This window comes from Rhamphochromis longiceps, linkage group LG22 (genome assembly GCF_057381845.1).
Source record: "Rhamphochromis longiceps isolate RC_006_pf linkage group LG22, R_longiceps_female_GT1.1, whole genome shotgun sequence".
Lineage (NCBI taxonomy): Eukaryota > Metazoa > Chordata > Actinopteri > Cichliformes > Cichlidae > Rhamphochromis > Rhamphochromis longiceps.
The window spans coordinates 23,641,071-24,217,786 of NC_140577.1; the positions used below are offsets into that span (position 1 = coordinate 23,641,071).

At 40.7% G+C, this 576,716-nt stretch overlaps 5 protein-coding genes and 2 long non-coding RNA genes across 8 annotated transcripts; 3 read left to right on the forward strand and 4 right to left on the reverse strand.

The window, feature by feature from the left end:
* Nucleotides 1–29,887: 29,887 nt before the first annotated feature.
* Nucleotides 29,888–38,198, forward strand: LOC146644103 (uncharacterized). Of its 2 annotated transcripts, none has more exons than XR_014909346.1 (5): nt 29,888–30,118; nt 30,209–30,362; nt 30,889–31,135; nt 33,964–34,775; nt 34,855–38,198. It is a non-coding gene; the product is annotated as an uncharacterized LOC146644103 (long non-coding RNA). The 2 variants fall into 2 exon arrangements; XR_014909347.1 differs by having other exon boundaries at nt 30,209–30,350.
* Nucleotides 38,199–48,463: 10,265 nt separating this feature from the next.
* On the reverse strand, nt 48,464–338,669 carry csmd2 (CUB and Sushi multiple domains 2). Its single transcript, XM_085395216.1, has 72 exons — nt 337,833–338,669; nt 314,907–315,123; nt 286,300–286,412; nt 243,588–243,782; nt 238,021–238,228; nt 197,956–198,068; nt 192,215–192,292; nt 188,302–188,389; nt 187,284–187,408; nt 181,947–182,068; nt 178,102–178,205; nt 176,166–176,278; nt 169,902–170,084; nt 168,229–168,419; nt 167,830–167,965; nt 164,687–164,881; nt 161,497–161,635; nt 159,933–160,120; nt 158,186–158,374; nt 157,474–157,590; nt 156,825–157,040; nt 155,702–155,890; nt 154,114–154,283; nt 153,828–153,984; nt 153,444–153,635; nt 147,865–147,991; nt 139,635–139,837; nt 139,250–139,441; nt 137,663–137,801; nt 137,257–137,444; nt 133,417–133,611; nt 132,255–132,371; nt 130,348–130,461; nt 125,510–125,605; nt 124,294–124,497; nt 123,486–123,610; nt 121,095–121,191; nt 120,327–120,431; nt 120,053–120,171; nt 117,443–117,512; nt 115,459–115,575; nt 114,228–114,437; nt 112,421–112,609; nt 102,026–102,203; nt 100,638–100,783; nt 100,464–100,544; nt 99,828–99,941; nt 91,974–92,162; nt 91,023–91,169; nt 88,599–88,787; nt 87,387–87,572; nt 87,068–87,262; nt 86,755–86,928; nt 86,467–86,640; nt 83,549–83,722; nt 79,606–79,794; nt 75,133–75,306; nt 73,910–74,092; nt 70,757–70,933; nt 69,084–69,263; nt 68,766–68,939; nt 68,457–68,630; nt 67,010–67,083; nt 66,360–66,471; nt 65,955–66,134; nt 63,221–63,286; nt 62,126–62,287; nt 60,454–60,566; nt 59,716–59,803; nt 55,089–55,221; nt 54,165–54,342; nt 48,464–53,629 (listed from the first exon to the last, which is right to left on the reverse strand). The coding sequence occupies exons 1-71, from the start codon at nt 338,005–338,007 to the stop codon at nt 54,183–54,185; spliced, it is 10,806 nt and encodes a 3,601-aa protein (XP_085251342.1). The 5' UTR covers nt 338,008–338,669; the 3' UTR covers nt 48,464–53,629; nt 54,165–54,182.
* LOC146644105 (uncharacterized) lies at nt 269,500–271,725 on the forward strand. The gene is made up of 4 exons (XR_014909438.1): nt 269,500–269,680; nt 270,487–270,642; nt 270,727–270,819; nt 271,623–271,725. It is a non-coding gene; the product is annotated as an uncharacterized LOC146644105 (long non-coding RNA).
* A 1,084-nt stretch (nt 338,670–339,753) lies between the features above and the next one.
* LOC146644106 (uncharacterized) lies at nt 339,754–386,864 on the forward strand. The gene is made up of 7 exons (XM_085395481.1): nt 339,754–340,022; nt 342,430–342,634; nt 342,737–343,754; nt 344,957–345,097; nt 346,373–346,521; nt 356,667–356,738; nt 386,814–386,864. The coding sequence occupies exons 1-7, from the start codon at nt 339,754–339,756 to the stop codon at nt 386,862–386,864; spliced, it is 1,905 nt and encodes a 634-aa protein (XP_085251607.1).
* Nucleotides 386,865–409,320: 22,456 nt separating this feature from the next.
* On the reverse strand, nt 409,321–413,399 carry LOC146644107 (uncharacterized). The gene is made up of 11 exons (XM_085396432.1): nt 413,206–413,399; nt 412,138–412,224; nt 411,657–411,797; nt 411,376–411,515; nt 411,123–411,259; nt 410,924–411,017; nt 410,681–410,780; nt 410,304–410,563; nt 410,027–410,213; nt 409,725–409,852; nt 409,321–409,638 (listed from the first exon to the last, which is right to left on the reverse strand). The coding sequence occupies exons 1-11, from the start codon at nt 413,324–413,326 to the stop codon at nt 409,321–409,323; spliced, it is 1,713 nt and encodes a 570-aa protein (XP_085252558.1). The 5' UTR covers nt 413,327–413,399.
* A 16,511-nt stretch (nt 413,400–429,910) lies between these two features.
* On the reverse strand, nt 429,911–432,142 carry LOC146644108 (uncharacterized). The gene is made up of 5 exons (XM_085396158.1): nt 431,981–432,142; nt 431,484–431,690; nt 431,083–431,251; nt 430,842–430,921; nt 429,911–430,363 (listed from the first exon to the last, which is right to left on the reverse strand). The coding sequence occupies exons 2-5, from the start codon at nt 431,580–431,582 to the stop codon at nt 430,067–430,069; spliced, it is 645 nt and encodes a 214-aa protein (XP_085252284.1). The 5' UTR covers nt 431,583–431,690; nt 431,981–432,142; the 3' UTR covers nt 429,911–430,066.
* Nucleotides 431,954–433,975, reverse strand: LOC146644109 (uncharacterized). The gene is made up of 5 exons (XM_085395407.1): nt 433,864–433,975; nt 433,032–433,227; nt 432,783–432,944; nt 432,255–432,300; nt 431,954–432,145 (listed from the first exon to the last, which is right to left on the reverse strand). The coding sequence occupies exons 1-5, from the start codon at nt 433,964–433,966 to the stop codon at nt 431,954–431,956; spliced, it is 699 nt and encodes a 232-aa protein (XP_085251533.1). The 5' UTR covers nt 433,967–433,975.
* Nucleotides 433,976–576,716: the final 142,741 nt, after the last annotated feature.

The following is a 576,716-nucleotide window of genomic DNA, read 5'->3' on the forward strand; positions in this document are numbered from 1 at the left end:
GTCCGCGCTGTGTTTACGTCTTTTTGCGCTGATTCTGAGCTGCAGGTTTTGTCTCTCTCCAACCAAAATCCACCGAGCCAGCAGCAAAAGAAGCAGCAAACTGCGCTTCACATTTGATCAATGTCATCATGAATTTTGCTGTTTTGCTTCCACGACTATTAAAATCACACTCCATGCACAGCTAGCTCTCTCTCTCTATCTCTCTCTGTACTTCAAGAACAGTTTCCCGTCTCCAATCTCTGTTTTCTGTATTATTCATTCGCTTATTGCCCACCAGTCCGTTGTTTACAGCGCTGTCGGCTGCTGTCTTTTTCTTTTCTTTTTTTCACTTAAATGACCTCGGATAAGAAAGCCTATTTTTTCTGTTGTTCAATACTGAAGAAATTTAAACTTTATATGCAGAACATTGTAGAATATTTTTAAGGTTATGTGCTATAAAAAGCCAGACCAGGAAAATCTCCTTCATGTTTTTCTGTGTTTTATTCTCAGTTACTTTCACACAAAGGCATCTGCTGTGATGTTCACAATTCTGAAGAAGTCAGTACTGATAAATGATCAGAATTATAATATTTCTGACTGTCTGAGGCTAAGTTGAATCGAATCGGGACTTTGAAAACCGGAATCGAATGGATTATAGAAATCAGTGATGATACCCAGCCCTAGTGAGCAGCCTAGGCACGACAGAAGTGGATGTAGCTGTAATAGGAAAAGAACTATTGCTAACTTTTCTGTTAAGTTAAGGCCTGATCCTTCTGAAATTCATAGCCAGTGCTCTGACACGGTGTCATCAATCTTTGAATGCTGAAAAAGCACAGTGTATCCAGAAAAACACATTATATTATATAAATTATTATAAAATTTGTGTGCGCCTAACTTTTGTGTCGGTACGCCTAACTTTTTAAAGTTAGGCGTACCGGTACACCCATGGCAAAAAGTTAGTCTAGAGCCCTGTATAGAGGTGGATAATCCTGGTACCCTGGGCAGTTTATATATTAAGTTTTAACCAGACTGATTAAGGCCTCTAGGAGGAGTCAGGGAACAGCTGTGATAGGAAAAATATCTGACTCTCTTAATAATCACATATTTTTGTCCTTTCAACTTTCTAAACATGCCGCCCCTTTATTAAATTGGACCCAAAGGTTAAAAATAAAGAAGTCACATAGATCACACGGATAAGGTGTCTTAGTTTCTTTTTTAAAAAGAAAAAAGGAACTGTTGCTGATTGATTAATAACACTGATCATTCAGCTGTGTTAATAAAAGATCAGTGTTTGTGCCAAAAAAACTAAGTAATAAAACTGTCTGTTTTCTTATTTCCCAGTTTTATTCTCTGTATTCTGGCTTTTTAAACTGTGAGGAGGTGAATGCTAACCACAGAGGACGGACATTTATATGCTAGCCTGCCATTAAGGGCTTTGAAATGGCAGATGGGCAAAATGGCTGACCGAGGTCTGTCCAGGCCTCCGATCCTCCCATCCCTCTCTCTGCCAGCTTTGCCTTGCCAGACTTAGACGTGCCAGAGAGTTAACCCCTTTCTCCCCCTTGAGGGTGTCTCTGCGGGGTGGCAAGGGCATGGCAAGGCATTCTGTGGAGCATCAGAAGCAGAGGTCAGCATGTGCAGTTAATGTCCTGTGGCAAGCCAGTTTTATGCAACCAAACCTCTGCTCGTGCTGAAAAACCATTTTTTAAGAAGGAGGGGGGTAGATCGCAAGTGGAGCATTTACCTGCTTCTCTAATAATAATATTCAAGATGACTGATGAAGTGGACTGCCTGAAGAAAATAATTGTGATATTCATGTTAACAATGCATATTATGAATAAGTGTAGGCTTTTTGGCATGTTTTCTACAGTTATAGTTATAGACCCTCTCCCCACTTGTACTTTAACACTTGTAAATGTTTGTCAAGACAGAGACAAACTGCAAAACCATAAAATTATAGAGAATAATACAGGAAAAACATTTTTCCCATAACTACTGCATAGTAACAAGTCTGATTTCAAGAGCTTTAGTAAGCACATAGATCAGCCTCCAAAATCAGAGAATCAGAGTTGTCCATCTGTAGGTGTGCTTTGTTAGGACAGATATAAGGAAATTTCCTTTATACAAGCCATCAACATTTTTAGTGAGCAATAAGGCAAACTCAATAAGTTTGCCAGAGGAAACGTTTAACACTGTGTGTGTGTGTGTGTGTGTGTGTGTGTGTGTGTGTGTGTGTGTGTGTCTTTCGCACTCTCTTTCCCATTATCACTTACTGACCTGGCAGTTCCTCCATGACTCATTACTGTTAAATAATGTGAACGCCCCTTGAGGCCAAAGTGCTGGCCTTCGCTTTGCAGAAACATTTACCTGAATATTAGTATGCATGTTTCTGTACACCCCATTTCCTTGTGCTCTCTGCCAGCACAGGGCAGCAAATCAGTAGGTCAACTGGTCCGTTGTATAATATCTGCAATACGGTGTGTGTGTATGTGTGATCGACAAGGTTCGCGAGAGGGTCGATCTGGGAAGTGGCGGCGCTATCTTTGAAAGATGGCGAGAGCTAGTTAGCTATTCCCATCACAACACTTTGCAGAGCTGGAAGAAATGACATTTGAAAAACATGTTGCAAAGTCATATTGCTGAGTGTCTGCGGTAATGAGCGTCTTTTGTAGATTTAACAGGTCTGTTGATGTTGGTGGTGATTTAGCAACACTCAGGTGCCCTGAATGCAGAGTTGAAAAAAACATTTAAAAAACATTTGTACTCTATTCCAATTATTCATAAAGTGAATACCAGGAAAAAATAAAAAGAATTATACTTGAAGTATTTGAAGTCATTAGTGTAATGATTTAATTATTTATGAGAGCGTGGGCATAACCTAGTATGGGAAAAGCTTTCAAGATATTATTGAAATCAAATGCTAATGGCTATTCCTCTCTGTGCATGAAACATCTGGAAAATATATGTTTTCAGTCAGCTATTTTTGCTTCGAAGCAGGGGAGAAACTCTAAGCTTTGTGTATATCTTCCATTGTTCCATTTTCACGTCTTCAATTTGTAGTTCTCCTCCCTCTTCTATTATACCGAGCCTTGTAGAACTGAAGGCCCCCAATCACTCCCGTGTATTTTGCTAGAAAAATGGGAAAAAAACATGCAAACATAAATGCAATACCACCATTGACAGGTCAGTATATAAGGCAAAAACACAGTTTTTACCAATTTGACAAGCTTAAAAGTCGATTTTTGGGATAAACGCCTTTATTCTTCAACACAGCCTGAACTCTATTAAGCAAGCCTATTTTAATATCTGTAAGTAAACTAAAGGAATGGTTCTCCAGGCTTGACATTAATCTCTTCTCTGGATGTTGGCTGCCTTTTGTTTCATTCTCTGTCACGATGATTTTAGACTGCTTCAATAATGTTGAGGTCTGAGCTCTGAGGCCAATGTAAGATTGTGTTTGAGGTCATTGTGTTCAATCTGCTTTCAAGGTGGTTTTGTGTGGTCGATCAAAATCTGATTGTAATTTCCTGTGTTCATTATTCTGTCAGTTTTGGAAAGATCCTCCACACCACTGGCTGAAATGCAGCCCTAAATCATGAAGAGCCTCCGCCATGTTTTACTGATGGTTCGAGACACTCACTGTTAGACCGCTTTTCTGATCTCCTCTATACATATTGACAATGATTTCAACCACAAAGTTCAACCCTTGAGGACTTGTTTTCACTCCAGCATACCTTAGCCTTTTCTCCCCCGTTTTGCTTCGTTAAGAATGGCTTCTCGACACCCACCCACGGTTCCATTGACACAATTTTTAATGAGGCTTCATTGAACAGTGGATGGATCAGCTGGTGGGCCAGATGTATCTTCTGTATCAGGTCTTTGTTAGATTTGTTTATATTTCTTAAGGACATGATTTTCAGATATTGTTCATGTGCTTTAGATCATTTTTTAGGCTTGCCACTTCTTCCTTCGTCCTTTTTTAAGGGTACACTGCACACCATGGTGAGATATGCCACATTTTATCTTAATAGCTCTATGTTAATAACATTTTAGTTGCCATACTATTTTATGTTTTTTATTTTCAATTAAAGACATGAAGCCTGATTTGCAGTGCAAGTGTCTAAATATACAATTTAAAATTATTATGCTGAGCTGCATGTTGACACTTGTTCTCATGGTCAACTGGAGATCATTACAAAGTTGCTCTGAGTCATCACATTCATTGCACGATGTAAATTTTTTTCCCTAGTGAGAGTGCTCTCTTCCCGTGAGACAATTATCCTAACCTTAGAGCATAAGGTATGACTGAATAAATTGGTACAGGAACCATTATTGTCAGTACTGATGAAATGGTGGTCATGCAGCGGTAATGAATTCAAACAAAACAATCTGAAACATCATTGTACATACAACATATATATAAGTTGCATACTGCATTTATTGAGGACAAAGTATAAACGTAGTTGCACATAGAAAGGGAAACACTACTTAAAGAACTTAAAAATTCAGTATTCTTTAAATAAGCAGTGCACCACATGTGGTTGTTTTACCCAATCAGTTGCTTATATGGCATCTTTGTGCTTCATCCTGGATCAGATGCTACCAACTAATTTCATTTCCAAAAATATGTCAGTTAAAATTTGGCTTTGGTTTTGAGCTTCTCTTTAAATGTCTCTAATTGTTATCAACGGCATAAAAAGCTCAACCAAACTGAACAGATAGGAAGATTTTGGACACTCTAAACTCTAACACTCTAAAATCTATGAAATAAATAAAGTCATATGTTTTGAAAGAATTGTGTTCAATCCCTCTAACAGAATTCCCAAAACCTGACGATTGAATGCTAAGGTGTACTACTGCTGTTTCGTTGTGTGAACAGATGACTCAGTTCCTCATGAAGACATCATTTGTTAGTTTTTTTTTCTTTTCTTTGTATTTGTCACTGATCTGTAGATTTAAATGCAAAGAAAATGGACAAACTATGTTACACCATCTTGATTTCCACTGTCTCTGGCCCAGAACAGACACTCTGCTCGGTACTTCTATTCCCCGGATTATAGTGAACTTGCCAGGCAGCCTGTACACATGCTGATTCCTTGGTTTTTTGCCTGTCCACGATCGAACAGGGGCATAATCCTCTGTGTGTTTTGCTCTCAGCTCAATCATCTGGAATGGCAGAATTAGAAGGGAACATTGTAGAGCAAAGCGCCTGGGGGAAAAACAGTGGAACTTTACCTGTATATGAGCCTTGCACTGGTGTGTGCTTTTCTATATGCTATTTCATCTCACATCTGGGGGAAATTCTATTTTAATTGCTAATATAACTCCCAGTATAAAAATGTATTTTCCTGATTGACAGAATTCTGTAGATTTATTATTCAGCTCTTTGTCCCAAAGAAAAATAAATACGATAATGAAACTGATTCGCTTACAATTTCATTTCAGTTTCATTTGCTAACAGATTCAGGACTGGTTACTTGATTTTTAGCACTGCTGTAGGTCTAACAGTTAGCCACTCAGTGCTGCCGGTAGGACTAATGCCATCTACAGGCTGTGCACTATGAGAGGGACATTTAAATGGACAGTGCTTCATAACTTTAGCAGCCCTGAGGCATAGCTATTGTGTGATAAATGGAGGAGGCTGCTGAACCATTTTCCTTGGCTTCGCTCCACAATGACATTGATTTAGGTAGAGATTGTTTTTTTCTATAGTGATTGGTTAAGGAGAATCAAATCCCCACCCCACATGGAAATCACTTAAAGTGGATACAGTGCCAAACTGAAAATGAAAGCAGACTCTTACAATATACCAAAGATCAGTTATATCAAACTACTGATCCCATATGTTACATGTAAAAGCTTCATCTGAGGAGCAATAAGCAGATACCTGTTACAAGCAACTAAATATAAGTGCATTTGTCTCGCCAATGTAGAGGTGTAACAGCTCAAAATGGAAGTAATCAAGTAAAGTATAAACTAGTACTGAAGCAGTCTCTATCAAATAATCCACAAATTCTTCATATTGACTTTGTCTACGTTACCTTACTAAAGGAAACTGATGACGTAACCTGGGCTTCTCACAGCTAACCTTACAATGGAGTACAACTTCAGGTTACTGCCGCTTGAATTGTGGGACCACAGACATGGAGGACTCTCCACAAACTGTCACTTCCCTCATCAGGCATCCAAAAAAGCATTTGTCAGTGTGACGATTGGCAACGCAAGCACACAGAGGTTTTTAAATTCAGTATGGAGAATTGCTTCTATATAGAGAGATGACTGAAAGTTCATTCAAGAACTTTATAGCATTTCAAGAAATATCAGCGGTAACTATTCCAAATAATTTCCTGTCTAATTCTGGTTCAACTGATTTTTTTCTTTCCTTTTTGTATTGTAGATGTCCAGATTAAGATCATCTGAAACTGGCACATCCATTCTGCCTGTAGAAATAAGCTGCAGTAATTTGCTGCTGCTTTGAGATTAATTCTAGATTACAAGGCCCTCCTAAATTTGCAGCAATTTGTAAAATTGTGACAAAATTTGATCCACTTTTCTTTTTCTTTTTCATAACAGCACAATTTAGAAACTGGTATGTTTCAGGTTTCGTGCAGCATTTTTGAAAGACTGTCCTTTGATTAGAGTTGCTACAGATGCAACCTAAAAAAAAGGAACTACCAAACTGATTTTTCTAATTTAACCAAAGCCGTGATTTTCTTCAACTTTTTCTAACTTTTCTAAAACTCAAATCAAATTCAAATTTTATTTGTCACGTACACAGTCATACACAGTACGATATGCAGTGAAAGGGTAAATTTAACTAGGAAGGAATAAAATATAAAAAATTAAGGTTAAAAATGAAATAACTGTACAACACAAATTAGAATGAAGGGTAAATTTAACTGGGAAAGAATAAGATAAAATATATAAATTAAAGTGGAAAATAAAATAACTGTACAACAAAATACACAATACACAGTATAGAACTATATAAGAAAACTGCAAGCAACATAATTTGTGACCAAATCATGGATACAGTTAGTATTCCCTGAAACTGGACTGAAGATGCTATTAAATTGTGCATGCAAAGACTAAATACAATCTTCCAGATCCGAAAAGTGAAGCTAGTGTGAAAATACCTTAAACATCTATACTCCATAACAGAAGCAGCACGGCATGGTTTCCCAGTGGCCATGACTGGATGTCAAGTTTCTACTCCTGGCTGTATAAAATACAATTTTGCACATACTATATTTTAACATATCCAAATCATATTAAAACAAAAAATCAGGAATAACATTTTTTTACCTTCAGTTCACCTCAAATGCTTCAGCTGATGATCTTGTAAATGCAGCCTGTCAGTTCACTGTTTACCTCAGCTGTCGAAATGCTGGGGTCATTGTGACAATGATTGCCAAGGCTCCAGTCACAGAGGCCTGGTGACCACCTGTCACTAAGGAAAAACATGTTTTCCCCAACTGATTGGCAAAATCCTCCCTGTGACTGCTTTGGTCACTAGCATAAGCGCACCTGGAAAATACTCATGGCACCTCACTTGTTTCACATGTTACAGATGACATTCACATGTTACTTCTATAAGCAGAAGAAGTTTGGTGATCTCCCTGACTAAGCCCACTAAGATGATGAAGGCCAGTTCAGCGATAACTGCTGCAGAGTTTTTTTTTATCAATCTAAAATGCGTTTCCCTGCTTATTGAACACAATATGGTATTCGTTTTTTAATACATGCTCATCATTTTGAGTTAATAAAATTAAGATGAGCTAACTTGTAACCAGCGTTGGTCAAGTTACTTGAAAAAAGTAAACAGTAACTAATTACTGATTACTTCCCCAAAAAGTAATCCCGTTACTTTACTGATTACTTATTTTCAAAAGTAATTAATTACTTAGTTACTTTTTTAAAACACGATTTACAACCTGAATAGGTGATAAAGCGATAGATCTTTCAGCCCAATTCCACTTTTTCTACATAATCCATCATACAAAATGTAATCAAATGGAAAAGTCTCTTTTTAAAACTTGTTTTATTAGTTTTAATCTTTTAACTTTATGCATCAAGCAAAAATTTAACTATATGCAACATTCTCTGACTGGAAGAAATTTGTTTAATATTTAAACCTATTTTCTGCACATTCCAGCACATAAAATACAATATTTTTTGTGTTTACACTCACTCTTTCAAATAGATGCAAGTAAAACACAGCAGAAAATAAATAAAGTCAAAGACTCAGCGGTCCTGTTGCTCTATTTTCACCTGTAAAGCAGGACTGAGGTAGGCGGAGGTTTACCCTGGTGCAGGTGTGCCGCAGCGGTCAGTGGAAGAATCCGCGAGTTTCTCTCTGAATTTCCCATTACGTCGTTGCGCACTCGGTGCTTGCTTGGAAGTTTAGGGGTTTTTTTCGCTGTAAAAAGAAGTTTTCTTCCCACGCACAACGGACACTAATGTTTTTGTCACTTTTTATGGAATCAAACTCAAAGTAAGGTCAGTACTTCCACGCTTTAAACGCTGCACGCTCATACTCTCTCCCACAATCGATATATTATCCATTGTTGATCTGCACACAGCTGTTGTCATGAATGTTGCACTTGCTTACGTCACTGTCATGAGACATTCTCGCAAAAAAAAATCACGGTTTTAGTAACGCAGTAACGCAGCGTTCCAACGGGGAAGTAACGGTAATCTAATTACCGTTTTTGCAATAGTAATCCCTTACTTTACTTGTTACTTGAAAAAAGTAATCGGATTACAGTAACGCCTTTCTGCCCATCTCTGCTTGTAACTAACAACAGCTGCATGCTTGATTTCTCCGTCACATATACCCTCAGCCATTATGTTCATTGATTTCAAGGTTTAAAACACAAGCTTTAAGATGTGACCTGCCTAATGGGTGATGTTACATTGGCTACGTATATATGCACTACTAAATAGTCTTCTTCCTATAGATGGATGTCTTTCTCTTATAGTTTATTCTTATTTCAGATCAAGCTTTTGAGGAACTGTCATACCTTAACATGAACTCACACAAAGTGCTGCAAGACATCACAATAACATGTAGAGACATCAAATTAATAAGAAGTCACATGATAAATAAAGATCTCTGTAACTACATAAGATTTACAACACTCAGTAACACATTCTGAACTGTCCCTGCATCCAGGACATCCACAAATTAGGCATAGGAATCTAGCAGGAACACTTGATTATAAGGGGGAGGAAAAGGTCAGGCCATTCATCACCCACATACCTGGTCATTACAGCAACACCAGTGGAAACTGTGACAAATGAACCCTTCCCACTTTAATAGACTTGGCATTCTGGTATTCTGAATGCACACTCCAGTGCGACTTGGAGTCAACAAGCCACATTCATTCACTGTGGAGAGCTGGAGCATTCGTAACCTCTTCAACCAAGACCTGGCAATTAACAAAAGCCTATGAAAGAAAGTAGGTGCAACGGATGAGGACGTGGGAGAAAAGAGACGAATAAAAGAACAAGCACCGTGTCTTCATGCAACCTTGTATAAGAGGCTTGGTAGGAGAGTACAAGATTTCATGCATTTTGTCTTTGACAGGTGCCCCAGTCCACTGTTGCTTTTTTGCATTTGCATTTTCAAATTAGAGAGCAGAAATCCTATTTTGTCTAAATGTATACCCCCCAAAAAATGTAATAAATAAATAAACCAACATACTGTAATTTTAGCAACGACTCAAACTGTTAACACAATAGGGGTATTATCGATGAGGGGACAAAGCAAAGTGGTCCCTCCGGAGAAACTGCGTTTTTCCAAACTCTCCCACTGTTTTCCCATTGACAGCGCTCTTTGCTCTCTGGCTGAGCCCCAAACACAAGAGCGAGCCCTCAGTGGCAGTAATTACTGCACCACTCAACCAAAATGACAAATGAACAAATGTCACAATACCACGGCCTGCTCGCTCCTTCTTTGCACCAATAGCCTTACCCCCCCACACACACACACATGCACGCATACCCTTTAAAACCTCCCAAAACCCCTTTGTCTCTCTCTCTCTTAGGTGAACACACAAATTCACACAAAGTTTTACTGCAGGAAGTCAATCGCACAGATCGGGCGAAATGGCTGCGACAGGTGTACACATACATCTTTGGGGAGACAAACAAAGACACACCAAGAAAGAAATGAAGGGGGGTTGAGAGAGCTAGATAGCCTGTCAGAAAGCAGGCACCCATGTCCGTAGCAGCAGGGTCGTATGCCGAACGCTAATTACATTGATGAATGGCGTTGGCTACGTGTCCCGCTACCAAGGATTTACAGCCTCAGTGACCCCCACCACTATCACTATCACACATGAAGGACAAAGGATGCAGTATACAGCGAAAGAAAGAGGACAGAGGGAGATAGAAGCAATCTCCAAAAGAAGAAGAAGAAGCTAAGAAAGATTTGATGCTTGTTGACATAACCAGCCTGTATTATCACCATTTCATGGCGCCCACAAAGCTAATTGAATCTGTGCCTCCACGCTGCACTGAATCCTCTTTACTGCTGGCAGGGCCACCTTCATTACGTTGTTTTTTGTTTTTTTTTGTAACAGAACACTTCACATTTGACATGTGACTCATTGAAACACACAGACACTCATCACACAACACGGACACATTTCGGGAGCTTCATTCCCACTGTGGCTCACACTAACAAAAGCCACATAATACATGTGTTCTCGTCATGTGTTTGAGTGTGCTGGAAAAATGAGAAGGGATAGGAGCTCTCACATAGGGGGATAAATTGAAGCTTTTTGCTCATGTCATGAAAGACGGGGGGAAGCTGAGAATTTGGGGTCGTGCGATAACGTGTGAGAGTAAAGCAAAAGACGAAGAGGGAAAATAGGATGAAGAGAGTACATAAGATAAGAAAAGTAATACTCATGTTCACAAGTGTGTGTATCTGTGCGTATTTCACTTTCATGCTTGACATTTGTATAAAGCGGAGAGAAAACGTGAGTGAATTTTTTCAGCTTTTTGGCCTCTGTTTTACACATGTGTGCATTATCAAAGAAAGTCATAGTTATCTTGAATGCAACTGAGCAGGCTCAGCTTTGACAGAACTGTAATCAAACAGGCCAGTGGGGAGGAAATGAGGACATCACCGCTGGGTGCTGCATGTTCACTTCCTTTTATTGCCCTTTTTTTCCATCTTGGCAGTTTTCTGCCGATATGAAGGATTTGTGTACAAAAGAGACTGGATGACAGCTCGAACTTATCAGGCATCCGTCATCTACAGGTAGCACCTGTTCCATGCAGTAACTAGAGAAGAAACAAGGTTTAAAGTCTGAAATTCTGCAGTGTTTGTGACTCGTTATAGACATACAAAAAAAACGTACAGGAACCCTGTTTTAATCAGAGTATATTCGTTAAGCTTAAGTCAGTTAAACATTTTGGATATTGATCTGGTCAGTTAAGTAGCAGAGGGGTTTTTTAATCAGTTTCAGCTGTTTCGGTGCTGATGAATTTAACAATAGGTGCACTCGAGGGGCAACAATTAGACGACCCCCAAAACAGAAATGGTTTTACAGGTGGAGCCCACTGACATTTTTCCCTCCTCATCTCTTCTGACTGTTTTTTTCATTAGTCTTGCATTTGGCTAGTGTTGTTGTGACTACTGGCAGGACGAGGCAATACCTGAACCCTACGTAGAGTTGCACAGAGTCCAACTCTACGTGCTATCTAGGAGAACTGAATAAGGCCGTAGAAGGTCTTTAACCCATCAGCAGGACTAGTATTTGCTCCTTTGTGCATGGAGGAACCGGATGAGCACTCCCAGAGCCACAAAATGACCTCCAGCAGGACACTGGTGTGAGTGTGTCTGACCAAACGGATGTAAACAGACTCGGAGGCCCAACATCCTTTAGTGAGCCCTGTGTTCACTGCCCAGCACCGTAGAGTCAAGCATTTGTCATAGAATACCAGAATTAGCAGGACCAGCACTGGTGCCCTGTGGTTTACACAGATGAGAGCAGGTTCACTCTGAGCACAGAAAATGATGCTGCCAATAACATCGGGGTGCATGACCAGTTTGGTGGTGCATCTGTGGAGGCATATCCATGGAAGGACACACAGACCTCTACAGGCTAGGCAACGGCACCCTGACTGCTATTAGGTATCAGGATGAATTCCTTGAACACATTATCAGCCACTGGCCAAATAGGTCCTTGATTCCTCCTGCTGCACGACAATGCCTGGCCTCATGTAGGGAGAGTATGCAGGCAGTAACTGGAGGATGAAACAATTGGTACCATTGACTGCCCCCCACTGTTTGCCTGAGATAAATCCAGCAGAAGAACTCTGGGACATTATGTTTCAATCCTTTCAAGGCTGCCAGGTTGAACCTCATACTGTCCCGAAGCTCAATGATGCCCTGGTCCAGATCTGGGAGGAGATCCCCCAGACACCATCCATTGTCTCATTAAGAGCAACATTGCCCCAATATTGTCAGGTATGCATACAAGCACATGGGGGCCATACAAACTACTGAGTACCATTTTGAGTTGCTGCAGTGATATTTTGGAAAAATGGACTAGCCTGCCACGCCAGTTTTTAAACTTTGATTTTCAGGGTGTCTTTGAATTTAGACCTTTGTAGATTGATAACTTTCATTTCCATCAAACAGCGTGATATCCTTTTATCCTTAACACATTATCTAGTCCAGATCAGTGTAGATGTCCAGCATGATTTTTTTCTGATGTGTTTTCAAAGTATTCTGTATTGATTTTTTTTTTTTTAGTAATATATAAGACAGCCAGGTTTTCTTTAATGAATCTTATTTGATTTCCATTAAGTATGTACTGTACACAGCAGTGGCAACAACATCTCATGGTTTCTGGTTGTAATAGTATTTAACAAACTTTGTGGCACAGTTTTCCAGAAATAGCAAGTTTATGAGCAAGTGGTGTCGCTACTGTTCACTGAGTTCAAAGAAACGCTGATCCATCTTAGCCAGATGGTACAGAGGCTACAGTAAATGCCTCATCTTCAGAACAAAAAAAGTTCAACAACCAAGTCTTATAGGACTTAGTGATGGCCAAAGCTCACTTTGATTTCATCTGTTGATTATTATTAAATACACACAAGGTCAAAATAAAATTTGGGAGCATAAGGTGGCAGGAAAGCAGGAAGTGCAGTAATAACTCCTTTTGAAAGCCATTTTCACATGGGTGAAACTGTGACTGTGATGTTGGGGGCTTTCGGAATGTCACAGATGCTGTGATCCACTGTTAGTCAAAAGTGCACCGGCCTTCACTGCAGGGGTCGACTCTCCATTTGGCCATCCTGACATCCATCTGTGCCCGTACAAACCGCATTCACAGAGCAGATCACAGGCAAAAGCAGAGAGCTGCGCAGACCTCGGCTCACCCCCGAATGGCTACAAGTTTGACATTTAATATAAGAGAAGAGTAAAATATCACAGGCAGGAAATTGTGCTAAATTAGCTGCAAAGATTAAAAGAGAGTGCATTTGGAATGTAATAATTTAGAGAGTATTAACGTATCAAAGTAAAATTTGTTGTTCATCCTCTATAAAACAATATATGACTAAGAAAACATTGATGTGCATTTGTTTTCCAGTAGTAGAAAATGTATTTAATGAAAAAAGGCAGACGAAAACACTGCTACTCAGTCAGATACCCAGACAATGTCAGATAGTTATTTTCTCGTTTTGGCAAATACACTACAATATACTGTCAAAGCACAACAGCTAAAATGTTTCCAAAGCATTTTTTCAAAACAGCTTTTTGAACTTTGAAGCAGGATTACACCATGGTTCATATTCTTCATGAATGTTTTATTGTACTTGTCATTAATAAAGCAATGAGAACATATTACTTAAACATGTCTTACTAGAAAAAAGGGGACAACAAAGATGATTCATCACTGCTGCTAATATATATATATATATATATATATATATATATATATATATAAATATATATATAAAATCCAATGATCGAGGCTTTAGCCCATAGTGAGATGGCGAGGTCAGGAGAGTATTTAAAGACACCTCCTAGTATTGCATTATAGCTTAAACATGGCCGTGCACTGAGTCCTATCAGAGCCTACAGCTTTTCAGACTGCCATCGACATACCATAACTATATACTGTCACCAGGGGGCAGTATCAGAAGAAGCCAATATGTGGGCCGCTCTTGTGGAGAAGAGGGAAGCTCCAGAACCGTGACAGTATGTACCGCAGGTGAGGTAAAATACCTTTGTGCATATGCTATAAATAAAATTACTTGCCTCAAGCAGAGGCTGTATTGTTCATGACACATCACAATATCACAAAAGTGAGAAAAACCATTAAGCCATCACACAGTGTTATTATCATGCTATTCAAGAAGGTCCTTATGAAATGGAATTTAGATATTTCTCTTGGACAGATTCTAATTTTGGCCCGATGCTTGATACTGCCGGGAAGTTCAAGACATTCATCCAAAACAACAAATCTCATGTAAATCTGGCCAATTATATTGATTGCATTGTTGGTCAAGGGAGCTGTTCCTAAAGCATTATTCATGAACACCAAAATGGAAACAAAGCAGTGTATTGTGCTTTATTTCCTTCCCAAAGCTGTGCCAGCAGGACAACATATATGACATGGGTCATATTCAAAAGTCCATTTTTAGTAAAGGTTCATAAGCATGCATTAAGCAGCAAATACTTGCCAGTTGAATGATGACTTTAAGCTACAGTGCGTAAAATCTCACCACTAGATGTTAGTAGACTGCAGATTGCATTCAACTGAATTCTGTTTTCTTCCCCCTCCTAATTCAAGTTCGTTTAACAAATCCAAATTTCACAAATCCACAGCACAATAGAAGGGATGGACAGCCACACTGGACAAAATCGGTTTCAAATTTCTCCAGAGCAACAGGCAACAAAAGAACTGATTATTCCCACTGCAGAATAAAATTGCAGTAGAAAAAGAGCCTGTGTCCTCATTCACTAACCAAGCAAGAAATGAAGTTAATGCTTCAAATTCATCCCCAAGAAGATATCTATACATCACTATGCATATCATGTGGGCTGTGCTGCTGCTATGCAGTTTCTGAGAAGCAATTTAAAGCAATCAGCTCTACTGCTAACAGAGGATTTAAAAAAAAAAAAGTCTATATCAAAAGGGAAAAATGATGACTATGAATGCATTATTTTTGTAAGCAGAAAAGAAACTAACGGGACACTGTGGAAACCACTCAGAAAATATTTGAACGGCATATTTTTTTTAATTCCCCGTTCCTGCTTTGAAACAAATCATTGTTTCTGTCCGTAAATAATAAAAACCCATTCGGTTAGGCATGTCATGGAGTTTGGCTCAGTCTCCACATGCTCTCCCTGTTTGGCTCATCATCTTCTCATCTTTGCTTCTTCTCAGCCAACAGACAAGTTCAGCAAGGGGAAGCCTGTTGCTAGGCAACTGCACAGAGTGTATGATTAGAACTTTGATTTCCAATCTATCACCTGAGAGACTGACGTGGCTCCTTTCCTCCGATTCACTGTAGCCCAGCTGGGATAGACTCATACACAGCAACTCCACATGCCAAATTAATCTTTACTGTGAAATTAAACATTTGGTTTACACGGAGTTGCGCTAGCCTCCTCTTCAACCAACCTATTGTTAAGCTGCAACTCCAGAGGATCCTTTTAAACAGCAGGCCAAACTTTCGGCCGAGTAAATGGGTTTATTTTGGGATCTGGAGAGGATTCTGCTTCCATCTGTTGCAGATTTGGCTTCAAACTTTGCTGGAGATGTGTAATTTTGTCAATCTGGTTTTGTCCAATAGGCCTCGACTCCAGATAAAAGTAACACTAGTTAGGCTACAAGACATGATAAAAGGATTTACAAAAATCTCATTCATGTCTGCTTTGTTGGGCGACAACACCTACAATGATGGAGGCGTTGCAACCAGGTTTCATCATTATGATGGATTCAAATCTGTCTGAGATGCTCCTATGTTCTGGTTAATGATTTGAAAGAGGATTGGAGGAGGGAAGGTGTCTAAGCAAGAAAGTGCCTTTTCCTAGACGAGCAGTGTCAAAGCACCTTAACAGTTTAGCCCCAGGCAGTATAATGATACATGAATGACATATTTTTCCCCCACAAGGGATGTCAGTATGAAAAAAAAGAATTGACAGGTGTGTATAAATGAGTAACATACCTGTCTTTAATATCTATGTGTGTGTGTGTGTGTGTGTGTGTGTGTGTGTGTGTGTGTGTGTGTGTGTGTGTGTGTGTGTGTGTGTGTGTGTGTGTGTGTGTGTGCGTGCACTAGTGATGCAAAATTCATCAAAATGTTTCCCTCTGGCATGCTATCCCAATAGGTAGGAAATCCAATCTAAGGGCCAAAGATGATAAGATAGTGGGACACAGAGGTAAGATGAGATGAAAATTTCGAAGAGACGGTGAGCTAAGAGGAGGAAAAAGGGGAAAAAAGTGGGGAGTGGAAGAGAAATGCGACAGACATTTTGTGACTTCAGGGGACAGGATAAATATATAAATAAATATAGACACCCGAGACTGGAGGGGCTTCACAATGGCTACTGCATTTAAGGAGAAGATATGAAAAGGAAAACAGAAGAGAGGAGATGTGGAAAAGCAAGCATCTGTCAGTATGACGGGTGAACCACGGTGGCCACAGGCATTTCATGGATTCCAAGTCTTCACCTTCAGCTTGAATATATTTCATGTCAATGTCTCGGCCAACAGGTGACAGCTCAAAAGCCTGCAAACAGACAATACAACAAGCAACTGTTGTTTGTGGTTCAATGGGTTCAAATTCAGGAAGGAAAAAATATTTATTGAAATTCTGAATTATAACAAACCAATATCTCTAGATGCAACAATACGAGGAAACTGCCTCACAACATCCACCAGCAGACGTCTTGTTCAGTTGTTACAGTTAGGCCTGGAAATGTTTGGACAGTGTCAAACTTTTCATAGTTTCAGCTCTATAATAGATTTGAAATGAAAAAAACAAAAAAACAGATGCAGTGCAGTCTTGCTGCTTTGATCTGAGGCACTGAACTAAAAGACCACATTAACCACTGGGGAATTACAAACATACACAGCCCCCTGTTTTCAGGAGATCAAATGAAATTGGACAGTTCACTCAAAAGCTGTTCAGTTTTTCCTTCATAGTTTAGGTGGTTAAAAGTTCTGGAGTTGATACCAAGAGATTGCATCTTGAATCTATGCTTGTGAATTCATAACATGCAGTCAAAGGACCTGTCAGTGCAAGTAGAACAGGCCATCCTCGGGCTGTAAAAGAAAATCCATCAGAGAGATGGAAGTAACATTAGGAGAAGCCAGATTAACAGTTTGGGTACCAAAAGAACCAGCAGGTCATCTTAGAAACATAAACGGGCCTTGACCTAAATTTAAGACGGGGGTTGATGAGCACCCCTGTCTTAAATTTATGAGCACAGTATTTAATTGAAATAAAAAGCTATTCAAAGAGCCAAGTGTAGGCCTGTCATTATCCCAAGTATACCATAAAGTAACACTTAAATACAGTATACATGAGCGTTCCTCCATAAACACTTTTCCAGATTATGTTTGTGGTCAAGCCGTGGCTTTGTTGCAAACACTTTGACCTTGAGTAACTGTTAGAAATTATTTTCTCAATAAAAGATTGTTTTAAAAAACACATGGCAGACAGGACTGGTACTCGACTGCAATGGAAAACCAGTCGATCCGAGTCGAGTCGTGGCGAGCCATGGTGAGTCGATCGGAGTAGGTACTAATGGAAAAGGGGCTTAAGTAACCTTAAGTTGCCTTTTTTTCTGCCTGTTTGCATTTGGGTTCTAATGTGGTTCTTGACACATGATGAAGAGAAGACACAGTGAAGGACACAGCTAACCATGGACAAGAAATCAGTATCATTATTGATTTCTTATTTAGTTTTTATTTATTATATCTCAAATTGTAAAAATTAATAGCCTCTTTCATATATAGCCCCCCATTCTCAGAGGCTCATAAATAATTGGGGACAGTTGAGTGAAAACCAGTTTTCATGGCCAGATGAGGTCTGTTCCTAATTATTCCATGACTAATTAAGCAGATAAAACATCTGGAGTAGATTGCAACCACTAAACTTGGTAGGTCCAAAGAAATAAATCTAGAGAGAAAGATAGCGGAAACATTAGAAGTACATTCTTAAAACGAATGCACTGACCAGCTCAGGAGCACCAACAGTACTGAAGGACCACAGAACACAACTGAAATGAAAGATGACAGAATTGAGAGAAAGATGAATTTGCACAGAATGATGGGAAGAGTATGGGGAAGGAGTCAAAGCATATCAAATCAAATCACTTTTATTGTCACATCACATGTGCAGGTACATTGGTACAGCACATGCGAGTGAAATTCTTGTGTGCGAGCTTCACAAGCAACAGAGTTGTGCAAAATACAATAACATAAACAGGCAAAATATACGAATGGCTAAATCTGAAACTGTCATGATCCTGGGTCCTTTTGACCCAGCATTTTGTGTTTTCTCTTCGATTTTGGTTCTGTTCTTCCTTTGTTTAGTGTTTACTCTGTTCTGCCCGTGTGTTCCTGTTTTATTGTGAAGGTCTGCGTCTTATGTGAGTGTTTTCAGTTTGCCTCCCTAGTCTCGTTATGTTAATCACTCCCAGCTGTGTTTCCCACCTGTGTGTAATCTCCCTGTGTTCTCTGAGTGTATTTAAGTTGTATTTTCTGTCTTAGTAATTCCTGGTTCGTCTGTGTTGTTTCCCCTTGGTCTCCCTGCGTCTTCCCATATGTATTTCTCCGGACCTCCCTGCATCCTCGTTCTGGTTTGTCTTATTAGTTTACCCAGTTTAGGTTTCCAGTTTCATGTTTTGTCGCCACCGCTGTTTGTACTTACCCACCCCTGTTAATAAACACTCACCTGCACCAGAGCTGCTGCCTTTTGGGTCCTTCCTACATTCCACACGGCTTGCCCCGGCAATCCGTGACAGTACGAACCAGCCACCATGGACCCAGCAGCAGTAAATCCGTCCAAGGAGCTCCAGGACGACGTTACATATAACGTGGAGATTCTCCTCGGGCTGTGGCTTGAAAACCCTCCAGAGGAGCTTCGCCGCACCGTCGAAAGCCGGCTACAACGGCTCTTTTCCGGCCTGCCATGGCTTCTAAAATCGCTTCCTCCGACCATGCAGGCTTTTCTCCAGCACACACCTCACCTTCTCTCAGCCACTCCTGCCTCGCTGCCCGACTCGCCGGATGTGATCATGCCCGGCCCGTCGGAGCCGTCTGCGGGGAGGAAACGCCGATCGCGCCGCCGACGCGCCACCCCACAGCCGGACATTCGGACTTCTAATTTACCGGCTGTGGTGAGTGAGGACTCTGTGTCTTTTCCAGACAACGTGACTGTTCATTCAGGGGCTGTGTTTTGTGTGGCGGATGTCAACGCGAGCTGCGTATCGCCTGTGCAGCTACTCCCAGCTCAGTTAGCTCCCCCGCAGCTACCCTCAGTTCAGTTAGCTCCCCCGCAGCTACCCTCAGTTCAGTTAGCTCCCTCGCAGCCACCCTCAGCTCAGTTAGCTCCCTCGCAGCCACCCTCAGCTCAGTTAGCTCCCTCGCAGCCACCCTCAGCTCAGTTAGCTCCCTCGCAGCCACCCTCAGCTCAGTTTCCAGTGTCCCCCTCAGCTCAGTTTCCAGTGTCCCCCTCAGCTCAGTCTCCCGTGTCCCTTTCAGTTCAGTCTCCCGTGTCCCTTTCAGTTCAGGCCCCAGTAGCTCCAGTGCCGCCTGTAGCGCAGGCCCCAGTAGCTCCAGTGCCGCAGGCCCCAGTAGCTCCAGTGCCGCAGGCCCCAGTAGCTCCAGTGCCGCCTGTAGCGCAGGCCCCAGTAGCTCCAGTGCCGCAGGCCCCAGTAGCTCCAGTGCCGCCTGTAGCGCAGGCCCCAGTAGCTCCAGTGCCGCCTGTAGCGCAGGCCCCAGTAGCTCCGGCTCCAGTATCCCCGGTTTCACTCATTCACTCCATGCAGGGAGAAAGTCTAATATCACCTCAAGGGGCTTTTCGCGGTTCAGCCGCCATTGGCACAGTTTGCCGCTCCAGGGCTTCCCCAGAGGCTAGGTCTCAGTCCCCAGCTGATTCTGGACCCCTGAAGTCTATGCAGCCACCTGAGAACTGCACCATGTCAGCGTTGCCTGGGCAGAGCCAGTGCTCAGTGCATTGCCAGTTGCCTTCGTGTTTGCCAGAAGACTCCATGACTGCTGGCTTAGTGTTGACTTCTGCTGGAGGGTCCGAGGGACCGCTCCGGCCTTTGTCTCTAGTCTCCGCTGGAGGGTCCGAGGGACCGCTCCGGCCTTTGTCTCTAGTCTCCGCTGGAGGGTCCGAGGGACCGCTCCGGCCTTCGTCTCCTGTCTCCGCTGGAGGGTCCGAAGGACCGCTCCGGTTTTCGTCTCATGTCTCCGCTGGAGGGCCCGAGGAGCCCGTCCAGCTTCCTACCTCATCAGCTGGGGGGCCCGAGGAGCCCGTCCAGCCGCCTGCTGCAGCTTCATCATCCTCCTCGCCGGCTGCAGCTTCATCATCAGCCTCGTCTGGTCCAGCCTCAGAGCCTTCAGCCTCGTCTGGTCCAGCCTCAGAGCCTTCATCCTCGCCTGGTCCAGCTTCTGCCTGTGCTTCGCCTGGCCCAGATTCTGCCTGTGCTTCGCCTGGCCCAGCTTCTGCCTGTGCTTCGCTTGGTCCAGCTTCGTTCTCGCCTGGTCTAGCTTCAGCTTCAGCTCCAGCCTCGCCTGGTCCAGTTTCATCCTCGCCTGGTCTAGCTTCAGCTTCAGCTCCAGCTTCGCCTGGTCCAATTTCATCCTCGCCTGGTTCGGCTTCAGCTTCGTCCTCGACTGGCCCGGCTTCAGCTTCGTCCTCGCCTGGCCCGGCTTCATCATCTCCGCCTGCTGTGGCCTCAGCCTCGCCTGGCCCGGCCTCGTTTGGGTCTGGAGCTAAGCGGCCGTTTTCTAGACCGCTGGCTAGGCTACTGGCCGGCCACCATCGCCTGAGTGGCCGCCGTTGCCTTCCGCACGGCCGGCCCCCGGACCCTCTTCGCCTGAGTGGCCGCCGTTGCCTTCCGCGCGGCCGGCCCCCGGACCGCCATCGCCTGAGTGGCCGCCGTTGCCTTCCGCACGGCCGGCCCCCTGGACTGTTTGGGTTCCTGTGCTGTCGGCCCCCTGGCCGGCCCCCTGAACTCTTCTGTTTTGGACTCCTGTGCTGTCGGCCCCCTGGCCGGCCCCCTGGTCTTTTCTGTTTTGGATTCGGTTTTCCTGTGCTTTGGTGTGCTTTTCTTTTGGTTTTGGACTTGTGTTTTGTTTTTCTTTTTGTCTTCTGGCCTTCTGGTGCTCCTGTTTTGTTTTGCCTCGAGCCCTCCGTCCTGGACCCCCTCCGCCCGCCCTGGTCGGGTTGTTTTCTGTTTTTTTTGTTTTGTTTTTGGGCTGTCGGGAGCCAGCCCTTGAAGGGGGGGTTCTGTCATGATCCTGGGTCCTTTTGACCCAGCATTTTGTGTTTTCTCTTCGATTTTGGTTCTGTTCTTCCTTTGTTTAGTGTTTACTCTGTTCTGCCCGTGTGTTCCTGTTTTATTGTGAAGGTCTGCGTCTTATGTGAGTGTTTTCAGTTTGCCTCCCTAGTCTCGTTATGTTAATCACTCCCAGCTGTGTTTCCCACCTGTGTGTAATCTCCCTGTGTTCTCTGAGTGTATTTAAGTTGTATTTTCTGTCTTAGTAATTGCTGGTTCGTCTGTGTTGTTTCCCCTTGGTCTCCCTGCGTCTTCCCATATGTATTTCTCCGGACCTCCCTGCATCCTCGTTCTGGTTTGTCTTATTAGTTTACCCAGTTTAGGTTTCCAGTTTCATGTTTTGTCGCCACCGCTGTTTGTACTTGCCCACCCCTGTTAATAAACACTCACCTGCACCAGAGCTGCTGCCTTTTGGGTCCTTCCTACATTCCACATGGCTTGCCCCGGCAATCCGTGACAGAAACTAATAAATATATGTACAATATATAATAGTATATGCAAAAAAAAAAAAAGTCTCTTTCAGTCTCTTGAGAAAGAAGAGGCACTGCTGCGCCTTCTTCACTGTTTTGTTTGTGTGTACTGACCACGTAAGATCCTCAGCCAGATGTACCCCAAGGAACCGGAAGCTGCTCACTCCCTCCACAGCAGCGCCGTTGATGGTGATGGGGGTGTGTACTTCTCTGCACCTCCGGAAGTCCACTATCAACTCCTTTGTCTTTGCGACGCTGAGGGTGAGATGGTTGTCTTGACACCAGTGGGTCAGGGCGCTGACCTCCTCCCTGTAAGCTGTCTCATCACTGTTGGTGATAAGGTCCACCACTGTAGTGTCGTCCGCAAACTTCACAATGATGTTGGAGTTGTCAGTGGCTGTGCAGTCGTAGGTGTAGAGTGAGTACAGGAGAGGGCTCAGTACACACCCCTGTGGAGCACCAGTGTTCAGTGTGATGGGGGATGAGGTGATGCTGCCCAGTCTGACCACTTGGCGTCTGTCAGACAGGAAGCTAAGGATCCAGCTGCAGAGGGAGCTGCTCAGTCCTAGATCCTGCAGTTTCCTGTCCAGCTTCGAGGGAACGATGGTATTGAATGCTGAGCTGTGATCTACAAACAGCATTCTCACATACGTGTCTCTCTTCTCCAGGTGTGACAGGGCATGACTTGAGGACGCGGCCGGGAATCCCGTCCAGACCAGTAGCTTTGCATGCGTTCACCTTCCTGAAGCACTTCCGCACATCCTCCTCAGACACAGTGTGCGCACTGACGTCATCCGCGGTGCGCACACTGTCTGGTCTCATGGTGTTCGCTGTGTCGAATCTAGCGTAGAATACGTTTAGATCCTCACACAGAGAGGCCGTGGTCTGCGGTGTGCATACCACATTATCTGTTGAATATGGTGGAAGAAATGTCATGGCATGTATCAGGATGGATTGTGAAGTGTCAGAGCTATACTCTCTGCTCAGATTCAGTCAAATACTGCAAAACTGATTGGACAGCGCTTCGCAGTGCAAATGGATAATGACCCAAAACATACTGCAAAAGCAGTCCAAGACTTTCTTAAAACTTCAATTGTCAAGTGAGTCACCTCAGAGCAGCTTTTCAGTTACTTAAGACAGAACTGAAAGTAGGAAGACCCACAAATGAGCACATTCAGTGATGTCTGTGGGTTCTAGATTTCAGGCAGTCATTGACTACAAAGGAATTCCATCCAAGTTTTAAATGCAATCCTTGTGTAACACCCGTCCCACGTTCTATTGAGAGGGGCCCTGGGTTCCTGTTGTTACTTTCCTATTGATACTCCCTTTTTAATGCTTATGGTATTAAATATGTAATAAAACTACACTACATGGAAATAAATCACACACAAGCAGGTCAATTATAAAGTTAACTCCACTTTAGTGAATGCTGAATTAACAACACAAAGAAAATAAGTAAAATCAATAAAGTTTGTTAAACAATGATAAGGTATCTACCTCAACAGAAACAAAATAATCAAATAATATTGTGGGCCCACACGCACTCTCACCAAACACACACACACACACCTCAAGTGCTACAGTCTTTCTGCTAGCAAACCCCTCGTTGCAGGCCTGAGTCGTGGCTCGGGTGCGTTGGGACCTAAAACAATATGGTCGCTTCACTTGTTGCCAAGCAGTAAAAATAAAAAGCACGTGCAAACAACAGTACTCACACCTCCAGGCAGTTCAAGGGGATAGCGGGGAAACTGGGTCACGGCTACCAGCAGGCCGCGGCAGCAGCACTCACAGTCGTCCTTTCCACGTGCTCCCACGTGAACACATAACTTCAGCACACCAGCAGAAGGGACCTCTCTGACCACCAGCAAGACGTCCGTCTCCTCCTACTGAATCACACAACTCCGCTAAATGCCAGTTCACATGCGATAACATTCAATCTTAGCATTAGCTTAATAAATAAAAACAGAGCAGAACAAGAGCTTAGCGAATATGCTAGGCTACGCTAGCGGCTATGTTAGCAGTTGTGCTAGCGGCTGTGTTAGCGCTAATCCGTTTTACACAATAACATTGGGTACAAGTGTCAGACAAAATCCACCTTTACCTCACAGTAGGGTACAACAGTTCTCGACTCCAGTTAACTATCCGTTAACCCGAAAATGCGTCTGTCGCCCTTCTATGAACTCTGCGTTCACTCGACACTGTTCAGCTCTCGTCTCTCTCGCTTCCTGCAGAGTGCACACGGCTCCCCACTTACTCCCACCCCTCTACCTGAGACTACTTCAGGGTTCACTGGAGCTGTAGTACATATCAATACCATATCAAAAATAATGACATAAACCTCAAAATACAAATAAAAAGGTTGTGCATTTAACTGACACACATCACATACTTTGCAGGCATTTGTATACATTCTTGAACACATTAAACATTTGCAATTAACTATCAATATTAATGAACAAATTGAAATAATGAGCTACTTATATAGCCAGGGCTACACTTGTATTTACATTTCTGTTAGATTGTCCATTCCTTTTAGCCTCTGAAAACAGGGTGCTGTCTTTACAAAATGCCTGTAATTCCCAAACAGTCAATGCAGATTTTAAGTAAGACCCACTGAATCAAAGCTGAAGGTCTCCACTTCAATCATACCTTGTTAGCCATTGTCGTGCAGAGAGGTAAAATTACAAAAGTTGTTCCATTGTTCAAAAACAAAAGGATCTAATTGTATTGAGTCTCCTTAGCTGTGGATTCCAAATCCAAGAAAGGAAAGTTGGCAGTTAGACTCTCTATATATTTATAGTTTTTTCCAAGTAGACTTCTTTTAAACAGAAGCAAGAATCGGGACTAAAACTTCTCTGTTTCAGAATAGACCTGTACATGCTGATAGATTTTCCCTTCACTTCATACTTATTCCATTTTATAAAAATATACAAAAATAAGCACATTGTTATTTTCTGTAATTTCTTAATGCACCAAAAACGTGGTATTATTCGAATGAAAATGCAAAGTTTTAGTACCAAAATTCATAAATCACCCACTGCAGACTAATAATGTGGTAAAAGACTGTAATTATTTACACCTATTAGTAAAATTACACTTAATAAGCCTTGTCACCAGCTCCCCTGGTAAAAAAATGCCCAGGTTGACTTTACAACAGGACACAGCGGTTACATCCGGTCTATAGGTGCAACATGTAGTCAGACGCAGGAAGAGTGTTACTGCTCAATTTTGTGTTTTAATGTAAAGAAGCTGCAGTGGGTATAGTAATCAGTTATTGCTTTCATCTTGGTCTGGTCAAATGATCATTGCACATTTACCACAGTAAGCAAAACTCTTCAAAATACTGTAGAAAACACAATAAAATAGAAAATATAGACAAAAAAAATGTTATTTCTTCTGTCAATGTTTGAGCTGCTGAATATGTAAAGTTTTCCAAACGCAGCAGGAAGCCGAAAATGAGATTTTAAAAACCCAAACTCTTAGAAGTTAACTTAACAGATAATGCATTGTTGATGTCGACGCTGTAGTCATAAAACTGTTTCGGCGTCTCTGTATTTTATCATTTAATGTATATTTTGACAGTATACACATAAAAGTACGCCTCCAGATCTCATTTTCACTGCAGCAAAGTTGGTAATGGCGGGGGAGCCTTGCAGCATTTATGTCTTGGCTTGTAAGTACTAATAGACTGCTGAGAAAATGCTCCACTCTTATCTTTTATACATATATGGAAGAATGCAGACTATAGTGAGGGGGTTGATCGTCTCTGTAATAAGAGCTTTAATTGGTGAAAAACAAATTACTTGCTTTTATTCTTTTCTTTTTTATCAATATAAAACTTTTCTTCCCTCACATTTCTCTTTTTCTCCTCTTTCACTGGAAATACTGCTACAAGCAGTTCCTGCCAGCAGAGCACACATAACAATGTATTTCAGTGACTACTGGAGCTAATTCAAATAAGTGAGCGTATACTGTATGTGTGTGCAAGTGTGTGGCTGTGTTTCACCCAAGAATTGGCAAGGTTAGAGCCTTTCTTGATTGATGAAATCAACAGCTAACATGGGTCATTAGTCACTCTTGTTCTTCATCAGGTTTCCCACAGTGATTAATCAAACTTTGTCAAGTTGCCCTGACCTGCAAGTGTTCTTTCACACCGGCCAGTTAGCCCTCCATACTCAAGCCTACTTAAAAAAAGATTAAAATCACTGCCTCTGTGTTTGTGTTCCAAGTCAGTGTGAAGTATTAACTTAAGGCTGCTCTACTTTATCACCAGCTGACGATGCAGATCAAAAAAATATATCGATTTCACTTCCAGGCAGATAAATCATACGTGCTGCCGTCTTATGAGCTCTCTCATCAGATTACAAAGTGATTCTGCTCAAATGCACTGTGTAATAGTTTGTTCTCACCTGAGGTCAAGCAGAGCGCTGTGATGGGGATTTACTGGTGGCTTTTTTGGTCGTGGTTCATAAGCTGCTTGTTGCTCTGACTTACTGATAATTCTTTTTTCTTTTCATTTTTTTGCATTTGCATCGCCGCTTCTTTGAATTTCAAGTTCTCAGTTTTCACTTACTGTATCATTGCTCCTCTGAGTCCTCTGATAGCATGCTAGCTCTGCCAAACTAAATTCTGGCTCACACATTTAACATCAGCATTCAAAAGCCTACTTAACGTCAACATCAGTTTTACTGCTGTTCTCTTCCTGCGCCACCCCAGCGTGTCCCTCGGGCCTTTTAATATCAGGGAGAATTTTTTCAGAGAAAAAGAATGGAGGCGGTTCCCAGAGGCCTCGAGATTTTCTTTGAGCGCAAAGATGCGAGACGACAATTAGCTTTGCCACTTTTATCACCGCTCCAAATCTGACACAACCGTACACTCCACCATCTTTCCTGAGACGTCAGCTTCCTCCAGTTACCTAGGTGTCCGGCAGCCACGTTCACCTTTGTTGCTTCTCTAATAAAAGGTTCTTATTATGTACCTGTCAGTTTACCAGAGAGGATGTGAACTGTTTGCCTGATTTTTTTTTTCTTTTTCACTCTTTTTTAAATTTAAGACACTGTGGTTTTTCCAAAATTCCTGTTATTACAGCTGTAGGCTGTGTTTAAACAGACATATCAACACCGCTGTTACAGTGATAACTGTGCATATACTATGAATGCTAATAATTTCTCCTCCACTAATTTGAGAAGTGAGTTTAAATGTAACGCTAAGGGGTCGACGGGTCGTCTCACCATGATCCTAACCTGATACATTAGGTACTGACACCAAATAGCACCATATGTATCAGACACAGCTGACTTTGATTTAAAAAAGGCAATATTTTTGATGCTCCAACAACAGGAACAGACTAAGCATGCAATCTGTTTGTTTTCTCTCTCTCTTTCACTCTTCTTTACCTTTACTTTGTTTGTTTATTGCAAGGTCTGAAGGGGCATCCCTTTTGGATCAGTCCACTCAGTTTCCTGCTATCCCTTGTTTTACTGTGTCAAGCTGGGATATTCGAGGAGACATCAAAGCGAGAGGTTTACTCTCACAAATCCCTCAAGCAGGCTGGCCTGGGTCTTGGCTAATATCATGCAAAATCCATGCTCTGGTGTCCCAGAAGACATTGGACCAAGGATGAAGGGGTTGACTGATAAGAGGAAGTATATATTTGCTCTGTCAGATGAATTTGTCAGCAGGGGGTCTGACGGGTTAGGGGGTTGCTGGCATACTTACTCCATATAGCGCACCCTGGGACAACTCGCTGTAATTACCAGTAAACATCAGAGAGCTCATCATCTTTGACGATGCCTTCTTTAGACCCGACTCTAATCTGACATTTATGAGCTTATAGCAATAAAATAAATACTATAACCTCTTTAAATTCACTTACTTTCAAGTTTTCTTGATCTCTTCTAAATGTATTCTGCATATCACTGTTTTCAATCATTACCATGCTAAAGTTGCAAACTTCTCTGGATTTAAAAAAAAAAGCCAATTACAATAACTCCCTCATCCCCTCTTTATTCCAAATAATTGGTGGTTTAATGAATAAAGGAAGTAGAGACCAAACAGACTGATAATGTGCTTGTGAATCTCAGAATGAGAGAAAACTTTTCATCTTAAATAATGAATGCATACAAAGAAAATCCCAGCTCTGTGATAACAGTCAACAATGAATCTCCAATTACCAGCATCTTTGGATCATAACAATAGGACGATAACTAAAAGGGAACTGTCAGTGCTTTGGCGTGATGGAATAATAATACCCACGGCTCATCGGGAGGATATGCACAAATCTGGAAGCACACTTCCAGTATTGTCTTCCGTTCTCTCTTTCTCGCTTGCTTTTCTCTCTTTTGCCTTATCAGTCAACTGGAAACAAACAGGCTTGCCATGTGTGACTGTCAAATCAATTCATTAGCACATTTGTGTAATTACTGAGGTAATTAATGTTGAATCAATGGCTAAGAGAGCTATTGATAGGGAAGCTTAATGAGATGCTGTTTTGATTACTTCACACTGGACATCAGAATCAGAATCAGAATCAGAATACTTTATTGATCCCTGGGGGAAATTATTTTTTGTTACAGTGCTCCATTTTAAACCAACATTAAGACAAGACAGACAATACGCTAACTAAGAATAGTACAATATATACATATATATACATACATACATACATAAGTCACTTATAAATAAATATTTGGAAAAGAAACATGTGTAGTTGTAGCAGCAAACAGTGTGTTAAGTGGATGCGTTGTACAGGGAGATGGCCACAGGCAGGAATGATTTCCTGTGTCGTTCAGTGGTGCTTTTCGGTAATCTCAGTCTCTCACTGAACGAGCTCCTGTGACTGACCAACATGTCATGGAGTGGGTGGGAGGTGTTATCCAACATTGTCTTTATCTTGGACAGCATCCGCCTCTCCGACACCACCTTGAGGGAGTCCAGCTCCATCCCCACAACATTGCTGGCCTTACGGATCAGTTTATTAAGTCTGTTGGCATCTGCGACCCTCAGCCTGCTCCCCCAGCATGCAACAGCATAGAGGATCGCACTGGCCACCACAGACTCATAGAAAATCCTCAGCATTTTCTGGCAGATGTTGAAGGACCTCAGTCGCCTCAAAAAATAGAGACGACTCTGGCCCTTCCTGTAAAGTGCTGTGAGGAAATGCTTGTAGTTTCTAGTGCAGCATTCAAATGAAATTAAATTATCTATAAAAAAAAACTAAAAATTAGCTGGTCTCCTTATGTGGAGCCCAAATGCAGAGCTAAAAACTGGACAGAAACAGCTCTGTGTGAATAACAGAAGAAACATGGAGTGATAACGTAAAAAAGTGTCTAAAGCCTGAATATGAACATTAACAGTACTTGGAATATAGTGCAAGCAACTTCAGTTTAGTTCTATATTGCATATCTAAAGCAAATGCTATTAATGGAAACAGATGTCATTATTTAGTCCAACATTGTTCTACATGTAAAGTTCAGCTCATTAGCAGATCTACACTCTCACTGTTATATTTCTGTTTCACTGCACTAACAGTAACCTGTTAGCTTTAGCAGAAATGTACACACACACTGACACAAGCACACATTTTACACCTATAGAATGCAGCAAATATTAGTGAGTTGGTTGGCGAATAACTAGTGGAGAGACAGATGATTCCCTCTGGAGCTTGCTGATGATCAGCAGAGCTAAATTGTCACATTGTTGCTGTTGTATCACTGTAATAATCTTTTTTTCTGGTGCAAATATTAATAAAGTTAATATAAGTTAATGAAGCAACGCGTTTTTACGATTCTGCATTATGCTATTAGGTCATGCATGAATCCTATTTTGTTTAGGACTACATCTTTGTTTCACATCCCATGATAACGATTGATTTGTCGTTGTAACTCTTCTCCTCAACGAACATTTTTTTAGCTGCTCCCTTATTTCCCAAGGGGTCACCAGAGTGGATGGATCCGCATATTTGACTTGGCACAATTGAATGCCCTTCATCAAACATTTATCCAGGCTTGGGACCAGCACTGGGAGTAGCTTTTGAGTTTCTCAGGCTGTGTTTGTGTCTTTGCGGTTTTAAAGAGACACATATAGGGGACAGATTCATCACGACGCCATGGAGTCACAAGTAATTTTTTTCCTTTTACTTCTCCAAAATTATTCCTTAATGTACGGTAACATTGGCCTATTTTTCTGCCCTGTCTCCCACCCCTCACAGTCTCTGAACCTGGTTCTGAAGGAGGTTTCTTCTTGCTAAAAGCCTCTTTCACCATGACAGCTGGGATAGGCTCAAGCCCATCTGCAACGCTGAATATCATAAGTGAAAAAAAATGGATGGATGGATGGAAGTATCTACAGTGGTAAACTATATTGTAAATAATTACGTTGTTATGAATTTCACCCACAGTTAAACTATTTTCTAACTTTTCATCTCAGACTTCTTTTGCTCTCAAGGCAGCAGATAAAAAATGTGAAGTAAATAAGTCATAATCAGGTTGAACCTCACAAACTGTCATTTGTAACGTGGCAAAACGGTTCAAAAAATGACTGGTATGAGAAAAGCAGCCTGGTCCTTAATGCCAATAAAACAAAGAATTTGATCATAGACTTCATGAGACTTACTTTGTCCAATTACCTGACATGGCCCTTCAAAACCTCAAGCCGTTTTTCCCAAACATAAAACAGGGCTTATACTCCTCTTCAAAATCACAATACACTTGAAGTAATGTCATCTGCTGAAATCATGGACTGCCACTTCCTGTGTTGTGACAAGTGAAATGACACAATTTCACAATTTTCATATCACTTTCATAGCAAAAGCAGCCCCAGTGTGATGGATGTTGTTGTTGTTGGTGTTAAACTGTGACTAAATTCTAAAGTCTGTTTCTTTCCTCTCAGCGTTGACCTGCCAGCAGGCGTTAAATCTTGCGGTGGCTTCAGAGATGTCCTTTACGCAACCTGCACAGGCTGAACAGTTAGTCCCTGGAGGCTGGCTCTTCTCCAGATCCTGCAAGTATCCCGGTGCAGTCCCAAGGCAGGCGACCTTGAGCAATGTCACTAAATGTTTGAGAATGAACGACAAGAAGCCCGTGGCAATCAGTAAAGAAAAAGAGCGCTTCAAGATCATTGGAGGACAAAACAAGAGGCATTAAATACTCATCACACTTCTTTTGGATTTGCACAGTATACTGTATCTGTACATTTATAATAGGCAGTGTATAATTTCTTCAATTGGTGGTAGATTTCTACAAAAACAGGTGTCACGTCTTCAGTTTAAAGAACTGGCACTAGGTTTATATTAGTATTTAGATAAAGGAATGCTTTAATATAACGCTGTGGTGGGGCGTGGTCTGCGGTGCCGTGCAGGGAGGGCGGACGCACCTGCACGGCATCCTTAATCACGCCCGCCTAGTTAAAAACACGGGGACTGAGGGGTTTGGGGGTGTTGTGGTGTGGTGAGATGTAAATAAAGATGACTCTGAACGTTGCTCCGTGGTCCCGCCGTGTCTTATTCACGCCACATTGGTGCCGAAACCCAGGAGGCAGCACGGCGGGTCCATATCGGAGCCAGGGAATGGAGGAGCTGGCCCAGAGGGTGGCCGAAATGGCGGCCGCCCAGCGGGAGCAGGCGGCGGAGGTGCGTCGCCAGCAGGAAGAGCTGCAGGACCAGTCCGAGCGGCACCTGGAAAGGATTGGGGAGCTGGCGGCGCTGCTCTGGGCCTGGGCGCCACCCCCACAGGTGTGTCCCGAGGACAGTGAAGCGGTGGAGGAGCCGCGTGAGGCACCTCAGCAGCCGGAGGTGGCAGACGAGGCGCGCGGGGATCTGCGCCTGCCGGAGGAGGGGGAACAGCCAGGTGAAGGGCTGCTCCTGCCGGGAGTGGTGGATGATAGTGATGGGTCGTTCGCGAACGAAATGGCTCTTAGAGCCGGCTCTTTGACGTGAACGACGAGAGCCGGCTCCTTATCGCGAGCCGTGACGGCTCGTGTTTTTTTTTTTTTTTTTTCTCTCAACCTCTGTCTCGCACTTTTTTCCCGCTTCACTCTGCACGCGAGCCTTGTGCTTTACGCTGGGCAGAGGGGGGAGGGGCGGTAGTTACACTCAGTAGCACAGGAACAGAGCCAGAAGGAGAGAGAGAGAAAGAGAGCCAGGGACAACAACTTCACATTAGAAAGGTATAGTAATCATCCACAACTATTTTCGGTTGCAGATGATAAAGGATTCAGAAAGTGCGGATTCATGCGGGCCCATATGACAGAGAATGTGCATGTTCTTTTTGTTTTCATATTATAATTTATATTTAATTGTGTTTTTCAGTGTTTTGTGTTGTTTTCACTTTAAATTTGTAAAAGGAAACAGCTGAAAATTTAAATAGTTAAAAGTTGAAATGTGAATAGTTGATTTTTGTATTATATGATTTATTTATTACATTTTATGTGGCGTGAATAAATAAAAGTATATTTACAGTGGTCCCTAGAGACAAAGCACATACAAACTTCAAATCACGTACGAACTCTGAAGCATGTACAAACTCCAAAACACGTACAAACTCCAAAACACGTAAAAACACGTACAAACTCCAAAACACGTAAAAACTCCAAAACATGTAAAAACATGTACAAACTCCGAAGCACGTAAAAACTCAGAAGCACATAAAAACTCAAAACACGTACAAAACACAACAGAAGTGCTCCAGGATGCTGGGCGCAGTGTTGAGCTTTTGTTATCTTGTGGCTACACAATCCAGCAAGTACCAACGACCGGATTTGGTGTGTGATAGTAACAGGTAGATGAACTTTTTTTTAAATTATTTGAATATATTTGAGTGCCTGTGTATAAATACACAAACAATACACACATGCTTTCAATTGTGTAATTTAAGTGATCTAGTAGCTCTGCTTTGGAAGTTCAGTTCATGCTAGAAATGTGTTTTGGAGTTTGTACGTGTTTTGTCTCTAGGGGCCACCGCATATATATTTATATATAAACATATATAAATAAAACCACTTTTTTACGTTAGTAATTCCTTTTGTGCATAATTTTATATTATTGTGAATAATAAATTAATTAAAGCAACAAAACAACCTGAAGAGCCGGTTCGGAGCCGAAAGAGCCGGCTCTTTTTAGTGAGCCGAGCCGAAAGAGCCGGATCTCTAAAAAGAGCCGGAAATCCCATCACTAGTGGATGAGCCGCTCCAACCGGAGGCGGCAGACGAGGTGCGCGAGGGTCTGCGCCGGTTGGAGAAAGAGGAGCTGCACGAGGGGCTGCTCGAGCCGGGAGTGGCGGCGGAGGGAGCAGTAGTGACGGAGGAGTCGCGCTATGGGCTGCTCCAGCAGGGAGCGACAGCGGTGACGGAGGGGCCGCGCAAGGAGCTGGAGGTCCCAGTGCCAGGGGAGCTTGCTCGAGTGGAACTGGCGAGCGAGGCGGGCGCCACGCTTGAGATCGCCGTGCTCGCCAGACCGGCCTCACCACCACCAGAGGCCTGTACACGCCACACCTCTGCCCAGCCACCTGTGAGCTGGGGCTCACGCTTGTGCCGGCCGCGCCGGGTGCACCTGTCACGTGTCCGACTTCCGAACCAGCTTTGCCTGCGCCGCTGGATTCGCGGGCGGCCGCCTGAACTCGCACCTCCCCGTCGCTTGGCCGGGGCCTGGGGGTGCCAGCTGTCCGGGCTGATTCCCTCTCCCACTGGTGGTGGGGGAGTAGGTTCGGCCGGATGGCTCCCCGGCCTCAATCGGGCGATGGGGGTATGTGGTGGGGCGTGGTCTGCGGTGCCGTGCAGGGAGGGCGGACGCACCTGCACGGCATCCTTAATCACGCCCGCCTAGTTAAAAACACGGGGACTGAGGGGTTTGGGGGTGTTGTGGTGTGGTGAGATGTAAATAAAGATGACTCTGAACGTTGCTCCGTGGTCCCGCCGTGTCTTATTCACGCCACAAACGCAAATTAACACCTGTGAATTTCTTCCTTTTAGTCGCCGAACTGTAAAGGTCTCCAGTAATGTCAGTGGGCCACACAATCAAGTAAAAGATGGCATCCTGTTTGTTCACACTATGTGTCAACAGCCACCACGTAGATCTCAAAAGTGCTCACAGTGAGTGTAAACACCAAGCTCCCGGTTACTTTTATCCAGTGACAATTCCAATAAAAATGCTTTCAAAGAAGAAAACACTGAGATGTTTTCTCAGGGTTGACATAAAGTAGAGTGAGAAAGGCAGTATTGGTACAGTACTGTGTAAAAGGCTTGAGTCATTTCTTTATATTTTGCTAGGAAAATGGAAAATAGATGTTGCAATTCATTGAAATGTACAAGTGAATACAGTAAATAAGGTAAAAACAGTTCTATCAAGCTTAAAAAGTAATTTTTTGTAGGAACACCTTTATTCTTCAGCACAGCCTGAACTCTCTTAGAGAAGCTTTCTTCTTCTGGATGTCAGCTGCCTTTTGTTCTGTTCTCTGTCAAGACAGTCCCACGCTGGTTCAGTAATGTTAAGGTCACCAGTGATGCTTGTGCTGTATTGGCAATATGTTTCTGATCGTTGTAATGCTTAAAAAATAAGCTTGTCATGGTCCCCGTGCCTGCTCGGCTGGCCCTGTGTGGCTACATGTTATGTTTTGTCTATTCTCTCTCTCCTCTCTCTCTGCTCGCTGCCTGGGCGGAGCTCATTGTGAGCTCCCGGCCTCCACCACCTGTAGGCAATCACCTGTGGCTCCTCACCTTGTTTGCTCCCGCTACTTAAGGCAGTGACTGAGAGCACCTCGCCGCTGGACTATTGAGTAACGCTCGTCAGTGCTACTTTAGCCTCAGCCAGTTTTGAGCTCTGTCCGTGAAAGTTCCGTGCTAACTCTTGTTCTCTGTATGCAGATTTCTCGTGCTTGGTTTGGGGACTCTGGACGCTTTTCCCGACTCCTCTCTGCATCCCTGGGAACCCTGGCCCCCTTCTCCTTCACCTGTATATAGTGCACCTGGAGTGTGTAAATAAACCTGTTTTTCTGAGATTTCAGTCTGCGCCGAGTCCTCCCTGCTCCTCCGTGACAAAGCTGTTTTCAATCAGATGCTTTCCAGATGGTATTGCATGGTGGTTTATAATCTGATGGTAGTTCTCTGCATTCATAATTTCATCAGTTTTGACAAGATCCTCAGCAACATTGACTGAAATGGAGCCCAAACCATGACAGAGCCTCCACCGTGTTTTACAGATGGCTATTGAGACTCACTGTTGCTTTCCTGACCCCTCCATACACGATTTCAACAAAAAATTTAAAAATTATTACTGATTTACAGTCCACACAGTGTTGTGTATTTTGGCATACCTCAGCTTTTTCTCCCAATTTCCCCTCCTTAAGAATGACTGCTTGACAGCCACCCTGACAGAAACCCCTCTGATGAGGCTTCAGTGGACAGTAGATGGATCTCTAAGGTCCTGTGTCAGATCTTTGATGGATCCCCCCCATTCCCTAAGGACTCTCAGATATTGTTCATCTGCTGTAAATTGTTTTATAGGACTGCCACTTCTTTTGTCCTCCACTTGTCCAGCTTGCTCAGATTTTTTTAAGGACGCTGCACACCGACCTTGTTAGTACAAAATGTTGTATTTTATCTCTGTCAAACTTTGTTATCTGGCATTTTTCACAGATTCATGAACAAATGATTTGCTTTTGCATCAAACTCCTAATGCAATTGCTAAGTTGTCTCTTACATACAGATTCAAACATGCAGATTAACAAACATTCCTCTGGCTTCAACTAATTACAACCAGGACCTGACTTTATCTCATCTCTGTCAGTTTAAATGAATTTTATTTGTACACCATCAAATCACAACAGTAGCATCAGGATGCTTTATATTGTAAAGTTAAAGACAATAATAGTGTGAAAACCCCCACCACTCCGCCCCAAAGAGCACTTGGCGACTCAGGAAAGAAAAAACTCCCTTTTAACAGGAAGAAATTTCCAAACCAGGCTCAGGGAGGGCAGCCATTTGCTGCAAACAGTTGGAGTTGATCATAGAATGAGATGGGACAAGAGACCGACTGTGGAGAGAGCCAGAGATTAACAATAAATGATTAAATGCAAAGCAGTGTGTGAATTTGAATTCTTGATTGGTGTTGTGGACCAGTGTGTAATGGCATGGTCACGTTGAACATAAGAGTCTAAGATGATTATCAAGACCTTGTGGTTTTAAGAAAAACAACAATTCAACTAGTATTATGAACATAAAATTTAGCTGAATGTGAAAGAATGCCGCTGTTCCTGAAAGGGCATGCATTTAGTCGTGCTGTTGGTAATTAGTGTGGTGGTGGACAGGTTTGAAAAACTGCCTGTGAGTATGTGCCCACATGCTCAGTTGTAGATTTTCCTCAATCATTCAAATTAACCAATGCAGATGAATGGATGGCAAAGGAATGATGAAAATAATGAAAAGAATTTGTCAAGTCGTCAAGGCCAAACAGAAAAGAAACCACTAAGAAAAAAAGCTAAGCTGCAAAACATAAAATAACAACAATGACAAAGACTCCATGGCTGAAAGGTGATTTGAAGCGAGCCCCTGCCAAGCTCCCTTTAACCTCACAGGAAGGTTTAAAACTGTACAAAAGAAAAGTCAGCTTTACAAGTCTCAAGACACCTGTTTAAAACCATGACAAACAAGCCTAATCAAAGTGTCCACACAGCACAGCGCCTGATAGCCAAATTGGAAGGAGCGCATGGCTGTACAGCCCCACTAACTAGCAGATGCTGTTCAGCTGTGGCATTCATGGCCACAACATCACAACTTCACCAGTGTTTTGTTGCTGTTGTCTCTTCTCTTTCCTCTTTGTGCGCCATTGTACTTGTGTTTTTTTTTTAACTAATACACAACTTTGCAAAAAACACAGGACTCACCTTTGTGTTGACTCAGTAACATAATTAGATGAGTCCATTGTTAATTCTTGATGCGGATTGCACATCTTGTGTACTCCGATCCGCTTTTGCAGTTGAGAGAATGTATATGGAAAAAATATGAATGAGGCATCCATAAAATATGTACTTATTCATGGAGACTAGGGGATATTTAAGACATTTCTAATTAAATTCAGCAGATCCGAGGTGTTTTGCGAGAAATCCCCGTAGCCTGGGCCCATTTCAGTGATTGTAATGGAAGAAAAGCAGAAGAGAGTGATTATAAAGTAGCAAAATAAATTGCTTTGCATGGTTGCCTCTAGTGGTGTATCAGACCCTTTATGACCCTTTGCAGTATCTTGTTGGCCTTAGTGATTTCTCTACAATAACTTGTGGAGAGTATTAATTTAATTTTTGTCCTCGGATCGCGTGTCATCACTATGATTCTCCACTCCATTGCTAAAGAAAATAATTTTGTCATCATATACACTGCTATAGACTGATAAAAATAACACTTGACAGCACATCAGATCTCAAACTACTGCGTTTCTTTTGATGGAAATGCAAATTATCAACCTAAAGACAGATCAACTCAAAGACACCCTAAAAATCAAAGTGAAAAAATGATGGGGCAGCTAGTCCATTTTTCAGAAATTTCATTGTAGCAACTCAAAATGAACTTAGTCTGTATGGCTCCCACATGCCTGTACACATGCTTACCTGTCAATATCAGGGCATGTTCCTAATGAGATGGGGGATCCTTGGGGATCACTGAGCTCTTGGACAGTCTGAGGTGCAACCTGGCAGTGTCAGATGAAGCGAAGCATAATGTCCCAGAGGTGTTCTATTGGATTTAGGTCAGGCAAACGTGGGGGACAGACAGTGGTATCGATTATTTCATCCTCCGGGAACTGCCTGTGTACTCATATGAGGTCAGGCATTATTGTGCACCAGGAGGAACCCAGGACCCACTGCACCATCTTAGGCTCTGACAGTGCAGCATTTCATCCCAACACCTAGTGGGCAGTGCTAATCCTGTTCCTCCTTGATAAAGGCACAGATGCTGATCCTGCTGATGGGTTAAGGGCCTTCTACGGCGGTGTCCAGTTCTCCTAAAGGCACTGGTTGTCTCTGGTAATGTCCTCTATGCTCTTGAGACTGTGACTTTTGAGTTCTTGACTTTATTTTAATAACCACGTTGTAAAATATTGTTTTCCCTCCTCCAAGTACTCATGTTCGTCTATGCATTTTTTATGACACACTACATGTTTTTTTAAGCGTGTACACAGCACGCTCATACATAAATCTGTAAAGCAAAGTGAAGACACACGGTGGGGTTTCCTCTCTGTCCAATACTTCAATGGTGAAGCTGAGCAGAGGGGAAATCTTTTTCTTTTGGTTCCATGAGTAAGTTTATACATGTCCTTGTTTTCTTATTCTGCTTGAGTAAAAAGAAAAGAAAAAAAGGGAACTTTGTATTTCTATTCTGTTTTAGACATGCCGGTATATTTAGCTTTCAGCTTGATTTCCCCAACAAATGTTCAAAATGAACCAAAATTGCTTTCCTATTCTCTTTCTCTGTTGGTGCTTTGATTCATGCTGCATCTGATTTTACAATTTTTATATAGTAACTTACTAAGAGACAGTTTAATGCAGGGATGTTAAACTCATTTTACATAATGGGACGCATACTTTGACCCTAAGTGGGCCGGACCAGTAAAAGTCCTCTTTAAAAAAGTTTAACCTACACATTTACTCCCTGAGAATGATAGTGAAGTTTGATTGGCCATGGCGGAGTTCTTTATCAATCAGAAGGATCTGCAAACCTTATTCAAATACAATTAAAAGACCAAAATTTAAGCCTTCCTTCTTATATTCCAAAGCAGTCTACTGGGCCAGATTGGAGTCTTTGCATGGCCAATTCTGGCCCCCGGGTCTTATGTTTGACACCTCTGATTTAATGTGTTTACAGTATTCTCGCGTGACTGAAGCCACATCAACAGAGCTAAGCACTTGATTTCCCCGCTGCCTTTAAACTGTGATTACACGTCTCTCTCTTTGCTCTTCTGGCGCTGGTGTCTAAATGTAGATGACAGATTGAGTCCAGTATGAAAAACTACAGAGAGACTCTGGTCTTTTGTGGTTACATGACATTCGAGCATAGAGATATTTAAAAGTTAAAAAAAAGTAAACCTGAAATTCTGTAGTTTTGTGTTATTTTCTGTCTCCCCCCCCCCATCTTAAACTGAGAGGCTTTATGGAGACGTGCCGCGGCGTTCTAGTGACGGTTGTGAGTAAGAAGAGTAGGTATTGTATGTCGAAAGACACGTCAGAGAGTGGTGGAGAAAATGCAATCAACTACACACTCTGTGCTGGAAAAGCTCCGAGCCATCTGCCTTTGTGGGAAGCCGGTTGAATAAACACAACAACATCAAACCCAAAGGCTGCTGGAAAGGCTGCTTTGTTCAGCTCCTCAGGTATTTCTAAAAATCAAACGATCAGTCATTCCACTTCAATCACCGTCTGCCACCGGTCAGCCCCGAAGTGAATGAGGCAGCAGCACACCTACTCAAATCCCACACAAGTATGAGTGAAGACCTTTCCACACTACTTGAGCACTAACAGAAATTTTCCCACAGCGCAAACTTAGCGTTTCCCTTATTTCTTTTGTTTATCTGCACACGGATCAGCGCTTCTTCCCTGCTCTCTGTAAATCTTTTCACCACAATCACTTGGCTGTGTTAGTACTGCAGGATATGTGGTTTTCCTTCAGAAGAGGGGATTGGCTGAGAGTGGAAGCCAGCCCCTTGGGATTTTTGAAGACAGGCAGGTAAGACCTAGATCATTCTTCCTGTCTGTATAGGGCTAACTGATGCACTCGGAGTCAAAGCAAATGTGTTACAGTTCAGGTTCTAGTGGCCACTTGTCCTTTTGGATCCTTTGTATTCATAAAGAGATGCATTTGGAGAATGAGAAATGAGGTAGCAGATCCATTAAATCGAGAGGAATGACCTTGCTACTAATAAAAGTCAGTTTAACTTCCGTACCATTAATGCAATAATGCATACAGTGTGTTACTGTCCTCGTGAAATTATTGCAAGCACTTTTGGACTTTGCTTCACAGTGCCTTGAGAAATCTGATGATATTTTGCTTTCCCAGATTTCTCTTGTGATCATCGTGATCATGATCGCAAGGCGTCGACACCTTTCTGTGATATAAATATATTGTAATTAAAGCTAGTGGCCAGCCACTGCATCATAACATGCTAAGAGTGACATGCAGGCCTGAGGGATGGAGTTTTTGGCTGTGTCAGCATCTGTCTATAAAAACTAAAGCACATTTACAATCAGCCGGCTGGTTGAAAGTTATTATCCAAGGAGATGATAACCTGGTCGCTGACTTTACAAGAGCTTATATGATGTCTCAAATTATCTGTGAAAGTAGGAGAGCAAGTTGTGAAGTTTCACTTGCACATCACGTATTATTGCAACCTTAGATGCACTCCACCCTCAAGTCTTCCTTTGTTTTCTTTGTATTATTGTAAAGTCTTTACCTTACAGTATAAAGCACCTTGAGGCAGCTGTTGCTGTGATTTGGCGCTGTATAAATAAAACTGAACTGAATTGAATATGTGCATTTCTGATCATCCACACACCCCCAAATCTTCCTTTTTATGGAGACTGAAATACAACCCCAGATCCAAAAGAACTGTCCATAGAATGTAAATAACAAAGGAATACAAGAATATGCAAATCTCATAAATGCATATTTTATCCACAGCAGAACACAGTAAACAAATCAAAATGTCTAAGCTGAGAAAATGTAGAATTTTAAGAAAAAATATTATCTTATTTTGAATTTGCTATATAGGACAGAGCCATGTACAACTGCATCGAATCTTTTTTTCTTTTTCTTTTTTTTTTAAATGTCTGGGAACTGAGGAGAGCGGCTGCTGGACTTCTGGGAGAGGAATGTTGTGCTATTCTTATGTTAGGATTCTAGCTCATCAGCAGAGTTGAGGGATGTCTCCTGAAGTCCACTGTCATCTCTACAGTTTTAAGAGTGTTCAGCTCCAGATTGTGCATGCAAGAACTTCCCTGAAAAAGTATCATCTCCATGGGAGGACACTGCTCAAAAGCTTGTATATACTTTTCACTGTTAATGGGGCTTTTCAGATGTGGAGGCAGTCACTGCCATAATCACGGGTCCACCCCATACTCTCAGAGATGCAGGCTTTTGAACTGAGTGCTCATGGTCTGTGTTTAGTGTGGAGAACATGTAGAACCACCTTATGTTTTCTTAAAACTATAAAAAAAATTTCAGTTGAAACATTCGATATATTTTCTGTTCTGTGAATAAGTTAAGAAGCAAATGCAGTGCAGCTCACTACATTTTTAAATTTAATTTTTACACAGGGCCATTTTTTTTAAATTGGGTTTGTATACCTTTCTGTTTGGAAATAAAAGATAAAATATTGCCTTCGGCATGCAATATAAGCCCTATGGAGTCTTCATGGGCCATAATACAGTATGTCTATACACATAATATAGTCATACTGTACTATGTGTATTATAGATACACATAATATGTGTAACTATAATGCTATTAAAAGAAGAGTCACACAAAGTGTCACTGCTGTAAGTGATGCAAATATGATGAGATGAGATAGCCTTTATTTGTCAGTTGCAGGTCTTTTGCCCACAACCGAGATGACAGACCTTGCCGACCGTACATACAATACACAAACATCACATTGGGGAGACAGGTCAGGCTAGGTAGCGAGGAAAAAAACATCGAAATGTGTAACACAAAAGGATAATACAGGAATGCACAGATATCAACGCACCATAGCACAATAAACACAGACAAGCAACATGGGAAAGAGTTCCAGTGTGTACATCTGATCTGGGACCGCTGCAATCTTCGACTGCGCCTCCAACTGACCCGATGTCCACATCAGAGGGGAGGTAAGCGTTGGAGGTGGCGTTGGATCCGAGGTAGGGAGGGTGATGCGTCAGTGAGTGCTTATCAGTATCAGTATATGTATGTGTGTCCATAGTTCAGCTGAGACAGTGTCCTTCGCCCTGCCAGGCTAAGTAAACAGTCACCAGCCAACCCAGGTGGCCTATGCTTGGAATGGGAAGGAACAGACTCAACACAGTCGTTATCAGGGAGTTTTTGTTCGACTCCAGCCTTGAGCCCACAGCTGGCGCTGAAGGGGTAGCCGGATTATGATGGTAATTTTTCTTTTGCAGCAACTCATGAGAATTTCAAGCTGTTCTTTAACACTCCGACACTGGCCTCTCAATCTCCCGTTGGATAGCCGCGAGTTTCTCCATGATGTTATTAACCTTCAGTTCCGTGGTCTTGTCATTCTTTTGCTCAAAGAGCAGATTCTGAGACCTCACGACCGCAGTCAGCTGTTCCAAGATGTAATCCAACTTCCGCTCAGAGGTGTTGTTCTGAGTGGACTTTTCCTTGATGTAATCCAATGTACGCTCAGAGGTCTTATTCCGAGTATTCACTGCTGCCGTAGGCGCCTCCAAGCTCTTAACCATGCTGCACTCAGTGAGCCTTTTCTGAGAAGTCGCGCCTCGCTCGTCCCAACTGTGTTGCTAAACACGAGTCCAACATCATCATCAAGTTTGCGGATGACACAACCATCATAGGCCTCATCACAGGCAATGATGAGACGGCCTATAGAGAGGAGGTGATGGCACTGTACGAGTGGTGTCTGGAAAATAACCTGACTCTCAACATCAGCAAAACTAGAGAGATGATAGTGGACTACCGGAAACGACCAGTCAGAGAACACCAGCCCATCCATATCAACGGTGTCAAGGTCGAAAGGGTCAGCAGCTTCAAGTTCCTTGGAGTCAACATCACAGAGGACTTCTCCTGGACCCTTCACACAGACACTGCTATCAGGAAAGCTCGCCAGCGGCTTTATTTCCTGAGGAGGCTGAGGAAGTTTGGCATGAACGCCAACATCACCTCAAATTTTTACAGGTGTGCAATTGAGAGCTTGCTGACGAGCTGCATCACAGTTTGGTACGGAAGCTGCTCGGCAAGCTGCCGTAAATCACTACAGAGGGTTGTGAAGGCAGCAGAGCACATCACTGGCACGAGGCTTCCTGCCATTCAGGACATTTATCTCCAGCGATGAATCCGTAAAGCACACAGCATCATCAAGGACCACAGCCACCCAGCACATCAGCTCTTCTCCTTGTTACCATCTGGCAGACGTTACAGGAGTCTGTCTGCTCGGACTCAAAAACAGTTTTTACCACCAAGCCATATGACACCTCAACCACAACACTTAAACACACACAACACAGCACTCAGAAGCTACCTGCAGCTTCACAAGTACTCTGTTTAATCTGCACTGGTCACTCCAGTTTATTGTCATTGATATTTATATTTAAAAAGTGCAATACTGTAATTTTCTGCTGCTCATTCCTGTGCAATATCCCATCTGCCCTCCCATCATATTTCTTTTCAAGATTTTCTTATTTAATCACTAGTGTACATATATTTATATTTATAGATACATATATATTTAGTCATCTTTTCTCTTTTACCACGTCTCTCTAATATTTTGCTCCTTAGTATTTTTCTATTTTTTTTATTACTTTATTTTATTTATTTTATTATATTTTCTTCTACTGTACCATGCTGCTGAGTGACTGCTGCTCGTCAAACACATTTCATTGCAATGTTGACCCTGTGCTAACTTGCATATGACAAATAAAACTGAAAACTGAAACTGAAAACATCGTTTCAATCCCAGCGGGCAGCCTTGGGGGGGTTTGAACAGCCGGTTCCGCTTTCTTAATTCTCCGATGAGCCAGGGCCAAGCCAGCTCCGATCAGCAAGAACCCTGTTATCATGGTTCCGAATAGGTTGATATCTTCAGCATCCTCGATCGACAGTCCCGCCAGGCACACGATCCTCCATGTCTGCCACCACTCCATCGTGTATCCGGCAGGGAAAGTCCCTCCAGGGCACTCGAGCTCTCCCGAGCCCAGACTTCTCATTGAGAAAAGGGTGTCAATAGCATTCAGAGACCAGTTGATCAAATCCATAATTCTCTTTAGGTTTTAGAAACAGACTGTGAGAGAGTGTTCCAGGGACAGTAATACAAAAAACACAAGACTAGACAAGGGCATAAGAACTAAGCAGGGAAGATAAGGGAGAGGAGAGGAGAAAAAGTGCGTCCGCCTCCTCCGAGAGCCAAAAGGAAAGTGACATGACATTTTTGACAGTAACATTTTTTTACCGATAAGTGCTGCACAGATAAATTAAATGTTTCTCAGAGGAAAAACTTCCCAGTCATGTGGTGTTCTAAAAAGCAAACGCTCATGAGTACGTGACACATCCTGTCGTGTCAAACACTTCTGCTCTTAATCGGTGCGGTGATTCAGCAACAGGCACCCACACTTTAGAAGCTTAACCCTCTCAGGCTCAAATTAAACTTTTTGTTGCTAATGCACAACCAAGCCCTGCAGTGGTACTTCTGAGTAAAAAAAAACTCAGAAAATATGTATGTGGGGTAATCAGGTTGTTAGTATTTAACTGTTGCAAATCGACAACGCCTGCCTCGAGAGGGTTAATAAAGCATTCCATTAAATGCTGAATGTCAGACGTCTCTGGCTCATAGAGCGACAAACAAGATGTCAATGCCTTAATGCCCCAACTCAGGCAATATAACATTATCAAAGGGGACCCACATACAGAGTCCACATCAAGAGGTTTGAGAGGTGGTTTCACAAGTTTATCAGCCAGATGATTACAGGATTCTTTTCCTTTTCATCCACTTTTTACTTCTCGTCTAGCTTTAGTCACTTACGTCATATTTAATTAGACTAGGACACCAAAGACTACTTTATTTTGGGTTTAAAGACACTCCTTCACAACAACCCGTTAGATTTGTCTCGTAAGCTTCATCTTTTCTCCTTTACCTTAAGATTGAGTTTCAGTTTAGTCACTCCATGTGAAATAGTTTAGCTTTTTCCTTTTCCTTCCAGCTTTTTTGTTCAGTTTTCCATCATTTTTGTGCCACACCTGTGTTGAGGTAGTCAGTCAGTCTCTTCAGTGTATGAGCTGGCAGGTTGTCTCGTCAGACTGAGACTCAAGACCCCAGACTCCTTGTGTGTTTTTGTACTTCCTTGTGATTGTGCATGACCTGTTGCCTGACTTTTGGACCTTTCCTTTTTCCTCATCACTTGCTTCACAAACAAACACCTGTGTATGAATATATCTACCTGGATAAAAGATTGGGATTTTTGGATTGATTATTCAATGAGCAAGCTAATCTGGAGGATAGCTGTAAGAGCAGTGAATGTATGAGCTGAAACTCTGTTTGGATCTAAAAGAGAAAGCCACTGTCCTCATTAGTGGAAGGACCACTCCCCTTCACAACTGAGGTACCAGGGAGTTAGAGTGCATGCCCTCACTAGATCTATTGATCAATTATCTCCCTATTGGTGAAGATGTTTCCTGATAGTTTATATTAATTCATCCTTGTTGAGATATTACTGATTAATAATATACAACTCGAGCTGACTTCTCTCCCTGACTTTCTCATCCAGACTTTTTAAAACATTTTTACTCGCTGCAAAAATATTGCGAACACGAGCCATCGCATTTTCAATTTTGTCTACATCTGCACCCAAAATCACAAGATGCATTGTAATACTCCTTCTGACTCAATTTCGTGTAGTGTATTTCTTGTTTTCTCAGATCATGAAGTGTGCGCATGCTTGCAATGTTCTTTTAAAAAGAAAAAAGAAAGAAAATAAGCTTGGAGCCATAAATTCCAAGCTTATTTTGACATCAGGTTGCATCAGGCATACAAGTATACCAGCAAAGACCCATTAAGATGTTTACTGGTATATTGGGGGGAGTCATTATTTCATCCATGGCTGAATTGATCATTTTTATGCTAGTGTCATTTTAATGGAGAGAGACAGAATATCAACACGTTACATAAAAGTATTGAGGTTATTGGCATGAGTGGAATAAATATTTGATCCCAAATCAAAACATGAAACTCAACGATAAGAGTTTGAAGTTGGTCACCAAGTTTGAACACATGTCAGGAGGGATTTTTGTTCACTCCTTTATACACAAACTCTCTATATCCTAAAGTTTCCTGGCTGCTGCTTGGCAACTGAAAGCCTGTCCATTTTCCCCTCAATCTGGTGAAGTCGTCCTGTACCCTCAGCAGGAAAACCACCCCTTGACCTTGGTGATGGTGTTCTGTGGTTATACTCCTTTCAAACACAACAGGTCGAGTTGGTTCCAACAAGCTTGATTTTGGTTTCATCTGTCCATGGCACGTTCTCCCAAGCCTTCTCTGAATCATTTAGATGTTCACTGCCAAACTTAAGAAGGGCCTGTACAGTGGGGCAAAAAAGTATTTAGTCAGCCACCGATTGTGCAAGTTCCCCCACTTAAAATGATGACAGAGGTCAGTAATTTGCACCAGAGGTACACTTCAACTGTGAGAGACAGAATGTGAAAAAAAAAATCCATGAATCCACATGGTAGGATTTGTGAAGAATTTATTCGTAAATCAGGGTGGAAAATAAGTATTTGGTCAATAACAAAAATACAACTCAATACTTTGTAACATAACCTTTGTTGGCAATAACAGAGGTCAAACGTTTACTATAGGTCTTTACCAGGTTTGCACACACAGTAGCTGGTATTTTGGCCCATTCCTCCATGCAGATCTTCTCGAGAGCAGTGATGTTTTGGGGCTGTCGCCGAGCAACACGGACTTTCAACTCCCGCCACAGATTTTCTATGGGGTTGAGGTCTGGAGACTGGCTAGGCCACTCCAGGACTTTCAAATGCTTCTTACGGAGCCACTCCTTTGTTGCCCGGGCGGTGTGTTTTGGATCATTGTCATGTTGGAAGACCCAGCCTCGTTTCATCTTCAAAGTTCTCACTGATGGAAGGAGGTTTTGGCTCAAAATCTCACGATACATGGCCCCATTCATTCTGTCCTTAACACGGATCAGTCGTCCTGTCCCCTTGGCAGAAAAACAGCCCCATAGCATGATGTTTCCACCCCCATGCTTCACAGTAGGTATGGTGTTCTTGGGATGCAACTCAGTATTCTTCTTCCTCCAAACACGACGAGTTGAGTTTATACCAAAAAGTTCTACTTTGGTTTCATCTGACCACATGACATTCTCCCAATCCTCTGCTGTATCATCCATGTGCTCTCTGGCAAACTTCAGACGGGCCTGGACATGCACTGGCTTCAGCAGCGGAACACGTCTGGCAGTGCGGGATTTGATTCCCTGCCGTTGTAGTGTGTTACTGATGGTGACCTTTGTTACTTTGGTCCCAGCTCTCTGCAGGTCATTCACCAGGTCTCCCCGTGTGGTTCTGGGATCTTTGCTCACCGTTCTCATGATCATTTTGACCCCACGGGATGAGATCTTGCGTGGAGCCCCAGATCGAGGGAGATTATCAGTGGTCTTGTATGTCTTCCATTTTCTGATGATTGCTCCCACAGTTGATTTTTTCACACCAAGCTGCTTGCCTATTGTAGATTCACTCTTCCCAGTCTGATGCAGGTCTACAATACTTTTCCTGGTGTCCTTCGAAAGCTCTTTGGTCTTGGCCATGGCGGAGTTTGGAGTCTAACTGTTTGAGGCTGTGGACAGGTGTCTTTTATACAGATGATTAGTTCAAACAGGTGCCATTCATACAGGTAACGAGTGGGGGACAGAAAAGCTTCTTACAGAAGACGTTACAGGTCTGTGAGAGCCAGAGATTTTCTTTGTTTGAGGTGACCAAATACTTATTTTCCACCCTGATTTACGAATAAATTCTTTACAAATCCTACCATGTGAATTCATGGATTTTTTTTTCCACATTCTGTCTCTTACAGTTGAAGTGTACCTCTGGTGCAAATTACTGACCTCTGTCATCATTTTAAGTGGGGGAACTTGCACAATCGGTGGCTGACTAAATACTTTTTTGCCCCACTGTACATGTGCCTTGTTGAGCAGGGGGACCTTATGGGCGCTGTAAGATTACAGTGACATGCGTTGCCAATGGTGGTTTCAGATCACTAACAAGCTCCTCCCATGTAGATTTAGGCTGTTCCACCAGATCTACAATCTTGTCCCTGATATCCTTTGACAGCTCGTTGGTGGTTAGAGGTTGGAATAGGGAAAAAAAAAGATCTTTGGACATGCTTGTACACATAATGAGTTAAGACCAGGAGTATCTGTTTTGAACAACTGATTGTAATCTGTGTCACATACTTAATGTGATGTGATTTGTTTTTGGTTGATATTCTGTGTCTCTCCATTAAAAAAAAGTAACATACATGAAAAAAAAAACACCATAAAGAGCAAATCAGATATTCTGACCCACAATTGCAACACGCACCAGGAACACTGGATATATGGCCTTGCCTCTTCCCCCCTTAGAAAGGCTATACACGATACATACATTATACTATGCATTAACTAATGATTATGGGTTTGAGGCAATAAACACAAGAATTCACCCAAGTGGTAGGTTTTATGTTTTATTCCAAAACCTTCAAAATAAGTTTCAAGTTCAAGAAAGTAGAATAAGCTTAGACACAATGCAAAGCATCATATACAGACAGATAAAATACATTTTATATATTGCAGACAAGCCATGGTGGGTCTTACATATGTACAGTATGTATGTAAACTTTTATATACAATCTTTTTTACATATACAAAAAAAGCCTTGTTTCTATTTTTCTTTGTATATATTTATATTTATATATATATTTATATATATATATTTATATTTATATATAGATTTTTATATTTATATATAGATTTTTCATATACTCCCCACTAGCATTTGTACTACAATAATGAAAAAGAAAAACATTTACATATATGTCAATCCATTTTTTCTTTTTATATTACAAATGTATTTTCATAAAAATATATCTCTGTACAAAAAAAGGTTTTTTTTTTATTTGTTAACATATTCTCTTATCTCAGAGATATTTCCTCTGCAGTTGCTCTGTCGTTGCACAGTCTGCTTAAGCTCACGTTTGTCCACGTCGTCACCGGTAAATCCTTTTGGTGTACAGCGAGACACCGACACTGGCTCTTTGCCTTTCGCCGTTTTGTCTTTTTTTTTTTTTTCTCGTTGAGGCCTTTAATGGCCATGTCGAACCTGCTTGGGCATTGCGGGTTTTTCAGTCTCACATAGAGACTAGTTGAGAGATTTACAGAACTGGCTTGAAAAAAACATGTTGAAAGAAAACAAAATGAAAATATGGGACTTTATAAGTTTGTTGCCATGGAAAAACTAACAGAAAAATATCTGGTAATAAAAAAGCAGCTCTTTGTAAATACTTTGCTATATTATACTCTAGATAAATTGGACATTCTGTTTTTAGTCCAAAGATAACACATACTGACAGGTTTTTTTTATATTTTTTTTTTATCCATTACTGCACACAAACAGAGAAAAAGTTGTGGGATTACAGATATTCAACACAGTATAGATAGATAAATTCTGGTGCACTCAGTGAAATGAAATACATTCAGTAGTTTTTGAGCAATAAATCCAGTGATCTGATCACGAATGATCCTACTACCACGCTGCTCGCATTTCACATTGAAAGAATAAAACTCATTTAAGCTTCAAAGCTTTTCAAAATACATCCCTTCCCTCTCTCCCCACGCTTTAGTCCACTAGAAGAGCTGAAATGGGCTGAATAGTGAAGGCAAATTGCATGGAATGGGCCTGTAAAACACAGCGGGGAAGTTGAGATTTGTTGTCTGGCCATCAATATGTGGTGGCAGTGAGAGACGGGAGATTATAAATGATAGCTGATGCAGAACGTGTCACACGGCATAACTGATGGATCGCTCGGTCTTTCAATACATGTGCAGTGCTGTCCTGTGCTGCGCGAAGAAAGGGAGAGCCGTTGGTCGGGTCCCTGACTGCGAGGAAAACTCTGTGAACTTTTGAAGGAAACTCAAAGACCATAGCTGTGGTGTGTTTCATTATAGAAGAGATGGGAGAGCAGGACAGAACCCAGAGCTGTGACCGGCTGATAACGAAAATGAACTGAAGATGAGCGCCGTTTGTGTCTTAAAATATGCAAAGAGAACCAGGAAGTAGCCTGCTGCTATTAAGAAAGACTTAATTCTGACTCTTAGAGCACGGCTTCATTGAGAGCTCTGCGATCTTTACTTTCATATGACTGGACTTTCTGGGCTAACACTAGATAGGTTAAATACTTCTATAGATGTACTGACCATTAAGGGAAATGTATCCATAAAATGGTTTGCTTGACATAAAAAAACAACAGCAGAAATAAATTAAGCAACATCAAGACGTGACAGAATAATAAATCTTAATTTTTATCACTATATGTCTAATTCTAAATCGTCTGAATTTGGATAACTTTCTTTGGTTTATTTTTAAACTCGCAAAGCAAACAGAGGGCAAACACCCAGCCGAGCACGAAGCCAACAACATAAAGTCCTGGCCATTAATCCTTGCACACCAAAATACAGTACGACTGAGCACACGGCTCGTTTGGGGGGGAAAAAAACAAACTGATGGTGACTCTGGCATGAACCTAACAAGCTCAGATTTTCAGTGAGATCAAAGATTAAAAACAGATCTACAAAGCCTGCGGACTCTTCAGTGTGTGTGGGTTACTCAGGCAGGGATAAGGGCTTTACCGAAAACCCTAAAAGACTTACATTTCTAATATCTGACATAACAAGAGGAAACCCCCCTTCCCAAAGAAAAAAAAATCCTAGGAAAGATACTGGAATTCCTTAACATAAGAACACTGCGTCTAAAGCATATTTATGATATAAGGGGGTAACAAGGCACTATAATTAACATAAAGTGCTTCCTGGAGGTACGAACATGAAAAAAAGAAAAAAAGAAAATTGTGTTTGGCCCTTTTTTTTAATCCTTGAATTTGTGGGGAATGAGCCCTTGTTAGTAAAAACAATCATATTTGTGTGAGCGCTTGCTTCTGTATTATGTTAATCCAGATTTATAGTCTAAATCTAGGCAAACGGAATTGCTTCCTCTGGGGTTCGTGAACACGCCGTCCTTATTTACACGTGTTCGTTTGATCGTTTTGTGTAAGTTGGGGAAAAGACCGCTTGAAAGTGCCCTCAACAGAAGCTGCGATTTAATAATGAAGCTGTCCACTTTGCTGACATATTTGGAGCAATTTCACAAAAAAAAACAAATGAAATGCAACGTGCAACAGCCACAGAAAACTATAGGAACTGAGTAGCAGCTCCTTTGAGATAATGCGCGAGCGACTTCTCCTCTCCCTGTGAAATATCCAGGGTAATTCAATCGTTTCCTCTCCCATCAATTCACTACCAGAGCAAGCACGGGGCAATATTCTATCTGTACGGCCGAGATAAACGCGAGCTTTAAAAGTAATAAAATTGTAAAAGCAATTACCGACCCACAGCGAAACTGATTGAAGAAACAATACGGTGATTGGTTTCAAAAGGTCTGGAATTCTGAGGGAAATTATGTACAACGGGCAAATTTAAAGACTTCATTAAAAAAAAGAAATGTATAATAATAAGAATAACGCAGCAACAAAAATCCATAAGATGAATTTCCTTTTTTGATTTTAACACACTCACACACACAAAAAAGGAACTAAAGAAGTGAAAAGGATCTGAGCGTGTCCTGATATTGGGAATGTAAAAATGAATTTTCTTATGGGTTTGATAATGAAGCTAAAATTAATGCAAATTAGACGTAATGGCCCAATTTGCTCCTGTGAAATTCGCACACTATTCACCTCACCTAGCAGCTGCAGGTTAGCATTTACAGGTACGGGAGCACACACAGACACACACACACACTTAATACGGGTCACAAAGCATTCGTATTTTCATCAGACGTGTCATTCACCAGCCAAGGTAGAGCCCCGCTGTTATATTAGATGACAGTTTCCTCCTGTGTTGCATTTTCAATATAATTTTTTTTTGCATATCACTCCCCAGTTGCCATAGATATGGGGAAGCGTTAGCAGCAAAGACATAAACACTTTTTTCAACCCCCTCCCAAAATCATATTTATCATTTCCGCAATTTTTTTCTTTTTCTTTTTTTTTTCCAAAGGGGAGCGAGCTGTCAGAAGTGAGCTTGCATGAAAAAGACCTGAATGCAATCCAGAGGGAACGCATCTCTCGCTTCATCCATTCTTCAAACCCCATGCGCCTTCATTTGAACATTTCCAGAGAGCGAGAACATGACCGCACTTTGATCTTTGTTTTCCTAAGGCCAAAGTTTAGCGGAGCTACTGCTGCAACTTGTGTCACCTTTTAATCCAGTGAAACGAGCAAAGCTGGATCCGGGATTAAAAGAAACTTTAAAAAAGAAAAGAAAAAAAGCAGATAGTGTAATCTAAATACAGATTTGCTGTGCTACATTGTGGTTTGTTGCGACATGGTCCCTTCTCCTCAAGGGCCTCAGAGCAGAGGTGGCGGCATGGTTAAAAAAAAGCCTGTTTTTGGAGCAAATGTCAAGAGTACTTCCCCTTGCTTAACCTTTGATTCAAGTGTGTTAGCCTGAGAAGTGAATTTGTCTCTCTTCGGTCCCTTTGATCTATCTGATCGATCGCTACCAACCAAAAAGAAAAGAAAGAAAAATGATGGAGACTGGATTTATAGATTGTCGACGTTTAATTTACTGGTTTTCGGAGCCTCTGAGTTGGCGTAATCCTAAACTCGTAAACTCAATACTTTCACTTCTTAAAGCAACAAAAAAATAAAATAAGACAGCATTGCGTGTTTGGTTGGATTTTTAGGGTGAGAACAGATGAGGGCAGCTACAAGATGTGCACATGAACATACGCACTCACACTCGCATGTACAACTCTCACTACAACCTCACTAAGTGCTTTTTTTTTTTTAAATTTCAGCAGCCCAAGCTACCTTTGAACCCCTACACTGGACACAGCTGCCTCGCCAAGCAGAATTTTATTCCTGCTACAAAAAAAAAGATGAAGTCGAGTGTGTCTGTGTGTGTGTGTCTCCAGCAAGGCCTTCAAAAACTCACTAATTTTTTAATTCATCCTCTGCCAGAAACTGAGAGGTCCCCGATGATACTTTTCGAGAACCTCAGGAGCGGACAGCTGGGAAGAAAACTGGCATCCAGCGACTCAAAGAATAAGGTGAGCAGCATATAAGAGCGAACACAATAAAAATAGCTAATGAGAAACAAAAAACAAAAAAACGAGAAAGATGAATCGAAACAGTCCAGACCGTCTCCCTCAGATTCACACACAAGCCAATACGCCGCTGCCCGTCTTACAGTTCGCTTGCACAGAGGCCTCCGTAAGCTACAGGTATATTTCTCGACTTAAAAGTTTACAGGTAAAATTCCCTTTGGGTTTAGGCGGTGAGAAAAGTCATCACAGCTTTGCTCCCAGTCGTACTCCCCGCTGGCTGCAGTTTAAGGTGGAAGCTTTTCCTCAAAATATGGAGAATGATCAAGAAACCACGTAAAGTTACGAAAAGCGCGTTGTTGTTGTCGTGTGTTCAGATGGTTGTCTTCACGTGGTTTCTTTCTGTTTGTTTTCTTATCGCCAGCAGGTAAGCGCCTTTTCCGCTGGAGATGTTTCTTGAAGGTATTTCAGCAAATAAAATAATCTTTGTCTTGCCCTCTGCTCAAGGAGCTATAGATGTCCTCAGCTGGCACGCAGGCGAGGACGTGGTGCACCTCTCGTCCCCGGACTGAATCGGTGATGTAACAGAGGATGAGTGTGTAGAAAATGGTGGGGAAGGGTGAGGGAAAAGAGATATATTCAAATCCAGGAAACAAGAGAAGTGGGTTGAAAAGAAAAGGATAAAGAAACAAACAATGGAGACGATAAAGATGACAGAGAGCAGAGAAAATATATGCATTAATGTCATTTTCCCATGATTCCAAATAACCATTCTATTTTTATAAACAAACTACACTTTATTTTTTTTATACAATTAATATGATGGTGTGCGGATCAAAGGGAAGACTGCAGGAGGAAAACCAATCCCTGGTTTTTTTCTATTCATAGAAAAGTCTTTATGGGACGAAGGTAAAAGGTTGAGTCTGAAACTACATTCGGAGAAACTGTGTCTTGCTTCAACAGTTGTGGCGCCTCAGATGTGCGATTATCTCAGACTCACGTTATCTACGCTCAGAGAAAAATATGAAATCATGGATGCCTGAAGTTCCAAGTTATTTTTATATCGTGCAGCCAGGGTGACCCAACGGTGGTGTGGTACTCACCTTCAGAGGAAGCGGTTGCTATACAGCTGTGCACACTGTGCTGACTGTGAACTCTGTCTCATTGGCCATGATGTCAGTGGGTTGGATGTTGCGGTCATACATGGGGTTCTCGAACGTGGCTCGCCCGTTAGTGTTCTCATGGCCCACGTAACCATTGAAGGGAACTTTGGGTCTTCTTCTAAAAAAACAAAACAAAAGGAGGTGTGGGTGGGGGTGGATGAACAATAATCTTTATCCACTCCTAGCACCAGATGTTCCTAATGTTGTGAGCATCCACAATCTGCTGTGTCATGGTTACGAAGCAAATTTTCTCTGCAGGGAAGGTTTCCTGTTATCACAGATTTTCTCATATTGAGGGTAACATATGCCTTTAGTGGATTAAAAAAAGTGAAGTTGAAGTTAATGTATTTTGGAGGAGGATGCATATACTCAAGCAAGAGCAAACTTCACCAACTTGGAAAGAACTTCAAGTAAACATATTCCCTGTCAGCTTCTCTTATATGCATGTGTTGTTTTCTCTCCCTTGTCACTTGTCTTGTGTCATATCGGTCTGCTTCATGCCTCTGCTGTTCCCTGTGTCTGCAGTGTATTGTGTATTTTGAACAATAAAGCATGTGCGCCTCAATATTCTTGCAGGCTCACAAAGTAAAAAAGAAAAGGAATCCGTGCAGAATATGGGTAACCTAATCACTGATGCAATGATATTGCTTTTATAAACATAGGGAGAATGACTTGAATAGGATGCGGCCACTTGGATGCTTCATTTCCTGAAATGTAATCGCACTAAGCATTTCTTCAGCACTGTCAACAAATAAAATAAGCTATCAGAAAATGTTGTTTGTCATTTTTCTGGTCTTATTCAAGGACACTCCTCCTTGAATAGGGAAATAATAAAGATCAGCTTGGAGTTGTAGCGAGCCTTACCTGTGTTTGTAGAGGTACAGAGCGAAGCCTGCAATGATCATGGCTATAAAAGGCACTAGGATGGCTGCTGCCACTGAACTGCTGTTGGAGGCAAAGTTGTAGCCTTGTTGGTCTCTGCTGGGATCTATACTCTCTGGAAGAGAGACAGACAAGAAGTTGAGACATTACATGAGCATTACTTCAGCGTATGACTACAATTAAGTCCCATAAAAAAAAGTTCCAATAAACAAAAGTGATATTATCCTCCTCAGTCCATAAGTGGAAATAAATAGGATAACAATTTCATAAAAGAATTTGTGATGACTGAAGAAGGCTACCAGGAAGACTCCATTTATAAATAATAGCCCGAGCAGCATAAACTGGCTTTTTTTCTTCTTCTTGGTTTATTGCTTTACTTTAGCTTCATTTCGCCCCCTGGGAATGTCAAATTTCATTATCCCAACAATGACTCTTAATTACTGACATCAAAGCCCGACAGCTATTAACTCATTTCAGATTCATTCTCTAATTTATGGAGGTGTGTGTCTGTAACAGCAACAGCGGAGGAGTGACAGCCCACCTGTTTGCCACGGAATGCCAAAAACACTCCAATAAAGGATGAGAGACAAACAGGAAGGAATTAAATTAGCGGGTTGTGCGGTGTTTGCCAATCAACCCCCCACCGCACACAAACAGATGCACAAACACAGGCAGACCGCACTGGCGGTTACACCGCCGAGTTAAAAACAAAACGCAAAATGTCGACAAATTAAGTTGGATTATTTCAAAGATGTCTAGCCCACCTCCCACACACGCATCTGCTTTTTAAATTTTTTTAAAATAAACGCTTAAACCTGCGTACACATGAATACCCTGGTATAAGCCCTAACCCTCGGTATTAATTAAGAGCTGTTTGCTCAATCAGTTTGTTGTAGCAGGATGTGCATGTGTGTATCTGTGGACCGCACCCGCTGTTCAAACACCTTTGTCACTACAGCAGATTTTCACATCCACTTTCACCGTGTACACACACACACACTTAATCTATGTTACCCTCGGCGTAACTTTGCGCTCAATTCCAAATTCCTGCTTGTATCTGATCCGTCTTTGTACCTACACTTTGGCTTCTTTAGTTTGTCTAGCAGCCAATATGGAAGCATCTCCAGCGTGGGCTTTGCTTTTCAAAAGCTGCTAAATTCCTCTGAAATATGTCTCTGCAAATACGAAAGCAGCCAAAGCAGCAGCAGCATTTGCGATTTAACTGTTTATGTGAATACGAGATATGACATCATGTGAGCAGATTAAAAAAAAAAAATCTGGAGGACAGCGGATCTATTTTAAACATAACAATGTCACAATTCATTCTTCCTCTACTCGTTTCTCTGTATAGCGCAGCGACCTTTAATGAATACCGTGAGCTAAAGAGACTCGGAGCGAGGCAAAACCTATCACGGGTACGTGAGAAATTAACAATGCTTAATCAAGCGTCCCAGACTGCTGATGGAAGCTTAGGACAAAAGTAATCTTTCATTTAAGTTATTATCAGATTACTAAGCAATTTAAGGTACCCACTCAGAAATCACACTAAGCCCAATGTACGGTTTCTGTTATAGGAACTTTAAATTCACGTCCCCAACTTTTCCCATTTTTTTGTGGATTAGTTCTTAAACCAGAACTAATATGAAGAATGATGTAAAATTAAAGAATAAATGTACAGCAATACAGTTAAAAAAGGGCCTTAAATATACTCTCTTTTTTATGACACATGCATCATTAATTTCTGACATAAAAGAAAGCCATGTATTGGTGCATTGAAGCATTGTATGTCAGGTGGATCTGACACAAAAGCAATGTTACTTCAGGTTTAAAGGTACAGTATGTAATTTTAGGGATATTGTTCAACAGAAAAAATAATATTGTACTTATAAATATATACACTGATTAGTGAGCCATAATGGCTTCCAACACACTGATGCATTCTCCTAAAGTTAGATATAATACTTTCAAAATCCATAGGAGCAAGTGCTTTTGATGTTTTGATGTTGCCCAAACATCTTGAAAACAGTGGACAAGATGGACATTGCCATCCCGTCTTCCTTCTCTCACCCCAACCAGTCACGGCAGATGGCCCCGCCCCTCCCTGAGCCTGGTTCTGCTGGAGGTTTCTTCCTGTTAAAAGGGAGTTTTTGCTTCCCACTGTCGCTAAAGTGCTTGCTCACAGGGGATCAAATGATTGTTGGGTTTTTCTCTGTATGTATTATTGTAGGGTCTACCCCTTACAATATAAATTGCCTTGAGGCGACTGTTGTTGTGATTTGGCGCTGTATAAATAAAATTGAACTGAATTAAATTGCTTAATCGGGTCTTGTCAATTCAATTCAATTTTATTTATATAGCGCCAAATCACAACAGCAGTCGCCTCAAGGTGCTTTATATTGTACAGTAGATCGCACATTAATAGATACAGCGAAAAACCCAACAATTATATGACCCCCTATGAGCAAGCCCATTGTCCAATTTGTTAATGTATATTTTCATCATCTCTGTCTCATTATATCTTTCTCCTCCTCCAACACTGCTCTCTCTCTCGTCCCTCATTTCTTCCTCACGTCATGCCTCATCTGGTAAACTAAAGTCAGGGTGCTAACAGATGAAAACATGTGCAAACATGCTTTTTTATACCCGATGTTGTTGCAATTAATCTATGTTAGCAAATTATACATGGGACCCTCCTGTCTCCACACAGCTGATAACGAGACGGCTAAATAACAACAACAGCTTGTTATAAGCTAGCATTATTCCAGCTAATGTTTCAGTCTTGAGTGTCCTAAAAATCCGTCTTTCCCTCTGATAAACCATTTGATTACATTTTAACATCGTATGAGAGGTTATCTGCATTGACTTAAACAATGTTAGATCTACTTCAAAGAAGTTTTCACTACTGTCAGCTAACAGCAGTCCTTAGTGACAATAAAGTTCAGGATGTCCTCAACAACTCGCCAGAAGTGAGCTTGACTGACTCATCGACTTGTATCGGACTCCTTTCACAGTTTTACAGCTTCCTCCAGGGTAAATAGATTTGGGCACATATTGACAGGTAAACAGCAGACTGACCGACTATATACTCTCTACAGATGAAGGGCGGCCAGAGTTGTTTTTCCCTAATCCTTGATCTTAATCCCCAATTTCCTTAGGGATTAATAAGTGGCCCCTGTAGCAAGGATTCTGCACTTGAGTAAGAAATCTGCTGACAGCTAGTGGTGAAATTTTACACACTGTACCTTTAACACATAAGGCATGTATGAGTTGCATAATACATCACAAATTTGAGACAGGATACAAGGCGTGGTGAAAAATGTGCCTTAAAAAATACTAATGCACAGTTCATCTACAGCTTGATTAAACAGCTCTTGGGTGCATGAGAAGATCTAAAGCTCTGTTCATATCTTTCACGGCTGTTTTTACCGCAACTGCTACGTTTCGATCTGTCAGTGGAAGTTTTGTTCCGTCCATTTGCACTTGTGCTTATGTGAGGCGCGGCAGTCTGTCAAAACAGGGACCCTTCAGTTTCATTTTCAAGGAGTGGACAATGTTGCAGGAGGCAAATATGGCTTGTGGGGCAGATGGTGATCAAAGATTGTGTACGTGTAGCCAAAAACCTCCTGCGTTTTCAAAGTGCTCTGCGCTGGCTGGAGATGGCAGGTTGGCACACACTTGATGCCGTTTCCACTCAGCGCTCTCCCCCTAGACGCCTCAGGGCGTTTCAGTAGAACTCTACAATAACAGTCTCACCCTGGGGGACAGATTTACAGTGCATAACCCCATGTCTAAAAGAAAAATAATCGAACAGCATGCTCCTGGTCACTCTTCAACTGACGGTTTGCCTTTGAGCTTAGAAACAAACTGTGGACCCTTTGGCAAAAAACTGCTGAGATGGACCCCCATCACCAGGGATGATCATCCACATGAAGGCCAGGTCAGGTTAAAAGTAAAATTTTAATTCTGTGGAAAAATCTTGTTCACAGTGCAAAAGGAGGTAGATGGGAAATGTCAGATCTCCTGCTCAGTATGATTTTCTTGGGGCTATCCAGACTGCACTCAGGACAGATACTAACTTTAAATCAGTTTTAATTGATTCAATGTTTTAATCTTATGGGCTTGTTTCCAAAACCTTCTGATCACACCTTGTATGTGGACAGCTGTAACTCTTTGAAAAGCACTTCTACATCTCTGGCAGCAAAGCTGAAGTTGCTGAAGGAACTACAGAATGACGCACAGCAATGAACAGATAATATTTGCTACATGAAAACTGCCAGATATGAGGCTACTTGGCAAAGACTACAGGTGTCAACAAATAACTGTCAAAGGAAACATTCTGTTTAGCTGTTTATGAATGTGAGTGTATGGTTTGTGTATACGGATGTCATTTGTGTTTGCCTCTTGCTAGCTTCACAGACACATGATCCTAAAGAGTATTTACACTGTACAGATAAGTGAAACCCACCACAGTGTATGCTGTAAGAGCTTAGAGACATTACATACATCTCAAGTGACATTTTTTTCTGAATAGAAATCCAAAGAAAAACAAAATCTTCCCAGGAGATCACTCGGTCACAGGTTTCTGTGACCAAGTGGACCACTCACTCACCCAGTCTCTGGAGACCAAATTGGCCAAAGCCTTTTCCGGTGACAACTCCCTGGTACACGTAGGAGTTGGAAGAAGAGATGTAGGACACCTGGGGAGAGAAAGGATTGGAAGACAGACGCTTAATGTGTCACATCCCGGCTTCACAAAGGAGCGTATCACCAAAGTGTCAGCAGCTGGTGCACGCAGAAAATGAAATATCACGTCAAAAAGAGCTGAGAGGCACTCGCGTGGCTGACATTTAATGTGACGGGTTTTTTTCTTTTTTTTTTCTGATCCAGAGAACAAACATACGCACACTCAGCCCCGCTGCACACATGTGAGCTTGTTACCCAAGAGGATTACACAGAGGATTCGCACCGGGGCACACTCATGTGATGTGCATCGTATGACACATACGCATGTTTGAATAAACACAGCACCACATAACCACATTTACTGTGACCTGCTTTTTTTTAATTAATTGGGAGAGAGTGTATTAGTGGTGCCTGAGGTCGGAGGATAATATGGGAGAGAAGAGTGAAAGGGGGTGGTGTGGGTCTGTGGAGTCCTGATTACCAGGCAATGATTTAACTGACATTTTAATTAAAGAGAAAACTCTTGGTGGGCCCTCCATCTCCCTAGAGTGACAAGGTTAGTGTGCTCGACATAGTTCACAATGTAGATGCGTGTGTGTATGTTGTGTAAAATCTTTTCAAGTACAACAAGAGGTGTTGTTCTGGACCAGACCCTTGCACTTACACGTCCATCTAGGGACCAGTTGTCCATTTTGAACTTGTTGACAAAGATCTCCACAGGGCCTCTGATCTGATGAACCTGCAGCACCAGCTGAGCATCCTCTCTCTTATATGTACCTGTAGAAAAGGGGTTGCAGTTATTTCGGAAAAACAGACACTCGTTTGATAAAAAGACATGACATTTGCTCTGAGCCGGCCTCTTGTTGAGTTCATGTCGACTCTTTCTTCTGTTTCTGTCCACCTGTCGTTATCTTGTGAATCCCCCGTGGGAAAATGGAACTCTTATGGATAATGGCAAGTCACCAACACTGTCTAATAAATGAATCTAAATTTAGGCTTTTAGGAAACGGGTGCAAGGTGGCGCCCTCTTGAAAATGTTTCAGTATTCTACTTTCATGTTCCCCTCTCACTAAAATGCATTTTTGAGGACGCACAATAGACACGTGCACGTCAGAAGTTTCACCAGCATGTGGCAGGCCGCAAGCAGGCCGCGTGAAACATCAAAGGTGTGCAAAAGAAAATCCTGGAGCAGCAACATAAGTCCAATCTCCTTTTTAAAAAAAAAAAAAAAATCAGACTTTTCTTCCTTGAGAGCCATTTAAAATTAACATATTTTGTCTTAAGACCTTAGTGAAACTTTTGCACTTTTGATAAACTGACTGGCTATGGCACTGTTTTGCCAAGAATTACTGCAGGTAAAAATACATTATTAAATTTTGAGACGGTTCCCAGCCTGGAGGCACGAAGCGCAGTCTACTGGCTTTAATGAATCTTTAATTTTCTCTGTATTTATATTGTGTGTTCTACACATGACATGCAGCGATAGACGTGCCATTAAACAAAACACAAAAAAAAGAAACTGTGAAGGTGCGAGAGCCCAATCGTTGCTGCTCGCTGCTGTGATTCATACAATAACTCGTATAGTAACACACAGTTGCTTAAGTTTTATTAAACAGTGTTCCCATTTCACTTTTATTCCCCTTCCAAGCGAGGCAATTTGTAATGAAAGATTATGGCCGACAATAACCAACTTTTTTTGTCACTGTCAATAAACCCCATAAAAACCTACAGTGTATGTGAAGTCAACTCAATATAACACCTCTATAATAAAGATATCTGTCAGCCGGTGCTACAGCAGGTCTTACTGATGGGTTTTTAATCGTTTAGGGACAAAACCGAGTTCTGGAAATGCGAAAGCTTTGCCTAGGCAGAGGAAAAATCTCATCAGACTTCCCATTTAAATGATGGATCTATTAAAAGATAAAATTCATAAAAACAATCTTAAACATTTTGAAAGCTAGTTAAAAAAGGGAAATTTATAGTTTGTTGCTCAGTTTGTCTATTGAAAATATGTGAATACTATATATAAATACTAGCAGCTACAGGAGTGAAGTGTCCAGGCTGCTACTGATGAAATTTGATGATGATTGCAGCTGTGCAGTGATTATACCACTGAGAATAATATAAAATGTCTGCTGCTCTGTTACAGCAGCAATAATCCAATTCAAGCAGAGACCACACTGATTTCTTGCTTCTTGAACTCACTTGAAATTTGGATAAAAGCAAACTCAGTCGGATCTCTGATATGAGAAGCAATTTAGAAGAACTGACCCACACAGACTGTTTTTATGAGTGATGTTTATCTTTTGAAGATCTTGAGTTACTGTTGTACTCACCTGCCAGTTTAAGTTCTACTCCACTGTGGTCGATGAGTGTCCCATTAACCCGGTTGCTAAAGGGTTCAAAGGCAGTGATGCTCAACATAGCTGGTTGCTTCTTCCCGAGGTACTCGTAGGATCCCCTCCAGAGGGAGTTCTTAGCAAACACACCAACAGGAACTGAAAGACAAAGGAAGAATGAATAGTAAAAATAAGGTGTTTTATTTTGCAGAGGGGGTTTCTGCAAAATTAACCTCGTGATTACAAGTCTTTGATATTTGATACATGAGTTTTTGAGACCTCTAGATCTTCGGTTTGATTTTTTTAACCCTAAACCCTCGTATGTTTTTTGTGCCCCCATAGCGAGGAAGTATTGTAATTGCTTCCGTTTCTGTGTTTGACTGTCTCTCTGTTTGTCCGCAGCCTTGAGTCCACAGTTTTCATGTTATTTTTGAATGTGTGACGGTAGATACCAATAAGAACTCAAGCTGATTTAATTTTGGTGAAAATCAAGTCAAGGTTAAGTTTACACCACATGTGAAAATCTGTTAAATAGCTATATTACCCACAATTTGTAATGGATGGACTACACAACAATTTGCTAGGCCTTGGTGAACATGAGTACCTAGGCTGGCGTTTTAACTTGACCTTTGCTGTTAGCACCCAAGGTCAAAGCTTGAAAAAAAAATTCAAGAAACCATATCAGGTAATATATCATATTGAGAGAGCTATACATCGAACTTCAGGGAGATTTGCGCTCTCTGAGTACTAAACAATAATTTGCACAAAAATCCTGGATGTAGCAAAAATATTGCAAATTGATATTTAAATTCTGTCTTTTAAAGAATTCATCAGAAGGTTCAATAAACAAATGTTTGGAATGTACAGACAGATTTCCCATGACAGTTCAGGACACGATTCGCAGTTCCTGCACAATTCAGCAGAAAACGTCAGACTACGAAATCAGCTTAAAGGTAGAACTAATCACTGAAGTCAGGTACGTATTGTAGATAACAAGGTTTCACACGACATTTTTTTTTGTTATAGACTTTATTTGAGCACATTTAGGAGTTTAAGTATGGTAATCTTACATCCCAGGAGTGCCTTTCTTACCTGGGTGCTTGGAGGACGGCTCCTGCACTGGCACCACCGGGCCCCTACCACTTGGGCGAATATCAGCTAAAGAGAGCACAACACACAATATTAACAGAAGAAAACAATAAACCTGAGTATCCTGTAAACAGGTACAGTGTGGGCCTCAAGAAGTGACAAAAGAAGATCTCATTTCTACTTTCACCACAACAGCTCGAAGGTAATTGCAGTAGAAGGATGTCACCATCAGCACTTCCTGTCTACTAGTGATGGGATTTCCGGCTCTTTTTAGAGATCCGGCTCTTTCGGTTCGGCTCACTAAAAAGAGCCGGCTCTTTCGGCTCCGAACCGGCTCTTCAGGTTGTTTTGTTGCTTTAATTAATTTATTATTAACAATAATATAAAATTATGCACAAAAGGAATTACTAACGTAAAAACAAGTGGTTTTATTTATATATGTTTATATATAAATATATGCGGTGGCCCCTAGAGACAAAACACGTACAAACTCCAAAACACATTTCTAGCATGAACTGAACTTCCAAAGCAGAGCTACTAGATCACTTAAATTACACAATTGAAAGCATGTGTGTATTGTTTGTGTATTTATACACAGGCACTCATATATATATTCAAATAATTTAAAAAAAAGTTCATTTACCTGTTATTACCACACACCAAATCCGGTCGTTGGTACTTGCTGGCTTGTGTAGCCACAAGATAACAAAGGCTCAACACTGCGCCCAGCATCCTGGAGCACTTCTGTTGTCTTTTGTACGTGTTTTGAGTTTTTATGTGCTTCTGAGTTTTTATATGCTTCTGAGTTTTTACGTGCTTCGGAGTTTGTACGTGTTTTTACGTGTTTTTGGAGTTTTTACGTGTTTTGGAGTTTGTACGTGTTTTTACGTGTTTTGGAGTTTGTACATGCTTCAGAGTTCGTACGTGATTTGAAGTTTGTATGTGCTTTGTCTCTAGGGGCCACCGTAAATATACTTTTATTTATTCACTCCACATAAAATGTAATAAATAAATCATATAATACAAAAATCAACTATTCACATTTCAAGTTTTAACTATTTAAATTTTCAGCTTTTTCCTTTCACAAATTTAAAGTGAAAAGAACACAAAAGACTGCAAACCACAACACAATTAAATATAAATTATAATATGAAAACTAAAAGAACATGCATATTCTCTGTCATATGGACCTGCATGAATAAACTTTCTCAATCCTTTATCATCTGCAACCGAAAATAGTTGTGGATGATTACTATACCTTTCTAATGTTGTTGTCCCTGCCTCTCTTTCTCTCTCTCTGGCTCTGTTCCTGTGCTACTGAGTGTAACTACCGCCCCTCCCCCCTCTGCCCAGCGTAAAGCACAAGGCTCGCGTGCAGAGTGAAGCGGAAAAAAAGTGCGAGAGAGAGGCTGAGAGAAAGAAAAAAAAAAAAAAAAACCCACGTGACGGCTCGCGACAAGGAGCCGGCTCGCGTCGTTCACGTCAAAGAGCCGGCTCTAAGAGCCATTTCGTTCGCGAACGACCCATCACTACTGTCTACGCCTAATAACCCCTGTGGTGGCCAGAGTGAGGGCTGCCTGTGATAGGACTTGAGTCATGTGTCAAAAAGCAGCTCAAGTATCCCTGCGGCGTGAGAGACACGGTTTCACAGCTTCAGCGGAAGTGCTTTAATAATGCCTTACTGCTCACAGGGGGCCGCGGGAATACATCACAGTAGTAAACATACACCCACGCAGGTAAACAGAGCGGAGAGGGCTTTACTCGCAACCGCAAACAAAGACAGGTATACTGATGGTAGTTTATGAGGACAAAAAAAATCACCTCGGATAAACGCATACAGACACAAGGAAACATGCACATCACACACACACTCCCACTGCCTTGTACTTTATTAGCTGCCAGTCTTTTGAGCTGCCCTTCCATCACTTCACCCACAGGCGCTGTTAATATCCTGTATGTGCTAAGGCTCTCTCTTTTTTGCCTTCACACTTAATGGCATGGCCTTAAAAACACCCATCAGCCTATATATTTCAGCAGAAGCCCCGACATGGAATCTATCACGTGGATATCCCCAACTCTAGTGCAGCTTTCTCTTTCAGCTATTAGCATTTCTCTACACTACATAATCGTATGTCGATTACTCTTTTTTTGGCCCCTCCATATGTATTTAAGTCAATGAGGGTATCTTAATGGCAGTCTATTTGTCTGCTAGACCTTTTTAACACTACTTCACCATTTATAAGAGCTACTTCTGCTAACCTAATCAATGGGAAGCATTGGCCTAATCAAGTTTTGCACCCTTGCTAATGATACGAAGCTTACGCGTTTGTGCGTGCTTCTGTAGGTAATTCCATGCAGTCTAATTGCGTGATGGATGGGCCACCCTACCCTGGCATGTGTCTGAGAATAAGCGAGCGTTAACAAAGCAATTCATCAGGATTAGCTGAATCTGCGGTTTTCCCAAATTCTTTATCTGCCTCAATAATCCTTATAAATACACATTATGGAGTTGTGCATGACAAATACAGGGTGTTTTAAGTGTCTAATACACGTAGCTATGTAAATGTTGAAAGTGGATGGCCATGTGCACACATTTTTAGTCTTACAGCGATTACATTGTTTAGCCATGTGAGTGAAATTTAGCATCAGAAAAAACAGCAAAGCAGGTGCATGAGCTTTTTGAGTGTCGAGCACGTCTTCGCGTTCCCTCATGGCTCGAATGTAACAATGTTTATACCTGCACACAGAGGCGGTTTCCCTGACCAGCTACCGTCGGACCTGCACGTCCTGTGCTCTGATCCTCCAGCCAAGTAGAAGCCGGGCTGACATGTATAGATCAGTGTGTAGCCCAGGGATGGCAGTTCAATGGCTCTCACATCAGACTGGGCTGGCAGCTCTGGCTGGCTGCAATGGTGGGCTGCAGAGAGAGGGAGGAGGATTAAAGAGACCAAAAAAGAAAAGAAAATAGTAAAGAAAGGGGACAAGAAAAGGATGAAAAGATGAGCGAGATCAGGAATCAGATGAGAGATAGTCAAGAAATAAAGGAAAAGTTTATACAGCAGAAGAGAAAACGTGACAAGGGGTTAAGACAGAAGTATGTGGGAGATATTGGCCTCAGCTTGTTATTAGATTGTGTTCTTACCAATGCACTCAGGTTGAAAGCCACTCCAAGTGAGGTTTGGTAGGCAGGTGCGAGAAATCGAGCCCTGCAGTAAGTAGCCCTTTCTGCAGCTGAAGAACACCGTACTGCCGATCTGTAAATGAAAATGCATAAAAAAAAAAAAGAATAAAAATCCAAATAACACCTCAGTTTTTACTGAAGTGGAGCTGCAACTTTGCTATTACACTTGCCGTTGTCGGGTTACTAATCACATTAACAGCGCATTACAGCGTGTCGCTCGGAGTACACCCAAAACCAGAACAACGAAAATAAAGCAGCTGTAGGGGATTCAGCTGCCATTTATTGTATTGCTTATTTATTTCATCATTTCCCTAAGCCATCTGGGCCCTTGTCACTCAACTCTGTACAGAAAATAACAAATGAGTACAGACAAAGAAAACATTCTCAATATGGTATCAGAAGAAAGACAGATGTGGGCTGAGCGGTGCTGTAACATCAATATTGCAGTAGCCATTAAGTCATGCTTCCTGTTTGCTCCTGCAAAATAAGTATTAAAGGAGGGAAGTGTACAATATGAACGGCATTAAGGTAAAAGAAAAAACACATTTTGGGGGTTTCATCACATTTTTAATATATGGAAATCAATTTCTGGAGTGACCACATATTCTCACCTGGTAGCCCTGGCTGTTGTTCTGATTTCCAAAGAGAGGCGTGCCAGAATCTCCACAGGTAGTGTGACTGGGATCTGAAATACGCCCCCCCACACACACACATACAAACACACATACACACACACACACACACACACACACACAAAAATGCTTTGATAACTATACTAACTATTCCCGCAATACAGAAGGTCCTCTAAACATACAGTACTGTGCAAAAGTTTCAGATTCTCATGCATCACATAGTGCCGTTATTACTGATGGAGGTAGTAGTACAGCTTGCAGAGGAAACATTTTATTGTATTTAGGTGGCTTTGTGAGTTTATGTCAGCTGAAATGAATAATAACAGTAGCACTTTATAGTTACTTAATGGAGAATATTACTGAAGGAATGAAGCCCATTACTTAATGTTAATCAACTGTTTTTCAATGTGTCTGTCATTTTACTTTTCTGTTCACAAGAACATAAACATTCTCAAACAACTTTATTTTAGCTTATGGAAATAAGATAAGCTATAGTATAGTTATAGTTTAAAGAATAAAGAGATAAAGACAAGGAATGAACGGAACTTTTGTACGAGGTTTCAAAGAGATTTTAAACAGTTTTTTGTGAAGTCATCTTGTTTTCTGTACGGTGAACAAAGCCACAAAAAGGAAGACTCTGCTGTGAACCAAGGTTTTGCGAGAGGCAGAATAAAGCAGCAGCCATACAGTAACACACAGTAAGTAAAATGACATTCATATTTTTTATAGACTGAATCTCACTAAATCTTAGTTTAATCTTTCCAACATGACACATCTGGTTAAACAAAGTCCAGAAATTGACTGCGGCCTTAAGAAATTCCTGTTTACTAGCAGCAGGGTCAAAGGTTTGCATGTGTGCATATTTTAAAGTATCCAAACACCACAACAACCTCCAGGGCTGGAAACATTTATTTTATTTATTTAATCTTTAATCTGTTCCTGACTTTCTGAATGCCTTTAACAACAACCCCCTCATGGCTTTAGCACTGCACACCATCGCAAGGATAGAGTTTGCATCAATTAGTGAAATAAATCAAATTCAATAAGAAATGTTGTAAATTCTATCAATAAGGACCCTGACCCTGTCAGAACTACAGCAATTAACTGAGTCCATACTTGCTTGGAAAATGATTCAATAAATTCTTGTACTGGCTTTAAATAACTCCACAAGTTAATTCTGACTCGTGGAGTTAAGCAGCTATTTAGCTAGGTCTAATGGTTTTGCCTGTTTCCCGTTTTACTTCTTGGCGGAAAATAGCAACCGGAACTAAAAAGTGAGCCGAAAGCAGTAATCAGACCAGCCAAAGAGAAGCTTCTGTCAGGTTCAAGCTTATTTTTATATTGTTATATAGAGGCACTGATTTCTGTGCCGTTTTAGGATTATGGACATACCCAATAGGCTCAAATCATAAACAATCATGCTTACCTATGCAAGACGGCTGCGTGCCACTCCAGGTGCCATCATACTGGCAGTATCTCCGCGATGAGCCGACCAGGACGAGTGGCGGGTCGCAGAAGAAGGAGACGGAGGAGAGATAGGTGAAACCGCTGTCCTCCCTTCTCCCCTGTGTTGGCATTCCCGGGTCTCCACAAAAAACAGCTGTAAAGATGGAAGCAGAGAGATGATGTGACCGACTGCACGTTTTTCATTTTAAATCGATATTCTTCTGAGGACACACACTACACTATACGTGGGTAAAACAATGTCAGAGACAAATCATGACATGCCACTTACGGAAGCACTGTGGTTTCTCTCCACTCCAGTTGCCGTTGCCTTGGCATGTTAACACAGTGGGTAGGGACAGCTGGTAACCTTGGTTGCAGGAGTAGCTTATGCTGGAGCCCCAGGTGAAGTCTGTCCCAACAACCTGTCCATTAGGGATGGTGGGTGGTGGACCACATACAATTGCTGCAAGGAAACAAGGGTGCATTAGAGGACTTTTATGTTTTCTGTCGGTTTCAGTGTTTTAATGCAAAAACTGATAGAGGCAAAAAAAAAGGCTAATCATTCTGTAACCCAAAAATACAATCAGGTCAACGTATACAACTCTACCTTTACAGAGAGGTTTGGTGCCATTCCAGGTGCGGGTCTTGGTGCAGATGAGAGAGGAGGCCCGATCGGCATCCATGGTGAAACCAGGGGAGCACTGGAACGTGACCGTGTGGTTGTAGGTGAAATCACTCCCAAATCTCACCCCGTTAGCTGGCACTCCGGGATCGCCGCAGTTGATAACTGGAAAAACATAAAGGTACTAAAAAATAGATTCAGCTTGCTACCCTGTTGTGTTTGAGATATTTGACAATTTGATTATTTGCAGTGAAAAGAGCAAACACAAACAAGTTAATAAATGTATATTTAGAGTGACAATAGACCGAGGCTTATAATTAATGAGGTGCTATAGGCACTTGATCCAAGTAGTTTACCCGCAAACTTTGTGTAAAACACAAACTGAAAATTTCTGATGTTATTGAATGGACCATTAACCCTCTGTTAACTTATAAACAACCTCTTTTAGATAACACTGGGTTTATGGCACACGAGAGCTATGCAACTATCACAGCTCTCTTCTTGTAGTTTGTTTCCTATTTTGAGTTTTTAGGATGCAGACACAAAATCTTGTGTTGAGTATCCGTCTGTGGTCGCTCCCTATAGTTCCAAAATGAACCACATTTCTCCTTTATTGTACTTTTTACATCCTGCAGGGAAAACAGCATGATTGAGTAACAACAGAGAGAATTCCACAGATGTGACTCAGCAGCCTTGCTGCTCAGCTCTGCTGTAAATATCAAAGAAGGAAAATCCAGGCCATATGACAACTTGAGCTTAGATGCCTTGGGACAAAAAGGCACTGCAAAATGTGTACATGCATGTTTCAGCAATATTCAATACAGGGTGAGGGAGCTGGTCCTCTTGGAAGTGGAGTGGCTCCTCTTTTCCCGGCAAAGCCTGGCTGGCAAGATTCTACCTGGAACCACAATACCTTTCCAGGACTGTCATCTCTTTAACAACACACACAGAACTGACGCGCACTGAGATCATTCCCCTCTTCCATAATATAATAACGATGCAAGTATAAATTTCATCTACAAAATCCAGTGTCATTGCCACATCTTCCCGTTCCTGTAGCCATCTTTGTCAAGCATGGCCTTGACATAGAGTTTTTCCTTCAAATCAATAGAAATCATTCAGCCAGAATTGCTTCGCCTCACATGTGCCTCCCTCTCTGCCTCCAGGTGCCCTTCCAAAGAGCTTCAACACGTACCACATTCACTTCTATGAATTACGTAGTTCTGAAATCCATAATGGTGCTGCTTAGGGCTTTATCCCCTCCATTCAGAAGAAACTGGTTCTCTTAGTGACCTCTATTTGCTGGGGTCTCTTGGTTCTGTACAGCAGCCACACGTCTTTTGTGAGACATGATGACAAAGGGCTGTCAGTCAGGCCCTTGAAATGGACCATGAATCGTACCAATTTCCTCCAGCTGAGCCAGTGAACCACATGAGCGATCCACCACTAAAAACAAAGGCCACTAGAAGCAATTATTGTGACTCACGTGTTCTCTTACAATTCTTGTGGAGCATTAAATAACTAAATTTTACATTTCCCTTCTCTAAAAGCAAAGCCTTCGTGGAAACAAAATCAAGCACAGAAAACGAAACTATTATCATTTAACTATTGATAATCTGACAGTCCTGAGAAGTTCTTTTGTGGGAGCTGTTAATTACCTGAGCACTCAGGCATGTTGCCGGTCCAAGTCCCGTTAACAGTGCAGTGCCGGGTCAGGAGTCCAGTAGAGTAGTAGCCCTCCCTGCAAGCGTAAGTGATGGATCTGGAAAAAGTCAGGCCATCGTGAATGAGGATCTGGGCATTCCGTGGAGTTCCTGGATTTCCACAAGAAACCACTGCAAATAAAAGAGAGAAAAAAACAGAGAAAAGAGAGAGAAACCATTAAAATAAGTCATATTCATTTACCGATAACCAGCACTAGGAAAATAGAAGAGATGTGAAAGAGCATTAGGTCTTTGGTGTGGAATTTAATTTAACTTAATTGATTATTTTAAAAAGATCAGAGACAAAAGTCTGAATTATACATGAGAAATTATTTAAATCTTTTTTTAATTCCTTCATTTCACTCATTTATTTTCTATTTAACCTTCAAACCTTTCACTCTAAAATCCCAAAGCCTATAATTACATATATTTATTTTGTAATATGCATAAAGCACATTATTTCAGTGTTTCTTTTCTTGAAAGATGACTTCCGCATCAATGTAAGAGTTTTATTTGTATGCATTTTGGAAAAATCAAACTATGTATTTTACAAAATTACTTTTAATTAATCGACATATTTGATGTGCATCATCACTCGGCTTTTTTCCTCTTTTTCTCTGTTCTTCATCCATCCACTCTAACACTACTCATGCTCCCCTGTGTCCTGCTTCATAAGTAACTCTGCTTTGATGGACACATCCTTTGCACAGAAAATCCCTCAGTGTCTGTCCGGCCGCCAGCAATGGTTCTGTTCATTACTGTCTCCAGCTTGCCCCGGGCCCTCAGAGCCCTGTGGACATGATCGGCCTCCCTTAATGACCAGATGTGGCCTGGCCCTTGAAGTCAGTGCCAAGTGAGAACAGGTGGGCAACCTCAGCCAGTGGGCATACCACACACATACCAGAGAGGCATCGACACAGAGTGAGGCGAAGGAAAGACGTGGTCGTGTTGGTGGTGGTGGTGTGTGTGAGAGAGGGGTCTGTGTGAATGTGTGGAGGGGTGCTGAGAGCACAAGTGGAAAAAGCCCATGAGACTGGATGATGCTTCTGGAAATCACACACTCTGCACTAGGATTATGGAAGAAAAGGGCCAGGTTTATATGGAGAGCAACAAAAGGGCAGGGACAAAGAAATACAACCAGATAGCTGCCAAGAGACCTCGCCAAAATGGCAAACCGAGCGTATCAGTGATTCTATAATTCTAGAGTGCAGAAAGAAAAATGTAGTTTAACACACAGAGGGCAACATAGAAAAAAAACAGGAAAAAATATATGGGTGTTTTTGGAGTAATACTCCTATTACTATAGCACTTCTAAAGCTGATATGAAAGGGAAAATAGAAAAAAAACTTCAGGTATATAAACCATACTATACATACTAGTCATACTCACTGATGTGTTAATAATCTAAACTCCAAGCACACTCACAAACACTTCTTTCCCTTTTCCTGCCTTCCAGATGTTTGATGGAAGAATAACTGCTGTTTTGTTTTCTCATTGTGCATAATGTCTTCTATTTCAGCAATATTAATAAAGTGTGCTTCAGCGAAAAGCTTAAATCCATCGACTGCGCACAAAATACACATTCAGCAAACTATTTTGGGGTTTTTTGCCCCCCAAATGACTGCAATGGAATAGACGCAGTGTTGCACAAGGACAAATATGCAAACCTTTATAGTGCTCAATAGAGAACGCATTCTCTGTAATGTGCTCTCTTCTGTTTAATCACTTACAAATACACAATAAATGCATATTTTACGAGTTTCTCAATGAAACTGAAAAGGCAACACCTAATTACACAGTCGCTGATTGTCGCGTTAGTAATAACCATTTCCAGCTGATGATTTTCTGTTTTTTTTGGGGGGGGGATGTTGCTCCACTTTGTGCCGTGGACTTGATGAGGCTACTATTATCATTATTCACTCATTCACACACTTCCGAGTTATGGTAAAGCTACCACGCAAGGTGCTCACCCGTCATTAAGAGCACCTTGGGTTTTCATTGTCTTGCCCAACAACTTTATGGTGACATGAGGAAACTGAGGAACCAAACCTGCAATTAGTGAACCCGCGCTGCCACCTCAAGCACAGTTTTGGTAGATATATTTCACTCATTACGTGTCTGTTGCACTAGAAATTAAAGTCTAGCTTCACAAAAAGTCAAAGCAAACTTTGTGCATAAATTACTAAAATAGAGCAAAAGGAAATGTAAATGTGCTATTTATGTGCTTATATATCTCCCTGTAGTTTTCCAGGTTCGGGTTGTGGTGGTTTCCTCAAACAGGTTCTCCAATTCCTCATAAGGAATCTTGAGGTGTTCCCAGGGATATGTAACCCTTCTATCATCTTCTGGGTTTGCTCCAGGGTCTCTAGTTGGACTGTCCAGAATATTTCCACAGTACACAGGGGAAGGCACCGTGATCGGGTTCTCGAACAACCTCTGAAGCAGCTGTTGTATTCCAAGCCCTCACTTGATACTGGAGCACCAAAAGCTCAAAGGCGAAGGCGGGTTGGAACTTCAATTGACAGCTAAATTGAGGGCTTTACCTTAGTGCTCAGCACCCTCTTTTCCACAATTTGAAAGATTCCACATCAATCCACCTATTGATCCTATCTTACTCTTACCTCACCGAATCCCAGTATCTTTAGAGCTCTTCACTCAGAAGAAGATTCAGTATAATAAAATCTCTGAAAACACACAGATTTTCTGAAGTACAGCACTCACTGTGAAGTACCTAAATTATCACCAGGTATACGTTCACGACTCCAGCTATATGCTTCTAAAGACCTAAAGACAGCCAGCAAATAGCTATGATTTTGGCACTTCTTACTCTGACAGTACACAATAGTTTCCTGCACACATGCAGCTCTCAACCAAACCTCACATGAAGCTTTAATATCTCTGTAAGGGTGATGATAGAAGGAGACAAGTCCATACTGCATATATCCATTCAATGGTTAAGTTTGACGACTGACATGGTCTCGTTCCTGGAAAAGCTCAGAAGTCAGATCCAGTTGTTGAATTGATGTGTGAGTTTCAATTTACAAAAACATGACTCGACCGCCCATTTGTACCAGCCTATGAGAACAAATAAGAGTATATATTCCTTACCATGGCACTCTGGTTGTGTGCCCAGCCAGCTTCCATTGGCCAGACAGGTTCTCTCCGGAGAGCCCTTCAGCGCATAGCCTGGCTCACAGCTGAAGCGGACAACACTGCCCACCGTAAACTCCTCTCCTAGACGGATCCCATGCACGGGAACGCCCGGATCACCGCACAACCCAGCAGCCTCTCCTGAAAAAAAAAATGACAAAGAAATAAAAACTAAACGTAGCACGAAACAAATAATTTCTGACAACCCGAACACATATGAGAAATGTGCTCTATATTTTCTCACCTCACTACAGAGTCAGTTACTTCCAAACACATTTTACTGCTCTTTATTCAGCACGGTGAACACGTAAAAAATGATGTGACTTTTTCATTTCACTGCTTTGACATATCTTTTACACCTTCCTTCAATAATTCCAGGTCTTCCATTTAAACAAGCTCAAAACGCTTAGCACTGCTGCTCATTTTACAAGGCACCATCCAACATCGCTTTAATAGCGCACAGCTAAGAAAGTCGGCCAAATCTTTATAAAAATGTTGTGTTTATTGCCTGTCGAGAGAACACTGGCAATCTGCAGGATATACCATATATGGATGTCATGAATTATGACATTAAACTGTCAGAATGGTACTTTATTTTAAACTGCTTGTGTGTCTCTATGTCTGTACTTTGTGGATATGCATTTGGATGTATGGGCTTCCCCACAGCCTTTTTCCATGCGCGACTATAGTTGAATCCCTGAAGCAAAGCGCTGTTAGAGGAGTGGGAGTAAGGGGGGGCTGACGTCTTTATACTGCTTCATTACCCGGCTGAAGTATGGGCATTGATGTTCCTCAGTCTAATGTGAGCAGATTAAAACAGTTTTATGGAGGACACTTTCTTTGCCCTTCAGGTCTGTGACACAGACAGGCAACTCCATCTTTGGTCCACCTACTTTGCTCATTACCTTCCAGCAGCTGCCACCTAAACTCTTTATTTGTTGGCATGCCGTTGTGAAGGCCTCAGTGTGACTGGGCGATGCTATTGCATCTGAATAATCAATTATTAGATGGGGAAATATGCAAAGAATGCAAAGAAACCCAAAACGTGTGGCTTAGCACAGGAAACACCCCAAAATATGAATGGAATTTCGATGGTTAGAGTCTTTTCTTATGGATCTCCTTCAGAAAATATTGTCAGGTTAAGCGTTTCGAACTCTCATTCTGGGTGTATTTTTCCATACCAGAGCAATGTGGTGGCGAGCCGCTCCACTGCCCATCCAGCTGGCACATTCTTGTTGTATTGCCAATGATGCTACGCTGACCGATGCAACTGTAGCGAATGACGGAGCCCACTGTTCGACGGTCACCTGAAAGCTGGGTGTAAGGAGGCACGCTGGGGCGGTCACACAGCACCACTGTCCGAACAGAGCAAAGAAACGTTTTAGGCATCACATGTTGAATATGTTGATTTAAAATGAATACAATACTTTATATTTACTAACAGTGTGGGTATCTTTCCTCTGCTGTAAAGTTGTAAAAAATAATTATCTGTAAGAATAGCTAAAAGAGCTGGTGTAACATCACCCCTTAGTTTTTTGGGCTCCTGTTTTGAAGATTGAAATTGAGTGTTTTGCCTATTACCATGTTTTTGTTTATTTAAACCAGACACCAGGAACAACGAGTCAGTCTGACAGAGGAACCAAGAACGCTGCCTAATCTGATGGTAGCAAGCCCAGGTGCCTTAAAGTATACCCTCTGTAAATGTCTATTACAACAACAAAAAAAATAAGACAAACAAAAATATTGTATTTTAATAAGTAAGATTTGAAACTACTCATTGAGGAGATCAGTTCATCAGGAAAGTGTTTACAAAGATCATAAATGAAGTCTTAAAAATAAGGTTTTTGTCTCATATACGTCTATACAGGGAGTGCAGAATTATTAGGCAAGTTGTATTTTTGAGGAATAATTTTATTATTGAACAACAACCATGTTCTCAATGAACCCAAAAAACTCATTAATATCAAAGCTGAATGTTTTTGGAAGTAGTTTTTAGTTTGTTTTTAGTTTTAGCTAATTTAGGGGGATATCTGTGTGTGCAGGTGACTATTACTGTGCATAATTATTAGGCAACTTAACAAAAAACAAATATATACCCATTTCAATTATTTATTTTTACCAGTGAAACCAATATAACATCTCCACATTCACAAATATACATTTCTGACATTCAAAAACAAAACAAAAACAAATCAGCGACCAATATAGCCACCTTTCTTTGCAAGGACACTCAAAAGCCTGCCATCCATGGATTCTGTCAGTGTTTTGATCTGTTCACCATCAACATTGCGTGCAGCAGCAACCACAGCCTCCCAGACACTGTTCAGAGAGGTGTACTGTTTTCGCTCCTTGTAAATCTCACATTTGATGATGGACCACAGGTTCTCAATGGGGTTCAGATCAGGTGAACAAGGTGGCCATGTCATTCGTTTTTCTTCTTTTATACCCTTTCTTGCCAGCCACGCTGTGGAGTACTTGGACGCGTGTGATGGAGCATCGTCCTGCATGAAAATCATGTTTTTCTTGAAGGATGCAGACTTCTTCCTGTACCACTGCTTGAAGAAGGTGTCTTCCAGAAACTGGCAGTAGAACTGGGAGTTGAGCTTGACTCCATCCTCAACCCGAAAAGGCCCCACAAGCTCATCTTTGATGATACCAGCCCAAACCAGTACTCCACCTCCACCTTGCTGGCGTCTGACTCAGACTGGAGCTCTCTGCCCTTTACCAATCCAGCCACGGGCCCATCCATCTGGCCCATCAAGACTCACTCTCATTTCATCAGTCCATAAAACCTTAGAAAAACCAGTCTTAAGATATTTCTTGGCCCAGTCTTGACGTTTCAGCTTGTGTGTCTTGTTCAGTGGTGGTCGTTTTTCAGCCTTTCTTACCTTGGCCATGTCTCTGAGTATTGCACACCTTGTGCTTTTGGGCACTCCAGTGATGTTGCAGCTCTGAAATATGGCCAAACTGGTGGCAAGTGGCATCTTGGCAGCTGCACGCTTGACTTTTCTCAGTTCATGGGCAGTTATTTTGCGCCTTGGTTTTTCCACACACTTCTTGCGACCCTGTTGACTATTTTGAATGAAACGCTTGATTGTTCGATGATCACGCTTCAGAAGCTTTGCAATTTTGAGACTGCTGCATCCCTCTGCAAGATATCTCACTGTTTTTGACTTTTCTGAGCCTGTCAAGTCCTTCTTTTGACCCATTTTGCCAAAGGAAAGGAAGTTGCCTAATAATTATGCACACCTGATATAGGGTGTTGATGTCATTAGACCACACCCCTTCTCATTACAGAGATGCACATCACCTAATATGCTTAATTGGTAGTAGGCTTTCGAGCCTATACAACTTGGAGTAAGACTACATGCATGAAGAGGATGATGTGGACAAAATACTCATTTGCCTAATGTTTGTGAAGGTTCTCAGTCATCCAGGTCATCGTAGTCAAAGGAGCTTGCAAAGAAAAGCGTCTGGACTTCTTTAAGTTGCTTGAAGACGTTTCACCTCTCATCCGAGAAGCTTCTTCAGTTCTAAGGTCAAATGGTGGAGAGTCCCAGATATAAACCTAGTGGGAGTGACCCCCCACAGAGGGACAAAAGGACCCCCTGATGATCCTCTAATCGCCTGAGCCTAGGTGTGAAACTGGGCGTGGGTCCCAATCAGCCAGAGTTTCGGGTGTGTTCATTGTGAAACCTGGCCCCACCTTATCATGCGAATTCCTGAGGTCAGATGGCCCAGGATGTGAGTGGGCGTTAAGGCGTCTGGGAAGGGATCTCAAAACTTGATTATAGATGGCAGAGAGTTGGTGTCGTAAACCCCCGCCTCTGTTCAAAGATGGTCGCTCACAGTGGACATAGATGGCTTCTTTCACTCCTCTTTCAAACCATCTGTCCTCTCTGCCCAAAATGTGAACATTGGCATCCTCGAAAGAGTGTCCTTTATCCTTAAGATGCAGATGGACTGCTGAGGCTTGTCCTGTGGAGGTGGCTCTTCTGTGTTGTGTCATGCGCTTGTGAAGTGGCTGTTTGGTCTCTCCAATGTAGAGGTCTGGGCATTCCTCACTGCACTGTACAGCATACACCACATTGTTAAGTTTGTGTTTTGGCGTTTTGTCTTTTGGGTGAACCAGTTTTTGTCTGAGCGTGTTGCTGGGTCTGAAATGCACCGGGATGTCGTGCTTGGAGAAAACTCTCCCGAGTTTCTCTGATACACCGGCTACATAGGGGATGACAATGTTGTTGCGTCTGTCCTTCTTATCCTCCCTCGCTGGTGTCTGGTCTTCTTTTCTGTGCCTCTTTGCTGACTTTAAGAACGCCCATTTAGGATAGCCGCACGTTTTGAGTGCTTCCTTTACATGTGTGTGTTCCTTCTTTTTCCCTTCAAGCTTAGAGGGAACATGTTCTGCCCGGTGGTGTAGGGTCCTAATTACTCCAAGTTTGTGTTCCAGAGGGTGATGGGAGTCAAAGAGGAGGTACTGGTCCGTGTGTGTGGGCTTCCGGTAAACGTGCGGCTATCCTAAATGGGCGTTCTTAAAGTCAGCAAAGAGGCACAGAAAAGAAGACCAGACACCAGCGAGGGAGGATAAGAAGGACAGACGCAACAACATTGTCATCCCCTATGTAGCCGGTGTATTAGAAAAACTCGGGAGAGTTTTCTCCAAGCATGACATCCCAGTGCATTTCAGACCCAGCAACACGCTCAGACAAAAACTGGTTCACCCGAAAGACAAAACGCCAAAACACAAACTTAACAATGTGGTGTATGCTGTACAGTGCAGCGAGGAATGCTCAGACCTCTACATTGGAGAGACCAAACAGCCACTTCACAAGCGCATGGCACAACACAGAAGAGCCACCTGCACAGGACAAGACTCAGCAGTCCATCTGCATCTTAAGGATAAAGGACACTCTTTCGAGGATGCCAATGTTCACATTTTGGACAGAGAGGACAGATGGTTTGAAAGAGGAGTGAAAGAAGCCATCTATGTCCACTGTGAGCGACCATCTTTGAACAGAGGCGGGGGTTTACGACACCAACTCTCTGCCATCTATAATCCAGTTTTGAGATCCCTTCCCAGACGCCTTAACGCCCACTCACATCCTGGGCCATCTGACCTCAGGAATTCGCATGATAAGGTGGGCCCAGGTTTCACAATGAACTCACCCAAAACTCTGGCTGATTGGAACCCACACCCAGTTTCACACCTTGGCTCAGGCGATTAGAGGATCATCAGGGGGTCCTTTTGTCCCTCTGTGGGGGGTTACTCCCACTAGGTTTATATCTGGGACTCTCCACCATTTGACCTTAGAACTGAAGAAGCTTCTCGGATGAGAGGTGAAACGTTTTCAAGCAACTTAAAGAAGTCCAGACGCTTTTCTTTGCAAGCTCCTTTGACTCATTTGCCCAATAATTCTGCACTCCCTGTATAACTGTTCAGGAAGAGTTCAACCAATATCGGATTTTCACTACCGGTATCTGAAATATCAGCCGATATAAATACACTGATTTCCTTAAAATGTGTTATTTGTACTAATTTATGAGTCTGCTCTGATCAGCTGGATGTGATCTAAGTGATCTTATTCAGTGTATAATGCAAACAAATAAACAAAACAATATGCCTCATCACCTACAACAACCCAGAGATTACTCACACAGGCATTTGGGTAGGGAGCGGTCCCAGGTGCCATCTCCCTGACAGGAGATCGAGCTGGTGCCCAGCAGGTAGTAGCCTGGACTACAGCGATATGACACAGTGGTTTGGAAGCTGTAGCGATGCGGCCCGCTGGACAGTACCTGCCTAATGCTGTTCTCCACATGTCCTGGCTCTGTGCAGTTAACAACTGAAAGAAAGGAACACAGAGGGGAGCGAGGGAGTTAGCGAGACTGCAAAAAACAACACATTAAGCAATAAGCATTTACATTTTCCTTTTTACAGTTAATAGCAAGAAAGATGAAAGAAGACTCTCATACTGGTAATAGACCACATGTCCTGATATTGATATGACTGTCTCCCACATAGAGACTCAGTTTTAGAAGCATAGTTTTTTTGGTTTATTTTTCTTCATGCCAACTCTGTCCATTACTTTCCCCATCGACTCCTTCCGCCCATCCATCTATCCACCCCAATCCAAATGAAGTAGGAGGCAGACTCCGGAAATAAACATTTGCTTCATTAGAGGCAGTCTCCTGCCGGCCGTCGTGGTGCAGAGATGGTGATGGATGGAAAGCTCACAGGAGAAGAGGCACCATGTCAGTTTAACACCAGATGGAGAGAGTTAGGGAAGGGGAGAATGAGGGATGAGTGAGGGACAGCACGGGAGAGGGTGGAGGGCTGTGCTGTACAAAGTTAGTGAGAAATAGGCCCTGATTGTGGCGAATATACTAAAAGTCGTAACAGAATGTGAGCTGAAGAATGTTACCAAAGCAAGCAAACTGAAATCTGATATTACCTCGACAAAGTCAGCACACATTGGGGAGCAGCTGCTTTCTAGTCTATACCGTTAACCGCCACTAAATGTGTACTACGGAGCCAAAGTTCTAATGGCCTCTACAACGCTGTCTGGGAGTGCCCACGCAGCCATTATGCCCCAGTTGGCCTTGCCAGTCTCGCCCCCATGAGTATGCCTTAGCTACAGCCAAAATGAACCTATTGTATGCTAATGTGCCTAAAAGCTTGCTCATTCTCCTGCTCCCAAGCTGGCCAGCACAGCTAAATCATCCCCCAAATACCTATTATAATGTATTCCTTCCATCGGAGCGCTGACCTGTGGTGCCATCATTTACAACTTACCGCATAATAACACTACAAAGCGCATTTGAAGCAGTGGAGCTGCTTCAGCGCGAGGCTTTCCAAGCTCGGAATTCAGTTTTTGAAAAAATGTACTCAGGCAACACACACACACAGACACACACAGACACACAGAGACACTCCAAAGCGATCCAACACTCATCTAAAATGACTGACCTCCTGGTAAATTCTTGTGTGTGGAGAGAGGGGAAGTAAAAGGATGAAAGGAAAAGACGACTAAAATGGGAGAGGGGAAGAAGGGATGAGGTAATTCATCTCTGTTCAACTCAGAAGCGGGGACCCTGGTTACCCTCTCCTCCTCTTGGCCTTCTGTCAAGTAACAGCCCTGTAAGTGGTATGTCAAAGGGTCTTTTTTTCTATCCTGCGTCTCTTCGCTTTTATCACCGAAAGACAAACACGCACGAGTCTTCCAAGAAAGGCAAGTATAGCTGCAACTAAAATTGGTGATTAAAGAGGGGCAGAAGACTGGCTGCACTGACGGTGCTCTCGTGTTCCCTGCATTATTGATGGCACCTACGAACTCTTATAGTTAAAATCTAGACCATGGAAATCATTAGCTTTGTCTGACTGACTCCCGCCCTTACCCCTTTTTTTCTGCCTTCTGCGTCTATTTCTCTCTATGTTTTCATCTAAGAGAAAAGCTAAAGGTTTAGTTAGAACTGAGGTGTTATTACTGCACAGTTTTCCACTCAGGGAGGAAGTACATGCCAGACAGGAGAGCACACTTCACTAAATACGCCTCGATTGCTATAATTACGGTGATAAATCTGATTGACAACGAGACCTCTAAGCTACTTATGTCTCCACATCAACAGTGGGGATAATGGCCGTCGAACGCACGCATCCTCCACCAACACAGCATTCACATAAAAAAAAGCCCCCTCAGAGTCAGCATCTGCATCGAAACAAGGCCAATGCTAATATGATGTCACTGCTAGAGCGAAGAGATTTAAAGCGTATGTCTGGGAGAAAATCTCGCCTGCTTATGCATGCAGCAGCCAAATGTGCTTCTCCCCTTTTTTATTAACCAAAGAAGCATTCCTGTGAGACTTGTAACCTCCCCATCCCATCAGAAGTGTCGGGAAAAAAAAGAGGCCACATTCTTTTTCTCCTCATTTAAAACAAACTCATGAGTCCATCAGTCTCCGGTTCTGTCACTGTCTTGTCACATTTAGGGCCCGACCTTGCGAGCGGCCCGTTTCTGCGCCTGTCACACAGCCTCAGTTAGTACGGACTTAGAGACAGACACGAGTGCCTGAGATGCGCCGCTTGTCACGAAAACACTGTCAAATTAAAAGTCCTTGCCTCGCTCATTCAAAGCAAAGCAGGGTACTTCTTATTCAGAGCTAAAGCCAGGACGCCGGTCTCCAAAGGCGGCTGCCTTTCATACAAGCTCAAGGATTCTGCGATTGTTTCTTGGCTCTCTCTGCATGGTTATTAACTGACTTTGTCTCTCTGACAGACAGGTGAGCCTAAGGGTGTAACAGAGGCAGCTAGGCTAAGAGGAAATAATACGACATGTAAATATTACCCAGAACCTCCACGGACCATATGGTTGAAACTGCGGTAATTAAATGATCGGGTCTTCTCTTTGAGTTTCATTTCATTTTCCTCTAATACGTGTCAGTTAAACTCTTCCTCTCCCCAGATGCTGCTGTGCTTCGCCTGCGCTCTCATTGTGATTGGGGGAGAGTAAAAAATACCTGCACCTCCATAAGCAAGGGTGTAGATACAAACTCACTTTTTGCATCAGGTACCAACGCTAGCGTTGTTTTGAATACCTCAACAAGACTTGTGCCTGATGCTGGACTATTGTAACTCATTATTATCTCAGCCTTTGATCCATCTGATCCAGACTGGTGCAACAAGAGTACTGACAGGGATGACAAAGAGGGCGCATATTCCTCCCACGTTAGCTTCTCTTCATTGGCTTCTTATTAATCTAGTATTGAATTTAAAATCCTGCTCCTCACATACAAGGTCTTGAATAATCAGGTCCCATCTTATCTTAAAGACCTCATAGTGCTGTATCACCCCAACAGAGCACTTTGCTCTCAGAGTGCAGGCTTACTTGTGGTTCTCAGGGTATTTAAAAATAGAAAGGGAAGCAGAGCCTTCAGCTTAGAGCCCCTCTTCTGTGGAACCAGCTCCCAGTTTGAATTCATGACAAACACTGCTTTTAAGGTTAGGCTTAAACTTTCCTTTCTGATAAAGCTTCAAGTCAACAACTGCTCCTAATGCACTGTCATTATTATTATTGTATTCATATTATTAAAAATCTGGAATTTGCATTCGATTTTTATTTTGGAATCAAAAGCTATGGGTTTTTTTTTTGCATTTATGTATTTTTAACTGTCGTCTCTTTCCACAACTTTCCACAACGCATCTGGTCATTGTGTTTTCAGTGGGAGAAACTTTTCAGCTGGAACTTCTTCAGTCTCAGCTGACTGCAGGTTTCTACAACCTTATAAACAGTACATTAGCACAGTGACTGAAACTAGGATCACTAGCGAACAATGGGCTGTGAGGTCATCATTTCTTTTTATATTAAAAATGGATACATATATTTTGAAATGATGGAGTTGTCGTGGATAAACTGTCACACTAGTTTGTCTACACACGGCTGTTAACCAACTTTGTTTCCTTTGCTTTTAATGAAATAATGAACATCACACTGGTCACAGGATCTGGTAAAAGATGACATCCCGCACATATATTTTTTTTTATCTTCACATGTATTCTTGGAATTTCAGCAATAAGGTACTGAGCATTGATTTGGCACTCACTTTTACACCTGGGTAGGATGTTGCTCCACTGCCCGTTGGCCTGGCAAGTCGATTTTACAGCCCCTTGTAGAACGTATCCAGTATTGCAGATGAAACGCACGACATCGTTTAGGTTAAACTGGGTTCCTTGGGTCATACCAACGGTAGGGTTGCCAGGGTGGCCACAGGTGATGGCTGAGAGAGTCAAGGGAGAAAGAAAGTCATGTCTACACACTTGCTGAGCAGTTGAGTGAATGAATGGGCTTAACACCACCACCTTAGTAAGGCCTGTATTACAAAACAAAACAAAAGATACTAAAGCCACAGGCTCTACACCAGTGACATGTCTGCTTTTTCCTCTGCTTTTTCTAGCTGCTTGTCTTCTAACAATTTAGCTATTCAAGAGGACCTGGTACTTTTTTATAATCATAGCCTTAGTAGTATTTTAAATTCCCTGGCTCCACAAAAAACCAGAACTGTACTTTTTTCTCGCTCTGCACCCTGGTACACCCCTGAACTCCGGCTACTGAAAGCTAAAGGCCGACAGCTTGAACGCCATAAAGAATAGCATTAGAGCATCACAGAAGTTAGATGAATAGAGATGAGCAGGGAGAGAATCAGGTGGCCTGTTAAAAGAATTGAATAGTGAGAAAAGGGTCTTGGTAGAGTTCTTACTTGAGCAGACAATAGCAGAGTAGTAAGCAGATTTGGTTTGACTAATACATTCCTGGTAAAACAGAACGTGGTTATTAAACATATCCTTATGAATAGTAAGGCCAGTTTTCTTATAGAGGATAAAATTCATAAAATACACTTAGACCTGGACCCTAATGCTCAATGTAGCTTCTCTGTCCTAACTCCCCCCCCTTCTCACTTCCTCTCTGTTTTTCAACTTCCATCCTTAGCTGATATTGCTGATCTCATCCATAAATCAAAGCCTTCTACCTGCCAGCTCGATCCTATCCCCACTGTCCTCGTTAAAGCCTGCTTACTCCCTCTCCTTCCCCTCATATCTGCTATTATTCACTCTTCACTCACCACTGGAACTGTTCCTGCTTCCTTCAAAGTTGCTGCTATTACCCCAATCCTGAAAAAAACTGGTCTAGATCCCAACAACTTTAATAACTTTCGTCCTATCTCCAATCTACCATTTCTCTCAAAAATCCTTGAAAAAATAGTTGCTTCACAAGTCCATCTTCACCTAACTGATAATAACCTCTACGAACAGTTCCAGTCCGGCTTTCGTCCTTTACATAGCACTGAAACTGCTCTTATAAAAATAACAAACGACCTTCTTATAGCAGCTGATTCTGGTCTCCTCTCCATCCTTATTCTTCTTGATCTGAGTGCAGCTTTTGACACCATCTCTCATCCCATTCTCCTTAGCAGATTAGCTTCTATTGGTCTCTCTCACACTCCACTAGCCTGGTTTAAATCATATCTATCTGATCGCACTCAGTTCATTCAATTAAAATCCTTCACTTCTCAACTTTCTCCTTTATCCACTGGCGTGCCCCAGGGATCTGTCCTCGGGCCCCTTCTCTTCATCATCTACCTTCTTCCACTCGGATATATTTTTCGTAAATATAATATTCAGTTCCACTGCTACGCCGATGACACCCAGCTCTATCTCTCTACCAAACCTGACTCTACTCTTCCTCCACCCTCCCTTATCCTCTGTCTAGCTGAACTCAATTCTTGGTTCTCCTCCAACTTTCTTAAACTCAACAGCAATAAATCGGAACTTCTTCTGGTTGGCACCAAACGACTGCTATCCAGAATTAACAATTTCTCTCTCACCATCAATAACTCGCTGGTCCCTATCTCTCCTTCTGTGAAAAGCTTGGGTGTCATTCTCGATAGCACATTATCCTTTAACTCGCATATCAATAATATTACACGTGCAGCATATTTCCAACTCCGTAACATTAATCGCCTCCGCCCCTTCCTCACACCTTACGCCACTGCCATTCTCATCCATAATCTTGTTATAGAGATACTACTGCAACTCATTATTATTTGGCCTCACACAAAAATCTATCAACAAGCTCCAACGTGTCCAGAACTCTGCTGCCCGTATTATTACTAGGACTTCTTCTACCCACCACATCTCCCCAATCCTGAAGCAACTTCACTGGCTCCCGGTCAAATTTTGCATCCATTTTAAAATAATTCTGTATACATTCAAGGCTATTCACTCTCTCTCTCCACCGTACCTCTCTGACTTATTACAGATGAAGCTCCCATCCCGCTGCCTCAGATCTTCATCTTCTCTTTCTCTCTCTGTTCCCTCTGCTCGTCTGATCACAATGGGAGGGAGGGCCTTTAGTTGCTCTGCCCCTCGACTTTGGAATTCCCTACCCCCGGACCTCAGAAATATTAGCTCATTCTCTCTTTTTAAGTCCACCCTTAAAACTCATTTGTTTAAAATTGCCTATTCTTAAATTTCTGTATGTTTTAACTTTTATCTTCTATTCTTATCATTGTGTATATTTCCAGTTTTTATCTGTTGTACAGTGTCCTTGGGTGCTTTGAAAGGCGCTATTTAAATAAAATGTATTATTATTATTATTATTATTTAACCGCTGGCATCTTGTAAAGTAATCTTCTTACAAAATTATTTGTATTAAAAGACAAATACCATGCATTCTTTTGGAATAATAATTTTGTCTTTGTAAGTAAAAGTGCAAAACATATATAGAAGCTTCTAAGTAAAAATGCTTGCAGCAATAAAATAACTGGTGATTAGTGCCAGCAGGCCCAAGTATAATCACTATGAACTGGCAGTCAGTTAGTGAGTTATGATCAGAACAAGACGACATGTGTGTCCATTTACTAAAAATCACTACGGCACTTTAAGCAGAGAGAGAAAGTCAGACACGCACTAGCTTACAACACACACAGCTTTACAAATAATAGGTGTTTGCTGTGGCACTTACGAACACAAACAGGAGTATGTCCTGACCAGTGGTGATCCTGTTCACAGACTCGCACTGACACTCCAATGAGCCGAAATCCTGGGTTACACTGGTACACAACGCTGCCTCGATAGTTATAATTCTCCCCAATGATCTGGCCATTCACTATTGGCTCTGGAGTACCACAATGGCCCGCTGAGGATGAGCAAGAGAAAAAAAAGTCCCACGTAAGTGTTGCTAATAATGCTTGAAGCAAAGTGCAGGACACATGGAAAGTAGTAAAACATTTTAGGGTGTTTAAGCTCTCACCCAGGCACTGGACCTGTGTTCCACTCCAAAGCCCGTTGGACATACACTCTCGCACCCGAGAGCCCACCAAGGTATAGCCCGTGTTGCATGAGAAAATAGCTGTAGCTCCATACACAGTAAGGGTTCCAATCTTGTGTCCGTTCGGTGGAGTCCCGAGGTCCCCGCAGGAGATGACTGAAATGGGGGGGAAAACACAAATGGGTATAGATTCCCATTGATTAGAAAACAGTTCTGTTTGGCTCCATTCTTTTTGTTTGGGTCAGATGAGCAAGATGTTAAAAGTCTTTAAAGTAAGAAAACTGTTTACACTCACTCTCGCAAACTGGGCGAGGATTTGGATAGTTCCATGTGCTGTTGGCTTGGCAGCGAATTACCCTTTGACCTCTGTAATAATATCCTGGGTCGCAAGTGAGCATCATGATAGCATCATATTGGTTTTGAGTCCCATAGATTAGCCTCCATCTCCCATGTTCCACTGCAGAGTGACCAATGTCGGGGCAGGTGACAGCTGGAAGATCAAAGATCAAACCATAATTCATTCAGATTAATTCTTTTTTTCTTGTTGGTGGTGGGTTTTTTGTAATGATTTGGGTTTTTTTCTACTTGTGACTGCAAACCACTACTATACTCACGAATACATCTAGGTGGGGCCTCTATGGGGCTCCACCTCCCAGACTCCTGACAGATCACTGAGGTGGTGATGGGCCCCGAGAGCCGAAATCCAGGGTTACATTGATAGGTGACTCTGGCTCCTAGAGAGAAGTCCTGGCCAGCAATGCTGCCATTAACAGGAGGAACTGGCATCCCACAGGACATGACTGGGAAAGAAATAAAGGGGGGGAAATGCAGCAGGTAGGTAAGATATCAAAAACTAAAATGCACAAACCATCTTTGTATGCAGGGTGCTTAGCTAACAACTGGCTTCCTGTACAAACACACTGTGAAAGCCTTCACCGATGTGCAGTAAACATTAGCTTGGGCCACCATCTGCACAATATAAACAGTCTAGTGTAGAGAGAACACATGCAATTCATGTGGAGATTACACCTGGTGCAGACTTGACCAGACACTGAATGGCTGGCACTGGCGGCTCTGAGTTTATGCTTCAGCTGATTTTGTTAGCAGGGCTGGTGGAAAGTAGAATGTGGAAATAGAGCTTTTAGATTTCATGCTTTTGTTATAGAATAAAGGCGAAAATCTGAACACGCACACAAACACATTTCACTGATATTGGAACTCGATGAATGTGACACAATAGCCTTGTGAAATCTAAAATGCTACTTAGTAATTTTTAAAATAGACATATATTACAACTCTGTGGTTTTATTTGTTTTGTTTTATTTATTTATTTTCTTTCAACAAGCAATTCAATCAAACATCTGTGTAGTTTTTGTTAAATATGGGGAGTTTCAAAGATCGATTAAACTGCTGGACGTTTTCAAAAAGTGACAAGCAAACAACAGGCTAAAACCCAGCAGATTAACACATAAAGCAATTGAACTGAAGATCTTCTAAAGCAACAATGAAGTGTGCATCCTCTAAAACCGTCTTAGGGCTGCAGGTGACATCATCAAACTCTAATCTCAGAGATTCAGAGAAACGTTTTTATCAAATCATGCTATCACAATGTCTTCTTGAATCCCAATTAGCTAAAGTGTGCTAAAACTTGAGCAATTCATTACTTTTGAGAAACAGTGCGAGAGTAGATGCTGAATCAGAAGGATAATGGTGAAAATAGTTTTATGAGCAAAATATCGAGGCCAATCAAAACTATCTGACCCCTTTACTGATTTTATTAAACATATTTGTTATTTACTCATCAGTTGCTGCTGCCGACCGCTCACCTTGGCAAAGCGGGACCGGTGCGTTCCACTGGTAGATCACCTGTGCAGTCCGCGTACAGGTGGCACTGCTTTGGCCAATAAGACGAAAGCCCTGGTCACAGCTGAAACGCAGGGTGCTGCCGAGTTTTGTGCCTGTCAGACTGTGCACTGTGCCATTTACTGGGCTGTTTGGAGGGCTGCAGTAGGCAGCTTTGACACAAAAAAAAGAAAGAAAGAAAGAAAAGATACAGGAAAAGATAAAATTGAGTTCAATGAGGACAACAAACAATCACGAGCCAATAAGATGCAGTTGTTAAAAAAAAAGGTGACAGATTAATGTTCTTTCAATAGTCCCAGATCCCTTTTTCATCTTCTACCCCAGGTGACATAAAGGAGGATATGAATTTATACAAGTGTTAATCTGCAATTTCTTTCTGGCAAAACCCCCCAAAACTACTTGAGACAAGAAAAATTGATTAAAGAAAAATATTGTTCTGCAAAGCAAAGCTGGAGTTTGTCAGCTACCCCAGAGGAGATTCGTAAAAGTGACGGGTACAAAAAAGCAGGAACAAAGTGTATGTTGTTGTTTTCGGTTAAAATTGGTAGCGGCGATGATCATTCATCATGGCAAATGGTGCCGACGATGGAGTCCAGGTTTCCAAAGAACTGAAGGCTCCCAGGCCTAAACTGTATTTTTGCAGATTTCACAATAGCGTGGCACATCACTGCACATCAGCTGAAGATTGAGGGAGTTTAAGTAAAGAAACACAGATTGTCAAAACGGTTTTCAATTTATGCAACGGGATAACGGGACATAGGAAATGACGCTCGCTGTGGGAACTGCTGACTGCATTACATTTTTAGAAAAATGCTAATTTAAATTCAACTTGCTAACATGTGGGAATGGAAATGGCCTCTCTTTCAAGTTAGTGTGAATTTTTTAAAAACAGACAATCAGATGACTCTTCCCTGCTGTATAAAATCTTAAAGCCATGTCAAAGGTTAGGATGTTTTTGCCCATTTTTAAACTGTTGCTACCTTGAAACATTTTTTTTCCCAAGGCGAGAGGTAATTTGAGCCTTTTCAAGTGAGCTGACAGACCTTTTTGTGGCACAGAAGAGATGTTAGATAAAACACACTTTATGCAGAATTTGACACTGAGGTTCACTAAGAAAGATGTTAGATTTCTTAGGCGATGATACACGGCAGTTCAGTGCAGGCCTTGGGCTGTCAAAAGTAGTGTCTGAGCTTAATGTTGAAGAGCCAGACATCTCCACTCTCATCAGGAGGATGGCTTCTCATTAATATTCTTCTTGATGACTACACAGATAAGAAAAAGAAGACATGCAAACCCAAATTAAATACCCTGCAAAGGTACTGTATATGTTCCTCTGCAAGGCCTTTTCCTGTCAGTCACTGTGACTGGCGGCTTCTGAGCCACCCTTGAGTTCAGTTCTTTACTTCTATCTGGGTCTAGCTCATTTGCCCGTGTTCATTTCTACTTGCCCTGTTATACAGTTTGTCTTTTTGCAATCAACCCTGCAGCTGCCGACAGAGTCGGGCTCACTGTAAGTTAATTGAATCCACGGAGAAGATGAATGGAGTGAAACAGTGAGGGAAGTCTTGGATGGAGAGTAAAAACAGGAAGTAATGGAATGGAATACCTTCCCCTTCAGAGAAAAGATGGATTGATGAGGAGCATAGCTGAACACAGTCCTATCTGTTTCTTCCTTCCCACTAAGATACCACAAAAGGTGATTCCATACAGACCGAGGCAACTCTTGGGTTCTCAAACAGACCTCAGTCTGTGGCTTAACCCGCTACAGCAAAATCCGTCAGTGCTTAGGAAGAAGATATTAAACGAGGCAAAAGAAAAATAGGGCAGAACATCCGGTTGGGGAGACAGAAAGCTCCGCTGAGAGGAGGGGAGAGAGACAATTAGTCAATCTGGCTGAGTGGTGTTGATACAGAACGGAGGGAGCCTTTTAAATATTTACACAGTCATAATTCACAGCGAGTTATGCAGGTGTCGTATACCAACAGATCCTTCACAGGAGCAGGACAAAACAGAGGAATAATAGGCAATACAAGACACAGTGTTTACTAATTCCCAAGTGTTGCAGATGCCTACCACCCCCACTAGGTTGTCATAGAGATGGCTGATATTTCTGGTCATCTCAGCTGCAGTTGGCAGTCCAAATATTGGTCTCCTTTAGAGAGTAAACCGAACGCACCACTGAAGAGACTGAATTTACAAACGAGGTCCAGAATTATCAAGTTAATATTCCCCAGTGTACATATGAAGCTGTCAATGTCTGCCATTCCACACATTTTAAGCATTTCGGTGTTGGCCTTGAATTTCATAAAGACTTGAAAACTTTAGAGAAATTCGATTTCGAAAGAAGCCATGCACCCCATGCTAGCAAATCGCTGCTTTAGACTCACCTGAGTAGCGTATGCGGAAGCCTTTGTGGCTGGTAGTGTGATCGAAGGACCAGTGCAGGTAGACTTTGTTACTGGAACTGGTGATGCTGAGCGGACTGGAATAGTTACCACTTAGTGTGATTAGGAGAGGACTCTGTCTGGATGGGCCTGGATGAAGACATGGGTGAGGGGAATGATGATTTGAGAGGCATCCAGCTGTAAAAATCACAAGACTACTAAAAAGGCACGGTTTTTATCTAAGCTTTTATGTTCTATAAATGTGAGATAAATTCTGTAAAGTATATTCTAGTCAAAAGTAAAAAACAAAAATGTAATGAGGACACATAATTTATATACATATATATATATATCCACATATATATATTTGCACAGAATTTATCTTTATCCAAACAGAAGCACAGAAGTTTGAAAAATATCACAATTTCCTAATCTTCTAATGATGGGGAAAAAAATAAGACTTCAGTCCATAATTGGCTTGGCAGCCCCAAGGTTAGCAAATGTCTGTTCCTCTACACTCGGCAGAAGATAAAAAGCACTAATCAGCATCACCAGTGTATACGATCACCACTTTCTCAGAGCAGCCTGGCAGAGATGCTGACTGTACCTCTAATCACATGCAAATGTACAAGGCAGATGTAGATGTTCTGTCACCATAAAAGGGAGCCTACGTTTGATTTTCTGTTACCAGTGGCAGAGAGCTTTGTTGGGAATAGTGGATTTAGCCTTCTGGCTTATTTTAGCCTTTAATTGCAGATATCTGTGAAAATGACTCTTTTTGCCAGGGGATATGTGAAAAGAGATGTCACAGGGAGTCCAGCTGGTAATCCAGACCAAGAAAACCACTAGGAAATGTAATGGTATAAACCAAACAGGTACAAACAGATAAACACTGTCGTTTATGTTAGCACTGATGAACACAAGTTCTCTGTCTTAACAGATGCAGTCACTCACCATCAAAGATTTCAAGCTCATCGAATTGACGGCTGGTCTGGAAATGTTCGATAGTGAAAGTGATGTTGTAGCCGGGTTCTACCTTAACCACCCAGGAGCAGGACTCAAAGTGGGGAAAACCGTTGCCGGGCGACTGACTCATGATGACGCCCGTGGAGGCTGTGAGTATCTCGTTCATGGGACACGTCACTGTTGACAGAAAGAAACAGCAGAGAGACAAAACGTAAATCTATTATTGTGACCTACAGGAATGATGATCTGTTCCTGTATTGTCGTTTCATAATTGCGCATCACATTCAGCGATTGTTCATTTGTTTTAGTGGAATCAATTTACCTTGAAACACAAATTGGATTGGTTAGAGCCATACTGTTGCTGGAGGGCAACTCAATGTGACTAAAAGCATAGCTAAGCTAATTGTCATTCTGGTCCTGATGCTGTCTCGGGGAAACAAAGCTGTCCATGCTAAGTCACTCCAGGAAACGGCTTATACGTTACATAATATTACTGACTTGCCATTAGCGTATTCCGTCTTCTTTTCCCATTGTGAGTGTGCGACAGATGTGATGCTAACTCGGTGGTTAACGCTCACATCTGCCTCAAAGCGCCTTTTTGAAGAGGCACGTCTGGGCGGACCTCATACATCCGCTCATCTCATTTTCTCCCTCTGTCATTTGCATTCTTGCAGGACGTCTCCATGACATCCTTTGACATTTTCTAGTGGTTTCATTCCATATTATCAGACAGCACGCAGCGCTCCTGTCTGTTGTGTTTTTGCTGCAGTGCTGTAAAGCCAACCTTTTAATCTGACAGAGATGTCTGCATGCACACTGCAGCCCCATAAACAAGCTGCAAAATGAAAGGATGCAACATGCTGTTATGGCGACACAATGCAACAGCTACACTGTTTGTTTAAATACTACTTGTCTTCACTGTGTCTATATGCATAGAGAAGATGAAGCTGATGTGTAATAACACTTTCAACAAAGCTAAAAAAATCTCTGTAGTTGCACACAAACATTAAAAAAGGATTTTTCTACTGCTGTGATTACAGCTTTCAATAGTTTCCATAGAAAATTATCTAAGAACAAATTTTGCCATACCTAACAGTATTTAACTGTTTTAACACAGAAGCCCTGCTGCAACTCAATTTAAATTGCACTGAATTCAAGTCATCCAAGTCATGGTAATCCCATGAATAAACCTTAGCAGAGGTTGTCCCTTAGAAAGGTCATTGAGCCACTATTAATCATGTGTGTCATCACATGAGCCAAGATGGGAAAAAATGCGAAGGTCATTACCTCCAGAGGTTTCGGGTGAAACCACTGTGAGGGCTTGCCCAATCCTATAATGTGACCCTATCAAGTCAGCTGATGCAAGATGACTCTCCACCTTTTGATTTTAGAACTGAGGAAGCCTTATGGATGAGAGGTGCAACATCTTCAAGAAAACCTCAAAGAAGTCCAATCATTTTCTTTCCAACCTCCTTAGACTCAATTCATTGCTATTTATACGGCACCATATAACAACGTGATCTCAAGGTGCTTTATATTGTAAGGTAAAGGCCCTAAAACAATAGAAAGAAAATCCCAACAGTTAGACGAGCCTCTAAAAACAAGCATTTGGTGACTGCGAGAAGGAAAAACCTCCTTTTAACAGGAGAGAACAGGCTCAGGGAGAGGCAGCCATCTGCCGAGCCCGGAGATGAAGGGAGGGAGACAGGACAAAAGACGTGCAACCCAACAGTTTAAGTCCTGTTGAAATTATGAATACATCCATTCCAACTAATAGCAATAAAAAAAGAGTATATTTAAGCTGTTACACGCCAAAGGCTTTAAATTCTTTCATTGGAGAAATCATTAAAAACACACACACATACATAAAAATGTACTGACAAACCGCTTAAAACAGCACTTACTCGACCAGGTGCTCTCTCTGCATGCGCATAGATTTTTTTGCAAGCATTTGTGTTTGTCAAACAAATGTGGCAGAAAACTTTGCTTGGGGTATAAAGTATCTGCCGTGTGCTGCAATTTTAATACCCATGCACTGTTTTACCTTAGGGCAAAGGAAGCACTTGGCACTTTGAGGTCCTTCACAACAGCTGAGAAATCCTGAATTCTCTGACTGGAGCTCAAGCTGTGTGCCTCTTTTCTTGAGCAATGTGAAGCGACTATTAACTTGTAAATAGGTGAGCCTGTGTGTGTGAATGAACAGTTGTGCATGCCTTGGTTTGTTCATCATCTTCTCTGTGTTCATAGGGGAAAAAGATTATGAAATTTGCATAAAAATATGGCAGAAAGCCTTGGTTTAAACAGCATCTGCAAATAATTCTTCCCGTTTGTTTTACTGGGGTTGGCGTGTCAGCTAGATGGGATTTATTCCCTCAGGAAATTTCGGATAATGTCAGGTAAGCTGGCATGTAAGAATTATTTTCTGTCAAATGTAACCATTTGTTGCATTTGCTACATTTCCCTAAGTATAATGCTTCCAAACAAACAATTAATATTTGTCAGTGTTCTTCATCAACCAAAAACAGCAGTTTTGTCTAAAAAAAAAGAAAAAGAAAAAAAGAAAAAAGAAAATAGCCTGGCAAAGTACCACTTCTGGCATCGACTTCTGGAAGTAAAGCAACATTAATCACCTATGATCCTAAATTCCGAGAAGACATTCCCCAAGTCTGCAAAAATCATTTACAACGTCAAGCCCCTCAGTGGATATGAGTCAAAAAGGTTTAAATCCGTCAGTGATAGTGGAAGTGATTGCACCTGGAAGTGGCATATAAAATCTAAGAGTGAAGTTCATTAAATGATCAATTCTCCGAGGATGAGATATGTGTTGTCAGTGACCTTTCAGAAAGCCTGGATGTGTCTTCAAAACTCCCTTCAGCTTGTCTCGGAGCTGATGGAAAGAGATGGGCAGGGGCGCTTATCTATAGGCTGCTACTTATTAAACTAATCCACTTTGAAATGAAGCATCACTCTGGCTGTAAACAAAAGGGTATTAGGGGACAAATCTGACAGCTGGAAAAAAGAAAAAGAAAAAGAAAGTGTGTGTGTGTGAGGGGGGGTGCTTCGACACACAAGGTGAGATCAACCCTGATAGAGCTCAAAATGAAATCTCACTTTAATGAGACGAGGAGCGGAATAAACAGGCAGCAGGGACAGCGTTCTGTGAAGCGTCCCTTCTGTTTGTGGGGAAACTGTTCAAAGTTTGCAAATATCTTCCCAATCAAACTGCCCCTATACATAAATCTACTATATGTATCAAGCTTGAACTGCTGCATTGCCGTTGAGATGGCTTTTAATTAGCATAAGCCGAGGTCTGATAACGAGACGAATGAATAGGAAGGGCCACAACATAAGTATTAATGTGGATCAGGGCCTAACAACTCTTAGAAGTCAGGGATGACAATGAAGATGGGAAACGAAGGGGGTAGCTGTAATCCATTCTAACAAAAGAAGACAGGGGCAGAGAGAGAGGGGAAAAAAATCGGAGCGGAAGAGAGATAAATGAAGAGGCGAGAAAAACAAAAGGGGACAGGGATGAAGAAAGCTACTGTAACTAGAATCAGAATCAGAATCAGAATCAGAATGGGTTTATTGCCAGATGTTGAGGTTTACAACATTAGGAAATTGCTGCGGTGCTTCAGTGCAGACAATAAGAATTAAAGTGCTATGTAGAAAGAAAGATATGTGCATGAGATATACATGAGATATATACATGAGAATAAGAATTATGAGTGCTACGTAGAAAGATATATACATGAGTGCAGGTGGTGATCAGTGCCAAACATGAAATGATGCAGTGACACAGCGTAGGGTCATGTGTTAGTGGCGGGGACAATCATGTGGTTATTGTTCATGTGTCCAACAGCAGAGGGGAAGAAGAACTAGCTGGGAAAGTAATGTGATGGATTATTATGCAGGTTTTAACCAGAAATCTGTCTGGGGGATAAACACAGGGATTTGGACTCATCAGAGCTCATTGTGTTTTCATTAATGAATTCAAGCAACACTTTGTGTGTGTGATGCCTGAACTCCCTGTGGTCTCTGCAGACAGCAAATGTAGTTAAGGGTCGTGGGTCCAATACAACCCAGTGTAATCAAATAGAAGGGAAATCAAATGCTGAACCAAGCCACCGGTTGCTCCGATGGCAGCAAATACCCATCTGGATGACTGGCAACTGTTCTCTGAATTAAACAGCTAAAAAACTAAAGTTACTGTGTGTCAGTGTTTACATATTTATGATGGTAGGTTTTATTTCTCTGCCTGTATGACAGGTTTTTGGGAAGGTAGAGACAGATAGATCTGGGTATTGACAGACACCTGTGTGTTATAAAGTGTGTGGGAATGCACGGCGCTCTGTTTTCAAGCAGCCTCAGACAATGACAAAGAAAGTCTGGGGAACAAAGGCTACATGTGTTATGTAAGAACATAAGTCTGATGTTAGTGAGTCATGGGAGAGAAGTGAGTGTCGAGTGAGGGAGGAGGGGAATGCAGAGGATGAGAGAGGATGCTGGCGCCGAGGGGGCAAGGAACACTGCAGACCCGGCAGTGGTTCCAGGGCTGCACTCTTGGAAGACTGTCACAGAATGACAACATCCAACGCTGCGTAACCCAGACACCAGCTAGACCGGCGTGGAGGTGCATACAGTATACGTATACAGCGACTCGGTGTGTGTTTGTGTGCGGGGAGTGAGGGCTGCTAAATGTGCAGGGAGGGTTTTGCTTGTCAGAGCTAGAAGTGGTGATTTGATAGGTGCAGCTGCAGCCGGCATGTCCCCTGCATTTCAATGAGCTGTTGCTCTTCGTCTATTCACTGCCCTCCAACTAAGTCTCTCCCTGTCTCCCTTTCTCGCCTTGCTTTTAAACTCTAGCCCCACTCTCACTTACTCACTACCCTTCTGCTCATTTAGCAATTTCTCCTCCATCTTTTCCAGGCCAGTTTTTGGCTTTTTCCAGCGTATCCAGAGTTATACTCAAACTGCTCTCTTCCTATCGGTTTATCTTTTGACCCTCTTCTCTCTCCCTCTCATTCGAGCATCGTCTTTTAACTTTTTCTCTGCTTTCAGCTCCCTAAAAAAAGCTAATAAAAGCTGGAGAAAAGGGGAGCAGGAGGTGGGTTGTCTGTTCTCAGTACATTAGTCAGCACAAAGGGAAACAAATTGTTGAAGGGAATTTTGCAACTGAACCTATATTAAAAGCCTAAAAAAATTACTGGATTTTATGCATTAGTTTGATTCAATTTTATTTATTTAGCGCCAAATCACAACAACAGTTGCCTCAAAGTACTTTATATTATAAGTTAAAGAGCCTACAACAACACAGAGAAAACTCCAACAATTAGATGACCCCTTTGAGCAATCACTTAGCGATGGTGGGAAGAAAAAAAATCCTGTTAACAAGAAGAACCCTTCAGCAGAACTAGATTTAGGGAGGGGCAACCATCTGCCAATGTTCCATGATTGTAAACACTGTAGGCTTATTCTTGCACATATAGAGGTGCAAATATCTGTCTGTGGGGTAAAAATGGGTGGCAAATAAATCCAGGGAACATACATACAAGGGACTGCCTTGTTCCTCTCACTTTTTGACACTTTCGGTATTCTCCGTTCTGCCTCTCACTGGGTGTCCTAAGCACTTTCCACATCTCCATTATTAGCCTACACATAGTTCCTCTTCCCCTTTCATTACCCTCTTGCTTTCGTCTAATTCTTTTTTGTATCTCTCTCCTTTTTCACCTCATGCTGAGAGCTTTGCATATTTTTCCTATTTAGTACACTAAATTAGTTGCATTTATCAAACTTCGCCTAAACCTCCCTCTCGCCCACCACCTAACCCACAAACAGAACGGGACACACGAAGCATTCTTAAATGAGACACACATTTCCAATAAAGAAAGAAAGAAAATGAAAGATACGCTTTTATGATACTGTGAAGCACAAACCCCTTTATGCACCCAGACTCTCGCCCCGAGGAAAAGTAGCGTGCACAACGTGCAGCATTACGATGTTATAGCGCGTGCGGTGGGTGCTGCATTCCTCTGGGAGGACAATATCTCAGCATGTAGAGAGCGCCACAGCAGCCGCGCTCGGCCTCACGGGAGCCAAGCATCATCCGCCAAGATGGGAAATGGTACCAAGCTGATATCTGGCTGTCGCTCCCTGACTACAGGCAAAAAAGGGTACCCGCAGGAGCAAGAAAAGAGGCGAAGCTCCATGTTTGAGTCATCAGTCCATGATTAGAGCTAAGGGATACATAACACTGCTGAAAATAAACTCATACAGTCCCTCTTGGAGGATGAAGGCAGTGTTGACTTGTGCTACATATAAAACATTATGATTCATCAGACTCGAAAATGGTTCGATGCATCTTAAGATATATATTATGTAAACAAACCACATCACTGCATTTGGTGCTTAAACATTTTGTGTGTTCATATTCAGACTGGCCCTGTTGTTTCTGTGCTGGTGCACGTAGAATGTGTGTTTTTTACACCATGTGCTTGATGCTATTTGATCAGCTTAAATGTAGGAGAGGATAAAAATGGTACAGGCAGATAGGATTACTTTGGAATACTGTAAGTTATTTCTTTTGACAGTAAAGTGTCTTAACTATCACAAGAACTCATAACCAGTAGGACTTACCTATACCATATATAGTTCTGACATACTGTTTATTTCACAGCAGCAGAACCCATTTGTCTTCTTGGTGCTTTTTAGGCAAAATATACACTTAGTGGCAGTTACATGTTGCTAGAAGAGGTTAGACCCTATTTTTCTTGGTGCTTGAAACATTTCTCAGAGATTTTGGTACATGATACATGATAGCGTCACACAGTTAATGCAGATTTGTCAGCTGGACATTCATGATATGAATCTCCCCTCCCACCACATCCCAAAGGTGCTCTATTGGATCTGACTGAGATCTAGTGACTGTGGAGGCCACTTGAGTACACTGAACTCGATGTCATGTTAAAAAATCAGTGTAAGATTATTTGCCTTTTGTGGCATGGCATGTTATGATGCTAGAAGCAGCCAGAAGAGGTCATAAAAGGATGGACATAGTCAGCAACAGTACTGCGGTAGGCAGGGGCATTAAACAACTGCCATACAGAAGCCCAAATTGTCAAGAAAATGTTGCCAAAACGAATACACCTTCACCATCAAACTGAACTCTTAATACAACAGAGGATGGATCTGTGCTTTCGTGTTCTTTATGCTGTTTTCTGACCCCACTATCCAAACGTTGCAGCAGAGATCATGACTCATCAGACCAGTCAGTGATTTTTCCATGTTGTTATTATCAGCTCGAAACAGTCTGACCTCTGGTAAGGCATTTTCTCTAGTATATCAACAATTTCTGAAACAAATCCATGCCACATTCAAAATCTCTAAAATGACCGTTCATCCCCATTCTGAAGCTCGGATTGAATTTTTGCAGGTTGTCCTCACTATGTCTACATGCCTAAATGCAATGAAATGCTACCATGTGATCAAATATTTGTCCTAATGAGCAGTTAAACAGTAATACCTAATGAAGTGGCCAGTGAGTTTATATTTAGGCCATGAGGTAAAATCCCAGTAGACCAGCTGATCTCATTGGTGGCCCCTGATGACTCAACCTTATGAACATTGGCAAATTTGATGTAGGGCACACTAGTTAAGGTGCTTTAGCCTTCTGCAAGATCCTTCACAACCCATCACCATACTGTGTCCAACTCAGTGTTGTATACGTCACAAAAATCACCTCCCAACCCTTGTTTGATGTGTACAAGTGTGCTCAAAGCTAGGATATCCAGGGATATATCAATGGTACTCCAGGATGTTTTCAAGTTGTAAACAAACACTTACCATCACATGAGGGTGGAGGGCCCTCAAATTCCAAATGTGTACCTAGCCGACAGGTCAGGATGCTGTTTCCACTTAATTGGTATCCTGGGAGACATCGGTAGCGCACTATATCACCTGAAAACAGTGATGGACAAAGGAGAGCAACAGTCAAGGTCAAGGTCAGAAGCAGTAGCATTAACTGTTATGATACATGTAAAAAGTGCTCCTTATAAAGGATTCTATAACAATACAGAAGTTATCATCAGTCATGTGTTTCAGTGAAAACTGGGATGAATCTGTGGACACAAAAATCCCCATGGGATCCTACAGACACTATGTCAGTGTTGCTACGTTTATGCCTCTGAATAATAAAGGTCAAATAGCTACACAAATACAGAAACAGGAATTCATCTCTGTTGTCTTCAAAGGGAATGAGACCACCTGCCCTAGGTGATGCATTTGAGGTGTGTCTGAATGGACTGTGTATTCAGCGAACCTAGGCAATAAAAACAGCCAAAGTTAGAAGCTTCATGAATGCTTCAAAATGCTACGGTTCTGCAAATCTGCATGGGAACAACATTAAATACAAAAAGGCAGAAGTGTCAGTGCCATTGTGTTTAAGTGCATGGGTCTTATTGTGACAGCATTTCCACCTACCAATTTTAAATTCCTTGCTTGCCATCAGAATCTCAGCATTAGGAATGATGGAGGGAGGGAGGCAGTACTGTAGTCTGTAAGCTGTGAGTGCATCAAAGACATGAAAGGAGTTAAACAAAGAATGTATGTAAATCAAGAGCTAGAAACAAAGCTAGATCCACACCATGTACAAACCTTGATAGCTGATACGAAAGAGTCCACCCTTCTCTGTATTACTACGGAACCGTATCAGCACCTGATTAGATGTGCTGCTGGGTGGGTCGTTGGGCTCTCCATCAGTAAACACACCTAGTTTCCTGGCTGTTTCTTGTGGACCATCCCTAAAAATGGAGGAATGTTGCAAGTCAACCATAAATGCAAAAACAACAATACACTGGAAACACCAGTCTATGCTCCAGAGCTCACTTGTATAGGAGCCATAAAGAACCTTAAGGGTCTGTGATGCAAACAAACTACTAAGCCACATGCCAGATTATTGTCAAGCAGCTTCAGAAGAGTATAATCAAGCTGCTCACACTTCAACAAACCCAAAGAGATTACCCCTCACCTGTTTTGGATGATTATGTTAAAATAAGGTAGAATTTGAGATACAGTAAGCGTGGAGTGACAGGTCTCGACTGTGGTGCTCCTGGTAACAGCTATCCAAAGGGAGTGTCTCTGGAAGCTGTGGCCCAGCCTTGGCAGTCCCCTGGTGTGGGCATGGCCGATTAAGCCAGCTCCCAGATTCCTGCCACAACCATTCAGCTTAAAAACCATCTGTCTTTGGCTGTCAGACTGGGCATGGGAGATTACAAGCAGCTCTGGAAACGGCTGGCTAGGGACTTCTGCCTGACAGCACTCTAGCCAAGCCGCCATTAAGGGGCCCATTTCCTTGGCTCAGTAGTTCAGTGGATAGATACACAGCGGTGGTAGCTGGAAAATGGGGAACAAGATAGTCCCCCATCTTGGCTCTGTAGGAACTAGCTGGGAAAGATCAGCACAGCGGGGACCATTTAGAGATGAGAAACAATACGATAGAAAGTGGACATTTTGGCTCGCTTTAGCCATGTTGACTTAAATTATCGGTGGTCTAAAAAAGCCTCAAACAAATTTCTATGAGTAGCGCAAACAGTTAAACGTAGATGTCACCAGAAAACCATGTGGATCTTTCATGTGGTCATGTTGCCAGGTTGGCTGGCAGTCAGACCTCCTGTCTCACTGAGAGCTGGGACCTTTGGAAGCTTTGGAGGATCAACTAGAACTGGCAAACATCGTGTATGCAAAAACCTGGCTTTGGTGCCACATATGGCAATTTTAACCATGTATTATGGAGGTGATGAAAGGAAGCTTTACCCACTGATGCTCAGTCAAGCACAAAGGCAAAAGTGTATTTAACACATCGTATTAAAAGACAAAAACAACAAATAATCAAAGATTAAAGAAAGCCTGATAACAAGTTCTTGAGAATTTTTTGAGACGATGGTGAAGTTTAATACTGCTTTCCTCAAAATAACAAACTGTCCGCATTGTCTCATTGAAACTATTTCTGCATATCTGGAGCCTGTTACGCTGTCATTTCTTACCAGACAGTAATGAAGTCGTGTGGCCCATGAACTTGAAGGAGGGAGAAGGTCAGTTTGATGCCAAATCCAGGAGCCACAGTAATCAGCCAGGAGCAGTCAGCTGAGCTTGGATACTCCTCAGGGTAACCCGGGGAAAAGATGGTCCCATTGTCTGATGTGATGTTCCCACCACAAGGCACTGAGAGAGGGCGGTGAAGACAGGGAAAGTGTATATTTTATATAGGCAGGACAGATACATTAGGGTTGATACATAATTCAGGCACAATCAGCGAAAAAAGAGTTTTTCATCCCTCTCTCCTCCTGCTTCTCTGCTCAGTGTCTCTTTCCCACTCTCCTTCACTTTTCGACTGGTGCCCAGGCGCTTGTCTGAGCTAAAGATTAGCCAGTAAAGCCTGTTAGTAAGTGGGGACTTGGATGGAGTGTTTTGCTAAGATAAGGCCTCAACCCTTTCCCATTGGGGCAGTAGAGAGGGAGTATGGAGATGAGGCGAGGGTTTCATGTGGACGAGGCTTTTGAGGTGTGTGTGTGTGTGTGTTTGTGTGTATATATGTACAGCAAGTGTAGAAGGGGTAGATATGTGTGAGTGTGCAAACTCTGAGTGACAGGAAAAGGTTACAAGTGCGTGTACACTGATCTGATCTGGCAACACTTAGAACCCCACACGTCGATACATGCCTGATACCCTTGAGTAAAAAACAACAACAACAAAAGAAAAACAACAACTGCACAATCACAAACAGTAAATCACACTCAACCACTATTCATTGCATCACATAAATGTCTTCATTTGCTTTGGAAATGAACAAATCCTTCACAGTCCCCAGGAATTTCTAACCACAGCTCAGCATTGCATAAAAATATATCTAGTCTAGCTTCCTGAAAAAAGCCATATTATTTCTGCCAGTAATTTTGTTGTTTTGATGTGTATTAAATCTACCAAGCCCAAAGAAGAAAACACAATCACTGCGCAATCTGAACACTCTCTATCTTGCTTACTCTTTTTTTAAAAGACTAAAACACCTAAAACACTTTTAAAACACCATTCACTTTCTGATCTAGTAATAATGAATTCCCGTTTAAACCTAGATTTCTATTGAAACATTTCCAGTTCTTCTTTAAATATCTTCTTAGGCTTTCATGTGCACAAACTTTAATCATTAACCACCTTATTCTGTATACGTCACTTCCTGCAACCTCTAGTTTGTATATGTATTAATCCTTTTCAGAACAGTTAAATTATATGCTTCCATGATTCCAGAAACTTAACAAAGTTCAAATGCATGAATTTAGCAGTTTCCATTAAGGCTGCAAGACATTACAACCATTTTTCCAACATGCTAGTTAGGAGCATTACCACTTGTGGCTGCACTTATTACGTTACTAGCAGAGGATCTCATTATGGTCACAGACCAGCCAGTAATTTTAAATGACTGTTATCTGCAAACACATCCCTGTAACTGGCCTCAAATTATGCCATCCATAGACATATTTTAAATATCCCTTCAAGGAGATCCGAACAATCGTGCTGGTGGGCAAATGGAAACCTCATATTCACTGTGGTGGGGCACAGAAATTTAGAGAGCGTAGTAATCGCAGTAGTGCAGGAATCAACCCAGAAGAGGTTTTCAGCTTGAGGACACACCCTTGCATGTTTTATCCTTGCGTTTGTCTTTCAGGTTATATGTTGTGGGCCGCGTGTTCACATTATAAAACTGCCAATTGTATTCCTGTAGTGGAGAGGCCCTTCTGCTGCTGCATCACCTGTTAAATGAGCTATCGATCAGGCCTATTGATTAAACCCCAGACACTCTATGGAGTTGCACCTCCGGTTGACGCATTGACTGTAAAGCTACTTAAGACTTGTGTGAAGAAGAGTATATGTTTGCTTGTGGAGTTGAACAGGCGTGAACAGAAGAGAAAAATTCAGTCGACTATCTCTTAAAAAACAGAAAACAGCAGCGTATTAGCGCCAAAACTTCACATGTTGGAACTCCTCATGTCAGTCTTAATACCAAATCAAACAAATTAATTGTGTCCAAATGAGTCTAAATGAAATCTTTTTAACTCCAAAAAGGTTAGTCCATCTAAAGCGAGGCCTTGGACATCATTAATTTATTACAACATTCACACATGTTAACCCACACAGATGAGAATTGACAGGATCCTTTACCAGCTAGAAAGCTGTTGGGTCATAATAATATAGAAGTTTAATCAATCAATCAATCAATCTTTATTTATAAAGCACTTTTCATACAGAAAAAATGTAGCACAAAGTGCTTTACATAGTTAAAAGCAGCCCACCCCACCCTCCAACTCACTCCCCACACTCTCAATACACATATATCCCCCCACCCCCACCCCCACCCACACACACATACACACACGCGCACACTTAAAGAGTAAAAATTGGGCTGGGCTCGCATGAGCCAAGTGAGGAAACATTATAACAGAGAGCCGTCTGCACCGGGAGCCGGTCACAGACCGCAGCCTCCGGGCTGGGCACACAGCAGGAGGGAGGCCAAGGAGCCCCCCAACCAGGCTGAGAGGACCCCAGAGACCAGCAGCCACGGTCAATAACAGCCCCGGTGCAGAGAGCGCCCTCCGAGGAAACACTGGAGATATGACGCAATACGATATATACAGGGTAAAATGATAAAATAAATAAGAACAGGATACAATATAAATATAAATATAAATAGAGTAAGAAGATTAAAAAATGAATAAGAATAAAATCAAGAAATATTAGGTAAATCCTAAATTAATAATAGAATAACAGGATAGAATAAATAAGCATAAAAAATAAATAAACGCTAAGTAAAAGCTAAATTAAAAAGGTGGGTCTTGAGCCTGTTCTTAAAAACATGTACGTTCTCTGCGGCCCTGAGCTCCTCCGGCAGGCTGTTCCACAGACGAGGACCATACCACTGAAAAGCTGCCTCTCCGTGAGTATGTGTCCTGACTTTAGGGACAATCAAAAGGCCAGTACCAGAGGACCTCAGGGTCCGCGAGGGTTCGTATGGTAAAAGCAGATCTGAGAGATAAGAAGGCCCAAGACCATTAAGACATTTAAAAACCAATAAAAGAACTTTAAAATCGATCCTGAAACACACGGGGAGCCAGTGCAGCGATTCTAAAACCGGTGTAATGTGGGCCCGCCCTCTGGTCTTCGTCAGCACACGAGCTGCCGAGTTTTGCAAGAGTTGTAAAGTTGAAATATTCTTCTTAGGAAGACCAGAGAGCAGGGCATTACAGTAATCAATGCGACTGGTAATAAAAGCATGCATCAGCATCTCCGTGTTGGCCCGAGAGAGAATAGGGCGGACTCTGGCTATATTTTTTAGATGATAAAATCCAATTTTGGTTACATGTTTAACATGTGGGATAAAACCAAGCTCAGAGTCAAAAATAACACCCAGGTTTTTCACTTGTAGCGAAGGACATAGTGAAAATGCCTCTAATTTAGACAAGAGTTTCTCTCTCTGAGCCTCAGGACCGACAATTAAAACTTCAGTTTTGTCCTGGTTAAGCTGTAAAAAGTTTTCTGCCATCCAAGATCTTATATCCAAGATACAGTTAAAAAGGGCATCCATTGGTCTGGTGTCATCAGGAGACACGGAGATGTACAGCTGCGTGTCATCAGCGTAACTGTGGAAGTTCACTCCATGCCTCCTGATGACACTGCCGAGAGGCAACATATACAAATTAAAAAGTACAGGGCCTAGAACCGACCCTTGAGGCACACCACATGTCATTTCATGGATCTTAGAGGAGCATGTATCCATACTCACCATAAAAGATCTGTCAGAGAGATAGGAAGTGAACCAGTTGTGTACAGCACCAGAGAGGCCCACCATGTGTTTTAGTCTGTTTAAAAGAATAGCGTGGTCTACTGTATCAAAGGCTGCGCTTAGATCCAGTAGCACCAGGACTGAGAGCTTTTGGGCGTCCCAGTTACATCTAAGATCATTTAAAACCTTTAGGAGAGCAGTCTCTGTGCTGTGGTTCACCCTAAATCCAGACTGGAATATCTCCAGGATCTGTCTATCATTGAGAAAATCAGTAATCTGAGTAAAAACAAGTTTTTCTAAGACTTTACTTAAAAATGGTAAGTTGGATACAGGTCTGTAGTTATTAAAATCATTACAATCCAAATTGCTCTTCTTCAGAAGGGGCCTCACCACCGCCGTTTTAAAGGCAGCAGGGAAGACACCCAACTGAAGAGAGCAATTCATCATGTATAAAAGCTCAGCCTCAAAAAATCCATAAAGTGTTTTAAAGAGTGAAGAAGGGATTGGATCTAAAAGACATGTGGTGGGTCTCACTGTGGAGAAAACCTTCTGAAAGTTCTCAGCATTAACCAGGACAAAGCTGTCCAGTGTCTCCTCAGGTACAATCGAGCCCTCAGATGTGTTTACAATCATATCGCGATTAGATAAAATATCAGATCTGATGGCGCTGATTTTTCCCCTGAAGTGGTCTGCAAACTGCTCACAGAGCGAGTCTGTGGGGGTTCTTTTGGAGCTTTTAAAATCAGGGTTAAATAAATGATCTATGGTGGAAAAGAGGACCTTGGGATTATTTTTGTTATTACTGATTATTTTGGCGAAGTATGAATTTCTTGACTTCCTTAATGTATTATTGTACATTTTAAGTTGCTCGGAAAATATTTGATGGTTGATATTATTTTTATTTTTCCTCCATCTCCTTTCTGCTGCCCTGCAATTTCTTTTGAGTTTTTTGTTTAAAGCATTATTATAGCACTTAGTCTGCTGAGAGACAAATTTGAAAATGCCTAAAGTCACTTATTGAGGCAATGGTTCGACCTGGCCTTGTGTATCTCAACAGACCTCCAGTTATTTTTTTATGTTCATTTAAGAAAAAGGTCTGTTAATTGCAGCAGTAATAGATTCACAAGGTGTGCAAAGGAGCCAGCCTCAGAATAACGTGTCCCTGCATGAGCCAGATTTGTGCATGTCTATGCATGCATTTAAGGGTATGTGTGTGTATACATGTTTATGTATATGTGTGTATATGTGCATGAGCATCTATTTCTTTAAATATGGATATGTTTTGGCATGTTACTGGGGTTATGGAACCAAATATATATGTAGCAAAATGTAGAATTTAAGGTAGGAGGGGAGAAGTTTGTGCTTTTTCCTACTGTTTATTTCCCCTCCTAACTACAGTTTTATCAGTGAGGCCAGGGTGAGCAGGAGAGGAGGGGGGGGGGTTGCTGTCTTATTTAATGAATCATTTCAATGTAAGCAGCTATCTCCTGGAAGTTTCCAGTCTTTTGAATATGTGGCTCTACAGCTGAAGGCCCCATCCAAAGTTGTGTTTCTTAATGTTTACAGGCCTCCCAAATACTGCACAGACTTTTTTAGTGACCTCAGTGAACCGCTGTCTGTGATCTGTGTTGATTTCGACTGTGTAATTATTGTTGGGGATTTTAACATCCATGTGGACAACCCTCAGGACAAAGGGACTAAAGACCTGAGTAACACTCTGGGCAACTTTGGGCTGACTCAGTATGTAACAGAGGCCACACATAATAGAGGACACACTCTTGACCTACTGATCTCCAAGGGCCTGAGCATTTCAAAGGTTACTGTGTCTGATGTGGGCCTGTCTGATCATTACTGCGTTTTCTTTGAAAGTAAAATTTCAGGCCACACAAATATATCAACAACAGTGATCACAAAACGGTGTATAACTGAATACAGTAGTGTGATCTTTAACCAGGTCTTCCCATTAACACCTGACCTGTCCAGAGGTTCAATCAATGAGCTCGTCAATAGCTTCAATGCTAACATGTTAAATGTAATGGACACTATTGCTCCCATTAAGGCGAAGGTTATCTCTGGAAGGAAAAAGTCTCCATGGAGAAACTCCACACTGGTGAAAAATGAAAAAAGAGAGTGTAGGAAAGCTGAGCGCAGATGGAGAAAAACAAACCTCCAGGTTCATTATGAAATCTATAAAGAGAAACTTCACAATTATAATTTACAACTGAGGAATGCAAGGAGGTCCTACTTCTCTGACATCATCACCAAAAACAGTCATAATGCTCAGGTCTTATTTTCTACAGTTGACAGGCTAACAAACCCTCCTGTGTCAGTAGCAGCTGAACTTCATTCAACCATGGCCTGCAATGACTTTGCCAAATTCTTCACAGAAAAAATCCAAAAAATTAGACAAGCAATTGGTACATCAACAGCAGATTCAGGATATATACTGTGTCCACCGAAAAACTGTTTAAACACCATCAAACAGTTTCACCCTATTAACAGCAAAGTCCTGGAGGACATCTTAGGTCAACTGAACTCCTCTTGCTGTTTAGATGTCCTGTCAACACGTTTTTTCAAAAAGGTCTCAAAGACTTTGGAGTCAGACCTGTTACAGATCGTCAACTTTTCTTTAATGTCAGGTGTGTTTCCAGAACCACTAAAAACTGCTGTAATCAAACCTATACTGAAAAAGGACAATCTTGACAAGACACAAATGAACAACTACAGGCCGATCTCAAATCTCCCATTTTTAAGTAAGATCATTGAAAAAGCAGATTCTCAACAGCTCAATTACTTCTTAAAACAGAATAACTGCTACGATGCCTTCCAGTCAGGTTTTAGACAGAACCTCAGCACTGAAACTGCTCTGACTATAGTGTTTAATGACATATGTCTGAATACAGACAGTGGAAAAAATGTCAGTCTTAGTTTTACTGGATCTCAGTGCAGCATTTGATACAGTTGACCACAACATATTACTCAAATGACTGGAGAACTGGGCAGGTCTTTCAGGAACTGTACTAAACTGGTTCAAAACATACTTAGAAAACAGGAAATACTTTGTATCAATAGGTAACTTCACATCTGAGCAGACAAGTATCACATGTGGAGTTCCCCAAGCTTCCATCTTGGGACCCCTTCTGTTTAACATTTACATGCTCCCACTGGCACAGATTATAAAGAACAACAAAATAAACTATCACAGCTATGCAGATGACACGCAAATATATATCACAATGCCACCAGGAGACCAAGGCCCTGTACAGGCTCTTGGTAAATGCATTGAGGAAATTAATGACTGGCTGTGCCACAATTTTCTCCAGCTAAACAAAAACAAAACTGAAGTAATAGTCTTTGGTGCCAAAGAAAAACGATTACAGGTCACCAGAGAACTTCAATCTATACACCTAAAAACCACAAACCAGGCGAGAAATTTGGGTGTAGTGATGGATGCAGACCTAAACTTAGAAAAACACATTAAGACAATAACAAAATCAGCTTAGTATCACCTTAAGAATATATCAAGGATAAAAGATCTGATGTCTCAACAGGACCTGGAAAAACTAGTCCATGCATTCATCTTTAGCAGGCTTGATTACTGTAACAGCATCTTTACAGGTCTACCTAAAAAATCTGTAAAGGACTCTGCTGCTCGAGTCCTCACTAAGACCAGAAAAGTGGACCACATCAGTCCAGCTCTGAGGTCTTTACACTGGCTGCCTGTCCGTCAGAGGATAGACTTTAAAGTTCTGATGCTGGCCTATAAAGCTCTGAATGGTTTAGGACCAAAATACATCAGTGACCTCCTGACCCAGTATGAACCTTCCAGATCCCTCAGGTCATCTGGATCCGTTTTTTTATCAGTTCCCAGAGTCAGAACCCGACACGCAGAAGCTGCATTCAACTTTTATGCTCCATATATCTGGAACAAACTCCCAGAAAGCCTCAGATCAGCTGAAACACTCAGTTTATTTAAATCCAGGTTGAAGACTCACCTGTTCTCAGCTGCATTTGAATAAAGCACCAAATCCACACCTTTAAGCTTAAATTTCAAAACTTACATTTTAACTACTGATTTTATCTGCTGTTCTGATTTTATCTACTGTTTTTTTGTTTGTTTGTTTTTTAATCAATTTTAAATCATGCTTTTTATTTGTTTTTGTTTTTAATGTCTCTGTAAAGCACTTTGAATCACCTTGTTGTTGAATTGTGTTGAATTGTGCTATATAAATAAACTTGCCTTGCCTATTGAATAAATTTAATAGGATTATTGTTTTGTTTATATTTTTCTGTCGTTTTCGCACTATTGTAACATGTTCATAATAAAGCCTTATTTATATTTATATTTATTCTATATCCATCTACATGTGTGGGTTAATAAGTGTCAAACTACTGGTCAGTTATAAATAAGACCAGAATAAGCTATATTTAATCTAGAGTAACTTGTTGCCTAGTAGCAATAGCAGCCTTGTGTTTGAGCTTATTTCAGTGCTATTTGCTATTAATGAAGAATGGGTAGTTATGGAGACAAAGCATACTAAGCTTTTAATTCATGTACAACTTAGTATAGGTGGCAATGGCAAGGATATTAAAGGAACAGTTATAGAAACTGAAATAAAGGATTACTAAGTGCTTTATGGTTATAATAACGATCTAGTGTGGTACTAATAGAGATGCTAATAACAGAAGTCCTTTTTTCTATTTTGCAGACTTAATTTTTTTCATAGACAAAAGGGTTAAACTGAAAAAGGTGTTTTTCTCAAGTATTTGATATACATATATCATTTTAATAGAATTTATTTTATTTATTGTAACCATATAAAAATAAAAAAACAATCTAAATAAAAAGTACAAAGAGACCAAACAAGAGCACAAATATCTAGTTAATATCTAGTTCTGAGACATGATAATAATGCAAAGTGGGCTAGTGCAGGCAAAATAACAAAAAGAAGTCAAATTTAAATAGTAACATTTATACCCATTGAGAAGAGTATTTTTTACGTGTTATTAATTTTCAATATGCTATGCCTCTACTGCCACGCATACCGAGCTAACCTTCAGCATGGACGGGAGAAAGAACAGAGTTATGGACATAAATCAGAATTGGATTTGCTCTATGCGCTCCCTGAAGACGAGTCTGGTAGTCTGGGGGTTTCAGGACTGAGTGATTCGTCCTGGATTGATTCTGCATCTGATGGGTTTTCATCTGACAGTTATCCAGAGTCTGCACGACAAGTATGCACTACACAAGTATGCTATAAATAGCCTGCAATTATTGAAGTGGTTATAAAACATGGGCTTCTCTTCGCTCACTCGTGTGTTTGTTCAACAAATTCAACAAGAGCAGAACACGCGCACGGTCAAAGACACACGGAAACCACAATCTGCATGTTTGCGCACAACCCTGAGACGGAAAAGCTTATTGCTCTATTATTTTATTGTCACTTTATGTGAAGCAAACAGGGACTACGGGAAGCATTCCTTATCAAACCCTGTGTTTTAGAATGACCTGTCTGCAGCTTTAATAGCTGAACTCTTGCTGTTTTAGCATTAAACCGAATGTTATTTGGGCATTAGTGTGGTTCAGTTCACAGGTGCATTTATGCCATTAAACAGAGGTATCTCTAACCTCTTCATCAGACCACAAACCAGGCCACAGCATCAGGGCAAAAGTGAAATACGGCAACAGTCAGGACTTATTCAAACACATATCTTCACATACAAGCATATGCCCACTTTGAGTACACATGAATACACAAAATACTGAGTGCATGGATGCATACAGATTACTACATATATGCATTTTAATGGGTAGTATTCATTAGTGAAAATACTGCATTAAGCCAGAATGAAATGAAGCATATTAAATGCTTTATCTATCAGTATTACAAAAATAAACAGTTCATTTATACTAAGTACTGATATCATAGGACAATGCAATAGTATTTGAATAATAACAATACTAATTCTTCCCATTAACATAATTAGAATAAGAATTCTATTATACTACAAGAAGCATATCGCGCACACATGCAAGTATAATTTTCTTTCAGGTCCCTGGAAATAATCTTTCAGCTTCAAACTGGACGTGACTCATGAAAAAGCCCACATACAAGAAAATAGCACGAGTGCGAGAATAAACTCTATCTCCCGTTCCCGGTGCCTTTTCACTCGGTTGCTCCTCCTTTCACTCCCATTTATCTCCCTGCTCGCCCATTCAAAGTTCCAGTGTCACGGCCATCACCTCTCTCTGTAATTTTGCTGGCCTTATTGAATAATCGACGCAAGAATGTGGGTCAAGGACGAGGCGAAAGAACAGCATCCATTACTTTTCCTTTCAATAGAGCCTCTCTTTTATTCATCTTTTATTTGTCTCCGCTTCTCTTTAGCGTGGTATTGATTTTTCGCTGAGGAGTGCTTTGCTTCATTAATAGGGGATAATAATTCAGTTTAATTACATTATTCATAATAGATAATTATTATCTCCATGGCCACACTTTGCTCTAATGATGTAATAGTTCAATACGTTACAGTTTTAAAAGCAAGTTATCTTTTTATTCGTTTAGTTCTGCGCACAGCTGTCCTCTTGTTTGCTCGCATCACTTACCTTCACAGCGAGGGAAAGGGTGATCCCAGTTGCGGGTGGTGCCGTGCTCACAGGTGAGGATGGAATGTCCCGTCAGCTGATACCCGGGCAGACACTCGAAGGAAATAGACTGGCCCACGTTGTAGCCAGCACCCACCACCACCCCGTAGCGAAAAGGCTCTGGATCTGGGCACTCCTGTAGCTCATAAGCTAAGGGAAAAAGAAAAGAAATTTGCGATTAAAGCTAGATGCATTCATACAGCTATGAAACTTAAACAGAGAATCATATTATTTTCACATCAACAAAGTCGATCAGGAAAGTACGTTTCCTAAAGGCTCACTGTTCTGATGATTGCTGTGGTTGTGAACGCTACCCGCATGGATGTTCAAATAGTTTTTCTCTTACTGTCTGAAGTTAGCTAACAGTAGCTTTCAAACCACTAAAGACTTGCCTTAATGTGTGAATACTCAGCTTCCAGACAACAACACTGTTATAGCGGAGGATCCTCTATTTTTATTTCCCACTTTCAATTCCCCTTCATCATGTGTCTGTTGTTCCTTAGGCACAACCTCCCACTCACTCCTCCTCATCCCTTTCAACATGTAAATTAATCAGAATGTTTTTTTGTATGCAATTTGTATAGTATATTTTTTTTTCTCTCATTTCTTTTCTAAATGTACTTGTATATTGTTCACATGTTGAAATAAATTACCAATCAATCAATCAATCCCCCTCCGCCTTCTTAGACAGGAGTTTTCAGAGGAGGGAAAAAAAAATGCCTAAGGCAGGTTTGACTTGTACCAGAGGAGTATGATGCAGTCATCAGAGGTAGCGTGGGTAAATAATTCTTACTTTTCTTATTCCTATTTTTTTTTCCTTTTGGATACAAAACCAGGGCAAGCAGTGAGCCTTGAAAAGCACGAATATAAATATGACTAAAGGAATTGATTTCTATGGATCACAGCTTCTCTTTGTAGGAGATAACTCATGCAAATATTGCAAAAAAGGGGAGGGGAGGGCTGGTATTTGCAAATATAATGCTTGAATTTATATGCTAATGTACACATAATTATGTAAATGCACAATGCTACCTTTCAATTTGCTGGCTCGTTTGCTGAATCACAAAACACAAACTTAGTGTGCCTGTTGCATTTGCGGACCGGGGGAATTTATTCCTTGCAGACGTGCAGATATGCAATGAAGCCTTTTATTGGCACATGCTAAAGCAATCTTTGAAGTGATCAGCAGTTTTATATACAGCTATTTATCCGGGGAATTCGCTGCCTCTCTGCGCTGATTAGTTCTTCAGAGTCAGTTATAGCACTAATTCAGTAATGTTATGGCTTTACATGAATAAATTTCACACTGAAGCGACACTAATAGTACTTAAGTGTACTTGCTGAAATAAAAGTAAACACTCCTGAAGATAATGATTGATTCGTTTCCTTCCGCAAGATGAAATTCATCACTGTGGCTTTCACTCTTATACTGATTTTGGAATTGCTTCAATTCACGCAAAATAGCTCTGATATTCTGCATTAGTTCTGATACGTGCATTCGGCACTCCTCTGCTGAATCACATTTCAGTAACAGGAAAAATGGACTGAAGCAGCCTAAAAGTGCCACAGGTGCTGGAGTAACGCGTCCAGAACAAAGTAGCTCTAAATATTGATACTGGCCCAGCTCTGCAATGGGTAAAATTTTTTGGTTGTTATTTTTAGTATTAAAAGCATATAATAAGTCTGCTTTCTCAGACATAATCCAAAAGTTCAGATTATATCCCACCTTTAGTCTCCCGATCTTTTAAAAGGCCATTTGGATACCTACCCTGGTACTCAAACCTGAAGCCAGGCTTGTTCTGCGAATGGTCACTATGGAAATAAATTGTGGTCTCGTGAGAGGTGGTGAGAAGGGAAGAGGGAACATCCTGGCCACTGAATCTGCCAATGACAGCACTTGTTTCCAAGGGCCCATTGCGTATCTCGAGGAAGTCGTGGTTGGCTTCAGTGGAAAAGTTGAGGAACTGTATGTGGGCTCCTGTTTATAAGAAATAGATAATGGCCATGAAAAAACAAAATTGCATTGTTCTCCCAAAAATACTATCAAAGTTAAAGTAGGCGAGTCATTCCGCTTCTTATTATGTGCAGAAAATGGTTGCAATTCAGCCGTAGCACTCAATTGACAAGAGTGAATGGACGAGGCGAAAACAATTGTTTACAATTATTCCAGAAATAAACAAAAATCCTAAAAAAAAAAATGCCAAAAATGAAATGACACTGAATGTCCTTTATTTTTGTTTTTACAGGGGAGCTGATTTACGCATGCTGGTACTCAAGGATTTGTATTGTAGCTTAGTCACATCAGAAACCTACTTGAGTGAATAGGAAGCAGCTTGTTAAGGTGACTGCTGTCAGGTGGCTGCTGCCAGACTGCTGTTGCACATTTCATCCATGAAATCAAAAAGGTAAATGTGGTAAAGTAGATTGTGGTGCTCTTATACTTACTTAAAAAAAGTATGAGAGCACCCCTATTTTGTGCGAGTAGCTAAATGCTGCCCTCACTTATCCCCACCAGAAATATGAGTGCGGATTATTCCTGAGAAGTTGTCATGACAGCTGTATGAACCAATGCAGTTCTATTATACCTTCATGTAGAAAAGAATAGTCGTATTTAGGCTGTGTAACATTCTGGAAGCTAGCACGCTTAAAAGAAGGGCTAATGGTGCTAGCTCCATTAGTGTTAGCCACACCTAGCATAACTAATATAGCATTGTATGTGTATAATGCTACACATTTCAGCAATATTTGAAACACAATTTAATCAAGGCCAACTTCCCCAAAAATGTTTATCCACTATTTTTAGTCTAAGGCTCCAGATAGTTGCATTTATTTTAGACTACCTCTTGAGAGCCTTCCAGACACGACTGTCATTATCACGATAAATCTACATGTATAAACACTGTCACTCCACGGTCCAGCCTTACAAGTTGCATAATTAAAGGTTCTTTAGTGTAGAAATGCCAGCGTGACATGCTGCAAGAGCCTCTCATGTCTCTCACCGTAACCAACTGGCAGGTAGATTCTCCAGGTGCAGTCACTGTTGCTAGGGTAGTTGCCAGGGAAACCGGGACTGAGAATCATGCCCTCCATCTCTTCCCGAATTCCACCACACTGAGCTGGCAGAGTCCAGACAAAGCATTTCATTAACATCCGCAAAAAAGTGATTCAGCCACATTACAACTATTTTACAAAACAATGATCTGCTCAGTCGTCAGATTCATAAAAAAGGATGTGGGTGAGAGAGGTGATGAGGTGCTTGAACATAGAGCACTTGAGATACAGTTTGAGAGGGTCCCAAAGTAAATACTACAAAACCTGGTTGTCATTTACTGAAGTATGATGTAATACTGCTTTTATCTGTGTTTGGGTTTATTTCTCTTTCTTTCTTTAATGCCACCCACTATCTGTAGCAAGCCAAAAAGAACTGTGCACAATGCAGCCTCCCCCTTTTATTTATGTGTTTATTTTATTCTATTTTTGTTTGTTTTGTTTTTGGTGGCTTTTGTTTTTTGTTTTTGTTTGTTTGTTTTTTTGCCTTGTTCACATGGTAGTACTTTTTTTTTCTTTCTTTTTTGTGCCCATAGATTACACATTCTCCTGCATACAACTGGTTTGCCACTGCGTGGCGCAACCAGTTTTACAAGGGCAGTATTTGTAATCGCAATTTGAGTTATATTTTTCTGCACTTTTTTCATATTGGAAAATCATAAATAAAGTTGTCAAAATGTAAAAAAAAAAAAAAAAAAAAAAAAAAAAAAAAAGGATGACCATCCTTTTACTGAAGCATAACAGAGGTGAAAATGAATTTAAAGCCACAATTTTTTCACTCCAGTCAAAATATTTACAGATCTTATTAGCAACGATAAAATGCAATGTATTTTATGTTAAAGATATCAAAATAAACTTAAAAAATACTGATAAATGTGTTAAACATTTAACATCTAAAGATGACAGCAACTGGACAGGGTATCTCAACCACCAATGAACTCTACAGCCACCTCATACTTTTATTAATCACAAGATATGTGATTTAGCGGTGCCAAGTATGGTATACTTTGCTGTTCTTCATCTTCCTCCTTTTATGTTAAACAGCTTATTCAATAAAAGCATTTCTTTGATTGAAATCAAGGACTAAGTCTCAAAAGAGATTAAAAAATGCACGGAAATAATTAGAGGAAAAAGGTGATGAGATCAAAGAGGATGAAAAGAGCAAGAGATCATGTCGCCGAGATGAAAGTATACTGCAGCTAGTGGTAAAAGAATTAGCTGACTCAATGAAAAAGAATGAAAGAGGCACTGTTGGGAGGGGGAAACAGGCAAACATAGGGGGGAAGATTAAGAAATGAATGGGACAAAAAGGCTATGTGTCAAACAGAGAAAATCAAGGTGATGTATCATTGTGTCTCTGCAAGGAACAAGTGAAGGGTTAAATGTAATCCTGTAGCAGTGAAAGCCTGAGGTAATCAGGAAACTGCTGATGCCTGTAAACACGATGAATCTCCCACCGACTTCAACCAATCATGATGTGAGTTGGAACTAATTAGGGTATAGTAGGTTGCTCCAATAAGTGGAACCACTTTGTCAAGGTGTTCTAACAGACAGGAAACACTTAAAGAGAGGAGCTTTTGCAGTTACTTTCAGCGTGTTCGCTCAGCTTTCAAGGTAGCAATATAAATTCACTTTAAAAGTGCAAAAGCGTGCACAGCCTCAAGCAAAAAGACAAACAACTGACTATAACCTTTTCTTTTGCTGTCTTGTTTTAATGATTTTTGATTGGGAACAACCTTGGGAGGAACTTTGTCATCTGCACTATACTGTTTAATAATAAAGTAATTCATTTCAAATACTTTGAATCACCTGGCTGCTGTTCTTTTAAAGCGAAAGATCCCCAATAAAAGGAAAAAGCTGGTATTTAGAAAAGACACAGGAAGCAAACAGGAGGGGGCAAGGACACAAGGAGCAAGTAAAGAAAGGCATTTTTACCTATGCAGAGAGGAGGTGGGTAGTTCCATCGTCTGACAGTTCCAGGCATACAAGTGATGTGCGAGTTCCCCTGCGAGAAGCGTCCATGCACACATGCACAAAGACAAAAGTACAGGGAAAAAAAGAGCAGGCAATGAATTAACTTGTTCGCTCCACTGTCACTCATCTGTTGCTCCAATTATTTGATCCTGCTGCTTTTCTCTGCATGACTTCATGTGGTGCCTAAAAGACTAAATCCATCTGAAGTGACAGAGAACAATAGCGGCATATAAAGAGCATCATACAGAGCGAGAAGAAGACAGGGAAAGAGTGCGGAAAAATTCAAAGTCATTTCTACAAAGCCAAATATGAAAAACTGGCATTTTTCAGAAAATTTAAAAGCACTTAACGCAATTCTTAGAAAATTGTCATGAAAATGGCTTAAAAATGTCACATGTGCATGTTGGAACATAACAGACTGACAAAATAGACTGTTTATAATCAGACAAACCCTGACAGCCAGGCCATTAGAAGTCTTCAAATGTTCAATGTTTTAGAACAAAATCTCAGAAGTCTGTGGCTATAACATTTATTACGAAGGTATTTGTTCAGCATTGAAAGAACAGTAATCCTGAAGCTGGGGATAGGTTTTATGCACAGTCACAGCTATACAGGATATCTTTGTTAGGACATGACTCGGTATGTCTGGTGTAAAAGCAGAGGAAAAGCAGTCTGCCAGCTGATAGAGTGAACTAACACAGGAGAACGCATTTACAAAACAAATTTAATTAGAAATGCTGTACAATTTATTTATTAGACCTCAGTGATAAAAATAATGTGATCTGATGAGCAATGCTAAACATAAACACACACAAAAAAATATTGTTAATCCTTGTGAAGCTGACTGTTCGCACATTGTTCCCAAAACCTTTTTGGAAATTTGGTAATTTTAGGGAAACACGTCACTGCCACCGGACCAATCGAGCTTACTGAATGAAGTCTACTGAAAGGAAAATGCTAAGCACAACCAGTGAGAAAATAGGGGTGACGTAAATCCAACCTGGCATTTTAATGTGAGAACAAGGAGTGAAAACTGACAGAGACACATAGTCTCAATGGAGTACAAATAGAATTTGTGTGAACTACTGTACCCAGTGTTCTCCTCCGATGTCACCATCTGTCTCCTGAAGGACAGATGACTTCAGGAGCACTTTTTTGAAGGGAATACAGAATTCTGATTTCTCAGCACACAAGCGTCACGGCCTTCATATTATAGCTAATAAACCGAGGACACTTGTCAACATGCCTACTTTGAATTTGGATGGTAACTTTCTTATAAGCTTATTGGGAAGTTTAGAGGTATAAAATTACAAAACTAGTAAGTTACATAATGAAATGTAACTCTTGCTTATAGATATTACTTACATTTTATGAATGTACAACACAGCTTCACTGTTGGTCGTAAGGTGTTATGCAGCCAATTGTGACTAAATGTGTCTGCAGCCCTAGCTGGCGGCAGCACCACCGTCTCTGTGACAGCAAGTTGGTAAGAAGGCAGAAGGTAAGACAGATGACAGCTGTGCTAATCAGGGCAGCTCTTCATCTAGAAAACAGTTCTATTTGTGTCAGTGAAACTGAAATATAACACTCGGCCACAGCAGTGTGTAATTATATTCTGCGCCACCGTGTTTCTATTTACCAAAGGAATACTGATAATGCTAGCGCTGCTAATGTTATCGTCACAAATCAGACAGTATATCACAATGTGCGCAATGTCATGCACACTGCAAAGTCCCACACATTTCAGTGCCATTTAATATATCACATTATTAAATAATCTGATTATGAATTTGTGTGTTTAAGTCTCACTCTTGTCTGTGTGAAGTTTCTGACTTTAAGTCTATCTAGTACCATTTTTCTTCATCATCAGCTGATATTAGCTATTGTGGCTACTTATTTGCTAGCATTTATCATGGCCAGTGGATGAAAGCAGAACTAGGAAAATCACTTGAACCATGATATGAGAAGTGATATTGAATAGTTGAATTGACACTGTCCACTATTCTTGGCAATACATGTTTGCCAAAAACACAACAACCAGCTGATCCAATAAGAGTCAGATATAACGTAAATGAGTAAATACACAATTACACATAATACACGTTGGGGAAATCCGTTTTGTCTCTGAAATAAAGAAGAAGAAGAGCTTGGCTTTTTAAATCACTAGTGTCAGTCATCAGTATAGGTCTTAAAATCCTATATTGGTCATGATTTACTTCCAAGTTAGTCATCTGGCTTTTACAGAACATAATACAGAACCCATACATGGCACCTGTTAAAGCCAAAGCCAGGGTACTGCCTACCTTATTGCAAGTTTGCAACAGACTATAGAGAATAAAAGTGATCACTTGCAAGAAAAATTGAAATGAACTAAAATAGCCAGAAGACCAAGTCCATCTATTCAACTTCTGTTTCTCTTTTTCTTGTGCCGTAAAAAAAAACAAAAAACTGCAGCATGAGCAAGCAAGTGAACAAAAGCAGGGCTGACAAGACAGACACTATCGAAGGTGAGATTCAGCTTATTTTCGATGGTCATACATGACAGAACTATATGAAAGTTGGAGAGTTTACCTGTAGCGTATATCCTGGTTCACAATGGAATGACACCACGTTATTCATCTGAAGGCGCTCTCCAACCTTGATACCATTCATAGGAACTACAGGCTCTGGACAGTTAGTCAAAGACACGGCTAAGTGGATGATGAATGGAAACAAAAATATGGAGAGGGAGAAACAAAAAGAAATATCAAATTACAACAAGAGAAAATATCAAATAAACCTTAATGTCACTCTAAGAAGAAACAACCACTGTTTGAAGAACATGTTTTTTTCCCACACCACTTACTTTTGTATTCCAGCCTGAATCCAGCTGCAGACACGCTGATATCAGAGAAAAAGTGGAGGTAGAGTTGGTTGGAGGTGCTGTTGAGCAGAGCTGGGACCGTCGTGCCTTCGCGAGAAGATTAACAGTGGAGTTCAGGAATGCTATCTCCTCTATAGCTGCTCACTATAACTAACTATGCGTGAGTTGCAGGCAAACAGCTGAAAAGCGCGTCTGTTAGCGGCACAATGGTACGACCCATTGACTTTTTCACAAGTAGAGAATTTATTCCAATATTTTAGCAAGTGTTCAGATGATAAAAACCAAAAACTGTTCCAAAAGAGAGAAAAAACTGTAACCTGATATTAGCAACTCAAACTAGTGTGCCACTTTTCTGTCATCTCTTTACTTCAGGGCAGATCTAACATTTACTTTTGGTCTTGTTCCAAGTATAAGTTCCCTGTTGTTGCATTCTCGCTCTGACAGGAGTCGCAAAGATACTGTAAACAAACATTTGCCTCAACTCCACAAAGAATAACATAACCTTTGTCCAAAGGCAGCAAGATTTGTACCAGATTAGAACTGAAACTGAGCTACATGTGGCAGCCATCTTTTTTTTTCTAAAGAAATCTATGCTTTGGTTAGTAAACACAATATCTCTTCCAGACTGCAGGCTCTGCTCTGTGAAAAGTAATGAGGCTGTTTTCAAAATATGTTTTATGTCCAAGGTTGCACACATTAGACACGTTGAGGAAAATAAAGGGATATATAGAAATGCATATCCGGCAATACCCGAGAAGCTGCCAAGCATGGTGTCAGTGTTGTCGCCTCCGTCAAACACCTCCAGCGAATCCCAGTTCTGCTCTGTCACAAAGCTGATTACCTGGATCTGAGGCAGGGAACAGACAGGGAGAAAGAGGGGGCGGTAGAGGAACACAATTAGTGAAATGTAGACCAAAAAAAACAGTAAGGAAAGAAAGAGAGAGGGATGAGGGAGCAGATCTGGGAGGATTATGGGCAAGAAAATTAGAACGAAAGAAAGTATGTGAAGCTAGTTACTGTAAGTCAAGGACTAAAAACATGGTATTTGGTTATATCTACTCTTCCTTTAGGGTAAGGCCTGAAAAAACATAACCCTGCAGAGTGATTAATAGTCCAAGTATGAAAAAAAGATATTTCTATGTACAGCTCACTGGGGTTCCAGAGAAAACAACAGTAGTTAAGATTGCTGCGACAGCCTCTCAGAGTATACAGACATTTTTAATTCACTTCAAAATACATAAAGAGGACACGAAATGTCTGAAAAGCCAAAGAATAAGACACGATTAATAAGGCAATGCTTAATTAGACTCGCCTCCTTTTCCGACTGCGTTCAAGTGGTGGGAATTGGATTTTAAATTAAGAAGACTGTGCGACATGTGGCGAATGCTGAATATTCTTCAAAGAGACTAAATCTACAAATGACAGTTGCGACCAGTAGGAAGACCAAAATACCACATGCTATAAGAGTAGCAGTCTAGATACCAAAACTTATTTTGCTGTTAAAACAGAAAAAAACAAACAAACAGTAAAACATGCCAAATTCTATGAAACTGACAATGGATTTTGTTTTCCTCAGTCTTTGTTGTCCTTTCTTTTTCCCCCCACTCTCCTTCCCATCCTCCCCTTTTTTGTTCCCTCTCACGTCCATTCCTCTGCTGTCTTCTCTGCTTCTGATGGTTATAGATCGGATATGAGCCAATTAAGGGGGCTGTAGGGGCGCTGGTGCACCGGGCTCCCGGAGAGACGAGGCAGATCACAGATTGATCTTTCATTAGGGGGCCACAGCAAATGTGCCAGCAAGGCACCTCGCTCCTTTAAGTTCTCTTCTAGATCGTGACACTCCAATCTAATGTGTTTCGGGGAGCTGGTGGAGGAGAGCAATGGAAGGCAACAAGAAAAAAGATGTCTGCATAAAAGAGAAGGAACAGGGGGGCAGGATTCTGCTGCAGAGACATAGATACAGAGCCGTAAACTCTCTTAAGTTTGCAGTGACCGTGTAGCAAATGTGCAAATGTGTCTCTCTCTGTAGAAATATTACAAAGAAAAATGATGGCATACTATCATTTGACTGTACCTCCAAAGTCAGAAATGCATATGTAAGTTTTGTGCTGTTTACCTTTTGGAGGATTACACAGTGTCAGCTCTCTGCTGTTATTTCTGGTCTACTTCCCCTCCAAACAAATGCTGGCGTGAAGTGTGGCATGCTAAGTGTGCCTTTGGGCCATGTTGTGTATTTGACCTGCAAGGACAGTCAGCTGAGGTAGGGGAGCTAATAGCTGAGGGACGCCACTGAGGTTATTAAGCACAGAAGCTGAAGCATAAGCCTAAAAACTTTTCTGCCAGGCAGATCCACAGGGACCTTGCCCAGGTTCCATGAGATTCCATCACGCACACATCGCGGAATAAGAATATGCAAACTGAATTAACTCCCGGGAAAGGAAAAGGAAAGTAATTGAAGAGGTGATTATAGGAAAATTTATTTCAGGTTGTACAATCTGAAGGTTCTGGTATAGTGATCTGCCAAATTAAATTCGGAGCCTTTAAAAAGGCCCAGAGACACTATCACCTCACAGCTCCCCATAACTGAGAGGCCTGTAAAAGCAATACCTTTATATACTGTGTGCAGCACCATTAATTGGTCTTTGGTAAGCTGAAAGCATCTCGTCACACAGAGGTCTGTTGTCAAAACAACAAGGATCATAAAGGCTAGAAGCTAGAGGTGGACAACCACTGTGAATGGCTTTAAAAAAGTGGTCAGAGACAGTTTTAGAAAGATTACTCTGCATGCTCAAGAACAGGCTGCTGTAGCTCAGACAATGAAAGCTAATGTGTTGGCAGAAAAACAAATGTGGTCTTACACTTATATCCTTTATGTCTATAGGAAACCTATAGAAAACCTTCACCAACCCAGAACCCCAGCATAGATGCCAAACTCTAACTATAACATGCCGTTGTAAAATATTTTCAAATGTGATTTTACTTTCCATAAATATAATCAGAGCGGGGTTTCCTTGGGCAACATGTGGAATTGGAAAGGGATTTAGGGGACTGACTGCTAAGGTTGGTGAATCTGCCTCTGGTTTACCAATCCTAGCATCCAGGAGGTGGTCTGATGCCTACCAGAAACTTTATTGTACAAACCTGGATTCCTGATCCTTCGGGAACTGTGATCTTCCACACACAGTTGAGGCTGTTGAGGTAGGGCTCAGGAAATCCAGGAGATAAGATGGTGCCAGTTCGCTGGGTCAGATTACCTCCACATGGAACTGTGAGATAAGAGGATGAGGTTAAGGTCTAAGTTACTTTAACAGTGTGCAAAATGCAAAGAGAAACAGATCATGTAATAAACATGCTCATATCAGAACCAGAATCAAAATGTACACGACGACGACATGCTGTACATGATCCGCCTGGTTTGTGCTTGCACACACAAACTCCTAAGGAGTGTTTACAGTCCTCAGACATTGTCCTCCCAGCTTGTCTTGTTCAAGTCACATCTGGCGACAGCACAGGAGCATCTGCTTCAGCTGTAAGCTGTGTATGAGAGTGTGTCTTCGTATAAGCATGTTGGTTTCTGTGTGCGCATCTGTGTGTGTATGTCCATCGGTGTGTATTTGTGACCCTGAGCAGTGCCTGCCACCTGCTCGTTGCATGGCTGAATCTCACTGTATAGCTACAGGCGATGGCTGGCAGCCCACATCTGTGTCAAGATGGAAGCTTGAAGCTCAAAATATCAAGTATGTGAACCAGACAGAAGGAGAGAGTGAGTGAAAAGGCAAATAAACTGAGGTAGAAAGAAAACAAAAAGAAGCAGAACTCAGCTCAGGATTAGAGTCCAGTTAAACAAATGCTTATATTAGGATATCAAACACGTGGAGTTAAAGCTTACAGCCTGACTTTAAAACAAGTGTGTGTATGTTTTTGTGTGTTTTAAGTATCCGTGTCCTACCTATGCAGCTGGGTATCGAGCTGTTCCATTGCGCCAGGGCATTGGGAACGGTTAAACATTCGATAGCGCTCGATCCCTCCAGGACGTAACCAGGGCTGCACTCGAAGCGGACCACGGCGCCGACGGCAAAGTTGTTACCCATTCGTCTGCCATTTCGGGGCTCGGGGACTGAGCTGCACTGGGTGGCGCTGGTCCGCGGCACGGCTGTGAACAGGTAGGATGGTGATGTGATTTGATTTGAGTCATTATGCAGGATACTTTAAATTAAATAATGTGTAAAAGGCTGCTGTGCTTCTACGTAACCTGGAGTTAGAGATACCGACCTACTATGCTTTACATTTGAGTAGGGGCTCAAGCAGTTTTAGTTCCTTGCCTTTTAAACCAGGAGTCTTCTGATTGGCTCCCTCAATAAAAACAGAACATATGACCAACTGTGTGCCTGAGATGAACATATTAGGAATCTCCACCTTTGTTTACATCATCCAGAGCCAAAGGTGGAGAAGTCTGTTGTTTCTAAGCATTTACAACCCATGAAACTTTATCTTTTGACTCACATGGATTACCTGCACATACGGCGTCATGCTAATTATTTAAAACTTATTATTTCACCATGACAGGAAAAAAAAAGAGCATAGCAGCTACTCTTTAAATGTAAACTACCTACACATTTAATATACAATAGAAAAATCTCACTACTTGATTTTGTGATTTCTTTTTAGTGTCTATGTCAGTGTGATCACAATGCCCAGAACAGACAATACAAAATATGATATTCAGCTCTGCTTTTTCCTTGGCGTTGTTTCAGCGTACTTGCCAAAAAGAAAAGAAAAAAAGAAAAAAAAAGTATTATTTATTCATTAAACATTCTTCGGGGCTGCCACTGCCTTTGGATATCTACAGCAAATGTCATTTCTGGTACAGTGCACTGTTTAAGGGAAATAAGAATTCAAAAAAGCCCCTCTTGGGGGGGAAAAGAACAACGGGAGAGTTTAAGCACAACTTTTTCGCACAGCTTCTGCAGATGCATGCGCTCGAGCACATCACGGCTGAGACAGCGGCTGAAGGTGAATCCTTGCAAAATCACTCAGCAAGTCATCTGATATGGACACGGAGGGGGGGTGTTCGAAGAGAGGGAATTAAAAAAAAGGTAACAGAATTTGTTTCGGAGTGTGTGATTGTGCGTGTGTGTGTGTGTGTGTTTCTGTTGCACACTCACCCTGATAGACCAGATGGAATCCTCTAGAGCTGGATTGGCCTTTGGAGGTAAAGCGGATCAGGATTTGGTTGGAGGTTGCTAATGGCAACGACTCACCTGCGATAAGATCAAGGTTTTTTAGCAAACAAATTTTTAGCAAAACGCTTTGTTCTGCATCAGTTTACGTTTGTGTTGCTTTCTGGTCACTGAATCACCAGCTCTGTTAATTTCCTCCCTCCTGAATGTGAATCCTGGAGACTATTTTTAGGAACTCGTTCTGCACATCCAGCATGAAAATTAAAGAAATGCAAGAGCTAGGGAATCTGCAATGACTGAGGGAAAGAGGACATTCTGTAGGTCTCTGGATATGGATATATTTAGAAGTGCTATTCATGTACTGCATTGCAGGAAAGTGCAAAGAGGAAAAAAAAACACGTAGGTATCTCATCCAAGTGAAATCTTGCTGTTTGGTCTAGAGCTGTGCTCGGTGATGTTACGCTTTCACAGAAAAACTCACTGGGGTGAAAATATAACATGCTTATAGAAGGCTTTGCACCATCTGTGGTGCATGCAAATGCATGTTGATTATTCAGATTAGCTTAATACTTTGCAGCCACAGAGTACTCTGTTTATCTTCCATACCTGTAGGAAAGCCAGAAATATCTGTCAGGTACATTGTGACTAAATGGTAATCTTGCTTATTGGCACTGATAGCATTGTGTGAGGGTGCAGCTGAGCCTCTGACTGCAGTCTGCCTATACCAAGTGATGTCCCGAAGCGTAAAACCTGCATTTGATCAGCGTTTGAGCCTCACTCTCTATCATGTTCTTGTTTTTCCCGGTTTGATAATTGTTTGTGTTATTCCAGCTGGGCTAAGGCAACTCACATTCCAATTTTTAGTTCTCAAGAGTTCCTCAGTTCCCCAATAATTTATAAGGTGGGGTGTCAGATGACTTTTAAGCGCTGGAGAAGCAGCTGCAGTGACCAGACCTCCTGTGACTTTTTGTCCCGGGCTGTTTCCGAATTACGGAATCAAATTCAAGGTTGCATTTTTCACCTGCTGCCTAAGGCTCTCCACAATCAAGCTCCTGGAAGTCTTACTGTACAGCTTAAATTGCTTTGGGTAATTGGTGTGAGCAGGCCTTTTGATAGTGCTCTTTGTTCTTTGGGTATAAAATTTGATTTTTAAACTACACGCAAGGACAGTTTACTAAGAATTTAAGGGGTTCGCCACATTACGAGACTCTTTACTCTAATAGCATTAGTCAAATAAAATGTGATTATACTGAGGTCAAAAACATCTAACTGTGAAACAAATCCTGAGAGTACGTTTTTGTTTTGTTTTTTAATTCCTAAAAATTACCCATACGATCCCCTGCAATCCCCATTAGCCCATATTGTAATTACACAAAAGGAGAACCCCCATGATGTATCCAGTGTGGTGTAAAATTTGTTGACTGACACAGAACATGATACAAAGCGTGATCATCTCTGTCTCTGCCTCTCTGTCTTTCTCTCAGTGTGGTGCTGACTGGCGTTCTGCTGTGAATCTCATTACTCTATGTCTGCTTGCTGTCACACTGTAGTGGGAGTCAGACGTGCTTAACCTCAGAGGCAACATCTGTGTGTGGATGTGTGCGTGTCTGTGTTAGTGAGTCTCAGTGAGTCTGCTCTGTGCTCTTAGGCTTTCTGAGAGCTTCTGCACCTTTAAATGCAGTGTCCTGAGATAGCTCCAGCGGCACAGTTTCTTAATGAGTCATCACCGTGAATGTTCAGGTTCCACTGCTGGATCCCAGAGCACGCTGGCTAGTTTATTAGAGGAACCCTTGCTGTGTGCTGTCATGGTGACAGTGTTTCATAATTTGCTGCACAGGGCAAGTATCCGTGCAGTAAGAGCAAACACGTGTCAGCATGTAACTTACTGGCTCTCTGGCCATTGTCCAGCATCCCGACCACTTTGTCCTTAAAATGATCTTCAGCACTGACATGTGAAAGGCTAACGAGGTCAAGTCTGACTTTGGCTGGGATCAGTGCCTGAATTTCAATGCTAGTTACTTCTGTGCACTGATAAACAGCGTCAGCGAGAAAAATTCTGGTTGTTAAAAATCACAACTAAACAACAGGTTTAGAGTTAAAAAAAAGAGTTAGTCAAGTGCGGATATCAGGTGGTGAATTTTAATTCTTAAGTTACATTTTGTGTTTATTCTGCAGTGAGCTGAAAGGGGACTTTAGCAAACTCTAGTCCTATATGGCCAGGAGAGAGACAACTGCCATTTTCTTCCCTTTTTTCTTTTTTTCAAATCGATTATTAAAAAATTAGCATTTAGATAGGTGTCCTTGATTTCTTGAATCAGTCATTTTGTTCTTCTCTTTTCTAATTCACACCTTTTTTTACTGTTAATTTATTCCACATTTCATTTCTTCTTATTTTATTCTGTTTGTCCCCACTGCCTCTGATAACTCCAAATCACTGGCATTTCTCTGTAGAGAAAGTATTTTACCTCAATAAGCATAAAAGGAATGAAAGCATACAGCTGAATACTTGACTGAGATCATTTAGTAGAGAATCTGTTTTTCAAGGTCTGCATAATTACAGAAAAATGCTCCGTGCTTTGACTTCTGTGATTTAACATGTTTGGCAAATGCCATCCTGCCATTAACCAAAAACCCCAAACTGTACTGTACATACTGATAATGTCTATTATTTTGACATGACAGCATGTGTGACGAAAAACAGATTCAACTGAAAACACAGGAGACAAAAGTTCCACAATCTAAATCAGAGTAGAAACAAGAACTGATCAAATAATGGTATTAATAAAGTCTACCAGCTAAAGTAAGTGTGGACCTGATAAGAACCATGTAAAACAAGGACAGGAAGTGGGTGAAAATAAGGTGAAATACATCAGAAAAAAAATAAATAAAAAGAATGAAGCTAATTCCGTGCGATGTACGCTTGCAGATGTAAATGTTAGTAGATTTGTAAGCTTTGCTGCTTTGGTATGGTGAATGGAGATACATGATTCTGGTTTGTGCCTAATTCAGTGGCAACGTGTGGGCTAAAATCTCTCTTCCCTTGCCAAAGTGTGTCAGCTTTGCTCTGCCATGCCTGGTTAGATAGCTCTGCGAACCTGCTGCCTCGAGTCCGTAGTTAATATAGCATCCTGTTTATTGAGCTGTAAACTGGATTTTCTGAGGCTGCCCTGGACACAAACCAAAGTAATCATTTTGCTTTTGTCAAGCCACAGGGCGAGGGCAGGCTGAGACGGAGGGGTGCCCTAAACTCGGCACCTTTTCACTCACACCCTCTTCAGAGGTCGAACCTCCCCGACTACAGCCATTGCTTTTATAGCCTATCAGTGCAGTTGTAGTATTTATGACATCCATTCATCAAAAATAATATGGCACACATTTAGTTATTTTTCGCCTTTTAACTTTTAGCCTTAAAACTGTTGTCCTTTTTTTACCATATTCCACTCTCATAACTCTCTTTTAGTGAGTTGTGTGCGTATGTGTGCTCCACTTTCTGTAGACATCTACTCAGCACTGCTACACAAGTGGGCTCTTTATACACTAGTGACACACGAACCACTGTGTTGTATTTGTCTGCAACACGCACTTGATTCAAATATGACAGTATAGGTTAAGTTTAAGTTTGGACGCTGACCTAATGACAGAAAACAAAAACTGGAATTAAGTTACCAAACAAACCGAACATGGATTGTCTGGTTAAAGCAGTACTATCTACGTGCCGTAGCTCATCATCTGTGGCTTAGAAGCACTAGCAGAACTACACTGTGCAAGTCTAGCTTTGCAGACACGGCCAAATAAATGACTGAATTTAAGATTATTTAGCACCACTCATGAATGTAATGGGAAGAGACAGATATCAGCTCAAAAAAAGTGAAGGTAAAGTGCTTGTTTAAATGTATTTGAATCATAACATCATTACGAAACTTGAAGGTTTTCCTGTAATTGCTAATGTCATTAGGTAGGTTGAGCTCCAGGAATACAATTATTACTTTTTTTTTGTGAGGTCACTCTCTACCGGCCACCTATTGCAAATATGCAATAGTTTTAAAGGGAAGCATTCACACGTGCTCACAGGCATGTGAGGGCATCGTATTGCAATATATATGGAACGAGTGCAACACCGTTACTTTACATAGCAAGCTGTTAGCGGCTGACGTCATAAACCCTTAAAGATCCTTTAGCTCCCAGCAAGACCCTGTGTTTACAATCTCTGCTTCCATTTCTTTGTATATCATAATATATTATCTTATTTATCTTTCCATGTAACAATTAATATAAAAAAAAGTATCTATCCAGTTGTTCCACTAGTTTAAAAAAGTAGAAGTTATAGCATAAACAGGCACCTTGTGGATCACTGCACTTGTTTGCCTACATAACTACATAATTTGTGTAATACCAATTCAGGTGTACGCTCATGCAAGGCTTGAGCCTGTCTGTAGATATGTTATCCCTGTGACTCCTGTTGTCACTGCTGAATTGTGTTACAGCTCAGTGGAGCCCACCTGCAGCCACCGCGGTTCTGTCTGCGTCAGCACTGTGTCTCTGAGTTTAAACGGATCCTTGTGAGAAGGATAAGTCTAAGACAACAATTTTATTCAGTCCCCTGTCATGTCAAGAATAATGGCTTCAAATAGTCAAACCACTGTTACTGATTTGGAACGAGCTAGTGCTGAAGATGAAACAAAGCTATACAAATGTGCATGAGTCACGTCTTGCCTACCTCTAGTTGCATGCAAATAGCTTCTATTTTTTGCCTCCCTCAAGTTTGATACCTGCTGAAATCGGAATCGCGTATTCAGGCATCTGAAATGTGCGTGTGTGGGTACCTGTGTGTGCTCCAGAGAGCGAGCTAAGAACGCGGGAGTGCTGCGTTGCCCCATCGTAAACCTCCACGATGTCATTCAGGGCCGTCTGGAAGAAGGCGAACTGACTGAAGACCACTAGGAAAAACAGACGCAGTCATGAAATTGACATCAGAGAAGAAATGACTCAAAAACAAAACAAAATAAAAGTACTCATCATCCAAAAGAATATTTTCAACACCGTTTGTAATCAAAAACTCTCCTTTAAAGCAAGCTAGATAATACTGCCAGTTATGACAACGCAGCCAAAAAAACCTGATATTACAATAGAGATCAGCAATCCTGTCTGGCCTTGATTGCCTGTCAGGAGATGAAAGGCTTTGCAATGACAATGTGTAGCTAAATCTCCACTACAGTGCTTTCATCCTTTCAACCAACCCTTTCCACTGCTGTTGCCTGAACATATTCAGCCCCTCCACAATCAATCTGTCTCGTTTACTCGCAGCACATATCGCAGGTGGAGAGTAAAAAAAGAGCAGAGGTGAAAGAGGGGACTACTGCTCCTCCATCAAAGTGTGGTTCCTTATGTTCTGAGATCCACTTATTTGACATGATTCAGCATCTATAATCTCCAGCCTCATCTTCAGCGATTCCCATTATTTGTGCATCCTCTTCATCTGCGTCTCTGATAAGAGAACCCAGTCATTGCGGCAACACCCACCCTGTCCTCTGCATTGAAGAAAATAGCCTATCATTAGCATTAGTGCATCAGCCTAATGAGAAGTGGCAAGAATGGAGGCGAGAGCATTTGTGGCTCATCACGACAAAGTGAGTTGCCTTGGGCCTCGCTGTCATTTTCCAAGAAAATGCAAATGTGGACTTTAATTATTTCAATTTCCTTTCTCGCTTTGATTCGGCCGAGCGAAATACGCTGCCGACAGGTTCCAAGAAGGATAGGTGCCCGGTCGTTTTGGAGCAGAGCCGGACCTCTGAATGAGCGTCATGACCTCAATATTCAAAAGACTGGGGTGAAGTAGCCAGAAGCCAAACACATGCCCGCCACTGCTTTTTTGGTGTAATTTAACAATGATAGGACGTGAGCTTGCCCCTCGAGAGGCATGGTGCTGATAACTCATTAAGGAGCCAGAGGGAAGAGAAGAGGAAGCAGGAGATAAAAGGAGAGCAAGACAGAGCGCCCGAGATAGAAAGTGAAACGGAGCGGCATCCCGAGCAGGCAAGTGAAACATGTTTAAATCTGAATATACGTGCTTGTGCTGTGTTGTGTTCCTCTTCCCACACCCTTTGCTTTCTGAATAAATTCCCGCTCTTACAGTATGGCATCACATATTGGAAGAAAACTGTGACCTTTAAGAAGGAAATGCCAAAAAGCTGCAAAATTTCGGAAACACTGGATCTAATTATATTTCGGTGGATGCGTGCCTCTGACTGACGTGTTATATGACTAGTGTATAAGCTGGTGATTAAATTGCTCTTCCACAGTGATGTAAAAAAGTATGTGTAGCAATGAGACCGATGAATATAGGGACTATCAATCACTCTGTGATTTTAAAAATAAAAAAACATTTGGCAAGAACTGAAAGAGGATGGGAGCTTTTACAAGTTTGACACAAACTTTCTCTCTCTGGTGCAGCTTTCGCTAAAAATATTTAGTTATGGGAAAAAAATCTCAAGTGTTTTTCTTTTTATTCTCTTGCCTTCAGCCTTGAAAAATATGTATAACTCAGTGAGGTACTTGAGCATTGTTTGAGCCTGATAAGGAATTATTATTATTATTATTTTTTGGCATTACAGAAAAAAATTCATCTTAATTAAGCACCAATAATTAACCACCTTTATACACCGGCACAAAAACACACAATAAAACATCTGCCAGGAAGAGTGTAAAAGAACGCTCTCACTTCTTGGCTTACCGTAATCTTTGGGCACGACTACAGAGTACAAACAGGTTCGTGCGCTGCTGTAGTTACCGGGGTAACCAGGAGACAAGACCACTCCCTCTGAACCAGTGTACTGTCCACCACATAGAGCTGCAAAAAGACATAAATGAGAAATTAAAAAGAGACGACCAAAAAAAAAAGGAAAGGACAAGGCAAACATGACAGGAAGGTCTACAGCCAGAAGTGGAAGATTCCATTTCTCTCCCCCCTCCTCCTACCTTTCCATCCCCTCTGTTCCATCACTCCTAAATTACTTTTCTTGTCTGATTGGGCTTTCAGTGGAAGATGTCCCCAGTGATTGTCACAGTGAAATTGCAATGTTTTCCAAGTGTCCGTCTGGGTTAGCCTGGGCGTGCTGAGACCCGGATTGCTTCTACTGGTTAAACCCCCCCAAAAAATGCTCAGCACACGCTTGTACCCTGAACCCTTGTTTCCCCACGTGTGAAAATCTGCGTGGTATGAGCTTGTCTTCCACCTGGCATACAACTAAAGCTTCACACTGTGAGGGCCATACGATTCTGTGGTGTCAGGGATCTTTCACGAGCTCTCCCGGGGGGTGAACTAGTGAGCTAGTCGTGTCATGGGAATATCAGAGAGCAGTTCCGCTGTGAGCGTGAGGAGAATATATGCAAAATAAGCAGCACTCTTTAAATTAAAGCTGCACTTGCACAACTATTAATGTTAGCAAAACCCACACAGCTTTGCACATACACCTGTAGGACACTGCTCTATGGGAAAAATAGCCTAATTGTATAGACATGTTTACACGTGACAAATCTATAAGCGCTGATGTGGTTTGTGTTCCTAACAACCGTCTCCAGATAAGATAAGATAAGATAAGATAAGATAAGATAAGATAAGATAGAACTTTATTAATCCCTCGGGTGGGTTCCTCTGGGAAATTCGACTTCCAAAAAAAGCACAGCAACGACCGAAGTTACAGTTACAGAACTGTTATATATATATATACACACACACACACACACACACACACACACACACACACACACACACACACACACACATATATAAATACAGAGACAAATATAAATAAAATATACAAAGGGGATAAATAGAATAAATAGGAATAAAAAATAAAAATACAAGTGAATTGCACACAGATGTCAGTGTTTACCAATGCAGATGGGTTTGGGTTTGTTCCAGCTCGGCTTGCCATCCACCCCCATGATGCAAGTGAGTGTTGGGTCTCCCTCTAGTGTGTAGCCACTGTCGCAGTGGTAGGTGACGGTGGAGCCCAGCTTGAGATTGGTGCCCACCCGTGTCCCATTGCGCACCAGGCCGGGCTCAAAGCAAGACTCCCTAGGGTTCTCTGCAGAGAGAGGTAACGCAGTGGAAAATCAGTGACAGAAGTGAGCAGGCGTTGTTATTTCATGAAAGGATTTTTTTTTCCCTGCATCCAGCTGTAGCCGTGATACTGGAACAGAAGCTGTTCTCTGCCTAAGGTTACTGATACACTTGGATTTCGAACTTCCCTTCCTCCTTTGTGGCTGCGTTTGCTTTCACCCCCGCCCCACCGTTTCCTGCAACTCTGTGCTTTCCTCTGTCAGTAAATATATCTCACTGACTGACTGCCACTTTTCTCTCTAGCCCTTGACGGTGGCCTCTCATCTGTGGCTGCTGGGGTATGTATGGCTGTGGAGAAAGACAGGCAGCTGATTGAGAGTGACATGGCTCTGGCCCAAGGTCTGCTGACTGCACATAACCGCCTCTCAACCAACGCTTCGCTGTGCAGTCAACTAGAGAAGACAATGCACATACGCAAGCTTTCTTTGTCGAAGACACACACACACCTACACTCGTACCCTGCCAAACTTCACTTGCACAAAACCTGCAACCGACCACACACATCAATCATCACTTCTGAGATCATAAGAAAGATGTCTTGCTCAATTTACCATCGCATTGTTCTCAGGTGGAAAATGTACACGTGAGTGGAGGCCTGTCAATTTGTCACACTTCACACCTTTACTGCTAAAATAAACACGGGGGGGAAAAATGCCCAAAGCAATTTAATTCAATCTTAAAACCCAGTCCACTTTCCCAGAAAACTTTAATATTTGATGACTTACACCCAGCGTAGGAAGGTGAGTCAACTGTTTTCTCATTAGGGAAATTTCAACTGACACTTGAGTGTCTGACAGAATATATGTTCAAGAACCTGAGCTGCGTCAAAGGAGCTAGCTGAGTGCAAACTTTAAACAGGGAACACTGTAACAATGTTCATATAGCAGAAGCATTTCTTAAAAAAGGTTCACTGGGAGGTCAACAAAAAAAGACTAACCCACATTAAAATGAGTCCCAGAGCTGACAAAAGTGTAACATTCTTCTTGTATTTTATTGCTTCACTGAAAATAATCAAAGCATGACACCTTTATATTTTAAGAACTTTTGGCCTCCTTATATCATCTTGCACTTAAAGATTTATATTTCGCATTGTACACCAAGTACTTTAAAAAAGTTTCTTCATTTCCATTTAATACTTGTACAGCTGCTGTTATTGTGTATATATATATTTATATTTCTTCATACATTCTTATATATTTCTATATTGTGTATTTTGTTGTATTTTCAACTTTAATTTATATATTTTATCTTATTCTTTCCCAGTTAAATTTACCCTTCATTCTAATTTGTGTTGTACAGTTATTTCATTTTTAACTTTAATTTTTATATTTTATTTTATTTTATTCCTTCCTAGTTAAATTTACCCTTTTTAATTTTCATATTTATTTCCCATCTTATTCATAGCCTTTTCTTTTATCTTTAGGTCACGAGCAGTTGTATAAGCATTTCACTGCATATCGTACTGTGTATGACTGTGTACGTGACAAATAAAATTTGAATTTGAATTTGATTTGATTTGAAGTACATGGTGTACTAGATCAAATTTCTAATTCATTGATGACAAAATTAGACACACAGGAAATAAATGTTGAATTTCTAAGCTGAAAGTTGGGGAACTAATGATATCACAGAGTGCTAGGGCCAGGTATGTCTGCTGACTGCCACTACCTGTTCTAAACAAGGGTTATTTAGCCATGAACCTTGTTTTGATATGTCATGAAAAGAAATATATATATTGGTGGTGAAAACATCTTTCAACGATAAGAAAGATATCAGCTAGGACACCCTGCCCTCACCCTCGACAAAAATACCCCAAGCTTTTGGGGCTGAAGGGTAAAAATGATGGACATGAAAAGAGACAGCGGAGCTGTGATAGATGTAGTAGGCATTAGGAAAGGGCCGGCCCTTGGCACAAGCTGGTCTGTAAATAAAATGAGCTGATTTAACAAGCCTTGACCCTGATTTACAGATGTGAGTGAAGATGTGAGAAACGCATCGTCTGTTTTTTCCATTTTATTGTTGTGTTTTTAAAGGAGACATTTAGTGGTAAATTGGAAGAGAGCCCAAGATTTGATGAAGGTGTTGGATTAGAGAAATAATGTGCATGTTCCATACCTGAGCCACATTTAAATGTGGCTCAGGTATGGAAAGTCTTTGAGTCCACATATTTCCCTGGAGAGCCAATGTGAAAAGCGTAAAAGACCTAATCAAAGGATGCCTGAGACAAGAAAACAGAAAGACATAAAGACTGCTCAGTGAAGAGGCTGACAGCACCTCGGGCGCATTTTGTAATATGATTTTCAGGGCCGGGTTGACCAAATGCCGGATCGGGCCAACTCGTCGACGTGCTGTCTTCTCACCAACCAGACCCGAACTCGCAGCCAAACGCGCTTTTGTGCCATGTTGTTTGTCTGAAACCGAGGAGGTAATTTATGTATTATTTGGTTATGGTTCATTAGTGTGGAGAATTGGAAGTGGGGCGAGGGAGTTTTTCGAAGCCACACACTGGGTCCATCTGCTCTACCAGATTGGCCATACAATATCACACACTGCAGTGAATGTTGCTGGGAGTGAGTTAAGGGGTAGACTCTGTAACGCTGTCTTGCCGAAACATTGTTTCTCACTTCATTTAAGGACAGTTTGCCAATGAGTTGGAGGGCTGCGGCGCATAAACAGGTAGAGTTCTCAAATCAGTCGACTGCTTGTACATCAAATCCTATCTGAGCGCGAGCCAAGAAACGGGAAGCTTTGGGGTCAATGTGGAATTGGTTAAGTGTCTGATACCTTAAACAACTCTAATTGAGGTAGGGAGACTTAGGAAGATTTAACACTGCTCTCTCAAGCAAAACCCCTAACATAGATGCTGTGTCTAATTTAGAGCTTCCTCAGCATCTGTGTATTTGCTAGGAAGTGAGGTAGTCCCCTACAAGGCTGAAACAAAAATGCAGAACAAACAGATGTGCAACACAATCCTTAAACCAAGTGGCCCTCTGTGACCACTCGTGAACAGATACATTTGGGTCCCCTGAACAATGTGCTGCGGTCAACCGTGCTTAGACATGACACAACAAAATGCTGTTTGCTCCAATCTATCAGAGGCTCTTAGCCTTAGTGCAGCTGCACTGATCACGAGCCGACAGTTGTTTGTTTTCAGAATTCCTGCTAGGAGGCGCACGTTAATAATGACACCCAATCAGGCCATAGCAGAAACAGGGAGGTTGCGATCAGGATGCTGCAGCGCAGACAACCCATTCTTTCACTGGAGAATGTTTTCACACTGGTAATCGTATCCGCTCTGGACTACACTGAAGGGAAAGTTAAAAAGAAACAATCTGCAAGGTCGATAAGCAGCAGAGGGTAAATGCACTCTCTCTGTGCCAGAGGAAGAATTTTAAAATGTGAACTGTTCGGGGGATAAAGCTGCGCAACCTTCTTGAAATCTGCTGTTTTGTTCACAATTATAAGATGCTGGATGTGGAAAAAAAGAAGCCAAAATGAACACTTTAATTCTAATGGAAATGCAAAAAAGACAAAAAAACTCTTTCTCCCAGCGTCACTGTTTTTTATCCAATTAACCAAATACTGCATTGCTTTAAGAAAAGACATGTACCTGTGTACTGCAGCACAAATCCATTGCTGCTGAGAGAGGCGTCGCTGCGGAAAGCCAAGAAGAGCGTGTTGGAGCTGCTCTCAATGCGATCGGGAACATCTGTGCCATAAAAGCTACCCAACAAGGGGCTGAGGGAGTCCGGTCCATCATAGATGTGCAAAAAGTCATAACTTGGCTCCAAGCTGAACCTGGTTAAAGAGAATAACATTAAAAATATAATCACATAACTGCTGCTTAGATAGGCTGCGAGTAAGGTAACATAGCTTTACTAGGATGACTTTGAAAATAAAATGTGAAAAGTGGAAAAGGTTAAAAGATCAACTGAAGCATAAATCCCCCCCTCTGTTGAAAAGTCAAAACATATGCGTTGACATTTTTTCCTTTTTCTTTTCTACTGAATGCTTACTGGTTGAAGGTCAGAGAGATGACATAGTCCTGTGTGACAGTAACTGTCCAGTCACACTCTCGTCCGTGAGGATACGGTTCAGGATAGTCTGGAGACAGAATCAGCCCACTAGGACCTGTCAGGTTCCCGCCACATGGAGCTATGACAAGGAAGAAATCTATTACAGTTCACTGCAGTCGAGGAGCAAACAGCAGTGGCATCTGGACAGCAACTGAACTGCTATCAAACAACAGAGCTGATCTCAGTTTATCTTAAGATGCTGGAATCTTTTATTTTTCATTGCATAGATGTGTGTTTCATTTTGTTTGAGAACTCACTGATAAGTGTTCTTCTTAGCATTTATTGTTGGGTAAGACCAACACATTTCTAGTATGAGCCTCCATCATCCCAGTTAAAAACAAATAAACAACAAATATGATCAAAACAGAGGACACACAATTGTATGGTGTATACTGCAAGTGAACCTCAAATAAACTATATATAGATTACAACTACATGATGCTGCCAAACAAAAAGAGTTTATATAAGTGAGGAAAATATGCAATGTTTAAGCTGGAAGAAGGATGAATCAGAAGTCCTATTAAGTAGTTAAAATAGCCTGCAGGAAACAACTCAACAGTAAATCTTCTTTAAGCCTTTTGGACTTTGATAGCCTGGATCTATATAATGTTTTTTTCCCTGCGATTGTGCTGATGGCTGATTATAGCCAAAAAGAGTTTGTTGTTCTCAAAATAAATACTTATCAGTGAGTGTTGGGATTGTGTCTGATCACCAAGTGTCCCTACGCTTTGGAATCTGACAAACTGCTAACTTTAAATTTTTATTTTTCTAATGTTTTGCACAAGCAAAGTGACAACTTATAATGAAAATCAATTTGAAAAACAAACGAAAAACTTACTGGTCAAAAATTGCCCTAAAACAACACAGCTACATAGCTGTAAGAACCTCAGCTCGTACTCCATGTGCTGTGCAGCTTCCCCACAGGACGTTGGAGCAGCAGTTGATTGATCTAACTGAAACCTAGCTAATGCACACAGATGTTCTCTTACCTCATTCTCACCTGTGTCAGAAGTGTCCGATTGTTCGCCAAAAATGATCTAATTAAGCTAAGTGCTAATTAAATAAGGCAGCTAATCACAAGCTCTTAATTGCTATTGTTAATGACTTCACACTGTTTAGCAGAGAACCACGTGCGATAATATATTAACACAAAGACTGTACAAAGAGTGTAGGTCTGACTGAGAGGTCTGTGTTGTTATTGAGGAACAGGATAATCAGATCTCTCTGTCTGCCGCAGTGACTTCAGTAAATGTCGAGGGAACATGGCAATCAGGTTTGCCACTTAAGATTCACTTAAGGAGTCTGTTAAGTAATCGAGTTAGGAATCTGTATTCTCTACCTGTTCTACAAAAGTCAGGCCAGTAAGAGGAGATATACAGTAGACTGTATTAGGCAGGCGGCAGGAAATAATACGACTATAATAAAATACGAGGAGCCTCAGTCTTAGCACTTGCACAGCAGTAGTAAAGCTGTGATCCTCATCCATACAGGCTTTCGTAATACGGATGGGGTTATGTTGTAGAGTACCTGTGCATGTAGGAGGGTCTGGCTGCCAGAAGAAGCGACCATTGATTTCAGTGCAGGTGATCCTGTTGGCCCCCTGCAGGATGTAACCCGGATCACACTGGAACACCACATGGTCTCCGGGTTCCCTGCTGTCGCCACCGCGGGTCCCATTAGTAGGCATGCCTGGGTCATTGCAGGAGGTTGCAGTAGACACTGAAGGAGCAAAGAAAGGCTCAGTGAGTGAAAGAGTATTTAATGGCGCACGATTAGAAGATGAAAAGAGGGTATTATTGTCATCTCCTGCAGTGAAATGTGTGAGAGCTGAAACTGGTCCCACCCAGTCATGTTCATTTAACTTTCCCATCACTTCCTATCATCCTTCCCCCCCCCCCTCTCTCTCTCTCACCAGAAAACTGAAGAGCGAAGCCTTGTTTGCTGGTGAAGAAGTCTGTGGTGAACTGCAGGTTGATAGTGTTAAAGGTGCTGTGGACGTCTTGGGGCAGCACTGAGCCACTTAGCTCCCTCAGCAGGACACCTCCATCCTGGGGCCCATCCCAGATCCGAAGTACATCATGGACCTCTTCCGTGTGGAAAACCAGGAAATGAAGACTGAAAAACAAAAACCCAAAAAAACAAACAAACAAAAAAAAAACAGACTTCAGAGGCACTGACAGTTGATGGATGAGTCTTTGTGATGAAATTAATGGAAAGCAACCTCAGACAAAAAAAATACACAAAACACCTCTGAAAAAAAGAAGAAGAAAACCCTTATATGTTACAACCCACATGTCCTTCTGATGGAGGGAAGACAAGAAAGGACTGCAATTGTTTTTCAATACATATTAAGAAAAAATTACCCCTATGATAAAGCAACAGGTATAACGTCCGCATTTTCTAAAATGCAATGATGCGTCTGAAGACGACCAGGAGAAATAAACGGATTACCTCAAACCGTATATGTTAAAGAATCAAATTACAACAGCTAATGTGATTAAAGGAGGCAATGACAATAGAGGAAAGACAAAAACACAGTTAAGGTCAAGTGTAAACGAGGGAAACAAATAACTTTTTAAAATGAATCACTGACGCCGGATCCAGAGCATTCAAGGGATGTTCCACAATGTCAGTCAAACAGATACATCTGCCACAGCATTTAATAGTTTCAGTCTAGACATCAGAAAGATGATGCTGTCAAAATATCTACCCTTCACTTTGGCTTAGACAGCTGTCAGCCAGCTGGTGGTCCGATGGATGTGAAAAGCACTATAGCGTGCGGTACGTTTGTGCCTGTTTGTAAGTGCGGTAGCCTCGACTGTGCCGTGATTCATAATGACGCATAGTTTGCAGTGACTGCGTGTACGTTAGATTTTGGACAATCTGTGGAGGAGTAAAAGGGCACAAAGTAGTGCAAGCTAGATCAGATGGCATTTGTTGACTTTGCAGCTTTACCCTGCAAGAGAGACTCAAACGTGTATTTATGATCATTTAAATTGTTGCTTTGATTTTTTCTTCTCTCGCTCTGAAACACACTGCTGTCTGGCAAGCCTTCAAAATAGGTGACTATAAAGTAATGAGGATGTGCTAAACTGTTGTGCTGACACAGAATAAAAGCATTTATCGCACAGTTTATTTGTCTTCTAATGCGCTGCAGCAATAGAAACACAGTCTCTAATGTTGCTTCAAGCGCACTACTTATACAAATTCACCGATACACCTTCAATAAGAGCTCGGATGTGCACAGGCCAGAGGCTACCCGCACATGTGCCGTTTGTGTTTGTTTGTGTGTGGATATAAGTTATGGTGCAAAAATGTCAGAAAATACTAAATGGTGGTGCAAAACTTTAGCGGGAAATTAACTTGAAAATCCACCAGAAAAAACAACTTTATGCTAATTCTCTAACAAACATTTTGGACCGAGGCAAATTCCTGACACTTTCCCCCATGTTTCAATAATTATAGCATTAATGCAAAGCAAACAGCTGCATTCTGAAGTTAAAGTTATTGGAATATAATGCTTATGCTGCACTTAAGTTCATTTGTTTTAAAGAAAACAATTTGTAGAGGTGTGTATATTTCTGTTTTGTGAAGAATCTTACGCGAGCTTTAAATTTCTATAAATTTTACCAGTGCTCACTTTTTAAAGAAAAAAAAATCTGTGACTTGAATGGTAATCTGTTTCCCAGTATCCTGTGAATGCTGGGGATCATGGTACTTCATGTGCTTTTACTATTCTCATGGCTTTACACACAGACCCACACAGAGCCTTGAGGTATAGATGATGCAGAGGAGAAACAGCAACCCACTGATATGTCGGGTTTAGCAACAAGTTCCCACCGTTTCTGCATAATTGGTGTCAGACTCCGATTCCCATACTGTCTGATGTGTGAGCAGCAGCCAGAGGCTACCCGCACAATGTGCCGTGTGTGTCTGTGTGTGTGTGTGTGGATACTGTACGTAACCTACTTGACAAGTGCTGTCGCAATGCTTGTGAAAGAAGTGCACATAAAACAAACATGTGCAGACAGGCGGACCAGTAAATACTCACATAAATGAACACCGATAGCTATTTTAAAGGACACGCAGCATTACATAGTCTTACATAAGCTTTGATGCTTTTTACACAGATACGAACACACGGACGTAAACCTGCTACATTTATCAGGCGCACTGGAGCCTTTGTGAGTAATGTGATATAATACTCTCGGATTAAAATGCTATAAATCCTGATGCACATGTCACTTATTTTTACACCACTGTCTGCTAATGGTAAAAACACTTATTGTTGGCATGGCTCTTAGAAAATTGTGAGTTTCTTCTCCTAAATGTACCACTCTAATCTATCACTAAAGTTATAAACTTTAGCGATAGAATTTCTGAGATTTTTCTCAGAATCTGCTAAAGGATCATAATATGCCTCAATGCTGAATAGTGAAAAGTAAAGTTGCACAAGGATTTTTCACTGGCAAATCCTAGTTATGAGCTTCTTTTTGTTTGTGACCTTCATCAGAACTTTTGGGCTTAGCACCACACATGAATAAATATTGGTATGGCATCACATTCACAACACAACCTTTCCTATGATAAGAAACTGGAATAAATATCATTCCTTCTCATGGTATTCATTTCCCTGCTAATCTCTCTGCTGCTAAAATGCTAATATTACAAATGCATAGATGAGACATCTTTACATTTTTTCTGTTTCTGTTAGAGTCAAACCTTTACATTTTTATTAACGCTAAACAAAAAAAGAAAGAAGAAAAAAAAGACCTCTTTAGGCTGCTGCCACTGCAAACAAAAGTCTGATGAAACAGATCTCAAACTTTCAGTGGTTTGAATCAAAACGTGGGTGTAAGTGTGACCTTTTTTTTTAAATCAACTCCTGCTGAAGAGCACTTGAGCAGGACAATTGACTCTGAAGTGCAGCAGCACAAGAAAGCGACTCTCCTTGACAGCTCACAGGTGTAAGTAAGCAAACCTTTTGCACATGCCACAATTGCGATGATCTACTGAAGCATTTCTCACATGACCCTAAGCGTCATTATATTTGTAGTAGTTCGAGTGTTGCTCTGCTAATATTCCGCATGCTGACTATTCCCTTCACTTTAAGCAAACAAAGACTGTGTTCAAAGGTCTCCATCCTGGTCATGTACGTGCCTCTGGCAGTTAGATGCTTGTTATGCAAATGCTGTTATGAAACCCTCAGGTACTATGATCCACTTACGCTCCACCTCCCCATACTTTAGACAGGAGATGCTGAAATGTTTCACTGAATTTGCCAGATTGAATAAATGAATAAAACCAAAAAAATATTTTTTCTTCAAATATATGTATGGGCATCTGCCTTCTTGTTCTTGTGTGTGTGTACTGAGACAATATTGATTTTGTGCTTGAGCATAATGGTTTTTTTGGGAGTGGGGGATTTGCCTAATCCAGAATGTCAGAATCAAGCACAAGTCACGTGTTGGACCAACTCACGTGTAGAAGAATCTCATGCCTTAAGTCAACCAAGCTGTTTAATAGCATTGTTCTCGATTTCCAGATGTGTGTGTTAAATAAAAGAAGGAATGGTGTGTGGAAAGACAGAGGTGTAATGAAACAAGGAGCAAACACACGATCAATGTTAATCATTGCTGGGTTGCTGGAAGAAGAGAATACTAGCAGGAGAATAAGAAGTTGATGGCAAGCAAAGGAAGCTCTGGATGTAAGGATGAGCAGTTGAATTGATAGGATGGACGTTGGGGTGCATGTCGGAATAACTGGTTTCTTTTATAGAGCATCTGAATACCGCATCTTTTTTTCTGAGTCAGGAATGAACACTCACATGTGAGGGATGCGAAGAGAGTGACATCTAGAATACAGAAAGAGAGTAAGAGTCCTGCAGGACGATTGTAAGAACACATGCTGACATTAGAGCTCTCAGAAGAACACGTGCAAGACCATTGAGAATGTACTCGTCTTTTAAAGAACCAATCCTCCTGGCAGGCATTTTTCTTTGACTACTCCCTGATTTTTTTTTTTTTCAGAGGGACCAGGACCAGGAAGACAAATGTTACTTTCCAACTAGGAAGCAAGCCTCCGCACTTAACTCAAGTACTTTGCGGGGGTTGGGGCGGGAGTGAGGTACAAGAAAGATGAATGAAGCAACATATTGAGAAAAGTGGGTATTACAGTTTATCTCGCTAAGGAAAAGGAAATTTGGATCTCTGCGTGCAGTTAACGTTTTGTGGAATCACAGGGAACCATGTTTTGAAGTTTATGGTGAGGGGTCTCCTTTTACACTCAGTCCCCTCTTAGCAAGATAAAATGGTTCAATCAAGTGTCAGAGGAATCGCCGCGAGGAGACGAGATGGAGAAGAGAAGGATGGAAAAGATTTCTTAGGTCTCTTTTGATTCTTCCTTAACTATTTTGTATTCATATGATAGAAATAGAGAGTGTCGAGAATCTCTCATATGAATACAAAACAGTCTAGCTGCAATCAAAAGTCCTGTGGGGAGTCTTCAGAGTAGGTGCATGCGTGCATGAAGATGATAAATAAGTAAGTATGTGTGGATGTGTATGGATATGTGTGGTGTGAAGGGAATGACAAAGAAAAGAGATGTAGAGCAAACACACTCCTGCAACTCTTTTTTTAAAACTAATTGAGAGCGTGTGTATAAAGCAAATGTCACAGTGAAAGCTAACCTCATCAATAAGTGTAAATGTGGCCTCTGTGGGACTGTCCCTGTGGGATCATTCATCAGGATGGAGACGCATTTATACAGCAGGCTTTAAAAAAGACGGAACAAACGAGACAGTGCGGTCGGCATCTCTTCGCCGGCTGGACACCTGAAAAACTCTGCGGTCACGGCGATCTTTGTCCAGTTCATTTACTGTGAGGCACATGATGTAATAGCATGTAAGCAGTGTTATCATGCAGAAGAAAGTAAGGTTGCAATTATTCTTAGGCAGGAAAAGGTATGAAAGACATTGGAAAATGAATCAGTGAGATAAAAGCAGAGGCTGAAGACCCCCCCCCCAAAAAAAAAAAAAAAACCCACCTCATGGTACCCAGCCTGTTATCATTCCCATTTCGTCATCATTCTGGCATCTTATAGACAAGCGCAAAGTGTGCTTTGGTATTGATGCCTTGATGTGGTGAGTTTATGGTAATGGTGAGGTGACAGGTTTGTCACTCTAAACTCACATATGGATGCTTGTAAAGTGGGTAAGTGTCATGGTTACACCGTGAAAGAGCATTATTGACTAAGAAGACTTATCTTTTTGTCTCCAGCAGTGCAGAGGTTGGTGCACCAACACCAAATAATAGCTTGTGTTATCACTGACGCCAAATCCTTCTGCTCACATACATGTTGTGAAATCAGTACCATGTCACCCCAACAGAGCACTTTGCTCTCAGACTGCAGGCTTGCTTGTGGTTCCTCGGGTATTTAAAAGTAGGAGACAGACCTTTCAGACCCTCTTCTGTGTAAAGGTTAGGACACCCCTACTTTTAAGATTAGGCTTCAAACGTTCCTTTTTGATAAAGCTTATAGTTAGGGCTGGATCAGGTGAGACTGAACCTTCCCTTAGTTATGTTGCAATAGGCATCGACTGCTGGGGGTTTGCCATGATTTACTGTTTCTTCTTTTTTCACCACTTTTCACTCTTTGTGTGTATACACCACTCTGCATTTAATCATGAGTTATTACTAATCTCCACAACATATCTTTTGTCCTGTCTTCCTCCCATCAACCCCAACTGGAATCGACAGATGGCTGCCCTTCTCCGAGTCTGAGTATGTCGGAAGATTCTCCCCGTTAAAAGGGAGTTTTTCCTCCCCACTGTCACCAAATGCTTGCTCATAGCAGCTTGCCTGATTGTTTTTTTTTCTGTATTATTGTAGGGTCTTTACCTTATAATACAAAGTGCCTAGAGGTGACCGTTGTTGTGATGTGATGCTGTAAATAAGACTGAATTCAACTGAATTGAATTGAATTGACAGAACTGCAATATTTGATGCAGGGGGATGAGGCTGACCACATTTATTTTCTTCTCAGATTTATCCTTTATTCCAATTATAGCACTGATGCCTTGCGAACAGTTAAAACCAAGTTCAATATCATAAATACAAATTAGAGTATATGTTTTCTTACTGAACACTGTGTTTAAGATGAACATTTACAGCTTCGTTGTTAAGTTTACTATGTGGTCTGCAGCAGTAACCACTGAATGTTACCTCAGTAAAATGGCTCATTGCCTCCCTTATCATCGCAGTTCATTTGATCTTGTTATTATCTCTTCATGCCTATAATCCACTCTTTGCTTCCTACCTATATTTTAATTCCATCAATGTCCCCAGGTAACCTTGTCTCTAGGCTGTACAACTTCTGGTCTCTCACACATACTCAGTACAGTTTGATTAGTGTGCTACCTTCAGCTACACCACATGATACACAAGGAATCCCTGGGCTAATGCATTGCAAATTCCTCTCAATAATGAATTTCATGCGTAGGATCAAAGACATGAGCCAGAGCATACCTTCTAGAGGAATGCCAGGGAGCCAGAGGAAGGGACGACACTAATGAACCTAAACTAGCAATCATGAGGGACCTGGGAATGTCAGATGTTCAAGATATGCAGCGGCATTCACGCATACACAAATCTACGATGACGACATGCCGAACATGTCTTTTTAAAGACATGTTTGCATTGTTTGGGATGGAAAATAGATATGAATCAGACACTAACCAAACAAAAACACAGAAGTCCTGAAACAAGGAAGAGTGGCACGATTAAAAGTGACGCATTAAAAGGATTAACACTACGGCAAAACCTCTGCTGTTGTGTTTGGGTGAGTGTTGTTGTCTATATTTGTGACTAGATATTACTCCTCATCAGTTATGATTTATGTCAGTTCAAGTATACTGGAATACAGAGGCACACATCAAATAACAGTGTAGTGCATATATAAAGATTAGGCATTAGGCATGATATACATTATTAGGATTAGTATGAGATCTTGTAGTGGAAGTTTATCCAATTAGTGATAAGAGATCATAGATCTCCCACTTGAACCTTTTTATTGTGTACCTATGGATTTAGGGGATTCTCCCAGAGGCTGAAGTACACTGAGCCATGAGGCTTACACGATTATTTTATCAGATTTAATTGATGCTCCATCACAGCACACTGATCCAGTTATCCAGTGCTATTCTGAATAAATGATAAATTTCTATACCATTCAATATATCTATACCATTGTATGTATGTATATAATACACACACACACACACACACACACACACACACACACACACACACACACACACACACACACACACACACACACACACACACACACAAACATATATGTGTGTATATACAATTTTAAGACTTGGCAAGGACCAGATTATTTTTTTACCCTGAGATATAAAACCTTAGAATTTATAGAAAATGCACTTTCTTTTTACCATGACCATGGCTTTAACATCCTAATGACCTCATCATGTGTAAAATGTTTTGTTGTGACACTGCAGGCTCAAAAGAACTCAGTAAACTCTTGCGCAATCTTACATTTATAAGAACACAAATTGAGTGATTAAACAAACACACAGAAGCCTGAAGGTGTTTTTCCTTCCTCCAAGGGCAAGAGTAATGGCTACGTATTGAATTATGGAGGTAAGACGAGGTGAGGCGAGGTAAAGAAGAGCAAATAGTTTCATTAACAGACTGACAACACCAGGGGGTGAAACGATGAAAATACTGAATATAAACTTAAGTTTCTATTGATCAAAAGTGCAAAAGTGTCAAACAAGGAATGTATCAAAACCAATACAACCTGCAAGATCTCTCAAAAACTCAGAGCGCTTGACTTGCTTTTTTTTTGTAGTCTGACATCTTTAGACTCAGAGGACGCATTTCCTTTCAACCAGTTGTAACTCAGCTGTTGGCCAACAGTAGCTCACTGAAGACTGATTACACAGCAGCCTGTGAAAGTGATGAATACCACTGCAAAAGGGGGCTGGGCTAAATTGGAAGTATATTGAAAGGTGGTAGATTGAACGAAAGCCTGTAAAAAACAATGTAATCAGAAAACTAGACTGAGAGCAAAAAAAAAAAAAAAAAAAAAAAGAAACCAAGGACTGTTGTTCAGACCTTATAGTGCTTCCTGGGGCCGCCTCGATGGTCCACATGCAGTGCAGGTTGTGCTCGTATGGTGCCGGGTAGCCCGGAGAGAGGATACGACCGGAAGGCTCGTCTTTGATGGTCCCCCCACACTCGGCTGAAAAGTAGAGTGAAAGCAGCGAGGGGGAATAAAAGAAGTTAATAATGATTGCTACAACAAAGGTTAGCATACTTAACAGACCAAAAGTTGCATTACTGCACTTCCAGTAAAGTACAGCTCATCGCTTCCCTCTCATCATTATTAATTATTGACATAGCAGTCAAATCCTCCAATGTGACAGACTCCATCATGTAGTTAGAAATTTGAATGATAGGAGGGAGAGCGGCCAACTCAATACACTCTGTGTCTCTTTGGCTCAGCAAAGGCAATTCACCATCTTAACCGTGATCTCATCTTTGAAAGCTGATGGAATTATTGACTGAACAACACAATATTCAATTCATCATACTCCAGTTCACTGCCACTTTTAAGGAAGTGTGAAGAGTGTCAAACAAAAGTATAGGTGCGCAACACGATAGGCTGTGAATGACTTGCTCATCAGATGAGTGCCATTGTTATGAGTGTGTGTTTAGTACTAGTGGCTGCAGTCAGTAGGATCTCTCTAGTATCATATCACAGTTCACAAAACATAACCAACATAAACTCAGTCTCTAGAAATTTGTCAACACAAAAACACATTCTGGGAAACAGCAAAGCAAAAATCGGAGCGCCAAAACAATCTGTCAAGAAAAAGGGGAACAAAATCGGGTTCTTTTCCAGTAACTTAAGTAATAAAGTGCTTTCAGAAATACTATGACTGAAAAGCAATTTTCAGCCCTTCCTTCAATTACCACAAATTACTCTGAATGAAAAAAAAGAAGAGAAAAAATGTTTAAGATCAGATTTTAAGTGTTTTTTTTGTTCCCGTTTTGTGAGGCCACTGTAACTGACAAGAAGATGTTAAAAGTGGCTCGTGTTTCTTTTCCTTCCCCTGAGAGAAAAATGGATCCTTCAAACAGAAGGAAAATTGAGGTCTGGAAATCATACTGATGATGATGGTCTGTGAAATCCATCAGTGACAAGTAAGCCTTGTACTTCAATACAGCAACTAAACACAGACACGCAGGGAGAAAAACAGAGAATAGGAAGGGGGGGGGAAAAGGGGGACTAACTGCAGGAGCACTTAAATTAACATAAGATTGTAGTACTTTACAAACTGACCATCAGAGAGGGAGAAGCTGCGATTTCTCCACAAACAGACAAAAATACTTTGTTACCTTTTATGCTGCAAATATGTCATTTCTTCTAAATGCAAACAAATATATTTCTGTCTTTCAAACCTCCTTATACAGTACATTATACACCAAACAGGCATAACATAATGGCCCACGTCCTCACTTTAGCTTTGACAGCATTTTAGTAGATAAAGGTGAAGTGAGCCGAGCCTGGCAGATCCCCATGTACTAAATAGAAGTGAAAGAATTGAAAACGGGAGAGAGAGTGGGGTAAAACTGGGGGATCATACATAGATAAGAACCGGAGAGAGTGTGCTTGGAGGTGTGGTCCCGCTGCTGAAATTCAGATACTTTATCTCCAAATATCCCATTTATCATGGAATATATCAGGGAGCAAATGAAAAGTTTTTCCAGAAAGTTGATGTATTAGAAACGAGGAAAATGGGCAGGCACAACAATTTGAGCGAGTTTGACCAAATTGTGATAGCCGGATGACTGGGTCAGAGCATCTCCAACACTGCAGCTGTTCTGAGGTGTTTCTGGTTTGCGGTGCAGTATCTATCAAAAGTAACAGTGGTAAACTAATGCTGAGTGATGGCCTGCGTGGTCCGATTCAACGAATGAGCTACTGTAGCTCGAACTACTGAAAAAGTTCATGCTGGTTCTGATAGAAAGGTGCCAAAATAGACACAGAGCATCGCAGTTTGTTTGGGGCTGCATAGCTGCAGACCAATCTGGGTGCTCATGCTGACCTCTGTGCACTGAAAAAGCCCCAACAATGAGTATGTGAGCATCAGAATTGGACCACGGAGTAATAGAAAAACTTGGCCTAGTCTGATAAATTCTGTTTTCTTTTGCATCATGTGGCTAACTGGGTGCATGTGCGTCATTTACCTGGAAAACACCAGGGTGTACTAGCTGGCGGAGGCAGTGTGATGCTTTGGGCAATGTTCTGCTGGGAAACCTTGGGTCGAGCCATCAATGTGGATGTTTCTTTGACAAACATCCATGGAGGCAACATCTCACAACTTACAGGACTTAAAGGTTCTGTCAATACCATCTAGGTGCCAGATACCACAGCACACCTTCACGGGTCTAGTGGAGTCCATGTCTCAACATGTGATGGCTGTTATAGCAGCAAAACCGGGACCAACATAATATTAGGCAGGTGGTCATAATGTTATCCCTGACTGGTGTACATTTAAGTAACAATGATCACCATAGTTAAACGTTTCTTAAAAACATTAAGATGTGGTGCAATTGTGGCTCAAGAGTTGACAGTTCGTCTTGTAATCGGAAGGTTGCCGGTTCGAGCCCCGGCTCCGACAGTCTCGGTCGTTGTGTCCTTGGGCAAGACACTTCACCCATTGCCTACTGGTGGTAGTCAGATGGCCTGGTGGTGCCAGTGTCCGGCAGCCTCGCCTCTGTCAGTGTGCCCCAAGGCAGCTGTGGCTACAATGTAGCTTGCCATCACCAGTGTGTGAATGTGTGTGTGACTGAATGTAGTGTAAAGCGCTTTGGGGTCCATAGGGACTAAGTAAAGCGCTATACAAATACAGGCCATTTACCCAAAAAATAAAAATATGAACATATCATTCTTCACGCTCCTGCTGAGGCTTTCAGTCTATTTTCAAGCTTTTCCTACCCCTTATCCTTTTTTTGTGCTGAAGAAAACTTGCTGTTTCGTGGATTGAAAAGGCAGTGATCTATCACAGTAAGACAAAGCCATCGCTTTCTTCTTGCCTTATGACCTAAGAAACTACCGCTCAATGCTGCCATAGCAGTATAACTCCCCGAACCACTCTACCCCTTCAATCTGCCCCCACATTCATCAAAGTTCAGCTCAGCGTCTCTTCCCTTTGTCTCAGTCTCAGTCTTAGTGGTTTTATTTTTTTCATTTTTTTTCCCAGAATGCTTTTTCAGTATGATCACAAATGAAACCCATGAAGTCATGTTGCTGCTTTGCAAATATGGAATTTCTCTCTCTCTCTCGTTTTCTGTGTAGTGGGCTATCATTTTTGAATGACATTAGATGTGCACACATACCCAAACATAACAATAATAACATCCTGGTGTCCACATCGGAGCTTCTGTGTGAGATTCAACCTTGCAAATTTCTTCTTCTGTGACTTTCAGTATACACCAGACTCCCCCCCCCCCCCCCCCTTTTTTTTTAAACTCCATTCTCCTTCCTGGCCCTTCCCGCTATACCCTCCCCATCTGTGCTCAGTGTGTCCTCACTGCGAGAAAATAATCCTGCCATTACAAGCAGAAACAGTCCCACATCTGCTCCTAAATTCACTCCGGATGTTAAGCTATCATCTGCAGTGAAAGGAGCATCGGGAGGACAAACGTGTTCGGGGAAATACAGTTTGGCGAATGTTGTTTATATCCAGACATGAAATTACCTGTCAGTTTGGTTCGGAAAGGGAGCAGAGCAACACTATTCTAATCACCTTGGCTGATGTCAAAGAACGCCTGTCTCCCTGGTTTTCTTCCTGACAATGTCCAAAAAATGGCTCTGGGTGGGTTAGCATGATACTATATATATATCTATATGTCTGTGTGCCAGAATATATGCATACAGTGTCTGCGGTGGCTGGCAATAAGTGACAGGTGACTTGTAGATGAACTCTGAAAATAAAATAGAGGGATCTTCCGCTAAACTTTCATGAAATTATCTCCATCAAACACATTTTTGAAAGTCTTCAGAGTACAGACAGGGGGGTTAAAACCTTGCTTCCTGGGCTCAGGGTTGCTGCTGATATAGTGTCTTTTTTTAGAAAAAAAAAAAAAAACAGAGTGAAAGGGGGAATTTGCAATCATGATGCAATAGGAATATAAAAAGAAAAAATAGAGCACAGTCATTTTGGATGAGATAATGCACTGAATTGCTGGGAAAGCAACCAAATGGATGCCCCAGAATAGCAGCGCTAAAACAAACCACAGAGCTTTTTTTCCAAACTGGTATATTCACATTGTTATTAGGAAGAGGAACTAGGTCATACATCAGCTAAAAAAACTGAAGCCGGCTTGGATTAGCCGTGCAAACTATAAAGAAAACACAGATAAATGCTGTAATATATGAGGATGCAACACATAATGCTACTTTAACTGGAAATCTTTGCCTGATTTTAATACAATATATTGTAACAAATAGCAATGGAAGAAAAGGGAATTACACAAAGACATGATATCATAGACTGATGCAAAAGTATGTGATACTACACAACATGTCATGCTCTTACACACTGCACTTGAATATGGAAACATATCTATTTATATTATATTTTATAGGTCCACTTCACCACATTTCTGAGACAGTTTTAGTTTTTTCACTCCAGATCACTCAATCATGTCTATCATTGTTTAAATAGCTTTTTTTTTTCTTTTTACTCCTTATTGCTCAAATAACTTTTTTATGTCCCTGAAATTCCCCCAAATTCTCACAGACCACTGATGCTGAGATACAGCTATGATGGCCCCTAACAACATTAGGACTGAGTTGGAAGTATTTTAATAGAAATCACAATATTTTCCTAAAGTTTACCAAGTAATCTTGGTTGCTAAACTAACGTAGCTTCAGGGGTGGCTTTGGCTCACGAGGTACAGTAGGTCACCCGCTGATCGAAAGGTTGTTGATTTGACCCCCGGTTGCTCCAGTCTGCATGTCAAAGTATCCTTTTCCAAAATATTAAACTTGAAGTCACTTTTACTGTGTTGATTGGAGTGTATATGCTAGATAGAAAGAACTCAGAGGTAGAAAAAATGTGCTTGTATGAATGCAAGTGTGAATGAGGCATGTTGTATAAAGCACTTTGAGTGCTCGAGTAAGAAAGTGCTATTTAAGAAACAGTCCATTTACCATTTAACCAGCAAGTGAAAGTGAAAATAAAAAGGACGGGCAAACCTCCCTACTCAAAATAACAACCCCCCCTCAAAAACTTTACCTACAAATGAAAGTCTTCCAGAGGGTAAACAAGTGACTGGTACCGCTTTAACTTATCTCTCTATGTCCATCATTGCTATGTCTGGTACATAATGGCACCGGCACCAAAGGACACCTTGTGTGCATCAACAGTGTCTGACAGAAAGCAGTTTTTTCAGCCTTAGTTATTTTATTTTTGCATTGAAGTACGTAATTATTCATGTATGCAACAGTTGAATTTAGCATGTTAAGATGTCAAAAACCTGGGTTAAATAAAACAAAACAAAACAAACTTATAAAAATGCAGTGCAAATCTAAACAGAGCACCCAGTTGGCTAAAGTCTTTGCTGTCTCAAAACTTCAAACTTCAAAAATCTCCAGCCAAATTCAAAACGATCATACTCACCAACACAGAGTGGAAGGGGGCTGTCCCAAGCCCTCCTTTCGCCCCTCAGGCAGGTGAGCACCTCAGGACCTTTCAGGGTGTAGCCCGGGTCACAGCTGTAAGACACGATGCTCCCTGCAAAATGACCCTTGTCCTCCCGCTTGTAGCCAAACTGGGGAACACCTGGATCCTCGCATTTCACGAGCTCGAAACCTTTAGCAGAGAGCGAGAGGTAAAAAAGAGGCAAATTCGGACGGAGAAGAAAGAAAGAATTGTTGTGCTTTTAATGCGCCAAAGGCAACAAAGAAAAAATTGGACAAAGCAAGCACAAACTACACTCAAAAGACTCTGAATTTTTAAAAAAAGTACATTGTATTTGTGTGCACAACAGAGTGAGTTACTTACTGGTGAAGTGTAGTTCAAAGCCTTTAGTGGTGTTATCCGCATTGCTGATGAACTCGAGCCACATAGAGCTGGAGGTGGAGTTCAGGGTTGTGTCTAGCAGCTCGTTGCCTGTAAACACCCCCAGCAGGCGAGCCTTATTACTGCTTCCATCAAAGACCTGGACGGAAGAGAGAGAGAGAGAGTGGGAGGAAGTATTGGAATTAGGAGAAGCAGGTGCGCGCACGCAGATATGCTAACAAGGCGTCATACAGACACGGGGAGGATACAACTCCCACCACCCTCTCACTTTGAGTATGTCATCCTCCTCCAGTCTGAAATCCCGTGCCCGTAGCTGAATGCCTTTGCCAGGCTGCGTCTGGATGGAGTAGATGCACTCGTGGTTGTTGCCGTAGTAACCGGGGTAGTTGGGTGAGAGCAGCACCCCTTGCATACCAGTCACGGATGAACCACATTCAGCTAGAGAAAAAGTAAGAGAGCAGAGACAGACAGAGAGAGAGAGAAAGAGGTGGTGGTAGTGGTGGTGTTGGAGAGAGCAGAGGACATGTCAATCGCTATATGCTTGAAACTCCGAGTGTATTTATTCATGCTGTCATGCGCGGGGAGATGGGAGAGGTGATGGGGAGAGGAATATGGTCACTGACTAAACCTGAATGTTGAGTGGCACATCATCATAATCACACTGCAATCTGAATATGATTAACACTAATTTCAGCTCTATCTGAAAACTACTTTTTCTGAATCACATCAGGGGGGGAAACTTGGGGGAAGACAAAGTTTTCTCTTAAAAAAATGGCAGCCAGAATTTAAATGGCCACAAAGGCACCCTCCTTTTTTAACTTTGAGAATGCACCCAAGTAAGATGAGGTAAGGTGATGGGGCTGTCTTGGAGGCATGTGGAGAAGAATCAAGTTTCTAAAATGAGGTTGAGAGTGATAGCAGTATGAAAATATCAAAATGTGTCTCTGGTGCCATCCTTCAAAGACCTGAATTCATCTGGAGGGCAAACCGAAAACCAGCAGCCAAAGCTTCAGACAACTAAACAGAAAGCAGAGCGAGCAGGTTTTTGTCAGGAAATTGACTGACCTACTTTACACACGCCTAAACTCTGCGAGCAAACATTTAGAAACAAATCATGTATTAACCGAAATGCACTGTGACGTCACCATCACGCTATTCACTCGAGTCTAATTGCTCGTTTTCAGCAGCGTGTTAAATTATCTGCGGTTCCAATTACGTTCCGAGTTTAGACACAAAAAATAAATTGAATGTGCAAATAAAGTAATTCGTGCAGTTTCCAGTGTTTCCACATTAAGTTCCATTTTAATGGTGCTTTTAGTTTATTAAAAGCTGCCACGCTGAGGACAAACACAAGTAGGTCAACGATTGCCATGGTCACTGATGCACCTATCATTATCGTTACGAGCATTAAGATGAATTCATTTTCATATCAGAGCCTAAATGCCCATTAAGGTTTGCTGCATCACAGAATCAACACACTGACCTACATCTTCGCAGTCTGACCCAACATGTTTCACATGCATTAGCAACAAGCACGATCAATAATTAACATATTTAAGCTGTTTAATGCTGTCCTCATTAGAACGGTGGCACTATGTAATTTGGACAAAGTAAAAAAAAAAGCTCAGTTTCTGGGAAGCTATCCAACGAAGAGACAAAACTTGTGTGTATGGAGGGATGATAATGAGGAGATTTGAAAGGGGAATGCCTCGCTGTCTAACGTGACTGACACTTCTGTACATTTCTTAATTGTGGGGGTGTGTGGAAGGCTAATGTGCTGGCATGGCATTGGGAGATTAGAGAGGTGGGGAGGCGGGGAAGTGACAAAAGCCAAAATAAAGCATGTGACCACCTACCAACACACCTTGGCAGAGGGGAGCTCCACACCCGCCTCCTGCCCCCTAAGCAGACCACCCTCGCTGGACCCTCCAGTCGGTAACCTGGGAAACAAGAGAAGATGAGGGCATCGCCCACTCCGTACTGCAATCCCTTTCTGGTGCTGTAAGGTGGAATTCCAGGATCTTCACACGGCTCCAAATCATAATCTGGAAAATAGAGAGAAAAAAGTATGAATCTTCAGCACTGGCAAGTAAAGAAAGTGTAATAACAGTTTTGTCTGTGTGGGGCTTTTTATCTGCGATGTGTAAATGTGTGAAACGGGCTAATTAAGACTTCTGTCATGCTAGGAAAGTTAAGAAAATATTTCAAAAAGTAAAAGAGGGCTAAACCTTCTGAAATATGACACTTTTCTTCTAAACCCAAGTTCACGTCTAAGGATCAGAAGCCCATATGTCATTTATTAAGATTATTCAAGCAGAGCCTTCAAAGGGATTTTGCAAGTAATGAAACCATTCCAAACATTAAATCTTTCGTCCATTCAGCCACTGATAAGAATTCACACTTGCTATTTTAAGCCATCAATAACATCTCATTAGATTTTATAAGAATCTCTTTCTTCGGCGTCCTAATGTTCAAATCTAGAAATGCTGTGAGAACAAAGGAGGTAAATTATGCTTTCAGTAGGTAAAGGGTCATTAGTGCTCGTTTCTACTTTATTCATTTAAAATGAGTCCGTTTTCTTGGTGTTAACCTATTTTACTATTCATTCTTGAGTACATGTAATCACAGATTTCCAGAGGACTGTTTGTATCAATAACTTTTTCAGAAACCATAATTATTAAAAATACATGAAGAAATGCATGATTAATGTTCTAAAGCAGAGATTTTACGTTCTGGGGCACATGCAGCCCACTTTGATCTTAACAAGGCCGAACCAGACCAGTGAAAGTACACGATAAATGAGTAGGATTACAGAAAAAGTGATGATAATTCATAGCAGACTGTCCTATATTTATCTGATATGGCATATGTTTTCATTCATTTGCAGAAAATGTACTTTTTAAAATTGTGAAGTCAAACAAAAAAGGACAAAAAACAGTTCAGAAGGCTTTAAATCCGTAAAACTAAATTTATTCTCACCAGAGAAGGTGATGTTGAATCCCTCATACGAAACGGAAAAGTCAGACAGGAAGCGGATCTGTGCTGTGTAGTTTCCAAACAGCCCTGCGCTGAGAGGCGGAGGCAAGGTGGAGCCCGTCAGCCTCCAAAGTGGCTGAGAGAAGCTGCTGTTCTCTGTCACCAATAAATGATCGTGAGGGCTCTCAAGGTGGAAGGTGTGGAAGGTGAACTGGACACCTGAATACGAGGAGATGAAAGAGCCATTGTTGAAATGTTTGGGTTTTTTAAATCTTTACATAACTTATATATGCATAATAATAAACATCACATACATAATAATCATGAAGGTGGAAAAAAAAACATTGAAAACACAATATTTTCTATATCATAACACATTCAGTACAAATTCCCTATCCTTTTCCAAACACAGCTGCACCTGTGCAGATAAAGCATCTGCAAATAAGGCTCAGTCAGTTTGATATGAGTGCTCGACCAAAGGCTGGAGAATCATCCCATGGCGCCGTAGCCTTAGGCCAGCCTCTCAGCAGCCCGGCCTTACAAAGACAGCTTGTTCGGCAAAATAAAAAGGCCACTCAGTAGAGGGAAATGACATTGTAACAGAAATTGAATTTGACTGCCGCATGTGTCGACACAGAATTTCTCTGCTAACCTTTGCCGTGGGAGGTCTCGATCATCCACGTGCAGTTCAGGTTATGCGGGTAAAAGTCTGGGAAGCCGGGAGACAAGATGGTGCCGGCGTTGCCCTGGATGTAACCTCCACACAATGCTGGTGACGCGGGACGAATGGAAACAGTGGAAGATGGATGAAGGAGAGAGATGAGCGCAGAAGCAAAATCAGAGAGGACACGAAGACAGAAATAACGTTCCCCAAAAATAAATAAATAAATGCTAAAACCGTCTGTGCAATTCCAATGTGGATGAATGCATTTTCCAAGATGTGCCCTTCAAGATGGCACACAAAAAGACCGAGTGGATGTTAACAATATCATTACAGACAGGACGGGAGAATCAATACTGTCCTTAAATATAAAAGCATTTACAGACGAGGAAAAAGGGAAACATCAAAGGGTATGTTCACTGCCGCACATATAAAACATTTCTGATGAAATGAAGCAGAAACTTTTAAAGTCTAAAACAAGAGTCCTTGAAAGAAATGTTATCATCTCATATGGATTTTATAATAACTCAGGAATATATAGCTATTTAAATGTGATGCAATATGAAGCAAAGTGCTTAAAATGATTTCTCATGTTTCATCTCTAACAACACACAACAATGACTTTAGCTTTAATCCCATTTATGAGTGGGGAGAAATCTGGCAGGGGGACCATTCATTTCTAGGTCAATATTATGGAACGTACCATCACAGCTAGGCAGGGGGCGACTCCACTGAAAATTGGGTTCACATTCTAATGGCTCAGAGTCACTAAGCGTGTACCCTGCGTCGCAACTAAATGTCACCAAAGCTCCGACGTAGAAGTCGTTCCCGTGTCGCTGCCCGTTGACGGGGATGCCAGGATCCACACAGTGATCTGATTGTAGCTGCAGGGCTGCAGAGTGAAGAGAAAATAAATGACATTTGATCAGAGGCAGACACAAAAGGCTCCGAATTCACCTACAAGTGTAATTATCATAACGGGTTACGAGGAGGTCAACAAATGTTGAAGGGCAGTTTACTTTTATCAAACGATTCTTATAAATAATTCAAACGAATATCATTTTTCCACAGAAATGAACCAATAAGAAGTTTTCAAAGTACTTTTCCGCTCCACCTCGCGTGGTGAAGTTGTGCTTATAGTGAATTATTGAAGCTTTGCAAAGATTTAGCCACAGAGAAAGTGGAAAAGGTTGCCAGTATATGCTGCAAAGGTGGGAACGAGGCTAGGTAGAAATGTGTAAGTGTGAAACCATGGGAGTGTAAATACAGTCTCGAGCTTGGCAATATGTCAGGGCAGAAATATATGAAAGAAAAACCCATTTTCTTTCTGATTATGCGTATTCTAATAACAGTGGCATCGTGGTGAATTTACATTTACATCTACAGCCAAAACTGAATAGCTTTCACACGTGCAGTACAGAAAATAGGTTACACAATCTACAGTCGGGGAAACAATTATTTGATCCCATGGTGAATCTGAAAGTTTCCCTACTTCCAAAGAAACAAACTGTCTCTAATTCTTATGATAGTTTCATTTTAATGGAGAGAGACAGAATATCAACACTGCATAAAGGTTATTTAAATCAATTTGCATGTCATTGAGTGAAATACGTATTCGATCAAAAAACATGACTTAATACTTGGCGAAGAAACCCTTGTTGGCGAACAGTCAGTAAGACTGTAGTTCCTGTAGTTGGTCAACAGGTGGATTTTGGTCCACTCCTGTTTACAGAAACTAAATCTTTTAGGTTTCGTGGCTGCTGCTTAGAAACTCATAGTTTCAACTCATAGTTTCAACTCAACTTTCAAATCACAGCAGGTGATTGGAGCTCAGTTTTGGCACTTTCTCCCTAGCCTTTTCTGAATCATTGTTCATGGGCAAACTTAGGTTGCGCATGTGCATGAGGCTTCTTGAACAGGGGGACCTTGGTAGTGCTGCAAGACTTTAGTCCATCACAGTGTAGCGTGAGATCAATGGTGTTCTTGGTGATTCTGGTCCCAGGTGTAATCAAATCATTAGCAAGCTCCTCCTGTGTAGTTTTATTCTGATCCACCACCTTTCTCATGATCATCCACACCCCATGAGGAAAGTACAGCACCAGCAGTCACTTTCTCACCAAGCTTCTTGCTAATGGCCTTTGGCAGGACAACAGTTTCGTCCCTGATGTCCTTTGACAGCTCCTTGGTCTTGGTTGTAGGGGATCAAATTCATATTTCGCTCAATGACATACAAATCAATTTATAATGTTTATGTATGTGTTTTCCTGGATTTTGTTTGATATTCTGTCTCTCTTCAGTAAATTAGAGATTGCTCATTTATTAATAAGTGAGCAAACAAATAATTATTCCCCCACTGTATATGCAACAGATGTATTTCTTTTAGCGTCTGTGGTGCATAAGTGAACAAACTGCTTCCTGTGTCACTGTGTTCAAACGTGGTAGGCCCTTACTTTCATAACGTATACGGAAGCCAATGTCAGAGTGGCTCTTGTCAGTGGTGAATAGGAGATACAGGAAGTTGGAGGTGCTGATCAGGAACTGGGGAACTTGTGTGCCCTGGTAACTGCCAATTAGTGGTGAAGAGGGAAAACGTCCATCTCGCACCTCGAGGACATCATAGTTAACCTCGGTGCGAAACCTGAAAACACAAAGCAAAGCTTTTTTTGACTGCACCTCACAAGATCCGAGACAATAATGTATGCCTTTAGTAAATGATTGTTGAAATTAATGAAATGGGAAAATAAAGAACTAAACAATCATAATCATGCTAAAAATGTATATGTGAACTAGTCTGTCTTACATGAGCATCTCAATTCAAACCTCATCGTCTTCATTATTAAGTCAGATCTACAATAAATGCAAAGCTCGGTTACAAATCAGACAAAGTGGAGCCTGCCCTGGAGCTCCACACCATCACACAACAGTGACATATCCACTGGGACTTCTGTGCATTTATTTGAAATTAAGCAGCACGAAAGCAGAATATCAAACGAACAGACGGGAGTTTAAAGGTAAGATCTGCATTAGTAGATTGTATCAAAAATAAGGTTTCTCATATTCCATAAATATATTTGCCTTCTGCTAAATTATCAGGGAAAAGAGATCAAGAGTGGACAAAGAGCTCATTTTCACTTCATGTTTTAATCTGTGCTTGACTAGCTGGATAAAACTTGATGAAATGAACAATTTGTAAAGTAAATGAATCAATATGGTCTTAACCAAAAACAGGCAATGTAGAGAATCCCATCTAAAAATGTATTTTTGACATTTAGCCAGTCAGTGTAATAACAGTGGTAACTGTACAAAAGCGAGTGATGCTGCTTTTGGAGAATCCTGAGACATTTGGCTTTGGTGGGTGTATACAGTATTTCAATAGCATGTATGTGTGTTTCTGTCTTTGTTGCCTGAGCCACTTCATCTTCAAAGCGTGAATAAATTGCTTAGTTTCAGAACCGTGTCATCTAAATGAAGCGGTTTGTGATATTTTATTGATGTTACATAAAAATTAAAGAGCAACAAACATTTACGCGCTATTCATTTTGCATGGCCCGCTGTCGTGGAAGCGCTCAGGATGAGCCGGGTTTGCGAAGATGAGCCTCAGTGAAACACTGATGTAGCATTTGATCCTACAACTGTCTCTCTCTCAAACATCAGGACAAATTACATCCACTCCCATTTCCACAGTCCCTCTTGACAGACCATCTCAACTTACATAGCCCTTTGCATTGTGTGTGTTTGCGTACTTAGGGCTCAGGATATCAAATGAAAGCATCAAACCCCTCTGAAGGACTTTAGTAAATAAAGCAGTATTATCCTGGTTGGTGGATGTGTTGAAGTGCATTAGATCTACTGCATTACTCCGATAAAGGAAAGGCGTTGGGAGAGGTTAAAGTGAGACATAACGATATAAGAACACAGTGATACAGTGAGAAGGTAAAAGCAATAAAAATCCAAGCCTGTTATGAGAAAACAGAAAGTGCTGGCACAAGAGCAGTTGCTATGTGGGTGACTCACTTGTCGAAGATGATCTTGATGGGGTAGCCTGGAGGAGCCTCAATGATCCATTCACAGTTAAGGGCCTCCTTGTATAGTTCTGGCCAGCCAGGGGAGAGGATGATTCCATTGGGAGCCTTCAGATCCCCTCCACACGGGGCTAACACAGAGAGATGAAATAGAGGTAGAGAAAGAACAGATTAAAAAATAAAAAATGAATGCACGTCTATCCTGGATGATGTATGCCATTGCCCACAGATGTTCCCATGCATCAGCTGGGGCTCATCCCATTTCTTTTTGCTGCCAAGGTTTATCTTATGGAAGCTGGTGACAGCGCGCTTCAAGGTTAACCGCTTCTCCCGGAACACGCGTGTCAGTGTTTGCGTGTCTGTGTGCACATGAGCATTTATTACGCATTTGTGTGCCACCTATGCAAGGAGTCAGGGTTTTAAACATATCATCGAGCCCTTCTCCCATCAAAAAGACGAAATGGGACGTCTTTGATCGCTAGCACAAAAGACACTTGAGTGCGCCGACCCCTCTCCTGCACCCTAATCTCTGTTACAGCTCTCTTTGCCGCATCTCCTTTTAACTGCCTATCCTTAACCAGAGCACACGGGCACAGTGGACGGCTTCGTTACTGTGCCAGCTCCTCGCTCCCTTTGAAGTGGAATGATTTAATCAGCCAACTCAGCATACTGAAGGACATCTATAAAACGCATTAGGCTACAAACGCAGGGGTATGATAGATGGAGGAACACAAAACTGCTGTGGCACACGGGGGTGGGGTGGTGGGGGGTTGTGACATGTTTTAATAGTGGTGCCTCGTTTGCGTATCACAGACAGAGAACCTGATTAAGTCCCTTGGAGCTCCAGCCATGGTGACTGCACTTAAAGCGGCTAGTTAATGGTGAGTATTATCTAAACTAAACTACTTCTTGGGGATAGTTCATTGAGTATTGAGTCAGGCAGAGATGATTGTTCAGCTCTCTCTATATAAGCAAATTATGGCCGCTGCATCACAAACTGGAAAGAACAAAGCCTCCGGGTCATCACCAGCTTCAATTTGAGCTCAGCTGTCACTGACATAAAGTTACTGAGAATGGAGTAATTAACTATATCTCCTTTAACTATTTGAGAAAAATCTAATTCAGGTGGAGTTATTACTATTATTAGTATTATTTTATAACATTTTTGCATACTTAGCTAGCTATACCATCAAAACTACTACTCGCGATTCAAAGTTTGCTAACGTTTGTATACAAGAGGTGACAAAAACTTCTTTTTTTTTTGGCGGTATTTGAGGCAAATAGCTGGCTGGGTAGTACCATTGGGAGATAAGAACTGCAGAAGCATTCAGAGGGACTGGGACATCAAAGTCCAAACTGGTACAGATATTTCTTTTAATCTCTTTTTTTTCTCCTTAGTTTGTTTTTGCAAGGCGTATTCTGAACTTAGTTTTGAACTTTTTTTGTGTGTGTGTGTGTGTTAGAATTTTTTATTATTCTAACCACAACAACAGCTGCCTGTGAGAAAATACACACAGTCACAGCAAGACTTCAGACACAAAACCCCGAGGCTTTCATTATTATATCTGGAGACTTTAACCATGCCACACTGGACTCTACTCTACTCTGGCTGCTTTTCACCAGTTTGTGAATTGTCCCACAAGGAGCAACAGGACAATTGACCTACTGTATGCTAATGTGAGAGATGCATACAGAGCCACCCCCCTCCCCCCACTAGGGAAGTCAGACCACAACCTGGTTTACCTACAGCCACAATACACACCCCTCGTCCAAAGGCAGCCGGTCACAACGCGCTCCATCCGGAGATGGACCCCAGAAAAGGAGGATGCTCTGAGGGACTGTTATGACAACACAGACTGGGATGTGCTCCTGAGCCCACATGGTGAGGACATAGAGGGGGCGACACACTGTCTTACAGACTACCTCAACTTTTGTGTGGACACGGTCGCCCCTGCTAAGACGGTACGGTGTTATCCTAATAACAAACCGTGGGTAACACAGGAAGTCAAAGCTGTCCTCAACATGAAGAAGAAGGCTTTCAGGAGCAAAGTGAAGGAGGAGATGAAGGCAGCACAGCGGGAGGTGAAACGCTGCCTGAGGGAAGCAAAGGACACCTACAGGAGGAAGGTGGAGCAGAAGTTGGAGAGGAACAACATGAGGGAGGTCTGGAATGGTGTGAAAACCATCACAGGCCACAACACCAAGAAAAGCACAGTGGGGGGGACTGTGGAGAAGGCAAATGAACTCAACAACTTCTTCAACAGGTTTGACCAGCCCACAACCCCCCCACCCTCACCTTCACTACAGAGTCCAATCCCCACTCTCCTACCTCCCTCGCTTCCCCCCCTTCCTGACACCATGACACCCCCCTCCTCCAATCCCTCTCTCAGCAGCAAGACATCTCCCCCCCTCCCCTCCTCCCAAACATCTCCCAGTGTCACAGTGGATCAGGTCAGGAGACAACTGAGGAAGCTTCGCCCCAGAAAGGCAGCAGGCCCAGACAAGGTGTGTCCTAGGATGCTAAAGGCGTGTGCTGCTGAACTTGGGGAGCCTCTACAACGAGTCTTCAATCTCAGTCTGCGACTGGGGAGAGTGCCCGCCCTATGGAAGACATCCTGCATCGTCCCAGTCCCCAAAAAGAACCGGCCCAATGAGCTGAATGACTTCCGACCGGTGGCACTGACGTCACATCTTATGAAGACTCTAGAGCGGCTCTTCCTCAACCTCCTCCGACCACAGGTACAACATGCCCAGGACCCACTACAGTTTGCATACAAGGCGGGTGTCGGAGTGGAGGATGCCATCCTGTACCTCCTACACAGAGCCCACTCACACCTGGATGGGGGAAAAGGCACGGTCAGGATCCTGTTTCTTGACTTTTCCAGTGCCTTTAATACCATCCGGCCCTGTATGCTTCAGGAAAAACTGAACAGGATGGAGGTGGACCCCTGCCTGGTGGCTTGGATCTCCGACTACCTCACCGACAGACCACAGTACGTCAGGCTGAAGGACATCACGTCTGACACAGCCAGGGGTGTCAAGCATAAGGTCTGGGGGCCAGAATCCCCTTCAGAAGGATATATTCTCCCGTTTAGCTGTGTTATACCTCCAGGACAGTCCGGGTAATGAGCTATCAGAAGTTTTTTTTTCTTCTAACGGTACACATGAGCCCTCTTACACACCTTCACAGCGAGGAACAGCGTTGTCCCACACCACATTGCCGTCCTTGAGAATGCAGGAGATGGTCAGGGAGCCATGGGTCTTAACAAAGCCGTCCTCGCACAGGAATGAGATGGAACTGCCCAGCTGAAGGCTCTCTCCAAAGCGTTTCCCATTAACCGGCACACCCGGGTCTGGGCACTCGTTGTGGCGGAACGCTTGTGGAAGTGCAGAGAAGAGATGGGGGTTAGTGACGAGTACAGAGTCAGCTTTTAGAAGACTTTAGAAAAAAAACAGACTTAATACATTAGCTATAAACAGGAAAAATGCTTTCCCTGTTGCTTAAAGTCTTTGCTTGATAATGAAATGGAAAAAGAGATTGTCTATAATTCTGCTGATATTAATCCACATCACATGCTGTCCTGTGTAAAGACTCCAAAATAACTGCTTGAGTTTCAAGACAAAACTTTTTCTGTCATTGTACCGTCAGCACTTAGCCACTCCAGCATGTAACAAGCGGGAATTTGTTTCACTTAGTCACACTGATTCACCCTGCTGCAGTCATTCTACAGGGTGGGAAACCACACCGTATGCAGATCATCAGTGCCAGATGACACTGCTGAAGTAATCGTGAGGTAAACAAACAAGGGTAATTGCTTTCATGCAGCCTCACAACTTTATCAATCAGGCCTCTCGATGAAATTTCAAGTAGAAAGAGCACAAAGAAACACAGTCATACAAGAAGAGTCATAACCCTGAAACACGGCCTGTAAACAAATACATCACCTCGGCTGCTATCTCTCTCACTTACTCTCACTCTTGTAAACACATGCAGGTATTTGACGCGTGTAGGTGTTGATGAATCCCTGTTCTGTAGTTACTGGACCCAAACCAAGTGCCAGCTACACCTCATCCATCACAAATATCTTATTCATTAACGCGCTAGAAATTGCCTAAATACAGTTTGGCATGTCCTTAATTAACATGAATGATGAAAGTTGTGTGCTCAGCCCCACAACCTCCTCAAAAACCGTCCTGCAGTTAGATGACACTGTTCTCAGGAACAAACCGTCATCTTCAATTAACTGCTCGTGGCATTCGTTCGGCACGGTTATTTATTTATTCATCTAGCATGCTAATTAATGCATTAGCCGCCATGTGTTGTCCACATTGTGGCTTTCCAGATGCACCTGGGCTTGGTTGATGTCGCGTCTGCAAATGAGCTCGTGCAAAGGGTGGGGGGGGGGGGGGGGGGTTGAAAGCATTCTGGCCTTGCTGAGCTGATATAGATTAACATCAAAGAGATATTTTGGTGAGAGCCGAGGTTAAGTTGAAACAGGATGAGCAATCTTCACAGTATACTGTAAACAGGCATCACTGTGCACTGCATTTAATGAACATATAAATAAACAGTAAGAGATCTCTGTCATGGAGGGGATTTGATTTAAATATCCTAACACAAACCCAGCTGCAGCTATCCTTTCAGGGCTTTGTTAAGTGTGAGAACAAAACTTGTATGCCAATGCTGATTCATACTATAAGACATATATGTAAGACTATGGCTCAAAATGACTAAATGTGGCAAATTAGCGTCTGAGTGCAGTGCCTACAGTACTCGTACTGTAGGTGTGGTTAGTTTTATGAATGATTTACAAAGGTGGTGCTGCTTACTAAAAACGAGGGCAGTTGGTTTATTTCAATATCATGCGCAAAAAAACAAGATGTGCTTTTTTTTTTTTGCAGTGTTAAGTATCGGTGTATTTATGTTTATATCAGCTTGCAGGCTTGATTTCATTAATCTCTCACCATATTTTACAACTTGCGAAAGGAATTCTCAGAAATACGACTGCAACAGGGTCAGCAGCAAAAACCTCTGAGCTCCCACCTCCTACACGCAATCCTGTCTCTGCATTCCCTTCGTAAATACCAACAGCACTTTTTTTTAACGCCAAAACCCAGGTCGCGCTGGCACACTGAGTTAGCAAATCTGGCCTTAACCATGGTAGACATTTTCTGTATATTTTAATATTTAATCATGTTGACTGTATTGTTTGGTTTCTAATTACACTATATTGATTCTGTTCATTTTTTCATCTTTTTTTTTGGTGGGGGGGGGTTGGCACCTATTTCTTAGTTGGAGATTAAGTATCTGAATTTCAGGAGCGGGACCACGCCTACGAACACGCTCTTTCCAGTTCTCATCTATATAGGTTCCCCCAGTCCTACAAGCTGTTAATTCTCGTTTACATGCTCCACCCTTGCTCCCCTTTTCAGTTCTTTAACTTCTTCACTTCTATTTAATGCATGGAAATCTGCCAGGCCCGGGAGCCGCCGCCAGTCCCCTTCGAGGCGTTCCCCAAACTGCAGCTCAATTCATGTCCAAGCCATTCACCTTTACCTACTAAAACGCCGTCAAACATAAATGAGGACGTGGGTGCAGCTAGTGAATCTTTTATTAGGTTTTAGTTAATAATCTCATAATCTTGATTTGCATGATAAATATTAACTAATTACATTTTAAAACTACTATGAGTGCGCTCTCAATTAAAGACGGGAGAAAAAATTTAGATTTTTTCTAGCAAAAGGCACCTTAACTACCCGACACTTTGCGGCTCAGTGAGGGTTAGACGCTCCCTCCCGAGTTATTTTCTTTGGTGTAATGTAGAAGAATTTCAATACCAGGCTCATAACACAATAGTGCGCATGCAATGAATCCTGCTTCCAACACTCAGAACAAAGTATAACCATAAAAACGGTTTACCAGAACTGCAGCCAGTGTGCTTCTAGAATTTCCTCAGAAGTCAGCAGCTACCCAGAACAGAATATAATGAGCACAGGTGCAAATGCATCTGTCAGGTAAAGATGCTACATCTTCGCTTGGGTTTTATTTAGATGTCAAGTTTCTATTTAGACAATAAAGTGAGAGTTTGTCATTTTTCTTTGAGTGTCTAAGTAATGTTTAGCCAGTTTATGCAGTCTATGGGAGACAAGCACAGAGATACTGTGGATGATTCATGAGCCCTATTGTATGTGCGCGCAAACACAGACACACACACACATACTGAAAACATGCACAAACAATTGAGAATACAAAACATCCAACAGTCAATGTGGGCTTTTGTGATAAGCTTTAAAGACTTCACTTTATCTCCTTTGAGGTACTTACTTGTAAATGTGATGTTAAAGCCTCTGTCTGTGTAGGTGTGGTCAGTCAGGAACTCCAAACGGGCTACATGCGCACTGGTTGTTATGGGAGGAGGCAGGACATCACCAGAGAAGGTCCCCAGGATAGGAGATTCAGCCTGACAAAGACAGATAACGATTTTCTGCTGAGACCAAAGCTATACTCAGCTTAAAACCATTAAAAAAACCAAAACAAGAGCAGAAGGATCCTACAGTGAGGTAGACAGATAAAGCGATAAAGTCCAGTGATACTGGAAGAAAGGTTGTTTAGCTTGTACGCATAATTACAGAGGCTGCTTTTCCTGCTGACAAGCACCATGACTGATAGACAGGTCAGCAAAGAGCCTTTCAAAGTAAGCGAGGACATCCGCTTATGCGCTACCTTTCCCCCATCCTTGATGGAGAGGAAGTCAAACTGCTTCTCCATGCTGAGGTCGTTGAAGGCCAGATTGATTCTGCTCTCAGGGTTGGTGATGATGAGCCACACACAGTGCATATTGTTTCCGTACTCCTGAGGGTAGTTGGGAGATAGCAGCACCCCCGATGGAGTGGTAAAGTTGAAGAAACAGGAAACTATAGGAGAGATAGAGAGATCGAGACAAAGACAGCGGGTGAGAGGAAGAAATACAGATAAGCAACATAAAAATGAGAATTGTTCAGGAGACTGAAAACAAGAGGCAAATTCCATTTCCTTTGCTGACAACAAGCCACTATGACTTGATTCATTTTACTGAATCTGTACCACCTCAAGACACACGTGCCGTAGACATATTTCAAAAGAAGGAGACAACTCCAATAACCACCACTGTGCTGACAACAACCTCGGGCGACGTGCAACCTAATACATGTTACATTTTAGAATAACTCCACTTTTGCTGTGTTCACCTTCCTGTCCCCACTATTCAAGCAATTTAATGTGTCGACCGTGTAAAAACACTACAGACTACATTAGCATTTAAGTCTGGATAGGAACAAAGTGAGACTTGAACGATGATTCAGGCACTCATGTTCACTTTCTCATGGGGTCTTATCAGTAATTGCTTATGCGTGCCTTACTAGTCAGATCCTGTGACCCTTTTCCACAAGACAACAAGACTGCCTAGACCACCGGCAGTTAATTGAAAGCCATGGTTGACATTTTTTGTCAGTGCAAACAGCTGTTGCATTGCTAAATTCTTCAGTTTGTCACTCTTCTGGTGACTACATGCACAGGAGATAAGGCGAGCAATATGTTGAGCATTACGCGACGCACTTTGTTTTCAGTATGGACAAAAATTGCTTCTGAAAAGCATCCAGATGAGCGTGCACATATTCTTAGGCTCATCAAAGGGTTACAGATAATCAAAGGCATAAGACAAGGCAAATTAAGAATGCTTGCTTTACTAAGGTGTCCTAGTTGGATACATTATACTTTTAGCTGACAGTAGGACCTAACAGAAATCAACAAATCTCATTTAAGTATGAAAAGGAGGATAAAATAAGATGCTTGGTAAAAATAAACGTACTGGCGACTCTCTCACTATGAAAACACACAATTGAACAGTTGTACGTTAGAAAAGCATGCGATCACATTTACAGCGTCAACTTCAACGGCAAAAGCAAGCCGGCTGCATTGTTTCAACATGACTGTAATATTTTGTTAAGCGTTAACTAAATAACCCATTTTTTCATAGCATTATGCAGCCAAAATGACATTTGGGCCAGGAAGCTCTCTGTCATTCAGCTCTGTGATGTTTATCTGCACACTGCAGCTTTTTGTCCATTCTATTGTCTCATCAATAATACAACAGTGGGTATTATCTGCATGGTCAGCTCTCTTCCCTCTTCTCCTCACCCTCTAATTCTCTCACTTTGTGTTTGTCTTTCATGGCGTTAATTAGCTAATAATCCCTCCTATTGTTTCAAAATCCACAGCCTCTGCAAGGCAAACTGTAAGGATAATCTGACAATTTATTATGCAGCCCTCCCTGTACTCGTCCCTGCGAGCAGTGTTTGATTCATGCACGTGTGCGCAAGGTGTACGTCGAATCGGAGGGGAGTCGTCCAGTAACTTACAAACGCAGCTGGGTTTCTTAGCTGACCACTGGTTGTTCTTCTGACAGGTGATGTTCTTCTTCCCCACCAGCTCGAAGGCAGGCAGACACTCGAAGTACAGTCTGTCCCCGTGACGGAAACCTGTCCCCTCCCGCTTGCCGTAAGCTGGAATTCCAGGATCTCCACAACTGCCTTGCTCAATCTCTGCGCAGGTGGACGTAAATACATAAGACAGAACAATTCAGCAAGCAACAGACTTATGCAAATTTCTGTGTCATGCAGAGAAAGATGAATTTGTGGTGTACACAGTACAACTACAGAGAGAGAGGGAGAAAAAGCCTGCTCTGAGATGGTTTTGCGTTTCTGTTCTGTTCCCTCCTGTTGGGGTTTGTAATGTTTGATAGTTTTACTATTGATCCTTGCGAGTTTTCTGCCACATCTGTTCACCTAATCATTATCCTCAGTATATATGGCCCTGTTTCTGTCGGTCACCTGTCACATTGTACTCTTAAAAAGTAAAGGTCTGACTATTCATTTAAGTTTTTATTAATGTAGTTAGTAGACCCTAGCTTGTTCTTCCTGGGTATGGACTTGAAGTCTGCTAATGTACTTGTCTGCATAGTTTGCGTTTGCTGACTGAGCTCTGTGTATGACAACTACTCGGATGAAAGATTTGGATTTTACTTTGTCGCCCTCTGGAATCTGAATCTGGATCCTCTTCCTCATGAAACTACAACAGATATGATTATAGCTCCCATTGGTTTGTTCCATCCATCAATTTTCTTCCGTTTATCCAATTCTGGATAAACGGGGGGGCTTAAGTCTATCCTCATCTCCCACAGTGTTGGGGAGTAACGGGATACATGTACCGCCGTTACGTATTTAAAATACAAAATATGAGTAACTGTATTCCGTTACAGTTACCGTTTAAAAAGGTGGTATTCAGAATACAGTTACTTTGTTGAAATAAATGGATTACACTGCGGTACTTCCCTGTTTCATTTTGTCGCGGGTCAGGACTGTTTGGGTTTTGTTTGACAGCTACGTTCTGTTGTTCCAGGCGGCAGCGTTACGGTTGCCATGGTTACAGGGCGACGCTCTCTCTCTCTGCGACTGTGTGTTTCCTGGGTGAGAGAGCGCCTTTTCGTTGTTGTTGTTGTTGTGCTAAGCTAACAGGCAGAACGCTACAAGCATAGCTCTAAAGAATGTAGCATCATGGGCAGTGTAGTCCGTGCTGCAGGGAGAATGGACTGCCATACACGTTATGTGTCTGTGAGCGCGAGGAGGGAGAAAAAGGGGAGTGGAAAGGTACGAGTTGTCATCGAGGAAAAACGGGAGCTGGAAGCATGTAAATATAATAATAACCACTGCAGCCAAGAAGAGAGCCTGACGAGCCCAGTTGTAAGTAAGCTATTAAGACTCGACTGTACACCGTGTTCGTGTTTTCCTCCGAAAACAATAAGTTCCGTTGGAGCAGCCTTTCAACGCCTCTCTCTGTCTCTCGCAAGAAAAGTTGACCCACACAACAAAGTAAAGCTATTTTTCGGCTACCAGCCGACAGGGACCCCGCCGTATTAGTCAGAGGTCCCTTTACTACAGTTCGGAGTCGCGGACTTTCAGTAATAGTAATAAATCACACAGCAATAGTACATTCACATTGTTGTAAAAAGCATGATAATATATTAAGTAATCCAAATTATTCAGAATACGTTACTGTCATTGAGTAACGTAACGGAATACGTTACAGAATACATTTTGGGGCATGTATTCTGTATTCTGTAATGGAATACATTTTAAAAGTAACCTTCCCAACACTGATCTCCCATAGGGCGAGAGTTGGGGTACACCATGGACAGGCCGCCAAGGCTGTCACAGGGCTGACACAGAGAAACAGACATACATTCACACACATTCACACCTAAGACTATTTTAGAATCACTAATCAATAATTTAGAATCAATCATCTCTTTTGCTGAAAGAGGAAGTTTGTAAAAATGGTGATTTGGAGTCAAAATAATGGAAAATACAATGAAATACAATACAATGCTGCTTAAGCACCAACTCTCCGATGGACCATTGCAACAGCACATTCCCTGCCCCCTTTTCCTTGCAGCGGAGTAGCAAAATACATTTTTAACTCACGGGAAACACTGAAGGGCACATCGCATGGAGAATAAGAGCTGCTCCACATTATCTGCATCAAGCATTTATGCAAAAGTGTCATTATGGGAAATGCACTTGTTTACCACCCACAAGATCAATATGGATTTAATCTCTGCAAATTCAGAATGCTGATAAGTCCGGGCTTTGTTTCAGATAACGCAGTTTGTGCATAAACCTTCACTGACTTTGACGTTTACCTTTGTTGACGCCAACATGAATGAACTCCCTGTCTCTTTATGCACTGTTTTCCACTTTGGTCTCTTTACTGTGTCTTTATTTTCCTAAACTATTACCTTCTAATCGTGCAAATCTCCCAAGTGCTTCTCCCTCCCCCCACTGAAAATGTACTCCTCGACTTACTGTGTGACAAACTACCTCGTTCGTGTTGGGAGCTGATGTGAGTACTTCACGACTCGTGCGCAAAACACACCCGCACCTCTGCGACCACTCTTCTTCCTTAAAACCAAACACGCCAATTTCATTATTGCAAGATTTATGCGGCCGCCTTCATTCACTAACTCTTTTTTTTCTACTTTTCTCAGGTCTTAGATTGCAGATGGGAATGCTGAGGCATCCTATTGAGGCATCTGGATGGGGGAACACAGAGAGCGAATAAGCTCATCCATCCAGGAAATGATGGCAGGGCCTAATACGATTTTAAATCGCACCGGGGGTGATGCCGGGTATAAATCCATACTCAGCCCTAACGATGATCATCATTTAGAACACATATTTAGAGCTCACTGCTGTTTGGATGTATGGCTGTCCTGAGGCAGCCTCATTCACAAGACAACTCATTGATCTTACGTGGAAGTCACCTTTAAAAGGGGTGGTGGGGGGGATGCTGAAAGCAAGTTTTGAGGTGAATCCAAGAGAGAATGAGAGAGAATGGAGGATAAAATGAACCGAGGGAATGACAGAAACCAGATCTGAAAGAGCAATCCAGCTGTTACGCAAACACAAGAAGCAAACACAAACAAGATCATGCAATCACTTGTTCGTCCCTACACCCGTAGGCCTCTCTGCCTCATGGGTCCCTCTAATTACAACTTTAGGAAAAATTGGCTCAATATATAAGAATCCTTTGAAGTGTGTGTGAGAGCGTGTGTGTGTGTGTGTGTGTGTGTGTGTGTGTGTGTGTGTGTGTGTGTCTCTTGTTTAAAACATATTTATAAAAGTGTGTGTTGCACATATGAAAGCATCTTGTACACAACATACACAGGGTGGTAAGTGAACGAAACAGCTGCTGATTCTCATGAATAAGGGAAGAGATGTAAGGGCGTATTTGTCGTCCTTCCCTGACATTCCAGAATAATCCGGGCACGTTAATGGGACTCAGACTCAAATTACTGTCAACAGCTACACTGCAATCTCCTAAGGCCTGGGATGACAAAAGGACTTTATTAGTCAAGTTTATTGGTATAACCCAGTACTGCACACAATGTCTCAGTGGGCTCTAAAGGCTCTCAGTTCCACTACTGAATCAACAGTATTTAAAGTATTTACAAAATTGCAGTCGCATTTAAAAGTGCATGAAGATAATGGTAACCTTGCAATGAGGCGAAAATTCAAAATTCTGTCAACAGATGCTTTCTCAACTGCTGCTTTGCTAACAGATGATTATATCCGATGTTTAATCATAAACTGTTAGTGCCCTGCACAATGAATGGGCTGGAGTACTCAAAATACAAATGACATGATGCTTTGCCCTCAGTGTTAGCCCATTGGTGCGTTCGTTTGCATCTGGATAACAAGAAGTTCAAGTGTTTCATATCACATACCCTCAGTTGTCAGTATAAAGCACGACAGTGGTTGGGTTTTAGGCTCATTTGCATTAATACTGATTTTCTTTGCAAGCGCTGCATTTTCAGAACAGACAGAGCCCACTGCAGAGTGTGAGCAACCCACAACGTATGGGTAAGGTGGGAGTGTGGGTTCTGGTATGACTGTGTTTGCAATTACACTTGATGATCAGGCTTAAAATACAAGTAATTGAGAATGCAAATTAGATTTTGGGTGCTCCAATCTGGGAGGTGAAGTGGTTCAAAGCGTTTCTTCCCCTTCATTAAGTAGAACTCATTGTTTTAATTACACTTTGGTTCAGCATGCTGCTCCACTTTTGCTGTTATTTTTACTGATGAAAAATAAGCATCTGTGGGCAAGGGAGAAGACTTGCTGTGCTTCTGAGAGGCAAACAGTGCACTTATCTAGAAGAAAAACCTTGGCAAACACCCAGTACTCACATGCTTTCACACTGGAAAACAGAACGCACACATACTCATTCACAAACCCACACTTGTATCTGATCTTCAAACACGCGTGCAAAAACACACATTGATCTATTGTTAAAGCTCACACATACAGACACATAATTACACAGAGATAGATGCACTGGTATTAGACAGTAGGATGAATGTAGCTAGATGACCCACTGACTGTTTATGACCAGTTTAGTGAACGCAAATATGAGGTCTTGAAACAGGGTTGTTTTTTGTATTGCAACATGAAGTACACAGAGATCAGAGGGTCTAAAATTTCATACCTTGTTATGATTTGAATACATTTTATTCTAAAAAATAATATATTATATAACTATATCAAAGTGGCTCCATTTTAATAGCATTCTTCTAGTAGCATTATCGTTATCTCTCCTATGCTCCACTATGTGCGACACGGAGCTGAAGGGAAGCAGACGTGACATGTAGCTGGGGAAATAGAGAGCAAAGGAGAGAAGCAAAACAGCAGTAAAGACTCAAACTGAATTAAATTGAAAAGAGGACACAAACATCACCCATAAACTACTCAAATACTTGTTTGCTTATGTGTGGTTAATGTTTCTTTTTAATTCTTTGTTTAGTTGTGTTGCTGCCTGAGAGCTCCAGACTCTACTGCCAAGAGCCAAGAACAGAGGCACTGAGATCGCACACAAAAAGGGAGACTTAATTTTCTCCTATAGTTCCAATTACTCTTCTTTTCCTTTTTTTGTTTGTTTGTTTGGGTTTCTTTTGCTAGATATCATCCATATATTAGTTGTGTTCGTGATATGACAGTATTGTGGTTGGCACCATCGCCTCACAGCAAAGAAAGTCCTGTGGTTGAATCCACGGCAGGCTGGGGCCTTTCTATGTGGAGCTTGTATGGTCTGTCTGCAAACTCTGGCGTCCTCCCACAGTCCAAGGACATGCATGTTGGGTTAATTGGTGATTCTAAATTGGCCGTATGTGTGAATGTGAGTGTAAATGGTTGTCTGTCTCTCTGTGTCAGATTGGCGACCTGCCCAGGGTGTACGCAACCTCTCGCCCTATGACAGCTGGGACAGTCTCCAGCCCAACTGCAACGCTGAATTGGACAAGTGGAAGAAAATGGATGAAATCGATGTCATATTACTGTTTAAAGTCTCATATGAGACAGATACATAAACTCCAATGATTATGTCTTTGAAGCTAAACTTGGGATGACACATACTGGGAAGACCAGCAGCCAACTGAAGAAAAATGTGTTATGTTTGGACATATGATAGTTAGACTTGAGCGGTGAGTCACAACGCACAAGCGTAACTGATCAAAAAAGAAATCCACTCCTATTTCAAACTGTAAAAGGAGAAAGTCGAGATTTAAAGTCTAACTATAAAGACTGCTTTTGCTTTTTAACATCAGTGTACCACCGCACCATGATGACTCACTGCAAAACCACTAAAAAATACTTTACCATTAACATGACTCCCCTTTGATGCTACTCTTAAGATGATTTAACCTCCTAGGACCTGGCGTCCACATATGTGGACATCACATTTTTCGATGACTAGACCGAAATACTTCATTTTTCCCTACAAGGGCCTGATATCCACTTACGAGGACATTATACTGCCACTGTTCTATCAAAATTTAAAACAAATGTCCTCATATGTAGATCTCATTTTTGTCAGAAACAAAAATCAAGTAAAAAAAATAAAATCGGGTAATTCTTTGTTTTTACATTCATCGGGTCCCAATCAACACAAATAGCAAAGAAAAATTTAAATGCATGCCATGAAAGAGTTCGGATCTTAGTAGGTTAAAGTTAAACAATCCGTTTTAAAATGCAGTTAATGAGCCAGAACCAAAATATATACAGCAACCTTACCTTCATAGGACACCTTGAAGCCCAACGAGCCACTGGTATCATCTGTTTTGAAGTTGAGCCACATCTGATGACTGGTGCTCACGACAAGGTCTGGAGTAGTCGAACCAGACAGACTATAAAACAAGAAAAGCCAACATACACCTTATAAAAAGACATTTCTTTCTGTTGAATATTCTATATCTTTGTGCAATTTTTTAATCAGCAGTAGAAGTGCTTTAGCTGTGGACTTGTCATCACCTAGAAAATACAGAGAGACCTTGTTTTTGCTAAATCATTACACAAATTAAGAACTTTACAAATTTTGTAAGGAATATTAAGCTAAGAAATGTTTTTATCCTATCCCAACACTTACATTCAAAATAGCAGGAGACAACAAAGTGCAAAATGAATGCAAGATCAGTCAATGCCACAGAAGTAATTTAATCTCATTTGAATAGTAATTCCACCCAACTCTAATTAGGAAGGGTATAGCTGCAGAGTAAGTGATTAAGGGTTCTAATTTTAGTGACAGAACATGTAGGATGGTGGGATTGCTACTAGTGTCTGGATAGATTTTTGTTCTCTTTTACAGCCTTTTGGTAATGCGCTGAATGTCTGTGAACTCCTAAGCACTTGTGAGAGAAAGTATAAAATGCTGCGTGTCTAATGTAGCACTAAAAAGCTTGTCAAAAATAATAGACAAGGCTATTATATAATTTCCACCCAGACAAGTTATATCAGTATGCTAATAATTTCCCTGTAAGCTAATCACTGTCTAGAATACTGTCCTTGTTGATGACCTACTTTATGTTTTTGTGTGTTTTTTGTTATCGTCACCACCCTTTTAATTGTTACTGTTAGATCCAAAACAAGGACATTATTTCCCTTATGGGAAAAACTCTTGTCGCATATTCACTGCAATAGTTTCTTTCCATTCTAAACTGTCAGAGCACAGTGTCTTGAAATGAAAAGAGTGGATTTGATTGGTTGTGACTAACTGCCTATAAAGCACATTTATGACTGTGCTGCACTAAGGTTACATGCCTCTGACCATAAAGTTACAAAAAAATATTAAATAATTCCCTACACCCTGCACGCGCTCGGCTGCACCACTGATTCTCAAAAAATATAGTCCTGAGTTTAACAGTGCTGATAGCTGCAGTATATTCTCCAGTACTAAATTGTTCTAGTTTGTTTGTGTGCAGGAGCGCAAAGACTCAATTACTCTCTCTACTTTTAAAGCATAAAGAAGTCCATAAAGGGGGAGGAGAGGGAGGAAAATCTTTAATTGAAGAGATTAAGCCATATTCAGTGTTTGTCCTGTGTGTGTTGTTGGTGTTTGAGCAAGTAGACAAAAAAATATGAATGTGAGGATGATCTCACATCAGTAACCCCTTCCTTTGCATACTTCTCCCTCATTTATCTCCAACCTCCCCCTCCCGGTTTCCACCCCAGCTCGGCAGCCTTGCATAAAAATTGATCTATAAAAACTTTATTAAGGTGGTAAATTTCGGCACAATTAATAACAACATCCTGTGAATTGTTATGGAGCATCTGCTAGCGCAAACTCCATTAGGGGGCATCAATATGCAGTTTTGCAATGCTGCGCCACATGGCTGTGATCTTGTTTTTAACAGTGAAAAGAGAGATGATTGACAATGTGGTGCGACATCTATTTTTCATGCCCTGCTGCATCAGGTGGTGATGAAATAAAAGAGAAACCGTAGGAAAAAAAAGGGCTGGAGGGGAACAGGAAGACAGACGGGTGCTGTCGGGCGCGGGGGGAGGAAGAAAAGGCGAGTGTCCCGCAAAGGTGAGGAGGAAAGAGAGCGCGAAGGCAGAATATGATTACCGGGAACATGACTTGCAAAAGTGAAACTGACGGGTAGCTAAAAGAAGTTAGGGAACAGAGGGTAGATTAAAGGCAGGAGAAAACGAGGTCAAATGAGTCACTCACACGTGGAAGATGGTCTTCTGGTCTCCCACTACCTCGCCATCTCCAACCGTCAACGTGTCGTAGCCTCGCTCCAGGTCAAAATCTTCAAATGTCAGCTTGATCACCTAGACAACGGAGGGGACATCAACGAGACAAATGAGGGAAGCAGATGCTTAAATACTCCCTGAACCAAATGCAGAGGAGAGATCTCTTCCCATCTGTGACTCCCTTTTCCTCTGTTCATCAATCCATCATACATCAGTTTTTTTTTTTTTATATCTGTCCATCAAACTTCCAGCTGTATACACTGTAGTAGTTTTTTTATTTTATTTTTTTTGTTATTAGAATTGTTTTCTCCTTTAAATCTCATACTGTGTGACCTAACAGCTCGGTATTGGTATTTTGCTTCTGTAAGTGTTTACTGCGTCTGCTGATTATGAACTGTTTCTCACTAATCAAATATCTGATTGCCTGCCAGATGGTCTGCACGACCTTCACTCTTGCCGATCATGATAGCAGCTTTCAGATGCCTTCGTGGGCTATTACACGTGCCTCTCTATGCATACATATATATATGGATATATGTAATCCAATAGGATCCATTAAGGCAACAAAAAGACTTTGTTGCAATCTAGTGTATAAATCTTTTCTATAAAACATAAATCATGATTTCTTTGAGTGCAATTTTAGGTCTGCGCTGCAGCTGAAGGATAAATCAAGATAAAAACAAGGAAACAATAATTGCGTCCTAGCCGAGGCAAGCGAAAGGGGTCAGCTCTAAACATACAAACAAAAACGGTTTAATTATAAACGTGCAGAATATTAATAACAAGGGCAAAAAATAGAGTGACAGAGGAGGCTAAATAAAAATAAAAAAGCCAAACAAGGAAAAGTCTTTGCCTCCTAGTTTAAATTGGCTGCCACTGATTTCCGCCAAATTCTTAATGTTTTCAGAGGGCTGAGAGAGAGCAGGGCCTAATGAAAAAGCTTATATAAATGCAAATTGCATTCTGTCCTATGTTAAACCTAGTTCTTAATGAAAATTGCCAAGGTGGAGAGGAAAGATTGATGGTGTGTAGGCAAAATAGGTCAGATCGCTCGATAAATAGAGTTTCATACCACAAACTCATCTCCCATCTGCCAGCCAACAGGTGAGGTACAGAGGGGGTGAAGATAAAAAAGAGGGAGAGAGAGAGAGCACAGCAGCCATATTGTGAAAGAGTTGTAAAAAAAAGAAAACTCATCCATAGTGAACAGCTGAAGCAACTTCAGCAACGTAAAACCATGTCTCCAAAACTGTGTAAAATGTAAATATTAAATGAAATAAACACTCCTACAACTTCAAAAGTAGTTGGGAAAAGACAACAAAATGGAAAAAATATTCAATCAGTTCCATGACAGCCTATAGAAAATGGCTGGATTTACCACTAAGAAGAGTTTCTGATGCAATTGTTTTGAGGATTTTATCATTTGCACTACTTCATATCATGCGAAGATTTGGAGAATTCAGAGAAATCTCTATACGCTTGAAAGAAAGCTAAAAAACCAATATTGTATTGCCGTGATCTTCAGGCCCCGCAGGCAGCACTGCTCTGAAAGGAGGCGCGACTCTTTGAAAATCACTGCATGGGCTCAGATACACTTCTGAACACCATTGTCAGTGAACACAGTTTGTTTCTGCATCCATGAAAGCAAAGTAAAACTCCAGCAGGCAAAGATAAAACATTTAGAAAATCATGACCGTTGTGTCCTCTATACGGGGGGATGGGATGGGGGAGGTGTCTGGCTCATCCTACACAGCCCCAGGATTTGTGATGCGAGGGTATGCGGGGTGCATTACTGCACACGGCATACCCTCACATAATTTAAACATCTGTTCATATACCATTTATTCTGAATGATATATACACGATTTGGCGCAACATATGCTGCCCACAGATGATCTCTTGCAATGAAAGCCTTGCTTGTTTCATCAAGACAATGCCAAACTGCATTCTTCAAAGCAACAGCATGGCTCTGCAGTAAAAGAGTCCCGGTTCTAAACTAGCCTGCCATTTTGTGCCAAATGTTCCAATAAAAACATTTAGTTAAAAAAAATCCTATCATAAATTAAATCCTATTGTAAGCAAGACTGGGGACAACATTTAGTTTTCTGTTCTGCAGCTGCTGGTCTAGAATATTTAACAGTATTACATAACATATTAGCTATTGTAAATACTTGAATAATCCGTAGGCACATATACCTGCCACTGTATCCAACAAGGTTGAACTAAGCATTATATATAGAGGGCACAGTTAGTTCATCTGTGGACTGGAAGAAAACCTTGCAGCAGCTCCGTTGCCTGTATTTCTGCTTCTGTCAAGTCAGCTGTAAATCCCTTGTAAGTCTGCTGCTGTGACTTAAGTAAAGAAACCCCAGCTCTGGATGTCTGCCCGGACACTGATTATTTATTAAACTATTACATACACCCTGCTCCTGGTAAATACTGCAGCATCCTTGCGGGTCATTTTTCCACTGCAAACCAGACACACACAGTTACATGCATAGGATTTAGGCAGTAATGACAACATGAGAGTGCTTTTAAAAATAATATATATTTAAACGAGTTCATTACCATTATAAGTAGCATATTAATAAGAGAAAAATCTCATTTCTGTGGAGATCATTTGCTTTAAAAGAAAAAAAAACATGACCTGTATTCAGTCGATTTTTCAAAGCACATTGATTTGTTTTACGTTGTCTCAGAGCTTTGTCGGGTCCAGATGATAGCTCTGTGTAACTTGGTGTAAGTCTGGGAAGTTGGGGCCACTTTTTGGCTTTTTCTGGCATAAATGGATAAACACATGAAGACTGCCAGCTTCAAACAGCTGCATTTAGTATCTTTGGGAAACTATGAAGCAGCACCACTTGACAAAAACCCAAATTACTTATCATGTCATGAGGCTGGTAGGTCTAGCAGAGCTTTGTCACGGCTCGCCCACCCCCCTTCAGACTGAGGCTGTTCTGCCTCAGTCTGCTGGCTGACCTAACATTTCTGGCTGGGCAGGAATAGAAGCCCATTACGTCTCTAAACAGAAAGAGCAGTCTCTCTCCATCTTCATCTGAACCAGTCACAGAGCAAGAGGCAGCCTAAAGTACTGGTGTCTGTTCCAGCAGGCTGCCTCCTGGGTATACCCAAGGGTGTCAATGTTTGTTTGTGTTTGTATACATGCAAGCAAAGGGTGGACTTTTGTGGGGGCATATTAGATCTGACTCCCCGTCCTCCCTTGCCTCTCACCTTACATAGCCTCTCTTCTATCCCGCGCAGTGGAATAAGAGAACGGATTTGTAAAACCATTTTGTTTGAGTTCAGAGAAGGATATTTGGCAGGATAGCAGCTGGTTGGCCTTGAACACTACTCCAAAGTCAATGGTCTGAACAGAATGGCTGTGACACTTTCATGATATCCTCCAAGCATGCTCTCAAAACCTCTCCATTACTCTCCTGTCCATTTTACTCACTCCTTCTCTCCCTCACCACAGGTGTTTCTAACAACTTGCTTTGTCTTTTGCTGGCTCGCTTCCAGTGCTCTTTCCCCACCTTTCATTTTCCTTATCGCTCACATTTTTCAATAAGAAAGCTGCTGTCACATGGTGTGTTGAACAGCCCCTAAAGTGTCCTGTAGCAATTATCAAAAGCATAAAATGAGTCATCTGTGTCAGAGAAGCGCTTCCTCTGGAGCTCCTCCCTAAAAAGCTGCAAACTCATCAGGCAGCTGGCAGCTAAAGATACCACTTACGGCACCGCTGGAAATCTGTGCTTACAGCGGCAAAGCAAAATTAACACCCTGCATTGTTGCTTCAGTTCCGTGTTTAATGACATTTACCTTAGATGTGTCTGTCGCCGTGATGACCCAAGTGCAGTTGGCGTTGTTGTCATACTGAACTGGGTAGTTCGGAGATGTGATGACACCACTGGGTCCTCTCAACTGGCCTCCGCACATTGGTGCTAAAAATCAAGACAGAGAGGGACACATGTTCAATGACAGTTTAAATACGTACTTTCTGTTCATAAATCAGAGAAGATAAACTGAATGTTGTTTGCCTTTTGTTCCATTCTTCCATTCATATGCTTGCCAAATGATGACTGTAATATTACCAAACACCACTGGCTAAAATAAAGCCCCCAATTTTCAGTCAAGTTCTTGTGTAATTTGGCAGACCTTCACCTTTTTCTCAAGTGTCTTCTTGACAGCCACCCTCCCACTGAGATCATCTCTGATGAGACTTCACCAAACAGCTGATGGGTGAAGTGAAGGGCCAGATGTATCTCTCAGTTCTTGTCAGGTCTTTGCTCAATTCCCCCCCTTTCATAAGGACATGACTTTCAGATACTTTTTTATCTGTCTGACTTGTCTTTTGTGCACTACTTTTCTTGTTTTTAGTTGTATTTTAGATTTATTTTAACTAAAAAACGAGAACAGATTCAGTCTTTTTGCTACAGAGGCTAAATATACAATTTAAGATTGGTTCATTTACAGTTACATATAGACAAAAATGAAATAAAACTTTCATTTTGCATTGTGTGTATTTAATAGTTAACTGTTTTTTTTAAAATGTTGTACAAATAAGGTGTCTGAGCCCCATTTTTCTATTCTCCTACAGATATTCTCCTTTTTAATTCAGTCCAGCTGCTGCTAACAGCTGTGGTTGTGATTGTATAGGACAAGTGCATTTGTACAGCTCGAGCATATTTCCTTCCATTTTACATGCATAACTATACTGGATGGATGTTAGGCTTAGAGCACCGCTAAAATACAGGTGACCTACTTTGGATATTGCGCCTCAACACATCCTGTGTAGTCACAGATGAAGCACTATTGACGCTGTTGCTCCTCCGCCAAAGTGCTGCATGCTCTGCCTCTTGCACGAGCACAGGAGGCGAGCAGCACTTTGAAAAGATGAAGATGTTTGGCAAGTGATTGGTAACGATAACGTGATAAAAAAATTAACATGAAATTAAAAACCACCGTTGCAACAAACTCCAGGGCTCCCTCTGAATACTCGACTTGATTTAGTGTGGCAGTATGAAAAAAGCAGACTAATGAAAGACTCAATAAAACACGTTAATCAGAGTTTTACCAAAGGTCTAAAGATATACTGGAGTAAGACTCTTTTTATAAATACTGTCATCTTCTGTAAATAACACATTAAGGAAAACAAACTTGATGATTTCATACTTAAATAAAATAACGAAATGCGACGAGTGCTGCATATCTACAGGGAACACTGTCAAATAAATGCAAACAACTAATTATGAATCAAATAGCACAATTAGATATTCTGACTGAAAAGAGTAGATGAGCAGTTAGCATACCAAGCATCAGAGTACAAGGTGACTTTCCTACCCGAGGGTGACTGCTTAACACAACTATTAAACACCCTTCAAACTGAAGTACTTTAAGAAAACAGTGTGTACGTGTGTACATATGTGAAGGGGAACCTGAAAGTACTTGAAAGAGCTTTAGCCAACTACCCAGATTTTAATGAATTGTGTCTAAGCGAGGTCCTTTGGGTGCTCAAGCCCCACTCCGTGGCTCCATGCTCCACCCCTCTCACCAAATCACCCCTATTAAAATTTTAAAAGAACTTTGGCAAAGTTAAGGGGTGAGTAGAGTAATTAATATGAGTTGTGCTGACAGTGAGGGTGACCTTAACGAAAATAATACAGCAGGAAGTCTACTGAAGCCATCACATTCTCTCCAATTTCTTTTTTTTTTAATCACGGGGATCGTTATGTCTGATACATCCTACTCTGTGTACTTTGCGAGAGACATGAAAGTGCAGTGGGCTAAGCGGCAATCAAATCTGCAACGGAAAAAGAACCGCAGCTTGGTGTGCGCAGGAAAGGAGGTACGAATGAAAAGGGAACCATGAATTTTTTATAAAGTGAATGAATCTGCACCCAGAGATGAAGTTTTTTCCTGTGCTAATGATAGTGCTGTTCAATTTAATGATGACTAATGCTAATTTAGGATACAGATCTTCAATTATTCCTAGATGATGTTTAATCTTTATTTAAACATGGGGAGCCAGAACAATGGCACGGTCCCAAAGGTTAAATGAGGACGATCGAAAGGGCAGTTACACTGACTGACTGTCGATGTAACGTCAATGTCTCTTTACACACACACACACGCAGATAAAGAAAGCCAATTTTTCTTCTGACTGATGAGAAAGAAATATATACCCACTTTTAATACAACTTTTTAATTTAATGTTTTTGAAGCAACTATGAAATGACATGCAGCTTTCCCATTTAGACGCCACGTCTTAGGTTGTTTCGAGAATCCTTAGACTTTGTGGCGTAAAAGGTCTAGTGACAAATTAAAGGAAAAACTTTGGTAGCTCTGTTGTGCTGTGTGAGGCATTTTGCTGGCATTGTTCTGTTCAGCCACTGCAAATCAATATTCTCTATCTTATGATGAAACATTTTTATCTTATTTTCTGGGAATGAAGACGCACTGAATGTTCATGAAAAAGATGTGAATCATCTCCTATGCCTTTCACAGCCACCGGATCATCACTCAATTGACCACGTGAGAGAGATTTTGTACGCTTTAGATGCACAGCTATCATTAAAACATAAAATGCGGAAATATCTGTGAAAGAATGGTACAGTTCAATATTGATTCAAAAACAGTTCTGACCCTGTCTGTGTATTGCCCGTAAGATACTTTCCATACCGGCATAAACCTACTCAAAGTCAGGGGCGTAATTTCCAGGCGGATTAGGGGAGTTATGACCCCCCCCCCCAATAATCAGACCCAACCAATATAACCTCCCAATAAAAATAAGAATTATCTTCCATAAATAGGCTGTTTTTTCTTTACTCATTTCAGGTATTACTAGCAAAATAGTTGCATGTTTATTCATATGGGTATTTACCCCCCCCCCAATGTTCAGCACAAAGTTACGCCAAAGCAAAGCTGAGATTTTTATCGTAGATTATAATTTATAAGATTATAATTTATCTTAGAATAAAAACAAACTCAAAGCAACTAAAGGCTGGAGACACCTTGAATTAATGAAATATTCCCAATTTCACAGTTTGCTTTTATATTTACAGGAACAGTAACAGATTTAAATATATAAAAAACACCCAGCACGCCCCTGCGGGTGGTTTATCCTTCAAGCTCGGGTCCTCTACCAGAGGCCTGGGAGCTTGAGGGTCCTGCGCAGTATCTTAGCTGTTCCCAGGACTGCGCTCTTCTGGACAGAGATCTCCGATGTTGTTCCCGGGATCTGCTGGAGCCACTCGCCTAGCTTGGGAGTCACCGCACCTAGTGCTCCGATTACCACGGGGACCACCGTTACCTTCACCCTCCACATCCTCTCGAGCTCTTCTCTGAGCCCTTGGTATTTCTCCAGCTTCTCGTGTTCCTTCTTCCTGATATTGCTGTCATTCGGAACCGCTACATCGATCACTACGGCCGTCTTCTTCTGTTTATCTACCACCACTATGTCCGGTTGGTTAGCCACCACCATTTTGTCCGTCTGTATCTGGAAGTCCCACAGGATCTTAGCTCGGTCATTCTCCACCACCCTTGGGGGCATCTCCCATTTTGACCTCGGGACTTCCAGGTTATACTCGGCACAGATGTTCCTGTACACTATGCCGGCCACTTGGTTATGGCGTTCCATGTATGCCTTGCCTGCTAGCATCTTGCACCCTGCTGTTATGTGCTGGATTGTCTCTGGGGCATCTTTACACAGCCTGCACCTGGGGTCTTGCCTGGTGTGATAGACCCCAGCCTCTATGGATCTTGTGCTCAGAGCTTGTTCTTGTGCTGCCATGATTAGTGCCTCTGTGCTGTCTTTCAGTCCAGCTTTGTCCAGCCACTGGTAGGATTTCTGGATATCAGCCACCCCCTCTATCTGCCGGTGGTACATACCGTGCAGGGGCCTGTCCTTCCATGATGGTTCCTCGTCTCCCTCCTCTTTCTTGGGTTTCTGCTGCCTGAGGTATTCACTGAGCACTCGGTCAGTTGGGGCCATCTTCCCAATGTATTCTTGGATGTTCGTTGTCTCATCCTGGACTGTGGTGCTGACACTCACCAGTCCCCGGCCCCCTTCCTTCCGCTTAGCGTACAGCCTCAGGGTGCTGGACTTGGGGTGAAACCCTCCATGCATGGTAAGGAGCTTTCTTGTCTTTATGTCAGTGGCTTCTATCTCCTCCTTTGGCCAGCCTATTACCCCAGCAGGGTACCTGATCACGGGCAGGGCATAGGTGTTGATGGCCCGGATCTTGTTCTTACCATTCAGCTGACTCCTCAGGACTTGCCTGACCCTCTGCAGGTACTTGGTGGTTGCAGCTTTTCTAGCGGCCTCTTCATGGTTCCCATTCGCCTGCGGGATCCCCAGGTACTTGTAACTGTCCTCTATGTCTGCAATGTTGCCTTCTGGTAGTTCAATCCCCTCAGTTCTGACTACCTTCCCTCTCTTTGTTACCATCCGACTACACTTCTCCAGTCCGAACGACATTCCAATGTCATTGCTGTATAGCCTGGTAGTGTGGATCAGTGAATCGATGTCTCGTTCACTCTTGGCATACAGCTTGATGTCATCCATGTACAGGAGGTGGCTGACAACTGCTCCGTTCCGTAGTCGGTATCCGTAGCCATATATATATATATATATATATATATATATATATATATATATATATATATGAATATATGATGGTAGATTCAAGTTACATAAACAATGTTTCAATAAACGTATACCCATCATTGATTGCCAAATTAATTCTCATCAAGTCATCTTATTGAGTGCTGCATGTGAGATGAAAAATGAGGGTAACACAAGCAGGAAATATATATATATATATATATATATATATATAAAAAGATCTCTGATCCCTTCCCCGGCCTGTCACAAAATGGCCACAGGTTAGGAAAACATGATTGATGGACAGCACTTTGCCAGCATGGCTAAACAACAGGAAGCGAGAGAACGCCGGCCAAAGGTCAAAGTCAGGCCAGTCACAACATAATAGTGAATACTGAATCATGATACGGAGAGACTGAGCACCTATACAAAATGACAGCAGACTTGCCCACAAAAGCGACTTGAGCACTTGAGTATGAAATATAAATAGAGGTCACACTGAGTCTACCTCCATTACACAGGTGAAAAGATGAACAAGACACATCAATCCTTACCTCTGCAGATGGGCCGATCGTCACTCCAGCCTACGTAGCTGTCTGTCACTCTGAGACAAGTGATGCTCTTCGAGCCCTGCAGTTCATAACCCTCGTCACAGGAGAAATGCACTGTGGCTCCTCGCCTGCAGTTAGGTTGCACACAGAAAAAAACACACAAAAAAGCACGTCAGCACCACAAACCCTCCTGGTGCAATTCACCATTCAGCAGTGGATTTGCAGATGAGGTATAAATATAAAGAAGAAAAGTTTAGTGGGAAAAAATACACATTTGTTTTGCCTTTCCGCCTGTGATTTCCCATAGCGAGAGATGGATGTTACCCATTTGTCTGTGTTATCGCTGACCACTGATAGGGAAAATGGCTCAGACAGGAACAAAACTCCATGATCCCACTGGTAACATTTGTTTCTCTGTGCACATTTCTCTATTTGGTTTGGTTTCTGGGGCTGTCTATGGTGTGGCATCAGGTAATATGGTGGGTGCATGCTGGAGAACAATAGATGATTTGGTTTAGATGATTTAAATTCAATTCAATAAACTTCGTGAAGCTAAAACATTAATAAAGATCTAGGAGACTGAAATAAGGATAAGTCTGAATTTTGAAAAAGGCATGATTAGCACTGCAGTCCTAATATTGCAACGTTCTCTGACTAATGTAGATTGTTTCATTATTAAAACAGTAAATTTTACTGACAAACTAAATTGAGAGAAAAGAGGAAAAAACTCATAATTTAAAGAACCACTGAAATCAGAGAACTGGATTACATTTTTTGTACAAGCCATATACATTTCTAGTGTAGGGAATAAAGACAGAGATAAAGCCTATTAGGGTCAACTCATGACTTTAAGGACAGTAAATAACAGAGATGAGAGTCTTTGCTAACCAAAACCTATTTTCTATGATGGCATTGTCTCAGTCAGACAGCTCTTCTTCAGGAAATGTTAACCTATTCATCTGCAGATAAAGTTATATTTTCTCTGAATATACTGATGTACCTGCTGGTTTCTGTTTTTTACCTGAAGTCAGAACCTTTTCTTTTTCCTCGATCTGGAATCCCAGGATCCGGACACATGTTGTGGCCCTGTGCTACACCCATCTGAGACACTGACAGGCAAAGACAGAGATAAAACATTAAAAAGATTCTGACAAAATCACAGGAATGTACAAAAATGTAGCAAGTGTCAGTGAAATTAGTTACTCAGCAACAAATATGCTTATCATTTGAAAATAAATGTTATCCTTGTCCACGGTTCTTAAATTGTCTCAATGGGTGCAAAACTGGAAAGTGAAGTGTAACAAGGGGTCAAGTAAACATAGTGAGCTGGGAGAACCCTGACTGAGCAGGATGGGTCAAAGTTCTGCTGGGTCCACTGAGCGTGACACCTGCTCATTGGCCAGACTCCAGGTCTGTGGCAACGCGGGACAGAATTTCCAACAAAGGTGAAAAAGGCTATGTTAATAGATTATTGTTAATCTTAAGTGATAACTGTTTAATAAACAGGAGGACAACAATGTTAAAAAGTCAGGGAAATTAAGCCTGTATGTAAATATGTGCTTAAATGTCAGGCTTATGCACATTGCACATAATGCTTTTAATCTTATCCAATTAAAAATAAATCATTAAACAAATACGCTATAAACTATAAAGAGTCAATGCAAAATCTGAGCAGTAAGCCAGAAAAAATCAAAAGATTAAAGAATAAATAAGTAACACTTGAAATTTAAATGAAAAATCTAAAAGAGGTTGAAGCTATGTTAAAGTATAACAAATACCAAGAATGCTGCAGTTATTTATGTTACAGTTCTGTGAGAAAAAAATGAAATATTTTGAACTTTATTTACCATAATGCTTGTTTTTTAAATACATACTCCCAGCAGTCAAAAAAATGTAGAAATGCAAAGTGAAGTACAGTAAGGTAAATTAATACAAATTGAAACATAAGGGTTAAAAGCAGTGTGGGAGAAAGAAGTGGCTAAAACAACAGTAAATGGCCTTGAGGCAGTATTGAAATTACCACCTCAAGGCTCCTCTTTTGTTCAACAGGTTGTTATTAGATCCTTAAACATCCATCTCTGTGTCACTCTACACAGGTGACTCATAGCTGTCACGTTGCTAACGTTACAGATATTTGAAGAAAGCGAAATCGGTTGTCGCATAGTGAAATCCAACACACGATGAGAGGAAGAAATGGCAAAGAAAACACGGCCAATGCAGTTACTGCTCTCCATTTGCAATGTGAAGTACATCTCTAGCACAGACTGTGTGTCTTTTTTGGCTATGGCACTTTTGACAGTCAGCAGTCTCTCTTGTTTTTCTGGCCAAAGTGTAGTGCAAGAGAGAAACCTTAAAATGACTTTGATGATGTGAGACAGGCGTCTTCTCAAAAGCCTGACAGATTAGCTGATGAAACAATAAAGTAGGTTTGCCACTGATGGAATTCAAGCAGCATATTCCGAGTGTCTATATGCTTTCTGGTATTACACCTTGAGTCACTTGTGTTAGCTTGTAGCTGAGCTGATGGACACTTGTCAAGAAATTCCTACATGTTATTATATTAAAAGTAGTGCTGTCAGCGTTAAACTTGTTAAAATGACTTTACTGCCATAACCGCATCAATGCTGCAAATCTCCGTTAGCAAGTTAACGCGGATCGCCCCGTGTGTGGGGCAGCACGGCGCTAACATGTTAATGAGCTAACCGCGCTAATCTGCTTAGATGTGCAAAGGTTTCAGCTGAAGGCACTATATGCATCTCCTTGCTGGTGCAAAAATATAATTTAATACCTGACAAAATCGGGTTATCTTTGGCATATTTCAGCTTATCGTGATTCAACTTTGATCGTCTGTAGACAACGGTGCTTGATCCCATGAGTTAGGTGCTTGAACGATTCATAGGCCAATGTGAGATGACTTCATAAAGATAACACAGAAAATGAGTTAAAAAGCAGCCAATGTTCAAAGAAAAAACTTAAAAGAGCTTCAGAAAGCCTGGAAAGTTTTTTTTTTTTTCAAGACCAAATTACAAGTCTGGATCCTTGGAAGCAAAATATGGAATTGAACTATTAGGGTGGCTCGTGACTTTCTCATCCTTACAAATTTCTTTGGTAACACCTAACAGTTTATACAAGTAAGTAATTATGAACAGCAATAACTTACTTACTAAACTAATACGTAGTACTAGCCCGTTAGTGAATGATAAAAAATACTCGAGAGAATTTCATCTAAAGGTTACAAATGGGCGTAAGGCGTTTGAACATAGTGGACTGCACAGCTGTGTCAGCATATCCACAGCATATCCATTCATCTTCTGGGAGGAATGTTTAGCGGTTATTTACATTAATTCAAAAGACATTTAGCATATAGGCCTAAGAAAAGAGGCGGCGAGGCAGAACCTGAAAACTTAACAAACAAATTCCAACTTGAACAAAACATCTTAGTGCAGAAGAGAGAAGAGAGTGTGGCTAGCCCAATTTGGAGATGATAAAATGTTGCTCTGTACTCTTCTTTCCTGGACAGATGGAGTCCAGTAACTCCTGAGGACACTTTTGCAGCAACAACTGGTCATACATATAACTTGTCAGCTTTCACAGCAGGCAGCCAATAGATTTCTCTTTCCACAAACAGCGTTAATATATAACAGCCTTCCGAGCCTTTTATCTCGAACATGACGTAAAATGAATGACAATCCTATTTTTGTGTTTGTAAGAGAATTTACTATGAACAAACGATTACACATTTAAACACCAGTTAGCATACCTACTTTTTCCATCTGGTTTTGGTTACAGTGCATGTGTCATTCTTTAACTGTGGCCTGAGCTGACATCAATAAAAAGCTCTACAATGTACCCCTGAATTTGCAAACATCAAACCCCAAATAGTCTCCTTTAGTGCATCATTCGATTTTCTTTACGGTTTTCGGTTTCAGAATTATATGACGGAGTAACTTATTCAACCCCGTCTTCATCTCCGCTACAACTAAAAAGATGAACAGCACAGCTCTCTATAGCACTCCAGGCCAAAAACAGTCGGATATAAAATCGCGCTTTATGGACAAGACCTCGAGCAGTATTAGGTGACATTTTTAATAAGTTTCAGGTCAAACTCTGACACGGAGGGGGCAGTAAAAACTTACATCTATTCCACTTTTTCTGTAACATTTAATTACAGTTTTAAAAAATGTTTGATGAGTGGAACCTGGGTAATGAAGTTGAAGGCAGTTAGGTATCCATTGATGCCTGTATTCAAAGCACAGGCTTGCAAGGCTGTGCTTTGTTCCTAATTTTAATGACTGGGCGTAGGCACAAAACTCCCTAAGCATTTCAATCAGGGAATATGTGCTAAAAGATTGCAGGCCTATATTTTTACCTTTGTACTGGGAAAAACAAAAGACTAATGTTGACTAATTGTTTTATTGTTATATTTATCAAGTATTCCCTGTGTCAGATAGCCAAGTACAACAAACAGCCTGGTAGTTGTTGACTACTGTAGACTACCTTTTGCATAAACTAACAGGGAAACTTTTTTTCTGTGTGCTGTGTCAGCCTTTAGTTAAGCTGTCAGTTACTGTTAATGCCTACCTGATCATCAATAACAATGCAGGTTATGTTCAGCATGCCCATGTGCGTGTGAATGTTTTCATAATGTCGTAATAATGCAGTGATGTGAGAAAACAGTGGTGCTGGTGGCGAGGGAGCACTGCCAGCCCTGACTTTACAATCATAAAGACTTTGAAATATTGCTATAAGCTCACCCTTCTTCATCTTAATCTTTCCGATGCCAAATTATAGATGTCCTTTATGATAGATAGACCTAATTCCACACTTGCATATACTGAATACTTGTCCGGGGGACTTAACACAGTGACCAAATATGCAAAAAAAATATCTTATGGTTGTAGAAAAAAGATAAAAAATTAAGGGCTGTAACTTACACACTGATATCTTGTGGTGGTTGTCTTTGCTGGGCAACATCTTCACACCCCGGGACTTAAGTTCAGTCATCTTCTTCACTGTAGAGAAAACATAGAAGAGAGATTGGAGGGACATGGCAGAAAGTGATGCCCACGTAGTTCAAAAAAGGCACTGCAATTATGTTCAAATCAACATTTGCAAATCAATTGTGAAACTAATGAAACACTGTAATGTTAGAGAAAGAAGGTTCTGGTTTTAAGGCTCCTGGTTGTCTTTTCCCTTTGGAGTTTCATGTTCTCCCCGTGCCCATGTGAGCTTCTCCAGCTGCTCCGCCGTTCTCCCGCACCCCTAAGACATGCTTGTTAGGTTGATCGGTGAGTCTAAATTGGACTTGGTGGGAAATGGTGTGGAAGTGGATGTGAGAGAGCGTGTTTGGTTGTCTCGCTGTGTCAGCCCTGTGATAGACTGGCAGCCTGTTCAAGGTACACCACATTTTGCACTGTGTCAGCTGAGAAACGTTAAAGCTCCCACAGCACAAGATGATAATCAGAAAAAATGGATGGATGGATGATAAACTTTTAAATCTAAAAATGACAATAAAACTGAAAAGACCTAGAACACAGATTTATGTTCATTTATAAGAGTCACACCTCTTACAGTGGTTTATATTCAGGAAGCGATTTTGACAATCACCATATTTTTGATTGTGGAAAAAAGGGCTCTTAGCATAACATCACTGTTTCGTTAACAGGATGCAAGGGCATCCGAAAACACTCTTTTCTATACAATAAAAAGATGAAGTTTAAATGGTTTGAGTTTGGTTATAATTGCAACGGAGATTAAAAAAAGGTAATCAGAAACAGGAGACTTGTTTAAATGCATATTTATTCGCCAATTTTCAAAAACACTATCAGTATTATCTGAGCTCCCCTTCACAGTCGTCCTGTTTAATTAGTTTGACGGTCCCTGACAATGGAACTTCACTTGTTTTCCAAATGTGTTTTCATCCCTTCCTCTGATTCAGCTGCAGTTTACTTCAAAGCTTATCTGAGTCATGTGTTAAAAACTCTGTTTATTATGTGTCTAGAAGGGGAAAAAAGTCGGATAAAAAAACTCTTTTATTTGATTTGTTAAACTGATTAAAGAGGAAGAAAGAAAAAGGTATAAGCATATTTCAAGTAAGAAGACTAAGCTATTAGATGCTGGGTTTGATGTGGTGTGGCTGATTATTTTCCTACATATAAATAAAGGACACAGAAAAATAAATAAGGTAAAAAGGAGGCAATTAAGATATTCAGTGACTTTATCACTCCAACAAGCCACTGCTGTGGAATCATGGGAGTTGTCGTGATGAGAATAATGCATTGAGGGATGGGAACAGTGGCGTGAGTGTTTAATCTAATTAAAGTATTAGTTTAACGCTTCATTCCGATCTTCGAAACATATTTACCTACCACTGAACCTGTAATCCCACTGGCTCCCTTTTCCAAATTCTTCCCTCATTTGTCTCTTCTTCTATCTTATTTTCCTCCATCGCTGATATTTCCAGCAGATGGCTGGAGGTGAGACCCTTAGAGATCACCTCTTTTGGTGGACGAGCTAATCCTTTTCCCCTGCTCATCCCTTCTCAAAGGTGATCCCTAAACCTCTAAGAGTAATGGAACAGGAAATGGATGCCTGGTACAAAAAGGATTTTGTGTTTGTGTGTGTGTGCGCGTGTCCACATGTATGCTTCTGTGCAATTATGTGGCACTCATAATAATGCTCCTGTAATCATCTTTTTTTTCCTTTTTCCTGAAAGCATTCACAACTATTCTGTGGCAAATGGGCTCCAAGAATAGAATAAAATAAGAAAGAAGCTCATGAAGTGTCCAAAATGGCAGAAGTTCACAACTACAGTGGGGCAAAAAAGTATTTAGTCAGCCACCGATTGTGCAAGTTCCCCCACTTAAAATGATGACAGAGGTCAGTAATTTGCACCAGAGGTACACTTCAACTGTGAGAGACAGAATGTGAAAAAAAAATCCATGAATTCACATGGTAGGATTTGTAAAGAATTTATTCGTAAATCAGGGTGGAAAATAAGTATTTGGTCAATAACAAAAATACAACTCAATACTTTGTAACATAACCTTTGTTGGCAATAACAGAGGTCAAACGTTTACTATAGGTCTTTACCAGGTTTGCACACACAGTAGCTGGTATTTTGGCCCATTCCTCCATGCAGATCTTCTCGAGAGCAGTGATGTTTTGGGGCTGTCGCCGAGCAACACGGACTTTCAACTCCCGCCACAGATTTTCTATGGGGTTGAGGTCTGGAGACTGGCTAGGCCACTCCAGGACTTTCAAATGCTTCTTACGGAGCCACTCCTTTGTTGCCCGGGCGGTGTGTTTTGGATCATTGTCATGTTGGAAGACCCAGCCTCGTTTCATCTTCAAAGTTCTCACTGATGGAAGGAGGTTTTGGCTCAAAATCTCACGATACATGGCCCCATTCATTCTGTCCTTAACACGGATCAGTCGTCCTGTCCCCTTGGCAGAAAAACAGCCCCATAGCATGATGTCTCCACCCCCATGCTTCACAGTAGGTATGGTGTTCTTGGGATGCAACTCAGTATTCTTCTTCCTCCAAACACGACGAGTTGAGTTTATACCAAAAAGTTCTACTTTGGTTTCATCTGACCACATGACATTCTCCCAATCCTCTGCTGTATCATCCATGTGCTCTCTGGCAAACTTCAGACGGGCCTGGACATGCACTGGCTTCAGCAGCGGAACACGTCTGGCACTGCGGGATTTGATTCCCTGCCGTTGTAGTGTGTTACTGATGGTGACCTTTGTTACTTTGGTCCCAGCTCTCTGCAGGTCATTCACCAGGTCCCCCCGTGTGGTTCTGGGATCTTTGCTCACCGTTCTCATGATCATTTTGACCCCACGGGATGAGATCTTGCATGGAGCCCCAGATCGAGGGAGATTATCAGTGGTCTTGTATGTCTTCCATTTTCTGATGATTGCTCCCACAGTTGATTTTTTCACACCAAGCTGCTTGCCTATTGTAGATTCACTCTTCCCAGTCTGGTGCAGGTCTACAATACTTTTCCTGGTGTCCTTCGAAAGCTCTTTGGTCTTGGCCATGGCGGAGTTTGGAGTCTGAATGTTTGAGGCTGTGGACAGGTGTCTTTTATACAGATGATGAGTTCAAACAGGTGCCATTCATACAGGTAACGAGTGGGGGACAGAAAAGCTTCTTACAGAAGACGTTACAGGTCTGTGAGAGCCAGAGATTTTCCTTGTTTGAGGTGACCAAATACTTATTTTCCACCCTAATTTACAAATAAATTCTTTACAAATCCTACCATGTGGATTCATGGATTTTTTTTTCACATTCTGTCTCTCACAGTTGAAGTGTACCTCTGGTGCAAATTACTGACCTCTGTCATCATTTTAAGTGGGGGAACTTGTACAATCGGTGGTTGACTAAATACTTTTTTGCCCCACTGTATATTCTGATTATGGCACCCTTTGCCTCTCTGATGCCTCTCTTCAGGTTGGATCGGGCTGTGGTGTAGTAATCCCTGTTGCCAGACCTGAACGCAATGTTCCTCTCCTTCAGCAGCTGCCTGACCTCCCGGGTCATCCAGGGCTTTTGGTTGGGATAAGCCCGGATCCGTTTGACTGCTGTAACAGTGTCTATGCAGTGTTTTATATAGCAGAAGAGTAATACCAGCCGGCAGGTGTGGCAAGGCATCCAGCACCTAACCAACTATAAGATCAATCTCGGAGCTGCGGACGGTGACCTGGAGCTGGCAGAGGAGCTGAATATCTTCTTTGCCCGCTTTGAGACCAGGGTACCGGAGGTATTGGAGCCACAGCAGCAACACGCCACCCATAGCAGCACCACCCTCACCCTGGAAGAGCACGAGGTGAGGCGCATGCTGCAGGCTGTTAACCCGAGGAAGGCGGCGGGTCCTGATGGTGTGCCAGGTCGAATATTGAGGGATTGTGCAGGACAGCTGGCTGGGATCTTCACCAGGATTTTCAACAAATCCCTCGCACAGGCGACTGTCCCACTCTGCCTGAAGTCCTCCACCATAGTCCCCTTGCCTAAGAAGCCCCACATCACCGGCCTGAATGACTACAGACCGGTGGCACTCACCCCAGTGGTAATGAAATGCTTTGAGAAGCTGGTCCGCAGACACATCACAGCAGCCCTGCCCCGCAGCCTGGATCCACACCAGTTTGCCTACAGAGCAAACCGATCCACGGAAGACGCTGTAGCCACAGCACTCCATGCTGCATTAACTCACCTGGAAGAGCATGGTAGCTATGTGCGGATGCTCTTCGTGGATTACTGCTCAGCTTTTAACACCATCCTTCCACACAAACTGGTGGCCAAGCTACAAGACCTGGGGCTTCCATACAGCACCTGCATGTGGATCAATAGCTTCCTCTCGGGCCGTAGACAGAGAGTCAGAGTTGGCCATCACACATCCTCAGCCCTGAGTCTCAGCACTGGCTCACCCCAGGGCTGTGTGCTCAGTCCACTGCTCTACTCTCTCTACACACACGACTGCACTCCTCGCCACCACAGCAACATCTTTGTGAAATTTGCAGATGACACCACAGTGGTGGGGCTCATTTCCAAGGGAGACGAGTCTACGTACAGAGACGAGGTGGAGCAGCTGACGTCATGGTGTAAGGCCAATAACCTCCTCCTCAACACTTCAAAAACCAAAGAACTCATAATAGACTTCAGAAGGAAAAAGGCAGAGATCCAACCACTATTCATAAATGGGGACTGTGTAGAAAGGGTGGCAAGCTTCCGCTTCCTGGGAGTCAATATAGAGGAGAACCTTTCCTGGAGTGTGAACACCTCCGAGCTGCTGAAAAAGGCCCAACAGAGACTGTACTTCCTGAGAATTCTCAGGAGGAATAACATCACACAGAGACTGCTGGTGTCCTTCTACAGAGCCACCATTGAGAGTGTTCTAACTTACTGCATATGCATCTGGTACACTAGCTGCACAGGGGCTCAGAGGAAAGCACTCCAAGGGATCATTAACACCGCCCAAAAGATCACTGGCTGCCCTCTCCCCACACTGGAAGTTCTACACAACGCCCACTGTTTTAAAAAGGCCCAAAACATCATAAAAGACACCTCACATCCTGGCCACTCCCTGTTCGAACTGTTGCCCTCAGGCAGACGGTACAGGGCAATCAGAGCAAGGACTAATAGACTCAAACACAGCTGTTATCCAACTGCAATAACACATCTGAATACTACAAAAAAATGTCCATCACGCCACTCTTGTGTTAATCTATGCACGGTCTGAAGCATGTGTGTGGGAATGTATGTGAATGTTTTACTGTTATATCTTATTAGTATTTTAAGTATTCTATTTTATTTATTGAATTTTATTGTTTTATTTATATTTTGATATTGCTAGGGATGATGCAATGATCGGGGACCATTCTTAATTTCGTTGTTCTCATGACAATGACAATAAAGTTTCTGATTCTGATTCTGATTCTGATTCTAACCAGTCATTTTTCTGGGTCTCCAAAAATATAAAGGATTCTTTGTTGGGATGACCAAGGAAGTATATTAAAATATTAAAATCAAATATCACAGACATGTAGCTACTGACAAAAGGCCTTTTTAGCAAACCTGAACTGAAGACAAAAAGTGGTCTATAATTTATTCAGTAAAATCTCTAATGAGCCTCCCTCTTTAAAATATCAACCGTTCTCATGGTCTTACCTTGGTATTGGGCACTGAAACCTCTTAACTTATGGTTGCCATCTGAAGTAAAGTGCAGTCGAAGCCAGTTCTTGCTGCTAATGATGGGCGAAGGAAGGTTCGGGCCAGTAAACCTGTAGGTAGAGACGGAGAGCTAAAGACTTTTGGAGTATTACCACAGTGATTTAACATGCAAATGCAAATGTAGCAGATTGGAAACAGAGGTGATGCATTGCATATCCCAACACTCCTGCACACTGAATTTATTCTAGGTTAAAGGCAAGGTATGAACCAGTAACTCCAGCACCTGCATCGCCACTGATATACTTCTTCAGCATACAAATTCAACTAATGAATCTCTTCTCAACTTCAGATATTTTAAGCTTCTTCTATTTATTTTGTCATATAAATCCCTGCCAACCAAGCGCACATACATACAAACTAAATCCAGTTATATCTGCCAGTGCAAGAAAGTGTCTCTGCCTACAGTGTGCTTCTGTTTTGTGGCATAACGCAATTATGTAATCCATCATGTTACCAATAAAGTCAAGCTCAATGGCAGACAATATATCGCAGAGGCTGGCAGAACCTGTCAGTCTTCCCGGTGATTGTCTTGTTTGTTTATGGTAATTATAGCAATGTTTCAAAATTAATTTGGCCATGACTTGCAGATGTTAAAATGTTACACCTTTAAGATCTATCAAAGGGAGGGTCTGGTACTTAAGGGGAGCTGTAATGTTAACAACTCTTAACAAAACTGTAGCCTGGTAAGAAAAAAATGTGACCGGGAAAGACCAGCACTGACATTAGTGGAGAAAATGCACTCCCTTTATTGCTTTGGAACAGCAATAGTGAATTACACTTCACAAACACTTATAGTGCCTCCTGATCTGTATGCTAATGAGGGCTGTTGCTTACCAAGCACTTCTTCGGTTGTTAAAGCCAAAGCCTTTTGGGGGCACATCATGTTTTATCTTGAGACACACTAACATAAGCATTCACGAGCGCTCCTACACACATACAGTATGAGCACCGACACAGTGAGGGATACATTTGAACAAGGGTTTGCATAATTTCCAATTTCCCTACTGTAAACTGTATATTTTTCCCAGTGATGTCCAGCTCATCTGATCAACCTAGATAAGTGTTTAGAGTAGATACATTCTAAGGTGCACCTCCAACTATCTCTCCCATTAATAGAACTGGATACAACACTTAAGAAAGTAAAAGAAAATTACATCTAAATTTAAACTGAGCAATTAAACTAGATACCATGGGTGGGAATCACTAAAACACCGCTACACAATATTATCACAATACTTCACTCATGATTTTTTTTTAAATATTTTATGATATGATGAGCATTGCAATACAATATGTTGTGATTTATTACCTTTTTCAACTGCCAGTTATGTCCTCAAAGTTAAACTTTGTCAGTCTTCATTTTTTCCAGTAAGATTAATTTTTCTCACGTCAAGCACATTAAAACTGCCACAAAAAATGACATAAATGCTGTCATAAACCACAGTCAGTCTGCTGTTAATATCTTTGCAATAGAATGGAGTCAAGTTGGCAATTGCATGCAATGTGTTTCTGAACATACAGCAAATTAACTGCAATAAATCATCGAAAATCACACATCTGTTGCTGTCGACATAGATAGGAATTCACATTTAACTACTACATCTGCACTTATCAACGTTTCTGTTCTATAAGACTATAACCAGAATACAATCAGCATTAGACCAGCTGAGTAAAGTCTTTTTGAACGGGCTCATCGACAAAGACTCATTTAGAAAGACATTGTTGGCAGTCTGTTTGCATTTATAAATCTGTTATTTGCAGACCTTCCACAGTCTCTCTGACAGTGACTGTAGTCAGTATCCAAGTTAGACTGCAACTGTTTTCAGAAAGGTTGCGTCCAATCAATTGTCTTGTGGTTGTGAGCGTGCAACACGTATTTTAGATTTGTCAAGCTAAGCATGTCCAGTGTTGGATGTTTTTTTGGCAGAGTCGATTAAATGTAACTTTGCTTGGCTAACATTATCTCAGGATGATGGCGCATGACATGACCGCTCTAGTATTTTATTCTAATTAATAAAATATCAACATTTGGTGTCCTTGTATTAACACAATACTGCCACAGAAAATATTGTGATCCTATGCTGTATTATATGTTTTGCTCCCACCACTACTAGATACCATACTGCAATGGGATCAGCTATTGGATGATCTCATACAGCTTCTTGAAACATGGCATTCAGTTCAATATCAACTACTTAAATACAAAAGGTTTTTGAAAGCATCACTTATGACTGCAACTCAGTTGTGTTGGCAATACCACTTCTTAGAACAGCAATGCATTCCACCTGTGTTGCAAAACTAAATAAAACGCTCATTTTGAGTACCACCAACATTCCAGTAAAGACTCACACAACTAGCTGAAAGAAACGGAACGCACATAGGGCAAAAACCTGAGCCTGAATATGTTAACAAGTAGCTCAAGTGTTTTGCTTATGCTACAAAATGTTTCCAAGTTCTAGCTCTGACAGGTTTGCCACACCATGCAAGTTGATAGGATTGATTTGTTAGGCTTATTATGTATGGAAACACTAGCTGCCAGAATGCATTGTTCTTCCTACATTGCAGTTTCAGAAATATTCATAATACTCATACTCATAATGTGTATTTTAGCTTATAAAAGACACCATATTAACACGTTAATAAGAAAAAAAAAATTATATCAGAGGGGGTCATATTTAATGCCTAAACAAAGTTAAATCCATGGATATGCCACAAAGCAATTCAATCACATGCCCCGTCCAGTATTATACACCCTGGGATTATCTCAGTGGGTTATTCCTTTTCCCTCCTTACACTGTGGTCTAAAGTCTGCATAGAGCAATCAAAATGAGCCTCAACCCTAAAGCTGTGTTTTTTGAGTCTGGCCATAATTTACAACAACAAGTGGGACACCGATAGTGTGTCTGCATGCCTTTGGGGAGGCTTGAAGAGAAGAGGACGGATAACGAATTGAGGGGCCTTATGTTGTGTCTGTCACATGTGCGTTTAAAGCTACACCACTAAGAAGAACACAGAAGATCCAAATCACCACCAGCTCTTAGCACCAGGCTGGGCACTGAAACATTGTGAGTAAAGCATACTAACGTACTGCATAGGCATATGGTACGCTAGCTGCACAGTGGCTCAGAGGAAAGCACTCCAGGGAGTAATCAACGCTGCCCAAAGGACAATCGGCTGCCCTCTCCTCAAACTGAAAGACCTACACAGTTCCCGCTGCCTCAAAAGAGCCCATAACATCATAAAGGACACCTCACACCCTGGACACTCCATGTTCGAACTGCTGCCTTCAGGTAAACGGTATAGAACAACATACACAAGGACTAACAGACTCAAACACAGTTTCTACCCAATTGCAATATCATGTCTCAGTGCTACTAAAAGCAGATGACTTTCATTGCCCCTGTTGTCATTTGTGCCCTTGATGTTGGAATGCTTTCAGACATGTTTTGTTGGATGCGCTAACAAATTGACTGAGTGATTGATTGTTTGAGTGATATATCAACTAGGTCGTATGTTGAGTGTCTGTATGGGGCCTTAGGCCTGGATTGCTTGGGTGTATCTATGGTATGAGTATACTGTATTTTATATGTATTTCTATCTTTTATATCCTATCATTATAGTTTTTAAGTATTTAATTATAGTTTTTAAGTATTTATCTTTTGTGATGTTGCACTGACCAGAGACATCTTTCAATTTCATTGTACCTGTGACAATGACAATAAAGAATATTCATTATTCACTAAATTTCATATCAGTGAATTACAGGAAATGAACACCCAACTCACATTTATGCCCAAAGGCCTTCAAATGCCAGATTTAATGTAAATCCTCTATTGTGTTGGAGGTCACTGCACTTATCCAAAACTCCCTTTAGATTTAAATGCAATCAGGTTTAGTTTCATTAGAATGCAACACTAAACCTTAGACTAAAGTAAAAAAAAAAAGAAGCTCTAGCAGAGGATAGCTGGATAGACTGAGAGATTAAGAAATCGATAAATACAGAATGAGGCGTTGACCATAAAAATCATTTCAACCCAAAGTCACACCTGCCTTTCACTGCATGCCCTTTGCTTTGTTCAAAAACTTAATGTTTTAAGTTGAAAGTAGAAGGCAACGCAAAAAGTCCTCATGGAGGTCTCCTCAAGGGTAATGTGGCTACTTCTATAGCTCCTTTTCCCTTCAACCTCTTGCTCTCTGTCCGGCCATATTAGATTTTATGTGGAATTGTCCTGAGAGTGCAGTACTAAATAAGTTTCCATTTCCAGGCCCCAAAGCTCCTGAGTCTGAGTCACTCTTTTGATGATTGTCCAAGAAATGTATTTTGGAGCAAGGCAAGGTGATAGAGGAATCCAGGGGGAGGCAGAGGGGGGTATGTCTTGCACTTAACTGTGGTAACTGTGGGGACTGACCTTCGAACATTACACTGAGACACAGCTGCTCCTGATAAACAGGTTTTTTTTGTTGCTATCTTTTAAATGAATGCTATCAACATTTCTACAAAGCCTGATAAGTTACAGTTTAAATGTATAGGCGACATCCAATTAAAAGGTACCTAAAGGTGCGTATGCATAATGCTGTTGCTTAGACTTGTATTTTCACGATAATATTATGACTGAAGGTCTTAGGAATATGCAGGTCCAGTCAAATCCAATTACAAAACACTAGCACAGAGGTGCTTTCCATATTGATGTGATGTGACTTATTAAATTGTTAATGCCTTTCAAGGTTTCGAACAAAGGTCATCGTCGTCAGGCAATTCAGCAACCTTTTCCAGTGAAATTGATCTTTTTTTTCCTGCTTTATATTCATCGTTTCATGTCATCTGTTTTCTGTTCTTGGGCCAAAGTGTCAAATTGCTCTATGCATAATCAGTAAATGGGCGGAGTTTGGGTGCCAAAGGTCACAAGCTGCACATTAGGATCAAACGCTTTAACTAGCATCCCCAGGCTTCTACCTTTCTACCTATAAAACCCGGAGAGCAGTCAAATGGTGGAAGTGGAAGCTAAATTGGCTAGTCATTCATATGTATATTAGGCTGTTAAGTAGGAATTCTGGAGGGAGGGGAGTGGGGGTGTGTGGATGAGGGGGTGGGGGAGCTGCTAAAAGCTGTGAACTTCCTTTTGTGTTTCATCTTGATGCATTCTCAATCATCCAGGGAAATAAATCTCCAAAAGTCACCAACTTGGAGTGTTTCAGTTTGCCATCTTAGGGAGAAATCAACACACATGGGTGTATGTCCTTTGTTGCTGAGATTTATTGATAAAAACAGTACAAAAAACCAACCATTTGTACACATATTTACAAATAATAATAAAAAGTGAGTGAGTACATTTCAACATTATACCAGTGGTCTGATTGATGCCACAATGGAGCAAATCGAGCAAAGACTGATAAGTTCGCTGCAATTTCCAGTGTGTGGGGATCATTGGTCACCAACTGCATCACGTGCTACAACCCTGGTCTACATATCACCGTTGATGAACAGCTTTTCCCATCAAAGACTCGGTGCTGTTTCCTGCAGTATATTGCAAGTAAACCGGACAAGTTTGGGATCAAGTTTTGGGTGGCCTGCGACCTAAAATCCAAGTACATTTGCAATGTCTTCCCATATCTTGGCAAGGACCCCAATCGTCCCACTGGGGAGAGACTTTCTGAAAATGTAGTAATGAGGCTGATGGAACCATTCCTAGACAAGGGCAGAAATGTTACCACGGACAATTTCTTCACATCGCTTTCACTTGCGCAAAAACTTCTTGGACGGAAAACCACCATCCTCGGCACAGTCAACAAGATTCGCAGGGAAATTCCTCAATCCACTAGACAGACAGATCGCAATGAATTCACCACTCAGGTATGTTGCAGGTCTTTTGTGGTTCTATGTTTATGTGTTTCATTGTGTGTAAAAGGGCTATGGAAATAACAATTTATCTTATTTTTTAGGTGTTTTCAACCTCTGCTGCCACGCTGACGGCGTATGCGGCCAAACGGAAGAAGACAGTCTATATTCTTAGCAGCATGCACAGCGTGGTTCAGACTGATAACACTACCAAAAGGAAGCCAAACACTGTCACCCTTTACAACAAAACAAAGTGTGGCGTGGATGTGATGGACCAGATGGTTCGGGAGTACACTGTCCGCAAAGGAACACGGCGCTGGCCAGTCGCCGTGTTTTATAACATGATTGACATGGCAGCACTGAATGCACATGTGCTGTATCAAGCATGCACCGGGACGAAGGAAAGACGGGTGGACTTCCTGGTGGAGCTTGCAAGGGAGTTGGCTCACTCTCATGTAGCTGTGAAGAAGGCAAGAAAAGATCAGTTGCTTCGGACACAACCCTCCACACCGAGCCCTGGAAAAAGGGCCACGTGTCAGGTCAAACACAGATGCAAAAAAAATCAGGCCACTGTGCGATGTGTTCACTGCTACAGGTACACATGTGGTAAATGCAGACGACAGATACCGTGGCAGTGCCAGGATTGTGAGTGATTGCTGACAATGTTGAAATGTACTCACTCACTTTTTATCATTATTTGTAAATATGTGTACAAATGGTTGGTTTTTTGTACTGTTTTCATCAATAAATGTCAGCAACAAAGGACATACAAAGGACATGTGTTGATTTCTCCCTAAGATGGCAAACTGAAACACTCCACTCCCCCACCCCCTCAATCACTCACCCCCACTCCCCTCCCTCCAGAATTCCTAGGTAACGACCTAATATACATATGAATGACTCCAGCATTTGACTGACTGCTCTCCGGCTTTTAAAGGTAGAAAACCAAAATGACTGCTCTCCGGGGGTCTAAGTGTTCTTTCAGTTCATGAATTCGCTCCGCGATATTATCTGATGACCATACATGCGTGCCTGTGTGTATGTGTGTGTGAAGAACGTTCCTATTAATTGCACCTACTTAGGCAGATCAATCAGAGCTCTGCTCAGTATGCTGGTCCAGGCACTTATAGCAGACTGGGAGGGGTCACAGTGACTTTACAGCCAAAACTTTCAGCATTTTAATGAGGCTATGTGAATTATAACACAGGTCAGCTTATCCAGATGTATGTGGAAAACACATGCTTGTACCCGCACTTCCAGCTCTGAATACAAGTAGAGATATTGATAAATTCTCTTTCTCCCGCATTGACAGTCACTATACATACTCTAATGCACATTAGAAAATTACATCCATATCTCATCCTGTTGAGGTAAACTAATCAGTGTGGATGTCCCTTAAGTCCAGAATGGTAGTATTAAAGCTCTGGCAGTGGAGCTGTAGCTATGACCTTTATATGTTACTCTGAGCAGATATACTGGTGGTTTAACCGAACCACCCCTGCTCCAAACAACACAGAACCCTCAATGCTGTCCATTCATTTCTTCAAACGGCAAGCACCCAGGCAGTAAAGAACATCAACCTTACACTAGAAGTTAAAGCCAAAGCACAAAGAGAAGCCCTTTGGAGAATTACAGCATGTCTCATGGGTGTGTGCTTAACTGGACTGGAGCGCTCAGTGATAAAAAGGGTGTTGCAGTGTATACCGAAACATTCACTGACCAAGCAAAGCTGCAGACCCATCAGCGCCAACATGCCTAGTTTATCTGAAGATTCCTTGCACCAACACTGTTCCTTTCTCTTCCCTCAGCCCTCATGTAATATTTATGGGCAGACCTCTGGCCCCATCAGAGAGCCTTGTTAAATCTCCTGAGGGATTCTTTTCTTTCTTTTCCCACAACTCATTTTCTACCCTCACATAACATATGATATGGACACTGATTGTAAGAAATTTTCTTTTGGGAAGAACAACGCACTAGCCTTCATCTTTGTTTCCGTCTCCTCACTGTATATTTGCAGATTTTTCATTTTTCAGTCTTATCTGAAAGCGCTCTACAAATCACCTACAGTGTTTAAGTCATTTTACAATTACAAGGTTGGAGATAACGCTAAAACTGCCATTTGACCAAATATCCTGCAGTTCATAACCGGTCGTCAAACACACATTCAAATCCAGCCCGAAATCTGTTTTTCAAAGACAGGAGTAAAAGGCAAGTGTGCTTTTGTTGAGGATGTATTTTTCTAATTTTGGTACCCATGCAAATTAAAAACTCAGTAGCTACTCTGGCATGATGATTTATTTCTTTCATCTAAGAAGAGGGTTATTCAGCAGCCACACAAGCACAAGTGTTAAGCTAGGAAAGTATGAACTCATTTTTCTCCCAGGGGCATGGCATTCACATCAAACAATAGCCTCTTTCACACTGCACAAACTTGGACTAATAATAAGTTTGTGCAGATGTTAACAGGAACTTATCACCCCTGTCTGTTTCTACTGTGAGGTAGGACCGATCCATATGATCAGTTGAGAGCATGCCAAAACAGCATAAAGTTTGAATCTAACTATAGGTCTTAGGGTAATACAGCATGTGATAATCTCCTGAGTTGTGTCCACGGGCAGAAATGTTTCACTTTATTTCATTTTCATGAACACAAACTTGTTCTGAAGAGTCAAAATTAGTCAACATTAGGTAACTCAAGGTCAGAGGAGGTCTAAGTACACCAAAGACTGAACTCCAAATTCCACACTATCAATGACACTTTCCTTTGCACTTTGATTTTATATTTTTATTCACTGTTTAAATAGGTCAAGGCTTTAAAACTTCTCAGTTCAGAGTTACGAGTAGGATACTTCATGTGGCTGAATGTGTCACACCTGCAGTGTGCAGTATGTATGAGGAAGTTGGACTATATCTGTGATAACCCCGTATGATTAATGGATGGAGCTTTCCCAGTACCTGTGATGCTAAAAGAAAATAATGCAGCAGTTATAGAGCACTTTGGTTTAAAGAGTCACAGGTTAATTCACTACACAATCTTATACAGATCTTTTTTATAATATCAGAATTATAATTTCAACTCAATTCAAGTTATTTATACAGTGCTAAATCACAACAACAGTTGCCTCAAGGGGCTCTATATAAGGTGAAGACCCAACAATTATACAAAGAAAACTGAGAAATCCAAATGGAAGCTGGTTCAACAAAAGGGCCTGACAGCTAAAGTCTTTGTCTCCCATTTTACTTTTAAAAACTCTAGGAACCAAATAAGCCTGCAGTCTGAGAGCAAAGTGCTCTAATGGTCATCAAGGATTTAACAGGGAGCCAATGAAGAGAAGCCACCATAGGAGAGATATGCTGTCTCTTTCCAGCAGCCGTCAGTACTCTTGCTGCAGTATTTTGGAACAACTGAACGCTTTTCAAGGAGTTTCCTAATAACAACAAATTAGTCCAACCTAGAATTAATAAATGCATGAACTAGTTTTTCTGTGTCAATCTGAGACAGGATATTTACAAGTACAAAAACCTCAGTTTTATCTGAATTTAAAAGCAGAAAATTAAAAGGTCATCCAGGTCTTTATATCTTTAAGACTTTCCTGCAGTGCAAATAATTGGTGCCTGTTATCTGGCTTTATGGATAGATAAAGTTGAGTGTCATCTGCATAGCAAAAAAATGTATGCTATGCCTTCTCATGAAACGTCCCAAACAAAGCAGAATTGGTCCTAGCACGGAACCCTGTTGAACTCCATAATTAACCTTAGTGTGTTTAGAAGATTCTCCATTTACATAAACAAATTGGAGTCTATTAGATTGATATGATTCAAACCATTGCAGCGGAGTACCAGTAATACCTACAGCATGTTCTAATCTGGACTAATCGAGGTCTAGCAGGCCTATAATTAGCTAAGACAGAAGGGACAAGAGATGGCTTTTTAAGTAATGGTTTAACTACTGCCAGCTTGAAGGCCTGTGTTACACAGCTGATTATTAGAGATAGGATGATCATATTAATTAAGATAAGTTAAGTCTTTGTTGCCATTTCACAGTCATACTTAGTACAATTGGAAAACTGCCCCACATCAGCACCAAACACAACTAGACACAACACAATAAACATTTAAAGTGAAAGAAAAATATATAAATTTGTGCAAAAAATGTGTGAATAATAAATTCAAGAATGAATGTTCATTGAACATTACATTGCATCCCCAGCATGCAGATAAACATGTCAATTCTGGTCCGATTGAAGGGGGGGGGGGACCAGGGAAAACTAATGTCTGACAATGTTTTGGCAAAGTTGCACAACATTCAATATAAATTTTATAGATGTAACTGGGTGTCATTACTGCTCATGTGAATTATTATTTTACAGAGTTTACATTTACACTTAGCCAGCAGTTTTAAATATCCCTCAGTGTCGTGTGCTCTGCTTCCTGGTAGACAATCCACTGTGGTTGCTGGTGTCTCAAGATTCACGTCTCAGAACAGAATCACCAATTACCAGAGCTCACTGGCAGGTGTGCCACCGAGTGGGGGAAAATGGTTAGACGGAGATATGCTACACAAACACACCAAGGTGTGTTGTGCCAGGAAGTGATACTACCTACAGAGTATTCTGGCTGAAGCTTTGAAGTAATCTTAACTAAACTAAGATCATAATTCAGTCCAGTGGATGTCATTGTGTTTAGTGTTGCGATCCAAAACATCTCAGCAGCTCTGACAGACTATGAGTTGAAGAGCTACATGTTTTCACTAGAGTTCAGTGAAATGTTTGGCATACTTAATCTCTTTCACTTTGAGATGAAAAACTTGCCCTTGAGGTATGTTGTTTTTCAAAGTGATCTCGGGTGGTTGCTGTTGTAATGAATTATTGCACTCCATGCGGTTCCTGTAGACAGAAGTAAAAATGCTTCCATCTTGGTTTAGAGGTCGTTAGGCCAACAAAATAAATGGTGCTGAGGTCACACCCACTGTAAATTTCCAGAAAGAACTACCTGAATTCACATTTGACACAAATCAACTGTTCTTCTACTGTTCCATTCCAAAATATTAGAATATCATTCAAAAATGTTTTCCACAGCTGTAGCTGTAAAAGTTCCAAATGACATCTTCAGACCTTTCAATGCACCACAACCATGGACACATGCATACTTGAACAGCAATGGAAGGTTATTTGCTACTTCAATACGAATTTTGTTCATGTTCATGTTTGTATTTTTTGAATATCCCCTATATTACTGGATTTTCATTTCTGATTTCTTGTAGTTTTGTAGTTATTTATCATATCCCTATTGAAAGATCTGATTATAATTTCTCCATTGGTTTTAGCTCTGTTAAAAGTTTGATGCTCAACACTGCTGAGATTATAAATATTTTCATTCCCTATGTTTTTTTGATTATTTCTTCTATGTAATATTCTATATCTTTATGAAGCCAGTTGGCCAAGTCATGGAGTGAACTGCGGTAAAAATGAGGTACTTTGGGTCTTTTTTAACACAGCAAAAAAGCCAAAGAAATGTGAAGGAAAAATGGATCAACAGCACAAAGTCAGTTTGAGCAAGTAAAAAATTTAGTGCAGCTTGTTCAACAATTGATCCCAGCATCAATGAGATTTATTACTCTTTCTCAAAAAGTCAAGACAGGTGTAGACGAAGTCACAAAGAGCTATGGAATGGACTCTGAAACAGTCCTGAGAGAAAGCCATACAGAGCTTAATGGCTAACATTATTGAATGCTTTACTTCACCAAAATGACCTACAAAGGCCCAAATTACTTGTCTGGCTAAGATAAACTAAAGACAAACAGAGACACTGTCAGTTTTCTTCCCCTTTGTTTAATTTCTGCCAAATCCAATTGACATGATGCCTCACCATCATCTACAAGGAAGGTTGTTAAAGACAGGCACACCCGTATACCAATCACTCACATGACACAGTGCAAAGCAATATCGGTGCAGCGGGTATAATCCTCTGGGTACTGGATCTTTAACAGTGTAAAAACAAATGAGTTTCCAAGGTCACTCTTAAAAGTGGCAATGATAATTGAGCCCTCCCTGTAGATCTATCAAACACAACAATAAACAAAAGCCAATAATTTCCTAGGGCCGATTACAGGGACATTATCCTTCTATGCTACAGGGCACTTGAGACAGAGAGAAAGAGGTGCCAAAGCAACCATCACAGCGTGACAGATAAAAGCAAAGTAAACATTTAACACATAAAGTATAGGAATGAACAAAAAAAGTCCAGGCGAGCATTATTTTGGGGAAAAAAGTCAATTTTCAAGGTTATGACTGGATTTAATGCGTATGATTTAAAAAATTAAAAAATAAAACACAATCTCCCACTACCATCCAAGCTCACTGAATAGATCTGACAGCAGCACTTCCAATGTTCAGTTTTAGTTACTGCTCTTCCTTACCTAATAAGTAATGTTCTCTGAAGTGTACAACAACAACAATGTAGAGGGAAAAAATGACAAGTTGTAGATTTAGAGAAAAGTGGAATAATCTTTACTTTTCTATTTTTTTTCCACTTTTTTGGATAATATTAGCAATCAAATTACCAATACTCTTACGCTTTCACATATCTCCTCACCATCTCTTTCCTTCACACTTCGCTCCCCCTTATGGTTTGTGTGCATGAGCTGTTTTTGGGGTGGGTTTTTTTTTGTTTGTTTGTTTGTTTGTTTGTTTTTTTACAGTGAGTCTCGATGACAGTATTTGAGGAGACAGGTGAAACCATGCTAATGATATTGACCCGGGCAACACTGTCAAATCCAACAAACACAGTAAGCACATTATATTCCTCTGAAACAACAGCATCCTGAAATAATGTGTATATATACATATACATATATATATGTGTGTGTGTGTGTGTGTGTGTGTGTGTGTGTGTGTGTGTGTGTGTGTGTGTGTGAACATATAACAATTTGCACATGCATCTATGTTTGTTTCTATTTGACTAAATTTCATTTTTCCTCTTTGTATCGTGATGCACTCCAACCTACGGTGTGCTTAAATCACTGCTCTTGGTTTCAGTACATACTAAAACATTTTTTTATTACTTTAGAGGTTCATGTGATCATTAAACGCATGCATGATTTAACAGCAGCCCATTAGAAACAGCAACTTACTGGCATTCATAAAACTAAATGGCATATAAACCTATGTTGCTATGCAATGTGCCACTGTGCACTTTTTATGATGAAGGCAGGGGATAGTGCAGACTCAGAATTCTTGCCTTAAAACAATAAGCCCCAAGGCTCCCACGGATTAAAGGTATTAAAGGGCAACACAGTACAAACTGAAATAAAGGCTGACATAAAATATAATGCAAGCTAATTAATCACAAGTGGGGGAAATAAAATGAAACAGCAAATACCATTAAAATCTACCTACATTTATTTTGAAAGCCTATTTGTGAGGAATTTAAAGGAATTGGTTATTTTTTTAATTGTTTTTTTTGTCCTTGTCCTCCGCATTTCTTTTTATTTTCTTAACTAAAACCAAACCAGCAACTGTCTGCTATAAAGGAAGGGAGTGAGGTTGGGAGAATAGTGTCACGGCGAGGTATACCGGCGTGTTTGTGAAATGGACCAAAAAGTTTTCAACATAAAAACAATGACATGACCGTGACGTAACCGTGAACAGGTACCTGCAAAAACATGAACTGGGACCTTTCAAAATAAAGGTAAGGATTAATTGGTAAGGATAAATTAATACTGACTTATTTGTAATGCCACAGTGATGAGAAAAACAAAACAAAACATGTACAATTCCACACTTGTACTTGTCCATTAACGTGGATTCAATGTTATTATGCAATCGCAGTTTTTTTGTTGTTTCATTTTTGTTACACTTCTAACTTATCCACACAATTTACAGCTGCTTCCTAGGCTCAGTTGTTTACTTACCTCTTTTTGTTAGTTGTCTTTGTTCAAATTTCACTGCTGTAAACATCCTATTCCAAGATTTCCAAGTTGTTATTTGCAAGAACATGGATTCTGTTTGTAAGGAGTCCATATTATTGTGCTTGTACATGTTCTGGGAATATTGTTAAGTTCAATAGTGTAATGATTTAAAAAATTACCATTGGATTGTGAATATTATAAGTGATTGTCCGGAAGAATTAAAAGCTTAAAACTACCAGCAACTCTCTGTCATGACATATGTTAGACTTAGTGCTATCTGACTATCTGATCAAACTGCAATACTGTGAGTTTCCAAGAAAAAAAAACAATTGTTTTCCCATAGACCTAGTCATGTGTCTTGGTTTTTCAGACTTCAGCAAAAGGGAGCTGAAAACCAGCTGTATTAAAGGAAACACAGCAGAGAGATAGCAGCTGAATAACTGAAGTTAAACTTTGTTGTCAGGACCTTTGATTTGTATTTGTGATAACGTTATTTTCAGCCACTTTTGACAGCACTAACTCAGATGACTTCACTCTGGTGTAAGCATCTGAGGTTGCTTTTATGCAAATTAGCTTTTGCTGTATAGTTTTTAATCACACAATTACGTCCTCCACATTCAGAACAGTCACGAAGCAATCAGGCACAAAGTGATGGCTCCAAAAGCAAGACAGCTATAGGAATGCTGAATTGTTCGCATATGTAGGAAAGGTCTGTTCTCCATTATAGTGCTTTTTGGTGCAGAAGCGAAATGGTGTCTTTTCACGGCGTTCTATGGATGGGATTTGCAGAAGTCTCCAGAATTTTAAATCAAATAAAAAGCAGTATTATCTACTTCTGGTGAAATATTTAAGGTGTACATTTGTGCCTTGCATCTCTTCCTCTGTGGATAAAATCTATTTTCTCTTTACAGAGGTTGATCTGATATCCTCGTGTTGGTGTTGTTCCCAGATCATCATACTAAATGTTGTTCCAGGATCAACATTGCAAGTGACCAATCAGAATGTTGTGACGTCATACTTTTGCGACTTCGGGAAAAACCAGCGTAAAACAAAAAACTGTACTAAAGCTGCGTGAAACCGCCTCTGTCCGCCGATCAACGGACCCTGACCCTAACCCTAACCCTAACCGTAACCCTTTAATAAACAGTAAGCAGAATTGATATTGTCCTTGCAACATTGGAATTTCATAAATGCACGAATGGCTTGGTGCGCAAAAGAATAACGTCACAACAATGTGATTGGTCACTTGCAATGTTGAACCTGGAACAACATTTTCATGTCTGGGAACAACACCAACACGAGGATATCAGATCATCCCTTTACAGAAGTCATCTTCTTCCACCCCATTACGAAACTGCTGCTTCTAAACTGGATGAGAGGAGTTGATTTGATTTGAGGCCGATCTTCCCTTTCTTTCCTGTGTGTTCCACAATCACAAACAGCATCACGACTGCGCCGTAAGTCACCACATTTACAAAATCAGTTGGATATACAGATATATCTCTCTGCCATGGGCTTGTCCTTGCCATTGCAAACACTAATATACATCTGTAACCAAATTTATTGAGCCAATGAACTTGCAAATGACGCTGCCAATGTCTTTCTTGGAACATAATATGTATTCTTTCTCTTCTTTTTAAATCACTGCCTTTTAGTCTGATTAAATCATTTCTTTTTTTCTTAGTTTATCTACATAAGCAGGACTTATATTACAGCTGAGGCAAGTTTAGCATTGTATTGAGATTCCAGAAGCTTAATTTCCTTTGAAAAAATTGGTGACCTTATTTCCTTCTAATGAGTTATAAAAAACAAACCCAGACTAGGATAGAAAGGTAAATCCTGCAACACATTACATTAAATGAAACAGCAATGAAACAGAAACCTGTACATAAAATACACAGTAACTTGTGAAATATTGCAATAACATAGAGACAAACACTGTGACAGACTGGTGGCCTGTCCAGGGCTTACACTGCCTCTCTCCCTATGATAGCTGGGATAGGATGCAGCTCTCCCCAAGACCCTGAATTGGATGGGCAGAAGAAAATGAATGGATGGATGGATAGTTAGAAACACTAGCTCACTTCATACAATTATCTTCCTCCAACCTTTTTTTCCCAACATTTCTAACCAATATTTTGTCACATATTCAGTTCAACCCATTCCTGCTCTGGCTTATTATCTGGAGAAACGCTTTGCCTTAAAAGTCCTAACGTTGTCCTAACAAAAAAGAGTTAACACTTATTGATCCATGAGAGAAATTCAAACTACAGCCTGAATCTTTGGTACTGACGCATGATTTTGAGTATTAACTGAGCTTGTGAAGGTCAAACCTCCATGCGATGGTTTTTTAAATGAACGAGACAATGAACAGCCTGTAAAGCGTAAAGTGTTTTCCTGGATTTTCTTCATGCTTTTTTTTTTCTTTATTAGAAAATCGGTGCTGAAGAAGCTAAATCTCTATTGATTTTTTTTTTAAGGCACATGTTGTCAGATGGTTGACTCCTGGATGTTATATGAGGCTCTAAGACGAGCTGAAATGAAAAAAAGAACTCCAATCTAATGGACAGCTGATGGCCTTTAATCACTTTCCACTCATCCCGACTCGTCTGGAACTTGTGGCACTGCTCACTCAGTGTCATGTGTTACACTGCATTTGTTTTTCTCACACAGTTCATAAAATACAGCCAAAGTTTTTCCTGCAAAAAGTTTGTTTTACAAGGTTTTTCAGATTATGTATGTGTCAATTTGCCCAGGTAACGAGATAAGATTAGACATTTTTAATAGTGAAGAATATCAAATGTGGGTGAAAAGCTGTTTTGCAGAGAAAGGAGTAGAAGAAGAACAAAACAGAGAAGAGATGAGAAGCTTCCAGAGGACACAGAGAATGAGTCATCCAGGCATCACGAACTGCCAAAACTGAACCACACCATCTACTTTCAGTGACTTCCTTTCTGCACAAATCTTCCAACTGTCCACCCACAGTATTTTCTTCCCCCCTGCAGGAGTTTCATATATTCATTTTCTTTTAATTAGATTGAGGGTTGCTGACAAAGCCATTCATTTTTCATTCAGAGACTCTTAATGCATGAACTCAAATTGATTCAAAAATATATATATACAGTTAGGTCCCTAAGTATTTGAACAATTACACAATTTTTTTTAATTTGGCCTCTGTGCGCCACCACAGTGGAATTTAAATCAACCAATCAATGTGTGATTGAAGAGCAGGCTTTAATTCAAAGGGTTTAATAAAAGTGTTGCAATTGTTGAGGGATTATAGCTAATTCGATACAGAGACCCCAACTTCAGAGGCTCAAAAGCAGTTACATGGCCTGTTTGTCGTCATTCCATGATGGAACAGGCATATAGAAGATCCGGAGCTGACTCTGAATGTGTTGTACTGGCGTTTGGTACCTGTCTTACTCTCCTTCATGTTTAGTTTTGGGACAATATGTGATGTCAAAATCAGCATTATCTCCTCGGCTTTCTCTTTCAAATTCAAAACAAGGAAGACATGAGGATAAAGATGAAATGGCAGTGAAGAGTGTTTCTCTTACGTCCCACCATCTAGTGGCTGTAGAATAATGTGACAAAGTTAGAACAGACAGGTGGACGATCGGAAAATGCCAATTCCAAATCCAGATGGCTGGCACTGCTGAGAGAGCAATGGAGAAAAAGCTTCTAAACAACGACTGTGGGCTGGCAACTTACCAGGATGTGAACTTTGATTATAGCAACTAGGGGAAGTTTGCAACTGCTTAAGTTAGGCTACAAAATTAAAAATAGAAAAAAGGAATAATGTGTAGATTCATAGGCTCATAGGCAAGTGTTCCAAACCAGATTCACACAAACACAAACTAACACAAACAAAGAGACACTTGAAGAGAAGTATGTGCAGGCACTAGAGCACACAAGCTCAATTAAATGTAGCACGGTGTTAATTAGCCAGGTATTTTAATTACAAATGTTCAAACACACAAATTTATGTGTACTCACTCTCATGTCACATCGCCCAAATGGAGACTTGCGGGTATGTTTGGTCTCAGTCTGTTCAAAGTCATCTTTGATCCTTCTGCCACATGTTACACAAAACTTCAAACAGGACTGGTAGAATTAAGCCTTTAAGTTATGTGGCAAAGTGGAAGGAGGCCAAGTTCTCTTCCATTATACAGCAGAGAGCTGAGATATTCACTCTAGCTGATACAGCCTGATCTCATTTTCCATTAGCTTTTATTGGCCGCCTCGTCTAAATCCATTTGTGGGAGATAACATGCATTCCTATTGTCTTTTATGGCTATACACTTTTTTCCAGCTCTGAAAGATATTAATCTATTTCATGTGTTTCTGCCTTATATTATTGTATTACTTTGCACAACGCTGAGAGAGCGAGATCAAATACTAAAATGGAGAGTGGAAGAATGGCGAGGTAGAAAAAGAGGCAATCACTTGTACATCACACATGACCGGGATGAATAAAATCACCATCCAGTTAAAAGAGGCCTCTCCATCTGTTTCTTCTTGAGTCAGCGCTGACCTTTAACCCCCAGTTTAATGATAAAACCACCTCTTCTCTATGATGCAAGTGTGCACAACAATACAAATGACTGGAATGCAACTGAAAGCACACACAGCAGATGTGGAGAAAGAACTTCACATCCAGCCAAAAGTGTTGTTTTGCTACTCTTCACCAGTTAAAATAGAGCTTTGTATCAGTTTGCATCAGCACAGAAAGCAGAGGCAAGTCTCTTACCGTGGGTCATTGTCCCTCTTAGCAACATTTCCTGGGATGTGTCATTTTCTTGTTTACCTTAAGATCCATCTTCACCGGTCCGGGGATAAAGACTGTTTTGCCCTCAGCAGAAATTAATGCAATTGCGGTTCAACCGAGGTCAGTTGTGCAATTTTCAACCCTTGCAAAAAAAGGTGCAAAGTCAGCCTTTAATTACATTCATCCTTGATTTCATGCTGCTGTTCACAGTCGCTCCTTTTTTCCCTCCCAAAGATGAATTACCCACTCAGAGATAAACTCCTAACACCTGACCCCGCACACACGAACACGCGCACATATGTAGTTGTGTGTTGTTTTGAATATATAGCTGTTTTAATGCACCAACCACCACCAACAGTTGGCTTACAAACTGCACAAACAAGAGAAATAAATAAATACCCCACTGATCTTTCTTAATCAACGTATGGTGCTGGAAGACAAATTCCACTTATGTGCTAAACAGTGAGTCATCTGAAAAACAATTCTGGATGTCCCCAGCTGTAATCAATCCTCTTTAAAAGTGAAGAAAACAAAATGTACACAATGTGGCAAGAAAACTGACTTTTGGCAATATTTTTCTTTAATTTACTTTAGGCTTGTTTCTGACTCCAGGCAAATATTTCACCAGTTAGGTCTGCTGATAATGAAAAATATTTCTACTGAGTGCTCTTCATCAATGACAAAGGTCTATTACTCTCTCTATATGTTTCTGTACGTAAAATCTGAATAAAATCTGGGTCCATGGAGGACACTGCAGTGATGGCTGACACATTTCCTGCATCCTCATTCCCTCACTATGAGGATTAATGAAGCGCTAATAGGCCCTCTCATTAGTCTGGATGGTCATTGACTACACTGCAAAAACCTGGAGATGCTTTAACAGTTCTATACCGTTGGGCATTATATAAATAAAAGCGTAGAGTAAGCCCAATATGCAAAATGCAAAAGCTATTTGGTCCTGTCCCATGGGGGCTCTCAGTTCAAAGGTGACGTCTGTCTGTGATGTGACGTAAAAAGGTTCAAACATGCCCTCAATTCACAACAGCTACTACCCAGGAGTCATTAGAGTGGACAGACATAAATCATTCTTTTGACATGTGCGGTGTGAACCCGTATGATCTCAGGAACCACAGCACTCACGTGGCCACACAAGAACCCGACAGACAAAACTGTGCGAACACAATGAAGCCTGGTTTAATGATGCTAAATGACTAGTATTAATCGTGCTTCTCTGTCTATGTAGTAATTATCAACACATTAATCAGCAGCATGTCTGCCAGCAGGAAGTGGGCATGCCAGACAGAGCACAGGACAGAGAAGAATGAGTGAGAGGTACAAGAGGTTCAAGCCACTCAGATCTATTAAGAGCAGTTATTTAGACTCAGATTTGTGGTAATTGGGGCTTCTGGGTATTATGAGTAATAAACAATGGTCTACTCGCCATTTGTTACAATGCTCAATACAGAGCTTAGATTGTTAGGTTTTAAAGGCGCGGATGCTTGCCGTCATATAACTGTAACTGAACAATAAATGTCCAGATGAAATGTCCTTAAGAAGGTAAAGAGGCGGTTTATCAACTTGAATAGACTAACATTATCCACAGCCAATAGGTTTCTGCAGCACATGGTGCTGAATGCATTTAGTCTGAAGTGGTTCAATGATATTCAGATGTAACATCAATGTCCACAGAGTAAACAGAAAGATGGTAACAGAGACGAACAAAAGAGGAAAGAAACAAAGGCATACCTGCTTGAGTGAGTAGCAGATTTTTCAACCTAATGGTTTATGAAAAGTTGAATGACTCTGTGAATGTGGAGAGGTAGGTGATGACAGCTCTAAATCAAACCCTCCTGCCTTACCTCTGTATTAAGAGTGTCCTTCACCCTCATCTGGCTATTTAAAGCAACTAAATCCAACACTTACTGGTCTTTGCTCAGGCAAGTAGCACACATCTGAGGACACAGACATTAGCATGCGTGCGCAGGTACAGTTGTAGGTGTTTGCATTGGCATTTGGCGACAGCTGTTTCCCAGCTGTGCATTCTCTCGCTCAATTTCCGCTCTCGTCACTTTTTTTCTTTTGAGGCAAGTTGCTCATTCGCTGAGCAAACAAACTCGATTTGCCTCTCGAAAATGGTTTCACTAAAAGTGCACGGCAATTGATATTAATCTCTACTTAGAAATTCAAAAAGGCGACATAATGAGAATGACGGCAGTAACATCAGATAATTGGGACAGGAGCAGCCTAATGGCAGCACAATGGTGGCACTGTTGTTAATTTCGCTCTCATTAATACTGGAGCCCCGAGCAGGAGGCACTTAAGAGGAATCAAACAGCTTGCTGGGGTGGATGTGTGAATGGGGTGAGCGGGGTGGGGGGTGGGGCTTTGATAGCATCAAAGTCAGGAAAAGTTCAGCCAAAAAAAACCAAACAACAACAACAAAACTCTTTTGATTAAGATAAAAATATATAAGTTTAAACCTCTGTGCCTCATGCACAGAGGCAGAGAGGCCTCTGTGCATGAGGTACAAGGAAAACATTTATAACACACAGCAACACAAAGTACACTGCAACACAGCAGTTCATAGACACATCTACGCTACATCGTTTACATGAGTTCCCCTATATCTAAATACATCGTGGTTAAAAAAAAAAGCTTTCATGCATTTGATTCCTCCAGGCCATCAGGGCATCACAGGCTGAGTATGCCTGAGCCTTACTCTGGTGAATGTGATTACAGCTTTGGCAGAGACCTTGTGTAAGCTGTCAATCAACATCAGTCTTTCCCTGACAGAAAGCGAGCCTGCAGGAACACAGTCACTCAGAGTAAAGTAATGCAAGTTGCTATGCTCTGTAAGGAGAGGAGGGGAGCAAAGCCCTGAGGTAGAACCTTGCCTGGCTAGAATTTGTTGGATAATTTTAACCTTTCCTTTTTGCATCTTCTCTTTTTATTTCCAGCTTTTATTCCCACAGGAACTTTAGCATTTCTTGAATTTATTAATCTCAAAAAGAATACTGAAAAAAAAAAAGTTTTAAGGATGGTCTCGGGCTGACAAAGACGTCTATCTGAAAGACATGAGCACTTTTAAACTCACAGAAGTCCGTTTAGTGCGAACAGGGAATACTTTCTTTGAAGCCACAACAATTACAACTGCTTGCAAATCAGTCCGCTACATTTCTTACTTCATGAAGTTCAACAAAACTAGAAAATGTTTTGACCTTCATTATTTTTCTTTCTTTCTTACTTTTACTGTATATTGATGGGATATTTATGCCGAAAGACTATTTGGTAAATGTTGTGATAAAATGCAAAATGTGTCTGCTCTTGACATAAATCTTAGTAAGTTAGTTTTGCTCCTCTAGGGAACTTGCATAAATAAATAATATTTGCAAATAACATATCTTCAGATTATTTTTTTAAATTTATAATGTTTTTCTTTAATTAGGAAGAAGGCTTTTTTATGTTTCTCGAAAACAAAGTGTTTACTGCAAGCCAAGTAATTACAGCAGATTAATTTTTTTATACATTTACTTGCCTTTTTATTTCTTAGCTGTGACAATGCCAAACGGAAACTGTGATTTGTCTTTCAGGCTGATTGTTTAACCAAGGTAATCAGGAGGCATTTTTTTTACCACTGTGAGCAAAATATGCCAACCGCACTGTATAAACAATGAGTCATCTCTAAATTATATGACATCTAAGGATGCACATCGTTAACAACCACTGATAGACAACATATTATGATAAGTGGGATTTTCACTTTGTGGTTAAAAAGAAAACAATGATATTCACTTGTCAAAGGCCATTAGACACATTGTTTGCAATATAAATGTGTGATAGAGGAAAGGGCAAAGAAATATGAAAACAATAAAATCGTACCACTTCCTTCGTTTTGAACTCCAACCAAGAGAATTGAAAACAGACTGGGACTGTAACATGCAAGTATGTTAAAAGCTCTGTCCATCTTCCTTCCTCTGTCTTCCCTTTACACAGAAGACAAAGCATCACATAAATAATCCCACTGGACTCAATTAGGTAAATAAAATATGCGACTTTAATGCCCTGCCCATGAGCGCCCAAATATCGTCCCAATGAACACCATATTATTACCGCTGTGTGAGTATGTGCAGGTGCGCCTGTTTATATTCACAGTCTTCTGTCTTGGGATCTGCCCACAAAGCTCCCTGAGCAGTAGTGTGTGCTTGATAATTAGCATGAAATTCATCACTTCTGCGAACAAACGACTGGCTGGCACAGAGGGCTGCCTCGGGAAGGGATGAATGCTGTGAGTGACTATCATTTTCTACCTGTATTCAGCGATGACTAATGCAATGCCTGAATTTTTTTTTTTTTTTTTAATGTGTAAGTACAAGGTAATAACCAGAACACGCAGAAGACAGAGCAGTAAGGACCTTGTCCTACAGAACGAGCTAATATATATGCCAGAAATAACATGAAGATGAGACTTGGGGTTGGTTAGCATGGTTGGTTAAACCATGTTATGTAAATGGGAGAGAAAAAGACCAAATGATTCAATTTTGTTTTTAAACCTTTACAAATTCCCATAACCTGAGTCCAAATAACAAATCAACACTAACCGTGATATCCTAACTGGGTGCATACATACGAAATACATGCTAGATGTAAACTGTATACACACCCAAAAATATTTATGGCCAAAATATTAAATGCTAACTTTAAGTAATTAATCAAATCAAATTTGTTCCACAAATAAATGTCAAATGTTCAGTTTAATGGAATCTGGTCAAATTAAATGTTAAATTACACAATTAGCCAATAGCTTCTATATTATCATGTATTTAGATTGTTACATTTTCAGTCTTATTTGAAGCATCAAGATTTTTTTTTAATGAAATTTATGAGAGGAATATAAACAGCTAAAAAAAAGTTATATTATACTAAAATTGTTAAGATATACCATACAGTGCTGTATTTAAAGCTCTTTCCAACATGTTGTTGGTGACGCTTACTGTAACTAGACAGTCCAACAGCTCAGTTACTGTTATTATCTGTATTAGCCACATTTGCAGCTAATGTATTTTGATATTGAAAGGTTTTTACTTTGCCTTTGTTTCTTTTTAATGCAACAAGAAGAGCAAATAAGCATTGTATGTGTTACAGTCTGATGTCAGCATGGACACTTACACACAGCTTTATTCAAACAGATGTGGCTTGCAATGTGATGCTACATACATTAATGGCCTTTGTAGCCCACTACACACAGTTATCAGGTTTTTCATGGTCTCGTGTATTCTCACAAGTTTTTTGAATTTCCTCCTCCCGTTTGAATCATCAAATAGGAAAAGGAAATTTTACTCGACCGATTTTCATTTTCATTTCATTTTTCGGAGTGAAACAACAAATGGAATGGAGCTCCATAAACTCTATTTGACCTTGGTCTGATTTGGATACCCTGCGGCCATTTAGCCAAAGAAGTAGATTCTGATCATCTGGATATAGCGTTTTCAGCGGGAGAAACGTTTCATCACTCGTTCAAGAGACTCCTTTGGTCTTTTGGATCCTCCGTACCTATAGCACATCCTTATTGCTTGTCCCCCCCCTTCCGTACTAGTGCCAGTATTTGCTGTCCTGTGTCTCTGCATCTCTACAGTGGCTCCCTCTCTTTCCTTGCACCTTTGATGTGAGGACCACAGCTAAAGCCTGAGCTACAGTAATCTCCTGTGGGGTTTTCTGAGCCCTAACCAGGCCAAGGTTTGGAATTGAGAACTTGGCACAAAGAAAAAAAAGGATGAATATTGACAGAATATTAGAGCACAAAATGCATCATCAATTCCCTTTTAATGTGGTGCAGATAATGTGCTGCGGCGGCTTAATTTTTAAGGATTCTTTTTAAAAAATGGGTCACAAACTAGCTATATCTTAAAAACTATGCAGCAGAGATTCAAGACAGATCACTAACAAAGCTGTACTTATCCCATTAAAATGACAAAGCTTCCAGTTTGATAATATTTCAAGATTAAAAAAAAAAATCACAAAAGCATACATTTGTTAAACAAAGACGCCAGTAACCACGCAACCTGATAGGTAAGCGTGACAGTAAATACAGCTTTTAGAAGCATTAATGACATCAAATCTAACAGAAAAGCTAATACAGCATAGAAAACAAAGGCTTAGGGCACACTAATTACGGATTTTGGACAGTAAGCGTGCCATCAAGCACAAACTGTCGGATGGGGAAAAGATATACAACTCTCATAGGGTAGTGTAATATCTGCTTTAATGAACTGGGACAGAAAAGAACAAAAGGAAAAAGACTGGAAGAATCCCAAAGTGGAACTAAACCATTTGCTAATTTGGCACCAGTTTATATACGACCAGCATCTACAGGAGCAAATGGCCACAGAGACCTCAGGGCTTTCAGAGTTCTTGGAGAATTACCATGTAGCACTACTGAACCACAGAGGCAGTCCGGATAGACAGGTGATAGACGTGAAAAACAGTTGTTACAATGAGTGACAGCCTAATAGTTGATATTTTATTCTCAAAATTCTGCCCAGATAGCAAAGTCTCACAGATAATGACTTCTAGGAAGAGGAGTTCGTTAAAGTCACAAAGTCCTTTTATGCAGCAAGAATCCATTATGCTTATTAATTTACTTTCAAAAAAAGGATAATAATCATAATTCTTACTGTAACTGTTAAAGCCCTCAAATGCCACAAGCTGTCAATAAGAAAAGAATCTGGGCTGACAAGTCTAAAGTAGAAAATCCATCAAATAAAATGTCCATTAACAAGTGCAACACATTCATAATAAACTTAAATTAGCCATAAAAGCCCGAGGTGCCATTGTAGCTTTAAAAATTGCACCAAATAACAATGCCTTTCTTTCTTTTTGTCAACACTGAGAACATAGCTCATCGTCTATGGCAGCTAATTTTCCTCCTGCTCGTTGAGAATTTATTTTCTCTTTGACAGTAAAACGACTTACAGGAATCTCAGGCGTGTTACACTTACAGAAGTCTTTCAGAAATGATTTTTTTTTTAAGGTTTGCTACAATCTTGTAATCTCAAAAGTAAACTTCTTAATAATATTACAATTTCAAGCTGAAGTTAGAGTATCAGGTCAAGAACCTTTTAGACCCCAGCATGTTCTTACATTTGTATGTACTGTTTTAGAACCGTAGCTACAAAAAAACACCCAAACAAGTAACTTTGTGAAAAACAAAGAGTCAATACCCCCATTCCCTTACTAATGGCTTTTATAATAGCCAAAGAAAAGTCAGATTGCTCTCAAAGCAACACTGTTTATCTATTCTAATGGTGCCATTCATGGCACATTAAAAGGGGTAATTTTTCTTGTTGTTTTTGAAAAGAAAATACTAAATTATCGCTCTGAGTTAAAGCTCTATTAACAGCATGAAGGCTTTAAGCAAATGCACTTTGGATAAAACGAGAGGAAAAAAAGCACAAGCAAATTTGTCAAAGAACAGAATTCAAATAGATACTTAAATTCCAGTATTATGAGGTACGGCATACTTCAGCTCAGCCATCATTTAATTTACGCTGAAAAGAGATTTCATAACCATGGAAATGAATCAAAAGGTTTCTTCACATATTGTAGGTAATTACCCTACAGCTGAGTGCACCGCCAACACTGGGACTAATTATGAATACAATGGATGTAATGCAAGAGAACCAACACCAATTTATACTGACCAAGTAATTTCACAACATGCCCTTCTTAGCTCCAGAAGAATGCCAGTAATAGCTGCCTTTGGATAACGTGCCCTTCATTTTCGTGCGCGTGATGCAGGAACTCGTCAGGATTGTAGGTCTTAAAACTTAATTAACCATTCAGCTCTGGCACTGGTCACCAAGCAAACATACACAACACACAAGGGAATTAGGGCTGCCACGATTTGTCGACTAGTCACGATTACGTCGACTATCAAAATCGTCGACGACTGATTTAATAGTCGACGCGTCGTTTGAAGCTTTGTAAGATCCCAAAAGACGCAGGAATAAGTAGCAGGATTTAAGAGTGTAATAACGGACTGAAACAGAAGATGGCAGCACTGCATGTACAAGGATGCCAGCTGCCGTTAAACCCCGAAGAAGAAGAAGAAGAAGAAGAAGAAGAAGCAGCTGTGTCCCAGAATTCATAGCGCGGCCCAGCTTAGTTTCCAACAATGGCGGCAGCTAGTTAGTTTTAATATTACTCTTATTATTCTTTCTGGGTCACAAAATAAACGTTTAACATATTTTCAGGCGAGAATGTAGCTGTGTAAACCTCAAATATCGGCTCAGTTTATCAGGACACCACATATTTTCAAAAGCACTCCGACGTTTTCGGAGATGTCTGTTACCCACTAGCTCGATAGCTAGCCGGGGGCTAGGTCATTAGCGCGGTAAGAACACCGGACTCCCGGCAAATTGTTTTCAAACCCACCGCTGTCTTTCGCTACTCAGGTTAAATATATGAGTCACTTAGATAAATTAAAAATGTTGTTGTTTGGCTTTTTTTTTTTTTGTATTTTATTTGTTCCTGAGTAAATCAGTTTGTCTGAGATTAAAGTTATAGTTTTTACACAGCTGAATAAACGTCAAGCAGACAGCTGATTATCAGAAGTGTGAGATGCTGGAGAATATACTCCGTTGTCCTGTTATATTTTAGATAGCAAGGAGTTTATTAAACTTCACCGAAACAATCTGCAAATTTCATTAAAATTTAATAAACTATCATCTTGTCTTTATTTTTAGTTAGCACCTTAAAAGCTTAAAGCTGTAAGCTAATGATAGTTATATAAGAGCAGATGCTGCTGGTGCAATAAGCTGTAGTTTTACGTCCAGTGGATGATGATCTGATTAGTCGACTAATCGCATAAATAATCGGTGACTAGTCGACTATCAAAATAATCGTTTGTGGCAGCCCTAAAGGGAATGAAGTTATTATTATTAAAGTTAAAACATATATATATATATATATATATGCAATCCATTACATGTATCCCTATAAACCAATAGGTCATACTCCATTATGTCAGCAGCAGCATTAAGAGCAGTGCGAACAGGTCTCAGGTTATCCGGATGCAGGCCTGCAGCCGTGCCCACGTCCGTTGCCTTACCATGCCAACACTGTAAACTGATCACCAGTTGTTTATTAAAGCATATGCACAGGAAAAATGGCTGAATGTTTATACAAGCATTTTCATGTTGAGCCACAATATAGCCTCCACAGCTGGCCCTCTGTCAAAGGATCAGCTTTATCCCTGATCCATATCATCCATGCAAACAGCGCACTAATTAGCCATGCTAAGACAAATCACACTGTTTTTTCCTGGTTCACTGGCCACAGCACCTTCTGTAATCCTCTGTTATCACACAGTTGGGGAGGATAGTGCAGCTAATAATACTGTGATATTAGCAACACTGATCTGCAAGTGATAGAGCGAGACAGCGCTCGGCGTTAATTCTGTCTACACGAGGCCCCAGACCAGACTAATCCCTGTTTTAATTATTATTTTTTTCTTCCTTTGTACACTTCCCAACCCTCATCAATGTTCTCTAATCAGACCATCTAATTAAAAAACAGGAAGGGTGGCAAACAGGCACCCTCAGTGTCAAAAAAGACGGAAGGGTGTGATGTCAGTGGTAAATGAGCTGCACGTGTTGGCACGGGCGTAAAGCTGATCGCTTGTCCAACAAGACACCAGAGAGAGCAAACACCACCCTTGGCGTGTATGTGTGCATACGTCCGATTAAAAAGCCAACACCTAGAAAAGCAGATCACCTAAAGAATGAAACTGTTTTTGATGTTTGATGACTAAAAATTAAAAAATTCTGATGTTAAAAATGAACTTGCTTACAAACTCCTGCCACCCAGGGGCGCATTATATTAGAGCTTACTCGAGATAACGTTTATTTATTTATTTTGGATGTCTTTCTGTCACTGCTTCTGTCTCATCTCGTCTGTGAGGAGAGTGGGATTAAGAAAGATTGCAGTGCTGTGGGATCAATATGATCCAGACACCTCTCTGGCACTCTCCAAAAATCTCTACCAAGCAAAAAGCCACTTACAGAAGGAGTCTAGTGGGTCATATAACCACTGTGCTGTTTGAGCTTTTACTTCACCTCTAAAAAGGAACAACTGCATTTGCAATGAGTTTATTTGGTTATTTAAAAAAACACATCCCTCTGCTTTAAATGGTTCATACCATACGCGCAACCATTCACACTGCTGTAGAATGAAAAACTTCAAAATCATGTCACCAGTTTTCCATGTACGGGTTCGACAGTGCAGCTTAGACTTTCCTACGGTGAATTTCAACACTGCCTGTCACCTTTTGCCTCCCCACGTTTATTGATGCAGTTGGGAAGAGTTTTTATGGAGGCTCACGGCCGTGCAGCCTGTAATTGCCGGTCAAGGCACGTTCACCAGAGTTCATAAAGGTTCCTCTGTAAATATATTCAGGTTGGCCTAATGTCACCTCATACAAAAAGACAGGCTCTGTCTGATGAATGGGAAGAGGACGGGTATTTCATTGCCACACAAACACACCCCACAGTAGCACCAGACGAGTGAATTCATACCGACTGTACAAACTCCGGCATACACACATGCAACCTGTCCTGCTGTCCCAAAGAAGATTAAGATATATTACACTCCAAACCACTAAGCATGCCCTTGCTTTATTTCACCTTGCAGGTTCCCTCATTTTCCTCTCCTGATCCTTCTTTTCTTCTTTCATTACCAGCCACTAATGCGAGCTTTCCAAGCCTAAAATGCAGGGATATTTAGCCATGAGTCTCAAATTGTGTAGAACAAGACCTTCACTATGTGAGTAATACTGTCCTCTGAGGTGAGAATGACTAAGCCTAAAAAGCTAGTGCATCAACTCAGGAGTCCAGAGTGGGTTAGCTTTAAAGCTACTTACTGTTATTTTTAGAGATTTTAGTCAAATGTACTGTTTTCAATTATGAAATTATAATAATAAATACTAAATACAAGCACTTATTCACAGACATAAGATCACTCCACTACTATCGACACAATGGTGCTTAATTTAATGAAAGCAAGCAGAGTTGGTTAAAAAAAATATATAAACTATTAAGATACACATTATAAAATGCAGTTTTTTGCCTTTCTTGTTATCTATATTTCCATTTATGGAAAAACTGGGGATGTCACAAAGACAGAAGGGATGTGTTGCTGTTGAGCAATGACCCAGATCAGACAATGACATGTCCGTCCACTCTGGGGATGCTCAGGGACCAGATGTTCTGCTGTTACTGCATCAGGGTCACACTGCAAACAAAGATATTTTTTTTATTCCTCTTTGTTGTCATAGCAACAACCAATTATATGTTAAATAACTATAATAATTAATTTAATTGTATTAATGTTGATCAGATGCTAAGTTCTTACTAAGTTCTTTGTCCTTTTTCACTTGTGTCTGGTTTGGATGTTTAAATTTAGCTTAACAAATTACTAATCATATAGGTGTCTCTGAGTGGCCAGTAATACGATCACCTCATATAAACATCACTATAAGACAACAAGACCTTTTATGCTCAAGGGCTTTATCCTGAGCACAAATTCACAGTTTCAGACTAAATCCTGGACTACTTTCAAGCACTTGTGGAACATGCAGTGCAGCAGAACCATTTCAAGTGCATGTGTATGCAGTTACACACAGCATCAAACAATCGGGCCTAATGGAATGACTTTGCTGTACTCATCCTTGCAGTCCTGCTTTTACAATTTAAAATGAAACTCCATTTTCCTCTGTGACAGACCACTAACTGCAGCACTTTTGGCCAATTGATTTCATACATTGCTTTCCTTCTAAGCCGCTCCTCTTCCCACTACTTCTTCCTTTTGTTTTATCGGAGCTAATTACTGTGATTGATTAATTGACCGAAGTGACACCCCTTACAGCTCTGTGACACCCAGTGCTGCACCAATCATACTTGGAGAAAGTTAAAGGAATAACAACCTTTTTTTAGGTTGTCCTGAGAAATTGCCGTTATTTTTATTTCACTTTTCCTTTTGTTAACTGCTTTAAAAAAAAGGAAGGGAGAGCAGAAATATACAGACTATGTGCCACCAGCAGAAATTCAAATTAATTCAACTTTATTTAAATAGTCCCAAATCACAACAACAGTCACCTCGAGGTGCTTTATATTGTGAGGTAAAGATCCTGCAATTAATGTCAAAACAGTGGAAAGAAAGAACTCTCTTTTAACTGGAGAAACATTCAGCAGAACCAGGGTTAGGGTTAACTGATCCTACACTAACTATATGCTTTATTTAAGAAAAAAAGGAAAAAATTAAGCCTGATCTTTTTAGGGAGGGTTTCTATCTCCCAGATCTGGCAGCTTGTTCCACAGAAGAGGTGCCTGATTGGGATTCATCTGTATGTTGCAGGTATGTGCTTATGGACCTCAAACATCAGGGTGCTCAGACGCCCAAGGGTACAAAACCCTGGCAGAGAACAATGGTGTTGACCAAAAGCCGTCAATAAATATAAATTTCCATTCAACGTCTTTTGATCACACCACAACAAAAGAGCCTCTGAAGTAAACCATCCTTCTTAAGGTTATCTGCACTTGACCCAGGACGTGATTTAAGGGATCAAAGCAAGCTGTGGATGAAGCATCAGTAGAAGCTGCAGATCAAACATGAGCGTAAAACAATTAGTTTCACAGGGGTGACAGATGATGAAAGACAGAAAACAAGAGCATCATTGTGGTTTTGACCATACTGATAGATGACCTTTCTCTGTTAATATAATTAGTTAAATAATTAGAAAGGAAGAAGGAAGACAGACGTGACTGTTAAGCAAAGACGATGAAAAGCTTCGGGGATTACAACTAAAAAACTGTAAAAAAAAAACAAAACTTGGATTATTTCAAAAATATGTTTTGTTATTGTCATAAATGCACTACTGCAGTGATGCGGACAGTACTTTAGTATTCAAGTTCTCCCTTGAAGCCGCGATGGAAGAGGTGTTTATTAAAGTTATTTCTGAAATATTTTTGGCATAAATGAAATGATATATCTTTAAAAAGACATCCAGTCCATTTGGAGGCCCAGGGTGCCAGTGTTTGTAACTTAAATATGCCTCTGTGTACAAATTATAAGCCATTAGTGCATCTATGTGATTGCTAAAAGCAACATATTGGATCCCAACGGTGCAGTGCTTGGTAAAAACAACTAAAAAGACACCCAGTCAGGGCAGAGTGATCTGCCACATTACCTCCAACCTCTGTGTGCTCTCTGGTGTCACTGGGATGGGGGTGAGGTAACACATGGCTAGACATGCTTACACAGACACTGGCGCACCGGCTGCTCCGGTTTACATGGAATATTGACTAATAAGCTGCTGCACCTGCTGTTTTTAAACATAACACGGATGATCAATGACAATTAAAGCTGCATATTAGTCACCAATCTTCATGTGTGCTGAGGTGTAATTTTGACAGTGGAACGGAAATAGTCACCTTGAGAAAACACAGGTATGCACATGCAAGCCAGGGAGGTTGATAGAATCCATGGCTGAGCTTTTCTTTGTTTTGTTTTTTGTTAACCTTACTCTCTGCACTCAAACATACCCTCTCCTCTCCAGCTCTTAGCCTGAGCAATGTGACAGAGTGAGTAACACGGTGTAGAGTGCTGGGGTGAGCCAATCTGCAGCATGGCACCAGGTGTTGGAGATAATGTTCAGCTGGAGAATTTCTTGGCGGGTGGCACAAACTTCATCATAAATGCTGCTTTGATCAATGGCACGTTGCAGATTGAGTCCTCAACCAAGTGCTGCTGCTCATAAATCTGAACTCCGGCAAACTTTGAAGGCCCACAGTGGCGTGACTGGCAACAAGAGCTATTGATCCAATGGTCAAGCAAAGGCTAATAAGCAAAACTGTGCTTGAGTGTAGAAAGCTAAAAAAAAAATAAAAATACACAATGGGAGCTCAGACATTCAGGAACAAGCAGAGCTAAGATTTTGACAACTGGTAGGCAAAAAATAAAGTTTAAAGGCAGACACAGCTACGGTCTGGAGGTTAACAAAGAAACCATGTGTGTGTAAGATAGAAAGAAACTGAGATACAGCTGCTGCTAAATAAGAGGGCGTGACATTTGTAGACAGATAGCGCATCTTTTCATTGCCTCTGATGTGAGATCCTTGAGGTGTCAGGGCATCATAACCATTAGCCCTGAGGTATTTTTCATTTTAGTCCCATAAGCTTTTAAATGAAAAAGTTTACAAGAGTGCAGTTGTGGGACTTTAGTTATGCAGACAAGCCTTTCCAATAGAACATAAATCCACATCCAAAAGTGATGCATTATATATTACTTGTTACTTAATGCATGGCGTTAATTATTCCCTGGAGAAATGAATTTGTTAAACCACTGGTTACATTACTTTTGCATTACTCTGTAACTTGGTGTGAGATACATTGCCATATAGCCATTTAGCAGTATAAGCCTCAGGCAACAGTCCCACACACTGACATAAATCCTGATCCTAATGAAGACAAAAAAAAAAAAAAATCTCCCCTTTGGTATTTAAATATTAACACAAAACTGACAGCAACGCTGAAAACCAGCCCAAAGAGCACTTAACGGGGCTCGGCAGCAATTCTACTGGAGAAGTGTGAATGCTGTAAAGCTATAAGCCTGACCATCACTACTGCTTTTGTTACCTGTTGAAGATCAGGCTCTTTCTACTTGGCTGAGCTCGGTATGCACGAAGCTGTTAAATCTCTCTTCTTTATTAGCCCAGGAAGTAGATCGTGTTCATCTGGACTTTACGTTTTTAGTGGGAGAAATGTTTTCATTTTTCAAGAAATGAGCTTTCTACATGTGACATTTTCTTACCATCATGATTAAGCACACATCAAGATGCTTTGTGTTAGCATGTGATGTTGCAGAAACTGTTTTGCAGCAGTTGCTTCTGTCCTGGGTGAAATTTGCACTTTGTGATCACATTCTTGTCCCTAGCAAAAAGCTGTGGACAGCTCTACCATCTTTCTACTCCGTCCACATGGTCAGTTAAGTGATTATAGCACAAGTGTGCAGAAAAAAGGCAAAGAGAAAAACAGTAAAAGCCAATAGTCAAAGGAGCTTGCAAAGAAAAGCGTCTGGACTTCTTTAATTTGCTTGAAGACCCACACCCAGTTTCACACCTTTCACACCTTGGCTCAGGCGATTAGAGGATCATCAGGGGGTCCTTTTGTCCCTCTGTGGGGGGTCACTCCCACTAGGTTTATATCTGGGACTCTCCACCATTTGACCTTAGAACTGAAGAAGCTTCTCGGATGAGAGGTGAAACGTCTTCAAGCAACTTAAAGAAGTCCAGACGCTTTTCTTTGCAAGCTCCTTTGACTACGATGACCTGGATGACTGAGAACCTTCACAGACAGTAAAAGCCAATACTTTGAAACCTGTGTTTCAAAGGCAAATCTTTCCATATGGTACGGGTAGCAAGCTTAACTCTTGAAAACTTGCCATATCTATCACTTTCTACCCATTTTCCTGAGCTTACTTTTATCTTAGATGATCTGTACGCGGGATTTCCGATAACAGCCCCGGTTACTGGATTTCAGTTGACAAATTAGACCATTAAAATCAGCCATTAAAATGCCTTACAGTAACAACACAGTTACGAGACACAATGTCTGAGAAACAAAGACACTGAGACACTGAGAAGGAAAGTTGTACCAGTGTGACATGACCTGCCTAGCGATTTGGTGATTTATGGATAAAGCTCCGAAGCAAAACGTTTGCTTTACTACAGCAGCCGGTTTTGTGCAAAAACAGGGCCGAGCATAGGAAACGGATAAGAAATGTATTTAACATTCACAATGAGAAAAAGCGCCCACTCAACCGTGACACAGTACACATATTTATGCAAAATGCCCCTCCATACGCTGCTAATGACCTGTATTCAGATGCTGGAAATCGCTGTCTGTGTGCCCAAATGTACATATAATTGTGTTTTAACCCTTTAAGACCTACCATAGAACCAAGTCCGCCAGAGCTTATATTATATTTTTACATGCTGTGGAGCCATTTTTGGGAGCATTTCAAGTTGCTATACATCAATACAACCATTATAGCCCAGATTTTAATAATATGTATTCATTAAGTGCATAGTAATTACATAAATTGCAAAAAAGTGCAATAAACTACAAAAAAATTGAAAATCGTTTTTGCTTTTTTAACATATATTTGTAGTTAGAGAAATTTAAGAGTCTTATCCCTCAAAACTGTAATTACAAAAACGTTGCACAAAATAGTTTCCCACCACAGGAAATTTATTTTGAGTGTCTTCATAGTTTTATTTTTGAAATACACCAATTTTTATACACTGCAGGAAAAACGAAAATAAATATTATACTGCAAATTTGCAAAAAAGCAGCATATGCATCAAAATAAACTATTTCCAGCAGTGCAATATGAGTCCTAAGCATCCCAGAAACGACACAGAAAGTCATAAAGTCAAAGATAACTTTTAAAAAGAGCAGTATAGGCCCTGAGGCCCTGATCGCAAAAAAGACTACATTTCCGCGAAAATGACGTCACTTCCGGTTTCGGGCAGGTAATGGCGGAAATCCAAAAGTTCGCGCTGACGTCTATTCCAACGTAGGAAGTGTTTTGAACAGCTGATCAGATCGGTAAAGCGTGTTTCTGGAATATTATGTTTTTGTTCCTGCAAGCGCTTTTTATGCAGTTTTTGCAAAGCTTTATGTGGAAGGAAACCGTGACCTAGGACAAGCTGATGGCATCAGATGTAAGTACAACTCCTCCGGTTTCATATGCAAAAAAATATTTTGCGCTAGCTTACGTGGTTGCAGTGCTACTGGGATTTAAAAATAGTTACGCATAACAGAGCGTTCCCGCTCCGATCGGCTCTAAAGGGTTAAAGCAAAGCATGAGTGCGTAATCACCTTTTCTTGCACTGTCAGTCAAACGCTGTTCACCGGAGAAGCCGCACAATCACTCACTTCCACACACACTCTCGCCGTGACCGTTTTATAACATAAAAAAATAGCAGCTTTGCAGAGGAGTCCCAGTGGGAGGGTGTGACTAATGAATGTGTTTTCCTCATGGCGAACAGCAGTTGGCATGTTCATGACACATCTGCATACGGTAACAACTCTCACAGCTGTAATACAACATGCACATGACTGTATACAAAGCAGGAAAATGATCATCTTGAGTAAAAAAGCTGAGTTTAGGAAATCTCACGAGCCCTGACATGGAAAAAAAACAAGTTTTCCACTGTCTTTTATAGAAGGAGAAGAAAGAAGCATTTATCTCCACAAAAACGAAACACACTCATTTCTCTGGAAACAAAAGAAAAACAGCCCCCGGACTTAGAAAGCTTTTCCAAAGACCACTCATTCACTCACTCACTCACTCTCAGGTGAGTCAACCTAACAGCCAATCAATATATCCAGTGTTCTGCACTCCTCTCCGGCAACTCTTTATCTCTTTCTGCCTCTCTCGTACACACACGGACGCGCTCCCATCGCCAGGTTGGGACAGGTTGACACAAATCAGCACGCCGGGGATAATCCATAGGCTGGCTAAATGTCAGCGTCTCAATTCCATAAAGGCGTGGAGTTAAAACAGACACGAGAAAGCAGGAGGTTACCTAGAGGGATCAAAACTCAATGGGTTCTCAGATCTCCAAACAGGAAGAAATAAGTTGCATTTTCCCAGGGAGCAATGTGTTGTCAGAGATGGATGCATAAAGAAAGAAAAAAAATCACCTGGGAAACAGAAAGAGTTTGCAAAAGTTACCAAGATAGAAAAGAAAAAGATGATTTAAGTTTTTGTTTGGAAACACTTTCTTTAAAATGGTGCAATCGCTTAACTGTGATGTGGCATTTTTTTTACATAATCTTTTTTTGTAGAACCGAGGGAATAAAGCCAATATTCAGACTTCTTTCAAGTACAGATTTAGGCACTTTATACTCTCTATTTACAGTATTCAAGCTGCTGTGGGAGTTCCTTTCAACATCTCAAGAGAGCACTGCTGGTAGATGAAAATGTATTATAGTGCTTTGAAAAACAATTGAGCACCTAAGTAAATTACAAGTCAAATAGCTGTGAGTTCCACTTAGTAGCTAGTGGGCAAATGAGGATCTGGCAATTGGTTAGCATCGGGCATTATTTACATTGCCTCAAAGTGGATGGTGATGGGGAAGAAAATCAATGTGGATGCAAACAGTGTAATAGCAGAGTAATGTGTTCCCCTGGGCAAGCAACAGTGAAGAAGTCCTGTCAGGGTACCGCTGAGCAGAGGCAGAATTCACCTAATTCACTTGCCATTTTTACCAGGCCTTTCCCGCTGCCACATTCAATCCACATGCACATCTCAGCTTGTGGAGCTGGTGTTCAGAGCTGTCTTTTTCTGCCGCCTCTTCAGAATGCTAATTCCGTGGAACCGCCAATTAAAGTGCAGGATGGTAGAGATCGCATCCTATCAAGATCACATTCAGATATTCACAGAGGTGACGTCCTTGTTGGTGAATGATGGTGTTAATTGTGATTCGTTCTCTCCCTTTACCAACACATATACAAACAAACGTGAGCGCAACAAAGAAACTCAGAACATGCAAGCTTGACTTGCTTTAGTTTAAAATGCTGTGGATCGATCTGGGAAGCATGGTTTTGACCACGATCTCTTGGCCCTTCTTTTTTGTGTCAGATCAATGAACCTGTCAGTCAGGTATCAATCAATAAAGTTCAGACAGATTCCCACATATTGAACAACGGCTGCAATCGGATAGAGGGAGACCGACATCACCCACTCAAGAACAAGAAAGCGTTCTAGTCATTTGCAAATACCAGTAATTTATAGTGATATATTTCTTAAAGCCAATGGAAAGCAATACAAGATTGAAAAATGTAAAAAAAAAAAACAAAAACAAGTATTCTCATATTAGCGACATGACCCTTTGGAGCTAAACTGTAAACCATAAGATCTGAAATACAGAAACAGCTTTTAAGCTTAGCAGCTGTGTACACACCAGTGTGATGAAATCAGAGAGCGTATTTGCATGATGAGGAAGAGAGAGAGATCATCAACCGTCAAGCCCCGCTGAGTTGAAGGTTCACTGATCCTTTCATTCACTGAGAGCAGAAAGGCTTTAGGTCAGCGTCATCAAACAGCCAAGCCTGACCTCTCTAATTGGCCACCAGCTGAGTTTTCAATCCTTGCACCCATCTCTCAACCTTACGTCCACCCTCTTCTTCAAAGGTCCTGCCCTTCCTTTCACACGTCATCACTAGTGTCTGCTCATTCCTTTACTGCTGTACCATAGCATCCCTCTTTTGCCCTCACCAATCAGCCACAACATTAATAATAATCTTTGTCCTCTTCTTGGAGAGTTGTTGAGAAAGAAGCGTTGAGCTTCACACAAACACACGAGGTTACAACCCTCTTCTCAAATCATCCCTGAAAGAGTTTTTTTTGGCCAGGCACATTAAGGAAAACCACTGCCATGAGGATGCACAATGTTTAGGTTGGTGCCCAAGCTAAATTAAAATGAATTCCAAGACCAAAGGTTTACAAGCAGAACAACGCCCTGAGCATCACATCGCCTCCTACGGTTTATCTTCTTCTCATATTGTATCCTGCTGCTATCTTTTCCCTAAGTAAACCAGCACCCAGCTGCTCACATTATGTAGCAGAAAATGCAATTCATAAGACCGGGCCACATTCTTCCATAGTAATACTCGCTGTGATTCACTTCACTTTCTCCACATCCTTAGTACTCCCTGCTCACTACCTCGACACATTGGAGGTAAAGTGGGCTGATGAGTTTTTAAAAATGAGAAAAAATAGCCAAAACTTTTACAAATCAGTGGTACAGTATGTGGGTAACACTTAAGCTAGCGAAACAGGAGAAAAAAAGTGAAACAATAGATGCAAGCCAGCTTGTCTGCATCGTGTCCTCTGTCTCTTGTACTTCCTTTTCCTTCCAATGTGCATGATCAACTGTGACTTGCAGTATCCATCACTTGCCAAAGCCCTTCTGCCACCTCTCTAGTGACTTACTCCCTTCTGCTCTTCCTTGTTCTTTAAGACAGCAAAGCCATGCTGCAGGTGCACTACCATAGACGCCACTGGCAACAACTGCCACAAAGATGACACAGCCAGTAGAGAACTGGGCGCTTCCCCATGACAACATAGAGCAAATCAAAGTCTAGGACAAGAAGCTGATGACATCGTAAAATATGCAAAAGAAGCACAGTCAGGCGGCGGTCTGTGGGAGCCCAGGAAGCGATCAGCTCTCCACTGGCCAAGCAAAGATTCAACGAGACTTTAATATCAGACTACTAGGCAGAATTTTTTCAGTTCTAAGACCGCTCAGAGTCAATCAAGTTCTTCTTGGGAAGTATTTTTGCTTAACTACTAAGTGAATGAGTGAAACCGACATGAGGTTTCCTGGGGCCTCTCACTCTGAGATGACTTCTCATATATTCTTTCTGAACCTGTTTCCCTTATCAACAGTCTTTTTTCCCTCCTCTCTGTCTCTCAGAGCCTGTGTCTCAAGTGTTAAATAGCTTGTCCTTTCCTGCCAACTGCCTGTGGCTCTAACTCCAAAGTCTTCTGTCTTTCTTTTTTTTATCTGAGCTGTCTGTCTCCGACACGATCCTGAAACTAAACCTGCATTTTTATATTATATCCGAGACAAAGGCAGCATGGCAGATTTTCCTGATGCATAAAAATGCATCTACCTGTATTCAACCAATATATAAATATATATTTGTTTTTCAAGCTAAGCTTGGCTATGTGTGGTCTCGGAAGGCACAAAACGCCGGTGTGTATGTGTGAAAGAATATATCTGTTTGCAACAAATCTTTAAGCGGCAGTGAAAATATATTAAAGTGTAGCTGAAAGTGTGAATGCTTTAGCGTGCATGACCGTTTGTGCTCACGCGGGCTTCTCTCTGTTTCCGCGAGAATGGGGGTGAAACAACACTTTACGGCTGGCGGTGGTAATTGAGCTCTCTAATTACTTCCTGAGCTGAGAGAGTTGTCAGAGAGAGGAGGAGCTGCCACAGATGGTGAGAGACCCACGCTGACGCCAGGACATCCTATCTCTTCATCATTAGAGTCGAGCATGTGTGTTTGTGCGAGACTGAGTAATCGAGAGAATGAGTGCGAGCGTGTGACCATGATTGAGTGTTCAAATTACACTTTAGAACCAGAGACCATATGATATACCCAGGCTGAGTTTGTAATATAAAAGCTAGGTGCTGCCTATCAAACAAATTACTGTTATTGCCCTATTTCATTTTGAAGCTAGTACCAGCTATGATCCAGCTCCACCAGACCTACATACAGTAACACCGATCCACTTCCAACCATACTTCACCACACTCATTCGACCACCTGAAAAAAAAGCCTGCATGCCTGTGGTGCATTACCTCTCCCCCCTTCTCAGCTCTCTCCCCAGATAAATGCCGCAAGCTGACTACTCACCATTGCGAAGAACCTTCAGTGCCGCTGACCTCCAACAGATCATAATCATCCTCCAGCTGAAAGTCAGAAAAAACCAGGGCAATGGTGTCTCCTGGCTCAGCCAGCACAGTCCAGGTGCAGTCGGCATTGTTGTTATATTCAGATGGGTAATTGGGAGTAGTTATCACCCCACTCTGGCCCCGCAGTGTCCCTCCACATCCGTCATCCGCTGCAGAGAGAAACAGAGTTGTGAAAGAATTAATATCAGAAGAAAAATCTTTGCAAAACAAAAATAATCACAGACACGTGAGTGTGAGGTGTACCGATCGCTGAATGTGTACAGAGGGGTTGCGCAGATAGATAATGGTGGTGGGGATTAACGTTGGTCGACGTGTTCGGCAACAACTCGTCACTCAAGGTGATTTTTATATAGTTTCTCTACGTTGGTAGTAAAATGATAGCATTATTATGAGGTTGATAATAAATGAAATCTGCCTTGGTATAGTGTCACACCACACCCTCACACCCACATATAACCAGTACTTGCAACACAAGTTTATTCAAGGACTTACATGACCTTTAGAGTTATTGTGTGTTTGTGTGTGTGTTCGGAACAGTTACTTTGATCCATCGTAATCATCAAATGATTAAAAACAGGAGGACATTTGTGACTGCTGATTTGATTTTTTAAATCAAAGCGTAATGTGACTGTGCGTGTGCAGGCACGTTCATTTATTTCGTCTCCTTAACTTTTTTTGTTTTTTCCCCACGGTTCTCCACTGTGTGTGGGAACCGCAATTGAAGAGTGCAGGAGTGACAGGTGAGATATTTTACACAGAAAGGGCAAAACAAACTGGCAAGAATCTGGTAAGGACAAAAATGCTTTGATCTCATACTCTTTTAGCTGTTCAGCTGATATCCATCCACTTATGTTAACTAAGCTAAATCTATCAGCTGTGAAAGTCAGCATCAAAATGTTACTTCATACTGAAAGTGTGAAATAAACTCCTGGTTTGCATGTTTGTCTTTCATTCATGCCTTATTTTTTTGTGTTTGGGAACACACATTGTGCGTCATGGAGGGTGGATAGTACTACCCCAGGGGTGCATGTCAGCCTTCCATGCTGCCCACACCAATGCTATTGGTAATCAGAGATGCCACAAAGAGATATGAGGAGTCAGGAAACCCTAGTGTACAGACAACTGGCAAGCAGCTGGCGAGCGAGGTAAGTTAAACGCTAATAAACAAACTGCAGCTTAACTGCAGTCAAAGGTCACGTTTGACTGTTGAAGCTATCATAATAAAATTTGATGGGGTAGTTTCTGGCTTACACAAAATGAGTTCATATTGACAAAAATCCCTCTCAAACATGGTTAATGCCTTTTGAAAATGGACGCTATTTATATATTTTTATTCTCCTATCAGGGTCTTGGAAGCAAACTTTTCCAATGACAACAATTATATGATTTATTTCAACATCTTCCAAAATTATATTCTATAACTTTTTTAGTCCATTTCTTTGGAAAAGAACCTAGGCGGTACCGTAAACTTTCCACCTGTTAGGAATACATTTATAAGATATACAAGGTGAATATCATGTAAGAAGAGAACTTTTAATTAAGGATTTTCCAGTATACTGATTGATACAGGACTGCCAACAAATATGAATGCAATTACTGAAGAAAGGCTAATAGGACAAGAAAACATCAGCACACAGATGAAAACATCTGTAGATGTCTCAGTTTCCATGACACCAAACAAACAAACTATCTTGAAACTGTTTTGAGACCAGCATCATAAAACTGTTTCAATTCATTTTTTAAAAATTCCTACAATCAGTCGACCCCCTGTGAATGAGTGCTTGGCAACAGTAGGAAGGAAAAACTCCCTTTTAACAGGAAGAAACCTCCAGCTGAACAACACTCAAGGAGAGGCAGCCATCTGCCACAACCCATCAGAGGTGAGGTACACTGGGGGTTACTCACCACTTTTAACATAGAGAGTGAAAAGTGATAAGCCAAGAAACGCTCAGTGCGTGATGGAAAGCCCCCAGCAGCCTAATATATACCATAAGAACCACAAGTAAGCCTGCAGTCTGAGAGCAAAGTGTTCTGTCGGGGTGATATGGTGCTTTGGATAAAGTCTTCAATAAGATGGGGCTTGATTATTTAAGAACGATGATGTGAAGATTTTAAATTTGACTCTGGATTTAACACGGAACCACTGACCAGCAACAGATATGGCTTCCTAGCCTTATTTATTGCAATTTACAATAACAATAATAATAATATTTTTTCCTCTTTTTTTACATTTTATTTATTTTTTGGCTACACATTATCTTTCTGCCGCAGGCTCAATTGCATATTTCCAAGCTCAGAAGCAGGAAATTGTGTAGTGAGTTACAGCATATTGTTCCTTTGTCTGCAATTTTTGCCATAGGCCAGAGAGAAAGAAGTCATAGGATTTCAAAATGCCCTACAGTGCTCTTACAGTCGTCAGGAAGCGGGGAAAGCAGCATGATGCAACTTAATGCAACGTGGGGGGAAGTGATTAAATTCTGATTAATTCAGATTTGTGTTAATCAAAGCAACTCTTTCCCGCCTCAACGGTGCTTTAAGGAGATCATTAAATAATAACGCATGCATTTAAAATGTTGCCAGGTTAACTCCCCATGCCAGCTTCTGATATGTTCATTACAGCTGTGAACAATGCAGCATGTGACACTGCCTGAAATACAGCCTTCTTTCATTTATAGATCAGTTCACAAATCTGTGAACAGAGGGGACACGTCAAAAGAAGTTTTGAACGACACTTCCACAGTACTTGTGAAGGGTGTGTGTGTATGCGTGCATGTGTGAGTGTCTCTGAGGACATATCTGCATCACCGTGGAGTGGGATTCATTATATCGAGTGGCCAACTAGCTGTGTGTGGCGGTAAAGAAGGGAGGAGGAGATCAAAAGTGTCTGGCCCTGTCTATCATCCACTCTACCTGTCACCACCACACTCCCCCTGAGGGAGGGCAGGAGAGTGTACGGGCGAGTGGAAACCTGTGAGGTGTGAACCTCAATAGAAGGGAAACTACGACAGAAGGGGGAAAAGAAGGGGATGAAGAGGATGACAGGTGACATGCGAGGCTGGGTAAGGGAAAAGTGCAGGAGGAGAGTGGACGATGAAGAGAGAAGAGAGGCGCATGGCGGGAGGGGCGAGAGGTGATCGTTGCAGTTGGAGTGACAGGAAGTAGAATGCAGACAGAAAAAAGGATAAGGAAGTGCATTGATATTCCACACAGGACTGTTTCTTCACACTTGAAGGGAAGTCTCCGACTCCTCACTCTTGCCTTCACCTTGACTTTTCCCCGTCACTCTCTGAATTTTTGCAGCCGGCACCGGCCGATGCAAGCACTGTACGACAACGGAGCCAAAGCGGGTTGTACCCACAGAGTATATGAAGCCAAAGCCCGCTCCCCAAAAAACTTCTGAACCGTTCAGTATGTGAGGTGTGCAGAAACTTATTTAATTTTTTTCTTCAGTCAATTGTAGATGTCAGACTGCTTCCCACGGTTGAACAGTGCATTTTTCAGCCTGTCACTTAGGATGTCATGGTTCTCTATTAAATGTTAGGAGCTGCTTCGATTGCTCTGAGAGTCATGGCAAGATATAAGACATAAGCATGACTGATGCATGCAAGCTATAAAAACACATTAGTGTTTAATATGCATCCAGAAATCAATCCTTATATAAGACCAGCAGAAATCGTGAAAGCTATATCTGGGACTTTCTAATTACATGTGACCGACTACAACTAAAAGTCAGAGTGTCTTTGCAATAAGCAGGATAATGGATGCGTACACACCAAACATAAAAAGTTGTGTCAGTGTGATGCTGCAGGTATGTGCACTGACATTTAGAACTTGTCAGAAGTAAGCTTATTTCTGGAAAGATATGCAGCAAAAAAAAAAATAGCAAGAGAGATGAGGCGTGGGTCTGAGCACAGAAAAGCTCAGAAAAGGGCGACAGTGGAGATGGAAAGGGTGTTAAAATCTGAATAAAAGACTGATGTTAAATCCTTTATAAGTGTACTCATATGATAAGCAATGACATTTCTCACAGCTAAAGAAAAAAACAAATTGGGCACAAGACAGGAAATGTAAAACATTATCTGTGTCATCAACGGCTGGCTTATCATCTTTGGCCCGACAGTGCTGGCACGTTGGTCCTCTCCTGTGTCCAGAATGGTGACTGTGCCAAAATGTTCTCTCTGCTCCCAAAGTACAGTGCAAGTTCTGCTCTAGCACATATGGGCAGGCTCTATAATTGGAGTGACATTAACAATACACTTATGCATTATGAAGGAGCACTCAGGTGTACACGTTGACTTTTATGTGGCACCAGGAGACCTCAATTAATCACAGGGGAAATTGCCAGTTTCTAAAACTTGTTGGCGTGTAATTTCTGCTGAAAAGGTGACATAATCACATCCTTGAGTGCTTGAGTGATTTTTTTCCCCCCCAGGATGGAGCCTTGGTGGGAATGGGGTGAGGAGATTGACAAAGCTGAATTGGGGTCTAAACAGAAATTCTCTAGGAAGCAAACAGAAATGAAAGAGGGGACAAAGTTATCGTCAAGAAAATATAAATTACAAAGAACCATGATTTTGAAATGCATGCAAAATAATCTCCCATTTTGATGTGGAGAAAAGGCATGTGCATGTGCCTGCGTGTGATAGGGAGGGTGGGGGGACTGTGCTGGCGCGTGGTGCCCAGCCATGTGTGCTCCTATGTGGGCTTCCTGACTCCCGGCATGGCTGCAGATGGCATAGAGTCTCAGCGGTCTGCTCAGCAGGCGCACTGACTCAAACCGTTGGCCACACGGACACAGTGACACACACACACACACACACACACACACACACACACACACACACACACACACACACACACACACACACAAGAAAGCAAATGAATATAGATGGTCAAGCAGTTTTCTAGGAATTAATCTTTTATTCAAAGACCAATCTTGTAAACTGAAGTATTATAGTGTCACTTTTGCCTACAGTGTAAGTATTTTCAAGAATCCTCATGTTGTGGCAGACAACATGCACTGGCAGGTGTCGCTGCCACAGGGATGCTTGCAGGGAAGGACAACTGGCACGAGCGCCTGACTGGGCGCTAACACATGAGGTCCTGCCATGGTAAATAAGATATCAGAATAACCACCGAAAACCAGTGTCAGGTCATGTAGAGGCATGTGTAAATATACTGTATGTCGGTGCATGTGGGCTGGAGAAGCTGGTTTATCCACCTGGTGGAGAAAAGACTAAATGAGTGAGACCGATTGCTCTTCATTCCAAAAACAAGGTCAGTCATTTTTTATAGCAACTAGTAGATATAACCAAAGCAGATTTCTTGTTTCTTTTTCTTCTTTCTTTTAAACAAAGAATGAACTTTTTTCCATAAAAATAAATGAAAGACCTCAAATATCTCTGAAGAGTTCACGCAAAAGCACTGAAAACAGATTCAATTAACATGTAAAAATTTAGCCAAAAGGTCTCTTATAACAGACGGCCTTCTGCTGAGCTTCCTACTTACCTCTGCAGTAAGGAAGGGGGAAATCCCAGGCAGCAGTACCAGCTGAAGTGGCAAGGCAGGACAGGGTGGTATGACCCTCTAGTACATGGCCCGGGCTGCAGCTGTAGCGGATCTTGTCCCCGATATTAAAAGTAGACCCCTGCTGGTGGCCGTTGAGTAGCTTTCCAGGATTACCACAAGTGTAGCTGGGCAAAGCTGTAGAAATAGAAGGGGGGGGAGAGAAAACTGACAGTAAACGAGGCGGGTTGTGGTAAAGTATGTGGCACTGCATCACGTTAGCACTGCCAAGGGCCAGAAAACGAGGGAAAGTCTGATGACAGATAACGACACACAGAGCCATCTGTTCATGGCAACATTTCTGACCCAAGCAGCAACATCTTTCCAAAACAAACAGATAAACAGATAAAATCGTATCTTCTGAGATGTGTGCACATAGTTAAATGTAGTAGCAGAGCTCCGACAGAAGTTGACATAGTCGAGAAATTCCAAATGCACTAAGTGCTGTTTTACCTATCAGGGTAGTCGCTTGAGCACGCTATGTTGACCATCACTGCTTGTGCAATCATGTAGGTGCATGCAAAGGAGCACGCTCACTATTGGTAGAACCTTGACTAATTATGTATTATTATGTAAATCAAGTTCAGAGGAAGTTCAGCCAATCTCGTGTCTGTGAGCTCATGTTATGTTCCAGTGAAAGACACAGTTTCCATGTACCTTAATGACTTACGCCTGAACAGCTAAGTCACACTGCTACAGTACTATATAGGAGTGCAGTGGATTAGAGCTTTGCTCTGCATTTCAGACAGTAAATCCTTAGAGTGTGAGCAAAAGGGCAATGACCAAACAAACATCATACACACACACACACACACACACACACACACACACACACACACACACACACGTACTCTGTGTCACCCAGCTTACTGTCCCGGTCACACACTCCCACACAGCGAGGGACCTGGCCAGAACATGTGCTGGACTTTGGATGAAGCTCAGTCCCTCAACAGGAACTGGGTTGAACTCCAGCGAGGACAGAATGGCTCCTACACAGAAACACAGCTCGCTGGCACCTCGCCATCGTGCTCAAACCACACTCAAGTTTTTTTTTTATCCTATCTAATGTCTCCAGCTCTATAACGTATTACCAAAAAATAAATAAATAAAATATTTTTAGTCTTCTCTTACTGACTGCCCAAGAAAAAAGCATGTCTTAAGAAAATTTTGCCTTTTCTTTAATTAGAAAATGTTTGTCATTTGTTTAAATAACTAGCTCTTAACATTCATAAAGACGAGTGCATGACTGGCATGTTAAGATGCTTCTTGTGATCCTTTTCTTGGGAAAAAATATAATGCAATGATCTTTTTGTTGTGCTGCTTTGACACACAAGAAATGCTTTAAGTCAAACCCTAAAAGCCCCTTTTTATCTTTTTTTTCTTTTTCTTTCTTGTGATTGTTTGTTTTCATGTTTCAGGTTTCCTCACTCTAGTCTAAGCTAAAGACTTGCTTACAGCAAGGTCTAACAAGGACGGATCAATCATTTCACCCCATAGTGCATTCTACAGAGCTTGAGCTGTGGAATTAACTGGCTGGTAAATAAACTGCAAACAGTTTGTGTCCAGTCCACGCAGCAGACAAAAAACATGACCTCTACGAGTGCGATTTGAAATGTCTTTGTGTGTGTGCGAGCATACTCTGCTACTCCCAGGTGTGAAGCTAACGGAAAGAAAATGTTGTTAATGTAAGTAGCTTATTACAACTTTTAGTTAAGTTTTAAAATGTGTCACAAGCCACTTTATGTACCGGTATATTTTAACCTAAACTATAGTCTCTTGTTAACCTTAACCAAGTAGTTTTGTTGCACAGATGTAACAGCAAGCGAAAATAAAAGTAAAACTAAACTTAAAAATAGTCTCACACAAACCCCGGGCTCCTTCTCGAACATCATGTGTGTTTTTGACACCGCCAACCTCGCCTTCCTCCTAATTTTATTCCTCATTTTAAGCTGAATACATTATACAGTAGTTCAAGTCAGGATTGCCTACAGCTGTTTTTTGCAAGTGCACTGCAGCTCTGAACTTTTCCAGACATTCCAAGTCAGACATTACACTGTTTAAAATGCATGCACCCTGGTTCTTGTGACGTCTGATACCCATGATTTGCGTCAATGTAAGATTATTGCAGTTATCTGTCCTGTACACCACAGCTACCGAGTGGGTGCCCTGCCCACTGCATGCTTTACTAAGCAGACACCTTTTTCTAAAACCGCAGTGTTTCCAGTAGCTAGAAAGCGGCTGATGCAAACTGCACCCCGCTGTGTGCTAGACGTTGTCGGAACATTGTCTGAGAGACAACTTCAGACAGCTTTCCAACCGTATCCTCCTGACATTTTCAGGAGTTTATATGTGTAAACAGCTTACATGGGTTGATTCAGATGGTAAGAAAAAAAAATATGATTGCGAAGGTGGAACTCATATCTAAGTCATGGTTAGATACAAATTTTAACTGTCTGTGTTCATATTTGCAGGACTTAAAATCATAGCATGAGCAAGATTTCTTAAAGAAACACAATAAGGCATCTGCTTAAAGATATTCATTGTAAATTCCTGTGTTTAAAAATAGTTTCAAAACTTTGAAAACTAATAAAGGTTATTAACAGAATGTGAAGACACAGCCACTTTGTATGTATTGTGTTGAAAGGATATTAACTGAAGTCAAACTGGTCAGGCTGTGCCTTTATGCAATACCATTTGTACCACTAAGAGGTGGAGAAATAATCCTAAATTAAGTTCACATCAAGCGATAATGAGATAAAAAAAAACAAAAAAAAAAAAAAAACAGAAGGAGAGTCTGGGTTTGTCCAATTCTCATGAGAAGGCAGGAGCAGGAAGAATTTCAGTTTGAACTCTTGTTGGCAGAGGTGGGACCACACGTGAGGAGGCAGAGAAATCATTTCAGAGAGCCGATTGACCCGGAGAAGTGTCGAACTGTGTGAACTTTAAAAAAATGTAAAAAATTGGCAAATCTGTCCAGCAAAATTATGTGGCCAGTGCGAACGGCTGCCCTATTAAGATAGGATAAGTAGGTGAGTCTGATCCATATTTGTAACATGCAAAATATTCACATGGGTTTTATGTGTCTGGTGTATAAAGGCCTTAACAGGTAAAACACTGCCCCTTGTGGTCAACGTTTGAATTAAACTCTGCACTGAATCTTTACATAAAGTATCTTCATGTTTAATTTTCATATTTGGAAGAAGGTATTTTTGACTGACAGAATAAAAATTACTTTCATTTGCAAATGTCAGAGAAAGTTAATACATTCCAGTATTTATACATTGGATCCGTAGATGCACAAATATACATAAAAGCACCAACACACTGTGTAAAGTGATTATGGAGCACAGGGCTGAATGGGTTGGTCTCACCATGTCAACCAGAATTCCCTGATTAAATGAGTCAGTATGTTTGCTATCTATGGATATGCCCTGGCTTTAACACTGTTAACCAACAGCAAAACATCTTAGCCAATTCCACACCCCTAACATTTCCCTATTCTTCTGTAGAGGGTTTTTAAGAGTAAAACCAGTAGTGACTCACAGCTGCACTTTGCACTTCTGGCTCCATCAGTGATTTCACAGCAGGTGTTTCCCATCATCTGTTGAAGGCAGAACACCTGCTCACACGCTAAAGATGCCCTACGCGACTTGCTGCTGATTTACCTTTTAAAATACCTGGTTAGTACTTTTGTACTCTCCCTCTGGCACAATCCACTACTCTAATGACAGGCTGACTTGTCAATTCCCAGCCTTTATTTTGACCAGCCGATGCTACCTTATTACAGCTTCCCTTCCAACATTACCACATTAGCATATACACAAGGACTCTGCTGGATTAGCATATTAGCTGCTGGGACTGACTTTTTTTAGTGCTGCAGTTTGGCCACAGGGGGCTCTGTTGCCAAGCAGGAAATGGTTTTGACCCTGTCATTAAACCATGTGAGTCTGAATCAAAGTCACTGTGAGTGTTTGATACTGAAGGCAAAGGATAGAGGAAGACAGAAACATGGAGTGATGCACAGGAACAGAGCTCATTCTTACAGCCGACAGTTTGACTTGAGTAAATAACAGCATCAACACTGGCTGCGTTCCATTTTAGATGTGCCAGTACTAGAGCCCTGATATTGTACATGTTGGCTTACCGGCATGCCTAAATGGAACGGAGCCATCGGTAATGTTATTAGTTACACCTGTGCTTTTCCTTCTTACAGTCAGAATGTCTGTGAGGTCTATTTTTAGACTGGGATGACAGATGCGTGAGAAAAAGACGGCATGAACACAGACTGGATGTGTACATTTGTGTGTCTGCAAAATAGTGACAGAGACAGAGAGATGAACCAGCTGGCTGATTTCACTGAATTAAAAATGACTGAGGGTGCAGCACTGTCAGAGTGGAGATGTGTTAAGTATGGGAATGCATGGACTCTAATACACATCCATGTGTGTCTCTGTGTGTCTGCACGTAATAATCCCATCACACTCTTCATTTCAGGTTATTAGTTTGGGCAGTAAATCAAGTCTAATAGTGCCATTACCCATGCAATCCCCAAACAGGGCTAGGCCTGGAGCGCAGATATAGCACATACATTTTTAACCTGCCGGTGAATCATCAATATTGCCTTTACTCCCACAATGTGAAGCAGTTACCAATGAGCAGCAGGATAGAAAAAGATGTATTTGCTTCGCACAAAGGAAGCGAAATGAAGTTTTTGTCTTGGCTTTGCTATTCTCCCTTTGGAATGCTCCAGAAAACAAAAATACAAGTTGAGCAAAAGTGACGCCTCTCTTTACATAACAGAAAAAAACTAGAATACCGAGGCAGCGGTGTATAAAGACAACCAGCATTTAAAAGCTCATTTATCACAGTCTGTTCCATTCATACCTGCAGGCTAAATCCTAAACATAGAAAGTAAGAAAATGGGAGAAGCTTGAGGGGGGGGAAAAGCAACATAACATTTTAAATATTTGTTCACTTTTTTCTCCTTTAACTTTACATGTTTTTATATATCTGAATTATTTTCCACACAATTTACAGCTTTCATAAGGAAATAAAGCAGGCCTTAGTAGTTCCTGTTTTCAAGAAGAGACATGCATTTCTTCCACCGAGTTTGGCTCATGTCGTTATATGGACTATTCCTTTCCAACTGGTTGCATCCCACCCAACAGCACCAGCCATTTGTTGTTCCTCATGGCAGGTCCATAAGTCACTTGGATGGGTGATTGTGACAAGGCCTGTCCCTGGAGCCCATGTGCTTTAAGCGCTTTCGCTGCAAGTGGTCGTCCTCATCCATCAGTGTAGCTAATTCTACAACACACAGCAGCTAGAAGTAGAAGCATGCGAACACGCCAAAGTGCACACAAACAATCAGCACAGGCACCTTGCCATCCATCGCATCATCCATCCCTCACATTCTTTTCATCACCTTGCCTCTACTCCCCATCCTCACTCATTCCTGCTTCCTAGAACAGAAGATGGGGTGGCCTTTGACCCCAGTATGATTGATGTGCTCACTTCCTGGGTGTGTTCAAGCCTGTTTCTCTATTTGTCATTTTCTCTTTCTCCAGAAGAAGGAAAAGCTATCTGCCCTTGCACACCGCACAACGCATCTATCACAAAACAATGATTAGAAAAGGCTTACGTTGCAAAATAAAGGCATCATGAATCTGTAGTGCTGTAGTAAAAGGTGTCACATGAGCAACTTAACAACTGATAATAGCAAAGTAATGACCGGTTTTGAGATTTCTTTTTTTTTTTTTGCAAATTCACAAAACTCAGAAACAGAATTTGGTCATGAAGAGTTCAGTCCCTTTTTAGTCCTCCGTTGAAGACTCTTTGGCAGTAGTCACGTTTCTGCAAATGCATTGTTGAAATGTGAATTCAATAAACCAAAATTCAATAAAACAAACAATTGAAAACAACAAGGGTATGAATACTTTTTGATCCCTTTGTAAAAAGCTGCATGTCATCAACTGCAAGAGCCAAATGATAGGGGGAAAAGAGAGCTTTGTTCGAGGATAGATTTGTTTGTTTTACTTTGGTTAAGTCGACAGTAGTAGGAGGGACAGAGACTATATATCTAAAAATTACAGAAAGTACAAGAAAGAAGAGCATTGAAGCGTGTTGAAGGGATGTAGAGACACAGGTTGGAGCCTGTCTCTGTAAAGTTGATGCAACATCACTCTCTCTGCCATGTATCAGATGGGAGTAGAAGATGCATGATTGACAGTGTAACAGAGCAGATAAAGTATATGCGCACAAATATAGCTTGAGAGATACTACGGAGGTGCAGAATAAAATCCATGCACTACGCAGAGATTTGCTATTTCCTGACTTGACTCGTCTCATTTGCTTTTTTTTCTTTCCAATTTCCTTCCATACAAGTTACATCACTGTAAATAAATACAAAGCAACACAATGGGAAAAGACGCGATTGTGTGTAACGGTAATTTAATCCAACTCATTTTCACGCAAGACTGCAAGAGAGATCCAAACAGGCAGGTGGTAAGGACTAAACAGCTGCAAAGATTTTGCGCCATCATGAATTGAAAGAAATTGCAGTTCCTGGCTCTGACTTCAGCCTGACTCAACTCTCTTAAGCCTATTTATGCCTTTATGTATCTGTGCAGGAATTTACATACTTGTATTATGTTGAAAGAGAGGCTACATGTGGGGTATAATAACCTAAAAAGGTCATAAAAAGCAACAATTAACTTTAATGAAATTTACTAGAGTGGAACAAACTTTGAACAAGGAAGCAAAAATAAGAAAAAGTTGTCCAAGCAGGCAAAGCACAGCTCAGGTCAGGCCAAAAATAAATCTCCAAAAAGGAAACCCAAAGACAAGGGGACAAAGCAGGAAAGGACGCAGGCACACTGATGAACAGATGATTAATGAGGGAAGATACAAGACTCTAATAAGTGGCACCAAATACATGAACTTTAATATTCTAATTATTATTTGTCCAAAAGCCAAATCAGATTAGAAATGCCCTGTTTAAATGACCTAAAACATAATTAACCAGTAGGTTAAACCAGTGGGCTAGAACCTAAACAATTTTACTGTTTTAAATTACTTAACTTTCTAATCTTCTTCTGCTGTGTTCCTCCTGTACATACAATGCATATGTTTCATAGTTATAGACTGTATATAAAAGTTGGACATAGACATTGTAACGCCACTGATCAGCTGGTGAAATCCCACTGTAAGCGCTTCTGTTGCCATCTTTCTGTTTTGTGTGGCAAGAGAGACATGAATCTAACTTATACTGAACACTAATAACAGAACAATCAAGAAGTAGGTCTGCCCCAAACAATGTCCTGCTTTATAGGCCTTTTTGATTCAAGACCATTGTATACTAAATGAGTATCCCCTTGTATTTAACAGACTTTAAACTCATCAACAAAGTGTTCACTGAGGTCATATCAAGGCAGCTGAAGGCTGCTCTCATATATAGCGCTATGATCTTTTGGTTGGATACCTGTTCGTTTTGCAACCATATGCCTCTTATTACCCCTTCCTGGTCACTAGTAGGAATGTAGGTTTAAAGCACTTCCACACTGGCTTCACTTTTCAGACAAAGAAGCTGTATCCGGCTTTTATATACCAGCTATAGTAAGGAAGCAAACTAAAAATTGAACTTTCCAAGCTGAACTTGTGCTCTGTGGATAGTTTGTCTTTTATTACAAATGATTACAGCAGATTTCATTAAGCCTTGACCAGGAATTGGAAAAAAAAAGTCAATGCATACCTCCACTTAAAAAAGTTTATGGTCTAGGACTAGACTAAATCTATGGCTTGGAAACTGTGCCCTGAAGAAAATAAGATTAACAGTGACCATTATGCTCAAAAGACAATAGATATCTTATTCCGGGAGGCGATCAAACTTCTGCCAAATGAATAAACTGCTGATTAAATCAAATGCACGGCATATTCATAATCATGCTTTTCCTCATGTAAACACCGGACTGTAACAAAGTCACAACTCATACAAACAGCTGATCTGAAATCTTAACAATCAAATAGGCTATAAAATACCAAGGGAGGTCCCAAATGTAAGAAACGTAGCAGAGAGGCAAACAGGACATCCACAGATTATTAGAATAGAAATAAGCACAGGAGATATGGGGAAAGGAAAATAGAAACTATCGTTACTAAACTAAAGTCTTACCAAATTCCTCTTTCCAATCCCTTCTGCGTGTCCCTTTCTTTCCTCTACATCTTCCTGCCACGCATTTGCAAGTGACATTGCAAGATCGATTCCAACACACAGGTGCATTAGCTCAATAAGCAGTTTCTGCTTTGTCAAGCAGCAATTCAATCAATGCCTGCTGTTCCTTACACATGGGCAGGACAAAAGCTGGCAACACCCATCACTTCTGCTTAGAGAGGCTGAGAATGCAAAAATTAACTCCCCCCTTTGTTGATACTTTGAAAAAAATATCCACATGCCACATCCAATCTATTTGATATAAAAACTTACAGTTTTCTGGGAGTCTGGACCTAAACTACCAAGGTAACTCATTTTTGGATAGAGGATTTCATCTAAATTGCACACTACAAAGGCCAGAAACCAAAAACAATTTAAAGAATTTCATTTGATTTAATAAATTTACCTTAACATATTTTTTTTTCATCACAAATTGGTATTTCAGTACCTGTGCCGTGTTCTCTGCAGAACTAGATTGTAGTGATGCATTTTGATTACTTCGCTTAGCCAGATTTAGATAGGCAGGGGAAACCCTTTATCAGTACTGCTGAGTGTAATCACATTTGACAGTGTTTATAAGTGCAACTGTGGGTGCAGGTAATAGTTAATGTTTCACTGTGTGTCGCTGCCTCAGTGGTTCTTGGTTGAGGATTCACGAGATTTATTGCGCAAACACAATAAAAGACACACACACACACACACACACACAAGAATGCATATAAATACAGACCGGATTGAACTCAAGATATTCTCATTTCCCACGCACACAACAGCAGGTGCAGTAAAAGGGCCAGCTCCTGTGTGGGAGGCGCTGAGGTGTGAAGGAGAGCTCATACAGAATTGATGGCTGCTGACAATGTCTGCAAAACGGAATAATGTGCCATTCAGTAGCCATTCACTATATATGAGACTAAACTAAGAGGGATCAGGGAGCATGAGAGACTTCAAGGAAAGCCAGAAGAAAGATGAGAGACAGAGCTGAGGGAGCTGGGAGGAGAGATCAGTACATCTGTGTACAGCCTTGACTCTGTCTGGATTGAAGTATCTATATCCCCCTGGCTTCCCAGGCTTATCTCTCTACTGACATTACTCTTTCAAACAATAAAATCGCAGAAATCCTGTGGTCACCACTGCAAGCTCACGTACACAGGTGCACACAGGGACATTTACACTGAATTAAGAAGATCATATGTGAATATCTGGTGCACTGGTTTGCTAAATGGCTCACAGTTCATCACTGGTGATACTGCACTACAGCGTGTGTCGTAATAATGAAGGTGTACCGATACAGCTGATTTGGCATTACACAGAGCATTGTGCAATTCTGAGATCGGAGAATTGAATTAAAACAAGTCTATCAAACCTTAAAAGTGATAAGGACTGAGAGATAACACTTGAAATCAATACAACAATAAGACTCATCTTTCCCTTTAAAACGATCATTGATCCTGATCATTCTTTACAAAAATGTAATGTATTTCTGGGGTGAGGGTACAGGGGGCAGTGTGGGGCAGTTGACAGTATAAAAGGTGGACTTATCCATGGTGTCATCATTCACTGGTTTCTGAAGGCCTGTTTTGAAGCCTTGAGATTAGCGTTTTCACTGTCACCATTTTGGTTTCAAAGAACTGGATGTGACATGGTGGGGAAGGTTTGACTGTGAAAGTGCTTGCATATCTGGGATAATCCTCCTTTTTGAAACATAGTATGACCAAAATGAGTGACTGAGCCCATAAATCCAACAAGAAAGTGTTTACAGAGGTCAAGTCAGAAAGGTATTTTGACTTCTATGGGACCAGAAGTCTTTTTGTAATGCCATCTGGCAGTCTTCAGATAGAAAGCAGGTTTAAGGTACTTTCCTTTGGAACCCAGAACCTATGTACATGTTCCACTGTTAATCATTTTGTGTTTTAAAAATGAAACCTACTTAATTTCACATTTCTTGTTACTTAATGAAAGAAAAAATAAGCCATGCCATATCCTCATAAAGGTGCTTAGAAAACTAAAAAATGTTAATTAAAGAATTAGTGCTAACACCAAGTACCCCGTCACGGCAGATGTCCGCCCCTCCCTGAGCCTGGTTCTGCTGGAGGTTTCTTCCTGTTAAAAGGGAGTTTTTCCTCACTGTCGCCAAAGTGGCTAAGAATTAATTAAAATAACTGATTAACTCAACCTGCTATCTGCGAGTAGAATTACAAGAATTTACACAATTTAGTAGAACATATTTATTAAAATGTGTAGGAAGAAATCAGGATGAATTGCTAGAATTAGTCCAGTTAGAATCTCACAGCGTTAAAAACGCCTGTGTGGAACTCATTCAAAACGACCAAAATGAGGTCCAGCACAAACTGTGTCGTCTGCAACAGTTATGCACTTGAGCGTGGTTTGGGTTGGAAGTGGCCTTGAAAGAACAGATGAATGGGTGCTAAAGAATACTGAATAGTGTTTTGCTTGCAGCAAATTACAACACAAGAAGAAAATTCCACACAGTAGTCTCCATTTGGCGAAATAAATTCTTTAACATTTGTATTTACGGTGGACACTTTAATTCATCATTACAAAATGAACAATTTCACCTCAGCATGTGTCTAGAAACACTGTCACTGAAACGTCACAACAGTCAAAACACATTAATATTTATCCCCTTGGGTAAATTAGTATTCATTCAAAATTTCATGGCAACCCAGGCAGTGGGTGTCAACACCATTCTTGTTTGACGGCCAAGTTTAACAGACAGGTGGACCCTCAGAGGTCCTGCAGGTGGGGCATAAACTAGAATCCTCAGTGCCTGTTGTTTTCCTGCATTTTGTCTTGCTTTGCCATTCCCTGAGCCAATCCTCTTTCCCCCACTCTGCAGGTTGCCTTGGAAACAGTAAGGGCCCACCAGAGAGGACATTGCGAGGGGAAGTGTTGATGCATAAATGTGTAGGTTTTGGGGAGGGGGGGGACGCAGGAAAACAAATGCATCTCTTTTCTTTGTATGCAGTGGTGGGTACGCTCATTAATATATAAGTCAGTGCACTTCCAATTTACATGTTGTACACATGGAGATATGACTTCAATACACTGTGGGTATGCAGTATGAGAACAATAAACATCCTAACAAGAAATGTGTAGAGGCATCCATCAACTCATCAGGGGAGATCAGATGTCACTTCAATCCACACCTCATTAACCATGTCTTCTTTTGTTCACTTTACTACTTGGGTAGTGAATCAACCAGGCATGGCTTGATGAAGCAGAGGTACTTTGGCAAGTTTAATCAATACCTTTATTTAAGATTAGCTTTTCCTTAAATTTCACTGTCTTTTAGTTTCCCTGATGTCTGCTGTGGTAAAAGAGGAGCGAATCCCAGACTCATCTCGTGCCATGTTTAGGCGTGTGAAAAAGGCAAGGCAAGGCAAATTTATTTGTATAGCACAATTCAACAACAAGGTGATTCAAAGTGCTTTACAGAGAAATTAGAAACAAAAACAAATAAAAAGTATGATTTAAAATTGATTAAAACAAGCAAACTAACTAACTAACTAAACACACACATTTCACACCTGTTCGCGCGATCTGAACCCTTATCGTAAGGGGAGCTACCAGTCCTTCTGTGGACGAGCTACTTTCTATTTTAAATTCCCTGAATTTAAAATACTCTCTAGACCCAGTCTAGACCCAGCTGGGGAGCTACCCAGAGCTCTAACCCACTTAACAAACAAACAAACAAACAAAACAGTATGTAAAATCAAAACAGATAAAATCAGAACAGTAGATAAAATCAGTAGTTAATGTAAGTTTTGAAATTTAAGCTTAAAAGTGTGGATTTGGTGCTTTATTCAAATGCAGCTGAGAACAGGTGAGTCTTCAACCTGGATTTAAATAAACTTGAGTGTTTCAGCTGATCTGAGGCTTTCTGGGAGTTTGTTCCAGATATAAGGAGCATAAAAGCTGAATGCAGCTTCTCCGTGTCTGGTTCTGACTCTAGGAACTGATAAAAGACCGGATCCAGATGACCTGAGGGATCTGGAAGGTTCATACTGGGTCAGGAGGTCACTGATGTATTTTGGTCTTAAACCATTCAGAGCTTTATAGACCAGCATCAGAACTTTAAAGTCTATCCTCTGACGGACAGGCAGCCAGTGTAAAGACCTCAGAGCTGGACTGATGTGGTCCACTTTTTTGGTCTCAGTGAGGACTCGAGCAGCAGAGTTCTGAATGAGCTGTAGTTGTCTGACTGATTTTTTAGGTAGACCTGTAAAGATGCTGTTACAGTAATCAAGCCTGCTAAAGATGAATGCATGGACTAGTTTTTCCAGGTCCTGTTGAGACATCAGATCTTTTATCCTAGAAATATTTTTGAGGTGATAGTAAGCTAATTTTGTTATTGTCTTAATGTGTTTTTCTAAGTTTAGGTCTGCATCCATCACTACACCCAGATTTCTCGCCTGGTTTGTGGTTTTTAGGTGTATAGATTGAAGTTCTCTGGTGACCTGTAATCGTTTTTAATTGGCGCCAAAGACTATTACTTCAGTTTTGTTTTTGTTTAGTTGGAGAAAATTGTGGCACAACCAGTCATTAATTTCCTCAATGCATTTACCAAGAGCCTGTACAGGGCCTTGGTCTCCTAATATATTTTTGATCTAAAACCGCTGATCTTGACATCAAAGGCAAATCAATATTGATATCTGATAATTTCCTATTCCCTTTCACACTCATAATGGCTATCGATTTGTGCACAAGATTATTTATACACATTTTTAGTCCATATTAAATATTATTGTTATTAATATTATTGGGCAAAAGACACTTTTAGTTTGACATGGCTGTGTTATTGTAGCTATATAAGAGGAGAGGCAGTCTAAAATGGGATATTGGCAGTAGAACTGACAGGTTTGTTGGAGTCGAAAGTGCAAACTGACTGAAAAGTCTCCCAGTATTGAGGGTTATATACATTCATTACTACTTCTTCTAAATTAGGTGCTATTTGCTGCAAATTTGTATCGATTCTGTCTTTAATGTAGTTTCAAAATGCTAAACCTGAGGGAAATACAGGTGAGTGCTCTGTCTGAGGAGAGCAACACAGCCAGTGGTGTCTAACATCAATTTCACAGCTTGGGTCTTTATGAACAAAGCATTATTGATTAGAGCTCTGTGGAGAACAACCTTCAAAAAATGGATATATGCAAGCAATGTTGCAAATACCAGGTAAACCATGACCACCATGGTAGACAAACAGACTTTCTTTTGTTGTCATGTCCTTTAAGTAAACTTTAAAAAAAAAATGCTTAAAAGTTTCAAACTTATTGAGGTTTTAAACTAAATAGCTATTATACTGCTTACCAGCCTAACAAGGGCAAAAACAAACAAAAAGTTATATAACTAAACCCAAGTTTTGTTTAATATCAGTTGCTGGTTTCTGGTGCTCTAATGCAGACTGGCACTTTTATAACTAATAAAATATAATATTGTGCACCATGTTAACAAAATGCCAGCATTCTAATAAAGGCCTTCATGCACAATAGGTCAACTGAAGTATCAAAGTGTTGCAGAACAGGGTACTGTACACTCGCTAACTCAGAGAGCTGCCCTCTTTCTTGATGCTCTGTTTCACCAGTTAGCTCATCCTGTTGTCTTTTTTTTTCTCATGGTCACAAGTGCCTGATCTGCCTGTGTGGCTGTTGTTAAAGCATGACAATGCATTTTTAATGGTGTGCTGGGTTTAAATTAACCAAAAAAATAAGCTGTGAAAGGGCCTTGAGAAACAATTTGTCAATGTTAATAGTTTCTGAGAAGACGCCTAATTTGAACAGTTAAATTGTTCTACCTCTATTATGAGAGGTTTCACTGATTCCACGTGAAGCATCTGTTGCACGTATAAAATCGCTTCATATTATTACCGGGCCTGTAATCTTCATCAAGTAAACCACAGTTAGATCATTTTCAATAGTATAATATGCTACATTCAACCAAGTATTGAACTGTAGTTATATGAGAGGAGCTGTGTAATTATAAAATCAATTTAATTGCTGGGTTCTGTTACATGTCTAGTGTTCTGCATTAGAAATTCCTTTAGTTCTGACTCGCTATTATGACAATATGATAATCTGTCATAAGATGCGCTACTATCCTCCATTTAACCTCTTGTCTTTTCCCAACTGCAACATGGGCTATGTTGCCTTATTTTTTTAACATGACTCAAGGTTTTTTCTATAATTAGAAATTTCATTAAAGAATTGTGTCTAAATAGTGTTTACCTTTCTTTTCTTTTCTTTTTTGTTTTTACTTTAACCTCTCCTGGTCTAAAAGTATCTGAGTGATTTCAGGTTAAGTATCTTTTGTGCATGCTGGTTTCCCACTACATTCCCCAAGCCAGTCCCTTATTTTGAGGTTCCCAGGGGATAGTGGATCCTACCGTCATGATTTAGTTTTCAACTTATGTAAGCTAAGGGTCCCTATTTTTCTTTCTTTCTTTCTTTTTAGATTTAAATAAATGAAGCATAATGATAATGATAATATCCAATGAAATCAGCAGAACTACAAATCCGTACACATGCCATTCTGGAAATAGCCAAAGGATGGCTCTAAATTATGTGGTACTTGGGGAAGATCCAAGTAAAACCCAGAAATAAACCCTGTGATCATCTCACTCAAAGCACGTTCTTCGAGAGCTACATTATCCCGCATACACAGAGGCATAATTTAATTTTAGGTCGTGGTGGGTAAACATGTACACACTGACCACGTCACAAGCATTTGACAACACCCAACTTTTCTTTCGTATTTGTTTGGGGTTTTTTACATTACTGTAATGAGATCCAGATGTCATAATTACTAGATGTGGGTCTCAAAGCTCATAAATATGAACACCATTAACAATATAATTGTGTTTTTTAAGTATTTTGTAAAAGTCTTTACTTATGTGTACATTTTAAAATTTGCACTGCTAGTTAAAACTGGTTCCATTTTTTTCTACATAGATAAAAGAGATTAAAAAATATATATCTATTGAATGTAACATGCTCTTTTCATTTGAAGAGCATTCAGTAGCTGTACTCTGACACACAGATATGGAGTGGTTGTGAAGATGAACCAGTAGAAAAATAGTCTTAAACAGTTGGGGTCATTTTCATGGGTGTCACCAAGTAGACGTTATAAAACACTGACATAGACACTGTGATGAAAACAAATGGTTTTAGACTGTACATTTTTAAGCTTTATTTTTAGTTTTAACTGGCATCATGCAGCTGTTTTGGAACCAAAAGGGACAATAACACAAAAAGATGGACTCCTAAGGTATCAGCTACAGCTAGCTATTATGGTTAGCATTAAACTGTGCAGAAACACATAACCTGGTAACTAGAAAAAGTTGCATTTCCTGCGAAAATGCAGTGTGAATGCCCTGTAGTGGAAAGAATTTTTTGCTGAAATGAGGTGAAAAAACTGAAAATTCTGCAGAAAAGGGGTGAAAAGGCTGAGATTTTTTACCGAAAAGAGGTGAAAAAGTTGAACTATCTACTGAAAGGAAATGTTGCCATGAGCTGGGTTCGAACCCGGGCCTCCTGGTCTGAAGAACGCTACTCATCTCACTGAGCTAACCTGGTTCTCAGGTGGCTGAAAAGAGATGAAACTGAAAATTGTCCTGAAAAGAGGTGACCTCTGAATTTTCTGCTGAAAAGAGATGAAAAAACTGAAATTCCGCTGAAAACAAGTGAAAAAGCTGAAAATTCTGCTGAAAAGAGGTGAAAAAACTTAAAATTCCACTGAAAACAGGTGCAAAAGCTAAAGTTTCTGCTGAAAAAGGGTTAAGAAGCGGAAATGTGTAGAAAAGAGTTTAAATGCTAACTGAAAAAATTGTTGCCATAAGCGGGATTTGAATTCGGGCCTCCCACTCTGAGAATGGCTGCTCATCTCACTGAGCTAAAACATGGCTCATCCCGGCAAGCTAAACTTGTTACTAGTTACACACTGATAATGTGGTCCAAATTGGCCAAAAAATGGCATAAAAAGCTTAATATCTCAAAAAGTATAAAAGTTATGAGCACCAAAAGATATAGCTGGCATTAGCAGAAAGAGCAGAACAGTTGAAAATTTGAATGGTGAAACAGATGAAAAATATGCTAGAATTTCACTAATCAAAACTCAAGCCTTAATTTCGATCAGATAACCCATTAGCATGCTTCAGAAGGCACTAACAACAAAAACACAGACCCCAACAGCTTTCTGTGTTAGGATACATATCAATCAAAAAGGCCACAGAACTAACTCCAAAATCCAGGCAGAGGAGTTAGAAAACAAAAATCACCACAGAAATGCTGTTTACAGCATTTTGTGCTATGCTGTAAATATGACTTTTAGTACTATAAAGTTGGAAATTTAAACATGAGAGTCTATATTGACTGACCTTTTGGAACCAACCTCATGTGGTACCTAAAGTAAATGCGGTCTTTATCACTTTCTCGTTGCCCCTTGCCTTCATACTATCACCCATACATTTCTCACAGAAGCCCAACCAATTTATTGGCAGGTCACTATAATCACACAAAAGCCTGGACTGGAGCAAAAATTGGCCCCGGTATTTTTGGTCCAGGCGGCTCACTATGAATGGCCAGTAAAAAAAAAAAAAGTTTGACATCTTAGTTGTTTAGTTGTACTGTAGTGCAGCATGTTACAGTTAAAAGCTACACTTTAGCTATTAGCAGTGGCTCATGGTCAAAGCAGCCATTTATTTTACATGAATCTCTCCCTTCCTAATTATACCCTCCGTCTATTTTCTTGCCATGTTAATTACACCTTCCTCTGTCTCTTCCTAATTCTCTTGTTGGGACTGCTGTCCCTCCTCTTGCACTTCTCCAAGGCCAGTGCTAGCAACAGCAATTCTTTGCGACTGCGAGGGCTTCTTACTAGTTCTTGCTGGTTCCACAGTTGACAGCTGCTAGCATGTCGGTATTTCGAAACACTTTGCTGCATTTATTTCTAGCGTCTCTTTCTTTTTCTCAACTTCTTTCACACTAAATTCTGTTCTACAAGGTGCATGGGCACACAGGGAAGGTAGGGGAGGGGCTGGCTGAATTAAGAGAGATTTAATTGGTCAATCCAGTGACAGCAATGAAAATAAACCAATGGGCTGCTATCAGTGCTTGCAGGGCTGGTGCACAGCTGCCCTACACGAAGTGACCTTTTGCCTGTAGAAATAAATTGACCAAAAAACACCATCCAACCATGTTATGAGTCTTGACGTTGCATAATACGTCCACCACCCACCAGATGGCACTCCAAGGTGGCAGCAAACATGTTTGCAACACCACAAAACAAGAAGTATTTGATCTGAGCAGAATAAGACAGAGGTTATACAAGTAAACAAATAACACAAATGTTAGGGAAATATGTTTATATCAGCCTACTGATATATACAATACTGGATTTTGAAATTAACAAATCACCAAGTATCAGTCTTAAAATTATTTTCTTTCCAGGCTCCTTAGACCAGTCTTAAAATTCCTTTATCGTTCAGGCTCTCTTTCACACAGACGTCCCTGACATATTGCAAACAAGTGACTGATGTCTGTCAATTATGTTAGTTCTTTGGTTCATACTACTTGTCATTCAACTTGGAGACAGATTTGAAGACATCAAAACCTTGTTCAGCTTTAAGATAAATATATCATGTCCACTCCTTCGGTATTTCCCTTCTTTTACAGGCATTATGTTGTTTCCACCTTTTACCAGCCTGTGGTAACAAGAGTGAAAAATGCGTTAGTCATCTAAAATCATACTCTAACAAAATGTATAAACATTTGCACCTCTACATTTTGTAGATCAAACATCTGTTTGTAGATTACAGCTCAGCATTCAATACCATCGTTCCCTCGAAGCTGGACAGGAAACTGCAGGATCTAGGACTGAGCAGCTCCCTCTGCAGCTGGATCCTTAGCTTCCTGTCTGACAGACGCCAGGTGGTCAGACTGGGCAGCATCACCTCATCCCCCATCACACTGAACACTGGTGCTCCACAGGGGTGTGTACTGAGCCCTCTCCTGTACTCACTCTACACCTACGACTGCACAGCCACTAACAACTCCAACATCATTGTGAAGTTTGCGGACGACACTACAGTGGTGGGTCTTATCACCAACGGTGATGAGACGGCTTACAGGGAGGAGGTCAGCGCCCTGACCCACTGGTGTCAAGACAACCATCTCACCCTCAACGTCGCAAAGACAAAGGAGTTGATAGTGGACTTCCGGAGGTGCAGAGAAGTACACACCCCCATCACCATCAACGGCGCTGCTGTGGAGAGAGTGAGCAGCTTCCGGTTCCTTGGCGTACACCTGGCTGAGGATCTTACGTGGTCAGTACACACAAACAAAACAGTGAAGAAGGCGCAGCAGCGCCTCTTCTTTCTCAGGAGACTGAAAAGATTCGGCATGAGCCCCCGCATCCTCAGGACCTTCTATCGCTGTGCCATTGAGAGCATCCTCACTGGATGCATCACCACCTGGTACGGCAACAGCACCGCCTACAACTGCAAAGCTCTCCAGCGAGTAGTGCGGTGCTCTGAACGGATAATTGGAGGTGAGCTTCCCTCCCTCCAAGACATCTACAGGAAGCGGTGCCTGAGGAAAGCGGGGAGGATCATCAAGGACTCCAGTCACCCCAGCCATAAACTGTTCAGACTGCTTCCATCAGGAAGGAGGTTCTGCAGCATCCGGTCCCGTACCAGCAGACTGAGAGACAGCTTTTTCCATCAGGCCATCAGACTGCTGAACACGTCATAGACACCTCAGCTTCACTACTGGAACTTCAACATTATGCACTCCACACTGTATATAAATGCCACTTGTTTTGCACATATTCAACTCTGTATATTTTATATATTTTATTATTATTATTATTATTTTATTTTATTTTTTTACTATTTAATTTGTAAAAATTAAATAGTAACACACACACACACACACACACACACACACACACACACACACACACACACACACACACACACACACACACTCACACGTAGGAAAATATTTAGTATACACATCCAGAAATGCATACACTATTATATATTGTACATATATTTATTAGTTTCAGGTTGGCCATTCTTGTATTTTGCTCGTTTGTGTTGTTGTGTTTGCACATCTCTGTTGCTTGTGGGGCTCGCACACAAGAATTTCACTCGCATGTGCTGTGCCAGTGTGCCTGCACATGTGATGTGACAATAAAAAGTGATTTGATTTGTGATTTGATTTGAAATTTAACTCATACAAAATATGTCAATTTTACATCCCTCCCACTCTAAAAAGGCTAAAAACACTCGGACTGCCTTTTGTAACAAAACACCTCCACTTGCTCCTAGTCTTTGCCTCATTACATCACTGAATAGCAACTGTGAATTAAGGCCTCAAACAGAGAACGCTGCAATGCCAAATGATGGGTAAGAGACAATCACAAAACAAACAGGTGTGGCTTCACTTTATGCTTCAGTGATGGCGCATTTGCACTGTGAGCTCAGGCAAGAGCTTGTCAGGCGCACACAGAGGCAGACAGTGTGGCACACTCAAAGAGGAACACAAATCAACACAAGGATAAACACGAATCAGTTAAAGGCCTGGTTTCTATGTGACTATGTGAAGATATTTGTCTGCCTCCGAGTAGTCTAGAGAAGAAGGTTTATTTCTTCACAACACCTCGCTTTTGTCTCCCCACCACCCACCCCCAAATAAATCATCATGAAATGGCCCGGACTGTTTCGCCGCCGTCGGTGTCATAACAATGGAATGCAACTGAGTATGGCAAACATTGATTCTCTATAAGTGAAGAAGAACTAGAACAAACACAGCTGACCCAGGTGATTGTGTATTGGGGCGATGATATTATGCCGCACTTGTTTCTGCATGCCTCTGTGCATCTAAATGTTTGTCCATATTGTTTCCTAGTTTATGTGTTTGTGTGTGCTATTCATAAAGATTCAGCACTGGGATTTATCACAGTATAGACAGCATTTTTAACAATCCAATACAAAACAATCAGCAATCTTATAGCTAATCAGTAACCATGCCTTCCAATACTCAGTATGTGTATATTAACAGTCAGTGCTTTCCAATTAAATTCACATATTGGTAAATATATAAGAAAAAAAATTCAATCAAAAAATCTATACCGAGACTCTGTCAACAAAGCGTTGACTACACTAACAACTTCTCAGAGCGAATATGCTTGATCTTAAATATGACCTTTTGACATTTAGGTGAAATACTCAACTGTCGATAAAGTCTGAAATGGATGACCAGAGAGAATTGGCGATGGATGATCAATAAATCTGGCCTGATGAATGGCTGCGCATTAGGGCCGCCTAGTAAACGGAGAAATGATTAAACACAGCAGCCAAGAAGGAACCGCTTGGTTGATATCAATTAAAGCAATGAGAGAGAATGCACCAGCTCCTGCTCATAGCCATCGCTGGGTATTTCATCACAGATGTTAACATGCGTGCAAGGCAATCTTAATGATATATTAGATACCACAGCCACTTAATGATAAATGCGGGTTCATTCAAGTGGCCTTTACTGGAGTCTTCGGCAAATACGCTTTACGCTGTTAAAAGTTTAATTCCAATCAAACTAGCTGGTAAAATGCAATTGAGGGGAAAGACTGCATCAAATACCTGACAAACGTGAGAGGTTGATTATATATAATCTTTCTGAATTTCCATTCAACTCCAACACCTCAACACTTTCTGGATCAATAAACTGTCACACTAATTTACCTGTGACAGAAGAGCGTTAACAAGCCAGTAAACACCACACCATCCAAAACAATAGATAAAAAGTCTGCTGAGGTAGTGCCTAGAGTTTCTTGAGCATCTTGATAGTCGCAGCGTATCCGCCAGCCTTCCTCCCCTCCCACCTGCTGAGCGTCTTTGTCACATAGTGCTAACACATAATCCCTGCTAGCCGATCAATACAGACAACTCTTTTTTTTAATTTAACCTTTGCTCCTTTTGTCTTTGGTGAGTGAACCTGGCATGAAATCATGGCAATCCTACCTTTGTATCCTTACATTTCAAGTGCTTCTTTCCTGCAAGTCTGTCCTTTCAACTACCTAATCATAAATGGGCATTCAATGCATTCCAAGTCCTAGGATTTTGGGGCCATATTGCTTACACCTAGCACATACTCCTACATCAACAGTTGGCAGTGAAAAAGACATATGCCAATTAGCTATAAAAGAAAAGAGCGCATAAGTCACAGAGCTTTCCACCAGCCACTGCAAAGCCTTCTTCTTTGTGCTGCATGCATCCAAGTACAAAAGGAAATATTCAGAAGCACGTCTCCACCTCATCCCATCTCAGAAACAATGACACCCTAATCTGAGGACAATACGGGCGCTAATCCACACAAAACAGGGATTGTATGCAGAGACAAACATGGGAGCGGGGGAGAAAAAGAGCTAGCATGCTAACAAGCAAAAGAGGCTAATCCTGATAAGAGATAGAGGCTCGGAGAGACGGATAAGCATTACTGTTAGGGCAAAACCGATGGGGAGGGGTATGAAAAGGGGAGAGGGAGAGAGAAGAGTAAAAGCCCAGACATTATAAGATGACAACAAAGTTTTAATGAGTTAGTAATTCACAGTGCAATGTTGATGAAAGCAGATAAAATCGAGAAAATATGACAGCTGCCATTCCAGCTAACAAAATCAATGGAGACCATGTAAACATGAGTCTGTGTGTTGTTAACACGCAGTCAGTCACTTATATTACACGCCAGTACAAGACCACAGTTTCTTGGTGTTTTTTTTCCTGTATTTTTTTTATGTAATGCCACTAGAAAAACAAGTAGGTTACCAAAGTAACATATTTCTCTATGATGGAAACAAAAATCAAACAGATTTAATCGCGAAGAAGGCGATAACGCCAAAAAGATTAGATTGTCTTGGTCGTAGTCAAACTTTAAAAAAATGAACGCAAAGTATTTGATATTAGCTCTACCACAAAGCTTTGCAAGCTCAAACACTATTAATGAACTCCAAGTGTGCGTTGTACATAGCACTGGAGTTCTTTCTTAACACCCCTCGCTGAACAGGGGGCATCGTTTCTAAAGGGGAACTATGACCCCTACTTACTGCAAGCTGGTTGATGGGGGTTATCTCAGGCTGGAATTAATTACATCAAAGTCTACAATCCAGAGGGCCGAGCAGATGACATTTACAAGAGGCCAACTGAGGCGCTTAATTACACACTTTCATAAAGTAGTAGAATTAGTGTGCCAGACTGGTGCTGCACATAAACATTGGAATAACAACGATAGCAACCTTTTGGAGAAGTCGCACACAATGGGGGTTTTAGGGATGAAGTGTTTTGGGTGACATTTTATGCGGTCAAGCTCAAAGTGCTATGTCAGAGGAGAAGTGAAAGCAGTTCAGGTCCCTGGTACTTTTTTGGGGGAGATGAGCTCACTGACTAAAAAATGCATGGCTGTGGAGATGGTTGTGCGCTGTGCGTGAGTAACAGTGCAGCAAATGTGCAGGGTTGCGTTCTTTCTCTTCCTCTGACCTGCTTTTTGCAATGATACATTTCCATCAGGGTGCAGCAACAACATTGGGGCAGGGATAGCTCAGTAGGTAAAGTGGTCGCCCCATGATCGGAAGGTCGGCGGTTCGAATCCACTTAACGGCTACCCTGAGGTACCCCTGAGCAAGGTACCGTCCCTACACACTGCTCCCCGGGCGCCTGCTTAGTGGGCTTCCCACTGCTTCACTGAGTGAATGGGTCAAATGCAGAGAAAAACAAGTAATTTCCCCATGGGGATCAATAAAGTATCCATTATTATTATTCCCTCATAGCTTCATCCATTACCTCAGCGCACTGTGTCATCCTTGTCTTTTTAGAGCTCGCACTTCTTTCACTGTATTACGTCTTCCCAGTTTGTTGCTCTATATTCCTCTTCTCCTTCTCCATATGCTACAAAGAGACCATCTTCTAAGTCTCTTGTATCTCCATGCTTCACCCTTGTCTTTCTCACCGCTTCCCTCCTGATTTGTTAAGATTCAGTCAGGGTACCGCCTATTGGTGCGTACCCTGTCAGTGTGGAAACAGCAGGGAGCACAGAGGAGTCCTTTCAGAGAAGAAAAAAATAAATACAAGCATGTGAAAAACACCTCCACGTTCACCCTGCACACCACAAGCTCTGTATGTATGAGAAGTATAGGAATGCAGACAGCTGCATGCCATCACGCACACAAGCAGATAAACAATACTGGCAACACATCCAACCCCCTGGCCCAGTGTTCGCCTCACTTTGTCTTTCACTCTCTGCCATTGTTATGGTGCTCACACCTCAGTTGCCCTCCTGCTGGGACAGACTTCCTTTCACCAACACACAGCTCAGTTCTATAGAAAGTCATATGCATTCCTCACAGGTAAAACAAAACAAAACACAGCAGTTAGTTTAGGAAGGCCAATAAGAAGTATGAGAAGCGATTGCAAAAACCGTGAAACATTCAGATAATGCACATTATATTCAGTATTATACACAGCATTGCATAACTGGAGAAAGAATCATATCACACAATGTTTTATCCTTAGATCTTACACATAAGTACAAGCCACTGGAAACCACCAAAGATCTTCTGCCTTGCACAATTTAACATAAAAATGAGAACATGCATAACAAAGCGGAATGAAACCTGTTTATAACTCATTTATATTGTATGGAATAGGGAAAACCTGTATGTTTATGCCCACATTTACTTAAACTGTGATTAAATATGTATTGCACACAGTGACACACTCCCAGCTTCAGTTTCCAGCCTTGGAGGGGAGGAAAGTAGTACAAGTATTGACTAAAAACTGAGAGCTTTAACAGTGTTTTTTTTTCATGAGACATTAATAGCAAACATTTATTTATTTATCCACCCCTCCATCTATTTTTTATTGCTCATCCAGGGCTGGGTCAGGGGGCGGGGCTATATATATATATGTACATATATATATATATATATATATATATATATATATATATATATATATATATATATATATATATATATATATATATATATATATATATATATATTGTGTTGCCTGCAAAGGCAGTAACAAAAAAAACTTCATAGGTGAACATATGGACACACTCTGAAACACTGCAAACAAACTCACTCAAAGCGATAGGTTCACAGGGAAGACGACCTTTCTGTGCGTGCTCTGGTGCACAGTGAGTGCTACGTTTATGCGAGTCCATAGTGTGTGAGTGCGTATGCCTGTGAAGCTCGTGTGTGCACATGTCTGTGTATACCCATGGTGTGGGGTGTTGTTTTCCACCCTTTATCTGGAGAGCAAAACAACAACTTGTCCTGACCGCAGACTAGACCCTGTCTTGCCGCCCATTCACCCAGAAAACAAATAGAGGGCAAGAAAGAATGAGGGTAGAGACCAAAAAACAAATAAAAAAATGAGTGTGTCTTGCAATGCTGTGCAGAGCAGACATGCCTGGCAATGACTCGCGGGGCAATGGGAACTGTCAGGAGCTCTTTTCGCTCATGTCGGGTCTATAAAAAGAGGAACAGAATAAAGAAAATATGAAAAATAATTCCAGAAAGGCTCAGATGTGGGATTCAGTATCAAATATTAACATAATGTGAAGCAGGGAGAGGCAGCTGGTATGATTTCAACAAATACAATTCTCCTCTGAACCCCACCAAACCAGTCATTTTGAGTTAGGAACAATATAACGCATCATTACACTTGAGCTAAGTCTAAGAAGCTTGTCTCCAACTTCACTCTCTCATCTGACAAGTACAAATAATTTAGATTGTTCAGAAGTCAGAAAACATTTAACTGCCCCTACAAGGAATTTCACATGAAGAGAAAAGGAGCCAGAAAGAATAGTTTCTCATAACTGTCAGAATTTTTTTAAGTTAATTTTTTCTTCTCACTTTTGTGGTACATACAAAAAGCTGATTTGAAAAACAAGTGCACCATGGGTACCATGGTTGCCAAAGTTCATCAGCATTTCTTGAGAATTGTGTGACTGAATTCAGTGGAGAATGAATGCAGAATGTGTGTTTGTGAATGCCAGTATCCATGAAAGATGTATGAATGAGTGTGTGTGTGTGTGAGCTCAAACAGTCTTCATTAGGCTGACGGAGAACTGCCGCACAACAATCAGCCATTAATTAAGTGTCAGAAGCATTTAACGGTCAGACACGCTGGCGGCCGATTCCCATGCCAGACACTAATAACAGCCACAATCTGCCAGAGCGGAAGCTCTGCCTACCCAGACGTGCCAGACAGCCCATATTTTCAAAGAAAATTAGTAAATAAACATAGTAAAATTACAGCCATACACTCAAAAAACAGATTCAGGTCCTCCTTTCAAAGAACACATACAAATTTTGTTAGTTGTTCATAAATGTAATTAAAAAATACCAAATTAATTTGATTTTCTTTGTGTAAACCTAAAATTATTCTAAACCAGCAGAGGCTGATTCTGAACACAAAATGAATGAGTTTGTTGGGGCACTGGGGGTAGGAGGAGTACATTTTTGCAATTAAGTATTTGTAAACTCAAAGAAATAAATTCAAGCCCCTCTTTAAGCTTAAACATTTTTTTTAATCTCATTCAACGCAAATGTAGCACTCCAGCGTTACTGCAATTATTATTCGTGTGGTGAACCTAAATTATTTTCTCTCAAAGCAGTCTTTGTTACAAGAACACAAAGTTATTGAGTTACACAACGGTCCGCCTTCTTTGAAAATTTTGCGCTCTTTCAGGATCACCTAAATGAATGCAGCTGCTCTTGGCCTTTCTGTACTTTTTGGATAAAACTACACCTTCAGGTAAGGTAAAATATTATTTTTTCATATATCCAATTGTGTATTTCTTTATCAGCTAAATCTATGGCAATGCTATTTATCATAGAAGCTTGTAACAGTTGTTTTTTGAACTTTTGGTGGTGCTACCATTCTCTTCTCTGCTTGAATACTATTTTTTTTGACAATATAGCCAGGTCTTTTCAAAAGTGCCTTGTTTTAGAGGAGAAATTGTGTAGCTGCCAACTTTTAAGTCGGAACGTGTGCTAGCTTATTAGCAGCTAGCCATTGTGCTCAATGAAAGATGATGTCCTATAGCTAACTTCTTTCTTACTGTTTTCTTTTTATAATCTAAAAATTATGTATTCTGTGTTTATTATTATATAATGCCATTTTCTAGTAGAAAGTATCGTTTTGAGGTGTCTTTAAAAGTACTACATAGTTTACTGAGGGTGCTACCAAAAGCGAACCATGTGGCCGGAAGAGTAACTGCAGGCAGCACAATGCGCACTCCCGTGATGTTCAAACCTATTTATTATTATAAAAGATTTCGGCTACGTCCACACTTACACAGGTATTTTTGAAAACGGAGATTTTCCGTTTTCGTTTTAAAAAATAATCCCGTCCACAGGTAAACGCAAAAATGAAGGAAAACGCTGCTAGGAACATGCCAAAGCAACAGGTGGCGATATATTCCTAAACTCAGCTAAAAACAGTTTAGGTCTTGACAAACTTCACTGATGGTTCAAATGTTTAGCAACTTTCAGTGTGTTGATTCAGCAGTCTGTATTTAAACTTCTAGTTTACTATATTTATGTATGTTTTATTTCCAGGTGAATGCAGACTTCCTGCAGATCACTACAAAACCCCTGCAGGCGAAGTTCTTGGCTCAGCTGGACAACTTAACAGACAAGCTGATGCAAATTTTTGAGGGGAGCAAAGGAGCAAAGGGCCAAAAGATCAAGGATATCATGGCGATCAGTAGTTTGGTCAGTACTAATGATAAACCCATCAATTAAATGCAATCAATCAATTCCATTTTTTTCACCCTTTTTTTCCCACCCTTGCATTAGTGTGATGACATCGACATAAAGAGGGAGCATACTCTTAAAAGCCTGGTGATCTACTTTAATGAAGATCCAGACCTACTGTTCAAGGAGTATCTGGTACGCTTATCACACTTTCTTTTCTAGATTCAATTTGAGTTAGGTTCATCGCACGCAAAATGCTCATATATTCAAATAAGACAATATAATTGTGAAATATGTATTACTCTTAATAGTCATTGTTGAAACTTGTACTGGAGAGCACCTTTTAAGGGGACAGATTCAGTAAAAATTCAATTGTTCATTTTTTTGGGGCTGCCATGTAGGTATCTACCTCTATAAACACGGTAAATGTGAAGAAAACATTCATCCACTTTCTGTCAGTGTTTAAATTCAGTTTATTTATATAGCGGTATATCACAACAACAGTCATCTCAAGGCACTTCATAAAGTAAACACTCCAATGAAATTCAGTTAATTATGCCAATTAGTAAAAAGTCTTCTATATAAGGAACCCAGCAGATTGCATCGAGACACTGACTAGTGTCACTGGCGTTACAGCGATCCTCTGGTTTCCGGAATAATGTGCCTAAAACAAGCTGTTTCAAAAGGTCCCCAATTGTCATGAAATAAGGGAAATTGACCCAGCCCCCCCCCCCCCCACAAACACACACACACACCTACACCTATAGACACTTGAGGAGCTGCTCCTCTATTTCAAGCCCCTCCCAAAGGGAGGTACATAATACCTTAGCCCAAACTATTGATAGAGAACAGATTGATGGGTTTTATTCATGTTTGGAGTGTTTATAGAGGCAGTAGAGACCCATGTTTCAGCACAAAAGGATACAAAGCTGAGTTTTGCATAATATTTCCCCTTCCAAGTGACAGAGCCCTTAAACCTGAAACATCCTGTTTTTCAGACCTCCTCCACTGAGGATGAACAGTTGAGATCCACTGCAGCAACTGTCATGGGTATTTACACCATCAGAAGAGAAGGCATTCAGGAGCCAGAGGATGTTGCAGTTGTGATTGAAGGTACTACAGTTATGAACAACCTCGGTAGTGTCATCATGTCATTCATCGTTCTCTTTGGACTGATTTATGCACTTGATCTGAGCTATCCAAATGACCTCAAGTACACTTTCGAGTTATGTCAGAAGAATTTAATGAATCTGGATGGACAAAGGCTCAGTACAAATGCAACAAATGAAATTGAAGATGTTTGCTTAGGCAAACAAGACCCCAGCACAAAATTTGATTTTGGCCTTTTTATCTCTTTTGTTCAAACTGTGACCTTTTTTTCCCCCTTTTTTTGAAAAATAGAAGTTGTCTATTTTTGTCTGCTGTTCTGTTGTGAGTGATGTAACCTTTAATCTATACTACTATAGATGGATAAAAGGACTGTGAGAATTTAGCTCAAAAAAAATTCAATGGTTGTAACCAGCATCTTCCTTTTAATTGCGTTTGGGATTTTCGAAGAGACAAAACAAATGTTGACAAGTTTGGTGTCTTCCAGTGTTTTAAAGTTGGTGTTCCCGTTCTTATAAGCTTGTAAAAGTTTGAATTAGAGAAATAAAGGTTTTTTTTATTAAAATACCTCCCCTTTGGTAACACAAAATGTTCTTAATGAAAATCTTTTTTATATATATATATATATATATATATATATATATATATATATATATATATATATATATATATATATATATATATATATATATATATATATATTATATATTTGTATTTAAGTATTTTTGGGTTGTTTAAAATGTTCAGTGACTGGCATAATATGGTGTGAATTGCAATGTTTAGTAGGTTATCATTGTGAATTTGCTGAAAACCTACCTGCAAGTGTCACTATAAATATATATACAATGATTCTTACGTGAAATCGGATTTTACAAATTCCAGTTTGTTTTCAGTCTTGCCTAGTAATACAAAGGTGTGTGCTTTTCAGATTTGATATTCATTTCAAATGTAAGGCACTTTTTTGTGAGCACTTTGATTTTGTTAAGGTTAATTTGACCATGTGAAATGTATGTTTATTCACAAAATATTCTGTTTCTGCTTTTAATTCAAGTGAATAAAACTGAGTTGAAAAAACAAATTTATTTTGTCATTATTTTAATAATTAAATTAGTTTTCTGGTAATTAAAATTATGATTTAGTTGAACTTAAAATAATCATTTCAATTCGAAAGAAAATCTAGCTCAAATGAATGACATTGTATTGAGTTGAACCAACCAAAACCTTTCACATCTTATTAATGTAATTTTTTTCCTTTTAAATTGTGTTCTACTGACTCAATTTAATTAAATTGTCATGATGTATGTAGATTTGGTTGAACCAAAATAAATGTATTACGTGGAAAACCTGCCATCAGTCAAATTGAGTTCATCCAATGACTAATTTTTATGAGTGTAATAGCTAATATTAAATGGAAGCCTAGCTAAGTTCAGGCTCTCCAACTCCATTCTAATCTTAAGCACTTGTTCCTTGCCGTCCTACTCTCAGTATATCTGCTTGTCACTGTGACATTCTCCTTGGAGCACAAGAACACACGCAGTATATCCAAGATAGAGAAAGGAAGCAGCTGTTTTTAGGAGCAGCTCTTGATCTGTGTGGTAACTATATTTGACCCACTGTCTCTATGACAAAATTAGAAAGCCATTCTGCTGTTGTGAAAGCAGGTGTGTAATTTGCAAACACACCAAGACCACCAGGGAGTTTTTTTGAGACATTTCTGACCAAGAAGGAAGAAGCCTTAATTGACCTAAATTTAGCTGGACCTCTCTGGAAAAACAAAAATAGATATACACCATGAAATTAGCTAGAGCAGTTACAAGAACAACTCAGTGTTACTTAAGTTTTAGTTAATACAAGTTTTACAGGAGCTGGTGATTTATACATGACCATAACTACACTTATCCGAGTCTCAGAAAATAAATAATACATCTGTCAAATTAAAATATGCTTGAAGAAAAACTATTAAGATACAGGAAATAATGTTGCTAAAATGTTTAATCCAGCAGGCGGTCCACAAAGTCAAGCTGCATTTGAGGCAAATCAGCTCATCTCAGATCACACATCAGCTTATAGCTCAGTTGATTACCTTTCAAACATCCAGCCTCATGTAACCCGCCTAAGGTTAATATGCATCTGCAAGCTGTTTTGCAACCCATCTCCACACTACTTCACCTTTTAACGTAGTATCCAAATTAATTATTTTATCTACTTATGTTTTTTTACTCTTACAGTCTAACTTTTCATATATGCTAATGGCATGCTGTCCTATGTTTTCCACATGTATACATGTTAAAGGGCCCAGAACAGAGCCATTATCAACCAGTACAAAAGAAGGAATGGCAATATCAATCTACTGCCCATTACCAAGGCAAAAATGGCAAAAACACCAAATTTCACGCTACTTGTGCCGTACAATACTATACAAAAGTCTGGATCCACCTCTCATTTCATTATATTCGGTTATTAAAATGGAGTAGCTTAATGTTGTTTGTGTGTAATTTACGTTGAGTAGGCTAACCACGTTATTACATTAATGCATGTAAGGTGAACTAGCAAACACCGTCGTAGTTACATGCGGCTGTCTTCTTGTTTGATGGCAGGTACTACCTTCACCCTGGCCAAAAAGGCTAAAATGACCAAAGAAAAAGTGGAAAACAGCTAAACATGAGAGGTTTTTGGACAAAGTTTGTTTTTTCCATTGTTTAAGCACTGCTTCCAGCCAAGAGTGATGCCATATATGCCCCATAGCTGCAGAAAAGGCTAACATTGTTATCTTTTTACAAAAAAACAGCTGAACATGAGAGGTTTTTGGACCAATTTTGTGTTCTCCATTCTTTAAGCACTGGTTCGAGCACCGTTTAAGCACCGGCACAGTTTCAAAAGTACTGGTTTGGGCACTGGTATCGGATAAAACCTCAACGATACCCATCCCTAGTTGTAAATATATACAAGGCGAAAAAAAAATAAAATTCAATCCTGACAAGCTTGAAAGTCAATATTGATAATTTGAATGATCACCTTTATTCATCAACACAGTTTGAACTCCTTTAGGTAACCTTTCTTGAGATTTAATTAAGTAGTCTTCAGGAATATTTCTCCAGGCTTGTTAAAAGCCATTCAAAGCTCATCTTTGGATGTTGACTACCTTTTTTGGTGTTCTCTGTCAAGATTATTTCAATCATTTTAAAGTCTTGGTTCTGGGGAGGCCAATCCATGACTGATTTTCATTTTGTGTTTTACTGTCCAGGTATGCTTTTATTGTAATAGCAGAGTTTTGGAGATCTCTGTCATACTGAAAAATAATATTTTTCTGCATTCATAAGCTTGTCAATTTTGGCAAGAGCCCCAACATCACTAGCTGAAGACCCAAATCATGACAGAGCCTCCGCCGTGCTTTACACACTCCCTGTTGTACCTCTCTGCTGACCTCCTCTGTAAATACTGACAATGATTTGAAGCAAAATTTAGATTTGTTGTCACTGATTTTGTGGCAAGATATGCCAAGTTTTCAGCTAATTGGCCCTTCTTGTTGATGCCAAATTACTATTATATGCCTGTCAAACTGTGTCATCTTTTGCATTATTTCATGAATTCAATTAAAGAAATGGGAACAAATTATGTGTTTTTGCAGCAGGCTGCTAACAGAGTGCCTAAAGATGTCATTTATGAGTGATTCATAGGTCAGCGCTATGTGGCTCAATGATTGAAGAAAAACTTCAATAGACCATCAGAAAGCCTAAAGAACTGAAAACCATTTAAAAACATTACAAGATCCACCCCCCCCCCCCCCCCCCCAAAAAAAAATAGGGGTGGTTTAAGACCTTTACATAGTATTGTACTTTTAAAGGGAAATATAAGTACTCCAGTACCCCTAACAAATGAGACATTAGCATTAATGGCAATAATAATAATAATAATAATGATAATAATAATATCCCCTGCTTGTCAATCCAAATGCCTGCAATAAGAACAGTCAGTATTATCAAAAGCTTAACATACTGCCTACTGGGGCCCGTTCTTCGTACCTCGCTAAGTAGGTTAGCTGGATTTGATTGTTGACGATTTCGCCTGATCTTGGATCGTTCGGTTCCCCGAAGCTCATCCGGGACTTGCTGTCATAGCAACAGAGCCGTAAGCGTAAACCTGCTCGGGAGCAGGTTTACTTTATGTAAACAGGATTAGATCGCGGCCACGCAGGTATGTCCGCTTCATTTATACGAAAGCAACAGCAATATTCCACCACTGTTTCACCATAAATAAATAACATCAATCTAACTAAAGACAATGCAGCACCTGATCCATTTATTGATTTCACACAGATACATACAGGTCATTTCCTAAAAAAGGGAAATGTACTATTAACATTCTATCACATGTATGTGATTATTACAGATGTAATTCATATTTCAGAGTAGCAATTGCAAATTACTTTGTGTAATCAAGATGAGAGACCACGGCTATAAAAGCGAAGGTGGATTTGGGAAGCCTGTCGCAGCCATGTCCTGTCCGTATACGCGAGCCACCCTTTGCGGAAGGTGCAAGATTGATAAGGAGAGTTTTCAGAATTCAGCGTATATTGCGGGACAGACAGGATCCTTTAGCTCAGCGCGACAGTGTGCTCATAGAGAGATATCGATTTTCCCGTGAGGATATTATTTACTTAACCAACTTGTTGACGAGGGGGTGCAGGACCACCACCTGTCTTTTTTTGCTCTGCCCTTTTCTTGGTTGCTGTTATAAACAAACAGATTATTTCACGGTCTCTTTCCAAGAGACGAAAAGCAATATAAGTGATAAATATTACCATTCTGTAGAATATTCTTATATTTCACTTTTACCTGTTCCCATGTTCTAGTGGGTCCTGTTGTGGCTCTAATGTGAAAGGGGATATAATATAACATATTATAATATAATATAATGTAATATAATATTGGATAATATAGTGTGATATGATAAATCTACCCTACCGCCTACTGGTGTTGGCCAGAGGGGCCGATGGCGCGATATGGCAGCCTGGCTTCTGTCAGTCTGCCCCAGGGCAGCTGTGGCTACAACCGTAGCTGCCTCCACCAGTGTGTGAATGTGAGAGTGACTGAATAGTGGCATTGTAAAGCGCTTTGGGTGCCTTGAAAAGCGCTATATAAACCCACTCCATTATTATTGTTATTATTAAATTACTTACGAGTTTAATTTGTCAGCAACTTTCTGCCAGCCCTCTCTCCTTGCTTTTGCAGCCTTTGCAGTGTTCCCTTGCGTTCTGATTAAACTCTGAAACTCCTGAAATCCCTCACTCAGGAGTTCTTGCTCTGCTGCCGGAAAATACCGAGCCGAGCGCGCTCCGTCGACATTTTCGCCGACCAATCAGAGGGTTGCCGATCAATGTTTCCACTATCGATGCGTAGCCCCTTTTACGACACCCAGTGATGTCACATTCCTGCGTCCAGCTGTACTAATCGTCAACAGCAGGTGTGTTCGGGGAACCGGATTAGCGAGCTCACGGTTAGCGCGATGGTTTGGTCTTGGATGTGTCATTTGATCTTGGATGTAGTGAGCGACGTACGAAGAACGGGCCCCTGAATGCACTGAGAGGTTAACATCCATGGCTAGCATGAATAAGCAACAGACCTTTGTCTACAGCAGACGTTTTGACCAGTCATAGCAGGTGCAATTACTAGCATTAACATCTTTGTTCCATTTAGCAGTCCCGCTAAACCATGACAGTGAGCCAGCACGCACATTACCAGGGCCCTGAAACTAACACAGCTAAAGAGAAATGTCATGATTAATTTTACTAATTGCACCCGTGCTTTTCCCGCTGTGATCTGTCAAAAGGTCTGCTGTAAAAAAGCTCTGTACATGTACAGTGATATTCTTTTCATTAGGCTACAGAGAGATTTAGGCTAAAACCTGAATATTTGAATCAGATAGGGAGGACCAATCTGATCAAAGAATAAATACCTGTTCTGAAATGCCTGTACACAGGGAAGGAGGTAAATTTTGTTTAGTTTTTACAATATGAAAACCCAAGGAACCAGGAGAAACAGTCAAACGAAGTTGAAAAACACAGTTTAATCATCATAATTAAGTCTAATCAGAAACACAGGATCTACTAAAGATATATTTGGTCATACCTGGACAAATGGAATAAAAATCAATGAAAAACAAGAACATAACAAAGTCCTTTGGGGATAAAAAGAAACAACTCCAAATTAAGATGTATGTATGTGACTAATACCATGGCAGAGGTTATTTAACCTGAATTGTTTTGTGTGGTCTATAAATAGTTGCAACTATTAACAGACATCACTGCTGTAATTATAATGTATATTAAAACAAGTTCATTTAGGGTCGAGTTCAGGTAAATGTGCTCTGTTTAAACGTACTGGAGAGCTCTTAAATAATTCAGCAATAGCAAATGGAACAAAAAATCATTATCCTCTTAATTTATTTTGTGATTCATTTTATGACAATGCTGATATAAAACCATCATTTACTACCCCTTTCATCTATGCTTTTCAGATTCGCTGCATAATTAAAGCTTTAATTGTCATGGCAGCAAAGCCAACTGATATGTCATGCTTCTCCTCTGCTCTCATCCCAACCGGGTGAAGGAAATGGTCTTAAGGGGGAATAATAATAATGACAATAATTATTATATCATCAGCAGTATCAGTTTATGGGTTCAAAGCATTTTTGCATTCACTTTGAGTAAGAAGCCAAACTGCCCCCAGTAAACACTGCAAAGGTTTTAGTTTTGACAACGCCAGTCAACGTCACTGTGTATGTGAATGAGGTCTGTTGAGGTTATGAAGTATTTCCACATATTTTCTAGTAAAGGCGCCGAGTACCATGACTGCAGATAATTTCAGCTCACAGGAAACTGATCAAAGTCAGACAAGGGCAGATGGTGATGAATAGCGCACATGCAGCAATCAATATGGTCCATCAGGTACTTCTCAGTACGTGCCCCTAGTTTCAAAGGCCAGTTTTTTTACACATATGCTTTTTAGCCACTTTAGACCTAATTTTAAACACTGCCTGAAGATATCTACTCAGATTTATGGTGGCTAGCAAAAATGATCAATAAATTGACACATTTCCTCCTAAACCCTGCTCTTCTTGAATCCCTCTGTTTAATGGCCGTCGTGTTTTGTCAATCTTGCCTAGAATAATTGTTTATCCCAGTCAGACAACACTGTATAACATATTTGTTGTTGATACACTCAAAATCCAAAAAGAAGATGTAACTGTTTCATGTTTATCACATTATGCAAATAAATAAGAATCTATTATAGTGGACTTGAGCCTTCCAGCTCGGAATGAGCTGATAGAAAGGCCCTACTACTACTACCACTGCTACTACTCCTGCTACTACTACTGCTATTACCACTGCTTCTACTACTGCTACTACCACTGCTACTACCACTGCTTCTACTACTGCTACTACCACTGCTACTACCACTGCTTCTACTACTACCACTGCTACTACTACTGCTACTACCACTGCTTCTACTACTGCTACTACTACTACCACTGCTACTACCACTGCTACTACTACTGCTTCTACTACTACCACTGCTACTACTACTACCACTTCTACTACTCCTGCTACTACTACTGCTACTACCACTGCTACTACCACTGCTACCACCACTGCTATTACCACTGCTACTACTACTACCACTGCTACTACCACTGCTACTACTACTACCACTGCTACCACTGCTACTACCACTGCTATTACCACTGCTACTACTACTACCACTGCTACTACCACTGCTATTACCACTGCTACTACTACTACCACTGCTACTACTCCTGCTAATACTACTACCACTGCTACTACCACTGCTACTACTCCTGCTAATACTACTACCACTGCTACTACCACTGCTACTACCACTGCTACTACTCCTGCTAATACTACTACCACTGCTACTACCACTGCTACTACCACTGCTACTACTCCTGCTAATACTACTACCACTGCTACTACCACTGCTACTACCACTGCTACTACTACTACCACTGCTACTACCACTGCTACTACTACTACCACTGCTACTACCACTGCTATTACCACTGCTACTACTACTACCACTGCTACTACTCCTGCTAATACTACTACCACTGCTACTACCACTGCTACTACTCCTGCTAATACTACTACCACTGCTACTACCACTGCTACTACCACTGCTACTACTCCTGCTAATACTACTACCACTGCTACTACCACTGCTACTACCACTGCTACTACTACTACCACTGCTACTACCACTGCTACTACTACTACCACTGCTACCACCACTGCTATTACCACTGCTACTACTACTACCACTGCTACCACCACTGCTATTACCACTGCTACTACTACTACCACTGCTACTACCACTGCTACTACTCCTGCTACTACTACTACTGTAATTTGTAATTCTATAAAAAAAAAAGAGAGAAAAAGAGTAATGATAGAGAAACTGTTTACCATGCAAATACAGAGGCAGCAGCATGCTTGTTTTCACAGCAGAGGAAAATGTGTAGTGCATGTGTGTCCAAGCTCTCACACACAAACACACACACACTCACAGAGACAAAAGTGCATTCACAACCTGTCCAGTCCAGCAAGCGCTCAAGAAAGATAGGTGGGTAGCAAGACTGGAAATAACTACAGTCAGCAGTGGCTGGGGTAAGATATCAGAGTTTGTCAGAGATGTATTCAAAACCCATTTGCTTCATTACAAATGACATTCATCTGAATAACTTTTGAATCCAAATGCAATTTCCAGCGAATTTAAAAACCGTGCCTAATGCAGCTACTGGCAGTTTGAGACCATGCTGACATTTAAAGTGACCACTCCCTTTTCCAGTTTTACATGGAGCCAGACAAGAGTCAAATATTGCACACCCAGTTTTTTGGGTTTGTGTGTGTGTGTGTGTTTTACATGAATACTGTACTTAATTGAGGTAATCTGTGTCTCTGTAACAGTTGCATGGTACTGTTTTCTATTTTTGGCATGTTTGTCAAAGCTAAGTAAAAAACCTCCCTAGCAAAAGTAATGCATGTAAAATAATAATAACGTTAACCTAACTGTGTGCTTCACCCCTGTATGTTGTAGCTGTTCCAATATTCAACTAATGCTCACAATGTGGACTAAAACATAATTTTTTGCCAAAACAGAATGCTTAAAAAGAGCAAGGAAACACTGTGAGAAAGGTATAAACATTTGTAGAAAAAAGATGGCAGCTAAACTTTACTGAATTTTACTACATTTCTCTAAACAAAAGCAATTTTACCAAAGCAAGTGGCAACAGCATCCAAGAAAAGCATCTCTTTCAGCATGTTGTAAAACCTCCTCAAGCCCTCACAAACACACAAACAGGGTGATAATATACCCCTCACTCCAATGTGTATTACTCCCTGTGGAGAGAAAATGGAACATTAGGATTTGCAGGATTTGATCCCAGTCTACACTCTCCTCTTTTGCCTCTGTCATCACACTTCCATTTGGCCAATATCGAGACTTAAGAGGACGAGCCTCATTTTTCAATTAGGCACTAAAACTCACTCGTGCTTCACTGCTCTCTCATCATGCTCATCTAGTCACCACTACCTTCTTCCCACTCAAAATAATAGAGAAGACAGAGGGAGAAAGGGTGGGGTGGGGGGTGGCGGGGCAGAGTGCCACATAGAGACAGTATTGTAGATCAGCTCTGATGAGTGCGGGAGAAAAGCCGCTTAGCTGGAGTGACTCCCTCCGCTGCTCTTTTACTCACTTTCAAAAGAAATGTGACTGCCTGTGATGACATTATAGCAAATCATTTCAACACATTTAATTTTTTGTTAAGTCTCCCTCGTTAAAACACAACAAACTGACGCACTTTTCGAATGTAAAACAGTATAGAATTAAGTAATAGTGGTGATATGGATAAAGGTGAGGCTGGTTAATAAAGTTTGCACTCATAAAATGTTATATACGTCTCTTTCCCCCCCTAATTTCAGACACCTGCAGTGACTTGCTGAGGAAGCAGACTAAAGAGTCAGACTGCCTGAGTTGTGCAGCAGGGCTGGCTGTGGGTTGCTTTTTTTCTTTCAGTGACCCAGTTGGGAGGCACATTGACTATGCAACAAGACACAGACTGAAGACAAACTTGGCAGCACATGACTGGATAATCATCACAGTACTTTCATATTAAAAAGATGGGGAGGGCGAGCGAGTGATAACATTAGGGAACATGCTACAGAATATGGAAAGCATCAAGGATGAGATTCAAGGTGCAGCAGAAGCAGGAGGAAAACAGGCAATGGTGGTTTGCAAGGACTGCAGCAAGACGCTGAGCGATGGAAGTTCATATTTCAAGAAGTGTTTCTAATGTTCTTTGCCTCCGTCTCTATTGCTACAGATTAAAAAGGAATAAAGACTTTAGAAAGATATGGAGAACAGAAAGAGAGGAATAAGACGTTGGGGAGGGGAGAAAAAAAAGAGTCTGGTGGTTGCTATGGCGACCAGAGGGGAGAGATTCCAGAGTGGTCTCGGCCATTACGCAGTGTGTTGGGGAGCTGGACTGTGCAGCACTTAGGCTTATTGCAGTGTGGGCTGAAAAAGAAGAGATATATAATATAGACGAGAGGGGCTCACACCAAAATGGTGGCTGGTAAGCACAGTGCTAATAAAAAAAGGGGGTTGAGTACTGAGGTGCTGAGGAAAGCCAATCAGGCTGAGCAAAAAAAGGAAGAAAGAAACAAAAAAGGTTTATCTCATTCGAGAAAATGGGAAGAGATCTAGTGGGTGAAACCAAAACACACAGACACAGGATGTCCACATAGCAATATATATATATATATATATATATATATAGAGAGAGAGAGAGAGAGAGAGAGAGAGAGACTCACTGATCCCCTCCTACAGCAATCAAATACAAACACTCTGCTAGTAACAAAGCCAAGCTACCATCTTCAGCTAAGCAGTGGAGTCATATATAATAACAAGCACAGCAGCTTATAAGACAGCAGCTCCCTGTACTTGCCTTTAAGATTTGGCAAATGGAAGCACAGTTAATTTCAATTATCTTTTTTCTTGATTAAAAAAAATAATCTAAATGTTGTCATCATTCATTTCCATGATTGAAGATGTTTCTTCCAGAAGAAAGGGTTCTCTGGTTGTTTTTCCCCCTGCATATCCTCTACCGCAATATCATTCCTGTATGGCACAGCTGTACTGTAGTTATAAAAACAACAACAACTAAAAAAAACAGCTTATATGGGATATAGAATAGCTAGCAAAGCTATATAAATGCATACATGTTACTGCTTATTTTTATATTTGCATATGTAAATCCAAACCACACTGAATAGAATTCTAAAAAGATGTAAGTTTAAGGTGAAAATCATTTTTCATATTTAACAAGCTGGAATCACAGCAGAGGCGTGATGCAACCAAGGTGCATTCTGGGTAATGCAACCTACAAACAGCTGGCATTCTTTACTTGTGTAAGTTCATTATTCACAAATCTGCTTTCCCTGAGGAAAAGATTACACCTACGACTTGGACTAGAACTCTTATATGGAGGGAAAGTAAACAAAAAAACTGAGAGAAAATGATGGAGATACAAAAAGAAAGATGGATGCAGGTAACATGTTGTTTAACAGGGTGATTATGATATAAACTTGGTACATGAAATACAGTAGCTACACTTAAGATGAGCTTGGCATATAGTTATAAAATGTGCTTGCTATGAGAAAACAGAAGGAGATTGTGTAGAAATCCATTATGCATACAGTCTTGTGGCTGCCCATTGCATTTTACTGCAATAAAAGAGGGTTAGTGCAGAGAATAAAGACTGGTCATGTGCAGCGTTCCTTGTTGATATGTGTATTTGGCTCAAATGGAGTGCAACAAGCTGCTTAAACGCACAACAGTTTTGGAGACAAAGAATACAAACTGAGGAAAGGGTAATCTGATATGCTGAGTTCATGTGAGAAATTGCTGAAATTGAAAAGGCAAGAAAATGAATGTCACTTCATTCATAGGTATAATTTAAACTTCCACCTGGCAAATGGCAGATACAGGTGCGTTCCTGAGATGAGACGGTGTGATCGCTGATTATGTACAATCTTTGGTCAGTGCCTGCTCTTGTTCCCTGCTGTCTATTTCTGCACATTTCTAACTGTGAGCTAATCAAATCAAAGCAGGGAAATACCTCTATGCCAGCAGTTTCTGGTCAAACCGACTTTAAACGAAGGGGCACAAAGCAGTGTGTCAGCTTCCATGACTTCTTCCTGCTGTTTCTTGGCTTCCAAGGTAGTTCAATTGCCGAAAAGTCATTTGAAACTTCACATTTCTCTCACAGCTTCCAGGTATGAGGTTGCCAAACATTAAAAAGCAGTGGAAAAGATCTATTGTGAAATATAACTGGGAGAAATTAAATTAAAATGCAAAATCTCTTCATCTCTTCACTTAATGTTTTACACAAAATCTAATAAAAAAAACAGGTCTGTTTCGTGTTTAGTGTTTCATTTGGTCACCGTGGAATAAACGAGTGACCAAGCTGCTGTTAGGAGTTTGCTGATTCTTATCATTGTTAATTTTAATAAGTAACTAAATAAAATCGATCTAAGAATGGAGATTCATTACCTCTAGCCTTTGTACAGTACCAGGAGACACTCCATGTGTGCCAAATGGTAAAATGGTTTTTCAGGGAAGAGCAGAACAGATTGACACAACTCCATGAAAGGAGGAAGAAAAAGGGTGGTGGCTTCACATCTAAGAAATTAGGGATAAGAGATGCTAAAATTCTGATGTGCATATACTGTGTAATACAGGCCAACTGTGGGTGGTCTCCTGTCCATTCAGTTACAATAAAGCGCTGCTATGCTTTATTTCCTGTATTTTTTACTCTCCAATTAACATTCACTCTAACCTGCAGGGCAGCACCACATGTCAGCTCAACAGGGCCCCTCTCTTTTTCCCTATAGAGGGTCAGTGCAATTGGTCTTGCCAATGTCATGTGAGCTGGGAGACAGGTAATTACGGCGTTGCACTCATTTCCCCTGGTGCTCCACAGGTTTGCTATCGGCTAGCCTCTGTTGTACCACAGCCACCCCAAGATGTGCATTCATTTTTTTCCCTTCAGATCCCCAAAACAGCAAGCACTGAGGCACCATTGAAGGTTTAAAGGGGGCAAATTTACCTCAACTTAGTAGAGTGATCACTGTAACTTTTCCCCCCCTATTATCAAATGTAGCATCGAGTCATGAACAAAAAACGGAGGATTTACAAGGTTGAAGGGAGTAATTTACACAGGTAACATTTATCAAGTTTAAGCTGTTTCCCCCCTAAAAAATGGTCATTTGGAATTGTTACGTTTTTGGTTATTCTTCAAGTAACAAATTCTTATTAGCCCGGTGATTCTTTTTCACAGAATCTAAAATTTGGTGTCCAGAACACGGTCAAAAAAAGGAAATGTATTGTACAGTGCGGGTTTTTGAACGCTTAGCTTTGAGATGTGCTAATGAAAGACTGTAGATCAATAGAATAACAATTTCTACAATCGTTTTTGCACTCAGAACTACTGAAACAACAGGGGACCAAGCACTGGGACAAGTTTAATGCCAGTGTCAACACTTAACAAGTGGATTCACGCAGCTTTATTGACATGTGCTATCAGCAGTACAGTTTGTGCATAGGGGTAAACGATTGCTTACAGCACAAAGCAAAAGTAGTTGGTCTAGCAGTGAAACTGTTCAAACTACGAAACACAAAGCATCTGCAGTCTTGGCATTACTTTAGTTGCCAATGTAGTTTTGCAAACTTATTTGCAGCAAGAGAGAGTTAAATCATCCAAGGTCAGAAGCTAGACACGACTGGCAGTCTTGTACCCACTAGTGAGAAAGAAAGATGCAATGTCCCAATTGCCTCCCAGTGGAATTAACAAACAGACTCTTTTATTTGGCTTTACATAGTTACACAGTGTGGTCTTGGGCTTTCTGAGTCTACTGTTGTTGCTCCAATGAGCCACATCCCTGCATTCACAATATCTCAAAAAGACTGACAAACCCATGTCAGGTAATTAGCCTAATTAGTCACTCACTTGTATTTTCTTCTCCCTAGGCTCACCGCTACTCCTACATGGAACTGAAGCGTGCTATCATTAATATCACCTCGCCATGGATCATAAAACACTGTATGTCACCATGATAAAAGTGCTAGCTCTAGCATGAGAATGGACAAATGATAACCCATACTAGTCGGATAGAATGGCTTTAAATTACACTACCAGATGACTGAATTAGTTGAGTACCCATTGGTTATTTTGTACTGCAATGACTCACCCATTTTCAGCCCTTTTGTTACAATAATCAAGAAACTTGTCTCAATAGCAGCAATATCAACAGTGTTTGAAAAATAGCATTATTTTCTAAATTTTCTGCATAAATCGCTCACAAAATACATTTTAAAAGTGACTTTTAGAACTGAAGATTTTTTTAGATTCAGTTTAAATGAAACATCGCATTGAAAGACATTAAAGTAAGCTATAATAGCGGGTATTCTATGAAGATGGAAGTTGAGTTACCTTCATATGCAGCTTTGAATCCCTGCCCGCTGACCGCATAGTCAGAAAGCAGCCACAGTGTGAGCCTGGAGCCCGTACTCACAATTGGTGGAGGCAGCTGGAAGCCAGTTAACCTAAGAACAAGTGGACAGAAGGACATTAACGGTGAGACAAAAAAAAGAAAAAAAATTAAGATCCAATCAATAGCACAGTTGGTTGCAAGGTCAGGTATGAAGCCCACTTCCATCACACCAGCTTCTATTAAGCCAGCTGTTACCTCAGGCATTCAAGGATCACTTTTGTATAACGAGGCTCTGAATCATCAGCAAATTATTAAAATGCCAAGACCTCAACAAGACAGTTAACTAATTTCTTTCCATCAGCAAAGACACAGTAAGTGCAATCATGTATTCACAGTAAATTAGAAACACAGCAGCCAGCAAACAGATAGCAAACATACTGTCAAACTGATTCAACAATCATTTCTAATAACCAAGCCAGTAGTTTGCAGATTATTACATATATTACATGGCCATGTGTCTGGTAAAGGCGCTGGTGACTCTTTAAAGCTTTTTCCACTTTCCCCACCAGCTTGGTGAAGCAAACCTGCTTCTAACTATCTATTTATTTTTTAATGTTTTAATTTTAATGTGAATATTTAATGAGTTTTACTTGTAAATATAAATATATCTTTAGCCCTCTTAACCTTGGAAACTGTCCTCCTCCTTCGCAGGACTCCCAATTTAATAAATAAGAAATAAACATATGCTCACTGCTGCGAGTATGAAAACACAGAATATGATAAAATGCCAAATAACACGACAATCAATAAATGATTTGTTAATTATTGTGATCCAGATTTATACACACTAGAACTCTGAAACCTCTTTTGCAGATTGGTGGTTGCCTCGGATTTGTCCGTGTCACACGCCGTGAATAATGCGCATAATACCAAACAATATTCTCTCTCCGAGAATAGATGAGATCGCATAATGCATACCACAACACATATTACTTATGCATTCATGATATTTGATGTTGTGGCCAAGTGGCCCAGGTGCACATGACGCACACACACCCCCGGACCATGACAGGCCACACCGAAGGCAGTGGCAAAACATTGGCAAGGCACATGAATGCACATTTAGGAAGAGTTCTTACATAGTCAACCAGAAAAAAAGGGTATTGGAATAACATTGTCACCTCTGTTGGTGGATCTGTTTATGTAACATGTGGTACAACGCACAAGCATATTTAAGATTATTTCAATATGCCTACATTTAGCCTGGAACGGAGAGTTTTCTGCAATAACAACCAAATTCTATTTCCAAGTGGGCCAATTCTAACATAATTCAGGTGTTTTCCTATCTCTGAACTGATACAGAACAGTGCCTTTACAAACAAACTCTCAAAAACTAAACCAAACTTTCTCTAGCATTGATAAAGTGAAGTGCTAAAAAAGATGAGCTTTTGAGTGTTAAGGAACATCTCGCTTGTGCTGGGCTGGACCCCCTTTTGGCTTCAGAACTGCCTTATTTCTTCATGGCAGAGATTGAGCAAGATTCTGGAAAGATTTAGGTCCATACTGACATGATAGCATCACACTATTGCTGCATATTTGGTGACCACAGATCTATGACTCAAATCTCCCTTTCTGCCAAATTCCAAAGATGTACTGAGATCTGGTGACTGTGGAGGCCATTTGAATTACGTGAACTCATTGTCATGTTCAAGAGACCAGTTTGAGGTGATATGATATATGATCCTGACATGACACGTTATCCTGCTAGAAGCAGTCATCAAAGGTGGCTACACTGTTGTCATAAAGGAATGGACACAGTCAGCAACAACACAGGAAGGCTGTTGCATTTAAATCAACACCAATGCTCAGTTGGTACTAAGAGGTCTGTGAAGAAAATATCCCTAAATCCCTACAAGACAACAACAACACTAGCCTGAATTGGTGATATAAGACAGGAATGATCCAACAATAAAAGCCACTCAGTTAAAATCAAGAGAAAATCAGGAGTATGAACTGCTGACAGAAGACAGCATGGATCCATGTTTCAGTTGTTTTCTGATCCTACCATCTGAATGTCTCAGCAGAAACTGAGACTCATCAGACAAGGCAACATTTTGCCAGTCTTCTCTTGTCCAATTTTGACCAGCCTGTATGAACTGTCCCTGTTCTTTTTTGGCACCCAGTGTGGTTTTTTGCTGCTATAGCCCATTTCTTTCAAGGCTGGATTCGCTGTGCATCTGGAGATACTCTTCTGCATACCTTGGTTGCAACGAGTGCTTATTTGAGTTACTATTGTCTTATTATCAGCTCATATTAGTCTGGTCATTCTCTTCTGACATCTGGTATCAATGAGACATTTTCGCCCTGAGGAATACTGCCTACTGAGTATTTTCTCTTTTTTAGACGTTTCTCTGTAAACCATATGCAGGAAAATAGATCACCACTCTCTGAAATAGTCAGATTAGCCCATCTGGCACCAATAACCATTGAAAGTCGCTTAAATCATTCATTGCATGACACCAGGCAAGGCAGTCAACTGCTTGGAGCCCCATGCCATTTGGGGGACCCAAAGGGCTGACAAACTTTAAACTTCTGTTTAAACCTAATGACTAATAGATCCAGAATGTGCTAAGACAAAATATCTCCCACACCATTACACCACCACCACTAGTAGGAACCAAAAACTAACTTTGTATCTTAATTTTGTTACTGGCAGCCTATCAGAAAAAAGACATAATTTGATCTCCTTGACATGGGCCAAAAACTTATGGTAGGGCAGGCATAGACATTTGAGGAAACTGGACAAGTGAAGACAGAAGACAAAAAAACATCTACAGCAAATGAACAGGATATGCATATGAAATATGAAAAAACTCTGTTTTTCTTTTCATCTTTTGCTGGTTTGGGGGATCTTATTAAAACTGATGACATTATGAAAGCAGATAACTATAATCAGAATTAGATTTACAATGCAATATAATCTACAAAGACAAACACGCTGTGCAGTAAAAGCATACCTGGAGAGAAACACAACCCCGACCTGAACATTACTGAAGCAGTGTGGGATCATCTTGACACAGAATATAGCAAAAGCTCACTTCAGTTACTAGCTGTAGCCAATTAGCGAAATAACGAAAAAAAAAAACCATAACCTTGTAGCCAGCAAACCCAAAACTCTGTTGGGAGCATGCACACATTGTATTTACTGCTTTCTGTATCATAAGATACAAGCTAGGTAGCCATTATATACAAATAATAAAATATAAACCTACTGACCTCAGTAATTTATTTAGTTATAATCCAGACTTCCCCAACTCCAAATCTATTTTTGTGGTTGTTGTTGTTGTTGTTGTCCCCTCCCTTCCCACCCCAAAATTTAAACTAAATAGTTTCACTGGCCGATATTTGCTTCCTGATGTACTTGCACAACGTGTGTATGGTTCAGTGCCCCCTGGTGGAAAGAAGGTAAAACTGTATTTTATACTTTCTTTTTTCTTTTTTGGTTTATCAAAAACTACTTCCAGGGGTATTTTGTTTGTTTGTTACCAACACAAATTAAAAGGCCACAGTTTGCATTCAAAATATACAAATGTAATAGTGTCAGATAGGAAAATGTCAATGTAAATGACATTTTTTCGCCATCATATCCATGTAAGGTGAAGATTGAACCATGTGAAAAAAAACCCAAATCTATCAAAACTTATGTACTTCTGTTGCTACTTCTTTTGGACATTTAACCTTTCTTATTCTTCAACTCTATGACTCTTTTACACCATTTCCCTCTCCATCTGTGCCCATACAAGCTGCTCTGAATGTAGATGGTAATTCTTGTAGATCTGTGAAACAATCCTCGCTTCTGTTTTTTTTAAATTGATTTATTTTATTTAACTCACAACTATGCACTTCAATCTGCTACTGGACTTTCTGGCTCGGCTTTTGCACCTTCTGTTCTCACTCACAAGTCTGCCATGTGCCTACTGCTTGACAATATACTCGACATTGAGGGACGGAAAGTTGAGCTTTTTGTAAATCTCGCAAATGAAGTGAACAGAAATGCTTTTAGAAGCTCCCACTCCGAGGTCTGTTTGAGCGGACATCTCAAACTGAGCACACACAGGTTCCCCTTGCATCTAGATGCAAAGTATCAATCATTGTTTGACTATAGTGCACCTAAGTGAAAATAGTTTAGATAAGTGAGCCTTGTCTTATTATGGCCTGCTTCCAGCAGCACTTTTGCAGGTTGCGCTATTCAATCAGTGTTTACCATCCACACAACAGAGATGCCCACATATGCATGCTAATTAAAAATTAAAAATCCAGGTGTCCATTGTGTCCATTGTTCATTTGTGGCCAGTTACCACAGACTGATTAATCTGCATACAGTAATGACTGTGTGCATGCATGCGCGTGTGTGTGTGTATACGTTTTACATCCCTGATTTACAGATTCTAATAACAGAATATGTTGCCCACCTAACTTTTAGCTCATCCTTGAAGTTTCCCTTCAATTTAAAACATCCTCTCTCTCTCTCTCTCTCTCTCTCTCTCTCTCTCTCTCTCTCCCTAACTCACTGCCTGTGTATCCCACTCTTTACAATCTATTACATTCCCTCACTTTTATCTCTTAACATTAAGAGAGGCCTCTGTGTTTCAACTAATCCTTAAGTACCACACCAGAGGTGGGAAAATTGCAAAACACCAGAACTGGAGGGATGTGTTGGACCAAAAAAAGGTGGAGAGGACTTTATTAAATGTGTGATTTCACTCCTCTCTGTGCGACACACATAGGGGGATATCAGCTAAATGATGGGACACATGTTCATGCAAATGGCTCCTTCGCTGACCGCAAATTGACTTGGAAGGCAGCCATCTTGGTTCAGCAGGCAGGGCACTGCCGTGAAAAGGGGGTTTGACAGAGGGTATCATGGAGCAGCTAGAGAGGGGAGCAAACTGGCCTCTTGCATAAGGCAGAAATGTCCCTGAATCATATTTCCAAGCTAAGGGAAAAGAAAATGGATACAGTTGGGAAGCACAAAGAAGCTGACTTCACAAGCAGAGGTAGATTAAATTTTGCAGTGTGATATGGGCTGTGGCAATCTGAGGAATGCAGCTGCTATTGTGGGCGGGGGGAAACAGCTGGGGGATTGCCTGTTATCAAGGAAAAGATGCGAGATATGATTGCAACCGAGCGATACAAAAGAATGGATTTGCAGCACAGGTATCTCAAGTGAGTGGTAAAGTGACGGAGGGAGGATGAAGGAGAGTGAGGGACACGGGAGGAGAGAGAGACACACACAAAAGTTAAGAAAAACGACGCTGTTATGGGAAATCATTGGCTGCTTCTATTATATGGAATGCTGAGTAATATCAGAAATTAGGTCCTCCCGTGGAGAATAATAGGCGTGTCCGTGCATGGCTGCATCCAAACAGAAGAATATATGCTGTGTGTGTAAGTGTTTACATAAGCTCTCGTGTGTGCGTGCATATGTGTGTGTGTGCGTGTGTGTGTGTGTGTGTGTGTGTGTGTGTAGGCATGGAAAAGAGCAGAGGTCTATTAAGAGGGCTTTCCACCTGACTGGCCTCAGCATCATCTCAATGAAGAACCTCTGCTTCCAATTATCCCACCACTACCCACGGGAGCGAGAGCAGGAGAGACGGACAGATGGAGGATGGTAGACAGGGTAAATGTGTAAGAAAGATGGCTGCATTGAGGAGGACTGGAGACGCTGCGATGAAAGAAAGGCCCGCTGAGGAAGACGGGCAGAACGCAGGCTGGCATGGAAGGCGAGAGGGGCGGATGCAGACACCTCAACAGCCATGAGATGGGCTGAGGATGAGGTAGAAACTCCACGGCTAATACAGGAGTCACAATTAGGGAGACGTGTGAGCACACACGCATGCTGTTTTTAATCATTCAAATTTTTTTGAGCGGGCATGTGTGTGTGTCCTCTAAAAGAAAAATTAATGCATATTCACAGCTGTAAACCGACAGGGACTAAATCAGGTCATTCATCCTTTAATCCTATGCACTTTGTGAATGCGTGTGTATGTGTGTGTATATATATGTGTCTGTGTGTTTGCAGGGTGGAATGTAACTACAATGCTGATGCAGCTTATTTTCTCCCAGAAGGAGGGAAGAGGGAAGATAAAAAAAGAAGGAAAAAATAGATACAGCAGCAAGATTTTGATGGCTGAGTAGAGGGGAGACATTAGCCAATAAATGATGGGTGGTAAGAGAGAGACATGGGAAGGAGGGAAGGAGGGAGGGAGGGAGTTGAAGTGCAGAGAAAAGAAATAGGTGTGTATTTCTACACGTGTTTGTGAAAGTGTGTGTGTGTGTATGTGTGTGCGTATTCTTTCTATACGAGACCCTGTGCAGCTATATCTTGTCAGTGGTCAAGGCCAAGGGCTGATGCTCTCCTGTGCTCTGTAAGCTCTAACTCTCCACTGACTGCCTATCACACTAAAAAGCAGTGCTTTGAACTAGTGCCCTACCACTGCAAAACACACACAAACACACACACACACACACACACACACACACACACACACACACACACACACACACACACACACATATATATATATATATATATATATATATATATATATACATACATACATATATATATAAAACACCCAGCACGCCCCTGCGGGCGGTTTATCCTTCAAGCTCGGGTCCTCTACCAGAGGCCTGGGAGCTTGAGGGTCCTGCGCAGTATCTTAGCTGTTCCCAGGACTGCGCTCTTCTGGACAGAGATCTCCGATGTTATTCCCGGGATCTGCTGGAGCCACTCGCCTAGCTTGGGAGTCACCGCACCTAGTGCTCCGATTACCACGGGGACCACCGTTACCTTCACCCTCCACATCCTCTCGAGCTCTTCTCTGAGCCCTTGGTATTTCTCCAGCTTCTCGTGTTCCTTCTTCCTGATATTGCTGTCATTCGGAACCGCTACATCGATCACTACGGCCGTCTTCTTCTGTTTGTCTACCACCACTATGTCCGGTTGGTTAGCCACCACCATTTTGTCCGTCTGTATCTGGAAGTCCCACAGGATCTTAGCTCGGTCATTCTCCACCACCCTTGGGGGCATCTCCCATTTTGACCTCGGGACTTCCAGGTTATACTCGGCACAGATGTTCCTGTACACTATGCCGGCCACTTGGTTATGGCGTTCCATGTATGCCTTGCCTGCTAGCATCTTGCACCCTGCTGTTATGTGCTGGATTGTCTCTGGGGCATCTTTACACAGCCTGCACCTGGGGTCTTGCCTGGTGTGATAGACCCCAGCCTCTATGGATCTTGTACTCAGAGCTTGTTCTTGTGCTGCCATGATTAGTGCCTCTGTGCTGTCTTTCAGTCCAGCTTTGTCCAGCCACTGGTAGGATTTCTGGATATCAGCCACCTCCTCTATCTGCCGGTGGTACATACCGTGCAGGGGCCTGTCCTTCCATGATGGTTCCTCGTCTCCCTCCTCTTTCTTGGGTTTCTGCTGCCTGAGGTATTCACTGAGCACTCGGCCATCTTCCCAATGTGTATGTGTATGTATATATATATGCATGCATATACATATATATATATATATATATATATATATATATATATATATATATATATATATATATGCAGAAGCAATGAATGGCTCTAGTTAAATCTGCTGTGTATATTTTTAAGGCAAAAGAATATATCTTAAAAAAAATGTTGATATAGTTGCTGGATTCAAAGCTGTGCCCACTGAGCACGCCTGTGTATGACTCATCACTAGCTCTACTTACAATTTATAAAAAGCTGACCTTGATGCCTGGTGGAAGTTAAAATGGCACTTCATTCCCCCCCCCCCTCACGCACACACACACAATTTGACTCCCCCGCTTAACAGGCAAAGTTTCACATGCAATTAGACTGCATCTCTATCAGCCTTCTTTCCCTACTTGTTGGGCGAGCTGTAATGTACCCCGTCACTTTGCCCAAAGGCATGATCTGGCCTTGATAGAGCTGCCTTCAGCTCTCTCGCTTTCAGTTCAAATTCTTGGCATTTAACGTGTATTAACAGTAATCATAGTGGATTTGCAGGAGCTGACACTTTTTTTTTCATTTCTATTAACCACTAAGTTTTCTGCCCGTTTAGCCTGTTAATTTCAGCTTAGCCGCAAAGGTAAGAGTGCATCAGCAGCATCAGCGATTTGGAAATCTCACACACAGCTTCCCCAAAACACATCAATATTTCAAACAGGGCTGATGTCTTTTTTTTTTCTTTTTTTTCGACTCAGACTAGTTCTTCCCGTCTCCATCGTGAAGAAAGAATGGGGCTGTGGCGCGCAGCTGATCATTAATATTCATACGTGGGTGACATCACAAGGTGTTTGCGTTTCGCGGCGAAACGATAAGGGGGGAGGGATCCTCTCAGAAGTGCCTGATGCTAAATGCTGATGGCGAGATAATCAACCACAGTCAGTTCCAGCTAAAAGACAAACTGCAGTGAAGTCATTAACAAGCTGGTGTCTCCAGAGAAAGAGAGAGCAACAGTGTGTGTTAGAGAGAGAGAGAGAGAGAGAGAGAGAGAGAGAGAGAGAGGCTGATAAGAAGGAAACGCAGTGGAAGAGAAGGTGAGAGGAGGACTGAGATAGGAGTGGGAGGAGAAAATATTAGCAGAGACTTGAGGAGATTTGAACAGATGAAGTGCTCCAGAGAAAACAGGAACAAATAAATAGAAGTGTATGTGTGTGGGGAGGGGGGGGGTGTTGGCTGTGAAAAAAAAGATAAAATGTGAAAACCTTTTTTTTCCAAGCCCGGGGGGGGGGGGAGTGTGAGGAAAAGAAGTAATGAAGTAATGCAATAATGAAAACAAGTAAACTGTTTAAAGACTTTAAAGAGTCATATAATGCTTTTTGGACTGAAAACAAAAGAGGTGGTAGACACACGACTTCATCTGCACACAATATCTCAAGTAACGACCAGAGCTGGAATAAAGGATGAGGGAAATGATGGATCGTCTTCATTTTTCAATCTACCTATTACAGTGTGTTATTAAGACTTTTATACAAACTTGGACCCATGTGTTTACTAGCACTAAAGCATCTACAGGTCATGGAGTGCTTTTGACTGGTTTATCTAAACGTTATATACACTTTTTAACAGTGTATTTACATTCTCGTGTTATTATCTGCATCTTCACAGCACCATACTTAACTTTAAGGCTACAGAGCCGGTTGACCCCCATCTACAGGATATTACGGGGGACCTGTATTCACCAGCTGCTTTGTTATGTACACCTTGCTGGTACTCAGTATTAACTCGGTTGTTACTTAGGAGGCAGAGCAGGGCATCTACTAATCTGAAGGTGGGTGGTTCAATCCTGCTCCAGTCTGCATGCCAAAGTATTTTTGGGCAAGATATTGAAACCCAAGTTGCTCTCCAGTGTGTTTCTAGGAACATGAATGTTAGCTAGAATGGGTGTGAATGAGGCATGTTGTATGAAGTGCTTTGAGTTCTCCGATGGAATAGAAAAGCAATACATAAGAACCAGTCCATTACTATTTAGTAGGCTAGACCCCATTTTACCTTCAGAATTGCTTTAATTCGTCATGGCAGAGCTTCAGTGAAGTGCTAGAACCATTTAGAGTCCACACTGGTCCATACTGACGTCACAGCATCACGCAGTTGCTGCAAATTCCTGAAACAAATCTTTCCTTCCACTTCATGCCAAAGGTGGATTGCAATCTGTCAACTGTGGAGGCCTTTGAGCACAGTGAACTCATTTTCATGTTCAAGAAACCAGTTTGAGATCATCTAAGTTATAATACTGAAAGCTACCACCAGAAGATGGGTTCACTGTGATCATAAAGGGACGGAAAGGTCAGCAACAATACTAAGGTCGGCTAAAAGATACTTGGTATTGAGGGGCCCAAAGCATGCCAAAATATCGCCCATACCATTACACCATTACAGCAGTCTGAGCAACTAAAGCAGGATGGAGCCACACTTTAATGTTGTTTGTGCCAAATTCTGAACCTAAGATCTGAATGTCGTAGCAGAAATCAAGTCTCATCAGACCAGGCAATGTTTCTGCAATCTGTTGGGTCATTTTTGTGACCCCATGTGAATTTTAGCCTCAGTTTCCCAGCATGGTCTTCTGCTGCTCTAGCCCATCTTCTTCAAGATTCCACTTTCTGTGCATTCACAGTATGTTCTTCATACCTTCTTTATGACAGTGGTTACCTAACTCACTGCCTTCTAGCCTTTCTCCTCTGACCTCTTGAATCTACAAGGCATTTTCACCCAGAGAAATGAGCGTTGTCTGGAAACCACAGAGATAGTTGTGTGAGGAAATCCCAACAGATCAGCAGTTTGTGAAATACTCAGACCAGCCTGTCTGGCAATAACTACCATGCCGTACTCAAAATCACATAAATCCCCTTTCTTCTTCATTCTGATGCTCAGCTTGAATGTTAGCAGGTCATCTTGACCATCACTACATCTCTAAATCCACTGGGTCATTGCCATGGGGTTGGCTTAACAGATATTTACATTAACGAAAGGTATACCCAAAAAAGTGGACTTCCCCGAACATCATTTTGATTCTTGAACTCTACTAATATAACTTTGCATGATTTACTCTGATGATTCTTTGATGCCCTTCAGTTCATCCTCTGTGAGAAGCAAGCCATTTAGGCTCATCTCCTGTTTAAGGCATCTTTCTTCTGATTGGCTGAAAAGCAGGTGGGTGGAGCTTTATTAATCACAGCTAGAGTTAAAACCTCATGCTGACAAACTTTGGTGATCTTTAATCTAAGCACCCACCACTGTAACAGCATATGACAGAATATTGGGGAAAAAAAGCAAAATGTGTCCATTTTAAATAAATGTCAGAAAAGGGAAGTGTTTAAAACATGAATCACAAATGTGAATAATAATGTAATATTTCTAGCTGACACACTCTCCTTTGCAAATAACAGTCTCAATAACTAGAAGCCTTAATAAAGAATTCTAAAATGAACAACAAATGCACTCCGACACAGGAGAAGTAAAAAAACACAAATGAATTCTTTGCTCATTCATTCCCCCTTTGTAGAGACATAAGTCAATTACACTTACAGCACACAAATCAAGGCTGACAAATGGAACAAGGTGACGTTCACACGCCCACCGTGTTTTCCCCGGGTCCGCACAAATCGCTTTGCAATAATCCTCAGGCCAAAAACAATTAGTGATCAAATAAAACGAATGCAGTGTTGTGCAGTTCTCGCTCCTAGGAGAGTGACAAAGCTAAGTGGTAGCCCTGAGATATGCTGTTGTTTACTGGCTTGTGCCAGCCAGCAGTGGTGTGAGCCTCTCCTTGTGTGCATATATGTCAGTGGATATATAGAAATTACGACACGCCGTGACGAAGTCAATGATCCAGGAGAGGGAGAAAAAAAAGACAGATTAAAGAATTGCAAATGAAAACAAACTATAAAAAGGTTATTGCACATTTTAGTCGTACTCAGCTGCAGGGATGTTGAATTCGTTTCAAATGGTGTGCCACATACAGTCCATTTTGATCCTAAGTGGGCCAAACCAGTGAAACTTCCCTTTCTGTGAGCATAAAGAAGTTTAACTACACATTGAATCCCTAAATATAAGGAAAGGAAGGGCAATTTCAACAGTATTTCTTAGTTTTCTATAAAATGCTGCTGTAGTAAATAAAAGAAATGTATCAGCATGACTTAAATTGCAAGGAATGTGTGAAATTACAGGACTAAAAAGGTTTCTGTGAATTCACAAAAAATATGCAGCTTTGTTGTTGTTGTTTTTAAATGTAGACCAATTGTATGAAAAAAAATCTATAGCAGATCATAAAAAAATAGAAACTCTTCAGTAATTTAATCGTTACTTAATTATTTGTTGTATTATGAATGGCCATTGTGGAGATCTTTATCAGTAGGAGAGGCTGCAAAATTTATTAAAATACAATTAAGTCCAAAATTTATGCCCTCCTTATTTTCCAAAGCCGTCCAGTGGGTCAGATTAGAGTATTTGCCATGAGGATTCTGTCCACAGGGCTTTATGTTTATACTAATAAGTATTGGGTTTATGTATATGTATTATCTATGGCTCTAATAATATACTAATAGAGGCACAGTTTAATGCACTGCTCTAAAAATGACTATCCTTATGTTGTTACTGTTGCTGCCATTGGCAGCAGTAATCGCTGTTGCCCAAACACTCATCTAATGCTTTGTGAATGTTTCATTATGCCTAAATAAGGTTGTATAATGCCTGGTGCAAACCAGATCAAATCATGCGTTGGTGAGTCAGCCTCACAAGCATCAAGATTTTTAATGTGTAATACGCAGATCAGGCCAAGTGTAGTAGCAGTAGGAGTGAGGCTTGATGAGGAGATGTATATGAAAACAAAAATGTGTCAGCGCTGCACTTTCCAGAACCGCTCGAAATCGCATTCAAATGCAGCCATTTGGATCTTTACAGATGTTTAGCAAACATGAGGCTTTTCACTTGTATGCTCATCTCATCCTCTCTCTGCAATTTAGTGGTAGTTTTTTTTTCTCCCATCAGTTAAAGTTGAAGCACAACTCACATTTCACTTCAAGTCCTGAAATTGGGTTCATGTTCAATTTGCGTTTGGAAGAGATTTTTAACCAAGTGACTTCCCATCCACACGAATGTCATTTTTGTGTTGATGTATTGATGCTGAAGCAGCATTAACGGTTGCTAGGAGAAGTTCACATTTTCTGAAGAGAAAATAAAACCCCAACTTTTTTTTTTTTTTTTTTAATTTTATGAATTAGCTCGCAACAGCAAGCATGGTTCATTCTCATCCACATGTGGTGCTGCTTTTGCTGCCTCTTTTTTAACTTATGTTGCTCTTTCATGAAGAGATCCCCTCCTCCAGTACAAAGCTCAGAGGGAACAATTACTTTCCCCATATACATAACAGAAATAGAGTTGGCATACCATCAATGGGCATTCATCAGACCTATTTGAGTCCCAGAATGGATCTAAAACAGGAGCAGGGTTTAAAGGTCTAAAGCTTTAATTGGTAAGTTTCACTTAAGAGAAATCTTCCTACTAGGAAATGATATTTTATACAACAGTGTGCTCTAACTGGAAAGGTCTTAGGTAAGGACCTTTCCTGTACAACATCACAGTATTCCTGTGAACAAATCCCCATTCATGAATAAATGTTTTATTTTATTTTTTTTCCCGCTTCATGACTGCGGTGAACAGATTCTTGACCTCAAACCCATCCAACATCTTTGGAAAGAATTGGAATGCCTACTGTTAGAGAGAGTCCTTGTCAGCCAACATCAGTGCCTCACCTCACTAATGCGTTTGTAGCAGAATAAAAGCAGATCTCTGCAGCCAAGTTTCTCATTCTTTCCAGGACAGTGTGGACAAATTTATCAGGTTTTTAGCCCCCTGTCTTTTGGGTTCAGATGTTCAGCAATCATATATGGGTGTTGCGTTCAAATCAAAAGCATTGATTGTTGATAAATCACTCATGCTGAAGACGCCCTCTGGGCAGTTGAGTGATTGGCATAATTTTGCTTTTGTACAGGGTCGCAATGGATGTGAAATGAACCAGTCAAGATGTGATTATAAGACTTTTAGCTCTATTCGAAGGAGTATAAGCAGAGCAGGCTCAAAATAATTGGCCAAACTAACCAAATTTTAAATCCCAGGATTGTTTTTAAGAATTAAATGCAAATTCTTTGCAGTCTGTGACTACCTGAAGTCATTTCTGGCCCTTTGCGAGGCATTCAGTGCCGCTACCTTCAGTTAATGTTTGCTGCTGATTCATTCTGCTTTTAATTTTATCTTTGGTACGTTAAAAGCACGCTTGATTGGGGTCGTCTACTAAACCTGTTAATGTAGCTTCCATTTATTTACCTGTCAGGCAGTGTTTAAGGTCACTACAGCGTTGCTACATGGTTAAATCATCAATGAACATTGGTGAGCCATTTCTACTGGCATAAATACAATTCCATGCCATGATGTGCTTTCTGTCATGACCTCTTCCTTTCCTCGATGTTCTTCTTGGTTTCATGTGTCTGTCACCTGTCATTTAGGGTTTTTTTTTTGTTTGTTTGTTTGTTTGTTTTGTGAAAATGAAATTATCTGAAAAAATTAGCTCCCAAAAGTTACAACCAGTATATTTGTTAAATCTGCTGAATTCAATCTGAAGGTCTAGGCTTTAATCAGATATGTCGCAGAGGCAAAATTACAACAATTATGTAACTGTTTTAAAATGCACATTGAACTGACTTGATATTTAAACTTCCCCTCTAGTTGTGATCATCAATTCCCCACTAAGTCTGCAGAGGGAAGCCTCTAATAAAATGCAGAACACGCTTGGGAATAAGATCTGATTAGCCAGCAAGGCTAACAGGGACACAGTGACCAATGGAGCGCCCAACCAACGCTATTGAATTTCTAAACATCAATCTTCTTTTGCTTTTGTGGCAAAGATGATCAAAAAGCAGCAGAGAGAAATGAGACACTGGGAGAAAAAGAGAGTGTGTATGAGTGCGTAATAGAAAAAAGAAAAATACTGGATCCAGAATTAGCTGCAGGCTCGTACAAACATTGTTCATATGCCAGTCGTCTTATTTCTTGGATATTGTCAACGACCTTCCCTTTAGTTGTTTTATGCCTGTAGATCTAAATATTGATGCCCTTATCATGTGCATCTTAATTGTCTTTTTTGGAATGAAGACTTTATTAATCTGTTCTATTAGCATCTTTATATTTTAGCCCTTCAACAGACTGGGAACCTGTCCACGGTGTACCTCTCGCCCTATGCCATCTAGGATAAGCTTCAGGCTGTATGTAACCATGAATTGGATAAGCAGAATAAGAAGGATGGATGGATTACAGTTTTTTACAGACGCTAGGACACATGTCTCAATACTTAGGTCACGTTTGCAAAACTCCTCACACAGTGAGCACAACAGAAGTCTATGTGGGCTAAACTGAGGATCAGTTATCATTGTTTTGGCACAAAATGCATTCAATGACTACATCTCTCAAATTTCATGAATTATCTTCTCACTCAGACACAACAACTGCCAAAAATCTTTGTACGGACAGGACATTTTGCATGTGCTTACATACTGTTTTCAAAACTGTTAAACTTATGGCCAAAACAATAACACAATGCAAAACTTGAAAAGACAGCAAAATTCAACAACAATATTTTATTGAAACATATTTTAAATCTAAAAATGCAGTTTAACCAGCCACAGCTGATTCTCATTGTAGATGAACATCTACACAGGTGTTACTCCTTCAATTTTTCAACTCCTTCAATTCTGGCATGCCAGAAGATTCTTTCCTAGGTGTATTGCCCTAGATGACATGAGATGTGATGTGGATGAGAACATGTGGCCAAATGGAGAAGACCGAGTAGATTAGCATTACTATTGTATGTGTATCAGTGGATGGTGTGTATACAAATTCTTGTATTTTGGGATTACTTAGTGTAAAAAAATAAAAAATACATAAACAAATATTAACGAATTCTGCATGATGTCTGATTCATTCCAGTAACATATATTGAAATTATAAACAGAGATGTGTCCTTGTTTTACACAAGAAAACACTGTGTAATGCTACATGTTGTTAGTGTTTTTTAGGTCATTGTTTTGTGGGTGTGTTTGTCGGCTGTCAACCTTTGCTAGTGTTCTGGAAGAATGAGGTTATTTGAGACCTGAATGAAGTGTTTTGGTAGTTGTAGTGCATTTTGAATGTGAAATGAACTGCTTTGCCAAGCTGACGGTCAGTTAGGAGGATTGTGTGAAGAGTTTTGCAAAAGTGACCTAAGTATTGAGAAATGTGTCCTAGTGTCTGTAAAAAACTGTAAGTGAATGGATAGATTGTAGTGTATGTAAACCCAAATTGACATCCTTGCTCCTTGCTATGTAGTCACTAACAGTATTCTTAGAGCAGAAAATGCTGAGTTAACCTTTAACCTTTTGACAACTAAATAAGCATGACAGTAACTGGTCAAATGCAAGAGGGGTCTAATTACAAGGCAGGAAAATCCTTTTGACACAGCATGGTCATTGTGTACGTGTGTGTGTGTGTGTGTGTGTGTGTGTGTGTGTGTGTGTGTGTGTGTGTGTGTGTGTGTGTGTGTGTGTGGATGTGCATGCGTGTGTGTGTGTGTGTGTGCACGCAATATGACTGCTTTATCCATTATCACATTTCACAAGGTGTTTGTATAGCTAATTAGACTGTTATGCTGTGTGTCTCCAAGGGATGAACAGGCAAAAACAAAGAGAAAGGGTGAAATCAAGGAAGAAATACGTGACTACAGCCATATCGAGGAAAAAATAAACAAACAAAAAAACTGCCAAATCAACATGGCTGTAAAAATACACCACAGATTTGCCTAAGCTTCCAAACAAGGGGTGCACAAGGGCAACATCTGTGCTTCATAGTCCTGTAGATTACAGCTAAAGGGAATGTAGTTCCTTTGTTTTAGGGCATGTGGTTCTGTGCTACCATATTGCGTTTGCTGGCTGTTTTTCTGCTGTTTTCTTTCTTCTGTAGTGTAGTCTATAGCATTCATAAAAAGCCATGTTATTTATTATTAGTAGTAGTAGTATTTGGTTTCAGATAATAATAATGGATTGGATTTATATAGCGCTTTTCAAGGCACCCAAAGCGCTTTACAATACCACTATGCATTCACTCTCACACACTGGTGGAGGCAGCTACAGTTGTAGCCACGGCTGCTCTGGGGCAGACTGACAGAAGCGAGGCTGCCATATCGCGCCATCGGCCCCTCTGGCCAACACCAGTAGGCAACTAGGGTAAAGTGTCTTGCCCAAGGACACAACGACCAGGACAGAGAGCCCAGGGATCGAACCTGCGACCTTCCGGTTACAGATGCGATTCCCAACCCCCTGAGCCACGGTCGCCCCAAATGAGTCTGACACATTTTTCTGCAAACACAGCAATCACAGAATGGACAGACTAGAGCATTAGTCCAAATGTCAACTCATGTGGAAATTGGCTGCAAAATGGTATATGGTGCTGCACTGAAAACCTCCTTGCTTTGGTGGCTTCCAGGCTGCCATAGTTGCCAATAGTTTTCATGGAAAATACAGACTTGTCTGTAAACAGTTGCAAATTACTCACCAAGCAGTAGTGAAACTCTGAAAAGTGCAACATAAATCAGAAAAGGAGACGGTTAGCCTTCAAAGTAAGAGTTGCAGGGAGGAAGCACAAGTTTTACTTTGAAGGCGAATGTCCTCGGTTTCTGGATTGCTTCTTTTGAGTTTCATGCAGCAGCTCTGTTCCTTTAAGGCAAAGGCTCTGTCGATGGCGACTCCAGACTGTCAGTCTGCCTCAGATTTTAGTTTCAGCCTCTCATCAGTTGCCCATGAATACAGTGCATGCTGTCATTTAGATAAAAGAATAGGCAGTTCTAAAAGGTTGAGTTGAATCCTGGATCGTTGACTGACACTTTGACTTTTGAGTTTCATGCAGCAGCTCTGTTCATACACAATTCTTTCTTAGCAGTAACAGCAAAAGAACCACAGGGTCTGGAGTCGCCATCGACAGAGCCTTTGCCTTAAAGGAACATGGCCTTGTTAGTGACCTTTGTGTGACGTACATTAGTGGCAGAGTCAAAGTCTTCAGTGACCCCACCGTTCTTTATATTTTGTTAACAAAATGGGAAATAAGTTTATTGGCAAACATACATGGTAGTATAGTTTATAAGACAATAACAGGGGTTCTGTAATTCTAACAAGCTTGATATTGGAATCTGGTTTGGACACGTTTAACAGTGTCTTTAACACTGACTGAACTCTCATAGGCAAGCTTTCTTGTCATTTCTTTACGTAGTCTTCAGGAATAGTTCTCTAGACTTCTGGAAGGACATTCAAAGCTCGTCGTTAGATGTTGCCTTTGTTTTGTTCTGTTCTCTGTCAAAATGATCCCACACTGCCTCAAAAATGCTGAGGTCTGGGCTATTTGGCATCTTGATGCAAATGATGTGTTTTTGTGACAGGTTGCTGGTAACAAGCTGCCTAACGACACAATTTAAAATTGGTTCTCTGCTAAGTGGTCTGTCATGTGTATTCACTTAATAGCTCCTCTAGAGCAAAATATAAAGAAACGAAGGGTGACTCAACACTTTTGCACAGTACTGTATTTTGACGTAAAGTACTGTGCAAAAGTGTTGAGTCACCCTTCATTTCTTTATATTTTTGCTTAGTGTTTAGTGTAGCAGCTATGAAAATGTTGTGCACTCTGTTTACTGCCTTCCCCATCATTCCTCCAAAGCTGCTCTGTACAGATGCCACACTGGTGTAAAGACATGGCAGCATTTTGAATTTTTTAAGAATCTTTTAAATGTTAAATGCAGACAGTGTGCAAGAACTACAATGTCATGATTGTTTAATTTGAGTGATTAAATTGATCGAATTAGAAATAATCTAGTTAGAAGTTAGAGTTGTGCAAGTTTGAATGACTTCCAAAAATATCCAATTGAACATACTGTTCCATCCAAATAAGCACAAACTTTTCGGAGACAGTCTTTATTTCATTTATTTAAAAAAAACAATCACCGTGGAGACATATTCATTATAATTAGTTTTTATTTATTTATGAATATCCTTGTGATCAGTCCAAAATAACTGGAACAAAGTGAAATTATATCAACAGTGGGAAAAAAAAGCTATGACAAGTTAGCTTCCCTGTCTGCCTGTCTCATTTCACAATGTTAAACCCAGACAAGCCGTGCATGCTTTGCACTTATGAGCCTTACTCTGCCTTGGGTATTGTAATTGTAAAATTGTGACTGACGTGATTTGCATAAGTTGTCATGCACATCAACAAATTGAATTCCCTGCAGTGAGAAAAGCATAGCATCCACCTCCCACCAACCCTTTGTTACGTGGTGTTTATCTGCTTCGATCATGAAGTTTTTGGCTTTGTCTCAGTTCCCATCATATCTGCAGTTTCTCTTCACGTTAAATTCTCTACAAAGCTGCCAAAATGCCAGCAAACACTTAAATGAAAACAATGCTTATCGCCCGATGCTCGTTGGGTTTTTGAACGCTGGACTAATTGGCAAAGATAATTATGTGGTGACTGATAAAAGCAGTATGCGAACCAACAAAGCAAAAGTGCTTCACACAACCTTTAGCTGTATAGCTGTTATTATATGGAATACAGTGCTGTGCAAAAGCCATGAGCCCCTTCTTGCTTCTTTATTTTTTGTTAGAAAATGGGAAATGGGTGCATATATACAGTATGTAAGGCAAAAAAGAAAAAATCTAATGAGCTTGAAAGTCAATAGTTGGTATCATCATCTTTATTGTTGAACACAGCCTGAACCCTCTTAGGCGAGCTTTCTTGTAATTTCTTTAAGTAGTCTTTAATTCTCCAGGCTTCTTGAGGCACATCCCAAAGCTCTTCTTTGTTTTACAGATTGCTGTACACACATACATACATACAAATTTGGATTCATCACCCTGTAAGACCTGTTGTCGCTGATTTTAAGCTCAGTCCTTGTGAAATTTGGCATTAATCAGCATTTTCTCTCCATTTTTCTTTCCATAAGAAACGGTTCTTGACAGTCACCCTCCCCCTGAGACCATTTCTGATGAGGCTAGATGGACCATGGTCAGATGCATTTCCAGGTCCTGTGTCAGTACTATTGCTGAAGACCACTTTAAAAAAGTTACAAGAAAGTCTGCCTCCTTGGAAGCAAAATATAAAGAAATGAGGGGTGGCTTGAGACTGTATTGTGAATTTTCAAAGGAAGACTTCACTAACTCAGTATTCTATCCGAACCAGCCAAGTTAAATTTCAGATTTTCTTTTGCTGGAAACATAGACTGCATTTAAAAGATGGACGTAACCACTGTCTCTAAATGAGATGTCAGAAGTATGAAGTGTTTCTCAACCGAGAAACTATGAACGCTGCACTAGTAGTGAAGTGTTAATCACCCCCTTAAATCATGCCCTATCTTGTAGTCCTACTGGGTGCATAATTTTCAAAAAGAACATCATGTTGTGTTAGTATTAATATTATTAATAGTAGCAGGGATAGTCCATTAGCAAGTCCATTAGCAGGTTCATACCCAGGGAGAACAAGCTAGAGTCGACTAAGTACATTACTAAAAACTTGCATAAGAAATCCCCTAGACCAGCGGTCCCCAACCTTTTTTGCACCACGGACTGGTTCAATGTCAGACAATATTTAGGTGTAGCAGATAAATACAACACAATAAAATGATATGACCAGCACAAAAACTCTGGTATTTTGTAAATTGTGTCCTGTGACAGGACAGCTGGCTCGATGGATGGGTGAATTGATGAAATTAGCAGTACATCCCAGCATTAAACTCATAAAGAAAATGGTTAGTGAGATCATTACTTTAGTGACTCATCTCCTGCTGGCCATTTCAAACAATGCTAGCTTAAGTGAGTTTTGGATTTGCTTTAAAGCAGAGGTGGGCAATCTCAGTCCACGAGGGCCGGTGTCCCTGCAGGTTTAGATCTCACCTTGGGTCAACACACCTGAATCTCATGATTAGTTCGTTACCAGGCCTCTGGAGAACTTCAGGACATGTTGAGGAGCTAATTTGGCCATTTAAATCAGCTGTGTTGGTTCGAGGACACATCTAAAACCTGCAGGGACACCGGCCCTTGTGGACTGAGATTGCCCACCCCTGCTTTAAAGGGTTTAACCTGTGCTTTAGGACTACTCAAAGCCAGTCACAAAATTAGTCTGCAAAATGGTAAGGCCCATTCATGTAACTGTTCTTTTTCATTTCACCCCTTTCATTCAGTTAAACTGAAACTAAACTCATTCAGATTTTCTGCTTTTTATGTGATACTATGCACATGAAACACTTTATCAAGTGAGGCTGTACAAGGCAAAAGGTGCAATTACTGTATGTAATTTCCTTTTGGAGAACTCGTTGTGACTAAAATGTAAACAGGGTGCGCTACATGGGCATAATTATAGCACTATTTGTAGAGGTAATATTTACATCCTTGGAGGCTTAGATGTGCTGGTTTTCCAAAATTTCAGAGTATTCCTTTGACTCTATAAAACTGAAATCACCAGCACAAAAGGGCTGAAAATTGCATATTCTTTTTTGGCACGGTGCGCTTCATATTTAATCTTTTATCTCAGCAGGACGGCATTTAATTTCATGCTGTTGTTGCAGTGTACCCTGTTAAGAGTATTGATAGGCCACGGGATGGGGGGGAGGGATGTCAATAGCAATAAACACAATGAGTGATACACGGGATGTGAGATATAAATTCACAGGCATCTAGTTGATTATTTCTCTAATCTGGGGTTACTGGGCCTAATAATTCTGCCTTACAGGTGGGCAGATGCCATAAATCTCAACATCGTTTCACTTTTTCCCGATGCGGTATGATGAAAAACAAACTATCACTCTTCGTCCTGTTTTTAGCAGTCTGTCGTTAAAGCTGGCGTTGATAAGTGGCAGTCTCTCCATTAACAGCCCAGACTCAAGGGAACCATAAATCCAACAATGTGTGTGCATGTGTGTGTCTCTGTGTGTTTGCTTGTGCATGTGCTTGCACATGTCTGGGAGTGTGCGTATGAAAAGAAGAAGAAGAAGAAGAAGAAGCTATCAACGTGTTTACATGGAGTGAATGCCTGTTTGCAAGAGTCGTGTTGAATAAGAAGCTCAATCACGATCAGCACAAACTAATAAAACCATGCAGCCTTGAACCGTATTCCTCACACGTGCAGAAATCAAACCCACAACTTCTTCCTTTAGATGAAGAGATGAAAAAGACACCACGCAACATGTTAACTGCAACCACTGAACATCCAAGGTATGGACATTGAGGCTGTGGACAGCTACAGGTACCTTGGTGTTCATCTGAACAATAGACTGGACTGGACTCATAACTCAGACGCCCTCTACAGGAAAGGGCAGAGCAGGCTGTACCTGCTGCGGAGACTCAGGTCGTTTGGAGTGGAGGGCCCACTCCTGAAGAAATTCTATGACTCTGTTGTGGCTTCTGCTATCTTTTATGGTGTGGTCTGCTGGGGCGGCAGCATCTCTGCTGGGGACAGGAAGAGACTGAACAGGGTGATCCGAAGGGCCAGCTCTGTTCTAGGATGCCCTCTGGACCCAGTGGAGGTGGTGAGTGACAGGAGAACGGCGGCTAAGCTGTCATCCCTGATGGACAACATCTCCCACCCCATGCAGCAGACTGTGACAGCACTGAGCAGCTCCTTCAGTGGGAGACTGCGGCACCCACGGTGTGGGACGGAGAGATTTCGCAGGTCTTTCCTCCCCACTGCTGTCAGACTCCATAATAAAGACTTTAACTGATCAAGCACACACATCCATACATATGCAATAATACTAAGTGCAATAATCCTTTCTGTCATCGTTGTATTTTTACTCAGTTGTATATAGTATTTGTATTTGTATTCTATTTTTATCTTATTGTATATTTATTTTATTTTATTCTACTGTATATAGTATTTTATTTTATTCTATTCTGTACAGTTGTGTACTGTATTTATTCTTATTGTATTCTAATTTTTGCCTCATAACTTTTGCACTGTCCACTTCCTGCTGTGACAAAACAAATTTCCCACGTGTGGGACTAATAAAGGTTATCTTATCTTATCTTATCTTAATATCTCAGGGCTGAGCAGAAGAAAAAGGCAATGCGCATGTTAAGCATGCCTGACCCAGCGCGCTGACGTGCGCGAGTCATTTCGCAGAGTGTGTGTTGTGAGGGATTGATGGTCCGGGCATTCAAGCGGGGAAGAGTTATTGGGAGGAATGAAGCGCCACTATACGTCACCCGCTCTCACCATGACCCGCAGACATTGGCTCTTTACACTCTTGACTAACAATGTACTCGTTCACACATACAATATGAGACGTGGATAGACAAATTATAGAATATCTAAAGCTAGATATAGGTGCTGTAAACTACTAAATGCACATCCATATCTTTTTATGTGAGCAGCTACTATAATTGAAGAGAAAAGGTTCATAAAGAGCAGAAAAGTCTAAAAAACAATCTGTTTCCCAGCTTGCTATATTCCATGAAAGTCCGTGTGTGTGTGTGTGTGTGTGTGTGTGTGTGTGTGTGTGTGTGTGTGTGTGTGTGTGTGTGTGTGTGTGAATAAACCTTGATTTTGTCGACACTGAATCAGCTTGCTGAGATGGGCTATGATCTAGCTCCCCTTTTGTAAGCACAGACTGAGCGCACACACCCATTTGCACACATACACGTCCACATATTGTGACACCCCAGCCTCACAGCACTGAGGGCTGACAATAGTGTTAATGCCACTCCCAGAACCATGCGTCAGTGCTCCTTATTTAGGTCCTATCGAGCCCGCGGGCTGAAAATCTGTGCCTTCCTCGCCTCCTCCTCACTCTCGCCATCCCTCCTCTGACACCCCTCCTTTTTTCCCCCCAGACTGCCAAGGCTTAAGTCCCTCTGTTCCATCACCGCATCAATGAGACGAAGGCACGTTGGGAGAGGTGCCTTCACACACCCCAGCAGCTTTTCCATGTGCTGAAATGTACTCGGTGCTCCCTGACTCGTAGTAACAATGTGTAATGTGACACGGAAGTGAGAAAAAGATTGCTTTTCACAAGTGAGAAATGTGCACTTTTGTGCATAGAGGCTCAGTCTCACATAAGGTCAGCTGAGTGATGCTTTAACTTTTGGAAGGCCTCTCCGACTGCTATGCTGTAAAAGCACAGACTCTTTAACCCAAGTCACCCGGGGTTAGTGGATTCTAGTGAAAAATTCCCTAATGATAATTTAAATGTCATTTAGCAGCAATAAAATAGAAATATGCTCTTGAACATGGATTTTGTATGCTTTAAACCAGCTATCTTACTACTTTGTACAAAAGGTATAGAAATTTAGGAAAAGGTTAGTCTTAATCTAATTATAATCTAATTAGCATTTATTTGCAGTGATGGTGCGAGCGGGCAGCACAGTGACACGGTGATTAGTGTTGTTGCCTCACAGCAAGAAGGTTCGAATGAACCATCTGGCCGGGGCCTCGGATAAGCAGAAGTAAAAATGGGTGGATGGATGGATGGATGCATAGTATAAGCATGAAGACTGAAAGCAGATGAAAACAACTGGCCTCTTTGTGCAATAAAATGATCTGACACAGCGTGTCTAGTTCTATCATTAGACTAATAGACACCACAGAAGCACAGGAACTCGCTAGCTATGGTTAAATTGTTCTTAAGGGAAGTGCGTGCTAAGTGTCAGTCAGTGATATATTGCACTTGCAGGTGAATGGTTGGCAGAGGCAAGCAGCTTCATATGTCAAGAAGAAAACATGGAAACTGCCGTCAACAGAGTGTGTCAGATGACACAGTCCACAACAAGAGGTTAGTCATTAAAATGCCGGATGGTTTGACATATTTTATGTCTAAAAAGTCATAACCCTCAATTTAATCTTCACATCAAAAGTTGAGGAAGGTGGCTGTAGTAGACCATACACCGTGACTTTTTTAAAAGCACAACTTAAAGCCATGCTTTCCATAAAGAGTGCTAAAGAGAAAAAAGAAAGAAATAGTGGAAAGGTGAGATGTTTTTTGGGCGATAGTATCAGTTAAGGAGCACAGCATGGACTGAACTGGCCTGGTGGAGGCCTAGATCCAAAGCAGGATCAGTACGTTGTCACTTAACAAGGGGATTGTTGTCACAGACAGGATATAGAGCTGAAATAGGCTAAGCCTACAGAGATCTGTGCACTGGCTGTCTGTGGCAACCGACACTTTTAACCCCTAATGCTGTCCAGTCATATAGCATGTGATACAACCTTGAACTTTGAATTCTTTTCTTTTTTGTTCTTACTTTGAAAAGAACTACTCTTACTATTCATGCTAAGCTACTTTAATCGCTCCAGCTCTGAATTCAATGTATATGAAAACGATTGAAAATGGCTTAAATGGGTTAAAATAGGCAATATAAATATAGTTCTCTATAAAATTGTATACATCTCTCTTTCATGGTTTCATTCATTCTTTTTCATTTTTAAAGAGAATGTTGAACGATTTTTACAACAACTTCCACCACACCATCGAGCACCCACGATGAACTTGACCAATTAATCACCTTGCCTTTGGAATGCAATGCTCTGTTTAATTAACAGTAGTCAAATACCAGCAGCAGCTTGTGCTTGCGTTGTGGGATTTAAATCAGTGAGTCTAAGTTCTGCGCACTTCTTTTTCAAACACCTGAAATTTCCTTCAAGTTTTCTGTCTGCTTCCCAGGTATCAGTTGGGATCGGCAGTTTAATGAAGTGCTGCAGCAACAGACTGACTCACATATGCATTTCTTAAGGAGTGGCAGTGACTCATAAAGCAACTACTGCAGGAGAATACACGCTCGCAAACACCCACCCACCCACACCCACACACACCAGAGTGCATATATACTTTGAAATACACACACACACACACACACACGCGCGTATACATAGCTAATTTGTAACCCAGCATTCCCCTGATAACACCGTTTTTCTTGGCTTTGCTGTGACAGCAGCGAATAAATTAATGGATAAATAAACAAATCCAACACAGAGTGACTGCTTTGAATAGGAAATGAAAGGTGATCATTTGAATATGAAATTAGGGAAAACATTTTTTTAATTTTATTTTTTTTATGACGACTTGCGATCAAAGAAAATATTTAAAGCTTGAAGGGCCACACAGTGATGCACAGGAAGCACTGATCAAACTTAGCAAAAGAAAAAAAGGCATGCAAGACACAAAATGGAGAGCAGCAAGAAGAGATATGATTTTTGAAAATAGGTGTGGATGGAACAGAGGGCGAAGAGCAAGGAGGATGGGAGAAAAATTACCTCTGACACAAGTGGGAGATGAGAGAAGAGAGAAGGTTGAAATTATCACGTGTGCGTCTGCGTGCACACGAAAATGCGTGCACGCGTGGGGGTGTCAGTGCAAATATACAAGCGTATTCTGACAGACGCCTGTTGACTGGTAAAAGCTGCTTGCTAGCTTAATCCTGAGCTCACTCAAAGATACAGTCTGAAGTCTGACGTTATTACAAGATGCCTCTTTTGAAAGGAGAGGAACTCTCATCAAAGTCAACACAAACAAAATCCCCAGCAAGAACTTCACTGCTTCTCCATCTCGCTCACTGTTTCATCGACCCCCTCCCCCAACTTTCTTTTTTTGTGATCGTCTTTTTAAATTCATTTTCTTTTCCTTCACTTATTTTCAAAGGACTTTGACAGAGAGACAAACGCTTCCTCCCCTCCTTCCCCACCCCCACCCCTCTGTCCCGCCGGAGCATCAATATACAACAAGGCCCAGAAGTCCAAACAGCAGAAAGGCTGGGTGAGAACAGGGCAACACCAATCCATAATGGATTTTCTTCTCTCTTTCATTTGCTTTCTGTGGGGAGATGCTGTAGAGGCACCACTGGCACAAAATGAGAGATGCAGAGGAGGGGAGGGGAAGGGGAAGAGAGGGGGTGAGAGCTAGAGAGAGAGAGAGAGAGACATATTGACGGGGAAAAACAGAGAAGGCCCGACGGAGACTCGAAACAGTGTCGGTGACAAGAGCGCTTAACATTTTTCTCATTTGTCTGCAGAGGGCTTTCATATGCTTTAAAATGCGAGGCCAAGCTCGTAGCAAAAGGTGACAGGAACTAAAAGCATTTTTCGGTGTGGCTTTAATTGATCAAACGGTGAAATTGTCTCTAATTAGGTGAGTGTGTTAGCAAGAGGGCTGCCAAGAGGTTACCTAGATAGCCTGCAAACAGCGATATCCCAAAATAAACTTAATTGAATCAATGAATTGAAGCTCTCCGGCTCTATCTTTTATAATTGCAGCTGATATAAATAGAATGTTTACTTCTAAAATCTCAAAACCAAACACGGACTGTATGAGTTTCACGGGAAAGCACGAGGCAGGATTCTCTAAGGGTATTAAATTGGCTGAACTGGAGGAAGTTGTTTCAGAAATTGTTTGTTTGAGTCTCCACACCCAAGTGAGAAGTTATTTCTTTTCGTGGGAAGCTCTCAAGCATAAAATGTGCCCAGAATCCCAAGGAATAACCCCGGATGCCGTCGCAGGGTCCACAGAGTCCGTATGGTATTAGTCACCAAAGAGTCTGCTCCGACTGCTTCTGAATGCTTCACTGATTTTATTCTTGATAATTTCTCCTCTTTTCTAGTTAACTGTCCGTTGCCGTCATCAATACCGTTGAGGGCAAACGACTCAAAAAGTACAATTTAATTGATTAAAATCAGGGTTTTCTTTTCAGATTTCCAAGATCTTTGTAGTGGCTGCATTAACACGGATTTGGGAACGTGGCGCCGTCTTTGACGCAAAATCTGAGCATTCAAAGGGGTGAGTGGTTGGGCAAAAAGTACCAAAGCTTGTCAGTGGAGCACTAATGTACCTGTAACGAGGGGTACTTATTTGTACTTCAGTGAGTTTTGAACCTCTGGTGACACTTTGGTACTTTAATGTAGCAGTGTTCAAAACGGCTGCAGGGTCCCCGTCATTCACGCACTTAAAAATGGACTGGGACAGAATACTTTTCTAATCTTATTGATCAGGTTTATCAAGCTCATATCTGCACCTGCAGGCACAGGGAAAACACAGGCAGGTTCAAATCCAGAACCTCCTTACTTCTGTGCCACTATGGTGCTGATGTATAGAACAGATACTTATCAGACTGTATTAAATGCTTTTCATTTACCTTAAATGAAACAATTAAACCTTAAAATATGAAAGCAACGCTGATATTTCAATTTTGCATTAATCCAAATACAGACACTTATACAGTCACTTTTTTAGGTACCTATAGACCTAAAGACATGGTCAAGAAAACCTGGTGAAGTTCAAAGTGTTCATCAAAATGAGAAAAAAATTATGATTTAAGTGGCTTTAAACACGGCATACTGGAAAGCTTGCTGGTGCCACATGGGCTGGTCTAAGCATTTCAGAAACTGCTGCTGATCTACTGGAAGTTTCTATCCCAAGCATATTTACAGAGAGTGGTTCAGAAACAGGAAATATGAATGGCAGGTCTCTGAACGAAAATGCCTTGTTGATGTCAGAGGTCATAGTATGATCAAGTTAATAGTAACTCAATAACATCTCGTTTCAACCAAGATATGTAGAAGTGCATCACTCAGCGCTAAGCACACTGAACCTCGATGTAGCCACACAGATTTCCCAGCAGTGTAAAATGAGTGGTCAGGCATATCTATTCATAATTACAGTAAACATGATGTTAAGTGCAGGTTTCTTGGCAAGCCACATCCATAATATAAATTAACATGGAATTTGTTTAGTGCTTTGGTAAAAGAAGCCAGCACAATGGATTGAGTCTTTAATGAAGACTCATTATTTTTAGATTTTTCATCCTCACTCAAAAAACACAGTCACCAAACCTCTGTTGCATCTATATGTGCAGTTTTTATGTCTTTGAAACTGAAACCATGGCTCATCCCTTATTATTTTACAGAAGTGCTACAGAAGTGTTACTAATATGGTAGCCAAATAGCGTGTGTGCTTCTAGTGAGGCTTTTTCAGAACATACACAAAATAAACTACCTTGTTCGCAGGTTTCCAGGGCTGGGCGGCCCATCATATACAGACAAGATGTCAAAGTCCTCCTCTAGGGCAAAGCCTTGAAACACCAGCTGTATCCGGTTGTGCTCTGCCGCCACAATGACCCATGTACAGTTGGCATAGTTAGGATAGCCGTAAGGGTATCCAGGGCTTTCTATTGTCCCATTGGGATTCTGTAATGTGTAACTGCAGTTCTGAGCTGTGAAGAAAGAGAAAGAGAAAAAGAAATAGTCAGTTATTAAAAGGCAGAAAGACACGTTAGCAGAGTACAGAACAGCTAGCAGAGTGCTTAAACGTTAAGGATTCTCCAAATAAAAAGACAAAAACCTCACTCATCTACACTCAAGAAAGGAAATTATACAAATGCACACCCACAGTCAAACATTTTGCACCAAATGCAGCAACATCCATTATCACCTACAGCATAAGCCATTAATATTGCAGTGCTAAATGGCTCGCCCCCCCCCCCCCCTTCTCTCAGCTTTCCCCACCTCTACCCACCTCCATCATCACACGCTTGTTCATCACACACAGCACTGGTCCTACCACCACATTAATAATAGGTTCCCACGTTAATACATGACATAGCTCGAGAAGAAGAGTCGAGGTGACGAGAGGGGAGAGGAGGAGACGTACTTGATTGCTACATTAATTGAACTCATCTTGCATTTTTTTTCCAGCAGCCACTTAAACTGCCTTCAATCTGAGATTTTAATTGTATCCGTACAAGGCTCGGGGTGGATGTAAGAAGCGTTGTCTATGTGTCTGTGAGCGTTTTCAATCTCCAAGCTAAATGACTTGTCTTCGACTGATCTGAGCACAGCCGAGACTTTTAATCAATGTTAGGATTTGCCTGTAATTAATCGCTAATGAGGAATGATGTGTCATTGCTATATTATGCACAACTCTGCATTTTGTCTGTGCTTTCAGAGTTAATTTACAAATTACTGTGTTTATACACATAACGTTCAATAGTTAAAGAGGCACATTATTCCCAAATCAAATTTCCATATTTCCCCCTGGTCTATGCCACTTTTCCTCTATCTAGATGATTTTGGTGTCACCTGCCGGGCTCGGTAGATATCCACTGTAGAGATGCCAGCCTTCTCTTGAATATGATGGAATGAATGGCCACAGCTAATGACTGCTTGCGTTGTGGAGCAAAAGCAGACCATACAAAAAAAATCTAGGTGAAAAATAACACTACAGCCTGGTGGAAAATGTAGGAGTTTGGTTTTGGGCTAAGGTGCCTCTTAAAACGATATTAATTTGATTTCATACATTGTAAAAAAAAAAAAAAAAACAGAATGGAGATGATTGTAATTTTCTGCCACTACAATACCTGCTTTTTTTCTTCTTCTTTTGTTTTTTTTAAATCAAAACTTGCAATGCACAATTGAAAAAGATATAAAAAAAGCTGTGACTAGCACTTTTCCCTCACAGCAAGAAGGTCCTGAGTTCAATTCCACCATCAGGATGGGATCTTTCTGTGTGGAGTTTGTGTGGGTTCTCTCCGGGTACTCCGGCTTCCTCCCACAGTCCAAAGACATGCAGTGAGTGGGGTTAGGTTAACTGATGTTTCTTAATTGTCCATAGCTGTGAATGTGAGTGCGAATGGTTGGCTCCCTGAACTGGATAAGGAGAAGAGATGGACATGGCGATGATTTTCTTTATGTCAAAAAACCATAACCCCCCCCCCCCCCCCCAAAGAACACTAAATCTGAACAGACAGATTTAAATCCCTCATACATCAGGGATCTCGTACCCTATAAATATATTTGTGGTCACACAGAAGTGAGCTAAATAAATATATCCTTGCACATGCTGTTAATACAAATGAAGTATATTTCCCTTTTGTTCACTTCAGCCAAAAAACCTGCATCATAATGTAGCCTGATTAAAATGTAATTAGGAGAGTATAATTGCAGGACATCTGTTATCTGGATAACCCACATTATTCAACAACCAGAATGCAAGACTTGCAGTAGATACGATATTTGTTTTGTTCATTTGTATGCACAGACAAACAGGGCAAATGTCTGTGATGAATCAATGCATGCTACCTGAGGGCATAAAAAAGTGACAGTTTAAATAAGGATTATTGAGTAAACACATCGCAGCTTTGAGACAGGTAAAAGTAGAGGCTGCTTTGATGGGTTGCGGGGGTGGGGTGGAGGTGGACATTGAATGGTTGTGAAGCATATAGACTCTGTTCTACTTTGTGCACATTCTCTGATGGGTAGGGAAAACTCAAAGCCCAAAATCTGTCCATATTTTCACTCTGAAATATGCATCATGTCTGAGAAAACAGTAGGGATTTACAGGTAATAAGGCACCAAGCATGAAGGCAACTAAAGAGACTAAAAGGGGAGGGGCTTAACAAAAATACATTTTACTTTCACTCAAAGTTGAAAGAACAAAACAAAGAAACCTGAAAAAGTGGGTTTGTTATTGGTTACCCGGACAAGCAAATGCTGCATTTGATCTCATGGTAGCAATCAAAGTGAATGTCAAAGATTTCAGGGGCTACACACCACGTCAAGGTGTTTATGTATCCTGAATCGCTACTGGAAAAACATCCACCCACCCAAAAGCACATGCACACACACAGATACAAACATATTTTTCTTTCCCAGGTAGAGGAAATGCATTTTTGGGGGGAGAAGGATAAAAGCAGATAGTTTCAGAAAGTTAAGATATAGGCTGTCTGGATGGCATTGGCAGCAGCTCGAGGTTCATCCAGTCACAGTGTATCTGTCATGCCACTGTTGACTCCCAAGGGCCTGTCTGGTCCAAAAACAGGCAGAAGCCTCTCCACCGTCACTTTTCAGTGCTTCATGTGCGCTTGACCTCTTCCAAAAGATGCTAATGTGAGTGCACTCGTACGCAGACAAGAATTAACGTATGTGGAACAGAATTAAACTACACGTTTAATAGTGCATCCAGAGTTTAGCTATTTGCTTGCTTTAGAAATCTGTAAGTGAATTCATGGCATGTGTAAAATCATGTACTTTTTTCCCTTTTCTTTAAGAAGAATCAAGAGAGAAGAACAAAAAATGATCAAACTGAGAGCTATCCTCATCTGATTTTTTATTAAAGCCTTTAAATAGGCTCAGCAAGTGAGCATCCAGCCTCCCAATTACCATCAGGTCAATACTAATATCCAGGTAAAACCCCCACATCTAACTCTCCCACCTGACTTTCTTACCCACAACCCAGTCAATAATCTCCTCATCATCTCCCTCATTACAGCGCCTCAGTTAGACAATGCCAATCAGGAGCTCACACTGTAGAGCAGACAGATTGCAGAGCTTGATGGGGATCAAAAGGGTCTGCCAACCTATTGTACTGAGTAAAGACAAGTAGAGTGGACTGTATTATAAAACAATACCAGGAAGGTTAGGGCGATTGAATTGTTATTAATCACTTTCAGCATCAAATTGAAGAAATAATTGATTTCGTGACTCTTGAGGTGCTACCAGCTGAAGTGAAAACATTACAAAGAGAGTGTGTTCTGCAGCTAAATAAAAGGTTTTCACACACAGTGCACATGCCATTACAGCATGAAGCACGCTGTATGACAGGTGATCAACCAGGCAGGAACTCAAGCTCTGTGTTTTATGGACACAATTAAGCGAAGCAAAAAAATGAAAAGAAAAAGTAATAATGATGGAGGATATGTCTGCTGCCAGAGCTCTGCTAAATGCTGTTTTGAATTGTAAGCAGCATTGCCAAGTTACCAACTCCTAAATTGATAATGATGCATACAATCTTGGACAAAAGACCAAACTGGAGTTTTACGAGAAGCTGTTTTATTCTGGCTGTAGCCAAAAACAGTTATATTCCTGATGAAAAATGGTTAGGCTCAGACTCAGAATTCAATTGTAGAAAAAACAGGCACTTGAAAATGCACTTCTGTGGCCATTAAGGACCAATTTGCAACATTATTGAGTTTGATTTTCATATCGGGGGGGGTGATAACAGGGACACTTGCAGATGTTTCTGCTGCACCCTGCGGCCATGCTCATTCTAAATTATGCGCAACTGCAGAAAAAAAGGTTACCATAAGATTCAAGTGAGGTTAACCGAGGTTCTGTAAGTCTGCTGTCCCTGTTCTTTGAAAACCCGGAGCCTTTGATTAAGTGGATCCTGCACTTGGGGCTTGGATGAATTATTTAAGGCTCGCCCAGGATGCATTATGAAATTAGCATCTGGGAGCTGGTGACCTACTCTGAAGGCCTTCGGTGTAAATCTGCAGGGAAGAGCCCAACCTGCAGTTGACTCTACTGACACACCATAAAGACACCATAAAGACACTGCTGGCGGTGCTTTTTTAGCCACCGGTAAAGTAAGAAGGTCATGTTTTCTCAGATTGTGTAAATTCTGGTGAACCAGTGAATGCCGAAGAGCAGCAGAGATGCTAGTTCAGCAATTAGGAAATGGCCATCGTTTTTAAGTGCTTAGCATATTTCATCTTCCATCATGCCATTGGGAACTGTTTGCAGAAGGCTTGTAGTGGAATGTTAACTGTGTGGATGTTCAACAGATATGTTGTCCACTGCTTAGCCCGCTGTGCCACTGGCAGCATCCACTTGGCACTTAGCATCTCCGGTGCGCAGGCTGCCAAATGAGTGTACAGGGAGAGGTGTGACCTTGCTGGGGCAGCACTCCAGGTTCTACCTGTGCCTGTGTTTGTGTGCAGGTGCTGTTGTTTGCTTTGCTGGTGCAGTTGTTCAGTAGCAGACACACAGAACTGTGGTGGCGCGCTGTGACACTTTGATGAATCGATGGTCACCGCGCTGCACTCGGGCAGGACAGCAACCCCTCCGAGAGGAAGGAGACAAGAAGAGACCAAAAAGGAAAGAGAGAAAGAAGCGGGGCTAAGGGCGAACGGGTGGTGGGGCAGACAGACACAAAGCAGACTGAATCTATGGACATATGAGAAAATAGATTTGGAAGACGTGATGCGAGGAATAATAGAAGCAAAGGTGAAATGAGGTCCAAACTGCAGGGAAATAAAAAATAGCAGAATGAACGTTTGCCAGAAAGAACAAGTGAGGGCGACGAGAGAAGGGACACCAGCCAATGGGGGCAGCAGGGGGGGTTGAATGAGTGGGACAGAGGAAGAACACTATATAAGGTGGGATATTTTTTACCTGTTTTGCTGAGGTCACAGACAGCCAGTGTGACATTCACAGCAAGATAGTGCTTAATCTGCACTGCTGGCAAAATCTAGAGGTCCATTTCGAGGGAGGCTTCAGTGGAATTTGTGCGTGTGTTCGTGTGTGTATGCGTTCGTTTGTGCAAGTAAAGAGAGACAGGCGTATACACGTGCCTGTGTGTGGAGGTATCATTTGTCTACACATGTATGAGTGTAATCCCTATACCCTGGGTGAGTATAGTGTCTGATGTCTGCATGTAACTCCTCTGCTGAGATACAATTACACTCTCCACAGTGACTATGAATGGGAGGATATTTCATCAAAGTGAACACAATCCCGACATCACAGTCTCATAATGCCATAAAGACGCAAATAATACCGGCAATACAGCAGTGCAAATCTTCTTTCTGGACCCCATCAGTTTTTTTGTTTCCTTATTCCCCTTGCTCTCTCTCTCTCTATCGCTCCCTTGTCTCCCCATCTACCCATCTATGATTCAAGACTGCCTTTGGACAAAAGACAAAGATGCAGAGAGCATCCTGTTCTTCCAGACAATAATAGAAGTGTTTTATGTCTTATGTTGCGCAAGATGAATGCAGTTTCAGAGAATGAGTCTTGTTCCAAGTTTAAAGGGACACTTTAACAACCCACAATCAAACTATATATATATTTATATATATATATATATATATATATATATATATATATATATATACACACACACACACACACACACACACACACACACACACACACACACACACACACACACACACATATATATGTGTGTGTGTGTGTGTGTGTGTGTGTGTGTGTGTGTGTGTGTGTGTGTGTGTGTGTGTGTGTGTGTGTTTTGCCTCCAGTGCTTTCGATCCCTATGTCTAGAAGAAGCTGCGGTGGGATGCCATTAACGTTCCTTTAATGTTTACATCCTGTCACGCAGGATTTTTGGATTTCCTTTTCCATATTTTCCATCACATACTCTGGGTCCCAAATCTTAATCTGTGAACTCAGGCATTTTCAGTCCCATTTTCAGTTGCCTGAACCACAGCAACTTGTAGCATAATAGCCATTTATATGGTATAGCACCACTAGGGGGTGTCATTCTATTATTGTGGTAGTTTGAGAGTCTCCTAGTGTGAGTGCAGTGGCAGCCATTACAGCCGAGCATGCTGCTCACCATGCATCTGTTTAGAGAGACCATACCATTGTAACGGGCTAGCGCAGGCAACTACCTAACCCTAATGAACGAATAGGGTAGAGCCGTGGAGACCTGGCTTGTATGGTCTGTTATCGCCAAATAAAGGTCTGTTGTTCTGTCTAACTGGCTGGCCTCCAAGTTGTCCAGCTAACCTCCACACCACATGCCTGCTGGACCTGCTAGCCGCTCCTTCCTCACCAGACAGCAGTTACAAACTCACCCATGTAGAAGCAGACCACATAAAGTTACATAGTATAAAAGTTGTGAACACTCTGCTGATTCAATAATTGCAGTGCTCCAGACCTTGACTGGCATTAGCTTCAGCACAAAAACTGTGTGCTGAGTTTCCATGGTGGAACAGCTCCTGTTGGTGTTATTTGGTGGTACATTTATCCATATGAGTTCAGCCTTTTCATTATTCCCAAGACAAACTAAAAGCATACTATATATGGTAAGTATGAGGCAGTATAGAAAAAAAAGCATCAAGCTGGAATAAAAATTTCAAACTAAAGAAATGCTTCCTTTTGAGTGTGTTTATTGTTTGTATTACTATAGCCTATCCACATCTAACTTAGCCCATGAGTACACTTCAAAAAAACAATTGTTTAGTGTGTGTGTATGTGTGTGTACCGATAACTGCTCCCTGGTGGACAGATAAACCCTTCCGCCCCATGGATCCTCTCAGCACCACCATTTGTCTCTTGACGTGTCAGCACGTAAGCACGTCTTGACCGCATCACATCTGAATTAACCTTGCGATGGCCGCCATTAAAATGAAAATGTGCGAGCTAAGTGATCCGGCTCACCCCCATACATTTGGCTAATGTCTATGCCTCCTGCCGTTAACAGGCAAGCCAAATGCAGTGGAAGGTGCTAGTGATAGGCTTTGGTCCCTCTCAGCCCTCCCTTGCACAAGTTGTTTCCACTGGGCTGAATGGTAATTATTATTTTTTCCTTAAAAGAAAAACAAAACAAAACAAAACAAGTTTCCATTTCCATAATGGTGCACATTCAAAGGCTGGAATGGCTTCCTGCTGCATGAATGTGTCAGGTCAAAATACAGCAGTGATTTCTCTGAGTGGATACTCAAAGAAACTGATATGTGAATACATTTGTTAGCACACACTCTCAACTGTAAATCAGGGAACACATGCTAAGAATACCAGTGCTAATGATGCAGTGTTGTTCTAGTTGCAACATCTTCACTGCAAGCTTTATGAAAGGATCTGTTGATGCCTATGGCACACAAAGTTAATACTGACACGCGCAAGAAACCCCACAAAAACTCACTGTCAAGGCAACGTAGCTGCAGGCTGAAACGTGTGGGGTAAGAAAACAAACAGCGCCCACATGCAAAGATTAAGCTAAAGATTAAAGAGCTGAAAAAAGCGGCTGGATACTAAGAAGACACTGAAGAGGGATGCGTGCAGAAATGCACATTTGCATGAATGCATGCAAACATTCCTGCCTGTTATCAGGGCTGGCAAAAGAAGCACAATGAAGCATGTGTTCTCTCAGACAGAGGAAGAGAAGGGGGAGAGCCAGGCAGTTCCTTCCAGCTGGGTCATATTTAACCAGCAGTATTACCATTCCAGCCAAAAGGACCTGCACAACAGCCACCTACCTACCCCCTGAAAAAAAACCCCCTATCTCTCACTAGGATTTTAGCACCTTTTCCATAGAGATCAGTGTTTTAGGTAGACTTCATCATTTTTTTTCACTTTCTTATCAGTACATTCCAACAGCCCTACGGAAAGTTGGTGCTACTGTGAGCAACAGACCTACGCACCAAGTTAATCAATAGAAAATAGTCCATTCAGAGTCGAAGACATGCTGGTACAGTTGATATTCTACGCTTTCAGAAAGACCTCTGTCTTTCCTAGTGTATCATGGGTGCAAATGGGCCTCCCTTACAAAACACGATGAATTGCGTATGTGTCCTTAAGCTCTGTGCGTACACTTGCATTTTTAGCAATGAGTGGAGGATGAATAAAAAAGAAAAGAAAACAAGTGCAGTTCAGTGTCATTCACTGCTCCTGACACAGAAGCTGTATGCTGTTCCCATGACAACAGTGTAACAGGAAAGCACACATAAAGACAAATCCCTGTCTTCAAGCATTTTTTCATACTTGAGCGCGCTCTACCCCGCACAGGTGTGCGCGTCTCTGTTCAAACATATGTACACACACGTGTGCGCTGCTCGAATCATTTCAATTTTATTTCCCAGTCTTCTTGGGGGGGGGAGAAAAGCACAATTACGTGTGAGTCTAATGTGTGAAACAGCGAAAGTCAATTATCAACTCATTGTCATTCTCCTCACATCTTTGAGCTCAGCTCTTTGAGTTACATTAGACCCCACACTCAGAAAAATTATGGTTCTTAAATGGTTCTTCAGATGTCTTCATGGTTCTTTAAAGAACCATCATACGTCAAAGAACCTTTTTATTTTGTTGATGGTTCTTCAGCTATTACAAATGGTTCTTTAAAGAACAAAAGGTTCTTCATCCTTAGCAATCTAAGTTTGATGGTGTAAATGGCATAAATATTTATTCACTATAATGAGGCTGTGAATTATACTGTGTGTTTTCTTTGTGTGCATGTGTGTGCGAAGGGAGAGGGCGGGATACCTGGCAATTACCCTTTAAGAGAAGATGGTAGCAAACTGAATATTCAAATAAAAGTTAGAAATATTTGCTTAAAAATATACTGGTGGCAGGGGTGGGGGCCAAAGCCTAAAGACCCTAACCCCCCCCCCCCCCCCCCCCCCCCCCACACACACACACCCCTAACCCCACAAACACATTATGAATATGGTGAGTTAACAAACAGTAGACACAATACACACATTCAAATACTGTACTTTAGTTTTAAATAGCATTACTATTTTCTACTCCAAGGCATTACTTTTGAGATTATTATATATTTTTGAAAATATAGCATAATGATAATACTAGTTATTGTAAACTTTACAAACCACCCAGCAGTATGTAAAGTCAAATTATAAAATACAAGTAAATAACAATTGCAGAACAGAATGTCAGTGTAATGGACACACTTCGTTTTGACAAAGCGCACTGCTTAGGGAAATGATCTGAGTAGTTGTTCATCACTGAGCAATTTGTTAATATGTGTTTCGAGCCAAATAAATGACAGGGAGAGGGAGAGTGACGTCAGAACACGTCATACTATAACCTCCCGGGAGCGGACGGAGGAGGTCAATCGTTGGGATGCGCATGCGCAGACAGAGTGCGCGAGCGGCGGGCCTTGACCTTTCGGGGAAAAAAAAAACACTTTCTCACGGACGGTGACAGCGAAACGGATAACAGTCTTCAGTACCTGCTGGACTTTGAAGCTGTGGATTCTGGGACTGTTAGAAAAGGTAAAACATTTTCATTAAAACCTTATTACTGTTTTGTTTTTGTTACTCGTCATTGTAGCTTGCTGTTAATGTGCTAACAGTAGCGATTAGCTAGATACGTTAGCCGTTGAGGTCAGCGCAATTTAGTATCCGGTATACAGAAACTGTTTTCCTAACAAAACCACTGTTATAATTAAGTGAAGCTGCTCCCAGCTAATTTGAACCTTTGGCTTCTAAAATATGTGGTTCAATTGCGTGCTGCGTGCATAACCTAATGTCAGCTAGACCGAAATTAAAATGTAATATATTGTTAAAGTCACTAAAATGGCGCCTGAAGCCTGTTGTGGCGTGAGCTCTGTGTCTGCTCTAGAAACTCTGAAATTCTGTAGATCTGAGCCGTACATTAAATACTCACATGAACCTGTACTTTGAATTCTGTATGAGCTGTATAAAATGCAGCTATGCATAAGAGTTTTTAATGAATAATTAGATTAGATACAGTAACTCTTTATTGTCTAATCAAATTATATAGAAATGAATAGCAATGTGACATGAGAAGGTGTGTCTTTGACTGTTCCTGTATAACTTATTTTCGGACTAGTTGACAAGTTATGCTCCGGTCATTTGATGTTTCCAAGATAGATGTTCTTTTGTAGTATAGTTAATTTTTTTGTATATTTCATTTATCCACCATCATACATCATACATACAAGCTAAGAAGAGGTCGTTATACTAACAAGAGGTATCAACGCTGGGCCAAAGTTGAGCACATGGTTAAAGTTTGTAATCCAGCCAGGGTGTAAATATCACTCAGCAGCCAGAGCTGAAGCAGGTAGCATCAACACATAAATCTACTCTACCCGGCGTAAATCACAAGAGCACCTCTGACCAAAAAGCTGTAGATTTTTCTTGTTTGCACAAATTAATCCAGAGTCACATTAATTGTGTTCACAGCGCCAACAAAATGAGGAAGAGGAGGGGCAGAAACACAATTAGGTTGAATTACAATTGGATGGAAGGCGAGGACAAGGAGAAGGAAGCTTAGGATGAGGAGGAAGAGAAGCAGCAGGAGCATCTTTAGGGATCCCTATCATGTCATTGAGGTTTGTTTCATTAATATGGTCCTCTCACAAAGAAAGATGACTTGTTTTAGTTCACCTACTTCCTGTATTAAATAGTGATGTGCAAAATGTTGTGAAAAACCATGGAGCAGGTACGTATAGTGCATCTGCAGGTAAATGAACATCAGATCTCTAAGACAGACTGAAATCTGTATATTTATCACCCTTATGATAAAACCCATGTCAGCCATTGGTTTATGGACTTTGTATTTTGAAGCCTCAACATTTGCTTTATTGCTGTTGCTATGTTGGGACCATATTAGGATGAGGGATCAGAATCTGGAGTCATGCACACTATTGTTTCATTTAGTGTGTATCCATAAGATTCGTACAGCAGATCCAAGTTGTGCCTTGAAAACAGGAAAGTCGTCTGCATAGAGGAGAACTGTAATAGCAGATGTACAAAGTGAGGCTTTTTGCACTCGTTTTACTTCTGTCACCCTGTTTTGATGCAGATTTCACTTGAAATCAGGCAAAAACTGGACTTATTTTTTATAATGTGTTCTTGTGAACTGCTTGTGTATCGCATATGTTTGATTTGACTTTCTGCAAGACAACAGTCGTCCACTGGCCAAAAAAGTTTTCCAAATACCTCCACGTGATCTAGCCTGGATTTAGAAAAGAATAGCAAAAAAAACCCTGCACCTCCTGCTTCAGATGCAATTTGTGTTTCTGTGTTCAGAGGCAGCAGCGAGAGGGGAGACCTCGGCTCATCCAGCTGGAGAGCTTGACCAGGAGGAGTCGAACATTAACTCAGCTCTTCCAGGGCACCCTGCAGACTCGGCTGCTGGCATCGGCGAGGGATGACGTGAACGCCAAACTGGAGTCCATCACAGGTCAACTGCAGGTATGCGAGTCAGACCTGAGGAGGGTTTCACTTTTCTCTCTTCTTTATAATTGACTCTTTTCTCTCTCTTTCAGCTCCTTGTCTCAGAGTGGGAGGGATTTGAAGCACAAAGGGAGGAACTTGTCGTTTGGTTGGCTGATATGGATGTCCGCCTGAGTGAGGTTGACCAGCTGACAGGAAACACCAGTGAAAAACTGAAACAAGTGCAGGTGTGGGCTTGTTTTGATATGACATATTTGATATGATACATACGTCAGAGACATTGTCCTAAACTGGACTAACAAAGGACCATGAGTACAACATGAAACGTACATTACATAACGTAAGGCTGAAGTTCATTGATCATTTTAATCATAAACTTGTTGAAATGTTTTTACTGAACATGCAAACATCTGCTGATGAAAATGTGTTGATTTATTGGTCTGTTATGAAGCTATTTCTATTTCTAATGTGTTTTATCACTTTCTGATGTTTTATTAATTAAACAATACATGTATTATTTGTTGTGTTATCTGTAGCTATAGTATTTATATATATTTATTTATAGTATAGCAAATATATTTAATTATTACTGTTTAAAACACTAATATGTGACATGTATTAGTAGTGATGTTGTGCTGAGGGTTAAAATGCCTTTTTGTCTTTTGGTAACTACAAAATGACAATAAACCATTAATATATGTCTATGCTGTGCTCGTATTTATTTTACCCTACTCAAATTCAATTTATGATGCATTTTATTTTGAAAGATTTAAAATGGTTTTTTAAAGAACCACTCAAAAAAGGTTCTTTAAAATGGTTCTTTAAAGAACCATTTTTAAAAAGGTTCTTTGAAAAACCATTAAAGGTGCCCCAAAGAACCATTTCTTGATGGTTCTTTGGGGCACCTTTAAAGGTTCTTCAATGAACCACTGAAAGAAATGGTTCTTCAAAGAACCATTATTTGAAAGGTTCTCCAAAGAACCATTATTTGAAAGGTTCTTTGTGGCACCAAAAAAGGTTCTTCTATGGCATCAGTCTAAAGAACCACTTTTGGTTCCAGTTGGCACCTTTATTTTTCTGAGTGCACATATTCTGATAATCCCACTCACATTCTCCAGTGCATTTGCACCTACATTGCATGAGGAATAAGGGGAAACTACACTTTCAGGACCAACAGCATCCATAGGAGGTGGAATAATTTTGTGACCATGTTACATTATTTTACACCCTTCTTCCAGGCAAGACTCATGCTTGCGTGTCTGTTAGATAGTGAGTGGGCATTTGTGAGCGTTTAATCTTTTGTGAGTAATGTATATTAAAACCAGAGAGGAAGCACTGTTCCAAAGGTCAGGTCAGGAATGTCCCAGCAGAAATATACCATCTATCACTGAGAGACGGATGAGCAGACGATCAATCTGCCTCCCTTCAGCTAACTGTGGTGCAGTTTAACCTTTCAACTCAGAGCCTAACAGCCCCCCAAGGAAGGCTCAAGTGAACTGTGGACCACATTCATAATCAATGGGCCGCGTGCATCGCAGTCACATAATTAGAATTTATATTGAAATAAAATAAAATGTCACAGCTACTCATTACATTACATAGACTGGATTTCCACATTGCTTTAGGTGTTAGATTTAGAGCCTTTAAATCCACAGATATGTGCAAATTACAACCATTAACTTGTTTAGACTGTGAGAAAGAAAAACATGTTTTAGCAGTTTGCATCTAAGTCCTGGATTATAAGTTAAAATAATTAAATAACCATTAAATCATTATTCTCATGTACTCCCATATGGAAAAGAAATAGTAAAAACTTATATGTGATTACTCATGAAAGTGGCCACTTTCTCATTACTTTCATACATTGTTTTAGTAAGTATCAAAAACATACAAGTTTCATTTTATAATTTTTCAAGGGATCTTATATCTGTTTTCACTCTTGTATGCTTTTCATACAAGTTTCACACAAGACAGATACAAACTTTATAAGATTTATATATATCTTTTCCATATGGGCTTCAGGCACAAGATTGCATCTAATTTGCACTGATACCGGATATCATTAATATTAATAGTTTTTAAAAAAAATAAATATCAAAATAGACCAAGCATGAGTAAAGAAATAATTCTAACAAATATTTTTTTAAGAATCTGTGTCCTCTTTCACAATGGCTTTCTGCCATACTGTTTTCTTCTCGTCCACTTAAATAGTACTTAAGGGGATATTTTCCCCTCACTTGTTCTCATTAGGAATTTATTTTCTCAGCAGAACATGTAACACAAAGCAGAAGAAAACCTGTGATAACAACAGGTTAAACTGGGTTTAACCTCCAAAAAAAAAAACAAAAAAAAAAAAAACTGAGGGTAACTAAGTCTAGCCGACAAATCAATGGAATGTGTTAGCCTTGAAGAACTTTGACAACAAACTCAAGTACAATATTCTCTTAAAGGAACGATTCAACATTTTGGGAGAAGAAGAGTGTAAATACCAGGAAAGACCAGAAAGTTCACATTTGAAGATGTTTGGCAGAAATTATAAACAGTAGTACCTTGAGATGGGTAAGCTCAAGTTCTAGGCTCCCATAGAGCAACTGAAGCTAGTATGGAAGCAAAAGATGCCCTTGACTAGAGTAGCACCATCCTATCTCCAGAGTAGATAGGAGTTTTAATATTGATATCAATACGGATACTTGATGATTTAAAAATCAGATATATTGGCCAATATTTTTTTTCTATCCCAGATAGAAATAGTTTGTCCTAACACTTGTTACATGTAGTTATTTACTAGCCCTTACTGAGATAATATGGCGATGCACTTTAAAAATAATCTTGTTTTATTGTCGCATAAAGCCATGGATCACTTGCTAATATGTTGCACAGCTCTGCTCAGATTGTTTAGCTCTTATGTTTATGGCATTCCAAATGTGTTGCTAACAGGGAGGCTGCAGAGTGCCCTAGTAGACAAACCTCGCAACACCAAAACTCATCAGATGGCTGAAGGGTGTTTCTCCTGTCTTTTCTTTACTTTGTTCACTTTCATTTATCAGCCATTATAAGTGCTGATACTTATATATCAGCAATAGTTGTGCTCTACTACAGTGGAGTGAGTCACCTATGCAACTAGAGCCTGCAATATCCACTAAGAACCAGTGATTTGTGATATAACACCTCCCATATAAATTTTCACGTGATAAAAAAACAGCTTATCACAATGCCAATGATGTAGTGAGGTCATGTGTTTATTTTCCCTTGTACAATGACCAACAACACAAGCCCAAACATGTCTGAGAGCGAGAGGTTCAATGATGATTTAATACCTAAAAACAGAGCTGCTTTAACAAACTCCAACAAAGCAGAGCAATTTGCAAATTAGCCAAGAAAACTATATCAGCTAAAGGTGGGAACAACAAATCCTTCAAAAACACATTGTCAAATATGAGAAGACACTAGCAGATGATGATGTTTGACCCAAATATAAACCGCACTTCATATGCCAGGATGCACAAACGGTGGATAAAAAATTAATGATGCAGTTACATGGTAGAAAAGCAAGGGTTTAAGCAGGTGGTTAAAAACTTGGAAAGGTAGAAAATGTGTTTCAATTTCAATGTTATTATGTGACAACACCGGTTAAGCCCCTTCAGTTATTGTTAAGCTAAGTGTGAAGTGTTAAACAGTCATTTTATACTTTCACTTCAAATTTCCAAAGAAAACACTGCCTACACTAGGCCGCTTTTGTATATTGATATCAATGAGTTGCCAATGAGTTGCCATGACAATAACTAATTGAAAAAGGGCGGAAAATGCCCTTAATTTTATTTGTGCTAAACAAAAAAAATTCTACTGCCTGTCCTATAAATCATTGTTCAGTTTTTTTATTATGTGTTATTATTATTATAATTTTTTTTTTTTTTTTTTTTACAGATTTTTCACAAATTTCCTAGAGGTATCATTTGCAGCTGTATGGCTTACCTCTACTAACAAACCAATAAATTGTTATTTAAGATACTGACAAAGAAATTAGGCAAGCAGCTGCACTGCCTTTTAGAATTTACTCAACCTAGGGGATGACGTGCTGTAGCGCGTTATGTTAGGACAGCTCAATCACTGTGATTATTATTCAGATCCACTTGTGTGCTCCAGTTAACAATATTATGCTATTAATCCATCCATCCATCCATTCGCTACCGCTTATCCTTTTCAGGGTCGCGGGGGGTGCTGGAGCCAATCCCAGCTGTCATAGGGCAAGAGGCGGGGTACACCCTGGACAGGTCACCAGTCTGTCGCAAGGCTAACACACAAGGACAGACAACCATTCATACTCACATTCACTCACAGATTCACACCTAGTGGCAATTTGGATTATCCAATCAACCTATCCCCACAAGCGGAATGTCTTTGGACGGTGGGAGGAAGCCGGAGTACCCGGAGGGAACCCACGCAGACACGGGGAGAACATGCAAACTCCACACAGAAAGACCCTGGCCTGATGGTGGAATTGAACTCAGGACCTTCTTGCTGTGTGGCAACAGTGCTAACCACCGTGCCACCGTGCTGCCCTATGCTATTAATATTAATATGATATCAATTTAAAAAAAAACATCTCATGTATTATTGGTGTAGCTAATCGGGCTTGTCCTGATTTGAATTCAAACTCACAGTCATTTTTTTTCATGTGGTATTTTAGTGGTCGACGTCCTGTAGAAAGACATATTTCACACTATCTGCTCCATTACATTGCAATAATGTGGCTTTTATGCTTATGTGTTTTTTGTACCTTAATGTCTTGAATTATTACCCAAAAGCCAACGGCAAAGTTGGTCAACACCAGCCCAAAAGAGCACTTAGCAGAAAAATGTGATGGTGACGGTGATTCAGCTGCAGAAATGGGAAGCACTTCCATTTTCAGTCCATTTACACCAAGTTGTTTCTTTAATTTTTGTGAATCAGATTGTCAGAATGTTGGCAAGCCTTGCAGCTTTTGGCAGATTTTGGGATGCTGTGGCACACAGCATCAATACTCTCCAACTTTGAGAGCTAACTTCTATCCTGATTTACCATGAAAAATGTACTAACTGCTTTCTCAGGTTTTATTTAACTTACTATTTTCAACTTATATTAAATAGAAACCAGAGTGTTTTTCTCCAAGCTGCTGAACTGTTCCTTTGAAGTGCACAACAGTCCTTCTCTAATCAAACAGAATTATCTTCCATTACCGACTACAATATAGAGATGGAGTAAAACAGTATCCTTCTACACCAAAATCTAAATTTGAGCAAGTGTAGGAGTAAAAGACACTCCCACACACATTTACTGCTTCTTCCCCGCCTCGCTGCCACAAAAAGTCTGCAGACAGATTACCTATATGCTCAATAGAGAGAGAGAAGCAGTATAAAGAAGAAAAAGACAAGGACAAGGACAAGATACCTCCTGCCCACTATCTAATCTTCAATCTCCGGGATCACTGATATCTGATAAGACAGTGTAAATCAGGAAGCTAAAGAAATCCTTTCCTGAGCTTTGCGTCTATACAAGACAGACAGGGCATCTGTGTCTATCACTCACGTTGTGAGGATTTGCCATAGCTGGAGAAAATTCCCATACCTGATAACAGCAAGATGAAAATTTGAATCGAGATGGAGGATTCTGTGCTAGAGCTGTTCACAGATATGCGGCTAGTGGCAATGAATTATTGATGTGTTTATTTCACCTTTACTTATTCAGGGAAAATTGACTTAGCATGTACGCGCTTGTTCCTGACATTTCAAACCTCACGTCAGCTCTATTGTTGTTACAGCCGTTACACATATGGGTGATGCCCATTTCAGTCACACTCCTCCACTGGTGTTTGCTGAAAGAGAACAGGCATGAAAGTGAAATGACAGCCACTTTCTCCTCACAAATCACTGATGTATTCTCATACGGCAAGCCAATTTACCATTACCTGTCCAGTCCCCATCAAATGTCTTTAATGGAGCTCGATTGGAACAACGGAGACAAAATACGGGTGAATAGAATGACTCATGCTTAAGGAGCTTAAGGGCACATGCTATTCTGCAACCAGTGAACGTGATGCCTTAGAACTGCCAGAACAGAGCAATACTGCTCCACTCATATTCCCTGGATAAGTAAATGAGCCAAAACATACATTTATTAATTTAATGTTGTTCTCTCCGACAAGCTGGGAGTCATATCAAAAAGAATCCAGATGATTTCGTTGGCAAGATTTCCGGTGGCTTTGGTTGGATGTGAAGTACTGACTTTAGAACTCGAACAACAAGATCCATAAATACCATAGTCTTAGGCATGGATCATATTTAATTAAAGTAAATTTAAATTAATATGATCTCCCTGAATGTTGTTATACCTTTATCTATATGCTCACAAAGTCTGAATGTCTACTTTGTGTTTAGCTTTTGTAAAAACCGGTGAAGACGGTCATGCAGAAGTTGGCTTAAATGCATTTAAGAAGGCTTTTTCTCTTTTTTTGGAAGGGTTGTATGCAAGTGTGCACAAACTGCTGGGTGCGTGTGTTTGTGTGCGCGTGTGAGTCGCTGTAGCTGTTATCACTGTGACGAAGCACAGTGGCAGAACTCTGGCCATCTGGAGAAAGATGACGGTATGAATCACTAGAGAGGAGGACGAAGGAAGAAAAGACGAGGTGGTGAGGGAGGAGAGAAGGAGAAGGAGAGATGGCAAGACAGACAGAGGAGCAGGTTGACACAGCGGCAGGTGAGTGGGGAAGTAACAGTGCTCGTGAGGAGGGGGGCACTGGCATCATCTGAGAGCTGTGTGCACACACGCGCGTGACAGATACGTGCACGCCGGGGCACGTGCACAAACAGCCTCTCTGTGGCACTTTCTGAACTAGCTAAAGACCTGCTTGTCATCACTTTAGTCTAATCATCCTCGAGTGAATGGGGGTGGCAGCTCACAAACTCATCCAACCTCACACATACACGTGCCCACAAGCTTTCTTACAAGCTGTTAGTTGTTGAAATAGGAGTCTGCTTGATGCCTGATAAGAAAATGAACCCTCTAAATAGATAATTTACTGAAGAAAAAGGAAATCACCAGGCACTCAAAAGGCACAGAAACATAGGGCCCAGATTATCTCTCAGCTGGTGTAAGCTTATCCTCCATCTACTCCAACAGTTGCATCCTCTGTCTCCCTCTTATTTCCCCTCAAAGCCAGTTCTTGCCTGCTGTTTTTTTTTTCCCTTAGTGGGACCTCTTCTTCTTCTTCATCTCGACCACTGCACACTCTCTCTCACCCTCAACTACACAGCTTCCCCCCGCCTCTGTTCAAGTCAAGCAATAAACATCTGGTTTGCATTCCAACCATTTCTCAGTTTTGAGTAACTTGATCATGTCATCTGTTCCCTCCTTTTCATTTTGCTCAACGGCGAATGTGGAGAGCAGATGGGAGAACGGGAAGCAGCAGAGCGTGCAGATAGAAGAGGATTTTGAAATTGAGAGTTGCAGGCAGACAGGTGAGAGCGACGTGAGAAACAAAAGGGGGAAGCAGGATGCACGCGCATTCGCTGGGAGGAAAATTAGGACACTTTTCTAAGCCGATACAGCTGAGCAGAAGCCAAAGCTCAATTTTCACATGGCCATGGTTTCTGATTGTTTTAGCTTGATACACTATCTCAGCAAATAATAAATGTGCATGATGCATAAACTGTATATAAAAGACACTGTTGCCATCTTGGTATTTTAAACCCAAGCATGACAAAAGAGCCGTAAAGCACACCTCCTTTACAGTCCTTTTTTTAAACTAGAATTGGGACAATAATTTATGAAATGAATACCATGCTACATTCGAGTCGACTGATGACAAAGACCAACATTTTTTTTTTAGAAAGGTTATACTGAGGGGATGGATCAAGAGAGGATATAGAGGTCTTCATAACTGATTGCCTTTAAGCAAACACCCCATGTTGGAGGTGAGAAAGTAGTGAAATTTAAGGGCTCTTCTCATTGGATTCACTTTTGAGACGTGAAAGCTAAGTCCATCTTTTATGTGCAGTCTGTGACATGATTGCTGTTGAACTTGCTTACGAAATCTAAATCCAATATAAAACCAGAAGAAGAGCAAAACCCTTGTGGTGTGATCCTGTCAGTTGGGAGGAGGGAGGGGGTGGGGTCTGAGGTTAACTGAGAGTTTAAAGCTGTGGGGAAAATAAATGTTGGACAAGTTCAAGTGTTGACTTTTGAAGCCAGCAAATCCTTTATCGATGGTGTACTATGGGGAGCTGTCCATGGTGCTGGAGAGAATTTCCACTGTGTAGCCGATAGGGCGGCACCTGTTGCTGTCCTAGGTGCTGAAAAAAGTCACCTTACAGTCAGTTCTGTAGCTCCCCTTGTGTCAAGTGAGGTGAATTCAAGAATTGTACTTATTTAAAATGAGATTTAAAATGAGATATACTGTCTTAGGAGACAGATTTCACTGCTGCCGGATTTGATCAATTGCGAATTTAACTATTTTTTTCATACTTTAAACTTTTAAAGGGCTTCTTTGTTTCTAGTAGGATTTAAAACGAATATACTCGAGTTTGTGTGAAATGTTCTTGGACGTGAGAGAAAATAGTAAAGACTTGATCAAGGTTAACAAGGCTCTATTTCTTGGACTTCTTGGACTTCTTGGACTGGCCACATAAACATACTCTTCCACGCCAGACGCACACACACAGCCCGTCTCTTTCTTCAGGAGCCTCATGCGAATCCAAGCAAATATCATCAAGTAAAAAATAAATAAATAAAATAAAATAAAGGAGATAAAAAGGAAAGGAGCATCAAGCCCTCCAGTCCTCATAACATTACTGCAAGTTGCATCATGAGCACAACGCCGTGCTTTATATAAAGGAGAGCACGACAGAGCGTGATCTTGCGTGTAAATGGACATGCTGAGAGGCTGTCTCATGCGCCGCTGACGAATGATAATACCGCTGGACTTGGAGTTAAGAAAGCCGAAAACGCTCCCCGGATAGGAGAGGACACGTCATCCTCGATTCCCCTTCCCCTCCATCCCCGGCCTTTGCATTCCCTGCCCTGGTCTTTCAAATGAATGGAGGCTGATAACTGTTTATTGAGCGGCGGGTCCAGTGGGGACAGCTGCTTTTGATCCCTTGTAGACAGCGCGTGGTTCTATTCATTTTTTTCTTTTTTTCTTTTCTTATTTATTATAATCAGAAACCTTTCACACGTCTCTATCTTTGTCTCTAACGGCCCCTGGGATCGATACTGATATTAGTACAGTAAAGAAAGTCCGCTTGATCCACTAAGACGGCGTAAAAGAGCCTAAGAATGGCTGTCACACACAGCCTGTAACGGAATCGTTAGCACTTTCGTATACGCGTGTGTATATATGAGCCACACTTGATAAAAGTATGTGGAGACAGAAACGCCAGGAACTCGAAGTCTCCTCTTCCCCACTCCCCCGCTCCGCCCCTCAGCATAGTGTGAGGCTCTGGTGCCGCTCAATGGGAGGATGGGGCAACTGCTGGTGGCTGCAGCACCGAGGGATGTAGCAGACCACCTCAACGCGTGGTGAGTCAAACATATTTATCGACAGCGTTTAAAGTAAAGGTTGTTATACAGTGGGTGGGCGGCTAGATGGATAGTCTAGTCCCCTCTGCTCTTCGTAAATATGTGCGATAAGTTCAAGTCGCTTTATCGGCTCCAAAAGTAGAGCCAAACGGCAAGAAAGTGGGCAAGAAAGAGCTCCCAGGGCGCAAATAAAACAAGCAGTCTCCTCCGAATATAGCTGCATTGAGATTTACTCCACGGGAGAGTCGAGGGAGATTTGTCACTATCATTAGGAGCTGAACTGAGTGTGTGATAAAGCTACGCCTTACCGGCGCTGAAACACGTTTTCTTTTCTTTTCTTTTTTTTAATTTTATTTTAAATGTTGGGTGGTTGATGACACAAGTTGGAGCAAAAGGTGGGTGACAGAGTGGGAGTTATTTTGGTGGGAGGATTTGAGGGTGACGCTCAACCTCAAAGCACACTTTCGCACTTTTCACACATCGTGAAATCGCACGGCCCACTGTGTGTGCGAGCGTGTGTGTGAGTGTGTGCGCTTATGGTGATGCCGAAAATGTGTCTATTTCCACTCACTTGTGGATTATGAGCCGTCCAAAAAAGGCATGAGTGGGCTAACACAGAGCAATGACTCACTGTCAAATTCATATTGTGGCCATGGCAGTATTCTTGGCTTTTGCTAAAAATAGTGTCCATTCTCTGGTAGGGAGCCAAGACAGTGATAAAACGGTTGGCTTTCTTTGCCAAAGGACCTGCTCGGGACGGCAAAAATCATTGCGGCTCTTCCCCGAAACACCCTGAGCTCTAAATATGCTTTTCGTAACATGTCTCATAGAAGAAGAAGAAGAAGAAGAAGAAGAAGAAGAAGAAGATTATTTGTAACAGAGCCTCACATTTCAGGAAGACATCAGAACTGGACGTGGAAGTAAATTATTAGTAATGATAATCTGTTGAATGCGCGGGCTCCGGTTGCAAGATTTCCATTTGAAATTAATCAAGGGCAGAAAACCCAAAGTAAGTTAATTAGGCCTGCCTCCCCATGCATGCACGACAACAGATAGAAACTACACGCAAAATGTGTTTATGGGTGGTTGCTTCACAAGTTAAGAATGCTTGTGGATGCGATGAGGAAGAACCGAGAAGAAGCAGTCCCAAAGAAGAGCATGACCCACAGTGCGCCCGCGCACACGTGCACGCACGCACACGCACACACCTTTTGGACTGAACAGCATCACAATCAGCCGCCCGCTCGACCACCTCGGTGGATTTCCTCATGCATGCAGCACATGCTGCACTAACAGCGAGGGTTTCGTGTGAAGCCCTCATTCACTCGGCGTCAGTACGTCCATGCAGCACATTTAACGCTCCCCTCCTGTTTTTAACAAAATACCCAGCTTTGCTCAGTCCTTTAACGAAACCCATCAATAGAGTGAAGGATGGAAGCTCGAAACTCGATCCGCTTGTCACGAAAATAGCCACCCAACCAGCCACCTATAATAACTTTGTGAGGTGGAAGAGCAACATCGGAGCGAGCCTGATCCTAAATGCGCCTTTAGGATGAGCGTGTGCCTGCGTGTTGCTGATACTGATTTGCATTCAGTCAGGGATTGGGAAAGGGTGGGCGGTGGAGGGGGGTGGGGGTAAGCCTGCTGCATTTTGCATGTCTTCAGCTCTAAAGATGGGGACTTACCCTTTACTGAGGCGACCAGCAGCCCCATATATAAGAACAGCATCCGGCTCCAATGGTGCGCCTGCACTCCCGCCTTCATTAGAGCAAAAATCCGTATTCCGTCCACTTTCCTGCCTGCGCATTCCGGTCTCCTGAAAAGTCCCGTTGCTCCGTCCTGATTTGAAGCGGCGGTCATGGCAGGGCTTTTTCTCTGGTCTGGCAGGCACGACGAGTTTTCAAACGGTCAGAAAAGGGAGATTCACTCGGTGTCGGCGCTGAGAAAAATCCCAATGCATGGAGGAGGCTCGGAGCTCGCAGCTGGACTGAACCATGTCATGCGGGGACCGAGGGGTTCAGAGTCTCTGTCTGAGAAGATAGATTTCACACCTAAAGGAGGGGAAAGAAGAGGGGAAGGCAAACCAAAGGGGGGACGCGATTCAAGTGGTCAGTGATCTGCCCAGCACGAGTAAAAATCACAAAAGAACCCTCGCCAGCTCCACGCATATAACTGAGATTACCAGATACACGTCAAGAGAAAAAAAAAAGAAATCAGGAGATTCCTCCTCTAGTTTCTCCGGCAACACTTACTTGTCCTTCTGTCTAATCTATCTCCAGTTAATAAGAGCATCTACGGTGCCAGTAATCCACGCTTTAAGTCGACATGAGACCGAAATTCAGAGGAAGGATGAACGAACTGGTTAGAACCACGGAGGATATCCGGATCAGAGAAAGATTGCCTGGTTTGAGAAGTTTTCAACCAACGCCGGAGTGTGGTCAGCGATCTTATTGTACATAGAGAAATATGCAGTATGTATTCCCAGTATCTCAGCGCTTGGCCACAGTCGTCTCGGGTCTGCGCGGCGCCCAAGATTCCGACTGCAGACCTGCTCCTTCTCCGCTCTCTCTCTCTCTCTCTCTCTCTCTCGCTCTCTCAGCTCTCGGTTGGCTCTCCTCACTACCATCACTAGTCATATCATATACCCACATTTTTTGTGCTGGAACATCATTTCAAAATAAACTCATTAAGGGCGTATGTAAGTTATAAGTTTTAGCTTTTAAACCCTTCTCTTCCAATTTCTATGCATTGATTGCCATTCCCGATAATAATAATCACAACCATAACAACAACAACAACAACAACAACAACAACAACAACAACAACAACAACAATGATAATAACAATAATACGAAACCTTTAATACGCCTTAATCAAATTTGTAAAAGTAAGATTTAGGGGAGCCCACCAACAAGGCCATTGTCTCCATCCATTCAGACCAGCAATGGGATTTCCCGGCAGTTTAGCACAGAAGTCCACTTGCTGCTCACTAAACGTGAAATTGATGCTTAACAGGCCAGAACCCTGGCCAGTAAATTTGAATGTCATTTCCACTTTTGCATATGACCGATATAATTAGTTTTTTCATAATGCTGCGCGCGTGGAAACAGTTGGGATAATGAAAGGCGTGTCGGCCTTCAACCCCGACATATATGATGGAGGCCATAAATAGTCTTCATGCAACATTAAATTAAACTTTGCTAACGCTGGATTGCTCACTCATCCTCACCAGCTTGTTCTGGGCTTCAATCTTGCATTTTTTCCCAGGAGTTCAGGAAATAGATCTAACTGAGATTCTGAAGCCTCCTGTACTTAAAATATTTACGCTTACAGCTGGCCAGGGGAACCCTTACATGCATGTAGCCCAGATGTACTAGGGGAAGGCCCCTCCATCTACTGGAGAGAAATGTTGCAGCAACTTATTTATGTCAGGCACTGAAATACTAAGAAATGAAATGTCTCAGAAGATTATCCTTACAACCGCTGGATAATTGTTGAAATTCTGGAACTGATACTGGTTGCCATGACAGCCTAACATGCTGACATGCTTTTGAAAAAAAGAAACAGCTTAAAAATACACATTTGGACTCTGTAAAGAAGACCGATATGGCCATGTATACGAAAAGCAGAGGGAAAATGGTCCCTCTGGAAGAAGATCACTTGACGTCAGTAACTTCAAATCAGTTCCTCGGCGCATTTGCGCCATTTCCGCGTTTCGCTTGGATTCATCCAAACGCACCGAGGGACAGCTATGATATGGTGTGCAAAATTGTCTGGAGCAAAGCTACCCAGGTGAAACCGGGAAGAGGTCAAAGTTCACTGGAAATCCAAGCTAGTAAAGACGACACTCCTTCAGTCATAATGTCAAGTCACAGGTAGGGTTATCTGTGGCTATACAGGCTATAACTGACCTCTCCATCATAAGCGATGAAACATGCCTTCATATCGCTTATAAACCCATAAGCTATGAAATTAACCTCACTGCGAACCCACTATGTCTCATATCACACTTTATCCAGGTTTAATCAGTCTGTCTATATGAAGCTCAAGCAGCTTCATCATTTTGTTCCTGGGGTGTGCTTTCATCTAATTTAGATGAAATGGGAAGCGGTAGGCTCCTCAGTAATTAGTGCTAACACTGTAATATCTAATATAGGAGATGGCAACAGGTACAGCCAGTATTCTGTGTTTTTGTTTTGTTTTGTAATAATACAGATGGTGAAGTTATAATTTGGAGTTTACAAGTGTCTTTAACATAGTTTATAAGTAGTAACTATTGAAACCCAGCATTCAAATGTTTAATACTTTATTGTTCAGTAGATCAGGTAATTTATGAGTCATTAATAATCAAAGTTCCCACTGTTGACTCCCTATGATATCAGTGAGAACAGATTCCCTTTATATCAGCATCTCAAAAGTCTGCTGTTTGTGAAGAAGCTCCTCCCATCTACTGTTCAGACCTCGTGTTTAGGAGGAGCAGCCAATCAGAACAAATCTGGTTTGGGGCAGCCCCAGGGTTATTAGGGGTTTCTGTGGCTCAGCTGGTAGAGCAGGTCATCTGCTGGTTTGAAGGTCACTGGCTTGATCCCTGACTCCTCCAGGGAGGAATGTAAGTACCTTTCTACTCAACTGGGTACAAAGTTACTATGTAAGTGCCAGTTCATTTTAGCTCAATGTATTCATTGCACAGAGCAGTTCGACCTCTGACTGAAGCAGCGCTACCATACAATGTTTTCTAGATTAATTGCAATTTTCTTTTTTTTCAAAGAAGAAAAACATGGCCGACCAAGTAACACTATGCAACTGTCTGGCTTTGTTTATGCTGGCAGAAAATTGGTCTTTCCTTTTGGATGAATTCAGTTGTTGCAAGGACGTTTTACTTGGAACATTCAGCAAAAATAATATAATAATGACAAAAAAAAAATGTGGATAAAAAAAGAGATTACAGTGATGGAAACCTCCTGTTGCTTATAATGAACACAGTGCAAGCCTGTGACGGAACTTCCTAATGTGGCAGGTTTCAGCACTTCTGTTAATACTTCAGTCAGACTCAGGATTGTTTCCTTTGTTTCCAGTAGGTTACTGTGGTCTCCAAAAAACTCTGGCATTTTAGTGCTCTCTCTCCACAGCAATGTTTTCTCCCTCTTTTATTGAATACCTCAGCTCAAAACAAGTGTCATTGATTGTTACCGTGGCAACATCAGTCATAGGCTAGAGTTAAAATGGGGATAAAGTGTCTATTTTTGGTAGTTTATTTTAACCTTGACTAATCAAAAAGCAAAATTACGATTGACTGTCTAAACCCACAGGCCAGTCTAAAGTTTCTATTTATATTTTGTGTATTCTATTTAATTAAAATGGCCCACAGGCTCATTTTAGAAATCATAACATTTGTTTTGCCTAAAACAGATAGGGTTATGGGAAAATAAATGGATTAACTGGATGGATGTGGAGTTGTAGCCTCTTTATAACTTATAACCAAGATCCCAAGACTTCATTGGAGATCAGTTGGGCTGCTGTGCGGTCATAAACCCACTGTATAATGTTAATGTACACCATCTGCTCACCCACCGCCCAGAGCTACCATGACGTCTCCGTTATCATAAGCATCCCGGGTCTCACCGGACCGTCTGCTCCGCATCGCAGCTCGACAGTCGACAGGCTGGTGACTAAAGAGTAGCCTCATTAAAAAGTCATGCTTTGAAGCGGGTGATGCATCATACATACAGGTTGGAGCCGTGGACTCTGTGATTCCTTATTTTCTAGGGAAACTGGTTTACCTGTTGGTGAGGGCAGTGAGGTTAGAAGGATCTTATGCAGGGTAACCCCCCCCCCCCCAAAAAAAACAAAACAAAACAAAAGCACTGCTTATTTCACCTGGAGGTGAAATAAGCATAAGCATCTTAAAATGCGATGTCAGAAAGCAGAAAATCGGACAGTACCTCCAATTAAGCCCATTTTGGCATGTTCGTGATACAAGTGACCTTTTCTTTATGCATGATCACCACAGTGATTTAGTATGAAAATGAATGTCATTTAATTTATAAACGCCTTCAAAAAGCATGCCTAACACACAATGCATGGGAAACTAAGTGACATCGCTATCAAGCTTTCTCATTTTCTTCACGAGGGGGAAAAAAGAAGGTGCATACAAGACGACATGAGCTGGCTAACCTTGAAGTGGCGGTAATTATCCTGTGATAGCCTGTTACATGCAAAAAGATCTGTTTAACCCTGCCACACACACACACCCTACGTGTCTGTGTTTCTCTTCCTGTCCAGGGCTGAGAAGCAGCAAGAAGACACAGATGATTACACGCACTATGAGGAGGACAAGAAGCAATACCACACTGACTTCACCCTTCCTTGTCCTTATCTCTCGGGCTGCAGACATCACGGCCTATCCAACCCCGCACGGGTGCTGAGCCCTGTGCTGGAAGTGGAGATGAGGCAAATTAAGGAAGAGGCGGGTGGAAAAATAAAGTCGGTGAGGGTTTTTTAATCAAATCTAATAACATCTGCTTTTCTCAGCATGAATAAAAATAGCATTATCCGTATTCGGCTAAAACTCGCTAATTAATGCAAGCAGTATTTTCCATTGTTTTTGATTTCGCAGTCCTGTCGGGAGAGGGATGTGCAAGATAAACAAAGGAGTGTTGAAAACTCTCTTCAGAAGATGCAGGTCTCTCAATCCAGCAGAACAGGCACACAGAGCTCAGTACCTGCACCTCAACATCTGGTGACAAATCCTGTCTGCTTTGAAGGCCACACCCCACACCTGCCAGACAGAGAAGGTTCTCTACACCCTTCTAAACTACCCGGGGATGAATGTGGAAGCAAGAAAGAGCAGAATGCAAGTAGGGGCTCAGACAGCTACTCTAGTGATGAGAGTGATGCTGTTAGTCTACCGGGGGTGCAAAGTTGTGCCAGCGACAGCAGCAATAATGACTCAGTGGTTAGTGCAAAAGTGGTGAAGAAAAAGGAAATTCCAAGCTCATCTGTTGAGCTAAGCTGCGACAGTGAGCAGGATTCCTTTTTTACAGCTGATGAAGACTTTCCTGCTCTCACCACCATCAACGCTGGCATTCCGCTATCTCTCACAGGGCCTCCAGCCTTGGGGAAGATAAAAGGCCAGTGGGAGATTCCCCTTTCATTCCACCCACATGACATACCCACTGTCACGTTGGCAAGTGGCATGAATGACCCTGTGCAGGCTCCCATCCAAGGCAAACCAGAAGCACCTGAGGCAAACTCAAAAACCAAAGCACCTCTTCCAGTGCAGGAAGAGGCTTATGACCTCTTGGCTGACTTCCCAGCCCTCCAGCCCCCAAAGAACCCTTTAGCGCTTGGTGGATTGCGTCAGAGGAATCCCAAGACCAACGATGCAAAGGGGAAAGGAGTTCTCATTTCTACTCCAAGCCACTGCCAAAGCTGTAGGGGTTCCCATGAGAGGAGATTGGAAAATTCGCCCCACGAGGTCTCCTCCATCTGTGCAGGAGATCAGAAATCTGTGCTGGACCTTCAAACATTTGGCACAGTCCGCCATCGCAACTCTCCCACCATCAGCTGTGAGCAACGGAAGGCCAACAAGCAGCCGCCGCCTAGAGGTAATAAATCTGCCATGTGTCTCTATGCCGTTAACATGCCTCTCCTTCTATCAGGCAGTATAAATAATCTGGTGCTGACAAATATAACTTTATGTCACTCTTAAAGCTTTCTGGAGCTAGAAATACTCTCACATTATCTCTTTCTGACAATGCATTATTAATATTAGAGACACCTTCGTACTTGGGTAATTAAAGACAGGAGAGGAGGAGCAGCAGCAGCCTGTCCCAGGCAGAAACTCTAGCTTGTCAAAGAGTCCAGCTCTCAGACTGCTACATTTTTTTTTCTCCTCGGTTATTTTTGAAGCCCATTTAACGGAGCACTTTTGTTTCTGCCACGAAGCAGGTGGCTTTACTACTTTGTTTTCTGTCCTTGAGTTCTACTTACTGATAGAAAAATAGCCAGATGAAACATCAAAGCAACTTTACCAATCACAGGGCAGCGCTTTGCCACCTTTAATCCTCAACAAACACCCAGATGTGCGCACAAACTCACAGACACATCCGCGCTTGCAAACATTGCAAACATGTCTCTGTGTAGGTGTTAACACACTGTGATTCTGCATTGCTGTTGCTGAGAAGTACTTGCTCACTTGGATGACTCAGTGGGAAAATGTTCTTTTAATGAGGGGATTATTTTGCAGTGGCAAAGTGAATTACACGGTGAGCCTTCCTGTTGGTGCAGAACAGAGCACAGATATAAGTACACATGCATAAGTACATGTTCATTTTAAGTAGAGAGTATGCCTTGTACAGTGGATACAGTACCTCAAGGAACTTTGTGCTGGAGAAGTCGTTCCTTTCCTATTCCAGCTATATTTATATATCGTATGGAACAGTATAATCTATTTGGTCTTGTTTGATTTCCCCTCGCCTTTTTAACAGGTGCAGAGCTGTAACTGAAGGCGGCTCTGCTTTGCTCAGTAAATGTGCATATGTGATATACACACTGCTAGCCCTCCTCCAGCAGTTCGCAGCCAGCGCTGATATGATAGAATATACTCTCTGATAGCATGGCCCTGTTGATTCAATAGCACTTTGTCGATCCCCAGAGGGGGAGACTGCAGAAAATCTGTGGGGTTTTTTTTGCAGCTGAGAAGAACACAGTTCTTTTTAGGCTTACCTATGGTACAGGCCAGACAGGACACAATGCATGCAAAATGCCCATAGCAGTAATCCGCGTTCCCTTGCTGTTCATTTTGCAGTTGCAGGTGCAGATGGCGTGGGTGTCAGTGCCAGGTCCTGGGCTAATGCTGCCAAGGCAGGCATGAAGCAAGCAGCTGCCCCTCAGGAGAAAGCCAGACCTGCTACCTTTCAGCAGATAGTTACCATTAACAAAGCCAAAGGTAAACTTATATCTTGGCATCTGCAGGTAATGTGTGCTTGTGTGTGTGCGTATATATGTGTTGGATGACACATTCAGAGGGCATCGGATATTACGTTTCACTGTGGGCCCACATGAAGAATTCATCATGATCATTCCCGATCCCTTATTTTGCAGTGCTCTCAATGCTAAATGCTACAGAATGCCATTTTGTCCTTTACTCTGCTGCACCTCAAAGATCAAGCGTTTAGAGTTTTCATACATCCATATATCATTGTCAAATTAATTGTGATATTTTGGCATAATTACTGGATGCAAATGAGGCTGAAGTTGAAATGGCTGCTGCTCCATCTTGCACCATTGTTACTGTTTGTGACATCAATTAAAAATTGCCTTTTATCAAGCTCGACGTTGAACGCTGGCAGGTCTCTGGCACTGAGGTGGTCTGATATCGATATAAATAATAAAGTGGTGGTTTAACAACACGCACGTATCTTTCTGGTTCCAAAGCAGATATTGAACAGAAATTTCATTAATCCATCTGTTTTCTGCCTCAGATCAAATTCTGCAAGTCAGATGTGGTTTTAAGAGGATCAAATTCATATGTATGACTGGAATATGTTAAAACTTTGCTTTTAAATGTGATTAATTATCAAACTTGTCTTGATGAAATTATGATTTAGATTAGGCATGTATCTGCACATTTGGTCAATGAAATTATGTTTCTAAATTTCCCTGAAAAGAAAAAGAAAATCTGGGTATATCAGCAACTAAACTGAATGTTTCAGCCAGCTTCCTCTCCAGAGAAGCTGCTTCTGTGATTCTGTGTGTTTGCACTTACAGTTTAAATGCGGAGGAGCACACGCAGTTGTTTTCTGTATAAATTCAAATCTTTGGCACGCCTGTTTGGATGTGTTGCAGCAGAAGATGCATTAACAAGATGTTTAAACGACAGAGTGATGTAACCACTGCAGAAACTTTGCAAGGCAGTGGAGCTGAAAAATCAGCAGTCTTCATGCTTTAGCTAAAAGTCTGTAAATAGTGTTTGAGTGATAAAAATGAATATTGTTGATGCTACTTTTGTGCTATCAAAGTAAGACCCCCAAAGGGTATGTATACATGGGACATATCATATGTCCCATTTATGTATCCTAAAAAATATTATAATTTTCCTGGGATTCACTAAGGTAAAAACTGTTTGTTTGTTTTTTTTTTAATTAAGAAAGTAGGTTCAGTATAGAAGCTTCCAGCATTCTCAATCTTACCTAGTTGTCCTTCATTTTTTTTGCTTTTAAAGCTGAATATGGTGCTACTCCAAAAATCAACAAGAAAGCAACAGTTTTCCATCCAGGATCAAATCAGAAGGTGATAACCTTGAAACAGTGCTGCTTTCACCCCTGCAACCAAATCCACTTTGTCAGATTTTGCAACCCTCCTGGCTATCAGGTGAGTGTACTAAACAGTTACTTCTCTACATTAGGGCTGTGCGATATGACCAAAATCTCATATCCCGATATGAATTCTGTAAATTCTGTGAATCTCGAGCAGCTCGACTTGCGTGAAGTGTTTCCAGCTGGGTGTCGTGTACCTGGAGTCGAGTAACGATATATTTTTAGACATAAGTTGTAACGGACGCTGTTTTCTTTGTGAGCATTTATTACACAGCGTGCTGCGGGCAAAAGCCTGTTCTAACATTGGAGTCTAAGGTTTATTTTTTAGCACCCGACGGCTCTTTTTTTTTTTGCTTCTGATCCGTAAACACTCTGCATCTTTCACGTGATTCAGTTTATTTTGAAAAGTCTCAACAGGATCTTGAGCTTTATTGTGAAAGGTTTATGTGGAAAATAAACAAGCGGACACGCGATGCTGTTACCATTGTTGTTGCTAACAACGCATAAAAACAGGCGCTTGTCCATCCGTAGTGTGGTTATATTAGATATAAGAGAAAGAGAGAACTTTAAGAAATTAATACAGCCACTACTGTCACCATCAAAGCGATGAAAAAAATATTGCCGCAAACAGTTTGCGACACCACGAAACAAACGATAGCATAAAATGAAACGATAGACGTTTTTATATCGTCATCTGATATATATTGTTATATCGAACAGCCCTACTCTACATATATTTTGTTTTATTTGTGTTCAAGAGTGAGTTGTAGGGGTTGTACATGCGTGATTATTTTTTTAAAAACAGTATTTTTAAGTGTGCTCAGAGGCCCTTGGCTTTGTTCACCTGTAACCTCATTAAAGTCTTTTGACATTATGATCTCGATTGCTAATTTTGAGTCTTACTAAATACAGCCTGGTGTTAACTTTGTAAAGAAGAACAAGATAGAATAAAGTATTTGGGCAATATGAATATGCAATGTCTGTTGGCTTCAAGAAATGAAATAGTGACATCACAGTGGGCCTGTCCATCTTTTAAGTACAGTCTATGTTTAAACTATGGTCAGTCCAATAATGTTGCCAGCTTACAGCATTACCTAAGAGATAGAAACAGCACAGGCAATGACTTTACCGTCCAACCTTTGTCATGCTGAAGTATCTCATACCTAAGGAAAAAAGCTGTTATCATTTCAGCTACATCTGTTTTTACACCTACTTTCACTATATACTTGCAGAGTGGGCGGGTTCTGACAGACTAGTGTTGTTCAAACCAAATACAGCAAGTTGTGCAGTTACCTGACAGAAGCATCACATTCGGTCACGACTGTCACTCTTGCTGCTCTTCCCGGAGGAGCCACTGTGACTGAAGCACTGGCGATATAAAGAAAATGACTAGACATTATTATGTGACTGTTGTGATCCTGTGGTGTATCCTGAGTAATTACTTTTAGACAGCTGGTGGTATGATGCATACAGCAGGAATGTCCAGGAGAGCCTGTTTTACCTGAAATGAAGGTCCATGCTGCTAGTGACTGAATTGGGTTACCCATTCTTTTATTTTGGTGAATTTTGGATCTTTAAAACATTGCACTGAAGAAAAAGGACCCAGATCTCAGCCTGGCTAAACACCTATGGGTGATTTTTAGTATGTCAGCACCCTCCAGCACCATCATTAAACACCAAATGAATGCATATGCTTTAATGGAGAGATCCTCCATCCATGAAGCTGTTTGGGTATGAAGCAGCTCCTTTCTAAGACATCCAAGACTCCTTAATCTTCCTTTTGTCTTGATTCAGAAAAGAGTTAGCAGTGTGAGTAAAGCGAGAAGAAAAAAAAGTTTCTTTTCTCCATTAAAAACAGAACACCACATTTTTATATCTTCACCTCTTTCTCACTCTGCCCTTTTTAGTCTCTGACCTATTTAAATTTGGGCTGCACTTTCTTTTAGCGTGTGCGATGGTGACAGTGACAGCAAGGCTTGCTGCACTCTAAGGTTTGCCCCTTTGGCCTAAGCACTACCAATCCAGCAGGATAATTACTAAAGGTGCAATGCACATTCCCCCTGGGTGGAAGTGGCAATGTGAAGGTCTCTTGATGTCTACTGAGAAATGAATTGCAAGGCGACGAGCCTGGGCAAGGGAGAGAGACTGGAGATGGAGAAACTGTAAAATGTGTGATGCTGATGGAGAGAGACATTATGAAAGTTTTATTTTTGGCAGCAAAACAGCTGATGCTGAGATTTAAGTAAATGTTTATAGATGGCGTGAAAACGTTATGAGTGCTATCTTAGACACTGACATATCTTCAAATCTTTCAGTCTGTCTTTGTCAGTGTTTTGCTCTCAGACATGTAGAGGTCTAACTCATGTGCCAGCTCTCCTTCTGATGCTCTCCATAACCTAAATATTCTGCTATAAAAGTTTCACAGGACAGAAAGAAAGGCTAGAATCTGGAAAGGAATATCTAAAAAGACCTTGTTCTATCTCTCCATCCTTGATGCTTCCCCTTGGTAGACTGTATGGATGAGAATATTCTGTAATATTCTGTAATATTCTGTAATATTCTGTATACTAATATACTAACTACTTTCTGAAAACCTCAAGGTCACTTAACTAGGTCATTAAGTAGGTCATATATATATATATATATATATATATATATATATATATATATATATATACATATATACTAGGGGTGCAACGATATTCGTATCGATATTGAACCGTTCGATACAGTGCTTTCGGTTCGGTACGCATATGTATCGAACAATACAACATTTGTAATTTATTTTATCAATTTTCCTTCTGACGATGCTGTCTGTGTTGAGTGCTCAGTGAATCTGCATTCGACTACTCCGCCTAGGCTCGACAGTGCAGCCTAGGCGGAGTAGTCGAATGCAGATTCACTGAGCGCTCAACACAGACAGCATCGTCAGAAGGAAGAGCGCAGGGCAAGCTAGCGAGACAGAAGTTAAGCTCTCCTTGTAACAGGCAAATTGAACCTCATTCAGATCTGGCGTTTGGAATTATTTTGGTTTTCATGTGACGTATGACCCTGAAGGTAAGCGAGTCATGGACTAAAGTAAAACAGTATGTTGGATGTGCCATGCAATGCTCAATTACATTGGTGTGAACTAGTGTGTTAGCGCAGTTAGCTCGTTAACGTGTTGGCCGTCTAGCCCCATGCACGGAGCGATCGGCGGTAGCTCGTTAACGGAGATTTGCCGTGTTGTGGCGTTAAGGTCATTTCAACGAGATTAACCTGAAAGCACTAGCGGGAACACAACGAATATGACTGCACATTTACGCCGACATCATCCTAGTGCAAAGACAAATACAACAAGCATGCTACTAACTTTAGCCGAGTCATTTAGACAGCTGTTAGCACATGATTCTCCTTATGCTGCTGAGAATATAGCCCAGAAGAAGCGGATAGTATAGCTTTTATTTTGGAAAGAGCCATTTCTCTGTAATAAACTCTCTTTTCCAAAGATGAGTGATTCCTCAATCAGATACAGGGCTCGCAATATCGCTAGCCCGACGTCCCGGAGCTAGCGATTTTTTCAGTCGGGCTACCAAAATCTATCTCTTCCCTGCCCGTCGGGCTATTGTAGGAAAAATATATGTCAATGCTTTTGCATTCTTTCAGAAATGTAGCTGGGTAATTATGTCATTGGCATCGGTGAGCCACTGTCAATATGTGACATATTGAAGTCGCGTTTGAATTTGCGCTTGTTTTTTTGCTTTCACTTTGCAATCGTGCGAACTGTGTATAGAGAGCGACAGCACTGATCTGTGAGTGATGATAATTTGTGCACCAATTCCTCTGACATCGTCTTATTAATCGTTAGCTTACTATGCAAACATATATATATATATATATATATATATATATATATATATATATATATATATATATATATATATATATTAGGGGTGCAACGATACACAAAATTCACGGTTCGGTTCGGTTCGATACTTTGGTGTCACGGTTCGATATTTTTTCGATACAAAAAAATGTTCATGCATTTTTAATTTGTCATTTATTAAAATTATAAATATATATTTTAACTCAAAAGTACAGTTTTTAAATTTAACCCTAACCCTTGTGCGTGTTTTTTATTTTGACAGCGAATGCGCACCTGCGGACCACTTATGTGCAGCCCTGGTTATTTAGCTCATCATATTGCAGCCACAGAAATTCTTTTGTCCATGAAACCATAAAGCTGCACTTTCTTTTTGCCTTATAGTCTGATTTGTCATAACTTCTCCGTTTTGTGGTAAGCTTTTCTTTGGCTGTCACTTCTTCACCCTGACCTGTCTTATTTGGCTCAGCAGAACTGAAATGCTTTTACACGCTCACTCACATAAGCTCAGCGATTCTCTGCGCGATCAACCTCTCACATGTTTAAGCTGCGGGAGATTTCACTTGTCATGTTTGCATAGTAAGCTAACGATTAATAAGACGATGTCAGAGGAATTGGTGCACAAATTATCATCACTCACAGATCAGTGCTGTCGCTCTCTATACACAGTTCGCACGATTGCAAAGTGAAAGCAAAAAAACAAGCGCAAATTCAAACGCGACTTCAATATGTCACATATTGACAGTGGCTCACCGATGCCAATGACATAATTACCCAGCTACATTTCTGAAAGAATGCAAAAGCATTGACATATATTTTTCCTACAATAGCCCGACGGGCAGGGCAGAGAGATTTTGGTAGCCCGACTGAAAAAATCGCTAGCTCCGGGACGTCGGGCTAGCGATATTGCAAGCCCTGTATCTGATTGAGGAATCACTCATCTTTGGAAAAGAGAGTTTATTACAGAGAAATGGCTCTTTCCAAAATAAAAGCTATACTATCCGCTTCTTCTGGGCTATATTCTCAGCAGCATAAGGAGAATCATGTGCTAACAGCTGTCTAAATGACTCGGCTAAAGTTAGTAGCATGCTTGTTGTTTTTGTCTTTGCACTAGGATGATGTCGGCGTAAATGTGCAGTCATATTCGTTGTGTTCCCACTAGTGCTTTCAGGTTAATCTCGTTGAAATGACCTTAACACCACAACACGGCAAATCTCCGTTAACGAGCTACCGCCGATCGCTCCGTGCATGGGGCTAGACGGCCAACACGTTAACGAGCTAACTGCGCTAACACACTAGTTCACACCAATGTAATTGAGCATTGCATGGCACATCCAACATACTGTTTTACTTTAGTCCATGACTCGCTTACCTTCAGGGTCATACGTCACATGAAAACCAAAATAATTCCAAACGCCAGATCTGAATGAGGTTCAATTTGCCTGTTGCAAGTAGAGCTTAACTTCTGTCTCGCTAGCTTGCCCTGCTCTCTTCCTTCTGACTATGCTGTCTGTGTTGAGCGCTCAGTGGATCTGCGCTCGACAGTGCAGCCTAGGCGGAGTAGTCGAACACAGATTCACTGAGCGCTCAACACAGACAGCATCGTCAGAAGGAAAATTGATAAAATAAATTACAAATGTTGTATTGTTCGATACATATGCGTACCGAACCGAAAGCACTGTATCGAACGGTTCAATATCGATACGAATATCGTTGCACCCCTAATATATATATATATATATATATATATATATATATATATATATATATATATATATATATATATATATACCAAGGGCTCAGGGAAGAGCTCGAGAGGATGTGGAGGGTGAAGGTAACGGTGGTCCCCGTGGTAATCGGAGCACTAGGTGCGGTGACTCCCAAGATAGGCGAGTGGCTCCAGCAGATCCCGGGAACAACATCGGAGATCTCTGTCCAGAAGAGCGCAGTCCTGGGAACAGCTAAGATACTGCGCAGGACCCTCAAGCTCCCAGGCCTCTGGTAGAGGATCCGAGCTTGAAGGATAAACCGCCCGCAGGGGCGTGCTGGGTGTTTTGTTTATATATATATATATATATATATATATATATATATATATATATATATATGCCTGCAATATGAAGTGTTTCTAACTCTCAGCCTTTCAATAGGTCACTCGAGCCACTGTTAAGCATTGATTTAACCCTTTTCTGTCTCAAGAATTGAATTCATGATCCATTAGATACTACCTCAAAGAAAGAGCAATTAAGTTAAGCTCCTCTCATTGCACTAGGGAGTTGGCATACCTGAGCTAGTATTTGGGTGCCATGGCTTCAAATTTAAGAATGAAAAACCAAACAGAATCACAAACTGACAGTTAAAAATGTTCCACACTTGGCAGACACAAAAAGAAACGAGTGGCCAAATTATTCCATTTAGCAGCCTGATGGATTGGCTTTTGAAAATGGAGGATTTTCAGAAACACGGCACATTCGGGGAGCAGTGAGGAGGAAGGAGGGATGGCTTCAGCACCCCTCAGCCTGTGTGGTGTAATAGTGGCGGAGCCGTAGGCTGAAGTTTTCGCTCTCGCGTTCTTCTGTCTTCGTCCACCTAACAAGCCCGTCTTGAAGCTGTTGCTAGGCTACACTGGTCCGTTGTTATCCTCCTGGTGGCATTTTCAGTCTTCATGTCTGCGTGTTCGTATCGGCGTGTGCGAGTGTATGTTTGATATCCTTAATGCAGAAAAAGACGGAAAGGCAAAGTGCAAAATGAAGGACAAGGAATATGATTAGAAGTTTGACCCTGAAGATCCACGAATTACATTAGTGCTTTGTGTGTTTAGCGGCATATCCAATTGATCAGAGTGGTATGATTACTACCTCTGATCATTAGTTAGATTAGTGAAGTTTAAGTGTCCTAATCACCCTGCAGTAAGGTAAGCACTAGATTGAAAAAAATTTAAGAATCTGTGTGCTTTCGTAATAGCAAATTTTGAGGTTTAATCAAAAATTTTAAGGCAAGTCTGTATACATATGTGCTCAAAACAGCCCCTAAGTTATCTGCAAGGTAATTATAGTAAACTAAAACTTAACAAAAAACAAAAACTACATGTAAAAAAGTTTAGTTAACTAAAACTAACTGAAACTGTTTTTGAACAGTTTCAAATAAAATAAAATAAAATAAAATGAAAGATAGAGGCACTTTCCTTAGTTTTAGATTTTTAGTGTGGTAAAATCCTTTCTAAAACTCGCCTTATTAGCATAATTTAACAGACAAAATTATTGAGACTTAAATCTTTACAAGACTGCTTTCATCTGCTTTCAAAAAGTTCTCTTTTTGTATTGTAATACCTGTACTGATTTCCCGAATCTTGCATATGGCATATGCCCTAATAATAACTAATGATTAAATGCAGAGTGTTGCATAAACACACAGGGAGTGAAAAGAGGTGTGTGTAGAAGAAACACTGCATCACGGGAAGTCCACAGTAGCCTAGGCCTATTGCAGCACACCTAAAGAAGGCTTTAGGGCCTCCTGATCTACCCAAAAGGTAACCAGTAAAGCTTTCAAAGAATATGGGATGCTTGGAACAGTTTTCTCTTGTACGTCGAGCAGAAGACGCCTATAACTTTTAAGAGCTCCACTGATTGGCTGTAGGTCACGAGAGACACAGATGTTTCTGGGTCCATACAGTGTGAACCGTGCTCCGTGTCACCTGTCATGCTAACCCTTGATTTACTCTGAGGTTGCAGAAATTGCAGAACTACAGAAGGATATGGGAATATGATTAGCAGTCGCTCAGACGCATCAGTGAGAATGTGTACAGGGCCGACTGCACCGTCTGCCACTGGGTTTTCTCCATTAGTCATGGAGGAATCTGTGACATCAAACAACATGATGGAAAATCAAGAGGAGTGAAAGGCTGCAGATGGCACTTCCAAGTGACGGGAAATGATGATAGCCATCGGCCATAAAAAAGTGCATCATTGAGAGCCCTGAAGCTAAAATGTATCTCATTGTCCCAAATCCTGGAGATGTTTGCTCGATTCATGCGTCAGCTTACAATGTAGCAGATAATGTTTTGGCTACAGTTTCATGTTGTCTGGTATTGAGTGAGCAGTACAAAAGTCTATCAACTACCCTTATATGCTGAAACCTGACACTGAAGTGTCCCAGTGCCTAGAGTCAAAAAAAGTGAAGCCAAGGGGTCGCACTGCATATAAAGTTTTTAGAGCTCACTCTCTGCTCGTCATTCTGTTTTTGGATCACCACCTCCACCTCCCACCCGCATTCTGACATTATCAAATGGAGGGTAGAACAATGCATGAGCACCCCGCGTTGTAATCCCCAGCCAAAATGCAAATGACAAAGTATTATTATTAGTTTTATCATTATTGCACGGCTTTACGTCATGATAAATTACCTCTTGACTGCAATTGTCAACTGGATCTCTCCTCTAATTAGCTAATTTGCTCATCTACGCGGTGGAAAAGTGACTATGTGATTAATGTGATTTAGAGTCCAGCAAAATATGTAATAAACCTTGATTAATGAAAAATATTATTTAATAAGAATGACTGAACTCGGCACTTTTTTTTCTTTTTTAAATTATGATTGTGCGATAACACGGGCATGGAAAAGCAATAATCACTGATGCCTGAACATCACATAATGTTTTTTATCAATGACACAAAACTATGCGTAAAATTTAAACAGGTCCCAGAAGTGGGTTATATTGTTTATTCTTGTATTTTACCAAATGGAGTACAAACTAACCAGCCCAGGTTTAGTTTGTGTTCCAAGCAAAGCATTCAGGCACATAACCACTTGTCAGGAAACTTATTGCTCTTTACAGTCATGTAATGAGTTGTCTTGTACAGCTGAGTAATCTTACTCCCTTACTCCTCCTGTCTCCTCTTTCCTCTCTCTCACACACACACACACACACACACACACACACACACACACACACACACACACACACACACACACACACACACACACACACGAGTGAAATAAAGTGAAAAGGAGGGCAGCACACCACAGTGCACAAGCACAACACAAGCCTTCGACTTGACTATGTTGTCAAGCAGCTGCTAATGTGTATTCAATATTGATGAATCTTGTTCTTTAGCCTCAGCTCTGAAACGTTTGCCCCACCCTGCGAGTTCAAAGGGACTGTCATTATTATGGTGTAATTCCAAGGAAGAAACGCACAACATTTGGATACACTGCTTATTTTGGTTCATGTCTTATAAAGTATGATTTGAATTATTGTTTAAAACACACTGGATTTTGCAATATTCTACTTCCTGGCCTCCTTTCAGATTAGCAAATATCAAATATCAAAATATCCAAAATACACATTACTCATATTCATTTTTTTCTACCTTTCTATTGGATGTTTGTACCAATTAGTACGTATTTAATGGTTATAATCTGCAAAACAATGCTTTCCCTAGAAATCAACTGCAGAAAAGACCTGCAGTTGACCTTTTCTGGTCGTTAAAATTATCATTGACATTCAAGAAAATATTTATGCTCAAAATTCTGACTTTAAGTAATCTGATTACATGTAATCTTTTCAGGTAATTTCTTTTTACAAGCTTTTACCAAGCATAATTTCTTTAACTAAAAATAATTTGAATAAATAAACTTTTTAATTACAGTTTTACTGACAATTATTGCAGCAAGTTTATCAGGGCAAACAAACATTAATTTTTTTAGTGTAGTGTAGTATACAATATCCAAAAATCTGCTATTCAAATAAGCACAATTGTTAATAGGTAATGCCTTATTTACACATTTAAACAGTATTTCAGAAAAATACTCACTGAAGAAAGGGTGGCTTTTAATCACAGTAAGAAACTGTTCAGCAAAGCAGTACCCTGTTCTGCTTTCACAATGTTATAGTACTTTTCGGCATTATTCACATTTCTAACATAGTGCAGTGTAGGTGTTTTGTTAGCTTTCTTTATTGAAAAAAACCCCCTCCCCAAAACAATTCGTACAAATTGTTTTCCTGAAAATATTACAGAAATTTGATCTCAGTTTCATTGTGTCTCTGAAATATTACACTCCAACAGTTTTCTGAACTCAAGTCTTTACTTATTTATTGGCTTTGCCAAGGCAAACATGCCTAACATGGTGAGGCTGTTTATCTGTGAAAGAATACCTCAGATCGAGTCCTCATTGACTTTTTTTTTGGCTTTACACCTTGTTAAACACTGATTCCTTCTTTCACATCCTAAGGCATGTTCTTTGATCCTTCCTCTTCCTACATTTTTGCTCTCTCTTCATGCTTCAGTCTGTTGTTTGTATTCTTCTAATTATTTGTTTAATTGTCTGCCTTTTTCCAGCATTTTGGAGTCCAGCCGCATCAAGCCAACTATCCTCCAGGATTCAGCTGTCCCCGTTTTCCTTTCCAACAGGTGAGGCTCCAAACAATCCAATTCTCTGCTGTCCCCAAACCTTTGAGCCAGCTCTAATCTGCATTGCTGAATTTACCTCCAACACGCGAGTGTGTGCATGCCTGCCTCAACTGTGAGTTGGATCTCTATTGAGTCTTTTTTTATTTCGTGAAACTGTCAGCTTGTATTACATATAAAAGTCCTGCCAATGTGAAATAAATATTCCTCAGAGATTAACTAATCTCTTGCAAGAATGAGGCAAAATATAGGTCACATCAGATTCTGATAACGTGCACGTGTCTGTATGAATGTCTTGGGCATGAGCACATTTTGCGTGTATGGTTTGGTGTGTGTATTTGTGTGTAAAACCTGCCTCGCGTTATATAATTGAATATGGGGGGGTTGGGTTTTATTTGTGCGGATGTCACTCCTGATGGATGCTCCTCATAAGACAAGCACAATCAGGGATCATTCCTCATCTTGCCTCCCACTCCTTACCATTACTATCCATCATATTTTATTCACAAATTCAAGACCTTACTCTTTTTCCCCCCTCCTTCACTTTGTTGGCTCTGGTAGATAGTGGTGTCACAGAGAATTTCATGCTGCCACATGTTGTGTCTTTTCTGTCCTGATTGAGAAGGAGGCTGGCCGTCTTTAATAATAAGTCTCATGACCGTTACAAGGCGACGGGTAATGGTGGAGCTGTAGAACAGATGGCTTTTCACTTTGAACCAACACACATATATATATACTGTAATTATACACTTTTATGGCTGCATTCTCATTGAAGATCTATTACTGACACAATACGGTTTCATGGTTTTTCACTGGACTGGTGCTCATTTCCTCCACCTAAGTCTCCTGTTATGATTGTAAGTTGTGTGTTGCCACAAGCTCGCTGAGTGGTCTACGTGCTAAAGTTAGCTAAAGAGAGTTATTGTAACTTCTCAACAATTTCAACATCACCCCCTAAGGAATGGCCTCAGGTAAGGTAAGGTGTTATGGACTTTCATAGAAACAGATATCCATGCCTCTGAATTTTAGAACACCCATCATGCGTTCCTGAATATCTGAGGTAGTTTGAGGCATCTTGAAATGCCTTGAGGCCCTGTTTTTTGGCAGTTATTTTGAAGCATCTTATAATGTCTCTGCAAACAAAATAATATATAGGGGTATATATTTTTCAGCCAAATTCTCATTAGTCAGACAATTGCTGGCAGTTCTTTCATATGATGAAATATGCTTCATCAATAGCCTCCCAGGATTAATCCTATTGCAGGAGGAACAGATTGTGAAAAAACAAGGATGTTTTGACACTTGAGCTTGGATTCAAGAGCCTGGCAGCATCAGCTACACTTTGATCAAGCTGGATTGGATCCTGTGCTCTCATCAAAACAGAAAAACCCATATGATAATGAAATGAAAGGAGGAATTTCAGTGTTTTTGCTCTGTAGTTGTAATGCTGGGACCACCTGTCGATATACACTCAACAAAAATATAAACGCAACACCTTTGTTACTGCTCCCATTCCCCATGGGATGGACGTAGAGACCTAAAATTCATTCCAGATACACAATATAACCATCCCTCCCAAACAGTGGTCACAAATCAGTCCAAATGTGTGGTAGTGGGCACATCTGCTATATTGAGATAATCCATCCCACCTCACAGGTGTGCCACATCAGGATGCTGATCTGACATCATGAGTAGTGCACAGGTGTACCTCAGACTGCCCACAACAAAAGGCCACCCTGGAATGTGCAGTTTTGTCTCACAGCAAAATGCCACAGATGCCACAAGCAATGAGGGAGCGTGCAATTGGCATGCTGACAGCAGGAATGTCAACCAGATCTGTCGCCCGTGCATTGAATGTTCATTTCTCAACCATAAGCCGTCTCCACAGGCGTTTCAGAGAATATGGCAGCACATCCAACCGGCCTCACAACCGCAGACCTCGTGTAACCACACCAGCCCAGGACCTCCACATCCAGCAGGTTCACCTCCAAGATCGTCTGAGACCAGCCACCCAGACAGCTGCTGGAACAATTGGTTTGCACAACCAAACAATTTCTGCACAAACTGTCAGAAACCGTCTCAGGGACGCTCAACTGCATGCCCGTCGTCCTCATCGGGGTCTTGACCTGACTCCAGCTCGTCGCCGTAACAGACTTGTGTGGGCAAATGCTCACATTCGATGGCGTCTGGCACGTTGGAGAGGTGTGCGCTTCACGGATGAATCATGGTTCACATTGTTCAGGGCAGATGGCAGCTGAGAATGTCCCAGTTCTTGCATGGCCAGCATACTCACCGGACATGTCACCCATTGAGCATGTTCGGGATGTGCTTGACCGGCGTATACGACAGCGTGTACCAGTTCCCACGAATATCCAACAACCTCGCACAGCCATTGAAGTGGAGTGGACCAACATTCCACAGGCCACAATTGACAATCTGATAGACTCCATGCGACGATGTGTTGCACTGCATGAGGCAAATGGTGGTCACACCAGATACTGACCGGTTCTGGGTCCCCAGACCCCCAATAGCGCAAAAAACTGCACATTCCAGGGTGGCCTTTTGTTGTGGGCAGTCTGAGGTACACCTGTGCACTACTCATGATGTCAGATCAGCATCCTGATGTGGCACACCTGTGAGGTGGGATGGATTATCTCAATATAGCAGATGTGCCCACTACCACACATTTGGACTGATTTGTGACCACTGTTTGGGAGGGATGGTTATATTGTGTATCTGGAATGAATTTTAGGTCTCTACGTCCATCCCATGGGGAATGGGAGCAAAAACAAAGGTGTTGCGTTTATATTTTTGTTGAGTGTAGTTCTATCTTGTGAAATTGTTTGAGAATAACCAGGTACTGGAGCCGAGTTGTATAAAGCATAGGGCACCGATTAATTTCTTTTGAACACATGACTTCATATTGTGAAAATATATGCAGGTTTTATTTAAATAAAGGGAAAAATTCAGAGAAGAAGAAATCTGCATGAATGTGATTTTGGAGATGAAAAATAGTTTGTTGCTGTATCTTACTGACCAAAACTTTACTGAAATGCCGCTTATTCCCCCGTATAGACTAGCTTGCAGCTAGTCTATAGTTTAAATGAAATATCATTTCTCAGTATCATTGGGACACTGACCAAAGAGAACACAGGGCTAATATACACAGAGGGAGCAATCAGGGAATAAGAGACAGGAGGGAAACACAGCTGGGACAAATCAGGGCTGTCGAGACTAAGGAAGCAAAACCAGATGCATTAACATAAGACATGGACCTTCAAAGTAAAACAGGAAACATAACACAGAGACGCAGACTTGACACAGGGATTCAGCAACTATGGAACAGAACAGAAACCAGAAGGCACAACTCTGACAAACTAAACACAAGGACCCAGAGATCAAAAACAGAAAACACTGGAGCCCAGCAAACAAGTCAAAACAACCAAACAAACAAAAAAAAAGGTTCACAAAAGGCGCAGGCAGCCAGGAAAACCGCTCCGAAAAAAGTTCAGGGGGCTGGCCCGGAAGCTGACGGCACAACACTCCAAAATCAATGGTGGCAACAAAGACGAAGGAGATGATGTCCAGCCAACACCCTGGAAAGTGGCCGGACAGGACGAGGACGTGGAGGCCGGACAGGATGAGGACGTGCAGGCAGGACGAGGACGTGCAGGCCGGACAGGACGAGGACGTGGAGGCCGGACAGGATGAGGTGGCGCTGAGACCTCTGGTGCAGACGAAGCAGAACCAGCCCGTGCGGAGGCCTTAGGCAGAGACGAAACAGGACGGGGTGAGGCAGGACCAGATGGCAGCACGCCAACCGCAGGCGACAGAATTGGTGGTGGCACTGCAGGTGGCAGTGTGGAAACTGCAGGAGGTGGCTCTGCAGGCAACGGTGTGGGAGGAGCAGGTAGTGGCGCTGCAGGCGACGAAGACTGGATGGGCCCCTCGGACCCTCCAGCGGAGGCAGGTTGCTGGACCGGTCCCTCGGACCCTCCAGCGGAGACAGAAGGCTGGACGGGCCCCTTGGACCCTTCAGCCTGGACGGAGGATGGCTGGCGCAGTTCTCCAGAACCGCCAGCGGGAACAACAGACTGCTGGACGGGCCCGTCGGACCCTCCAGCAGGAACAGGTGGCTGGACAGGCCCCTCGGACCCTCCAGTGGAGACAGAAGGCTGGACGGGCTCCTCGGACCCTTCAGCGTGGACGGAAGACGGCTGGAGCGCTTCTCCAGAACCCCCAGCGGGAACAACAGACAAAGGCCGGACGGGCCCTTCGGACCCTCCAGCAGGAGCAGGTGGCAGAACAGATGACTAAGGAGAGGAGTGGCGGTGGCAAGGGCACAGTTTCCTTCGGGATGAGGGAACAGGAACCGGTGGAGAAATGGAGACCTCATCCTCTAACCACATAGCGGCCAGGAAAAAGGCAGGAAAACGAGGTCCTGGCTGGCGTGGGGAGGGAGAGGAAGTCCGTGGCAGCGTTGAGGCAGGTAGAGAGTGTGTGTTGTCCTGGGGCAGCGGTAAAGAAGTGGAGGTGGAGATAGAGAGAGCAAGCTTGCCAACCCTCATTTGCTCCCTCCAGGCAGCTATAGAGCTGCCCAGCACAGTGTCTGTAGAAAACTAGCATCTACTGCACTTAGCCCAACCGCCATGGTCCTCATCATCCTAGTTTTCTTTCAAGCATGTCTGAGGACCGTGAATATATTTTGTTGGAGTTGGAGCAGAAGTTATGTGGACTTTCTGTGGAAGAACTGCTCAGGGTATGTGAACTATGTAATATTACAGAAAAGCACAACAAAGAAATACAAAGCAAATCTCGCAGAGCTCTCGTTAAGCTTATTAGCCAGTTCTGTGAACGAGAAGAATTTTTCCAACGAGAGCATAAAGGCATGTCGGTGCTTCTGGAGCTAAATGATGTGCTGGCTTTGCTGGTGGAGGCACGGTCAGTGGCTGTTGGTGCGGGAGCGGCGGCCAGACAGACAGAGCGGGGATGACGGCGGAGACTGTGCACGAGGGGCAACTCGCAGCGGCGCGGGCACCTCCGGAGCGGCGGACAAGCCCGATGACATCGCTGGAGCATCAGGTGGCCATGAGGACGTCGCTGGACGGCGAAACACAGTGCAGGGGGAGATACTGCATTGGCAACAGTTTCATCAGGTGGATTCAGAAAAGACTTCAGGATAAGTGGACATTTGGGTGACTCAACAGCTAAAGACACGCTGAGTTTCAGTAGGTTAGAGCACCAGATAGAAAGCGACTTAAAAACGGGCTACTCTGAAGCTGAGATCGTGGAGGCTGTCATACGTCCCATCAGTCCTGAGTTAAAATTAAGGAGCTATTTGGAAGGGAAAGAGGATCTCGTATTAACCAGCCTGAGACAAGTTCTAAAAGCCCATCATGCAGAAATAGATGTATCAGCAATTAACCAAGGCTACACCCACTTGAGTTCCTGATTAGAGTGCTGGATTTGCCTCAAAAAATTATTTTTGCATCTGAGCGCGCCCAGTCTAGCCTAAAGTACAACAAAGAACTTGTTCAAAGTCAATGTTTTCAATCCATTAGAACGGGTCTTCTAAGTAACAATGTCAGAGCAGAAATGAGAGTATATTTACAGGATGAAAACTGTAGCGATGAACTCTTATTAATGAAAATGCAAACAGCCCAGTACAATGAAAGCGAAAGAGCGTTAAAGGTAAAAGTCCACTGGTCTTTTAGAACAGGACTAAATGTAGTTGAGCAGAATGTGGCACTTAGTGATCCCTGCACAAGCCAGCCTGATACAAAACCAGCTAAACCCCTCAAACCCTTATTTGCAAAAATTGAGGAAAGTAACTCAGCAATCAGGGACCTTAAAGGACAGGTAGCTTCACTAGTACAAACTGTCCAACGGGATAGAAGTGGTGACGGTGATAGGCAAGCCAGGGTGTACAGAAAGGCAGCTCACAGACCAAAAAGGCGAAGCTGTGCATGTCAACAAGAAAACAGGGACTGTGACCATTGTTTCAAATGTGGCAGTGACTCTCACTGGGCAAAAGGATGTAAAGTAAGGGGAGCTCAGAAGCAGGGAAACTGGGCGGGGCTGTGACTGCGGGACAAGCCACAGCCTCAGCACCAATGTCCCCAATGTGATAACATTCCCAAGGCCCAAAGCTTATCCCATGCATCACCAACTGACTCAGGAAATCCTAAAATTAGGAACCAACCCCCAAACGTGTTCAATCTGAGTACCAAAAAAAAAAGAAAAGAAGCACAGCTTGTGGGCAAAAAGTGTCTAGTATGGTGTAGAAAAAACTGCAAAACACAGGCACCGTGGGACACGGGAGTCCAAGTTTCAATATTGAGCGCATGCTGGAAATCAGACAATTTACCTCACTTAGAAGTTCACCCCATCAGTGATTTACTAAGTAAGGATGACCTTTTAGACTTAAGAGCCGTAAATGGATCTGAAGTCCCTTTCCAGGGTTGGGTAGAAGTTAGCCTTAGCCTTTGTGATCCGAGAGGAAAAGCTGCAGCTCAGAATGAAGTTCGGGTTCCAATCCTAGTAAGTCACGATGTGGTGCAGAAACCAATAGTAGGGTTTAATGCTATTGAGGAACTGATAGAAAAAGACACTACTCAGTCCAGTGAAAGCTTGTCTTTACTCAGAAATTCATTAAGAGTAGGACCAAACAAAGCAGAAGCACTGTTGAACCTTATACATACCACCAGTAGTAAGATAGTTACTTATCCTGTCAGATCAGGACGCAAAGCTATTGTTGTACCGAGTGGAGAAATGCACAGCGTTAGTTGTTCCATCAAAACAGACTTAAAGGTAAAAAGTGAAATGCTTTTTGAGTCGGATGAAAACCTGTCTTTAGCTGAGGGTCTGAAATCTAACTGCCAGTTGCTGTATGTATCAGGCAATGCCACCTAAAACCCTTCTAGGTAACATAGAGAGGGTAACACAGTTATCCTGTGAATCTCAAAGAAGCTCAGATAGGTTCGGTTGTAGAAAAAGACAATCAGAACTCACCTAGCTTACCAGAAGAACCTTGGGAACCACCTGTTAATTTGGGCCACCTTAACACAGAACAACAGGCAGCTGTCATGGAAATGTTAAGAGAGGAGTCAGGCGCATTTGCTAAACACAAAGAGGAAGTTGGTTACATAAAAAAATCTAAAAATGGATATCAAACTCACTGATCAGATTCCTGTAGCCAAATCCTATAATGCGGTCCCACGTGCTGTCTATGATGAAGTAAAAAATCACATTCAGGACTTGTTACAAAAGGATTTTATTTGCAAATCAACCTCACAATATGCCTCTCCAATAGTGTGTGTGAGGAGGCGGGATGGAGGCCTGAGACTGTGTGTCGATTATAGGGGTCTCAATAAAAAGACCATTCCAGACAGACACCCTATTCCACGAATACAGGAAATCCTTGATGGACTTGGCGGCAATATGTGGTTTAGTGTGCTTGACCAAGGCAAAGCGTACTATCAAGGTGAAATCAGCGAAGACTCGAAAAAATATACAGCCTTTCCAACATCCTGGGGGCTGTATGAATGGAATAGGATCCCATTTGGACTCACCAATGCACCTGCAGCTTTCCAGCGGAGCATGGAGGAAAGTTTGGAAGGCTTGAGGGACAAAATATGCACTCCATATTTAGATGATGTTTTAGTGTACAGTCAAACATTTGAGCACATTTGAGTACATTTGAAGTTTTGAGATCAGTTCTCAAATGTCAGCAGGCTTGGGGAGTAAAACTAAGACCTGATAAATGTGACTTGTTTAAAAATGAGGTCCGCAATGTGGGCAAAATCATTTCAGCAAACGGTTACAAAATGGATGAAAAAGAGGTACAAGCAATACGAGCTTTGAAGGACAACCCACCAACAAACATTAAAGAGCTGAGAAAGCTTTTAGGATTTTTAGGATATTTCCGAAGCTATGTACAAGATTTTTCAAGACATGTGAAGTGCCTATATGATTTACTCTCAGTTGACCACACCCAAACACCAGCGCGGTCAGCCAAGGTGGGGCATGCTGCACCGGCCCAAAAAATCATATGGAGTGACAGCCACCAAAAAGCACTAGACTATTTGGTGGATGTTTTGACTAATTCACCCATGATGGCTTATCCTAAGTTTGAGGATCCCGTCATTCTGCACATCGATGCATCAGAAGAAGGCCTTGGTGCAGTTTTGTACCAGAGGCAGAACAGTAAATTAAGAGTAACTGGATATGGATCAAGAACATTAACACAGGCTGAGAAGAACTACAGGTGGCACTCAGGGAAACTTGAGTTTTTGGCACGGTGCTTTAGAGACTACTTGTCCTATGCTCCCTCAGTGACAGTATATAGTGACAACAACCCTTTAAACTACATTTTAGGCACAGCTAAACTAAATGTGACAGGACACAGATGGGTTTCCGAGTTGGCTGATTTTAACATAACACTGAAATACCGACTCGGAAACAGTAACGATGCAGACTTTTTGTCCAGAACACCTTCTAGTATGGACTCATACATGTTAGAATGTACTGAGCTGTGTTCGCCTGAAGTGTTAAGCGCAGTAATGAATGCCATTGAAACACAGGAAGAAAAACAACTGGATTGGATATCAGCTATAACATGCAATCCAGAAGTAAATAAAATACTTACAGAAACTCAGCCAGATGTGAGAATCACAACACAGGAGCTATTACAAGCTCAAAAGCAGGACTCTGCCATAGCTTATGTTCTCAACTTAAAAAGTACAGGTGCAAGCTTTGACAAAACATCAGCGACCAAAAATCCTAAAGTAAAACAGCTTCTACATGAGTGGAAAATGGGTCACTTGGGGGTGGACCGTGTGATGAATTTGGCAAGGAGTAGGTTTTATTGGCCGAATATGTACAAAGATATTGAGTTTTTCATCACACAGGTGTGCAAATGTAATATTCAGAAACAAAACACAGTTCAGTGTAGGGCCCCCATGTGTCACGTGCCGGCTACTGCACCCTTTGAAATGGTTTCAATAGACTATGTCCATCTCGAAAAAAGCAGGGGAGGTTATGAGGATATTTTAGTATTACAGGTCAACTTCACCAAGTTTGCTCAAGTCTACCCTAAACGCAACAAATCTGGCAAAACAACAGCAGATAAAATTTTTAATGACTTTTCCTTGAAATTTGGTTTTCCTGGTAAATTACATCATGATCAAGGCAGAGAATTTGAAAACCATTTATTCAAACAGCTGCAGAAGTACACAGGAATAGCCAATTCAAAGACTACACCCTACCATCCACAGGGGAACCCAATGGAAAGGTTTAATCGCAACTTGCTGTCAATGCTGCTGTAAACAAAGTTGTGCATGCCTATAATTGCACAACTAGTGACTCGACAGGATACTCATCCTTTTATTTACTCTTTGGTAGACATCCACGTCTCCCTATTGATTTTAATTTTTGGACTGAGTGATTACATGAGGATTATGGAGTGGTGTAACAGTTGCATTACCCAATTTTGCCCAAACTTTAGCTGTCTATCAGATGGTCACATCTGACTTTAGAATATTTTAGTATACAAATGAGTTTATGGTTGACTCAGTGACTACAAGGTGTGTTTTTGCTGATATGCTGCATTGGTTTTTCCAAATGTGGTCCTGTGGTTTGACCAAATATCTCTGTTTTGGTCTCATCTGACCTCATTTGGTCTTTCCAAACCCAAGCTATGCTACCTTGTGCGTGTGTGTGTGTGTGTGTGTGTGTGTGTGTGTGTGTGTGTGTGTGTGTGTGTGTGTGTGTGTGTGTGTGTGTGTGTGTTTTTTAAGAGCAACTACCCTTCCTTCTGGGAATCCTTCCAAAAAAACGCATTCTTGTCCAGAGTCTGAGATGTGGCTCTTTGACACTTTCGGAGCTTGAGGTGAATTTGCTTGGAAATCTACTCCTGGGAAGGCTGGCAACTGACTTGGATGTCTTCGACTTGTTTCTATCTGTAGGATCCCATATGGTAAAGAAATAGTAAAAACTTTGATTTACTCATGAAAGTGGCCACTTTTTGATTACTTTCATATATTGTTTTAATATGTATCCAAAACATACAAGTTTCGTTTATATAATTTTTCAAGGGATCTTATATCTGTTTTCACTCTTGTATGCTTTTCATACAAGTTTCACACAAGACAGATACAAACTTTATAAAATTTATATATATCTTTTCCATATGGGATGATGGACTTCCAGCTCTTCTTAGACTGATAATTTTTCTATGGTCACTGCTGTTGTTTTTCCTCCTTAGTTATGTGGTACCACACATCCCAATGCTCCAGATCAGCAAACTACCAATTCTGCTGCTTTTGTAGAGGTGCTCACAGTTACTCAATTAATCACGTGCCTTTGATTAGATTAACCTGGCTGCTACTTACTCTGTTAATTCCTGTGAAAGCTGTAGGGGTTGTAAATTTTGCATAGACCGTTTCTGTTTAGTTTTTTGTTTAATAATAATAGTGTAACATGTATATATGATGTAATATTTTATAGTTCATCTGAGGTCATAGTAAATTCATTGTAAGACCTGTTAAGGACCAGATTATTTTTATTATGTCCTGATATGTAAAACCTTAGACCTGAAAGTCAAAATACTTATGGTATTGTGCTGCATTGCACTACACTGTGCTTTAGAAAAAAACCCCACATACATAAATGAGAAACACAGCATGCCTATCACTGAATGGTCTTTCCATAAAGATTCATAATGGTTCCTGCTATATATGAAGTGGTTGTGATCACAGCTTATGGTGCTTAAATTCCACCTATAACATGCTATATGTATAGATTTAACAACTTCTCACTAGGTTGTGAAAAAAGGTGAAAAATACACAGTGTGTGATCACAGCACCTACTGACTTTTTCTTGTACTGTCAAACTGGCAGCTTACTGCTAGCAAAAGGACACTAGTGACATTCATCTAAGTATTTACTGATGCATCACTTTGATTTAAAAAAAAAAGCAATTTATTCACAGCATAAACACCTTGCAGTTTTTATTGTTTTTAATGTCTGAGAACAAATATTGAGTGCATATCTTTTTAATCGGTTTATTTTCCCTCAGAGCGCAGCGTGTGCATGAGAGTATCTGCATGTACCTTCCACCTTCAAACCACTGTGTGATGATTGTTCTCTAAATTATGACTCTGTTGAAAAATAAAAAAAACCAGTCCTCTGGCTGTGGTCATTTACGTTCACAATTTGTAATTGCTGTCAGTTAGAAGCTGATTTACAGGGGTTTCTGTCTTTATTCACCCCGAGTGAAGCTTTTGTACACAGCTGTGCCTGTATGTGTCTGCTTGTTATGCATCATACATTTGATAGGTGGGTGAACAGCCGTTGCCAGAGGAGCCCATTTCTCAGTTAGCTTCAAACAGACAGTCTAATAGCTGGACACATATGCCTCACGCTGTCTCCTTTTCCCCCTCCTTGCTTTTTACTGAGGCAGAAATGTGCCTTGTTGTGGTGAAATGAGTAAAGATTTGACTGAGTCGATGAAAGCTGTAATTAATATTTAACAAAACTCTTTCAACTTACATGGCACCACTGCCAAGTTGAACCAGACGAGAGGCAGAAGAACAGCGGAGACGTAAATGAGCGGGAAAAGGAGAAAGGGAAAGAATAGAGCCTTTTGGGCCTTTTAATTTCTGGCTGGAGTCCCGAAACTCAGAAATAGATCTTGGCTTCTATAACACATGCAATTGAATGATGGTATACTTGTTGATTTTCCATGATTGAAGCTTACGTTCACGAGGACATCGACATACAGCAGGGCTGCTTTGGCTCAGATACTCCCTTGATGTTATCTGTCAGTAGGAAAGACGTCTACATTTTTTTTCCTCGTGTCTTGACATATTAAGCGAGTAAACAAGCACCCCGTGGTGCACGGAGGTGCATGGAGCACAGCAAAACTCACACATACTGTAGCGCTCAGTAATATGGAACACCTCCACCCACTTCTTCACAGAAAAGACAGAGGGGAGGAGATGAAGACACAGGAAGAAAGTCATGAGGTAAATAAGAAAAAAACAAGAACAGGAGAAGAAGAACAGAAAGGGGTTGGATGCTTAATAGATTATTCCAAAGCTTTCTCTGCACTTATCTGATGTGCTGATTTGGTTTTTCTTACGCATGTCACTTCAGTCTGCTTAATAAAAAGTTGGGTAAAGATACTAAAGCATTGTCTGTTGTGACAGCATCATCATTTTTGTTATTTGAGCTAATCAAAACCACCCATGACCTGTTGGCCTCAGAACATGAACTGTCACTATAGGTGCTTGAAAGTCAGTAGCTTCTTTTCACCATAGCTTACCTCAGACCCATTTGCTTTATTTGTTTGCTTGTTTTTTTCTGATTTCCGTTAGCAAGTCTGGTGGCATCTCTTCAGTAAGTCTGTGGTAGGTGTTGAGGAACCAGGAGACACTGATGAAGTGGGCTCCTAGAACAAAAAGGCACAAGTGGGCAAGGAATAACTCCAGCAGAAGGGGTTAAATGAAGAGGATGTGGGACATATTGAAGAGGATGTGGGACCTTTGATGCCCAACTTACAGCGACTTATGGTAAAACAAGTAGTAGCTCAGTGTTCCAACATTTGGAAGAAGCATCTGCTATGACAACTGGAAATTTATTAGGTACAACACAAATGCTACGACAAGGGGGCGATATCATCATGCCTGCCCAAAATTGTGTACAAAGTCCCAAGCACAACTGGTGCAATGAAGACGTTGAGTGTGAGGGGAGCTGACCTGATGTTGTTGTCTGCTGTACTTCTTAAGCATCCTTTCTTTTCCATACCTTTCTGCAGCTCTGTTTCTGTAGAGCTTGCAAGAATGTTATAAACTAGTAGCAACATTCATATCTATCTATCTATCTATCTATCTATCTATCTATCTATCTATCTATCTATCTATCTATCTATCTATCTGTCTGTCTGTCTGTCTGTCTGTCTGTCTGTCTGTCTGTCTGTCTGTCTGTCTGTCTGTCTGTCTGTCTGTCTGTCTGTCTTACAAGCTCTACAGAAACAACATGGTGCAGCAGGTGTAACAGATCAGTCCTTAAGGCTAAGTGTAAGCCTTGATGGTGCAATTCCCTCATAGTGTTGCACTGGTGCTATTCATGGGTGAAATGCAAGGATGTAAAGAAAAGGGTCTAGTACAGACAACATCTTGCAAAATATCAGATTAAACTGGTTGAACAGCAGTCCTCCAACATTGACAAAACAGAGTTATTATTTTCAGTTTTCTGTTTTCGCAGAAGAGCAGACAAAGATATGGTTTAATTGCTGTTCATAAATACTATAGAGGTAACCTGTAATACTACATTATTCCCTCACAGATAGAGATAAGGTTAATAGAGATTGATTGTCTTTACACTTCTGCTATACAACACCTGACTGTGTGTGCAGAAACATATGTAATTGCTATGAAAATACTTAGATTCCCCTATGAGTCAAAGCTGTTCAGCTTTTTTCATGTATATATATTTAAAAATGTCAGCAAAGAAGCTGGAATAGATAGGAAAAGCTGTGTTTACATTTTGGACACTTTGGTTGTTAACTCTAATGCCATGCCATGTTTTCCTTGTTCCAAACACTATACATGTAAAACGCACTAGTTCCTTCATGCCAAAATGCTATTCTTTACATTATTAAATGTAAAAGCCTTTAATGGATTTTCATAACTGAGTATAGATGAATCACTCACAGAGATCAATTAAAAAACAAAAACAAAAGTAGCTCCTTTTACTTGATGATGGAAAAAAAACTAAGACAGGTGGCAAATATCCAGTTGACTGTGTTTTTATAGATTAAATTTGCAGAAGCATTATTTGCAGTAGTAGTATTATTCATGAAAAGGAAACCTTAAAAATCAATTCTGCTCTCTGTCATCAAGTGAAGCTCTTTTTACTTGCACCAAAGGCTGAGAACAAAAAATGTCTTTGAAATGAAATAGTGCAACCTTTTTCAATCCCTTTTAAATTCTGCAATGCTTTTCATCAACGGTCTCTTTGTGCCTCTATTTTCTCCGAATTTCAAATGCCATTTTCTCTCTGCCTCCTTTTGTGCACCTCCAGTGAGCATGTGGGATAAAGGCTGACAGCAGTAGGCCTTTATAAGCGGAACTCCACAGCAAACAGTGAGGGTGACTATCGGTGTCAAACTGTCACAACCTGATCTGTGTAAGACACAAGGCAGGGTGAAGGGTGAAGCGCTACAGCATTTTATGGTTCAGCAGTGCCATTTTGGGAACATGAGCCGAAGAATGAGAATAAAAAGAAGGGCTATTTTTATGGAGCCATCAGACTCTTTCTTCTCCCTGTCTTTACACTCTTTTCTCTCTTATCCCACCTTTCCTCCCATCTGCTCACCCCATGTGACCTCTCTTTTTCATGCCCTCCACACCTTTCTCATGCTTTCAACATCCTGTCCTTTACCTTGATAACAGCTTGTGTCTCTGAATATGTGCATTGTGTATTTTCACTCTTAGAAGGTATCATCAAAAAGTGCCTATTATTATTTCAATGTATTTGCCATCAAGTGCTTACACACAATTAATTTAAATAAGTAGTGTCTCTATATTAACACCTCCTGTCATATTTTAGGTGTACTATGAACAAAATTTACACCAAAGCAAAATTTAGTTATCTCGTTATTTATTTATAGAGGATTTTTTTCACCCCTATAACATTTCATGTCGTATTTGAGAAGAAAAAGCTACATGATTTAGTTTTACATTTTAGAAATATTTTAACTGCATTTTCTTTACTTGTAGCTAGCTTATGTTTATATTTTCAGTTTATCAGTTTAGCTATGCATTTAAATAGTTTATTCTTTCCTTTAAACTGTTTGTCTTTTATTTTTTATGTTTTATCTTACTCCTAGCTAACTTGAGCTACTTAGCTATCCCTGTAACTTACCCTTTTTTAAAAACTGTGTTTGTATTTCTTTTAGCCATTTTAAATGTTTTTAAATCTCTTATTCTCTGACTTTTCTGACACACCCTTACCTGCATGTCCCACACTTTAAAAAGCATTGCTTTAGTCTTTACTAACACGTTCTACATTTTCCCATTTATGTTTTTTTTCTCAGTTTCAATTGCTCGCTTTGTAACTTGTCTTTACACATACAATTCGCAGACTACCATTTCTAAGCCTTGAGTTGGCCCTTTTAGTTATAGGCACTTTATTTGATACCATAATCAGATGGGTGGCTGGAGTGCTAGCCAATGCTACATAGCTTTATTAGCAAGTTGTATCTATAAGCGTTTCTATATGAGACCCATATTGTGCCAGAGTTATCCGCCATATTTGAAATACAACCACATGTTCAACATGTGCAACCACGTCACAGCTTTTGTTAGCTGTCTAACGTCAGGGTCTGGCTGCTGGGCTAGGGTTCAGCATTCACTCAGCATTATCATCACTGGGGCTTCTTGCTAGCTTTGTCTTAGCATTCTATCTGTGTAGATGCTTCCTAAGAGCCAAAGTTCTGTTACAAGTAAAATGTGGCTAGTTTCAATCCAGGAAAAGTTGTAGACTGCTTCAACATTTTTCTTCTCCCAGCAAATGAACTCCCAGCAAACAGCTGATTGTCATGGAAGAAAAAAAAGTTTGTTTGATTGTTTTTAATGGACTTTTTTTTGTTTTTTAGCCACCCGCGTGCAGATAACTGAAGCACTTTTGTACAACATAATTGGTACTGTAATATAATTACTGAATTTTGATGTACACTAATGCATTATTGAAAAATGTAATGTGATCACTTTATAATATGTGACACCCAGTGGTGGTCCTAGCCTGTTTGGCACCCTGGGCGAACACTCCCTCTGCCCCCCCTCCCCACACACACACACATACATAAAACATATTAAGGTTTGTACATTAACATAAAACACACACACACACATATGAAGGCTACCAAACAGCCATCATAATTCATCATACAATGAGAACAGGACAAATCAACAATTGACAATGACTAATTAATATTAAAATCTGTAACATAATGTATTGTTTGGAGTTTAGTCTGTTACTGTTAGTATTTTTACCATTTCTTCTTGGAGAAACTGTAATCCACATTATTTCCTTAGGGGTTAATAGAGTCTTCTGATTCTGATTGTTTCAGGATACATGATCTGCCATTATCCAATGACACATCTGCTTACCTGTATCATTTGCTCGTTTCTCCTCCTCTTCCTTTCTATTTTTTCTAAACTCGGCATCTGATGGCTTTGAACTTTTCTTGTCCATCTTCCATTGGTTTTAATTTTGCACTCCAGTATGAACACCCATCCCCCAACCCGAGGATCAACACAACATAACCTAATAGACCTACACCTTAATTCACAGATTCACTTTGTCTAAGGTTTATTTCTGGGATTTCGCACAATCCATGATTCAAATCATGAATAGATAATGGGCTTGGATTTACAACATTACGAATGAAATGTGCTCTATTTGGAAGCCACCGGGCCCCTCCCCTTTCGACAGGTTGTGAAACTTTAAATCATCAAACTGTAAATTATAAATTTTAAATAGTTATTGATCCCTTTACCCCTGGTCCTAAAGTGTATATTTATTTTCTTACTCTTCTTAGATTCATTGTTTGTTTACTTGCACTGCTCTAACTGGAGCTTCGTCGTCTCGTCTCTCTATATACTGGACTGTATGTAGTAGAGATGACAATAAAGTTTACTTTGACTTCAGCAGCGAGCAGCCGCACCGAGGGCTCTCGCACTCACTTTTCATGTATAGAATTTCGAAAAAACATCGGTGCAAATTATAAGTCTGTATCATAATGTCTGGTGTTTTCGTGTTTGTTGGTTTGTTTTTATTTTGTTTTATTTTGCGATTTGGTTATTAGACGCTGCTCCAGCCAGCCAGAGAATCCCCCGCCGCCCCGCCCTCTCCTCCCTGTGCCGCAAGCAGCAGGCGCACCTCGCAAACGGAGGGCGCCCTTACTCCCAGCAAATGGGCGATAGAAAACCGATCGGTGCCTATGCCATTCCCAATATGCGCCGGCTGATGTCGGGGCAGCATGAGTACGATCAATTTATTTATTTTTTGCCGATGCCCATGATGCCGCCCCCCACCATGATGCCGCCCCGGGCAACCGCCTGTGTCGCCCGTATCAAAAACCACTACTGGTTACACCCAACACTGCTAGGAAATGTATATAATGCTAGAATATCACACAGTAAAAAAAACCAACAACACCCCTCCCCCCCCAAAAAAGAACAAAAAACAAAAACAAAACAAAAACCCCGTATTGTAGGGGCTGTGGCAATTCAGGGTCATGCCATTCGGGCTTTGCAATGCGCCAGTGACGTTCAAGAGGCTGATGGAGAGGGTGCTCGTGAACATCCCTCGTGGCCGCTGTGTTGTGTACCTGGATGACCTGTTGGTGCACGGTGGCGACTTCGACAGTGCACTGTCCCACCTGAGCGAGGTCTTCAGTGCCATCGACAAGCTGGGCTGCGGCTCAACCCTGCGAAGTGCCGGCTGTTGGCGAGAGAGACCACGTTCTTGGGCCATGTGATCAGTGCTCAAGGTATTGCCACCGACAGCGCAAAGGTGGCTGCGGTCCGGGACTGCCCGACTCCCTCGAACGTCAAAGAACTGCGGAGCTTCCTGGGCCAAGCCTCCTACTACCGCCAGTTCATCAAGGGGTTCGCAACGATAGCCAGCCCTCTCCACCGCCTGACTGATAAGGGTCAGCCGTTTGGCTGGGGTGATGCCTGTGCTGCGGCTTTTGCACAGCTGAAGGAGGCCCTCACCAGAGCTCCAGTCCTGGCCTACCCCTGACGCAATGTAGGAGTCGGGGCAGTCCATTCACAGCAGGATGAGGCCGGAGAACGAATGGTAGCATACTTCAGCCGTGCTCTGGGGTGAGCAGAGAGGAACTACTGCGTGACTCGGCAGGAGCTGCTCGCTGTAGTGCTGGCGGTGTGGCACTTCCGGCCATACTTGCATGGCTGCCGGTTCCTCCTGCGCACTGACTAACTTGGCTTCTGAATTTCAAACACCCAGAAGATCAGGTGGCCCGCTGGCTGGAGGTCCTTCAGGGCTAAGACTTTGAGACCCAGCATCGGGCAGGTCGACAGCATGGCAACGCTCATGTCCTCTCCAGACGGCCCTGCAGGCTGTCAAGTGCCACTACTGTCAGCGGCAGGAGGAGCGGACCCAGGAGGCACTGGGCGTGACTACTGCTCAGGCCACAGCCAGCGGAGGGGGATTGGTCCCATAGACCACGCAACAGCTGAACCGGGAGCAGGAGGCTTACGCGACGTTGGTTCAGGTGGGGGCCTGGCTGGAGGCAGCGCAACGCCCAGCCTGGACAGGGGTGTCGGGACAGGGGCTTGAAGTGAAGGCCTACTACTCCTAGTACAACAATCTGGAGACCCATGATGGCCTCCTATACCGGAGATAGCGGGGCCCCAGTCAGGGCAGAGATATTGTGCAGCTGTTGGGGGCCGGCCACTATGGGAATGCCAAAACTCTTCACCGTCTCAGGGGACGGTTCTACTGGCCTAGTTGTCGATGGGATGTGGAACTTCATGTGCACTGCTGTGACACCTGCATGGCACAGAAGAGCCCAACTCAAGGGCCATGGACTATTTCACAAAGTGGCCAGAGGCCTATGCGGTGCCGGACCAGAGTGCAACCATGACGGCAGAGAAACTGGTTGAGGAGATGTTCACCCATTTTGGGGTCCTGGCTGAACTCCACAGTGACCAGGGGCGTAACTTCGAATCGAAGGTCTTCGGGGAGATCTGTCGGCGGCTGGGGGTGGAGAGGATGAGAACCACACCACTCTACCCGCAAAGCGATGGCTTGGTTGTGCACTTCAACCGCACGCTGGCCACTCAGCTCGCCATTCTCACCAGCCGCCACGAGCGGGACGCCCTTGGATTTGGTGTTCGCGTTCCCCCCCCGAGCCAGAGATTGATGGTGGGCCAGAGATGGACTACTACAGGAGGCTGAGGGAGCGGTTGCAGGTGGTTCATGACTACACCCGCCAGGCCCAGGCCGGTCCCGAGGGGGGAGCTTTCGTGCCTGGTTAAAAGGTCTGGGTGTACTGCCTGGTTCGCAATAGAGGAGTGTCCCCCAAGCTCTGCAGTCACTGGCAAGGGCCGGCGTAGGTCGTGGAGCAGCTAACAGAAGTGGTGTACCGGATCCGCATGCTGGGCCCGGGGCGCATGGTGGTGTAGCACCAGGACAGACTGTCACCGTACCGACTGCTTGCTCCAGCAGCCGCCGAGGCAGGGGATGCTGGAGGCATCCCATGTACTGATCCGAGTGACTCTTCCCCCGCCGGTCGAGATCGGCTGGTGCGCCGAAAGAAGACACCTGGACATTTGCAGGACTTGTTGGGTAATGGGGTTGTCGGGGATGACTGACCTCTTAGGTGGGGGCTATGTAGCGGGTCACGGTTGTTTGGGTTTTGCTTGACAGCTGTGTTCTGTTGTTTCAGGCGGTAGCGTTATGTTGCCATGGTTACCATGTGACGCGCTCTCTCTGCGACTGTGTGTTTCTGTTTGGAGAGAGCGCCTTTGTTTTTGTTGTCGTGGTGTTCTGTTGAATGCTAATAAATGGCTGTGCTCCCTGGCTAACTCACGGGAAGCTAGACCAACCGATACCTCTGTCTCCTCCTTGTCTGAGCTCGCCACAGTATGTATACTCTGTTAGTACAATTAAATGCACAGCAAGAATGTTAAAAGCTGTACCAACACCATAAACATACTCAAGCAGGCGAGCTCAGTGCCCACAACTAGCTTGCAGTTGTACCTGTATGCATCTGCACTCAGATCACACTTTTTCTTTTTTCATCTTGTTCAGCTGCAACAATGCATAAGGATGCTGTCAGTCACATGCTATGGAAATTATGTGCATGGAATGTTGGATTTATGTGATAGTGCACCTGATGTGATAGGCTGATTGAGAGGAACAGACACAGTCCTGTGTTAAAACATCAACCTTAATCTGTGTGTCAGCGACTGCATTATTCACAAGGTAGAACTTGCTGTTCATAATGCTGTGGAACACGTTAGAGACCCGGGTCAATTTCACATATTTATTAACGCTCTCCAGCTCATCTCAGTAACTGAACAAGGTGCCTCCTACTAATATTTTGTGATTTGGGTAAAAGGGGGTGATACTGTAGATAACTGCACACTACATATCTGCAAAAAAGCAGGAAAGGTTTATTTATTTTCCTTCTTGGTCTGGGATGCATTTTACAAGGAAATCATATCTTAATATTTACTTTGTTTTCAGGCTCTAAGTTCAGTATGTATGTGTCTGTCATATACATATAACACGTTTCCATTTCTGGTTTCCAAAAACCCCAGTTTCAAAATATATAAGCTGAAAAGCTGAAAGGTGCATTGTGTTGTGTTAACTAATTACTGTAGAAAGTACAGTGACTTTGTGATCATTAAAATGTATAAATGTCATAATTGTCACCAATTTGATGATGAATTGATGATGACTCATAAATTATGACACCCTCCCCTTTATAAGTTACTTTTAAATTGGTATTGGCAATACTGGTCATGTGTTTACTTGGTATCAGTTTGGCACCAAAATTGCAGTATTGCACACCACTACTTTGCAGATCTTCCATGGCAACTGAATAAGCATTTACTCTGGTGTACAAGAACTAACAGAAAGCTGACTGGAGGTTTTTTTTTTCTTTTTTCCCCTCTTGTGTTTGTTTGAGTTTGATTTTGGCAAGACGGCTTGTGAAAAGAAGTTTGTGATATTCTTTTGTGTCTGGGAGGAAGTAAGAACAAGAAAGAGAGGGACTCTTTTTTTTTTCTGACCATCAAAGTGATTCCATAAAAAGCATATCATTGCTGGGCCAATATTTCCCTGTCATCCAAACAGCCTCGAAATGCTATCCTCGCCTTGATTTTTTTTTTTATTTGAACTTCATTGTTTGGACATTAGCAAAGGCACAGTTACGCACACAGCAACGCAGAGTGATGCCAGCACACACAGAATCCTGTAGACTCATTCACTAAGTGACGTGAGCACAAATATGCATATTTATGATACCCACACACCAGTCATCCTATCAAAAGCAGAGCCGATGCTTCTGAACTAATTACTCCCGCAGACACTTTGCACAAGTGCATGCAGCACTTATACAGTACAATGCAAGCTGTTGTGCACTGCAGTGAGGACAATCAATCAATTATCCAGCATCTTGTGACTGCGCCCCGATTTCTTCCCCTTGCCCTCTAGTGTCTTAAATATTTAGACTGTTTGACATCAAATGCATACATGAATGTCAATGAGGCAAATCTCAGTCCCTTAATAGCACTCACACACACACACACACACACACACACACACACACACACACACACACACACACACACACACACACACACACACACACACACACACACACACACATATATATATATATATATATGGTATGAAAAGTAAGCAGATGCAGTCACACGAAAATCATCCCAAAAACCAAATACAACAACAAACCTTTTTTTTTTTATTTCCCCACACTCAGGCCCCATTTATGAATGCCGTGTTTCAGGATAGCTAGAAGATTGCTTGTGGACACCATGCAGGCAGAGAGTGATCTGCTGATTGTTACTTCAGGAAAATTGTATCTCTAGTCTTTGACACACAGAGAGGGAAAAGCCTATTTGAGGCATCCATTTTTTTCTTGTCTTTTTTCCCCCCTTATTCTCCTTGAGAGTGAAACCAGTAATAAGGCAGCCTGAACACAGCTCTGTGGCGCGCCTGTCAATCAAGGATCTCAACTGAGACAAAGCCACAAAGTCTGTTTCTTTACACACAGGAATGTAACATCTTCCGCCATTCTTTGTGTAACAGCCGTGTTTTTGGGCTTTAAAACAAATAGTGCCTTCCATTTTTATCTTCTTACTTTTGTGAAGTTTATTCTTTGTGGTGTTTTTATTGTGCCAAGACAAGCTGGCCATTTTTACAATAGTGAAATAGTAGAAAGTTTGCATATTATGATCTCATTCCTTCAAAGATCAGGCTACCAGGAGCCTTGGGTTTGCAAACCCAGGAATGAGGAGAACTTTTCATTATCCATTGCAAAAAAGAAACTAACCATGCCCACAACAGGCTACAAACATATAACTGCGTCATTGTCTAATCACCAAAATGTACCACCTCTCAGAAGCCACAGGCGCAAATTCCTCACTCTTGTTGTACATGCGTCTCAGTAATGCATATGATATCTACCTGCTTCTCTGCCATTACAGAAAGTTGTTGGGAAATGGACAAGAAATTAAAACTTTGAAGAGAGGGAAGAAGGAATAAAAAACTTTCCTGGGATGAAGAAAATTATTTTTATACAGGGCACAAATAAACCCGAGGACCAGTAATCCAAGTTTTATATTGTTCTCAGGTCCACTTGAGATCTTTTGCTATCTGATCTTGTTCTTTTCCACCTTGAACTTAGCTTCAACTGTGGGTCAGTTACAATGGTAATTGCTGACCATGAAGGTTCTGTCATTCACTTTTAAATATCCTCATTCATACACTCAATATCAAAGCACAAATGAGAATTTAAAGCAGTTGCAAAAAACCTCTGAAATAAACACTGAAATTTTTTTTTTCTTTTCTTCTTCTTTTTTTATTTATTTATTTATTTATTTATTTATTTATTTATTTATTTTTAGCACAGAGAGCGTTTCAGCAAGATTTTTAAATGTCAAAAATGAATGTCACCAAACTCATTACTACTGGCTTGGACTGTGACTTTGTAGCTTAATCCATTTTAAAATTTGTCCCATCTATTTTATTCACATCGTTGTCTTCAGCAGCTGTCACATTTCTTTTAACCCCACTGGGTTACAGTTGAATAGATATGACAAAACCACTGGTTTAAATTACTGAATAATGGAAAGCTTTCAGCACAGTTACGTTAAGTATTCAGCAATATAGACACTTACCAGCCACTCATTAGGACACCTGTTCAGCTGCTAGTTACCGAAAATATCTAATCAGCCAATCATATGGAAGCAACACAGTGTAGTTGGGCATGCAGACATGGAGAAGTTCAAACTGAGCATCAGGATTGGGAAGAAAGGCGATTTAAGTAACTGCACATCCAATCACGAAGCTGATAAGACCACAGCAGGTGCCATGTCTGTCAGCAAAGGACAGACTCATCAAAGTTGGACTATAGAAATAGAATAGATATCTAGATAGATAGAAACAGTAAAAAAAATAGAAAAAAGAAATCATGGGCTGATGAGTGTTGATATCTTTCGTGACATTCCAATGGTAGGATCAGAATTTGGCATAAACAACATGAAGGCATTGCTCCATCCTGCCTTGTACCAGCAGTCAAGGGTTCTAGTGGCTCTATAGTGTAGGGCACACTTTGGGTGAGTATTATTGCTGAACATGTCTTGGAGCATGATAACTCACCACAAAGCTCCCTGAGTTCTTGAACATGACAATGACTGTATTCATTATTCATTGACTGTATTCAACTTTAGTTAAATGACACAATGCCAGAGTCACCACATCTCAATCTAATAGATCACCTTTGAGATGTAGTCATGGATGTGCAGCCCCCATCTATTATACTATTATAATGTCACATCACTATGGACTAAAATCTCTGAGGAATGTTTCCAACACTTGTTGAATCTATAGCATGAAGAATTCTGAAGGCAAAATGAAGGGCCAAACCAGTAATAGCAAGGAACACTTAGTGAAGCAGCATACTGAATACATATTGAACAAGTATCACTGAGGGCCAATATAGAAAGTAATTTACAAATTATAGGGGGCAATAATTATCTATGTATAAAAAGAACTGAATAAAATGACCAAAAAGTATTGGTATCAATTTTTGATGTTGTCAAATTATCATTTTACACACCACTAATAGAACTGGCCAAGAATTTCACAGTTGATGCAATGTTGATTGAGTAGATAACACAGACCAAAATTTCATTGTGTTAACTAAATGGTTCTTTTTTTTTCTCTGTCTTAAAAAAAATCTCACAGTCTACATTGACAAATGGTCATATTTCCAGTACCCCTGCATTCAAATGTAAAAACTTTGCTTACCCTGTGTTATGTTAAATCATAGCTGGAGCTCCACTGATGGCTTTTGTTCATTACCAAAGCACATGCTTAACTAAAAGTCAAAATGCTCAGACTGAACAGACCGAGCTACCTCTGATCACCTGTTCTGAGCCTAACAGTGAGTCTCCATTCACAGGGTCAATCAACTCAGAACTGAAGGTTACAAGTCAGAGCTTTTTAAACATGTCTTTTTGAAAAAAAGAAAAGAAAAGAAAAAAAGCAACAAAACAGCTACCACAAAAGGAAATACAATCAGAAACAACAAATGTAAATTCTGGCACACACGAAGTGGCTGAATGCCAGGTAGTATGTGTGTTGTGTTTAAGATTCTGTTGGAAAAGTCAGTGTGCTTTTTGCCAAAGTGTTTAGGCACACTGTGCTTACTACGTTGCTCTTGTGGCTATTAAATGCATTGTTAGTTAAACATTTTAATCTCTCTAATCATTCAAGGAAGTCACCCATGCCTTTCAACAAGCAGTATGAAAGGTACTTCCTTTTACCCGCTCATATAAAACTGATGGGTTTGAAAATGGCTTTTGTATAAGCCATTTTCAAACCCACTCTATTTCAAGTGTGTTTTGAAAGAACCTCTAACCGTGTGCATTCAGAGGGTTTCACAACGTCTAATCAAACCTTGCAGAAAACAGCAACTGTAAAAGTCTAAGATTTTATCAAGTTAAATGGAAAAATAGCACTTTCCAGGCTTCTCAAGGTTTAGGGGGTTTCACGCGTGTTGAGGGACTTCAGCCAGTGAGCTCTTTTGCCTGTGGTAGTCGACCTGTAAAACACTGGATTGTGCACTTTAGGAAACTGGTGCCTTTAAAGAGATGTGCCCAGGATATACACGCTACATCAAATTACACTCCTCCCTGTGCAATGCCTTGATAAAATTGTTTGTTTGAGCCTAGAGCATTTCATTGTTTGTGTTACTCAGAGTTAACCTTCCTCTCGTGTTAGCTTTCTGTTATCATCTCTTATGTTAGCGGGTCGGTTTTGACCCGTGAATTAAATCAGCTATAAAATATACTAAAAACAATAAGTTATCATCCAATTTGTTTCTCATCTCTTGGTTACCTTGTTAGGCTTCCTTATCCATGAAAATGTTGGTTTTAATACCTTTGGCGTGGGCCTCTGGGTCTTTTTTTGTCACTATACCCCTCGATTTCAATTAAAAAAAACTGTAAAATTAACCTCAAGAGAATCATATTAATAAATAAAAGTTTTCTGTGTTACCTGAGTATTACTGAGGGGTATAGGACACATCTCTTAAATAAATCTGTTTTATTGATTTTTTTCATTTTAAGATTAATAACTAAAATGACATCTATGGTGTTACGGGTCAATTCCGACCCATAGACATTTACATCAAGAAAAGACAAAAAAAGTTTGTTTTTTTAGCAGTAGACCTTTAATATAAACTGAAAAAAAGAAAAAGTCCACTCCTCCTTTGTTTTGGTTATAGCCGTGGGTAATTGTGGGCTTTTTATCACTTCCCAATGATACAGCTTCACCTCAGTTTCCTTTGTGAAGTTCTTGTCCGAGGTCATATCTGGTAAAAAATAAAATAAAATATCACAGCTGATATTGTGATCCTGCAGTCCAGTGGTCATATGGAGGACCACACATTTTCATTGTTTCTTCTCAGGGGTGCCACTCGCAGCTTTGACTGTGAAAATCTGTACATTCCAGGCATAGTTGGTTTTTGCATCACAGGCTTCCCAGATTTTTCTGCCGTTTTTCCCTTGCTTACTGGGTATATATTGCCGGAAGGGGCATTTTCCTCAAAAAGTGGACAAGACGTTCATCCACTGTCACTGGCCCTGGGATGAACATCAGTGGTAGAAGCTGCACCCATCTCTCCCAGACATCCCTGATGGGAGCAAGCTTGTCAGACCTCGGTCTGGTCTCTCTGTTGTCAAATCTGAGGACTCTTGAATCAAAATGATATCAAATGTGTGAAGTGACATCGTTGCCCAGAAAATGTTTCTGCCTGTCGATGCATCCCATAGACAATCAGTGGCCTCATTGCAGCATCTGTACACTCCAGCAAGAAGAACACCAACGAAAGCATCCAGGTATTCCTCATCATGTCGCCATGGACTTTTTTTTCCTTCAAGGTTTATCATAGTAATGATGATTCTTTCTAGTGACAATGGCATAAATATCTCAAAACATCTCTTGATGTCACTGACTTTGGTCAGAGCAAACCTTGTGATTCCAGGGGTCATTTTGATGACATTTGCAGCAGCTGCCCTGCCATGTACATCATGAGGTACTGAGCTCCAAAAGATCTTACCATTTTTGGACTTGAATCTTTCAGCAGGGGTAGCTTCAGCACCAGCGACCTCCACCTCTGATCAGATGTGTCTGTGTCTTCTGGATGATAGTCCACATTGCCTTCTTCCGTAGAAACCTGCCCATCTGAATCGCTATGCTGCTCTGTGTCCTCTCCTTCATTTTCACCAAAAATATGATCCTGAACTTAGCTCACTGTGAATCTTCTTCTCATTTTTTGTATGCTGCAAATTGTAAATGTGCACTCTGGAAGTCAAATGGCCACTCAAATAGTGAATTCACCTCACATGCCCGTGTTTATTTTGTTTTGTTTTTGTGCGGGTATACTGCAAAAAACATGCAAAATAAGAATCCCCTAAAGCTCATATGATTAGGAGAGGCGCTTGCTGTAAGCGTTTTAGCTGACAGTGCACTTATGATTTCAGTTTTGGCTTTAATTATTGCTTTATACTCATAATATTATACCTGGGTCGAAACCGACCCTAACAACACAAAGGTCATAATTTCAACTAGGGCATTTTATAATTTAGTGAAAATATTTTTTTTTGTTTTATTTTGTAGAAATAGAGGTTCCTGACAAAGTCAAAAAGCCTTGATACAATAAACAAATGTATGTGATTTTTTTATGCATTTGAAATTTAAAATGGGTCGGTGCCGACCCTAACACGAGAGGAGGGTTAAGCCCCGAGCCTGGTATACACATCCATAGCAAACACTGGATCCTTTGCCCATCAAAGTCAGCCTCCTGCTGTGATGCAATTACTCTTTAAAAACTTCCTGTCCAAAAGATTTGTGTGCAAATATCAACACCTTGGAAGCAGCATGGCTTTAAGACTGAATACCATGTGTGGCATCCTTAACTTGTATTTGTGTCAGGATGTCTACAAAATCATGTAGATGTTGTCAACATCTATTTGCAGTAATCCACCGGAGTTAAATTCTGCTTTGTGGTTTCAAAACTGGGGGAAATTCAGAGTGAAAGTAAAAAGAATCTAATATTTTTTACTTCCTGCACTAACATATTATCTGCAATGATCAAATTAAGCAGCACTAGTAAGTGTGAAAAAGTGCTCAAACCTCTGAACTCTCACAATCATCACTATGCGTATACCAAAGTATACCAAACCAATTATTGCTACTTTCATTATTAGCAACCCTTTCTCTCTGTACCTCAGAGGAATTATTTAAATGCATCGGTGTTTTTATTCAACGAAAATTTCTGCTACTGTTGTGTAAAAACATTTTGACTTTAGTTGCTAACTGTAGTTCTTGTGTGTCTCATAATACAGTGGGCAGTAAAGCTTTTCCTTCCAGTTGTTTGTCTTTTATTGTGTAGTGGCTCCCTGCCACTGAAGCTTCAGAGCAGGGGCACTAGCTCTGTGGTGAGTATTAAAAAAACCCTGTTCTTTTGTGTGTTTTATCCAACTGCAACAGGATTAGTAAAGGTGAAGCACAGCTTTAAAGAAGTTGGATGCCAGTAATAAGGTAGTAATACCTTATTACTGGCAGTGTAATAAGGTTGCACTGCATTAATTTTTATATGTTGGGTGTGTTTTGTACAAGTTGTAGTTATTTCTTATTATTTATCATTTTTTTAATTTTTTTTTATTTAATCAGCGCTTGCAGAGGACAACAGTTGAACGGTTCATAATGATGATTTTCTGTGCAGAAGGGGATACTGACTGTGCTGAGTTTTCTCTGTAAGATGTGCTGCATGATAAAAATACAAATTCTTTTTAAAAAAAGTTCTCTCCTTGTTCTTCCACACTTCTACCAGATGAGCACAGGCATATGCTAAATGTAAGTCAGGACCCACTTTTGGTTTCTCGCAGGATTCAAACTGCACTTTTGCACTTTCAGTACCTTTGTGGCACCTTGTCTTACTTCTGTATTGACTTTTTTCACTCTCTATGTTACTCACCTTATCTGGTCTGAAAAGCCCTGTGATTGGCTAAAGTGTCTGGCCTCTCTCTGCAAGCAGAGCTCAGAGGAGGCACGTAAGTCTAGTTTCCTGTAAGACCAGCGGAATAACTATCTGCTACAGTGCTTTTAGAACTAGTGTTGGATTTCACCATCATCTTAGTCCCATGATGCATCTTAGTCCCATGGGCAGGGATAGCTCAGTAGGTAAAGTGGTCGCCCCATGATCGGAAGGTCGGCGGTTCGAATCCACTTAACGGCTACCCTGAGGTACCCCTGAGCAAGGTACCGTCCCTACACACTGCTCCCCGGGCGCCTGCTTAGTGGGCTGCCCACTGCTTCACTGAGTGAATGGGTCAAATGCAGAGAAAAACAAGTAATTTCCCCATGGGGATCAATAAAGTATCCATTATTATTATTATTATTATTATTCTGGTAAATGTGTCCTCTAGAGTGTATACAGTGTTTTTGCCTAGGGCTGCACTCTTCTGTGCTGAGAAAACAAGCACTGCACTACTTTAATCTGCCTTATAAACATTTCTTATTCTGAAAAGCTCCCTGAATTTGAGTGCTGCACTTTAATAGCATACTGCCATTGCTACAATGATATTTATTTAATTTCTTTTTTCCTTGATATTCCATGATTAACTGTGAGGGGTATTATTGCAAATTGGAAGCATTTACAAACCACAGCAACTCAGCTGTTAAGTGGCAGAACACACAAAGTTACAGAGCACTGTCACTGAGTGTTGAGGTGCATAATGTGTAAAAGTTGACAACGCTCTGCTGACTCAGCCCAGGGATCTTCATGGCATGGGTTGCCATGGCTGACAAAGTCCTGTAGGTCCCAAAAGGTTGATTCTGTTCATCTGGACATAGCATTTTCAGTGGGAGAAACATTTCAAAACTCATTCAAGTGACTTCTTCAGTCTTGGCTGAGTGCAGGTTTCCCCAGCCTTATAAACAGTACATTTGTACAATGACTGAAACTAGCCCACTGAAGGAACAATGGGCTGTGACATCAGTTCCTTGATCATTAATATGCAAATTGTCATGACCATTGATCAACAACCACTGATCAAAGCCCATTGATTATTGATCAAAGACCTTTGATCAATGGCCATAAGTACAAGTACTCAAAAGACTGGTCCAGTACTTTGTACTTCAAGCTTGGGTCCTTTATCAGAGGCCTGGGAGCTCAAGGGTCCTGTTCCTGCATATTATGTCAGCCAGTTTCTTGTGTTGTTTCCATCTATGGCCTGCCTGCTAGGATCTTGCATCCAGTTTCTATTTGCTGGATTGTCTCAGGGGCATCTGTGTACGTACATGAATATCTATATGTATCTATATGTATGTATGTATGTATGTATGTATGTATGTATGTATGTATGTATGTATGTATCTATCTATCTATCTATCTATCTATCTGTACATATATATATATATATTCCAAGATATCTAGCTGATATTATGGAATAGCATATAAACCTTACACAGACTTTGTGTGTGATTTCCACCCATTTTCAATCTTCTACGTGTTATTTTAGAGCATTAAATGCCATGAGGTAGTTAGAGTCGGGGATATAATACCCTCCACTATGTGACCTGAAAATGACACATAAGGAAAAAAAATGCATTGAATAACGTGCAAAATGGTTTGTGGATGTTTGTCTGTTATTTGTATTCCATAACAGCATGATACCAGGATGGGAAATCCATGCATGTTTATATCTCTCTTTCTATTTTTCAGGCCACGGGTGTCCCTCCTGAAAGTGGCCGTGTGAAATGGCAGCCGTGGTGACACAGTTTTCTTTTCTTTTTCTTTTGTTTGTCTTCACCCATGACAGTTCTGGTCTGTATAAAAATGCACTAACCTCAGTTGTTTTTCCTTTATTATAATCCCAATGAATATTTGCATCAAAGTAGCACTTGGGCATGGGTAATATACTCTTCTATTCTAAAACACAGTACTGTAGTGAAATTTATTAAATGAGGCAGAGGCAAAGGACACACAACAGTCATTGCTTTAATTCATTAGTGAGCATCTGGATGCTGTGCACGCACAAGTTAGGCTCTAAATACAAAATGCAAACTGTATGCACTTTCCAAATGAATTGAGTGATGCGTAGTAATAACAATATCTCATTGCACTGGGGTGATAGTGAAATGACGATTATTCAACAGTGCAGTGTCATTTTCGCCAGCGGACCTTCTCATACATAATGCATCCAAATCTTTGCATTTTTCCTTCTTTCTGAGCTACAATGCATATTTCATCAAGTCAGTGAAATATTAAGCACTCTTATGATTTGATATTCTCTTCCAAGAGGGATTTCAGTTTATATATTATCTTCACATCTCTTGCGTCTCCTCCGGGACTAAACTTCAGGGGATGTCTTTATTTGCCATGTTTGTTTACTTGGAAAGATGTTTGATTGGCTAATGCTGAAGTAATGATCAATGAGACAGCCAATCAATTTCAGAGATTATCAAGGCTCAGAGGCCATTGATCCATGAGAGGAGTCGGCTCTGAACAGCAGGTTGGGTATGGGCAGAAATCTGTGCCATCAGAAACTGAATTTGAATAAGTTCAATTTGAATTTGAATTGCTCAGATTGAATCTGAATTGTAACTTGAATAAATGCTTTTGAAAACTGAATTTGAATTAGTCTAATTTGAAATTGAATTTATGGTTTGAAAATGAATTGATTTGCTTTGAAACTGCATTTTATCCTTTAAAAATGCAGCTCTCGAATAATTTCAGTTTCACTTCTCACCATTCAGTTTCAGTTCTACAATTCAATTTCAGTTCCAAAATTCAGTTTTTTGGAACTTACATCCGGTTCCGGTTCAAGCGCAGATTAATAGAACTACGTTTTACTAGCGGACCGAAAGTGTTACTGACGGGAATCTACAGCGTCTTGAGCTGAATTAAGACTTCAGAAGTCATTCGTCATGTCGAATGACCAGCAGATAAACTATCAGGTTGGTAATAAATGTATTACATGTATAAGAACAAGCGTCATGTTAACAAATGATAGCCGTAAGGTAACTTTTATGCTTATTGTAGCTGTTAGCTAAAAACGCTAATTTAGCGTAGTTTGCCCTGAATTCAGCTTTGACAACAAATATGATCGACTGTTTCTAGTAGAATTCCAAAGCTGTCATCTTGTACCCTCTCAGAGTACCCCCTCTGTATGCTTGCAGAGATCCCTACAGTAGGGAAACATGCAAAACGGTGTCCAAACCTTTGTGTTTTATCTTTACACAGCATCCCAACTCTTTAGCTAACTTAATAACTTTAGCTAAAGTGAATAGTTAGTCTAATTCATTAGTGCAGCATTACTGGATCACCTCTGTTTGAAGTGATATACAAATATCACTGTGTTTAACTACCATAAATAATTCTTAGGGTACTGAGTGCATGCTTAATTAGATTTTTTTTTTTTTTTAAAGCATACTGCTCCATTAATATGTTTGACAGGCTGAAGTTGTCGGGTCACCTCCTAAATCGACCATCTTTTACAGGAGTTTTGTGCCAGAAATGGAGTGTCCACTGAAGACTGAAGATACTGAATCTCTACGCCTTGCCATTGATCCCTCTTGTGCCTTCATCTAGACAAGAGACATTAACTTAACCACTCTCATATGCTCTGTACCTACATCACCTTCTCTGACAGTCGTAGCTTGGCTCATCTGAGGGTGAAATTATAAGAATGTGTTATTTTGCAAAGTGTTCTCTAGGGTTCCTAAATAAAATATGGCATTGAGGTCATTTCTTTTGAATTAATCCCTTCTTCTGAAATATAAGAACCTCTCCTGGTTTTAATGGCACTTTGGATTTCTTTACTTTCTGTTCCACTTCCAAACCCAAATAGATGCTGACACAGTAACATGGAAGAGGGAAAGACGTTGGAAAGGACTACTACAAATAAACCTAATGTCTAACAATGAAAAGTGTAAAATAAGAACAATAATAATAATAAAGATAAAAGATGAAGTAACAAGTTTTTAGTTTTGTTTATTCCAAATGATCATCCAGATGTCTGTGACATGTGATGACAAACACCATAATGGAAGGCCTTAGTCATCACATGCTTAAACTCATATATTTTTGCATATGCTGAACAGGCAGTCAGACATGCTGTAACTGTGGAGTGGAAAACAGCATGAACACCATACAGCAGGGGTCTCAAACTCCAGTCCTCGAGGGCATGGAAAAGTTGCATGACACTGGCCCTTGAGGACTGGAGTTTGAGACCCCTGTCATACGGAATATGACAGGTGTGGTTGAACTGCATGAAGACTCTGAAGTTTCTCTTCTCTTCTGGCAGGACAGGAATGTGGCCTTGTCCTGTGAGCCACTGTAAGGATGTACTTAGAGTAGAACTGGACTGTCACCGGCCTCAGGCTCTTCACCCTTTTCAAAGACAAAGCAGTCATTTAGATAAAATATTAGATATTGTTTACCTGTAAATGCACAAAGTCAATTTAGAAATGTAATTATTGTCAAGAGTGAACAAGCACTGGTAGTGTAATCTACAGCTGTGGCCAAACGTTTAGAGAATGAGAAGTGTTGTTTGCTTATTTACAAAGTTTGCTGTTTCAGTGATAGTTGTATATCATATTATATCACTTCAAACAGAGGTGATCCAGTAATGCTGCACTAATGAATTAGACTAACTATTCACTATAGCTAAAGTTATTAAGTCAGCTAAAGAGTTGGGATGCTGTGTAAGACATAAATAAAGATAAAACACAAAGGTTTGGACACCGTTTTGCATGTTTCCCTACTGTAGGGGCCTATGCAAGCATACAGAGGGGGTACTCTGACAGGGTCCAAGATGACAACTTTGGAATTCTACTAGAAACAGTCGATCATATTTGTTGTCAAAGCTGAATTCAGGGCAAACTACGTTAAATTAGCGTTTTTAGCTAACAGCTACAATAAGCATAACAGTTACTGTACGGCTATCTTTTGTTAACATGACGCTTGTTCTTATACATGTAATACATTTATTACCAACCTGATAGTTTATCTGCTGGTCATTTGACATGACGAATGACTTCTGAAGTCTTAATTCAGCTCAAGACGCTGTAGGTTCCTGTCAGTAACACTTTCGGTCCGCTAGTAAAACGTAGTTCTATTAATCTGCGCTTGAACCGGAACCGGATGTAAGTTCCAAAAAACTGAATTTTGGAACTGAAATTGAATTGTAGAACTGAAACTGAATGGTGAGAAGTGAAACTGAAATTATTCGAGAGCTGCATTTTTAAAGGATAAAATGCAGTTTCAAAGCAAATCAATTCATTTTCAAACCATAAATTCAATTTCAATTTAGTGATGATCATTTTCAAACCATAAATTCAATTTCAAATTAGACTAATTCAAATTCAGTTTTCAAAAGCATTTATTCAAGTTACAATTCAGATTCAATCTGAGCAATTCAAATTCAAATTGAACTTATTCAAATTCAGTTTCTGATGGCACAGATTTCTACCCATAGTTGGGCCTATTCCAACTCATTTGATTGAAATTAGAGAAGTTCAAACTGTGCAGCCACTCTCCCTCCCTCAGCCCTCAAATTTTATATGTCAGCTGTTATTTAGGTGAAAGAGACTGATGTGTGAAATGTGAAAAGGAAAGATTTAAAGGATGGTATTAAGCTTCTTACTCCCCACTAGCCTATGTTAAAATAAAAAGAGTTGGTAGCTGTTTATCAACAGCTAGCATAATTGCATCAAAGGTTGTTTTGCTTTAAACTACTTCTGAAACCTTTTTTTTTCCTAAATTGTCACTGAAGTGCTACACTTTTTTGCCGTGTGTGGTGTCATAAAGTCTTTTTCAACTAATGAAAAACTATCACTTTTTTCATTACCATGTCAAAAGTGATTCTTTGCTGAATAAGAGAGACTGGTAATTCAGTCAATGTGTAAACCTGACTGCTTGTGTTACTTTTAGCACCTCTGCAACAGGTAGTAGAGATTCAAGAAGACATACAGTTGTGTGCTTGCAGTAAATTCTCACCAAAACCAACTGAAACTGTGTTATCTGTTATTCAAATAATAGCTCATATGGGATCCAGCATGCCTTTTACTTTCCCGCTAGGAGTGATATGAGAAAGTTGATAGTAGAAGCATACTAGATGTTTCACTTTGTTCCCAGTCTTTATGTATGATTAAGTCAGTGGTTCCCAAACTTTTTTCGCTGGGCCCCCCTTTGTTTTACAGAAAAATGTTCGCGCCCCCCCTCGCGTGCGCGCACACACACACGTACGCACTAGCACATCCTCCAACCACACACACCCATATTTTGCTCAATTGCAGTTTATTTCACACCTCAAACATTTAGTAAACAATTAAGCAAATACAAGTAATCTGCAGGTAGTAAGAAAATAACAGTATTTTGTCTCTATCTTCAGGTTTTACACGCTTACATATAAACACGCAGTTACTGTCCCTCTATTTAGAAAGGCAGAGGCCTCACGATGTAATTATTTTACATGTAGTTGTTTTTTTCCTGTGTAATAATGTTCAACATTGCTATCAATACATTTTTTTAAAAAAATGCCTCTCTGTGCAAAATCGGTTCAAAAACATGAACAACTTTGGGATACTGTTTGTCCGTGATTTAGACAGGGGGAACAAATCGTGGCAGGATCAGCCTGATGTTATTTGTATCCCGCTGTAACTTTACTGTATAAAGAGCTAACATCTCCAAAATTTCAGGAGTAGTTAGTCATTACAACAAGTGTTTGTGAACTAAAAATCAAGAATGTGGGATGCTGTTTGTCCGTGATGTGGAGAGCCCAGCGGTGCTCCCGACAAAGGGAAAACCAATTTTGCAGGGGAGACCTACCTCGGCACTTGTGCAGGTGAAGCCAAAGGGAAGATATGCCTCACCATATTTTCTAGTCTTTGGCTTAGAATGAAGTTGGTTTGGAAACATATTCAGCGATGCTTCATCTCCTGCTTTGCGTTTGTGTAGGCGCCCCATGCAGTGTCCAAGCATTGTTGGTTTTTTTTTCCCCTCTTCATGCGCCCCCCAGCAATGGCTCTGCGCCCCCCCTAGGGGGCGGGCCCCACACTTTGGGAAGGTCTGGATTAAGTAAACTGAATTGAGCATGGGAACACAATGTAATTGTTTTCTTAGTTGTAAAAGTGCTTTTTTTTTTTTTTTTTTTTACACACATAGTAGGTCGGTTAGCTAAAGTTGAGAGTTGTTAAAAGGTCTTTTCCGCTGTATTCTCTGCTTCACCATCATCCTATTGCACATATTATGATCTTTTTGGTAGGATTAATCACATTCATTGGTCAAGCTGATATTAGACTGCTCTCAAACAGTCCCTCATTTATAATCGGTCCAGTGGTGTTTGCAGCCAGTTTGTATTTTTATCAGCTCATCAGCTGTTGTCAAACTCTGAAAAGGAATTTCAAAATTAAGCATCCTTCCATATTTTATCAAAATCAGATTAGACATGTAGCCAACTTGGCACATCCAAGTTAGAAATTATGTTCTTTAATTAGAGTGCCACCCTCAGGGCAATTACTGTAATATGTTATAACACCAGAACACAGTGCTGATGTATCATCCCTCTAAGCTTCATTAAATTTAGGCCTTTGATATCTGTGATGTCACCTGAGATATTATGCCTGACGGTCGATTAACTCTGCCACTGAGTGGTGGACAATGATCTATTGTGATATTCAGTCTGTTCTTCTGCATATCTTTTGTCACACGTGCGCCATTGCCGCCTCTCTTAAAAAGGAGGTTATGTCATCTGGCCAGAATCAGCTTTTAATACAATTTCAAAAGATGTTGATGTTTGGTTAATGAGAAAAAATAAATAAACAGCAATCTGGGCCCAGAATAAATCTCTGACACTTTCTGATTGACCTCATTGTGCCAATTAGATTGCAGACCAATCTCCATAATAAAATCTGTACTTTCTGAGTAAGCACCTGACAAATTGTCTTCCGCCTCAGCAATATCCATTTCATTACTATGTCACTTGGATTTGAATACCAACAAGGCATCTATTGTTTCCAACTAGGGGTGCCAGAATGGCAGGTGTTCAAATTGACAATATTGGCGCAGGTGCAGCAAGAAAAAACAAGAAATAGTGTGATAAAGCAGTTTCACACTCTCTTCTCGAGTCTGAGCTGGTTCTTAAATAGCACTAAAAGGGATAAGAATGTCTTCATTGTTCTTTAAATACTAACTGCATATTTCTCTGTTTTCTTTTCTTTTGTTTTGGTAGAAGAAATAGCCAGAGTTTTAGTTGAAGAAAAATGGATCAGTTAACAGCAGTCTGTGTTCATCACCATTCATAAGAACACCCCCAACCTAAAAACAGAAAATAAGTAAGTGAAGTTTATTTAAACAGCACTTTTTACAAAGATAAAAATCTTAAAGTTTTGTATAACAATTAAAAAACAGTATCAATAGAGAGCCATGTACTATAATTCTATTGTTGGCCATAGTAGAGACATTTAAACTTTATTTCTACTTTACAACTTCTAGAAGAAGCTCAGTTATAACTTTTCTCCTTGAAGTTTTACTTATACCACCTTTACTATTGTGGAATTCTTCTATTGATTTCAATTCAAACTTGTTTGCTTCTTCTGTGGTGATTCATAGCACAGACACAACCCAAATTGCCTCTTATCCGGTTGTTCAGTGATGACGTGACGAATCCTACTTCCGGGCCTAAAGTAGTCTGCGTTTAATATGGCTTTTGTGTTGTTAACATGTTTAATGTTATGTATTTTCTTCTATTTAATCTCAAAAAGCTCCTAAAACAGTCAGTGATCCCTGTTGACCTCCCTCTGCTTTTATTACCACTAATCATTTATTTAAGCTCAGTTTTTAAAACCTTAGGATGTAACTACAGCCCAGCCCATGCAGCAGTATATGAATGACTAACCTCTTATTGTGGATGGATTATCTCAGTTGTTCTCCTGGCTGAAGTTTGGTCCTTTTACAGCATCCTGCTATGCGATTACATTTGTTCCCGACCACCGAGAACACTCATGTTAACTTTTATTGAGTGGAAAAAAAGTTAGCTTGTTTATATTATGCTAACATAGCTGTGTTGCTAGCGGTCACGTAGCACATCATTATATACCAGCTAGCCAAACTTCAGTAACCCTACAAACGTCACTGCTGTTTAGTTTTCTGTCTTCATTTATGCTGGAAGTGATAGCAGAGCTGTACGTTTTAATTTGTTTCCAAAACCCCACAGTCAGGACATGCTATATTGTATTTAGATAGAAGCTAGCAAGCTAACTCCCTGGTAACTTCTAACTCCGTTAAATGTCATAAATTCCGTTTTCATGGATGCCTAGATGTTAAACTCAGTTGTTACACCTGGTAGAGCAGAACGCTGATCATTTTATTAAAGATGAAAGACTTTAGACAGTTTTTCAACTCTCAGTAATGCCATAGTGATCATTTGATATATGGACCTGCAGCGGAGTTCAGACCCAGACACGGCTAGTGACGTCAGACTGAACAATCGGATAGCTATATATCCATGAGGGTACATGAATATTGATGTTTTCACATGATAGTATGTGAGAGTTATCTTCCGTATTGGACATGATAGAACCATTGTTTGCTTGGGAAAGGTGTATTTCCTGAATGGTTGGCAGTGATTTCTGATAGTTGCTGGTTCATGCTGGGTAAAAGTTTCTGCACTAAAAAACCTCCTAATGATTGTTGTGGCTTCTAACTGATTGCCATCTTTGCCTAGAGGTTTTCATGTTTGCCTGCAGATGCTCAGTAACTAGAAGTGTGACACTCCAGAAATGGAGATGTTTGTCTTAAAAGACAAAGTTGTACCAGACTGGTGCAGCTAACATGTTTCAAAAGGCTCAACTTTGTCTTTGAAGGTAAATCTCTCCATTCCAGTTTGTGTTGCATTTTTCACAGTTTTACCACAGGTCTTAGAGTAGCTGGACAGCTTTTACAGACAAGTCTGTCACTTCCTTTCAAAAAACATCTGCAGCAATATGCTAGGGACCAAAGCAATTATAACAACATTTTGCCAACTATAGTTGAGGAATACACATTGCCAAGGGGTTACTGACTGATCTGTAAGCCTATGTGACTGGGACTTCAGCAATTGATTATTCAGCAACTGCCATCAGCTTCCAGCAACCAGTCAAAACTGGTCAGGGAATACTTGTTTTTCCCTCATGATCCGTTGTTGCCAGATGGTTATGGACCAGTCACTAGGTTGTTATGACTGGGGCTTTATCCACTTGATCCTACTTTGTCACCAAGCTGTCACATGTTTAAAATAGCAGACAAGTTAACGCAAAGTGTTTAGTGGTCAATATACATGACACCCTACCTAGTCTATAGTTATTACTAGCAAGTGAAGCAACAGGTCCTTTGTTCGTATCTGTATAATATAGTAGAAAAAACAAAACAAAAAACAACAACTTTTCTTTAGTGCTGGCTTTTATGCTTTCCTTAGTTTTACATTTTTAACTATGCAATAAATTCTTGGTGAAATTTAAATCATATTTACCTGCAAAAATTACAACAAAGCTTCAAGAGATCTTTGTGCTAATCACCCACTTAAGCAGCTTCTCATAATGTTACAAAACGACTTATCTTGACAGATGTCTGTGAAGGTTCTCAGTCATCCCAGTCATTGTAGTCAAAGGAGCTTGCAAAGAAAAGCGTCTGGACTTCTTTAAGTTGCTTGAAGATGTTTCACCTCTCATCCGAGAAGCTTCTTCAGCTCTAAAACATGGCTGCGCCATGGGATCCCCCGTGTCACCTATTGTAGCCAACCTTTACATGGAGGAAGTGGAAAGGAAGGCTCTTGGCTTTTTCAAAGGAAGAGTACCCAGCCACTGGTACAGATATGTAGACGATACCTGGGTCAAAATCAAGACACAAGAAGTGGAATCCTTCACTGCACCCATTAACGCTGTGGATAAAAACATCAAGTTCACCAGGGAAGACACAAAGGATAACTGTTTGCCTTTCCTGGACTGCGCTGTGCACATTGAAGAGAATGGCAACCTCAACATCAAAGTTTACTGGAAGCCCACACACACGGACCAGTACCTCCTCTTTGATTCCCATCACCCTCTGGAACACAAACTTGGAGTAATTAGGACCCTACATCACCGGGGAGAAAATGTTCCCTCTAAGCCTGAAGGAAAAAAGAAGGAACACACGCATTTAAAGGAGGCACTCAAAACATGCTTCCTTTCCTAAATGGCGTTCTTAAAGTCAGCAAAGAGACACAGAAAAGACACTTTTCCGCTTTCCGTTTACGACACCAACTGTCTGCCATCTATAATCCAGTTTTGAGATCCCTCCCCAGACGCCTTAACGCCCACTCACATCCTGGGCCATCTGACCTCAGGAATTCGCATGATAAGGTGGGGCCAGGTTTCACAATGAGCTCACCCGAAACCCTGGCTGATTGGGACCCACACCCAGTTTCACACCTTGGCTCAGGCGATTAGAGGATCATCAGGGGGTCCTTTTGTCCCTCTGTGGGGGGTTACTCCCACTAGGTTTAAATCTGGGACTCCCCACCATTTGACCGTAGAACTGAAGAAGCTTCTCGGATGAGAGGTGAAACATCCTCAAGCAACTTAAAGAAGTCCAGACGCTTTTCTTTGCAAGCTCCTTTGATTATCTTGACAGACAAATTTTTTCTGTCAGAAGCTGGGTCAATTCAGAGCAAGAGCAAATTCATAGTTGTGTGAAAAGCTGGCCTTCACTCGTGGTAATCAGCACATTTCTTCCATTACACAACACAGCAAAGTCAAAGAGATTATAAAAGAGAGACAGGGCATTCAAAGACATGTTGATCCTAGCCCCTAGTTACTGCTTTTCAACCACTGAAGCGGCTTTCTGATGTCACTCATTGGTTTGTGGACTACGGTTTTACAACCTGGAGTTTTCATTTGGCCATTGTCAGCTTGTGATTTTTGAATGCAACATGTGGATGATAAATCTGAAGGAGAATCTGAGGACACGATGCAAGCCCACTGCACAGGGAGTTTTTAGTCACAAGGCAGCCGTGCTTTAGGGGTCGTCCCCACAGGAAACCATCTGTCTGTCCGAAATTGCTGGCAGTCCAGGCTCTAATTGGCCTCTAATGTATTTAATGCCCCTTTATATGTCAATCGCTTGTATTCTTTGTTTCATTGACAGTGAAAACTTAAACTCGAAAACCACTCTTTTCATATTCCCAGCAATATTTTGGCTGCTGTTCTTTGAAGCCACTGAATGTAACTGATTACCTGAGAGTTACTTCCTGGTTGAACATCCCTTTAAAGCATTCTTCTTTACATCACACTGTGTTAAGGACAAACTGGAGCAAGCGATTGGGGCCATAAATATACTGTGAAAATATTCACCGTGTTTAATAAATAAAGTGACAAGCAGAGTAGAAGTAGCACAATGCTTATTATATATAATGCACATTGTTTTAGGTACCTGGGCATTACCTTAATTTCTGAGACTTAAAAACATTATTTTTCTTTTACATGCTTTCTTAAGATGTGCAGCATTTTACTTCCTGTCCTCACAGTTCTTGTGCTGTCAGATGCTATAGTATGCAATGGATATCGTTTTATAAAATGTTGATAGGTAAATAAATTTCATTCACACCACATGGAGTGCTAAAATATTAAAATACGGGCACAAAAGTGATTTCTGAACAAGAGGGGACATGACAGAACAGAAAGACTGAGAGTAGTGTTAACTGGCATAGCTTGAATTTTTTTTCTGACAAGAGTTTGGGTCATTTTTCTGTCTGAAAGGTCTATAAGACTTTGTAATAGTGTTTATTGGTCTGAAATGTAATTTTTCAAGGCTAGCAGCTGAATTGTACAGGTCCCGCTGTGGCAATTTCTCATTGCCGCTGCACTGGAGGACAACATTTTTGTGCTTTTTTTATATACTTGTAAATAATTTGCTAACAAGTACACAATTAAGGTTCCTAACATGTTGTTCTCATATTTTCCAACAGGGCAGTACAAGTCTGATAAATAGTTCTGTGCCTTATTTTCTGTTAATGAATAAAGCGTACAATGGCAAAAATAATCTGTCACCTTTGTATTTCTGTCACTTGAGGACCTAGTTGACTTGCAATGTAGTGGAGTGGCACTTTGTTCTTTTGAGAGTATAATTTGCAGAGGCACTCACAGCTGGAAAGCATGTAACTGCCACAGAGCTCATTTTCACTTTTGTTTCTGAATACACATTGCATAATTATCACTTCAGTTATGTGTTAATATATGTTGAATGACAAGTTTTTTATTGAATACTTGGATTAGAAAAAAGTAAAGTCATTAAAAATGATTACAGCAAGTGCCTTTGATCAGCCGTGTGGTTCAGTAGTGACAAATTGACTGATTTGTGTGATGGAGACGCTGAGCTGGAGATGTTGCTGATGAGATGCTGGATGCTGGCAAGAATTATTTAGAGCCTTGAAACCTTGGCAGCAATTAACAGCATTTGTTATCTAATATGTTGAGATTAAAAATCCACCAAGCACCAGACATCCATCCATGGACATTTTCTGGACTAAATGGTTGGCCAGTCATGGCAGCCTTTCATAAGCCCCAAAATATGTCAGCGTGTCAAAAGTGTGCAAAGTGAAATGGCGTCTTCTCAGATCATTTAATAGACATCTAAAATATTTATTATACCCACTAAGCAGTCTAATTGTAAAGTCTAAAGTCTAAAGGCATATGCAAAGATACCTATGCTAAAATCAGTTAGTGTTGTTTTAACAGTTATATCTTTAAATATAGATGCAAGCATTGGGAATGCATCTTGTATTTGGTGTTTGTATACTAAACCTCCTAACTTAATAAACCACTGTATTATGTGTTATATGGATGTGACAGTTCATAGGCCTATATAAATGAATTTTAATGTAGTGATACAATATGAAGCCGGAACATGTTTTTGTAAATAAACAGTCCTGTGCAAAAGTTTTGAGCCACTCTTTTTTTTTAATCAAATTCAAATTCTATTTGTCACACACACAACCATACACAGTATGACATGAGGTGAAATGCTTGTAGCTGTGCAATGCAATGCCCGACCATATATATATATATATATATATATATATATATATATATCTATATATATATACTTTGTTAGGAATATGGGAAGTTGGTGAGGCAATTTAGTGAAAGAAATCACTGCATGTAAATACATGGAAATAAAGTATACAATGAATACAACTGATTAATGCACTGTCATGTTAAAAATGAATCTGTTGCCAGTCTAACAGTTTCCAGATGGTATTATATTATGGATCAAAATCTGACGGTACTTTTTTATGTTCATAATTCCATCGATCAGCATGACTGAGCCTCCATCATGCTTCTGGAAATGTATCTGATCTAACAAACTGTTGCTGTGTGTAGCAAAGGTGTTACACCTGTGTGTGAACTCTTAAAGTACGAGCACTCACTGTTATACCTCTGTCCTGACCTCCTCCACTCATATTCGACTCAAAAATTTGACTTCAACACACCATAAGAATGGCTTCTTGACATTTCTTCAGGCTTTGGCGAACAGTTAACAGATTGACTGATGGGTGGGGGGCAGCTTTTAGGTCCTGAGTCAGGTCTATGTTATATTGTTTTTTTCCCCCTGTTTCTTATAGACATGACTTTCAGATGCTCTTCAAGTGCTGTAGATAGTATTTAAGGCCAGCCACTTTTGTCCTCCACTTGTCTGGTTTCCTTAAACTTTTTAAGGACATAATGCACACCATGCTGAGATGTGCCAAGTTTAATTTGGTGTAAAAATACTATTTTAAAACTATCAATCTGTGACTTTTATTTTTTTATCAATTTAATAAAAAAAGGTAACAAATAATGTATCTTTGTGACAGGATCCAAGTAACACAGTGTCTAAAGATATGATTTCAATTGGTTCTTTGCTATCTAACTATTGTCTATTATTTGTAGACACAACAATGGTTTGTTGAAAAAACAAAAAGGTTCCCCTGAAAAGAGTCTGGAATAAGGACTGCACTGTAAGTGATAGGAAAAGCAGTCAGTGTCTGTCTGAAGAACAACTTTGAAACACCTGCAGAAAGTCTTATCTGAAGTCTTAACTATTGCTGAAGACCACTCCAGTTTGATTTGTGAACATTTGGGTAATTAAAAAAGGGCCTATGTAAAATGAGTAGATGCTGAGTGGCCATATGATGACAAACGATCTCATATCATTTCATCAAAAAGGAAAAACAAATAAAAAACTAACAGATTAATATTGATACTGAGTGGCATAAAAGTAGGACATAGTCAACAGGACATACATGCCTAGCTTTGGCTCATTGAACTTAGAATCTGTCTGACCCTTGATTGATTTGCTGTCAATCTCAGGACATTTTCAAATGATGCCATTGGGCTATTTAATATTATTCCAGGTTAAAATTAGACTATAGCTTTACATATCTGTGCACTTATGAGACTCTGTTCAAATTCTTTTAGTTTAATGTGAGGACTTCAGATGTGCATATTATATAGTCACAGTTGTTCTTGTGTCACTGCATATATATAGTCCACTTGCACAAGGGCTGATGAGTTTGGTCCAGGCTCTGATGACGCTAGGTGAACAAGTGATGAGCCAAGTGATAGAGGGGACATCCCTTTGTTTTTAACCAAATTTAAATACAAAGAATTGTCCTTTTCAAGGTGTTTCTTCAACAACCTGAAAAATTCTCTCTGAAAAGTTAGTGCTGTGTGGAAAGGCTTTGAACAGTTATAGAGTTGAGCTTTAAAAAAAAATCACAGTTGAATGTACACCATTTACTACAGGCCACTTTTTGTACAATAATCACTCTGAAAGGCGTAACACACCAACCAGGCCTTTGGATTGCACACGCAAGGACTGTAAATTTTAGCTGTATCGATTAACACCAAAAGAGAACATCAACATGAAGACATTATTACTCATGGTCAAAAATAAAAGACAGCTAAACCTCCAGAAAAGATTTATTTTTTTTCTGAGTTACAATCATTTTGAGTTACAATGACTCAATATGAAATCTCAAGGGCATCATTTCAAGTTTGTGAGCATATTGTGCCCGCAGAAGATCAACATCCCTCTCTGACGAGCTATGAGAATGATGACTCATTGAGAAATGAAGATAGAACACACAACAGCGGAACAATATGAACACAGAAGAAAAAAGAGAAACCGTAGCAGAAGACTGAAAGAAAGATAGCATTGTAGGAATATACCTCCAGTCCCTCATTCTGTGCCTGTGCTGCCAGCTAGTTCTTATAGTAGTCTTGTTTGGGTGTCTTAAAATTAAGTAGCACACTGTATCTATAGATTACCTTTTGAGGGCAGTGCCTTATAAAGCTTGGCATTTCCAGCACCGGCTTCTACCATCTCAGTGAACTTTATAAAATTTTTAAGGCTTTTCCCCGAAAGAGGACGCAACTGATGAGATGAAAGAAACGTCAGCATTTTAGTTACAAGAGTGACCTGGTCACATTTCTCTTCTCTGCAGCTATTCAGCATGTGGCGTGAGTGAGTTTTTCCATTGTCTCTGTTCCTCTGAGGCCTGATAAGAAGTGTGAGACACGAGAGAACCTTTATTCATGAGTCATCAGCATCCTAACTCGCAAACAAGTGCAGCGGGTGACGGGGTAGAGGCGGAGGAGGGGTAGGGGCTTGGGGGTGCGGAAGGGAATAAGTGCAGAACATAAGAGCGTAAAAAGCATTCAATTAAGACATGAACTGCAGGGTTCATTAAGCATGAGCAAGCCAATGAAAATGACCATCCATCAAGAGAGAGTGCTGTGGCAGCGCTGGGAAGTCTATGCAGGCATGCGCACGTACAGCATCTACAATTGCTATGGGGGAAAAAATACCCAGTTTTGATCATTTAAAGAAGAATATAAACTATTAGAGCACATTCTCTTGCTGGTTTTAACTGTCGCAGGTTAGAGAGCAGAGGACACAAAAAACACATGGTGAGATGGAAAATAAAATACATCGCCAAAGACGTCACACTAAAAATGACATTTGTGCAGGTTTATTCTGAAATAAGTAAAGCAAAGTGAACCACTTATCATATGTTTCAGTTGGATACATGTCTTTCTGTGAGGCTTTAAGAGGTCATGTCAACACTTCCTTCTTTAGCACCTAAAGGTGCACATGCATACAGCTGAAAGACTGTGACACGCTGTCTTCCATTACTTATTCCACCCATGCCTTTCACTTGCATGCTTGCTTGTGGTGAAAACCAGAACATATGGGCACATATGGTACAGGCAGGTATGGTTAGCAGAGATACAAATCACTGAAGACCAGGGTTAATAGCTGAATGCATATTCTGTTCTCTCGAGGAAATGTGATTCAGTACAACTTGTCATATGCTTCTTTAAAAGGGCTAAAGGCTTTTTAGCCATAGTAAGCCATCAAACAGCTGTTTGTAAGTCGCCTTGCCATCAAACTCTCAACAACATGCTTTCTGTGTTTGAATGTACTTGGTGTTCATTCAGTAATCTGGCACCATAGACCAGGCCCTTCACTCTGAAGAGTTTGATTATAACAAAAGACGACAGCAACTGCATTTAGGTGCTTATACTTAGAATAGTGTTCTAGTGTTAGTTAGATAACCTCTGCAACCCAACAAGACAACAAATATCTGACTCTAACGCAGGCCGATTAAAATGTCTGCATGGTGCCAAAGTGCATCTGTATTTAAAAGTGCATCCACAAGCAAGTCCTAAGTGTGTTTCTGTGCATTTGTGCCATACCGCTGTGTGCTCAGTAGGAGAAAAAATACCTGTTTTCAAAAGAAATCAACCGTTGAGTGTTCTGAGAATAATTAAAATGAATTTGCCTTAGATGAAGCCTTCATTTTCCATTACTTCCCTCAGTCTAAGTCAGGGATCATGTGGCTTTTAACAAATACAGAAATCCTGCACTCTTGCTTAGTAAAATCCTACTTAATATGCAATGCAGGGCAAGAGGTAAAACGTCTGGAGCCAAACAACTCTGAACCTGTTTGAATGTAGATGAATACTAATAGTTCGACTTTTGTGGCAACGAGGCAGTGCCTATAGCAGGATTTGTTTATACAGACAAAAAGTACAACTTTATTGTTGGTTTAAGTCTTTTTATGGGATCTGGATCCTCCATGAATCTATTTATCCATCCATCCATCCATCCATCCATCCATCCATCCATCCATCCATCCATCCATCCATCCATCGGAACTAGCTCTTTAAAAAGATTATGCAGGTTTCTAATCAGAAACTACTTGATAATAATTGATGGTTTCACAGATTCATTAGCCACTAGCCAGAAAAAAAGCCTTTATTCAGGCTTTGGTTGGCATGACAAACAGCAGACTCTCAGCTCTTATTAGCACATTATGGTTAATTCCTGCTTTTTACTTTTTTATTGATTTAAATATACTCTGATGTGTCAGCTACAGTGAGTCTGTTAACAGTATTAATTCTCTCTGCCACTCTGGTCCTTTTAACACAATGAAAGTGTATGAAAATGAAATGCTTTTGTTACTACTGTTTTGAACTCTTCTCTGAACAGATGGGATTATTGATAAATGTTCTAAATTGAAAAGCGGAATCAGGAAATCAGTGGTTACCCAGTGTTTTGAATCCTTCTGTGTTTGTATTTTAACCCTCTCAGGCTCAAATTAAGTTTTTGTTGCTAATGCACAAAAGAATACCTGCAGTGGTACTTCTGAGTAAAAAAAACCTCATAAAATATGTATGTGGGGTAATCAGGTTGTTAGCTTTTAACTGCTACAAATCTGCAACACCTGCCTTGAGAGGGTTAATTGGTTAGCAGATTTAATGATGAAAGACTGCAATTTAATGGCTAAGTTTGGCAACTGGGAAGCTCAGGCAAAACAATTACAATTCTCAAAATGTCATAGCTTTGTATGTAGATGCATAAGACAAAAAATGTATTAGAAACTCTACTAGAAACTCTCACTTGAGGAGTGCTTCACAAAGAAGGCACACCTTGTGTACCACCTACCTCAATCGTAGTCACATATCACTTCAAGCAAAAACCAACAATCCCAAATAGGTCTGTTTCCACAGACTAAATATCCCCAGAGGGAGTGTGAAGAGTGCACAAGAGCTGTCTTTTCTTTTCTCACCTAGTAGTTTCTAATGCACATTCACCTTCAACTGAATTTGACTACAGATAGGGGAAAGCACAGGGCAGCAACACAAAACCCAAAGGGCTCTGAAATTATTTACAAAAGAAAAGCAGTCCAAATGCTTCACTTATACATTATCTATTTACAAAACATCATTATTAATGGAAGAGTAAACAACATTAAAAACTCTATAAAGGCTTTCCTTGCATTTACTCAACATTTACTCATTGAGGCTTTGACGTGAGATTAGTTTTGATGCCACATTTTAATGCTGTGGGAAAAGTTATTAAATATTCAAACTGTCATAATTACAAACAGTAGCTCAAACTCAAAGCTTGAAGCTTTCATTTGATCAAGCTTGGGAGTCCTTGACCTTCGTTCTCAGCAAATATCTTGTTGATCAAAGGGAAGTCATACATCAGTGTGGGCAGAAAAGGGGAAACATAACAAAGCAAAGTCTCTCAAAAGGGCTGTTGTGCAGTTCATTAGACAAGGACATATTAAGAGAAAAATCTTCAACGTGCTGTAATAGTGTTTAAAGTCGGTTATTAGCTCATTTATTGCAATTCTAACAGTTAGAGGGGAGGTAAACAAGATCAGAGTGTCATGAGTTTAAATAACACTCCCAGTCATCCCAAAGGTAATTACACAGAGGTCAATGAGCAAAGGATGACCCTAAAAAAATAAATGGCCATCAGCGATCAATATTTCACGCTTACACACAGAATCCGCCCCAAACACATACACGCACTTGAACATGCGTCCCTCCCAGGCAACGTGTGGCTAATCTGAACACTCCTCCGGTCTGCTCAAACAGAATGCGGAACCCAAATTACATTTTAATGGCCTTTCCCTCTTATTAGCACCGTGGCATCTTTGCATGCACGAGAACAAGATTAAGCTTTCAACCTTTCTTATCCCTGTGTGGTTTTACCTGGTGTTATCAAAGCTTCCACGCACAGTGCAATTACAAACACGATCATATACATTTCTATTGCACATTAAGCAAGAGTTAAATGGTTAAAAATATCATAAATTTGTAGTAGCTGCATTTACTCATATTTCTCTTTTTAATTAATAATTATCAGAAGGAAACAACATAGACACTCAACTAATACATGAAGAAGAATGCCTTAATATACTTGTTGTTGGCATTAATCACAATCAACTTAATATACTTCATTTTTGTACATAAAAAATCTGTTACTTCAAGCTAGTACGCAACAATAAAACAACTCCCACAAATTTTCACAAGGTTTAATTTATATTATTTTTCTTAGAGTAAGGAAAAACATAGGCCAGTAGTTCTTAAATGTTTTGTGGTTCATCATCTGCACTACATTATTTTAATCAGTCAGTAATAATAATAAAAAAAAACCTCCAAAAGATCTGCCAGCCACAACTGAATGCCTAACTTAGTTTACCTGTACAATCCAATATTATTTTCTAGTAAAAAATATGATTTTAAATCAGTTGGTGTTGATAATATTTAGTTGGTTCAAGTAATGAAGTTCATGCAGGTTTCAGCTGAATATTAATTGTTGTTTATTTGATATATGAATACAAATTCCTTCCAGTACCAGTTTTAAATGCTACAAACTCACTACTTTTTCAGCTTTCATTAAAGAAGGAGACAATCTGTCCTATTAACAAAAAGTTAATATTGATCTATTTTGTTTATGTATTTTTGTTTTTGTTTTATTATGTCTTTTGTATGATGGAGTGTTACAAGCAAAGGATTTTTTTCCCACCTTGCAGCAATTTCCATATAGCTCAGGCTGTGTAAAGATGTCCCTGAGACAATCCAGCACATAACAGCAGGGTGCAAGATGCTAGCAGGCAGGGCATACATGGAACGCCAAAATCAAGTGGTTGGCATAGTATACAGAAACATCTGTGCCAAATACAGCCTGGAAGTCTTGAGGTCAAAATGGGAGATGCCCCCTAGGGTGGTGGAGAATGACCGAGCTAAGATCTACACAGTAAAAATCGGAGTGTTAAAATAACACTTAAAGAGTTAAATTTAACACTGGTCCCGAGTCTATTTGGTCCCATTCGGAATTGGTGTTAAATCAACTCTTTCTATAGTGTTAAAATTTTAGAGTAAAATTAACTCTAAATAGAGTAAAAATTTAACACTGAGTAACACCGCAGAGTGTTAAATGAACCTAACACTACTAGTAGTGTCATATTATTTACTCTAACATAGTGATAAATTAACTCTATTTGAGTAAAATTCCACTGATTTCTAACACTGAATTGAGTTATTTCAAGTTAACACTGGGGGTTCAAATAACTCTGATGAGAGTTGATGTTACTCTATACTGTGTTATTCATACACTTTTTCTTGTGAAAAATTAGCTCTCATAGAGTAAAATTTTAAATTAATTTTACACCAAGTAGTGTTACTAAAACTCTTCCTCTTCCAGCATGAAAACCTGGTTTCTAATAATGCTTTAAAATATAAAACAAGTAAGCAAAAACCACAACTAGATAATACGTTTAACGGCTTTATTTTGATGTCAGGCTCAAAATATTAAAACATCTCATGTAGTGTACATAAAACACTACACACACAAAAACAGTCATAAAACACTTTAAAACAATGAATTTAGTTCGGCATAAAATGACAATATGGAACCACATACAGGGAGGAATCAGAAGTGCCATACTTCATTTGAAGATCAAATGGTTTGAAGTAACACAGCTCTTTTATGTTCAACACCTTCAGCACCATATTGGGGTGCATTCTGACCTTAAATGCATGATAATGGTCATCAAAACACAGGGTTTCCATCAGTTTTCCACAGAGCAATGCAATGTCATCTTTCACAACAATACTTTTGATCTTATAAAACACTGGAATCTCAGACACTACCTCTGTACAGATGATAAAGTCAGGGCGGTACTCTGTACCATGATGTTTTATCCACTTAGCTGAAAAAACACTGGTAGACAACGCAGCTCCAAATTTTAAAGCAATTTCTGGACCTTCTTTCAGCTCTCCAAGTGTCACCATCTTTCCTGGTCCTAAAGCTAATCTTTCGAGGCTAAAAGACTCCCAATACATGGCCATACAACTTTGGTGTTTCTTGGCCAATGTCATTGTAATGTTTTTAAAGCTTTTTAATTGCTTCTTAAAGAAGTTATGTTTGGCTTCGTAACGCATGCACCACATGTGCAGAATTGGGCCAATATTTCGTATACTGCGAGGGTAATGTATCATGAAGTGATGCTTTGGTAGGAGACTGAGTGTAGGAAATAACTGCTTAAAGAGCTGATGATGATCAATAATTAAATGTTTGAGGTAGATGGTCATACCTTCTGACAGCACTGGTGAAAACACAATATTGACAATTTGTAGAAGCAGAAGTAGAAGATGCCAGTAGCTATCACCCACCTGTACCAAATCGCCAAACATCAAAGGTACATTACGCAATAAGCACCAAGATTGAATTGCATTTAGTCCTAAATCATTACTGCCATCAAACAACTTTACCCTTGGTGGGCGATTTCGCTGCTGATTGAAGCCATAGTCAAAGGCATGTATTCTACCAGCAAGTTGTTCAGCACTTAGGAAGTTCTCCTGAATGTACTGCAGCACAAGTTTCACCTCTAACTGAGCAACTCCCTCCAAAATGTCATGCATGATATCTACAGAAAAATTGTTGGCTGTGTTGAAATATTTAAGTGAATTCAAGAGACAAGTGCGTTTCACACCACATACATGAGGTAGCGTAGGATCTCTTTGTACACTTTCACAGTGCTGCTTATGCATATCAAGAGTTCTTAGTGCAACACCAGAATCATCTTCACAGAACACACTTTGAAAACAATCCTTCTCAAGCAGACAAAAACGACAACAATATCGAGCTGCAAATGACTCCACGAACCCAAACAGACTATGCAAGCCAAGATTGTCCCCAGTGACCTGGATTACAGTGCCATGAACCAAGTGTTTAAACATGGGAAGTTTCAGTCCCTCTGTCTCAAGAACTTTCAGATCATTGACAAGTGGCTCAAGGATTGAATTAAAGCCATAACGCTTTGAGTCTTGTGCATGAAAAAGAGCACACAAATGAATATTGACCAACAACGAATTAAAGATTGGAGGAAAATTCCTTAGTGTAAAGTATATTGCACCTAATTTATGTACACCCTTTTTAGAGCCCAGGGGATTTGCAGTTTCAAAGTCATCATAAAACAGTTGAATTTGTAAGGCATCTTTTTCTGCAGAAAATAGGGGACATCTTTTAACATAGGCAGCATCGATTAAGTCTGCATACACACCTTCTCTGGACATATTCCTCGACTTGAACATGTCGACAACATGGTGGTTTTGAAAGATAGTTTTCAGTGTTTCCAAAATAGGAACATATGCAAACCTATCGGTTACAATGACTTGATCAAAAGTCCCTGTGATCTTGTTTCTTCTACTGTCAAATCTTGTGCCAAGCACCATTTCAACAGGTTCAACAGTTGCCCATTTTTGTTTAAAGTGCCTATTTCGTTTAGCTTCTGAATTTAACAGTGTGAATGGGTTTTCAAAGTTTTTGAATGACTGCTCTAATTTCTTTTTACTTGAAGTGTCCTGTGAAGGTAAGCTCTGTAAAGCTGCATCTTTAGCCTGAGTATGAATCTCAAAAAACACTTCCTCCATTGAGGAGACAAAACTATTCACAGTAGATTGGCTTAATCCAGCTGCCCTGAGCTGTGCAACAGTAGAGGCACACATATCCAAAGTGCTCTTATTTGAACTTTTCAACATTTCAGATGTTGTGGGTGTTTCTTCTACATTAGTTGACACCACCTGCCCTGTAGTGATAACTTCTTTAATTGCCACATCAGGCTGTAAATTAACATCAGTGTCAGCCTGTTGGTCGAAATAGTTAAGGTGTTTGGTATTTAAATGTTTTCTAAAACCTGAAAAAGTGCCAAACACACAGCCACAGTCACGCTGGGCACATTTAAGGCGAAGATTTCTTCCGGGTAAGTAACCATGGACTAACCGTAAATGCCTAACAAGCATGTTTGAACCAGTAAACTCAGCCTGACAGACAAAACACTTCATGATGGAGAATTAACCTTCAAGCCCTAACGAAGCAACCTTGTCCTTATTTCAGCAACTCTGGGACTTTCTTTGATTTTGCCAACATCTATATTGTACACAGTGGTTTGGATGAATGTGTACATGTTGTGAAGCATGGTGTTGTAAGATGTGCCAAACACAAAATGTGCTTTAAACAGTTCATCAAAAGCACCAAGTGAAGAGGTAGACTTGCATGGTATGGCATTCTTGTCAAGAATAATGAAGAACTGGTGGATGTCATGCTTTTTCACCCCAACAGCCAGGAGGTAGGGTTGAGTGCTGGTAGTGATGGCATCAAGGTGCTCTTGGATATTTGTTCCAGTCTGAAAAGACAAATACAGACAGGCAATAAGAATCAAGTGTTTCTTAAACTGGTAATTCATACCATAAAAATAGAAAAGAAACAAACCTTCTTGAAGACCACAAGATGCCTTTCTGCTTGAGAAGCTGACACCTTTCCTGGTCTCTTCCGACCCTGACCAGATGGTGGAATCAAATGTAATAGCAATAGAATCGCTGAGAGGTCACTGTCCCAGCCTGAAAAAAAAAAAAAGGTTTTATAATAAAGTTGAATCATCCTCATCAATAACAAATTTCAATGCATCTGCATTGACAAAATGTTTGAGTAGACCCAAAATACAAAAGGACAGCTGTTCTGTGACAAACATTATATATCCTGTGAATGTTCTAATTAAAGAAATAACAGCTCACCAATGTCAGCATTAACTTCAGTGGCATCCTCAGGAGAGTCAGCTGCCAGCAAGAGTTCTTCCAGGTCACTGGTAGAAGGAAGCTTTCTGCCTTGTTGGATAATCTTTCTTTTGAATGTTGTTGGCCACCTCTCCAGCAACCTGCCTGATACATCCTCACCAAACATCAGTACAAAATCCTGTTCGATCTGTAACAGGGATAGAGAACAGAGAATTATATCTGCTATCTGCAAAAAATAAAATGTGTTTACATTGTCAACGTAATGAAAAATATTCACCAAGCCTTTGATATCTTTGAAACGTGGAAACACAGACAGTATGTTGCTTGACAGCAGGGGGTCAAGGACCATGTTGTGTCGATAAACAAATGTCAACTTCATCTTCTTCTTGACTGTGTCTTCATCAGCTGAATGTTTCATCAGAGAGATTGCTTCCTTGCACTCATCCTCACTCAGCACGTTCTCTGTAACAAACTGCAACTCTCGTCTGACAGTTGGTCCACCACACTGGTCTTCACCCGATGATCCATCTCCTGGTGCTAGACAATATGAAATACAACTTTATCAAAACTAATAATAACATTTGATAACCATTATTAATACAGAACCACAATTTGGAACTGTATTATACGTTTCCACTGAATTATAAGTGTTACCTCCAGATGTTAATCGCCTCTCTTTAGCAGTGCATCTCTGTATGGTTTTAATCCTCCAGGCCAAGTACCCAGTGCCACTCTCGCCATCATAATAATGTTCCTTGGAGAGTGACATATACAGACATTTTGTTTATTAATTTATCAGTAAGTTATGTGACCATGAACAGTTGATAAGGACATACATTTTGGCAGGATTTAAAATTTTGATTTTAGTTGTATCAGTTATTGCTGTTAGCTACTTACATAGCCATTTTTTGAGTACGGGTCACTGAGGTAAGGGAAAAAGGTTACAATTCCTCTGGCATACATTTCTTTTACCTGCCGTGGTGGTGATGTACTGCAAGATCAAAAGGAAAAGAACTAGTCAGCTTCGCTGGAATTAATAGAGATTTAAAATAATTTGAAAATGATAGTAAAAATCACAGGGCCAGAAATAAATTACCCATTTTTTTCTGTCATGTCAGCTACCAGTATGTTGACCATTTTTCTTCTGGTTTCATCCACCAGGGACTTGGTCCAATTGTACTCATTTATTATACGTTCTCCACCAGGTTTGCTTGTGAGAATGGATTCCACCAACTGGAAAACACAATAAAAACATTCTACATGTTGATATAACCACTACAGTTCAGAACACTTAAACTACAAACAAAAAAGACACTATTAGAAGAATGTGGAAATCTGTTAACTCTTACTTGCTTAGCTTCTGCATCCAGCTTCTGACGTTTCCTCAAAGGGCTGTCTGAAAGGATGACCGTATCCTGTGAATCTGATGAATGTGGCGATGATAACTGGAACTGCTCAGGAGACACTTCTGCAACAGATGTTTCCAGACCTTAAAAATAGGAGCAAAACAAATCAGTTTACATGGTCCCTCCATAGACTCATTTTATACACTCTTTGATTAAACAATGTAATAATGACACCAAAAAAAAAAAAAAAGACATCCAATGAAACACAAATCACTCAAACAAACCTGTTTCATATTTGATGGTTAGTACCCCGGTTGAGGGATCTGTTACTATATCCTCAAAAACATCCTCATCCAACTCAGTCCCTGAACTATCAAAAACTTTCACTCCTTCTGTTACGGCTGGCGCACCAAACTTTGCAAATGCTGGAAACAAGCACACAAGTTTGTGTAAACAAAAAGACATGACATTTAATGTTTTGTAGCTTAAAATGAAGATCATTTCAAGATACTCTTTCAAAAATGAGTCAGATAAACAAAGCCTAAATTATTAAGCGCCTCTAACATGCTTGATAAGTGGTAGATTAAAAGGAGTGACACTCACATTATGCAGTTTTCCCCCCCACTAAATATACATTCATAACTAAGATGCTTCCAAAACACAGATCATTTTCAATTAATCATAAAATGCAGTTTGAAGAGACTAAATAACAAAAAGAACTTAAAGCCTCTTGTACACCTTTTTAATACAATGTTGGTTTCTTACCGGCAATCAAAAACTCCTTAAGGCTTGGCTCAGATACTCTAACAAATTTCTGCACACCTCCAAGTTTTGCTTTAAGCAGCATGCTTCCTGTAGACAGTAATTTCTTATAGTCAGTGCTCTTCATTGAACTACAGTAAACAGAAAATGTGAATATTAAAACAGTCCCATAAACAGCCTTGCAATGTGATTTCTTACACTGTATGTTACTTTTATGTCAGTGTAACAAGGTGTCAAGATATAATCCTCAATACAAAACTAAAATAATAACTACTACTTTTTACCATTTGTCTGACCTAACTTAGCACTAGGGAGCCAGTATTTTGTTCATCTTTAGTTTAACATACTGAACAGTCTGGTAACCAAAATGGAAAAAGCAGCAGGGTAACTTTTGTCAATACCATCAACTCACAATAAATACAAACGCTGTCATCTTAAATTCAAACTACTAAAAAAATGCATTAAAAACTGAATCCTGGACATTTTGGATATTTTATCAAGCTTATAACACCTGCTGGTTGTAATCCTGTAACTGTAAAATCGCTGAAGACAGCCGAGTTAAAATAAGACAATAACCTTACTAAAAACGACCTCTATATCTGGTACCTAGGTATCAAAAAAAAAGAAAAAAAGAAAGATGTAACATTTAGTGTACAATTTTAATTAGTTAATGCTTGAGTTAGGTAATTTAAAATTTAACGCTAACTAGCGAATTGCCCGCGCACTGAGGTTAGCCAAAATGCTAGTTAGCTAGCTAATGTTAATATATAGATCCCAACACATGGAGGGTTTCATTTAATGGAATTTCGAACATGCTAGAACACAACACAATCACCACTACACACTGAAATAAATTTTGATAACAAGCCTTACAGTCCAACACTGATATCAGTCAACTTTTTTAGCTAATTAACAACCTTACATTAGCATACAGATAGTGTCACATTTGCTTCTGGTACAAAATGAAATATATAATAAACATGGACAAAAGGAATGTAACCTTATTTTAACGTGCTACCTGTGCTTAAAATGTCGAATTGTTGGTTTAATAAGTAAATATGAACAACTTACCCTGCAACTGATGTGAAGAAAATGGCGTAGTGAAAAATCCTCTTGGTTTGAAAACCAGTCTGTGGTGGGAGGAGCTTTCTAGAGTAACGTTGACACTGTCTCTTTTAACTCCAGGAATCATCACCCACACTGGGGGGCGTTTTGCTCCAGCTGTTGTTATAATGACTCTATTAGAGTAAATACACTTTAACACTGCTGATTTAACACTGGGAAATTTACTGTGTAAAATCCAAGTACATTTGCAATGTCTTCCCATATCTTGGCAAGGACCCCAGTCGTCCCACTGGGGAGAGACTTTCTGAAAATGTAGTAATGAGGCTGATGGAACCATTCCTAGACAAGGGCAGAAATGTTACCACGGACAATTTTTTCACATCGCTTTCACTTGCGCAAAAACTTCTTGGACGGAAAACCACCATCCTCGGCACAGTCAACAAGATTCGCAGGGAAATTCCTCAATCCACTAGACAGACAGATCGCAATGAATTCACCACTCAGGTATGTTGCAGGTCTTTTGTGGTTCTATGTTTATGTGTTTCATTGTGTGTAAAAGGGCTATGAAAATAACAATTTATCTTATTTCTTAGGTGTTTTCAACCTCTGCTGCCACGCTGACGGCGTATGCGGCCAAACGGAAGAAGACAATATTCTTAGCAGCATGCACAGCGTGGTTCAGACTGATAACACCACCAAAAGAAAGCCAAACACTGTCACCCTTTACAACAAAACAAAGTGTGGCGTGGATGTGATGGACCAGATGGTTCGGGAGTACACTGTCCGCAAAGGAACACGGCGCTGGCCAGTCGCCGTGTTTTATAACATGATTGACATGGCAGCACTGAATGCACATGTGCTGTATCAAGCATGCACCGGGACGAAGGAAAGACGGGTGGACTTCCTGGTGGCGCTTGCAACAGAGTTGGCTCACTCTCATGTAGCTGCGAAGAAGGCAAGAAAAGATCAGTTGCTTCGGGCAGAACCCTCCACACCGAGCCCTGGAAAAAGGGCCACGTGTCAGGTCAAACACAGATGCAAAAAAAATCAGGCCACTGTGCGATGTGTTCACTGCTACAGGTACACATGTGGTAAATGCAGACGACAGATACCGTGGCAGTGCCAGGATTGTGAGTGATTGCTGACAATGTTGAATTATTTGTAAATATGTATACAAATGGTTGGTTTTTTGTACTGTTTTTATCAATAAATGTCAGCAACAAAGGACATACACCCATGTGTGTTGATTTCTCCCCAAGATGGCAAACTGAAACACTCCAAGTTGGTGACTTTTGGAGATTTATTTCCCTGGATGATTGAGAATGCATCAAGATGAAACACAAAAGGAAGTTCACAGCTTTTAGCAGCTCCCCCACCCCCTCAATCACTCACCCCCACTCCCCTCCCTCCAGAATTCCTAGGTAACGACCTAATATACATATGAATGACTCCAGCATTTGACTGACTGCTCTCCGGCTTTTAAAGGTAGAAACGCAAAATGATGACTCCGCGGGGGTCTAAGGTAGAAAACCAAAATGACTGCTCTCCGGGGGTCTAAGTGATATATCCAGCCTCTCTTTCACTAACTGCATGTATTGCGTTATGGCGTTATGTGTTCTCTGAATGGGCTTTCAACAAAGTGTCTGACTGAAAACATGCCGGTCTAAATTGAATTCACTAGTACAAAGCAGGAACAGCATATTAATTTAATCATTCAAAGATTAATGCATACAAGATAAGTGGTCTTCGTTGTCTAGACCTCATCCATTATTTTCATATTTGGTGACATCTTATTATGCATTATTACCTTCCTGCTTGACACTGGGAATATGTTACTTGCAAAATAAAAGTCATACTGACTGTGAAGCTCAACTATATGTGGGACTGAACTTTTAAATGGCTCAACTGAATTAGGATCCCAGTGAACACCTTGAAGAGAAATAAAAAAAATCAAACAGTTTTGCAGTTCAGTAACTTAGTTTTCATTTGTAAGACTAACTCCCTTGCATACATGTGATACCTTACATGGGGTTGCATGCACTGAGTTGTTGTGAAATATTAACACTGTGATTCACGTTTGCTTGATCAAAAATGATTTCATGTAGCGAGTTAGCTTCCCTTGAAGGCTTTGGCTCTCCTAAGACGTGATACTAAACAGTCCTTCACAGCGAGCTGCTTTTGATAATCTGTAACATTTTTACGGTGTACTGGGAAGTGGTGAAATCTGAGATGAGCCAAAAATGGTTTGTGGTTAGATGATGATTTCAATTCCCAGTCTCACATCTGTGCTTATTTTTATTTTCCTTTATTTTTTTTTGTTTTTCAAAATCATCCCCAGTAATCTGCTGTTCAAAGGGTAAACACACTAAGTAACATTAGGAGTACTTTTAAAACACACACAGTCGCACACAAGCACACACTTAAGCTCTCACACCACTTGTTGTTCCAATACCTTGCTAAGCCCTTTGGTTTCCACTGTGTTTGGCATTAACTCACCCGAGTGTTGCGATAAACATGATCAGAGATTTCAAGCCCACCACAAAGTCGGCACTACTTTAAAGTTGAATGTCCTATTTTTTTTAAGTTTTGGATTAAAAACATTCATCAAAGGTTTAACTTTTTAGAACTTTTTGGAAAGTTTCACAATATTAAGTGTCACTGAGAATTACTGTAAAGGTTTGCTTCAGCTCTGCAGAAGAACAGAAAGAGAAAAAAAATGTGGGTAGCACTTTATGGAAAGGATCCAGGAATTATCATAAATTTATAAATGACACGCATGAAGGAGCATTAATTAATTCCTGCACAGCCTTATGAACCGACAGATACATACATGATTTAACATTATCTAATATCTGTTTTAATGCAAAATCAGTACATTCATTTACAGCCTAGTCTGCAGTTAATGAGCTCAAAAACTGACCAGTAATGGTAATAAATGTACGTTTAGTGAGATATCAAATGATTAACTAAGCATAATTTTATCACGTTGTGGGCCTTCATATAAAAAGGCTTAATGCTGGAGAGGAGAGCTTTCCTGGTCATCAGGAATGCTTTTTCAAGGACAAACGAGCAAACAATATTCATGGATCTGTTTTATTTATACGGCACAAAGGTAGACCAAGTGTGCTCTACACAAACTGCATAAATATAATTAAATAACAGGTTAAGGTTGTTTAATCAATAGTTGCTCTAAATGCCTTTTTCCATGAAATTAATGTGACTATGGCCTTCTGACTTTTCAATACAAGTGAGTCAATACTGAGGGAAAGAAGAAGAGAATCGGTCAGGGAGACAAAAACAGCCTGACTGAAGGTCTCGGATCCACAGGGAGATGCTAGTGTTGATTAAGAGACTAATCAGGTACAAGCAAAAAACACACACACACACACACACACACACACACACACACACACACACACACACACACACACACACACACACACACACACACACACACACACACACACACACACACAGGAGAGCCATATAGCTGTAAATTAGTTAGACTGAGGACCTGAAGAGGTGATGCGATGCTCTTTAACATTAGTAAATATGAAATGCTTGATAGTTTCAGAACATTGATTGATATATTTTGTAATAAAAAGCACCTCTCAGCTGCCTACAGCTGCCTGTTGAGACCTTCCTAATTCCAAAAAATGGGACTTGACTTAACACACAAATAAAAACACAATGCAATAATTTGTAGATGTCACAAGCCCTATTTTATTTACAACACACAAAAAAACCATATCAAATGTTCTCGTGAAAAATTTGAACTTGATGGCAGCTAAACATCTCAAAAAAGTTAGGACAGGGGCAACAAAAGGCTGGAAAAGTCAGTGGTACTGAGTGATTGGGTGATTGGGCATATAAAGAGCATCTTAGAGAGGCAGGGGAGTTCCTCAGAAGTAAAAAAAAAGTTAGAGGTATACCAATCAGTCAAAAAGAACTGTTCTCCTTATTCTAAGTCATTAAATAAAACTGCTAAACACTAAATGTCATGGTTAATCTGCTTCCTCTTGTCTTTCGGCTGCTCCCTGTAGGGGGTCATAAAAATCCACAGAGACTCCTGTCTGACCTCATCTGTCAGCATGTCCATCACCAAAGCAAACAAGAAGGGGCTCAGAGTGGTTCCCTGATGTAATCCCACCCCCACTTTGAATCCATTTGTCCCACACCTTACCGCTGTCTCGCCGTCCTCATGTCTTGCACCTATCTCATATGCTTCTCTGCTCATGTTTGGTTTTGCCTCAAAGGTATACCTTTCTTTCCAAATTATTACCCACATTTTCTGGCCTCTTTTTACCCAGTTACATAAAGTTCAATTACTGCGCTATAACCAAGATAATCACTTGGATATTTATTATTTTATGTGTTTAAAGTTAAGTGTTAATAACTTGCAGGTTCTGTATTATTACCACCTGTTATCCACTTTGTCATTCTCCTATTACAAAATTGTAACTGAGCTACAATAGAGTGCCACTTTTAACAGTATAGTTTTGGACAGACCCACAAACTGCAGAAGAAGACACTGATATAGATAATAATGTGAATGCCTTAGCTGTTGCATTAAATAATGAAATGTTGTTGCATCCATGCAATGCTGCTAATGCAAGTGCATTCCTAACAACACATGAATTATTAGGAATGCAAGTGCATTCCTAATAATTCATGTCTTATTAAATTACTTATTTATTTGTTTTATTCAGTTATTTGATTTTTCATATATGAAGTAATGTATGAATTCATTATAACCTATCTTTCCTTAGCATAATGTGAGGTTAGCATAAACCATTTAAGCAAGTAATGTGTAAAATGTAAATTAAATTATGAATGTAAATTATAAATGCTCCACACAATTCTTTTGTGCCTAATTGGTGTTGGTGAACCAAGCGACCTGAATCTTTCTGACCTGAGTGTAGGGTGAAGACTAAATAATTATTTATTCTAATTTGCAAGCTGGTTTTTCTGTCTCAGAGTTGTGCTAAGTTGTGTTTTTTGTGCAATTATATTGTAACTTACTGACAAAATTACTTATAGTTTTCCAAACAAGACAAACAGACTAAAACAAAAGAGGACAGGAAAAAAAAACATAACAAATATTAAAACCATCCTTTTGTGCTCCTTTAATCGGTTGCTCATACACTCTTTCCATGTCACCATCATGCCTGATGTTAAGGACAGGGACTGGTGCTTCTCATGATCAGAACAATATTTTCACACACTCTGTCACTAGCAATCAGTGGAGAGAAGAGGGGTCTAATCAGAGAATATCTTAATGTGTAAATCTTGGTTTCATGTCTTCAAAGATTTGCCATCTACATGCTTTGCCATGGAACAACGTAGAACACACCACACCTGGTCATGAAACTGCTTGTTGGTTGAATTATTTCTGAAGTTTTGAAAACGGAGAAATCTGTTTCAAAATGATTCTATTTGGCTAAACAGTTAATGCAATACTTTTGTTAAACCCCATGAATTAAAGCTGAAAGTTTGCACATTGGTAAGCTGATTTTAAAAGACTTTGGTGGTTTAAAAAAATTTGAAATGTCTAAATCTTTCTATACCAAACTAATATAAGCAGAGTAAATTTTAAAACAGAACAGTATGAGGTTGTTATAAGTAGTAAACAAAAAGGCTAACATAAATATATACTTTTTAATAAATCAAAAAAACCTTCTCTTTTAAGTCCCCTTTTAATTAAAAAAAAGTAGGATTACTGCATGTTTGATAGGAAACTACATCATTTTTCCATTTACATACACAATGCACATGTATTTATTATGTATTTATGTACATAAAATAGACTGTAAAAATTGACATATCCACTCATTTTGAACCCTCTGACATGTTTTATGACGTTGTTGTTGCTGTTTGTTTAGTTTTTTTCCCCTGGTGCAGGGGTGACCACATTTACAGGAAATACTATGTTATCAGCTATTGCTAGCAAGATTAGGTTATAAACAGCATCACTGTTCAGATACAATGCAGAAATGCATATATATTTATATATATATATATATATATATATATATATATATGAATACTAAATTTTAAAACAACAAACATTAGATCACAAATGTCTTGGGTGGTCTGTACTACATATTACACTGTTTTATTTGTGAGATAATAGCATTAAAAAACTCCATATGGCTTAGAGACATGAATGGTACTAACTGATGAGTTGTGAAACCATTTACCCCCTGTAGAGTGGTTAATCTTTGAAGTCAGCCATTATAACAATTGAGTCTTTGGCACATCCTTGGAGCCAGCCGCAAGTGGTTATTCAAGGAACTGCACGCATAGTGGTTTACACTGATACTCTACTGTTTTTCCTTCTGTGCTAAACTCAATGCCTATAATGCTAGAAAAGCTAGCCAGTATCTGCATATGTACTACTCACACAGACCTGGGCCCTATTTCAGGAAGCCGGTTTAGAAAACTTAGAGTGAAAAACGATACCCAGGGTTGAGTAACCCCGAACTGTCCAACTCGGAATATTCGGTTTCAGAAAGGCTGATAACAATTAGTTCAATCAACGCGGAGTTGCTTTAACCCCAAGTGAAGCGCGCGCACGAGGATACATAAAGCCCTGATAAGCGGAGCACAGAGTAAGCGAGTCACCATGGAGACGGAGGGAAAGAAGGCGCGGTCAATGTATTTTACAGCGCTTGAGGCCGAAATTCTGATGGCAGCATATGCCGATAACATGCAAATTTTGCAGAAAAAAAGGTAACACAGCCTCAGCTGCAAAAGAAAGGGAGCATGCATGGCAAAACAAAGCCGACAGAGTCAATGCGTGAGTGTTAATATAAACATTGATCTAGGGATTTCCACCCATTTAACACGTTATTTTATCATATGTTATTTTATTTGTTATTTTATACATTTTATGTTGTGATGTGATGTGAGCGCAGGTGCAACCCAACAGGCCCCAAACGTGCCTGGCAGCAAGTAAAAATGAAATATAAAAATATAGTCCAAACAGGTGAGGTGTAATTGTATTATGAGCCATAGTGCTTGGTCTGTTTGTCCGATGTAAATCGATTGCAGTTAGAGGCTACATTAATTTTCTTTCTGTAAGCACTTATTGAAATTATCTGAGCACATTACAAGTACATATTTGCTTACTCTGTATGCTCAAATGTGACCCGTTATAGCCAACAGAAAAAAAGCGGAGGCCCGAAAAACAGGTGGGGGTCCTCCACCACCACCACTCACAGAGGCTGAGCAGTTGGCCCTCAGCCAAAACAGTGGGCGCCCTGTGGCTGAAGGCATCTCTGTGGGGACATCCTCTGAGTCAATAACCCCGCAAGACACAAGTGCCTACATAGGGGGTAAATTCAAAATAATACATGATGTGCATACATCCTTTCTTCACAGTCACCTTTGCAGTGCTGCTCATTCATTTGATAAACTCTTTACCATAATGGATTATTTTGTAGTGAAGTTATTTTCCTACTGATTTTGCCTTCCCTCAGTCTTGGTTGTCTTTGAGAGCATAATGACAATGAAGTGTAAGGTGCTTGGTATGTTTGTTAATTGCCATTTGGTCCCTTGTAAGTTATAAGTGACCTGTATAAACCTCATATTCTATCAGTTGATGGTGATGGTGTACTGCATCTGGTGCAGCCTCCTGTTGAGCCAGACCAACATGCAGTTGTGAGTAATACTCCACAGATTATATGAGTTTACAGTAGAACAGCAATGTTGTTTATTTCTTTACTGCAGGAAAATAATGAAGAAACATTGACAGCTGTTACAGAGGAGGAAGCAACAGAGACACTTTATGAGGTTTACATCTTTTAATACTTTGTGTACAGGAAATACAGGCGACCAATAAAGCCAGTTGAACAGAAAATCTGTTTATTCGTCTTTCAACATGTTGAGGTGATGGGTCAAAAGAAATGATTGTGACATATGGTGTCTCTGACTGCGCTTCCATCTTGTATGTCCGTGGGAGGGTCAGGATGTTCATGGTTTGGATCACTGCTGATGTTTGGTTCAGAAGGACAGTGTTCTCCTCTAATTGTGGCAATGTTGTGAAGAATCACACATGCCACAATAATGTCACATGCCCTTTTTGGGGTGACCCTGAGTCTTTGCAGGCACTGGAACCGGGCCTTAAGCATTCCGATAGTCATTTCAATTCTGGCTCTTGTCCTGCAATTAGCCAGATTATATCGCTGCTGTGGGCCCAGTTCAGGGTCAGGGTAAGGGGTAAGCAAATAGGGTAAACATGGATACCCCCTATCACCAAGCAAGTAGCCAGTGAACTCTCCTAAGACAGAAGGATACACTTCAGTTCAAATGTCCCTGTAGCAATTGGTCTTTATATATTTTAAAGTATTTTCAACTCACCATGTCCAAATTTTGTGCTCAGTGTACATTCACGGAATATTTGTGAGTCATGGACAGAGCCTGGCCACTTGGCTTCCACATTTGTGATAATGTTGGCAGCATCACATATGATCTTCACAGTGCAGAGAACACAAATTAGCATCCATTACTATAATGAAATAATTTGTTAGTTTGAAATGCTACAGGGAACTATGTACCTGTACATTAATGCTGTGGAAAGACTTCCTGTTCACATAGTCTCCTTCATTTACTGAAGGAGCAATGATTGGAATGTGAGTGCCATCTGTACAGCCAATCACGCCTGGGAACCGTGAAAATAAATGTAAAATTTATGTAGTAGTCCAAGCATCACCACATCATAAATTAAGTTTTGGTCATCCTGCTACCTGCAATTTTGTGGAATCCCTCTTTGATAAATCTTGTGGGTCTGTGACCGGGGAACACCACAAACGAGTGCAGGAGACGTTTCAGTGCAACTGTAACATTCCTGACTGCCCGACAGACGGTAGCCTTGGAAACGTGCTCAGCGTCACCAATATTGTACAGAAAGCTCCCGTTTGCAAAGAAACGGAGTGCGGTACAAAGAATATGTAATGGACTGAGCGCATGTCCGCGATGTGTCACATGCGCAATATATGGCCTGAGGATGTTATCCAAATAACTCATTGATTGTGCTGAGAAACGGTAATGTTCGCACAGGAAATCATCAGGTAATGATAAAATGTCCATACGCGCTCTGATCACTCTCTCCCGGCGGAGAGCTCTGCGGAGTATTTGGGCTTCAAGATCTACTGGCTCTTCAAGGAAGGGACACGCCATGTCTGACACTTCCTACTGTCAGGTTTCCGACAAAGAGGCGGGGACAGTCAGGGTTAGTTGTAGTAAACCTGCTAGGGGGCAGGTTAGCTTCACGGAGTGTGTCGTCATAGTGACTCACTCAGGCTTCAGCTGAACTCGCTTTGTGAAACCGAAAAACCAGAGTTTTCGTTAACTCAGGGTATACTTACTCAGTTTTTCCACTAAACCGGCTTCCTGAAATAGGGCCCTGGCTGTCTCCTCTTTATGACAATTATTAGGTGAATGAGACGGAATCTAACTAAATTGAAATGAGTTTGGTTGAAAATGTGTGCACTTTTTTAGGAAAAACAATGCATATTAGAACAGCATATTACAGTTTTTCTCGATTGGTTTGGCTCATTTCTTGAAACCGAGATGACATTCTCAAAATAACATGGACAAATCTCCAAACCACCTTGCAATTGTTCACAACAGAATGTCATTTTTCATTGGTTTTATCAAATTGCAAATGCTTTAGTACATGTCTCAAGTGACTCTGTGCTTCTTTTCAAATGATTATGTACAAGTAGCTACAGTTAGCACTAGGGATGGGTACCGGTGTCCGGTGCCATGATGGCACCGGTTCTGACATAAACGGTAGTAACCAGACCGAAAAGCAGTGCACATTTCGGTGCTTTATTTCGGTGCTTTTTTTTCCTGAGCTGTGATACACTTTTAGCCAATCATTTTACGTTTCCGAGGATAGTAGGCGGGGCCAGGTACGTACGTTCTGTTAGCGCAGAGCTACAGATTAAAAATGTCCAAGGCGAAGCGGTTAAAGGTCTGGCTGTACTTCACAGCAAAATATGCAAACTCAGCAGCAACAAGTGCTTTAAGCTGATACTGTGATACTGTCAAAGGAGGTAACACCTCGAATCTCATGAAACACCTGGCGACGCATAGCGTTTTTTTAAAAGCCGAGAAATGCGCCGTATTTGATGGCAGCAGCAGCCGTTCTTCTCTGCGTGAGTAGCTTAATGTTGTTCTTGTGTGATTTACGTTGAGTAGGCTAACCACGTTATTACATTAATGCATGTAAGGCGAACTAGCAAACATCATCATAGCTACATGCGGCTGTCTTCTTGTTTGATGGCAGATACTCTCTTCACCCTGGCCAAAAAGGCTAAAATGACCAAAGAAGAAGTGGAAAACAGTTAAACATGAGAGGTTTTTGGACAAAGTTTGTGTTTTTTCCATTGATTAAGCACTGCTTCCAGCCATGAGTGATACCATATATGCCCCATAGCTGCAGAAAAGGCTAACATTGTTATCTTTTTACAAAAAAAACAGCTGAACATGAGAGGTTTTTGGACAAAGTTTGTGTTCTCCATTCTTTAAGCACCGGTTTGAGCACCGTTTGAGCACCGGCACCGTTTCAAAAGTACCGATTTGGCACCGGTATCGGATAAAACCTAAACGATACCCATCCCTAGTTAGCACAATGAGCCCACATTTAGCACATTTTCCAAAAAAATAGATCTTGGCGATCTAAACTGATTAGTTGATTTTTCAGTGAAATGGTTACTCACTCCAAAACATATCAGCATGGTTTCATTGTGTAAGTCATCATATGCACAATTGTCTGTTCAACTGTTAAAATTAGTCAAAGATATAATACCATGAAAGAATATCTTGGAACATTTGATAAAGTTATGACAGTACTTGACAATCAATCAGGTGAAATTAGAACTAACGAAGGAGCAGTTTCCCACATCTCAGATGACCAATCAAACAGGTTGTTTAGATACCTGACAGGTGTTGTCTATGATTATGACTGCTGCCAAAAGTATATAGACAGAGCTTGGCCCGGGGCCAGTTTCATTTGCAGTGTGAACATGGAAGCACCTCGCCAAGTACAACAGCAACTTCCTGCTCGAGGAAGAGGAGGAAGAAGAAGAGGAAGAGGAGGAGTGAGAAAGCGTGGAGGAATATAGGGGGAAGAGGCCGGGGAGCACGGAGGCACCATGATGTCCCAGATGAAATCCGGGCCACCCTTATTGACCACGTTATAAACCATTGCCTCACAATGGCAGAGGCAGGTTGCCGAGTGCAGCCTAATGTGCCTCGGTCTACAGTCTCCTCCATCATCCAAACCTTTCGCAGGGAAAACAGGTACAGAACTATGCTATTGAACTATTCAGTGTTGGTGTGTGTGTAGGCCTAGAGTACTGTAATATCTTCATGTGATGTTATATGATACTATAAAAATGACAAAGAAAAAAAAATGGAGAAAATACTGTGAATAGTATTCCAGTCACTGTGCAGTGCATCACACTTTTAGTACCATAAAACAGCAGTACAATTACATTGGTAACTCATTTTGTAACAAATTTACAGTGTTGACCTTTGACTTGTATGTCTAGGATTGGACGACAGCCTCAAGTGGGTGGCAGAAGAAAACTTCTAAATGAACAACAAGAACGAGAAATATCCAACATGGTCATTGCAAATACTGCCATCACACTGAGACAGATTCGTAATGCAATCCTGCTAGACAATGTAATGTTCCAAAATATAAACTCTATCAGCATCTCCACAATAGACCGGGTATTGAAGAAACATCAGATGACCATGAAACAGATTTACAGGGTACCATTTGAGAGAAACTCTGACAGAGTGAAAGGGCTGCGGTACCAGTATGTGTCTTCATGACAGGAAGTACCGGCCATGAAGATAGAAGACAATGTTCTTTTAAACTGTGTTAAAAGTCATTGTGGTTTTGATTTGACGTATGTAGATATTCTGTCTGTGACGTATGAAGGGGCGTCGTTAATTCAAACCCTGATGCTATAAAAATCTGTGTATGCTTTGATTAAGTCGAAGATTAATTCCTGTCTGTGTACAGAATGGTCTTCCCACGTGTGTGTTCATTAAAATCAATTGTTTGACCAAGATCTTCTGGACCTGGTTGTTTGTACTCTCCTTCCTCAATTATGTGAACCTTAACACTATCATTGTAACACTATTACAGTAAGACATGGTTACCACTGTTTTTTTTGTTTTGCGTTATCCTTTTTACCTTCAGAATCCAGCTTTGTGTGACTAGAGCATTTTGCCTAGAAATTGTCTTCAGTTTTCCACTCCCTGTTTTTACAGTACTTTAGATCCTCCCTGCAGTATCTGTTGACTGATTAGATTTATTTCTATTCTATTGTAGAGAATAATGGCATTAGAAGGCAACGAAACCCCTCACATCCTAGTGTTCGTTGATGAAGCTGGCTTCAACCTGGCCAAAGGTCAAAGGCGTGGCCGTAACATCATTGGCCACCGAGCCACTGTGGATGTTCCAGGCCAGCAAGGAGCAAATATAACAATGTGTGCCGCTATATCAGAAAGAGGTGTGGCCACACACATTCCCAGTTTAGGGCCCTACAATACACAAAAGCTCAATTTTTTGGACCACCTTTATACTGATCTGATCCCAGAAAATGAGAGAGGTGAAGAAGGACCTCAGCTACCACATTATGTCATTGTGTGGGATAATGTGAACTTCCACCGCGGCCCACGCATCAGAACCTGGTTCACCACCCATCCCCGGATGCTAATGGAGTTTCTTCCACCTTACTCTCCTTTCCTAAATCCAATTGAGGAGTTTTTTTCAGCTTGGAGGTGGAGGGTGTATGAGCATCAGGCTCAAGACCAGAGGGCCCTGCTGCATGCAATGGATGCTGCATGTGAGGACATCCCAGGGGATCAATGTAGGGGATGGTTGAGACATTCACGCCGTTTCTTCCCTCGCTGCATCGCAAGAGAAAATATCCGTTGCGATGTGGATGAGAATTTATGGCCTGACAGAGAGCAGCGCGTCGATGGCCAGGGGGATGAGGATGGTGGCCAGGAAAGAGAGGGTGACAATGGCGACCACTGAAAATATTACTGTACTATAGTTCTGAAACTTTATTTACAGTATGGTAGGCTAGAGGTTTTTTTTTTTTGTTTTTTTTTTTTTGTTTGTGTTTATAACTGTTCACATTTACAGAATCCTGTATATGTTTTCTTTTCACAGTATGTTCTCTAATGTTAACATTTCTTTGTACGAATAAAAATGTTTACAGTTTCCTTGAGTATGAGTGGTTTATTGGAGGCTGATTTTACTGTAAAATCTTTTAGTTTTATTCATAGTGGTATTCTGTTGCTAGACCTGTGCCTCAGTGACAAAACGTCTAAGCATTTTGACTTGCAGTGCTTAAACAATGCCAAAGGTATAATGCATTTTGGGGGCATTGACTATTTATATGAGAAGGATATTTAGTTTTGACACATGGATAAACTCTTTTGGGAGAGATATGAGCTTTTGCAGGGGATCCATGGTGTTGTGCTAAACCATCCAGGTTATTTTGACAAAAGCACTAAATGAATGCACATCTGCCAAGGCACTTGAGAAGGATCTGTGCTATTTTGACTGTACTGACCTTTTATATGGGAAAGGAATCTGCTTTTGAAGCATGGACGAAGAGTTTGGGGAAAGATATTTGATTTTGCTAGTGAGCTATAATGTTGGGCAGAACTGTAAGACTGTTTGGCCAAATGACCTTATGGTTTTGAGATTGTCATCTCGGTTTCAAGAAATGAGCCAAACCAATCGAGTGAAACTGTAATATCTCCTTTGCATTAAAAATACACTAGCTTCCTTCCCAAATGGAAATGACTTCACATTTTACAACAAGAGACGAAATTCCAGGCATTCATCAATATGATATCACAGTCATCATCATGCATTTCTAAAATCTCTCTTCAATGAAGCTGAACTATATCTCGTGTGATTTCTAGATTTGTAGAAAATTTATGAACAACCGCTAATTGCCTATGGCATGGTGATTAGCTGTTTCACACAGGATACATCCCATGGTCCCAAAACCCATAATCAGACACTGGATGGAAGCTACTTTGAAAGTCTGGTTTATGTGAAGAAGCCCATATTTCTAAATTATATACTTTGACCAAGAAATATAGAACTACAGTCTAATAATCTAATTGTACCTGTATTTGTTTTAATATAAAAGCCGACTAAAATAAATATGATGCAGTTATATTTCATCCTAAGGCAATATAGACCCACCCAGTTTAAAATTCATTTATTCAACACGTTCCTCTGTACTGTAACAAGAGAGGAAAGATTTCACGTTAACAACACATTGAAATTATTTAAATGCAGGAAGAGCTCTGCAAACAAACTCATCTACATTATAAATAAAACAAGCACATGTAAGCACTTTCTCCTTCCTTACAACAATACAAGACTGCCCTGCTCCTGAACTAAAGTGAAAAAAATAAAACATTGCCTCAGTATGGATAAATTCCCTAAATATAAGCAACAAAGTTGAGACAAAAGACCATGTATGATATGATATGATATGATATGATATATATATATATATATAGCCACCTCCTGTACATGGATGACATCAAGCTGTATGCCAAGAGTGAACGAGACATCGATTCACTGATCCACACTACCAGGCTATACAGCAATGACATTGGAATGTCGTTCGGACTGGAGAAGTGTAGTCGGATGGTAACAAAGAGAGGGAAGGTAGTCAGAACTGAGGGGATTGAACTACCAGAAGGCAACATTGCAGACATACAGGACAGTTACAAGTACCTGGGGATCCCGCAGGCGAATGGGAACCATGAAGAGGCCGCTAGAAAAGCTGCAACCACCAAGTACCTGCAGAGGGTCAGGCAAGTCCTGAGGAGTCAGCTGAATGGTAAGAACAAGATCCGGGCCATCAACACGTACGCCCTGCCCGTGATCAGGTACCCTGCTGGGGTAATAGGCTGGCCAAAGGAGGAGATAGAAGCCACTGACATAAAGACAAGAAAGCTCCTTACCATGCATGGAGGGTTTCACCCCAAGTCCAGCACCCTGAGGCTGTACGCTAAGCGGAAGGAAGGGGGCCGGGGACTGGTGAGTGTCAGCACCACAGTCCAGGATGAGACAACGAACATCCAAGAATACATTGGGAAGATGGCCCCAACTGACCAAGTGCTCAGTGAATACCTCAGGCAGCAGAAACCCAAGAAAGAGGAGGGAGACGAGGAACCATCATGGAAGGACAGGCCCCTGCACGGTATGTACCACCGGCAGATAGAGGGGATGGCTGATATCCAGAAATCCTACCAGTGGCTGGACAAAGCTGGACTGAAAGACAGCACAGAGGCACTAATCATGGCAGCACAAGAACAAGCTCTGAGTACAAGATCCACAGAGGCTGGGGTCTATCACACCAGGCAAGACACCAGGTGCAGGCTGTGTAAAGATGCCCCAGAAACAATCCAGCACATAACAGCAGGGTGCAAGATGCTAGCAGGCAAGGCATACATGGAACGCCATAACCAAGTGGCCGGCATAGTGTACAGGAACATCTGTGCCGAGTATAACCTGGAAGTCCCGAGGTCAAAATGGGAGATGCCCCCAAGGGTGGTGGAGAATGACCGAGCTAAGATCCTGTGGGACTTCCAGATACAGACGGACAAAATGGTGGTGGCTAACCAACCGGACATAGTGGTGGTAGACAAACAGAAGAAGACGGCCGTAGTGATCGATGTAGCGGTTCCAAATGACAGCAACATCAGGAAGAAGGAACACGAGAAGCTGGAGAAATACCAAGGGCTCAGAGAAGAGCTCGAGAGGATGTGGAGGGTGAAGGTAACGGTGGTCCCCGTGGTAATCGGAGCACTAGGTGCGGTGACTCCCAAGCTAGGCGAGTGGCTCCAGCAGATCCCGGGAACAACATCGGAGATCTCTGTCCAGAAGAGCGCAGTCCTGGGAACAGCTAAGATACTGCGCAGGACCCTCAAGCTCCCAGGCCTCTGGTAGAGGACCCGAGCTTGAAGGATAAAACCGCCCGCAGGGGCGTGCTGGGTGTTTATATATATAAACACCCAGCTGTTCGTTGTCTCATCCTGGACTGTGGTGCTGACACTCACCAGTCCCCGGCCCCCTTCCTTCCGCTTAGCGTACAGCCTCAGGGTGCTGGATTTGGGGTGAAACCCTCCATGCATGGTACACTCTCAGAAATAGGGGTGCCAAAGTGTACCAAAAAGGGTACAAATGCTTGTCGCTGGGGGTGTTCCTTTTTGAAGGACATTTCTGTACCCTTTAGGCTTGGTACATTTTTGTACCTTATGAAGTTGTACCATCTGAAGTACAATCATGTACTTTCCTAAGACATAAATGTACCTTCAAACTATAGTACAGAAATGTTCCCTTGAAAAGGGTACAATAGGGTACCTATGAGGGTACCCCCCCAGCGACAACCTATTTCGTACCTAAAGAGACAAAAATGTACCCCAATAGTCCAAAATATTTGGTTATTTAACCATTTATTTTCGATAATAGAATCACATCAAAGCATTTAAACAACCACAGGAATACATCCTTGATTACATTCGTATATTGCCATAGGACATGTCAAGAAAAATACATTCATTTTAAAAAAGTAAACAATCACATAAAGACATTAAACACCTGAACACAATGTTTTGACGGATCACACATGGCGTTGAAAAGAGTGATACTTGGAAAAAGCTGCCTGGCAGTCGTTTATTCCACAAGTGATGCCGAAATGAGGCTCATGTGCGTGTACTAACCCAACATGTGTAATCAACTTCCTCAGAGTAAATGCCCTTTTTGAACATTTTGAACATTTGTGGAGTGGGGGCATATTTAATAGAGTTGGTTAAGTACCCTGGTGACACTTACTGGCAGGGGTTTGTCTCCCTGGTCTCCTATGTTGACAATGCAGTTCTGAAGAAAGACAAGTGTTTTCTTGAAGTATGCAGGGTAGGTCATGTTGAACACGAAGAAGGTGGAGAATGCTGAGATGTAGGCCTCATCCAGCGAGCAGCATGAGCAAACATCCACTCCTTCAACTGTGACAACACAGCGACACTGTCTTGAGAGGGCAGTTGTCCAACTCTTATCCTTCATTCGAATGGTTGGGTATGGACTCATGGGAGTATTCTGCAGAAGAGGAAGAAAAACATTAGTATACAGTATGTTTAAGCAATATGTGCCAAGTGGATTTTCAACAGATTCCTCAAATTACCTTCTTTTTTTTGCTGCAAAACAAAACTGTCTATTCTGATAACCTGTAAACATGGCCCCTACTCCAAACAAAAAGCTTCTTGACCAATGACTGTTGTGGTAGTGTTTGATAAGCTGTTAAAGTTTGACATAATATTCAAGGGCAAAAGCAATCACCCCTGACAGTGACAGTACCTGTGAAGAAGAATTTCCCTAAGGGGACAATAAAGGTCTATCTATCTATATAAACACCAGACAAAACCCAAGAGCACAGCAGCACTGTGGATTAACAGCAGTGTTTCCCCTACATTAGCTTAGCTGTGATGCTGAACCGCAGCTGAATTCAGCTCCATGCCAACAAAACACCGAGAATGAAACTTGTGGCCAAAGGCTATGCATTGCATCATGCATTTACCTCTCCAAGGATGATGAAATCTTCTATCTTCTCCTTGAAGATGGATGGCAAGAGGAGAAGTGCCCCCTTGAAGTCAATTCCTAGGTCATACAGATGCAAATACACTTCATTAGATTTTGATAGCATGCAAATTCCCATTAACATGCTCTTGACATGGCACTATGGTACATCAATTATCTTTGGAAGAGAGAGCAAATGAATTGTCACAAAATTTACTATTTGTATGAGGTCAAATTAGCACCTGTAATGTCTTCAGCCAGTGCATTCTCTCTTGCCTCCATGTAGACCTTCTTCAGTGGAAAATCCTTGGTCATTTGAAGAATATTTTGAAGAACAGCAGTGAAGTTTTCGCTAAAGCGGCGACAGATGTTGTCTTGGCAGGGATGCATTAAATCAACCTCATAACACAACTGGAAATGAAAAGAGCAGAATAGACAAAAGAATGACATTTTACATTGAGGATTTAAACTTTTGACATGTTTAAAGACACAGACTGGAGATAAATGTAAAGTGCTTTAACCCTTGAACAAAAATTCTAAAGATAATGAACAGATTGATTAATCAGTTAGTACAGAAAATAATAATCAGATTTAGAGACAAAAAATCATTAGCCGTTTCCCCAATCATCTTAACAATTCTTACCCCTGCAGATGTCCCCAGGAATGGATATCTCTTTAATAGGTCCACAGTACACATTCCTTCAGCTACCTCTCGACGTCTCCATGCAAAGGTTTTTGTCATGCGGTCTTTCACCAGTGCTGTGTCAGGATGTAGCTTCTTGTGCTGATCATTTAGCACCTTGATATGAGCATCAACGGAGGCTGCATCTTCCCCCACAAAGCACGAATCCTTTGTCAAAGCAGATATCAGTATTATCATAAGTAAACTCTGATAAGTTAATGTTACTCGAAATGCGGTAATTTGTACACCAAATGCTTTGAAAAAAATGCAAAAATGTTGAATAGGAATTGCAAGTTGAGCTGACTTTTGTTAAATCAACTGTGAAGTTCCTTTTTCTATGTTAATGTTATCTGTTAACATGTTTCTTTCAATTAATGTTTACTTTTAGCTTTACAGTGAACATAATAAGACTACATATGTTACCTTAGCTCTTAGAGGCTGAGGGTGTGAGGACTTACGAGAGAGGGCTTCAGTCTCTTCAGACAGGAGCTGCTGGATTCCTCTGTGGTCCGATGTTTCTGCGTGCGTCCAAACTTTTCTTTAACCCGGTTCACTTCTTCGTTGCTGATTAGGGGAGCCCGTTCTGCTTTGAACTTTCTCTTGAGTTGGCTGTGCCAGGTGTCCTAGTTGTTTCAAATGTATATAAGTAGTTAATTATGGTTACTTTATATTAATATAATCTATAAAAGAAACAAAAAAGGAGAGGTACTCACATAAGAAAGGATACTTCACAATCAGGGCTTTGATGACCTGGATGTAGTCTGAGTGGGTTGGGTACCTGTTTCAAACATAAGAAAAACAACCCACAGTACACTGATTACTCTTATCCTTTCCTGGGGGCTTTTCTGTTCTTCAATTCTTCTAATCATATTGTTATTACCGTAAATAGTATGTTGTAGACCAATGTCAAATCAATGTAGCTAAAGTTGATTTTAATTTCTTAAAAATGGGCGTGGACAAACAGCCACACCTCTCCCAAACTTCATTAATTTAATTGACTGCAGTCCTGAATTATTAATTTACTCTTGAGCAAATTCGAAAATGAACACTTTGGATATCATAGTCCAGACAAGGTCTGGAGACACAGGATGTATGGTTTTACCACTATTGCCAGTTCATTGGAACCGTGTGTCACGCCAGACTCGAACGCTGGTCTCCAGATTGGGAGGCAGATGGGCTAAGCATTTGTTCTCTGCCTCTCTTACAACAGCAATATTAATATTAAGAAATTAATGTAATTATTCAGAAAGGAACCCTTACATTGTGTACTGTGACAGCATTTCATAAAGAGTCCCAATTATTTTGTTTCGGTACTTCTGTTTTTTCTGGACTGGTTCTTTGAGATCCAAGCGACTCTGGACATCTTGTGGGAATTTTGGAATGGAAATAACTGCAGGCAGTCTACGGCAAGAAGGTATAGAACTGCAATACAGTAGGAAAACAGCATTAACTAGCCATTTTGCAAACACTTAAATGCATATGCAAATTTAGACATTTATCACAACCTACCTCTGGTTTGCTTGGGACACTGGACCTTCAACTGTACCTTCAAATGGGTCGACCGGTTGTAAAGTGATGATGACTTCCTTGTAGCGGTTTGTGAAGTCTCTGAACTTCAGCTGCTTTTTGAAAGACTTGTCAAAAAGATATGCAACCATGGTCTCAGTGAGTCCACAGTCTACCGTCTCTCCATCTACATCGTTATCTGAAATATAAAGTACAGTATGAAATAAAAATAAAACCATTTTCAAATTTAGTTTTAAAGTGACATTATGGTCAATACATAATAATAATGATAAGCTATCATTGTGAATCTGTCTATATTCCCCAAAAGGAAGTTACAATTAATTCTCTTGATTAATTGTTAATATAAATTAACTGGTAATATAAAAATGTAAGTAAGTGCCCCTGCGCAGAGCTTACAGCTCTCATATTCGAAAATCCCACTAAGTAGGTGGAATGGTACAAATGTGTACCTTCCATTGTTTAAAATCCCTTTGAGCGGGAAACAAGTTAGATGCGATAAATTTTGCTTAGAAAACGATTTTGTTAATAGCTATATTTACATACTAGCATGTTTTGAGAAATTATTGATTTTTTTACATTGTTGTACACGGTTCGTCACTATTTATTGATAAAACACTCGAATACCGCGGGCAGACAGACGTTGAACATTCCACCAACAGTCTAAATAGTCCACATTTGTACCTTTCTTTGTTTAAAACTTAGTTAACTGCTAGCTTTCGCCCATGTTAAATCTAGCTCTTCGGACTTTTGCTAACTCTACTGTAAAATTACACGTTGTAATTTTTATAAAAACACAAAATCACACCCGACTTACCTCTAAATCTTTGCGCCTCGTCGTCTGACACATCAATGCCTTCTTCCATCAACCTTTTAAGGAGCTCCTCCGTGGATAACCCCCTGAGAGTCATTTTCTGCATCAACGCTAGTCAGCGCGGAGGCGGAGCACTCATCGCTGCTGCCTTTTCGGCCTTTGGGATTAATGCGCGTTGCGAACTTGACACATGAAAATACAACATTGTGGTATTAATGCGCAGTTGTTTAGAAACCGTTATGCTGTCTTGGCGAACTATATTTGTAACTTACAAAATGTAGTCACTGTAACATAAAAATCTGCTTGACATTTTAACTTCCAAAGAACCTCGGTTTAACTTGATGTTGCAAATTCCATAAAAACCTCACAATTAATGAACAATTCTAGGATGTAGTAAAAGCAAAAAAGTAAATGGCCAAACATAACAGTAAAATGATTTCATGTTTTTGAAAGATTTAAAACATTAAAAAATTATAACTGGAACTTAATAAAATGGAAATGGACCAGTTTTTTTTAACATCATTTGGTTGTGCCTGCATGTCATTGTGTGTGTGTGTTTTTTAATATAATTTAACATAACTTACACAAAGGTAGGTTACAGATATTCTTTGCATCATAGGATAATTTACGTAGAGAGGAGAGGACCAACAGATTTGATTATAACATGTAGCTTTTATGAGCACACTCACATCTCATATGAATTTTACAATTAACCAGGCCCATCCAGATTTTCCCATGCTGACCCATTACCACATTCTGCCACTGTCACTGCAGTACAGGTCAAAATGGTACAGATTTGTACTTTATTTCAAATTGTACCTTTAAAGGGGCATTTCTGGACTTTTAAAGACCAGTATTGTACTTTTAAGGGAACATTTAAAAAAAATGTACCTATAGGTACAAAAATGTTCTTCTCTCGTACCTCTATTTCTGAGAGTGTAAGGAGCTTTCTTGTCTTTATGTCAGTGGCTTCTATCTCCTCCTTTGGCCAGCCTATTACCCCAGCAGGGTACCTGATCACGGGCAGGGCGTACGTGTTGATGGCCCGGATCTTGTTCATGCCCGTAGTGCTGCATTAACATCATCTAGCAGACCTTCTTCACGTAATCTTGGTAACCGGCTACGGGGGATCCAGGTTTCAAGCTTGGCCATGATCCTATTTTTCAGGTCAGTTCCTCTCGCACTCAACGATCCTTCTCCTATTGCACTTGGGGCTATGTACTCAATCTCGGGTGGGGGTGATGATATCTCCCCCCTGACCTGGCGTCCTGACTCCTCCTTGCCGTAGCATTTGTGTTGTACCTCGTCAATCTCTAGCTGTGAGAGCAGTCCCTTCTTTCGAATGTTGGAACACTCAGCTACTAGTTGTTTCGCCGTCATTGTGGATGTTGGGTATCGAAGAATCCATAGGTCCCTATATATATATATATATATATATATATATATATATATATATATGTGTGTGTGTGTGTGTGTAAACTTGAATATATAGAATGAAGCTTGAATATATAGAATGAAACTTGAATATATGGAATGATCGTCTGAATATATAGAATGAAGCTTGAATATATAGAATGAAACTTGAATATATAGAATGAAGCTTGAATATATAGAATGAAGCTTGAATATATAGAATGAAACTTGAATACATGGAATGATCGTCTGAATATATAGAATGAAGCTTGAATATATAGAATGTATGAACCTCATTTTTAGAGATGAGGTGTTTCTGAATTCTCTGCCTTTACAAAATGGCATCAGCTGAACTATTTCAGTACTTTTTAGAGCTTGACAACTGTTTTGCCACAGCTGTTCAAACTGCAAATGGTAGAAATAATTTGGAATTTATACTACGTCACCTTGAAGAACACGTTTTCATTATTGCAACATTTCTAGTGCTCATGAATAATGTTCAACAAAATGTTTCTGGGAGAAGATCATGCACACTTCTTGAGGGAATTTATCAATCACTGATGGAGATGTCAACTGAGCTAACACTTCGAGCAGAAGCTGAAGCCCGTTATGGGCTCATTATACCATTCTACGTCTCAAAGAGGAAGGCCAAGGTAAGTGATAAAAATGGAAACAAATTTATTCATAATGTGTATGGCACTTGAAAGAGTCAAGAGATGGCAAACAAGATAATGAATCCAAGAAATAAGAAAGAAGTTAACATATTTGTTACTCTTTTAGGTCCAACATACCAGCTACTCAGCTGACTGACATGCGAGACTTGGGGTTTAGTTGGATGGCCATATCTCAAATGTTGTCAGTAAATGTTTGAACACTTTACAACCACAGGATACAACTAGGTTTAGGGGACTATGGAACTTTTAATAATACTTCAAATGTGGACCTTTATCATCGCATTACTGAGATTCTTACACATATCCCTGGCTCAGAAGAATCCTACTTTAGTGGTAGTTTGAGAGGAAGAGGAATCAGAGTTCAGCGGTGGTGAGTGCGAGAACGTTTAAGAATAGTTGATCCAGTGGGAAGAGCTTTGAGAGGACGGAGAGCAATTCAGGGGAGGGTCTACAATGTCACTGTCCCAAATCAAGTGTGGTATGCCTTTTTTCACTTTTTAAATTTGATTAATGTTAATTATTACTTCCTGCATTGTAGTAATATAATATATTGTTTTAATAAACAATGTTGTATAATGTCTGGGTTTAAAATATTGTTTATCTCCAGAAATAGGTTACATGACAAAAGTACAATGTCAAAGTCATAGACCTTTATTTTAATGTACATCTAGTGTCATAATAATAATATATTTCTTCTTATTCCAGGCATATTGACACAAACCATAAGTTAAATCCTTGGGGGTTTGTGTTTCATGGAGGAGTTGACGGCTATAGTCGCTGCATGTATAACACAAACAACAAACCGGCAAGGGTTTAACTTATGGTTTGTGTCAATATGCCTGGAATAAGAAGAAATATATTATGTACATTAAAATAAAGGTCTATGACTTTGACATTGTACTTCTGTCATGTAACCTATTTCTGGAGATAAACAATATTTTAAACCCAGTCATTATACAACATTGTAATAATATATTATATATTATATATACTCATACACTACATGAGAAGCTGCACAGATAACAGAGCATCAACTGCTATGCAACTTTTCCAGAGTGCCGTTGATCTCTTTGGCCTCCCACAACGTGTCAGGGGTGATGCTGGCAGTGAGAATATTGATATTGCACGGTTTATGATTGAACATAGAGGGCCAAACAGAGGACGCTTTATGGTTGGACGAAGTGTGCATAATCAAAGAATTGAAAGATTGTAGGGTGAACTAAACAGAGTTGTGTCAGCATACTTTAAAGACCCTTTCCTCTTTATGGAAAATGTTGGGATTTTAGATAGCACTGACCCATTTCATATTAGGGCTCTTCACCATGTATATCTTCCAAGAATTAACAGATCTGTGGATGAATTTGTAAATCAGTGGAACCATCGCAGCTTAAGGACAATGGAAAATAACTCCCCGCTGCAGCTGTGGACTGCTGGAATGTTGTAACTTCCTCAGCATCACACAGTCTCAGTCAAGTGCACTTCAGACATCGTTCTTACCATCACCAGCAGTTGACGGCTGACTTGAGGCAGATCGACCTCTTGAGTGACGATGGAAATCATGGGATAGACGTTTTTTTATACAGCATGCTTCAGGTAAGTTATTAGTAAATTTGTTTGTGTTAATTAAAAAAATGTATTTGAGTGCCAGACACTAAAAATTGTGAAATATCATGATATTGAAAAAGGTCCAAGACTATTATTTAGGTAAAAGTAAGGTAAGGTAAAAAGACTGGTTTTATCTTCATATTCACTTGTGCCATTTAAATCATAAAAGTAGACAAATAAAGTGTTTAGACTACACTTTTCTTTCATGACAAACCATACTTGTCACAGTACAAAATGTTACAGTATATGTTACATATGATTGTATGATGTACTAATTTAACTGTTAATAAACATGAATTATGATTCATTCATTAAATAAAATATGTTATACATTTTAAACTCTTTAAACTCTTTTTTAAAAGACACAAATTACATAAAAAGTAGGAACACAGAACACTTTATTTGTGTATTTCCAGTACCCAGAGGAAGGAAATAATATTCTGCAGTAATAGGGCTGGTCTTAAAAAAAAAACAAATGAACGAGGAAAAAAAAACCCCCCAAACAATCTACAATGAGCCTGTGTTATCAAGTAGTATAGTAAAATATGCAAACAAAATCCTTAAAACACTCCCTGCAAACCAGGTTATGTTTATTATTATTATTATTATTATTATTATTATTATTATTATTATTGTTTATAATACTTTGATAACATTTAATAATTTGATAATATTGTATTATCATATAGTGTGATATAATGTTCATATTCCAACTGTAACATAACCAGGTTTGACCAAACCAATGTCTGTCACATTTATAGACAACTTTGCTGCCAGTGTTGGAGATACTCTTTCCACCTTTTAGTATGTAGGGTTACAGTAATACTTTTCAAAACTTTACCAAAACCTAACAAAAACATTTTTTTTAAACCTGTGAGTTAAGCTAAAAGTTAAATGATATTAATACAAAGTTCTGTGTAAAGCATAAATGTTCATATGGGACACTGAAATAAAGCTTAACTCATCTCATTTGAAAATTCGCATTGTGGAATAGTTGAACACAGGAAGCATTTGAGAAAACTTCTATATTCTATTCTATTCTATTCTATTCTATTCTATTCTATTCTATAACAATGAGATTGTGGCATATTATATTGCTCACTGCAGGGGTGCTAAATAATCTAATGTTACTATGGGTCATTTCAGAGTCAAAACATGCCATATAAGCAGGAAAACAAATTAACTACAATCAAAAAACAAAAAATGCCTCACATGTATAAACTGAAACAAAATTATTCCATCCATTCTCTTCGGCTTATCAAATCCATGTCTGATTTGAAAGTAGTGTACACTGCATGAACTGGTATTTAAGCTGTAATTTGAAAGACACACATGAAGCTTATTTAGGCTATACAGTCCTACTGCTGTCCAGGGTGTACTCTGATGCGGGGTTAACAACATTAACAAAAAACAAGAAAATAAAAAATGCATATGCAAAATAGAAAAAACCCCAAATCCTCATCATGTCAACAATCTTTAAGAAAACACATCATGATCTTCCAAATCCTGATGAATTCCATATTGCAAAATCCATGTCTGATTTGAAAGTAGTGTACACTGCATGAACTGGTATACGAAGGATATTTTCACAAGTATTGGGCACTGGAAATCTGCAGTTAGTGACGAACTCAAGGCTTGGCTTTGGAGAAAAACCCAGGGCTGGTATGCTGTCACATCCAGTGCAGAAAACAAGAATATCTTCCAAAGAGACATCATTTTCAACTATAAGATAGAAAAACTACAAAATGATAATGAGATTCTGACTAAGACTACTGATGTACAGATACATTAAATTACCAAAAGATCAAATCAAAAGTGAAACATGTATATTTTTTAAAATTAAGCTGTAATTTGAAAGATACCCATGAAGCTTAATTAGGCTATACAGTGAAACCACAATGTCAAAAAAATAAGTTAGTGGAGACCACAACATATTAAACGTACGTGGATGCAGAAATAGCCTATTATTTGTACTCAGTATACAGGATTGGTAGTTATCCTCCTATTTATCCTGTTATTTATTTATCCTGTTAATACACTGAAGTCAAACTGAAATCACATTTGGATAAAATGTTCTTTGTAAATCCAGCACTTGCATCAGTACTATCTATCTACCTTTTTTGTTATGGCGTCTATGTCTGTAATTTCATGATGCTGCTGCACAAAAGTGAGAATTTCGATTTATGGTCAAACAATGTGCCAAATAGTAAACTGACATTCTGCCTCCTGAAGATAGTCTTGCCAGAAAGCCAGGGTCCGGCACTCGTCTTGAAATACATTACTCCCTCGTTCGGAGTGAATGATCTGGAATAGATTCTACATATCAGTTGCTCTCAGAGCCATTCCAGCTTTCACGAAAAGGCACTTCATCTGAAGAGGGTATGTCTGTAGAGCATCTAGGACACCTAGAGACCTCAAGCCATCTCTGTTAGTTTTCTTTCACCAGACATAACTGAGTTAATAACCTTTGAGTTACAATCCTCCTCTAAGGTTTCCTTTAGGCAAATTTACTCATAAAATATATCTTCAAAAGTTGATATTGTTACAAGTCCTTTGAAATAGCAAGAAAGCAGATACATACAGAGGAGAAAAATGAAATACAAAACAAAACAGGCCGCTAATCAGTGTCAACTGAAACTGTCATCACTACTTTGCAGCTGTCAGGTGGAGCATTTGGCCTAAGGACAGTCAAAGACTTTTCTTGTATCTGGATTTTTAATGCTTTAATCACTAAAAGTTGATGGCAGGAACTGCTATGTCAACAGTTTCACAGACTGTTGATGGAATTTGTTCCTTCATTTAGATAATTTTGGCACTTCATGGCCATGTTTCTCAAAATACAGACAGATAAAAAACAGTTTCTAACTTGCTGCAAACTCCTTTTCCATGTGTGTTTAGAGGGGTGAAAAAAAAAGCAAATCGCTTACAGTTTAGCATTTATCTTAGAAAAATCTGTTCAATAAATTCAATTGAGCCAGAATCTAATCCAATACTACTGTGTAGTACCTGAGGTTACACTATATAACATTCACTATAATGAAGGCAGAAAGCCTCTGAAGTCATCTCTTGTCACACGGTAGGATTGCTGGAATAGTAGATGTACACTCAACTTGAAATATCAAAGACATGTGTTGTGAACAAATTGACTGATATCAAGTTTCCACTAAATATTTTTGAAAAATAAATAAAAAAAATGTGGCCTTTTAAATCCTCCTTAAGCTTGGCTAAGGTTTACTTAACTAATGTTAAAGGAGGATTTAAATGACCCAGTGTCAGTGGTTTGAGACACATTGCAGCCAGTTCAGCTATAATGGTGCAAACACATCTTTGTATCAAGATGCAAATGAAATCTCACATCCTCCCAAATGTATCCATGGCAGTAACAGTCTGCGGAGTATGTCTCCCAGATTATGTCCACTGAGATTATGGCAGCTAAACATACATTAAAATTAGCTGTAGGTCTTAATGTCACATCACATTACAGAGAAGTACCAATTCAAACATGGCTCCAATGACATACAGAGTGCTGTTTTGGCATCTTCAGTTAGGCACATAGTATGTTACACATACAATTTCTGAAGTTTCAGTACAGATTGGCATGCAGCATTGAAAACCCATGATGGATGGCGATCAGATTTAAGATGTGGCACTAATGGCATTCAATTAGGATGCTTTCAAAAGTATTATATATATATAATGTATAGTAAAGTTTGTTCCAACAACTGATTCTCCTTGAGACACTTGAGCACAGTTTTTTTTTTTTTAAGATGCTTGGCAGATTGCTTGTTCTATGTATCTTGGGAAATCTGGCACAATTCAGGCTGTCTCTACGGATTTTGTCTCTGAATGTGATTCCAAGTGAACTCAATGATATTAAGATCAGGGCTCTGTGGGGGCCATACCATCTGTTGAAGAACTCCATATTGCAGAAGATAGTTCTTTGTAACATCGGCCATATGTTTGGATTCACTGTTATGATGGAGAATAAATTTGAAACTGATCAGACACCTGCCTTATCTTCTTCTTCTTCTTCTTCTTTTTCAGCTGAACCCTTTAGGAGGCACCACAGTGGATGTTCCGCCTCCATCTCACTCTGTCAACTCCAGTTTGGCTTTTTTGTGAAGTTACTAAAAATCTAAACATTAACTGTATAATGTGAAGGCTTGTGAATCCCTGTTTTGAAATCTCCATATTAGCATTTTGGCTGTCACCAAGGTGGAATTTTAGTCACACCTGACCATGAGAGGGTGGCGTCCATATACTGCTCACGTGCAGTTCACAGCTCTTAAGAAGAACTCTATATTGCATTAGAAGTAAATTAGCACCTGCTTCTTGTATAGACTGTATGAGCACAATTTAATAAATTAGTGCAACAAAGCTTAACAAAGTTTTCCAAGTCTTAATTATACTCATGTATGGAGGCTGATTATCGCTATTTGTGTCTGGACAAGAAACTTCTCAGTCTCACTGGCAACCACCAAACTATAACTTAACAGTATCTAATCAACACTCATGGCAATTATTGAGCAAAAATCACCCATAAAAGCTTGTGTTTTCTGACTTGTTGCAATGGCCACCACACCAGTATGGCTTTAGTGGGTGTTGCATGAAAGGGAAATCGGCGGCTGTGCAAAAATTGTGATTAACGCCAAAAAGAGCATGAGAAATTTGTTATGTTCACCAATGAACCAATGAAATTCTAACTAGTCTCTTAACTACAAATAACAGAAGACACATGTGATGTTCTGTGTCTTACTCGTGAGTCAGTCAACAAAGCACAGTCCTCCAAATCAATACTTTAATAAAGTCATTCCATGCGTTTATAGCTGGAATAACCTACTGAGCATGGTGTGTGGGGGTTGATCATGTTCCCATTCCCCTCCAAATTGCTCCTCCTTTTCACTGATCGCACATATGTATTCCGAATTTTGCCTCACGTAGCTCTCCTTCCTCCCACAGCACTGTCTCTCCCCTGTTAATCAATAAGGGATGGCTCTGCACTTGTTTAACCTAGCACAGCTCCCCCGCTTGAGTGTGGATCAGGTGACACACCGCATTAATAAATAAATAAGCAGAGGGAGGGAGTGGAGCACTCATCACAGTGCCAATGATGGGACAATTATCTCATTGCAAATAACGCTCTCCCACAATCACCTGCCAAAATCGAAGAAATCGATAGGGGTTGGAGGCGAGATAGAAAAAGGGGAGGGAGGTGGGAGGGAGTGAGGGGGAGGTGGGAGTCGGTGGGAGGGAGGAGGACAGAGGTTAAGCAGAAGGAAAACAGAGAGGAAAAAAAACAAGGGTAAACAAAACAGGTAATGGAACAGACCTGCTGGAGGTGTTGTTAGTCATAATAGTGGTTTACTGCTATAAGCATCTGCATGCTAAGTTTTATCTTGAATTTGAACATCTCATTTTACTTTATTTAGTAAACTATTCCTTTACTATACCATGGTTTTGTGTTTTTGTGCTGCATTTCTCATGTTCTCTTCAAATTTTTTTGGTTTTTCTTCTTTGTGTTCCTCATCCCTCCCACCTCACATGTTTAGTGTTAGTCCTGGCATCCTTGTGTAGTTATTTGTTATTTGGTTAATTCTGTTTTTACTTTGAAGCTTGTTTCTTTTACTGTCTGCTTTCCCTCGTTTGCGACTTTTTGGCCCCCTTTGGCCGTTTCACCTTTGTTTGATTGTTTCCACCTGTGCTGAATCACGGATCACCCCTATGTGTTTAGATAGTTCAGAGGAGTGTACTGAAAAACAAGTTGAACAGAGCGAGGCATTCTTTGCGTTAGATTACTTCATAAAATCGGAAGCCCCAGTTAGAGGTAACAGAGGGATGGCCTACAAAGTGAGATAACTGGGTTAGCGAGCTAGCTTGATATTAAAGTCAGAGTTTTCTGTGCAATGTAATTGTTTCATTTTACCTGGCTAAATCACCATGGTTACTTGTGCTGAGCAAGTAACCTGATCAGGAGCAGGTTATCTTTAACGTTTCATTTTAAAATTGGCTGGAAGCATCACGTTTTCACTGGTTCTTGAATTGTCTCTGCCAATGACGTTATGTTTTTGGCAGTGGTTGCATGTGTGGATGTTATAATTTTTGTCTGGAAACACAACAGCTTAAAAGTTGTGATCAAATTCTGATAAAACTTTGTAGGGAGAGTGGGGCCATGTTAACAATAAATTAAATTGTGGCTTAGCTCCACCAAGGTCCTCAAGGTCAACTTAAGGATGTAATGGTCAACAACTGACTGAAAACCTTTTAATTTAAAACCAATGATTGTGCTATTTTGCTAATAATAGACACATTTAGAGACATGTAACACTGTAGATGTGTATTATAACAATCATGATACAGTAAATATTTGTTTAAAGTCGTACATTTTGATGAAAAATAACAATAAGTTTTCAGACTGACTATGAGTATGTTGACTTGGGATACAGTGACAGGTTATAACTGTTTAAGTATATAATTACATATTATTGTTTTTGGAAAATAAAATCCATCCATCCATTTTTGTCCGCAGACACCTCCTGTCCAGGGAACACCAAGGCATTCTCAGGCCAGCCGAGAGATAAAATCTCTCCAGCATTTCTTGTGTCTGCCCCTGTGCAGAGGGTAGGGACAGACTGACTGGTAAACTGAGAGCTTTGCTTTTACTCTCAGCTCTCTCTTCACCGCAATGGACCAGAATCATTCACGTTCATAATATATTAATAAATAATATTTAATCTTTAAATGACTTGTGTTGATTTCATGTTCTTCAGAGATTTTTCATCGCCAATTTATCATCAGCATTTGATAACGTCTCCGATGGAAGTAGGTGACATTCATAAGGATCATACTGAATCACGTGACATGTGAAATGTGAAACAGCTTTTTTTTGAGCGGGCACAAAACCTGAAGCACAAACTCAGCTATAAAGCAGAAGACTAACTACTATTGTGTTACCTGTTATTGCTGACTGTGGATTTAGACAAAAAAAAGCCTGCCTGTGTTGAACTTTGTTAATCCAGGTTTTCTGTGAGTTCTGACACAAAAGGAAGCATCTCACGTATCATTTGACTTCATTATCTTATGAACAGTTGTTGAAAAGAACTTAACAGTAAAATGCAACACTGTTGGTGCAACTAACACAAGAGAGCAATGCTGCAGAAAATCATTAATGCTGGGAATTCATGACCATCATAAGCACAAGCAATCAAACCAATATATTACCTTGAGTTTATATATATATATTATGTGATAGAGCTCAGAAACGTCAACTTCTGATACAATCCCTTAGCCTAATAAAGAGGGGCTGTGGATATCACTAAAGTTTGTGGCCATTTCAAAGTGAAATTAATTTGGAATTTGTGATTCTTGCCATCCATCTATAATCACACTCAGGTGCTTTTGTATGAATATGACGATTTTTGGTTGCTGTTATACTAAATGAATACCCAGTGAATTAAAGACGTGCAGTTCCCTCAGTTCTGTTCTTTTTTTTTTTGCAATTTTTTTGCAATCAGCTCTCATCAACCTCGTCTCTGTTTAGATTATGAAAAGCTTTGATAAACCTATTGTATCCCACCTTCAGCTTCCATCAGCAGACAGATGAAGTTAGCGTCTAGACTGAGGAAACAGAGAAATATTTAGCTACACAACACCCACAGATTGGTTTTCATGAGAAAAAAATCAAATGGAGAGAGTGTTGTAAAGGACAGCAGACGGCTGATCCAAGTATATAAAATTATCTTAAAGGGGTTATAAGAGCATAAAGTACTCGCTCCAAGTTTTTAATGGTACTCTATTGTGTACATGTTTTAATCTCTCTATGAACTTGTTATAGTCAGGCGACAGATAATGCTGCTCTAAATCTGCTGTATGCGATAGGAAATACTCTCCACTATCTTTTAAACATCATTTGTTATTGTTGTGCTTACAGTTTGTAGCATGCCCCCCAAGATGTATACAACAATTTAAAAGAGGAAATGTAATATGTATAAACGTAATACTTATCAATGTGATTGTAATTCTTTTTTCACTTATGTGCTATTAATAAAATTTGTAAATGAATTCTGAATTTCACCGGAAGTCAGTGAAAGGCAAAGAATATGGATGATGTGCATTGGGTTAAGTGGGGAGTAAATGTTCCAATCAATTTTCTCAAATAATCTCTCTTAAGGAGTTTTTTTTTTTTTTTTTTTAGAAAAGTAAAAGTTTTGAAAGTAGGACATTTTATGTTTTAGAAACATAAATAAGGACAAAATATATTCAGTATTTTATTGCAAACAAGATCTTTAGACAGGACCTTTTCACTTGTAATATTACTGATCTTCCTACTACCCCGCAACAGCAACACTTTATTAGGAATCTGTTTTTCTGTCTGGTTGATAGAAATACAACAACTCTTTCTGTATAGCAAGTGGAACTCTATGATAACTCCTATTGCACCTGCTGTGTGAGACTGTAAATGTAAAGCTTATGTGCACATATAGAGCACAGTGATAAACATCTCTAGAGGCCAGAGGCGTGACAGGCAGACATGTATTGGAGCTGCATTAGAAACAGATGAGGGTGAAAGACTGAGGTAAAAAGGAGGTGAGAGTCAGGCTGACTGACAAAGTAGAAATGAGAATATCTTTTTAACTTTGCGAGAGCCACAAAACAAGGTGTTTAATCTAGTTTTTATGAAGGTGGATGGACATTTTTAAAGGTCTCCGTTTGTTATAAATGACTTCACACTGAGAACATGTCTCTGCAAACAGGCCGTTTTATGCACTTGGGCCATCGGGTGAATTTCCCTCCTTTACTCTTTCAGCCTTCGAACTTGTATGTGATGAAACTGTCCCCTTTTCTTCTTCCTTCCAATATATTTTCATGAACTGGTAATATTTTGTTTGTAGCGTGTTATTTCTACCATGCTGTTAGGAGACATTTAGTCATCATTAGGTTCCACGTTCAAGAAGCTGGTATGCATATTTCAGTTCACTTGGTACTGGGTTACTGTTTGCTTGCATGCATTCAAAACCATTATTATCACCAGATTTTGGTAACTTTGGATTTTACAGTGTGTTGAAGCCATGCGTAAAAGCTTTTATTGCTACAGTTATACAGCGTTTTGTGTCTTAAATGTGTTTTAAACACATATATTGTGAATTAAAATCGATCTAAGTAAAACTTCCAAGACTCTGTATTTGTCAGTGATCTTTACTATTATTGTGATGTTGATAGAAGCTTATATTAACACTGCAGACTATGCACTTGAGTTTTCCTTCTCAAAGTCAGGCTGATGAGCCGTGAGGACTTGTCATTGTAATGAGTGAGCCTCATTATGAACCAAATCACCCAGTTCTCTTAGGAATTCAGCATGAAGAGCACTCTTTTTAGGTAATTAATCCAGTACACTGGCTTATAAATGCAGCTACTGTACACACTCAATACTTTACAGGACTTGTTACCTCGGTCACGGTCAAAAATATGTTAAATGAGACTAACGAGGCCTCTACAGGAAGTACCAAGAGAACCACTTTTGGAAATTCCTACCACCTGGTGTAGATTATGTTCAATAGATTTTAAGTAATTAATAACAGACTAAATTTACTCTAATAAATACATAGAGTGAGGAAAGTTGTTGTTCAAGCAGATACAGCTTACAGAGATGTGGAGCATCATTCACTGTTTGGGGAAAAAAAAAGAAACCAGCAAAAAAAACAACAACATATGCGCTCCAAGAAGAATCCAAAATATTTAAATGTCAAGCTGGAGAGCTGTCACTTTCTAAGCATCCATTTGAACTTTTCTCATCTGATGCCTATTCAGAGTATTATTCAGGTTCAGTCTCGTTTTGTTTACTCCCCCATTCTTACCAGTTCAAATGACAAACAAGTGATATGCTGGGAAAGGAAGAGTCGAGAAAATCTCAGCTCTGAGAAAGCTGTCATCCAGAGTGCTGATGTGAAAGTAGAGCAGGACAGAGAGGATTGGTACATGTTACAGTAAAAGATGCATTTACTCTCAGCACCAATGTTTAATGCGTTGGAGCTATGGCCACTCAGACTCCACTTTGGTTTTAATTATTAACAGGACAGCGCTGCTGACAGATAAGCTTCCTGTCAGATGTTGGGGAAAAAAAGGCCAATGCAGAAAGTCATAGTGTGCGAGTGTTAGAAAAAGGAAGCACACCAGAGCGTGTTTAGGATGGGGCTGATGACTGTGCTTGATGTGGTGGCATCTCCACACCTGTGCTGCCATCTGTGCCCTTGCACCCCCTGTGACCGCTGGCACACAACAAGTGTCGCACAGAAACCTTGATGAACACATCTCATTCTCCTGTCCTCTGGAAAGAAGACACAAAGACTTTTATAGACTTAAATAGATGAATCACAAGTGAGATCAAGGAGAAGACTAGCTGGTCTCTATCTGTAGGTGAGAAAAAAATGTCACCACAAAACATTGTTTTAAAATGATTCTTTTACAGTAATGAATCATTGTGGGAATATAGCCACACTGAAGATAGTGAAACTCTTATGGTATAATACGGTATTTTTTTGTTGTCTTTTGTAATTAAAGCCTCACAGGCATAGAGACCGATTAGCAATCCCCTGTCAACCTCCAGTCACTAGGGAAAAATAATTGTTCCCAGACTGCTTTGCGTGTGGTTGCTTGGGGTTGCTGACTGTCTTTGGATAATAGTTACAAAAGAAATGCTGCTCCAAGAACCTCTTGGTTGCAAGCAGATGGCTAAAGTCACTTGTTGTTTGCATGAAAGAGGCAGATTTGTCTGCAAAGACTCTCTAACTAACCACTGAGAAATAACAGACCTTGACAACGTGTAAACAACGAGAATGTTTACCTTCAAAGTAAAAGCTGCAGACAAAACAGCGTCTTCCATACAAACTACAGCTGAAGATGCTGGAATCTGCTAGCCACCACATCAATCACAGGAGGGCTTCAGTGCAACGGATTTCACCTAGCAACTGATAGTGACCTTTAGCAACCACTTGCCAACTGGTTGAGGAATGCATGTTTTTCACAGTCACCTAGTGGTTTCTTCCAATCACTGACTGGTCTTTAGGCCTGTGTGACTGGGGTCCAAGTCTCACTCTGCTCAGGTCTGACCATCCATCCATTCTCTTCCACTTATCCTTTTCAGGGTCACAGGGGGGCTTGAACTTATCCCAGCTGTTTTAGGGCGAGAGGCAGGGTTCAGCCTGGACAGGTCGCCAGTCTGTCGCAGGGCTAACAAACAGACAGCCATTTCCTATGGGGAATTTAGAGTTGCCAATTAACCTATCCCCATTAACTGCATGTCTTTGTGACATGGAAGCCGAGTACCCGGAGAGAACCCACGCAAACACATGGAGAACATGCAAACTCCACACAGAAAGACCCAGGCCTGATGGTGAAATTGACCTGTGAGGCAACAATGCTAACCACCGTGCCCCCATGCTGCCCCTGACTGTAACCCATTTGATCAAATTCACATAGATTCTCAGCTCTCAATTTAGTAAGTATGCATAAAATATTATAGCAGCCCAAAGCTGCAGTATGGACGATGGGCAACTAAGTAAATGCTTCTGTTTCAAGTTCTTTAAGCTTGCAGTGTTGTGACTGTTTACTTGCATTCAGTGTATGATTATTGTAGGTGTGTGTGATGTGGTTCCCAGTATTTGTGTAATCAAGAACAGTGTTTTAGCTAACTTCAAAGTTCAGCAAGCATTGGGCCACCATGGCCAAAATCCCTTTAGCTATTAATCAAGTCTGGCCAACTTTCATCTTGATCCCCTTAAGAGGTTATTAAAATGTTGAATACAGCAGTAACAAAGCACCAGTCAGCTGTACTGTGCGAGGAGTAAGGAAGCCATGCCAAAAGCCGAGATGGCACAGCTAATGACAGAAAATAAGTTACATTTATTGTACATGGAGTAGGACATGCTCATTGAGAATATTCAGCAAAGGAAATGGAGTTGGTACATAAGTAAATCTACAGTACTTTAGCAAAATTTATATTATTATACTGCTCATGGAAATAATGGTGAGGGCAGTAACTCTAGACAGTGTAGTATTATTTCTCTCAGTAGGAACCTTAGAATAAAGGGGATTGCGATGTAAAACAACCATGTCATGCTGTAAGATCCAGCTGCCAGAGCTTTACTGTAATTTAGAGTGCTCCTAAAAGCTGCTACAAAGTGCGCTTTTTATTTATCATGGCACATCTTGTTTGGTTACAGTAAACTGTAAAATCTACAGCTTTCTCTTTTACAGGGATTTACTAATGTCATGGCCAGGGGCAGTTTCTGAGAAATCAGCAGATTGACTTCAGATTGACATTTTAAAATTTGATTTCCATGATAATAAAAACTTCTAATCAGTGAGGTTTTGAGGGGTTGTCAAGTAGATTTTGTTTATTACCAGTGGAAAACAAAGCTATACCAATTTACATCTTTTAACATCGTGGTTTTTCAATGTTAACCCATTTGTGCAAGTACAGCAAACATTTACCTGGATATATCTGAGAAATGCAAATATAAAGGTTATGCAATAATAATAAGACTCTGGTAATGAAAAGAAATACGAAAGGCACACAGAGAAAGCAACAGGAAGACTGAAATAAAACAAGTGACAGAGAATTAAAAGAGGAAAATAAAATGACTGAAGTTCTTTTCAGGATCATTCAAGGGGACTGCACGTGGCTCAGAGACAAGAAAATTTAATCAAACGCGCACTAGCATTCAGACTTACATGATGACAACGCAGGTTTCACATCAGACAGGCTTCCACCGTCCAACTCTCTTTCTAGCCACAACAATTCATCAGCGTGGCCTGGCGTCCTCCATGTATGCCATTGGGGCAATGCGGGAACATGAATGCAGTGCTTAGTTTGCAGAGCTCCACCAGGGAAGGCTGTACCCCGAGGGACACTATGCACCTCCTAAGTGGATCACTCTGCGTTGTCACAACGTTTTCACAAAGCTCAGTGGGACGAGGCTGTGTACTCCTTTCATCACCAACGCACTTAAATGAGCGCTGTCAGGCTTGCTAATGCACGCTTGTGGCTCTGTAACTTTCATTGAGCGTCCGCACACGTTACTGTGCATCAGCCCTGCATGTCCACGTTCGATGATGAGAAACCATTAAACAATCACCTTCATCCACAGTACTTATATATCATTAGCACCTGTTTTTCCCCACTGTTTGTTTGCAGTGCAACTCATAGTGGTCAGAGCTGGCCAAGGGCAGAGTTGGACACCAACTCAGCAGGTCGCTGGCTCTAATTACAACCAGTCATTGGTTAAATGCTCCCTCGGTTTTCCTCTCACGCAGAGCAGGGACAGTATAATGATGTAGTTGAAAGGCTGTGTGGAATGAGACGATCAGGAAGGAAAAGCAGCGTTCATGAAGCTGTGAGGAGGTTAGAATAAGGCAACCGAGGAAGGGAAGGTGGTTAATCACAGATATAGTGGGCGCTCAATGAATTGGAGAGAAAACGGGGAGAATGATGCGATGAGGCTGATTTCCTGAAACAGAAACCAATAAAATATTACAATATATCCTCTTCCTCTCTAAAAACATTAGCAAGTGTAGACAAGCGTGATTAAGACCAGAAAGGACGTACAAGGGTTAGGATGGCAACAGATGAAGGCAGATAACGAAGGATGTGACAGGTTGACTTGAAATACTGAGAGTAATTATAATCATATAGCTCTGAGCCTTTGACTTTAAGCGCTTAGGATTTTCTGCTCTCTGGTCTTTGAGGTTTCCTGAGGTTAACACAAATCTCTGATTGAGTGCATTACTCTGCAGCAGCCTTCAGATTAAAACATTTTTCCTGTCCTAATCTACAGCCTCATTACAATATGAATATTTCAAAAGACACCCACATGGATCTTTGGTGTGGTGTAGTGCCTTACGATGCTGCAGATTTTGGTATTGATCTGATACCCAATAAATACAGGGCCAGTATTGCCAATATCAATACCGATACTTAGCTTACAAAGGCAGCTTGTGTAGTGGAGAGCAGTGTGTCGTGATTTATGATTTATTTATTAGTTAGCACAATAAAATCCCACCTGATGAAGACCCTGGAGCGGTTGGTCCTGGCTCAGCTTCGGCGCCTAACAAGCTCATCACTGGACCCACTTCAGTTTGCCTACCAGCCTGGCATTGGAGCGGATGATGCCGTCATTCACCTCCTACATCGTTCCCTCGCTCACCTGGAGACCGCTGGAAGCACTGTGAGAATCATGTTCTTTGATTTCTCCAGTGCCTTCAACACTATTCTTCCCTCGGTTCTGAAGGACAAGCTGGAGAACTCTGGAGTGGACCATCACCTCACTACCTGGATTTTGGACTACCTCACCGACCGACCACAGTATGTGAGGACTCAGGGCTGTGTGTCGGACAGGGTCGTCTGCAGTACGGGGGCCCCACAGGGAACGGTTCTGGCTCCGTTCCTCTTCACCATCTACACTGCAGACTTCTCCCACAATTCCACCCAGTGCTTCCTGCAGAAGTTCTCTGATGACTCTGCAATAGTCGGCCTCATCACTGATGGGGACGACAAGGAGTACAGAGGACTGACTCAAGACTTTGTGGACTGGTGCCAGCTGAACTACCTCCAGATCAACGCCAGTAAAACCAAGGAGCTGGTGGTAGACTTCCGCAGGCACAAGCATTCTCCACTGCAACCACTGAACATCCAGGGTATGGACATTGAGGCTGTGGACAGCTACAGGTACCTTGGTGTTCATCTGAACAACAGACTGGACTGGACTCATAACTCAGACGCCCTCTACAGGAAAGGGCAGAGCAGGTTGTACCTGCTGCGGAGACTCAGGTCGTTTGGGGTGGAGGGCCCACTCCTGAAGACCTTCTATGACTCTGTGGTGGCTTCTGCTATCTTTTATGGTGTGGTCTGCTGGGGCGGCAGCATCTCTGCTGGGGACAGGAAGAGACTGAACAGGGTGATCCGAAGGGCCAGCTCTGTTCTAGGATGCCCTCTGGACCCAGTGGAGGTGGTGAGTGACAGGAGAACGGCGGCTAAGCTGTCATCCCTGATGGACAACATCTCCCACCCCATGCAGCAGACTGTGACAGCACTGAGCAGCTCCTTCAGTGGGAGACTGCGGCACCCACGGTGTGGGACGGAGAGATTTCGCAGCTCTTTCCTCCCCACTGCTGTCAGACTCCACAACAAAGACTTTAACTGAACAAACACACACATCCACACATGTGCAATAACACTAAGTGCAATAATCCTTTCTGGCATCGTTGTATTTTTACTCAGTTGTATATAGCATTCGTATTCTATTTTTATCTTATTGTATATTTTTATTCTATTTTATTCTACTGTATATAGTATATTATTTTATTCTATTCTGTACAGTTGGGTACTGTATTTATTCTTATTGTATTCTAATTTTTGCGTCATAACTTTTGCACTGTCCACTTCCTGCTGTGACAAAACAAATTTCCCACGTGTGGGACTAATAAAGGTTATCTTATCTTATCTTATCTTATCTTAAAACCCACCTTTTTGCTTTTCATGTATTTTGAAACTGGTTTTTTTGGAGACCTGGGATGTAAATGTCCCTAACTCGACCTGACAGTCAACAGCAAAATGTTATTATATACAGACCTTTATCATAGTTCATGTTTGAGGTATTTTTTATTTCCATTTTGAAATATTTTATGATCGGTCTGCCAGAGTAACAGCTATGATAACCTGGAACAGTTTGACATTAACTAATGTTGAAGATCCAGCACCAGTTATGACTGAAACATCACTTTCACCACTGTATGAGCTACCAGGTTATTCTTCCTCTCTCTGTAACGACTCTGACAGTGTTCTCTATCTCTGCACTGGGGTCCAGGTTTGTCTCAGGGATTTCCTTCCTCTTTCCTTCCTCGTGATACGATTGATGTATCAATCCAATACCAGTGCCAGTGTTGATCTGCCGAGCGTTGGTCACTAGGTGTCAGTTTCTTTAGAGTAGGCTAGAGATGCCGACATCTGAACATGGAGTGACTTGTCACAATGAGAATGCAATGCTATAAATAAGGATAATATTATAGATTTAATGTTGTGTAGCTGTGCCATATCAAATCCCACAACAACATGTTTTTCATATTGTCTCCTTATTATATGTAATTACATATTCAACACTTTAAAACTTTAAGCCTTTAAGCTTTCCTTTTACATTCCACCTCCCTATTTCTGCCCTTCTCACAGTGTTTCTACCTCACTCTCTCACTCTCTGTAGCTGGTATTCCACTCTGGAGGCTCTCTCCTGGAAGGTTAGATGCTAATCCTCCTGGTGTCTTGAGTTTGATCACTTCAGTTGCACCATACCCGCGGGCCCTCAGCGTCGATGGGATTCTTTCACCCGAACTCACGCACATGCCCACAGACACAAATATCCCTCCACTTAACAGCCCCCCCCACACACACATACACACCAATTTCTTACTCAACTTTTGTGTGGACACGGTCGCCCCTGCTAAGACGGTACGGTGTTATCCTAATAACAAACCGTGGGTAACACAGGAAGTCAAAGCTGTCCTCAACATGAAGAAGAAGGCTTTCAGGAGCAAAGTGAAGGAGGAGATGAAGGCAGCACAGCGGGAGGTGAAACGCTGCCTGAGGGAAGCAAAGGACACCTACAGGAGGAAGGTGGAGCAGAAGTTGGAGAGGAACAACATGAGGGAGGTCTGGAATGGTGTGAAAACCATCACAGGCCACAACACCAAGAAAAGCACAGTGGGGGGGACTGTGGAGAAGGCAAACGAACTCAACAACTTCTTCAACAGGTTTGACCAGCCCACAACCCCCCCACCCTCACCCTCACCTTCACTACAGAGTCCAATCCCCACTCTCCTACCTCCCTCGCTTCCCCCCTTCCTGACACCATGACACCCCCCTCCTCCAATCCCTCTCTCAGCAGCAAGACATCTCCCCCCCTCCCCTCCTCCCAAACATCTCCCAGTGTCACAGTGGATCAGGTCAGGAGACAACTGAGGAAGCTTCGCCCCAGAAAGGCAGCAGGCCCAGACAAGGTGTGTCCTAGGATGCTAAAGGCGTGTGCTGCTGAACTTGGGGAGCCTCTACAACGAGTCTTCAATCTCAGTCTGCGACTGGGGAGAGTGCCCGCCCTATGGAAGACATCCTGCATCGTCCCAGTCCCCAAAAAGAACCGGCCCAATGAGCTGAATGACTTCCGACCGGTGGCACTGACGTCACATCTTATGAAGACTCTAGAGCGGCTCTTCCTCAACCTCCTCCGACCACAGGTGCAACATGCCCAGGACCCACTACAGTTTGCATACAAGGCGGGTGTCGGAGTGGAGGATGCCATCCTGTACCTCCTACACAGAGCCCACTCACACCTGGATGGGGGAAAAGGCACGGTCAGGATCCTGTTTCTTGACTTTTCCAGTGCCTTTAATACCATCCGGCCCTGTATGCTTCAGGAAAAACTGAACAGGATGGAGGTGGACCCCTGCCTGGTGGCTTGGATCTCCGACTACCTCACCGACAGACCACAGTACGTCAGGCTGAAGGACATCATGTCTGACACTGTGGTCAGCAGCACAGGAGCACCACAGGGAACTGTGCTGTCCCCTCTTCTCTTCACCCTGTACACCTCTGACTTCTGCTACAACTCTGAATTATGCCATATTCAGAAGTTTGCAGATGACACGGCCATCATGGGGTGTATCTGGGATGATCAGGAAGAGGAGTACAGAAGTCTGGTGAGGAACTTTGTCGCATGGAGTCACACAAACCACCTGCAACTCAACACCTCAAAGACTAAGGAACTGGTTGTGGACTTCGGGAGGTCCAGAGAAGGTCCACTGCCGGTTCAGATAGAGGGGGAGGAGGTGGAGGTGGTCAACAAGTACAAGTACCTCGGGCTGTGGGTGGACAATAAACTGGACTGGTCATGCAACACAGAGCACCTGTATAAAAAAGCCCAAAGCCGACTGTACTTCCTCAGGAGGCTGAGGTCTTTTAACATCTGCAGGAAGCTCCTGAGGATGTTTTACCAGTCGGTGGTTGCTGGAGTACTTTTCTATGCTGTGGTGTGCTGGGGGAGCAGCACAGCAAAGAAGGACTCATCCAGGCTGGAGAAACTGATCAGGAAGGCTGGCTCTGTGGTCGGCATGAAGCTGGACACTCTGGTGACAGTGGCAGAGAAAAGGACATTAAAGAAACTGCTGGGCATCCTCTGCACACGGCCATTAACAACCAGAAGAGTCTGTTCAGTGACAGGTTGCTTCTCCCCAAGACAAGAACTAACAGACTTAAAAACTCCTTTGTCCCACACGCCATCAAACTGTTTAACTCCTCTCTGGAGGGGAGAGGGAGGGGAAACAGGAGGACAAAGGAGGGGGGAACAACTAAGCTGTAGTGCCTCTTCACCTCACTGTACAATACCTTGTGCAATACTTTTTGTAAATAGTCAACAGTGCAATAGACTCAATACTTGAAATGTGCAATTCACTTGTATTTTTATTTTTTATTCCTATTTATTCTATTTATCCCCTTTGTATATTTTATTTATATTTGTCTCTGTATTTATATATGTGTGTGTGTGTGTGTGTGTGTGTGTGTGTGTGTGTGTGTGTGTGTGTGTGTGTGTGTGTGTGTATATATATATATATATATATAACAATTCTGTAACTGTAACTTCGGTCGTTGCTGTGCTTTTTGGAAGTCGAATTTCCCAGAGGAACCCACCCGAGGGATTAATAAAGTTCTATCTTATCTCTTATCTTATCTTATCTCTTACTCCTTCTTCCTTTCATCCAAATCCTCTCATTTTCAGCTCTTAGCCCATCTCCAGTCTTTTATAGTTTACGATCCCCCCCGACTTTCATTTTTCTACTTTCTGTGCTCTGATGTGACCACTGAAATCGCAGCTGAATTACAATTGAATACCTTAAAAAGGTATTAAAATATCCCGAATGTCGTTAATAAAGATCTCAATTCCCACTTCTCTCTGACAGGATTCTTTGTCCCGCACGCTTAAACTTGGATTAATATTGAATATACGGCCCTTTATTATAGTTGGGGTTTAATAAATCACATTTGGTGCAGACTTGGCAAGTGTTCCACTTTAATTGCAAAAGCATTTTTTGCATAGTTTCCTTTTTTTCCTGCTCAGTCAAATTTTCTAACCATACAGCTTTTATGACTAGTTTTCATTTGCATTACTTATTGTTTTATTATTTTTGCAGCAGACATCTCCAACGGGCTTTTTTGGATTTAAGGGATGGCTGAAAGAGCTGTGGGAATTTGTCTCGAGCCATCTGAAGACGTTTTTTCCTTTCAGTCCTTTCATATCCATCGTTAGATCACTTACTCAACTTTCATTCTAATTTAAGAAGATTATCCAAAGGACCATAATTATCATGATCTTTATTTCTATGTCCCTCACCCTCCAGTCTTACCTGAGATTCCCTCTCTACCTCTTTTCTAGCAGCTCTCAGCTAATTTAAGTCCACCATCTCACATAATGATACAGAGCAGAAGTATAGAAGAGGATGCAAGCAATCTAATACAAAGACTGGTGGAGGTCGAAATATAATGTTGGAGAGGTTGTTAGTGTGAGAGTTCATATGTGTCCCTGCCTCTTCGTGATGTAGTTTCTGACAACATGTACAGCTGGGATCTGTATGCACATTTACATATATAGCCGGCGTGTTCCTGCATTGTGTCTGACAATGAAAGGTAAAAAGGAAGCCTTCCAAGTAAATAATTTGCCTGCTCCAGCTCCTATAACCAGTGTTGGGGAGTAACGGAATACACGTACCGCCGTTACGTATTTAAATTACAAAATGTGAGTAACTGTATTCCCTTACAGTTACCGTTTAAAAAGGTGGTGGTCAGAATACAGTTACTTTGCTGAAATAAAGGGATTACAAGGCGGTATTTTCCTGTTTCATATGTTCGGCTATGCCCTCTCTATTTTTGGTTTCCATGCCCCAAACAAAACACACATTAAGAGGCTCTAATGCCTGTGTCTCAATCTTGCGGCCCATGTTATCCCTACTTGCGACCCGCATAATGACATGAAGAAATATTTTTAAAAATTATTCACAAAAATGATTTAATATGAAGGGCATAATCAGAGTGTTACAGGCATAGCCCTAAAGAATGTAGCTTCATGGGCAGTGTAGTCCGTGCTGCAGGGAGAATGGACTGCCATACCCGTTATGTGTTTGTGAGCGCGAGGAGGGAGAAAAAGGACAGTCGAAAAGTACGAGTTGTCACCGACCAGAAACGGGAGCAGGAAGCATGCAAATATAATAATAACCACTGCAGCCAAAAAGAGTGGCTGACGAGCCCAGCTGTAAGTAAGGTATTAAGACTCGGCTGTACACTTTTTTCATGTTTTTCTCTGAAACAATAAGTTCTGTTGAAGCAGCCTTTCAACGCCTCTCTCTGTCTCTCACTAGCAAAGTTGACCCAGACAACAAAGTAAAGCTAGTTTTCAGCTACGAGCCCGACACAGAACCCGACGTATTAGTTCGGACCTGTTTTATATGCGCGTGAAACAGTTTTCTATACGAGATCGTTGCAAAAAGTGCAGCCTTACCTAATGTCCACCCTACTGTTACTCATTTTATATTAAGAATTAAAAATCTAGTATGGTATTGGTATGGCGAGCAACCTTCAGTAAAAGTAATATTTAACACAGCAATAGTACATTCATGTAGTTGTAAAAACCATGGCAATATAATAGGTAATCCAAAGTATTCAAATTACGTTACTGTAACGGAATACATTACAAAATACATTTTGGGGCGTGCATTCTGTAATCTGTAGTGGAATACATTTACAAGTAACCTTCCCAACACTGCCTATAACCAAATAGAAATGGGATGAGAGTTAGCTCAGACCACTACAGCTTCCAAGCTAGCAAGATTTATCTGTTCATACTAGCGTTAACTGTGCCTATACACATACACAGCACACACGTACCACATGTTTTGTATAATTATAACAATATGTAATTTATGACCAGGTTACACATATACATTTCAAATATTTTACATAAATAAGATGCCTGTCATTTGTTTAAAGATATAAATACATTCAGCAAAATTCCAATCTCTTCAGCACTTCCACACTCACAGGTAGTATTTTAATCCCTTTTCAACAAATGGGGAAAATGTTTAATACATGCGATTGGACGGCTACAGCTTTTCGGCTTTACATTAGAAGACTGCAGACAGCTGTTCTTTTTTTGACAAGACATGGTCACATGCACATGTAAATGTACTGCAAGATGAAAGCAGCGAGGATGAAACAATAATAGGCAGGTACATAGTCACACTGTACCGCCACTGCTTTTATAACTAGGTTGCACTGAGGCCACCTCATCACCATCGACTCTCTCACACACACACACACACACACACACACACACACACACACACACACACACACACACACACACACACACACACACACACACACACACACCAAGCTGGCGGGTAATTTCAGCAGACAAAAGAACCAAGCTGTGTGTGCAGACTACCATCTTACAGTTTTTCTCAAATGCTAAAACACATGTCACAAACGTTACCACCAGGTCCCCCAATGTCCAAACACAACACCCTTCTCTAAAGCTACATAAACACAACCACACCTTCCCACTGCAAAACTCAAACTCCCACACCAAGAGAGCAGCTCGAAGCTGTCAAAACTGTAAACACTATACACAGCATTACACACTACAGCAAAACAATTGAAAACACAATGCTCAATTTGTGAGAAGGTTCTTTGTTTCATAACTGCCAATGCATACTTTAGAAACTATACAGTAACGGATCGTCGTAGATCTCTGCAGAGGATTAGGCATTTAGATTTGTGAGTTTCATATGAGTAGTATAAATCTATAGAAAATCCTGCATGTACGTACACTACTGTAACACAACTCAATGCAAAAACAGAATCTAATGCACACAACAGTGTGCTCTCCCTCCTGGACCTTCTCCTCTCCCATGTTGGCCTTCTCCTCTTCCTCGTTGGTCGCTCCTCTTCCTCCTCTCATTTGAACTCCTCTTCCTCATTGGCCTGCTCCTCTTCTTCCAGGGCCAGCTCTTCTCCCTCCTCTGCATCAAATTCCTCTTCCCCTGACTCTGCCTTCATCCATTGTGTTTGTTTGGAACCTTCAGCATACTGTGCACTCTGAACTTGCTTTTACATGTGGGTACAGCATTAGCAACAAGTGTCTTCAATTTTGAGTCATTGTGTGTAGTGAATGACGCCAGGTGTGTTCCCTGTGTTCAAAGATTGGTGACTGTGGCAAGCATTTTGCATCACATGGGCTTTCATTTGAGGATATGAGCAGAGTTGTTTTGCAACATGTGTTTTAGCAAGGAAAAATGTGTTTAGATTTATGAGTACAGAGGGTTGTGTTTTGTGAATTGTGTCTTCATGTGACATGTGTTTATGGTACTGGAATATGGTGGCTACATTTAGTAAATGTGTTTAGACTACTGGTCATTTGGGTTACAGGATTAGCTTTTGTGTTTTAACATTTGAGAAAAACTGTAATGCACCCTGACATAAGCGAGCAGTTTTGAAACAATACTTTTCGTTCACAATGTGTTTGTGTTTGCATCGGCTCTGCCACTTCAATCAAGGCCTCTTTGTCTGTCTCTTGCCACTTTGTCAGCTCTCAGAGAGGCTTCAGCACCAAACTGTCCTAAGGGCATTCAGCGCAATAACTTGAGACCATTTAAGAGATGCACTTGTACAGAAACTCTCATGCAGGTGCATGAACATTTTGGAGACGTGGGAAGCCGGTGACACAGGTGGTAAGGTGGTGAATTGAAGCCAGTAAAATTTAGATCTGCCACGTAATTGCTCCATGTCTCATTCACAGGATAAATTGATAGAAAAAAAGCTCAAGTACCTGATTTCTACGGAGAAAAATTCTTTGTATTTATACTTTAACGTTGAAGGTGGGCGATGGGAGGACATTTATATTTGCACTGTGATTTATTATTGGAATATTTCTTGTAGGTGTGCTTGTGCTGTAGGCATGATTCTAAAAGTCTTGATTTCTTTTTTTGGCACATGCCATTTCAGCTACTGTGCATATGTAGACTTTAAATGAGGCCCCATAAAGAGGTTGGCAGATGTGTTCTGTGAGTTATCTCTGAGCAATTTTTGCAGTGTGGTAGGGTGCATTATGGGGTGGGGTGCTGCTTGATCTACGGCAATAATTAGGCTTGTGGTATTTGTCAAAGCAGCTTCCACATGAATACCAAGACCGAAGGCTTGCCAGCAGAGCATTGCACTGCAACAACATGATCAGTGCTACAAGCTTTTACCTGTCAATGATTTTAAGCTTGCGGCCGATTGGTCAAATCCAGCACATACACATGAACACACATAGAGGCGTTGGAAATACTTGGCTGCTGACAAACTGCTTACACACCTCTCTGTGTGCCAGTGCCTTGAGTCAAATTATCTAACACTTTTCACACAGGGAGCACTTACACAACTCTCTCCCCGCAGGGGCTACATTGAAGGTGTCCTTCTGCTAACAACGCTATCATGGACAGACTCTTATAAACACACTTTCCCGAACACTCACACGTGCTCACACGCAGACATGCAACTATGTGCACACAGGTGGAGTAATTACAGACATTTTAATCACTGAACTCTACTCCTGTGGGGCACAGCAGACATAGCAGGGAGTGGGCAGAAGTAGAGGTCCTTGACTGATTTCAACCTTGGCTTAATGATCATTGTATGAGCTTAAATGCTTTGCTGCAGCTACTATGGCAGGACTGAACACAGCTCTAACTTTTCCCTATTCCCTTATCTAAGGTGGCACACTGGTAGTGTGAAACACAACAGGGCTGGCTTCCCAGGATCATATCACCTGTGTTTTGTTCCACATTAGTCGGGGGAAAGGAGAAGGAGTGCACAAAGCCAGGGAGTCTGCTTCAGACTGCTGGGCTGAGCTTCCTGAAAGGACGAGACCTCTCCTTGACCCCCCCACCACTTCCCTCCCATGCCTTGCAGTTCAGTAGATTAGCTGGAGCACAACAGAGGCCAGTGCTATCGCTGGCTTGCAGCTTCCACAACCCCACTGGCCACACAAGATACTGCTCTCACTCACACAAACACACAAATCTGTGTGTGCTACTTGTGGCCACGCATGAGCCACCCACACACTTATAACGTCTTTGGCCGGAATTCCTGTCCCTGTGCCCGAAGGTTCATTAGTGACACTGAGGCCACTTCAATAGGAGCAGCGCTCTCAGAGAGTTTTGCTGATTCTATATAAAAATATACATATGTCCATATTGTGTTATTATCAGTGTGTATCTGTGAATATCTATCTATCTATCTATCTATCTATCTATCTATCTATCTATCTGTGCAATCAAACAGCCGAACAGCAACAGTACTTTACACTGTAAAAACTGATGTCGGGATCAACAATTCAGTGCCTAATTATTTCAAAGTCAATTACAGCAGCGCTCTGCTTTGAAGTTTTGCAATGCAACATCAAAGGTGTTTTTTTTTTCTCACCCCAGGATTTCAAAGCAGCAAGATGCCATGGAGTAATGTAACAAAAAAGGAAAGACGTGAAAATGAGGGTAGACATTCACGTTAGATGATTTCAAACATAAGAACATAAGTAGATTTCTTTTAGCTGATATTCAGTGTGACTTGTTGTATGAGCTACATAAGGTATGCATTTCTGTGTAAAAAAGTTTCTACAGCAGTCTGTGATATAATCCCCATAAGAATTAGTCAACGTGAGGCAATTGGCATAAACCTGGACAAAAGCTAAATACAGGCAAAAACCCATCAAGCATTATTCCTTAAATATATTGTAGTTCGCAATTACTGTTGCTCTTAGTCTTGGTTTGTCACTTTATAACAATGTCTTGCAGTTGACTTTGAACCTCACAATTTGTAACCATTCTGAATGAAACGTTATTACTGAAGTGTGCAAATTGCTATAATTTAGAATAAGAAATCATTACCGTAGACCTATTAAGGAACTGAATTTGTTCAAGTATTTGACTTTGGACATTTCGTCTGTTATAAAAATTGAAATATAATTTCTCAAATAATTTGTTACAGTGGCCACACTCAGACAGTACCTGCAGTCCCTAATACAGCAAAGGCTGCAGGATCAACTTCTTTGGGGTGTAATTGAAGTTGTTGGCCAAAGGTTTTGGCCGAGGCACCACTTTTATGTATTTGCAATAAAAGCATTTTAAACTTATGAAATCATGCAATCTCTGTGAAAGTTCACTATATAATAGAAACATGTAATTAAAAACAGAATGAAAACTCTGTAAAAGCAAATATTGTGCCACTGTACCAGAAAAAAAAAAACAATGTCTCATGACACCGGTCACTATCCTTGTAAGCTGAATTTCAATGTGCAGTATTCAAATCTTCTGTGTACGAGGAGCTGCAAGTAATTGTGCGTCCCTGGCATCTGCGTGCTTGTGATATTTCACATACAGTTTCAAAAGGTGGATCATCTGCCGAGCTTCATGAAAGATGTTTGGTTAATGTGAGGTAAATTACTAGTGGTGTCCTAGAATATAACATTCAAGAAAAATGAAGACAGGGATTTAGCTTTTCCTACGGGATGCACAATGATCTGCACTACTCATCCCAATAACAACAACAAAAAAAAAAAATGGCTAGCAGACTACCAAATACACAGAGCAGTAATTGGGTGTTTTTATGAATATGAAAGCAAGCGATTTACTGTGTTGTAACCCTCTACAGAGGGTTGTGCGATCAGCTGAGCGCACCATCCGCTCCGAGCTCCCTGACGTGCACTCAATCTACAGCAGGCAGTGCTGGACCAAGGCCAGGAAGATCGTGAAGGACCTCAGCCATCCCAACAACAGACTGTTCTCTCTGTTGAGGTCAGGAAAGCGATTCCGCTCCCTGAAGACCAACACAGAGAGACTGAGGAGGAGCTTCTTCCCGCAGGTGATACGGTCTCTCAATCACACCACCACACAGTACTGACCCACACATATAGTTCTTACACACACACTGGACATTCTGGACATTGTTTTTCACTTCATCACTTAAATCACTTTAAGCATATTTGCACTGCACAAGACATAATGTGGATTGCACAACACAGGACATTATATTCTTCATTTCCAGTTAATACTTGTACAGCTGCTGTTATTGTGTATATATTTATTTATATTTCTTCATACATTCTTATATAGTTCTATATTGTGTATTTTGTTGTACAGTTATTTTATTTTCAACTTTAATTTATATATTTTATCTTATTCTTTCCCAGTTAAATTTACCCTTCATTCTAATTTGTGTTGTACAGTTATTTCATTTTTAACCTTAATTTATATTTTATTCCTTCCTAGTTAAATTTACCCTTTTTAATTTTTCATATTTATTTCCTATCTTATTCATAGCCTTTTCCTTTTTTGTTTTCTTTAGGTCACGAGCAGTTGTCCAAGCATTTCACTACATATCGTACTGTGTATGACTGTGTACGTGACAAATAAAATTTGAATTTGAATTTGAACATCAGTGTGTGAGTATTAGAGAAAAACAGATACAGTATTTATCCAAATGCAGGGATTAGAAATGAGACTGTGGACTTCCGGTGAAGATGGTTGGCTAGAAGACTTGCTTTCACTATGTTCCCACTCCCACCTGTATTTATTACAGTGTAATGCGTGCTACTGTCTATATTTTCATCTAAACTATTGACTGAGAGTTTTGGGAATACGCAACAGCCCTAAATACGCTTTTGGATGACAAGTAATGTCGAAACAGACGAAGATACAGACTCGACAGATGACGGCCGCCATGACGAACAGTGCTAGCCAAACTGACATGCTAGTAGCAGTGGGCGACCAGCCCTCGCCCCCGGTGGACACCGCAGCTCTCATCCGTGAAGTGACTAATAGCATCAGTGAGGTAATTGACCAAAAACTGTCTACACCAGTGGTCCCCAACCTTTTTTGCGCCACGGACCGGTTTATGCCCGACAATATTTTCACGGACTGGCCTTTAAGGTGTCGCGGATAAATACAACAAAATAAAACTAGTACCGGTACCGAAAAAAAGAAGATTTATTCATAACACACATGAAAAGACCCAGGAAAACCAAGTTAACGATAAAAACGATAACAAAATAACGCTGAAAACCAATAAAAACCCTGAAAACCATACATTTCATACCTGAGCCTCAACTCTCGTGGCCCGGTACCAAACGACTCACGGATCGGTACCGGTACGAGGCCCGGGGGTTGGGGACCGCTGGTCTACACTGTCTGGGACACTGGAGAAAATTTCATCCTCGCTGGAAAACGTCTCCAAACGCGTCACGGAGGCAGAGCAGAGAATCTCAGATGTGGAAGACGGGGTGACTGACCTCGCGGGAAGACTGGCTGAAGCTGAGGAGAAGATTAAGATCATGGCAAAAGCTTGGATGATTTAGAGAATGGCAGCAGGTGTGACAACATCCGCATTATTAATCTGAAAGAAGGCGCGGAGGGTGAGAGTCCTATTCAGTTTTTTGAAGCCTGGCTGCCTGCTACGCTTGGAACAGCTCCACAGGTAAAGCCCGCATTAAAATTGGCCGTGCACACTGGGGCTGTGGCCCGCGGGGTGCTCACCCCAGGCCGGTGATTAGTAAGCTCCACAACTCCAGAGACAAACAGCGAATCATGGCAGTAGTGAGAGCGGCCCCAGAACTTCACTACGACGGACAGCGGATCTTTATACACCAGGATTTTTCCTACGCGATCCGTGAGAAACGACGGGTATTTAATGCTTCTTGTCGTGCCTTAATTGACAAGGGCATCCGCTTCAGAATGCGCTACTCAGCGACGCTCGTGTTGAATCACAATGGCACTGAACACAAGTTTCATTCGCCTAAAGATGCTCAAAGTTTCATCAATGCGCTGGATTAAAAGACAACTGATACTTGTCCCCTACAAACTGTGGCACTAATGGATTTAACCTAGAACATGACATTGGTTCAGCACGCCAATGGTTTTGTTCATGTCAGCACGGCCAGTCCAGGCCATGGGTTAAATCTTTTACAGTGTGTTTATTATGATGGGTCTTTTTTTTGCAATTTTTGTCCAATAACTGACAACTTTTACAATGAGTAACATTAAAATGATAACTCTCAATGTCAAGGGAATTAATCACATTATTAAGGGACGCAAAATACTTTCCTCACTCAAAAAAGACAGAGTGCAGATTGCATTACTGCAAGAGACTCACCTCACAGATTCTGAACACTTAAAACTCAAGCGTGATTGGGTGGGACAAATTTACTATTCCTCTTTTAACTCTAAAAGTAGAGGCATTGTAATATTGATCCATAAAAATCTACCATTCACTCTAAATACTATTGTAAGGGATACGGACGGACGATTTATTCTGATTACTGGGCTTTTATATGGGGAACAAATTCTATTAGAAGTGTTTATGCACCAAATACTTTTGATAGATTGTTTTATTCAAACCTTCTGGCAAAAACCTCCTCTGTGTGTCCGAATCACGTAATAATTGGTGGGGATTTTAACTGTGGTTTGAGTCCTGACACTGATTATAATCCACCAAAATCTCAACCACCTTCAAAAATGGCAAAGGTTACAATGGACTTCTGTTCAGATCTTGGTCTTTTTGATGCCTGAAGAGTTTGTAATCCACATGTGAAAGACTTTATATTTTTCTCACGCCCCCATTTTTCTTTTTCCAGAATTGATTACATGTTTGTTTCTAGATCTGTCCTTGACAGAACTCGGGGTTGTCTGATCAACACATGCGCTTTCTCAGACCACTCTTCAGTCTCAATGGAGTTATTACCACCTTATTATGATCCCTTGTCTAGACACTGGCGGCTAAACCCAGCTCCCCTTAGTGACCCTGAATTTGTAAAATATTTAGAAAATCAGTGGGAACTTTTTCTTTCTACAAATGAATTACCGGGGGTTAGTGCTTCTACTCTATGGGAGGTGGGTAAGGCATTTCTCAGGGGCTCTATTATCGCTTTCACCTCAGCGAAAAAGAAGAGCACCTTAACCAAACAGTTAGTACTTGAACGCGACATTACTAACTTGGAGAGGGAGTTTAAGAAATCCTCGTCTGTTTCTGTGCTTAAAAAACTGGATGCAGCCAGATCAGCCCTGGACCAACTACTAACTCAGAAAGCGAGAACTGCAATATTCTATGCAAAGCATAGATTATTTGAATCGGGCAACAAACCTGGACGCTTACTTGCCCGACTTGCCCAGGGGGAAAAGGGCTCTTATGCAATACCCTCTTTAAAACATAAGAAAGGTGTTTTACAATTCGAGGCTAAACTTATCAGCAAAATAATGAAAGAGTTCTATCAGGACTTATATCCCCCTGAGTGTCAAAATACTGTAGACGGTAGGAAATTGTTTCTTGATAATGTTAATCTCCCTATACTATCAGAGGAAAGTCGATTAGATCTTTGCAGTCCTACTAGGGCGCAGGAGATCTTAGATGTTGTTACAGGAAAAATGATTCTATGTTTCTTTACCTTCTTTTAAATGTTCTATGATGCCTTTTGTCTGCCCTTTGCCTATGGTTAGATTAGTTTAGAATTATCTTTTTAGACTTTCCCAGCAAACACATCTTGTTTCTGGGACATATTGTTTTAGATTGTTTTATCTTCCCTAGCTCTCTGCTGACGAGACTAGCACCATATATGGAGTTGTTTTATTTTATCTGTTTATTATTTGTTATCCTGTTCTCACTGTCTCTGTGCTCTGTGCCTATAAAAATTACCAAGCCACTGTGCATGGTGTGAGTTGTTCTTAGCAGCTCACCCGTGTACACGTTTGATAAAGAAAGTAACTTTGTCTCATTGTGTCTTTATTTCTCCTGGGTTTTTTACAGAGTTTTCCCCCAACATTTCTTGGTCCTTCGGAGCCGGAGCGCCTCCATCGTGTCCCATCTCCGTGACCAGTCCACGTTGTTCGTCTGTCGACAGCCCACACACTAGGTGTGTGGTCAAAGACCAAGGGCGTTAAATTCGAGTCTTGGCCAACGTTCTAGAAAGCGACCCACGGTGGTGGGGCCCGATCGAGGTGGACCAGACCCGGCGACACTGACCAGGTAGATACAGACACACTGACACAATCTTGCGTAAAAGCGTATTTTAAATTCAGGGAATTTAAAATAGCGAAAGTAGCTCGTCGCGACTGGAAGCTCCCCACCTCTGTGGGTTTAAAGTAGCTCGTCGGCTGGTAGCTTGGAGCTCGTCGACTGGAAGCTCCCCACTTCTGTGGGTTAGGTTTGGAGCTCTGGGTAGCTCCCCCAGCTGGGTCTAGGGAATAAGTAGCTCGTCTACAGAAAGACTGGCAGCTCCCCTTATGATAAGGGTTCCGATCGCGCGAATAAGTGTGAATGTGAATGTGTGTGTGTGTGTGTGTGTGTGTGTGTGTGTGTGTGTGTGTGTGTATTGTTTTAATTAACGGAGCAAGCTGAATTTTCACGGTCCAATAAGAGACTGAGCTGCTCCTCCTGTGTTTTTTCTTTTACTGCTGTTCACTGACGTGCTGGTGAGTTGAGAGAACGGTCGAGTTCCGTCTCGTAAAGTTCACACCGCTTTTGGAAATAGTCCGAAAGTAGAAGGGCGTGTGAGCAACCACTCTCGTCTCTAATACCAGCGAAGGTGATAGCAGCTGTATTGTGTATATATTACTTAAACAAAAATAAGTAAATACATAAATAAGATGGGTAATCAAGCAAGTGAAATTAAAACTCACTCCTGACGAGCAGTGGTGAGAAAAGAAAAGTCCAGACGCCGGACAAAAACAGTGTCTGTAAACTGAGAGATTTAAGAAAACAAAATATAAACAGTCAGAAGAATAGAACTCAACTGCCAGTTTAGTAAAACCAGAAGACGAGACACTGTGCAGTGCCCACAACCCTTTTAGAAAGCCATCACTCATTCCTGCAGCCGCATCTGCAGCACCACCCATATCAGGAAGAACTTAATAATCCCTTATTAAGTGAAAACTAGAGATCAAAGTAGTTTGAAGTAGTTTAAAAGGGTTGAAAACAGACCCCACTGAGTAGATATAAATATAAAAAGTACGAAATAAAGATGAAGGGAAAATTACAGTAGAAATTATCTTTAGAGTATTTGAAATTAATAATAGCAAGGATAACAACCTGTAAAGTGATATTAACAATGAAACACAGTTGGCATGATGACCATGCCCAGCATGTATAAAATGAATATAAAGCAAATAATTCACACGAAAATATTTTAATAACATAAATAAGGTATATTAAGGCTGTGTCACTGTTCAGCCAAGGACAGTGTGTGAAAAGGTAACTGTCTCCACCTTGGGAAAAGGATGATTCTGCAGGTCATCTGAAGCCCTTGATGGATACAAAATAAAATATAAATAATATATTATAATAGAACTGCCTGGTCCGCCATGCAACAGAGAGAACAAATGTGACCGCAGATTGGATGAATTCTAAATTATCTGTTTGCTAAATAAGACGATCCTAACTAACAAATTGGCTCAGGAGTAGTATAGTGGTACACACTGATAAAATATTATAATATGCTATTGCTGTTATATAAGACAAAGAGGATAATATTAACAATGACATAATATTAATATGAAGAGGCACCTTAATCGGTTATGATGTGAGGTGGATAATTGTTAAGCAGTAGTCTACATCAAGCTTAAGGTTTGCTGAAACTCAGTGTAATGACATGTGAGATGAAGACAATACAGAGAATAACTAAACTAATGAAGTGCATAGAGGCACTTGACCAGCTTGAAACTTATCATTCTAGAATGACACATTGCTGAGATATAGAGCACACCTATAATAACAACCAATAAGCAAAACCCTGTAGACAACAGCTAAAACTACAGGATTGAGAAGCTGAATTAAATATGTAGACACTGCTAAGCTGATGAGCATGTTCCACATTTTCTTTTCTTTTTATTTATTTGTTTCTTTTAGAGCAGAAGCTGCTATTCTGCCCAAAGAAAGACTCTAGGTCTGACCAACCGTTTCAGTCATGGGCAAAAAGATGTCAGTCAATAAAATTCTAAAAGATAATTTATTGACGAAAAATATATCAAGAGATAAAAGATAAAACAGTCCAGTGTCCCACTTATGAATTGTATAAAAACACACAGTCCCAAGGCCAGAGCCAGCTATGCCACACGGCCAAGTTGCACCCCACATGTTGCCTTTAACAGGGTTAGAAGTTGTCCTTGGAGACCCACCACCCTGCAAGCATATAGTCAGTGGTCACTCAAGCCTCTGGAGCTCTGCTGCCTTTAGGCTGTGGCATATAATAGGCCCTGGACTGCACAGAGAGACAAAACAACACAGCAGTGTTTGTAGTGTGGGCTAGATGTAGACCAGTGTATCAGTGCAATCAAGTACACCTGCCTCTAATTAGTCCAACCCCATTCCAGCCATTGGCTCACCAAAAATGTGACAACCACAAAACCACTCCCAACCCAGTGCAACTTCACACAATAATATGGAGCTGAATTAACACAGGCACATTAGTCTACCATGTTACAAGCTGCATGCTATTACAAGCCAACATATGCAGACTTCTGCCTTGTACGGGTGGCAGCATTTTTCTTTTTCTTTTGTGTCCTGACACGTTTATGTTTTTTGTTTTTGTTTGATTATTTTGTTGGTTTTGGAAACGAATTTAAACGAACTTGTGACCATACTTGAGAATCACAGTGACACATAGTGATTAGGCATATGATTGAAAAATGCCTAGGTTTAGAGCTGTGAGCTATGAGCTGTGAGCAATGCAAAGTTAAATATATATATATTTGTATAAATGGGAAACAACCCTAACTTGAAAGTTTGAAATGTGTGAGATCCATGACTTGTTTGAAGAACTAGAAATTATCTAAAAATGCCTTAAGTGAAAATGTAGAGTTGCATCTATTCTCCCAAACCAAAAAAAAAAAAAAAAAAAAAAAAGGAGAAGAAGCATTCTGTAACTTAGAAATAAGGCTGACGTGTTGACAACAGACTAAAACACTAATTCGCAGGTGGCTATCAGGAACAGAGAGGCGAGCAAAGTCACAAACACCAAGGCTGCAGACAGCCACGCAGCAACAGCAGATAACATAGAGACAACGCCTGCTAGAACCGTTTTGAAACCTCAGCAAAACAATTTGTCAGAACGTGCATGACGTGTCAAAAATATAATGCTCAGGGAAACCTGAGACCACACAATCCATATGGACTTTATTGAGCTAAATGAATGCCAAGGGTAAAAATACACCCTAGTGGTTATAGATGTATTCTCAAAGTGGCCAGAAATCTACCCAGTGAAAAAGGCAGATACAATTTCAGTAGCAAAATGTATGTCTAAGTTGTAGGAAAATAAAGAGATGATTGTAAATGACGAAGAATATAATGATGTCTATCAAGTGTCTTGCAGATCACAGCCCGGTGACTGGGTTCTGATCAAAGTGCTCCAAAGGAAAAACTGGAGCTTGCAAAATTGCGGAACGACCATCCTGGATCCATCAGAGTCACTGCAGGCGAGTCAGTGAAGCCATCTAAACACAGCTGACGGCAGGCTTGCCCACTTGTTGTGATCTCGCCCGGTGGAGGGGTCAGCTTTCCTGGCCGGGGGGTCTACTCGCGACAGGAGGGTGTGTCCCGTCGTCATGAGGTGGTGGCTCTTAATAACTGCAGTGGCCCTGACCATGGCCGGGCTCCTCATCTTTGCTTCCGTGAGGGACAATAAGTCACGCTACATGGAGAATAGGCAGACACTGTATGACAAAGGAAAGTACACCAAGTTTCCCCATGGCTATGCCACTAATTTCTGGTGGCAGTTTATGAACACTACAGCTTACTTGAATAATAAAACTGACTGCTATGCAAATACATATACACTTTCTGCCCACCAAGGAACGAGAGGAAGTGTATGGACTGTTCACTCAACGAAACCTGTGCCAGTAACGCGACACTGATGAGCCTCAACTGTCGCTCCAACTACAGCTACCGAATGATACTACAAACAAAGACTCATTACCAGACAGGATGTGCACGGACGGCACCAAGCAGTAAAGGAACCAGAGTTTCGCATCTGAGGAGGAGTGAAATTCTTACAGAGCTTGATCCCCGGCATTGGAGTTGCCGAGGTGCGGGATCACGTGGAAATCAACCGATATGCTCTGCTACGACACATCAACTTGACTAAGACCCTGGGAACCGCCTTAGCAGGAGAACAGCAGGCCATCAGAACGATGGTGCTGCAGAACAGACTGACTCTAGACCTGCTAACAGCATCACAAGGAGGAGTTTGTAAGCGGAGACATTTATGAAGCTTTGCAGAATTTGACCATTCTGCAGAAATATGTCACTGACCACACATCTGGAGCAGCTACACCGCCATGTCTAAGAGTAATGATTTCAAAGATGATAACAACTACAATGACTGCTTATGTTGCCATGCCTCAAGAAGAACAGCATCCCGTTGCAATTCTGTTAGAGGAGAACTTGTAATAACTGCTAATGAATGACGTGGTGATTAAAAATGACTTGTCAAGTGATCACGCACTGATTAAAACATTAGTAGGTTATGCAGGTTTTCATCCTTTTATTTTTTGAAGTTTTCATCCTTGTATTTTTTGAAGTTTTCATTTTACATATTTGGTTTTCATCATTTTTAAATACAAAGTTTTCATTTTAGTTTTCATCCTTTTATTTTTTGTAGTTTTCGTTTTAAAATATAAGGTTTTTATCCTTTATTTTTTGTAGTTTTAGTTTTATTATTTTTTCTTGTTTATTCCACTTGTTATTTCATTTACTATGATTTTCATTTACTATGTTTTTCTTTTTATTATTTTCTTTTGTTTTATTCTTTAGACCAAATGACTTCCATTTCTGCTATGCTGACATTTTGAAAATTAAAAAATTGCTTAAGATACTTAATAAATAACCTTCACAGACAATTGTTGTATACATTTAAAATAAGTTAAAACAGGAGGGAATGTTACAGGAAAAATGATTCTATGTTTCTTTACCTTCTTTTAAATGTTCTATGATGCCTTTTGTCTGCCCTCTGCCTATGGTTAGATTAGTTTAGAATTATCTTTTTAGACTTTCCCAGCAAACACATCTTGTTTCTGGGACATATTGTTTTAGATTGTTTTATCTTCCCTAGCTCTCTGCTGACGAGACTAGCACCATATATGGAGTTGTTTTATTTTATCTGTTTATTATTTGTTATCCTGTTCTCACTGTCTCTGTGCTCTGTGCCTATAAAAATTACCAAGCCACTGTGCATGGTGTGAGTTGTTCTTAGCAGCTCACCCGTGTACACGTTTGATAAAGAAAGTAACTTTGTCTCATTGTGTCTTTATTTCTCCTGGGTTTTTTACAGAGTTTTCCCCCAACAGATGTAATCAAATCCTTACAGAGTGGGAAAGCTCCAGGCCCTGATGGGTTTGGGCCAGAGTTTTATAAAAAAATGGCCAAACACATGGTGGGTCCTTTATTAAAAATGTATGTAGAATCTCTTGAGAGGGGCACACTTCCACCCACCTTAAACCTTGCCCATATATCCCTGATCTTAAAGAAGGATAAACCTGCAGATCTGTGTACATCTTACAGACCTACTGTATATGTTTACTTGGTGTAGATTGCAAGTTTCTGTCCAAAATTTGATCTAGACGATTGGAGGAGGTTCTGCCTGTTCTGATAAAGCCTGACCAAACGGGTTTTGTCAAGAATAGATACTCCCGCTCCAATGTACGCTGACTCATAAATGTTGTGCAGTTCTCTCAGAACACCAATTATAGGGCTCTTGCAATTTCATTGGATGCTGAGAAAGCATTTGATTGGGTGGAGTTGGAGTATCTATTTGATGTTTTTGAAAGATTTGGTTTGGGATCTGAATTTGTCAAGTGGGTCAAACTGTTGTATGGGGCCCCAGCTGCAAGGGTATTGGTTAACGGCTCGGTCTCAGATGTTTTTCCACTGGGTAGAGGAACGCGTCAGGGATGCCCCCTTTCTTCCCTACTGTTTGCACTTGCATTGGAGCCACTGGCAGAGGCTGTAAGAACTCACCCTGAGATCTATAGGGTAACCTTGTTGAATACTGAATACAGAATTTCCCTTTACGCAGATGACGTGTTGCTCTTTTTCACTAAGCCAGAAACATCTATTCCTGCAGTGACACATGTCATTAATCAATTTGGCCTTTTTTCAGGGTATAAAATAAATTATGATAAATATGAAACTTTGCCACTGGGTGATGGGGGGAAGTGGGACACTCCTCCTAATTTTCCTTTCAGGTGGTCGACCACTGGTTTTACATATTTAGGTATTAGGGTGTCCGCAGACACAACAGAGTTGTACCGGTACAAGTTGAACTTTAAACCAATTGTGGCCTCAATCAAAAATGACCTCAATAGGTGGTTTGACCGCCCCCTATCTTGGATGGGTAGAATAAGTTTAATCAAAATGAATGTTTTACCCAGAATATTATATCCCATACAAATGTTGGCTCTCAGGATCAACAGAAAAACATTCTCAGAGATTGAGGGATATCTTTCTAAATTTATATGGCATGGGAAGAAATCTAGACTAAAGAAACAGATTTTACAACTACCTACAGATGAGGGGGGGCAGGCACTTCCTAACCTTTTATATTATTTCTGGGCTTGCCATGCACAAATAATCTCAGGGTGGTTACATTCCTGTCTATACCAAGGGAAGCCACTGGTAGATACTTGGTGCTGTGACCCTCTTTCGCCTCTTAGTCTTTTATCTATTGATCTGGCTGACCTTCCTCTTGGTGTCACAGATAATTTCATTTTGATGCCTACACTTAAGGTTTGGCATAATATTGCTGCTCACGTCGGAAGAAGAGGTTTTTTTAGTGCACTACAACCTCTAATTAGGAATAAAGCTTTCCTCGCAGGTATTAGCATTAGTATATTTGATGATTGGTGTTCTAAAAATATAAGATTTATTTGCGATCTGTTTGAAAGGGGTAGTTTTATGGCCTTTAATCAAGTTCAAATTAAATATAATTTACCACAGAAACACTTCTTTGGGTTCCTACAAGTAAGGCATTTTGTAAATTCCCTTAAATTTCCAGACAATCAACCCGTTTTGAATCCTATTGAAAGCTTTCTTCTTAAATTTAATGAGGAAATAATCACAAAAAAGAAATTTCTCTCTTTGTTATGGGAAATTATTGTCTTTGAATTTTGTAACCACTGATAAGGCCAGGATTCGGTGGGAAACCGACCTCGAAGTTTAGCTTAGTGCAGAAGCATGGTCCAAAACTTATCTGCCAAGAAATTGTTTTCCTGTAACAGACTCCAGGAATGGCTGATAACCGTCAAAAACCTTCAGAGCCTCTGAATTCAACAGACCATGTGCCGCTCGCTTAAATCGGCATTCGTATGTGTAGCCATGTGTTTTGCAATAAACATTTCTGCTGATATTAATGACCAAATTGCAGTTCAATTCAATTCAATTTTATTTATATAGCGCCAAATCACAACATAAGTCGCCTCAAGGCGCTTCATAGTTGGTACCTTAGTAAATATTTGTGTAGAAAAATGAATCAATATCCAGATTTTCCAGAAAAAAATGTCTCCATATGCACTAAAATAACTTTAATGCTGTTTTGGTAATGGAATTTATGCCTCTTACGACCCAAGAGCTTCTTGTGGTGGTTTTGTGCATTGTTTTGCAGGAGTATCTAATGTGGAGATGAGGGAAATTGCAAGAAATGCAGTATACTTGGCCAGTGTTCTGTTTAAATCCCACCTTTCATGGATTTGCCCTCCACTGCTACTGTTGTTCTGATCTCCTCTTGTGATGGTGCCACATCACCTTGTACACTTCTCCTATTTGCATGGTCATTTTAGTTTAGTTTTGCACATACAACAAGCCCCAAACATCTGCCAACCCAACCATGCACTGTTTGACACCACTGATACACAGCATGCTTTTAGCTCAGTATAATAAATCCTTGTTAATCCATACTCAGCTGGCAGCATGACTCCATTCTTTTACTGCAGCCCGTGAGCTGATTGTAACAATAAAACCCCTCAAAAACATGTACATGTGTGCATGTGCAAAGAATGTTGGGTACGAACATTCTGCCGAAACATTTTGTGCAAAGAATGTTGGGTACGAACATGCTGCCTGAAAATTCTGTGCGAACATACTTTCTACAGAATATTGCTCACGAACCTTCCGTGCATGTTGGGTATGAACATTCTGCATGAACATTCCGTGTACAGAATGTTGGGCATCAACATTCCGCCTGAAATTTCTGTGCAGAGAATGTTGGTTATGAACATTTCGCTTGAATATTCTGTCCACAGAATATTGGGAACAAACATTCCACATGAACATTCTATGCAAAGAACGTTGGGCACAAACATTCCACACAAATATTCCATGCACAGAATGTTGGTTAGGAACATTCCGCATGAACATTATGTGCACAGAATGTTGGGTACAAACAATCCAGACAAACATTCCTTGCACAGAATGTTGGGTACCAGATTCTGTGCACAGAATGTTTGTCACGATCTGAGGGGACAGACCGTGCGGGGGTGTGTGTGGTGGACCCAGATGCAAACACAAGAGAGTGGACCGGAGTAAACTTCAACTGAAAGCGAGCCTTTATTGTGGCTGATGACAGGTCTCAACACAAAGCAGAAACATCGTGATTAAACTGAACCTAAACTAAACTGGGAAACAGGTACTGATAAACTAAGGAGACTCAGAAAACCATGACAATGTTGTACAGACTGACCGGGAGGACATGGAGGGTAGGAACACAGACGACGCGAAACAGACTGTATGAAACACAGAGACTAAATACACATGAGGGAAGATCAGGGGAAGTGGCCACACATGGGAACACAGCTGACACACATGAACCTAACGACAGGGCAGGAGGAGTGAAACTAAATACACTGATAGTGAATACAGGCTTTCAAAGTAAAACAGGAAACATGGAGATTAGGCATGACACATGGACCGGGGAGACGTAGTACAGGGGAGATGACATAACTGACAGCATGAACTTGACAATACAAGACACATAGACATAAACACACGAAGGGCAAGGGAGACTTAATACAAGGGTAATAAATACAACTGGCTGGACTACCTAGTGAACCTAAACAAACAATAAACGATAATCATCAAAATAGGTTAAACACAAAACACTGGGTCGCACGACCCAGAACCATGACAATGTTTGGTACAAACATTCCACACAATAATGCCATGCTCAACAGAATGTTGTTGGGTACCAACATTCCGCATAAACACTCTGTGCAAAGAATGTTGGATACGAACACTTTGCATGAACAATGCGTGCTCAGAATATTTAGTACCAACATTCTGCATGAATACTCTGTGCACAGAATGTGAGGTACAAACATCGCATACAAACATTACATGCACAGAATGTTGGGCAACAACCAGTGTTGGGACTAACGCGTTATTAAGTAACGCGTTACAGTAACTACGTTATTATTGTGGTAACGAGCACGGTAACTAGTTATTATGCCAAAATCAGGAACGCGTTAGTCGTTACTGGGATTTAGATAGGCTCGTTACTCGTTACTTCGTGTGGTGGCTATCGCGGAGCTTCCACAGATTCAGTAACATTAGCAAGTGGTGGAGGCCAGCAGGTGGATGAGGGAAAGGGGACGCAGAAGGAAAAGAGACCCGAGGCGGCCGCCGGTCGGAGCGTCAGGTGAACTGAACTTCAGGTAAGAAGTTATGACCTGCAGTTTATCTGGGTCAGATATAAACCATGTTTAGGTGGAGTTTATTTTCGTTATTCTGACTTTTTCCGTACTGCGTACTAGCTAGCATGACGGAGTTTCTATACAGCTGGGTGGGTGCTATGATGTTACTGATGTTGAACTTTATTTTGTTCATAAGTTATTAGAGTTGCCAACCGTCCCGTCTGGTATTCAGAGAAAATATTACGCGTTTCTTATTGAGGTGAAAAGGAACAGTTTGTCCCGTAATTCAGCTACGATGAAAAAGGCACAAAGCTAGAGTTATTCAGTGTCTTTGCTGCACAGCTGCCTCTTCTTCTTTCATTCTCCCCCCTCCCTCTCCCGTTTCTACTTCAATCATGAAAACTGATCAATGATCAGCTGATCGGCTCTCTTGTTTGTTTATCGCTCACTTTGCGCCGAAAGAGGAAACCAGCGGATGTCGCGCTAAACAACAACAGCACGTTTAAGCTTGATCAGCTGTTGTTAAAATTTATTTAATATTAATTTCTAGTATCAGCTGATGTTTGCTGGAGCCACAGCTGCAAAAAAGCTGCTGGTCATGATATCGGTTTGGTTATCTGGTGATAGGGAAACATGAAGATGAAACCAGGAGATGTCCTTGCTGAATCATCAGAGCTGAACAGGTGATGGAGAAACAGGTTTACCTTTTAGGTGACATGAATGAGTTGAAGGGAAGTTATGAACTGTTTCTGAGAGACAAATAACCCCAGGATCTTTTTTTTAGGTAGCTGACAGCTGGTAACTGTGCAGGTGCGGATCTAGCAAAGTTTTGCCAGGGGGGCCAGGTAGGACATTAACAGGGAGAGGTGGGCACAAAGAAATACTTTTCTTTCTTATTCTCATTTAAAATGTCTAGCTTTTAAAAAATAATTATCTGAATCTTACAACAAACGATTGATAGATTGATGCATATATACAATCAAAACAGTGTACATCACTGTCACAACAGTGTTTATTTTCATTCAAAGGCTTTATGATTTTTCCTATAATGGTGGGCCAGTCTCTAGTCAAAATGCCCAGGCCAATTTTCTGTCCCAGTCCAGCCATGTATGCAGCTCATCTGCAGTCTGGTGTTGCCTACATCTTCCTATTCAGAAGGCAGAATTCGAGTTCTGAGTACAATCGAAAGCACCACGACTGCAGTTTTTGTGTTGGATGTAAAAGGCGCACATGATGCTGTGACGTAGACTAGAATAATTTCAGCAGTCATTGACGGTCCAGGTGTGGGGTTTCTCTCGTGGAAATATGCATATTATCTTTTCCTTTCTATTGGTAGGTGGCACAGTGCACTTGTAGCAAGTAAGCAAGCTAGAAGACTGGCAAAGTTATGGAAGCAACACATTAAGAAGAGAATTCTGAGTAAAACCAAAGTTACTTTCCCTAGTAACTCGTTACTTTGAAAGTAACGAGTTACTTGAAGTAACTGAGTTACTTTTGAGAGAAGTAACTAGTAATGTAACTAAGTTACTATTTTAAAGTAACTTACCCAACACTGGTAACAACATGTTGCATGAGTATTCTGTGCACAGAATCTTGGGTACGAACATTCCCCATGAACATTGTGTGCACATAATGTTGGGTTCGAACATTTTGCCTGAACATTCTGTGCACAGAATGTTGGTTACAAACATTCTGTGTGAACATTGCGTGCACAGAATATTGAGTACCAACATTCCGCATGAATATTCTGTGGACAAATGATGGGTACGAATATTCAGACTGAACATTCCATGGACAGAATTTTGGATACAAACATTCTGCATGAACATTCCTTTCACAGAATGTTGGGTACCAACATTCTGCCTCAACAGTCCATGCACAGAATGTTGAGTACAAACATTCCGCACAAACATTCTGTGCACAGAATGTTGGGTAAGAACATTTCGCAAAAATCTTCTGTTCACAGAATGTTGGTTACGAACATTCCACATGAATATTCCTTGCACAGAATGTTCAGTGACAACATTCCACATGAACATTATGAGCACAGATTGTTGGGTACAAACATTCCACAGAAAAAAAATTTGTGCACAGATTGTTGGGTATGAACATTTCGCCTGATCATTCCTTTTACAGTTTGTTGGATACGAACATTCTGCATGAACATTCCACGCACAGAATGTTGGGTACCAACATTTCGCCTGAACATTCTGTGCACAGAATGTTGGGTACAAACATTCCACACGATGCATGAACATTCCGTGCACAGAATATTGAGTACCAACATTCTATGAGGTGCCGTAAGGGACATTATTACTGAAACGCTCTCACACACACTACTGAAACGCTCTCACACACACTACTGGCGGCGCGCACGGGTGCAGCGGCTCTTAGCTCTCCAGTTTGGTGCTCGTTTTTACTTTTAATGTGGATATTTTTGAATGTTTGCAACGCCGCCATCTCTTACAGTCGCCAGAACCTAATTGACCTAGGTTTTAAATATAGTTTGTCTGTTTCTGGCGACTATCAGCGAACACACAACATCCTGGTGGAGATAGCGAGACCGCCAGGGTCACCATGGATGGTCTGCCCGCCCAGCAAGCGTAGAAGGCGACGGAGGGAAAGAAAGCTATCGAACGCCAGATCCATCACCCACAAACTGGACGAATTGGAGCTACAGATAGCCAACACAAGCTTTGCACGTAACTGCAGCATTATTCTTATTACGGAGACGTGGCTTCACCCGCTGATTCCCGACGCTGCAGTCGAGTTAGCAGGCTGCACGCTACACCGGCATGACAGAAACAGCAACTCAGGTAAAAGCAGAGGAGGGGAGCTATGTGTTTACGTGCATAACGAGTGGTGTTGTAACAGCAGGATCATTCACACACACTGTTCTCCTGATTTGGAGGTTCTGGTGGAGGTGCAGACCTTTTTACATCCCGAGGGAGTTTACAGTAGTTATTGTGATAGCTGTTTATATACCGCCGGATGCTAACATTAGCACGGCTCTCAGCCTCTTGCTCAACACCATAAACAAACAACAGCTTGCCCACCCGAATGGGGTTTTTATTGTCGCCGGCGACTTTAACAAAGCGTGCCTAAAGACTGTGCTTCCTAAATTTGTCCAGTTTGTGGACTTTGCTACGAGAGGAGAACACACTTTGGACCATGTCTATTCAAACATGTCTATTCAAACATCAGGCATGCTTTCAGAGCGACACCCCTCCCCCACCTGGCTGGATCTGACCACCTCTGCATGTCCCTCACCCCCACCTACACCCCCCTGCTGAGAAAAACAAAGCCCCAGACAAAGACAATAAAAACCTGGCCTGAAGGAGCCCTTTCTCAACTGCAGGACTGCTTCTCAACAACTGTATGGGATTTATTCTCCAGCCACAACCTCCAGGAGTACGCGGACACTGTACTCTCGTACATCAGGAACTGTGCTGACAATGTCACCGTCAACAAAAGGGTCAGGGTGTTTCCAAATCAAAAACCCTGGATGAATAGCAAAGTGCAATCCCTCCTAAAAAGCCGCAACACTGCCTTCAAGTCAGGGGACAGGGCTGCGTATAGGGCGGCCAGGGCAGACCTGAGTAGAGGCATCAGGAAAGCTAAGGCTGCCTATAGGAGGAGGATTGAAGATCACTTTGCTGACAACGACCCCAGAAAAATGTGGCAGGGGATCAATCACATTACCAACTACAGAAGCAATAACCAGGCAACATCTAGGACTGATGCCTCACTGGCTGAGGATCTAAACCGTTTCTTCGCCCACTTTGAGACGACCAGGCCCTCAGCTGCCACACCACTTCCACCCGCCCCCAGCACTGGCACACTAACACTCAGGGAGCATCAAGTGAGGTGTGTTCTAAGGTCAGTGAATCCCAGGAAGGCGGCAGGTCCTGATGGAATACATGGAAAGATTCTCAGAGCATGTGCTGACGAACTGACCGGAGTCTTCACTAAAATCTTCAACCTTTCCTTGTCATCAAACACCGTCCCGCCCTGCCTCAAAACCTCCACCATCATCCCCATCGCCAAGAAGACAGCTGTGGCCAGCCCAAATGACTACAGGCCTGTTGCACTTACGCCTGTAATGATGAAGTGCTTTGAGAGACTGGTCTGTCAGCACAGGGCCGGTCTGCCTCCCACTCTGGTCCCCCACCAATTTGCCTACAGGACAAATCGTTCCACCGAGGACGCTATCACCATAGCGCTCCACACTGCGCTGAGTCACCTGGAGCACAGAGGAAGCTATGTGAGAATGCTCTTTCTGGACTTCAGCTCAGCATTCAATCATATCATCCCAGAGATCCTGGTCCAGAAACTGTCTCACCTGGGACTCTCCACCCCCATCTGCCTCTGGATCAAGGACTTCCTGACAAATAGACCACAGTCTGTCAGACTCGGCCCCCACCGGTCCAGCACCATCACGCTCAGCACCGGGTCTCCACAAGGATGTGTTTTGAGTCCCCTCCTGTTTACGCTCTACACATTCGACTGCTCCCCTACCCATCTCTCAAACACCATCATAAAGTTCGCGGATGACACCACAGTGGTTGGACTCATCTCAAGGGGGGATGAGTCGGACTACAGAGATGAGGTCAACAGACTGACTGAGTGGTGTTCAGTTAACAACCTCCAACTGAACACCACGAAAACTAAAGAACTTATCTTGGACTTCAGGAAGGGCAGAGCAGACCCGGCGCCACTTTACATTCACGGGAACTGTGTGGAGAGGGTACACTCCATGAGGTTTCTTGGCGTGCACATCTCTGATGACCTCTCCTGGACTGCAAATACTATGGCGGTGGTTAAAAAGGCCCAGCAGCGTCTCCACTTTCTGAGAGTGCTCAGGAGGAACAACCTGGAGGAGAGGCTGCTGGTGACATTTTACAGAGCCACCATAGAGAGCATCCTAACGTACGGCATAACAACATGGTATGCAGGGTGCTCAGCTGCGGACAGGAAAGTACTGCAGAGGGTCATCAACACAGCCCAGAAGATCACTGGCTGCTCTCTGCCCAGCCTGGAGGTCACTGCAAACTCTCGGTACCTCAGCAGAGCTGGCAATATCATCAAGGACCACTCTCACCCCAGCAACCAACTGTTTGAACTATTACCGTCAGGCCGACGGCACAGGTCACATAAAACCAGGACAAACAGATTCAGGGATAGCTTCTTTCCCAGAGCTATCACCGTAGTAAATAAGCACAAAAACAATTGAACCTATTCCATACCGTCACTGTCATTATATTATGCTGCTATTCATACTGTCATTATATTAATGCTGCTATTGTTTGAGTACTTACGATTGTTTTTTTGTACTTTTTATATTTTACATTTATATTTATTATTGAAACTTGCACCAGGGGAGTGGCACTCCAATTTCGTTGTACTCTGTACAATGACAATAAAGGCTATTCTATTCTATTCTACTGAAATTTTAGCTCTCACACACACTACTGAAACGCTCTCACACACACAACTGAAACGCTTTCACACACACTACTGAAAAACCAAGACATTTCAGTTGAACAGGAAGGCGTTTCAGTTGAACAGGAAGGCGTTTCAGTTGAACAGGAAGGCGTTTCAGTTGAACAGGAAGGCGTTTCCGTTGAACAGGAAAGCATTTCAGTTGAACAGGAAGGCATTTCAGTTGAACAGGAAGGGGTTTCAGTTGAACAGCAAGGCATTTCAGTTGAACAGGAAGGCATTTCAGGAAGTTAATTCTTGACAAGGAAACTGAAGGAAAAAGTGGTAGATTTACCACTACACAGATGTCTACCCAGCAACCTGTTCGTTAGGGGTGGGTTTTTATAATCGATTTATTGATTAAAATCGATTCTGGCTTGGATAACGTGAAATCGATTCATTAAAATCCTGAATCGATTTTTTAATATAAATTTATTTTGCCTGAAATTCCAGACTCTCTGGTGAAACCTCACAAAATTTCAACAACCACCAAACAGCTAAGACAGTAAATGAGAGCAGGTACACGGATTCTGCACAAAGACGTAAACGCACAGCTGGGACCCGCGGATCAGAATCAGTGAGATGTCGCTTTTCTCACCCGACGGCACGGACACAGTCGGGGCTGAAAGCCGACAGCTCGCTGACTCTGATCTGTCGGCAGGTCCGCGCTTTGTTTTCACGCCGTTTTTGCACCAATTCTAAAGCTGTTAGTTTTATCTCTCTCCAAACAATACTGACTGAACCAGCAGCAAAAGAAGGTCCAAACTGCGCTTCACATAAACATCGTCATGAATTCCCTCTGACGTTTACTGTTTTGCTTCCACCACGATAAAATTGCACGTCATGCACAGCTCTCTCTCTCTCTTTCTCTCTCTCTGTACTTCAAGAACAGTTTCCCGTCTAAAAATCTGTTTTCTGCATTATTCGCTTGCTTGTTAGGCACAAGTCTACTGTTGTTTACAGCGCAGTCGGCCGCTGTTTTTTTGTTTTTTTTTTCCATTTTAAATACTTACGAAAAGAAAACCTAATTTCTGCCGTTCAATACTGAACAAATTAAAAAATTTTAAAATTATGCAAAATGCAAAACGTTAGCCGTGTCTCTAATAAAACCACTGTAACGTCAGAGGTAACGTTCATATGTTGATTAATGGTTTTCTTTCGTTTTTGATGTACTGCAGAATATTTTTTATAAAATCCCAGGCCAGGAAAACCACCTTCATGTTTTTCTGTGTTTTATCTTCAGCTACTTTTACACAAAGGCATCTGCTGTGATGCTCACACCTTTGATAAAGTCTTGCGTGTGTCAGCTTCCTTTTTTTAGATACAAAAATATGTAAATGTACTGATCTGAATTATAATATTTCTGACTGTCAAAATTCCCCATAATCAAATCAAATTGAATTGAATTGAATCAAATCGTGGAACAAATCGATTCTGGACCTTAGTGAGACAGCTGCATTACTTAACAATATATTAGCCTCAGCATAAGTCAAAATTTAGAATAGCAGGAGACGGGCATTATCCTGGTTATTTTTTTGGCATATGTTATTTTTGTCTTTTTTAGCAAAGAAAAAAATATCTTAAAATCATCAATAAAACCAGGGAGAGAAGGCTTAGCGTTCCTCCATTTAGCACAATGGATATGATATTTACTCAAAAGTAAATGGCAAATGGTCTGTATTTGTATAGCACTTTACTTGGTCCTAAGGACCCCAAAGCGCTTTACACTATACGCAATCATCCACCCATTCACACACTGGTGATGGCAAGCTACAATGTAGCCACAGCCACCCTGGGGCGCTCTGAAAGAGGCGAGGCTGCCGGACACTGGCGCCAACGGCATGATGATGATGAAGTATGATGATGTTAATAATGTCTGAGACACCCAATGCTAGATGATCCATATAAAAAAAATTATGATGTAATTCAAATAGTGGCACTGATCCACCTCAAAGCCAAATCTCTTTTTTTTAGAAATTCTGCCACAGGATTAGTTTTGTTTAAAGTGTGTTTCTTTAACTTTAGGTAGAATAGGCTATTTCATAAATTTTTAGTATGCTTTATCCAGTGTATATGAAATAACTACATTAGAACCATGCCATGTAACCATTCTGTTGTAACTATGAAATATTTTGTCTTTGAAGAAACTACTAACAAATTTCTTATTGCATTTTTATCAAACAGCTGACATTGCCCTAGCAATAAATTTGGGAGCACTGATGAGAAATTATTGTATATCATAAAAATTTTAATCAAATGAAGCAGAGGCAGTGGGACCAGTTCACAAAATTTGTTATATTCTCTTTGAGAACAGTTTAGACAATATTTTTCTGAAAAGTCTGTGTAACTTAGAATGACACCGTTATCATCCAACAAATCTGTTATGAATATAATATTTTTGTTCAAACCAGTCACTCTCGAAAATTGATTTTTGATTAAGTGTTATTACCCTATTATTCCATATGGTTGAATTATGGGGAGAAGTTGTGGGTAAATCTCATTTTCCCAAAAATGCAAAGTCTGTTTTGGAAAGTTTGATATCTTTATGGGGATTTTATTTACCGCAAAATCACATTTCAAAATAAAGTCTAATCCTGTATACTATTTTATTAAACAAGAATCATGGGATGTGGAGCTAAGTAGAGTCTGGCTGTGACAGACAAGATTTTAACCATTTAATTCTAAGGGTGCCAACCATAAATTCTAATTCTGGAGTTTTGATACCACCTTTATTGTATTCCTTCACAAGCTGAGATCTTTCTATGTAATGGGTTTTATTCTTCCACAAAAATTCGAAAATAACTGTGTTAGCCATATTATTGCTTTTAGAGGAGATATATAGAGAGTGACAAGGATAAATCAATTTGGAGATGCCTTCAGCTTTAGATAGGATGTTTCTGTCAAAAATAGCGAGGTCTCTGATTAACCAGTGGCTAAGTGATTTCTTCATCTCCATGATACAGTTAGAAATATTGGTGTCTTTTCTGATAATTGGGTTTTTCAGATATTATCAGCCCTATATATTTAACTTTAGATTCAACTCTAACCAAAGCTATTGAGGAGTTCACATTTTTTGATACTGAGAGATAAACGAGAAGTTTTAGTTTTCTCTACCATGTATTTATCTTTCAAAAAAATAGATGTATCATCTGTGAATTGACTTATTTTGAAGTCTTTATTAAAAATTGATATTCCTTGTATGTCGTTAGAATTTTTGATTAATAGTGTTAACAACTGAGTTGCCAATATAAAAAGCTTAGGGGAAACAGGACATACTTGCCGAATTCCCTGTTGCACCTTGAATCCATTCCTTGATTCAAGGAAGCTAAAATATTGTTAAGTAATGCGGCTGCTTCACTTAGGCTACAAGCACAGCTGTCCCCAACCCCCAGGTCCTGGACCAGTACCGGTCTGTGAGTTGTTTGGTACCAGGTCGCAAGAGTTGAGGCTTGAGTTTGAAATTTATGGTTTTCATGGTATTTATCATTTTTTTTATTTTTATATCGTTTACGTGGCGCAAAAAAGGTTGGGGACTGCTGTACTAGCAGGTTGCTGAGTAGACATCCTTGTAGTGTTTTGAAACATACCACTTTTCCATCAGTTTCCTTGTCAGGAAACAACTTCCTGTTCAGCGGAAATGCCTCTGGTTTCAGTGAAGTGTGTGAAAGCATTTCAGTAGTGTGTGTGAGAGCATTTCAGTAGTGTGTGCAAATATTCCGCCTCAACATTTCATGCACAGAATGTTGGGTATGAACATTCTGCATAAACATTCTGTGCAAAGAATGTTGGGTACCAACATTACACCTGAACATTCTGTGCATACAACATTCTGTGCACAGAATTATGTGTATGAAAATGCCGCACAAACATTCCGTGCACAGAATGTTGGGTACCGACATTCCGCATGAACATTCTGTGCACAGAATGTTGGTTACCAACATTCCGCACAAACAGTCTGCCCGAACATTCTGTACACAGAATGTTGGGTTCGAACATGCCGCACAGACATGCCGCCTGAACATTCTGCATGCAGAATGTTGGGTACAAATATTCCACACAATCATTCCTTTCACAGAATGTTGGGTACAAACATTCCACAAAAACATTCTGTGCACAGAATGTTGGTTACGAACATTCCACATGAATATTCCTTGCACAGAATGTTCAGTGACAACATTTCGCATGAACATTATGTGCACAGAATCTTGGGTACAAACATTCCACAGAAAACAATTTTGTGCAGACTCAGAGGCAGACCGAATATAACACAGAACTTAAACAATCATCATCTAGAAAATGATAACAAACTAAAAGCGCTGGGTTACCGACCCAGGACCATGACACATTCTGTGCACAGAATGTTGGGAACAAACATTCCACACTAATATTTCATACCGAGAATGTTGGTTACGAACATTCTGCATGAACATTCTGTGCACAGAATATTGGGTATGAACATTCCGCATGAACAGAATGTTCCGTACAAACATTCCACACAAACATTCCGTGCACAGAATGTTGGGTACCAACATTCCGCATGAATATTCTATGCACAGAATGTTTGGTATTAACATTCCTCCTGAACATTCTGTGCACAGACTGTTGGGTACCAACATTACACCTGAACATTCTGTGCATACAACATTCTGTGCACAGATTTATGGGTACCAAAATTCCGTACAAACATTCTGCCCGAACATTCTGTACATAGAATGTTAGGTACAAAAATGCCGCACAGACATTCCGTGCACAGAATGTTGGTTACCGGCATTCCGCATGAACGTTCCGTGCACAGAATGTTGGGTACGAAAATACCGCATGAACATTCTGTGCACAGAATTTTGATTACGTACATTCCGTCTGAACATTCTCTGCACAGAATGTTGGGTACCAACATTCCACCTGAACATTCTGCACACAGAATTTTGGGTACAAACATTCCACACAAGCATTCCTTGCACAGAATGTTGAGTACAAACATTCCGCATGAACATTCTGTGCACAGAATCTTGGGTAAAAACTTTTCACAGAAAAAAATTTTGTGCACAGATTGTTGGGTATGAACATTTCGCCTGATCATTCCTTTTACCGTTTCTTGGTTACGAACATTCTGCATGAATATTCCACGCACAGAATGTTGGGTACCAACATTTCGCCTGAACATTCTGTGCACAGAATGTTGAATTCCAACATTCCGCATCAAGATTGTGTGCACAGAATGTTGGATACAAACATTCCACCTGAACATTCTGTGCAAAGAATGTTGGGTAATAATATTTCGCATGATCATTCAGCGCGCATAATGTTGGGTACCAACATTCCCCCCCAACATTTTGTTCACAGAATGTTGGGTACAAACATTCCATGGACAGAACGTTGGGTACAAACATTCGTTTCACAGAATTCTGTGTACCAACATTCCACCCAAACATTCTTTGAACAAAATGTTGGGTATGAACATTCCTCCTGAACATTCCACCCGAACATTATGTATACAGAATGTTGGGTGCAAACATTCGTCACAAACATTCCGTGACTAGAATGTTGGGTACCAACATTCCGCCTGAACATTCCCCCCGAACATTTTGTGCACAGAATGTAGGGTACAAATCTTCCGTGCACAGAATGCTGTGTACCAACATTCCGCGTGAACATTCTGTGCACAGAATGTTGGGTACGAAAATACCGCATGAACATTCTGTGCATAGAATTTTGATTACGTACATTCCGTCTGAACATTCTCTGCATTTCATGTTGGGTACAAACATTCCGCCCGAAAATTCCATGGTCAGAATGTTGAGAATGAACATTCAGCACGAACATTCTGTGCACTGAATGTTGGGCACAAATGCTTTGCACAAACATTCTGCACAAACATTCCGCCCCAACCTTTCGTGCATAGAATGTTGGTACGAACCTTCCGCACGGACATAGCTGCGTAAGAAGAGTTTATATAACAGAGTGGGAAACATGCCTTGTCTGAACTTTTTTGAATAAGGCTGGTGGCACCAAGTTTACACAGAGCATGTCTTACATAAAAAAACCCAAGAAAAAACCCCAATAACAAGTAACACAAAACACTAACTTCCCTTACTTTCATCATTTAATGATTGTAAGGAAATTTTCATTTCTATTATTTTTAGCCCAATATACTGTAGTTTAAATGATTTCCAAATGATTTCTTTTTTTTTACTTTCCATTTTACATCGTGACCCAACTTTTGTAGATCCAGGATTGTAGCTTATTAAAATGTCTTACAAAGACATATACTGAGATTCAATCATGCACGCCCCTAGAATCCGTGAAAAATGTATGACAGGAGAATGGCGGTGGTGTGTATGATGAATCCATCCCCCAGTGCTTCCCTACATTAGCATTGCTAATGTGAGTGAAATGTTCAGGACTGATGCCATTAGAAATACCAAGTCAATCTGGACACCAGTGAATGTGTACGGGTTGTCTGTAGTTGGATGGCTTCAAGCTCTCTCACTCACACACACACACACACACACACACACACACACACACACACACACACACACACACACACACACACACACACACACACACACACACACACACGCTATCTTGAATGCAAATGAAAAGTAGCCAACTACTTTGGTACTCTTTATTCAGCCTTCTCAAAGAGAATGTGTATGAAGTAACAGATATGTGCTTGTGACAAAATATGTGTTTCTATGCTATATGTACAGTGCTGTACAAAAGTCTTAAGCCCTCATTACATTTGTTATATTTTGCTTGCAAGGAGACAAACTTTCTTGAAATCTTGAATCTGTGAAAAACTGCAACTTGTTAAGACACCCAACACTCATCTCTTATTCATTCAAGCGTAAAATCCACACCTTAGCTCAAGCAGTGAAACAGCACTGTGTCTACATAACTTAGTAGTATTTGTGTCTTTTCTCTGTATATGTTTACTAGTAGAATGGCTTAATGGGTGGCTCAATACTTTTGCAAGGTATTGAAAATGTATTCAAATATTTGTTTGATTATATGTGTCTGCATCTACTTGTGTTTGTGTGTACAGGATAGCAACCTACTCCAATGCAGTTTTTGGAATTCTGCTCCAAAATATTTTATAGGATGATGTAGAGAAGATATGAGGGAGGCCAGCAACTGTGCTTACTGTATATCACCCTCTTGCCCTTGAGCTGGAAGCTCTTACGTATCTTCACCACAGGTTTCCTCAGCTCTTGGCATCATACCTGGATGTTCACTGTGACAGGTCCCAGATAATCCAGATTGTCGCCTCTCTTTCCTGACAGCTCACATATTTTTAAGCATTCATCTCTCCTGACCCTCACACAGGCAGCTCCAAGCACCTTCCCACAATGCAGAACAGTAAGATGAATGAGCCTCTATTGGATCATTTGAGTGTTTCAATGGGAATAGCTGAATTTTACAAAAGCGCTTATACAAAGGTTTTCCACAAGGGTTGAAGTCCCACAATCTTTCATAGGTGTCTTCTGCATATGTAAATGTGCATCCTTATTGATGCATGCATACATACTTATGGTAATCCACGAGGTTCTGACTGGTGACTTCCCCAAATCCTACTGACAGGCAGCCCACTGTATCTGATAATACACTATAATCTTTACTCAATTTCAATTCAATTGTATCTATATAGTACCAAATTGCAACAATAGGCACTTAATTTTGTAAGTTAAAAGTGCTACAATAATGCAGAGACAACCCAAGGAATCAGACAAACAAGAACTTAGTGACAGTGGAAAGGATAAACTTCCTTTTAACAGGAAGAAACCCCCAGCACCTCAAGGCTCAGGTATGGGCAGCCATCTGCTGCGAGCAGCTTTAAGCAAGGTAAGGAAGCCTGGACAGAAGACACTATGTGGAAGAGAGACCAGAGATCAATAATAACTAATGGTTAAATGCAAAGAGAATGTCAGTGTGTATTTGGCAGTACATAAATGTCTATGCATGCATCTCTAAGGCCTCGATCACACAGGCCTAGAGACCGCAACATTTATCAGCCTCTAGGTGGTTGCTGGTGATTCCTGTCTTCAAAGCAAGAAGTTTCCCTTTACATTTGTGCATTACTGCAGCAATTTGCACATTTGAAAAAGTACAACTTTAACTTTAAAGATAAACAGTCTCCATTTCCAATTTACATCTGACTTTTCACATTTCCTCTTTCATTTCACAGTGTTTTTCTATTTTTTTGTCAGTATTTCCAGATAAGTTGTCTACTGCACAAGCTTTTACAAAAACGTTTTCAGTGCATCATTGTGACCAAATTCACACCAGCAATTGCCAACAACCAGCAAACACATACCAACACATTGTGGAATACAATATTTACCACAGTGACTAATAACTACCAGGAAGGATACCAGGGCTTGGGATATTATTACATACGAGATACAGATCTTTTGCTGAATCACACAGCAAAATAAAGAAAGTGGTGTATTGAATTTCAACATAGTATGTTAGCTTCTTAAACGTGATGCTTTCAAAACTTCCCTTAGGTTCTCTCTCCTGTATTGTACAGTCTTTACCCTACAGGGAGTGCAGAATTATTAGGCAAATGAGTATTTTGTCCACATCATCCTCTTCATGCATGTAGTCTTACTCCAAGCTGAATAGGCTCGAAAGCCTACTACCAATTAAGCATATTAGGTGATGTGCATCTCTGTAATGAGAAGGGGTGTGGTCTAATGACATCAACACCCTATATCAAGTGTGCATAACTATTAGGCAACGTCCTTTCCTTTGGCAAAATGGGTCAAAAGAAGAACTTGACAGGCTCCCAAAAGTCAAAAATAGTGAGATATCTTGCAGAGGGATGCAGCAGTCTCAAAATTGCAAAGCTTCTGAAGCGTGATCATCGAACAATCAAGCGTTTCATTCAAAATAGTCAACAGGGTCGCAAGAAGCGTGTGGAAAAACCAAGGTGCCAAATAACTGCCCATGAACTGAGAAAAGTCAAGCGTGCAGCTGCCAAGATGCCACTTGCCACCAGTTTGGCCATATTTCTGAGCTGCAACATCACTGGAGTGCCCAAAAGCACAAGGTGTGCAATACTCAGAGACATGGCCAAGGTAAGTAAGGCTGAAAAACGACCACCACTGAACAAGACACACAAGCTGAAACGTCATGACTGGGCCAAGAAATATCTCAAGACTGGTTTTTCTAAGGTTTTATGGACTGATGAAATGAGAGTGAGTCTTGATGGGCCAGATGGATGGGCCCGTGGCTGGATTGGTAAAGGGCAGAGAGCTCCAGTCCGACTCAGACGCCAGCAAGGTGGAGGTGGAGTACTGGTTTGGGCTGGTATCATCAAAGATGAGCTTGTGGGGCCTTTTCGGGTTGAGGATGGAGTCAAGCTCAACTCCCAGTCCTACTGCCAGTTTCTGGAAGACACCTTCTTCAAGCAGTGGTACAGGAAGAAGTCTGCATCCTTCAAGAAAAACATGATTTTCATGCAGGACAATGCTCCATCACACGCGTCCAAGTACTCCACAGCGTGGCTGGCAAGAAAGGGTATAAAAGAAGAAAAACTAATGACATGGCCACCTTGTTCACCTGATCTGAACCCCATTGAGAACCTGTGGTCCATCATCAAATGTGAGATTTACAAGGAGGGAAAACAGTACACCTGTCACGGACCCGGTTCCGGGGACTCGGGGTTCGTAAACAGTGTGGACCTTTATTGTTATTAGTGTATTGGATGTATGTTTGCTGCACTGTGCTCTTGTGTTCCATGCTGGTGTGTGTGTGTGTGTGTGTGAGGCTGGAGGATGAAGGACAGCCACCTGCAGGCCTGATGGGTGTGGCCCTGCCAGCTGCTGGTCACGCCTAGCTTACCACACACCTGCTTCTGATCAGGATCGTCGGGGGAGCTACTTAACAGAGCGATGGAGCTTCCTCCGGCGCAGGATCGTTGAGTTAGACTCCATGTCAGTGTTTCTAGTGTTGTTAAAGTGTATGCCTGCCGGAGTTGGTGCCATAACGGCTGTGTCTGTGTTTTTCCCCAGGAGGACAGTGGAACACAGGACTGCAAGACACACGGGGTGTGTGAAGGCACAGGGGCAGAGAGCACGGGATACCAGCACTTGGGAGAAGACACGTCACGGGAGTCGAGGGAGCACTTTTGGAGATTTAATGTGTGGTGTATATTTACCTCACTGTAAATAAACCCACTGTTCATTCCATCAAGTCTGCGTTTTGGGTCCTTTCTCCTACATCCCCCACGGTCTGCCCTCCAGACCGTGACAACACCTCTCTGAACAGTGTCTGGGAGGCTGTGGTTGCTGCTGCACGCAATGTTGATGGTGAACAGATCAAAACACTGACAGAATCCATGGATGGCAGGCTTTTGAGTGTCCTTGCAAAGAAAGGTGGCTATATTGGTCGCTGATTTGTTTTTGTTTTGTTTTTGAATGTCAGAAATGTATATTTGTGAATGTGGAGATGTTATATTGGTTTCACTGGTAAAAATAAATAATTGAAATGGGTATATATTTGTTTTTTGTTAAGTTGCCTAATAATTATGCACAGTAATAGTCACCTGCACACACAGATATCCCCCTAAAATAGCTAAAACTAAAAACAAACTAAAAACTACTTCCAAAAACATTCAGCTTTGATATTAATGAGTTTTTGGGTTCATTGAGAACATGGTTGTTGTTCAATAATAAAATTATTCCTCAAAAATACAACTTGCCTAATAATTCTGCACTCCCTGTACAATAAAGCACCTTTGAATTACAGTATTGCGATCCACAGTGCATGAAAATCAGACTTACACCACTGCCAAAGCATTTGTCCATGACTGTAGATGTATGCTTTTAATGCTGTAAGGTCCTCTCAGGTCATATGGGGCAGACCTTTTAACAGTTCCCAGAACTAGACCTAAGTGTACTGAGGGTGCTTTCAGTAACTGTGGTCCTGTTCTTTATAACAAGCTGTCTGCTGACCTGAGGTCAATTAGAGCTGTGTTTATATTTGAAAACAAACTAAAAACCTTTTATTCTCACAGGCTTAGACTTAACAACTGTGTGTGTGTGTGTGTGTGTGTTGTGTGCATATGTTAACTTGCACTTAGTAAAGTTTGTTGTGTTGTGTTTAATGCCTTAAGGCAAATCAGACACATTAGGTTTTTACTATATGTGCTTTTATCTTTTATGTTAAACCTTGTTGGGTTTACGTGTAATAAAATGTGTTTTATAAATACAATTGCCATTGTCAAACCAATTCCTATGAGTCTCCACTTTCACTGGCCATCCTGATAGTGGTTTAGCTCAGAGAGGATTCTGGACGCACAGCAGAGCGACCCTGTTTTCCAGACCTATTGAGCAGAAAACCTTTGGATACTAGGAAACAGTAAAAAGCAAGAATTATGAGTAGATGAAGTGTTGCATTAAAAAAAGATCTTATAAGTAATAATTTATCCAAGCTCTTATAATGGCTTTGAGTTACACTTTAAATTTAAGTGACCGTGTATGTGCTTTCAGTTTAACGTGGCTGTAATTCGTAATATTCAAGATCTACAGAATGGAGCTTTGTTATATACATAAATTTAGCTTTGTAAAAGCATTTTAACAATTACAACAATCTTTTTCCCTTCCTCATTTTTTTTACTCTTGTTTTTTTTTTATAACCTACACCCCACCTGCCTCATAGGGTGGCCTTTCATCAGGTCTGATGTTTCAGATGTAGCCATTCTTGTATTTTGCTTGTTTACATTATTGTATTTGCACAACTCTGTTGCTTGCGAAGCTCGCACACAAGAATTTCACTCACATGTGCTGTAGCAATGTACCTGCACATGTGATGTGACAATAAAAGTGATTTGATTTGATTTGATTTGATAAGTTGACATTCTCCCACCTGTCTGTTATAGCAAATCTACATAGGTCGCGTAGACAGAAGAAACCAATGACTAATACGATCGTTTAGCTGGAGGACTTGTTTTCTAGAAATAAAAAAAACTTTACATAAAACTAATTTGAAACTTCAATTAAGTTCTGACTGAAATGTTATCACTTAATGAGGAAAAACACTAATTAACAATTTTGCCAAAATTGTTGATACTGAACATATGATTAAATTGTTCGGTGGCAATATATTTAATTTGTTTTCTCACAAACTCAATTTTTTTGTCATACAGATAATGTATGCAAACTCAAGGTCTGCTGTTTCCCCCAAACACCATTGCACCAAAGGGTAGTACTAGTATGCTCAGTCACAGGTTCTCAGCCTCTCCATGTCCACTCCATCTTGCTGTGGTGCTTGTATAGTATGCGAGCATGTAATATCCTGTGTTTGCTTTGACAGTCTCATAAGCTCATTAATTAGATCCATAAGTCATTACACTGCGTGTGCCGTGAGACTCTACAGCGTTTGCACTTGTTGAAATTACCCAACATGCTTTAAATGGAACAAATGAAGTCTGGATATTGCCTCCACATGAAGCGACCAATGTATCAAGTGAGGAAATGAGCAATATGCTGATACTGAAGTTCTGAGAATTTCAGCACAACTATTACCCAAATGAAAAGAAAAGCGTAATGTATATACCCATAAATGATAGATTGCTATGTGACAATAGCAAAAAGATGATGTGTCTGCATTCTCGTGTTAGGAATGGAAAGCAAATACAAAAGAGAAAGACATGAGGGATTAGAAAGAGAGGGGAGAATTATAAATGAGGAGAAAAGGAAAGAGCAGAAGTGCACAGTGGCAGGGGGGCAAGAGGAAAAAAGTAGTGAGGAAGTATGTAAGAGAGGAAAAGTAATGGGTAAAACAAAACAAGAAAAAAGGCGGAAGAGACAAAGGGTGGGTTTCAGGGAGGGGCGGAGGGGCTCGGGGGTTGTTAGTTTTAATTGGGCCTCAGGCTTTGGGACACACAGCGACAACATCAAAGGTCAGATATACATCAAACACTGCTGGGAAATGTCGACCAACATCGGGAATGGTTGTAGGGCAGAAAGTCAGAGAGACCAAGAAAGGCCATTGGCAGCAGATATGTTTTAGAGGCAAAAAAGAGCTTCTCTAGACTCAGGAATCTGCAGAAGAAAGGGGGGTAACATGACTGATTAAAAAAAGATTAGGTCAAAAATATTCCATATTCTATTATTGACAGCGAGGGTGATTGATCTAGCAACCAATGGAGTTTCAGAGCTGGTAAAAAAAACAAACAAAACACTTAAATGATCCACAGTATAGTATTGGGTGATGTTATGATTGAAGAAAGTCACTGTATGGCGCAATAGTGATCGATCTCAATTGTTATTATGCAATTAAAATAGTCCTATCAAAAGTATTCCTTACTCCTGAGCATTTTCTCAAAAAAAGAAACAAAAAGAACAAAAATCAGTGCCAAATTATGATTATATTATTATTATTTATATACAGCTCTGATTAAAAACTGATGGGTGAAAAAATATTAATGAGGATGCAATGTTAGTTTTCTCATTTTTCTCAGCAACTAGACTTTAATTTGCCAACTGCAGATTTATCAGGTCAAGGTGCTTCTTTATTTTATGAGATGCATTCTTCAGTCTAATGTTACCAAATCATATGATTATGCTCATTTATATCCCACCAACAAATAATGGTGATGCCAGACTGGTTAAATTTGAAAAACTAACAAAAACAGAAACAGAAGTGGGTGGGTGATTTTTTTTTTCTTTCCCTAGCTTCACCATCTTCTTAATGAGAGACGATAAATTAACAGAACTTAGCAAGAAAAAAACTCATTAGTAGAGATTACTTAGGTATGTTTTCTTTCCCCTTTAAGTTTTTAAAGTGCAAATACTGTATTGGTATGTCATTTCAGGCTTGCTGGGTCACTTAACATGGCAAGAACAACTGTCCAAATAACCCCAACCCTCCAATTAAACCAGGTAAGGACTTTAACAGCAGTGTCAACGATGTACCCTGTAATTATTTTTAAAAATATTTTCAGTCACAGAGCACATTACATTTAAAACATTCCAATACAAGCACATCAATATATACCACTGAGAGCCACTTAAAGACCCTAGTGACCCATATATTGAGAAAACAAGATACAATTAATCACCATTTAGGTGCCAGGCTAACTATGCTGCAGCTGTAGTTAGAAGCAGTGGCAGCTCTCAAAGAGATAGTGAAATAGTATTAATTGCAAATGGCCTCCTCAATTACTCCCATGTCAAATGTATGGGAAGTGTGTAGGATAGAAAGGTATATGTGTGTGGTTGTATTCACAAGTTGGTTGCATTCATACTTTTAGTGTGTATGCATGCGTGTATGTGTGTGAGTGTGTGTGTGTGATACATAGTGTATAGAGACTGGATAACATCAGGATTAACCCAAACTGACACCTTCTGATAGACTTCATGTCAGACTCATCCCTTGCTTCATTACTCCCACTGACATACACACAGAACTGCATGAACGGAAACGCAAACGCACACACACTCCCCGCTGCTGTCTACTATGTAGCTCCATAGAATTGGCAGAGTGAGCACAGTGGGAAGAGGTGCAGGGGTTGTGAGGAATAGAGACAAGGCTGATTCTGCCTTTTATTCACTGTGATGAAATCAATCATTGCTCCCAGAAGGGCCTATGATTTATTATTAGCGGGGGTTTTGGGATTGTGTATATGAAACTGCACGTTCTGCACCGTCCTATGGTGCAGTTCTGAAAATGACATATAGGCAGTGGTGTAACACAGCATTGACAGGCCCCAGTGCTAATTGTTTTTTTTTTTTATAGGTCCCTCATCCAACCACGTGAAGACATACGTGCAGACGTGAGTGTCCCCTTGACTGCAAAATGTCTCTACCACAGTGCCCATAATGGTAGGTAGTGCATGACTGTGTGTACTTTAACTTTTCAAAACTCTAAATGATGTACTTCTGAGAGGAATATATGACAGATTTCTACATCATTTGATAAGTGGCATATTTGGTAGATTTATATTACCTGGTGAAAAATATCTGTGGATTTGTACTTAAAATAAACCTTATCCTGATCCAATCTGTAGCAGCTTACGAGTAAGACTGCTGCTAATATTTATCAGCACAAATCTGAATTACTGTGGCATAATGTGAAGCCAAAAGGTTTGGCTCTTACTGAGGACTTTAATTCACAATGAACCTACACACCTTTCACCTGAGGTGTGGTGATGTTACTACAGTGGGTTCTGCAATATATTTGCAGCAAATACTGCAGAAACATGAACATGCACGGTAGCAGTCAAGCAGGATTAGATTTCAGCCTGCCTTGCATCGACACAACTGCAGCCTTAAGCACTATCATGCCAGCAATGTCATGCTTAAAATCCCTGGTGCTACCGAGCGGTGGTGTATAGGCTGTATAACTACAAAGATACAGTGGGCAGAACAGTGTGAAGCCTGATAGAAGTTTATATTTTTGCACATCTGCCACATCAGAAGTGGCAAAAAAAAAAAAAGTCACCTGCAAACATAACTGATAATTGCCTTTTTTCCACCCCTTTTTCCAAAATATTACTCCAGGAGCTATCTTACCCAGAGAGCCTGTTAGCTACAAAACAAGCACTTTTACTTTGAAGTGGACAATTGTCCCACGGGACCACAAAGCAGCAGTTCTGAGGTTGCTAGTTCCAAACATGTTTTGTCTCTATTAATAATTTAGACCCATAAAGATTGTAACATAGAGCCCAGGTTGAAAAGCAGTGGATTTTCACTTAGTGTGCAAATGATTACCATTGATATTTTCCTGTTGTACAACACAGACTGTAATACTTGGGGTGTCAGGTGCTGGACACAATTCATGCTTTATTTGGCTCCTCACTGTAGGACCATGAAATGACAGATGAGATTGCAAACAGAGGGCACAATGGAGGGCATGAAATCATCCATCTATATTTGAGTATCTGTCTATTAAGTTGTGTTCCACCTGTTGGCTTCTTTAGGCATCAGGCCTATATTTTATGTATGGAAAATGCTCAGAGTGTGATGTGTAATAAATGATGTTACTTCATAACCAGAAGTCTAGGTCATATTATCTTGTGCTCTCTATCCTCTTAAAAGTTCCAGAATACCTAGACAAGCTGTGCTAATGTTTTGTAGGTATTTCAGTGAAATGTGAACAGTACAGTAATGGATACTGTGAATTCATTAAGTACATTGCAGGAGAACAACACCACCCAGCATGTTATAACATTTTAAGAGAGCTGGGCTTTTGATGGTGTGCAGGTCGACATCATCAACTGATGGACACCATCCAGTAAAATGTGTACAGTAGCTTTACAATCGAATCTAACAGTTTATAATGCAGTTATTAATATGAATGTGACAGAAGCCAAATGTCCCAATGTGACTGTCACAGGTGTGGCAGAGCAGGAACTGTTTACTGCAAGTGAGCTGGACTAATGAACATATAATAATTTAAAACGTATACTATTAATTTATTTACCAATTAACGGTAGAAGGCCTGGGGAACGTGACCAGCAAGCTGGTACTTTATAATACTGGTTTTAAAGTTTGTGTATCACTTTCTGAATGAAGAAAAAGAGTCTTTTTCTCCCACTTTTACTCTTTCTAGAGGCTCAAATTTCTCTGCTGAGTCTTTGGAATTTTACCAAAAGGAAAAATGGAGGAATGTAAAATGATTAATTGGCTTGATATAAAGTCTCAAGTATGAAATCCATTTAATTTTAAAACAGAAATAGTCATAAAAGTACTGTTTTATAGACTCAAGGGTTCAGTATTTCATTGTCTTTTCACATATCAGTCATTAAGTCATTCTGACTGTTCATTTCCCGATGACCTCAGTCCCCAAGCCTGCTATAAAACTAAATGATGTAAAAAGAGGGCATTAGGTAGATCATTTGAGAGCTTTGATGAATTAAAAAGATTCCATATTTATAAAATACCTTTTTACTATTGAATTTGACACTGAAGACGATTGGGGATCCAGACTGTTGACTGGAAGAATTCCACGATGACAGAGGGTCTGTTAGTCTGATCTTTCTCTCCTTTTTTTTTTTTTTTTTTTAATTTCTAAGTCCTTGCTGAGTGCAGCTACTGCACAGCTGGAGACTCAGGTTGATGCCTGGAGTACCAACTTAGTTGTGACACTCTTGCTGCTTTCATGAACACCTGTTGCTCATCTGAGTACACAGTAACAAGTCAAGAAGACTAGAAAGAAAAACAGAGTACTGACACTGCTGCTCAAAAACAAAGATTAGTTCTAAGTCTCTGCCACATCACTGCTATCATCAGGGAACATGGAATAGACTTTTATTTCATATATAAAATTAGGCTAATTCCAATGCATATTTGTATTCTTATATTCTTCTAGAGTGTGTTTGCACTCTTTGTAGTTCAAAATAACAATTGTTTATCTTATTCCAAGCCTTGGTGTGACCCTTCAATTCATTCACTGTCTTATCTCTCTTTAAACCAGCTTCATTCTTATTGGCTGCAATTTAAAAACAGAAGGTTTGAACAATCCAATGGCTGAATCCAACTATATTAGGGATATCCAGTCTCACTGAAACTACCACTATCTGCCCTTTCCCATCCATCAGTTTTCTTCCACTTATCAAGTTCAGAGTTTGAGGGTATTGTCTATTGCAGGGCTACCACACCTGACACAGCCAGTTTAGAATCACTAGTTAACCTAATCCATGCATGTTTTTGTGCAGAGGAAGCCAAAGTACCCAGAATGAAAAGAAAGGCCCTGGATATCAGCCCTCTTGCTGCGAGATGACAATGCTAACCACCACCCAACCACGCTGCCCACATTGCATTTACATGACAGAAAGATGTAAAAAGCATAAAAGAAATCCTTTTAATTAAAGGCCACATTAGACTGTAAGTATGCCTCTGATCGGTGAACAGTAATGTTCGTATGTTACAGAAATCCTACAAATAAAGCTGCACAGATGCCTGTACACATGGCTCATAATTCACCTGGCAGTCATTTAAAAGTCATCCAGTTCCTATTTTCCTTTAATGTTTTTTGTTTTAGGTTAGACCTCATTAGATTTTATTGCTCAGTATTTAGCTCGTGGGAGTTTTATTAAAGGGTATATCAAAATAAAGTCTAAGCTCACATTAACTGTTAGAAAAAAGCTAGAAAAAATGTTGCAGGTTTTGATGAAATGTAAATGCACTCTATCACCACTTTGTTAAATAGACCTGTTCAACTGCTTGTTTAATATCTAATCAGCCAATCACATAGCACCGACTCAGTGCAATTAGGCAAGATGCAGATAGTCAAGTTGACAGGCTAAAATTCAAACCAAGCATCAGAATGTGGAAGACAAGTGATTTTGAATGTGGTGTGTTGTTGGTAACAGACAAGCTGTTCTGAGCATTTCTGAAAAATGCTGCTCTACTAGGATTTGCCACATAGCCATCTCTAGGGTTTACAGAGAATTGTCCGGATAAAAAAAAGAAAAAAGAAGGAAAAAGAAAATATCCATTGCGCAGCAGTTTTCTGGCTGAAAATACCTTTTTGATGCCAGAGGTCAGCTCAGAATGTTCAGGCTGCTTTGAGTTGATAGGAAGGCAACAGTAACTCAAATGACCACTTGTTACAACCAAGTTATGGCTGTAACAAGTGGTCATCTCTGAAGGCACAGATGCACACAGAAGTCATAGGATGTCCACACTGGGTGTTGCTCCTGTCAGCTTAGAACATAAAACTGAGGCCACAATTTGTGCCAGCTCATCAAAAATGATGGAAAATAGGGTATATTCTGGTTGTTTGGGTTTTTTTTTGTTTTTGTTTTTGTTTTTGTTTTTTAGGACTGACTATCTGCTGTGAGACTTGGCAGTATTTTAAGCAGCTGTATGAAGCATCATCTGCAGTGTTTTTTAATTAGCAGGTGATCCTTGTCAAAGGTTTGGATGTCTTGCCCTTTAATGCATTTGAGCCATTATTTTCATTATGCAGATGAATGGCTCAAATTTGGTACAGAGAAAAAGCCCTATTGCACTACGGTAGTTATGCATGCAACTGTTGCCGTGGATGCTCAGTTAAGTAAAAGCAGATGACAGTTCATCACTTTAAGACATGAAGTTCACTTAGTCCGTAAAATCTGAAGTACTTTCAAATGTTTCTGTAAGTGCCTTAAGAAAAAAACCCCACTGATTATCTGTTCTCAAGTGGGCTGCTCCTGGAAAACTCGATCAAAATGTACCTTTTCTGCAGATAACAAGTCCATCAGTTTCACCAACCTTTAGGCTCAACAATTAACTATACCTCACATTAGAACCCACATCAATGCTTCCTACTTTTTGAAATGGCAGACACATTTCAGCACAAACTGTTGTGGGCGAATCAGGTCCTCGTGGTGGGATTGCTAAATGGCTTCTGTGGTAGAATAGTAAGAAGATGGGGACTGCTTGGGCCAAGAAACAGAAGGAATGAACACTGAGCCTTTGAAAATCTGCAGTTTAGAGTCCAAATGTGAAATTTTTGGTTCCAACCGGTGTGTTTGTGAGGAGCAGAGATGGTGAACAGATGGCATCTGCATGTCTAATTCCCATCTTGAGGCATGAAAAAGGGGGTGTGATGGTGTGTGTAAGTATTGTAGTGTGTGTGTCTTAATGTGGGAAGTAGAACACAAAAATAATATATTTACTTTAGTAAATAATGATTTTGAATACTGTTTTACTTTTGCTTCTCTACATCCACATAGTTGTTCTGGCTGCCTGTGTTAAAAATATGGTACGCTCATACTTTAATTGGCTATTATATAACAGTATAATAAAAAAACAGGCAGTTGTCAAAGTAGTTGTACTTGTAGTTTTGAGTACTTGAGTAGTTTTTCATGATTTCTGTTGAACTGATAGCAGTTAAACTCAGAAGAATTAAGCCCTGGACTCAATTTGCATTCATATTAAAACAAAGTCTCCATAGAAGACAATGAGAGAGAAATAAACTCCAGGATTGAGATGGCAGAGAAGAGCCTGGAGCACCATCATCTAGTAAACCAAGTGAACTGGAGAAAAAAAGTACAAAAATATATAGTCTAAGAGAAAAATGAGCAGAAGGAAGAATGTGAAGTTACAGATAAGAAGCTGTCCATTGTGTTTGCCATTCAGTTTGACAACAGAGCAACAGGGCCCTTCATCTTCCATTGCTACCCAGGTCTTTTCACTAATGTGCCAAGAGTATATAGAGTAAAATGTTTTCCACTAACCAGTTTTATGTGTTTATGAAAGTACTGACATCCAGTATTTATGGTAGAACGTTTAAAAGATTTTCTTATGTAATGTAACATGACCTTTTGCTTTTATCATAGTAGTTTTTAATTCTGATAAAGATACAATAAAGCCCATGCCTACACATGACCGTGATCCTGACACACATGCCGACACACTAAACCCAAGCTTTGTTGGCTGTTTATAGGACATTCAGCAAGCTGCAGCTCCATGGTCCTTGGCCTATGTACTGTGTGGAGGAAGTGGGAGCTGGCAAAATATTTTGGTCATAGCTCACACATTCTGTTTCTTCCTTAGAGTTTATTTTTAAGAGAGGATTTTTGGAAAGATTTAGAAAGATTCCAAAGAGGGCACTGAGTAAACTGACTGTCTGTGGGACTTTTTTTGGTTTTGTTTTGTTTTTGGAATTATACTATTTTCTCTGGACTGGCGCTAGTTTGTTTTGGTTCAAACCCCCTTCCCCCTCTCCTTCTGCTCTACTCAATGGTTTGGTTGGTTTCCTTACTGTCTCCATGTCTTAACCAATTTGCTCCTTTTGTTAGAATTTTATTTGATCACTGTGCCTGGCCGTTGCCTAAATTTTCGAAATGATAGATAATAACTGTGGGTTTTTAGGGTTTTTTTGGCTTCTGAAGTTGGGAACTCGCACTGGTTAAGACTGAACAATATTAGATGAATAACACAGAAAAAGATTTGTTTGAATCATTAGTTTCAGATGACAAATCCTACTGTTGATCCCATAACTCAGTGGCTTTTGAATAGTTTGCCTAAATGACACACACATATCCAACCAGAATAAATGTAGTAACTTTGGTGATTCATTTTTCTGTCATCCCATTGTCAGACAAATACATTTCTCCAGCATTGCCTTAGCTGCAACTTACACTGAGCATTAATTAGCCAGTGCAAGCATGCAATAATACCAAGCTGGTGAATGGTTACACATTTTCTATTGTTCTAATTCTAAAAAGGTAATTGTTTAGTTTCAACTGTAGACACAAATCACCTTTGGGTACATATCAATAAGGACATCTGGTGTACAACTACCAAATCTAAGATGCTGTGGTGACTCCTAATGGAGCTAGAAGTACCTAGTCTGTGTTTTTTATTGTTTCATGAAATCCAAGTGACATAACAAAGATTTGTCTCAAGTGCTTTTATTCACTAATGTACCCTCAACTACTGTACCCTCAAACACACAATAATAACATGGACTGAACCACCACTCACAACCACTAGCACTTTATATAGCCTCTGTAGGAATTATATCTCACTTATCTTAACTGCACTACTGTATAGCTCTGTGTAAATAATCATTCTGTACATTCGATAATTTTTAATCCTACAACTGTTTACAACTTGCATAGTTCCCATTTCTGTATAGCTGTATATCTCAGATTTCTGTAAAGTTATTTATTTCATATTCTGTATAGTTTTTCATATTTATATCCTGTTCATAGCCTGTACATAGCTTGTACTCACTACAGCCTGTACATACTTATAGTTATAGAATATTCACAACATACTTCATACCGTGTACATTATAACATACCATAATAGACCCATTTCTGTAATATACTTACATATCTATATTATTGCTAATATATATTGTAATATATCTATATCACTAAAGCACTTCTGGATGGATGCAAACTGCATTTCGTTGCCCTGTACCTGTGCATGTGCAATGACAATGAAGTTGAATTCTATTCTATTCTAACTTGAGTCATGGTGAACTTTTTACTCTTTATGCTGTTCCAGGTCAACTTTGTGTCTTGCAACTCTAGAGCAGTTTTGGAAGACATTAAACTTCAATGCTCCATTAAACTGAAAGGAAAAGTTAAAAATAATGTAGTAATCTAACAGGTAAGAGTATTTCTAGCTAAGTTAAAGTGAATGTTTTGTTTAACTTGTAAACTGACTTTGAGTTGCATAATGACAGGATGACTTAAGTGTTAAGCTTAGTAGTTGTCATGGCTCTTCTCGGCTTCATGTGTTGCATGCTGACAGGCTTACCTCTCATCTTTCCTTCTCTATACACCTCCTGTTCTTCTCCTTTTCTGCATATTACCTTTCTTTCTTCCCCTTTTCTCATTTGTTTCAGCGTATCACAGTGCTGATCCTCTTTCCCATTTTGTCCATCACTCTTCATTGTTTACATGTCTGCGGAAGGTCAGTTGATCTGGTTTGGGACTGTGGGAAATGTTTCAACTGATTGTTCATGACACACACGCACAATACGCACACACGCACACACACGCAATGGGCCCTTCACTTTATCAAGGGCGGAAGATAAACAACTCTGGATAGGGTGAGAGACAAGGTGGGGATGTTAAATGTGCTGCTCTAAATGTCTTCACACATCGCCTGTTAACTGATGCTGAATAAGGGCATCTGTCCTACTCCGGAAGATCCTGGAGTGCAGTGTTTGTGTGTTAGCCTGTGTGTGTGGTTGTGCCCGTGTACGTATGACCTTTGAAGACTTGCTGTGTTTGCAGGTCTCCTCTTTGCAACAAAATCGACCAATTAATCAAGAGGTCAATTACCCAATTTAGTACAGGAATAGGAGTGTGCTTGATCAGAGTCAAACAGTAAAGCAGCAGTAAAACAAACTGAAAAAGAGTTAAATGCAGAAGCCAACAAAGGTCCTATAGTTTAATGTATAGTCTTCAATGGAGAGTATGTTGTTATATATAAAAAAGTTATAATGTTATTACCAGAGATGTAATCCGATTACTTTTTCCAAGTAACGAGTAAAGTAAGGGATTACTATTGCAAAAACGGTAATTAGATTACCGTTACTTTCCCGTAGGAACGCTGCGTTACTGCGTTACTACTTTTTTTTTTGCGAGAATGTCTCATGACAGTGAGGTAAGCAAGTGCCACGTTCGTGACAACAGCTGTGTGCAGATCAACAATGGATAATATATCGAGTGTGGGAGAGAGTATGAGCGTGCAACATTTAAAGTGTGGAAGTACTGACCTTACTTTAAGTTTGATTCCATAAAAAGTGACAAAAACATTAGCGTCCGTTGTGCGTGGGAAGAAAACTAATTTTTACAGCGAAAAAAACCCCCTAAACTTCCAAGCAAGCACCGAGTGCGCTACGACGTAATGGGAAATTCACAGAGAAACTCGCGGATTCTTCCACTGACCGCAGCGGCACACCTGCAGGGTAAACCTCCGCCAACCCAACTCCTGCTTTACAGGTGAAAATAGAGCAAAAGGACCGCTAGTCTTTGATTTTATTTATTTTCTGCTGTGTTTTACTTGCATCTATTTGAAAGACTGAGTGTAAACACACAAAAAAAAATATTTTATGTGCTGGAATGTGCAGAAAATGAGTTTAAATGTTAAACAAATTTCTTCCAGTCAGAGAATATTGCATATAATTAAATTTTTGCTTGATGCATAAAGTTAAAAGATTAAAACTAATAAAACAAGTTGTTCTGATATCAAAAGTTTTTAAGGTAGACTGTTTTCTTGGATTTGGTAAATGTTTAAATATGCAATTGTAACTCTCTGGTGCCACCTTAAAACCTGTAGTCTGTAATAGGACATGATGTCGTCGGTAAACAGGAAGTAAGTCTGTGAATTAAGCAGAAGGCATGTGCAGCATGGTGGCCTTAGCCAAATAAATCCAGTGGCATCCACATACATCCTATGCCTTTGGTAGCATTGTGGGTATGTATAGACTTGTTTTATATTTTATGTGCATGTATAGACCACTTTCTTTCAAGTAAGTTCATTTTTCTGTAAGTTTAATGATAAAACCTATCTTGTGCAGTTTACGCTAGCAATCGCTTATGGAGCTAGTTAAAGGGGAACGACAAACAAATTGGAGGCATTCATTATAGCAAGACTTGTTAAAATCATAATTTAATGTTTGTATTTGACTTAAAAAGGGAAGTAATTCATATGAACATTGCATGTTGACATATTAAAAAACTGGGTTAATGTATTTTCATCGTTATATATGTACATGGTGAATAAGTACAGTGATTATGCCTTGTACTGTTTGTTACACTTACATCTTCAACGAGTCCCTGGCGAAGTCTGTGGTCCCCACATGCTTCAAAAGATCCACCATCATCCCTGTGCCCAAGAACAGCAAACCCTCATCCCTGAACGATTACCGGCCAGTTGCACTGACCTCGGTAGTAATGAAGGTGTTTGAGAGGCTGCGGAAGAACATCATCTCCTCCTCCATCCCAGACACCACAGATCCGCTGCAGTTCGCCTACAGATCCAACAGATCCACAGAGGATGCCATCGCCCACGTCCTACACACCACTCTCAGCCACGTGGACAAGAAACAGGGTAACTATGTGCGAATGCTTGTTGTTGATTACAGTTCAGCGTTTAACACAATAGTGCCCTGCAGACTGTTCACAAAGCTGAGGGATCTGGGACTTAACAGCCGTCTGTGTGCATGGGTGTTGGACTTCCTCACTGGCAGAACTCAGGTGGTGAGGGTGGGCAGGTGCTTCTCCAACAGCATCACCATCAACACAGGAGCACCTCAGGGATGTGTCCTCTCGCCACTGCTCTACTCCCTCTACACTTCAGACTGTGTGGCCACCCATGGCTCCAATACCATTGTGAAGTTTGCTGACGACACAGTGGTGTTGGGTGCCATCTCCAACAACGATGAGGCGGCCTACATGGATGAAGTGAAGAATCTGGCATCGTGGTGCCAGGACAACCACCTCCAGCTGAACGTCAGCAAGACCAAGGAGCTGGTGGTGGACTTCAGAAGGGGTCAGCACAGAGACTACAAGCCCATCATCATCAATGGAGCTCCAGTGGAGAGGGTGCAGTCCTTCAAGTATCTTGGTGTCCACATCTCCTCAGACCTGACATGGGCTGCCCACATTCAGGTCCAGACCAAAAAGGCTAGGCAGCACCTGTATCACCTACGACAACTGAGGAAGTTCAGGGTCTCTCCAAAGATCCTCAGGATTTTCTATACAGGCGCTGTGGAGAGCATCCTCACACAGAACATGACATCGTGGTTTGGGAACAGCTGTGTGAAGGACCAAAAAGCTCTCCAGAGAGTGATCCGTACAGCAGAACGCTGCTGCAGGATTGCTCTCCCCCCGCTTCAGGACACCTACACCAGGAGATGCCGGACTAGAGCAGCGCAGATACTGAAGGACCCGTCCCATCCAGGCAACAAACTGTTCCAACTTCTGCAATCTGGTAGAAGGTTCCGCATCTTCCGGGCAAGGACAGAGAGACTCAAGAGGAGCTTCTATCCCCAAGCCATCCGTGCCCTAAACACACACACCCGCCCTCTCACATCATCTATAATTGACTGAGACAGGACTCTCTTCCAGACACTCTAAACCAAGGCACAATGTACATTTCAATTCCTTTAATTTTAAATATGTTTATATTGTCTATCCTGTAAAATAGTCAGATGTCTATTCATATTAATGTACAGAATTCACCTGCTTGCTGCTACTACTGCACATTCACCCAGTGTATATACTATATGTATGTATATATATATATAATGTTCTTCCTCTACACCCCCCCCCCCAATTTTTGCACATGTCGAGGAGCGTGTCAGGCTACATTTCACTGTGTGTTATACTTGTATAACTATGCATGTGACAAATAAAGAACCTTGAACCTTGAACCTTGAACCTACAGTTTCACCTTTCCCTGTGTCAATAAACCTGTGAACCGGGAATCGTGTCATCAGAGTCTTGATGTGGGGAAGGAGTTTAGCTGACTGCCCAACCATAGCAGAGGCAGTACACCAGTTTTAAAAAGGGACTTTTCCATTTGATTACATTTTGTATGATGGATTGTAGAAAAAGTAGAATTGGACTGAAAGATCTATCGCTTTATCACCTATTCATGTGTTTATTCACCAAGTGTCTGACTCCAACAATGTTAGATCCACTTAAAAAAGGTTCTCTAACAGCAGCTAACAACAGCTAAAACAGCAGTGCTTACTGACAGACAACTTCAGCATATCGTCAATGACACACCTCAGAATTGAAGTCATTGGTCAGAAGTGAGGTTCTCGGACTCATTGACTCATTTCACCACACTTTACAGCCTCCTCCAGCGTATATAGATAGCATATTAATAGCTGACTGACAGTCTACCCAGATAGATAAAATATTCAAAGACCCAGTAAAAGAGTCTGGGACGGATATTGTCCAGAGTCACTTTGCTATCTGTATATACTTACTACAGAGCTTTTGATGACTCGAAGATAAAAATGTAAAATACAGCAAAATATTTAATTGACACACATTTTGTTTTATCAAGTGTTGCTATTATTCAAACATGTTAAAATATAGTTGTTGGGGTTTTTTTTAAATATAAAGGCAGTTATAGAAACAGGTGGCCATCAAATGTTTTTCATGTCTTTTTTCTGACAAAAAGATGGTTGTCCACTTGTACTGAGATGAGTAAGAAAATAGAATTCACTTCAAACAGCAATCTGCAATCTACTGGCACCTAACGATGACATTTTACACACTGAAACTTAACACACTGTAATGGATCATTTTAATTTCTTCTTTTAAAATTTTCCACCATATATTTTCACATTGAGATTGAGAGTGTCTTTCCATGTCAGTGAGCTGATATGCCTTTCTTGCCATCTCTACTGATTCTTTAGCTGACACACAACTCCTTATCATAAATGAATGGTAAAATGAGCTTTTATCCCCTCAGGCAGTCATTTTTTAATGTTTCAAATGAATGACATAGACAAAAGTTTCAACATCATCTCTTTAGCTGATGATCTATCACTAAACATTGCTTTCATCCAATGATTCACAGTCCGTGATGTTTAGTCTTTACCCCACTGTAATCCTTTATTTAGCTGTTAGTAGTGGTTTGTGTTTGTCTTTTACTCATTCAACTTAATTATTTCAGTCCTGTTTCAAACACTGACTCTCTTTTTTAACACAAACTGCTTTGCGTTTTCTCTCCTGTCTCCCATCTACATGTTTGTTGTCCTTTCAGCTACAGTGTTTGACACATGTTGATTGCTCATCGCTGTGATCAGTTCTAAAATGTACGAAACAGCCATGCTATTAATGTGACAGGTGTCTTAGTGGTCATCCTACAGAGAACAATTTTATCCTGCAGCTGCCTTCCATTTTACAGAGCTTTATAGTGCTTTTCACTGAGGGTCACAGGTTTTCTGTTTTCATAGATCCCTTTGTGGCAGCAGATCCAACAGTAAACACAGTTGAAGCATCAGCAGTATTAGTTTCAGTAATTCTAGTATGACCGGTCAAGGCTGACGTCATTATATTTCCATATTGTTATCTTTATGACACTGAAAGTTTGATTCTAAAAAAGCAGAGATAGAAAATATGAGTGAAGAAGAGGTTAAAGTGAAAATAAATGACACAGGGGGAAGAGGAAGAGAGGAAAGGTTCAGAGGGAAAGGGCAGAGAAAGAAAGGAGGAGGTATGGACAAGGACAGGCAAAGTTGAGAGCTTGTGTGTGTGCCTCTACCTCTGCTGCTACAATCAAATTGTGTCTGGATTCAAGGTGACCTTTGACACCCGTTAAGAGCAAAAGAGGTGAATGATGCAGACAGATCATTTTGTGGCCATATCTGTCCACTTCTCTGTGGGTTGAGACAAATTTCTAAGGGTCATGTAATGGGAGCCAAATATCTAAATATATATATATATATTTTAAATGAAACCTAATGACTAAGCAAATTATTTATGTCAGTTATTAGCCTAGTGAAAATCCTCCTTTCAGTTTGCAGACACAGGTAGTTTTCACTTTCGGGTCATTGTTTTTCATTTGTTACTTTAAATGCTCCTTGCCCGGGGTCTGCCTTTTGGTCTTTTGGTTTCTGCTACATGATGCAACTTTAATTGTGAAACAAAAAAAAAAACACAAGCTGTGCACTGCTCAGGACTTGCCAAGGCCAAGTATTCTCCTGAGATCTGACATTTCTAACATTCTGCATTTCTCTCTCTATCTTTATCTCACTGGCTTGTCCTCATATCGCTCCTTTACTCACTCCAAACCAACAGTGGGTGTTCAAAGCTCCATCAAGCATATAGTTGCTGCTTCTGTCTGCGCCTTCCGTCCTTTCTGTCGGAAGATAACAATCCAGAGGTTCTGTGCTCCACAGATTTCAATTCTCCACACTTTTCTTCATATATCTTCTCTTTTTAACCATGTATTTTTCCTTCCTTCTATTAGTTTTTTTTGTTTTGTTTTGTTCAGCCATTCTGCCCCAGTTTTCATCCTTAACCTGTGCAATATCAGTATAAGACAAGGTCAACCCAAAACAGAAGAAAGGGCTCCATACTCTTTATTCTCCTTTCTGTTAGGTAATTCTGCAGAATGCACTATTTCAAGACGGCATTTAAACTGTGTTTTGCAGTCCATCTGGACTGTGAGGAAAAAGATATAAGAAGATGCTGGAATGGAGGTGGGGGGGGGGCATTCGATCTTTTTATAGCTGTATTTGATATTTGAATGACCTCACATAACATGTTCCACAAGCATTATGCTTGGCACTGGCTAGACTAGATTGACAGATATCTCAGTAGATAGCTTGATGGATGGCTAGATAGCAAAACAAATCAACAAAAGAGGAATTAGGAAGAGAAAAAATGCAGGACACAGGGGATGAGTGTAATGCAGCTGTGTGCTGTGTGTGTGTGTTCTCACCATCCGTCAGCTTATGGTTTACACAGGCTTTTCTAATGCATCAGTGCCCTCAGCCTGTTATAGCTTAGCAACGTGCCTGCCCTTAAATATATGAAAATCTGCTCCCTCCAAGCGTGCAAATCAGCATTTTTGGAAACATGCAAGCAGACACAGATGCATGCAAACACACACACACACGCACGCACGCGCACACACACACACACACACACACACACACACACACACACACACACACACACACACACACACACACACACACACACACACATCCTGACAGTTATGCAGTTCAACACTTTCTTCACACACTCACTAGCATTACAAGTCATGCAGTCTCACTCTCTCACACACACACACACACACACACACACACACACACACACACACACACACACACACACACACACACACACACACACTTCAAGTCTGAAAGTCACATTGTGATGGCTTGAAATGCCTTTTATGCAGATTGAGTACAAGCCCTCAGCTGATCAGAATCTAGCCTTCAATTTGATATGCGACTAAAAGGAGCAATGTCATTCCAGCTGGGCAAGTGCGCCTGTCAGCCCTCACAGCTGCCACTGCAGCCAACAATCGGCAAAGCAGTTGACTTTGTTGTTACACTTTCTCTTACCGTACATTACTAAATCTCCATTTGCACTATTTGCCTATTTGCACTACTCTGCCTGGTTTACACTCAATGTCACTTACCCATTATATTGTATATTGTATAGCTTTCTTGTTATATGTAAAATTGTATTTATTTAAATTTTTACTTTTTAATTATTTTACTTGCATTTTTAATCACTTTTATATTTAAATATATTTAAATGTTCATTTGCTATTTATCTAGGGATTGAGAGTAACGCAATTTCTATTCTCTGTATGTCCTGTACATGTGGCAGAATCGACAAATAAAGTTGACTTTGACTTTGACTTTGACTTTTTCATTCTGGCCGAAAAAATCCTGCTTGATCTGCTTGTGTGTATTTGGAATGTAACAATGATCCAGATTCCTGGCTCAGTTAACACCTCTTTCTTTTGGCTTCAGTGTTGATAATCGTGATTCTGTTAACTGTGTAACATGGAACCAGCTCCCAGTTTGGATTCAGAAGACTTACAGCCTTTCTACTGTTAAGATAAGCCTTCAAGCGTTCCTTTTTTATAAAGCTCATAGTTTAAGCTGCTATGCAGGTTGAGGCTGGTGGGGAACTTCTCATGATGCACATTTCTTGTTTGCTCTTATTCCCTATAGGATTATATGAAAAGTAATGTTGCCCTTGTCTCTTCATATTCTTCTTCTTTGTCTTTTCTTTTCCCTCATCCCGAAACCAGTTCATGGAAGATGAGTGGTCCTCCCAGAGATCTCTTCCTGTTACAAGGGAGTCTTTTTCCCCACTGTCATCAAGTGCTTTGCTCACTGTCGAATTGTTGGGGTTGGCTGACATACCAGAAATGTCACTGCAGTTAGCTATAGCAAAAAACCCATAGCCTTCTGGATGTGTCTCTGTCGCATATTCCCCTGGCTTGTCTGTGTTTACTTTGAGTTGCTGCACTTAACTTTTACATCTCTATTATTAATTCAGTGAGTGCTCAATCGTGATGTCAGCTGGTCATGCAGAGGGAGTTGGTGTTGTTGTGAGACTGCAAGATAAAATCACCACAATAGTGGATGTACAGTGGGGCAAAAAAGTATTTAGTCAGCCACCGATTGTGCAAGTTCCCCCACTTAAAATGATGACAGAGGTCAGTAATTTGCACCAGAGGTACACTTCAACTGTGAGAGACAGAATGTGAAAAAAAAATCCATGAATCCACATGGTAGGATTTGTAAAGAATTTATTCATAAATTAGGGTGGAAAATAAGTATTTGGTCACCTCAAACAAGGAAAATCTCTGGCTCTCACAGACCTGTAACGTCTTCTGTAAGAAGCTTTTCTGTCCCCCACTCGTTACCTGTATGAATGGCACCTGTTTGAACTCATCATCTGTATAAAAGACACCTGTCCACAGCCTCAAACAGTCAGACTCCAAACTCCGCCATGGCCAAGACCAAAGAGCTTTCGAAGGACACCAGGAAAAGTATTGTAGACCTGCACCACTGGGAAGAGTGAATCTACAATAGGCAAGCAGCTTGGTGTGAAAAAATCAACAGTGGGAGCAATCATCAGAAAATGGAAGACATACAAGACCACTGATAATCTCCCTCGATCTGGGGCTCCACGCAAGATCTCATCCCGTGGGGTCGAAATGATCATGAGAACGGTGAGCAAAGATCCCAGAACCACACGGGGGGACCTGGTGAATGACCTGCAGAGAGCTGGGACCAAAGTAACAAAGGTCACCATCAGTAACACACTACAACGGCAGGGAGTGCCAGACGTGTTCCGCTGCTGAAGCCAGTGCATGTCCAGGCCCGTCTGAAGTTTGCCAGAGAGCACATGGATGATACAGCAGAGGATTGGGAGAATGTCATGTGGTCAGATGAAACCAAAGTAGAACTTTTTGGTATAAACTCAACTCGTCGTGTTTGGAGGAAGAAGAATACTGAGTTGCATCCCAAGAACACCATACCTACTGTGAAGCATGGGGGTGGAGACATCATGCTATGGGGCTGTTTTTCTGCCAAGGGGACAGGACGACTGATCCGTGTTAAGGACAGAATGAATGGGGCCATGTATCGTGAGATTTTGAGCCAAAACCTCCTTCCATCAGTGAGAACTTTGAAGATGAAACGAGGCTGGGTCTTCCAACATGACAATGATCCAAAACACACCGCCCGGGCAACAAAGGAGTGGCTCCGTAAGAAGCATTTGAAAGTCCTGGAGTGGCCTAGCCAGTCTCCAGACCTCAACCCCATAGAAAATCTGTGGCGGGAGTTGAAAGTCCGTGTTGCTCGGCGACAGCCCCAAAACATCACTGCTCTCGAGAAGATCTGCATGGAGGAGTGGGCCAAAATACCAGCTACTGTGTGTGCAAACCTGGTAAAGACCTATAGTAAACGTTTGACCTCTGTTATTGCCAACAAAGGTTATGTTACAAAGTATTGAGTTGTATTTTTGTTATTGACCAAATACTTATTTTCCACCCTGATTTACGAATAAATTCTTTACAAATCCTACCATGTGGATTCATGGATTTTTTTTTCACATTCTGTCTCTCACAGTTGAAGTGTACCTCTGGTGCAAATTACTGACCTCTGTCATCATTTTAAGTGGGGGAACTTGTACAATCGGTGGCTGACTAAATACCTTTTTGCCCCACTGTATGTAGGCCTACTGCAAAGTCATCTGTTTCACTTATGGAACATTATATTACATGCGTGTAACATTTCAGTCAGTGTTGTTACCAAATTATTTCATGTAGAATTTTAAGTTCTGTTTAGTCAGTCAGGAAAAGAGTTAGACATACCAGAAATGTCACTGCAGTTAGCTATAGCAAAAAACCCATAGCCTTCTGGATGTGTCTCTGTCGCATATTCCCCTGGCTTGTCTGTGTTTACTTTGAGTTGCTGCACTTAACTTTTACATCTCTATTATTAATTCAGTGAGTGCTCAATCGTGATGTCAGCTGGTCATGCAGAGGGAGTTGGTGTTGTTGTGAGACTGCAAGATAAAATCACCACAATAGTGGATGTACAGTGGGGCAAAAAAGTATTTAGTCAGCCACCGATTGTGCAAGTTCCCCCACTTAAAATGATGACAGAGGTCAGTAATTTGCACCAGAGGTACACTTCAACTGTGAGAGACAGAATGTGAAAAAAAAATCCATGAATTCACATGGTAGGATTTGTAAAGAATTTATTCATAAATTAGGGTGGAAAATAAGTATTTGGTCACCTCAAACAAGGAAAATCTCTGGCTCTCACAGACCTGTAACGTCTTCTGTAAGAAGCTTTTCTGTCCCCCACTCGTTACCTGTATGAATGGCACCTGTTTGAACTCATCATCTGTATAAAAGACACCTGTCCACAGCCTCAAACAGTCAGACTCCAAACTCCGCCATGGCCAAGACCAAAGAGCTTTCGAAGGACACCAGGAAAAGTATTGTAGACCTGCACCACTGGGAAGAGTGAATCTACAATAGGCAAGCAGCTTGGTGTGAAAAAATCAACAGTGGGAGCAATCATCAGAAAATGGAAGACATACAAGACCACTGATAATCTCCCTCGATCTGGGGCTCCACGCAAGATCTCATCCCGTGGGGTCAAAATGATCATGAGAACGGTGAGCAAAGATCCCAGAACCACACGGGGGGACCTGGTGAATGACCTGCAGAGAGCTGGGACCAAAGTAACAAAGGTCACCATCAGTAACACACTACAACGGCAGGGAGTGCCAGACGTGTTCCGCTGCTGAAGCCAGTGCATGTCCAGGCCCGTCTGAAGTTTGCCAGAGAGCACATGGATGATACAGCAGAGGATTGGGAGAATGTCATGTGGTCAGATGAAACCAAAGTAGAACTTTTTGGTATAAACTCAACTCGTCGTGTTTGGAGGAAGAAGAATACTGAGTTGCATCCCAAGAACACCATACCTACTGTGAAGCATGGGGGTGGAGACGTCATGCTATGGGGCTGTTTTTCTGCCAAGGGGACAGGACGACTGATCCGTGTTAAGGACAGAATGAATGGGGCCATGTATCGTGAGATTTTGAGCCAAAACCTCCTTCCATCAGTGAGAACTTTGAAGATGAAACGAGGCTGGGTCTTCCAACATGACAATGATCCAAAACACACCGCCCGGGCAACAAAGGAGTGGCTCCGTAAGAAGCATTTGAAAGTCCTGGAGTGGCCTAGCCAGTCTCCAGACCTCAACCCCATAGAAAATCTGTGGCGGGAGTTGAAAGTCCGTGTTGCTCGGCGACAGCCCCAAAACATCACTGCTCTCGAGAAGATCTGCATGGAGGAGTGGGCCAAAATACCAGCTACTGTGTGTGCAAACCTGGTAAAGACCTATAGTAAACGTTTGACCTCTGTTATTGCCAACAAAGGTTATGTTACAAAGTATTGAGTTGTATTTTTGTTATTGACCAAATACTTATTTTCCACCCTGATTTACAAATAAATTCTTTACAAATCCTACCATGTGGATTCATGGATTTTTTTTTCACATTCTGTCTCTCACAGTTGAAGTGTACCTCTGGTGCAAATTACTGACCTCTGTCATCATTTTAAGTGGGGGAACTTGTACAATCGGTGGCTGACTAAATACCTTTTTGCCCCACTGTATGTAGGCCTACTGCAAAGTCATCTGTTTCACTTATGGAACATTATATTACATGCGTGTAACATTTCAGTCAGTGTTGTTACCAAATTATTTCATGTAGAATTTTAAGTTCTGTTTAGTCAGTCAGGAAAAGAGTTAGAATTACAGTATAGATGAAGGGTTTGTCAGTTTTACACTTGGAATAATCTTGTGATAGAAACACAGTGTGTGCGTGGGTAATCACCGGCACATGCATGCAACATTGCCAGGTATGTACTACTTCCAGTAAGAGATGGCATTTGCTCATGTGCTGACCTCGGAATTTTGCCCTATGGCAACAGATGTTGGACACATATGTGACAGAGCACAGAACATTCACATGCGCATACTAGGGACAGAGTGTTGACAAGTCCGACGCAGCAGTATGCAGCTCACTTGTGTGTAAAACCCTCTTTGATATTCTGTGCATGACTGCTGGCTGAGGTTAGAAAGCGGATCACATCTATTACCTTGCTAATTCTACAGCTTGGCCTTTGCATAATAAGATGCATTTTCTTTGAAAGTGTGTGTGTGTGTGTGTGTGTGTGTGTGTGTGTGTGTGTGTGTGTGTGTGTGTGTGTGTGTGTGTGTGTGCGTGCGTTCGTGCGTGTGTGAGGGGTGAATAATGGGAAAAAAGAGACATCTTAAGTAATCAAAACATGTTGGCAATGACTTAATGAGTGAATCTTGCCATTGTAATATGGGCCTCAGATGGTAGGTGGGTTAATGAAAGAGGTTTTTTCATCTTTGGTGCTTTGGCTGCTGCCTGGTGACAAATGTAATGTTTTCACTAATCTTTCCTTTCCTCATCTAATACACTACCTCCCACTACATATGCCAGGCATAATTGTATAATAGAAAAAAAATGTCTTGTTAATATTCATTGTAATTTTTTAATTTGCTCCCATTTAAAAAAAAAAAATACAAACCATTTTACATTTAAATGTAGTCAACCTCACCTTCAAGGTCATTTCACTGCATACCTTTGGACTGCTTCCAATACATCTGCTATTTTAGACTACTCCCCTGAAATCTTACAAATCTTGAAGTCGTGTACCTACTGTTTCACCCTGTACCTCAAACATGCAAAGCAACAAACATCAAACCAATCTTCTGTCAAACCAATCTGATATTCATGTTGTGGATCATCGGTGATAATGGTCTCCAGCTGGGTCTTCAGCTCTCACCCTGAGATCAAACAGGAGGATCCAGTGGACAGGGCTACAGTGCCCAAGCCCAAAGGTGATGTATTAGGGCAGCAGTGCAACTTGGATCATGATAGTCATACATTTCCACATTCACTCAGTTCTGTTATTTGAATTTGTCCCCTAAGGTCAAACTGTCTATGATAATATATTGTTGCCTTTTAGAGAGAACATTGCATCACATCACCCGTTTCCTCAAAACTAAATTTAAATCAAATTCAAATTCAAATTCAAATTTTATTTGTCACGTACACAGTCATACACAGTACGATATGTAGTGAAATGCTTGGACAACTACTCGTGACCTAAAGAAAACAAAAAAGGAAAAGGCTATGAATAAGATAGGAAATAAATATGAAAAATTAAAAAGGGTAAATTTAACTAGGAAAGAATAAAATACAAATTAAGGTTAAAAAGGAAATAACTGTACAACACAAATTAGAATGAAGGGTAAATTTAACTGGGAAAGAATAAGATAAAATATATAAATTAAAGTTGAAAATAAAATAACTGTACAACAAAATACACAATATAGAACTATATAAGAATGTATGAAGAAATATAAATAAATATATACACAATAACAGCAGCTGTACAAGTATTAACTGGAAATGAAGAATACAATGTCCAGTGTTGTGCAATCCACATTATGTCTTGTGCAGTGCAAATATGCTTAAAGTGATTTAAGTGATGAAGTGAAAACAATGTCCAGAATGTCCAGTGTGTGTGTAAGAACCATATGTGTGGGTCAGTACTGTGTGGTGGTGTGATTGAGAGACCGTATCACCTGCGGGAAGAAGCTCCTCCTCAGTCTCTCTGTGTTGGTCTTCAGGGAGCGGAATCGCTTTCCTGACCTCAACAGAGAGAACAGTCCGTTGTTGGGATGGCTGAGGTCCTTCACGATCTTCCTGGCCTTGGTCCAGCACCGCCTGCTGTAGACTGAGTGCAGGTCAGGGAGCTCGGAGCGGATGGTGCGCTCAGCTGATCGCACAACCCTCTGTAGAGCTCGTCTGTCCTGCATGGTGCTGTTCCCGAACCAGGTTAAGATGTTTCCCGTCAGGATGCTCTCTATGGTGCACGAGTAAAAGTTCCTGAGCACCTTGGAGGGCAGTTGGAAGTCTCTCAAGCGTCTGAGGTGGTAGAGACGCTGACGGGCCTTTTTCACCATGGTGTTGATGTGACAGGACCATGACAGGTCCTGCGTGATGTGAACTCCGAGGTATTTGAAGCTGTCCACTCTCTCCACTGGGCACTCGTTGATGACGGGGGTCTGGTAGTTCCTCTCCTGCTTAGTGCTGAAGTCCACTATCAGCTCCTTTGTCTTACTGATGTTTAGAAGGAGGTTGTTCCTCTGGCACCAGTTCTCCAGATTCCTAATCTCCTTCAGGTAGGCCGTCTCGTTGTTATCAGAGATCAGGCCCACCACGACGGTGTCGTCAGCAAACTTGATGATGGTGGTGGAGCTGGTAGTGGCCACACAGTCATATGTGTACAAAGAGTACAGCAGGGGGCTCAGAACACACCCCTGGGGGGCTCCAGTGCTGAGAGTGGTGGAGGCTGAGACATGTCCGCCCATCCTTACTGCCTGTGGTCTGCCAGTTAGGAAGTTGGAGATCCACTGACACATAGATGAGCTGAGTCCCAGATGCTCCAGCTTGGTGGTGAGTGTGGAGGGAATTATGGTGTTAAATGCAGAGCTGTAGTCTATGAAGAGCATTTTAACATAATTCCCCCTTCTAGTGTCCAAGTGGGTGAGTGATGTGTGGAGGAGATGAGAGATGGCATCGTCTGTGGAACGATTTGGACGGTAAGCGAACTGTAGTGGGTCCAGTGTGTCTGGTAGTGAAGAAATGATGAAGTCTCTGACCAGGCGTTCAAAACACTTCATCACTACTGAGGTGAGGGCTACAGGGCGATAGTCATTGAGAGAAGCAGGGTGGGGTTTCTTCGGGACAGAAACAATGATGGACTCTTTGAAGCATGTGGGGATCACCGACTGAGATAAAGAGATGTTGAATATCTCAGTGAACACAGGAGCTAGCTGGTATGCGCAGTCTCTTAGGATACGACCTGGGATGCCGTCTGGTCCTGCTGCTTTCCTGGTGTTCACTCTTTTGAAGGCTCTCCTTACTTCATGCTCGGAGATGACGAGCACATTTCCGGTGCTGGCAGTATCTTCCTGTCTGCAGCCGTTAGCGCCGCTAGCACTAGCATTGTTGGAGTCCTTAGCTGCAGCCTCGAAGCGAGCATAGAAAGTGTTCAGCTCGTCTGCCAGAGTCACGGCCGTGTTCGTCATACCGGTTGTTGGTGCTTTATAGTCCGTTATTGTCCTTAGTCCCCGCCACAGGCTCCTAGAGTCACTCTGTTGGAGTTGTGACTCTAGTTTCCTCCCGTAGCGCTGCTTCGCCTCTTTCACCGCCCTCCGCACGTTATATGACGCGGCTTTGTACGGGTCCATGTCCCCCGTCGTGAGTCCCGTGTTGTAGGCAGCGGTGCGGGATCTCAGAGCGTCGTGGATGGTTTTATCCACCCACGGCTTCTGGTTGGGAAACGTTGTGATAGTCTTTGTCTCCACTGTATCATCTGCTAGTTTCCCGATGAATCCCACAACCGCTTCCGTAAACACGTTGACATCATCATCGGAGCTGTTTCTGAACATGCCCCAGTCTGCGTCATCGAGTGCGTCCTGTAACGCGGCCACCGATTGATCCGTCCAGCGCGCGACCTTCCTCTGAACCGGAACTTCCTGTTTCAGCCTTTGTTTGTATTATGGCATGAGGAAGATGGCGGCATGATCAGATTTGCCAAACGGAGGGCGGGATTGTGCCTTGTAGCCGTCCTTGACCGTAGTGTAGCAGTGGTCCAGTGTCCTTTCACCTCTGGTGGGGCAGGTGATGTGTTGATAAAAGTTCGGCGCTGCGCGTTTGAGGTTGGCGCTATTAAAGTCCCCCGTCACAATAAGCGCAGCGTCCCGGTGTTGTGTCTGGTGCTGTGTGAGTGCCTCATGCAGCTCGCATAAGGCGGTGACCATGTCCGCTTGTGGTGGAATATAAACGGCACTTATAATGGCCGATGTAAATTCCCGAGGTAGATAAAAAGGACGACACATGATGGACAGTAGTTCCAGATTTGGTGTTGTCAGAGATTTACAGTTAACAAACAGTCAGGTGAATAAACAACACTGAGACACTTGATAGTTAACGTGCTGCACGGGTGAAACTCAGAGAGCAAACACACCCAGCTGCAGTAATCGTTTACTGCAGGAGCGTGTGAGAGGAACAACGTTCGCACTGTTGCACCAGTTGTTGTTCACCATTAAACACACGCCGCCTCCCCTTGACTTCCCCGAGTCCCGTGTCCTGTCCATGCGGTGAACCGAGAAGAACTCGGCCGGCTGGATGGCGTGGTCCGGCACCGCTGGGTTCAGCCATGTCTCGGTGAAGCAGAGGAGATTGCAGTCCCGAATGTCTCTCTGGAACTTTACCCTGGCCCTGAGGTCGTCAAGCTTGTTCTCCAGTGACTGGACGTTGGCGAGCAGGATGCTAGGCAGAGGTGTGCGGTGTGCACGAGCTCTCAGCCTGTTCCTGACGCCGGCTCGCTTCCCTCTAGGCCGCCGCTGCTTCCCTTTGTTCTCCCTCAAGATCTCACTCGGCCAGCTCGGATCCGGAGTTAAAAACTTTGAATTGTGAGTACATTGTATACCAATAGAAACAAGAGTGTCACTGTCATACCTAATGTACCCAATGGTGATGATTTTGCCGATTTAGAAACGCTGAAAACTAACTTAAAAAACAAAGACAAAGAAAAAGTGGTCGGAGCAGCCGACCTCACCGGCGCCATCTTATCACTTCACTTATTTAAGTTGAAGCATCACTCTGGAGAGACTGGAGAAAGTCCAGTGTGCACACCTAGTACGCAACAGCTATGGACTGTATCAGTTCCAAAAGCATCCCCACTTCTTCACAGTGCTGCATACTGTATCTGCTGTGTCATATCATTGTACAATTCAAATATAACCTCTACCTACCCATCCTCCTTCCACGTAAAATGTATTTATCATGTGCACAGGGAATTATCCAAAAAGTTCAAGAGGTGTCTCAGTCCACAACAAGATGCAGCATCTCCTCAGGTTAGTTTTGGACGTATGTACCAATTAGTGAGGAACAGAAAATCTCCAAAGGAAGTCCAAAGGCAAACATCTCTCTAATGTACAAACGACCTGAACCGAATCTTGTGGATAGGAAAAAAACACAAAATGAAAGTGAGAAAAACCACCACTGCGCAAAATAAAAAAACAAAGTAGCTCCATCAATATAACTTCAAGCTTAATCTTTTGATCACCCACTCATCAATCAACCTGTTTCTAGTAATTTGACACATGCTATAACAGGTTTTCCCAACAAAGGCAGATTGCATGACTCCACCAATAAAATAGGCACCGCATACATATGTATTTTCAACTGATAGTGACACAGTTTCCACTAGGTACCTGTTGATAAGGATGCAACGTGAGAAGTTCCCTTCTCCCTCTTTATTCTTTATTCGTGTATCATGTTACTGTTGCTTGAGTGCACGCACACTTTGAACAAGACAGCTCCATTTCCTCATTGCCGTTTGTGGGGTCCTTCAGTTGAGTGATTAGAAAAAAAAGAAAATCCAGCTTCAGATTACTACTGATTACAGTCTAATTATCACTTGGTAGAAAAAGATACTTCAGCCCATCTTTGCACATAGCATTCGGCGTTGTCGATGCCAAGGTCATCCCATAAATTGAGATACACCTTTCTTAGAGCATGTTGCTTCTCTCTTTACCTTGTGACCAGGTGGCTGTTTTAGTGGAGTGCCTTTTCCAAACTGCATGATTAAAACAAATGGAGAGGGCAAGAATGATGCAGAAAATGCATCATTCTCTCACTTTCTTTTTCTAAGAGAGAGTGGAGAGTAAGGGTGTTAAGGTGAAAAGCTTAAATGATGGAACCTTTTACTGCCAGGTCCTAAAAATGAGTGGAAAGGAACAAAGAGGCACAGATGAGCTGAAGTTTGATATGGTGCATATAGTACTTGTATGAAAGGAAACTGTAGAAGAGCAGAGTTGGAGTTATTGTGATGCTGAGCCTCAAACCAGTGAGAATGACACATTCTGCATGATGAAACCTTGGGAAAAAAAAAATTAGGAGCAAATGAAAATTTCATGCCCCAGTGCTTCCACAGCAGCCTGGGTTACCTCTTCTATTTCGAGTCCCCATCCTCAAAACATAATGTTCTTAGAGAGGAAAGGGTTTTCTAACATTTTTTTCTCATCCTCTTTTTCTTTGGCTGTAACTCTTTCTCTCTCCTCTTCTGTCGCCACAACACACTGTTACACTCTGATCCTTAATCTCATGCAGAAAAAAGAGAACCATGGCACTCTTACCCCATTTTTCTCTCTACAAGTTTTTGCATGTACTAATTTGTTTCCTGCGCACTAAATCCCTTATAACAGCATTTAAGAGGAATCTAATTTTTTGTTTTGCCACATTTAAATAACTCTGTAAGGAAGCCATTTTAATGCAATTTCATGCTCAAAACAAGAATGTTGAGGGTTGAGTGAATCAGCAATTTGCCGAAAAGTCATGGTTTAACATCAGACTAGAAAGCAGAGAGGTGTCTGAACTGACAAAACAAAGATGGGAGAAAAAGCTGACAGGAACACTAACATGGAAACTACTTTAAAAAAAAGAGTGAACAGGGAAATAAAATCAGCTCACGGGCTTTTTGATGGTAAAAGGATGCATGCTGACACATCACAGTAACAGTGACTTGTTAACTTCCGCTAGTTTCCCAGATTTGCGCTTACAGAAGATGTAAATACCCCAAAACACCCTTAACATTGGCCACAGATAAATTCCTGTTTGTATTTATGAAAAGCATGACCAGTCTTAATTATGTGTATTAAAATAATGAATCATATTTAAAAGACACGATACATATGTTTACATTTCTGACAGTTACAGTAAACCCAGTGATTCCGTAGGAGTGGGCGGGCTTGTACAATCACATTTTCACCCATATATGCAAGGGATTGTATACACTTAAGCCTCAATGTATGAATGAGTGCACATGGATAAAGCACATATTACAGTACATGTCAGTAGTAAAAGGTCTGAAGCCAGATGAAAGGCTTACAAATCTGCAAGGTCTTTGCTGACAACATTGGAGGACAATATAGCATGAAAGCACATTGAAAATAAGAGTAACAAGAGAGGACAAACGAGACATCAAATATGTGAACCAAAGCAAACAGGCCACTGCTTAATCCAATCAAAGCCTTGCAAATTGGGGGAAAAAAACCCCACACAGGGATACAGCTTGTATGATTTTGCTGCTTCCTTAAATGCCTGATTTTAAAATGTTCACATTTTAGTAAGGAGTAGGAAACCTTTGGCTAAGAAACACTCCAAATTCAGACTGTCTTTACTCATACCATTCAACAGTGGAATCAGGTCAAGTGCAGCACAGCCACGAGTTTGTCTTTGATTTAACAAGTAAGGCTGGACGATTTTAGTAATGATTGGTCCTTATTGATCACACTGACCTGTTGCCCACCTCAGTTAAGTTCTCTGACCTATTTAGAGCTTTAGCATGCTCTTCCTGTCCGATTCTGTAACTGTTTCTTTGCAAGCAAGAGTGCTATGATTTTAACCAGACAGTGCAACTATTGTATACGTCAGATCCTTTTATGTGTGTTGCTCAGGAGCAGGTCCTCCATTTAGAGGGTTCGTGGTTCCATCTCCAGCTCCTTCAGTCAGTCAGCATGTCAAAGTGTCCTTGGGCAAGATAATGAACCTCAAAACTGCCCATGAAGTGTAGGTGAGTGTGTGGGATAAAAAAAAATGTTTTTTATGTATGTATAAACACACAGTTTTAACAGAGTTTGTGATTGGTGAGTACGGCTTGTAGTGTATTGCGCTTTGAGTGACTGTTTAGACTGCAAAAGTGTTATAAGAGACAGTCCATTCTTTCATTTGAAAGGAAAACTGACAAGACAAAGACGGAGACATGAAATGAAGACTACTGACTGCACAAGAGAAAGTGAAAGGGCTAAAAGACACAATAACAAAAGAGAGAAGCAGAGGAAAAACTGACAGGACGAGACAGACTGCAAGAACAAATCAGTTCAGAGCTCCTCGTTTTCTGTTTAAGGCAAGCAAAATTTCTGCAGTGAGGCAAGCAAGAGACATCAGGGAGTCACACACAGTGATCCACTCAGCTTGAAAATGACCAGTGAGGCAGTCCTGACAGAGCAACACAATGTTGAAAAGAGTGAGTATCAGTCCAAATGCATGTAAGACTGACACAGGGGCACGTGAGAGTCAGAAAAGTACCAAAGAAGCGTTTTTAAAAATGCTGATTTCTCTCACGAGTTGAAAAAAATAATGAAACGAGAGGGTCAACAACTGCAGTTCCTCTAATGGCCACTTGAGGCTCAAGTGAATCAGTCAGCATAATATACACTCCCATTTTCAAATGTGAATGCAACTTTAACAAAAAAGGACACATTTATTTTAGTCATCTTAAGATCACTACAACCAAAGTTATGTTTTTTTATTTATTTATTTTATTGTATTTTCTTCTCTGATTTCCTCACAAAACACAACTGAAGTGTTGGTGGGAAGACGACAGATGAACAGCTGTGAAAGTAGCAAACTATAACAGTAAATAGCAAACATTTATCTACAGTATTAAATGAATTGTGCGATTAAAACACACATTACCCTGCATCTTTTTGTCTCTGATAATACAGAAACAGGAACCCTGGCTTCTTTCACTTCTTTGAAGTGCGTCTCAGTTCAATCCAGCAACTACCCAAAAACACTTCCATGGTGTTGTATTTACTTGCCATTGTGTTTTGTTTCAGCATTTTTCTATTAGCTGGTGCTTTCTTCAGTTGCAGTGTCTTTGAACCTTCAGGACCACTGCTTGACACACCCTAGTGTGCCACACCTGTGTCCAATTGTCTCCCCTCAACCAGTGTATGTTCCATAACTCGTATCCAAATCTAATCCACACTTTGAATATAAAAGTTGCTCTAAACCAGCTGTCCTATGTGGCCCTGCAAACACTGATGTGCTGATGGAAAGCCAATCCTATTCAGTGTTAGACATGGAGGAAACTCTGTACACTTGCAGATATTGCAGAGTTCTGAGTGATTTTTTCAGTGCTGCCTCAGTAATGAAGAGAAACAAAGGGTTTTCATTTGTACATGTTTGGAAGTCAGTTTGTGCATGTGATTGGAAAGTGCCTCCTAATAAATGCTAGTATTAAGAACAAGAAAGAGGAAATAAATGAAAACTCGTGAAGGACATGAGTTTAATCTATCCATCTAATATAGCTAGCAAATCCCCCACCTCCGCCCCACATAGATTCTGAGTTTGCTTTATCTTGGCCCGCTACTTCTGGATTTGTTTGCGTAGCTGGTCTGAACTGTGCCCAAATCTTGAAACTTTCCAATAAAAGACAAGTGCACAACTGTGGGGATAACGCAAACGTTTTAAAACTTGAGTCGTCAATCATTCCAGTCCAAAAAAAGAAGGACTCACTCTTTCGCACATCACATATAAATCTACTCTGTGGATGATGAAGAAGTGGATTGGGTGCTAAAAAAAGTTTCTAAGTGTACCGTTCACCATGAAGGAGCAAACTACAAACATTCATAGCTGCTTTTTAAATCCACAGGGGGTTGAGTGTTTGATGCTCTTCAGATAATTGCTTCAAGATTTCAAGCTTCCTGTAGCTATAAATTAAGCACATTTTGATTAGATGTTTTGGTGGTAAATAATAAGTGGCACAGGGTCCTTAGCTTTCCCAAGAGTTAAGCTATGTGACACCCCTCTGTGAAACAATTTAACAGAAAGAAATAGCTTGGGAAATGTAGATAGATGGAAGGAAACAGAGCATTTCTACAAAGGCAACCAAGCACTGTATCATTACAACATGAAAGGGAGAGTCTTGTTAAAGGTTGCCATCTGCCACATGCCCCAATAGTCTTGTGCTTCTTAATCCCTCCTGCTGGGCTAGTAAATTCCCCTTTAATTAGAATGCAAATACCACTAATAAGGTTAATACACCAAGGCCTGTTTTCCTGTGACCAAGGCATAGACTGAGAAGGAAATTAAATGATCCCAAGAAATTGCCTGTATTTTATTTTATTTTTTTGCAGACGCAGCTGTATGTGTGGATATGTGCGTTCTCTTTACAGCCGTTGTCTACAATCTCCCAAATTGTGTTCTGCCAAAGATTAAAGTGAGATAAAGGTGTAAAGCGAGAGAGCTCAATCAGAGAGAGAGACGGACAGAGAGAGAAAACAAAGCAAATAAGAGGCCAATAGGAAGCAAAGGGAGAATTTGAGCATCAATCATGATTAGAGGCAATAAAACCAACAGTGGCCCATCAGCAATAAAACAGAAGGGGAAGGTTATGCTCATTTTCTTCCCCGTCTGTATATCTGCATACATGTGTGCAAAATAAGCATGTGTGGTTGGGGACTACTTTCTGACATGCCCTCTAATGCTGTTAAAGTTTTCTTGTCTTTGCAGAAAATAAAGCCCATAATAAAGCCCAGGCACCTGAAGTACAATGGGATGCCATATTGGGAGGTAGTGTGTGGGGATGCGGAAGGCTTGGAGAGGAACAGCGTGAACGGTGTTTGATGGGATGAGAGAAAGTTTTTCAGAGATGCTCTAAGGCCCATTAGTGACTGATGAAGGCACAAGTTGCAGCAGAATTGCACCTGTGAAAGTGGTGGCCGGGTAAGCACCAAGGCTGGGCTCACGTAAGGCTCATAGAGTAATTGCAAACAAATTGCTGAAGCAGACTGTAGTGTGCCACAAGGTTACCTTCACCTCCATGAATCTTTAAAGAAGGCATCAATGTTTAAAATATGAGTTCTACAGCGAGTGATTGCCCCTAAATAAATGCAACGCTTTGTCAGCTGAATGTTTTACCAATCAAAACTAATGTCGTCTAGTTGCCAGAGTGCCCCCCGCCTCCCCTTCCTAACCCTCTTGTTTGCTTGACACATTTCACAGATTGATGTGTGTGTTGCGAGATAATACCTTCTAATCGCGGGTCAGATTTATAACCCAGCCAATCTTTTTTTTTTATTTGATATCCTTGTCGTGATTGATAGATATCATCAAAATTAAAGGCTTAACTTTGAGGTCAGGAAGAGTGATTTGCTGTCAGCGCTTCTTTAATACCAAGAAGGGGAGCCGGCAAGTCGTTTCTCTTTGGGGACAGCCAGGAAAAAAAAGATGATGAGGATGAGAAGGAGTAAGAGGAGGAGGAGGAGTGGTAAAGGGGGGAGGGTTGGTGGAGGATGAGAAAGGTGGAGGACTGCATCTTATGAGGTTATTAGGTTTTAATCAATATGGTATATGGCCAGAGGATGATTGGAAAACAAACCTAATCTGGGAAGCAATACATCTCTCATTCATCTCCCAGGCTCTCGCTCTCTCTCTCTGGTGGACCTGCCTGGCTCCTATTGACACTTTATTCCATTCAATACACATCAGAGCGAATGTTGGGTTCCTGTAAATAACAACCACTTAAAAGAGGCAGGCCAACAAGCATCTGTGATATATGAGAATCTTGCAGCTGATGTGAACTTGTGGCCGATGCAAAATATGGAAGCAGCGTTGTGCAGGTAGAGACATTCTAAGCCACATTTTTTGTCATGTTAATAGATTACCAGGTACACACCTATTGCAACAGAGGAGAAAAGACAAGCTGGTTAAAGGTTAATTTTAACACACCACATGATTTACCATGGTCATGCATTTATCCTGTTTTCTTACACATCTGATGCACATATAAGTGTTGCGCATTCCATTTTGACACAATAGCATGTTTTCGAACCCTTTAACCCATTTGTAATGTTTTAAAATCAAATGATGAAATGTATGAGGCACTCTGCTGAAGTACACATCTGGGTATATTGACCTGGCCTGGTACATTATTAGAATATGTGCCAGGCCAGCTTGGGAGACACCCCAGAGCAGATCCAGGGCACACTAAAGGGATTGGGAGCAGCTGGGGTTTCCCCCCAGTAAAAGCTGCAGGAAATTGCAGCTAAAAAAAAGGGAGGGGTACTCATGGCCATTAATGAATTAGGAAAATTATAATAAAGTGGAAGCACAGATTCTAACCCATAGCTTGGAAGATCTATAATTATACCTCCTAAATGAACAGACTCACATAAACACAGAAGCACACATTTGTTGCTATATACCAGTCATAAGCAGTTTTTCAAAGCTGTGGAGTCTGAGACCATACAGGAAACCTCGCTTATTCTTTTACTGTTACTATAGAGATCGGAGAGTGTGGAATAATTGGCTCTTGTCTCGTTAAGGTATCCTGAAGATCATCACAACGCTAAGTTCAAATAACTTCATCAGATTGATTCTCACATTCATTTCAAACCGACAAACACGCACATGCTCATATACACAAATGCCTGAGTGTACAAAGTCACCCATGCATGAAAAAACTGCAGACACTGCTGCATGTACATTAAATCAGTTTTGCAGATGCCATCTTTTAATCAAGAGGCCTTTAGATCACACGGTTGTGTACAAATACATGTACACAACCTGAAAGGGTATCATGTCTGTACTGTACTGTAGATGTCACAGAGAAATTTTGAGTTGAGTGCATAATATACAAGCGACTGCAAGAAATCTGGTGTATGTTTAGGTATGTGTGTTTTTCCTTTTCATACAGTATATTGTTATGTGATTATGAAACACATAGGGACTTTTCCTTCAGTTGTCTGAGTTGACTGTATGTCAAACCTATTCAGACTTGTGTGGTTTTACCATTTACAGCAGTGAAGCAGTATATGTGTGTCCAGTGCCTAAGGGCACCATAGTGAAGGTCACTTAGGTAAGGATGCACATTTTGTAACTTTACCCCTGCTGTTTACCCCCCCCCCCCCATACAAAAGTGTGTTACATCAGCTCGATGTTCAGCACAGATGTGGATATGACAGTGCCCTTTCCCTCTCAAACTGCCACCACATCGTGCCTTAGTCTTTCCACATGGTAACAGAACCCAGGAGGGAGATCCTGCAACAGAGCATGACTAAATATTTCAGGATAGCAGATGGTCAGGACTTTGACAGTACTTTTGAAAAAAAAGAAAAAGAAGAATATGTGGACTCTGGATTCATGGCTCCTGGCAAGTTTATTGCAACATTTTTGACCGAGATGATATGCTGAGCAGCCTTGCAGAAGTTACAGAAGATAGCTGACATTTATAGAAAAATTTAGTCCAGTGACATATAATTAAGTTTCACTGAAATGGAAGCCACATACCTGTCAACAATTGAGAGTGCCATTGAGAGCATCCTCACTGGATGCATCACCACCTGGTATGGCAACAGCACCGCCTACAACTGCAAAGCTCTCCAGCGAGTAGTGCGGTGCTCTGAACGGATAATTGGAGGTGAGCTTCCCTCCCTCCAAGACATCTACAGGAAGCGCTGCCTGAGGAAAGCGGGGAGGATCATCAAGGACTCCAGTCACCCCAGCCATAAACTGTTCAGACTGCTTCCATCAGGAAGGAGGTTCTGCAGCATCCGGTCCCGTACCAGCAGACTGAGAGACAGCTTCTTCCATCAGGCCATCAGACTGCTGAACACGTCATAGACACCTCAGCTTCACTACTGGAACTTCAACATTATGCACTCCACACTGTATATAAATGCCACTTGTTTTGCACATATTCAACTCTGTATATTTTATATATTTTATTATTATTATTATTATTATTTTTATTTATTTTTTTTTTTTATTTATTTATTTTTTTTACTATTTAATTTGTAAAAATGTGTATACACACACACACACACACACACACACACACACACACACACACACACACACACACACACACACACACGTAGGAAAATATTTAGTATACACATCCAGAAATGCATACACTATTATATATTATACATATATTTATTAGTTTCAGGTTGGCCATTCTTGTATTTTGCTCGTTTGTGTTGTTGTGTTTGCACATCTCTGTTGCTTGTGGGGCTCGCACACAAGAATTTCACTCGCATGTGCTGTGCCAGTGTGCCTGCACATGTGATGTGACAATAAAAAGTGATTTGATTTGATTTGAACAATAGGATTTCAAAATAAGGGAAATTTTGCCCTGGGCAGTCCGCCACATATGCCACACTCCATATAAATAAGGTTGCACAGCCCAAATCCCAGTAATCTAATATTCAGTAAGCAATCACTTGCTTTAAAATATTACTTCAACAAGGATTGGGTTAACTAGTTCCATAGCTGGTTTTTTATTCCCTTGTCTCTCAAGCAAAATCCGCTTACAGGCCCTCCAACCCGACCTATGTAAACATTTGGAATACAGTAACACCTGACACCCTTGTTTTCCCACTACAGTGCTCCACATTTTAAAAACAGTGTGCTCCATCTGTTTAAAAAAACATTTTGTTAATTCATTGCTTTTCAATATCAGCAGTCAGGAGATCAGATGCTCAAATTAAAATAAATAATTTAAAAGACAGAAAAAATGGTACAAAAAAGCCACCGAAACATTTGCAGTGTAAAATACAATGAATAATTACATTAGCCAAAAATAGGACTTATTCAATAATAAATTGAGTGTCTATGATGAACGCCATTGTTGCTGGGACTGGTCAAAATAGAGGTTGCTGTTAATAAGCATGAAATTAATTTTGTGTCAAGTTTAGAGTTTATGTGACTGCTCTTCCAAGGCTATACTGAGCCTATTATAATACATGCTCAAGACAGCACTCTTGATCTGCAGTTTAGTGCTTCATTAAATGTAACAATGTAATTTTAATACAGAAAAATCGAAGAGTAAGATTAGACTCAGCTGATTTTTAAATAAGCCTGTTTAGTAGTTTAAGTGGCTTAAATGCTTGAAAAAGCACGTTGTAAGTTATTGTGTATGGCTGCCTTTATTTGTATTATTAGGAAATATTCTTTTTTAACACCAGAAGAGAACCTTTTGGAATAAAATGTAATGTGTTCATTTTTAAAACTTTAAAAAAGGGTAGGATGTACATATATGGAACTTTGGACTGTTGAATCTTGCACAATGAAGATTATTATGAAAAGTTGGGTTTTTACCAATACTCATTTAAGTGTGTGAGTGTTTTAACAAACATGCAACAATAATATGTGATGCTTTTTGGCCTTTGTAAGTTGTAGTCTTGAAGAAAAATGGAAATCATTGCATTTTAGACCAGAAAAGACAACACTGTTGAATTAATTCCTTGTGTTTTGCTCTTGACATGACCTTCCAGCCTTCATAAATGATGTGGGCACTGCTTCACCTTGCAGAAAAATGCAAAGTTTATCCAGTTAACCATGAGTGTTCACCATTCCTAAACTATATTTAGAGTATCACAGACTATTACTGGAGTGGTTTAACTGGATAGTCAATTGTAATGTTTACAGAGCCTTGCCAGACTGCAGTGAGTCATGAGAAAACTGGAGCTAAAATGGGCTCGACTTCCATGACATATGAGGTTTGAATGGAATCACAGCTGGTCAGAAGCATGCAGAGGCATATTACAAACATAAATTAAGTATTCAAATTTAAAAAGGAAAATATTGTTCCATTATGTTTTCATATTTGCCTCTTTGAATTCCAGCTCCTAATCTGGATTGAAGTACACACCCCTACCCGTATTTTGCTGCACTTTGTTGTTCTCTTTATGGGTGCTTAATTTAACTGAAAAATGGAAGCTTTAACAACGACATTGTCTCTTCATATAATCATTATGGAGAAACAAGTAAGAGAGACAATCAGTGTATTAAGGAGCTGGAGCAATGATTTAGAGAAAAAAGAGGAACACAAAAAAGGATGCTTGTACCCAGTCATTGATATGACTCTAAATTACTGAATGTTATCCTTCAGTTCCCTTTCTAGCCCAGTCTGCAGTGACACCAGAACTGGATGTTCAATTGCATTAGAGCCATCAATGGACTATGGATCAGAAGGATAAATTATTAATCAGTTTGTGTCTACTGTTGTGATTGTAAGATTATATCATATATATGTATTGTCTATACATAATCATAAGCATGTTTTTAAGCTATTGATATCAGTGACAAGTGAATTCTTTTTAATTGTATGTCTGGAACTTTAAATGCAAACTCCTTCTCCTCAGAAACAGACACAGACACCAAAGTGGACACCCCAAGAGCTTTCTGTATTTGGAGTAGGCCCAACTCATTAGGGTGATTGTCTGAGATGCGCTTTTGACCACAGATCATGAAGTGCATAATTGGCCCTGGATTTGCAGTGAAGAGGGAGAATATATAGTGAGTGCCTGTCTATGTGTGTGTGTCAGTGTGTGCCTGTTTATGTGGCTGTCTGTCAGAGTAAGTATTTTTGCATGAAAGCAAAAATGAGATGCAAGTAAAAGCAATTTTCAATCATGATCCAAAATTATGTTCCCATATCTGTATAATTTATGGAGCTTAGCTGATAATGTTAGGTCATTTAAAAATTAAAAATAGCCGGGGTCCATGATCTCTACTCTGCATTTTTATTATGAACCAAAGTTTCACATTTGAGCCTGTGAAGAAAATGTTATCATGTATTTGTATGACTAAGTTGCATACTGGGTGCCAAATTTAATGTAAGCTGTATGCTGTGATAGTTTTAGTGGAGAAAATAATGGTTGTATGTGGTTCAGGACAAGAGAAGAATTGCATCGAGTTGTTCAACACTTTTTTCTGTATGATGCTAAAGTTAATAATGCAGTTTCTTCATTGGGAGAGATATATAATGTAGTAGGAGCACACAGGGGGTCAATGAATCATAAATAAGGCTTTGAAGATCAGTAACAGCATGACGGCTTTGTCTGTCAGTTTGCTACTGTATTTTTTCCTCCACCTGCTTTTCCTCATTCCAAAATCCCACACAAACTTAATCTCCATCTTCCACTTGTAAAAAAGAGACTGGATGATGATAGGAGAGGAAAGACGAAGAGATGTGAAAACACTTTGGTTGGTAGGATAGAAGGCGATGCAGAGAGGCAAATGTTTAAGGCTTTGCTTCTCTCTGCACGTTGATACGTTTATGTTCCAATTATCTGCATGAGCGAGGCTAACTGATTGGTCCAATATGACTACAATGGCTAAATAAAAAAACAAAACAATAAGCACTTACATCCTCATTCATAATACTAGAACCTGTGTTTATGTCTCATGTAAAAATCAGTTCCTCCTTAATGCCACTGTTTATGACTGAACATCAATCGCATAAATATCTTAGCACTTACTCTCACTTCACTTTGAACAATGATAAGATTTGTAACAGCAATTAATGCCAATGAGACTATTTATTAGAAGAGCGAGAACTATTTGTGTGTTCTGTTGTGTAGCGTAAAGTGATGTACACGTATTGATTCCATTCATTAAGGGGCTGATGGAAAAAAAAATAGGTGACAAGAATCAAAAGCAGATGTTTGCCAGCTGGCAGTGCTGGAGTACCTGAATGCGTTACACATTGCTTGTTATTAAAAATTATTATTCTTTTACTCCCTGTTGAAAGTAATATATTGCACTATAATGTTGAGCCTTATGTTTTCCCAACCCTAATATATTATAAGCATAAATCCCCATCCTTAAAAGAAGACCTGCAAAAGACTCTTTTAATACTTAAGTATTATCATCATCCCCTGATAAAACTGGCTAAGACCCAACCCCCAGTTAGCACATCTAAGAATAATATGATGAAAAGGGAAATATTTCCTCTATTATCTAGTTTTGGCTAGATAGATGGAGGTCACGCAACATACATTCAGCTTGAACATCATTCTGGGTTTGAGGGTCTTTTACTACAAGTTTTGCCCTAACTTGGTGCCTTAGAGATTTGTAGCGCTTCATAGATGTTACTCACACTGTACCTTCACATTATTGTCCCTAGGCACAATTAATTTGAAGTAAGTGGTATATATTCACATTGCAAAAATTTGTAAATTTTAGTTTTCCTCTCTCACGCCATTCTGTATGCATGAAAATGCACATCTGCCCATTATGTTGATAATCAAAGAACTCGTGCAATACAAATAACAACTTAATTGTAAGCAATTACACAAAACAGACAATTAAACTGAAGCAATACAGCTGATTCTGCCAATTGGACATTTTGTTTCCTTCCAGGTAAATATATTCTTTTTGATTCAGGAATGTATTGTCAAACTTCTTTAAACCTGATTTCAGAAAAACAAAAGCACAGTTAAGCACACACATAAACATTGCTGAAGTCACTCTGGACTAAAGTGAATTAGATACTCTGTTTGACCGAGTCCCAGTCACCTGTAGAGAATGAACCACTTTGTAGGCGATCCGCACAATCATAAAACACGATGGTAACGTGTACAGTGACACTAAAACTTTAGTGTAATCACATGAGAGATAATGCATTTAGGACATCGATGTGAAGGGCAACCAGGTCAGCGATTACCTTTAGTAACTAATAAATGTTACATCAACCAAAGCCTATGAAGTCTATTCAGTTGGTACAGCAGCAGCGGATGCTTTGATTCTCCGGTCAAGTAAGATTGATGATGAACATGAAAATATATTTTCAATGATTTTGTAGCCACTAAAACTGCTTTGTGAAAATAAAGCAAAATGCTTGTACAGCAGTTTTTCAGCCTATGGAAAGGGAGGCATTGAATGCCGAGGTCATGTAGTCATGCATGGAGGACTGCCAATATTGGGAGACTTCATTGCTGGAGTGTAAATCATTTAACTGATGCGGATAATCATACTCGAGCTTGTTCATGGACAAGGGGAAAAGAAGAAATGTGAATATGAGAGAGATGGGATAACCAAGATTTTTAACAAAGGGAGTTTGAGGAATTGATTTTGTTAAACATCCACAAAAAAATCAAAACTATAATAAGAATATCTTGAAAAGAAAAAGACATTTTAATCATCGCATATTTGCATATTCTAAGCTGCATTAACCAGTGCATGCAGGAGCATCCAAGACCGTGTAGCCAAAATGACTCATCAATGACAAAACACAACTTTGCCTTCTCAACAGCCCGGTCTTACAAAATATACTCAAATATTGAATCTCTTTATTTCTATGTTCATGGACACCAACTGTCAATGAACTCAAATTTCAATGGGAAAGTATTTCATGGCAGAAGCAGATATTTTTGTAGGAAAATGTCAGTAGGTGCCACCATAGCAACCAGAAAACAAAGTTTTAAAAGATGTGGCAACAACTGTATTTTAACCCAATTTCTTTCATTTGAAAGTAAATATGAGCGCAGAATGATGAAAAATCATATTCAGGGACATGAAATAATGTCGATGAACACACACACACACACACACACACATAAAAGTTGTGTCTAGCAACATGAATCAATAGATGTAAAGGTCTTGACTACATCACAAACTGCGGAGACCATGTTGTTCTGACAAACATACCTTATTTCTCTGTACAGCTAAATTAGAAGAGCACACAAGTTATAACCAAATGGGTACTGTACATATACAGTAAGCTTTTCCCCATCTGACAAAATCTTGCATTATAATAGCTGCTTGTAGGGACTATAGTATTACATTTCCTTGATTTTGTGTAGACACTCCCTGCATTTGGGTGCCGTTCAGGGAAAGATTGCAGTGGTATTTAATGCAGAAAATGTCCACTGTGGCTCTGAGGATTAGACTTTCACATTTGATAAAAACATTTTATCCCTAAACGTCAGACTGATTTTGTATCCACACAACACATCAGTGGAATTCTTTGTCTCCGGTTTGAGACTTGAGAAATGTGGCACAACAACACAGCCTCTTCTGACAACAAGGCTATTGTTTTATTATACAGTGTTGCCTCACCATTTGTATCTTTGTTCACTGTGGATTTAACACTTTTCTTTATTCAGTAAGAAATAGGAATTCCATGGAAATAGAGAGACACTGTCACAGCACATATGAGGCACTGTTTAAAAATGAATTTCTGTAATTTCTTCTTGCTTCTCTAGATCCATGAAGGGAATTCCTAGGACAATAAAAAGGAGCCAGGTAGAAGTCACACACCACATGTTCACATTAGCAACATAAAAGCACATAGTTTAAACGTTTCAGACCGCAGTTAGATAACATGCATATCTTCAGGTCTGAAACCGATTCACTTGCTTTCTTGTGTTGTTTGAGTTCAAAAGCTGACCTTGGTGGTTTGTTTTGAGGCATTTTTAAAGATTATCTTCTTTTTTTTAAAGGGCAGAAATAAAAACAACACACCGACACATGCGCTAATTTTAGCATACACAAGTAACAGCAGATGCAAATACATTCTCCCACGTTGTGATACAATACAGATATCCATGTGGTCAATAAAATGTAAAAAGAAAACACACTTTGGTCTGTTTATACAGTAATGTTTAAGCATTAATTGGTCCTTAATGTTTTATATATTAAGGGCCAAATTAGGTAGTTTTCATAAAAATATTTATTATGCTAACAGAAGGAATCTCTAAGTTCATGTGCAGTCTTGACCTTGAGTTCTTGTCATTGTGGGAAAAGAAAAAGTCAGGAAATCACTAAAGAAATTATGAGATCGTATCAAGAAACCATTAATGTGTGCTATACATTTGGTGTCAAATTCAAGTCCCACATTAAGATACTACACTACTACGTGAAAGTATAACAATGAATGATGAGAGGACGAGTGCAAGGACGTGGCCCAGGGACAACACTCTTGCTGTAAAGCTTTCTAGTTCAGTATGTAAGGTTTTAGTGAATGATGAAACACAGCTTGTCTTCACCTACCCTGAAGTCTTACCAGCTTTCTGTCCGCACTCTAGTGGCTCCTACAAATCATTCATAACCCTGGTGCTAGCCTACAAACTAACCACTGTCTTAATGTCAGATCATGATTCAAACTTGCACTCAGGCCATGCAATCATACACGATAGCTCTGTTGCTCTGCTCTGTCCTGTATTTTCAACCTTGCAGTACTGGAATGATTTTTCTGACCTAAGAACAACCACTTCTTTCTCTGTGTATTAGGGTTGCGCCATTTGCTCCAAAGAAAAAAACTTCATATAGTCTCCCTTCCCGGATTGTAGATGACCGATAGCATCGACACCGGTGCGGGTGGCAGAGGAAGTTAACGTGCAGCCATTATGGTAGTAGTAGTAGTGCTATCCACCCTCCATAAAGCACAGTGTGTAGCCCAAAACTCTGTGTTTCTTTCTTACCTTTGAGCTACTAACAGTGGGAGTTCAATTTTTACTTCCAGAACAAAGAGACTTGCTAATCATGCGTAGTTAACAAAGGTGGAAAGTATCAGCTAAACAGCTTAAACAGTATTAAGTCATTATATTTGCAGACTCTATATTTTTTCCATAGAGCTAGAGTTCCTCTTACTCTTCCGGTATGTTTTTAGATGTTTAAAATGGCGCATCCTGCTCCCCCCCTAAAGTAGTTATCCTTTTTGTGGACTGGTGGAATAAAAATAGTTAAGGCAATTATATAAAAAAAAGTCTTTCTCCAAGTACACAGACCCTTTATGCTCCAAAAGTCTAACCAAAAGAAAATAAAGAATCAGTCCAGCAATCAAAAATATCCTGATTCCTGTCATTTGATGATGACGGTAGATCAGTCAAATAAATAACTACAATCAAAAATATCATTCCAATAGCTAATAAAGGAATGGAAAGAAGCAGCATTCACTCTTATTCAGCAGACAGCTTCACTGTGGATAGATCAGGTGGACATTGGATGTATTTGTATTCTGCTCTTAGCCAATTTCTTAGCTCATTTAAAAATTTTACAACTACCTGCACAGCAACAAAATTTCAATTCAAAAAGCAACTTACACAAATGCTACTGCAATCTGGCTGGTTGCTCTGGTGGTGTCCTGCAAATGATGTAGGCCACTTAGATTATTTTAGAAATATTTAGTGGAAAAGTCTTTTGTGTTAAGAAGAGATATGATGTGACTCCAAAATTTAGAAATATAGTTTAGTCTGTTAGAAAAAGAGTAGGAAGGAGGAAAAGTTGCAGATTTACAAACTTCTCTGCAGTTTCCTTCCATCTGTCACCCTCCAAAACACCCCAAAGAGACTGTGTCCACTCTCCGACTGCCTAACGTAAAGACACAAAAATCAATAATCAAGAAATCATTAAAAATAAAACACATTTCTATAAAATGTGACTAAAAAATGACATTAACATGGCCTACTAAATATGAAACACCTTCATCCAAATGTCTGTTAAAAAATGATCTAATAACTGATGAACAAACCAATTTTTCTCCATGATACCGGGGTGCCGTCAGTCTAAATAAATCAACCCCCTCCCAGTCATATTAATTGTCATAATACTCGAAGCACAGGTCGAGGAGGAGTGGCAGCAATCTTCCACTCAAGCTCATTAATCAGCACAAGAACTAAACTTTGTTATACCTCCTTTTAAAGCTTTGCTCTTAGCCTGTCATACCTGGTAATGGAAGACACAAAAACCCCACTGCATTTGCTGTTGACTCACCCTTTATTCACCATTTACCTGAATTCAGACGTCTCAAAAACGGACTTATTGGCTGATATGTAGGGGTGCTTGTCTGGATTTAACACCTGGCTCAGATTAACTGCTCGCTCTCTGTCTTCTACTCCAGCTGGCATCCATTTTTAATGTTTGTGTTTTTGTTACTTTATATTTGATTAATTATCTTTTAAGTAAATGTTTTGTGTGAATGCTCCACCTTACCTGGAAGAACATGCAAAATCTCCACACATGCAGGTCCCACTGAAAATGGACTGGGCTGAAAATCTGTGAAAAAGCAATGAGACATGACTCGAAACTTTCACACAATATTGTACATACATGTGTAATACAAGTGTCCCCAGAGTCATAAAAGAATAATGGAAAATTGTTTCTCAATATGCTGCTCCTTTGTCCCAGGAACAGACTATTCTACAGAAAGTTCAAAAATGTACAGAGCTAGTTGCTAAGTGGGAATGTAGGTCAGGATAAAAGACAGTGGACTCTCGTAAATTCCATTCCGATCATTTAAAAACTGCTTTGTCTTTTTATTGCACTTGAACTGGGACATGTGTGTGTGACAGTTTGTATCCTTTTTTTAAATTGTTGTAACAAATCACATCACTCTTAAAAAGACTTTGAATCCTAACGAGTCTTACTTGGCTAAATAAAATATCTAAAATAATTCAAACTAACAAGTGAATAGAGAAATTGTTTGGTTACAATGTAATGTATCCAACATGACTGTTGTGATGTTCCTCCAGCTTTGTAAGCTGGCAAGATTGTTAGTTGTTGATGAGCCAGGCTGGAAAGAGTTGCTGCAGTGATGTTGATTTCAGTTTTTGTGTGCAGAGTTTTTTAACTCTCTTATTTACATTTTTTAAGTTAGCCGGCAGATTTTTTTTGTCACTTTTCTGGCGCTTACTAAACTTGTTTACCCTTAGTGGTGTGTACTAATGAGAAATCTCTCTTTAGCAGCTGCAAGAAAAGAGCTTCTTGCATCAGATCCAAGCAGACAACAAGGGGTCATAGTCCCATCGGTGGGGAATAGAGGCCAAAGCAAGGTCTGGGAACAGCTGACCTGTTCTGCAGGTTAGACCGGGTTGTATTGGGTGATAGTTACAGGAAGTAAGGGACGGATGGTGTGATTGTTTGCCTACAAATTTATCTGGAGTTTGGACTTTATACTTATATACTCATACTGAGGCAATGTGACAATTAGACGTAATTCAAGAGTAATGATACAACATGGCTATTTTTTAGATGCTGTCATTTAAAGAACACACTACACTTAAATGAAATTAAATGAAAAGTAATTCCATCTGTAGTGCAATCACCATAATAACCTTCATGAAGACGATACACACAGCACTGCTATCTAAACACCACATGCATCTGAGAACAATTAATTAATTAATACGATTAATAAAAATTAAGATGAAAGAAGCTACAGAGGTGGTAAAATTTAATGGCAGTAGAATGGAAGTCAAAAATAGAAAAAATAATAGAGTGAAAAGAAATTTACCACCCAGAATATTATGTCTTAAGATCTGGGTTCTACAAAATTGTTTAGACAAACCTGTTTGCCTGGATGGAGGATCAAAATCTATATGAAACTTTGACTTGACTAGCCTGTGCGAGATTTATTTAATTTTATTTATTTATTTGCATAGTTACCAAGGCAGCTCTCTGCTCTATTCTTAAACAGAACAGAGTGTAATATAGCATTTCACTTATTTTGCTTTCTTAGAGGTTTCCACTGAATTTTCACCCGTTAGCTATCGACAGACCAAGAAAGAGTGTGCATGTGTGTGTGTGTGTTTGTGTGTGCAGGTGGGAGTGAGAGAGAGAGAGCGAGCTGCAATCTGTAAAGAGCTGTTTGCGCATCCATTGGTGCTGATTTTGATCAGTTAGTTTGAATACTTTGATTTTAGAGATGCAAATCAAAATGCTTTTTTGTGATTACGGTTTTGTTTGGATTTAAAAGCTAGCATTGGCACCCTCCAGACATGGTATTTTTTTATGTTTTGCATTTCATGTTTTCCAGGACATAATATAGTTCAGTGTATTAACAAAGTCCTGAAGCTGTAGGGAGAGCTAAGCCAAAACTAAAAAGTGTCTTTTTCTCATTGTCATCTTGATTAAGGCTGATGAGCAGTTCCTGTCAATCTGTAACAAAAAAATGCAAAAGCTCTACTGTTGCTGCTTTGCCATCACTTACAGCTACCATGCATTTCTATGTCTGGTTGTAAGACAGAGGCACTAGTTGATACACAAAATTGGTCATCATGTTGATCTAGAATCACAATGAAGATGTATAGATAATCTGAAAAGGATTCACAACACTTAACTAGTTCCACATTTGGCTATGTTATTTACTTTCACCTCAATGTTCCACACAAAATACCCCCAAAGTGAAAAAGTTCACATGAAATCTTTGAAAATGTATCAAAAATGAAGAAAAAAACTATATAATCTACATGACTATTTACAGCCTTTTTCATTACTTTTCTCTGCAATTACAAGTCTTTTTTTAATGTGATGCTACAGGCTTGGTAGCCCTATTATTGGGCAGTTTCTCCCATTCCTCCTTACAAATCCTCCTAAACCTCCATCAGGTTGGATGGAGAACATCGGTGCACAGCCATTTTTATATCTCTCCAGAGATGTGTAGTCATGTTCAAGTCTGGGCTCCACCTGGGCCACTCAAGGACATTCATAGAGTGGTCCCAATGTCTTACCTTTGGTATATTGGCTGTGTTTAGGGTCCTATTGGAAGATGTGCCTTAATCTGATGACTTGCTTCCATCTTGCCACTCTGATTGGTGCAGTGCTGAGGAAATGCTTGTCCTTCTAGAAAGTTCTCTTCTCTCCACAAAACAATCTTGGAGCACTGTCAGAGTGACCATTATGTTCTTGGTCAACTCCCTAACTAAAGACTCTTAATTACAGACTAAGACTCTGTATGTGAAAAGAGCCCTGTTGGTTTCAAACTTCTTTCATTTACGGATGATGGAGACCACTGTGCTCAATGCGACCTTCGAAGCTTCTGAAATTTTTCTGTACCCTTGTCCAGATCTGTGCCTTGGAGAAACATCTCACAGATGATCAGTGGAAACTGGATGCACCTGAGCTTAACTTTGAGTGTCATATCAAAGTATCTGAATACTTATGTACATGTTATATTTTTGGTGTTTTTTTTTTATTTAAAAAACAAAAATTGCAAGCATTTCAAGCAAACTCTAATCGCTTTGTCATTACAGAGTCATGTGTGTAGAATTTTGAGGTGAAAATAAATTTAATCCAGTTTAGAATAAGACTGTAACATATGGAACAAGTGACTCACTGTGCATACTTTCCAGATGTGCTGTATAAATTGTGAACTTTGAACATGAGCTAGTTCATTTTAATCTGCCTTAACAGAGCTCGCACATATGAAGCCTGAACTTATGGATACTTATATCAGGCAGGCTCTCCACAGCTTAGCACTGCTTCTTATCTTCAAGAGAGGACTGAGTGCTATCTTTATTTGTTGCCTATTTTCCATATAATTTAACACCGTCTCATCTTTTTTTTTTTTTTTTTTTTCTGTGTCCCGTTTGGATCTTTAGCCATCAGAATTGTTGTCTTAAGGCCAAGAAAGATGCCAAGCGGATTTATTTTACCAAGTGGATCATCATGGCCTTGCCATATTGGTCCATTTGATTGACCTTTATTATAATTATTTTCAGTTGCTACAAACGGGACAGACATGACTGGGGGATAGGACAGGGAAAAAGAATGAAAGAAAGAGAGGGAGAGAAAGAAAACCAGAGGAGAGAAGAGACAGTGAGAAGGGGGGGAAGAAAGAAAAAACAAAAAAAAACAAACAAACAAAACACCTGGATCACCTGTATGGAGAAAAAAAACAGAAGAGAAAGCAAACAACAAAGAGCAACATAATAAAAAAACAGCACCATCACAATAAACTAGCTAGCAGTAGATAACAGTAGATACTAAATAAAAAACGATATTGTGCAGCACGCAAGATAGACAGCACACAATGTGCTTTGAGGCAGCAGCCAAGAAAGGTGTAGTCCGCGTCTGTGAACACCCGTGTGTACACCTGTGTGCATACCTGTGTGGATCAGCATGCTTGTATTCCAAAGGTTTCTCCATGTAACGATCTGCTAGGGAGTGTGGGGAGCCATAGCCCCGTCCACCAGGGTATGAAGCAGGTATGGAGGAGATCCAGGCCCCAGATATCCAGAGGCCCCAGAGTACAAGGACCTGAGGAGGACCACCAAAGGGGGGGGGGACCGTGCCACCCTCCTGGGAAGAGCTGAGTAGAGCCCCAAAGGAGAGGTCACCCCGCAGCTACGGAGCAGAGGCCAGAGGGGGTTGCAGTGGTGTGCCCGCGGGCTCTGCCGGCAGCCAGCTGTGCCAGAGAGGACCGAGCTTCAGGCCCAGAGGCCTGAGGGCATCCCACCCCCCGAAAGAATCCCAGCCGGGCCACAGGTGCCCGGCCCTGCCAAACGGCCACCAGGAGTGAGCCGGTACATACATGAGCGCCCAGCCCCAGACGACAAGGACCACCAACACACCAACGTCTGAGGGCATCAGCCACCGGCAGGGAGTGTGGTGAGGGGAGATAGGACTCCGTACTTTAGAGGGCCTGAGATGTTCCCAGAGAGCTTGAGTCTAAGACCCAACCTGACATATAGACACAGACGAACAGGCACACGCGGACACAGATGTGCATTCCCACCCCATATGCACAACCAAATACTCGGCACTCACCCAACGTGTAGACAGACACAAATAGACACTGCACAGACAGTCGTACTCCCCAAACATACTCTATATCCCAGGTCCAGGTACCCCCACCCTCAGAGGGGCAAGCCGCACCTAGACCCAGGAGATGGAACCCTTCTCTCTGGGGTGGAGGCAAGCGGACCACCTCCTTATCTGCAGTAGCAGGGAGGCCCCGCATCCCAGACCCCAGTCTGACGGCTAACAGAACCGTGGTGAGTGAAGACCTCAAACCTCCCTACGCCCGCTCATATGTAGTGTTGCTGGGTGCTGTTCTAAAGTGCATTTAAAACTCAGGAGAGCATGGTACTAGCTTACTCTCAGAGAGCAGCATGGCTCTTCCCGAAAACCCTTAGTGTCTAAATGCATTTAAAATTGAAGGTAGGGCACCAGCGCCAGAGGTGGGTTGGAATACACCGACCATCCTCTGGATGCTGTAAAACATGCCCACCCCCAAGGCCCTATATGTATGTGTTATGTGAGAGTGTGAGTAATGTGGATGTCTAGGTTGCAGAATCAAATTGAGGCACAGGCGGCCAGATGGGGACAGAGGGGAGTGCCTCCCCTGCACCCTGATGACATACCTGCACCCCAAGCCCTGTGTGTGTGGGTGGGTGTGGTAGAGCGGGAATAGGGATGCAGCTGAAGATGGGGAGGGAAGAAAGGGAGGGGCAAGCGGCCCCTCCCTGGGGCCAGCTCCCCCGCTGACCCCAGTAGGCACCCCCCACACTCTGGAACCCACCAGGGCAAGGGGGCCCAGACCCATCCGGACCGGGGCCCGCAGTACCGCCCAGCCCCACAGAGTCCGGGGCAGCCCACCCAACTCCACCCCAGAGAAAACTGCACCCACCCCATCATCCAATCATCTCCCAAACTACACAAGACAATAGACACCCAGGTTGAGTTCATTCTCCACCTCTCCTATATCTCTCCCCCCACCTGCAGAGTGAGCTCCTGTAGTGAGGAGACCACCTGCAAAGATATAACAACCTCCCCACCAGTTAGAGAGCCCCCTAGTTGGGCCGATGCACCAGAGGTCCCCTGCACTGGGGCTGAGCCCCCCTGCACCCACCCGCCCACTGCTCCGGCGACACAACAGCCAGGACCCAAGCCCCCAAGGCCTGGCCAGCACCCCAGACCGGGGGACGGAGCACCCCCAGACTCCTAAGCCTCCACGCCCGTCCCGGACCCTCCCAGGGGCAGCCAGGCTACCAGGCCAGTAACCAACGTCCGCCAGCACAGACCCTCCCCCATCTCCGCTGTACGCAGCCACAAGGAAAACACCATCTAAGAGCCCCAGAGCTCCTAACCAGGTCATGGCCACATCCCCCAGGTTAGGCCCTCTAGGGAAACGTCCCTAGGGACTCCCCAGACGCCCTAAGGCCGTCCCTACCCCCATATCAACCACAATAGCGAAGGCAGGACCAAACCATGACCCCCCACCCCCACTAGGTGATGAAGCCGATCAAAGGAGCCCAAAGGGATTGATCAAATGTGATGGCAGAGGCTATATCGAGACTAATGTGATCTATTAGATGGTTTCTATATTGGTTAGAATTAAGATTATTTTTATTTTTCCAGTTAATGAGGACCATTTTCTTGGCAATGCATAGGGCCGTAAAAACAACTTGGGCTGTGTTTATTTCTGCAGTGACCTCATCCAAGTTGCCCAGCAAGCATACTAAAGGACTAAAGGGGAGGCTGGAATGTTACATTTCAGACACTTTGATAAGTCTTCACATATCTCACGCCAAAATTTCTGAACTGGTGGACAGAACCAAAGAGCGCGGATGTAATTGTCCGGTGTATTTGCTGTGCAGTGCGAGCAGTTGTTGGAAGATGTAAAGCCCATCTTGAACATCCTATGACCAGTATAGTGCACTCTATGTAATATTTTGTATTGTATTAATTGCAAACTGGGATTTCTGATCCATTGAAAGGTTTTTAAGCATATCTGAGACCAAAGGATTGGGTCTAAGTTGATTGATAAATCTGCTTCCCATTTTGCAATAGGAAGGGATATTGATTCATCTATTTTAGAAAGTGTTCTGTAAAATTGTACCACACTTTGTGGTGTTTGTAATTCAGCTTCACTGGGATTAAATTTCTTTTTTACTATGGATTTAATTTGTTGATATTCCAAAAATCGTTTCTTGTTGATCCCATATTGTGTAACTAGTCTGTCAAACGAAATAAAGTCTGTTCCTTCCCACATATGTTCCAAGTATTTAATTCCTTTGCAACTCCAATCTGGAAAGTTTATCATATTATTGTTTTGTAATATGTCCGGATTGTTCCAGATAGGTGTACGTTTGCATGGGATTAATGAAGACTCTGTCATTTTTAGAAACTCCCACCATGCTGTCAGAGAAGAGCTAATATTGATGCTTTTAAAGCATTCATGTCATTTGATGTTTGAGCTGATAAATGGTAGGTCTGAAATTTCTAGGTTATTACATAGTGCCTGTTCTACATCTATCCAAGGTTCATCTAAGAGGGTGTGTTTAAACCATCTAGAGATGAACTGAAGCCTGTTGGCTAAAAAATAGTGATTAAAGTTAGGCAGATCTAATCCTCCTTTATCCTTGGTGTTTTGTAGTACTTTTAAGCTGATACGTGGGGGTTTATCTTTCCAAAGGAATTTAGAAATATACGAGTCTAGAGATCTGAACCAATCTTGTGATGGCTTATTTGGGATCATTGAAAATAAATAGTTTATTTTTGGTAAGACCATCATATTTATAGCAACGACCCTTCCCATGAGTGATATGGGTAAAGATTTCCATCTAGCCAGGTCGCCTTCTACTGTCTTTAAAAGTGGGATGTGGTTAAATTTAGTTAATTCTGAAAGTTTAGGAGAGACATTAATACCTAATTATTTTATATTTCCACATTGCAGTGGGGAAGGAGAAGAATTATTAATCGGAAGAACTGTTGATTTCGACCAGTTAATTGAATAATCTGAGACACTTGAGAAGGAATTTATCAATGCAATTACCCCAGAGATATTGGTTTGTGAGTTTTGGAGAAAAAGTAACACATCATCTGCATAAAGGCTGATTTTATGTTCTATATTCTTACATTTTATGCCCTTAATTGCTGTAGCCTGTCTAATTGCTGCTGCTAGTGGCTCAATAAAAATTGCAAACAGTGAAGGGGAGAGTGGGCATCCCTGTCTGGTGCCCCTCAGAAGAGAGAAGCGGGAGGATGTTTGGTCATTTGTTCTGACACAAGCTGTTGGGGAGTTATATAATATTTTTAACCAGTTTATGAAAGAGGGTCCAAAACCAAATTTATGTAAAGTTGCAAATAGAAATTTCCAGTTAACTCTGTCAAATGCTTTTTCTGCATCTAAAGAAAATATTATGGTTTCGATGTTTTTACTGCATGAGTAGTCTATTAAATTAAGTAATCTACGTGTATTTGTTGATGAGTGCTGACCTTTTATAAAACCAGTTTGGTCAGGATGAATTAAAAGGGGGGTTATTTTCTCTAATCTCTTTGAGAGAGCTTTGCAGATTATTTTAAGGTCTACATTAATAAGGGATATTGGACGATAGCTTGAAGGAAATACAGGGTCTTTGCCTGATTTTTGTAAGAGACTGATATTTGCAGAGTTCATATTTGGTGGTAGTCTACCATTTTCTTTGATTTCCTGCAACATCCTGTGAAAAACTGGTGCCAGAATTGTCCAGAATTCTTTGTAAAAATCTGTTGGAAAACCGTCTGGACCTGGAGCCTTATTATTGGGCATACTTATCAGGGCTTCCTGGAGTTCACCTGGCGTCAGTGGCGAATCCAGTGCCATTGCTTGGGTGTCTAATAATTTTGGAAGAGTTATGTTGTCGAGAAATTCGTTTTTAGATGGGTTTATTTGTGGTGTATATAAAGTTTCATAGAAATCCCTAAAAATTTTGTTTATTTTTTTAGGATCATATATTGTATTCCCAGATAAATCTTTAACAGCACATATAGTTGTTTTTTCTTTATTGATTTTTAACTGGTTAGCAAGAAATTGTCCGGATTTGTTACCGTGCATAATTTTCCAGGCGAAGTCTTTGTACTAAGAATTTAGTCTTTTTATTAATAATTTCATTTAATTCTAGTTTTGTCTTGTGTATTTTGTTTAATATTTCTTGATCTTGGTGTGACACATAGGCTTTTTCTAAGGATTTGATGTTTTTCTCTAGTTCCTGAATTTTTTTGTTTTCTTCTTTCTTCTTATGTGATGAGAAAGAGATTATTTTACCTCTCATCACGGCTTTCCCTGCTTCCCAGAGGACAGATGCTGATGTTCCAGGAATGTCATTAAAGCCTAAATATAGAGTCCATTCTTTTTTAAAGTATTTGATAAACTCTTCGTCTTTGAGCAGTGATGTATTAAATCTCCAGTTTTTTCTTGGTGTAGTATTATTCATCTGTATTAGTGTTAAAGATACAGGAGCATGATCGCTGACAGCTATAGGATGAATCTCAGTGTCTATAATGTTACTCAGCAGTGAGCTGCTGACCAGAAAATAATCCAGACGAAAGTAGGAGTGATGGACATGTGAGAAGAAAGAATATTCCTTACTGTTGGGTGAAGGGAGCGCCATGTATCGCAAAGACCAAAGTCGCTCATATACTGTTTGATTATATTTGTGGACTGCCAGTTACGCTGAGTTCCTGCTGTATTGAGCCTATCCATTTCTTCATTTAGTCCCAGGTTGAGGTCTCCCCCAAGAACAATTGTGCAATCTAGGTGTTCGGAGAGTGTACTAAAAAAAACGTGGAAGAATGAGGGGTCATCAACATTTGGACCATATATACTTACAATACCTAGCTTTTGGTTAAGTATAGATAGTTTGACGATTAGGAATCTGCCCTCTGGATCTATAACTGTATCGACTACTGTGAAATTAATATTTTTATGTATTAGAATTGCTATTCCTCTTTGTCTAGAATTATAACAGGCTGAGAACACATTAGGAAACTCAGGTGTTTTAAGTTTATTCAAACCTGTGACAGGCATGTGGGTTTCTTGTAATAAAACAACGTCTGTCTGTAATTTTTTAAGTTGGTTAAGTATTTTTAACCTTTTTTCCCTAAAGCCAGCTCCATGCACATTCCATGTGACAAATCTTAGCATGCCCATAGTTGTGTGTTTGTGGCTAATGATGTACGCTGTGTGTCTCGCTTAGACGGGTGAGGAAAATGGAAACACTTTTTTTTTTTTTTTTTTTTTTGTGAGTAAAGAGAAGAAAATGCGCGGCAAGAAGCTCCATAGGTCTGACTATGTGTGTGCATAATAACTAATATGAGCAAATGTGTGCATGTGTCCTATATCTGTGTGTGCTGTGTGGCTGTTGTAAATGTGTTGCCTTTAAACGCATGTGTGTGCGTGATCGTGCAGCGCAAGCATGTATAAATAGACAGTGTCGCTTGTGGATGGATAGGGAAACAGGTGATCGACATAGTGATAGAAAAGAGAAGCAAATAAACCAAAGAGCAAGGTGCGTGACAAGAGAGAGAGAGAGGGAAAAAGAAATAAAAACGGAAACATTCCAATTAAAGCATTGGCAGAGAGTGACGGTGACGTTATACTAAATTAGCAAACTGAAATTACATAGTTAAGCAAAAGTTAATACAAGAGAGTGTGAGTGAAGAGAATAGTGTAGCGGATTCTTATCTGGTGTGCGGTCAATACAGCCATGGAGTGGTGCCAGGGTCACGGTAGAGCTGTCCGTCCACGTAGAGCCGGTCCACGGCGATGACAGCCCAGGAGCCTTTCTGGATAAAACTACGTCGGACTGGGAAGAGGACCCTGCGTCGTTCCAGGATCTCTCTGGGGAACTGATCGTTCACGCTGAAATCTGTTCCTTTCAGCTCTCTGCCGCGACTCTTCACCTGGTCCTTCTGCTTGAAGTGGCCGAATTTGGCTACAATAGGTCATGGTCTCCCGCTTCCTGTCTTCAGAGCCCCTATGCGATGCATTCTATCGAACCCTGTTTTTCACCGTGTCCTCGGGCAGCTTCAGGTGGATTTTAATGAAGCTTCTCACGGTAGTTTCCGGGTCCTCTCTGGCAGACTCTGGAATACCAGAAAACACCCGATTATCTCTCATGCTACGGGCTTGTAAATCTATAACGGTCTCTTTTATTTTTTTATTTTCTATGTTTAATTGGGTCACATTTTCGGTTAGACATTTGACCGAGTCCCGTAGCGTGGCGTTTTCCGCAGCCAGCGGCAGGTGGAAACACCTGCCGCTGGCTGAACTCCAGGGATTCTTTTAGAGATTTAAATTCCCGGTGTAAGATCTCCACCAGGGACAGCCTTGCATCAAAACTGGACAATCGCTTATCGATTGACTCCAGGATGTCGACGATATCTTTGCCGGCAGGCGATGTTGTTCCGGGGGAGTCTGCCGGGCGATATCTTTTAGATGACGGCGTCTCAGCTTTGGCCGGGGAAGACGCGCTCTGGGCCTTTTTCATAACTAAATCTTCAGAGCACCGGTCGATGTATCCTTGGAGAGCGTCTAAACTCTCCTCGTTGTCCTCCAGGGTGTGGAGGAGATAGGACAGATGTTGTTAGTTATATGACAGTTGGTTAGTTTATTTGGCAATACTGAAGTTTAAAGAAACTTTGTTAAATTCTATGCTACCATTCGCTTTTTTTCCCGCCAAATCTCCGGCGTCTGACGTCACCTACAACATGGGTCGCTTACCTTTCCCCGTCACTTATCTCTCACTTCCATCCCATTTCACCTCTCATCGTCTCATCTTTATGGAAAATATCTTGGGTTTCATCCATTCAGATCTCAATTACAACAGACTTCATTGGATGTAAGAAGGACAAAGAATAAATGGTTGGCTTCTTCCCCTTCATGTACTGGAAGTTTATAGGGCATTATAGATTATGTGTGCAATCTGGCCCTCCATCTGGGTCTGTTGTGCAAAAATCTAAACTCAATCTATCCAATAACCTTCAACTTAGATGAGGAAAAGAAAGGAAGCATGTTTTCTTTTGTAAGTAAATCAGCCTTCTAAAGAAAATGCTTACCAGGAAGGTGACCAATTAGGTAAGCCATACACAAAGCATAAAATCCTGTGGCATGTATCATTTCCAAAACAATCTTAACAACCAAATCTTCGAGACCTTTAAAAAAAAAAAAAGGCAATTTAAGAAGTTATATTTGAACCTGTTAGGAACTTGTAAAGTTAATGAGAAAACTAATCTGTATTTCCTAATTAATATTTTGCCTTATGTTCATATCTGGTCCAAATGTAGGTTTGATGGACATAAAAAACAAAAACAAAAAGCATACAGTATATTTTGGTCCACTTCTATTAAGGTGTTTCTGCTCCAGGTTAACTGATGGCATGGTACAGGCAAGTGTGAAATTAAAAAAAAAAAAAAGCAAAGAAAAACAAGGGTTGATTGAACTCTATGAGAGAAATAAAATTTAATTTTTCCAAGTGATATTCCTTTATTAGCTATTATGGTTGTGGTTGATTAATAAGGGTACACTTCAGTCCAAAACCGTCTGACTGTATTTTTAAATCCTTCAAACCATTCAGTGATGCAAGAATGGGAGTGTTGACATCCTGGAAGAGTGCATTCTCATCAGTACAGAAATGTTTCACCACAGGATAAATACCATGGGCCAGTCAAGTCTCAGGGTAAATTAATCATCAGGTACTAGTCTAGGAAAGGAAAGAGAGAAAAACAAGCAAAAGAATAGAAGCTGTTATCATTTTCCAAACTCTTATAAACATTCATTGTCTTCCACTTATCCAAAGTTGGGTTGTGGTGGCAGTGGGCTAAGCGGGGTATTCCAGATGTCCTTCTCCCCAGCCACACTTTTCAGTTCCTCCTGAGGGATCCCGAGGCGTTCCCGGGTGAGAAAGTTGAACCACCTCAACAGGCTCCATTCGACACGCAGGAGCAGCAGCTCTACTCTGAGATCAATACAGCTTAACCACACTATTTGTCAATGAAAACCAGTCAAGTATTTAGCGGAAGGAAGGCAGAAGAGGCAACATACCCATTCAAACTAAACTTTAAATTGATTTTTAAAGGATATCTTTGCTCAAGAGGTGAGGCCTTCAACTTAGTTCTTTTAATTTGTCACTTGTCTGCAGATAAAACGCCTATTCATGTGAGATGAGCTATCTATGTAACATTATTAAAAAAATTTAACTAAAATCGACATTAAATAGACATGAAGTAAAAAATGATTTTCCAATTGGATTCCTTTATTATTCACTCTCTAATCAGGGAATACAAACAGAAAGTAATTTGAAGCAAAAAGGCAAAGCATTCATTCCTGCTTGTCCCTGATTCGAGAATGAAACAGCTTCTGTCTGCCCACAAATGATAAGCTATTGATCAGGGTTACATCTCTGTCACTTGGGCTATTGGACTTTTGATGAAGGTTGGCATAGATCACAGGAAGTGATTTTTATGACAGGCACCACATTTCGACAACAGCCTTTGCTTGCCTTGCTGAAAAACTTTTAGTAGCAGTGAGAGCAATGAAGATAAAAGAATAAATGTTTTAACAGTATGACAAAAAAAGACTGTGCCTGCTGGAACATATAGACGAGCATTATTGTTTAACATTCATGACAGCAACAGGGACATCAGCACTGGGAGTGTTTCCTCCCTTTGGCATTGCCCTCCCTCCATTCAGCTTGTTAAAGGCAGCCTTGTGTAAGCACCCCACCAGCCTGTTAGGGGAGGGATAATGAAGTAATCCATAGTCATTACTCAACCATCACCCTTGGTGTGCACAGGCCGCCATGGACCACTTAGCTGGAGGTGTGTCAGTGAGTGTGTGTGGAGGAAGGCAGCCAGCGAAGGCATTAGCGCTGAGGGTTAGAGAAGGTTGGTGTGGGACACAGGGACAGCATCCAGAGGGTCTGTTGAGAAGAGGTTGAAGGACGGGGAGCCTGGCAGAGTGTAAGTAGGCCTGCTGTGGTATTCTTTAATTAAAACTGAAGGATAATTTGAGCATTTATTGATCTCCATCCTATAGCTGGGGAAAAAGGTTCCTCTCTGTTGATATAACCTACTGCCCCTGGAAGGGAGGCATGGGTGAGGAAGGTGTGAGAGGAAGGGAGGATAGTTCAGGAGGACAATAGAAAAAGGTGTGGCAGCCAGGCAAAGGAGGCTTTATGTTGCTATAAAGTTCAATGTTATCATCCTAACCAGGCGTTCAGGGACCAAACCTTGGAATAAGCAAGGCGGCACACGCTACATTCCCAAAGATGTTGATTTAAGACTATTTGTTTTGCCTGTCTATTTATTTTGCACGATGGCACAATTTACAAGAGGCGAGCAGAGGGAGGCGTGCAGGCCCGATGCAACATCAAACCCAACAGCATGACACACAGCCAGACCCAAAGCCAATTCCCAGGTATTAGAGTGCTTTAAGTTTTATGATCCACTATCACAGACCCTAATATAATTACCCTGCAAGGGCACTCTGTCTTTCAGCTACAGGGGGTGAAATGGGATGCTTGAAGAAAGGGGGTGTAGCGGTAGAAGGGATGGTAATGGTGGCAGTGGTGGGTGGATGAGGGGCTACTTGGGAGTGAGAGAAGGCACAGAGGATTAGAGATGTATCCATTATTGTTTTTTTTTCTTGTAATGCATAACTGCTCACCAACAGTAAGTAAGTAACACACATTGCAATAAGACAAAACAGTGGTAGTCCAGTATCATATGGGCAGTGACCCTAGCCATGTTGTAATTAATTAATTGCCCTATTATTTAAATTAAGGAGTAACACCCCATGTGAAGTAGAGTCAACAAAGCACCTAAGAGTCTGTAATTAAGAGTCTATCCTCAAGGTCGGCCACGGGCATATCTGTAAGGATGAAGACTGTGGGTAGTATATGTGTGTGTGTGTGTGCGTGCAGCTTGTCCTGCCCTCCATTTTATCATCCTACATGTTGTTATATGAGACTAGTATGATTAGCTCCTGTCACAGTGACCCATAAGTCATTCATTCCCTGACACCTCAATCTCTACTCGCTCTGAATTCATAGTGCACAACACTGAGTGTGCGTTCTCCTGGTCATGCCTCTCACCTGATGAATCCTTCTGCACAGACTCTGATGCTGTGTCTCTGCATAAATTGGAGGTAGATAGTATAAGATCACTTTTATAGCCATAAAAAAATGAACCAAATGAGATTTATAATCTGTAGTCACTGCTGACAATGTCACAAACCCTTTTTTTGATTAAAAAATAAATAAATAAAACTTGTTTTTCATCCTCACTGATCATATTTGGCTAGAGAAGGCTGATAAAAGGCAAAAAAAAAAAAAACCCAACAAAACAACAAGAAGCAAGGCAGCAATTCTCCAGCGTTAGACACCACAATCTACTCTGGGTATACCAGCCAATAAACAGGACTAGAAAAAAAGCTGATAATCCATCAGAGAAAGAGGAAAAGAGACTGGCAAGAGAAGTTGATGATAGAACTGAGATGGATAGACCCTTAAAAAATTGTCTATTGGTTTTATAATAGCTGCTCTTGCTTAGCTGTGTGAAAATACCATTTCTAATTTGGAATATATCTGCATTATGCTCTCAAAAACAATTTTCTGTAACAAAGCCATTTTCATCTTTGAAAAGTGTAGCTCAGTTTCCCGCACCTACTCTGAAAAGACAGCCATCTGATAATGTTGCAACGCTTTGGGGTAAAATATTGCTAAGAAGTGGAAAACAAGAGAAGAGTTCTGAAAATAACCTCTTAGAAAATCAAAGCAGCGTGGAGTGAAGAAAAGGACTATGTGACAACCCTGAATCACATCAGGAATTAACTTGTGTGCATTTTGTACATATGAGATTTCTCTCAGCACAAATGCAAAAGTTGCATTTGCACCCTAGCCCTCTACACACAGAATTTGAAAATGCATACATTCAAACAAAGCCACCAAGCACAGCAAGACCTGGTTCTGTCAGTGTCACTGAGTCAAGTATTATATCAAAGAAAATAAGATCTGAGTCATCTGTTCCATGGTGAGCCTTTGTTTTAACTTCAGAGTGGAAGTGATGGGTGTGAAACAACAGCAGTGAGGCTGCTCTCTGCAGAGACACTAATCCTCGTGATGGCATTATCAGCCACACATCAGCCTACTATACAGTAGGCAGGCACGAGTGTAGGACGCGCTCTGTGCTGTGACAGCTGGGGTCTTTATGCTCGGGAGGGAGGAACAGCTCATTACTGAAGATGTTTTTCAGTGTTTTGATGGGTAAATAGAAAAACTGCTATCAAAAGCCGGCACTGACAGCCACCACATTGCCTCCCACTTAATCTGGATATGCATGAATGAGAAAAAGGATAATATCATCAGCATACTGTCATATCTTCTCTTTTTTTTGTAAAAGGAAGTGAAAATATCAGCTGCCTCTTTTTCAATCAGTGATTTGTATATCAATGGGCAGCTGTCAATGGGGGCACTTTGAAGTGGCAGTTGGGAGATAAAGATTATAATTAGCCCCTTGCTGTGAGTTGGTGAAAAGAGCTGCAGGTAAGGAGAGGTTGATAGTGTCTTTTGCTGCTCCCTCCTACTCTTTTGCAACACATTTCAAAGACTGAGATGAAAAACCAGTGGGTGTAAAAGTCAATTGCCTCCCCAAAAAAAACTTGTGGAGGATGGATGCAATCTGACTGCGGCGTGGTGATTGCGTTTTATTGTCCAAGTGCTTCGGGCTTAATGTGTCGCTGTATCATCATTTGGCAACTCACCCTTATACCCTTTGCAGATGCTTCTAGCCAGTTCACTGCTCATCGATCCATCAAATGATTGTTGTTTGCCTTTTATTTGGCAAGAGATATAGGCGACGGTATTATGTTGGTTTTTTTTCCTCTTTACATTGGAGTGAGGGGGAAAATATTGCATTCCACTTAATCAAACACTGAAGGATGAGTGGACTGTTAGCATTGGGTGAATCTTTCATCAATCTGTTGCTGCAGCGCTGTCAGTAAATTGTATCAAAGCATATACTGTAAATATGTAAAAAGATTCTGATGTGTCTAACAAATCTAGCATTTGTTTTAAACATGTGCTACGCAACTTCTTGACAGATTAAACACTGTTTCGCTATCAATGTGTGTGGATGACTGGTTGTGTAAAGCGCTTTGGGGTCCTTAGGGACTAGAAAAGTGCTATACAAATACAGGCCATTTACCATTTACCATTTAAGTAATTTAGCTACATTAGAGCTAAACTAATTAAACCTAATTTAGTTAAACTTTACAACTGTAGACTGAAATCAAATATAAAATTGTTTTATCATCTAGCATAGTGCACAATCCTAACGTCATATAATTATACTAGTGCTTCACAGCTGAGAGTAACATAAGCAGCATGGTTAGCTAGCTTAACATTGGATGATACTCAGGTATACAGTATATACACTGGTGTCTTATTCCCTATACAACATATATGACATACAGTATATACAGCAACATTCCAGGCGGCGACCTAAAACCCCTTTGGGGTTGTGTCAGGAAGGCCATCTGGTATAACTCTGCCAAATCAAACATGAGGCGCTACCCACTGTTTCGGTCTCTTGTGATAAGGTAACAGCTGAAAGTAGCTTCTTTTTCTGCTTATCATGTTTTATGACAGACTCATGCACATCTTATTACCATTTTGCCAACGGTAGCTCACATGCAGATTGCAAACAAGTGATGGACATAAATGCAAGCCATGCTGACTGCAGATCACATAATGTCCGAGTGTTAATGACAGTTATTTTGTGAAGCTGTGCAGGGCTCCCATAACTACATTTTTTATTGCATGGACACCTATATAATTGTTATTGCAAAAATGTTTAAAGGTAATACAAATATTATCATTTGTATTATTATCTCAGGTGAACTGTCTGTGAAGGTTCTCAGTCATCCAGGTCATCGTAGTCAAAGGTGACTCAGGAGAGTTTTCTCCAAGCACGACATCCCAGTGTATTTCAGACCCAGCAACACGCTCAGACAAAAACTGGTTCACCCGAAATACAAAACGCCAAAACACAGACTTAACAATGTGGTGTATGCTGTACAGTGCAGCGAGGAATGCCCAGACCTCTACATTGGAGCGACCAAACAGCCACTTCACAAGCGCATGGCACAACACAGAAGAGCCACCTCCACAGGACAAGACTCAGCAGTCCATCTGCATCTTAAGGATAAAGGACACTCTTTCGAGGATGCCAATGTTCACATTTTGGACAGAGAGGACAGATGGTTTGAAAGAGGAGTGAAAGAATCCATCTATGTCCACTGTGAGCGACCATCTTTGAACAGAGGCGGGGGTCACCAACTCTCTGCCATCTATAATCCAGTTTTGAGATCCCTTCCCAGACGCCTTAACGCCCACTCACATCCTGGGCCATCTGATCTCAGGAATTCGCATGATAAGGTGGGGCCAGGTTTCACAATGAACTCACCCGAAACTCTGGCTGATTGGGACCCACACCCAGTTTCACACCTTGGCTCAGGCGATTAGAGGATCATCAGGGGGTCCTTTTGTCCCTCTGTGGGGGGATACTCCCAATAGGTTTATATCTGGGACTCTCCACCATTTGACCTTAGAACTGAAGAAGCTTCTCGGATGAGAGGTGAAACGTCTTCAAGTAACTTAAAGAAGTCCAGACGCTTTTCTTTGCAAGCTCCTTTGATCTCAGGTGAACCAACAAATTGCGTAACATCTTGGACAGGCTCTTCAGAACATGGCAAATGACTCATACTTGGATCATTATCTCTGCTGTCATCAATACAGCATTGAGACTACTCTTGTGGTATGCTAAAATGAGACTTGATTAGGGTCATCTTGACCGGATAACTTGAAATTTCAGTTTGTATACCAGTGCCAAAAGGCCAAAGACTCCTGTTTTTTCTATAATATGTTTGATTAAGTCATCTCATCAGCTTTTACAGAATGTATCAGTTTTAGAGAGCTTAAGTTTGTCAAGTTCCTCATGTCTTAAATTATTTTCAATAACAGATAGTGAGTGTTCGAGGGTTAGGAGACTAAGTGCTTTGCAAGCGTTCTTGTGTTTTTTTAAATTTCTTCTGTGGCAACACAGTTGAGGACAGACCAGGCTTGACGCCTTGAATTTTCTTCTTTGCTGGATGACGGACACCCCATTTGCCAGATGCAAATAAAGTACTGTGTCAGGGCTCCTAACTCAACACAGCTCTTTATTTCTTTACAAAGTGCAGCTTTTCAGCTGAAGTGTTAATAGATGGGTAGGTCTCGGCAGAGAAAGTGATAGTCTTGAGGATAAGAATGAGTAATGCGTCTAACGGTAAGTTCCACTCAGAGGGTGCACATGAACTTTAACTCACACACTGAGAGGTTGACTTATGAAGTGGTAACTCATTTTAGAAATGCTAACTTCCAGCAAATGTGAACCGATTTACACTGATTCATGCAAACAGTGTGCTGTACGGAAAACTACAGATTAAAAGAAAATTAATTTAAAAAAAACTGCAGATGAAACAAAACAGTGTTTTTCTGTTGAATAATCAAATAACTTAAATATGGCATAATCTTTTTCACAAAAGGGACACAATGGAGGTTTATAGCCTAACTTAAGAAACAGTTAACCACAGCAGAATTTTTAAGCTCTCAAATGATTTGTCACGATACTAAATTGTAGAGACGGCACAGTAGTAAGAAAGAATTCATGTCCATTTGCAAGGCAAATTTCTCCTCTGGAGAAACATCCACATGTATAGTAAAGGAAACCTTTTTTCATATATTGAAAGTGAGAAATGACACACCTAAAGACAGCTGGAGGCTTTGAACAAAGCCTTAACCACATGTTGTAGGGTTTTGACAATATGAGGAACCATTCACGTAAGAAATGGATGCACTATTATGGTATATCCAAGCATATTATAATGTCATCTTTGTTGAAATCTTTCCCTGCTAGTGTTCATTATTTTGAATGTGTACACTCTATACCCACTGCCATTTTATTTAGTCAATTATTTAACTTTTCACATCATTTTTCTTGTTTCATTTATAATAATTTAATGTTCCACTACTTGCATGATAATATGCCAATGACTTTAGTCAAACAGTGTGGCCTGGAGCCTTTACACCTTGGCCTTTTTTCCAAGCTGTACGATAAGCAGTTTGAGGCTACAGAAAAAAAAACAACAACATTCTAATACTGTTGATTTCATATTTGTAAACTGAGCTACACATGTCCAGAGGAAACTGGGAGAAGGGAAATGGAGCGAGTCTGTAATCTATTAAGCATTGTAGCTAGTGTGAAAGTTGGGAAAACGGGGTCTTTGTGAGATGAGACCATTTTTTCCTTGTTGTGAAGTAGTTCTTAATCAAAGAGAAACAGGCTTAATGATGGCCGTCTGTGCCTACAGTTTTGGCCACGATCCCTTAAAGAACAAGCTCTTGGCAGATGCCATTATGAGTGGGATTGTGTGTGTGTTTTCTCTCAAGTCTTGCGATTCACCACATTAACAGAAGACCCACACTCGTTTCTTGTTAATGTGACAGCTGTGACATATTGTTTATGCATTGCTTGAAAAAGGCAGAGCAATACTCGTAGCACGTAAGTGAATTCTTCGTGTGATGTGTTGCCTCTATAGAAACACTCTCATTCCTGCACAATCCACTCTGTGAAGCATATTTTTACAGTTTTAATTAAAAAGATGATACTGATTTGAACTCTTATTCTGAATGCATTTGCCACATCAAAACTCAGGAGTTGGCAAAAAAATTAAAGACGAATAAACACAATCCATATATGAGGCCTGTTTCTCTACTGTAGCTTTGTGATTTAGGCCGCTCAGACAGGTGCAGTTTTACATGGAGCTCATGCATGGCTTTGCTTTAATGGTTAAAAATATGTATCTATTATTTAGATGAAATCTAAATTATATTAATCTTCTAATTTTAGCGTGTATGTTTGGTATTGTGTATGTATATTTGTGTGTGTAATCCAGTTCACAGAGTACAATGTAATCTTTGCTCATTATTTTTCCAAATGAATGCATGTTTGCCACCGACAAACGCAGTCATCCTCATGAACAAACTTAAAAAATGATCTTGATGGACTGTTTAATACTCTGAATGATTAGATTATTTATCACGTGGCATAACATCTATTCTAACGCAGGCTTGTTTGGCAAATAACATTTGCATAAGCGCCTGTGGTTTCCTCCCTGTTGCTTAGACAGATGTGTATTGTAAAAATGTGTTTTCATTTGAATATAATTTGACGTGGCAGAAACGATAAATACACACAGGTTTGTGAATTTGAGGACCTTTGGCTGAAATCAACTTATATTTTTCTCTTATGGCGTGCATGCTTTAAGTCTGACAGCTGAATATAGTTGACTACATATTATAATGCGGCTTTGGATGTTGGCTGTTGTTTGGCTGGGGTCGATGCCTTAGTACACACATATGAAGTCAGTCAGTCTCACAGAGCATCAGCCAGCACAATTTCTATGAGTTATGTTTCACTTGAGGGAGAGAGATAGGGTGACATGACTAAAACCCTGCCTTGCTCCCTGAAGGCGGCACATGTCAACCATCTTCTGGGGCCTTGTCAGCAGCCAAAAGGTTTTAATGGAACTGTGTTCTGGGATTTGCACATGTCGTCGGTCTTGTTCAAGAGAAGGAGAGTGTCGAGGGGGGGGAAGAGAGAAAAGAGACCTCTTTGAGTGTCAAGCCGATGAAAGGCGACACGGCGTCCGCCAACAAAATAGCTTCTTCAGTCTTCTTATCCTTCCCTGCCAACACACACAGATCCAAACTCAAATCGTCAGCTTCTCTTCCCGAGATGTTCTCTGTAAGCTCGAGATAGGCTTGGGTGTTTGGTGATTGAACAGCCGGGTGCCTATTCTGAACTGCGCATCTTCATTTAACAGGCATAACACCTACTGCTACAGAATGCAGTTCAGTTTTTTGCACTCGCTTGGCTCTACTACAGTTTTTTTTTTTTTTTTTTCAAATTTCAGATACGCTCCTCAAATCAAGTATTCATCAAAATATCTAACTGGGGGAACATTTACAACTGATTGCCAACCATTTTATCAAAGTAACATTATTTAAAATGCCGAGAACAAAATTAGCTTCCAAATGGAAGCACAGCCAGTTTTCCATCTGTTTATATTGTTTTAATGGCATTTGCTAAAGCCTGCCCCACTGACATGTGTGCCATTAAATGTGAATGATAAAACTTCCCCCTGAAAAACAACAAGCAGCTTGGCACATTTTTATGTATGTTCTGATTTTAACACTGAACATTTTAGAATATTTTTAAATAAAATCAGATACCACTGTTTTCTTTTGGAAATCCCCCTATGCTATACGGATAAGTGATTAATTTATTCATTTATTAAAGATAAAAGATTTTTTTTAATAAATTCAAACTTTTCTGCTCAATAATGATGGCATAAAAAGGCATTGCAAATGGAAAAAGAAAGAGTTGATGAAAGTCACTAAAAAGACATAACCCAGCCAGATTTATGACAGATTGTCATGAATCTTAAAAGGATTATGCAGGTCAGAAAAAAAGAGGTGAAATTACTGTAAAACTCAGTGTGCCTTTCTCCTATTTTTCCCCCTCTCCTTTCTCACTTGGCTTTTAGCATGCTGATTTCTCAGCAGCCATTGACCACACATGACCCTGGATTTAGTATCGCTTCATGAAACCTGTGGGAGAGTTGAGTCTCGCATTCATTTGTGCGACTCTACAGCTGTTACCGCAAAGCACTACATGTGGCTAATTACAAAGTGATTTCTCTTCAGGACTGTCCCACATTTGTCATCAGACATATCCACCCGAGTGGCTCTCCCTAGAAAATGCCTTTGATTTTATTATAAAGAGAAAGCAAGTTAATGACAATTAACTCAGTATGATTACCTTTTTTTTTAAACACCCAGGGGACATGCCTGCAGTGGTGTGTATCACGCTATGGTGGCATTTAAATGTGATGCCTCATGGTTATAAACTACATCTTGGCAGGACTGTGTTGCATTTAAGGCTGCAGCTAATAATTATTATTATCTTCTATTGTCAGTGATATATTGATTATTCCATAAGTCACCAAAATGTCAGTATTTTTTTTAAATGCCTAATTTGAAGACAGGAAATCAACTTACAGCAACATACTATTGTCATCACAGAGTATTCTTGACATACTATTACATATAATGCAATAGCATGGCTAGTATAAGCTTAAACCTATACAGACGCCCTTTTACTAAGTGCTAGAAGGAAGTCTGTAATTAGTCGTTCTCTAGGATTGGTGTATTCAACAGGATTTTACTTAGAAGTGTGTTTAGGGATGATTGGGTAACTAAAATCTGTCTTAAACATAAATATAGAGCAAAAAAATACAGCTTCAGGCATTTATTTCAAGCACAGATTGAGTTTTTAAATCACCCTTTGAAATGCAGACCTGAAGCCTGTACTCAAAAATCTCCAGAGGGAATAAGCTGTGTCACAGTTTGTCTCTGTTCTGTTTTGAAATTTCTCACGCCCTTCACTTCTGGCTTTGTTTAATTTCCTGCCCCCCCTGCACCACCTTGATTACTATCATTTCTGTTGAATTATCCAGTCAGCCCTCTTGGTATAGTTGCACTTCTCTGCTTGTCTTCCTTCCCTGTAAGATTGTCTCTGAGTGTGTTGTAGCCAAGCTTTCAAGCAATTTCTTACATTTTTAGCTCGTCAAGCCAAAAGCCTGTTGAGCTTATGCCTTGGCGTGACATCTAATGTCCGGCCATGAGAATCACCACTCCTGCCAAACTATTTGTCATATTCTAGTGAAACGTACATGCAGTGATCACCTAATGCATCTTCACCAAAACTGGGATCAAACTCACAGTTGTCAATCTTTTGGACTTTTTCATTTTTACAGCATAACTCTCATGAAACACCAAATGATTGATGGCTTGAAATATCACTTTGCTACACATGTTGCATTAGATTGCAGTATCCTGTTAGATGATGATTGTGTAATGAATATGGAGAATATGATCTTGTTAGTCAACACCCACATCAGGAAGGCAGGGTTGGGGCTCTCCTATCACCCCTATGTAGTCAAACTTAAGCACTTTGATTTGGTTTTGAACAAGATTGATTTTCCTTGAATTTGACTTTATGATTTCTCTTTGAATTTTTATTTAAGTTCAATACAACCAAAAGTCGTGCAATATAACCAGCAAATTGCAAGGAAGTGTATCACTTTCTTTTCTGTACTTCAGACATATAACTTATAATAATCCATAAATTGCGAAGGATCATGAGCATGGTTAGACTGCTACGTCACTGATGCTGTCAAGCTATTTTATCAGCATAAAAGCAATTTCACTATTATTTAAATGTTTTTACGGTGTCACAAAACCTCGTCAGGTTAAAACTGCACGCTCCAATGATGGTTCGTCCCTCTTCCAGTCATGGAAAGTGACTTTTTCAACCATTTATTTTGAATATTATCAGTTTGTTAAATGCTAATTAGTTGTTATTATTCCCAGTGAGCCGCATGGTTTCATAAAATTAACAAATGTAGTCATAAGGAAAGGTTATGGTGATATAAGTGAAAAGACTGTTAATATGATTATGCATATTTCCTTAAATCTTTATTTACTATTTACTTAGGATCTGTGGCCAATTTTAGCTTTATGAACTGATTATAAAAGATGGACATAACCATTATGATGACACCCTTTAGTTCGGGGACACTCATTTTGAAGCCTTAAATTCAGCAGTAATTTTTGTCGTCTTGTTTTGTTGTGCCTAAATTTAAACCCTGCTTTTTTCATATTTTAGTCCAAAGTGAATACAAATTTCTGAAATAAGCAATATTGAAGGTTACCACCTAAGATCATAAACCGGTTAGGGAAGTGTAATGAGATCATAGACTAAGGAAGATAGTTTTCTTCTTAAATAATGTGGAGTAAATTAAGGAGGTGCAATTAAAAACAGCACAGGTTTATGGTACTTCTGCGTTGGATTCATTTTTCAGATTTAGAAGTTACATTAAATCTTAACCTACAGTAAATAAACACTTTCAACTACATATTAGAAATCTTCATTTCCTACCTTACTGAGGTCATGTATTTACAATACCACAGTAGCTTCTTATATAATACAGCTTCTGTTTACTGTGATCAAAGCTTAAGAAAACATATATTTTACCTTTTATGCCCACATGTAGGTATTTTGGTAACCGTAGCGTTTTCAATCCATTTGAACCTTTCCTTAACATATAAACAGCATTTTCAAGTCACTGAAAATTAACCCTCTGAAAAAAATCTTTTCAGGATTATGATTTTCAGAAACTCTTTCTATTGAGAAATTGAGATTGTGTCTTGCAATGTCAAGAAAAAAGTCTTTGAAATCCCTTTTTTCTGCCATTTCTGGCTTTCCTGTTTTTTTTTAAATGCTCTGGATTGTCCTCCAAAGAGTATTTTGCATTTTCATGTGGATGGCGATATTTTTCACAATCCTTGTTTAAAAAATGTGTGTGTGTGTGTGTGTGGACATTTCCTTAGCATTCTAGCAGGGACAGAAAAATATTTATAGCAGTGATTTTAATTTTAACAGCCATCTAATGGCGTGTCTACTTGACATCTCTTTAACCTCTGCACTAACTGATTAAGCTACACAGACTAGAAGATGGATCCAATTGAACCTTCCCAAAACACATCAGGTCAACATTTACTTTTGTACATTGTAATGACTTTTGCGGCAGATACTTTCTGTGCCCAGTGAGGAAACTGTTCCCACTTTTAAAACATCCAACCGATGTCCCTCAGAAATCACACAGTATCAAATTCAAAATGTTGTAATGAAGCGTTTTGAGGAATTGTCATTACTATCTGTTGTAGTTGCAATCTAATATGAACCTCCAAAACATGAAAGATGATACTGACTGGCCAGTGCTCAATATAAATGATATCATCAAATTTTCATCTCCGTCCACTTTGAACCAGAGCGCACACATACTTAAAGCTGCAGCACAAAACCTCCTTCAAACTCAAAGACGCTTGCCCAACTTAATGTCATAATCCTTTCCATTTCATCAGAGCTGCATAACTACCACCGTGACGGCCCAACTCGCTTACCCAGTGGAGAGAACACCCAACCATCCAGTCTCATCAGGTCTATTTATCAGAATGATCTCTCTAAAGTCATCTCTCCCCATCCCATCGGCCTACTTAAAGCCATGTCATATTAGTGCCCATAGATAGTCTACCTCATTCACATCACAACATCACTGTGCTTATTCACTCATTATAGAGTTAAGGGCATCAACTCTGTCTTTACTGGGATTAATATAACCGGATACTTTGTCAACATGTATGAATATCTCCTCTGAAGAAACTTATCTTCCATTACATAACGCATTTATGAAGCAGTGCTACTTTTTTTTGCTACTGACAAATGGCATACAAATGATTTTGCATTTGTATGCCTTCTATTTCTGATATAACTGTCAGAATAGTTTCTTAAAAGCTCCCTCGTGCATAATTTAAGCTCATTTAATGATGGTTGATTGTCACTCTGGCAGTTTGACTAAATGTTTCTGAATTCTGTGTTACATTTCAGAGAGACTTTTAATCCATATGCAGCCCATGTGACTTGTTCTGTGTCCCTTAACGATACCCGCTACCTCTTCCTTTCCTGTTATCCAGACATTCCTAAATGCATATCCAAAGTCTTTTTTTTTCTTTACCCAATCCACCTAATTACTGTCCCAAAGGGTTTTAGTCCTCGGATGAATTACAGTTTTCTCCACTTGCTTTGGAAACATGCTTTTCCAAGTAGCAGGGGATAAGGCACCATGGTTGACTTAGAAAAGAGATCATACAGTGAGTGATCCTGCTAAATCCAGCAATGGGGGGGATGTGAGGCCAGAATATTCTCTGTTGCTGTTCTCATGGGAAGAATTTCTACCTTACATATAGTAGAATATTGATTCACAGTAACATGCATCTAGGGTCATTTGTTATTCTATTTGTTTTCCATTAAGAAACATAATAAAGGACTCAAAGTACGGGGTAGTATTTACACACTAATGGTCCTTATTACTCTTCAGCAAGTCAGTGAGAGGTACAATAAATACTGTACAATTGGATATTTTTCTACATGCAAGTGGAGATGATTGAATATCAGCTAAATACTAAGAATAAGGGTCAGCGCGTGCAAGGAGACAGGATGTTGGCTAATCGAATGCTCAGTGGGTGTTTTTACCATTACCCTGGTGTACCATCATCAGCAAATGACAGGATAAGGGTACTTCAAATAAGTGTTGGGATAATAATATTTTAGAAAAACCCTCTAAAGATGGAATACTTTCTGCCCTATGAGAAATAAAACAAATGAAATGTGTGTTAGACACTAAATATGCTAATGCATTTTTCCTAAATCAGTTCTTTGTTCCTTAACATTTGGACTCCAGTACAGCTGCATTTGCACTTGAATGGCTTGAATTACAGAAATCCTTCCAATCAGGCAGATTTGCAGCATTTTAACTGACACGAGCACTTCAGAAAACCTCCTCTCAGCAGGTTTGTCTTTTTAATTAAAGCCCCCCCTGCCGTTGCCCTGCTAGGTACCCATTTTGTTGCCATAGGAGCAGAATGTATCCCACATTTATGTTTCTATTATTTCTTATGCTGATTTTTAATCATTTTTGTTGTTCTTGTTTTGAGATGTGTCAGAGTTTTGAAGATTAGTGGAGATACCCTGAATATTCAGTATTGAAGGGGTACTAGTTAAATATTTGATTGTGACATCAAAGCATAGATCCTGTCATGGGCTCTAGTTTTTCATTGTCATAATTTGAACCACAGGTTCTGCACTGTTTGAAATTTCCTGATTCCAGTTTTTATTTCCTGGCTATTACTGTACATTGTGAGCATTAGCATTTTTGTTCATGCTATCTTTAACACTGTCAGTAGTTGGGTTCTTAATCTGTGTTTATCCCTCAGCTCCTTTGTGTATCCTTGTCTTGAACATTTCGTTTAGTGTTTTTATTCATGTTTATATGACTTATTTTCTGTTTTACTCTAAGGTTGTTTTTTTTTTGTGTCCGTGAAATCTTTGTTTCCTGTCTGTCCTTTCACGATCTTCTGTTAATATCTGCTGTTGATTGTGTGTGTGTGTGTGTACATGGCCCTGTCTTCCTTTTGGTCTTTGTGTCGTCTGTGTTGTAGTGTCTACGTTCCTGGTTCCGGATGCTTGAGTTCTCCTCCTTTCTTACTTTTTGTGTTTTGGGGCTTTTCCACTGTGTTTGGATGTACAGCACGCTTTAAGTTTGCACCCTCTGCTTCCTGCATTCTCAGTCTACTAATGATCTCTTCACAAAGCTATATCGTGACACCTACTTGTCTAATAAACACACACATTTTGTTAAAACTCCAATCTATCAGTTTGTTACACAGACTGAGATAATCCTGATGTAACAACATCAAAAGACTTTTCTCTAAATTGACACAACTCCTGCCAAGCCACTGAAGGAATTAGTCTGCTTTACAACAAGTGTGTTGTTAAATCTCGCTTACAGCTTTTCACTTTTTCTAAATGAAAATCTACAAATGAAATCAGTCAGCAGTAATAAAAGTAAAAAATACATATACATATTGTCAGTTGTATGTGGTAAATCTCAAGCTTTTAATGGCATGCTATTAATTATATATATTATATATATATATTATACATTATATATTAATTATCTTTTTTACAAATGTCTTGAGCAACCCCTGATTGATTAAATATCAGGGGTGGATAAAAATGCTACCAAAATGGGAAAGGCTGCAACAATTTATTGAAATGTGTAAAAGTAAATGTAAATACTCTAGATAAGGTAAGTGCAGAATTTGTACAATTCTAACAAGCTTGAAAGTCAATTTTTGGTGTAACTGCCTTTTGCAGTTTCTTCAAATGGACGCACTACATGCCATGCTGAAATATTCCCAGTTTGGGAATAATTCCTGTTTGGGAATCACCTTAAAAACATTGCCTGTCAAATTGTGCATATTTTGTAGATTCACAGTAATGGGAAAAGCTTTGATTAAACTTTGATTGAAGGTGGCTCTTATGTGTTAGCATATAGTAGCATACACATTTTGGACCAGGCTGTAAACAATGCTTATTATCAAAATCATGACATCACATTTTGCAGGAGAGAAAAAAGCAAAATACTATAAAGCAGCCAAAGCAAGCAACATAAAGAATCTTTTTGGACTGATGAAATTAATAATAATCCGATTGCACAAAGTCCAAAGGTTATATTAAAGCTATAATAAAATAACTATATATACACAGAAGAGTGAACAGCAGTAAAGAGAAATAATCAACCAATGAAAACATGGTGGGGTAGGAAGTAACAGTCTTGTTTACCTTCCAGTATTGTATTCCTTGCCTAACCCTAAACTTGAAGACGGCAACAGGGGAACGCAAAAAGTAAGTAAAAATTAAGGTTCCAGAGACTTGAAGAATCAGACACACTGTCCTGGCAGAAAATGGTGGATCTTGTTGATCTTGTTTTTTCCCCCCTTCCTTTTGTTCCTCCTTGGGGTAGCTGTGGTTCAGGAGCTAAACTGAGTCCTCTACTAATTGCTGGTGGTTTGATCCCTGGCTGTCAAAGTGTCTTTAGGCAAGGTACTGAACCAACATTGCTCCCAAATTGTGTGCATGACTAGAAAAAGCACTTAACAGCACAGAATAAAAGCACTGTGTGAATGTGTGAGTGTGTGTTTGAATGTAGCTTATACTAAAAACACACTGAGCTTGCAGTTAGAGTAGAAAAGCACTCTATTTAATATGTCATCAGTCTGTAAACACATTTACTGGAGATAGCAACTTTCAGTCAGTGTGGGGAATTTAAATTCTATACATGGTGCGCAAGAAATGCTTCCAAAATAATGTGATTCTACTTGTGATTCCTATACTACTGGCAGAATTCTGCTGTAGAGAGGGTCACCATCCTCTGCACCTGCTCAGGCTAATCATCAACTCAGAGACTAAGGGGTGAGAGTGCTGAGGGCAGAGAGCACACAAGCATGTGCCAACCTGAACCACCCACTTCACCTTCCACCTACGTGTCTTCCTTACCCCTCCTGTCCTCTCTAACACACCCAGTGCCCTTTCTCCTCTTCCGTCCTGATTTGATGCTGTTCTCTGCGGAGGACGAGCCTTTCTGCTGCAGGTGCCCTGGAGTAGAAAAATCATCAGAAATTCAAATGACTCGTCTCCGAAATGCACCGCAGAGTTGTCGCTCCCCTACTTTTACTAACTTTCTGTAATATAGCATGTGAATGCTTTGTTCCACTGGTATTCCCTTTACTCTGCTGTTCGTCTCACTCAATTTCTTTGCGCATGCATCCACAGAGGTACATGCAAATGTGAATTAATTAGTATTGGCAATATTTATAGCTCCTCAGAAAAGCCTGAATAAAGTAATTTAAAAAATGTTCAACTTCAAGTAAAAGCACAGAAACATCACGGGCACACCAAAAGTACAGGTGCTAATTCTTAAATAGCAGCCTACGGTTCTAAAGATAGATAAAGTCAGTGGTACATATTTATCTATCAAAAAATAGATAACAAAAATAGACAGACGTCACTACTGCTATATTACTACATTTTGCAGTATTTTACTGTTCTTCTAAATCAGAATCAGAATCAGAATACTTTATTAATCCCAAAGGAAATTAGGGATGAAATCACGGCTCAGCAGTGGTGGTGTTATGTCTTTGTATTTCTTCTATTCCTGGTGAACTCTGCTGTCACTCCAGTCCCTATTTGAACCCAGCCAATCAGCATTTGATCAATGCATAGCACCATCCAGGTTGAGAAATAAGCAGTTGGAGTCCTGCAAGGCAGCACATTTGCAGTGACTGAAAACCCTCTCTGTATACTGTTTGTAGGGAAATACATAAGGAAATGGGCACAACTACAATACCATAGATGCCGTATGTGAAAGTAACTTTCAGATACACTGTGGTAGCCAAATGAGTTTTAACTCATAATTTGGGCAAAAGATAAAACTGAGGGGCTCTAAGATTATTATTGAAGCAGGAGAAAACAGAAAAAAATAAAGTGTTATAAAAAACAGAAATAAAGACTTTTACACTCTGCCGGTCTAAGTGAGTCTGATTAATCAGAATTTTGTCTCCAAATTGCAACAATAATGGGTATTTAAATGAAGCTAACTAAGAAGTATAACTTTAAGAATGACAAATCATTTTTATTTGGGGCTTAAAGGTTGAAAACTGTGAGCTTGAAAACTAATATATTGAAATTTCGAATTGTATCGAATGTTTTAGGTCACATTTTAATTTGAAAAAACTCTTTGTATCACTGTCATATAAGTGCACTGAGGGGGAAAAAATCCCCTATCCCTCATGTTTTGGGGTAAAATGGAAACACCCATCTAAAGCAGATTTAACTCTTTTCTTTTTTTACTGCAGCTTCCTCTATGACAATTTAACAGAGATCTGTGAGGCATGAAACTTTATTGGACGCATAAACTTGCTGCAAGAGGTTGAAGATATTGGAAAGCTGTCATGGGAAACTGCCCTCTTTACTGAGCTTTCACTACTTTCCCCTGAATACTCAAGCACTAACATGAATTATGCAGATAAGCAGTGAAGAGATAATAGAAGAAAAATCTGTTATGCTGGTGGGCCTTGTATAGACTGACAGATTATGGCTTGCAACTACTCTGTCTGTGTAAAGCACTTTCGAATTCCCCCTCATTCACCTAAACAAAAGACCGTGCTATTTCTCTTGTAAAACAATGGCGGAGAGAGAGCTTGGATTTATTATGGAAACCAACACCTAGCTGTGTCAATCAGTGTCACTGGAATTTGAAAAGTCCTCCAATATACTCAAAAGACTATTCTTGCAATTGAAATATGTAAAAACCATGGCTTTATTCTTTCAAAATGAATAAATAAATAAATAATCATCAAACTAACTGTGCTTGTCATAACCTGAATGCTGGGATTTCATTTGACCTAATTTTGTTTTTTTGTTTTTTAGTGTAGAAATAAAATAGTGTCTTGTGTTTACTTTTTTAAACAGAACATAATAACAGAGCCTTTTTTTCTTATAATGTTAGAAATGAGGGGGTATGGTGCTGAATACAATCAACATTGTAGTAAGATGTGAAAATAAACCTTCAGAATCAAGACAATATTGTTATTGAAGTATTTTTTCTAACTCCTTCGTCTCCTATTCAGCCTCCAGTAATTGTCCAGGCAGATATCGGAAGAGTAATTATTGCTATTTGTTGAATATTGACTCCACATTGACAGCGTGATATTAAAAAACAAAACGACTACCAGCTTGGTTTGCACTTTTATTTTGCTCCCTGTACATGAACAAATACTGTGGAAACAAACAGACCATTTGTTCAAATTAGACGTGCTTTGATCACTGTATTTTGTAGACTTTGAATGAAGAGCGGTATCTGGCGATGCTGGTGCATCCTGACAGTGTTACTAAACATCAAATGGGCATTATGAGGACAGTGAGCTACGCTGTTCTTTGAAAGACTGCTGAAACTGACAAGTACACAACACAAGCCAAGCAACTTTGAAATAAAACGCATCTCATTATCTTCCCTGCACTGAAAATATCCACCTGAAAAGCCTGCACTCAAAAGTTGCTGGGTTTCATCCAGTTGTCCCCACTGAACAAAAACACATTGATCATGAAAGGCCGTCAAGGCTCTGCTACCTGCGCCAGCAGTTCTTTTATCACACACTCTGCTGTGAGGAAGTTCACGGATCATAAATGTGCAACATCTTAATGCACCCTGTAGCACGCATCGTTCGTGCACAGAGAGGCTACCTTTGAGGCATTCGTGGCGAGCCGGTGCAGGCCTTGACAACAGGAACATAACTTCAACACAGTTACACCATCTCACACACTTCACATGCACTGACGATGCAATAACCATTAGCTGATGGAAGATATGTCCACACCACAAATAGACTGGAAGTGAATTATTAAAAAGGAAAACAGTCATCTTGTGAATGAAGAGTGCAATAAAGGAAAAAAGAAACAAAATGCATACCTTTTTCCTACATTTCACAACAAAGACCACAGTGTGGGCTTTGGTAGGTTGCCAGAATTCTCCTGAGGGCTTTAAAAGCTAATATCCTGCAGGGATAGAGAGGTTCACTGTGAAATAAAGTGGCTGCTAAACTAGCCTGCAAATTCTTGCCCAGTGGGCAACAAAAGTGTTACAGTCAAGGGAAAAGTAATGCATCTCTGCTCACAAAGGGAAGGCAAAATGAAAGGAAGTGATGTTGAAAATGCATAGTATAGAGTTTTTGTACCCAACGCCGCGGAATTGGAGAATCAATTACTGTGACACATAATTTTCCATTTTTAATACTTTTTTGTTAACTTTCTTTTTGTCAACAGCACATTTACTTTTAGACTTTGACAGTACCCTATGTTATATATTGTAGGTGTAATGTAACTTTTTGTATAGTGGTGCTAGTTATGCTGCCCTTCCAGTAGCGCACACATACATACAGTGGGGCAAAAAAGTATTTAGTCAGCCACCGATTGTGCAAGTTCCCCCACTTAAAATGATGACAGAGGTCAGTAATTTGCACCAGAGGTACACTTCAACTGTGAGAGACAGAATGTGAAAAAAAAATCCATGAATCCACATGGTAGGATTTGTAAAGAATTTATTCATAAATTAGGGTGGAAAATAAGTCTGCATGCCAAATATTCTTGGGCAAGATACTAACCCCAAATTGCTCTCCGATGCATCCATCGGAGTATGAATGTGTGTGAATGTTAGCTATAAAGCACTTAGAAAAATGTGCTTGTGCGAATGGGTGAATGCACAAGTTGTGTAAAGCACTTTGAGTGCTCAGATGAGTAGAAAAGCACTATATATGAACCAGTCCATTTACCATAAAACAACAACAACAAAGCAAAAAAAACCCACAGCATACCGGATGAAGTTTTCACTTCAAAATGAAAATGACAAATTAAAAAGCCTGATTGAGTCACGACAACGGGAGGAGCAGTTTAAACCACTGTTAATAACTACGCTGATTTGTCTCTGCAACAAAACTGGAAACACTCAGGAGCTGTAGGCAACACTGAACAAGCAAATATTTATTAAAACTGTCTCAACATGCAGAAATTACGTACAACATCAGTAGTGTTATACAGCGACTCCCTATTAACAGTATTAATTCAACATTTTTATTTGAGGCTTGTTCTATACAGCAAATATTGGCTTTCTGAATGGTAAATGGCCTGTATTTATATAGCGCTTTACTAGTCCCTAAGGACCCCAAAGCGCTTTACATATCCAGTCACCCACCCATTCACACACACATTCACACACTGGTGATGGCAGCTACATTGTAGCCACAGCCACCCTGGGGCGCACTGACAGAGGCGAGGCTGCCGGACACTGGCGCCACCGGGCCCTCTGACCACCACGACAAAATGTCATGCAGTCAATGGAAGTGCATATGACACTGATATTGGTCTGTGGATGGCTATTAGGCGATTGTATTTGGCCTGAATGCAGCTAATATTTTCACTGGACTCGTTTAAATGATTTTCTGGTTTGGTGCAAAATATAGATTGATAGTAAATGTCACACCTTATCTCATCCGCACTTGTAGCATCGCTATAACACAGTATGTATCTTCAAATCACTCAGAGACGCTGTAGATTATTACAAGGGTGCAGAGACAAAAATTGAGTCATGATGGGAGTAATTGCTATAATATTACACAATATAGGAGGGAGCCCTGAACTCGAGAGATTGGCCATGAGGGGATGACATTTAAAAAGTGCCTTCAGAGAGGACCCATTGCCTCTCGCAGTGGGAAGCCTTGTAGACATCCTTGGCTGCTTTAATGATGCTTATTCATCTTTACCTACTCACCCACCATGTCAGAGACATGCGACAATTATTCAAAAGGCACACGTTCATTCTCAGACACACAGATATATATTTTTCCACAACGGACTTGATTTCAGTAATGCATTAAAATCTTTAGAGAACAGATAAATATAACCATCTACAACTCACATGAAAAAATATGATTTAAGGGTATTGGAGAATTCTCGATACATTTCTGCATGAATATGATCTGCAGCATCATCAGATTCCAATTAAACCTAAAAGTAAAACAGAAAGAATCAGTCAAAAAATGAGAAAAAGATATTAGACTTTTGTGAACCAATATTACTGTACATATCTCTGAGGGGTTTTCAATAAAGCCCATTCCTCCGTACAGAACAAAGCTGCAGCTCCAGTGTAGGTTTCCTCACCAACATTTCCTTTGGATTAAGGTCAGAGCTTTGACTTTGATGTTCCAGAACATTAAGTTTATTCTTTTTTTTTTAACTATTCCTTGGTGAAACTACTTCTGTTCTTTGCATCGCTGCAGCTTGACCAACTTTCTTTTATCCAGTTCAAGGGCAGATTTCTATTTACTTTCTGAATTTTGTTAGTGTATAGAATTATTTGCTCCATCAATGATTAAAAGGCCTCCTGCCCTACATGCAGCAAAAACAGGCCCAAACCAACATGAGGTTGTTGGTGCTGGAATGTGCTGGTTTCCTTTCTCCAAACATAACTGCGGATGGACGAGATTGCTCTCTTTTTTAGTTCTTGCAGCTTTGCCATGCAGGACGCCATTGTCCAGGGTTCTCCTAATGGCTGAACTCATAAACACCGGACAATATGAAAGTGACTTGTTAGGCTATAAATTATTGGGTTTCTTTTGAGAAAGGCCCTTAGAAATCTCCTATGACACAGTACTCTTCTACAAACCTGACCTGTCATCCTATAGATTTGAATCCCTTTCAAAATAAAACTCGCAACTATACAATTATGCACCATTTTTCTAAATAAACGAAATGACCAACTATAATATTTTGCCCTATTTGTTTAACTAGGTGTTTTATCTTCTTGGTTGTTTTATATAGAAAGAAAGAGAGTGTGAAAGGTTTGCATTCTTTAAAGCAAGACTTCAAAGTTCTTTTATTCTGTTGCACTTAGGCTACCTTTGGAGTTTTTCCAACACACTCTGCCTTTACATGAGTAGGATACAAGTTTTACTTCAGTGGCTTTGAGAGCAGGAAGATAAGTGGAGATGTGCAGTACTTTATTTCCATGTAAGGATCCTGTTTCCACTTGATTGGCCTTTCATCACACAGCATGTGACTCAGACAATGAAGCAACAGGAAGAGGGAGCAGTGAATAGAATGCATCAGAAAGGAGATGAAGCACAGTCTTGGGATGACAGGTAACGAGACAACATAACAATAAAACCCACCATCAAAAGCCCGAGGTGCCAACACCCTTCATGTTCGGGATGGAACGAGGGTGGATAAAAGAGAAGAAGAAAAAAGAACAGTGGGGGAAAAAAACAACTCATCAATAAGTTGCTGCCATCCTCTTCTCTATTTATTTATTTCCTGAAATCAGTCAGATCAGAGAAATCTTCAGGAGGAAAAAAAAGATTAATGTCTTGCTTCCTAAGCGTCTTCATTTATTCCACATTGTCATTTTATTACGACAGCAAATTTGAATCCTTACATTAACAAAAGCTCATCTGACACCCCAATACGGCAGAAAAATGGCAATCTTCAAAGCTCTGCCACTCCTACATACCCCCACGTCCAACTTTCTGTGTGTTAGGAGGAAAAATATGAATGCAGAAAGTTGAGGGAGTGAGGGCGGCGGCTTATTATGACTCCCACTGGAGGATGTTCAAAAGAGCTGTGCTCTGACACCCGATGTTCTGGGTTTGTTGCTTGCTGTTTTAATCTAGCCTAAAGATATATGTTTATCAAAGTGAATTTTCAGTGTCTGTTTTCAAGGCTTTGCCGAAGCTTTCAAATCTCCCAGAATTCAAAGGAGCAGGGCAGAAAATGAAATGATGAAAACATCACCAGCTCAAATTTAACCAGATGTAGAAAGACAGAAAAACAACAAAACACTACAGTAATGTGATGATTGTGTGGCTGTATATTGATATAAAAGTCAGTATGCAAGACTGTGTAGGAAGAAAAACATTGCTATGAGTCATGAAAAATACTTTTGTGTCTAGATGAAAGACGTTTCTTTTATTATCTCTTATTTACCTCAAAACAGGTACAAAAAAGAGTTAGTTTAGGATTTCAGTGGGTCCATCCATCCATCCATCCATCCATCTTCATCCGCTTTGTCTGGG

What these genes read in the sequence shown, in the direction of transcription:
- LOC146644109 (XM_085395407.1), bottom strand. Translation starts at nt 433,966, where the DNA reads ATGCAGAAAATGACTCTCAGGGGGTTATCCACGGAGGAGCTCCTTAAA. An exon ending in CGAGGCGCAAAGATTTAGAG is followed by an intron (nt 433,228 to 433,863) that starts GTAAGTCGGGTG and finishes TTTATATTTCAG; the next exon opens with ATAACGATGTAGATGGAGAG. An exon ending in AGGTCATCAAAGCCCTGATT is followed by an intron (nt 432,146 to 432,254) that starts GTGAAGTATCCT and finishes TGAAACAACTAG; the next exon opens with GACACCTGGCACAGCCAACT.
- LOC146644106 (XM_085395481.1), top strand. Translation starts at nt 339,754, where the DNA reads ATGGCCATGTATACGAAAAGCAGAGGGAAAATGGTCCCTCTGGAAGAA. An exon ending in GTCATAATGTCAAGTCACAG is followed by an intron (nt 340,023 to 342,429) that starts GTAGGGTTATCT and finishes CTTCCTGTCCAG; the next exon opens with GGCTGAGAAGCAGCAAGAAG. An exon ending in TACCATTAACAAAGCCAAAG is followed by an intron (nt 345,098 to 346,372) that starts GTAAACTTATAT and finishes TTGCTTTTAAAG; the next exon opens with CTGAATATGGTGCTACTCCA.
- csmd2 (XM_085395216.1), bottom strand. Translation starts at nt 338,007, where the DNA reads ATGACCGCCGCTTCAAATCAGGACGGAGCAACGGGACTTTTCAGGAGA. An exon ending in TAAGAAACCCAGCTGCGTTT is followed by an intron (nt 168,420 to 169,901) that starts GTAAGTTACTGG and finishes TCTCTCCTATAG; the next exon opens with TTTCCTGTTTCTTCAACTTT. An exon ending in ACATACTCCTGTTTGTGTTC is followed by an intron (nt 83,723 to 86,466) that starts GTAAGTGCCACA and finishes TGACTCTCTCAG; the next exon opens with CCATCACCTGTGGCCACCCT.
- LOC146644108 (XM_085396158.1), bottom strand. Translation starts at nt 431,582, where the DNA reads ATGACAAAAACCTTTGCATGGAGACGTCGAGAGGTAGCTGAAGGAATG. An exon ending in TCCTGGGGACATCTGCAGGG is followed by an intron (nt 431,252 to 431,483) that starts GTAAGAATTGTT and finishes TTTCATTTCCAG; the next exon opens with TTGTGTTATGAGGTTGATTT. An exon ending in ATTTCATCATCCTTGGAGAG is followed by an intron (nt 430,364 to 430,841) that starts GTAAATGCATGA and finishes CCTCTTCTGCAG; the next exon opens with AATACTCCCATGAGTCCATA.
- LOC146644107 (XM_085396432.1), bottom strand. Translation starts at nt 413,326, where the DNA reads ATGATTCCTGGAGTTAAAAGAGACAGTGTCAACGTTACTCTAGAAAGC. An exon ending in TGGATGCAGAAGCTAAGCAA is followed by an intron (nt 411,260 to 411,375) that starts GTAAGAGTTAAC and finishes TGTGTTTTCCAG; the next exon opens with TTGGTGGAATCCATTCTCAC. An exon ending in TGAAGTTAATGCTGACATTG is followed by an intron (nt 409,853 to 410,026) that starts GTGAGCTGTTAT and finishes TTTTTTTTTCAG; the next exon opens with GCTGGGACAGTGACCTCTCA.